Source organism: Neolamprologus brichardi, chromosome 19 (genome assembly GCF_056152115.1).
Source record: "Neolamprologus brichardi isolate AB-2024 chromosome 19, ASM5615211v1, whole genome shotgun sequence".
Classification (NCBI taxonomy): Eukaryota; Metazoa; Chordata; class Actinopteri; order Cichliformes; family Cichlidae; genus Neolamprologus; species Neolamprologus brichardi.
Genome location: NC_142122.1, coordinates 6981320 through 7536216, shown reverse-complemented (window position 1 = coordinate 7536216; position 554897 = coordinate 6981320). Strand labels below are relative to the sequence as shown.

General features: G+C 39.4%; 12 protein-coding genes across 21 annotated transcripts; 3 read left to right on the top strand and 9 right to left on the bottom strand.

The window, feature by feature from the left end:
• Positions 1-24655: 24655 nt before the first annotated feature.
• LOC102798270 (G protein-coupled receptor family C group 6 member A-like) lies at positions 24656-29198 on the bottom strand. Its single transcript, XM_035911424.2, has 6 exons — positions 29011-29198; positions 28634-28928; positions 27697-28461; positions 26807-27019; positions 26613-26727; positions 24656-25593 (listed from the first exon to the last, which is right to left on the bottom strand). The coding sequence occupies exons 1-6, from the start codon at positions 29196-29198 to the stop codon at positions 24656-24658; spliced, it is 2514 nt and encodes an 837-aa protein (XP_035767317.2).
• An 8487-nt stretch (positions 29199-37685) lies between these two features.
• kcns3a (potassium voltage-gated channel, delayed-rectifier, subfamily S, member 3a) lies at positions 37686-44935 on the bottom strand. The gene is made up of 3 exons (XM_035911404.2): positions 44789-44935; positions 42089-42159; positions 37686-39133 (listed from the first exon to the last, which is right to left on the bottom strand). The coding sequence occupies exon 3, from the start codon at positions 39080-39082 to the stop codon at positions 37769-37771; it is 1314 nt and encodes a 437-aa protein (XP_035767297.2). The 5' UTR covers positions 39083-39133; positions 42089-42159; positions 44789-44935; the 3' UTR covers positions 37686-37768.
• Positions 44936-44982: 47 nt separating this feature from the next.
• On the bottom strand, positions 44983-63382 carry wdr35 (WD repeat domain 35). 2 transcript variants are annotated; one of them, XM_006799397.3, is made up of 28 exons: positions 63038-63382; positions 62829-62946; positions 61566-61637; positions 61354-61446; positions 59624-59752; positions 59394-59527; positions 58855-59020; positions 58611-58753; positions 57348-57473; positions 56973-57158; positions 55076-55111; positions 54906-54966; positions 54241-54385; positions 53797-53866; positions 53467-53520; positions 53285-53394; positions 52944-53163; positions 52763-52843; positions 52118-52254; positions 51691-51894; positions 51390-51536; positions 50263-50395; positions 50028-50138; positions 48816-48980; positions 47838-47978; positions 47485-47641; positions 45927-46167; positions 44983-45362 (listed from the first exon to the last, which is right to left on the bottom strand). In XM_006799397.3, the coding sequence occupies exons 1-28, from the start codon at positions 63059-63061 to the stop codon at positions 45212-45214; spliced, it is 3555 nt and encodes a 1184-aa protein (XP_006799460.2). In that variant the 5' UTR covers positions 63062-63382; the 3' UTR covers positions 44983-45211. The 2 variants fall into 2 exon arrangements, with proteins under 2 accessions (XP_006799460.2, XP_006799461.2); XM_006799398.3 differs by lacking the exon at positions 55076-55111.
• A 286-nt stretch (positions 63383-63668) lies between these two features.
• LOC102787479 (uncharacterized) lies at positions 63669-77082 on the bottom strand. 4 transcript variants are annotated; one of them, XM_087833020.1, is made up of 12 exons: positions 76764-77082; positions 75719-75853; positions 74842-75546; positions 73631-73750; positions 72034-72153; positions 69548-69667; positions 69319-69438; positions 69076-69195; positions 67925-68050; positions 66811-66930; positions 65166-65266; positions 63669-64615 (listed from the first exon to the last, which is right to left on the bottom strand). In XM_087833020.1, exons 1-12 carry the CDS (start codon positions 77032-77034, stop codon positions 64565-64567), a joined length of 2109 nt encoding a protein of 702 aa, XP_087689146.1. In that variant the 5' UTR covers positions 77035-77082; the 3' UTR covers positions 63669-64564. The 4 variants fall into 4 exon arrangements, with proteins under 4 accessions (XP_087689146.1, XP_087689148.1, XP_087689147.1 ...); XM_087833022.1 differs by having other exon boundaries at positions 74971-75546; XM_087833021.1 differs by lacking the exon at positions 69076-69195.
• A 7855-nt stretch (positions 77083-84937) lies between these two features.
• On the bottom strand, positions 84938-92773 carry fosl2 (FOS like 2, AP-1 transcription factor subunit). 2 transcript variants are annotated; one of them, XM_035911412.2, is made up of 5 exons: positions 92579-92773; positions 91881-92000; positions 89259-89513; positions 88981-89088; positions 84938-87573 (listed from the first exon to the last, which is right to left on the bottom strand). In XM_035911412.2, exons 3-5 carry the CDS (start codon positions 89496-89498, stop codon positions 87025-87027), a joined length of 897 nt encoding a protein of 298 aa, XP_035767305.2. In that variant the 5' UTR covers positions 89499-89513; positions 91881-92000; positions 92579-92773; the 3' UTR covers positions 84938-87024. The 2 variants fall into 2 exon arrangements, with proteins under 2 accessions (XP_035767305.2, XP_006799454.2); XM_006799391.2 differs by having other exon boundaries at positions 91881-92769.
• A 17946-nt stretch (positions 92774-110719) lies between these two features.
• On the bottom strand, positions 110720-221850 carry babam2 (BRISC and BRCA1 A complex member 2). Its single transcript, XM_006799390.3, has 12 exons — positions 221760-221850; positions 220089-220244; positions 217448-217524; positions 205817-205911; positions 185644-185838; positions 182622-182696; positions 144753-144862; positions 124172-124271; positions 114738-114808; positions 114567-114649; positions 114267-114420; positions 110720-111311 (listed from the first exon to the last, which is right to left on the bottom strand). The coding sequence occupies exons 2-12, from the start codon at positions 220223-220225 to the stop codon at positions 111248-111250; spliced, it is 1161 nt and encodes a 386-aa protein (XP_006799453.1). The 5' UTR covers positions 220226-220244; positions 221760-221850; the 3' UTR covers positions 110720-111247.
• A 234-nt stretch (positions 221851-222084) lies between these two features.
• Positions 222085-283542, top strand: rbks (ribokinase). Its single transcript, XM_006799388.3, has 9 exons — positions 222085-222145; positions 228013-228074; positions 241255-241387; positions 242393-242456; positions 242770-242832; positions 246349-246513; positions 252681-252772; positions 271914-272102; positions 282972-283542. The coding sequence occupies exons 2-9, from the start codon at positions 228016-228018 to the stop codon at positions 283149-283151; spliced, it is 945 nt and encodes a 314-aa protein (XP_006799451.1). The 5' UTR covers positions 222085-222145; positions 228013-228015; the 3' UTR covers positions 283152-283542.
• On the bottom strand, positions 261714-269391 carry LOC102785986 (uncharacterized). 3 transcript variants are annotated; one of them, XM_087832918.1, is made up of 7 exons: positions 269138-269391; positions 268014-268070; positions 265001-265174; positions 263919-264879; positions 263629-263796; positions 263299-263394; positions 261714-262850 (listed from the first exon to the last, which is right to left on the bottom strand). In XM_087832918.1, the coding sequence occupies exons 4-7, from the start codon at positions 264873-264875 to the stop codon at positions 262536-262538; spliced, it is 1536 nt and encodes a 511-aa protein (XP_087689044.1). In that variant the 5' UTR covers positions 264876-264879; positions 265001-265174; positions 268014-268070; positions 269138-269391; the 3' UTR covers positions 261714-262535. The 3 variants fall into 3 exon arrangements, with proteins under 3 accessions (XP_087689044.1, XP_087689045.1, XP_087689043.1); XM_087832919.1 differs by having other exon boundaries at positions 265001-265102; XM_087832917.1 differs by lacking the exons at positions 261714-262850; positions 263299-263394; positions 263629-263796; positions 268014-268070; positions 269138-269391 and having other exon boundaries at positions 264764-264879; positions 265001-268001.
• Positions 283260-286718, bottom strand: mrpl33 (mitochondrial ribosomal protein L33). Its single transcript, XM_006799389.2, has 4 exons — positions 286578-286718; positions 286046-286064; positions 284351-284457; positions 283260-283637 (listed from the first exon to the last, which is right to left on the bottom strand). Exons 1-4 carry the CDS (start codon positions 286597-286599, stop codon positions 283588-283590), a joined length of 198 nt encoding a protein of 65 aa, XP_006799452.1. The 5' UTR covers positions 286600-286718; the 3' UTR covers positions 283260-283587.
• Positions 286719-320453: 33735 nt separating this feature from the next.
• On the top strand, positions 320454-352186 carry si:dkey-16j16.4 (uncharacterized). Of its 2 annotated transcripts, XM_087833094.1 has the most exons (5): positions 320454-320913; positions 332880-332961; positions 334103-334617; positions 343036-343089; positions 351027-352186. In XM_087833094.1, the coding sequence occupies exons 1-5, from the start codon at positions 320845-320847 to the stop codon at positions 351150-351152; spliced, it is 846 nt and encodes a 281-aa protein (XP_087689220.1). In that variant the 5' UTR covers positions 320454-320844; the 3' UTR covers positions 351153-352186. The 2 variants fall into 2 exon arrangements, with proteins under 2 accessions (XP_087689220.1, XP_087689219.1); XM_087833093.1 differs by lacking the exon at positions 351027-352186 and having other exon boundaries at positions 343036-344071.
• Positions 352187-354230: 2044 nt separating this feature from the next.
• Positions 354231-367013, bottom strand: slc4a1ap (solute carrier family 4 member 1 adaptor protein). 2 transcript variants are annotated; one of them, XM_006799386.3, is made up of 14 exons: positions 366261-367013; positions 361446-361644; positions 361187-361315; positions 360765-360825; positions 360523-360662; positions 360281-360441; positions 358875-358944; positions 358612-358801; positions 358431-358521; positions 357031-357298; positions 356609-356707; positions 355890-355969; positions 355730-355799; positions 354231-355204 (listed from the first exon to the last, which is right to left on the bottom strand). In XM_006799386.3, exons 1-14 carry the CDS (start codon positions 367011-367013, stop codon positions 355155-355157), a joined length of 2361 nt encoding a protein of 786 aa, XP_006799449.3. In that variant the 3' UTR covers positions 354231-355154. The 2 variants fall into 2 exon arrangements, with proteins under 2 accessions (XP_006799449.3, XP_006799450.3); XM_006799387.3 differs by having other exon boundaries at positions 358431-358518.
• Positions 367014-367248: 235 nt separating this feature from the next.
• supt7l (SPT7 like, STAGA complex subunit gamma) lies at positions 367249-371042 on the top strand. The gene is made up of 5 exons (XM_087832923.1): positions 367249-367314; positions 368458-368928; positions 369133-369457; positions 369674-369911; positions 370565-371042. Exons 2-5 carry the CDS (start codon positions 368492-368494, stop codon positions 370867-370869), a joined length of 1305 nt encoding a protein of 434 aa, XP_087689049.1. The 5' UTR covers positions 367249-367314; positions 368458-368491; the 3' UTR covers positions 370870-371042.
• The last annotated feature ends 183855 nt before the right edge of the window (positions 371043-554897 follow it).

The window sequence follows — 554897 nt, the reverse complement described above, 5'->3', positions numbered from 1 at the left end:
GCCATGGTTCTCAGCCGGAAAAGGGTGGAGTGCCCACTCCGGGTCGGGGATGAGTTCCTGCCCCAAGTGGAGGAGTTAAAGTATCTCGGGGTCTTGTTCGTGAGTGATGGGAGAAGGGAGCCGGAGATCGACAGACGGATTGGGGCTGCAGCTGCAGTAATGCAGACGCTGCACCGGTCCGTCGTGGTGAAGAGGGAGCTGAGTGTAAAAGTGAAGCTCTCAATTTACCGGTCGATCTACGTCCCTACCCTCACCTATGGCCACGAGCTGTGGGTAGTGACCGAAAGAACGAGATCGCGGATACAAGCGGCGGAAATGAGCTTCCTCCGAAGGGTGGCTGGCCTCTCCCTTAGAGATAGGGTGAGAAGTTCGGCCATCCGGGAGGGGCTCAGAGTAGAGCCGCTGCTGCTCCACATCGAAAGGAGCCAGCTGAGGTGGTTTGGGCATCTGACAAGGATGCCCCCTGGGCGCCTCCTGGGTGAGGTGTTCCAGGCATGTCCCACCGGGAGGAGGCCCCGGGGCAGACCCAGGACACGCTGGAGAGATTATATCTCTTGGCTGGCCTGGGAACGCCTTGGTGTTCCCCCGGATAAGCTGGAGGAGGTGGCTGGGGAGAGGGAGGTCTGGGCCTCTTTTGGATAAAGCGGATGAAGATGGATGGATGAATCTGACACGTGACCAGAGCATGTACAGAAAATGCAGCGTTGTATTATGTGGTGATAAAACGTGACACCATTTCAGAGAGTGTTGTGGAAGTTTTCCATTTAAATAAAGCCTGCAGACGAGCGGTGAGCGGTAGCTAACATTCTTTAATCCAAACACACAAAGACAACAGACAACCAAGCTTGATGGAGCCCCTGCATGTCTGCGGGACAGACGGTCAGCAGAGTTCTCACTAAGCCTAGCATGGCTCAAATTCAAATTCAATTTTTTTTTGTCACATACACAGTCATACACAGTACGATATGCAGTGAAATGCTTACACAACTGCACGTGACCTAAAGAAAAGGCTATGAATAAGATAGGAAATAAATATGAAAATTAAAAAGGGTAAATTTAACTAGGAAGGAATAAAATAAAATAAAATATAAAAATTAAAGTTAAAAATGAAATAACTGTACAACACAAATTAGAATGAAGGGTAAATTTAACTGGGAAAGAATAAGATAAAATATATAAATTAAAGTTGAAAATAAAATAACTGTACCACAAAATACACAGTATAGAAATATATAAGAATGTATGAAGAAATATATATATATATATATATATATATATATATATATATATATATATATATATATATATATATATACACACACACAATAACAGCAGCTGTACAAGTATTAAATGGAAATGAAGAATATAGTGTCCAGTGTTGTGCAATCCACATTTGTAAGTGTCTTGTGCAGTGCAAATATGCTTAAAGTGATTTAAGTGATGAAGTGAAAACAATGTCTAGAATGTCCAGTGTGTGTGTAAGAACCATATGTGTGGGTCAGTACTGTGTGGTGGTGTGATTGAGAGACCGTATCGCCTGCGGGAAGAAGCTCCTCCTCAGTCTCCTCTCAGTTAAATACCTTCTTCAGGAACAAAAGGCAGTACATAGCTGTTTCACACCTTAAGGTTCACACGCCCTTGCTACTTCCCAGAGTCCTCGAAGAGACAAAAGACTCTGGTCTGCTTCCCCCAACTTCCTTACTACACCCCCACCATTTGTCTTCAGTATGGGTGTCAGACATGTTAAAATCCAGTGGCACCAAGGCATTATACAATAAAATAATGTGATTAATACATAAATAAAAGAAATTACTGTACAATCGCATATTCACCTATTAACATTCCAACGTAGCACTTAATCATTGATGCCAGTAATTGTAATGTGTTAAAAGATGACACGCCTAAAAAGCAAAACCCCAGTTAAACCTGTTTTTTCAGGTGCAATTACTGTCATTACTAAATTATTAAAAGTGTTACTGTTCTTCACCCCTGTGACACCCACGCAGCAGGATTCCCATTCAAACACATTTTCACATATTGTCTAAAAAGAAGTAGGGAAAAGGGGTAGTATAATCTTTGGAACCCAGAATTGTAAATGTCATATTGTGACGTTGTTGTTGATGAATGGTCATGACAATTTGCATATTAATGATCAACAATCTGACCTCACTGCCCATGTTTCATTCATTGGTGCTAGTTTCAGTCATTTTGCAAATGTACTGTTTATAAGATTGGGGAAACCTCCAGTCAGCTGAGCATCAAGAAGTCACTTGGAGGAGTGAAGAAACGTTTCTCCCACTGAAAACATTACGTCTAGATGAACAGAATTAATGTTTTTGGAATTTCCTCACCTGGATGATTGAGCATGCATCAAGACGTTGAAAATTTGGTACATTCTAGAAAAACAAATTTTCACTTTCTTATGTGCATTGCCATCACTTATTAATATCGTATAGTTATCAGATGTTCAGTGATAACGTTTGTTGCCCAGGAGATGCAAAGAGTTGTGAAAATTTTGAGAGGGTTTTGATGTTTATGTTATATCTATTGTGCAGAACCTTCAGGAATAGCGTTACAAAAGACTACATTTTTCAAATGCTCATTGAAATGCACACTGAAAGACTGCACAAAGCTAAGGAGAAGCTATCACAATCTTCAAACAAAAGGCCGGTCATTGGTAAGGTAAGATAAGATAATATCTATGGTCAATGTTGGGAAATTACTGTTTTGTGTGTTGTGTATATATTATGTGTTGTGAAAAATATGAAAAACAAAATTGCTCAGTAAAAGAAATACAATATAGTATGGAACATTACAAAATACACCTAAGAAAAAGTGAAGAGCTCAGTAAACCAAAGTCAAAATATGATACAATAAGGAGCTTAAATCTAAAGTTACTGCTGGTGCTATGAGAAGTTAAAGATTTCCTGTATTTTTCCATCTTTCTGGCAGTGGCACTCAACTGTGTTCAAGTGCTCAGCTACATGAGCATGCATCAGAGTAGGTCAAGGATTTAGATGAATTTTCAATTCAATTAAATTAAATTAAATTTTATTTATATAGCGCCAAATCACAACAAAAGTTGCCTCAAGGTGCTTTATATTGTACAGTAGATACAGAGAAAAACCCAACAATCATATGACCCCCTATGAGCAAGCACTTTGGCGACAGTGGGAAGGAAAAACTCCCTTTTAACAGGAAGAAGCCTCTGGCAGAACCAGGCTCAGGGAGGGGCGGCCAGAGATTAATAACAGATATGATTCAATGCAGAGAGGTCTATTAACACATAGTGAGTGAGAAAGGTGACTGGAAAGGAAATTAAAAAAAAACAAAAATCTATTTAAAACAATCTATTTAAAATAAGAGCAAGCCTTTCACTATAGATACCTAAATAATATCCTGCGTGAACTCTACCTAGATTTCAATAATAACTTCTATAAGTTCTAGAAAAAGGTACGTCTTTACCAATAGTTGTAATCTGCAGTGGACTGTTTTAGTCAGTAAACTCTCGATGGATAATAACTGACACCTATTCATACTTACAGCATGAAGGTGCAAGCATCTTCCATCTTTTGCTTTCTTGAAAGCATGTCATATAAACTCCAAATGGGATTATGTGCATGCTCATATGACTGACTGATGTGAGTATTTACTACATATGTGAGATATTTTTTTCATCACTGATTCATTAGTTTGGGAAAACAAAGCAGGTCCATGAAACTAATCATTGGCTTTAATGCTGGGTGAGGGAATGAGGTTTGAGGCTAAAACGTAAGAAAGTCATGAACTGATTAAAGCAGCTTGATTAAGGCTAGAGATCTCATTGGCCACTGCACACTGTTCTGTATTCAATGTTAAGCAACAATTATGCATTGGGGGTAATGTGACAAAACCAGTTGTGTCATGCAGAAAAGTGAAACGGCTGCAAGGAGTTTTTGTAATACTTCCTACTGGAGCAGTGTTATACTCTAGCTACAGTCATATGAATAAATTGAATGGATATGATTGACTTTCCCAACATACTTGTACAAGTAAAAACTTGGTTTTCTTTGAAATACTTTATATATATAACCCAACAAGAATAATTTCATCAAAGTGATGTAATAGTGGACTAAGCTATCCTGCAACTGTCTACCATCTACAAATAGACAGTTGCAGGATAGCTTAGTCCACTCTTACATCATATCAATCACACAATTCTAGAGAATAGTCAACAACTTCCTGTTAAAGTTTTTGGTTTTCAGAGAAACAGCCCATGCATCTTTGTGAACAGTTTCCCACCTGTGAATGCCAGCAACCTCCTGCAACCATTTGCCAACCAGTCAGGAAATTCATACTTTATATTCTATAGACTAATAGAGGATAGAGGGTCGCTGATTGGTCTCTAGGCCTGTGTAACTGAGGCCTGCCATGACTGGACCAAAGAGTGTGAATATTTTCTATCAGCTGATGGGTTTGGTCTTTATTTAGGATTAGTAGAATCTATAAGTTTTTACTGATTGAATAATTACTTAGAAACCTGCAGACATATTACTATAAAAGAATGTGCGGGGGCAGCTGAAGGCACAATAACTGGCGCCTGGTATCGGTCACGGCCACCTCCTATAGCTCAGTGCCTGCAAAGCAAGTAGCTTCTCCTCATCGGTTTTAACTGATCAGATAGATGCAAATTCTCATATAAAAATCTGTGAATTGAGGTTATTCTCTTCTGGGAAGATTGACTCCAGCTAACTCTTTTACAGCCTATCAAATTTCTAAACAGAAGAGATCCATGTACATGATCATTTTTTATTGTTCAGTGCTTTAATAAATAATAATCATAATAAAGTGTTTCAACTGGTGATTCCTCAAGGTGGATAAACAAACACGTTAGCACAACAACCTGGGAGTCATTGACCAGTCTTGAGACTTAGTTACTATTTTAGCAATCGATTTCACAGTGACTGTCAAACAACCAGCTGCAACCAGCTGTGGAATAAACATTTTTCCCATGCAACCACTGGTTGCTACAAGTGACTAGAGTATCTTCTTTTTGACATCCTAAACAAATATTTGTACGTTTTCCCCTTATCTAGCTCATTTAGGTTTGTTAAGCTTTTTTGTGCATTGGGCCAGTGTTGAATATATTAGCATGTCATTTCATGCCACATTTCTATTGGTTAGTGGTTAGATTTGTATTGTGGAAGCATCATACATGGTCATTCTATGTAAGATCCATTACCTAAAATGCCACATTTTTCATAGAGGATACATATTTCTACACTTATCAGTGTTACACTGTATCATTTACTTAACAAAAAATGTCTCAAAATGAAGGAGCAAAAGAAGGTACTTCCCATCACTCAACAGTGTGTATTATGGCCTTCAGGAGCAAAATAACTTTGTTAGTTCCTCATGTTATTCTAGAAGACTTTTGGGTCACTCTTCTTTAAAATGCTGTTCATTAAAGTTTGAAGGCATTTGTTTATCCACATCTCTCCTAAGACCCTCCTACAGCATGTGAATCCGGTTGAGGTCTGGACATTTTCTGGATAATTATGACACCTTGGGATCATTTTGCTATTGCATGATAGAATTTCAGCCAAGCTTTAGATGGCCTCAAATTTGACTCTAGATCATTTTGGTACAGTATACATAGGAGTTCTTGGTCTACTTTATGACTGTACAGTATCCAGGTCCTGTGACTGCAAAACAGACTTTCCACCACTATGTTTTACAGACAGTATGGAATGTTTGTTTTTCTCCAAACATATCAGCTATCCAGACAAAAATTTTACAGAGGTCTTGTGGTTTATCAACTTTAGAAACTTAAATCCTCCTTTCTCCTGGCGAGCCTTCCGATACTTGCTCAGGCTTTCTTCTGATTGTACTGTCACGAACTCAAACATTTATCATGCTAACTGAGGAAATTACAGTCTTGAACTTACGTATTATCTGCGCTCTGCATGGTCTGACCTTGGGAAGAATTTGCTGAGACAAAAACTTCTAGGAGGATTGAATGTTCTTGAATGTTTTTTTGGTTGCGCTGTACTTTCTTTTTAACATGACAGCAACGACAGAAAAAAATCACTCATTTTACTTCAGAATTTACTTTTTTAGAAAATACCAGAGGAATGTAGATATTCTTACAGCAACATAGCTATTTAAACAAAGGCACTATATTTCACACTTGGTGTCAGAAAATAAGACTTATATAAATCAGTAAGAAAGATGTACCACGGAGGTTTCCTACTGCACATTTGACCATTGCAGAATAATTCCACCAGTGTTTATTTTTAGACCATTGTTTTAGTTCCCACACACACCCAGCAAATGAAGTTGAATGACATTGTGTTGTTTCTTTACTTACTGAGGTAAATCCTTGGAACCAGATGCTGTTAGGAATTCTAAAATGAAACCCTGCCTTGATGGGGCTTAACAAGATGACTCATATAGCAGCCTCAGGAAAGTTTTAAATACCTACATTAGGAGTAAACCAGATCTTATAACACAAACAATAATCCCTTAGACATAAAAAAAAAAAAAAAGGTCACATAAGACAGGAGGAGTCCACAAAAGTTCTCCACCTCTTTAGAAATGAAAAGGATTGTTTCACAAGGTCTCTCATTTTTTATTGCATATTCCCCAAAAGAGTAATCTCTGAAACTCTGCTGTATAACACAATCAATAGATTTGATTGGTGGTCTTGAAGTATTTCTCTGGCATCTGTCTATACTATGTGTCTGCAGCCATGAAAGTCAGAAAGCAGAGCAGTAGGCAAAAGTGTCCAAAATACCTTATCTGAGAGAAGGGATTTTGCCTGATGAACTGTTGTGAAAAAGTCTATCAGTGTTACCACTAGTAATGTCAAAGTATTAATATCTATATCCTTTATTTATTTAGGTAGGTCTCACTGAGATTAATAATTTGTGAAGACAGTTATGGTCTAGTGGGCTTTGAGGTCTACAACTTAATATACTGAAAAGCTTTGTGTAAAGCTTTTCAAAATATAGTTACAAAGTTGTATACAGAATAATAAAATAGAGCTCCAAGAAGGATACAATGGTTATAACAGCAACAAATATTAAAATTATATAACAGTTCACTGACCATGAGATCCCTCAGATATCAGGTGTGAGGTGTAGACGAAGCTAAGAATATTTCATAGAGGCTGCAAGGTAACTGTGAATTTAGACAGCTCCTGTATTGTTATCAGTTAGACTTGCCTGTAACTTCATTACCTGAAAAGGGCAAATTATGTGTCAATTATTTTATTCCCACTTTCGTGACCACTTATTCATTAAGTTGTGGGAGAGTTTGAAAGGTATCACATGTAACACAATATGATAGGTGGAGTACACACTGGGCAGGTTGCCAGTTAGTCACAAGGCCATAATAGAGAGACAGAGACGCACACTCGAATCTGCACATATGGGCAATTTAGAAAGGGCAGTTAACCTAACGTCTTGATGCAAGCTCATTGTGTTATCAGGACATTGCCACACAGAACTAACACCATCCCAACAGACACAGCAGCCATGGAAGAGAAAATGCAGTGTTGGTGTTAAGTGCCAAGAAAATTGCTGTGAATTATACATTGGTGAAACTAGCTAAGCGAATGGCACAACAAAAAAGTGTTACCTTGTGCTACTTTTATATGCAGAGGGATTTTGGTCAACTCAATGACTGTGAGGTGATCCCCAGGTCCAAATCATTACTTCTCCACCACTGTGCTGACAGTTGGCATGGTGTTTGGCTCTCTCCAAATGTGGTGGTGTGTATTATGACCAAACATCTTCAATTTGGTCTCATCTGTAAAAAAATCTGAAGTCATAGTTAATGATTTATGATCATGTGAAGGATAAACTGAAGCTAAATTCTTAAATGTTTATCAATCTCCCGTCAGCAGGCTTTTTGATACATAAAAGAAAAAAAATATATATATATAGTAAATGTTTATATTATACAGGACGTCTTTGTCTTTTGCTTAGACTGTGAGTGTTTTTCTGGTGCGACATATTTAGCTGAACTTACTACATTTTAACCAGATCAGTCAAAATTCCAATATTGGTTAATTTCAATAAATGTAGAAGACAGATTTTTTTATTTCTTTTCTGTGCGTGTTGGATGAGGTCACGATGAAGAGAGTTACAGAAAGAATAATAAAACTTTTCACAGCTTTGTTTCTTGCACTTCTAGGTAGCATGCAAAGGGTTTTCTGTGTTGAGTGGCATCACACAACAGGGCAGACCGGTGCAACCAACACATTTTTGGCACTCAGTACGTGAAACAGGTGGCTTGTATGAGTCATTTCGACAGATTTCAGAAAAGGATCGTATATTATTCCCATTACTGAAAAAGGCTGTTTTGCATCCACTGTGTTAGCAGTGTTGCTCAGAATTTTGCTGTGAGGCTTCTTTTAAATACGCACATGTCACACTCCAGCTGCACTGGCTCTCCTTTAAATTCAGACTCCACTTTTGGAATTGGATTTTGGCCTTTAGAGTGCTGCATGGTCATCAGGGCCCTACTGGCTATGCATCACACCGAAGGAGACAAACCTCTTGCAACACTGGCACTCTCTCCCTCTGAGCGAAAAACTCATCTTTATGAACTTGCTTTAGTTTTTACATTCTAGCAGTTTGTTTTGAAGCACTTTGCAATGTTTCTTGAAAGGTGCTTGGGAGAGTGTGTTCAGGGTGTGGTGTCAGGAGAGGGAGGCTGACTCACACACCTGACCGCCATCATCTGAATTCAATTCAATTCAATTCAATTTTATTTATATAGCACCAAATCACAACAAAAGTCGCCTCAAGGCGCTTCATAGATACAGAGAAAAACCCAACAATCATATGACCCCCTATGAGCAAGCACTTTGGCGACAGTGGGAAGGAAAAACTCCCTTTTAACAGGAAGAAACCTCCGGCAGAACCAGGCTCAGGGAGGGGCGGCCATCTGCTGCGACCGGTTGGGGTGAGAGAAGGAAGACAGGATAAAAGACATGCTGTGGAAGAGAGACAGAGGTTAATAACAGATATGATTCAATGCAGAGAGGTCTATTAATACTTAGTGAGTGAAAAAGGTGACTGGAAAGGAAAAACTCAATGCATCATGGGAATCCCCCGGCAGCCTACGACTATTGCAGCATAACTAAGGGAGGATTCAGGGTCACCTGATCCAGTCCTAACTATATGCTTTAGCAAAAAGGAAAGTTTTAAGCCTAATCTTAAAAGTAGAGATAGTGTCTGTCTCCCGAATCCAAACTGGAAGCTGGTTCCACAGAAGAGGGGCCTGAAAACTGAAGGCTCTCCCTCCCATTCTACTTTTAAATACTCTAGGAACAACAAGTAAGCCGGCAGAGCGAGAGCGAATTGCTCTAATAGGGTGATATGGTACTAAAAGGTCATTAAGATAAGATGGGGCCTGATTATTTAAGACCTTGTATGTGAGGAGCAGGATTTTGAATTCAATTCTGGATTTAACAGGAAGCCAATGAAGGGAAGCCAATACAGGAGAAATCTGCTCTCTCTTTCTAGTCCCTGTCAGGACTCTTGCTGCAGCATTTTGGATTAGCTGAAGGCTTTTCAGCGAGTTTTTTGGACATCCTGATAATAATGAATTGCAGTAGTCCAGCCTGGAAGTAATAAATGCATGAACTAGTTTTTCAGCGTCACTCTGAGACATAATATTTCTAATTTCAGAGATGTTGCGCAAATGGAAGAAAGCAGTCTTACATATTTGTTTAATATGTGCATTGAAGGACATGTCCTGGTCAAAAATGACTCCAAGGTACCTCACAGTGTTACTGGAGGCCAAGGTAATGCCATCCAGAGTAAGAATCTGGTTAGATACCATATTTCTAAGATTTTCAGGGCCGAGTACAATAACCTCAGTTTTATCTGAATTAAGAAGCAGAAAGTTAGCGGCCATCCAGGTCTTTATGTCTTTAAGACATTCCTGCAGTTTAACTAATTGGTGTGTGTTATCTGGCTTCATGGACAGATAGAGCTGGGTGTCATCTGCATAGCAGTGAAAATGTATGCTATGTCTTCTAATGATACTGCCTAAAGGAAGCATGTATAATGTAAATAGAATTGGTCCTAGCACTGAACCCTGTGGAACATCATAATTAACCTTAGTGGGTGAAGAGGACTCTCCATTTACATGTACAAATTGGAGTCTATTAGATAGATATGAACAAACCACTGCAGCACAGTACCTGTAATACCTACAGCGTGCTCTAATTGCTCTAATAGGATATTATGGTCAACAGTATCGAGCGCTGCACTAAGGTGTAGCAGGACAAGCACAGAGATGAGTCCACTGTCAGAGGCCATAAGAAGATCATTTGTAACCTTCACTAAAGCTGTTTCCATGCTGTGATGAGCTCTGAAACCTGACTGAAACTCTTCAAATAAACCATTCCTCTGCAGATGATCTGTTAGCTGTTTGACAACTACTCTTTCAAGGATTTTTGATATGAAAGGAAGGTTGGAGATTGGCCTATAATTAGCTAAGACTGCTGGGTCTAGAGATGGCTTTTTGAGTAAAGGTTTAACTACAGGCAGCTTGAAGGCCTGTGGTACATAGCCGATTATTAGAGATAGGTTGATCATATATAAGATCGAAGAATTAATCAATGGCAGGACTTCTTTGAGCAGTTTTGTAGGAATGGGGTCTAAAAGACACGTTGATGGTTTGGAGGAAGTAATTATTGAAGTTAACTCAGAAAGATCAATTGGAGAAAAAGAGTCTAACTTAACATCAATGGTACTAAAAGTAGCTGTAGATAATATTACATCTGTGGGATGATTATTGGTAATTTTTTCTCTAATGATAAAAATTTTATTTGTGAAGAAGTTCATGAAATCATTACTAGTTAACGTAATGGGGTAAAGGAATGGTTTGCTCAAAAGATCTCTGACTTTTTGTCAGCCTGACTACAGTGCTGAAGAGAAACCTGGGGTTGTTCTTATTTTCTTCAATCAGTGACGAATAGTAAGATGTTCTGGCTTTGTGGAGGGCTTTCTTATAAAGCAACAAACAGGCTAAATGATGATCCTCTAAATTTGTGACACGCAATTTCCTCTCCAGCTTATGAGTCATCTGCTTTAGGCCATGTGTTTGAGAATTATACCACGGAGTCAGGTACTTCTGATTAGAGACCTTAGTTTTCACTGGAGCTACAGTATCCAGAGTCGTACGTAGTGAGGAGGTGAAATTATTAACAAGATAATCGACCTCTGTTGGGGTAGCGTTCAGATAGCTGCTCTGCTCTATGTTGGTACAGGGCATTGAAGATGATAACAGTGGCTGGATTATATTCTTAAACTTAGTTACAGCGCTTTCAGAAAGTCATCTACTTTGATAAAGTCTACTCTCCACTGCTGTGTAATCAATTATTGTAAATGTAAATGTTATCAGGAAATGATCAGACAGGAGAGGGTTTTCAGGAAACACTGTTAAATGTTCAGTTTCTATGCCATATGTTAAAACAAGATCTAGAGTGTGATTAAAGTGGTGGGTGGGTTCTTTTACATTTTGAGAGAAGCCAATTGAGTCTAATAACAGATTAAATGCTCTGTTGAGGCTGTCATTTTCAGCATCTACATGGATGTTAAAATCACCAACAATAATTATTTTATCTGAGCTCAGAACAAAATTAGATATAAAGTCTGACAAATCAGACAGAAACTCTGTGTAAGGCCCAGGTGGACGATAGATGATAACAAGCAAGACTGGTTTCTGAGCTTTAAAGCTGGGGTGAACAAGGCTAAGCATCAGGCTTTCAAATGAATTAAAAGTCTGTCTTGGTCTTTCATTAATTAATAGGCTGGTGTGGAAAATTTCTGCCACACCGCCCCCTCGGCCTGTGCTTCAAGATTTCTGGTAGTTAGAATGACTCGGGGGTGTTGATTCATTTAAACTAACATAATCATCCTGCTGCAACCAGGTTTCTGTAAGGCAGAGTAAATCGATTTGTTGATCAATTATTAAGTCATGTACTAACAGAGACTTGGAGGAGAGAGACCTAATATTTAATAATCCCCATTTCACTGTTTTACTCTTTGGTTCAGATGTGGATACTGTATTGTTCTTTCTTTGTAATTGTTTATGTTTAAGTTGTTTGTTGCTGGTTTTTAGTTTGTTTTTTGTCTTTTTTGGGAGCTCACACAGTCTCTATGGAGATGGGTTTTTGGGGGGGTAGCAGGAGGAGAGAAGCTGCAGAGAGGCGTGTAAGACTGCAACTTTGCTTCCTGGTCCCAACTCTGGATAGTCATATTTTGAGGGGTTTAATAAATTTGGCCATTCTAGAAATGAGAGCTGCTCCATCCAAAGTGGATGGACCAGGTTTCCTCCAGAAGGTTTGCCAATTATCTATGAAGCCCACATCGTTTCTGGGACACCACTCAGACAGCCAGCAATTTAAGGAGAACATGCGGCTAAACATGTCACTCCTGGCCTGATTGGGGAGGGAACCAGAGAAAACTACAGAGTCCGACATTGTTTTGGCAAAGTTGCACACCGATTCAATATTGATTTTAGTGACCTCCGATTGGCGTAACTGGGTGTCATTACTGCCGACGTGATTTATGATTTTACTGAATTTACGTTTACCCTTAGCCAGCAGTTTTAACTTTCCTTCAATGTCGCCTGCTCTGGCCCCTGGAAGACAACTGACTATGGTTGCCGGTGTCTCTAGCTTCACATGTCTGAGAACAGAATCACCCCCGGCGGGTGTGTCACCGAGTGGGGAAAAACGGTTAGACACATGAACGGGTTGGTGGTGTACCTGGGGCTTCTGTTTAGGACTATGCTTCCTCCTTACCATCACCCAGCCGCCCTCTTTCCCCAGCTGCTTGGGGTCTGCCGGGAACAGCTAGCGGGGCCTACGCTATCTTCGGCTGCACAAGCTACAGGGGCCTGGCTAGCTAAGGGTGAGTGAAGGGTGCGAAGCCGAGTCTCTAATTCAGTAATCCTGGCCTCCAGAGCTGCAAATATGCTACATTTGTTACAGATATCATTACTGCTAAAGGAGGCCGAGGAGTAACTAAACATCTGACACAATGAGCAAGAAAGTGCAGGAGGGACAGGTGAAGTAGTCATGGTGCTAACGAGTCGGCTACAAGCTAAGCTAAGCTAGCGAAACAGTACAGACACAGTGAGTGAATACTTTGGCTATAAATTAGGTAGTGAGTACACAGAAAGTGTGCTTCGGATGAAGCACGTGAAGAGTATACTATGAAAAAAGAATGTATTTAAAAGTTTTTAATTAAATTGCTAAGCAGATAAGCTACTCAGAAACACCACTGTGTTTGAGCAGGAACAGGAAGTGATACTCTACCACAGAGCAAGCGAACACCAAGTGACAGTGACAAAGGGATTCTTCCCTTTCAAGTATGCCGCCGTGACCTGAATAAAGATCTGTGTGTTGTATGAGGGCAACTGAAAAGCTGCTGCAGAAACAGACTGCAAATTAAAAAAACACACCGGAGGTGTAACACTGTGTGCGTGGACGTTTATTATCACAGTGCTATACAAGAACTTGATTATAAACTCATGTAGCATTTCCTGTTCTGTTGCATCGCTAACATCTTAGGGGTGATTCCCTGTAAAGGAAAACAAAAACATGGTGTCATTTTTATTGTCTCACAGAATAATACTGAAACCAAATCACTGCAGTCAATCAAAACGCAAACACCCCTGCTAGCATAACTTTAAGACAGACAAGTGTTGTTTTACTGTGCACACCCAACTTACCAGAGTAACCTGAAACTCTTGACAGTTATGAAAAATCCATCCATCCATCCATTCGCTTCCGCTTATCCTTTTCAGGGTCGCGGGGGGCGCTGGAGCCTATCCCAGCTGTCATAGGGCGAGAGGCGGGGTACACCCTGGACAGGTCGCCAGTCTGTCGCAGGGCCAACACACAGGGACAGACAACCATTCGCACTCACATTCATTCGCACATTCACACCTAGTGACAATTTGGATTATCCAATTAACCTATCCCCACAAGCTGCATGTCTTTGGACGGTGGGAGGAAGCCGGAGTACCCGGAGGGAACCCACGCAAACACAGGGAGAACATGCAAACTCCACACAGAAAGACCCCAGCCTGATGGTGGAATTGAACTCAGGACCTTCTTGCTGTGCAGCAACAGTGCTAACCACCGTGCCACCGTGTTGCCTGTGACAGGAAATATTTCTTTCATTAGATCGACAGACTCTCAAGTACCGACAAACACAATATGAAATTTTGTCCAGGAACTCGTACATTAAGACGCTCACTATTACTGCTTTGGAGAAGTTCTGTGCTTTATTATTTTGCATCTTGTGTTTTAAATCTCGTCATGTTAATCAATTTAATCATATCAAATCAAATTCACATTGCCTTGATTAGAGTAAAGCTAGCTTAAGATTAAATTGAGATGATGTTTATTGTACTTGACCTAAGCCCACTCGTAGCCACTTTAGTTAAAGCATTTGTTTAACATGCAAGGCAATACAGCGCAGTGACAAAGTATCCTTCTGTTCTGATTTCTTACTTTCTATTTGTTTGGAAGCTTTTAATATTAGATAAAAGTAACTCAAATAAAAATAAACGTACCTGGCCATATGTGAAAAAGTAATTGCCCCCTAAACTTATTACCTGATTCTGCTCATGGATGCCATTTTTGACAAGTCTCTTTTTTATTTTGTTGTATCAGGAACACTGAACTTGACGTGAGCCTGCAGTTCTTTAGATGTTTTTCTGGGTTCTTTTGGGACCTTATGGATAAGTTATCAATGCACTCTTGGAGTAATAAGTCTTGTAACCCTTTCCAGACTGATAGATGTCAGTGATTTTATTTCTCACCTGTTTTTAAGTTTCTTCAAATCGTGGAATGATATATTGCATTTTGTTCTATTTAAAAGATTTCTTGGTTTACCAGGTCTGGCAGTTGTCAGGTGTAGGTGTGGCAAGTGAAACTTAATGCAGCTTTCTAAAAGATATTGTTAATCACAGTAGATTCGTGATTTAACTAGCTGGTCATGTACTTTTTCACACAGTGCCTGGTAGGTTTGGACAGCCTTTTTTCTTTTAATCAATGAAGTCAACATTTAAATCATTTTGTATTTACTCGCGTTAGCATTGTCTGATATAAAAATTTATTTGATGATCTGAAATATTTAAATGCGACATATACAAAAGAAAACTAATGAATGAGAAACAGGAAAAGTACTTTTATTTAGCGTTAGGGGAGAAACTGTACGCCTAAAACATAGTCTTATAAAAATTAGCAGATAGCAACTGGTTAACTTAACACAAGTACAGGGTTCACAGTGTGACATTGAAACAGCTTATCTATTAATGATTGACATAGCCATTGGGATGTTCTCCATTACTTTGTGGAGTCCTGTTTTAAAAGTTCAAGTTTAGCACTATAGTCATTATAGCCACCAGTTTAGTTTGGTTTTGTTTGTAATCTGAAGTCACCTTTTTTGAATTAGAGAACAGAAATGTAGCCCAACATATTGTGAAATAATTTGTTTTCACAAATTATTTCACAATATGTGAAATAGCACATTAATGAGCTGCTGACCTTGGATTCACTAAATATAAAAATGAGAAGTATAAGTTTAAATCACAAAAACCCTGTTTGCGTTTTGGGTTCTGTCACTTATCCTACAGTTTTCCTGTAACTCAGATTTTCCTAATAAGTCTAACTTTATGTAAATGAGAATGTTACATGCATAATAATAAGTGTGTATATTTTTAAATGGTCTATATTGATATTGTTGAATTCACCCAGTTCTTTGAATCTTTGGGCTGAAGGAAGGACACTTACTCGGTGTATAAATGCTCAATCAACAATCCTTTATTTCCATACACTTTTCACACACTGAGCATAACAACCATCATGATGGGGAGAGATGCAGAGAGGGTCACAGCAAGTCTCAAAATGGCGATGTGTTACACAGCTTCTTATACTTTCCGCTAGCCCCCACCTGGTCGTAAACCTAAACATTCACACTCTCTTATCTGTCGTGGCGCCTAAGTTATGACCTCGGGCTCCCTGTCTTTCTACCCCCTACAAGGGTGGGGGCACAGAATGTTGTCTGCTTTTGCTATTACCGGACCAAGGTCTTTCGCACGCAACCTTCTCAGAGAATGATTTAAGCAGTCTGACATGACAAGAAAACAGTGTAAAACATTCACAGCAGATAAATGGTGGTGCCCACCTGTCTAACAGAACCCAAAGGATGGTCACATTCTTTTAATCCCCAGAGATATACTTGAACTTTTGTCTACCCTACTACCAAAATATACTGAGACATTTGGTCTAACATACTATAAAAATATACTGCAAAGGGGGTCATATTCTTTAACCTAAAAATATAAGGAAACTAAGTTACCTATTTTGCACACATCCTAGACTAAGGAATATATTTATGTTCTACAGCTGTTTTAACATAATTCATCTACCTTGACTATGGGTATAAGATAACCTAGCTTAAAATACTGATTTCACAATCCCCCTTTGATCTCTCCTTCCGGAGAGATCACTTACAACATGCATTCTAAGGTTACAATGTCCACATCGACCTGGTCCTCAGGGCCCTTAGGCTAGGAATGAAACAGCATCCACATGTTGTAAGAACTGCAGTAAAAACAGACAGTGAAACCATAATTGACATGACAAAACCTTTCCATTGCCCAAAAACAGAAGTCATCCACTCCTTCAACGGGTTTTCAATACCTTCGTGTTCATGCATATTATGGGCCAGAGTTCGCAGCCCCTCCAGAGTTGGTTATCGAGCCGTCTGGAACAGTATTATTAGGAATTAAGGTGCAACACATTTGTCCGAACATAGCACACACGTCCCCCTTTCCCGCCAGGACCATGTCAAGCGCCATCCTGTTTTGTACTGCCATCAGATAGGTGGGACCTAATTGCTCTGCTAACCCTTCAACTGCATCACGTGTCAAATTGGCCAGCCGGAGAACGTGATAATGCACATAATTAATTCTATCGACGTTTTTGGTGGGGGTGACAGGCTTAAGTTGGGTCACCTCACGGTCCGCTGAAGGAAGAGAAGTTGAATGAGTTCTGAAACTGGGCAATTCACACAATAAGAAAATAATCGTTACCAGGATCACAGTGAGCACAGTTAACATCCCCATCACTCTCCCGTTTTCCCAAAGCTTTATTTTCACATGGTAGTTTCTCACAGCCATTTTAATGTTACCTTATGGAATTTCAATGTTAATCAGAATCAAACCTCTGTCTAAAGAATTTTTAATTTTTATTTTATTGCTGCAGCCACCGATGTTCTCCTGTTGTTGATTCTTCTTACTTCAACCACCAGGGTTAGACTACCCTTCGGTCGTTGCACAGGTCAGGGGATTATTCTGCCCCTTTTTCGCTCAAACCTGTGTTTTTAGGGTCACGGCCGTGTCCCCCTTTTTCCCTAAGAGCCTCTCCGACCTCCTAGGCTCTTCCGCCACCGCACACCGGCTCCAGTGATACCAAGCGTCGCCTTTGCCCCTCAGCTGGACCGTGTGAGAGGTTCGAGTGGTCACCTCGAATGGTCCCGTCCACCTCGGCTCGTCCCACTTCCGCTTATGCACCTTCAGCCACACCCACTTCACCTCCGGCGTGGTCACCTCCTTTCCGGTCGGATCTCCCACCTGCGTAGTGAAACTAGAGACAAGAGCCTTCGGTGCTTTAAACTGTTTCACATGTTCAGACACATTTGTTTCCTCTCTTAACTCTCTTACACCTGCTGCAGGGCCTGGAAATTGTCTCCCTGTCAACAGTTCATATCGGGTAAACCCGGTGCTCTGATTAACTGAGCACCTCCCACTCATGAGTGCTATAGGGAGAGCATCAACCCAATTCATGTTTGTCTGTGCACAGATAAATTCATCCACCCTTTTGTCCTGTCTAGGTGGAGGTTAACTTTGAGTCGTGGTCAAGTCTTGTCAGCTTTTACCAGTCAGTCAGTTTGTTTTTATTTCCATTCATCCATTCATTCATTCATTCATTCATTCTTTGCTGATAGTGGAAACCATTGCCACATTTGATTTCCACCCTCAGCAAAATGACGTCATTTCAAAAGGAAAAAGAAGAACTTTAGGTCGGATTACCTCGCTGAATCCTTTTTAGGCAGGGACTCTCATTTTCTAATTGTCCCAAATAAGTGGCTTTCTCCTGAGCCCATTTTAATGTGGAGAAAAATACTTTGCGACTGTTTTCAGTAAGATTGTTTTATAGCGCTTTAAAGTTCAATCTCTCAGGCCTGGATTAAAAACCTGATTTGTTAAATCAGGAACTCACAAAATACCAAAATATCACCACCGGTGGATCACTCCTCTCAGATGTTCTTATTTCAGTGCACTGTAACAAAAGCAAAAACAAACGTAACCAATAAAATACTCATATAATAACAAATACTGGGGCCCGTTAGAACCATGTCCAAGCATAAAACCACCTTTCTCTCTCTTAGAGAAAGAAAACAATCCAAACCTCACTGATAAAATCAACCTAGTGTTAAGCAAAACCCAAAATCAACCAAAACTTCACCAGAAAGTGATAAGTTACGAGGCAGGGTGCACCCCGAACCGGTCACCAGTCTATCACCTAGAAACAAACAATCATTTACACTTACATTCACAGATAATTTAGAATCATCAATTAACCTAGCTCTAACAGCTGCATGACTTTTCACTGTGACAGGAAACCAGAATACCCAGAGAGAAACCACTGCAAACTAGCCAGACTGTGTAGGAAATACAGGGAAGCTATGATTTCCTGTTGAATTTTGTACAGATCTTTAAAGCCTTAGGCAATCGTGTTAAATACACGTGGGATACTTGCGTAAATCCAAGGGCTGGCCCCCTTTTCTCTTTTTTTTAAATTTATTTTTTCAGTGTGTTCCTCCTTCAATTAAATCTCAATCACAAAAATGTGGTGCTCCGAAATAAGGCTCACACCGTTAATTCATCATTTTCACTCTGTGCCACTGCTCCTTATCAGGCTGTGTGAAGCACAGTAAACAATTCAGTCGAGGCCTTGAGCCATAAACAGACATCACTCACAGACATTGTTTTCATAGCCAAACTGCTTTAGACCCTGTCCCCTAAATCTACACAAATGCCCTCTGGGTGACATGAAATGCATTTAACCAATTAACAATCAATGGCTTCTTGTTGTTGTAACAAATTCTGTATTTGGACGTTTGTGTGCAGCATTTTGCGTATCAGCATAGCATTTGTTAGTAAAGCATTCTTCATTGCATCAGCGTGTGTGTATCACTCTTCATTGCACAAACATGTGTATGTGTGTGTGTGTGTGTGGATCACTTCTCAGTGAATTGAATCAGCATTTCGATTTGTGTGCGTGTGTGTGTATCATTTCTCAGTCAATCAACGAGTGCATATGTGTTCGTATGTGTGTTTCTCTTAATTCTGAGTCAGTGTATGTAGATGTGTGTGTGTGTGTGTGTGTGTTTGTGTTCATCACTTTCCTGTTCTGATGTTCTCGGTAAACCAGGGCCTGAAGCGTGCTCTGGGGTCCTGCCTCCCCCTTTCCAGTCCGTTTGCATCCCTTGGTGCTGCTGCCCAAAGTTCTGTCCATACTGGTTCTGGCCCCAATTAAGGCAGTCCTTTTCTCCAGTGTCCTGCATCTTCTCCTTGTCCAGCTCCTCCTGAGCCATGCTCAGTTTCTGCTCTGATGCCTTGAGCTCTCACTGAGGGCAGAAACCTCAGAGTCTTTTCCGTACACGTCAGATTGAAGTTTATTGATGTTTTCCTTGCTTTGCTCCACGGCCTTCTGCAGCTCTGCTGTGCGGCTTTTCTCAGAGGTCAGCTCCTGGCCGAGCCCCGACACCTGTGTCTTCAGCTTATGTTCTTCTGCTGCTTTTGTCCAATCTGAGATGCCTCCTGACCTCAGTCACTCCTCGTGTCTCTGGCACGCCCTTTTTGCTGCCCGATCATCCGTGTTGGTCCATCACTGTCCTGCACAGTTTTAATGCAGAGTTGTTAAGGTCAGCATTCTTTTGCTCGGCCTCACTTTTCATCTGCGCTTAATAGGCGTCTCGTCACAGCTCTGTCAGCTGAAACCGTCTGGAAATCTCCCCCGTGTAGTGAAACGGGCCTTGGATTTAATGTTCTCCGTCTCCGCTGCATGAGATCGTTTTCCTGCAGCACTGTTGACATTCTCAGGCTGTTGTTGGGGGTCCAGCTGCTGTAGCATTTATTCAGGGTCACATCAAAGATGGTAGAAGGGAGAGCAAAGGTAGTAGAGGGGAGAGCAGGAGTCCAGGTCAGCCTCGGCTTTCCGGGTCTAACCTAATTCAAAATACTGATTTCACAGTTGAGAGGCGGCAGCTTACTCTGCTTTCAATGTTCTGAGAGCGCATGTGCTTTGTTATCCACAGAGGCCACAAGATGGCAGTATTCGAAAAGATGGATGCAAACAGGCAAGAAGCTTACAACAGGCTAGAGAGATACTTTTCACTTTGGTAGGTTTTAGTTGATTTTTTTGTTTACTTGACAAGCACTGCTGCATTACTTGCTCTGATGGGATAACATTAATTTACTGCTAGCCTAGCAGCCTAGCACAGGCCAATTTTTCCCTTCTCAAGGATGTGGCCTCATTGAGAGACAGGTGGGGGCTAGCTCAGGTTGCTCTATCTGCTGGCCTTCACTTCATTAGACCTCCAGGCCATGTTTTTGTGTTTGTGCCCTGTGAAGCATTTAACCCAATTATCTGACAAATAATATGAGTGGCTGTGCATTGATTGTACAAATACATGGCTGAAAAAGTCTGTGCCCCACTTTGCTGAGAGAATTTCTATGTTTTAAAGGACTCAAGAGGAAGATGATGCTCAGGTAAAGATGTATTGACTTTCCAATAAAGGTAAGATGCAGCTGTTGTTTATCTCAGCAAATATTGAACTTTTTATTTGAAAGCTTTCCCAGGCTGGATTTAACTGACATTAAAGGTATCTTTTTCTGGGGGAATTGCACAAAATACACATTATTTTATTTTATTTTTTAGTTTGAAAGGTGAAGCAATTGTGAAAGTGCCACCTTTATTTTTCTGTTGAGTGAAAATAGTCCATGTTTCCTTTAATTCAAAATCTAAATAAACATTGTTCTTATGAGTCTAAATTGTGAGCTTTATGAATACTCTCTGTGCATCTACATCATCCTGAGGAAAGTATTTGGCTCCAGTGATGAAGAAATAAAGTGGCTCCATCCAGGAAATGGTTATTTGTATGTTACTTTATTTATGCACAGGTCACAGCCTGCCTAGATCTTCCTTAACTGGAGCCAGGTTACAAGAGGCTATTGGACTGCAACTAAACTACAACCAAAACATTTTCCAAAGCACTCTGCAAACCCCAGTTTGTGCCTCATTATAGAAAAGTGAAATTATTCAAAGTATCAAATGGTCCATGTTTAACCGCTGATGAATGTTTGGTTTTTACCCTGATTGATCTTCGTTCTTAGTTTCAGCTTTGGTTATTGGTGCTGGATTTAAATTATAAAAAACATTCATACACGCATAAACTGCGTGTTTGAACCAATATTCAACCCATTTCTGGAGTTATTTCAGAGCAGAGCAGCACGTGTTGAATAAAATGACAGCATGGTGAATTACATTTCAGAAAGACTGATGATCACCTTTCACTGAAACAGATGACAGGTACAAATTTTGGGGGGCAAAGTGTGAGGTTTGCTCTTATATTAATCATTCTGATATGGTTGTTTTTGATGAGTTATTTAATGCTAAAGAAAGGGTGTGTGTTACCAAGACTCACAGAAACATAAAGTCATCTGGAGACCTTATTGCATACACACACTTATGGATGAAAATTCCATCATCCTATTCATGTAGCAGCTCGCTATTTTTGTCTCTGGTTCCGCAACACCTGACGTGGACCTTGTTGTAGTTCTCTCTCTGTGTTAGGCTTGGTTAGCAAGGACCTTTACTGGATACAAACACCGCAGGTGAGAATCAAACCTGCAACTCCTATTTCAAAGGCATGGAGTCTTACCGCTACACTGTCCAGCTGCTTTTATTCCTGCTTTTATTTCTGTTTAGTCATATATACATATATATATATATATATTTCATATATTCATTCATATATGAATATATATATATATATATATATATATATATATATATATATATATATATATATATATATATATATATCATATATGAAGGAATATATATATATATATATCCCTCTTACTCAGCTGTTTGGAGGCAGGCTAGGCCTACCTTTATCACACATCTTTTCTATTTTTAATGTAACATATGCCATTTTATTTAGGCAGATCTTATTTCATACACTCTCCCTGTTACAATATATATATATATATATATATATATATATATATATATATATATATATATATATATATATATATATATATATATATATATATATATATATATATATATATATATATATATATATATATATATATATATATATAAATAAACAGAAATAAACGCAGAAATAAAAGCAGCTGGATAGTGTAGCGGTAAAACTCCATGCCTTTGAAATAGGAGTTGCAGGTTTGATTCTCACCTGCGGTGTTTGTATCCAGTAAAGGTCCTCGCTAACCAAGCTTAACGCAGAGAGAGAGAGAGAGAGAGCTCTAAGAAGGTCTACTTCAGGTGTTGAGGAACCAGAGACTCAGTGGGCAAGAAACGAAAATCGCGAGCTGCTACATGAATAGGATGATGGAATTTTCATTCATATTAACGGCAAAACAGTGATTGTAGCTGCAGTGTTCCAACATTCGGAAGAAGGTAATGAGCTAGAGACTAGATTGACTAGCTATAACATACATGCTACGGCAAGGGGGAGCCAGGACGACAAGTAAACTCCGAGATTGGGCACCAAGCCATGTACAAGAGCTTTGATATATACGCTGATTTGATATAAACCAAGATTCCTTCATTTCAGTTAGGACATAGATCTGCAACCTTTAACACCCAAAGAGCCACTTGGACCCGGTTTCCACTCAAAGGAAAACACTGGGAGCCGCAAATACTTTTTGAAATCTAAAATGAAGATAACACTGTATATATTGTTGTTGTTTTTTACCTTTACTTACTTTAGTTGTTCACACAAAGCATAAAGTTTATTTATCAAGCGCTTTTCACAGACAGGCAGTTACAAAGCGCTGTACACAAATATTAAAATAAACAATACAATCAATAGACATTATACACAATGTAAAAGATCAAATGTAAATAATGTAAAGAATATAAAATACGTAGATCAACAAAAGGCTTGTTTGAACAGAAAGGTTTTTAAATGCTTTTTAAAAGAATCCACAGAGCAATTGAGGTGTGTTGCTTATGAAATCCATGAAGTGCTACAGAGAAAATTACATTTTATTTATGTAATTAACACATTTTAAACTCTTAAAGAAATATAACAAAAGGAAAAACACCCAGCTGAACTAAAATGATTCATGTAGCAAACAAAAACTGTTGTGAGCCGCCACCCTTATATCGCCTTTGGCCTTTTGGAGCCTTGACCTGACTTTTAAAAAATAATTTGAAAAAAAGCACTATGCTGCTAAAAAAAAAAAAAAAAAATTAGATATTTGCAAAATTCTGCCTAAATATGTATTTTACCTGGTTAATGTGTGTGGCGGGGCGTGGTCTGCAGTGCCGCTGCAGGGGAGTCGGACGCACCTGAGCGGCACCCGCAATCACGCCTCGCCGCCTTCAAGTCTGTGCTCTCTCTGCTGTTGTGTTGTCGGGCTGTGAGCTGAAAAGCTACAGCCGGCTGTATGCGTACAACAACCGTGTGTGAAAAGCGGTCGATAAAGAGATGCTGAAAAGCATGTTTATGCAAACATCGTTGGGTCTGCCGTGATATGTTTACAATGGGACTTCTGGTCCCGAACCTCTGCGCACAGTGTCTGCAAATCGGGGCTGTACGAAGTCACTTTCATCTTCCCGCAGGACTTTAAGCTGTCATCTGTGAGGCGTGCGGTGTTTGTTTTTAACATAGTTCACGGTGGAGAATAGCTGCCAACATAATATGGTTTCGAAGATCCATAATTGGCCTACCTGGGGTCGAAAGTCTTGATAAATGCACGGCGTTTCGGCGGGTATACCGGCTTCCGCGAGTGTGATGCTTATTTTGAGCGATGAAAAAAATAATAAGATATAATTTTATTTTTATATTTCAAAATCACAATAATCTTCCAATTTAGAACTACAAGTTAAAAAAAAAGAACTAAACACAAATAAAATACACTTCAGCTAAATACTTCTAATTTAATTTCCCAAACCACCCGGAGCTGCAAAATAAAGACTAAAGAGCCGCAGGTTGCCGACCCCTAAGTTAGGGGGTTAGGGTTAAATTAGACTTGCTGACCACAATAATAGCTCATTTTGTAAATTACATTTAAAAAAGGGATTAATCAGAAGGGTGCCAATGAGCCAAAGAGACACTGCCTTCCCAACGTGGTCCCTAACTCAGCTGGAGGCTTCACAACAGGAATTCACTAACCAATAGGTAATGTCACAGTGGCTGCATTCATCCTTTATATACAGCCTATGGCAAAATCACATATTAAATTGCTAGAAAGACATATTGATTAAAACGTCGTCACAGGAAGATTCATTCCCTTGCAGAACAATTTAAGTGTGACCCTGCGATTGGACCACAGAAATACCCTTTTGCTCATAAAACTTCCTAATGTATTCAGCAATGGCGCGCTCGTGATTAAGCTCTTTCCTGAACAACATAATATAACATTTTGGGGCCAAATGACAACCAAGGATGCTGAAGCAGGAAGTGAGGATTCCTGCACTTTGTACTGCTGGTTGGTATTTCCCTGTCAAGTTCAAATAAATGGGGAGGAAGATGATCCAGATGACTATAAACAGCAGCATACTGATGGTGATCAAAGAAGCATTTTTGTACAAATCTGGCAGCTGTCTACCTTTGAATGCAAACACGAAACAAATAAGGCCCAAGAAAGCGTTGTAGACTAACATGGCTATAAAGTATCTATGGGGCTCAATCTTGCAGTTGTATAGGATAGTGTTATCTAAAGATTTATTGCCAGGATGTGGTGGTTCTTTGGTGAGCCATGAGACAGATAGACCTAACTGAATCCCAGAGATGATGGTCACCACCACCAATGGCTTATTCAGCTTCTTTATCCAAGACTGTGCCTTAAGTTCAAACTTGAAGCCCAAGAAGATCTGAAGCAAGTTTGCCAGAATGCAAGAGATGCAGAGAGTAAAGGCTATGCCGAAGAGAGGAACACCTACACAGTGAATCTTCTCAGTAGGCTTGCCTATGAAGGTGAATGTAAGACAGAAGCAAGCCAGCAATGCAAAAAGCTCCAGAAAACACAAATAACCTCCAACTGCTTTCACAATGGGAGTTTTAAGATATACTGCAAACAGAACAGCAAACACAACGGTAGCAATGATCCCAACGACTGCAAGGGAGCTGAGAATGACTGAGAAGGGATCTACCCATTCGAGATATTCATCACTTTTTTTCAAACATGTATTCTCTTCGGGACGAGAATATGCCCCGTCTTCACAATGCTTGCATGTTGAATCTGCAGAAGGAAACAAAAACATAAGTAGCACAAGTAAAGAGGACAATATTTTCCTATCCTATAATCATTTGGAAAGAAAAAAAAGCTGCAATCATAAATGAATATTAAACAGTATAATGAATGCATAATGCACTTTGCACATTTAGGAACACAAGATAGGCAATAAAATTACATCTGGACTCAGGACTCGAAATGCAGGACTCGCAACACGGGAATGAACTCAAAAGGGCAGTTTATTGTAGACGCAGGAAAATGATACAAGTAATGATGAACTAAACTAGACTGGGAAAATATAATCTAACGTTCCACAGAGTGGCACACAAAGGATCACATAGCATGAGGGACGACGCAACACAGAACAGAGGGGGACTCTGACATAAATACACAGAGGGTAATGAGGGAAGTGGAAGCACACAAGGAACACAGCTGAGGACAATTACACTTGACAGGACGGTGAGGACACGAAACTGAAAACGCTGACACCAAGACATGGACCTTAAATGTAACACAGGAAGTACAGAGAGAGAGAGAATGAAGAAATATACGAAGGGAAGACGAAAACACAGAACACAAGGGGTGGGAGCAAAGCACAATAATGCACATCATGATATAGACAGTCACACAGAGGGAGATACAGAAGGCAACAAACAGACAGAGAAGACTTAAACACAGAACACTAAAGTAATCGTTACATTCACCAAATGCTGGAGGGCACAGAGAAACAAGAGGGGATCAAAACCCAGGAAGCATAAAATAAATCACAAATGAACCAGACATAACACAAAAATCACAAAGAACTGAAAACACTAGGTCAGGAGACCCAGGACCCTGAGTGTGACTCCAAATCCAGACCTCCATGGGTTGCTACATTTGATTTCTATTGATAGTTTTTGTGTGATTTTGTTGTAAGCACATTCAACTATGTAAAGAACAAAGTTTTTGAATATTTCATTCATTCAGATCTGCATTACTTTTATTTTTTTGAGCAGTGTAATTTAGATTTGGAATAAAAGACTTACGATTCCCATCAGAAATCTCTCCACTTGCACACGGAGCACAAACTCCACAACACTTTCCTTTTAATGTAAATCCTTGTCCTGCTTTACATTTTTTTGAGCAATTGTAAACAGAGACCTGCAAAAGAAACAGTAGCATGAGTACATGATTCATAAACCTTAATGGGACATAAATGAATGTTAAAAACTCATCTCACCGTGTCATTTATGAGGTGTCTGAAAAGGTCTGTTGGGACTGTAATTTTTCCATCTGGACTGTATTCTCCAATAGTTTGTATTATGATACCCTTGTTGCAATCAGATCTGTTCCAGTATACGATATCATATCCCAAACTGGGATCTCCATCACTATTGAAGTATATTTGTGTGTTGTTCTCAATAAAGTTTACTTTCTGGATTTCCGATAGAAGCTGTGAAAAAACCAAAACATCATAAAGGAAGAAAGACATTTTTATGAAATAAAATCATCACAAACTGTCATCATCTCTGCCCAGAAAAAGGGCAACATTGTGTAAAAGAAAAAATTGGAAAATTTGCAAATCATTTAAAATTTAAGAAGTTAATATTAATCGTTGTTGTTGTTTTTAAACTGTTAGCTGTTTGGAGGTTATTGAAATGGTTTGTTTGGACTTTCAGCTGAGATTTTGACATTTTTGTAGGGACCACACATGGACCACACATGTCTATATTTAAGTAACAGAATAATAATGATAATGAAGTTATCTCGCAGGCCGGATATAATTGTATCTGGCTTGCGGGCCATATGTTTGACACCCCTGGTTTAAATGATTGAACATTTGGACTGCAGGCAAGACAGCTTAGCACCTGGGTGTTTTTAGTAAAGTGCCATGCTGCTGAAATATGTGCAGTTTCGCTGAAAGAGGAAGTGAAAATGAAAACGTATGTTGTTTGTACCATTCAACATAAATGATTTCCTGGCAATATTATGGTTGATTTTTCTCCAAGAATATCAATTTCTCGCTTAAGTTTCATATTTTAAAGACAGACAAAATTTCGCAAACTTGAAATACTGAAAATATTTGTTAAAGACAAATAATTAATAATTGGCAAGCTATCTTTATTGTACCTCTAAGGCTGTGAAACTGGATCTTCGTTCACACCAATGGTCGTTACACTTCAGCAAGCGTCTGAGCCCTTCAGCAATGACTCGAACTGCTATATAGATACCATAAGATTCATCCTGGTCGATGTAAGAAGCCAGATATTGCTTTCTTTCTTCTTCAGACTTATTTAAAGAAAGTAGATGCTGCGTCTGGTAATCTCTAAGAATTGTGTTATTAGTTCCATTAAACATTGACATGACATGGTCTTTAAAGCCAGGCACCTCTTTCTGCTTATATATGAACCCAAAAACTTCTCCTGCCAGCTTGATGCCTGAAATTGCAGCGATCTTTGAAGAGCTGGACCATGCATCACTTGCAATCCACGTTCTGTTGACTCTGTGTTTAATAGCTGCTTTCAGGATGATTTCTGCATTACTCTCCTTTGTGAAGATGATGATGGCCTCAGCAGAAGAGTTTTGAATTTTTTTCAGTAGTTCATTCAGCTCAGTTCGGTCCATGTTATGATTGTTTGTCGTAAAATCAGCGGACAAGATGTGAACAAATTCAATGCAGATCCTCTTGTTGTTGTTGAAGTTGTCTTGAAGGCTATCACTGCCATGTTTCCCATACTCATCATCACTTCCCACAATAATCACTGTTTTCCAATGAAATATCTTCACCAGCTCAATAATACCTCTTGTCTGATATTTGTCACTAGGCACGGTTCGCAGAAAAGTGGGAAACTTGAACTTGCTGCTCAGCAGCTCACTTGTGGATGCATAACTAATCTGTTAAACAGACATAGAGCATATATAAAAACAGTTCATTAAAGATTTTTCAACACATAAGCATGGAAATCTAAAGACAGATTATGTATTTGCTGATATTATTGATTTTCATCAAATTTAGATTCTTATATTTCTAACTGAGCTTTGTAGGACAGAAACAGAGAAAACAAACCTGGGCAACTGAAGACAGAGCAACAAGTCGTGCAACAGCTATCGATACTTCTGAGTACCTTTCCCCAATCACCACCTTGGTTTTGGGTTCAGGTAACTTGGACTGAGCATCTGCTGGCACTAAACAGCTTTCTGGGTCTGACTGATTCTTCAGCAGCTGGAGAGTCGCTCTCAAGGCGAGGCCGACATCTCCACAAGTGTCATAGATGTCGTATCCTATGGTGATGTTAGGTAGGTTGATTTTGCTGATGGCGTATATCATCACTTGACTGTGCAGGAATGTTTTTGAACCATAGCTGCAAGATTGACAGAAGACAGATTAAATTCACAAATCATCTATTTGACACTAATGAGCTGATGAACTCAGCCTGTACTTACTCACTACAGGAGAGAGTTGCAGAAGTGTTAGTCCTATTAGTTTTTAAATGAATGGGGAAAAGTCCACCAATGATGATATTCCCAGGAGAGTATGCACGGAGAAAACTACTCTGTCCTAAAGAGGAGTGAAACACACTCATGACAAATAACCACATTAAAAACATCATGGATACGCACAGGCAGAACATTTACATGTGTCTATCTTCTCTTTTCAGTATGACCAGGTTCCTGTACAGCAGCTATATAAAAAACTTCTACTCGTTTATCATTTGCATCATCAGATTGTCTCTGTAACGCAATCCAAATGAGTTCCTCTTTAATCTTCCAAACACGAAAAGACCAAGATGATTTGAATTTGTCACAGACAATGATGTCTAGGTTTTAGTTTCAACATGTTAAAATAAATTAAAAACATTTTTTCCAAGTTTTTCTAAATGATAATACATAACATATTCAAACAGGAGTAGAAATAGGCATAAATACGGTGGTCCTGAGAGGCCAAACGGACTGCAACTTCAGAAAACACTTGCAAAAAGAAAAATGCTGCAAAAAGAAAAATGCTGTATAAAATCAAAAACGTGTTTGAAAAAAGATATACGTACTTACGGATATACATGCTTATACAAACATATACAGACATATGCTTACATATGTGTGTGCTTACAGAAAACCAGTTTTGCAATGAAAGCACCAGTTAGAATAAGGAGGTTAAATTTAAAAGTTGTTCTGAAAAGCTAACATTAGTAAGTACTTTATTCATGGACCACCTCACCCACCCACTAACCCATACAGAATCCTCAAACTGTTTCACTGAGGTAAGTGACAAACTGTTCTCCATAAACAATAACTGCACTTCATTTAAACTCTCAACGATGAAATAACTATCGCCACCAGGGACAATAATTATCAAAAAAAACAACCATACTCAGTCAAAAATCACACTCAGTGAGAGATAATCTAGCCTTTTCTTATATCCCTTAATTCTTAATAAATTTAAAAAAAAAAAACATTAAATGACTTTCTGAAGAAAAAATTAAGATCTCATCAGACACCGTCACGTCCTGTAATAGTGTCTGGGACAAGAAAATGTTAAAGGCAATGTCTAATACCCAGTAGAAAAAGCCCAATAAACAAGGATTGTTTTCAGTTGACAACATTGTTATACCTCTCTGACCTGTCTTCCCCATGTGATGTTTTTGTGTAATGTATGTATGGTCGGAGGGTAAGATGGCGCCGCCATTGCGTGCAATAGGTCGGCAGCCTTAACATGGAATTTCCCCTTGTGGGACTAATAAAGGTATATCAAATCAAATCAAATAATCATTCAATAATAATCATTAATCAGTCAAATATTATGAACGCAAAGAACTGGTTTAAAAAACTAAAGGAAGGAACAGCAATTAGTTCTGATCTAATCTGCTTAAAAAATCCAGAAACAATGGGGAAAAAGAGAAGAAATACTCCACAATAAAGTTAGTTTTAAATGGTTGCTGTTAGCATTTGCACGCATTTAATAAAATAAATCATGTGCATTTAAATGAATGGTATATTTATGGTTTTGGAAAGTAAACTTGAACATGACAATAACAGCAACAAAAAAAGAGTTTAAGTCACCTCCGCAGTCACCACATATAAATACAATAGGACATCTTTGGGATTTTGTTGAACAGGAAATTCACATCATGTTCATGATCATCTGCAAAAGTTACATGATGCTGCCAAGTTCTCTGGGGAATATTTCCTTGGTGAATTTGTGCAATTAAGTATTGAGGCAGTAAGGAAGGATTCAGGCTCACCTGGTCCAGCCCTAACTATATGCTTTAAGAAATAACCATGTTCATCTCTCCAGTGGTGACATAGATAGAGGCCAAGTGTCAGAGATCACCTGCCTGATTCAGTTCCCTTTTTATAAAGAGATATTTTTACCAACTGTATTTGAATAATATGCAAAATGCATTTTATTTGCATTGTAAATATTTTTTGCTGTATTGAGGCAGTTCTGAAAGCAAAAGAGGTCCAACCAGTATTAGCAAGCTGTACTCAGAGAGCATATTGTACATTTATTTTATAACATTTATAATGTGCTTAAATGGTTGTAAATGAGAACACCTGGTTTTAGTTGTTTTTTTCCCTGATTTTAAAAAAGCATCTATGTCATTAAGCTGATAAAAGAAAAAAAATGGTATTTTGTCCGAGGCCTTTTTCTTCTTTAGCATTTTGTCCCTTACAGAAAGAGTTCATGCAAAACATTGAAAAGTATTTCTGGGTATTTGTTTCACTTTAATCATGCATTTCCATCTAGGGAGTGGTCCAGGGTGACAATGTCTCGATTCACAGGGCACGGTGTTTACAATGTCCATGAATGGTTCATTCACTGAGTTCGGGGACTAGTGCCAAGTTAAGTAACAAGGACACCTGCTATACCTTCTCCCTTTCATGCAAGCTCAGCATGCTGTGACTGAATGACACACGCACATTGCCTTTTTTATTTTACAGATTGCACATCCTTGATTCCTCTTTTTGACCCCTCTCCTTGCATTTCAGAGCCTCCTGCAGAGATGCTCTGCAGAGGGGCCAACAGAGGGGCAACTGCGTCACTATCCCAGAAAGAGCTGACGAGAGTCCCAGATGAGGGGTCACTCAGCAGCCGCGGAGCAGGAGCCAGGGGGGGTTGCAGTGACGTGCCCATGAGCTCTGTCGGCAGCCAGCTGTGCCAGAGTGACCGAGCCCCAGGCCGAGGGCACCCCACCCCCGAAGTGGCCCGAGCGAGCCCCAGGCTCCAGGCCCCGATAAGCAGCCACCAAGGAGTGAGCCGGTGTGTACCTGGACGCCCATCCCCGGACACAAAGAACCACCAACGCACCAATGTCTGAGGGCGTCTGCCACTGGCAGGGGAAGTGGTGGGGGGAGATAGGCCTCCATACCTTGGAGGACCTGAGATGTCCCCAGAGAGGTGGCATCTGATACCCAACCTGACATATGGACACAGAAATACAGGCACACACAGATACAGACATCCATTCCCACCATCATGCTCTCATATGCAATTACTCAGCACTCACCCAACGTGGAGACAGACATAAAGAGACACTGTACACACAATCACACTCCCCAAGCATACTCTAAGCCCCGGGTCTAGGTACCCTTGCCCCTGGAGGGGGAAACTGCACCCAGACCCAGGTGGTGTTACCCTTTTCCCTGGGGTGGGGAGAAGCAGACCGCCCCAACTCCGCAGCAGCAGGGAGGCCCCACATTCCAGACTCCAGTCGGACGGCCAACTTCTCCTCCCAGCCCCCCCCGCGCCAACAGGCAACAGAGAACGGGGGTGTGTGAAGACTCCAAACCTCCCTCTGCCCGCTCATATGTAGTGTTGATGCATGTGTGTTCTAAGGTGCCTTTAAAACCCAGGAGGGCATGGAGCTACCTGCCAGAGAGCAGCAGGTAAGCGCATAGCCCCTCCTGATAGCCCTCAATGTCTACGTTTTGGGGAGGGAAGGAAGGGAGGGGCAAGTGACCCCTCCCTGGGGCCAGCTCCCTCGCTGATCCCAGTAGGCACCCCCATACTCTGCAACCCGCCAGGGAAAGGGGGCCCAGGCCCATCCGGACCGGAGCCCAGTACAGCAGCACCGCCCGGCTCCACAGAGCCCAGGACAGCCCACTTGACCCCACCTCAGAGAAAACTGCACCGACCCCGTCATCCACTCATCTTCCAGACTACACAAGACAATAGAAACCCAGGCTGAGATCTTCCTCCACCTCTCCTGTATCTCCCCCTCCTGCAGAGTGAGTTCCTGAAGAGAGGAGAGCTCCTGCAAGATGTAACAACCTCCCCCACCAGTTGAAGAGCCCCCCAGGTGGCTCGATGCACCGGCGGCACCCTGCGCCAGGACTGGGCCCCCATACACCCACCCACCCACAACCCCGGCAACACACCAACCAGGACCCAAGCCCCCGAGCAAGCACTTTGGCAACAGTGGGAAGGAAAAACTCCCTTTTAACAGGAAGAAACCTCCGGCAGAACCAGGCCCAGGGAGGGGCGGCCATCTGCTGCGACCGGTTGAGGTGAGAGAAGGAAGACAGGATAAAAGACATGCTGTGGAAGAGAGACAGAGATTAATAACAAATATGATTCAGTGCAGAGAGGTCTATTAACACATAGTGAGTGAAAAAGGTGACTGACAAGGAAAAACACAATGCATCATGGGAGGCCTTGAGGCGACATTTGTTGTGATTTGGCGCTATATAAATAAAATTGAATTGAATTGAATTGAATTGAGTCCCCCAGGAGCCTATGCCTATTGCAGCATAACTAAGGGAGGATTCAGGCTCACCTGGTCCAGCCCTAACTATATGCTTTAAGAAATAACCATGTTCATCTCTCCAGTGGTGACATAGATAGAGGCCAAGTGTCAGAGATCACCTGCCTGATTCAGTTCCCTTTTTATAAAGGGATATTTTTACCAACTGTATTTGAATAATATGCAAAATGCATTTTATTTGCATTGTAAATATTTGAGGAAAAAATATATTAATTGGATTGGAATATTTAAATAAATAAATAATCCAGAAATAGATGTGACCGTCCCCTCTTTCACCAGCCTCTGCTCTCCTAAATACAAGCCAATGTTGTGGGTCACTTTTTTTTTTTAGCTCCTTTTCTCATTACTTTATATGTTGTCTATATTTCAATGTCATTCTGCTTCTTTTTCATCTTTCCAGGCAGAGCTAAAAAAAAACTAAAAATCAATTTTCATGTGGTAAAGAAAATCTGATCCTAGTTTCTGAGACAATGGAATTTTTTGCAGTCCTTCACATCCGGCAGCATCAGATTGTTGCTTAATCTTCGCAGTGCTCATACGTCAGAGTGCACATGATTGTATTTGTGGACCCTTCAAATATCAATAGCTGAAATCCAAGCACGGGCACTTTTGTTGAAATCAAACACTGAGTTTGGGCTGAGTCAGGGAGTTGGCAGAGACACTGTGTAATATAATCATTGCAAATTAATTTGCTTTGTCTGCAAAGAAAGCTACGACTTAATTTGTGACAGACTCAATTGTGCAAGTCAGATGTGTCTGAAAAAGACTCGTTCTGATGCATATTTTTTGAACATGTGGCAGCCCATTTTATCTGGTTTCTGTCTTTCCTGCTGCTATCATATGTATTTGGATTAAATCAAGTTCCACGCCAAGATTGGATTACAGCTCATAGCAAATTCAAAACAGTATCTTCAGTCAGAGAGAGTGTGTCCTTTTATCCTCTGCTCTTCCATTTCAAGAGTACAGCACATCCTTCTTTGGCTTGAATGTGCTGAGTTAGCAGTGATTAAGAGGGAGATTTAATGGGATGGATTTAAATCTTGTGAAGGTAAATTAGAAAGTAGCAAAGATCTAAAAACCTAACAACAGAGATAATAAACATAGATACGGAGATACTGAAATGTTGTGACTCCCTACTTTTAGACATCTAAACACTGTCAGTTCAGAAATTTATAGACAGAAATGTTTTCATGCTTTTTAGATTTCTGTGGAAAGGCGATCTATTTTAAGGGAACTTTGGAGTCACCTTTCCCCTTTAATTTTTAAATAAAACATGTCTATATGACTGCCTCTTTTCACCTCTAAAATATTTTCAAACTAGAAATAATCTGTTTAAGTGATGCTGAAAAAAGAAATTAAGACCTTTAGTACTTTGTTTGTTCCTCTATCTACAGGAATTATATTTTGCCAAAGTAGTGAAAAGCCTTCATCTTCTTTTAGATCTACTGAAACCTATATGTCCAATTGGTCCACGATTTAAGTTGTTTTACATCTTGTATAGTTGCTGCTAAACCCTGGGTTGAAGAATAAAAGTGGTCAAATACTGTCTTCTCAAGCTCATTAGAACCATTTAAACTCTGTTTTTGCCTTATAAGCTGTATTTCCATATATGTTTGTACATTTTCCAACAGATCACTCCACCCATTTTAAATTTTTCCAGCAAAGTTTTAACAAAATGAGGGGTGACTTTTTGCACAGAACTACAGAATAGGTAGAAGAAGGCATAAAGCTTTCCTATTAATAAAGCTTATAGTTATCAGTGCTCCAGGCTTGGGCTGCATGCCATAAACTTTGACTTCTCTTGCTAGCAGCTTTGTCCTTTCTGTCCTTTCTCTGCCCCTTTCTGCAGCTATTTCAAAGCTGTGCTTACTGAACACTTTGTGTAAATTCACTGTAATTACTCAATATGCATGAATACAAATACAGTTTGCATTTGTTTAACTGTTTTAACTGTTGGCATTGTCTGTCTTTGCATCTTTGCATCATTGTGTTATCAGTCTCCCAGCATGTATTGACTTTCAGAGTTTGAATACCATGACAGGACAAAAAGCACCCCTCTGTTCCTGTTTTCAGCTGACCTTTATGACTGAGGTAACCACAGATATTGCTGACGGTGGTTTCCAGTTAAAACAACCTACGCAGTGAAGTGAATTAGATTGCAATACTGCGTGACTTTTAGCGGAAAGGAAAGGTGCAGGAGAAAGAAATCAAGCAGAAAAGGTGACCGTGCTCCTGAGTGCTGATGCAAACATTTACTTAAGTGCTGAAGTCACAGGCTGCTGAGCAATTCTCTGACAGCTGACGGCTGCAGTATGACTGTTTTCAGCAGTCTGTGAGACTAATCTGACTACAGAGCACCACTTCACCACAGGCACTCAGTGATTTGTATTTAAATCAGTCATCTGTATAGTATTGGCAGCATTTGGAGGGCAGCTAGGACGTTTGGCCTGTTTTCATTGATCTTATCTGTGGAAGATTAGGACACACACATGCATACTGATGATGAAGGTGACTGCGGCGAGAGGAGGAGCATTAAATTGCAACAAGATTCAATGTTTGCTCTCACACACAGTCAACTTTCAGCTGTGTGGACGTAATATAAATCCTGCTAATGATAATAAACCTCGACACAGTCATTATACTGTCTCCGTTTACAGGCTATCAATACTCATCATAGCATGTTCTGTTAATTCAGCACCTTCCAAGTTCTTTTTATTGACTCTTAGCCCAGGGACATTGATTAAGAGCTCATTACACTGATAACCCAGCAAACAACAAGAGGCATCTCACTGGATTAAGCAATTACCGGAATTTGAAAGCAAGATACAAGCAAGACAAGGGGAAATAAGGCACAGATCAATAGCAGGTCTGCAGCAGCATGATAGCAATGGGTAAAGACAAAGGACATTCTGTGCTATATTTCACACTTGTTGGCAAAAATCACAGACTGGGTCTGAATAATGAACATAGCCTCTGAAATGTCATTCACTTGTTTGTAGACTCTATTTTGAAACCTCAACTTTGGCTTGGTGGCCGTCGCCATCTTGTTGTTGTTGTTTTTTTGTTTTGTTTTTTTTAGAGACAGTAGCGATGATAACAAGTAATTTTGAACGATAAAAGCAAGAGTGAAAAGATGGGTATACAAGGTTGTAGAGAGACCTGTTGTAATGTATGCTTTGGAGACAGTTGAACTGACAAAAAGATGGGAGGCTGAGCTGGAGGTTGCAGAGCAAAAGATGTTATGTTTGGACGCAAAGTTAGAGAGGCAAGGCTAAAACGGTTTGGACATGTTCAGAGGAGGGATAGGGCTGATGATCTGCTGTAGTGACCCCTTAAAAAATGAAGAAGAAGAGGCAGAAGAGGTGACCATATCTGGTCAAAAGAGAAGTGTACTAAACTAGATTTGGTTTCCAAGTTGCATCTGTAGACTGTAGTAGTTCATTGCCCACACTGAGATACAGTATTTGCTACTAAATGCTAAGTAACAGACTAAATAAATACTACAGCTGCATTCATCAAAGCTAGAACATAGACCTTTTAGACAATCAACTGCTCAGCGGGTCATGTTATTATTCCAAAATGTACCAATAGCACAAACACAGTCAAGAGTTCCAGTCTATAGACTAAAAAAAGCTGAGATCACTGCTAGCAGCTACAGCTAACCCTGCAAACTTTAAACCTTAATGCAATTTAAAAGGATTAGTTGTTCTGAAGAAGGAGATTTACTCAACATTACTCAATATTTGCATTAACTCAGTTTTTTTTGTTTTTGTTTTGATGGCTTTGTTTCCGTCTCCATGTTTGTTCCCACTTATGCAGACATTAACCCATTTCCTGTTTTAATTCATTTCTAATAGGACACTACATTAATTTTTCCAATACAGTCTCAAAACACTTGGCGAGGATCTGATGACAATCTACATTTATTTTAGCTTTTCATTCATACACTACTGGCACATGGAACTGGAAACCTTGAAGCTGGTATTTGTTATCTTCTATCTGGCTAACTGCTGGTAATCCTGAAGCTGTGACAAAGTGGCAGCTGTGTTCAAAGACTGGGGTTGGTCATTTCAGTATGCAACACTATGTCAGTTCTCTGTAAAAAGCCCACTAACTGCCATTTGTAAAAACTACAGTGTCTTCTTTGTCCTCAGTAATGCTGAACTGCGTATCTTTGAAATTTACACTAATGTCCTCCTGTGTTTTGTGTTTAATGTTTAGCTATCCCATGACCTTTTACAGAGCACAGAAACATTTAAATAATTCAAAACTACAAAAAACAAGACCATGACTCAGAACTTTCATGCAGTCTATTTATTCAACCCTTTTATCTTGCTCATGGAAGACGATGAAGAAATCTTAAACCTGCCGATTTAATCTCTTGTAAAGTTAAATCATGAATGAGACTGTAAGGGTAAGACTTCTTTAGATGCTGTTCTTTAGTTGTGCATGCTGGTGCAGTTATTGCTTGGCTTGAGCTCTAAGTGTCTTTGCTTCTGATAGAACTTGGAGAACTTGTTAAAGATGTTAGTAATGGGCAGAGCCACGATCAGCAGCCCGCAGATGATGCACAGAGTTCCTATGAGCTTCCCAGCCAAAGTAACAGGTAAAGTGTCTCCATAGCCGACTGTCGTCATGCTAATGGTGGCCCACCACCAGCCAATAGGGATAGTCTGCAACTCAGACTCTTGAGAGTCTTTCTCCACACAGTAAATGAGGGAGGAAAACACGGAAATGCCCACAGACAGGAAAAGCACCAGCAGCCCCACTTCACGGGAGCTGTGCCGTAAGGTGGCACCAAGAGAGCGAAGGCCAGCTGAGTGACGAGCCAGTTTTAAAACACGAAACACTCGCATCAGCCTCAAGATCTGCACAACTTTGCCAACGTTCTCCAGGTCTGTGCTCTCACCCTCGTTCATTAGGTCACACAGGATAGTGACATAGAAGGGCATGACTGACAATAGATCGATAATGTTGAGAGGGCTGCACATGAACTTCCTGGCTGACGGTGAAACAACCAAGCGAAGAATAAACTCTGCAGAGAAAAACACGACGCACAGGCTCTCAAAAAATGTCAGCACTGGATTTTCTATTTTTTTTTCAGCAGGATCCACCTGATGGAAGTCCGGCATGCTGTGAACACACATGGCCACGATGGAGGTGATGACTACAGCGAGGGATGCTACAGCCATAACTTTGGCTGATGTGGAGAAACCTGGATTCTCAAGTCGAATCCAAACACTCCGGCGGACATTTGCACACCAGGAGCCTTCAAACAATTTTTCGTCATCCTCCAAAACAGACAGATCAGTAATAGAAGAGCCAGAGCTGTTGAGCTGCACCTCGTCGCTCCTCTGATCCCAGATTCCATCCTCAGCAAGATCCATCAGGTCGTGGAACTTGGTGCTGCAGCAGAAGTCCAGATGACGTTCCTTGATTCCCCAATATTCAATTTCTTGGAAGAATGAGACCACACATAGCCCGTCGACCAGGTGGATTTTCCCTGTAAGATAAAAGTTGAGAACGTAACAGAAAAAACTTGGGTTGCGGTCAAAGTAGTATTCCATTTCAGAGGGACTGAAATCATCACAGAGCTCCAGGATAGCTTCTTTGGATCTGCAGCACAGAAGACGAGCCAGCCGTGTCTGCGGGAATCGTTTCAGGACGGTGAGGTCCATTCGTTGCTTGAAACCTCCAACGTTGACATTAATGAAGCAACCCTCAGGCTGGTGAAGGATCTTGCCATATGTCATGATGAAGCTCCTCACAGTCCCTGGAGTCAGTGCCTGCAAAGGAGTCAGTGCCTGCAAACAAACACAGAAATGAGGACACCTCGTACTAACGCTTGCTTTAGTCTTTTTTAGTTCTTTTTGCCTTTATTGAATTACAATGTCCTGCTCTTTATGAACGCCCTGACTGCCATTGTACTTTATATTTCATTACTGGCTTTTAAATCTATTTTAAATCCATCCATCAATCTCAGGATCTCAATGCCAAAAGCACCCCCTTCACAGTTGTGCAGGTGTCATAGGTACCCAGGAGGCATCCTGTTCACACAGTCGAACCACGTCAACTGTACACATATATGTGTGAAACCCTTAATCAATATCAATAGTTTTAAATATTTTTGTAATGTTAGCTTTCATAGTCAGGATAGAGTTAGATTTAAAAAGTTAAAATACACTTATTTTTTATGCAATAATGTGCAGAAGGACCTGAAATCATCAGAGCTGCCTGCTGCAGAGGAGTTTAATTAAATTTTAAGCCTTAAGTAACTAATTCCCTTGCAATGTTTTGAGAATAAGTCAGTGTCATATGTGAGAACATTATTCCAAATAAAACTCCAACAGAACCAAAGCTATTTTGACTGGATTCCAGAAGAATGCACAAGAAGTTAAAATGAACAGAGAATAAGAAAAAGAAATATATTAAAGGGTTGAGGACCTTTTAAAAAGTTTTATGGAGACACTGATTGGTGTAATTGGTGGAAACTAGGTCTAAGTATCCCCCCTTGTAGGCAGGGTTGGCTTGTTTCCCTGTGGGTGATGTTTACAACGACAGATTGGGTTTTGATGCCCCCTGCTAAAGAGGTAGGTCATAGGAAAATAATGCTTTGATTGAGTCCATGGAGCGCTTTGTGTTAAAGATTGTGCTTAACCGTTAGGAAAAGGCTCTATGTTTTAATTCCGGTCAGAAGCTCTTAAATGACCCAGTCACGTCTTCCTGTGATACCTGTGGGAGTGGAAACCTAATGTTAAAACACATAATCTAAAATTGAGTTTGGTAAAGAAGGTGGGGTCCCCTGTCCCCTCCGAGGTGTTATGTTTGCTCATCGAGCTTTTTTTCTTACTACAATCTAAAGATTTTCAGGCCAGTGTGGATACCAGGCTGCAAGACCTAGGTTATTACACACCTGCTGTGGCTTTAACCCACTTCAAATGGGTTTTATTAATCTGTCAACCCAGATATGAAGACTTTAGTAGTGATATAGAAGCATCGAAGATTGAGACCATAGAGATCAACTAGATGTTTTTTTCTTCTTGTTAAAGGTGGTGTAAACTTGTTTCCATTTGGTTCCAGACAGTGAAAATGCTGCGTTTGGATATAATATGGTGGACCTGACAATGGTGGACTTTGTAGAATTTTCACTACAACACTGCAGGACTTTTAAAAATTTTGAAAGTCCTGCAGTGTTGTAGTGAAATTGGCATGTGCACACATTATATATTATTTTTTTGTTTTTTGTTTTTAATCTATTCTAAACACGAAGTCATCTGTTTAAATCATTATGTCACTCACAGTTTTTACCACTTGTTTTTATCCAGATATTTAAATTATTTAATAAAGAACTTATTTTTGTATTTGTGGGTTTTTAGTAGCCACAACTGAGGAGTAAATCTGAAAAAGTGAGAGGTATGGCATGTTCATTATCTATTGACATGTGAGTGATTAACCAATGGTTTATTCTCCTGCCTGATTTGAACAATGACCTTAATTTACATAATACTAAATCACACATGAAGTTCATTATCTGAAACGGGAAGTAATGTCATCTAGAAAATGTTGGAATGAGGGAACTCAGGTTCTCATTGACTTCTTTAAAGCCACAAGTATTTGATTGTTTCCCCCTGCTGGCCAGTATTTGCATTGCACTTTAATACTAATAAGTGGCGTATCGTCACGAAACGTTCTTGTTTAATATCTAGATTAAGAACATTTCTTTATAATTGTGAGTTTTCAGAAACCTTATGTTTTACTGTAGTTGATGTATAATTTTAATTCCATATGTAATAACTGCCCAACAGGAAAAGTGTACGCTAGTAAAATAAATGTGTTCACTCTGCTCTAAAAGAGATGCGTTGTGAAAGGAAAACAGCACATAAATTAAAAAAGTTTTTTTTTAGCAGCATATGAAAAAATAAATAAATAGCAAGAACTTGAGCTGATTGTGACTATCATTTGTCAGAATTATACATTTACGCATATTCATGATTATTCAGTGTTTTTCGTTTTCATTTTCAGAACTTCACTCGAGAAATTGTCACGTCACATACTACTCTTTCAAAGTGCACGTCCTTTTAAATTTATTATAATTACACGAAAAAAGGAATTTAATTTTAATGATGAATTTTTAATTCAAATTTAAAAAAAAAAAAAAAAAATCACCCAAACCCATCCTTATGCAAATACATCCTCCTTATTTTTGTGTGACCTTTTGGTGTAATTTCCGTCGGTATGATACGCCAGAAGTGAGAACGGGCTGGTACTTTCATAGCATTTATACGTTTATACATTAGACATTTAAACGTTTCGTGTAACGACCATACGCGCGCACTATAAGCATGTATAGGATACGCCGCATAAAATAATGAAATGTAACACTTTTTCTCAAATTGTAGTACTTGTGTGTTTCCATCCACTTATGTACTTTTACACACCCATGTCACTGGGCAGCGTTTTTCATCCAAGTGGTAATCAATACCGGCTTTCATGGAGGAGTGCAGCTCTTGTGCGTAACACAAGTCCGCGCACACGGACTTGTGTTACGCACGCGGTGAATCAAACTATTTTAGACTCTGAAAAGATGACAGCGAAACAACAAAGTACTATTTTTATAAGTAAATATTCTGCGCTAACACCGCTTGAACTCAACTCCAAAACCCTAAAAAAAAGATAATTAAACACCCAGTAAGATCATATTTCCTGTTCAGACATCTAGTCGACGCCCAAATCTGCGAGAAATAAGCCCAGCAGCTTACCTGCTCATGTGCCGACGTGTCCTGCGGCTGTTCTGACTTTGTTCAGAGGGGAGTGTGCCGTTCAAGGCGCTCTGCGGTGAGAAAGGTGGAGACGCAACTTCACACAGGATGGCTGGCACGTCTGCCCCGCTAACAGGCTCTGAGTGGGTATTTAAACTTTGATGTGTAAACTGCGTCCAGGTCGCACCAGGTCCTTTAACATGTGTTAAATCGATCCGCGTAAATATTTTATCACTCTGTAAAGACTGAGCTTTGTAATCAGTCTTCGCCGTACTGTGTACAATTTTTCTGCTATTACATCAGTGCTGAAAAAGATGATGGGATACTAGTGGCATATTGTGTTATAACTGAGCAAGCAGGGCAGACCGTGGACAAAACTTGTGCTCCCTGGTCTATTTGGAAACCCAAATACTCAATTGAACTGATCTCTGTATGGATGGACAGTTGGTACATTTCAGAAGTGGGTGCGGTTTCAGATAAGACATCACTACTAAAACAAAAGCCAAGAAACAATTTGTTGGAATGACTAAAAACCATAATTATATTAGCTTTTAGAATATTTGTCACATACAAAGTTATCAGTATAGGTAAGATACAAACACAAATGCAGTCATTAAAGAATGATTCCTGCATAAAATATTAAGTTTGTAGCATCTAATGATAGGGCAGCTTGAAAATAAATAGTGAACAGAAGCCTTGATGACATGTGGAAAATGAACAAAGATATCTTTAATGATCCTTGGAGAGAAACTCCTTCTCAGCATTTAACCCAGCGTATAAATCATAAGCAGTGCCCAGCTCCCTGTGCTTTGATCCAAGTGCACCACGAGAACCCCAACAATTGGATAATCCGCTGTGAGTAGCAATTGGTGATGGTGAGGAGGAAAAACTCATTTTTAATGAGAAATGACTTGACACCTGGTGATCAGCATCATCTGATCCAGCAGTAACCAAAAAGGAAAGTTTGAAACCAGATCTTCAAAGTTGAGAGCGTCTGTCTCCTGCATGCAAAAGACGGGCCTGAAAGCTGAAGGATCTGCCTCTGATTCTACTTTTAGAAACTCTGTGATCCACGAATAAGCCTGTATCCCAGTGAGGTGCTCTGTTGGGATAATATGATTCTATGAGGTCTTTACTATAAAGCCTGGCCATTCAGGATTTTATATCTGAGAAGAAGGATTTTAAATTCAGTTCTAGGTTAAAAGGGCGAAGACAAACTAATAAGGGAGAAATAATATCTCACTATTAGTACTGTGGCTGCAACATTTTAGGTAATAATTTTAACCTAACTAAAGAAGCAAGCAAGAAGATGAAAGTGAGGATGGTTGTTTTTCTTTGTGTTGGTCCGGTGCCCACACATGGGTAAAATACAGCTTGGCTTAGGCATGTGCTACAAAGAAAACATTCCCAAAACAGACAAAAGGCAGCTTTACTTACTGGAGTCTTCCCAGCTGCAACAGAGCGAGAGGCATGGTACAGCCTGGTCAGGCCGCCAGTCTGTCACGGCTATTTTATTTATTTTGAAATGAAAATCATTATTTTATATCATCACTATTTTTTGCACTAGTTAGCACCTTTATATTTCGCAGTGTAATAAAATGTCTTAACTTCTGCAAGTGAACCCATCAGTATTGGGTATCCCAAAATACCCAGAAGAGCTGAAGGTGTTTTAGCTGCAAAGGGTGGGTGAGCCGGCCGACATCATATTCAATAATATGGATTAAGAATGACATGTCACTCAAGTTCATATGCATGTGAAGCCAGATGAACAAATACTTGTGGCAATGTAGTGTAATTACCTACACAGCTCACTGATGCAGTTTCCTACCAGCAGGGGGCAGAATAAGATATGAAACAAAAGAACTAGTCTGCGTATGGTCAACAGTGATGGAGGCATTTCACATCATTAATGTGGATTTTTTTTTTTAAGTTCAAAAGCTTCTCAATTTTCTAATGCTGCATTACAAACATTATTAATAAAATACAGAAATAAATAACGATATAATGACATCTTGAGAAGGAGTAATATTCATAACAGGCTGTAAAATTATGACAAAAACCCCTCAAAGCTTATGAGTTTAAAGTCAAAATGAGTAAAAACGATAATCAAAGAAAAACATAAAATTTTCTACTATTATGAAGTCATACATATTCAAGAAATCAGAAAGAAATGTAATCAAATTAAAGAAGGCTACATGAAGGAAATTATAACCTCCATATACTCAATATACATCCACAGACATGTGCAGGCTGAGGAGATTGAACCAGCCTTGTGCAATGAAACCCCAAAATTTCATTGTTTATTCTTGTATATTTCTATTTTTACATCTGAGCCTAAAGTCACACATTTTGAGTTTTATTTCTTAAAAATTGATCCCTCTCCTCTTGCTCTGTAGTTTTTCTTTTTATGTGAAATTACAGACCTCAAAAATGTCTTCCTTCTTCCATGTACTAAAAATAAAATGGATAACAGAAGCTGTGCACTGGCGACCACACAAAGAGAGATTTCATGTGGCTGGATGCACTTAGTCCTGAGCACTACTGAGACACTTCATTTCTTAAATTCTGGTGACTTTTTTTTTTTTGCACCACTTTGTACGTTTTCTGCTCCAATTTATGTTAGAAATGTCTAGAAAATAAAACTGTGAGACTTTTGGCCTTTATGTTAGTACTTCTTCTTTAAAAGGTCTTGGTGCTAACCTTATCTCTCTCTTTTCCAGCTCTTCCAGGTCATGAAGTCAGCAGTTTAACACAAGAGATGCCCACACTTCCCATTCCCCGGCCACCTTCTCCTGCTCTTCTGTGAGGACACCGGCCCAGCCAAGAGATAATCTCTTCAACATGGTTCAGCATTGGCGTCTCCTCCCGGTTGAACAAAGAAACATTTTAAGCTGTTTTATTAAGAGAATTATTTATTTACGTGAAAATAGATACAAAGAACCTAAGTATTTTACACTGCTTATAGTAAAAGTCAAAGATTAGGGTGAATCTTGTTTTGGTAGCTCCTCTGTAGCTGCCTGTTCAGGAACTTTAACTTTAAACATTAAGCCTGAAAGTAGTTAAAATGATTTAACATTTCTCTGTTTTCTATGAAAATAACTTTTCTCATCTTTTGTTCTCCTTTTACAGTATAGGAGTGTGGCACAGCGGGCAGCAGTTATATTTGCTGATTTCTTGATCATGAGCACAGTGTTTGCACACACTGCAAATCCAACAACTGTACTCCTGGACAGGCAGACCAGTTACGATGCAAGTGCGAAATCTTTCCTCCATCCTGACAAAATAAGGAGAAAAAGACAGAAAGCTGCTTCAGGTCATACTGTCATCAAAACAAGGCAACAGTAAAAAGGGCTACAAAGGAAAGACCAGAAGTTTTGCAGAGGCCACTGATTCCTGCATTCGGTGCTCCATTTTAAATGTGTTTAACTTCAGTTCTGGTTTTGAGTCGTGGCTGTTTTCTCGTTTTGTAGTTCTAGATTTAGTTTATTTCATAAACCTAACAAGATGAATCACAACACAACATTTGGGGCTAATAGCTGCAGTTCCTCCAATGACCACTAGTCCTCACAGACTTCCCTTGTTGGTTACTTTGCAGTAATTACAAGGTAACTCTATCTGCTCATTGCACTGCACTGCTTAGAGATGAAGCTTGCTAATCAACTAACCAGCTACAAACTTTACACTCCACCATGTCTTTCAACTATCATCGCCAAAATCAACATAACAGTAAAATAAAATAAAAAACGTTTACATCTAGACATCATTTTTACAACTTTGGGAGATGACGCTGCTCTCAGTTTGATGATAGAGTTTGAAGTTAATTAGCGATAAATCTCACCCTTCTGATGATGCGTTCCACTCGATCATGCGACTGTCCTTTGGGCTGTGCTTCGTAAAGATCTCCAAGGCCAGATCCTCATAGGCCTGCCGCTGTTCAGGATCAAGACTCTCCAGGGATTCCAGCTTAATAAAGGCCTGTGAGCAGGTGCCAAAGGCGCGGTTGGCTGCAGAGCAGACAGCAAGCAGAGAATAGATGTCCACAGGAGGGATCACATCCTCATACTCACGCAGGTGAAGAGCTTAAAAAAAAAAAAAAAACAACAAAATCAATTAATAATAAATAGTGAAAAGTCAGGCTTATGCTGAGTATAGGACAAGTGAAATTACAAAACCGCCAAAGACCAAAAGATATGTAAATGAAAATAAAATTGATCATTTTCCAAGGCACTGATCTGCGATCGTTTCTTCATAAATCGAGGCTAAGTGGCTTCACTGCAGCTGATAATTAAGGTTACATTTAGAAGAAGGATTACGGTTAACCAAAAGAACTTTTTGCATATCTGGTAAAAATTATGCTTATCTATGCAAAGAATGTTTACACTGTAGACATACGAACATTCAGCTCCATGTCAAGATCTATGAAAGGCCAGCAGACGTGACCAGGAAAATGATTTGCAAAAGACAGCTGCATCTCTTTCCTTACTCTCTCCTGGTTGCTTACACCTTTCCTTTGACAGTCCATTGCATTGTGTGTAGAGAAGCATGTACTGTAGACACTTCACGTCTTGCTTAGAGAGAGAAGGGCAAGCCTTTGTGCACCTTTAGGGACACTGTGGCGAGAGCATAAAGGTCTATAGGTAAGGGTGACAGAGAAGGTGAGTTCTGTAAAAACTCATTCCTGTTTTTTATAATATTGCTGCTTTTGATGGCTGTTCCTCATGCCAACTGGGAATCTCCTGGCAACGCCCCATTGGCTATAATGAGATTTAGATTAACAGGGCAACATTTTAGCCTAATAAGCAGTCCTGAAATATGTTACACTAAATGAGAGAGTTTCTCAATTATGACCATTATTAAATAAGCAAATAATAACTACAGTTATTTTGGGTCACAATGGTGGTCCAAAAAAATCCAACAGAGGTAAAGGAAATGAGCTGTAAAGAAAAAAGCTGAAAAGGAAAATGGGAAAAATTTAACACGATGATTTTTTCATCACACCGCTGGAGTATATGGAAATGATAAAATAGACATTTGATTAATTGCTCAGCCCTAACACACTGTTTAAAAGACACAAAGAACAGTACAAAAGATGCAAAAATGCTCGTGTAGTCAAGAGAAAAATATTTTCACTGTCTCTCAATTTTGTACAGTTTAAGAATTCAGCAGATTAAAGCAGCAGAAACAGAAAAGCAGAAAGGTTTCTTGTTGGTTTTTTGTATTCGACTTACAGTACAAAATCAAGTTCATTTGCATCAGTTTTTTAAACAGAGAAGCAGAAAATTCTCACATTTTAGAGAGAAAAACAAAAAAGGTAAATCAATGTGTATATACTAGAATATAAAGTATGATTATATAATATAAGTAATATAATAAGTACTACAGGAGTGATTTGGCACCTGTGCGCATGGCATTCTCCAAGTAGCCATCGTACAGCTGCCTCTGAGCGAGCAGGAAGAAGTGATATGCCTCTGCTCCTCGCCAGGCATTGTCCACAATGCGATTGTCTGCAGATGTTGCATCTTCCTCCAGCAGGCTAGCAAGTGCATGCGTCGCCTAATTACAGACAAAGATGCACACAATGATATGAACACAAACCTCTGTACATAAACAGATGACGTCTTTCCACATAAGCACAAGAATGACTCTTTTTTTCTGAAACACATCACAAATAATTTATTCAAACAGTTACTGCAGAAAAATGTCTAATGCACTAGAAAGATTTGGAATAGTACGTGTGCACATGGTTTACCTCTGTCTTCTTTCCTTTGCCCTTGCTCTGCTGTGACGTCTTCACCTGCTTGTGGTAATTTTCCACTAGATGTGCTGCCAGCACGTAGAGCTTCTTCACCCTCAGAGGTCGTGTCCTTTTCTTTGCCTCCTCATCTGCTATCTGCAAACATAAGCTACACTTTCACAAATGTATTTTTCTTTCTCAGCAACCTACACTCAGTTGCGTAAAGTGACAAAGTGAAAACATGTTTTCAGAACTTTTGCAAATGTATTACATCAACAAGTATTATTTATTTGCTTTATTTCAAGTTTATACCAGGCCTATCTTCCCGATGTGATTTGTTCTGTGTCAACATAATTTGCAAAGCACTGACTAATCTTTCATGGAACGAACCAGAATCTTTATTTGTTAACTCTTTTCCCAAAAAGATTTGATGACCTCAATAAAAACGTGATCTGACAACTTTTAGTTTCTCTTTTTTTCCCCAAACGTAGCTGCACAAACAGAGACCACCCTCACTGACATCTCATGCAAACCCAGTCATTTTGTTTTATAAAAAAGCCTGAAATATGACAGGAACCATTCAGGAAATATCGTTAAGGGATGCTCCTAGTAGGCTTTCAAGGCGTAAAGAGTTAATACACTTTGGCAAACTTGAGGCAAGTTTGCCAGACTTGAGGCAAAGTGTGAGTAAAGGCATGGTACATTTAACTTTTTAAGGACTTTCTAATTTAAGTCTATATTAAATGTAGGACCTAACTTGTTAATGAAAACATACAGCAAAATAAAAATTATATATGTGTTTAAAACTAATCTATTGTGGTGGACCACTAGAGGGCTCCACTCACACCCAGTGTTAAGGAAGTGTGTTCCTGTGTTTTGTGGCGCGATATGTGCAGTTGATGTTGGAGAGGAATAAAGAAGGAGTGAGAAATTATATATGTGTTTAAAATTAATCTATAAAGCTGGTTTACATGAATAAGAATGTTGGCTTACCTTAAACATGAGTTTGGCTGCATCAAGAAAATGGTGAGCTTTTCGATACAGCTCCACTGCCTCCAGAGTTTTATTTTTCTCCAAAAGATGTGACGCATATTTTGAAAGGAGAGATTTAATCTCCTTCATATTGTGTGTCCTGGCAAGTTCCACTGCTTTGTTCCACTGCAGGAAAAACATTTAATACAAATTTAAAAAAAAATGTAAATATGTCTTTTTATCATCTTTTTCATGTGGGTGCGAGCTTCCTCCAGGTACTTCCTACTACTGTCAAACGTTGTTCATGTTCATCAAGATAAGTAAATTAGTGTTTCCAAATTGCCTGTAAGTGTGAAAACGACCATTGGTTGTTTGTCTCTCTGTGTTGTCCCTCTGTGTACAATGCCTCCCAGCAGGGAGATTACAATAAGCTATTATTCCTGGGAAGTGCTGAGATTTTCAGTATGTATACCTATAGACTCTGTCACAAAAACAATGATCAGAACTGAATCTCTCACAGGCAAACATTTTTTGTTTTTGTAAATTTATGATTAAACCATAAAATAAAAAACTTTTGAGAGAAAATGGTCATTTAAAAATAATGTATTTCTATAATTATTATGAGAAATCACAGTTTTTAACATGAATCCATGTTAGAACTGCAACTAATATCCCGAACCCAATGGGCATTACTCGGATGTAACACTGCTGTTCTTAATTATCTCGTCACAAAAGCAACAGCAGTGTGTCGTGACGGGTTTGGAGAGCAGATCTGGACAATTTAGGCACAAACACTGTGTTTTTCAGAGATCTGGGGTCTAAGACAACAAGATGGTTACAGGCAAAGTAGCTGACAGCTGGCCTGTTTTGTTGTCAAATGTGCAGCATTAACACAGCAGGAGAAACCGCCCTTAAGGAAGGAAGCTGGGGCTCCTAATGACATATTCTTTTAGAAGAAGAGACCGCCAATAAATCACAGATTTAACATCCTTTAAACTAAATCTACCTGTAAGACAGCTCCATCCTTGGTTTTTCAGGTGTCGTTCCTATTTTCCTGGGCCAACATTTACACTGGAAGAGTCCAGTGACTTTGAGATAAGCATTCACACCCCTGAGCTAAATATCACTCAGGCATAGGTTGGGAGTGGGAGGACAGCAGGAGGCTCACTGACTGTAAATCACTCAGCGTTGCTCAGAAATTGTGGCGCCAAAGTTTTTCTTTCCATCTCTCACCTGGTTCAGATGGACACACGTATCAACGGCAGCTTTGGGCTGGTTGCACTTCAGGTAGGCGTTCACAGCCTGTTCACACATGCCAACTGTAGCAAACATCTGACCGATCTCCTATAGCATAAATATAGAAAAGATGTGGAAGAGTGATTGTGATTTAAGGTAACATATTTAAAGAAACTGGCACCGTACATCTATATACATGTATATATATTTGATCCAAGAGTGTCTGATTCACCGGTAACAGCTTATGATTCTCTGGCAGAGCGGCGGTCAAACGTTCAAGGCCATCGTAGTCCTCTAGCATGTAGTAGCATTCGGCGAGTCTCTCCTGGTTACGACCCTTAATATAGTACTGCACAGCACTGACCCTTGAAAATAAATCATATTTAAAGTTTAAAAAAAAAAAAAGGGGGAAAAAGCTGCGGCTGTTCTCTGCACTTCTCTCCCAATCCAGCTGATCCATTTTGCCAACCAAGAGTTCGAGTGCTTCAGATTAAATCAAATGTTTTCCCAACAATTTTCTCCAACAAGGAGTGTACTTGGATAACGAGATAAAAATGCTTAACGAAACATAAAAGATGTGAAAATATTAGACAGTCTCCTGCACAGAAGTAAACAATCAGCTGACAATCAATCTGAAAGTGAAACAATAGTCACTACATGCCAGTTCAGTCAGCTCTTAAATCCAGTGTTCTCCGAGTGAGACTGAGCCAGCTGTTCAGACTGACAGACAAATCTGACGACTGTATGACAGGAGCACATAATCTCTAAAATAAATAATCACAAACAACAAAGGTCAGAGCCACAATTTGAGGTCTAACAACTGATGACCAGATATACACCTCTCCTCATGGCTGGCATACAGGAGCAGTCGACGCAGACCCTCTCATCTCGTTGCCTCCATGATTGTCTCCATTTTTATTTCGAGTAATGTCTTCCTCAATTACATTCTGTTCAGGATCAGATTGAAAAGGCCTAACATAACATCTTAGCAGCCACTTCATTATTAACATGAAGTGGCTGCATATGTGTTAAAAGTTGTCTGCAGGTATCCAGAGGCACTCGGTTACACAGGACACCTCTAGTTTGCATAAAGTAGCCTGAAGTTCAACTTTCTTCAACTGAGAACTGGCCACCTCATCCTATCCATACAAATGAATGCACTGTAGATCTGATTTGATAGACTATAAAGGATGAAGGATGAAAATGGCAGATTCTGTGGGCATGTATCATAAAGTTAAAAAATGAAAAAATGAAACCAGTAACACTTGAAGATTAGATTGTAAAAAGTAACATTTTACACTGAGTAAAACTAAGAGAATCAACAACCTCAGAAAGAAGGGGTGAATAAAACTTCAATACCACTTCTGTCTGTCAGCAAAGTAGTCTCCGATGGCATTGTTGGCTTGTTCAAGCAGAGCATCATCACTGTCCCCAGAACCACTTTTGAGCAGGGCCAACACTTTGAACCAGTCTCCAAGCTTGATTCTGAGACTGATAGCGAGATCCCTGCAGTGACAGATATGGTCATTTTGCACCATATTTCCCAGGATGGGGGAAGAAATATGTACTGGAGCAACATTAATAATTCACTTCACTACAGGAAATTTAAATGGGAGGTAGTAGGGAGATTTTTTTTGGATACCAGAAAAAGCCACTGTACCTGCGATCCATTTCCAGGTACATGCGTTCAGCTTCCTCAAACCTGCTAAAGTAAGCCGCCACTTCAGCCTGCTTCATTGGCTCGCTCTGCAAGTTTCCCAGGCGCTTGACAAACTCAATGCCCTGATAGTCTTTGCAACGGACAAAAGCCTGCTCAGCCGTCTTAAGGTCCAGTTTCTGGAGGGCTGCCTCAGCAAGCAGACGCCTGGCAGATTTAGAAAGGAGAGTGTTCTTTGGCTTACAGAAATAATGTAGCACCAAAACATGCAAAGAAAATTTAATCACTGCAAAAGGAAATTGTAGGAAATTGTAGCAGAACACTGAAAGAATGAAAAGGATAAAATAAAGACTTGATTACTACATATATATATATTTAAAAAAAAAAACAATATTGAATTAAGAACAGAGGTGGAAAGTTTTTTAATTACCAAAGTCTTGGATGAGGATTGTCTTCAATGAACTGCGAAGCTTCTTCAATGCCCACTTTTTCAATCAGTGCCCGGCTGTCTCTCAGGGAGCGGATTTCAAAGTTGATGAGGTTGTCTTTGTTTGGTCTCTCTGGATCCTGTAATGGAATATTCCTTATTTAAATGATAATTAAGAATAGCAGTGTCAAATATTTTATTTTGAAATTTCAGTCGTTGGGGCCATGGCATAGTCAATAATTCAGGTGATTGCCAAGGTCACAGTGTCAGACTGCTGTTGGTCAGTCTGACCAGAACCTGCAGCAGTTAAGAGTAATGGTCTGTGCAGTTTGCAGAGCAAGTGAGAACTACTGTCACAGCTCCTACGCAGGACGATTGAACTGTAGACTGAGTGCAGGATGAGGAACTCGCTGGAAAAGCAGCTGAATGATGTGGAGACATGTTAAAAACTGACCTGTCCGAGTGGGCTGAGCTGAGTCAAGATTAGCTAGCTAGCACTGAACTTTCCAAATAAAATACCTACATATTCACCCTTAACATATTATAGTCTTTCAAAAACAGACATACTTGTGTAAAGATAGTCAAAAATAAATATGACTGCATTACATATTATATTTGGGCTTCATGCAACTTGTTTCAGACATTTACCTTCATGATTTCATCAAGTAGGACAGATTTGATTTCCAGATCTTCAAAGTTGCAGATGTATCCAGATGTTTGGATGGGTTCCTGTTTTTTAAATAAACAAATTACCCTCACTAAGAATAACATTAATGTTAGTGCAGTCTAAGTTGGAGCTGTACATCAGGCATACTACTTAACGACTCACCTCTGGGTCTAAGTTTCTAAAAACATACATCCTGGTCTTCTCCATCATAGCAAACAGATCAGGGTTATCATTCGCCCACTTCATGTCCCAAACATCTTTGCGCTCAAACTTAGATGGATCTCCTGTGGATGGCTGGTTTCCTGTCCCATTATCTGTGGAAGTGTGAACTTCCAGATCCAACAGAGTCATAATGCCCGCGATGTCGATTATGGCCAGACGACTGAAGAAAAATAAGCATTATACACGACGACATTAGACTCAAAAATACAACCTAAAATTACTCAGTAAAGCACACCTGTTACTGGTGTTAATCTGTAACACCATAAAGCACCAACACTTACCTTGAGTTGCAGTTTAGGGAGAGATAATGGGCTCTGTTGTTCAAAGTGTACTTCTGGACGAGAACAACATTTGGGAGACTGTATCTGTGGAGGGTGCCAGACTCACGACCCTGTGAAGACGTACACACAGTTATTTTACTCTTGATTCCATTATATGGTCCATTGCACAGGTTTGTACATACCACAATCAGGGTCTTATCTGTAGCTGTAATGCAACAGATGGGATCTCGAGTTGCCTGAAATAAAACAAAAGTGCACATACACAACGTGAGAATCACAAGAATCCATCTTACTTTAAATTATAAAAAATATCTTTTTCTCACCAGTCAGAAGTTAAATAAGTACGTTTAAAGCCATTTATCTGTATATTTTAATTGCATTAACAGAAACACTTGAGAGTTCAGAGGTAAGAGTGTTTAATTTGAATGTAATCAGATAATAAGTGTTAAGTTTAGAACAGAAGAAGTGTCACTTTATTGAAATGTAAGACAGGAGATACACAACGTTCTTACTGTGAAGGCCTTTGTGAAATCTGGGCTGGTGTCACTAGCTCCAGATGGAGTGCTGTCGATGTGATAGACCCTGGAGGTGCAGGAAGTCAGAACACATGAGAAGGAGCCACAGAGACAGACAGCCAGACAGGCAAACAGCTTCTAGTTCACCTGACGTGGCTTGTAATCCAGGTGTTAGGATAGATCTGGCAGAACATTAGTTCACACCAAGCCGCCGGTCTGGAAACTCACATGAATGAAGCCTTTTTATTGCACTGTCATTATCAAGTCTCACACAGCAACAGTGAGACAGTAAACCTGTGGTTTCATCCACTGGCTCACAGATTCTAACACTGTGGTGACCTGGCCTTCCCGTATCTTTCCATGATTTACTATCTGGCTAATACCTGGCTTTGTTCTATACCTGTCCAGTCCTTGTGACCAGTTTGCAACATGTGAGCTCACCTTTCCCTTCCCTCCTTCTTTGTTCTTGTCACTTGGTTGATCTCCAGGGCGGTCAGTTTTTTTGCCACTCTATACTGCCACATGTAGAAAGCTTCTTTGGATGCAGCGATAACGTGGGTTTTAGTCATGGTAACAAACATTGGATCTGAAGAAATAAAAAAGTGAGCATCACATGAGGGAGAAGATTAAAATATATAACAGCATGGGACTGTGTGAATCTAACAGTGCCAGCTCTGAAAAGATCAAAGCTTCTGTATGGTTAAAACATCAGGATCTCAATATGTAAAAGCATGCTGTGCCCTTGAGAGGACCCTCATTTCATACAGATGCTCAAGGTTATTGTGGGTGACAGCAGTAATCTCACAGCACACCTTGAACATTTTCTGCAAATTAAATTTTGTGGAGAAATTCTCAAACAGTCTCCCGACCTACTGTTTGACACACCCTTCATTTAATGCTGTTTATCAAGTTGGGATATGCAAAGCCCACTGAGCAACATAAAGGCAGCCAGTGTTCAGTGCTAAAGGAAGCTGGGTGGCTGGAGGTAGGATGTAAGCTATGTCTCTATGAATGTGGTGTGATCTCTCACACTGACATAAAGACAAACAGTGGCCTTAATCATACCAATGCTGCACCACAAGTATTTCTCATCATATGAAACTCACCGATGTCTATGTATTTTGAGTCAAGTGGTGTCCCGATGGAGTTGAACAAAATCAGGACATACTGAAAAACACAAAATGGAGTGACATTATCCTGCAGGTCAATTTAAAACTTTATGTCATAACAAATTGTCCTCTTTTTTGGGGGTGTGAGCTTTTAAATTGTACATTACCCTCCCATGACTCGCAGATTCTACCTCAGCATCCTCCTGTGTGGCGACGGATTAGAAAAAACAGGAGGCAAAACAGCAGAGAAACATTTGTGATCCTCACACTAGTCCAAATCCACTATTTTTATTACCTCTGTTGCTGGATTTCTGGAACTCTACAACTATGGCTGGGCGATATATTGATTTTTAAAAGATATAGCAACATAATTTCATAGCAATGTAAAGAATCACCAGTGCTTGTATCTAACTCTCAAAACCTGAAGTTCTGGTCCAACAACAAATAATAACTTAAAACGAGGTTTTGCAGTTGGAGCACACTGAGAAGGAAATTACTCTTCAAAGCCAAGGAATTAAAAACAATCATTTTTAACGCTCAGAAAATGGCATGTGCCTTATTCATGTTTAAACCCTGGCCACATTTGCAAACTGTAAAGTTGGTAACTTTGTGCACCAATACTCTACACAACACATTTTAATTATCTTTATCTTAGTTACACTGCATAAAAACTTAAAAACAACAATTAATAAATAAAAACAGAAATAACAAAGTAACAAAAGAAAATTTTTGTTTTCATACATTCTCATTACATCTGACATTTATTGAATCTACATGAGTTCTATTAGAGAAGTTAACTTAATGTTAACCTGTCTATGTTCAGAACTTAATTTACTTTAACTCATTCAGTATTCCTTATAGGGAATGCAATGTGGAATGTGTAGTGTAAAAATGATTTATGCTGTTTAGTTATATTTAAGTTTTTGTTAAAATATTTTTTTATGTCATTTTTAATTTTGTTAAAATAACTTAACTCTGGGTATAAATTAACTCTTTGTTTTGCGGCTCTTATAGTTAGATAATTTGTTAGCATTTGTTTCCCCCGTGTCTCTAAGTTCATCTAATGAGCCAGAATAAAATCTCCCTCTTTAGGTGAGTTTTGTCAAGTCTTGAGTGGTGAATGAATTAGTTTGGCTTCTTATGGGCTCTGAACTTGCTTTGTTTTTATGATTTCTTGGGTAAAAGGAAAATCATTTGTTTCAAAATTACCCTATGTTCCTCATTCCAAATAGCTTGTTCTCTCAAAAAATCATTAGTTTGGTACTGAAGTAAATCACACAAACTGACAAAAATTGACAAACTAATTAATCAAACAAGGCTACAGCACACTTACAGCTCCCAAATGTTTTCCTTTGACAGAGACTGTCAGCGGAGTGCCATCAGTCCTGTCTGATGGCATGTAAAGCCATGAAAATGTTCTAGATATAGCATTCGCATAAACCCTCTCTCTCTCTCGCTATCCAACCATCCATCTAATTTTGGTCCATATCGCCCAGCCCTTCAGTATGAACCTCAAAGATACTTTTTGTAAATTCTTGTGTTTAAGAATTATTTTTAAACTTTCAAAAATAACAAAAATTATCAGCACAATTTAAAGAAATAATATCATATAGTAAAGTCATAGATCTATGACTTTACTTCCAAAATGTGCGTGGTGTGTTGAAGAGATAAACTAGTTAAACTAGGGCTGTATTTTTCCAAATAGCACCAGAAGACAGAATTAGCACTGTAAGTCTGTGGAACCTTTATTTAACATATTCTTATTTGCAGTGGTGGCCAAGGAAGAGGCAAAGCTTGGTGAGAAGCTAAAAAGTAATATCAAAAGTTACACTGTAGCACAAATCAGAGAGCAGAACACACCCACTTGTAAAACGCGTCCCCCTGGTGGCACATTTTTCAGTAAAATTCTGCAGAGGGTAATTACAAAAAGTACCTTTAAAGTCATACAGAGTAGTAATTTGTGTATTAAAGTAGTCTGTAGTGTTTGAAAACAGCAGAGATCTGTCAGTATTTTGGTTGCTTCTACTATCACTTTAAGGTCATGTAATCTATAGGTGCTCATACCTGAGGCTGGGTGTCATCTGCCTTGCTAGCCAGGATGCAGAAGTCCCCAGAGGTGGTGATGGACATCAAGCTTTTGACATACTTGACAAACTTCTCATTGTTTTTAGTGTCCCAGAATACCACGCAGTATTCTTGGCGTTCCGGCTTTGTGTAGGCGTACACCACCGTGCTGCAGCAGTAGCCCCACTGTTACAAGACAGAAAAAGGGTGGATAGATACAGCTAAACCCAGACATATGATCATAGATTGCTTAGCTCTACTGTTTTAGCTATCAAAGCAGATTAAACCTTCCAAACAATGATAAACCTAGAGATTTACCACCATGTTCACCAGGGCAAAAGACATTTTTCATGAATCACATGTGTTGGCATGCACCTTATAATCTGGTCTAATGTTGGCAAAGTAGATAAAGGACTCCACAGCCAGGGCAATGCGCAGCCCTCCTCCCTCCCAAGCAACTCCTGACATCTGCTTCCCAGGCACTTTGAGAGTTCTAAGATGCTGCACAGACAAAGAAGGTCATTAACGAAAAAAATGTCACACAACTTTTTAATATCACTTCAACTAACCAAACCTGTGAAGTACAAACATCCAAAGAGTTCTTCTCAGTAATCACAATGGTTTCAGTCCAAAATGTGCACAAAGTTAAAAGACAGTGTTTGGCTGTCTTTAAGAACACTGTCTATCCATTTTCTGACACTTATTTCAAAGATATCCAGACTTTATTCTTTAGTAACTACCAACAGTGGTCAAAGGTGACAGCAGAAGTACATTTTAACTCTCCTCACCAAAACAGACTGATACAGCATCCACATCCACAATGCTGATGCTGCACCGATCCATCTCTCAAGCTCTTGCTGGCTTGTACTTGTGGGTGGAGTCCAACACCCACTGGGACTGACTAATAGACTGCACTACTGCTTCCCTGGAATCGTCCCTGTACATCTATATCCAGAGCTTGGTTTGCATTGCTGACAAGCAAGTGAAAACAAACAAAACAAAAAACAACAACAACAATAAAAAGAAAATTGCTGTTCTAATTCTACTGTCTAGAGACTTGCAGGAAGACTGTTATCTTTATAAACTGACCCCCTCATCAGACCTGTGGAATATGAAATGCCCATTTTTGTATATGAATAAGAGTGGTTTTTCATCTTTTTCAGGTTTTTTAAGTTTCAGTGTTTCAACTGTAAACTTATTTTCTTGAAATGACCCATCCGTCCCCTACACAAAGCTAGCTTAAAAGAAAAAAGTGTGCATTTGTAGGAGAGATGGTTGAAGACAAAATAATTTGGTGTAGTGGGTTTGTTTGCTTGTTGCTGCAGAGTAAAATCTTCTTTATCGATTAAATCCGTTCTATGGTACAGACTCTCCTCAGTGCTGAGATCATGCTGATATTGTTGCCCTTTCGCAGATTACTGAGGATTACTGATTATTGTACTAAGCAGTACAAAATGTGTTGAAAGTCTAGATAAAATTATGTAAGTCAAAAATCAGGCTCCTCTGATCAGTGAACTTTGCTCCAAGATTTTCAACAATATCAGGTCCCCATGCATGCTTAACCTGGATCCAAATGACAGTACTAGATGGTATATAGAACAGCAAAATCCCATCTTATATCAAAGCCATAATGCTCACCTCTCCAAACGGAGTGTAGAACTGCACCACATTGAACTCTTTCTCCATTGCACCTCGAAGGGAACCGGCCACTGCCAGCACACTGCCACAGTGGTTCCACTGGATACTGACCACATTCATCAGAGTATCAATGCACACTGGGTCTGAAGAAAAGGGGTATGAGGACCAAAAAAAAGAACTGTAAAAAGGTTTAATTTAACACGAGTGACGAAATTTGAAATTAAACTTTGTTTTTGTGGCTTACTTTCGTCGCTTTCATAACGCATGATCTGACACCTTCCATTGTCAAAACAGATGGCGAGACATGGACAGTCTGGCTCGACGTAACCCCCGCTTCCTGCATACCAGTGGATACCTGCTATACTGACAGCTCCAGTCACATTGGCAAGACAGCTGATGGTCATTTTCATCTGAAAGCCAACACGAGTCAATAAGAGTTCCTGTGCTTGAGTCACAGTGAAGGAAAATAAAAATAAAAAATATTATAGTTGCATTATTTAATACTTTTATATGCACTTGTTTTATATCGAGTCTCAGCTGGCTTTCATGTTTATTTATGGTCATGCTAGTTTCTGTCATACTTTATCACAGAGGAATAGAGGCGGAGATGGGGATGGAAACAATTAAGGTAGCTAGAAAACTAGAGTTTATGACAATTCATTAACCTGCTCAACTATAAGGAACTATAACTATAAGAAAAAACAGCATTATGTTCAACTCTGAATCATGCAAAGCTATTCTAGTAGCATACAGAATAAACTGTTTTTAAGCTTACAAACTTACTATGAAGTTTCCTTGATTGTCATAGATGTGTACTTCACCATTTGCCATGCCGAAGAGGAGTATCTTGCTGTCCGGCGACCATGCCACATGAGCAAGCTGGCTTCCCTTTAGCTCCTTACCCCAAATCCGATTTCCTTAAGAGATAAGGATATATAATAAAGGATATATTCATATTTACATACTCAGAAAATTCCACAAATATTATTTTTGTTAAGTAAGCAGCAGTTTACCATCTACAGATCCAACGATGACAGCCCCATCTTCATACACAATACAGATCTTTTGACCATCTGCATTCCAGCTCATGCTCCTCACTACTGACTTGTTCCTGTTGTTGATCATCTCTTCGTACCATGCACCTTAATAGACCAAAAAAAAAAAGTTAAAGACATGTTTTTTTTTTGGTTTTTTTTACCTGTTTCTGTATTTTGCCTGCATGCAGTAATGATCAAATAATGCTAATAAAGAAAAGAACTAAGGACATACTTACTCTGTCCTGCATGTGGTTACCATTGGGTTATGCTGTACCCAGACACAGAGTGAATGTACGTAATTGAGCATGACCGCCTGACAACTTGGGCTTGGCCCAGCGCAAAAGACGGACGACCTCATTCTCCTGTGGATCCACCACCCATAGGATGGGGCATAGGTATCTGATGCCATGTCGACTGGGTCACACCCAAGGTCAATGTCAGGGTCAGAGGCTCTAATGGCTCGCTCCCCAATTACTAAAACTGCTTATAAGGACATGAAATCTCACCTATCTGATGAGGAAGGAACCTGAGCTACTGTATGAGTTCGAAACCAAGTGTGAACCAGATTGTGGAAGGAGCCCTATGAAGCTTGTGGGATTCTGAAGGAAGTAACCTGGAAGACACTGGCAGGATGTGGGCTGAAATGGGCTGTGAGATCAACTTCTAACGCATACAGATCAGTATTTAAAGTTTTACTCTCATCATCCACTGGAGCACAAACTGGGTGTCATCAGGACACTACAACACAGATACAGCGGCCAGAGAAGCAGAAGAACATCATATCAAGAGGGCCCTGAGTAAATGTGCTTATCCCAGCTGGATATTTGTCAAAGCTGGGAAGGAACCTAAAGAAAGCTCCGAGCAATCCAGGAGAGAAGAAAGACAACTGCTGCCCAATCGAAAATCGTTAGTGATCTCTTATGTGTCTGGAGTATCAGAACAGCTGAGACACATTTTCTCTAAACACCGTGTCTCTGTGGCTTTCAAACCCCAAAACATGCTGTGCCAAAAACTGGTCCACCCCAAAGATCGGGTTCCCCGGCACAAACAGAGTAATTCAGTGTGCGCTGTGAAGTCCCAGGAGGATTGTCATGATTTAAACATCGGGGAAACCAGACAATCTCTGGCTCAGTGGATGGCACAACACAGACGAGCTAACTCCTCAGGCCAGGACAATGATGAGGATGTACACATCCTGGACAGGGAGGAACGCTGGTTTGAGCGGGTAGTCAAGGAGGCCATTTACATAAAAAGGGAAAGACCATTTCTGAATCGATGGGAGGCCCTGAGGGTGCGTCTTTCACCATCTTACAATGCTTTAATCGAAGGTACTACCCAACTCTCTGTGAATGGTACTCATGGCCACTGATCTCGACAATTTGCATATTAATGATCAAGAAACTGACCTCACAGTCCTTTGTATGTCAGTGGTGCTAGTTTCAGTCATTATGCAAATGTACTGTTTACAAGCCTGGGGAAACCTGCAGCCAGCTGCGACTGAAGAAGTCACTTAGATGAGTGATAAAACGTTTCTCCTACTGAAGACGCTAGATCAACATGAACAGAATCAACACTTGGCTAGCTTGGGAACGCCTGAGTCTTCTCCTGGAAGAGCTTTAGCATGTGGTCAGGGAAAGGGAGGTCTGGGTGTCTCTGCTTATACTGCTGCACCAGGAGCAGCAGTGCAAGATGGATGGAATAATCACCTCTATAAAGCATCCACACAATGATGAGTCCATTCTGATCACTGGTCGTCAGCTTTTCATGCTGTTCATTCCATGTGACCACTTGCACTGCACCTGCATGGGAGGCAGTAATTGAATATTAGATCATTTTCTGACGTCTCATTTTAGAATTGTGAATACTAATATCCTATAACTAAAACTGGCCATAAAATACTTAATACAAAATAACTCACCACTGTGTCCCTCTAAAGTCTGGTTCATTGAAAGGTTACTGGGTGCAGCAAGACCTTTAAGTTTAGCATCATCTGTTTACAAAGGGCGGTAAAAGAGATCAGATCATCACCAAGTAACTGTAGTTCCAGAGGTGTTTATAATGGTTAGCAAATATACAATCATGTTTCCCAAAAAAGGTTTGGACAAGTAAATATGAAAGTAATGATTTAAAAATCATGCAAAAAGATCTATGAAGAAAATAAGACATAAGACGCTGAAAGAAACTGATAAAATTTTGTTTGTTTTTTCTTTTGTTTTTTCTCTCTTTTTTTTAACTTGCAACCTGTTTAGGATATACCTAGTCTCTTGCCCTGTGAAAGTTGGTGTAGGTACACCAACTGACCCTGAATTGGATAATAAAATCACAATATTATTCAATAAATGTCCAAAGGTATAAATTAATAAAGAAAAATAAAACATAATTTAAAAAAAGGGCTTATAAAATGCAGCAGACAAAAAAACACTAATTTCATCAATCATTTCACACATTTTCTCAAACATTAAGAAACAGTGGCCCTAACTAACAACAGCAGGTTGACTGAACATAGCGGCACAAGAACTGAGCCAACAGTATTATGAAAGTGTAAAACGATTTCCAAGACGCTTTAAGAGCATTTCAAAATACCTTAAATCCGAATCACATTTGCATTACATAACAACTTGGACTGTAACAAATGCACACAGCTGAATGTATGGGATGTTATTCGTTATTGCGACATCAATATACTGTAATGCTACCAGTAACAAGCAGGTTGTTTATGCAAAATAGCTCTTAGGTACACCCATTAGGTAAACCTATTCAACTATCCTTTTACATAAACATATCATCAACCAATTAGACGGCAGCATCAATTAGTCAATTTAGTCATGTAGACAGGGTGAAGATAAATTGATGAAGGATGAATGGAACACCAAAATGGAAAAGAAAGATGATTAAAACTCCTTTGAGTGTGCCATGGTTTACTGAGACCCTGTAAAGCCAATCAAAAGGTGGGATGCTGTTTAAATTTTTAGTTTTGGAGGATAATCTTACATTAATTACCTTGCAGTCGCACATTAAAAAGAGGACACCTGGTCATCCTAATTGCACGTGTTTATAGTTGTTAACGTTAACGCAAATCATTGTTTACTCTTTCTCTAACCATCAACGGGTCTCTCTGAGGTGCAGGAAATCTTTCTGTGTGCATGCCTCTGTTAGTCGTGCACCTTTTTAACTATCTTACCTGTCTGAGTCTCCAGCTTCAGTACTCTCAGAAGACCATCGTCTCCTCCGCAAGCGATGAAGCCTTGATCTTTGTTCCAAGACACACATTTTAGATGGATATTATTGGGAATAGCGATCTGCAAGACACGGGAGATAACTGTTACCGAACACTACGTCCTCCTGGCGTACTTGTGGCCAGTGAGCTGTGTCAGATAACTGCGAACTTACCTTTTTGCTGAGGTATATAAACATGGTTGTGGCGATAATGTTACATTACACAAATAACAGGCACATTTAAATTTCCAGGCTCCAGCATTTGGTGAATGTGACGATTACTTTAGCATAGATTGCTGACTTAGCTAGTTAGCGGCTAGTGTTAAGTGGCCAATGGTAAACTGTTACCGTCAGCTAGAGACGTTCATAAAATCATGACTCACAAATTTAAAGATTCCCTGCAGAAAAAGTACGTTAAATCAGCAAATATATTGGAAAACAGTTCAAAATCGATGTTTCGTAGCTAATGGTGGCTGCCTAGGGTGCTCAGAGCCTGTAGCTTCCCTCGGTCTCCCGTGGTAACGGTAAATCGGAAACTGGGAGACTAGGTGCTCCCTGGTAGTTGTAGTTTTTTTATTAGCTGAGGCGAAAGGCATTGAACAGAGCTTCCAATCATGTTTGGTAATGTATTTTCTCATGTGCCCAAAAGATTATTCAAATACATTTAAATATTTAAGTTATTACATATTAAAAGACAAAAATATAACTGATCATAGACTGTCTGATAATAATCTTTATCAGACAGTTAAAGTGTTAAAGTGAATGATAAATTTGTAAATAATACAATATAAGAAATTTTAAATCCTTTGTTTCAGAAAATTTATTTTTCATTTACCACTAAATACCCTTTACAAAATCAATATACAGACAGTTAAGTACGAATATACATTATGTCATGCATATGGTCGTCTATTTAAACAGCACATGTATGTAGAGTAAGTCAGGTTTTTAAAACTTTTCACAAAAACAGACTTTCATGGCCAAGTGTGCAAAGTACTGGAAGAGTTGGTAATACTTAAACTCTTTGAACTACTTTCCATCTCCTTCAAACAAAATAGTAATTCCTAATCACATTTGTGCAAGCAAAACAATAATTATAATCATAATAAAAAGGTTATCAAACAATCCAGGTATCAAAGGGAGGGGTATAATAAATCGTTGTGATGTAACATGCCATAAGCCTGTTGAATCAGCCTTCATTTTTGGTCTTTTTTAGAATGCTGCAATCTGACGGACAACTATAAAACTCTTGTTACATAAGAGATTAACTTATATTTTTCTGCTATGGAGGCTTAGTGTTCTGCCAAGAGCTACACTGCACGGACATAGAAAAGCTCTCAAAGTAGCGTATGCACAATAGGAAAGCAATAGGCTGTCTACTCAATACACAACAATTATAGAAGCAGAGATGTTTAGTTGACTACATGTTGATAAATAAGTTGTCATCCATATTTGAATAGGAACCCAGGTATATGTAAACATGTACACCAGTTTCACCTGACTTTACACCAAGAATTAAAAACAGATTAGGCAGCAAATAAAAAAAATCATATTTAATATGACAAAAATCAAAACCATGCCCACTTTCACTAAAATGTTAACATTCCAGTTTACAGATGTTTACAGGTTGACTCCCATGGGTCGTGAAGCTGGATGTAATGCATGCCCTGCACTTGTCCTCTGATGGTATTGATGCTCTTACTATTGCTGGTGGCTTTCAATCTGATTCACTTTGTCTGAGAGTTCATCGAGTGAGACACAGAGTCAAAGAAAAAGCAAGTTTTGACTTAACCTTGAAGTGACTGAGTGGGCTCTTTTGCATGGAAACATAATCCGTTTACATAAGAAGACAAAGTTGGTCCTGTTTTTATGAATTAACAACAAATCTTGTTCGAGATTTGAATACTCAGTTTCATAGGAGCAACATTAGCCTCCAACACTGGGAGATCCTTGTGTCTTTGAGTAGAACTTTTGAGTAGAACTGATGGTACTGTTTTTTATCATTTCTAGAAGAACATCAAGATATGGTACAATCACCAGTTAGTGGAACAAGGATATGGGACAGGTGTGTGAAATATATGAATATATATAAATGCTTTTTTAAAATTTATGCATTTGTGTTACTGAAACAATGAAATTTTGATTTAAAATTAAGTATTTGTATAAAAAAAAATATATCAGGATATTTAATGCCCCTGCTCAGTTTTTTCAATTGCTAAGATAGTTTGGCTCGGGCTGAGACACAAAGTAAAAACAGATATTTCTTTCATGCAGTTATCACATTTTTAAGAAAAAGGATATGCTTTCTGCTCAGCTCCTGAATGGTTGACTGTACTTTTTTCTGGAACACAATCTGAGCTTCACACATGCAGGCATCCTCCGTTATTTCACTCCTCATTTCCTCTGAAAGAGTAAAATAAAATTATTGAGACAGTCAAATGATATCACAGGTGTTTTTTCATGTCTTCTCAGCTCTCCACTTGTTTAAGGATCAACAGCAGCAACCAACATGTTTTAAACCTTTCAAAGAATCAGTGCTCAATAAGTAAACGGTTTTAAAGATTAATAAATCTTATGAATCTTAGATGTTATTTTTAATAAAAAGAGTTGGTGGTTATTAATAAGATGATATGCATCAGAAGAACCAACATGATTTGTCCTTTGTGAGGGAGATCAGATAATAAACATGGATTTCATGACATATAATCAATGCTTAAAGAAATACTATTCACATGTACAACATATATGTACTACAAATAGCAATGAAAAAAACAAACAAACAAGAAACAGTAATAACAGGTAATAACTCCAGTCAAAGATTTTTCTTTAGTTGGGCCAGAGTTCTCCATCACAAAATTTCCACTCCAGTTCCAGCATCTCATGTCATAATCTTTGCTGGACCAGCACATGTAATGCTTGCCACTGATCTTCGTTAGCTGTAGACTTTTCCACAAAATGAAGGATGCAAAATGAAAAACACAAAACATTAATACATAGATATCATTGGAAAAAATGTAAACTTAAATGGGAAGATTCAGTATTATAGGCTTAACCATGTTCCCATGCAGATACAATGGACTTTATTATAGACTGTATATAAAGGATGGCATGACATGTGCTGTTACTCATGGGTTTGACTGCTGATGTTTGATTGTTTGTTTGCTTAGGGGTTTGAGTTTTTTGTTTTTTGACAAATAAAGATGGAGGGCTGAGTTATTGGCTAATGCCATTAAGCTTGGTTAGTAGTCTACATCCATAAACTGTACAGGTCTGTACATTTCAGATTTTTCTTTATTCGTTTGGTCTGCATCACAAAGCAAGTTATATCCTTTGTAGGTTAATTCAATTAAAATGCTCCAAAAGGCACCAACAGAACAAATACAGTCAACATGTTCAGTTCTATGACTCCAATTTGCGAGAGGTGAGCCTATCAAACACCACTATGCTACCGCTATGACCAACAAACATGAACAGCATCAATGACCAGAATTAACTGTTGGTCAGATGGAGGCAAGGATGTCTATGTTGCCACTGCATTATGTAAATTATCCTTAAGGCATATAACAAATATCACTCATGGCAATGCTTATGTTAAATAGCAATGTCCTCCCTACCCTCAGGTAAAGTGGGTGCTCAGATAGATGTGGTAGAACCTGTGGGATTTCCAATCACTCAGACACCAGGGATCACATAATAGGTATAAATGTTTGAGCTCATCCAGATTTTTACATACAAATTCCATTTAGGAAAATAGTGAAGCCTATAGACACTGTCAGAGAATATGACTGTAAATACAAATATAATACTGGCATCTCACCTTTGAGGGCTTACCGAAACCATGTGCCACATCTCTTAGTAAAACAACATTGCATATCCACCATATCAGTTGCACATTACAGAAAACCTAGGCTTGAAGATTTATGTTGACAAAAAGGTAAAATTCTTACGGGAACATGTTTTCTGGTCTGTATTCAACACATATCCTTCTCGACACTTGCATGTGTAAGAAACACCGTTGTTGATACAAATATGCTGGCAGTCATGTCCCTGAGCGCAAGCATCTGAACCTGCAACAATATTAATTGACTTGGTTATTCTGTCAAACGCAGCTTTGTTCTCATTCTCATAATACGAGGCATGGCTTAAAAAGTTACCCACTCCCACTCAGTTGGAGAGAAATCCATTTAAATTTGGCTGACCTCCTCTGAAGATTATCTTCTTATGCACCTCTTGTCAAATGCCACTGTTAAGTTTCGGTCACTCCCGTTCTGACGACATGCCAGATTGAATTTGCACTTTCAAAACGAACCTCAATGCACAGAGAGCAAACATCCAATTCTTTGTTAAACTGACCAGACTTTCATTTTGGGAATCATTACTGTTGATAAGAGCTGGCGCCTCTAAAACCCATCTCTTATTAACAACAGCGGAGGGTCTGCAGTATCAAAACCTACAGGCTTCAGGTTAATAGTACAACCATGAGGACTTTTGTTATTTTTCTGGCATTCACAGGGACATTCACAATGCCTGCCATTGTGCCAGCATGTACCCATGCACATTGGATTAAGAAGAAGGAGCCAATTCTTGCTCACCAAACAATTCTGCCAAATTAGTTCTCTGCAAATTTGTCCACTTCCTTACAATGTTATTCGAGTTAAAGCATCTCATGCTGCTTCTAGGTGTGTTTTACAGGCACCATCCAACCAAGAGGTGATACTAGTGAAGGCCCTTACAGCCTCTTGGTTGGTTTGAAACCTAACATATGTCACAGATGGGCTGGAGGCAGACCTGAGGTGCACAAGAAGATTACCTTAAAGCAGAAACTGTACAAATGTACATTCTTATGAGCTTTTTATGAGAGGTGTCACAGAAGTTTTTGATGACACATTAACATTAGGTCCCCCTGAATCATTTTTCTAGCATTATATATCATGTATAATGCTTTTGTTTTGTACCTTTCTTTCCAAGCTCCTTGGACTATAATACATTTGCTTCACAATTTCTTGAATCTTTATGGCATAACAAAATATTCTAAGAAATTTAAAAACAAATCTTTCTTACGTGAGCATGTTTTCTGATCCACGTTCAGCACATATCCCACTCGACATTTGCAGATGTATGAATTCCCACTATTAACACATATGTGCTGGCAGTCATGTCCCTGGGCACACGCATCTGAACTGGAACCTGAAAAGAAACACTCACCCCCTCAGCACCTCATGATAAAACAAATAATCAGTTGTCTGTATAAAGAATACTTGGTTAGGCCTCAATCACAAAGGCCTAGATACCAGTCAGTAGCCCACTGCCAACCACCAGTTACTATGGAAAAATGTGTGTTATCCGGCCAATTGGCGAATATTTCCTGACTGTTGCCAGATGAAATAAGAAAAAAAGAGTGTGCTGCACCAAAAACCTTTGTGATTTGCTAGCCAACTGCCATGGTTGCCCACAGTCTGCATGAAAGATTTTGACCTGTCTGCAAACACTCCCTGTTTACTCTCCAAATTGCAGTGAAATTAGAAAATGTTAAAATTTTACTTTGAAGGAAAACAGCCTTTATTTCAAGTTTGCATCAAATCACACATCTCTATCACTTGGTGAGCAGTTTATTATTTGCAGACAAGATCATTTGCAGACAAGTCAATTCAATTTTATTTATACAGCATCAAGTCACAACAGGAGTCACCTCAAGTCTACAGGTGGTCATGGCAACTTGTAAGCAACTAGAGCAATCACTAAGAGGTTTTTGGTACAGCACCATATAATAATAATAATAATAATAATAATAATAATAATAATAACTCTTTGCAGCCTATTTAATACTAGAGACTACCAGCAACCTTCAGAAACCCCTCACCAACTCCTCACACGATACAGTTATCTCTAGCGAGTGGCATGTAGCAATCAGTTTCACAGTGACTGACAATCACTTGCAACTGATCAGGAATACACATTTTTTTCACTTCTAACTGATGGTGTTCAGTCAGGGAAGCGCAGAGAGCTGTGTAGCTCAAATCTCTTAAATCTTTCACTGAAAGAATAGAAGTAATTTCAGATCAGAACAATAGACCGTGTTTACAAGAGATGATGAGTTTTGCTACACTAAAGATGAAAAACTACACTCTGGTGAAGTACAGGAGTTTTGTGGGCATGCTTTGAAATGCTGGATCACACCACAGATGCCAAACAGACATACTGAAAAGTCTTACGTGAGCATGTTTTCTGGTCTGCATTCAAAACATATCCCACGTGACATTCACAGAGATACGAATCGTCACTGTGGACACAAATGTGCTGGCAATCATGTCCTTTTGCACATAAATCCAACCCTGTAAAGAAACAGCTCCACATCTGACTGACTTATACTGATGACACGATCCAATCCACTTCTATTGTTAAAAACTCTCCTTTAGTTTATGAAAAACAAACATATTGAGATTTAAGTTTCTTACGTGAGCATGTTTTCTGGTCTGGATTCAATATGTATCCCATTTTACATTTGCATATGTATGAATCACCAGTGCTGAAACAAATGTGCTGGCAGTCATGTCCCTGGGGACATGTGTCTGAACCTGGAAGAAAAAAACTTTAACATCTACCTGGTTCAGTCACAGAGTTCAACAAAGCAGACTCTGAAGCAAAACCAAGACACATCTGAATTGTAAGGATCCAGGTTCTCACGTGAGCATGTTTTCTTATCTCGATTCAATACATATCCCACTCGACATTTGCAGATGTATGAGTCATCACTGTTAACACAAGTGTGCTGGCAATCATGACCGTGGGCACATGGATCAGAACCTGAAAAGAGACCACACGTGATGTGATGTTTTATATAATCAGAGCTAAGCTTTGGCCTTTTGGTGACTGCCAATTTTGCCTTTTAGAGTTAATGTTAAAAGACCAAAACAGAATAGTTTTTTAAATTATTATAGCTCAGTAAACAATACATGAGAATATTAGCTTTATGCAGTCCTTGCCAAAGTGAGTTAAAAATATTTTACCCTTTGGTCTGTCAGTTCCTGTCTACCAAACTTGCTGCCATTAAAAATAATAACAACAAACAACCTCATCCTTATTCTGGGAGCATGAAAAACTAAAATTTCTTACATTTTATGTCCTTTTAAAGACATACACAAGATGTTTTGTTTTATAGCATACAGCATATATATCAAAAGGTGCATGTTAACCCAGGCAATGATAGTCTTGTAACCTAGCAAAGCAGCACAAAACAAGGGGAAAAAATGAATACAAAGTGAAAAAAAATCTACAAAGTTGCCAAATGAATATTACTATTAAACATGGACATGATCAGCAGTTAAACGTCGCTTGTGTATGTATTATAATAATAACCTGCCTTTGTTTGGTGTCTGTGGGTTTCTATAAAGCTTTAGAAAAGCACGCTGATCACAAAGGCCCATTATATAAAATTTATTCTTATGTAAACATGCTTTGTTGATCTGAATTTAACATATATTCCTCATGACATGTGCAGAGGTATGGATCATTATCACTGGCACAAATATGTTTGCACTCATGATTCTGGTCACATATCACAAATCTGAAAAGAGTCACTTGTACAGTTGCTTGTATCTTTAGCCCCTGAACGTTATTATGGGTTAGTATTTTATAAATAAATGTTAAATTAAGCTGGCACTCCCAGCTTAATTTCCTCATCTGGCTTTCCTTACATAAACTGAGCGACGTGCATATGGAGAATTGCGATTTTTTTTTTTTTTTTGGGGGGGGGGGGGCAAGATCTCTGTCTAAATAAATGAATAAATCTGGGTAAATTCCCAGATGATTAAACATGCAACTATTTTGCTGCTAATACCTGAAATTACTAAAGAAAATCAAACAGCATATTTATGCAAGATAATTCATAATTTTATTGGGGGGGGGGGGTTATATTGGTTGGGTCTGATTATTGGGGGGGGGGGGTCATAACCCACCTAACCCCCCTGGAAATTTCACCCCTGGCATACATCTGCATGTTTTCTGGTCTGCATTCAACATTAACCCATCTTGATACATACCAAGGTAAGAATCTCTATTTGTGAAACGAATGTCTCTAGACAGCAGCAGTTCCTGAACTTGTTGTGGCGCTTATTACAGGCACTGTCATGTGCTCGATGCCTTAGCTTGAAGTCTCCCTTAAACTGTTTGACCACAGATCTCAATCAAATGAGAGGAAACATCAGTTCTTATGTGTGCTTCTTCTTAGTACTGGTTTCTAATATTCACCTGTCAGGCCAAAGTCTGAAGGTCGGGATAGATTTTACTTACTTCCAGACCAATGTGTCGAAAGGTTGTGAGCAATTAGAAATATATTTTACTGCTATTGTTAATCATCATCATCATTACCATTGCATTAATAACATAATCTACAGTATTGATATTGTATTCAGATGTTTAAACATATTGGTACCCGATTAGCCTTTATTACAGGTGCAGTTATAACCACGTTAAACTGTTGAGTTAAATCAATAATCTTAAATGCTTTTGAATGCTTGTTATAATCTTAAATGTGTATGTGCTGGCCTTCTGTCTGGTGGAAAAGGTTACAAGTTGAAACTGAGTGCATTTCATGCTGACAAACACACAGTAGACTTTATCTCATTTATAGGTGAGAGGTTAATCATGTTTGCCTGTAACTCTAAAATTGTCTTTGTAAAAGAGGAATAGTTTCTTGCTGTCTCTGCAAACAGAGGAACAGTTTGGTTTCCAGACAAGAAGTGAAAGTCAGATGACAGGAAGCATCTGCTGTGGAGACGGAGACAATGTTATTTTAAACTGTCTTAAGTCATTGTGGTTTTGAAACCTATGTATGAACTGTATCTGAGTGACGTTTAAAGGCGTCAGTAAATTTAAGCCCTGAAAGGTATAAAACACCTGCTTATGCTCTGTAAGTTGGGGATCGGCGCTGTCTGCGTACAGCGGGCGGTCTTCCCACGCGTGTCATTAAAATCATCGTTTGACTCCACCCGGCCGGATCAGTGTTGTTATTATGGAAAGTAGACCCCTCCTCAATATTTGAACCTTAACAAGGTTAAGGTGAGTTCTTTTAATGTCCAAACCCAAAAATCTAACTCAGCACAATTAATAACATTATTAACAAATATGAATTCTCAAAAGCAAATCAAATGATAAAAAAATCATATACTTACGTGAGCATGTTTTCTGGTCCGCATTCAGTACATATCCAACTCGACACTTGCAGGTGTACGAGTCATCACTGTTGATACAAATGTGTTGGCAGTCATTTCCCCGGGCACATGGATCTGAACCTGGAAAGAAACACGCATTCACGTTTGAGTGAAAGAGTTTTCAGTTTACAAATAACAGTTAAGAAGGCTTTTCTGCACCCATTAGAGTTTGTGCCGCTCATTAATGCAGGCTTTCACCATGCCCTGCTTATTTAATTTGTGCTGAATAGTGTTTGTCCTAATCTATTTAGAGCAACCCAAAACATTAGTAACAACAGTTGGTATGCAGTGTGTGTGTCTTCAGAACAAAGTGTCCAAACCAGCTAATGTTCAAAAGGAGTTTCATAACATGTGACATTTTGAAATAAGTTTTCCTTTCTTATCCAGATTACAGTTTAAAAATATAAGTTTTAGTTGTGTCTACTACTGTGGTAGATGGGACACATACAGCCAAAATCCAAATTTTACATGGTTAAAAAAAGTTATTTCATACATCTATCCATTTTGCTTGCTACTTATCCACCTTAGTGTAGATGGGTGGTCTTTAACCTGGAAAGTATACCTGGGACGGATCAGCTTTAATGAACCATCCATTTACAAAACAGATGAACAGCTCAAGATGTTTTCGAAATGTATTTGCAATTTTCCACAATCATGCAAAATTAATGCAATAAATCATATAAATCCATCTACTTTGTCAGTAACAGGGCTCTAAAACCAACCTCTTGACTTGGATAAAATTAACAGTTCCTTAAAAGGATCCATTCTTAATGACTGTTAGCACAACACAAATGCTTCCTGCACTTCCTTTTCTGCAATTTTCAGTTTTAATATCATTCAATATAAAATAAATCAAATCTGAAGTAAAGTTTCAACCTACCCCCCTTAGAATCATCTTATTTTATAGGAACTTTTTTCCAAATTCCTTGTAATGTGAGCACCCAGATGGGCCTGGATCAAAGAGAGTCTCGGGATCAGTGGATGATCCAAGTATGAGCCAGCAGATGAGTACACTGTACTAAGCACAATAGTCATGGATGTTCCCCTCTCAAGTTTAGTAAATATGAGTTTATATATACTCCCAATGCCTCTGTTCATGCACAGGAAGAATATGAAAGTGAGGCAGATAAAATGCTTAAAGTATATAAGGTATAATTCACATTGTCACTGCAGATGGCTTTTGTTCGGTATGTTCTTCAAATATCATCATATTTGAGGCAGTTGGATTTATTGTGACTATATTTAAAGGTTATACAAAGAAACTACAGCTAGACAATGAGCCTGGTAAATATAGAAAAATAGGAAAGAATATAGGTAAAAAATTAGATCTTTCCTATACTATAACATGGTTTGACCAGTTAGTTACCCATACCACATGGTTATAATGCCCTTGAAAGTTTACAAAAAATGCCTTTTTTTAAATCTTTCCCCAGTGGATTATAAGAAAACAGATCAAACATCCAGGACACCAATGCATGTTTCTGCTGGGGGGATGGTAAAAAAAGAAAAAAGGTTAAACAATGGATATAAATGTGAAGAAAAACATAAAGACTCTTACGTGAGCATGTTTTCTTGTCCAGGTTAAGGATGTAGCCCGGGCGACACTTACAGTTGTAAGAGTCGCCACTGTTGACACAAATATGCTGGCAGTTGTGTCCCTGAGCACATGGCTCCAAACCTGAAAAGAAACACTCCAGTGTCTGATTGGCTTAGGTCTAGTGATTCATTGAAATCAATTATTTTGTGTTGTGCATCTACGTTAGTACGCTGCAAGTATGCTTCTAGCAATCTGCATCATGCAAATTAGATTCATCTCTGTGCTTCAGCTACAGTGATGTTATAGTAAAGAGTTATTTGTGAAGAAAGAAGTGTTTTTAAATTTAAGTTTCCAGAACTTAAAAAAAAAGACAATTCTATGCAGTACAAGTCAAACAGATAAAATCCAAACACAAATCCTATTGGAGGTTACGTCACTGCCATGAACGGATAAGTTGCAGCGAAACACAGAGATCTGTTGAATTCAATCTTCATGTTCAAGTTATTCTTTAGGACCAAACGTTGTACTTTGCATATTAAAAGCATGTTAAAAGTCTTGCAAAGTTTGACATAATGTATAATGGTGCATGGCTAGCATAAGAAACAGACTTTGTTAGTTTGTGTGGAATCCCAATTTGGAAGGAGAAACTAAGCCTGGCATTTTTATATCAACTGTTTTTTTAACTGAAAAATCTTGAAATTTCCACTTAAAATGATTTTACTCAAATAAAATAATTATTTGACTTTTTATGATACGTGGCTATTAATTTCATGTGAGAGGCTGCGAAGGCCATAATTGGAGAGCACCTGAGCAGGCCTGCAGGTAACTAAGCAAGGCACATGTCATGAGGCGCAAACTGCAATGCGGCACGTGAAGCGGAGCACGCTCTCTGTGAAAATAAAGACAGCATCATATCAGGTTTCAACCATTTTAAGGTATGAAAGTACTTTGAGTTTCCTCCAAGTCAGCAGATCAACCAGTGACAGGAGGTTGGTCTTCTCTTTTAAGTTGGTTAGTATAACTTGTGCATGTTTAATTCCGGCAACATCAACACCATTCTTACTTTCTCTCCATCCCAATGGCTATAGTTAATGATCCCCTTTTTGGAGGTAAATCACTAGTTACCTTGTCCTTGTTCTAAAGAAGAGGACTGTAACTTTAGAATGGAGATTCCCTCTATGGTGCTGCCCATACAATCACAGCTGAATAAAAGAAGGATGGCTCTGACGTACCGTTGTTTCCTTTATCATCATGCTCATTTATTCTGTTACCCTCCTTCCTGCTATCTAGGCTGTAATCATCACTTCCAGGATCTACACGTTTATCCTCACTCCCATCATCATCATCATCTTCATCCTTACCACACAAAGTTTCCCTAAATTTTGAAGTGAGCTTCTCTATGACACCATAAGTCTCCACATAGAAGACATGGTCATCATAAGGTTGGCTGGCCATGAGTCGGAGAGACGCCACATCAGCTCTGTCTACTCCCACAGCGTAGATCTCGATTCCTGCTGCTCGTGCTGATGCTGACACTTCCTCCACCTTGTCCTGGGGCCTCCCATCTGTCACTATGATGGCCACCTTGGCGATGCTTGCGGAGCCAGCTCGGGCTCCTGCCTCTATGGTGAAAGCTTTGTCCATGGCCGTCTTAATGGCCATCCCTGTCATGGTGCCTGAAGCAAGGGGCTCAACACGGGCCAGTGCCTGCTTCACATGGGACTTGTCAGAATATGTGTTCAGCAGAAACTCGATTTGCACGGTGCTGGCATAATTGACGAGGCCTACTCGAGTGGCATCAGAGCCAATGGCCAAACTGTCCACCATGTCCACCAGGAACTCCTTGGCTTTTTCAAACTCAGCAGGACGTACACTGCGGGAGCTGTCAATGATGAAAACCAGATCTATTGGTCGATTTCTGCAGTTGGTTCTTGTTGCTTTAAGAAAAAAAGATGTGGTTTTTGTGGTTTTTAATGAAAATCAGTTTATCTTAAGACAAGCACTGCAACAGTTACTGCAAAAAGAGAAGTTTTATTTTCAGTCACAAATCAAAACTTATATTCCAGAAATTAAAGGGAAAACAGATTTATTAATGTTTCAGTTTAGTACCTGCATTAGTTCTGATGGATCCTCTGGAGTCTCCAGCAGGCTTCCAGGATCCAAGCGGTGCAGCTTTGTCTTGCAGCGGTGAAAGCAGCTTTGGACTTTTTTGTAGTGGCTGAGATGTGGAATACGTGCCAGCATCTTTGCCAAGCAACAAAGAAAAGTTAAGAGGGAAAAGAATTAAAGCTCTGGCTGCTTTAATTTAGTGCAAAAAGAGAAGAAAAAGCAACGAAACACCAGTCATGCTAAAAATAATTTTCGATGACCTTTTTCTAAAAATGATTCTAGAAACGTACAATTTAAGTAGGTAATGAATCTGAGCAAGTCTGAGCAGTTAACCAGTAACTGAAGGGATAAGCAGAATAATAAATTAGTAGAATAGATAAGTGATGATTAATTCGTTAAAACAACTCAGTAAATATATGCCAAAGAGATTAAACCGTTAGCTAATAGTATGTATTAAAAATATGCGAGTGACTAAACATGCTGGACAAACAGTGCAGCTAACTGAAACTACGACTGAAGTTAAATTGTGAGTAGGAAAAAAAGGTATGGCGGTACAGGTAGACAGTTACAAACTAGTTACAAACGAGTTAAACAGTAGATTACCATTTAATAGAAGAAAGGCGCGTTAACCGATAAACTGTTAAACTATACAGAAAAAAAGTTGTTAAACATAAAAGATAAACAAAACAAAGTCGTTTCTTGAACGTAAAATTATTTATTATTATCAAAATATAATGGATAAGCAAAGAAACTGTTAGTTTGTAACAAAAAGATTGCTTGCTTTAAAAAAGTTTTTTGGACATATATTTTAAGCACTATTTAAATTCACTTTAGTTTCAAAAGTCACCTACATAAAAAGTAGAATAAATAAACTATTAAGTTTCAAAAAGTAATCAGTTACAACAAAGTTAATAAATTATCTACTGTTATTGTGAATTTATATTATAAAGAAATATATAAAAAGTGAGAGCAAAGGACCATTGCACACTGAGTCCACAGCAGGTGGATGGATATCACGTCCTTCCTGTCAGGTAGTTGTTGGTACCTGCTCGCGCCTTCCGCTGCTCCTGGACTCCTCGGACGGTAAACTCATCCGCCTGGAGCTGGTGAAATTTTTCGTCATTTAGTGCTTCGTCGGAGGTTTGGTCAGTAGATCTGTTATCGTCGAGGCGCCCATAGAACTTCGTGGGGACCTGCGGGGACACTCGTGGAATTGGGGGCGTAATGTGCGACCGGGGCTGTGAGAAAGTGCCTAAAGATCCCGGTGCCAGGACAACGCCGATAACGCAGACCAGTCCCCACGTTAATGAAGCCATGTCTGTTTCCTGCGGTCCTCCTCAGGGTGCCCTCTGGGTGTCCGCTGCTACAGCTGGATGTAACCTCTTTATATGATCTGCTCCACGGCCCATAGGGCGTGGGGAACCGGAGGCCCAATCCATATAGGAGGGCGGTTTCAAAGCAAAAGCTGCTCTTAGTTTCCTGTAACAGTGCAGTGGGACATAACGTGAGAAAATAAAATAATCCTACTAATTAATTAATTACATATAAATGTGGGAAATATATGAAAATGCATAGAATATTATAAATATTATTTTGAGAAATACCAAAGAAGAAAATAAAAAAATACAGATTAGGCGTTTGTATAATGGGGGTATAATATCATTCTTACTTCTTTTGACTTAAGGAATTTGATTTGAGTTTGATAGCTTAATCCTCACATCTTTCACCGAGTTGATCAGGTGCCATGATCCTCACTTTCAATACTGAATGTCACAGAAACAGTTTTTGCAACATCATTGAAACAGCACTCTAGATATAGTGAATGATAGCATTTCTAGTGATTGATTTCATTAAAGGAAAAAGGATTGTACTATTAGGCATATAATTCTCAATGAAGGTTGTTATATGAAACATGCTGCCCTCTCATGGGTTGCTGTGAAAACTGCACCACATGTTTGGATCAGTAATGTAGTCTTTCAATTAAAAAAACTTAAAAAAAAAAAAATGAAACCTAGTCTTAATACCTTTGGATTACTTAGAATTTGAACTCTGCATATGTTTTTTCCTCTTCTCAAAATATCTTGGATGCAAATCAAATGCATTTTGCATCTCCAACAAACACAAAAGCTAATTAGTTCCACAGAAAAATAACTGTTTGCACCAGGTGACATTTTAAAAGAAAAAAAAGTGTCCTGCCAATCCTCCAGAATAGCTTTAATGAGCCTTGGCACAGATTTTCTGAATCTCTGAGAATCTAATGGAGGAATGAAAACCATTCTTCTGAGCAATAGTCCCCTGTTTAGTGCTTTTGTGATGGTGATGGTGGAAAGAAATGTCTAACACATCAATCTGCATTGTCATCCTGAAGAAACCAATCCCATAACAGTGATCACTCAGATATACTGTGTCATCCTTTGCATAAACCTTTTTGATTGGAGAACATGGATGCAAACCATGCAAACAAAAGATCTCTCACAGGGAAACAACAACAACCCCTCACTGTGCAAAGTAACAGGTTCGGGTTTTCCTTTAAATCGTCATGCATCAGCTTAGTCATACATATAGATCCCACATAGATATTTAAAGTAAATAAAAAAAATATTACAATGTAAGTGTTACAATCATAATATTGCACGGTTTCATGGACAGGATGTGCTTCAGAAGTCATAAACCAGGTTAGACATTGGTTACGACAAGTACTGCATTAACCAGATGCTGTCAAATATCTCGATACTTGCATACATAGATGCATACAGATGCTGACTCATTATGACTAGGACTGGGTATCGTCACTGATTTCTGTAATCGATTTAATTCCAATTCAGAAGGCCCCAATTTAATCCGATCCCTGATTCAATTCGATTGTAATTTTGCCTCAGTCAGAAATATTATTATTATGATTATTTCTCAGTACTGAGACTTGTTAGACTTCATCAGAGATATAAACATCACAGCAGATTGTTTCAAAGTAACTGAAGATAAAACACAGAAAAACATAAAGGAGGTTTTCTTGGCCTGGCTTTTTGTAGCAGATAACCCCCCTTAAAATATTCTGCAGGAGAACCAAATATAAGAAAACCATGAATCAACATATGAACATTACCTAATGCTGCTGCAGTGAAGCAGAGCAAAGTTACAGAGGTTTTATTATAGACACAGCTAAGGGTTTTGCAGATTGGCAGAATTTTAAAAAGTTTAAATTTCTCCGGTATTGTACAGCAGAAATGAGGCTTTCTTTTCGGATTCCATTTTTGAAAAAAGAAAACTAAACAAATGAGCGGATGACAGCACTGTAAACAACGGTAGACTGATGCATAATAAGCAAGCGAATAATCCAGAAAACAGAGAGTGACCAGTGACCTAGTCTGTGAGTGATTCAAATCACCTTGTTGCTTTGTGTTTGAAAAATTTTGCATCCAGTTTGAAAACCTCTGACCATGCAAATGATTTACGAGAGAAAACTCATAACAGCTACTGATCAGAAAACAAGAAAGAGCTGATAGATAAATGGACATCTTGTGCCTGCATGGACCCACAATGTTTTTGATGGGGTTATATTTTATATTTTACATTTTCATGAGTGTATTTCACTCCACTTTTGGAGAAAATAGTCTCCTGCATGCCTACTATCATAGAGATATCATCATTGGAGGACTTTTCCCCATTCACTTAAAAACCAATAGGACTAACACTTCTGGATCTCTCTCCTGTAGTGAGTAAGCACTGCTTCAGTTCATCAGCTCATTAGTGTGAATTAAATGATTCGTGAATTTAATCTCTCTTCTGTCCATTTTTGCAGCTATGACATACAAATGTTCCTCCGCAGTCAAGTGATGATATACGCCATCAGAAAAATCAAGCTACCTAACATCACCATAGGATACGACATCTATGACACGGTGCTAACGCTAACGTGTTAACAAGCTAACCGCACTAATGCATTGACGCCATGCAGCACCATGCATGGGGTGATCCGCGTTAACTCGCTAACGGAGATTTGCTGTGTTAATGCAGTTATGGCGTTAACGTCATTTTATCGAGATTAACGCTGACAGCACTAATTTTGTTTGTTTTTTCAGAAATAGTTTACTGCGATATTTCACTAAATGCTTGTTAACTGTAAATTAAGAAAACTAAGAATTCTGGGTGGAAGGCTGTGAAAGCTACCTCAGATGATCTCAGTGCTTTATCACCATTTCTATCTGGTGTGATCTATTTTACGGTTTGTGTTTTAGTGGTTGGTGTTTATTAAACTGTATTTTATTCAAATATACCTCTTTTTTTAGACTGGTCCTTTCACATAATCCAATTATCAAGTCACTGTTTGTAATCCTGAATTCTTTGTTTAAAGACACTCATTGCACGATGCCCATGACTAGTAATATCTTAAAATATTCCAATTTAACTAAAGCTTTTAAGAGAGTATGAAGAAAGAAATACTTTGACTTCATTTCGAAAACACATCAACATTCGCTATTGCAAAAGCAGTTTTCTTTGTTTACAGGCTGTGACCAGCTAACCTGCTGCTGCTGATCTGAGGTTTACTGCACAACTGAATTCAACAATATAATACATTGACTGTGTACTGATGATACTGTCTTTATACTTAACAGTTAGTATACCAGTAGAATTTAGTGATTGAATCTAAGCATCATCCGCTAAAATTCATATTGTCTGTTACTCTTAATGTAACTCTAATGTACTCTGGTGTGGTCCCACGGGCTAAGGACTGACCACTAGGCATTTGAAGTAAGCCCCTCCCCAGGCCTTGGTCCAAGGTGGGGCCACAGTATCCCTGCTCTGATTGAGGTTGCTTACTTCGGTGTGTCTGGCGCCTCACTCAGGACTGAGTTGAGTTCATTTGCGTCACGGCTGTGTGAAGGCAGGCGGGACTGGTGGACCCAAGAGCAGGACTCACAGAGGCAAACGTAACTCAAAAACACTCTGCTTTATTCCTCGATTGCAGAAAAAACAGAAAACTAGCTAAACTGAGAATACAAATAAACTAAACAGGCAGGTAAGCTGGCAGACGTAACACACAGTGTAGAATGAGGGACGACGGAATGATGAGCAGGGGAAGATGCAGACGATGCAAGAGGTGAAATGGACCAAGAAGAAACAGCTGGGAGACATGGCTGACACTGATCACACAGACGAGATGGGGAGCACGCAAAATTGAATACACTGAAACAAGACAAAGACCTTCAAAGTAAAACAGGAAATGCAACACACATGCAGAGACACAGACTCAGAGACACGGGCTTTACACAGAGAGCCAACTGAACTGGAACAGAGTGAGTACAGAACCTAAACCTCACAAAACACTGAGTCATCAGACTCGGAACCATGACAATTTGCTAAAAAAAACCCAGATGAAACAGGAAAAATGTCAAAAATACATTTAATTAAATTTCTTTTAAAATTTTCTATAGATATCACAATAACATCCTTACTAATAAAAAGAAGGAAAAAAGAAAAACTATTAAATGAGTACATTTATGAATGTGAAATGCTGGAATTAATTAGATTATGTTCACACGAAAGGTATAAATGTAATGCTAGATTTTAAAACTTTTGTTAGAGTTTACAATTAAATAAATATGTACATGTATCAACAAATTCTTTTAATCAGCTACCAGGCTACGTTTTAGGAATATATAAAGATGATAGTGTACATTCTACCTCTGTTGTGTGAAGTAAAACTGACTTCTAGGAACAGACAATGGTGATCCCAACTGATACCTGTGTAATCCATCCCATATCACTGTCATGCAAATATGAAAAAGTCATGCCAACTGAGGTTTTTCACGTGGCATCACATATGCACAATGCCTGCACGTGTCCCTTATGCAATCTCATCTCAGTTACATATTCATGCTGCTACTGCATCAATCTGTTACTATAGATGAGGAGCAATCCTAAACATAACATTTGGTAGATTCCATGTGTATACTAGATTTTCACTGGCTTGGGTTAGAAACAAGCTACAAAATCTGGAGAATAACCTCAAATGAGCACAGGTCACCTGACCATATCCTGTCACCAAGAAAACAAGAACCCAGAATCGCAGCCACAGCAGAACTTGGAGTTGGAGTATCCCAGCTACCACAGGGTGAAGTGGTAGCTGGGATAGGCCAGGGTACCATTTCACCACTTGTCTGTCTCTATGTGCTAGCACTGCACTCACATTCACACCTATGGACAATTTAGAATTACCAATTAACCTAATCCCACTAACTGCATGTCTCTGGACTGTGGGAGGAAGCCAGAGTACCCACTCAAGCACTGGGAGAACACGCAAACTCCACCAGTGTTGGGCAAGTTACTTTGAAAAAGTAATTAGTTATAGTTACTAGATACTTCTTCAAAAAAGTAACTGAGTTAGCAACTGAGTTACAATATTCTAAAAGTAATTAATTACTTGAAAAGTAACTATTGTGTTACAAAAACGTTTAACCCTCTGGGGTCCAGGGTATAATTGGCCATTTTTAACTACTTTTGATTTTTCCTCCACATTTCACCTTTAAAAACTGTTTGTTTGCCTTGTTTGGTATCATCCTTTTCAGCACAACCTCACGTGTCTGTATTTACAGTTATGTTTTCATTTTGACATACTGTATTAACACAATTGATCTAAAATCAGACAAAAAACATAAAATCAGAGTAGAAAAAGTGATATTTTTACTGTAACAACCAAAAACATGTTTAATGAATCCTATTTCATAACTTTAAATGCAAATATAAATTGTCAATTTTAAAATCCTCTGCACAAGTTTTGCAAACAACAAAGTTATTTGCATCCATTTACCTTTTACCTTGATTTTTTAAATAACCATTTCAAACTATTTACAGAACAATCAGCTGTTCTGCATTCAGTAAGATGCCGCACAAATTATTTGTGCCACTCCAAAAAAAAAAAAATTTCTGTCCACTATAAAGGAGAACATCACAGCCTGATACCTGCACGTCTGACAGCAGCAAGTGTATCACTGCTGTTTTCTACCTGGAGACAGCAGTCGCATCATTGTTCTGACACACAACACAAAACTATCCACAACACTACACACTAACTACACAAAACAACACATGAACTACACACTCCAAAAAAGCTAAACGTCACAAATCTCTCACATCTCAAAACTCGCTCTCTCTCTTTCTGCTGTGTCTCTCTCTGTCTCTCTCTCTCTCGCCGTCACTCCTAAAACTTCACCTGGTTTTTTTTGTTTGTTTGTTTGTTTGTGTTTTTGCTCATAAACAGAGAGATCTTGCTAGCGCTGGCCTTAGACAGTAAATGTGATGAAACTATTGAGGAAAACGGCGCATATATATTGTTTATCATGACTCTGGTTTTACGTGGCCTATCAACACAATTTAAAAACTGGTATATATCACCTTGTTGCTTTGTGCTAAAGTGGTCATGTGATTGGCTTACCACGACTACTTTATTCTTCCTCAGTCAAACAGCAGCACTCATGCGATTGTTTTGCCCCCTTAGCTCCAGGTGTTGTGCTAGACAGTGATCGTGATTACCGTCCGCGGGAGCGCGCAGCTGCTGTAGCGTCCAGATTACTTATGTGGTCAGCTACTTCGTGCAACTGATATAAGATGCGGTAAGCTGAACACAGCTTCAACCGTCTGTTTGTTGAAAAATAGTAACGGACTGTATTTTCTTGTTAGTAACTGTAACGATAGGAATAATAATTAACTAGATTACTCGTTACTGAAAAAAGTAACGCCGTTAGTAACGCCGTTATTCCCATCACTGAACTCCACACAGAAAGGCCCCGTCCAGGTAGTGGAATCAAACTCAGGACCTTCTTGCTTTGGGGCAATCGCCACACCACCCATTGCGCATGCTGCCCACAAGTTTGTCCTTCTGAAGAAAACCATTAATATGACTGAATGATGATGATGATGATGATGATGTCAATTTCATCTGTAATATTTTATGGTCTACAGATTTTAAACCCAACTTCCACTTCCACGTCAACGTTTTGTTGTAATTCCCATATTTGACCACTTGGGGGCTGCAAATACTCATGTTTGGATTTAAAACACAGTTTTTCATAAAAGGCCAAATATTTTAAGAGATGTTCAAAGTGTAGTGTGCCTGATATTCAGGTCAAACCATTATCATGCTATAATTATCCCTGATAGCAAAGTCATTTTATATTATACCCATTTAGTGACTGTTGGCTTTAAAATATACATAAAAGATAAGATAACTCTTTATTGTCATTGCACAGTCATACATAGTACAACAGTACAATGAAATTGGCACTACGCACAAAACAACACAACACAACAAAAGTAATAATAAATAATATTGCATGTGTGCTTTAGGGTAAAGCCTGCAGAATGTCAGTTTATCCTGTGCGTTGACAGATCTTAAAATGATTATGCACACTTTCACATGTTTTAAATTATTAGGTGAACACAGAATCAGCTGATGATTCTCATATTAACTCATAGGCAAAATACCTGTCAGTGCATTTTGGAACATTTCTAATGCCATGTGTACTAACGCACCCTCTAAGTAGGCTGGGCTGTCATTTTGGTGAGTGAAGTTCTGGTATTTTATTGGGCTCTTAGCACTAATTAGAAGATGTCTGTTTCTGTGCCTTGCACCCGTACAGTTTATGTATCCCAAACTAAGATGATGGCAAACTTGACCCTAGTCCAAAGCTGTCAGGGTTTTCTTTTGTACTGACTGGGAGGTTAGTTTAAGCTGAATGTGCAATAATTTCATTTGATGGATGCATTTTTCATTTGGATCTCTCAACCTTATGTTCACTCCCTAACGTACCACTCAGTCACCAGACTTTGAGATCTTTTGCACTAGTAGATAATATGTTCTTTTAGCACAATGGGCCACTTTCTCGTGCCATACTCTGGTGAAGAGATGACGCGAGAAGTTGTCTTCTTTATATATGACTCAAATATATTCTTAAAATATATTCTGTGAACGATTTTGAACATAACACCTTCACCGAAAATTTAATACCCATTTATATTTACGATGCTCTTGAATTCCTTTTGTTGTGTTGCTTTTCACTTGACAGTTCATCCAAGTATAAATGTAAAAAAAATATTTTGGTTTAGTTCAAACAGAATAATTAATGCAGTAATATTAATTGTCTGAAATGCATTTTTTAAAAACCCAAAACAATAAAGGACAAAAACTCAAGTTGAAAATTATTATTTTTTTATTATCATTCTTTTAAATTAACAAACACTGCTATACATATTGCTGTTTTTTATTAATTTTGAATCATTTTAAACAGTTAAAGCATTTGGAAAAAGAAGTAATAGTAAAACAGAGGACAGAGACAGTAGATGACATGTACAGTAGAAGATCTACAGTCAATGGCTTTCCTATGTGTGTCGAGGGGCTCCAGAATATTTCAACATACAGACATGGTGATGTTTTTGGTTATCATTCCACCTTCTCATGCAGGATAACAACCAGCCACAGTAAATCAACCATTACCGAGCCTTTCCAAACAAGTAGCAGCAGCTTGTATTGAATTGAAAAGTCTGTTTTCTGCAACCAGCGCAACAAAACTCTCCCAACCATATCCCTTATTCTTCTCATAGCAAAAAGGTTTGCAATGGCACCTTCCTTTTACCCCTGACGTTATAGTCATTAGGAATGTCTGAAGTAAACGAAAAAAATAAAAGAAAAAAGTCTCAGATATCGCTGTTGTGTCCTTCTCAGTGCATTAAACCCTCAACCCTTTAAGTTACACACATAAAAATAAAGACAAAGAAGTGTCATAGGTGTCCACTCTTTCATGTCAGGCCAGCTGTTGAGAGAGTCTTCGTATCCCTTCCTTATTCTCGTAAAGTGAACCACATCTGGCCCTCGTTTTAAGCCACTACGTTTCTAACCGAGTACCTCGATGTTGTATTCATGCACCCATAAATCACCACATCTGAGTTGAATTTAAACATCATTTCTTTACTAAAAGTGACAGATTTACAAACACAGTATAAACAGGGTTGACATCATTGGCAGCTGGCGACAGTCTAGACCACAGTGGCTTTTTCAAATTTAAGCAAAATCCCTCCTTTTCAGACAAAGACGGACGAATTACAGGATTACACGTGTCATAAAAATCTTTTTTTTCCCCCCCGGCTTTTCTGAAACCTGACCAGAGTTGGAAAAAGGTAAGCGCTTTGTTTAGAAGATGAACGGCACAAAGAAGCCGAGGAGGGTTTCGTTCAAACTCTTCGACCGAAAAGACGAACCTCTCTTGAAGCGACGGAGTTTAGTAAAGTACCACCTCTGCAACACTTTTGCTAGACCAATCAGCAGCCAGCAGTCCTGCAACGCTCTTCACAACTGGGTTCTACTACACATGAGAGATATCCCTGACATCAATGTAAATCACATACACTTTGTCAAAAACAGGTTGTAAAGTTCAGGTACAGAATCACTGAGGAAAAGCACACCAATACTACTGTAAAGTCAAGCCACTATGGCAAAATAGAAAGTAGAGAGTAGGAACTAGTCGTTGATTGAAAGTTGGCTCGTATCCTTTGCAACACTGAGGAGTGCTCGGGTCACCCTGCGGATGACCGCTTTGCTTTTCTACAGGCAGATTAAAGGAGAGGACAATGTCTTAACAAAACACTGTAAAATTTAATCAGCACAGGCCATAAATACAATTAAAGAGATGGAAAGAACATCAGGAATGTGCACACACTCTTTTCCTGAATCGAGTTCTGAAAGGACAAATCGAAGTGGAAAAAGAGATGAGAGGAAGTCTTTGCTCATTGTCTCTTTCTCCCCTTCCAGTAGAAAGCTGACCTCGTTTAGTGATTTATTTATTGATTCGTCTTGGCAGAGTGCAAGTGTCGGACACATGGCTTTTTGAACATTTTCAAAAATATATATATATTAAGAACACGCTCTCTTGCTGTAATCACATCAACCAACGGCTGCCAAATGCAGGCATGTCTTTCTTCAGAATTGTCTGCCCAGTAAACGTTGACACTCTGGAGTTGAAATGGTGAAGGGATGATGCTTTTCAGAGTCGGTGCACACACTTTGACGGATAAAAAAAAATTATTTTTTTTTTACACTGAAGCAGAACGAGAAGAAACACGCAGCGTAGCCCTTGTGGGTCTCCCTCTAAAGGGGGGAAACGGCTCACATGGTCAGCTTGGTCTGGACTTTTCAGTGTGCTCTTGCGTCTTTAAAGACACCGGAGGGAGGGTGGGGACGAGGGCGCGCAGTCGATCCTTGTGTTTGCTTTCAGCCACAGTGTTTGTTTCTCAGCCGCGCCGAGACGAGCCCTCGCTCAGAGGGCCAGGAGGGTCGGTGAGTTGAGGGAGTCTGAGGACTGGTCGCCGCTGCTGCTGCTGCGCCGGTGGGCCTTGGAGCAGGACTCAGAAGAGGGCGAGGGGCTTTCGGGCTCCACCATGTTGGGGTAGGTGAATATGAGGTTTGGAGCATTTGGTGTGGCAGCCGGAGTAGATGCTGCCACCACTGGAGTGTTCAGGCTGTCTCCATCTGGGCTGTACATCCCGCCACCGATGCTGCTGCTTCCCAGACAAATGGGCTTGATGATTGAGCGCTGAAGCTTGCCCATATTTTCGTCCCCGTCCTCGGGCTCCTGCTTCACCACCACTTGGTTCATCTGAGCCCGTGTGCCCATGTTGGTGCGCATGGTGAGTGGGAGCGGATTACACTGCTGCTGCTGCCCGGATGGCTGGTGGCGCTCGTCGATGGGCAGCTTGCACACAGGATTGTGGGCAACAAGCATGAACTCCAGCTTGTCTTTCTCCTTCTGCAGGGTCTCGATCTCTTTCTGCAGGTCTGCCTTCTCCTCCTCCAGCTTCTCAGTTTCCTGTTGAATGAAAATATGAAGTAAAGTTTAGAACTACCACTTGCATTTTTCCTTAATTGGACAGTGGAAATACAGAGACAATAAATACATAGGAACTTCATCCCTGTTATCACCAGGCCACCAAAGAGTGGTAGACGATTTGTTTAAACTTAATAAAAACATGATGCAACATCTTACTAATGAACATGAGGTGATAAAATCATCTTCAGCACTTGTGAAGTTTCCAGACTGTACGTGTGGTTCTCTGAGAAGCCAAAAGAGGGCACTGTCTGTTCGCTTCAGTTTTCCCAAGCGCCACAATTTTATTAAACCCAGAAATTTGTCATGAACCATTTGGACTAACAACATGTAATCTCGAAGCCTTCTGCTTGAATTTGAGCGCCACATAATGACTGTGCCTTGTTTGTGTCTCAGAGAAATGAGATCCGCATCAAACAGTGTGTCATTAACGTGAGACACAAAAGACACAAATCCACACCATAAAGGCTTTCATCGGCCGTGAGACATGAGACATAAAGATAAGCTGACATGCTGTCTGAGAACTTTGACTCATGGGCAAAGGTATGAGGAAGTGGCACGGGAAGAGCCAAGAGAGGAGGCGCACAGCGAGACTCTTAAAGTGATAGTGTCAGTTATTCAGAGAGTTCGAACACTCCAACTTAATGTCACTGAAAAGCAACACTCCTTGGTTTCTATTTTTTTAAAGCAGGTGTATGAATAATGCAGTTTAATTTTTTGTTTTTCCTTGAAGCATTGGCTGTGACTGTATGACTGTGTGTGTGTGCGCGCATGCTGTATACCCCTATGTGGGATTGTGAGACAAGCAATTTGCCCCTTTTACAAAATGTCCTGCATTCATGGAGACAGCTGCCTGCAGCAAATTCCATTCCTGGGTTCTTTTTTTTAAGGCCTGACAAGCTCAACCTCACTGTAATTTGGGTAATTAGTCCATTTAGATGCCGTTACTGTCTGCCAGGCAGCACTGTGAGACAGCCCTACCTCTGTCTACAGCTGGCCGAGACAAAAAGCTTTTCATTGCCTGTCATCTCTTCACTCAGACCTTGCACTCAGAGACGCAGCGAGAGTCAAACCAGTAATGTGAGGTTGTAAATTTAGGTGTGGACTTCAATCACTCATCAAGAATCTGGACTCCTGCCAGGCCTCTAAACAAGTGCACCGTGTTCTCTGTGTATGCAAATATGTTTCTGTTTCCTTTTTGTTTTGCTACAAAATATTAAAAATGAAAAAGTTTGCAGAAAAAACAAAACAAAACAGGAACCACGGGGCTTTACTGGCTACTGGTTCTCACCACAAGATGCTGCAGCACTTAGATTTGTGGTATTTTTCTATGAAGACAAAAACAATAACATTTTGATGGTGATCTCCTGGCGCAGGTCTTCTACTCACCCCTTGCAGCATCTCGGTGAGCTCCCGCCGACGGTTACGGCACTTTGCCGCGGCTAACTTATTCCTCTCACGCCTCACCCTCCTCTTCTCCTCTTCCTCTGGGGTCAGCTAAGGGCGAGAAAAGAAAGAGCATGAAAGGTAGAATGAGGTATTTGACAGACACGCACACAATCAATACGAAGCGAAGAGCATAAATAGGAGCTCGGTGTGAGCAGAGAAGCAATCAAAGAGATTTTTTTTTTTTTTTTTTTTTGCAGTGGTTAGCTTTGGCTCGTTACCTGTTCATCCCTCTTGCGTCCTCTCCTGGTGTCCCCGATAGAGCGGATGACCCCAGGCCGAGCCAGTGGGTTGTGCGCAAGCAGACTGGGACCATTGGTCAGGTGATGGCCATATGGGTGGGAGCGGGAGTAAGGGTTGGACATAGAGGTGATGACAGTGGGCTGCACCATCCACTGCAGGTCTTGGCTTGTCGTGATTGCATTGATTGTGGGAATAAAGGCACTGTTGGAGCCGGGCATGTCAACCCTGTACTTCTGGAAAGAGAAGGGAAAAGATGGTGAAAAGGGATGCATGATGAAGGTAAAAGTCTCCAGAAGAGGATAGATTTATTTCCTAATGTGCTGCTTCTGATCTATTCCAGAAGCATCTCTGCTGTGCTTAGAGTACCATCACAGAGATGCACACACCACCACCCACCGTCATCAGATTCACACATTTTTCCACATTTCAAGCTTATAGTAGTGATTCAGTCCACATAGGCGAAACACTGTATGTAACCCCTGGAGTGAAACAGTGACACATGCAGTGATTCATGTGGGAAAGCCCAAGGTGTCCACTGCATCTCATTTTTACTACAATGAGACATAACAGTGCACTAGAGAGCCATTTCACATCTTCTTAAGTTCACTTTTGATTTGACGGGGCAGGTGGGAAATGTAAAATTATATTTTTAATGGAATAAACTTTATTAAATTTATTTCACAGAAGATTTTTTTTAAAAAAGAAACATGCAATCGAGGGGAGAATAGTGAAAAAAAACAAAAAACAAAAACATGCAGTCACTGCTTTGTGAGAACATCTGAAGATATAATGTGTTCCAGAATGGTAGATTTTTGTTCAGGCTGTCATACAGACAAACATTTTACATATCGTGCCTATATACATTTGTGCAACAAGGTCTTGTACAAACATTATCAACATGAGAAGTGATGTTAGATCATTGTTTCTGGTATCAAAAAGGAGGACTGCCAGCCCGTGTGCGTAAATTACGCACGTCCCCACATCCCCGTTATTCCCGACTTTCCGTCGGATATCCCGGCAGTCTCTTGCAACTTTGTTTATCTGGTGAGTCATTGTGTATTGCATTTGTCGAGCACATGTGAAACGCGGTCAGTTCCAGTAAGGGGGGAAGCAGACAGCTGTAACAAGCCAGGCATATTATCCAGAATTATGCGAGTGGAATTTTTGGGCCAGTTTGGCTTCAGAATAAGAGCACTGGAATTTACAATACATATAAACCAGGAAATGAATAACTGCCTACAAAGGACATTCAGTGGAATCATGACATTAGAGCCAAACAAGTCCGATTAAAATGATACTGGTCTTACAAAAACACGCGGGAGGAGGGGGGTCGTTTTCATATGTCTCCATAAACTAGCGAAGAGTTCATGTTCCAACCCTGTAATGGGAAACAGGCAGCCAGCGTGTGATTACAGGGAACCAGAGCAATGATACACGCTGTCCAAAAGTCTTTTACCGTAATATTGCGTGAGCCTGAGGAGGCTTCTCCACAGAATTGCACGGCAGAGGGTGTGGGGGTAAACAACATGCCTGTTCCCGGATTTATATCCTCATATTTTTGAGATACCGCGTCTTCACGGCATTACACTGACGCACCTCTACTGTATCTAAAGACTCACTCAGACTATGTAAAAGCGTAACCTTATGAGATTTTGGTGTTTTAGATGCATCTCTACAATTACTACCGTGAACACAGCGAGGAAGAACGAGCTTTTGATTGCCCTGCGCTCCCAGTCAGAGCGCGTTTCCAGCTGGAGAAAACGTGCCATGTGCAGCCCGAGACCCGCCTGATCGAATTAGACTCTGATTCCATGTGGAATAATAACATGTGGACACTTAAACGGAACTTAGATCAATTCTGCAGCAACACATACGGAATATTGAAATCAGACACCTCACAGCCCAACACGAAATGCCTGTTGCATCCACTATGAGCTTCATCTCTAGCTAGTTTATTATTACCACAGCATGAAAAGTGTAAAAAGCTCAGGTGTGCATTTGTTTTACACGCATTCGTCTCTGTGAGACAATTCGCAAAGAACCCAGAAATGTTCCAGTTTTACAAACGCACAGGGAATTTGGCAGAAAGAACGGCGAAATTAACATCTGTAAATCACAGACTCGGATTCATTCCAGTGTGCCAAATTTTCCTGCAACAGCGCACAAACCACCGTATATGTCTTTTTTTTTTTTTAATTGTTGGCATAAGACAATTGTACCATAAATTTACGCAAACTCGCGCATTGTCGCCAGCTGCGGTGCGCACTAATGGAGAAATGTAACATTAGACAAAAATAATCAGTGTCTAAATATTATAAAAGCAAAATCATTGTAATATTATTAGGCTGCACCTATGCACAGATTGACTACTGCCCCTGTTGAGTCACTGATTCGAACCGTGTCACTGGGTTCATTTGGATTTGTGTCTCCAGGCGACCCGGAAAATTCCTGTTTAAATTCAGTTAACGGCTGGAAGTAGCAACACGATGGAATAATTTTCTAAAAATCGGACTTCGCACAAGAACGAACTGACACTTTCATGTTATCCAGAATGCATTCATTAATTGATTAATCTGCAGCCAGTCCTTTCCTTCTGTTACCTGGTAGCTTGAGGTAGAGATCGGACTTCCGATCGTGCTGCTGCCGCTTGTGAAGGACTCTGGCTGGGCCGGAGAGGTGCTGCTGCCGCGGGACGAGGTGTCGTAGTTCCCGGAGTAGTCCTGGTACATGATCCAGGAAAGAGGAAGATTTCAGTGCACTGTTTGAGCTCTGAGAGCCTTTTTTTTTTTTTTAAATCCCCGATGCAAAAAAAGGCACCAACAGGAAAAAAAAAATCCTCTGATTCGAGAAATCGTTAATTTCCAAAGCAGGAGAAAAAAACAAAAGTGCAATTTTGCTCCTGTAAACTGACCTAAAACATTTTACTGATAATACAAATCGGGTTTTTTTCTTGTGTATTATCCCTGCTTGTAGAGTCTATTTCTTGTTGTTGTTTTTTTCCTGGAGCGGAGCAGGTAGACCTACACTACGCTGCAAAAGATCCTCTCAGGTGCGCAAACTTCAGCTTAAAGTCAGCAGCACACCTTCAGCAGTCAGATCCAGCAGCGACAATCAAACATGTAGTTAGAGTGACTCACACAGGTTAACATTCGCTTTAAAGCCTATTGCCTCTCTACTCTTCTCAGTATTTTCCGTCGCCTTGCCAGCTACACTCCTCTGAGCTCTCTCTGCTGCTCACGGAACACTTCGAACTTTTTTTTTCTTTTCCTTTTTACCACACTTCCTAGAGATGACTCACTTCAATGGCACTATGAAGAACTGCAACGGCTTTTCAACACCAACGAAAGAGCCTACGTCACGCATGGGGCGTTGCGACTTCAGCAGGGAGGGGTTGTCTCTGCAAAAGGCAGTGAAAAAGAAAATATCCGTTATCGCCATCCTGCGCTCTGCGGACAGCAGGGAGAAAACCGAAAAGCTGGGATTCGCTAAAAGTGGTCCAGAACATGTGTGGAGGGGTTTATTTTTTGTTACGGACGTCAGTGCTGCCGCGGAGTTCACTATTTGTCTGACATGCTTGGGTCCATTGACGCATGTTTCCTAAAATGGGCAGTTGCGTCAGCGAGCGCGTGTGGGTTTCCTTGGTAAAGGAAGCGTCAGACACTGGAGGGATTCCCTCCCCTCGCGCGCTGTGGTCCGGACTTGGAGCTCACAGCTCGCCGGTCCAGGTTCGGCCACCCGGCAGTGATGAAAAACCGACACATTAAAGCTTAGAAACTTAGAACTAAAGCGACTCTGCACGGATACGCGTGCACCCGCACACACCGGGAGCGAGTGCTGCGCAGTAAAAGCATTTATTAAAAGTTTCTCAGCTTCAAAATGAAATCCATATCTGTAGCTGTGCACAGCCTGAAAATTCGATAAATCAAATAAAGACAGAGAGGAGGGGGGTATCATGGTGGGTGTAACTATTTCATGTCCACCAGCTTTTATTTGCTGCTCATATACACACTCGGCGATTGGACACGCGGCGTTTCTGCACAATTAAACCTTTGTGTGCTTTGGCGCCGCCGCATTGTGCCTAATTTGGAGAAAGGTGGCACACAACACGGACGGTCAGATTAATGTGGCCCGCCGGTTAGTGCAGCACGGCGGCTTCAAAGGAATCTCGGTGAAATGTGGGCTAATTGTAATTCGGACGCACCTCATAAACAAGGGCGCAGCGCCCAGAATGTGACACGTTACACGATATAAAATGGCGCATTAAGTCTAATCCCATCTGCCACGGTTCCTATTTTAATCTGCAACACCATAACTGCTGGTGCCGCGCGCGTCTTTGCCAGAAAGCCTCGCTCCCATCAGAAAGTTTGAACCGGGGGAAGTTGCGCTGAGGGAAAAAATAATCTGCGGGGGGTTTCTGGGGTGACCAGTCAGCCGCTCGTTGCCTCACTTTGTTCGCTTGCTCATAACGTGAAGACGTCAGTTACACTTACAGGTACTGCAGCTCTCCTATATGTCACCCTTTCCAGAGTTACTGGGTGCCCGTCATTTTCGCCCCGTTACCTTTTGACCTGCGCACTGATCTGTGACGCCCTGCCTGTCGTTCGTTTTAGTTTCCCGAAGATGTTGAGTAATTCTGTATCTAAATGATACTAATTAATGGTTAATCTTTTGAACGCAGCGGTGTTGCTAAGCGACGCGTTTTCTGCTAAATAGCTAAAGGGTGGGTAATCTAATCTGCCATCCCATAATTAATGCCGTAATATCATTTGAGACGCACCCATGGGCGTCAATTTGGGAGAAGCACGATGTGACACTGTGACAACCTTTATATGGGTCCAAGTTTGATCTTTGAGGATCATGGGACACGCAACAGTCAGTCAGCCATACGCTGCTGCTCCAGTTTGCCTTCAGTTTCTTGGAGTTAAATCGCAAACTCTCCGACTTCCGAAAAACTGCAGCTTCAAGGAGCCCAAGGTCAGGGGTCAGGTGACACAAGAGGGTGTTTGGTCAATGTGCGCACTGAGATCATCTTATCTATCCATCACACATCAGAAGAAATCTGTTATACAGAACATCTCATTCAGCCTGACGTCCGCTGAAGGTCCACTGAACGTCCGTGCGCAAGAGGCTTACCTGGCCGCGGCAGACGCGCTTCAGGTGCTCGTGACGCAGGAGAGTTGATGCCTAATGCTGCCTTCAGGTACCGCCGCATAAATCCGAATGAGGAGATTGTAAACAAAGGGCAGTCAATCCAGGTTCGGGGGGATACATACAGAATATATTAATAAGAGCTAACGTAGATAGTTATTATAATTTAACAACAAAACCCATTTCATGAAAACACCTAACATGGCCTATAGTAGGAAATGATCATCTAATCATGCATCATAGACATCAGTCACACGGCGTTTTCCGTTTGCAGGATCACAGCCCTTTGATGTTGGGTTGTTTTTTTGATTTTCACTTTTTCTGTTGTGTAGCACATTATGAGTACTTTAAAGCTATCTTTGACTCCTTTTTCCCGACCACATTATTTTGCGCAACAAGATATAGGGCATGTTATGGATTATATTGCAGTCATCATAACATCAGAATCCCCAAGATTACTGGAAGTGTTTCGCAAGCATGATCGTAGGAATAATAACAAATCCATGACAAGACGTCCATTTAATTTTGGTCATTGCTGTCAATGATCCAGCAGAGTACTTTTTTTTCTTTAAGTGTGCTGTAAAATAATCGTTGTTAAATTACAATGCTGTACTTTCAGCTCTAAAATAAAGTGGTGTTTTTTACGTTGTAAAACATTTTGCAGTTCTGTTCTGTATAGAAATCTTTGCAACACGTTTGCTGTGTGATTTTCATTGTACTGCTGTTTGCGTGTTCCTGCTGTCAGTGCCAGAAACAATTTATTACCCTAAATAAGATACACCCTGGAGTCAGTTTCTAGTTGTTCTTCAACCATGACAAGTACTGAATGCTTTGATTCTCCAATTTCCCACACCCAGGGACATTTCTAAGATATCCAAGAAGATGAAACATTTTTTGGGAGTCACATAGAACCAGAAGTTAGAACATCTGATTATAAATGAATACAGAGAATGTGTGTAAAAAACATTTCATTTGGTATAATTTTCTGGCTCATTTGCAGTCCCCCTCATAGAGATGTATTGCATGATAAGTGGCTGTACCACAGTTTAAATATTGTTTTTTATTTATTTTATTTATTGTTGAGTTTTTTTAAAAAATAGGAATAGTATGCATACAGTATCATAATGTGCATATCATTATTGTGTATATTTTTATAGTGCAGCTAGAGATTATTTTAATACTTGAATACTGCTGAAAGCTTGGTCTATAGGCTTTATCTATAGTAATACATTATACATGAATATATTTTAGTCACAGAAATATATATATCCCAAGAACAAGGGTCTCATGCAGGGGCTTGTCCTTCCATGATGGTTTCTTCTCTTGCTCCCTTTCTTGGGTTTCTGCTGCCCAAGGTATTCACTGAGCACGCCGCCATCTTTCTGATGTACTCGTGGATGTCTGTTGTCTCATCCTGGATTGTGGTACCCCCACTCACTAGGAACAGCACAGTCCTAGGAACAGCAAAGATACTGCGCAGGACCCGCAAGCTCCCAGGCCTCTCTCTGCTGGAGGACCTGAGCTTGAAAGACAAACTCCATTAGTGTGTGTGTGTGTGTGTATAACATTTATGAAGTGGAGAAATATTTCTTACCATAAATTTGTCATTTTACAAAGAGCAGGACATGTGTGTGTATGTGTATATGTATATGTATATATATCTATATATACACACACACACACGGGCGGGCGGAGGGACGGACGGACAGACGGACAGACAGACAGGCGGGCGGATAGATAGACAGATAGATAGATAGATATGTATAGAAATAGATATATAGATATACATATACACACACGTCCTGCTGTTTGTAAAATGACAAATTTATGGTAAGAAACATTTACCCACTTCATAAATTCATAACAGGACATGTAAAAATATACAACTGGATGACTTGAAGGTTAAATGACATACAAACCTCCTGAAAAGTGCATTTACAGTCACACTGAGTCACTTCATTGCTACATAATTCTCTGGAAAACAGCTCAGTTTGCCAGAGAGGAGAAGACTGTTCAGAATTCACTACATATTTCCTTCACTTTTTTTTTTGCCCTTGTATCACTTTGTTTTCTTTTTCCTTTGCCGTCAGTCGCCTGTCATGTTGTCATGTTGTAATACCTTAACCTGGATAATAGCTCAACATGATCAGTGTGGCTAATCTCACAGCTCAGGTGCAGCCAGTAGGACACACGTAGGTAACAAAGTGCTGACTCTGAGCACACAGAGTGGGTTAAAGAACAATCAGAGTGACCGACAGTGGGACTGTGCTAGTGGCATGTTAACACACTTCACGTGCTGTTTGATTACGCAACAACAGCAACACCGAGTTCACTGCATTTTTGAGTTAGCCGAGCAAAATCTAGCAGGGAGCCGATACCCTCCTTGCGCATGCACTGACAATGCTGTGGCAAACATGTGCTCCCTTTGTCACAGTGTTTTGTGCAAGTTGGAGGTTTTGAATGGAAATCTAATCAGCGGTTTCATCAGGAAGCCCAGTGTGCAGGAACACGGCTTTAAAAAGAGAAGGCTGGATGCCAGACGGGCAGACAGCTCCTGTGAATTGAAGCAAGCATCCTTCAGTGATTTCATTTACTGGTTGCTGTGGTGACTCATGTAAAGCAGTCAAACACAGCAGCGCAGAGGGATAATTTGAACGTTCTTGACCTCCGGAGTGTGGGATTGCAGAGAGAAGAAGATGAATTCATTGGCCGCATACTCTCCAATAAGGCCGGTCACATCATTCAGGTATGCAAAAAGCTCAGCAGCTGCTCAACAACATCTTCACCCTGACCACGTCCATATGGACTGAATTCTAATCCACTCAGACAACTGGCCTGCTTTGGTGTAGTTTCAGCCTTAATGCCAGATCCCATTTAGCAAAACAATTAATTAAACACTTATGACAATCATTCAGGAACACCTGAGACTGACTTTGAAGGACTGCATTGGACAGACATGGCTCAAAACACTGCACAGAGAATCTCAAAAAGAGCTACTTATTTTTACACAAGATTGGAGCTTTACTCGGAATCTGAGGATGTGGTTTTATCAGTTCTGATATCAAAATAAAGCAGCAAACCCTTCATTATAAACTAGGAGAAAAATGACATCCAGTGTTTTAGGAAGTTGATATATTGAGTTAAATATGAGAGATTGTGTTCACAATAAATTTGAACCCTTTTAAATATTATTATTAAATTTAGCTTCCCAAATCAACTCTAAAGCCATTAACAGAAACTGTTTTCTGTAGCAAAATCTAAATTTAGTTTAAAAATCCTTTCACTATCACTTGGTATTTAAACACATTGATTTTTATCTCGAATGAAAGCTTTCACATTTTGGGAAAGAACCTCATTTGCTTTCTTGCTAAGTGCTAAGTGTTAAATGAGAAGATTGATATCACTTTTGGCTTACATGCAAATATAATCGACAGTAGTTCATTTACACATGGAACTAAACGTTTGGTACACGATATGCTAATTTTCAACCTCTGCATTAAAAATGTAACACAAAACACCTGCAATACAAAAAGGAGGAAAAGTAATAAAGAAATTATCTTTAAAAGAAGACTAGGACCTTAGGTTGATATAAGGGTTAAAATTAGAGTATGCGAAGTATGGTTTAAATTATAATTAGGATTATAGGAGGTAAAGTTGTGGTGCAATGGGAACTAAAAAGACTGTCATTTACTTAAATTACTGAGTAACTTTAATTATTATAGTAGTAGATTGCCCCGTGTGAGGGCTGCATGGCGTCAACGCATTAGCGCCGTGATCACCAATCACATAGGGCGAGCCGCCTTAACTTGCTAACGGAGATTTGCTGCATTAACGCAGTTATGGCGTTAACATCATTTTAACCAGATTAACCCTGACAGCACTACATCATAGCTAAGAAAAATAACGAGAAACAGCAAAAGAAGCCATGTTTTTTCCTGACAAATCAAGAAAGATATCATTGTTAATTAGTTAGCTTTACATTTGTTTGCTTTTGTATTTTTTTTCTCCCGTGGACAGAATTGGGCTAGCTAGCTATGTTTCCCTGTTCCCAGGGAATATAGCTAGCTAGATTACTAGCTATAAGGTAACAGTAACTAGAATAACCATTTGTTACAACCAAGGTATGCAGAAGAGCATCTTTGAACGTACAACACTTTGAACCTTGCAGCAGATGGGCTACTGCAGCAGAAGACCACACCTCTCAGCTACAATTTACACAGGCTTACCAAAACTGGACAACAACAAATTGGAAAAATGTTTCCTGTTGTCTATTTCTACTGCAACATTCAGACGGTAGCGCCAGAAATTGGAACATGAAAACATTTCCTCGGCAAAGTTTGGAGCCCGTAGTCCCAACTGAGCTTGGTTTAAGTTTCAAAGTCTGAGTAATAATGGTTTAAAATGTAAAAGTCACGAGATCTAAATCCAGTAAAGCATGTTTGGTATGACGTGGAACAGGATATTCACATCTTGGAAGTGATGTGATGTTGATGCATTGACTGTGTGATGCTATAATGTCAATTTGAGTCACAATCTCAGAGGAATGTTTCCATCACCTTGTTAAATCAACCCTCTACTACCAAGGTGTACCTAATAAAGTGATGAGTATCTATTATTACAGTGACCAACCATCTGTCCATTCTTTTTCGCTGATCTTTGACAGGGTCGACGGGGGGGCGGGGTTAGTGCCTATCCCAACTACCACAGGGCGAGACGTGGTGTGCACCCTGGATATTACAATATTACAATAGTAAGCAAAGAGATGCAAAAATAAATCCCATGTTAATTCTACTTCCATGCTAATTCTACTAATTTGGCGATATTAACTACTGCCCCTACTCAGCTTTTATAAACTGGCCAATCAGCTGAAACTGTGTTTATATTTGTTCATCTACCCGTTTTTTGCTCTCATCATATATGTATATATATATGTATATACACACACACACACACACACACACACACACACACACATATATATATATATATATATATATATATATATATATATATGAGTCATGTAAATCAAATGTAGTGAAGCCCAAGAATAAAATATGCACCTGAAAATGAGAAGTAATTGGTCCCCTCTAAGTGATGGCTTGTACAGATGAAGACAGAGGGAATGTCTGAATTCTTTTTTCATGGTAATTGTTAAGCTTGATGTGAAATGTGCAGTCTCGAGGAGTATTGATTATGTTAAGAGGCTCTTCTTCTATAAATATCAGTAGTTAAAAGAAAAGGTGCCAGGTGGGAGAAGCGCTTCCTGCAGGGCTGAAGTGTGGTTACAGTGCTGCAACCTGAAACCTGCCTACACATCACCGCTGCTGGATGTGGAGCTGACTCTCTCTCTTTACAGTAAACAAATGCATGTGAACCATTTGAATTTCTGTCATAACTTCCAGAAGGCAAACAAATCCTTTTCCATGACTGTTTGTCATCTCAAACGAAGAGAGCAGCCCCACTTACTGGATTGAAATGCGACATATCAAAATATAGCAAGGAATCTGTTTAAGGGGAAACAGCACTTGTTTTAAACAAGATTGTGAAAAGTTCTGAGAAAATACTCATTATGATATCTTAAAGGGTTATTCTAAAAATTAAAGCACAAATCCTTGGGCCACTACCTCATGGGAGCTGAAGTTTTGAGATATTTAATGTGTGAGGATTTATGTGTCTGAAACAGATAAATTATAGTTTATCTGATCTTCTGCCGAGATTTAGATGAGAGGATGGACATGAGAAGTGTATGCATTATCTTACATTATCACTTCTGCTGGAAGCTGACTGTCTCTCTTTACAGTAAACAAATGCATTTCAACATTTGCCATTTCTGTCATAACTTCCAGAGAACAAACCAAACAGCAAACCTTTTCCATAACAGTCATGTGCTTCAACTCTGACTGAAAAAAGAGCGAGAGCCTTCATGCTTGTTTGCTGCTGTGGTAGAGAAACAAACCAAATGACATCATCTAACCCGACTTCAGCCACCACTTGTTTTCATGTCACTGTGGGAAATCTAACATACATTTTTTTGCAGGAAATTGCAGACCAGCAAGAGGCTTCATTCTGTAATTTACCCAACAGCCCCATTTAATGGAGTGACCGCAGGCAAAGAGCCACGACAAGACACCCGTAATCACCCGTGCCTTCACAGATACATGCCCGAATGCACACTTGCTTCACGAGCATTAAGGTATCAGTTCCTGATACAATGGAAGGAAGTGCGTCACAGGCACGCTGCACTTCGACACAAAGAAGAATGGAACGCTGCCCAGGCACAAACAGAGTGAGAGACAGAGAGAGAAGGGGAAATGTTGGAGCATGTGGTGGAAGAAGTGAACAAATAACGGCGTCCGAGAGGAGAAAAGAACACGAGTGGTCGGGGGACTTCAGAGCAGGTCAACACAGCCACCTGCGATTTTGCAAATAAACACGACCCCGCCATTCCTTCCACTTTTACTGGACTGCGAATAACTCAGTGGAAGAAAACAACAGTCCGCCCCTCACCTCCCCACCTCATCTCGCCCAATTCTAGAAAGAGAGGAAAGGAAAAATGCTGGGCGCCTGAGAAAAACAAGTTTTACGTGTTGTTTTGTTCCTCCTGCAAGTTGTTTTCCTCGTCTTGAGTCCAAAACAGTCCAATGAAATGGCATTTGTGGGCGACGCTTCTCACAATGGGCGAGTTTATCTCCCTCCGTCAACAAGGTTATCAGTGTAATTTATGAGGATGCTAGTCTGAGGTCCGCGCAGCCTGGAATGTTAATGGGTTTTGGTTGAATTGTACTCTTGCTGCTGCTGCTTGACCTCAGTTGACTGAGCATCACACTACCTTCTGCTCCAGTTGAACATAAATGTCTCAGTCTTTAAGTTTAAAATGCTGCATTATTGTCTCCACTAGACTTCCCAGAAATCTCCTGTTAAACAACAAGTGTAGGCGGGACGGTGACATCATTTTACCTTTGGATTTTCACTTGCTGATGTTTGAGTTTCAGGGCTTTTGATCTGTTTTAGCTAACTCTCTGTTTCTTCTGGAAGTCTGGAAACACTAACACATCACTTCCTGTCCACTAGAACAATTTTCCCAGGAGGCGGTAAAAATGAGGTTGAATCAGTTACTGTAAAAGCAGCAGATTCACCTCTCTGGAACAAAAAACGGGGGATTTCAGTCGAGCAGAACTGCATGTCTTGTCACAGCTTAAGGGAAGATCATTGCTGGCATGTCTTTAGAAGCAATTTTGCGTTTCTCTGTGTAAACATAAAGACTGCTTTGTTTTCATCGCTGTGTGTACCAGTAACTCGCTCGCTATTACTCCACTCTGAGGCTTATCTTCACTGCAGAATAATCCTCATTGTTGTGGCTCTGTGAATCCAGGTCCTCAGAGGAAAATCTTTTGTGGAATAAGATGAAGAGATATACAGCATCAGTGATCCGCTTTTAGATCTCTCCCGCTGCTGCTTCTTTGATATCTTACTACGTGTCATAGAGTAAATTTGATGTTTTAATTACAGTTTTGAGCTGAACACACTGATGGCAAAGCAGCAACCTTGAACACAGTTTTAACCATTTTGTTTTCATACAGAACAAAAGGAATTTTCTTTATACTTAGCTTCCAAGGAACTAGAGTTTCTGCATTTGTTTGAAAGGGGTCTTAAGCAGAAGTGCTCTAGGCTTTCTGAAAGTCTTTCAAATTATTTTTTGGACGCCAGCTGCTTTTACCTGACCATTTTTAAAGGAATGATTTTTGCTTCTGTTTTAAGTCACTTAACACTGAACAACACATCATTCGGGTATAAAACAGGCGCATAACCCAATCAGGGTTGTGATTACACATAACAAACAACAATGAGCCAATTAAAATTTAATTTTTAGGCACTTTATTCCTAGCAGACTGTCATAAAAAGACAATTTGTTAATGTTTCTTTATTTTAAAATGTAAAATGTCAATGATAACATACTTTGACAGACACAAAATAGTATTTTTTCACCAACAAGGTGATTTCCAAATATCTATTAGCTGGAAACTTGGTTTATATCAGCATAGTGTGCAGCGTGCTATTAAAAATTTTGAGGAAACTGGACAAGTGGAGGACAAAAGAAGAAGTAGCAGGACTAAAAACCTAACTGAACACTCTCTGAAAATCATGTGTTTAAGAAATAGGAAAAAATCCAGCCAAGCCCTGAAAAATGCACAATTCAACTCCAACAGTCATGGATTGGCCTCCCCAGTCCCCAAACCGCAACATTATTGAAGCAATATGGGATCTTTCTTACAGGGAGCCAACATCCAAAGAAGATCTCAAAAACTGTTTCTGATTAAATCACATCTGCCTTTTCAAACCTCTCTGTGCTACTTCATTTGAACAAAATTTCTGGAAAGACCCTTTAAATTTCCTGCCATATTATCAGGTATCAAGAAATGGCATAAGTATAAAACATCCTGCGTTTCATCAAACTTGCCATTTCAGACCTCCATGAACAACATCCTAATCCTGACTTGACCCTTTCCCTAACTGAAGCTACTTTGCGTGTCATTTAAAGTTGTAAATTGACACAGAAAAACAGTTTAAAAGGACAAGCAAAATATGCCTGAGGTGGAGGTCTATTTATACCACGATATAACGTTGATTTGGTTCCCAAATCAAGGACGGATGGTAAGGATGGATGAATCGTGGACTGATCGTGATATATGGAGACACATGTCAGTCAAGAAAAACCCACTGGGGAAAGAAAAAGGAGCTCTTTAGGTTTTAATGTGTTCTTAATCAAACGAATAATATCCTCAGTTGGAACTTACACACCTTGTTTGTGATTGGTCAAACGGAAACATGGAACTGCAAGAGGGAGGGGAGGCGGTGGTGGCGGGTGATCTTCCTGGGGTCGACTCCTCCGGTGCGTCCATTCCTTCCGGCTCGATGGAAGCTTAATGTGAGTGTGGAAAAGTGGAAAATTTAATTAGGCTGCCAAGGGGGGTTTGTCTCACTTGGCATTCCCCCTCCCACTGCCCCCTTCCTCCCACGACCACTACTGCCACCCCCGCATCTTCCCTCCCTCATTTTTTGCTCTGATCACATTTGCTGTAACAGCACAATGTCTTATTCTTTTACCCATAATACTTCAGAATGTGATTTTCTTGGCACCTTGTTCTTCACTTATGATTCCCCCACCACCTCCTTTTTTTCTGCCATGGCCAGATTCATCCGTTATGCGCTCCTTGAGCAAAGATTTTCTGTTAGGCCCCTCCAACCCCACCCCGAAAATCCCTGTCCTGCAAATATACAACCTGGCCCCAGTGCATTAGTTAGGTTTTGGTAATTTCACTAAACTTTACTCAACAGTTATGTTAGAAAATGTAAAGTGCTCAAACTGGTGCTAACAAGTCTAAAACCAAGTGACTCACAGTTGAAAGCTGCCTTTCTCAGCACTGGATTGCAATTACTAGTTATAAAAGAGTTACAAAAAGATCATGGTTTAGGTTAAAATAAAGAGCGTATTTGGCAAAAGATTTGTCAAATACAGTAGCTTAATGCAGATTTCACATGTACACAACCTTTACATGTGATCTACATCTATCACAATGATCGTAACAGGCTACTAAGCCTTAAAGAAGGTGGAGGAATGGGCCTTCTGGCTTTGTGCATGTGACTGATAACAGTCGATAATGGCCATGATAATATTTGGATCTGGTGTTGGTTGTAGCACAACTTCAAACTATTCCACCAAATACAGCTTAAAAAACACTAACAAAAAACATTCAGTGGATATTTTGGGCTTATGACGTTGGGTGAAGCTGAGGTATTGAACAGTCACGCCTACTGCCCAGCCAAAACTCAAAATGAGTCCTCTGTGGACTTGCTTGTTTGATGTTTTTCAAAGAAGTCTCTTGCCTGGAACTTGTTTTCTTAATATGGTTGACATTTGTGATATTACAGCTCTTAGTGAAAGCACGAATTGTTCCTATGGGTCTTTGTACCATCTTACAAGGAATAGCTTGTAAGAGCTCAAAAAGACACCAACATTTAAAAAAAGCAGAAAAGTCGTACATTTAACAAGCTGGAAGCATGAAATGTTGGTATTTACAAGCATCCGAACCCTATCTTCAACAAAGTATTACAGCTTTGGTTGGCCACTCTTGAGGAACATATTCCAGAAATCCTGTTAACATACAGCACAGTGTACAGGGTATTTAACCCTGGAGAACCCATGGGGTCAAATTTGACCCCATGGTTTCCCTAGAAAACCAATGGGGTCGGCTCTGACCTCATGGGTTCTCCAGGGTTAAGCATTTTCAGCTAGCAACTGTGCACCAGATGGCCGAGCAAGTGTGTCGAAACAGCTAACAAAGTTATCCCAACTGATCACCCTGTCTGATCCATCTATTAATTTCCCAATGTTTCTCCACAAAAGAAGGTGGAGCTGATGATCACTACTTCTACTCAATGGGGTGACTGAAATATTTAGCTGGAAATCTGTGGTAATACCCAGGAGTTAGTGGGAGTGACCTTTATGTGATAACAAATTCTTCAGTAAGAACTAATTTATGTGATGAAACCAAATGAAAAACAAAAAAGCCAAAGGAGATCTACCAAAAAAAACAAACAAACTGCAGTTCCTCTAATACCCACTTAAGGCTGGCTCTAAAATTTTGAATTTTGAAGCACCTCATTTTAATAACCACCAGAAGGCAATAACCATGGTTGCAGAAGGCAGGATTACCCAAGAGCAACCACTCACCAACCAATGGATCAATACAGGCTTTTCCCTAGCAACTGGTGGCTAGCAGGAGCTTCTTACCAGTCTCTAGGCTTTTTTAAGGGGGCTATAGCAAACTGTCAGCAACCTTCATCAACCCTTGAGGAGCCGCCTAAGGTTGCCAAATGGATGCTGACAGGTCTCCAAATCTATGGGAAGGTCAGGCTAGCTGATAACCCAGGCTTCAAAATGTCCATAACCATAGCTATGTCAGTCTTTTGAGCTATATAGGTGAAACCTGCAGTAGTTTTGAGAGCTGTAAATCTCCACTTTTTTAAAAGTTAAAGCTCTGGTTGAATACTGTCGATGTGTCAACAATATGACTTTGTAACTGGAGCTAAAAATGATGTCAAACACAGGCTGCAAACAAATGGCTCTCACGTGAAGTTTAAACCAAACAGCGAATGTGGCATTTCTGAGGTCTCAGTGCTATAGAAGTGCATTATGTTCAGGGGTATCATTTATCTTTATTAATAGATGTTAAGAAGATGAAGAAAAATCTTTTACATTTTATGCAAATCATAAGCAGAAACTGCAGCTGACATGACACCAAACTTCATCACGTGGCTGCATCACATCAGCTCAGGCTCAAAAGAAAACTTTCCCCCAACTCGTCAAGAAACATGCTCATCCCGTGTGCACTCTTCCAACTTATGGATATTTATTTTTCGGAGGGAGGGGAAGTGAAGGGAAGTGGGAGCGGGTGGCGGCTGCAGTTGTGGCGGTGGAGGAGGGATGAAGGAGCGTTGTCACATTACATGTACCTGTCTGTACGCGTCTTCACTCGTGGCTGTCATCTCACCTGACAGGTCTATCAGTGTCCACGGCTGATCAGGACGCGTCCCTCAGCCTGACAGGATGAACAGACAGCGCGGCAATCCAGACTGACAGCTCCTCAGGTAGCTGCTGGAGGAAGGGAGGTTTAAGATAGGAGGGAGATGGAGGAATCTGGGGGGTGAGGGGCAAGAGAAAAGCTGCAGAGCAAGAGGACTAAATAAAGAGTGTAAATAACCCGCCAGATGATGTCCACAAGAACATCAGCAGTGAAGCCTAACCCTAGATGGCATCAAAGAGGTTCAATCTTCTTTCTTTACCTTTTTTTTTCCGGAATCTGATAATGAAGTGATTGAAGCTTTTAAATAAGAGGCTGCTGCCAAACGCTACCTTTAAAAACTCCATTAAGCCACAAAAATCCTCTCTCTGGGTGCCAGTTTGAGTATTTTTAAGCAAATTGAGTCTCATCTTTTACGACAATCATGCACGTTGAACCGAAGCCAAACAGCTCGCTGGGTATCGAGAGCTGCCTTCCAGAGAAAAAACACCTGCGGGATGTGCTTTGGTTAACCCATGAAAGCTTTAAATCAAATGCTTGTGATCACACCCAAGGGGAAATAAGGCCCCCCTCCTCTCTCCAGCACACCTCCCACTCTGTGCTTCCCACCCTTCTTGGGAAGAAAAAAAAAAATCAGTCTTTATCTTGTCAAAAGCCATCGAAAACAAGCCCTTCCAAACGCCCCAACAACACGGGGACGAGACAAAACGGGAAAACCTACAAGCTCCAGAGCGAAGACTCATTTGATCAGCTTAGCCACGCTCTCCTGGCTCCTCATGCACGAGGAGTAATTAGCAATTAACAATCAGGATTTAACTAGATCCAGTTATTATCTGTAACCAAAAAAAAAGGTGGTGGGAAGGGGGGTATCTGCTGCTTTGACACGGGAGTGCATAAGAATTCCCCTGCTCCTCGAGTTTGATTAAAAAAAAAGAAAAAAAAGGAGAAGGAGAAGAAGAAGAAGAAGAAGAGTGAGGGACCCGAACCGTAATTCTCTCATTTTCACGACATCTCTGGGCCATTTTTTTCCCCAAATTCCCAGATCAAACAGGCTGTAACAAAAGGCCCCAAATCCCCCCTCCGCTCTCCTCCTCCTCCTGCTCTCTCTTTCCAAAATTAGTTAAGCCTCTCAGCTCCATCATCCTCAACATGGCTCGCATCAACAACCCTACGCTGCTTTGCAAATGCTGCATAGCCTCTGAAATCCACCCCGCCTCCCCTCTCCCCATTTCCTTCCAAATATGCTGAAGAGGTTTTTTTTTTTTTTTTGGGGGGGGAGAAAACTCCCCATATGTCACTCTGAATTTGGACTTACACACAAAACACACAGTCACAACTGTTTTTTCACTGGGCTAACTATGTGTCTTTTCTGGGGGTGAAATGTTAAGCCTAAAGTCTGCTGTTCAGAAAATAAAGGTGAACAACAAAGGCTGAGGCGAGGCTGACAGATTCGGACAGAAGAGGGGGGTAAACAGTCTCTCCTCTCCTGGTCTCTGACACACTCGGGCCTTTTGGACACTCCTCGCTTCCTTCTGATTACCTCAGCCCCGGCTGTTTACCATCGAGGGGATGATTCAGGGTTTTCAATCACTCTCGCACACTTTCCCTCCTCTTGTCTTATCACACTTTTGTCTGCCTCCGACGTACTTTTTCTGCTTTTCAAAAGTTTCTGGCGGCTCGCCCGACTTCTGAGATGAAGCTGGGTGAGATACGCCGAGAGCAAAGGCTGGGTTGTTGCCCAAGAAGGTGCTCGTTGCTGAGCTTTAAGTGATCCTGTTTCACACACTTGTCAGTTCTCCAGGCTGGCAGGTCCTTAACTGCCTCCGAGCTAGCTGCTTATAGGGCTGCCACCAGTCCTGTTAATGTTAATCTAATGCTAATGTTTGCAGCTCCTTCGAGCCGAGGACACCTGTTTCTGAACAGACAGGCCGCGCCCCCCTGCTTGATGCTCATTAACTTCCTTGCCACCATCAAGGCTGCAGTGCAGTCGGCGATTTATCTCAGAAAATAGCATAAAAAATGACCGACCCGTCTTCAGTCGTCGCCTTAAATCAAAGTTTAGCCCGACAAAGCGTGATCACAGCCAGACCACAAAAAATAAATATATAAAATGAAAACCAGCCTCTTCAATTTAATCATCCCCCGTCCAAAGATTTCGAGCTAATTATTCCAGCCTTTAATTATTCCATCCGACTGCCATTGAGATCTCTTAAAGACGGCTGGATTAGTGGATTTGGAGCATTAGCTCGGAGGGTTGGCAGACCTCTGCACTGTGAATCAGGGGGCTGAGAAACACATCTTCAAAAGGTACGCCGAGCAGCACCTTTACAGGATCATTAACAGCGGATAAATCCACGTTAAGTTGCTTAAAAGCGTGTAAAGGTGAGCCATGTTTGGGCGCAGACACTTTTGAGGGAGGAGGCTAACTAAATGTGACTTAAGCACTGCGACAGTGACACAGTTTAAGCCACTTTGGAAGGAATTGTTTACTAGTTACTTAAAGGGCTTATGTCAGGTTGGGTCAACGTCAGCGGCTGAGGGGAAACTTCAAGAGTTGGGCGAGTTTACCTTTAGCACGGGCACGGTTGGGAATTGAGGGGAATGATGTAAGCTGCTAACGATTCAGTCACTATTTGTGTTTGAGCTAATGTAAGGCAGCAGGTTATTTGGCAGGGATGGGGTTCAAGCTCAGAGCCAAACCTGCACTGAAATTCAACACTATTGGAAAATCAATCGCTGCCTTTCGAGCTGTCACAGTCAAGTTAAACTAGTCTCCGCTCGTGCTCGTTAAAGATGCTCCCTGTCATGCTACTACCCCCCCTCTGAACTCCCTCCATCTCAAACCCCCACCCATCAGCTCTCAGCTCTGCAAAACGAGAGCAGCTCCTCCTGCGGCTGAGATGTTCTAAAAGCTGGTCGGGAAAGGTTAGAGCAAGAAACATGGAGCGGGGCAGTGAAAAAGACAAAAAGAATCTTGCTTTTTAATTATTTTATTAAGAGCCTTGATGCTATTAAATGCCCCAGATACATTCACCCTATAGTTCTCAATTAGACTTGACAGTTGCTGCTTTACCAACAATAAATATAGCAAAGGGCTGCGCCTCAGGCCAGGAAGGACCCCTAACTATGACCCTCGTATTTAATGATGAAAACAAGCGAGCGCACACTCTGCCTCACTCAGGCACACACACACTCTCTCATCCTCTCTGTGCTGCGGCTCCATATTACACAAGCACACTGAGGGCCTGTAAAAAACAACAGCATCTGTGGGGGTTTGAAATGCACTGCAGATACCGAGGTGTACCACTGAACACATTTGGACGGCAGAGAGTCATTTTGAACTAAAATAATGAACAACGCGTTATTCAAGGTAGATTTTCTGTGCGCGTATTTGGGCGCGAGGGGAAGAATGATGTCTCCGTGCCAGACCTGGAAATATCGATGATACTGTTGCTATGGGAAAGGCAAACTGCATTTGATTAATTGGCTTTGATATGGACAGACACACTAAATCCCCTCCAGATTAGCACTGTGCTGTATATAAATTGTATTTGTGTGAGGCGAAAATAATGGTGAACTATTATTAAAGATAATATTGCTTTAGTTGATAATATTAATGTGCATACTCATTTGATTTGTACAGTGTTTCTTTTTATGGCATAGTTAAAATATGTAACAAATTTGCTCAGATGAAGAACTTTTTCATCAAAAAAAAAAAAAAGCCTGATCGATGTTATTAAATCCAAATGTAGCTACTTTTATATTAACAGTAGACTACTCCATATAAACTCAATCAAATCTAAATGAATTTCCCACGTGACCCCCTCAGAATCAACTTTAGTATATTTAATGAAGCTACGTAAAATTACGCTGGGAATATCTAGTGACCCTCAAAGGGTGGGTTGAAATTCTGTCACTTTTTAATACACACTTTTTATTCGAGCATTTTTGAGCCCACATAACTTCTTAAATAGACATGAAAATGCACAAATCCATTTTAGACCCACTGACAAAAGACACATTTAATGTCTGTGATATAGAGTAATAGAAACAAATGTCAGTTAACCTCTGAAAGTTCACTCGAAATGCACTTTAGTCAGGTGGATTATCCGAAATCAGAACATGCAGGCTACCGATTTCTGTTACTGTGTGTCACAGATATTAAACTGGAGCAGTTTTAGTGTTAAAACTATCTATCCCATGTTAACAATGCTCAAAGTTGGTTATAGAAAAAAATTCAAACCAAACAAAAATCAGATTTTGCTGTAAAATGGATATGGTTGCAGTTTTTGTGTGTTTTACAGCTCATGTGAACATCTCTTGGACTTAAGACATAATGATATAGTATCTATGTGTGTGTGTATATATATATATATATATATATATATATATATATGCTTTAACCCATGCTTTTGTACACTGAGGGTCTTTAGCTCATAACAATAGTATAGTCTTCTATAACAGTATTCATAGTATGAAGGTAAAAGATATGAAACAGACAAAAGTTACTGCATAAAAAGGAGCTGGGGTCAGATGAGATGAACATGGAATGACCCTGACACACAATACTGCTGTAATCACACCGTCTTAATGTCTACAATGCTCCTTAGTCTATTTTTCAGTTCTTACGCTTTTGAATAAATAAAGTAAAAGGACAATTTCAAAGATGGGTGCTAATACTTTTCAAATGATAAAGCAATTACACACTGTCAGGAGGAACTTGTTTTATACTGCCAACATGTCAGACAAAGACTTTGTCACAGAAATCAAAAAGCATTTAAACAGTTAAAAGGCAAGTCACAGATCATTTAAACATGAATATTGGGGCCAAATTAGACAAACACGTGGCAAACGATCAGAAGACAAAGATACTCGTGTATACACATGTTGACATCTGATGTCAGTGGCACAATGCAACAAAGAATGTTTATTTAAATGGGTGGAACCGTTTGTACAAGTACGGTACATCTTGTCAGATTATTTCCAGTCAGTTTGGCATTTGTTTTCAAAATAAAAGCCTTTAATTGGACTGAATCATCAGCACAGCCAGTTTTTGGCCAACTAAACAGGAGATCGGCTACAATAAAAAGCGAAGGTACTGACTGAGAAGAATATTGTCATTATCACTCTGCTGCTGCAGCAAGTCTGTGCATACTACAGGTACACACTCACACACGCACGCACGCACACACACTCCCACGGGCGACTCTCCAGGCATGTCATCAAGCCAGTCAGTGCTAGAGCTTCCCATTGGCAAAGGCTCCCTCCTGGAACTGAGGGATGAAGCTCTTGAAGTACGCCCTGGGAGACAGAGACATAAGAAATTGTGACAATAATTATGTTTCAACTGCTTCAAAGCATCTGACAAATTCACTGGGTCAGTCCCAGCGTGCAGCAAAGTGCACATAAAAAGGAGAATGTTTTTATTTCCTGCAAACACAAATTCAACATGAGATACGACACTGTGCACCTCAAACTCTAAAGGGAAACACGCAGTTAAAGGAACAGATCTTCGCCTGAATGACTTTCTAAAAGGAAGTCTCTCGACTATCAGCTTGTTCATGTCACTGGGGATTTAAGTTTTAGCTTAATAAGACCAATTCCTTATTTAACGTAAAGGGCACAGAGACATAACTTTTATTTCATTGGTCTCTGGCCAATCAATTTGGAAACCCATCGTCAACCCGACTCTGAGGACAAAGGTCAATTTTTCAGAGCTTCCATAGTAGCCAGTGGATGTGTAAGCTTCTCGTTGAACTACAGCCTTATCTGTTTCCATTAATATTTCTTTTACAGTTTATTTTACAAGAGGAATTGTACCTGCACACAACCATATCCTGCCCAAACATGACCAGAAGGCTTCTATTGCCAAAAATATTGTTCCTTGCCAACAGATTCCACATATTCATATGCAGAGATCAGTTTACAGGGGCATAAAAATTGTGGAATCAGCAGCCAACTCTGATTAAAATCGCTTCACATGTTTGTACACCATCCTCTGACCTCCTCCGCTGCAACACAATTATTATCACTCACCTTGATTTTTGATTTCAGAAAGTGGGCAAAGTCTTGAGGCGGCAAACTGGTTAAATGTAAGTACGTGGTGAGTTCTGCGATTTCATAGCACACCGCTGTGCAGCACAGTTGAGATCGCGTCATCTGAATGTCACATCCTAGCAGATGCAATCATGGTGCACAACCTTGTAAATGTTGAAACAAGAGCGAACGTGCTCCTACTCCGGCTCCTGATCCAACGAGCTGCCTTCAGGCTCGAAAACTGTGAACCCTTCACCTGAAAACTGCTCAGTTGTAGCCTTGAGACGGCACTTTCAAAAGAACTTCACATTAACGTTTAACGTCTGTGGTGAAATCGCATCTCTGAGGGGCACTTTCAGAGAGCAGTGTAAAAATAGCAGCCACGTCAGAAGCTGTCTGGACATGCCCAAGAAGATAATCTTGAACAGGAGATCGGCCTAACTTAAATCAGTCAAGGTTTTTGATTCCCATGTGCCTGTTCCAGGAAACTTTTTTTGTACGTTTACCAGTTAACCTGCCGAATTGCTTTTGTCGATGGGGGCGGGACAACAGTCAAGTCTCACACAGATTTTTATTCAGGATTCTTTGAATGCCACGTCTCTCCATGCAGCAGTATTGCTAAAAGGAGATGTAACAGTTCAGCTGTTCAAACAATTTCTGTTTGAAAATGATAACTGGGTTTACGCAGGAGAGTCTGTCTGCTGTATCACTGCAGAGGAGGAGTACACAGAGGCCTTTCCATTAACATGGATCTGAATAACACCCATAACCACTGAAACTATGCACAAAGTGGCATTTAAAATGCTTAGAGGATGAACTGCAACTGTAATGTCACCAACAAAAAACTACACTAAGACTAAATCAATAGTTTAGCTTCCTAAATCAAAACAAACACCTGCATTTTTGATATACCTGAAGATGTGTGTCTGGAATGTTTACTTAACTCTGTCGGTGACTCTTGAGGAAGGTCAAGCAGTCTGTCACAATGACACCGTCATTCAACCGAGTATCCAAAGACAAAAAGCCCACAAACATGAGACTCAGTGTCACGTCGAGTAGTTTTCCTTTAAAGAACCTTTGCTCAGCCAAGAGATTATGCATTGCCTTCTGTTTTCAATATTTACAGTAGTTATTAACCTTTACCATACAAAGAGCAAACACTGCATTTACTCAAACAAGGTCAGGCTAGTTTATGTGTACTGAGGGTTGGGTCAAATCTGTATATCAATAGATGGTCTATATGCTGCACAGTTCATATGACAATGCGTCATAGTACATAGTACTTACAGGGACTTTGAAGATAATGAAATGTAGAAAATGACAGGAATGAAAAAAGGCTGGATTTCATTACAAGGTAGAATAATAGGAATAAAGGGTCACAGCAAGAAAAAAAACATCTGGGAAGGGGTTAAAATCCAGATTCAGGGTCAGATATTCTCTGAGTTTGAAGTTGTTAGTTTATATGACATGATAAGTCATACATTTCTGGGAAAATTTTGAAACACTTTGAAATGAGAAAAAAATACTTTATTTACTCACTTAATACATAAATTAATAATTAATTTTTAAGTCAGGGGACAATGTACCATGTTTAATTTTACAGTGTCAGAATATCCAATTGTGTCTTTTCTTCCTTTTAAATCAGGGGTGTCAAACTCAAATACACAGTGGGCCAAAATTCAAAACTGGAACAAAGACGCGGGCTAATATTAATATTTATTGAAAAAAAAAAATCTTCCTCTACATATAAGAATGAATCTTTTCTTATGGACTCAAACAAGTTTTGCTGAAAAACTGAATATGGAACAAGCAAAGCTTAATACTAAACAATATATATATTAGCTGTATAATACCAGTAGGCCAGCTCTAATAGTAATTTGGTATGGCTTTGCGGGCCAAATGTAATTAGGCTGCGGGCCGAATTTGACACATTTGGCTCATAGAGTTTGACATCTATGTTTTAAATGAACTGACTTAATTTCCCAGAATATTGCATTTTTTAGCTATTTGATATCTGAGAATTTGTGGTTTTTTTTCTTTTTAAGAGTATTACACTCCCTTCCAAAAGTAATTTTTATATGACTTTTTCTGTCTGTAAAGGGTCTAATATATTATTGTACATCCACTGAGTTTCACCCCAACAGTGTATGAAATGTTCAACATATTTGCATAACATATAATTACAATAATGTGTATTTTTACGAGGCAGGTGCTACATACTTTGCCCTCTTTGCCATCTCGTTGCCATCCCAGCGTGGGCTGTAAGGATATGACTTCTGCACCTGAGAGTAGAGCTGACCGCTGTTAGTGAAGTGGTACACAGACTGGAAGGTGAGGGTGGGCTGGTCTCTGGGGAAGTACAGCGGGAGGTCCACTACAAAGTGCAGACACAGAAAAGAATGAATACCTGACGCTCCTCTTCTCTCTTTATTATTATGATGCCTTTACCTTGCAGTATACATCGCCCCGAGACAGCTGTTATTGTGAACTGGTGCTATATATAAATAAAAATTTAATTACCGTGCACTAAGAAGCAGAAATCTTTCCACATGAGTAGAAGGGTGAGTTTCGTGAATCCCTCAGCATCATATTCCACCACCCCCCTGTAACACATACACACAGATTACATTCATGTCTCCAGTAACAAATTGATGAGCGCCACACACGTGCTGTGATCGCTTCATGACTCACGTTCCAAAGTGGCTGAGAAAAGCAGCGATGTACTCTCGCCTCTTGTGATAGCCTTGGATGACATACTGCACCTAGACAGGGCAAAGTGAAGGTTTTAGTACAGGAAAATACAGAAACAGCAAATCGTGTTTGAACATGAGCAGCAACTTATGAAGAGAAATGTTCAGAAGGGATTCAGTGGGCTCAATCAAAGCAGATAACCCTTATCTGACTCATCCTCTGCACAAAGAAAGAAAAAGAACCTTTTCAAGATATTTTTTTCCAGCTTCACTTATGACCAGGGATGGCCGGGAAAGACAATCACATAAAGGGAAAGTCATATATACGTTACTGAAATGCTTTAATTTAATTAAAGATGCATAATCCCACAATTACGTCCATATAAGGCGTCAACCAGTCAACAACAAGTCAAAAAAAAACCTTCTACGCCAGCATCATTGGGGCAAAAAAAATGATGCATTTTCACTTTAGACTCCATCTCAATGATGTTTTTTAGCAGAGATTAAATGTGTCTTTCCACTCTGAAGATTTTGTGCAGCTATTTCCTCTACTTAAGTTGTTAGAGGGCCCTGGAAAAAATAAGGTGACCAAAAAAGTGCAGAATTCCAGATGCCTTTATGTATTTTGGGCCTGTGTGCTTACAAGCAGGAAAATTATTATTTAAGTTTAATGAACTGTCAATTTACCAAATGATTTTACATTATAGGTTTTCTTTAGGCAGTTTTGGGGTCATTCTTCCTTAGTTAACAGCAGTTCATGACGACAGCAATCAAAATCTGTAATCATTTAAATTAGGTTGCAAAACTCCAATCTGGGACCTCCCCACCTTTTTACACGTATACGTGGAAAGCTGGAGGTGGAGAGAGGAACAAGACCCCAGTATAGAACAAAATAGTCAAGAGGAAAAAAAGATGTGACGCTAATTAAGTGAAAAGGAGGAGCTGGGGTGGATGTGGGCTACAAAGCGGTTTGTAGTAGTCAGCACTTGTAAGATGTCTAAGAAGGAACCTAAATTGTGTGTCCTTTGTGATATTTCTTAATAGCGTAGTAGAATGGTACCGTCTTAAAAATGAAACCCTGATAATTCTCTGTTAACTCTGTTACACAGACAGTTGGAGACATAATGGCCAAGTAGTCATTCCAGTTATACTTCTTTAAAGTCTACTTGAATTCTGCAGCAGGTAGTTACACAGCTAGTGCACTGTTATGTAAAGTGTTGGCGGATGGATCTGAAAATTCACAAAAAATTGGCAGGCACACGGACGTCTGCACAGACTCCTTGTGTTCGCAGGTTGAAATCTAGGGAATTTAGATCACTCGGACCCAAGCTGACCCACTGACAATGGAAAATATAATCAAGGCCTGTGTTGATATGGGCTGTAACTGAGATCAGCCGATCTATCGGGATTGTTGTTGAGCTCGACTTCATGGTCTGCCTGAATGACCTCTGGGTATGACTGCGCCGCATCCTGTCTGCAGTGGACCCACTCAAGACAATGAGTACAATTAACCAAACGTGTCGTTCCACATTTCAGAAGTATCCCAGAAGAATCTTTGTGCTTTGTGTCACTTGACATGGCATCTGGTTTATTTTTGACAGGGGCTAAAGTTGCACAAGGCAGGTGAAGACAACAGGAAGCCAGACACTTGAGCAGCGTGACCAGAATCTGGTCATTTTTTGGAAATAAAAGATCCTGTGCAGGATAAATTCTGCTCCGGAAACACTCGTATTGTAATTTGAAGCTCTAATCGCTACGCCCAGCCGTAGCAGGATGTTCAAACCTTTCAGGCCGAAGCCTGAAAAAGCTTCAGAGCCGTAAGCGTTAAAGGTTAGGAAAGAGAAAGAGAAAGTTGCTGCCATCAGTAGAAGATCAAAGTGAGATTTCTTTACTTCCTTCTAATCAGAGTTCTTAATCAGAGTGAATAACAGCCTAAACAACCAGTCAGCAGACTAGAAAATGAAGCCCCACAAATCTACATCCGTTTTAGTCACAGTAGCACTAGATGGCCTCTCAATTTTAGCCATCTGGGTAGCTCTGGAGAGCTTAGTGTGCCATGATGGGTGACCTTCTCAAAATAGCAGCGGCAGGTCGAGTTTTATTAACAGATACAGTCTGGTCCTGGCACCAAAACTGCGGGGTGGAAATGGCTCAAAAAATTCTCACATGCCCATATTTACACTGTAAGAGATTTTGTTGTAGTAATCACTCATCCTTTCCATACTGGGTGTGAAGAAATCCCTTCCCAAAGTGGGACAGAATCTACAGACCACAATCTGTTAAAAATGCAACTGCTTAAGGCAGTTTAGACAACTTTAAAATAACTTTTAAATCAATCTCCTAATCTGCTCAGTTTGCTTTCTGTTTGGTATGGACAGGAAGAATGATTAAAAGGATCATGGGTGTGTGACTACTGTTTTGAGATGATGCAAAAATGCATTTTAGGTGCTCTTTGGGATCCTAAAAGCAAAAATCATCCAGATTCTTTGATCTCTATGTGGCTGCTCTGCCAGGTGTTTTTAGATGTCAGGTAGGTTAAAACATGGGATATAAAGAAGATAATAATAATAATAATAATAATAATAATAATAATAATAATAATAATAATAATAATAAACTTTATTTATAAAGCCCACTAAAAAACCAAGGGCATACCAAGGTGCTTGACAAAAAATAAGATAAGATACACCAACAAAAAATAAGATACACCACCCTCTAACTGGAGTTTTTCTTAAAAAATAAACCAAAAAGGTACAGTAATGCTTCAAGTCTGGATCTAAACAAAGTCAAAAAACTACTGTCAGCAACGTCTGGAGGGTTGGTGAAGCTGGACTTCAACAACTATGACCTAAGGCCTATGGTCAGGCCAATATAAAAAAAAAAGTTCCTAATAAAGAAATAAGAGGATAGCCATTAACATTTGGGTATATGGTTTGGATTCCCTGCTTCGAAAAAAGTCCTGATCTTGAGCTTAATGACCTCACTGATATCTTAGTTGGCCTAATAGTGTTTTGTGAAGCATTATTTGCTGAGTCTGTAGCTGGAGGTGCATAGAACGACCAATAGATTTTGGGGCTCATGTTTATTAAGATGCACAGAAACCAACATAAGGCTGTTTCATCATCACTTGACTGGTAGATAAACATTCAACCTCAGCCATAACCTGTTTTCAACACTTATTAGCAACATTGTTTTTATTGCTCCTAGTCTTATCACTTGCATTAACTGCATTTGGCATTGGACTTTTCAGAGCAGTCAGAACATAAACAATGCCGTGGCAGAGAGAGACCAACATTAAGAAAAGCGAACGTGTTATTTGCTCTGAGCAAAAAAGTAATATTACACGCAGTCTTTGTACAAGAGTACTGAAATGTCACAGAAGTCTTCAGCTTACCACTTGAGAACTAAATAAGCCGTTGTTAACAGCTCTCTGCCATAGAGAGTTTGACATAGTCTGTCAAACGTAACAAGAAAAAACCCTCAACAATTTCCTCATTCTAGTCTAATGCCTCTACGTGACGTTTTTTTCCTGACTAAACAGCCTTTTCTGTTCTTCATATAAAATGCTGCAGTGCTCACTTTAAGGCTAATTGTGTGACATATTTCAGACTGTGCTGTGAAACAGTGCTTCTAGATAGTGAATGCTGTTATTTCTTCTGTGTTAATACTGCATTACTGCAAAACGCTTTCAATATTTGTTTTAAATCCATTTCTTAGAACGTCACCTTAATCTCTCAGAAAAGCCCAAACATATTCTGTGAATCGTTTTCAGTTTTGGTTGACTGCTTTTAGTCAATAGAGGGATTGGCAATTTGTTTACTGAACATAAATGGACTCACTTATACACCACAGGAGTGGTTTAGTTTACCGCATTCTCAAGCCAGTGATCTCAGAACACACAAACATTGTATGCACAAAATGCTGCAACTGACTGACGTTCACTGAGGCAGTGGTACTGGCATGCTGGATTCTGGCATGTGTGCCCGAGCTGTTGCTGCAGCCTTGCCCACGACAGCACCATCTCTTATCCGCTTCCACTTGGTGGAAACCTGATTGCACAGAGGTACTGAGACGAGATGCTCCAACCTGTACTTGCGGCATCACTCCGCCTAGCAGCTGTTTCAGCTTGACAATGCCCACCCCCGCACTGCCAAAGTAGTGCTGGCCTTTCTGGAATCAGGACCAAATCCAGACACTTCCTTGGCTAGCATTTAGTCTCAAAATGTCTCCTACTGAACATGCCTGGGACATGTTAGGTCGATGTATTCATCAGAGGCAGCCACAATTAATAACCGTGGCACAGCTGCAGGCTGCACTCATCCAGGAATGAAGAGCAATTACTGTGGAGTCCATGCCTAAACAGGTGACAGGTGCTTCCAACATGGCCAGAGGAGGTCATACCTCATATTAAACATCTTGTCTGCACATTTATTGTAGTGTAGGTCGATAAATTTTGTTTAAACTTAAGTTTCTGTTTTTTTTAGCTAGTATAGGGTGAACCAAAACAATTATTATTACGCGAGGTTGTATCGGTGTCAGTAAAATCTGACGACTAAAAAAAGTCAACCAATTACCTGCCTCAACCCTAAGCAGTCAAAAGCCTGTAGTAAAAGTGCATGGTTCCTTTGACGACAGGATGTATCATGATTAAGCTGGAGAGTGTTACCCACTGCTACTGAATATTTGTGATTACTCATCAACCTTGTATGAATGACAACGTTTTGTGAAAGTAGTAATCTTTCAAACACACAGTGGTATGTGTGTGATCTCTGCAAGAACTCATAAAGACAGGCACACATTGTGACTCAGCCTCCTGTTCAATTATGTTTACATGAAACGGTGGAGGCGGCAATTTAGCTTTCTCAAAAGCTGCAAGGCCACATACTCAATAAGCTGTTTATGTAGTTACACTGTGTGTGTGTGTGTGTGTGTTTTTTAAGGGAAGTGTGGATCACTGCACTTTCACACCCATACTGAGAAAGGATTTCCTGCCCCCACTCAATGTACGACTCGCAGCCAAGTCGTTCCATTGGCTGCCTGGAGGTTTGAGTGATGCAAGAAAGGTGATCTTGTTTTGCAGGTATTCAAACCTGCCCGCACCCATGACACCCGCACATCCATTTATTGTGTTTGTGCAGGTGTCTGTGGGGAGAGTGATGCAATAACGCCGGAAGTGCTTATTGCAGCGTTATTAAGAAATCACTTCTCTGCCTGTCACACATTCACACCACCCCCAGCTTTCTTAAAGTGTGACTGATCTGATATTTGACTGCAAATTGATTTTGAACATCAATGACTTTTGATTTCCCAAGTTCCACAAGAAGATCTAAATATACACACACAAATGCTTATTTACAAACCGCTGTTATTACAGCTAACATAAAACTAGATGTGAAAGCCTGTAAACTACACAAGAAATGCCAGTTGGGTGGGCCAAATTTGCCAACATAGCCAGCCTGATAAGGCTTATTTTTAATCTTTGTTTTTACACTGTGATTCGGGTTTTTGTGGTTGTATTGCATTACATTAGGCTACTGCTCTGAACTTCTTAGGTCTTACTATCTGACAAATATCACCCACGGCCCAATAATAGAAATGAAAACTGAAACAGTTAAAACTAGACTAAATAGTTTATACATTTAAATCATTTAAATTTATTTTTTTAATTTTTAACTAAATTAAAATGGGCTAAACCACAATAGGAAACTACATGAAACAGGAGAAAAACCCCACTACCAACCAACCTACAGCAAAGTAGCTTAAAGAGGAATAAATTCACAGTTTGATAAAACAATATTCTTATCTATTTAATGAGCGCAAAAATGAAACACAAAGTATCCAAAACAGGTTTGGCAAACTGGAAATTGGGAAACCTTTTGACCTGGAATTCACATGGATGTTACTTTGACTAGATCACCCTCCTACATATTGTTGTAGACCAAGCAATGCTACCCCCCACGGCAGTGGTCTCTCTCAGCAAGACTCTCCTCATTGTAAAAACTGCTAGAGAAGTCCATGAGAAACATGACAAGTGTTCATCCAGCCTTAAACTATCCACTGAGCATCCACAATTACCACTCCCAAACCATGGCGGCCTACCGCATAACCCCACAGGCCAACTACAACAATAAAAGGTGCACATAAAAAAAGATCACTTGAAGGCAATACACTCATATACATTAATTTCCACTTAGGAATAATTAAGATCTGATTATGATGTGTCAGTGACAGAAATAAGTGCACAGTTTATAAAAACGTGTCCACATATTAGAAATATCGTGACTCACTCTTGAATTTGCCGTCTACTCAAGCTGCTGGGAAATGTACTCGCACAGCTCATTTCTTTCTTCTTCGTATAAAGTGAAGAAGTCACTGTGTAGATTAATCAGCCTGATGATTCATGCGATGGGCACTCTCTGGGCTAGTGCTACCGCTACTGTTTCAGTGTTAATACAGTTTTATTGGGACTGAAGCACTGATGTTTACGTTCTCATTTATCCTGTGCCTGAAAGTTACGCTTTGCCAATGTCTAAAATGTAGTAAGTTTGTATATGAAACCTTTTCAAGTATTACTTACACATTTTAGGACTATCAATTAATAAATGTGATAAAAAATGGAATTTATTTATTTATTTATTTTTTGTTACTTTTTTTTTTTTTTTTGATACAGTCATAGTTGACTGAAAGAAATATTGACAGTTGCCAATATTTCCAGAGGGGGACATTTCAGACAATTCACCCGTTTCATTGTGGAATGCTCAGGAATCAGTAAAAACCCCCAAGAGCTACATATATTACTCATAGAATACATAAGCAAATGCCCACAAACCTAAACCAACTAAAGTGAAATTGTAAAGAACACCAAAATTGAACCTCAACACTATGAGAAACTGATAAAGTCATTAAGGAAACCGTTACCTCAAGTTTTTACTTCTAAAGTTAGTCATACAACCTACTGAACCATGGGGTGTACTTAGTTTTCCCACGCAATGCTTCTTTAGCTTATGTTACATAAACAATGATATAGTGTAACATATCAATATGCTGCTGTTCATCTGAGGTTGTATTTAAATTATTTTAAGACTCGGTAAGTTCGAGATTATTTCTATTATGTCCTGATATGTAAAACCTTAGAAATGGCAGAAGGTGGATTTTTCTTTCATTTTTAATTCAAGAACATTGAAGATGACGAAGCACAGGGTGTAGTATGGTGTGGAGGCTGACAATTATATAAGCTGTGGTTAGCCAGTATATAGCAGCCATTAATGTGTGTTGTAATCATGACCCTGTTAACATATATGTTGAAACAGAATGCAATTGATGTGAACAGGCCCTTTTGCAGAAACACTAGTGCTCTCACAAGAGACGAACAATGATCTTTAACACGTAAAGAGACACCTGAAAAATGGGGAGTGGAGCTGAAGCAGACACTCGAAACATTTTATTACACTCCTCCCATAATTAGATACTCTGTGTCAGTCTCTCAATCTAATTATCACCATCGTGTCAAAAAATACGAACAGCAACTAAAGATTATCTTATTGAAATTGATTGAGTTAATCACATGTATACATTTCACAGAGCCTATTAGGCTCAGAAGTGGATTTTCACGAGCAATATTTTGAGCGGTGCAGACACCAGGTGCTGGCATCAACCAGCGGAATCAGCTGTCACACTCACAGCTGAGGTATGTGACAGTATAGCTCTGTCGATACAATCCTCACATCTGGAATAAGTGGGAGTAAATAAGTGATGTGTTAAAAACATAAAATGACTGCACAGCTTGCCCTTGAAAAGACTGTGAGAAGCTGAGATGTTAGAACAATGTATTTTTTTCCCCCTTTACCATGATTGTTGGCTTCAGTTAAAAAAGAAAACATTTACAGACAATATATATAAATTGTATTTTGTGTCTCTGCTATCAACTTCAGCCCATTTTGAATAAGACACAGCTCTGTTTTCTAGTCACAAAGTGGTTGTTGGAAAAACAATGCTCGTATTGACTCATGGGTTTTGGAATTGGGTTATTTTTTCACCTATAACATTTTCCTATCTCTTATGCCTCTTTCCTCCACTGCTCCCGTGTTTTATGGCATTCCCCAGGGATCTATTCTGGGTCCCCCCTTTATTTTTAATCCTTTTATTTATCTAAAATTATTCCCCTGATCCCTTCAGAATCAAGTGATTTTTAATGAAGCCATATAACATTTTATGTTAGTTTTATTCGATGTTTGAAGAAAATAACACTTACACACTGCATTTGAACAGATTTAAATGTGTTCAAATAATGAATAAAAAGTGATATCTGTGGAAGAGCTAACAGGATTCTTCTTTGCCGTAAAATAACAAACTAATAATAAAATATTGGACGCGAACTTATTAAAATAAGCCTTCTTGGACCGTCTGTACAGTTAGCTGCATGGAAAGCCATATTATATGTCAGATTATTCCATTAAAATGTTCCAAAATGCGGTGCTAGAACGAACAGGGTCAAGGTGTCAGTTCAGTTACTCCAATTAACTGAAGCAGAGAGCTACCATCTACAGCTACCTGTGTCTGCAGCCTATATGTTGTATAATTATAGGATTTTAATATGTGAATAATTTAAATATTCAGTTGTTATGATGGGAAAATGAACTATACACTATACTAAAAGCGCTTTAGTACCAGGCTGTAAACTTGTTTACTGTTGTTCTTTAGTGTATTTTAGAGGAATTGCAGTTTCACACTGGCTTTATTTTTTGGCTTCAGAAGGTCGCTGCTTGGGTAAAGTAAAGCAGCAAATGTCTTGCCCTAAGTCCTTTTAAACTTACTTTCTAAAAAAGTGATAATTACATTATGAATAAGACTCCATTTCCAAGCAAAGGCTGTGACCTATTTCTGGGAAGTGGGATGGGCGGCTGTGACTTAAACAACTGAAGACATGGGGGTCATCAAAGGATGTAAACGTTCCAGATAGTATGCTGGTGAGATTCCAGGTGAACAGGAAGAGATAGAGGGTATGCCTGTGTGCATTATTTGTGCGCTTGTCTGAGAGGCTGTGGGGGGATGGGCATTTGCCTTGAGGGAAGTGGCATTACATCGCGTCCACGCTGCATATCTACTTGTCAACCTGCGGAGGCCAAGGAGCCCTCAGACAGCCTATGGAGGTTGGCCAGTACGCCCACGCTGGCAGATGCCAGACACACGTCCATGAACACACACACATGCACACACATGTACACACAGCTTGACATCAGTGGATGAATGCTTTGCTGCACTAAGCCTTACAAATATGCAATAAATGAGTCATACACCTGTCACACACCCACGCACAGAGTATGGAATTTTGATCTTAAAATACAAAGACATTAAGGGTTACAAATAATGTAAAACAATACATAAGCACAAAGAACATCTAGCAGCACTAATGGGGTGTGTGGTGAACACTTTTACCTTGTTGGTGAGTAACTGACACACTTGAGGGACGTAATCAATTAAGCATCCTCCACTGGGAAATGCTGGTATATGTAATGCTGAGGAGCCTCCCAGAGCACTGATGGGAAAAGCAAAAAATAACAGTCAGTCTGGAAATTCACATTAAAGCTGCACATTATTTATCGTGTTACATATTTTTCTTATTATTTTAAACCCCAAAACACATTTCAATTGAAGTTCAAATAAAGTGAAGACTTTGAAACAAGCTACATGTGACCACTTCATGTTACAGAAGGTTAACCAGTATGAAGCACAAAATTATTTGCTCCTGTGCACCTGAAATTGTCTCACACACACAAAAAAGAGCAAATCGAGCCTGTGGCATCCTCTTCATTCTCCTTCACTTGTTCAATCATTATTTTTGACGTCCTCCTGATTTAATCCTCCACCACAGCTCCATTAGTGATTAGCTCATGCTTGCTTAATCAGGAAATCTGCTGCTGCAGCTCTCCAGTGACTAACCAACTGGAGTAGTCACTCCCTCAGTTTTTTTTTCCTGATCTGGGGGAAAACAGAGGGAATACCCTGAGGATGGGTTAAAGGTCTTAAGAATCTGCTTATTGACTTTTAATGCTTTTTTAAAGATACATAGAGGGGGGATTTGTTGTCTATTTTTAGTTCATCCCTCATTATAGCAGAGCAGTCACAGGACATTTAGAAAGGTCGTTATGTCCTTCTAAAAGTGATGCAGAAGTGGTAGTTTATCAGGTTAAGCGTGACTGAGGCAGACATCAACAAGCTGTTATTTCCAGGGCGTAACATAATGCCACTTTGTCTCGGTTGTACACAAGGTGTCCTTTGGTGGTGGTACACAAGTTTACAGCACTGATAAGACAGGGCTGCTACTCGGAGCTAGCCAGCTCAAATGTAAAGTGTAGCTGGTGTTAAGAGACATTTTTGGGCGTTTTCATCCTTTACTGGACAGTCAGTTGGGGATAGACAAGAAAGCGGGGATAACTAAGAAGTAGCTTTCCTTTCTTACTGACATTACTGTAATCTGCTCAGAAATTAAACGGCATTTGCTATACCTCATGTTAAAAATAAGATTGTAATGCCAAAAGAAAAAAAAAAACAACCTGATGTTCTGCAGTGTGAATGTAGCCTATGGTAAATACCAGTCACATATGCTCACATAGTCAAAAATGATGACCGCACCAATTCCATTACATCATTTACATCTTCCCAGATGAGAAATATTTTCCACATTCTCTCATTGTTACAAGCTGAAAAGGAGTGACAAATACACAAGAATTGCAAAATTGTAGAATTTCCAGATACAACGAAAGGCTGTGGGAGTAGTAAGGAGGAAAGGTGGAGCACCTCATGATGCAGCTAGCCTTACTGTCATGACCAAGACCTATAAATTTTTACGAGAAAAATGGTCTTAACAGAGGTTAGGAAAAGGCTAAAAATGACTGCACCTCCTGACTCCATACAGTGTTAGAGATGCATTTAGATAAACACATTCTCATGACAGCTCATCATATCACATACAGGAGTTACAAGTTTCCAAAAGTGGCTAAAGATAAGAATCACACCCAGCCAGAAAGATTCAAATCTGCTTTATGAAACAGATGCTCGGCTGAATATTAATGAGGTCCTATTCACTGAGAAGCAATGCATGTCATGAAGCCATTTTCATTGTCAAAATCCTTTTCTCAAGAACTCCAAAGCCACCATTTACAGTAGGCTTTGTGCACATAATTAGCATTAGCCTGTGCGTTTCGCAGTGCACCAACAAATGGTCGACTGAAAATGGCTTACAGCAACGAGGAGAGAAGAAGGCTTTGAAAGTGAAAACCTAAATGGTGCCCATCTATCCTCCCACAGATCTAAGAATAGCTCCATATCATTCAGATGGAAATGCGGACAGAGGCACAAAATAGATGTGGTGTGTTCGTCATTCATCGGAACAAATGAGATGCATTTTGGATTTCAGCGGTTTTACCCCGGGAACAATCATTTGAATGGAAGCTGATTAGAGGTTGGTTCTTCCATTAACATTAACAACAAGGTCTTCCAATGCAAAACTTCAGTATACATGAGAAGCTCGAGGAGATTTACAAATTATGGACATGTCCGATTTTTACCGAATTAACCTCCTCCACAATTACTACAAACGACTAGTGGTCCCCAGACAATGTTGGCCCTGTGCTATAGGGCTATTGACAGAGAAAAAACAGAAATTTCAATGTCTGCCCAGCTACTCAATGTTAAACTGGATTGCCATACTAAAACCACTAGTCACTCTGAAATGGAGTAAGAACCTTCAAAATATAATTTAGACTCTGGAAATTTCCTTTCATTCAGTAGCTTGAAACTTAAAATATACACAGTGAGACATTTAGTGGACAAAAGAGAGATTAAAGAAAAATGCTGAAAGGCAGTACAGCAGTGGCTCAGATGGCCATACTCTTCATCCCTTTAGAAGAGTCAGACACAAGTCCTCTTAGAAGCAAATCTCGCCACTTATCAGCTATTTTGCAATGCATATGCACAGTTATTTGTGCGGTCACCTTAAAGCTCTTATCTACATGAATAGGTAGAGCCACAAGTTTAATTTTAGTGCTCACAAGATCAAAAAACCTGCTTATATAAGATCAGGTTTACTTTATTTATCCTAAAAGTAGATAACTTCCTGCGTTAAACCAACCAAAGCAATATAAACTGAAAACCTAAATAGCAACACATAAAGTGGTGTTGCTCAGTGTTGCCTCAGTCACGTGGGCCTAGAAACTATTTGGCAACTCCCTGGCTATCTCCTTGACTGCGTGGGGAGTGGTTTCTGGCTGTCACAAGGTGAACCCCATCGCAAAGAAGGTGCCACATAAAAAGACATTATTGCAATCACTTTGGTCACTGATGTAACTTCCCCTAGCTTGCATAGAAAATGTCTTGTCTGTAAACAGTAACAACTGCTCAAGAGCAGCAGTGAAAAGTGGAAAAAGTATGATGAAAATCAGAAACAGAGACTGTAAAAGGTGCAACAACTGATGTTTGTCAAAAGGTGCAACTTTTACTTTGAAGGCAAGGGTCCCTGTTTCTAGCTTGTGTAGTTTGCTATCAGCTAGCAACAAAAGCAAAAGCAAGGAGGTTTTTAGTGCAGTGCCATAAGCCTCTTTGTGGCCGACTTCACCTAACGTCAGCCTCCATCAACCATTTGCCAACCACTTGGGGAAATACACATTTCTGCCTAGCAGCACGTGTTTACCAGGAGATTGCCAACCAATCACAAGGTTTGTCTTGAGTAACTGGGGCCTAAAATAGAATATCACAAATCAAAATAGCTTAAGGCACCATTAAACAAAAGCTAAAAAGCTAAATCACCTGACAAATCAAGAACACACATGCACAAAATTAAAAATCTAAAAGATTTGCCCAGAACTTCCAAAAATCAAGACCCTGCAGATATGCAACTCATTTTACATTGTGGGCCACATACATCCCACTTTCATCTTAAGTGGGCTAAACCAGCAAAACTGTCCGTTCTTTCAGTGTAAAGATGTTTAAATACACATTTTAAACCCAATTAATATAAGAAAAAGCAATGCAATTTTAACAATATGTCACAGTTCTTCTATATTATTATGCTAAATTCTATTCTATATGAAATACTGCTGTAGTAAATGAAAGAAATCTACCAACAAATAAATAAATGTGCAAAATTACAGAAAGGATTAATTTCTCTCAATGCCTAGATGATCCTGCGATTACAAAAGTTTTTATTAATTCAAAGAAAATTTGCATTTATTTATTTATTGTTATTGTGGCCCCATTGTAAAACAAACAAACAGGAACTTCTCTGTCATTTAATTGTTTATCTATTTCTTTATTACTTTGGTCTAATATGAATGGAAGCGGTCTTTAACAGTAGGAAAAATTTTAAAATTGTTATAAGTGGTAACTGGAAATACAGTCACAAGTTTAAAAGCTACACCCTCCTTCATATATTCCAAAGCCATCAAGTCTTTCCTCTGCCAATTCTGGTCGCAGGGCTTTACATTAACTGCATCAAGTATCTAGAGCATATCTAGACTATAATAGCAACTTTTATTTTGACTTTTCCCACCTGGAAACCTTTGAGCTGCCTTAGTTTATACCAAAAACTTCCTGTTAAAAACTCTGTAATAACCTTTATGGATCATTTTCACAGACAAGCCTTGTGTGAAATAAAGTGTTCACAGGCTGAGAACTCCCCCTGATTAGTGGGCTGACCTTTATGTGTTATGTCAGCGGAGATCCCCTGGTGGGGTGAGAAAACACTGACCAAAGTGATATGATATGAAACTTTTTCAATCTGGGTCTCATCTCGAGTAAAAAATAGGTTAGAAAAATGTTCCCGATATGGTTCTGTCACTTTAATAACATGTCTGTGCTATCAGGCTTCCAGCTTTAAAGTGCTTTAACATGAGCATGCTGTGGGTGGGCTCAGAATCGAGACATAATGGTGTTTTACTTTCCAAGTGGCACCCTGAAGAGTCCCCGCTTCTGTCTTCACTGGTGACTCCACTCTCAACACTACCCACACATACTGGAGTCATCACGGAGACATGCTGCCTAACACAAACCCTCTGAGCAATGGAACCCACTGTATGACATATTTACAGTGGATTGTGTACATGCAGTCATGTAAACATGCAGTACAGCGACGGGGCTGCCTGTGACTTCATCAACCAGAGAGATTATCTTCTGTGACTCAGGTGGATGGTGACGAAGCTTGGTTTGTTTGTGTGTGTGTGTGTGTGAGGGAGATAGGGTGTGTATGGCAGTGCAGTGACAGTATTGGATAAAAGCTCAACTGGAAAGAGGGCAGCTATGATTCATTATCAAAGTGAAAGATGAGGCCAAGAAGGACTCTTTTGAGATTCAAATGTAGTTTCAAAGCAGTAACATTTCCATTTTGATTGCCTTCTTCATTTCCTAAAGCCTGGAAAGTCATCTGAGGCCCAGAGGAGTCTGCCGCTTGAACTATCCAAGGTCCTACTTTTCCACTGTGACCTGACAAGGCACCTTTGGCCCACAGCAGCCACAGAGGGCAACCATCGTGGATAAATATTGTCAGCTTTAGCATCCATCTGGGTAAAGTCAGATTAAAAAAAAGCAGAGACTGAAAATCATCCATAAAGTAGTTCAAATGATGAGTACAGCAATGATGTAAACCTTTGTTAGATAGATGGTTTTTATATGCAAGTGCTATGCTTTTTTTTTGTTCGTGAAGTCTCTTTTGGGCTTTTGAGAGCACAATGTTTGCAGATTTTTATTTTTTCCATGAATAGTTTACTCTGAATTTCTGAGATTGTCTTTATAAATGGAAAAAAAAAGGACAAATTTCATTCATCAAGCGAATGTGTGACACTTCCATAAATTATCAACAAGTCTTTCATTTTTATCAATTTCTATTTTTAGCTGACATTAACAAATTTTATGGTGGTGTTTGCGGTCCTGCTGCCCTTTACTGAGAAGATGTTTATATTTTCAACTGACAGTCTGGCCGCCATGATTTGTGCGTGCATCCGGTCTGAGGCAGTTCTAAATCTGTATGCACAGTACAAACAAATGATCCTGAGATTTGTACTTTCATAAACATGATTTAAGCACATGCACTGTTTGTGAATGAGGCCCTGTGCAGTGCTCCAGTGAACTCAACTTAGCACACCTGCAGGTTGTAAAGGTGAACTCACTGCACTTTGACCTTAAACGGACAGCTCTCTTTATAACTGTGCTCTCATTCACTAACGAAAGTTACACAAATGTCACTTTACCACTTCTACTGTAAGAAAAGATTACGAAATTTTTATTTAATCAAGCAGTCTAATTGCAACTAAACTCTCTTACTGTTGTGTCTCCTTAAATGAGGACAATGACACAATAAACAAAGACATTAAAACACTTGAAAGAATGCTATAAAACATAGTGAATATCTAAGATCTCCAAGGGGAGTGTAGGACATTCCTGAGTTTATTTGAACAACGAATGAAACAACATGTACCCAAGGCGCGTCTGTAAGATTTCTAAGTATTTCCTGGATCACGAATTGCTGTTACATGATTTAAATGAGAGGAGAGATGAATGATAATGCTTCAATAGCAACATTCTTTGAGTGAAAAGGTGGAATGCCTTTAAAATCTCTATAAACCTTCAAATACAGTGAAAATGATGAATATAAAATGTGTCAATGATAAAGTGTAGTGCACTTTGATACAGGATACAGGATTAACTGCTGCAGTGTTGCTCGGGCAGTGTGATAATACACACATAGTATCTCCATAGTCAAGGACAAACAGGAAAGTTTGCTGCACAATAATCTCACGGTTGAAAGAAGGCAGAAGAAGACTTTTTTTAAATTTAAAAATATATATATATAATAACAATAATTTTTAAATTAACTATTTGTTTTCTTAAATGTTTAACATAAATTTGAGGAATTAACTATTTTGAAATTTTGGATTTCAGAGTCTGTTTTTTGTTTCATTTGATGCCTGGTCAACTCAAAAGTATTAAAAAAGTATAAAATCGAATGGGTTCATAAATGACCTCACTTTGCCATTTCAATCACTAAACGATATTTTGGCTTCACGTCTGCATGCTGGTCTGATGACAGCTGTGGGAGAGTCTTGTTTTTGCCAGGCTAGTGCTAATCAAATGTGACCAAACACCCACACATCCTCAACTTAGCTGATATTTCTGAATTATTTCTACATTTCTTTTTATACCTGAAGGGGGAAAAGAAAAAGAAAGCTTTAAACCTACATTTTAAACAGTTTTAGGGGATCTGATTGAAGAAACACAAAATTGCAGAGAGACAGAATAATGACAAAAGCACTGCTATCAGTATCTGCTATCTGATAATTCACCGGAGAAAACTCATAGTGTATTTGACCGGTCAAAATAATTTATATATATATCATCTGAAAGTTCTCCCTTTTTCACTACATTTTGATATTTTCTAGCTTCAATTCATTTGTGTTAAAATATTTTTTTACAATAATGATGTTTTAACATTCACCAAATGTTGGGAAATAAGCATGTTAATATTTTTATGTATGTGATCTTGCTAATTTTTTCTTTCATGCATCTACAAGATTCTGTTCATCATTTGTTTTGGACGGGGTTTCTTCGTGCAGGCAAACGACAACGTTTCCGGTTTGGTGACCTCAGGATAACCTCTGCTGTTTACAGACGATCCAGTTGTTCTAGCTTCATCAGTTGGTGACCTCCAGATCACACTGAGGTGGTTTGCATCTGATTATGAAGAGGCTGGGTTGAGAATAAATGATTTCAGTCTGAGGCTGTTTATCTCATTGGGAAAAAGGGCGGAGATCTCAAGTATCTCAAGGTCTTTTTTAATAAGTGAGGGGAGAGTGGAGACTGACAGAAGGATTGGTGCAGCATTGGCAGTGATGCAGATGCTGTACTGGTCTGTTGTGGTGAAGAGGGAACTGAATGTGAAGCTGTCGATTTTCCCGTCAATCCACATCCCTGCCCTCGCCTATGCCTCGAGGTTAGGTAAGGACTGAGAGAATGAGATCCTGGATACAAGCCGTGGAAATGAACTTAATCCGTAGGGCATCTGGGTTTAGAGATAAGGTGAAGAGTTCGACCATTTGGGAAGAGCTTCAGAGATGCTACTCCTGCACATCAAAAGGAGATAGGTGAGGTGGTTCAAACACCTGGAGTATTTGATAAAGATGCCTAAAGGAAGGATGACAGACCCAGGATAAGATGGAAAGCGTACATCTCTTAGCTGGCTTGGGACACCTGTGACCTGGACCCAGATATGTGGTAGAAGATGGATGAATTGATGGACGGATGGATGGCATCGACAGCATTTCCTTTACCTATTTATTCAAAGTGATTCATTCCTCTAAACTGCTTCATCAAAGTTGTATTAATACATGTAGAACTAACAAACAATCGTTAGTACTTGCTTGTTATTTAAATGCATGTGAAGTAGCATCACAAACCTCGCTATGCACAGACTTAGATGGAAAAACACAACATCTTCAAGGAGACAAGGAGGGGGAAGAAGTGGCAGTGCTTGGAGCTGCTGAGAGTGAGAGAAGTGTCTGCACTGACATCTTATACTGTCAAGTAGGTTTGCTGGGTTAGTGCTGAATTTATTTTATCAGACTGACAATTTCTGACTGTGACAAGATGTTCACAAAACCTTGAAAAATATCTGATGGAAATGCAAGATTTTCAAAGACTATAAAACACCTCGACATACCCAGGAGAAGGGACACACAGACACACACACACACACAAACTGTACACCCACACACATAAACTTACACACATCAGCAGGCAGGAAAGTATGTGCATGCACGCACACGTACACAGTAACACACTCACACACAGGCACCTAAAGGCAAATGCAGATACACAAACATTAGTGCACTGCAGCCTAAAACTGTCTCTCTGTGTTGATTTTTCTGGGCTCCTAAATCTGGTTTGGGGGCAGAGACGGTGCCCACTCGATTCTTTTATGCAATGCAGCAGGTTTTCTGGGGGAAGGAGAGATGTATCCAACTCATCTCATGGGCACAGTACAATCAGGTAAACGAGAAGTAAAAGTGAAAATGAAAAGGGCGATGAATCTGGTTATGGAACAGTTGGAGAAGGAGACATAAAATGAGAATGAACTGAGAGCCTTCGCAGATGCGTGTCTCTCGATGATGACTTCAGAGCGATATTGAATACTAGAATTCTCTAATGCTGGTGCAAACTGCTCAACACAATCTCCTTACAGTACTACAGTACACCTGAATGAAAATTACAGTTTAATGCACCAAGAAAAATTGCAAAAACTTCTCTGGAATGGGTGGAAAAACATGACGAAGGTGTGAAGTAGACCTCCACACAGACCTCCACTCATATCGTACCCACACCAAGGCCCCAACACTGCAACCAAGAGCTTGTTGAAAAAACTCCAGTTACCAGACACCACAGGTCACCAAAAGAGCATCTGAGCTCATGCTCCAGAAAGTCTGAGGTGTTCTGACAGCCCAAGAAGGATCCATAAAATACTAAACAGGTGGTTTTAATGTTGTGACTGATTGGTATGTAGTCTTACATTGTGGTCTTAGTCTCTTTCTGAGCTTTTTCCCCCATTCAGTTTATGTTCAGAATTAAATATATTTGAGTTAGTCTGCAGATAAACAACAGATATATTCCCAGAAACAGAGTCTTATTCAACACAGCAAAATGATTGGATCACACAGCTATTTTCCATGTAGTTTTCACTGTCTACATTTTTCAATTAAGAATTTATTGAAAGATGCAAACAGCACATTTTTTGCATAACCATCCGGGAAGTCCTTCAAAGGAAACTGCTTGGAAAAGGGCCAGAAATAATTGGCTGATAATTGGCTGATCACCTAAAGCATGCCATAGCCGTGCTCTTATTGGCCAGTAGTTCCTCGTAGGATTCCGACTGTGCTAAACAGACTTTAGTTTGCTTCTAAGTGCACACTTAAACCCTTCTGATAGTCTAGTCAAGTCCTGCTGCTTTGCAAGGTGAGGGAGCTTTGGACATAGACAACTTTTTTCTAAATTTGGTTCTGTATGTTAAAACAGTGAATTTAAATGAAAAATGAAGTGCAGACTTTCAGCTTTGATTCAGTGGGTTGAACAAAAAATGTGAGGATCTAAAGCATTTTTTAAAACAATCCTTTTATTTCAGGGATTCAAAAGTAATTGGACAAATGAATGTTGTGTGTTCACATCTAAATCCTCCAAATGCAAGCTCCACACCTCAAATCAATTCCAGGTGTTATATCTACGTAATTGACAAATTAAATAACAGAAAACAAAATGTTTATTTCTAATACTTGGTTCAAAACCCTTTGCTGGAAATGACAGCTCGAAGTCTTGAACTCATGAACTCATGCTGTGCCAGGCCTTTGCTGCAGTGAGTTTCAGTTGCTATTTGTTTGTGAGCCTTTCTGCCCAAAGTTTAGTCTTCAACAAGAGAAATGCATGCTCAAATGGGTTCAGATCAGATGACTGACTTGGCCATTCAAGAATATTCCACTTCTTTGCTTTAATAAACTCCTGGATTGCTTGGCTCTATGTTTTAGGTCATTGTCCATTTGTATTATGAAATGCTGCCCAATCATTTAGCTGGATTTGAGCAGACAGTATGTCTCTGAACACATCAGATTTATTCTGCTGCTTCTGTCGTGTGTCACATCATCAATAGACAGTTGTGTGCCAGTGCCACTGACAGCCATGCACGGCCAAGCCATCACACTGCCCCCGCTGTGTTTTACAGATGATGCGGTATGCTTTGGATGCATGAGCTGTTGCGCGCCTTAGTTTTTTCTTGCCATTATTCTGGTAGTTGTTGATTTTGGTTTCATCTGTCCAAAGACGGTTTCCAGATCTGTGCCAGCTATGTTGTTTTTTTTTTTAGCAAAGTCCAACCTATCCTTTCTATTCTTAAAGCTAAGGAGTGGCTTACACCTTGCAGTGAACCCTCTGTATTTATTTTCATGCAGTTTTCTTTTTATGCAAGACTGGGATATTGATGCGCCTATATCCTGGAGAGAGTGTTGTTCAATTGGTTGGCTGTTGTCACAATGGAAATGATTCTGCGATCATCCACCACAGGTGTTTTTGTGCTTTCCTTCTTCCTCAGGATGTAGATTCTGTCACTCCTATTATTGTAATATATCATATATATTGACCTAGCTGCATACCTGTTGGCCAATAAAGATTGTTTTATGTGACAAGTTTTCCATGACCCTGACAAGAAATGTTAAAAACCGATATAAAACTGATATTCAGGGCATGTGGATAACAAAGCCTTCAGTTAAAAGATGAAAAAAATGGCAGTTCTCTCTGCGGAAATCTTTCTATATCTAATGTGAGACTTATTTTAAGGAACCTTCAAGGAGAACACATGTAACCCATTCTGCCTCTGTTTCTTCCTTCATATGTACATTGTTGCAGTGGTGGATACTATATGTAGGGCCCTCCTGCTTGTCAGGACAACAAGACTAAAATTTTATTCCAGAATAAATTAAATCCGCCTCCCTATAAATTCATGTAGCATCTTCACATATAACAACCACTTGTAACACATTTCTGGGCATGCATGGGTGCGTGAATACAGGTTTGAGCCTGGACTTTTACCCCACTGTGAAAGTAAAGTGTGCGGAGCAATACTGAGCCATCATAATAAGATGACAGAAATAAGTATGACTGCTGGACTGAATTTCTAAACCTAGAGTTGTCTCCTCAACTTTTTTGTCTCCGTCTGTGAAAAACTCCACTGCGTGTGGGAAAGGCAGGTGAAGAGCAGAGAAGAGACACCTGAGATATTTTACATGCACGCACGCGCACACACATACAAAAGGACTGTATAGTAGAAATGTAGGTCTAAGATAACCAAAGACAACCATAAAACTAGTAAATGTTTTTTGCATATGGGTTAAGGTTAGGCTTTCTGGAAGGTTGATAACCACCTCTGCTGCCCTGTCAGTGATGCTGCAAGGAGACAACAGGACAACTGACATATGTACAAGCAATCCCTGACAGCTACAAACATTAACTCTAACAGAGTTTTTTTTTCTACTCCTGATCTGCATGATGACATAGCCCTCGCTAATTTACTCCCTTGGTTGTTTAGGATGTTTAACCTTTATGTTTAGGATCAAAGAGGGGTTGTCCTTAAAGCGGGAGGAGCTAAAACACCTTATTTTAGATGGAGCACGAACTCAGAAACAATTAAAAGTTAAATTTTATAAGTGTGAGTCATGAAAATCTACTCTCACAGAGTCCAAGAACAACAATATGCTGCTGGAAATGAGCATAATAAGTATAATTTAATTTGACTGTTTATAAAACCAGCATACACCCACCTGACGCACTTAATCCCAGTGACCATACTACTGCGTTTACTCGTTAATATTCTGTTTCGCTGGGATGCTTGAATCTCGCGTTTCTAGGCCTGATCATACCATGACCTCCATTACAACACAAGTCATTAAAGACATGATTTGGCTTGACAACAAATTCTGTGTAAAGACGCCTCCAAAGCTTACTTTTTTTTCCCTTTGCGCTCTCTAAATGTCTACATCTATTTAACACTTAACAGCTACTTTAAACGAGTAGGGAGGAAAAAGCATAAGAGCCACAAAGCGTGACACCATGCCTTTCACAGTATATTTTCTTCTAGGCTTCCCTTAAAACATTATATAACAAATGAAGACTGAATCTTAACCAGGTGCATCTCTGAACCTACAGAATAACTGTGTTTTTACTTCTCATAATCAATAATTTCTACAGAAAAAGAAGCAAAACGGTCCTCATCAGAGACAGGAGCCGATGCAACAGTCTCACACTGTACATTATCGGTAAAAATGTGGGTGTCGGTCGGGGTATTTCAACCTTTTTTTTCTCCCATTGCTGCTCTGTAAGGCAGAGAACATTACACTGATGGACACGGGAAGAAAAGGTAACAGGGAGAGCAAGAAAGAGAGAGGAAGAGGGAATAGACGAAGAGGTATAACACTGTAGCTCAGGGGGCTTACGAGTTTGCGTTCACGGAGCTCAGATCTGAGCCCCTGCTGAAGGAGAGTAAAAGTGAGATATCAAACAACTCAGGAGTGATGTGAGAGAAGAGTAGAGAGACGGAGGAAAGAGAAAATGAGAGAGAGGGAAAAAGCTCTCCGTTTTCCTGTGTTGTGTGTGTGTGTTGTTTTTTTTTTTTCCTCTTTTCCTCGCTGTGTTTCAGTCGAGCGAGGGACGACCTTGCTGGGTAGAGCACAGCGCTTCTCTCTCTTTTAAGTCCCACTCACTCTCTCGGTTCCCTTTGAGGATCAGCCAGAGGGATCAGCAGAGGAGAGAGAGTGATAGAAAAGCGGAGAAAGATGGAGAGAAAAGAGACAAGCGGCAGACATGTGAAAACCGGGAGGAGGGGTGGGTACAGAGACATACGACGGAGGAGACAAGAGTTAAGAAGTTGAGAAAGTAAATTAAGAAATACATGGACAGGACAGCTATGAAGAGAGTAATAAAATGTTGTAATGCAAGCAGGCAGGTACAGAAAGCTTCAAACGTCTGGACACTGAATGGATGTAATTGCCTGAAATCCAGTGGTACCAGAACCAAAGCTGAAATGAGCTGAAGTTGTCCACAGCTGCTTCGCTTCCCACTTTTTAAGTAACTTTAACATTGATTTAAATTCTATTTGAGGTATTCCACGTTTGTAGGCGCCCTTAAATCAATTGTTAATTCAGGATTTTAAAGAGTCTGCAATATTTTTATTGCGACATTCTTCGTGACAAATAACTCCAAGATTTCTGCTATACAGCCTCGGTGAGCTACAGTTCTAGTTAGAGAGGCCCTGCAGCTTGCAGCTGATACCCAGCGGAAATAGTTTTTCCATTTAACAAAAGTCATGTTTTTGATACTATTCATAGCCAGCATATTCAGCAGATGTCTTAAAGTGTATAAAATTACTTAATTATCCCTCATTTTGTCTTTATTGGTAGTGGCAGGGTCCTGCCTTGCCATGCTGGTTGCAGACTCTGAACAACAATGCAGTGTGTAATCCTGTGCATCTCATCTTGTTTGCTTTCTTTGCACCATATCAAAGCTATATGAAGTTGCCACTAATTCAACGGAACATCCTATTGCCACCGCTTTACATTTAAAGCATTCAGCTGGAAAAATAGCAGCTTCAGTCTGCTGCCTGTGTCACCAAAAGGATGTGCTCAGGCACCGCGTTGCATTTTGGCAGCACTCAAAACCGGATTCAAAATCAATGTAGTAATGCATGAAAAACTGAAGAAAATGGGATTGCAGCACAAGACTATGGGCTGGGCTGCAGGTGCGTGCCTTTACTGTGTGTAAAATGTGAGCTGTTACACAGCCGGTGTGGACTGATTAAAACACAAAGATATCTGCTGAGCCGCGTAAGAGATGCATGACTGAGAAATAAAACTGAAATGCCTTCTGCGTAGGAGAGTAGTGGAACAAGAAGAAGCAGCAGCCACACTGGGCTGTCAGATAAGAAGTTACAAACGACAGCGCGACTACCCGCTTCACCGTGTCCTGCTTTAGTCAAAAACTGCAGGTGCTGTGTGCAAAATGAAGTGAGATCACAGGCTGGGAAGTTTCCTGGCTTACTGTATTCACAATGTGAATTAGCACGGTGAACGGCCAACATTTCAAAACTGCCAAGAGGATCACTTTGCTGCCATCCTGCAACAGTCGCATTCACGGTAAAGAAGTCATTTCTTGAAGATGTTGATAATTCCATTAATTCTAATTAAGGAAAGATTTGACGAAAATAAGCATTTAGAATTTTATTTAAGATAATTTATTTAGTTTTACAAATGATATAGATTATTTCAATACAGTCTCGAAAGGTAAATATATTGAAGAATCTACTTTTTAAAAAAGGGTACAACAAATAAGACAGTAGTTAATACATCTAAATAATTACATTATTGTACTGTAACAACATTTCGGAAATGTTTTTTTTTAAAGCATTAATTATAACAAAGACGGTTTAAAACCAGAACCTCACAATGAAACAGACTGATCAGTGAACATCTATCATGTCTATCATATCTGTCTATTACTTTTACTCTATTTCCTTGGATTATTTCTCCAAACACTGAACTGTCTGCTCAGTTCAGCTATGGTTCCCCCGCTGCTCTGCACAGCCTGGTTCTCTCCCTCTCTCAACGTGCTCAACATCTGCGACCCCTTCAGCCCTGCAGTAATTATTCCTCTTTTCTAAGTACAGTCCTCTCTAAATGTATCTATCAATCACATCTAGCTAGCTCTGGCTCATGTTAAAGCAGCCTTATGTCGAAATGGGTGTGAACAATACAGGTTGCAACATTAACATTAATTCTTTTGGGGTCAAAATGACTCCCTCAGTTGTTCTAGGCAACAGTGGCTGTATTTGTTTTTCTTTTGAGAACTAGAATTTACTATAAGATAAAATTATGAAATATGATTCTGACAGAATAACATGATTTTTAAAATATCAATAGGTTACATTTAAAATGACAAAAAAGATTCAAACGAGGTCGCATTTACCTCTGAACTGAGAAATATAATCAGTTCATCCTGGGGTACTGAAATTCCTGCAAAATATTCCTGATACCATTTTATGAGACTGGGATGGAAATCGAGTCCAAGTGAGATTTGACCACCAGGTTCTGGAGGATAAGTGAAAGTTTAGTTTTAAGACAACCCCTCAAGGTCTCTTCAAGACCTCTGACTTCCTAATTTTCTATAAATCCAACTGAGTGCGGCAGATTTGAAGAAATTCCCACAAGATGTTCAAAAGCATTTATGAAAAGGTGATGAATGTGAGGTCTAAGAGACCTTTGAACAACAAATGGATATTTGGGACTGCCGTCTCTTCACGACTTAGGGACCAATATGAGATCACAATACCTCTGACTACCAGATTTTAATCAGTTCATCATTGAGTGAATGCCTTCAAATTTAAAGAAATTTTCCTCCAGCTGTTCAAGAGATATACTGGGTTCAAAAGGATGAGAAAGACTGACAAAGGCACGACCTGATAACAGAATGCCTCCGGCCACAGCTGTCGCCAGCACAGAGACATAAAATTCATGAGATGATTAAAAGATAGAATGACAGAAAGACTGCAGACATAAAGAAGCCTGGAACATTTTGACACTGAATTGATGTAGTTGATATGACACCCTGTACCAACACTGAAGCTGAGCCAGTCTGTGTACTTGTCAGCTGCTACATTCACCATTTGATAAAATTAGGACTGATTTAAACAATTTCCAAATCGGCTTTGATGTGAATTTTATCTTGGCATTATAAGATATCGCGAACATTTGTGGCAGCTTGGATTAATGCAGAACCTCTTGAACGTTGCTGTCCATCAAATGCTTCCTAGAAAACCACAGAAATGTGCGGGCACAATGATTTTTCCTCTTCACTGGAGCAGATGCAGAGATAATGGGCAGCTACACATGACCAAAGACTAACAAGGGTCAGCGAGGACATGGAGAGAAACAAACAAGGGTAACAGATCTGCATAATAACCCGTACAGCAAAAAGGCTGGCTCTCACACATCTGCATGCTAAATTAAGTAGCATCCACGATGAGTGCAACACAAATGCACTGATACACAAACTCGTACACACGTACAGTTGGTTGTCTTCAAACAACGGTGAAGAAGACATTTTCGCCCTGGGTCATGAATTAACACACTCCCACACAGCTGACAAAAAAGGTGCACAAAACCATGTAGCAGAGCATATTCATGGATGGCCTTGATATGCATATGTGCAAATATCTCAAGACAAAGAGGCAGCATTAAGTTGTGGAAGAGGGATGATAAATGAGAGTTTGGCTTTATGCGGTACTGTTAAGCCTCGACATTTTATCTCGCAAGCAGGGTTTGTTTTATAGCATCTTTATCTACCACCCTACTGTTGTGCCGACAACAGCCCTTCTCCATCCCCCCTGTGCCAGAACTCCCCACTTTATGCTTCCCATCCTTCTGCCTTTAGCCACCTCCTGTCTGCTCTCCTCATGCAACTGGCAGAGGAGGAGAGCCTCCAACAGCACTGCAACAGCTTCAGTCTGGTCTGGAGGGAGCGGAAAGGTCAGTTTTTCTCTCACACGCAGAGCTTGATCATAAACAGGCAGACATATGCAACAGAAACGATTTCAACAACACAACAGCACTCCTGATGAAAGCCTCTTCAACCAAGTGGATTTTCTGTGCAGAGGAGTGTCAATCAAAACAAAAATCCTTTTAAAAACAAGGTGATTGAATCTGGTCAGGAACACAGAGGAATTAAAAAGACTTGCGTTTCTGTTCAGTGCTTCATCGACTGTATAAAATCATTAATCAACCACTATGAAAGAGTGCTTCATCAAGGTTAGGGTAGTTCTTTCTTTGCAAAGATGTTGCTCTCTCTATTATTGCTTGCATACAGACTAGTGGTACATTAAATAAATAAAAAAAAACAGAATTCAGAGTAATCACCTTTATCCAGTAAAACATTTCTATCCTGATGCCAGTGGTCTTTTCCACAGTGACAATATCTTTTTATGACAAGGAAAATGTTACGTGAATCACATGCTGTGGCCTTCAAAGTCACCAAATCTCAACTTAACTGAACAACTGTGGGAGTTTTAGGGTTAAAGACAGTGTTTTTCATCACCAACATCAAAACAATAAAATGAGGAAACATCTTTGGAACAATGGTGTTCACCCCTCCTGTGGAGTAAAAGATTAGATAATCAATGCCAAAGTGCACTGAAGCCCTTTGCACAACATACGGTGGCCCAACAGTTTATTCAAGTATACATGCAACTTTTCTGCTTTAAAATAAATACACTACGGGTGTTTTTTGCTACGCCTGCATCTAAATTGGTACAGTTATAATTGAGAATTTTAAAGAAAACATATTTAATTTCTAACAGTTTGAATTTGCCCATTGTGAATGTAGTATAGCTCATAACATTGACAGCTATCTATAATGATCGCTATACATATGGTTTTAGTCATTTGTAAACTTTCATCTACCAATCTACAAATCATAAGCCTAAATAGCATTTTTTAAGTCACACAATTTAACCCTTAACATTAACATCAATAACCAATAAGGGGCTTTTAATTTAATGAGGATGGACATGACTGAAAAGGCAAGGCAATACTTTTCCTCAAGGTTATTAATGGCCACAGCAGTTATGTCAACATGCCTGTTGTGGTTGTTAAAATGTACGTGTAAAGTCTGTACTTTATGATTGAGCGATTGTTACAGCGTAAACACATTTATAAAAATGGCAAAGGTTCAAGAATCCCCATCGATCACGTAGTTTCTGTATACAAATGCACACGTTTTATTTGAAGTAAATATTTCAACTAGTCACCATATAGAAATGAATTTTGGTAATCTAGTTAATTTGTAGGACAGTTTCCTCCAGCCTGAACTAGGGAGGGGTTCAGAAAAAACATACATACACTACAATCATTATTATTATTAATAATTATTATTATAAAATATTGACGTCTTTGAGGGCTATAGAGTTACATTTCACGTGCTGAGTTCATTGTATTTGTACCAGAGTCATTGTATGTAATATGATCAAGTACCTGAGTCATTGTATGTAATATGATCAAGTACCTGAGTCATTGTATGTAATGTGATCAGTATGTTATGACTATGCAGCCGATATGACAAAAGGAGCACAGCAAAGGACACCTTTGGTTGTGCGCTGCTCTTTTCAGCATACTGGAAAATGGAGTGTCAACATGTATTGTCTTTAGTGACTGAGTTACAAAGTGAAAGAAAAGCAGTCTTCTAGCATGAGAAGGAGAATGTGTAAAAGTGAAATGGAAAGCACTAAAAGTATGTCTGTGTAGGTTCTCAGTCATCCAGTCATGTCATGTGGGGAACACACCCCATCACATCAAAAACTCCATTGACATCACCAACAAGGTCCAGAAGCTTACACTGGATCTAAATGAAACAATCGTGTCCTTTCATGTGGTTTCATTCTTCGCTTGCAGACCTACAACTGAGGCAGTGGAGACTGTCAGAAAACAACAACAGCAAGACAGCTCCTTATAAAACAGAACCAGTCTTACCCTCGATCAGATCTGCACACTGTTCGCCCTCTGCCTTACCACCACATAATTTAAATAAAAAAAGGGTTTCTACAGACAAAAACATGGATGTGCCACGGGCTCCCCAGTGTCACCCACTGTAGCCAATCTTTACTTGGAGGAAGTTCAAAGTAAGGCTCTTGGGTCTTTTGAAGGAACAGCACCTAGCCACTGGTACAGATATGTGGATGACACCTGGGTCAAAATCAAAACCCAAGAAGTAGAAGCCTCCACTTTGAAGTTTACCCCAAGCCAACACGCACACATTTATCTCTTTGACTCTCACCACTCTCTGAAACCCAAACTTAGAATAATCGGGAAAGAGGAGTGAAAGAAGCCATCTATGTCCACTGTGAACATGGAATCCTTGAACAGAGGGAGCAGTTTATGACACTGACTGTCTGCCATCTCCAATCCAGTTTTGAGATCCCTTCACAGGTGCCTTAACGCCCACTCACATCTCGTCTCAGTTGATGTCAATGGCTCACATGATAGGGTGCGGCAAGGTCTGACAATGGTTTCACCTGAAACCTCTGCTGTTAATGACCCACACCTTGGCTCGTGTGATGAGGCACATGAACAATAATGGGTCAGCAGCCCTATTAAGAGACAACTCCCACTAGGGCTTAAATACCTGGGACTCTCCACCATTTGGTCTTAGAAGCTTCTCAGGTGGTGAGAGGTCTTCAAGAAACTGACACAAGTCCAGTTGCTTTTCTTTCCAAGATCTTTAAAGCACCAAAAGGGAAGGTAATTTAATAATAGCAGATAAAGAAACTAAAGGGCAGACCAAGACAGAGAAGCCAGAGATGAGAGTGGAAAAAAGAAACATGTTGAGACAAGAGAACGAGAGACAGAGAGAGAGAGAGAGAGAGAGGAAAAGAAAGAAAGGGCAAGAGCGAGAACGGGTGGTGGTGGCGGCGGTGGTGATGGGGGAGGGAGCAGAGGCCTCTTAACCTGGTGCGACGGGGCGTGTGCTTGTAAATAAACATCAGCTCGAGATTATTCTGAGCACGGAAGCCCAGACTGTGGGGCCCTGAGGTCAGAATGGGCCCATACCTGGCTCGCTCTCTCTCTCTCATTCACACACACACGCACACGCACACACACACACGCACACACACAGATCTACATCCACACTTACACAGCGATTGTGTTCTGAGCAAGCCCAGGCACTCAAATACATGAAAACAGACATATATTTGAGATATGAAGACCCACATACATGCATGCATCCAAACACACACACAAACACACACACCCAAATAGAAAGTGACAAATGCACACAAACACATACACTGAATCTAGCAAGACAAAAAAAAGTTAAACAAAGAAGCCCACTGCAGCGATACCCACACAGTGCCCACAGACTCAGAAAACATTCGAGCGCACGCACGCGCGCGCGCACACACACACACACACGCACACACTCGCACAGTTAACACTCCAGATGTCTGCAGACATCCAGTCATCCCTCAGCTCAGACTCCGTGTGTCATCAATCTCATTTTTTTTTAGTTCTTCTCTTATTGTTTTTGAAAAAGCGTCTGATGAGTCCAGACACTGGGATGTATGACTATTCACAGTGACATAATAAGTCGCTAGATTCACAGCACACTGACTCGAATCCAGAGATTATCTCCTGCATCTGCAGAGCTGGGCCACATCACCTTTAGCTGTGTGCTGCTTTTAAAAGTTAGTTACTGAAAAACTTTTTACTTTAAAGTCTCCACTGGAAGCACTAGAAGCACATAGGTCAGTGGCAAGAGTTGTTTTTGGTTGATTGTTTGTTGAGAAAGTTGACCTTTAGAATAAAATTAAGGTGAATGTTTTTTAATTTCCCCTCCTGATCTTGCCATCACTATGAACACACATTATATATGGCCATACATGGTAAATGTCACTTACTGTTCGATGCTGGGGGACAGGTACAGTTTAGGAAAGACTTGGGTTGCCTCAGCATCCTCAAAGCTCACTGAGAGAAGGGCCACATCTTCTCCAGGGTCCAGTGCTGTGTCCTTAGATAGAAGACGCCAGATTGGTTTAGTAAATAAATAAACAATAAATAAAATAAAAAATAAAATAAAATATGGACTATGAAGGCATTCAAAGTTATTAAGACACATGAACTAATCAGATCATTAAAGTCAGTCAGAGATTGAATGAAACTTGTGCCATAGTCTCGAATTCAGATGGTAAACTGGTCGAGGTTCTCATCAATCAAAGATGACTAACCAAATCATTATTCTCCAGTTGCTATGTACTTTCAAAATAAAAAAGTACAACATCAACAATGTTAAAGAAGAAATTAATTATTTCTTGCAGCAGGAGGAGCAAACGGAAATAAAGAAAACCCAAATGAACAAAAACCACCTGGTGTTAGCACAACTTTGGACTTATCCAAATATTCCTCTCTGGAGAAAAAACCTTGAGACGTTTGCTTCCCTTAACATGTTACCTAAATTCATGGTAATGATATCACCAACCCAGTCATTGTTTCTGGTCAAGCATGGCCACCTCTGATAAATGCATGCCCTGATAGCTCGTCTCCCCGAACAACGAGCTTCACTGTACCACAAACACTGCTCAAAACTTGAAGAACAAAAATGCTAATGTCAGCATTCAGTTCCAAATAAATTGAAGCAAAAGGTGTCAAAGAAGTTGCCAATGTGACTGATATTTGTTTAAACACGTGTTTGGGGGGTACACCTAAAGATAATTATATTTCTTTTAATATTTGATTTGGCAAGAGTTTATAAAACTCTTCTTGTCTTAATATATATCATATATATTTCTCTTGTTTTTACTGGCACCTGATAGTATCAGACAGGCCACAATCACAATATAACTACCTGGTACCTGCCAACTACCAGGAGTTGGACCGGTAAAACGTATGTGGAACAATGAGATGAGATGTCGCTTTAACAATGAGGAGAACCTTGCCACAGCTGTCAAAAAGTCTTGAGTGGAACTTGCCACAAATAAATAAAAATAAAAAATAAAAATAAAAATAAAGTCCAATGGAAACTTTATCTGGCAAGTTTACCACAACTATGAGGCAGTATATGAGAGCTACCAACGTATATCATTGAAAAATGGCAATAATTTCCCAAATTTTGCACATCTATAGCACATCCAACAATGGATGAAATGATTTCTTAGGATATGATGGAAATGTTAGCATACTCACTCTTGAAAGTAAGATAGTAAACAAACCTACTGGATGTATTTGCTTGTGCTGTTGTGCGTGAGTATAGCCTTGAACACCTGCTAGCATATCTGCAGACTCCTACGCCTTTTCTTTACAGGAAGCTCTCGTCAGTCTAATAGCAGACACACTTCCATTTTAATCAATACATCTGCCAACGTTCATACGATAACCTTGTCGCTTTTGTTGCATCGCATGTACACATACAAGTAGCTAAACAGAAAATAACACTACATCTACCTCAAACCACTTGAGTTATTAATAACATGTGCAGTGTCAAATTTCCAAAAGGAAGCAAGTGACGGATTTGATAAGAGGTTCGAAAGAGTTCAGATTGAGAAGCAAACAGTTCCCTGTTTTGGATGATACATTTCACGACAAGTGCACAAGCCTCAAAAATATCAAAGTAGATGGAAAGGCGAGGAGGGAAGACACCAGAAGAAACATCTGTTTTGTTTCATGCCACATTAACTTCAACAGCTGCACCATGAGGCTGAGCTGATGACTGGGAGCACCAATCAAATCATGTGTGAGATGGATGCAGAGGCCACCCGGAGCTGCTCGCTGCAAACCTCATCCGTCTCTCTGAGGTTCTAATTTCTCATTCTGTGATGTTTTTCCTAGAGCATGGCTACTTCCCGAGCACTGTCATTAGTGCAATTCCACATCAAACACCATTCTCGACTCCCTCTCTCTCTCCATGAAGGCTCAGCAGCGTTAATCAAATGTCTTACAGATGGTTTGAACTCATCCATTTGTTATAATCGCTGCCCGCCGTGGTGAGAGGAAATCTAACCACCATACATGATGGACAGAGACGCAGTGCAACCAGTTTGCAGCAAAGCAGCCTCTAATGTAATCAGGCTTATTAAATAATCACGCACGCTTTGGTGTGCTAATAACAAAACCAAAAATGACCTCTGGTTTGAGAAAAATAAACTCCTTCACTGAACATTAACTCCTTAAGTGGAGTGGAATTAATTTCTCACCATGTAATCGAATGATTTTCAATCATTTGCTTAATTAAAGAAAAAAAAACCCCGAATTAATCAAAAACAATAAAATCAATAATAAATAATTACAGCCTCGAGAGTATGAAAAATGTCAGAGGACCAAAAGGCAAAGAAAAGGCAAATAAAATAAAAAGGGCTATTAATGCAGCTCTTTACTCTGCAGTACATTTATATAGTAACACATGTATTTATTGGTCACTACAATGGCTTAAGCTACACTGACTGTCACGCAGTGTGTGTTGTCGCAGCAGATACATTAGGGGGTAAAGACATAAGACGTCGAAAGGAGGCAGAGAAAGACGACAGGGTGTGTGGCATCCAAACGTGTTGCCTGATGGAATCAGCTCACATCAATATAGTGTGCATCAGTAAACAAGAGCTGCTCTCTGTCTCTCAGCAGCGCTCGCGGCTTCTGCCGCTGACAATATGGGACAGATAGGAACAGGCGTGGAGACGTGGGGCTGGGGTGGGCGTGGGGTTTGGGAAAAGATTGTTTTGCTCCAGTTTGTAGCTGTCAAGTCCCGTTCTCATCTTTAAAGGTGATTTAATGGATGCTTCCTTCGGACTGGGAGAGAGTAAACAGACGGATGAGAACCAACAGGAAGGTGAGAGGGCTAGGAGGGGAGCATGGGACAGCTCTGCATGGGCTGCAGTGGACCATCCCTCGATTCGGTCAGACCAAGGGCGCCGTTGAAGGGAGAGCCTTTTTGCGGAATGAATCAGACTGATCTCGTCCCAGAAGACAGCGAGGAGCTGTCACAAGTCATATTGCATCAGTGAAACAAACAAACTAAAGGCAGACCCTTTAACTTTTAGCTATTGCCATTCTAAATTAATGTGCTGTGCAAAAGAACTGGACTACACAGATAAAAATAGTTGTTTTGTCTTGTTTAGTTAAGTATAACTGCACATCAAACTTTTGCGCGATTATTTTGCGACCTCACTTTTGTTTGTAAAATTGAAAAGTAAGTAGTGTCATCCAAGTCTGATCCAAGTTTAAACTTTTCCTCCAAGACTAAGAGTTTCAATGCTTCCTAGTAGCTATGTGACGCCGTTTTTAAGTCCAGCTGTTGCTTGACAAAGGCCCGAATATCAGAATCACAAATGCCTCTATCATGTATAGAGATTTACTTATTTCCCATTATCATGTAGTGGACAACTGCTTCCTAACCTGGGGTTTCCCTCGTAGCTGAGAGTTGAACAACTTGCTCTCAACTTCGTGTCATTGTTGCACCAGTAAACAATGACATGAAGTTGAGAGATTGGTGAATCTCATCACCACAGGTTGATGAACTTTATAGACAAGCCATGTTTTTTTTTGTTGCCACATTACATCTTACATAGGTCCTGTCCTGGCCAAATACTGGGCTTTGGAGGCTGACAACCAATAGTAAGAATGATTAGGATATATATGGCAAAGTCCAAGAGTCTTCTAAGTAAAAGTGTATGTTTTACTTTCATTTCAAAAAAGTTGGATACATACAAATAAATAAGGAAAAAGCCTTTTTGTAAAAACACTGGAATGGGGAAGTGGTTGGATAAAACCTGTCTTTTGGGAGATTTGGAGACAAAAACATATATATGCAGTAAACACACTGCTATGAGTGTGCCCCATTATAGGTAAAGTGGATAAGATTGATCATCATTGCAACAGGATACTTTACCCCACCAAAGCATAAAACACAGCTCACAAGGATGCTGGCTAACATCATAAAGAGCACCAAAGCATTGACCTAGCAAAACTCCCCAAATCCCAAAATTTTAAGCAATGGAACAAGCTCAAAAACCCCTAGCTGCAGAGGCCTCCTCTGCAACAGACAAGACCAAATGAATCCAAGCCAAGTGAAATCAATTAAGCCAAAGCAAATGTCTTCATGTCATAATCTAGACAATCTTAATTTAGTATGAATGTTATCATCATAAGTCATCAAATATGTTTTTAGTGAAGGAATCCACAAATTCGATAGACTTCTACTCTACTCACTGCCTGGCAATCAGTGAGAGTTAAGAACCAATTGATTAATCGTGCAACTTAAACTAAATTGCGGCTGACTGAGAGGTTAAACATTTGGATAACTTAGAGAAAAAAGATGTCAGATCTTGCTGTCTTTGCGAGTGAATGCTGCTTGTGGGGAAGATGCTATTTTTGACTCTTAGAACTGTCCAAGTATTGCAAACCGACAAGACAGTGTAACTTCATTTTTTCTTTTTTTAATCTCCACTTTCATGATCCCTGAAGGCCCATGAGCTGTAGATTCAAGTACCCAGACTCCTGAGTATTAAAAGATATAAAAATTTTTAAGAGTACTGAGAGAGAGACAAAGATGTTTATCTAAAGCTTGAACTTGAACTCAAATTTCATGATGCAATTTTCTGGGGGAAAAAAAGTTTGTTCTTAAGTGGGGTGTTTAAAGTAAATTAAAGCGTAGAGAGGCAATACAAATGATTTACTTGACAGCTGGTTTTGGTTATGGAATACACAGAAGGGATGTGCTTGCAGTGCAGTGGTAATTTAAAAACTCCTTTCTTCTCTCAAAACTATCCCAATGAGAACAAAAGTTGACCTTTTAACCTGCTTGCCTTGAAACCATTACTTAAATTAAAACAGAAGAGCATTTCCCTCTGTAATGAAATAAAAGGCCCCAAATGGCCATTAATGTTTCTCCCTTTTAACCAAATACACTTGAGGGCAGCTGCTGCTTGCTTATGTAAAGAGTTAGTTGAGAAGAAACAAAAAAAGCCTTTCCTCCACAGGCCACAGGCAGAACCTTAATGAAGAGGCTTCTTCATCAGTAAGTAATGAGCACTGAAATGGCCTCACTCTGAGGACTGCAAGACAGGGAGGGCATCCTGCAGCAGTTGCAGTTCTACGTTGTGCCCAGTATTTACTACGTGCCCTCAGAGAATATGACTCAAGAGCTCAAGGACTAGTTTTAAGAAAGAGGGTGAAGAGCACGTACATTTGTGTGGACATCAAGGTTAGAGGGTGCCTCCAAGTCAAGCTCTTTCACGTGGCCACAACTACACATCTTCCATGCTCGTTACTCTTTCAGACATATAAATGCACACACAAACGCGCTTTTCCTTGTGTCCGTCCTTGTGCTTCCCGATGCCCTGGCCTCTGGCATCTCCTCTGTGTCGCATGTGACAGGTTGGAAATGTGACAGCTGTCCTTATGCCAGACCAAGTCTGACCAAAGTCACACACACAAACACGCTCATCCGCAAATGCTGCACAGGGGCTCAACTGCAGGGCTCAAACGGATGAGGTAAGGGCACTTTGTCCATCTTCTTCGCCCAACTTTAAATGTCATGCCCAACGTAATGGGCTGGCTTGACTGACAGCAGGGTTGTTGTTTGAGGACGTGTCCAGCTTCTAGGCTTTGAGTGCCCCTGTAGAGATGCTGGACACAGTGCTTCATCCCTGTACACAGTGTTGAGCAAAAGTATTGAACCGCCCCTTATTTATTTATTTATAATTTGCTAGGAGAATGGGACATAGGTGCAGTGACTTATTGAACTATCTGCAAAGATACATGAAAATACAATATTAAGCAAAAACAGAGTTGGAGCAATTTAAGGAGCTCAAAGAGATTAATATTTGGTATAGCTACCAAACTCTCTTAGGCAAACTTTATTGTAATTTCTTTAGTTTTTTTTCAGGCATTTCTCTGCAGGATTCTTGAAGGAGATTCAAAGTTCTTCTTGGGATTGTTGGCTGCCTTTTATTTCACTTTCTGTAAAGATGATGCCAAACTGCTTCAATAATGTTGAATTCTGAGGTTTGGGGAGGCCAATCCATGAACTAGTGTTCTATTGTGTGTGTGTTTTTTTTCTGTTATCCAGGTATGCTTTTACTGCACTGACAGTTTATTAGGGATGATTGTCATGCAAAAAAATGAAGCCATTGCCAATCAGACACTTTCCAGATGGAATTACACGGTGGATCTAAGTCTGACTGTATTATTCTGCATTCGTAATTCATTAATAATTCCATCAATTTAACTTTCTTTTACAGATGGCAGTAGGCACTCACTATTGTACCTCTCTTCTGACCTTCTGTTGACAATGGTTTCAACCAAAATTTTGTAATTTTGATTCATCATTTCATAATACCCGTTGCCACTGACTTTCAGCATAATTCTTGTGTTATTTGTCATAATGCAGCCTATGTTTCCTTTGCTTATAAATCTGTTCTTGGGAGCCACACTTCCACTGAGCCCATTTCTGATGAGGCTTCGTTGAACAGTAGATACATTTTTCTTTGCCTTTTTTAAAGGCTTCCAGATACTGTTTATTAACTTAATTTGTCCTCCACTTGTCCAATTTTGTCAAATGGTTCATTGAAATATGGCAAATTTTTAGCCAAGAATTTTTAGGAGTTACCTTGTTGGCAGACAGACAGTCTTTGGCATTTTTCATAGATTCAACAAAAGAAATTGGATCAAATTTTATATCTGCTGTAGGTAAACGGTTCTGCATACTGATTGCTTTTGATATGGTGTTTTTATGCTTTGTTTTTTTAATGCTAGGGCAGGACAGAGGTGTGGTAAGTCCCAAGTTCGACTCCACCGTCTGCGTGGAGTTTACAGTCCAAAGACATGCAATTAGTGGGGTAAGGTTAACTGGTTATTCTAAATTGCCCATAGGTGTGAGTGTGGATGGTTTCTCTCTGTGTTTGTCCAGGGTGTACCCTGGACCTCTCGACCTATGGTAGCGAAGATAAGCTCTAGCTACCCTAACTCTGACAAGGATAAGCAGGATTTTAGAGAAAAGTGTCATCCAAGTACTAAAGTTTAATAGGTCTGTTAAGAGGCATGTATTTTACCAAAAAAAAGTCCAGAAAGAAAAAAAAATCCATTCTCAATAACACGACATGAAATATTGCTGTTTTGTCCCAAATATGTCTTAGTAATTTCACAGTAACCAGTGTTAATGTTGTGAACATGCATGTTTTAACCCAAATCTCAGTCAGTTCCTGAAATAATTTTGGTTGCCCAAAACCTAAATTAAGCTAAATTAAACAGAAAATGAACACATAGTTCAACTAAATGCAAAGCTCAAAGGAGCAGCAAGTGGTTGAGTCTTGAGATTCATGTGTCAATTTTTCAGATACAATAGTTTACTTTCAGCATTCAATATTGCTGTGGTCAGAGCATAAAGACACAGATGCTAAAGGTCACATCATGCTCATCTTTTAGACACCAGTATCTTTGTACTAAGCAGTAGTACTTCATGCCCCCGGGACGAGAATAGTTTCAAATAAAGAGTTCACTCTAATGTGGGAGTCACTCCACACTGACTTTCATACATTGTCATACTGGTTTCTATCAAGGTAGTGTGACTAAATCCAATCTTTGAAGCTGAATATTAAACCTTGGGCATTACTGAATTACCAGAGTGGTTGGTGAGATGTCGAATAATATCATTCTAGATGGAGTGTAAAGTTGTCTTACATTGCTGCCAATTATATCTTCATATTGGTCATGCTATGCTCCTGAATGCTGCGCTGTAAGTTTGGGTGTGTGAGAAAAATGCTAGCACTAAATAATGAATCCAAATGAAAAGAAAAACAAGAAAAACAGAGTGTTGGAAAACATGTCCTTATTCGGGAGTTATTATTTCCTTATCTTTGGTGGAAATTGCTTTCATTCTCCAGTAAATACATTTCATTGTGCTCTTTTAAGAAGTGTTGAGAGCCATCAATGTCAAGCACGTTCAGCAAAACAGAAACAAAATGCACTGACCAGCACAACATGTTAAATAATAGTTGGAGTCCTTCAGCAGAATGTAATGAATGAATGCCTGACATTCTGTGTTATGTGTTTGTGTCAGGCTTTTCATACGTTTGACAGCAACTTACATCATCACTCCTCGAGGGAGCGAATCACAGGGTCAAGGTGGTAGCTGCCAAAATGTCTCATTGCATGACATGAAATGTTCTGATTGAGAAAGAGAGTTGAGGATATTGTTCCTAATGATGTGGTGCTGCTGTCTGTACTGCAGGCACCATGATGATCCGTAGGGGCCTCAGCAACAGAGCATGTAAGAGAAAGCACTAAAGTGGCATGTCCAAGAAGGCCTAATGTTCTCTTGGAAAATCTCATCTGTTTTAGCCCATTTTCAAACCCTCCATTTCAAAAAGCACTTGTGTCATGCAGTAACTCAGGCAGGTAGATAATTAACCAGGGAACTTTGTGTCACTGCATAGCTGTACCTCGTGCCAGGGCTCAATTTTGATGTGAGGACAATAGTTGGAAGATTACAGAACACACATGCTCCACCTGGAACCAACTTGGTAAAACAGCACCCAAACACACCTAAATATTTCTCTGTTGCCACAGTCACAAAGGCTCTGTGCACGGGGTGTGTTTGCAACCTGAAGAATATGAGCGTGCCTCTTAGTGTGTAGAGACTGTTAGTATGAAGGGTGCGGTCACAAATTGTAATCTGCCCAGTAGTACTTGCCAGTACATTTTATAACAAATCAGCGAGTACCAGCAGAATAAAACTAATTTATTACCATCAGCTGGCTAAAATAAGTTCAACAATTCCATACCAACAGAGCCAAAGTGGAAAAAACATGTTGCCTTCCTGAGTAGAAAGATGTTCACAGGCAGTCAGCCTCAGTAAATTATTAGCAGGTTATTAGTTGAAGCATCCATCTATCATTTGTACACACATAAAATACAGTGAACTGTGCTACATATAAATATATTGAATTTTTAAACAAGGGACAAGCCTTTTAGTACTAGAAACTGCCTGTTTTCCTAAAGTGGCTCGCTTATAGTCCAAGTGATGCAGTTTGCGCAGACTTAATGTCTAATATTTTTATTTTTGCCTTTTTAAATTTACTGAGATTCATAAACAATGGCAAAATAGACGTGGACATTTTGGCCTGGATATTTAGTGGCTACTCCAGAAGTGCTAAAAAGTGTCCCAAAAGCAAAGTCAGTAGTTGATGAGGTCCTAGATTTAACATAGACAAATTCAGTCAGTCAGTCTTATAAACATCATCAAAGCATATGATGAACAAAATCTGCATCTACATTTCTGGGGCATCATACAGGGTGAGTGTTAAGGGGAAATGCCAGCCAGACAGTCACTGTATTTCGTTGCCTTGCTGTATTTCCCTGTACTTGTTGTCTGTCTCCACTGCTCATATAAAAGGCCAAATGTGGTTTAGTGTCAGCTATATGGCTGAGATTTTCAGTTACTGTGGTATTCATTCTGGCTTTTCTTTAAGTCACTTTAATCCCATGACAATAACAAACAAAAGCAGCAGGCAGTCACTTTTGACAACTACTTGACACGTTACTGGATGAAACATCTATCATCACACCTAAACACCCTCAAATCTATGAACAAAATGACTTGTTGTTCACCAAAGGACGGCAATTAGTTGAAACCAGATTATTAAGTGTCTAGAGAGAGAGAGAGAGACATGTGATCCAAATGTTGTCAGAAGTAAGTCCCTCGTAAGAAATCTGCCTGGATGACCACTTAGTCACCACTATTTAAAATAAGTCTTAAAAATGCAAAAAGACCAAACAGTGTTGTGGTTTGGCTTTTTATTAAGTCTGTTTAATCCCATAATTATCATAAACGCAGCTGAAAAAACATCACAAGCACATCATGTTACAAAAGAATTAACCAATGATGTCTCCACCCCAAAAGAAAGAAAACACAGCATCACCTATTACCGACTCATAATTATATGATCAACCTAAAAATGTGCGCGACTACTCGACCAGACCTTACTATTTCAGCCAGGTGTGTCCTACTGCGAGGAGGGCCAGGGTAGACCCAGGACACGGTGGAGAGATTACATCTACCAACTGACCTGGGAACGCCTTGGTGTTTCTCTTTCAGATGGAGAGGGGTGTGATTTTTGTCAGTTTGAAGGATAACGTGCAATTTTCAAAATGCACAATGTGAGAAGCTGAATAGTTAAGCGGCATGATTCTTATAGAAGAATATGACTAATTGTATTGAATGCCTTTGTTTAGAGAGTCTTTGACATTAAACGGTTGTCGAATTTAACTTGAAATCTGAGTTAGTTAGTTTTAGACTAGTGGGTTCATCTCATTTCTTTTCCTTGTATAGTTGACTAATAAATTAGATCCCTAGATCAATACTTCCACCAGAGTACCATGGATGAAATACGACTTAATATTACAACCAGTATGGTCAACAGTGCAGTCAAGACTCCAAAACATTATATGTATGCATCTACGTGGCACCAAGTGCTCTCTTTCTATCTTCTTCTATCTTCTGTACTCATTAAAAATCTTTGCCTTTTCTAGAGGTGATAACTGGCACATGGGCAATAGTTTTGCCACTGAGACACTTGAGCTCTGACACACAAGTCATATGTGTGGCTGTGGCCAAGTGTTACCGATAGCGTGTCACTGATAACATGTCACTGCAATGATCTGGCCTACATTGAAGCGGGGGCTAAAAGCCACAAGGGTGACTCAAGTCACATGTGGACAAACGCACGGCTGTGTTTCTAGGAATCCGTGAATGCATGCAGTATGTTCACAATGACAACACAATACAGAGTGATCTATAGGCCAGCTGCCACCGTACTACATGGTGATGGTATTATGTGGTATACCAAATTTTTAACAAAAAAACATCATCTACTTGGACTAGAGTTGTGTCACAATAATGCAGTTGGTTATTGTGACATTTTCTAGGGCTGACAATTCTAATTGCATTAATAGTGCTTCACTGACAGTGTTGCTTCACTGCACCATTAATTAATGAGTTTATTCAGATTTTTGTGATCATTTGAACCACTGCAGCTCCCCATGCTCATTTAAAGGGAATTTTGGCCTAAATAACCATCAAGTTATAAAATTGTTAGTTCCTGACAAAATGTTATTTCTTTGTGACAGAAAACACAGCCTTTAATAAACTGCAGTTCATGGCAATTACACTGGTGACACAGCAAAAAAAATGCAGAAAGACACAAAAGAAATTCATTTTTCTTTTTGCTTGTAATGCATTATTGATATTTATCAATTTAAAGTTAGAATTCTTCAGGGTTTTTTTTTTTTTATACTTTGACCCAGTGAACCAACCTTACTGTATGTGTTCAATCTCATTACATCCACATTCAAGCTGGATTAATTAGCAAAAGAAAAAGAAAAAGAAAAAAGGAACATTTCCTACTGCTGCTACTTCATATGAAAAGCACTGAGCTGGTGGAAAGAGTGGTGTAAACAACATGCGGGTGACTTCCAGTCATGTGAGTGGAAATGAAATGTCAGACCTTTTCAGAAAGGTGATGGTGTTGTCATGATGGTGTCTGAAAGTGGAGGACAAGCCTGTTGTAGAAATGAAACACTTGCCTTTTAACATGTTAATATTGTGAAGTGCTTCATGCCAACTAAATCCATGATCTTTTTTATGGTGCATAAACGGAACCACGGAGTGAATGCAAACTAATTCCACCTCTAAATATGGCTTTTGTTGGTCTTTAAAGGTGATGGTGACTCTGAACGCACTCATATGTTGTTTCAACACTCCTTGGCAATCAAATCACCCCAATGCCATTTCTCTTCTTAGGGTGTCAAATGTTGTCATTCTGTCTGATACTGTGGCATTGCATAGATATGCAAAGTAAAGGGGTTTATTTCAACCCAAACCACAATCTTTTCTGCTGGCTACTCTCAACTCTGGAAATTATGTCACCACCTCTCCTCTACCAGCCTCCGTTTGAGGCCTTCATACATCTGCAAACGGGGCTGTTACATGTGAAAGGCCAGTGCAACTGCAGCCAAAGCATCTGAGCACTGACGCTAAAGGACACCTTGTGAGTAATGGGGAGACGTAGGAGGCATCTGAAAAAGCACGTCGGGATGAAAACGTGTTGGCCTCTTTACATCATTAACCTTCGTGTTGGAAAATGACACTTTACCAGTTTGTTTAAAAGTAACTCCAAGAGGTCGTTTACACGCGGCCATATGTAAGAAATTGGCAGCGAGCCCATCTCACCAACCGCTTTGAGCTACCAACAGTATCTCATGGCATGGGAGTGAGAACAGGTTGCCTCTGTTGCCTCTGTCTGCGAAGTGCTTGATTTATCATGGCAGTTTCGTCTGTCTCCATTCATTATTAACAGAAGTCTCAATTTTATAAAATGTGGTCGCATTCGATGCCTCTTGTTGTTTTTAAACAAGGCTTGCTAACATGAGCTAAATTATACGCAACCTCACACGGACTACAGAAAATACTTTTTGATCAAAGCTGCATGAAAACAACTGTTGACAATCCTATTCATCTTTACTGCCTGGGTCAATACACAGCTGTAATGTTTGCAAAGTTTGAGCTAAAAGAGACAAAAACATCTGGGATATTCTCACTGTGCCTCACCTTAGGAACGTTAACATGTGACATTAAAGAGCTTATTAGCACATTTATAACAGCCTTGGAAATTGGATTATTGGAAAATAATACACTCAATCTTGGATATTTGATTTGCAGTCTGTGAATACAGTTATTTTTTTCTGCTTCTCTGAGATTATGATGATGGATTTGTGCTTTGGTGCATTGCTTTAGTGAAATAAAGGGAGAGGAAGGAAGGCAAAGCCAGGCAGAGACAGTGTTTATTTATTGTGGGTCTTTTTGAAGTCATTGGTAAGTCAAGGGTAAGCCAAAGCAGAGTTTCACAAATGAGCACAGACATGTAATGTAGAGGGACAAAATTTTACATTGAAGTTACGAGAAGTGCTGAGAAGGCCAAGGATTTGAGAGTTAAATAAAAGCTGCCCAACACCAGGATTCATATGAGAGAAACACAAAGGATTAGGAAGAAGAACATCTGGAGGTGTTGCAGAAAAATAACATATAGATGGTGCACAACTTGACGGGGAGCGAGGGTGGAAAGTAGGCCAAATGGAAGTAATTCCATGGAGGCGTGGAGCAGTGGAGCGGGGACGGAGGAGAAAGAGGGGGAGGGTGCTGGGGGTGGTGGAGGTATTCTCCTGAGACTGTAATGTTGGAAACCTCTGATGCTCAGCTGGGGGTACAAGCAGGTGGGTGGGAATGCTCGTTTGGAGACGCAGTGTGGGTGTTTATGGGGGAGGGGGAGTCAGGGATTCGCAGAGGGAGACGGGAGGCGGACATGACCTTTGGTATCAAGGAGTGATACTGGGGTCACTGCAGCAGTGGGGAGTGGATGTGAGCTGTGTGCCCTCTCACCACCCCTCCTAAGGCTGTGATGGATGCTGAGGTGCTCGCCTTCATCTCCTTAAATACAATTCTGACATTTGTTTCCACACTTGAGAAAGAGGTGATGAACCAGTGTTACAAGCCTTCTAGAAGGCACGTGAAATCTCATCATTTCCTGATATAGAAGATGAACACTTATCTATTTATATATACACTCGTACGGATGTAAAGAACATCAGTAAAGCGGGGGTTGGGTTTATGTTTTCTTCCTTTCTTTAATGCCACGATACTGCATATACTGAATGTTTTCAGCAGAAAAAACCCTTACGCTAATTACCAGTGACAATCAAACAAATGGTCTCAAGTGTCATCACCACCAAGATGACACGCACACAGAAAATATGTTCCCTGACTGCATGTCTGCTATGACATCATGATGCCACAGATGACTCAGATGCAGTGAGAAATATGTTTGTTTATCGTGCGCAGACAATTATCAATTCATCAGCGTCAGAGGCATTCTGTGGCATTAGTCACTGCATATGGTCCCACACCTAGTTATGATATGATACGGGAAGACTTAATAGGCCAAATGTGTGTCATCATCAGTGAGATGAGACAGTGTGCCAAGGTGTTTCCGATGAATTCTCACTTCTGATGAAGAACATGCAGCTTACTTTGGCGCTGAGCCATAAAAGAAAATTAATCTGGGAAATGAAAACGCATGAAGGAAAAAGATGGGAGGCGTTTTAAAACAAAGAAAAAGAAAGAAAAGGTCAAGGAGCTCACATTTTCTGTTGTTGCTAAGCACCTCATCGTGCGGCAAAGCTCTTGTGCCGCTAGTAATATGTCACAACGAGGACTGATGGAGAACGCCCGACTTCTTCACCTTGGGGCACGACCTTTCTGACAGCGCCGTGTGTAAACGCAGCACCAGGGTTGATGCTCAGAGTGATGGGTCAGTGCAGCACTACATAAAGGAACTGCCACCTGTATTTGGATGAATAACAAAAGCTTCTGACCTTGTCACATTTACACTGTTGGCTTCGTTACACTTCCTGAATAAATAGACACACACAAAGAAACTGACATGTGAAAAAATATATATTTTGGAGGCTCTGCTAGGCAGCTGGCTATTTTAAGTCTACAGTTAAACCTGAACCAGAAAGTTGATACACAAAACTAAATACATACACAATAAATAAAAACAAAAGGTGGGATAAAATGTAAAAGTTACAAATGCCTAAATATCATTACAAGTCCTGCCTCTGCTCCTCATCAAAGCCAACAAAGTCTAAAGCAGCCGGTGAGAAAAAGTAACTATATGTCTCTGTGGCTGCAAAACGAACCTGTTCCAGAGGCAAATCCCCAAAACAGCAACACAAATTCCAAATTCCAAAGTCCAATGTGCCGACTAAAATTTGGGCATATTAAAAGTTAAAAGTTCAGCTTGTTATTTGATAAATAAATACCAATATCATTTTTAGTATACGATGCAGACATGATGTATGTCGACAGATGCAGAGTTCTAAAATATTACTGTTTTCTTGTTTTTATGACAGTTGGTCTGATAAATTTCACTATAACTAAATAATTTAGTGCTTAACAGCTACTTAAAACTAAACTCAAAAAAGAATTAAATGGAAGATAAAACAAAAAATAAACAAAGGCAATAAATTTGGTCCCAAAAAGGAAAACTACCATGAATTATGTTTCCAACAAACCGTCTGCTAGGGTTTGATATAACTAATGGCTCAACACCCTGGCGCCGTGTAGGGCACGTAGACAGGTCAGCTATTTCCACCAATCATAACACACTGACTGAGTGACCCCTCGCTATTATTTTTGTTTGTTTGTTTTTGGCAGGTTTTTATTGCACAATATGAGTGAGGCAAAATACAGAAGGTGATGCTTTTCGTCCAGGACAGCATAAATAGAAATTATTAAACAATTCAGCCCAAGACGGCGCGCTCTCTGTAAGAAAATGGTTGGAAAAAACAGCAGTGAAGAATATGTTGAGATCAGCAGTGTTATTACTGACAGGGCTGCAGCCTCTCCTCTGACACACACTTACAAAAATTGAAGGGAACTTTTTAGAGTTGACATCAAAAAGGTGATCAAACCACCTGTTCAAACAGCTTAAACATGAAGAAAATCAACCTTTTTAGTTGCTCCCTTCCACATGGCCAAAGTGCAACATCATAACAGCGAAAGCTGTCTTGAACTTGCAATCCAGGTGTCTTTGAATTTGTTGCTTTGAAGACCAGAACAAGGTGAAAACTCGCAGCCTGTTGCTGCCTTCAAAGTGACTTTGGTGCATCAAGATGGAGATAAAATGCCAACAACATTGAATGTGACTGTTATCAGTTTGCAACTGAATGGAGTTAAGTTCGCAATTACAAGCCAACTATTTGTGATAATATGGATATTAACTGTGATAAACTGGCAAGGTGGCAAACCTGTTGCTAGCTACATCTGTCCATCAGCAAGATTAGAAACAGAAAGACCTCCACAAATAGTGACATAGTTGCTGCAGAATGATAATTTAGCTGCCAAAAACAAGTTTCAGTTGCTATTTCAGAGAGACATATTGCAGATTAGTTGCTGTAATTGGCACAGACTGACTCAGATTGACTGCACTTGCCTGAAATTGCCGAAATTTATAAATTAGCTGGTAATTATTTGCAAGCCTTTACCATCTTTATCTTTATCTGAGAGTGATTGTAGAGTCTGAGTCAAGACAGGTCGCTTCCCACCAGGAAACCTGTGTTATCCCCAGTGCTATTTTTAATTTAGTGTGTCTGAGCCATCAGATTGCTGTAATTTTTTTTAATTTATATATTTCTTGTTTAGAAATAAGTTTAACAGCAGCCTTCTCCAACTCTTTCTACAAGTAATACCTACAACACAAGCAGTGAATGCTAAAGGGTTCACGAATTACTGTAGTGCATTTACTTTAAAACTTTATTATTAAAATAAAATTTAATTCTACCAATAAATCAAATTTGCTGATCTAATAATAATTGTAAATTTATAATCATACTGTCACTATATAAGTATGTATTATAAAGGCACAGTAAAAATACACAAGGAACTACCTGAGGTGGTCACTGAAGCAAAATGTGATGGCCCCCCTCCTTAATGCATGCTGAATACTATCATATGTTCTTTTGGTTTAGTGGGAGTTCTGGCTTGCTTATGGCTCCACTGAGGGACAAAGGCTGACCTCTTCAATGTCCCACCAAATATTCTTCATCATTTTAGACATTCTGATTCCAGGGAGCGGGAAAAGCAGAGGTGTAAAAAAAAATACAATTCCTCATAGATGTGCCACATCTGGTTCTGCCATCAGCCTATTCCAGTAAAAGCTGAAACACGTTTGTTTATAAATGATTTTAATCAGTTATTTCAGTGCAGCGTTGCATTTTTGGGTGGGATACACATTCGAGCGCTTCCTGGTTTGTGCGTGTGAGGAATTTTGGGCACCCTTCCAAAGAGGTTTAAGACAGTACTAAAGGTTAAAAAACCAGCAGCCAAATCACATGAATTTGAAAATATGAGAATGGTAATGTATATCCTCTCCAAGTGATTTTGATAATTTATCAAACAGAAGGTGGAATTATAGGAAGTTTTTGCCATCCACAGCCAGACTATAAGTAAACCAATTGCTATTCCTTTGAATGGAGTCATTCTTCAAAGTTCTAAACTGAGTCATGAAAAATAAAACCCCGAACAACAAAGATTAAAGGGAGCAATTCACACAAACCCTGCTTAGCTGCGTCACTAGAGGTCAAAAGCTCCATTGTATGGGGATAACAATAAAGTTGCACATTTTATAAAAAGGTACATCACTGACTTATGGGAGGCTATTATTAGCTTGTTAGCCAACCTACCTTAGCAGCTTGTGCATGCCGACTGATTAACGACTTATTTTGCTGCGAAAGCTGCCCTGCCCTGACAAGTGCAACAAAACAGGAGAGTGAGGAAGATGTGCATCAAGCGCAGCCTCCACATGCCCACACAGTTTTCACACTTCTTGTATACATGGTATACGTGTTATGCTGTTGTGTTTCTTTTCCTGCTTGTTTCTTGGAGTTCTGGCGTAAAATAACTTTAAGCTACCTGAGGGCTAAATGCATTAAAAGGCTCTAAAACTTTAAAGCCAAAATGTTGGTTGGATAGACTTGGGATTTTTGCATAGCCACCTTCCCAGAAACCGAAAACAAGTTGAGCCAGCAGCAGAGTGCTACTAGTGTTTAACAGTAATGATTATGTCATAAGTTCAAATATTTACATAGGCTCTCTGGGTGTTTCAGGGTGTGGGCATCACTAACCACAAATTGATATTTACAAGAACATGGACCAAATACTTTCTGGTTTCCATGGGCTTTCTATTTTTAGGATTAAGATGAAGCTTACAAGGTTTTCAGCTGTCGACATGTGCGGTCATATCTATTCCAAGCAATATGCTGAAGTCATAATGTGCAATATTTGAAATGACCTCACACCCTGACTTTTGTACATGCCTGTTAGGTCCTTATCATGAATTCATTCACTGAGGTTTGCTGCTGCAACATAGGGTGTGAGTGAAATACCTCTTTATCAAGAAATCTCTCTGAAATTTACTGAAAAAAGTTACAACACAGCTTTTGGTAACTAAAAGAAACCACAAATGAATATTTATAAATCCGGTCTTTTTGATGATGGACTAATCCCAGCTAGTTCTAAACATAAGGTCGTGCAGGATAGCTCAAACTCTACCTCGCTGTGGCTTTTATTAATCTTTTTTACATTTGTCACTTTTTAAAATCTTCACTTGGCTGCTTTTTCAAATCATTTAAATCTTTAAGAAAGACGCTTGTTGCTCACAACTTAAAGTATGAGTGTTACCAAGACCAAAAACGGGGATCTTAACTCGGAGAGGAGGGGTGGGCAGTCACTCTTCCATCTGCCCATGTCTGAGTCATATTCAGATTGATGTAACAGGCTCATCTGTGCAATGTCGTATGTATGCCGTGCTATAATCCAACACAAATGTTTATGTGCTGCACTATGAACCTTGTGATTCTTTTACATATGCCCTAGTATTGTTTAAAACTTGGAAGGCTTTGGTCAGCCCTTTTCAGAGCTATTTTATTTTTTTGTGTGCCAGAACAAGGAGAAGGTGCACCTGTGCTTGGGCTCAATGAAATCATGTTCTCCTTTTAATTGAAAAAAAAAAATCATCTTGCATGCATGTCCTTTTATGTTTTTTCTGAGTGGATATTCAGCTTTGTCCCTTCATAGACTAAACCAGTGCTCTTAATTTACAAGGCTATGCTTAGTCTTCCCCCATCTCCTCCATCCGTCTTCTGTCAAAGACTTATTCCTTCCATTTGTCCGTGAATTTTGCACTAAAATGGGAAAAAGGTTTGCAGCTTTGTTTGCATCAATATCAAGTGAACATGAATGAGCTGGATCAAGTAAATATATGTGACCTGGAGACATTTACTTGAGGCTATAGATGTCTGAGATTATTAAGGCTTTATTATGTATTACAGCAGCCCTTCAGTTTGACCAGAACGCATGAGTCCGCTTTTGTGATTACATATCCATATCCTGCCGTATCCTACTTTCTTGGACCACTTTTGGTGGGTACTAACCACTGCATACCAGGAAGACCCCACAAAACCAGTTACACCTTACCAGTTGCTCACATACTCATCCTCTCTATTTTTCCTACTTCTGACTTCAAGAAGTGACTGCTCACTTGTTGCTTAATATATTACAGAGATAATTAATGGGTTTCAATTTACCATTCAGTGATTTTAAAGCAGCTGTTGAGCTTATTAGGTGTAAGCAAGAATAGCACTTGTCATATGAGGACAAAATTAATGACACCAGAAAAATAATCATAATATTCATTACCTCTGTCTTCGTAGAATAAAGAATGATATCTTTACCTGGGGATGTGGTCGCAAATAATCAACTAAAAAAAACTATCAATTTATCTTTGAAATTTCTATGACATTATGCGTAACAGCCAAAGAATTACTGCTTAAAAGGAACAATTTTAGAAGCTCCAAAGTTCAACTCTAGGAATTCGGCAACTTTAAAGGTCACACATCTTTCTTCTATATCACACACTTACAGCTATGATTTGCTTCTTTTCAGGATGCCGTACAACTGCATCTCTGCAAGTATCAAATCCCATAACAGGTGCTTTTTCAGTGATGCATCAGACATCACTCACATGTACCCATGATTAAAACCATTATTTTTATCGGTGGAAGCTAGGTCTGAACATCGTTTGCTTACACGCTAGTATGCAGGTGTCCTTTGATTTCTGTACTTTGGCCACAGTATGTCTGTGCTATACTTTCTTCGTGGCAGCCTAAAACACGAGTTAGATGAAAGCATGTTATTAAGAAGAGAAGCTTCATCCAGACTCCCTTTAAACTTTCGCATCGTGTGACATTTTCTGGAGTGCCAGATGTTAAAGCACCTGGCAGTAATAACAGCAGGGTTCTCAGACGTTTGGAACATGAGAAATCACAGACAAAACAATGTCTGTCAATCAGTTACAGATTGTAATAAACAAACTACAGATACTCTGAGTGTCCGAGTTTCTGATCAAGGGTGGTATAATTATTTTTTTTTAAACAATAAATCTTTTCAAAAATGTTCCCATCTTTAATGTGACTCATAACCTGCACAATTCAGTTTAAAAAAGAAATCTGTTGGGGAAATACATCTATTTTTTTTAAAAGTAAAATGAGCTGGTTGCATAAGTGTACACAGTATGAAACTAATGCTTTGTTAAAGCACCTTATGATTTAATCACAACATGGGTAGGAGAGCATCATTATGGAACAACTTTACTTTTGCCCACTCTTCCTTGCACAAGAAATCCAAATCTGTCAGACTTCGACTGCATCTCTTGTGTTCAACCCTCTTTAAGTCAATTATTTCCCAATGGATTTTGTTACTCTTTTGGACTGGTCATAATGCCCTGCACCTTACTAAAACCAAAGGTAAAGCTGAACTAAAGGAACCCCAAAGCATAATACTTCCACCACCATGCCTCATTATGGTTTTAGGGTTTTTGGGTGATGCACAGTGTTGTTTTTGAGCCCAAAATGTACCTTTTTAGAAATAGGGGCAAAACCTTTGTCTAATCAGGCCATAACACATTTTCTCACACCCACATACTTTTGAATAGACTCAGTGTACTCTTTTACAAATTATAGCTGAGATTTGAAGGTTTTTCATTTTTAAAAACGGTTTCCATCTTGCAATTATACCCATAGTCTAGACAAATGGAGAATATGGGAGTCACAACATGTAGTACACAACGAGTAGCTGCCAGAAATTCCTGCAGGTCCTCCAGTGTTGCTATAGGTCTCTTGGCAGCCGTCCGGACCAGTTCCCGTCTAGTCTTTTTGTCAATTTGGGGGTGGGGGTTTTCACCGTGTTACATGATATCTCGAATGCTGTGGAATTTTTTTTTTTTTTTTAAAACACCTTTCTCCTGACTGATACCTTTTAACAATGAGAGTCTTTTGATGCTTCGTAAGCGCTCTGCAAACAATAGCTTTTGCTGTAACAGGCAACTGAGTAAATGTCAGGAAAATCCTACTTGGACAACTGAACTTTATTTGGGGTTAATCAGAGTCTCTTTAATTGATGTAGGTGTGTACCCAAGAAGAATGCTGTGATTAAATTTAAAAGGTGCTTGATAAAGTATTAGTTTAAGGGTGTGCACACTTATGCAACCAGCTTATTGTATGCTTTTTATATTTTTTCCACAGATTTGTTTATTTTTCAATTAAATTGTGCAGGTTATAGGTGAGATGAAAGCTGGGAGTAGCATTCAAATGATTTATTGTGATCTCATTGCTTAACATCAGAAAAACCTGCATTTTAACATGGGTGTGTACACCTTTTATATCCAACGAACATCTGAAATCACTGCTCAATTGAGTCCATTTACCAAACTTACTCGAGAAATGAAAATGCACTCTCACATTCATGCCACTTTAATTAACAAATGACACTATATACAAAAGATAAAAGTAGTGATCATGATAGCATCTTGGTCAGCTCGAGGTACTTCTCGAACCTTTTCTGAATGTCCTTCTTAGACTTTCTAGAAAGAAATAAAAGTATACTGCATGAGTGACTTCAAATCATGACTTCTTCTAATTCAAACACTCACATTGCAACATTCATAATTCTGACATCAGGGGCAGACATATGGTGCTTGGAGACATCCTAAGGTCCCCATGCAACAAACAAGCTACAATTTAATTTCTTCACTACAATCAATTCCATATATATTTGTTATTTTGTAGGAGATATTCTGGCTAGACTTCTATTTATGTAAAAACAACATCTATCCAGCTAAGGCTCATGTGGTTCAGTATTGACCAGGTTAGACTATATGACATACCAAGTAATTACTCCTAAGTAACAGAGTAAGAAAATACCACAATCGCGCATCAAAACTGAAGCACATTTCTTGGTAGGTATGTACCGCACAGCAAACCAGAATATTGGAAAAAAAAAGAAGTTCCAAAGCACCAACAGCATAGAGAGAGAGAGGCAGAGAGCTCAAGTTAAGTGTCAGTTAATGGACACTGCAGAGTGGAGGTGAAGCCTAGCAGACAGCTAGGAGCTACAGCTCGCCATGTTGGGACATCTGTCAATCAAAGCGGCCATGCCCCCCACTTCAATGTCCAGATGGATGAGTTAGAGTTGTTATTAAAAGAGAAACTATGCACAAAGCCCCAAATTGACTTTTTCTCTTTGTGGCCGGATATAAACACGTTTATTTCTGGTAGAGTTTTAGGCATTTTCAAAATGGGAGTCTATAGATCTTGTCTTTTAGTTGTATTTCTGGTGTTCAAATATGCTTCGTAACATTTAAATACAAAAAGCAATAACAGTATTGCCCTAAATGATATCCCACTGGTGCCAGTTTAAAAGTACTTCGATAAACCTTGCAGGTTGCGTTATAATCATTTTTCCTTTAGTTCAAAAATATTTGTTATTAAACCTGCAATTTTCTATTCATTAGTTTCCACCAAGCCAAGCAGCCCAGTAGACCCAAAGTTTTAATAATATGCAGCTCTATTCGTGTTGTTCCGGCATGAGATCACTACACAGGAGTGGGAAGGTATGGAAAGCTAAATGTATTTAAATAAAAAAGTAAAAGCCTGTAACTGTTTAGCTACATAATAATGGAAACTAATGTTTTTGTCAACGGGTGATTCTGAATATTGCATATTTGTATGAATATACATATGACAGCCAACATTACCAATCTTTTTATTAGTGTCAGGGAGGCCACGGTCTGCTGATGTAACACTTACACTCAAAAATAATCCACAACCTCCCAGCCCACTGTAACCTCCTCTTTTGCAACGGCATCCAGCTTCTTGCAACAGTGGAGTTTCAGTTTGCTGTGTCAGCACAGTCAGGAGAGCAGTGTGCATTTCCTGGCTTAACTTTGGACTCAGACCCATCAAGGAGCAGGTTTTATCCTCACTTGCTATTATTTCGTAATATAAACTGTCACTGCTCTTTTTTTCCCCATTAGATGTATATTTCCACTAGGTTGTTTCAAATCAGTTATAAGATGAATATTAACTAATACACTGAGAATAAAAAAAAATCTGTATCTAAACACTCTTTGCACTTCTATTTTACACCTTTTATGCCTGACATTTAAATTCATCTTGGAGCGCATACCAAGCTATAATACATCCTGTCGTTTAAAAGCCACATAATTGTTCATCTGCATGGAAGCATTGGCTGGCCTTTTCAGATTTCAGTCGTACACTACATTAGTGAAGCCCAAACTGGCAATTACTTGACAATGTCTTTTGGGCAACTTGCTTTCCCAGTAAATGCCATGTCTCAGTGCTATACGAATACGCCATCACTCAGCAACAGCGCTTTCAAAAAACATGCTGAAAATAAAATGAATGCATCTGGATATGCTTTGGTTTACCCTCATTTTACTCAAGGCACAGCTGAAAAGTGGCTATGTAATTCCAGCACTGGAAGTGATAAATGTGCAATGAAAAAAAAATCATTAATGAATAAATACACATGCTTAGGTCAAAGATGATGACAGCACAAACTGCAGCAAACTGTCTCTGGAAAAAGGCATCTTGGCTTCAAGCCTCACCACAAGCAATTACAAGTAAGAGGAGTCCAAACCCGATTTAAATCTTCTTGAATGATACAAGTATTCATGTAGCTATTAAAAAAAGTTTGGGTTTTTTTTGCACATGTGTGTGCAACATTTATTCTTTAAGCATTCCAAACAAAAATAATAATTTAATATTATTATATCCATCTTCCATCTATTTCACATTATATCTATTTTAGGACAAATAATTTTCTTTGCCCCACTGGGTTATCAATGTAATGAGCACCCAATAATACAGGTTCAGCAGGAAAGCACTACTTTTTTGTACCACTGGCAGAGGTTGAACAAAAAAAGAGATGAGACTGAAGAAGCAGAGTTGAGACACAAGAGCAGCACTCTCTGAACATTATGGGAGTAACCTGCAATTATTTTATAGCTCTTAAGATTCCTGAGCTCTTAGTCAGTGTTTACTGTGCAAGGGCACGGCAAGGCCACAAATTACAACCACTTGCTTTGGTACCAAATGCTCAACAGTCACGCACAGGCCTTTCTAGATCAGCTGAGACTGGGCAGACAAACAGGTAATGGAGGGGAAGGCGACTATTAGGTAATATTTTGATGTTACTGTTTTTGCCTTTTGTCATGTGATGACAAAAAATGGTGTCACTGCAGTTTTTTTAAGCTGGATAATGGAGAAAAAAGAAAGAAATCTATTCAGTGAGTTAAGTGAAAACAACTATTCTGGCCTGGTGTGAAACTGTGGTAAAAACCACACGGCAGCAGATAAAGGAGATAGAGAGCAAGAGGTAGTGATTTCCGCGCTCGGGTCATGACACAGCAGATGAAACAGTGGCCAGGTGCAGTAAGTACGCTGGTCGTAACTTAATGAATAATATGAATTGTTATCCAATATACCACACATAAACAGTAAAGTTTACTAGTTGTCTAGTCTTCCTCCAAATACAAACAACCTTTAGAATAAAGTCAAGAAAAAAAGTATGAATTTATGTAATTATTATATTATTACCACTTCTGAACATACAAAAAGGCCAAAAGTTGGCTTTTCATGAGTTTCAAGTTAGATTAGAGTGAGCTTAATTGAATATAATATTCACTGCCAGGAGTGCATATTAAGGGTAAAGCTGTATTATCTATTTTTTAACTATATAATTAGAGCTGTGGGTTAAAAAGTGCAAATATAAGACATCTACAGGCAGATTATGCGCATAAGTCTGTATATACTATAGCTAAGTCTTCAACAGAAATCTCTGTATTTTCCCAGTATTTTTGTCTGTTCGATTTTTTAAAAATTGTAAATTTAATAAAAGGTAATTAATACGACCTCTGTGATTTCGCTTGCGGGGAGGCCAAAACATCAGCAAAAAGCGTGTAAGGCAGTTTATAACCATATACTTTCAGCTGCAACCCCAGTGGTGTTGCACGTGTGAGAGTAAGCAACGAGTAAGGCAGGCTGACCCACAAGGTCAAGGCTTAGAAGAATATCTATAATAAGGCTTAACAAACATAAAATTGCTTGAAGCTAACAGGAATAAAGATTCTCCTAAGAATCTGTGTTTCCTCATGATGCTTATCAGGGAAAGAAAGACTTTAGATGCTCTTTCTTACTATCAACACACAAAGATTCAAGGGATCTTCTAGAAATGTTAAAGCCTTTTTTTCCCAGAAAACTGATATGTCATATTTGATATATGTTGATATCTTCAATGTAACTTGCCTAGAGAAGTTAGGTGTGCAGTATAAGTTACAGTGGCGATTTATCCCATTAAGAAGAGAATCACGGTCATCACACTGAAAAGGTTTAGAGCTGACATTACACTGATAAGCCCCTAACCCTGCTTTACATTACTCAGAGCTAAAACTTGTTTTCCTGTGATGAAAGAATAATTTTAAATACAAACTTTATAAGAAAATATCCAAATGTAGACAGAGATAAGCTGTTCACTATCCTTAACAACTATGTCATCAAAAAGTGGCATTATACTGACCCAAAAATCAGTCTCTGAAATTAAAATGTTTTGTATTCTTTATTCCCCTGATACAAGAGGGAAGTATTACCATACTCTGGTACTCAGTAAAAGCACTAGAGTTTTAAAGAAAAACTATTTTTAGCCGTCCAGCACCACACACACCTCAGCCGGAGGTAAAATAACAGGTGCTTTGTTCACATGTTCACAAGTGTACATGTTGCTGAAAGTGTTGTGTGCATGGGTGTACGCAAGTTGTTTTCCAGGTTTCTGCAAAGAATTGTGAAAGACTCATCATGTGACGCACCGGGCCATCTTCAGCCACGACTTCTCCAAAAGCTCAACTGCCGCGCGTAGGGGGACGTGACCCGAACACAAAACCGCAACAACGAAAACCTCATGAGGGGTTGGGAAAGGAGTGGCAATTATGTGGCAACTGGGGAGGTAAGGTAACCGCTGCAGCCGCTGCAGGCTGATCTCCACTTTGTCCACCAGGAGAGGAAAAAAAAAAAGGTGAGAAACTGGACGAATACAAAAACCAATCATGAATGGTGTTCTGGCATCCTCAAAAGGTGCTCCATCGCCAGTGGTGTTTCAGCAGTGTAGGCGGTCACAGTAAGGGGCTTTGTGTCAGTCTCCAGCTCTGTTAATCTGGGCTTTCTGAGGAAGTGATGTGGGGTTAAACTGGTTTATTTTTTGTTCCTTTCTCCCCCCTCTGTAATAGTAGTGCAGGAAAAATGTAAAGTTTTTCTTTTTTGAGCTTCAGACAATTTACTTCTATAACTTACAGAATCATACATTTAGTTATGGCACCTTTACATTCATGTAAAAATCTGACTGGAAAGCATGTTCAGTTTAAATCCTCAACTGTCCTTTGATGTCTATCTGGGAAGACAACACGTCAGAGATCAGGGGAATTGCCCATCACGGAGAGGAGATGACCTTTGACTAACAGCTGTGACACCTAAAACAATACATAATGGAAAACAACGTGAATATGGTCAAAGAAAAGAAGAATTTTGAACAAATGTATTTTTTTTATACTTCTTTTTACAAAGATACTGCTCTAAATGACTTCACTCTGTATCTCATTCTCTGCTGGCCTTCTCTGTTCTGTGTTCTCTGATTTAGAGTACACCCTTAACATCAGCACTCCTTATAATTTTACATGCAGGTCTTTCCTGAAAAAGAAATCCTGATCAGTGATGCAAGCTGTTTAAACCAGGTGGGGAGAGAGTAGCAGGAAAAGGAGCATAAGGAGAAAGAGATGAAAGATGAGGAAGAGAATAAGAAGAAAGAATGCTTTAAGGGACACAGGCTACAGCAGAGGACAACCTGAGAGGTTGCACCAAAGTCCAGTAAAAAGATAAATAAGGATAACTTTGAACTGTGAAAAAGGAAAGCTGCTTTAGTTAAAATAGGGAGATGGAAGAGAAAAGAAAAGGTCCCTTTTAATGACTATTTGAAAAAACAATGCTGTGTGCTAACAATACCTGCACACATGCACACCGAGAGGGCGAGAATTACTTTTATTTCTTCTCCACATGACTGATAGTGCTGCACATTTTCAACACCGTAAAATAAAACAATCAATTTCAGTGCACAAACTCAAGTTCAACTCAAGAGTGTTTGTGAATCTTGCAGGTAAAAATAAAAATGTTTTTCCATTTGATTTCCACTCATAATTGGCTTTCTGTAAACCGAATAAAAATCAAATGACAAACATCAATCAACGCTATTGTTCAGCTCTGCCGATAAATGCTCTGATAATGGCTCCATCGTATGATGTAAATGAGTTCATTTCCTGGAAATGACTGACTGCTATTAACATTCTTGATCTATTTTAAAACCTCACTTTGTCGATAAAGAAATACAGAGAGAACAAGACGAGTGGGTTGGTAAAAATCAATTGTTTTGAATAAATAACACCCACTTAATCAGCCCCATGAATTAATCAAAAGCTGACCTCGTGCTTTCAGTAATGCTTCCGGTTTGATCCCTTCACAACCCATTTAACACCACAGCAGAAGGAAAACTCTTCAGCATGCTATAAGCTATAGGTCATACAGATATTGTTCTGCTTTTGGTTGTGGAGTCAAAACCCAAATTATGCAGAAAAAAAGAGGCAACAGCTTTGAGTGGGGGTTAATGATTCAAATGACATTTAACTAGCACTGCTCTATACCTTAGAGCATTTCAGCATTGTAAATAACAAGGGCATTTAAAAAAAGCTATATTTAATATTTAAAAGAAACACTACAGTGTCTCCAGGGTATCTGTTCAGCTCAGATATATTTCAAAATAAAATAATTGAAGTCACAAGACAGCTGCATTTACATAGAACTTTCATCACATATAACCTTGGATGTTTGATTGTGCTGAAAGGAAACTCCTGCATCCCTCTGTACCAGATTTTCCTTAATTAAATGAAGTAGCTGATCATGCCCAAGTTGGCTGCTGGGAAAAATTTGGATGCATAAATGTCGAACACTAGCATATATTTAATTTAAGGGTGTTCATGGCAGAATTTGCCACGACAATTAATCCGATCTTAATTTCAATCTGTTTATGGGTGTCAACAATTAGGAAAACAAGATAATCCGGTTTAAAAACAATGAATTATTTGCAACAATTTTCACTACAAATCCCTCACTTGTCTTGCATTATAATTGAAGTGTAGCCCCATTTAAACTGCATCTGAAATTTTAGCTCAAAGTCACTCAATGTTTAGCTCAACAGAAGGAGATTTTATCTACAGGGAGTACACACTAAAAAGTGTAAAGCCCTTGGAAAGAAAGCGACTGGACTTCTTTAAGTTTCGGCTTCTTCAGTTCTAAAGTTTCCTTAGGTGACTATGTGGACGAATCATTAACAGTGTCCTGCAGCTGTCTCTGTCTCCATTAGCTGAGGGTCTCTTAAATGATCCACTAAGGGGTTGTTGGTTGGTGGCTTTGGCTCTCTGATGCTACTCCTTTGGCTCCCCGGAGGCAAGCAGGGGCCGGAGATAGTCCCTGTTAAGATGGGTTTAATGATCAGTAACCTCATCTAGTCTGTGCTCAACTCCCAAAGAGATGACCCTGTGCCCCTCCACATGCTTTTATTCAATTTACTGTTTTTATGTTAGAAAAGAGAGAGCGAGAAAAAGGATGTAAACACACAAAACTGTGCACAATTTGATTGAGAAAAATATGATATTTAGGAGCCATTCTGCAGCATTGGTAACATTCCTCAATAATCAAATATTATTTAAATGTCACTTTTCTAACAATCTTTCCCTCCTTTTTTTAGTTTGCCCTCATTAGCATTACTTGTGTCGTGTTCCCCTGTGTCTCCTTCTTTCTGCTAGTTGGATCTTGCATTAGCGTGTTTTGGATTTTCTTTTCTCTCTCGCAAAGAGTCCTTTACACAACAGACACATTGTCACATGCTTGCCCCTCACTCCGCTTCGAACCCAAGCAATAGCCTCAATCTGTCCTCGGCTCCATCGCCATACTCTCACCCTCCTGCTGCTGAGGTGAAAGTCAGCACCATTGTTAGACAGCCCTCGGGAGCACATTTTAGGAGGACCATTAAACGTGATTTATAGTCTGCGTTGAATCCCTTTAGGTAGTGTTTGACATCGTTGTTTGCTGTTATACTGCACGTCTGCACTGCGCCATCACGAGTCAGACTGAGCTGATCATGCGGGTCTTGGAGCAGATAAATAGTGAACAACGATCACTTCTTCTGAAACACAGGAAAGAGAAGCCTGAGACCGGCTATAAAAAAGACATGAAAATGTCTACAATGCAAGAACACTTGGATTAGCACTGAAAACAAGCTTTGCTTTTCTTTCATGGAGGCATTATCCTTGTGCTGATCAACACTAGCGTTACATTAGTTTATGTTTGCACTACACAGACCTTTCACAGTAGTTGCAGCATGCATTTAGTTACTATCAGGTTTTACATTTCTCAAATATTCTGAATCGCAAAATATATATAAACATTTCTTTTAACAGATTAGACTTGACCTATTTGATCTATACATTTGATCTTTTCCATGCTTTATTGTAAATACAATATGTCCAAAAGTTGATTCTGTTCATCTAGACGTAGCATTTTGTGGGAGAAACGTTTCGTCACTCATCCAAGTGACTTCTTCAGTCTCAGCTGACTGCAGGTTTCCCCAATCTTATAAACAGTACATTTGAATAATAACTGAAACCAGCCCACTGAAGGAACAAAGGGCTGGGAGGTCAGTTCCTTAATCTTAATTATGCAAATTCTCATGACCATTGATCAACAACCACTGACCAAAACCCACTGATCAATGGCCATGAGTACCATTCACAGAGAGTTGGGGAATGGCTGCAATCACAGCATTGTAAGATGGTGAAAGATGTACCCTTAGGCCCCCTCCTCGATTCAGAGATGGTCTTTCCCTTTTCACGTAAATGGCCTCCTTGACTCCGCGCTCAAACCAGCGTTCCTCCCTGTCCAGGATGTGTACATCCTCATCCTTGAAAGAGTGTCCACTGGCCTGTAGGTGTAAATAGAGTGCAGAGTCCTGGCCTGACCAGGTAGCTCTTCTGTGTTGTGCCATCCGCTTCGCCAGGGGTTGTTTGGTTTCCCCGATGTATAAATCCTGGCAATCCTCCTGGCACTTAACAGCGTACACTATGTTACTCTGTTTGTGTCGGGGGACCCGATCCTTGGGGTGGACCAGTTTTTGGCGCAGCGTGTTTTGGGGTTTAAAAGCCACAGAGACCCGGTGTTTAGAAAAAATGCGTCTCAACTGCTCCGATACTCCTGACACATATGGGATCACTACAGGTTTTCGCTTGGGCAGCGGTTGTCCTTCTCTCCTGGGTCGGCTGGAGCACTTGGAGGAGTAACAAAACGTTTCTCCCACAAAACGCTACGTCCAGATGAACAGAATCAACTTTTGGAGATTTACTTTCCTGGATGATTGAGAATGCATCAAGACGTATATACAATATGGTTTTATGAGATTTGCATTCTGTTTCTATTCACATGTTATGTAGCATCCCAACTTTTTTGGACTACACCATGTACAAAATTCTCTGCTGCTTATGCCTGGTGAGGGTTAAATAATGGCAGAGTCCACAAACCAGAGAGAATAGTTTCCACTCTCATTTAGCAATACTGTGGATTTTGGTCAGTAGACGGTAAACGTGTGAAACCTTAACTGCACTGACTACAGAAATATTTAATCAGTCTTATGAATTGGCTTCTGATTAAACTTCACACAGAGCAGCTCTCTGTCAGCTTGATTGTTTCCTGTTTCATGCTGAGAAAAAGTTCATTACTTCACCTTTGTCACAGCATCAAATGTTAATTTTATATAATATCAATATTTACATTTTTTTGTATTGTGAAGAAAAACAGATTTTGTCTGCTTGTGAAAATAATGACATATTTGAATGATTTGATTTTATGTGGGTTATTAAAATGTGATGTTAGATCAATTTTGACAGTGCTACCCACCGAGCCAATTCCCCTCTGTGATTTTTTTTTACTTGCTTTGCTTTTTAAATGCTGACTAATTACAATCAAGATGTAGCTGCAAACCATGACTTGTATTTTAAGTTTGTATTCTTTCACAAATCCTGCCTTTGTTGAGCTGATCTTTAATACTTAAAATAACATGTTGGGAAATGAAAAGGAATTACAAAAATAATCAAGTCAATGATGCTGGAACAACAAATTAGAAGACAGAACGAGGGCCCACGGCTCTGCTTCACCCTGACCCCCCCCTGTCAGTTGCTGCCTGTGGAGCTTCGAAGGTTAAAGTGTGTGTGTGTGTGTGTGTGTGTGTGTGGGAGAGCAGGAGTGTGAGGATGTAGGACCAAAAATAATTAGAGTACAAATAATTAGATGCAAGCGCTCTTGTTGAAGAGTGCACAGCTTGCACAGACAAAAACGGGGATAGAGGGATGCTCGAGGCTCAATGCAACCCACCCTCTGGTCATTTTGGCTAGAAGCAAAGTGGTGGTGGTGGGGGCCCACGGTTTACATTGGAGAGGCTGGGAATGGAGGGAAAAAAATAAGTTAAGCCGTATAAATAAAAATCTGATAAATCTGGCCTTAAATAAGGAAGGTAACATTCTGCAAAACATGATTTATTGATTAATTTCTAATCACTAATTAGCATGTTTTGTAAAAACAATGCAGAGATTTACACATTGTAGCACACTGCTGTAAAACCACAGAGAATTTTGCAATAACAGAAATCTTTTGTACATTTTACTGCAAAATATTGTTTTTGGGTTTTTTCTCTTTCCCCAAACACTGAAAAGTCTCATTTTAGAATTATTATAATAATTATTTTCATTTTGCTGGGTTTAGACTGATTGTTGTGGATGTTTATACAGGCAGTATAAGTAAGATGGATGCAGCTGCTTGCTTTTAAAAGTGAAGCTAACGGAAAAGCGCTTTAAAATCTGCCATTTTTTAAAGGCCAGCAGGGGGAGACTCCTCTGGTTGCAGAAAGATTTCTTTTTAAATAAAAGTCTAGGAAAAATGTATTATTACATGAGAAAGAATAGAGCTGATAGAGCAACTAGGGAAGTAAGTAATTTGAGACAGAGTGAAATTCCATAGCAAATAGTCATGTCTAACCAGGGATCACCTTTAGAGTGCTTGTTAAAACGCTACAAGCTGAATGCCTGTAACTATAAAATGCAGGGAATGCAGGGCAACTGCAACGACGCTGAAATCCTGCTCATTACAGTTTAAGGTATACATGAAACTGAATTCGGGGTACATGCAGGACGACACACAGACCCAGATTTTACAGTAACAAAGTGTCTATGGCGATAACAGCTGAAACTATTACATTTTACATAGCACTGAGCACTTATATATTTAAAACAGGTAGAGTTTAAACTAACATGAAAAACAAACAGGTAAATCTAGCTGGTGTTACTTTGTTTTATCCAACAGGAACATTTCATACATAAAACTGTCTAAAATAATTTATATTTGGGATTTTTTTTTTTTTTTTTTAATACAGGGTGTGTCTTTAGTTTTTTGTGTGTTTATTTTAACACAATCCTGGTTTAAAGAATACATAAAATATTTAATAAGTGTGCATTAAAGCTTTTAGTAACAGTTCATAATTAGGGCAAACAATTCTAGGAAACTGTCTAATTTAGTTTTTTCTGACAACTACTTCAGTTTAAAAAAATTAAATGTTAACACAAGCAAATGAAATACTAAATAAATAAATAAAGCTATTGCTGAATATAATAAAACTAAAGTAAACTAGACGTACCAAAACTTGAGTAAGTCATCTGTCCTTGACACTGATTGAAATGGCAGAGATTGTGGCTGAGGAGGAGAAATTGCTCAGTGAAGCTTTCATTTTTCAGTGCACACAAAGCTACACAACAGAGCAGATACCAGTTAGCTCACTAGGCTTGGGTAACCTGAGACAACCTATTAGATCAATGCTAACCACACATCCAAAACGCAGACCACAGTCAGTTTGGAGCTGGTGAGATGGGTCAGTGCTTGTGTGGGAAACAAAAGTCAAGTGAGGCGATAATGGCAGGTTCAGTCACGAATGCGGCATCACTCCACACTGATCAGCGTGGATATTTAGAAGCAAGCTGCCCCTGCATATAAACAGCGTGGACAGAGGACGGTCGGGGGCAAAAGGTAGCTCATTTAAAGAAAAACTCGAAGCCTTTAAAGGAAAATATTCATGGTTGAAAAATAAACGTTGACACCACCCATGTTGTGCAACCTAACCAACATGCATAAACGTGCTGTGCAGTTCGAGGTCAGAGGCTAGCGCTAAATGAGAGGGGATGAGTAAAAGCAGCTTCAAATGGGTGACAAGCAAGAGGTCAAGGTACGATCAAAGGATGAGACACTAAAACGGTGCCCAAGAGGACTCCGTGGCCTTTAAAGGGGGAGAAAACTGCCAACATCCATCTGTGTGCATTTCACTCCCCTTCATCTCAGCGCTCAGCGTCCTTCCCACTCCTTTCGTTTTGACTATGACGGGCTGCCCCCTTTAAAAGAATGAAATAAATAAAGTAGCATTCCTCCCCCCTCCCTGAGGGTGGGCAGCCCATGCAGGAAGGTAAACATGTCCACTGTGGTGAGCTCAGACCACGCGGATGCATTGCTGCAGGTAATAGTCGTCCTCCACAGCTCTGTGCCCACCAGCAACATCTCAGCATCCACTAGCAGTGCACACTAGCCTATGTCTGAACAGATTTCCACTTCACTGCCAAACCGTCTCTCCTCAAGCAAGGACATCCACGGATTTGACGGGGAGGTTGATTCAAATCAGGGTCAACAGTCTTACCTCTACCTACAGCACCTGGCTGATGGCGTGTATTCTGTCTGGAAAGCGTCACCTTTTTGACTTCTGAAGTGCCGACTTTTTTTGTAAAGGCTTTCTATTAGACAGGTTGGAATTCATCTTGAAGGCTTAGTGGGTGTTCAGATGAAAACGGCCCTGCGATAAAATAATGCAAGGGGCAGAGCTGATGAGAAAAGGTTGCTTCAGCTAACGCTGAGACACTGGAGCACAATATCTAGTGAGAAACTGCAGTTTTAGTGACACATCCTGATTGGCTCTGAACAATAATGAGAGAGCAAAACGCTCCAACGTGGACATTATTACTACAGTATGAGATTTCTGCGGCAATCACCACACCTGAGAACCATCGTGCCAGAAGCTCAAATCAAACAGAGATCTCTAAGTCAATTACAGGTGATCCTGTATAACACATTAAGTTAATTTTGTCGAGTTTGCTATACAAAAAGGAGGATTATCCAGGATTATTGGCTAACGACTTGTGATTAATATGCTGATAACCAATCAGGCTTGTCATATCCAGATCAGCTCGAAGCTTCACTGGACTTGACCAGCTACTGGGTGACAACATGGAAGCTACATAAATCCTTTATACTGTCTGTGTCCTCTTCGTGTTTTTAAAGCAAAATCTTAAGGAATTCAGAAGAGCAACACAATCACGGCAACTACTCATTCGATTTTGACATGAAAATCCAAAAGATGCGACATTTAGGCCAGCTCCTGAAAGTCTAAACATTGCTCTTCAGTCTGCGTTTATAAACAAGATGCCAATTTTTTTTAAACCCTCAGACTGTGATTGCAGGCTGGTTGCCTGCACACCAGGTGAACTGTGTGATTCAAAAGGATCCAGACTAGATTTATCAACTGGTCACCAAAATTACTTGCAATCTCCCTATGGATATTATAAAACCAAAATGCAATCACCAAGCAACCAAATTTTTCCTAGTTATTTTTACATTAGGGTGAATGAACCATTAGCAAATAAGCTAATGTTAGTTAGTACTAGCAATAAGAAAGCCTGCTTTACCTAAAGAAGCCATCTTGCCCAGCAGGTAGAAAATACGGTCTTTGATACATGGAAGTATTGAGTGTCTAAGCCAGGGGTGGGCAATCTCAGTCCACCAGGGCCGGTGTCCCTGCAGGTTTTAGATCTCACCTTGGATCAACACACCTGAATCACATGATTAGTTCGTTACCAGGCCTCTGGAGAACTTCAGGACATGTTGAGGAGCTAATTTAGCCATTTAAATCAGCTGTGTTAGTTCGAGGACACATCTAAAACCTGCAGGGACACCGGCACTCATGGACTGAGATTGCCCACCCCTGGTCTAAGGCTCAGCTAATTCACCCCAACTCCAAGAACTGATATGGTGACCTAGGCATTTCTGAATCAGCTAACGAGATACATACAGTGTAGATAAGCTACAGCTAGCAGACTAACAACTGAAAAACATATACAGAAGTACAACGTATGAAATTATTACAGAAGTCAGTGAAATCCATAACACTAAATTATATCTTGGTTCAAACATTACTGATTTTAACAATCAGTGAATCATGTAATGGCACAAAGCAATAGGTGTAAAATATTAGTAACAGCTAACTTAGGGGAGGTCAGCCAGCTCACTGTAATGAAACATGTATCGAGTACTGGTAGCTTTGCCATGTCCAAGTCTGCTTTGGTGTCACGATAACGACACTCAGACACACAATATACCCTGGACTCTCAGATGCTGTAGACGAGCTGGAAGTCTGGAAGCTTCACACAAACATGAAAGAAACGCTGACTTCCGCAGAGTTAATTATCACGTTTTTTTCTCTTGAAGTTATTTAGAGCATCTGCACATGTAAACAAATGAATCCATTAAATCACACCCAATATAAACCGTGTACTCCAAAATATTCAATCATGGACAAAAATGCATGCATGCAATCACAGTCAGCGACCCACAAGCCGAAGATAGCTGGAAATGTTGTGTTGGTGTACTATATTTACACACAGAATGATGTAAACAAAGAGTTATCCAGTGAAAAAAGAGCATGGGTGAAGTTCAGTTTAACTAATTTGTGGTTTCAATGCTTCTTCTTGTGAGGAATACATAGGCCATGTCTGTCTCCTCTGTAAAAGCACAAAATTACATCAAGTGCATGAACGTGCATTGCACAAAAAGCAATCAACTTGAACTAATCGCACAACAACTGCCAAACTGAAAATTCAGGTCATCTATTTGGCGTACAGTACACTGATGTTCTTAGAGTCCAGCCTATACGCTGCATAATCCCGTTCCTCTTTTTTAATGCGTAGGTGGACAAGGTGTGGGCTGATGTTCATTACTTTCCTCTCTGCGAGTCGATACTCTTCCTTAGTCTTCAAGTGCTCCCTCGGTGATGCTATGTATACCCTAGCTGCCAAATACAGCATTATACCAAGTGTGTGTGTGTCTGTCTGTGTGTGTGTGTGTGCTCTCACATGTAGAGAAGAGAAAATGATAAGATGAGGGTGACAGGAATACTCATCTACATCCAAGATTTGGTCTATAATAATATATGTAAATATGAAAGAGAGTTCTTCTTTGACAATATTGTTTCTCTGCTACAGAGCTACCACCACCCACTGGTGAAAGGTGTCAGTGTGTGCCCAGCTTCTGTAAATGACAGAAAGCATGTTGTTAAAAAAAATGTCACCAACAGTGCTCTCTCAAGGGCTGAATCTAGAAGCTTTCCTGCCTCAAGACATGCGGGGACCAAAAAAAAAAAAAAATCCACCATCACTGGTAATGTGAAATATGACTTTGGATGAGACCAGTCTCAGGGCTTCAGGTCTGACAGACATATGGGGGGGGGGGGGGGGGGGGGGATGACAAAGGATGATGATGGTTGCTGTTTCCCTTATGTTTACAGTCATTTCGCCACGCAAACAGAGGCCGGGTTGAAAAAGGCCAGAGAGCCTCAGCCTCCTCAGCCGGCAGGCGGTTCAAAATCAGGGGACAGAGTGAAAAGAGAACTAAGATGAGGGAGAGTGAGAGAGGGGTAAAGGCAATCAGAGAGAGAGAGAGTGAGAGAGAGCGAGAGAGAGCTAAGCTGCCTGCAGACACCACGCGGCTCAGAGCAGATCGACAGTGACGGCTGGCTGATTAGTCAACTCGCAGCCCCCAAGACTGAAGTCTGCGTGCACGCACACACATGCAGAGCTGCACTGGAGTTCATTTAAATAAATCCAGCTTTTATCAGTACTCAAAACACATGCGCACACACCTAAACAAATGGATACTCATGACACCTGAAGGAGGCTCATGCAGTAACCTTGAGTCTGTGTATGCAGGGCTTGAATTTCAGTGCAAGATTGTGGGTATTTCATATTTTACGACTGATTCCTGCACACATAAAATTCTCTAGCCTAACATATAAACATAATTATGATGACTGCCCAGAAGTGCTGCAGAGGTAGACTGATATCCGTCCTGGAAAACACCTTGTGCACTGCCTACAAAGCCTGTAAGGTCCATCTGCTGTTTCTAGGCATCTTGCTACCATCCGCAAAAATCTCAAATTTAAGAAGCTGAGACATACTCTGGATGCCATCAACTTTGAGCTGTGGAGTAATTTCTGACACAAATATGTTGTTTAATTCACCTGCTAAACAATTCTTAAGACCACCTTCTTTAATCGGTGTGTTATCATCAAAATTAGAAATGACAATCCTTATGAAATTGATGTTATTAACCTTCACCCTCAGCGTTATCAGGTAAAAGGTGAGGCAACAGTCTAAAAACACATTTCAGTCACTCACAGCAATAAAAGGAGCTCAATTGTAAAATATAAGGTGCATGAATAGCAAGACCATGAAAAGAACAGAGGAGACAATGGAGACAACAGTGAAGAAAGTCATTAAACAATATCCTTCAGAATTAATTACCTTAAGGAGATAGATGGGGATGTTGCTGAAGTCCACGGGGAGTTTAAGAAGGAAACGAGCAGAAAACTCTCCTGTCTGGGGGGTGAAAAAAAGGTCAATTGTATTTCATGGAGTAGATATTTTATAATGCTCGCTTTTTTATATCAGTACTGAATGGACTAATACTGACTTTTAGTACTCTTGCTATGGTTTAACAGATGTGACATGTGACTTAAATACAACAAAAAATAAAGTTTTCAGATGAATACAGTCCTGAAAAACTAAGTACACACTTACTGCTTCTATAGGAATTAGAGGGTAAGAAGCAGCCAGGTACTGATATGAACTAGATGAACTGATTAAATGAAAGTAAGCATCTGTACAAAAGCAGAGGTTTTAGGAGCTTGCTGGTCTTGAGCATTCAGATGTGTGTTAAAGAAATGCCACAGTTTTCCTAAGAGCAGACCTCCCAGCAAATTCACCTCAAGGTCTGACTGTAAAATACTCAGGAAAATTGCAAAAGATCCAAGAACTCCAACTCTAGAGACCTCAGTCAGTGAGTTAAATGCTAAAAACAAAAAACAATGAACAAGAATGGCCATTTGCCACATTTGGTGAATATCTGACACAGCATGTCAGCAAAAACATCTCATATGAACTCTCAAGCACAGTGCAGAGAGGTGAGAGAGCAGAGGTGTTGATTTGGGATTATTTTGCAGCCCCTGGACCTGTTAATGAATCGACCACATACTCCTTTGTATACTTAAGTATTCTAGAGTCAAATGTAAGCGGCTCTTAGTCGTTTTGTGAAAGCTAAAGCTTTTAAAGCAACCCAGTCAAAGACGAGACCGCAACTTGACTAAAGGGCTGTGATGGGAAAGTTTCTCTGTAACAATGCGAAAGACTAGACAAGTCATACAGGAAAAAATCACTTCAGGATATTGCTGCCAATAGCAGTTTAACAAGTTGCTAAATTATGGGGGCTATGTAGTTTTTCCTGGGACTGTAGACCTCTAAGTTGGGAGGTTTTTTTTCTTCCTCATTTGCTCTAATTTGTACATTTTTCCCCCATTACACGGCCTCACAGATGATAAAATTCAGTCCATATTTTCTCTTTTTCCATTTCTTGGAATAAGACATGTTCCCCACACAAAATTAAACTAATGATGTTTGCATCTGTAACCATGTTTTAAAAAATAAACTTTTGAAAACACGGGACACTGACGCACTCTTGTTCTTTAAAGTTCCAAACGAATTAAAATATCTTACCTGAATTATCTGATGTGTCGCTGTGACATAGTGACCGCAACAATACAACACTTGTTTGGCTTATTTCTTTCACTGGCTTCATCACACTACATTTTATTTAAAATAATACCAACACTGTATTTGAAGTGTTATATGTTATATGCAAATTTATGCAGTATGATGTTCCAAGGCCAAACACTGAATCTAAATGTACAACCTGTGGTTTAAGCAGATAACTGGTTTGGTTATTTCCACTGTACTTTCAGATAATTACCTGAAAATCTGTAATAGCACAAAAAGCACACAGTTCTGACCTTTTTTTTTTTTTTACGTGTTTTCAGGTTGTGTTTGCCTGTAATTGTGACCAAGATGATGGTAACAAAAATTGCAAACATTTCTGTCTTCCGGTCTTGTGTTTACTCATTGACCAACATATTTTAGTTACTTTTTCCACACGTGTTGCCTACAGTCTGAGGCACACGTGAGAATATGATCTTTAATTTCTTGTAATATCCTCATTTGTATTTGCTCTTTGCTGAACGGCCATCAGTTCCACTAATGGCGTGTGCACTTAAGCGGCTTTTGATTATTCAGTATTGTTAAATAAAATCTTGTGTAAGTGTACCGCTGGGAGCGGTCTGTTGGCTGCTGAGGTCATGTGACGTCAAATGAACAAAAGATAGGCCCTGGAATGCAGAACTCTTAAATACAGGAAATGTCGAAATATCTTGTTTGTTTCACTTGACATTTGCATTAGCTATTTGGTTATTTCGTGTTTGATTGTGTAAGTTAAAACAACTATTAAACTAACTGTAATTTGTTAGCATTTGCTTCCCTTGTGTGTCAAACTCAGTCTAGTCAGGCACTGTAAAAGTTCCCCTCTGTTTCTTGTCTGTTGGGTCTGTTTTGATCAGCCTGGTCTGAGTTTATATTGCTAGTGTTATGTTACGCTGGCATTTTAACTTGAGTGTAGTTCTGTTTATTTGACCTTCTTCAGATTCCAGAGCAATTATCTGACTTTTTCTACATTTCTTTATAACGAGCTTTTGAGTTAAATAAAATATATTTGCTTTAAGACCTAATTGTACTTGTCGTGCCTAGCCAGCTCAGTCCCTCAGAGTGACGGGCAGAATAACGACTACCCTCTCCACTTGCACTCCAAGGTGGAGTCTGAGCCTGTCCACCTAACAAGAGATTTGCTGGACAGGCAGCTTCATATATTGTTTACTTATTTACTTGCAATTAAAATACTTGCTGAGGAGTGCCTAAAAAAAAGGTATAATTTTATAATCCTTTTAAGCATGGGTGTTCCTGCTTTCACACGCACTAACATGTGTACACAAATGCACACTGCCAAAAATATAGTTTAATTCTGTGGGAGGAATGAGTTCACAGAGATATAAGAAAAAGGAGTTAGAATATTGCACCATTTAAGATTCACAACGGTTTAGTTTCTCAGTGCAAGAGTATAATGGCCAAGATGGGCAGCAGTTTAATCAAATACACATAATTTTGTGCATAAGACACAAAATAAGTTTAAATCAATACACAAGATCAAAACATCCAGATTTTAAACTTCAAAATTAAGAATGTGCTAATAAAGTCAGAAAGGGTTAACTGTCACAGCTCTCTTAGGCCAAACAGAGAATTAATACAGACCAACAACTGTGTTGTAAATAAGAATATACCAGTGGAAACCTTTCCTCTGTGTTTCTTTTTAACTGCTACCACGCAACTGTTGTTTTCTTAAGATGCAAAAACTTCACAATCACAAAATCCGTAAACAGGAGCTTACCCAGCTGTTCTTGCGTCCAGCATAAATCTCCATGTTGCGGCCGTAGTTGGGGTCTTCCAGCAGGCTGTCATACTCAAAGAGCAGTCTGGAGCTCTCGCGCAGACGCAGGCACTGGTAGTGATGGTACTGCTGGATGAGCTCCTTCACCAGCTGGAGCAGACATTCAGGATTCCCAGCATCCCAGTGGACCAAGTGCTGAAGCAGACACCAGAGATGGTATGTCAGTAAAGATAATAGACGGCCCATCCATCAACAAGTCCATGTTAACATGTGAAGTCTGTAGTCTAAATACAGTGTTCCCTCGCTATAACGCGGTTCACCTTTCGCGGCCTCGCAGTTTCACTGATTTTTTTTTTGTGTGCAATTTTCCATGTTTTTTCTTTCTTTCTTTCTTTTTTTTAAACAACGCATTGTGTTCTGCATCCTGATTGATTGACAGTGGTCTACAGCCAATCTCGTGCCGTGTCTGCTGTACAGTACAGAATGCAAAGTCAGATTTACATAAATCTTTGATCGCTAGCAGTGGGACTCTGAAATGCTGCACTTTATGTTTTCTCCCTAACAAACACAACACTGTCGACAAAACGTCGTCACCTGCAGGTGCCTTTGGTTTCATTCTAAGATACTGGACTTATTTTTCCACAAAGGTTTGAATTTTGAAAGTGTTTAGACAAGAGAGAAAAGTGAGAAAGCGTTTATACACTGTTCTCAGACAGGCATGAAGTGTGTGGTGAGGGGTTTTACAGCCTTAAAACATCTATAATAATTATAAAAAATAAAGTTGGCTACTTTGCGGATTTCACCTATCGCGGGTTCTTTTTGGAACGTAACTCCTGCAATAAACGAGGGACCACTGTATATGCTATTTTGTTCATACAAACATTTAAAATGTGTTTATTTTGTGATACAAATGATTGAAAATGATTGTTAACAACATTCATATTTTAGAAAATCTTTTGTAGATAAAGGAATCAGTACAAGCATCATGATCACAAATAGGACCATTTAAAAAACAATTCTTGAATAAAATATAATGGGGTGATAAATGAGCTAAAACAACTTGGTTGCTTGAGACCGTCAAAGCAACTGACCAAATAGCCATGCATCATCCTGTGGTGGTATACAAAGTCCAAATAATATAATAATAATAACTTAGATTTGTATAGCGCCTTTCAAGAAACCCAAATAAAAGTGAGAGTGTAGAGGACGAAAGGATCAAACAAGGGACTGTCATCCATGTTCAACGTAAAACCAAAAGTAAATGTGGAGTTATTATTTTTAGACTAAAGCATCTTTCATTTTCAGTTACTTAAAGAAAATATCTGTTGTCAAAGACAGTTTGGTTAAGGTGTTTTTGTGCTGCAAAACTCTCTGATCACAAAAACTTTGAAACTGTAGAATGTGGTCTTTTCATTTGAAAAACTAACTATTTCCCATTACCTTGGGATAACACATAAGAAAACATATAAACTTCTTAGGTAACACAGATGTTTTGCCTCTATACTATGTATACTAAGTAATGCTGTAAGTAATGCCAATTTTGAGCAAAAACTCTGACAAGGCATAATAATGTCTTTATCCCCATATCCATCATATTTCATCTGCACACTCCTCAAATATATCAGCACAACCTGTTGGAAAATTATAGACTAGAGTATAGGTTATTTTGCAAGGAGCAATCATGGAGCGCATCAGGTAGTGCACTATATCTTCTCTCTCTAAAGGCTAACAGGAAGTATTTTGGAGCTCATGGTATTACAAGCATATATAGAAGTGGACATCTAGTTTAATCCCTATTTGGGGTGAAGCATTGCTGTCAGCTAATTTCCAATTTTAGCAACATATTCCAAATTGGTTACAACAGCGTAAAATGTTGTTACCCAACTGAAAATAGTTGCATAGAGAAAGAAAATAATACTATTTGTATCAGTAAAGACAGACCTTAAGAACATGGTAGTGGGGGAAAAACTGGTTCATCTTGGAAAAAGGTTAGTTGCCTAATTCTGAAGACCCTACTTCCCATTACAGATTGAGGAGGAAAGGGTTGTGCTAAAGGATGTCCTGTGGCCACATTTAAACTGATATGGAAAAGTACTGAGTCTGAACTGATGTACGTGCCACATTTCTGACCTCTGTTGCCACAATGATTGAAGATTTTGGATAACAAGGCAGTTGGTATTGTCAGGATGCATGCAAGAGCCCAACCGCTTAATTTACTTATATGATTTTACTACAGCGATTAAATATCTGGTGTTTGAATAGATTAGATTTAGTACATGTCTAAATGCTCTGTTGTGAATCTCTCTTTCACCAAACTCAGTTTTAGTCATCACAAGCAGAACTTGACCCTTTGGGACCAATATGCAAATTTACAGGATGGAGCTACAACCATCTGCCACATGTGAGTGAGCAGAACCAACCAAACATGACCAACTGGTCTAATTCTACCAAATAAAATAAAATAAATTGCCCTTTTCCCCCCTCACTCTGAAAAAGAACCCAATCACTGATGCGCAAGGAATAAAACAATTAGAATTAATGTGAACAACACTGTGCAAGAAATAAACAGCAGAAAACATGCCAGGTCTAATCAAGACAAATGGATGGCTGCGCTCTTGACAATGAATGTTGTGAGAGCTTTATAACAGAGATGCAAATCAAGACCAAAGCAAAGAAAAATAAATTACTGATTTAATGAGTCTACCTCATTGTCTGGACTGGAAAAGGCTGTGCGTGTTTAAAGAGATTCAAATGATAATTTAAAATTGCTCTTTGACGAGTGGCTATTTGCTACTTCTAGTTTTTACACAACTGCTGCCTTGTTCACAATCATCCAAGGTGATTAGATACAAGTCATTTTGGAAAAGGTAAGATTAAATCTGCCAGCGGGGAAACTTTTTCTCCCCAAAATATTTAACATGCAGACGATGAGGAGGGGAGGGAAAGGGGTCGAATGAACCTTTTGGTTTAAGGATGATGGCCGTCTCGTGCAGCCCCCTGGTCCTGAAAAGTGAAAGTGAGTGTCCATTCTGAAACTCATTCTCATTCTGAAAGTGAAATACTGCTGGCAGATTCAAATTGTGGATAAGTCAGAACCAAGTAATGCAACTTGATGACATAACCACACTGGCCCAAGTAAATGTGAAACTTCCCCAACCTAACCTAAATGATGAGAAAGCTGGAAAAGGATGACTTTTCAGTGAGCACTGAGTAGGTGGAAGGATTAATAGGTGCTGGGAATGCCCTAACCATTAACATGCATTATATTAAGGTATCAAAATCAGGATCTATTTGACTTGCATTAGCTTGTCTCCTCAACTGTCTGTCTCCCTCCTGGCAGTCCAGTGGAGAAGGCTTTCATTGTTTCACAGCAAACCACAGCCTCTTTTTGTCAAGGGAGGAGGAATGGCAAGGGCAGGCTAAACAGAGACGGTGACCTCATCGTCCTGACCCACCAGTGGTTACCAGCAATGCCGGGATTCCCGAAATAAGGGGGAGATGAAAACAAGGATGGGCATTGTCCAAAAGAGGCAGTCAGTGCCTAGGGGTAGGAGGGAGCTGAAACCGAGGAGAGACTGAGGAAGTGCTGTGTCAGGATTGTGACACAGAATATCAGCGAAGCTCCACTGAGGAGGGCGAGAGGGAGGGAGGAGGGATAGGAGGTGAGTGGGTAGGGAAAGAGGGAAAAAAAGAAGGCTAAAGAGCTCAGGCAAGCAGTCCAAGGCCAAAGAAACTGGGCTGAGCCTAGGAATTTATACTCCCTGTGATAGGTAATAATAAACATGTGAAGTAAACTCAGTGAGAGAAAAGTATTTTTTAATCAGTCTTAAAATTAGACAGCTGTGATGAACATACCACAGAACTGCTGTTGAGAAAAAGCAAAGCAATAAGACAGGCTACTTCACAGAAACACTCCCTCAGTAATTACAGTTAAGGTGCCCTCAAGCTTAGTACTTAACCTCTCCTTCAGTGGAGCTATTCATTGGCCAATGACACAAGGGCTGAGCTTCTGTTGGGTGGTTCCCAGGTAAAAGAGACTGCTGCTGAACTTTGCCCTGCATAAAACTGCTCTGTGCTCAGGCATTCATTTAGCTGGCTTTGTAAGGAACACTCCAAAGTGAAAGTGATCATGGATACTACAAAGCTGCTACAGTTAATATTATGAATATATGTCTCCGTTTCTTCCTGCCTCACCCCAAACGGTCACGGCACATTGCTGTGTCTCCCTGAACCCAGTTCTGCTGGAGGTTTCTTCTTCTTAAAAGGAAGTTTTTCTTTCCCACTGTTGCCAAAGTGCTTGCTCATAATATGATCATATGATTGTTGGGTTTTTCTGTTTTCTTTGTATTATTGTAGGGTCTTTACCTTACAATATGCAGAGCCTACTGGAGCCTGTTGTTGTAATTTCTGTGCAAAATTTGTTGCCCATAAAGCCTAAAAGTGTTCCAACACACGCACTTTCACATTCTGAGCGAATCACTTTGGGTTTTTGTTTATAGTTGCCCTTTTGCACAAAATCATTTAATGCCCAGTCAGACTGGCTCAGATGTTTGTGTTCACACCAGCAGCTCCGCCTGGTATGCATGTTTGAAAATCATAGAAATATATAAAAGATGAAAATGCTTCAGATTGAGCATTATTGTAGTCGGCATCTCTGTTTTTTGAGCCCAGGTATCACAAGCGAGGCATCGATGTGACTGAGAAACTGAGGGACTCTGCATTCTCAATTCTAAAGCATACACTGCTCCTTTTTTGACTCCAGTGGGGACCATAATTTGCAAAATGAGCACTTGAAACTGGTGATTGAAGCCAATAACCTCATCAGAGAAGTGTTTACCAAAGTCACAAATCAAGGTAGCAGAGGACTGTTTTCCCATAGATTTCTAAACAACCAGATTTAGTTTTTCCATCCAGAGGATTCATCCTCTGAAGGCCATTGGAAATGACATTTTCAATGACATCTTCTAACCTTACAAAACACATTGAAAGATGCTAAGATATTTCACTGGTGACCACGCTGCTTTGTTATACATTTCATTGAAGTCGAATGTCAAAAGATCACCAATTTCAGTGGCAAACCTTTCAGTTGATGCTTCATAAAAGCTTTAAGCTGCTGGTGGTGCAAATGAATACTCAGGGAATCTAAACATTCTATTCTTATGTTCTGGGGAAAAGCTGTAGCATATTTTTCAAAATTTTTCACATTCATGGCATTCAAAATCTCAACAAAATATTATTTATGCAATGAGCAGAAATATATTTAACCGAGGTACTATAGTTGAGATAATTTAGACTGAATCAAAGTGTTAAACTAACTTATGGTCTGACCAACAAAGCATCCAGCACTGCTTCTGAACCCGGCTGTTAGGGCGGATAAAAAATGTATAGTTAAAAACAGTGAGTGCACTTGTCTTTGTCTCATATTGTTCGAATGTTCTGACTTTGAGTTAACAAGGTAGAGCTTGAATGCTGCAGAAAAACATTGGTCAAACATAGACGCAAGCAGAATGAAAAGCACTGAGCCAAAAAGCAATGTTCATGTGTTGCAATGTGTGTGTCTGTGTGTGTAGACATGAGAGTCTGTACAGACTCTTCACTGAATTGATTTTACACGCTCTGCTGAAGGCTGTGTGTGCCAAAAGAAATCTATGTGTATTTTTTTTTTCATGAATAGGATAAGCCCTGCGGAAAATGTACAGATTTGATACATGAAAAAAAACAGCAAAAAACAAAAGATGCAATAGTCACAATCTAGGCTATTTGAAAGCTAAGATTGAACATCTGATGAGATGAAGTGGGGGGAAAAATCCCTCTATATGCCCTCTAGATCAGTCTGTATGGAAGTCACACATCTTTCTTAGGGCTTTAACCACAGGGGGTAGCTATCATGGTCTCAACAATAGTCCCCAGTTCAATCTGGACCTTATAATCCAATTATTTTGTCACAACACAGTGGCTAAACCTGTGTCAAAAGATTAAGCCTAACCTTGGCTGATGATAAAACCAGTCACCCTCAATAAATAAAAATTGATCCCTTCCATTTTTGAAAAGAGCTCATATCTGTAAAGAAAGCAATTTATAATCGTATTACCTTAAGATATTAGGATTTGATTCAATATCAATGTTAAAAACTGCAGATTAAAAATATATTGGATTAGCATTAGGATTTAGCATTTTGGAGGTATTCATGTGTCAGCGTGTCCAAGTCAATGCTGAAAATACAGTCAAAATAGCTTAGACATAAATATTATAGAACACTACGCCTTTTAAAAGAAAATGCTACTTCTTTCTGCCTATTGATTAATTTACTCAAATTACAGCATTTTAAATTAAATGGGCAGTGTGTGGGTTTACGCATGAAAAAAAATGAAAAGAACAGCTTGTCCTTAAATTAAATCAAAGAGTCCATAAAGAGAACTTGCAATCCACGGGGCCTACTTTTAAAATAGTTGCTCTGCAAACGGAGCTTCTGTTCTCTGAAATCTAACGTCTCAGCAGGAGGACCAGTAACTTTGATCTCTCTGGCAAAGAACGGTAATTTGAGAAAGTTTCAAATATAGTATCAAATTATCAGACTTCCAGAGTTAACAAGCGGCATTTACACAAAAAATAAGATAAAAGTTGACCAATGTCCTTTCCTGGAATGTCAACAAGTACTCTAATGTTTCGGTATTGTGGCCTTCAGAGGAAGGTTGTAACATCAGCGTGGTTGGACAGTCGTGGCTATGATAAATTCTCACTATAAATCTATTTGTCAGCTTTTTGACAGGCTGCCTTGTTAGCTGTAAAACTTGATGATTTGATTTAGTATCTAAGGAACTGAGGGCTCAGTGAATCGTCTTTTACTTCCAATAACAATCTATCCACAACATTATGGAAACCAACAGGTTTTAAGAGCTGAATGACTGGCCGGGGACCAGGATTACATGATTTCCGGTTTTTGGCTCGAATCAGTGACTGGCCATTCAGTCTCATGTATATCCAATTATTAGCCAGTCTTCTCATGGATCTGCAACATGCGCAGAGCAGCACAGGAAATAGTCACATGCAGACAGTGCTTGCTAAATGTTTGTAACAACGAACATAATTATACACTTAAGACACCTTCACCTTGCTGAACATAGATATTTTAGGTAAAGGGGGTTGTACTGTAGGGATGGGAATTAATAAGAATTTAGCAATTCCATTATCAATATCACTTATCCATTCGATTCCTTATCTATTCCCTTATCGATTCGCTTTGGCTCATTGTCACCATCATCTCTAAGCAGCACATCAAAGACATTACATTCATGCAAATAATTACAAGCTGTGTGGTCACATGTTTGTGAATGTTAGAGGTATTTCCTGTCTTTGTAGTGGTCAGTGTTGAGGTCATTACTCAAACAAAGTAAAGTAAAAAAGTTATTACACATTTTACACAGAACACTTTTCTTAAAAGTAACACAGTACGTTTCTTAATTACACCCAGGAGAAAGACATTCGTTATACTACTCGTTATGTTACTTTCATGTTACTCTCTAAAATGATCTGAAACACATGGTCTCAGATGAAAACTAGCACATACTCAGCATTTACTCAGCTTTAACATCATTCTGGGTTCTAGGCTAGCTTAGGGTTCGCATGTTGTCTATGCAAGTGCTTGCAAAGAACTGAAGGTGTGTTAGCATTATAATGGAGTTGTTTTCATCCTGCAGCAGTCTCCACGTTACTCTTTTTGTGCAATAAAAAGAGAAGTAATGTTCATATCCAACCTGTAGTCTGCACCACTATTTTCATCCTCTGACACACGAACTGAAATTAGCTGATCATAGCGAGAGTGCAAGAACCGATAAGCGGGATCGACAGGCAGGCAGACTAAAGATTCCAAGGAACTGGACTTCTGGGAACATTCTCAGTTCTCATCCCTAGTGTATTGTAAGTCATTTTCAGTTAATTACCTTTTTCTTGTACCTCCCTCAGCAGGAGAGCTTTTTTTTTTTAAGGGAGAACATTTTGTAACTTAAAGCAGTTTGGGGGAAACTGAAGTCCACTAACTTCTTTTATTATAAAAATAAAATGGATAAAAAGTTGACTTTTGTTTATGTATCACAAACAAGAAATCTGGAATGTGGAATAATGAGTTTAAGCAAGTCAAATTTAGAAAAGAATAAAAAATAAATAATCTGAATTGGCTAATAAAATTATGACTGGCACTGCTGACGCTAACATAAATTTTCTGCTTTCTGTACAGCCCATAAACTATACTTTAAAACTTCCAAGCTTACAAAAAAAAATAAAAGAGCATTTTCTCATGTTTTCCTGCTTCTATTGACTGTAGACAGATGACTCTACGGTTACAAAACAGTAAATCAAATGCTTCCCATTCAATCAAGATTAATTTAAGCACACTTTTACTTTAAAGCTCTCATGTTTACTGCTAATTTCCCCAATTTTAAAACAAAAACAAGAATCTGATAAAATCCTGATCCACACACAGTGCCTGAACTAAAATGAATTCTTTCAGAAATGGGGGCAAAGGAAGCACTGTAGGAATATACCATATTAAAAACTAGTGTGTCTTTTAATATTTAAAGCATGTAAATTTGTTCTGATAGCCCCCCCCCCCCAATAATCTGACCCTTTAAAGGGACAGTTCACCAAATGTTAAAAGGTTCTCCCTGGTGAGAAAAATGGAAATAATTTGGCTGACAAGAAGGAATCTAAAACTATAACTCACATGTGATACTTAGAATCACAATTTTTTTGTAAATGAAGTGGCCCGATTAAATTCAGCGTAGGAAGGCTCATTCTGAGCTAGGAAACCCAGTGTTTTCATTTTAATTTATCCAGCAATTTAAATAAAACTCCTTTATAAAAACTCTAGTGTCAGGCTCCATCTTATGCAGCACCTTACAAGCTGGGTTGTAACATATTACTCAAGAGAAACAACATAGTTCATATAATAACAGCAATCGGAGTATATTTGCCTGTGTAGCACAGTACATATGTTGAGCATAAGGAAAGAACTCAACAAAAAATAAGTGTTTTCCTTTAAGAACAAAATGTGCACCTAAATTGGGCATCTTCACACTGAATAGACCCAAGTTGACAGAATTATGTCTTCCTGTGCCATCCGTCTGTACCATCTTCGATCCAATATTTATCTTAGGCCAATAAGAGAGGGACTGGCATCTGAAAATGCAAGATAATTATATAGGCCAAGAGAAGATATTTGTTTTTACGTCTTAAATGTGATTTTTATAGATGCTGGCAACCTGATCCAATAAATCGCTGTAGACTTGAAAGTGTGAGGCATTAAAAAACTCCCAAGTATTAAATTAATCTCTGTTAGTCGCTAATTCAAGTGTGGGCTCACACCCTGTTTCGCCCCCGGAGAGTGCCAAGTGTAAGATCATGCTAAATTGCTCTTGTCATGTGTTGAAGACACTTGGCATTCTCAGCCCAGTGTATTTTCCTTCACTGTGATCTGTGCGGTTTGTGTCCAACACAGAGCAACTTGTTGACAGAAATAGCACTTTTCTGACTACTTTTAATGTGGTTCACCAAGACTCTTGAGGGCTGAGAGCGCTGTCCCATCTAAGTCTTGGCATTTGTTTCATACATCAGCTAGTGTTTAGGAATCGCCAGCACCCCTTTCCTTCATCAGTCTCTGGTTGCAAACAATACCCTGCACATGAAAAGCATTCCCAGACCTGTCAGTGAGCACTGCCGATAATAAACTCCAATAAAAGCTGGAACCCATTATTCCCAAAAGCAGGAAGGAAGCGGGAGCAACAGTTGGTACACTATGCACAAGTTGACATAATGTAGCTTTATGGGCCATCTGAGTTTCTTTGTTAAAACAGTAACAGGGGACGAGTTGGAGCAGCAGATAGGAAGCGCTCATCAATGCTTGGCATGCAGTATTACCAGAGGGTAACGTGATGCTGGGAATGTTTCCTTTTCCTAGATGGGAGAACACTTAGATTGGCTTCACACTCCATTTTGTATGGGAGTTGTCCTGATACAATGCCTCATTGTGTAAGTCCTCATCTTCTCTCTGGAGTCTTAATTTGTTGGGAAGGTGGCCGGGGGGGCACACACGTTTACACACGTTTGTGTACATGTTTCTTATTACTACTAAATAAAGTAAAAAGATTAAAACCAAGGCTAACCTATTCTGCACTTTTCCCTGAGCACAAAAATACAATGTAATCATAAAATGTCCTATTTTTAGGGATGCAATTTTCTGATACAGAGTACTGACCCGATCCCAGCTGGAAAAACACTGGTTACTTTATTTTAATTAAACAAATAATGCATCCATTCAAGCCTTTTGAAGAGTTTTGGTGATATTAACTATAAAATAGAAAGGTATGTAATACAGACTGTCTAAAAAAAAAGGTTTGCGCTCTAGTTATGGTGACTGAAATTTGAGCATTTGATTAGTCCTGTTAATTAGCAATAATTATCTGGTATCTATAAGTGTAGCACACTAGCCAGGTTTGCAAGCTTTAATTGATATAAAGGTGACACTACACCCTATAATCCAAATACGGTCCCTTTAGCCTTTAGAAATCAACATGACAGTGACCAAAATGCTAACAATGAGGCTTCAAAACAAGGAGTACAAAAATCAATGTGTAATGTGGCTACATCCATTTTTATTTAGATCTTTGGGTGAGTTCCTTGTCCACTTTGGTGTTTTCACGATATTTATTGAGAAATCAAAAAATATAGAATATTTTAAACACTTGTGCCTTCAGCCTTTCAGGTCCACAACCCCAGATTCTACTCAGGCATCTCTCTTGAATCTGTACAATGCCCGCAGCGTAAACAGTTAAATGCTTGCTCCAAATTAAAAGGGTGGAAAACAACAGTAATACACTGGTGAGTTACCTGTTTTACCAAAAGAGACCAACAGAAATTAGTTTAAGTATGGGTTTGTCAGACAATACGTCTGTCTTTCTTGCCCTGCATGAATACAAGATGAGGTTTATCAAAAATTAAATATCTTACTCAACTGGGGTAATTGAGGGCAGCTAGACTTCCACCAGCACTATCATTAGCTGAACTATCATTACAACTGGAGCTAAGGGGACAGATGAATACACTAAATAGCTATATTTATTTCCTGACCAGAATAGCCTATTTGTTTTTTTTTTAAATATATTTTCGCAGTTACAGGTGACACAGTCCAGTCCAATTAGAGGAAACAGAGCCAAACGAGATATCCTTACACTTCAACAGTTCCAAAATATGTGGGATTTCCAGAGAAACAAGAAAGAGCCAACCTTTGAACCGCACAGCAGAGTACTGCAAAAAGGTTAAGTGGAAACATGTTGAAGCCGTGTGCAGAGAGGCTATCACGGCTAACCCACGCTCTCAGGCATATGCAGAATGGGAAAGATTCAGAATGCAGGGGAACTCCCAAAAGTTTCGTACCTGCACGCATCACTGGACAAGTTTAGACCAGAGAAATTATTACACACAAAGAAAGGGGGAAACAGGGGCCAACAAATGGTAGCATTAGTTGAGTAAAAAAGAGAGGAACCATTAGAGATGACTGTTCTTACATGGTGCAAGCTCACTCCCCGTATCACAATAGGTTAAAGAAGATCAAGAGTTTTGTGATTTCATTGGCCAAAGACACCTTCAAATTTGTTTTTGCTGTCGTAAATGTACAGAGTAGGGAAGCCGATTACTCATGTAGCTGAATGGGTTAACAGATGCAGAGTCTAACAATACTGTCTGCAGCCATCAGTGGTGAAACACACCAAAACATTTTTGCCCCACAGTGGGTTGTCTTGTTCCATCTGATGTCAGTATGAGTGAACGGGAACATTTTGTGCTGTTTATTCAAATCACTGTCAGTGATCTGAGAAGACCATGATTTATATTTTCTGGGGCCAAAACACAGAAAACCTTTTAAGGCTTCTCATGTTGCAATATTATTATTATAATACCTATAACTCACTCTAGATGTGGGTGTGCATGCTGACTATGTACAACAAATTATGTGAAGGGAATGGGTGGTAAAGAATTCAAGATTACAGAACAGTGCACCACAATCACAGATCAGCCACAAGCAAAATGCACCATCACGACAATCATACCCAGACATGCTACAGCATGCGCACTGAATACACAACTTCAAACTCTTACCCAATCAGCTTCAATGCTTTTAAAGGTTTTTTCTTTATCTTTTGTTTTTTCAGAAAGGGGAGGTGGGGGGGGGGGGGGGGTATTCCATACAAACATTTGTACAAACACTGAAGTCCAGTGTGTTGCCATCACTTGGTGAATTAGGGAAGAAAAAATGTATGATGCAACATAACCTACGTAAGGAATTAAAATGGTATTGCTCTCCACCTTCCCTCCCTTCCGCCCTCTGTCTTTGTCATTTCCTCCTTTCTGGTCATTTTTCCCAGCAACCCGTGGGCAGACCTATTCCGCTGTATTCCTGTCACCATGTTAGGTTAACACGTCTTTCCAAACTCCACTTCTCTGAGCTCTCCACCCCTGCTCTAAACACGATCCGCTATCACAGATAAGCCAGAAACTGATCTTCTCTTGAAATCTTGATAAGAAATTTATTTTAAGTGCTTTTATGTTTAATCTTAAGGTGAACATGATCATATCATATCATAACAGCAGCGTTTAGATCTTTTTTTTGGAACTACTCTCCGTTCTGATCTCGCCAGTCTTAGAGAACTGATTATTAGGCACCATTGCTAAGAAGATGAGGTCATTTCAGTCAGAAGAAAATCAGACAAAATCTTTGGGCTGCTTCTGACAATCATTGGTGAACTTTCCATTGTTGTCACTTGTAAAGTTGCTGATGTTAACGGTTCCAACTCTAGGCCAGTAAATTAGAGCCCCCAAATTCAGAATGGGCATCTCAAGACAAACACTAGGAACTATTCAAGTATTCTCTGAAGACTGCCCCCAGGACTAACCCATTCTCAAATGACTGCACTTAGTTATGGCACACTTATGACTTGCTGGCTTTTCTACGAGAATTTAGTCTTTGAAGGAATTATAATTATCTTTGGTTTTGCAAGTTTATTTTCTTTATTCAATATCATGTTCTTTCATGATAATTCGTATTAATGACATGTTGATTTTAATGGAACTTTCTGTTAAGAAAAAATAATTTAAAATAGTTGGGGCACTTGCACTGCATTTTGTGGAAAGGCAGTAAATGTGCTTCTAAATATAAATAACAGAGCATTCCTTTCCTGTTTTGGTGCAATCTCTTACAAGGGTCAAGCAGTTAAGTTTGTCCATCTTTGGTCAGTAAAGGGACTCAATTATTGTGACTGTAGATGGACTTTTGCGCTAAGTAAACTGAATCAGGATACACAATGCCAAATTGGTCTCACAATGTTGAGATTGCTCAGAGCAATCTCAATCATCTGAGGTCCTTAGGAACAACAAAAACAACAATAATAATAGTAATAATAATTATTATTGGGAGAGGGCAAATTATTGGCCAGTCACCTTAAACCATTACAAACGATTACAGGTTAATGCAATGAATCTAATATCTAATATCCAATGAAAAGCCAGAAACCAACAGGGCATTATTTTGTCAGACCATATGTCAAAATGAACATACAAAGTACAAAATATGCAAATCTAGTAACAAATACACATAATTCCAATAAAAAACCCCTTCACCTCTTGATGGAGGTCAGACAACGCTTCAGTCCAGATTGCTGGCTGCATTAAATGTTAGTTGTATTCAAGTGTCTTACTTTCGTTTATATCTATATTGCAGTGTATTGAGGCCACCCAAATAAGCCACTTCAGTTAAGGCTATTTTAGGGTGTTTTAGTCATCTCCATAGTAAAGTCAAAGTGGTGTGTTATACAGTCTCGACATGCTCGCCATAGTTTCAGTAATCTCCGATAAGCCTCCTTCCCAATTAAATCTTTAGGTTAAACAGTCATGAATGTGTCAGTGTGGTTAAGTGTTGCGGTGGCAATCATAGGCCGACTTAAGATTTATCTCCATGTTGAAAGGAACAATGGCTCCCTCTGAGTCCAAAATAAAACCCATTAGACTGGCAGATGACTTTCCATTGCTTTGACATACAGTAATTAGAGTCATGAAACTAGTATAGCTAACATGACTGACCAGTTAAAAAACAACCCACTAAGAGTTTCAAAGCACGCTGAGGCAGGGAGCAGCCCTGGTGGCCAATTAGCAATGGTCTGGATGCTATTTAGCCTACATCTGTAGTTTCCAGTCAACCCTTGCACCCTAACAACAATATAACAGCGAACCTCAATAAATTTGTGACAGACTTTTCTCATATTCCATGGCTCATGGAACTGTTCGGCTATAAATGGTTTATTTGTGGGACATGTGGCCTCTCATCATCCAGCAGGGATATTTAAAGTCTCTTTCATTCATCATCCATTGTGGTTAAAACTCTTGGAAGGGCCTTTCTTAACAATTGCAGAGGTTTTAGGATTACTTTGTTATTGCTGCCTTTGTAGTCCATGTTTGACTTGCTATACCTTCTAAAGGTGGCAAGGCTCCTAGAGTTTCCTCAAGTAAGTACAACAGTCACTAACCTCTGCCAGAGGTCTCTTTTTGTTCAAACGGAACTCAAAGTGCTGCTTGCAATGGATTGCTTGGCCACTGGGGATCTAAGTCTAAAATTTAAAAGTTTTAGGTTACCTTAAAGCTATAGATATCAGATCAGCTTCCAAATTGACGAGGTTAATAATTTGAGACTCCTCTTTGAATGTTGAGATGAAAACTAGGACAAAAGTTAACGATAATGTGCTGTCCATAGCAATAAGTCAGCACTGCCATGTGGATAAAACTGACACGTTTTGGCTAGAAAATAATTTGAGACGTTTCGCCATCAGTTTTTGTGAGTACTTCATGTGACTTTTTGCTGTTTTTAACAGAGTGAAAAGTTAATCCACCCATCTAATTTTGAATGCATGAAGGATCAAAAGCACTGGTGAAAACAGCACAAATTAAAAAGCCCCAAACCTCATGCTTCAAGGGTCTGTAGCTTAAGAGGATAAATGTATATTGGTCCAAGAGATGTGTTATTGTACAAAAGAAAAAAAAAGCATTTCTAAGGAGGTCAGGTGGAAACTTCTCTCAGACTTGACCCTCAGTCGTAAGAGAAGTACAACCTGTCAAGAAAAATGATTGCAAAATTATGTTTTTGGATAAAGTCACCAAACTTTTCAAATGTTTTTACGAGATTTCACTGGTGAGTCTATGTACATGCAGCTTTTGAAATGGTTGATTCATTTAATCTATTTAGATACAACTTTACCCCTTAGGTTTTTAGATGAAAGGTTAAAAGCAAGACGACGAAATGGGACAAGCCTTTAATAAGAGTTAAATTTCTTTTCCATAAAAACATCTTTGGGTGAGTGGACATTTTGAGACTTGCTAGCACTTCACATTAACCAGAGAGCAGGCAATGATTTAAGCATGTATTATCATCACCTCCAAAAGGAAGTTTTAATACATGAAATTGTGGTGATAGGTTATCTTAGGCATGCTTTCACAATGATGTGATCAGGCTAAAACCGTAGTTAAGTAGGAGCCTAATTGTCTAAAAGGAAACATTTTCACTCAAGATTTTAGAATATGTTATGCAGTTTCTAACGTGCATATAATATTACCAAACCTTACTGATCATCTACTGTGTAGCACATGCATTATGTTTTAGTCCTCCCTTTTCTTTTGCAACAACAATACATTTCTCTGTCTAAACAGAAACATGGATAATAAACCTACTCAAGGCCTGGTGACAGCAGGGAAAAACACAAGCCTAAACAGAGAAGCTAATGATACCCTTGACTGGCTGTAAACAAGAGCAATGTGTTGCTGAGACATCAGGAATTCAACCAGCCACTGACAGAGAACCTAAAATTAGCCTAATGTTTACCCCCTGGATAGCAATGGCTAGAAACATAGTCCACTTGAAGTAGAACTCACAAGCACCAAGAAATATTAAGAGACAGTGTCACACAAAAATGTTTAGCTCCTTAGTATAAGTGAAAAGTTATTTATTTTCATAAAAACATGTTACTCTAATGATAAGTCACAGTTTTATATATCAAAATAATATTTTTCAGATAACAATCAGTTATAACAATCTAAATTCCCACGGCCAGACGGTAAATATTCACAAGAGATATGAGGGGGAAATTAATGAACTCCACAGAATCGAGAGTTTTTTAACACCGAGAGGGGGATGTACTTACTGAAAATATAGAGGAAAAAGGAGGGAGTGGGAATCTCAGGCAGAGAAACAGACGAAGGAGGATTATGAAAGCATGAAGTGCAAAACGCAGCAAGACTATAAGTGAGAAAATAAACAAGCAGTGGGCTGCCAAGCACTGGCTCTGCGGAGGTACTTCCCCTTATGTGCACAGCTGGATTTATGAGACAGTGAGCAATACTCCCCTCACTTCTCCCAGACTCTGACACAAGCAGGGGAATTTAGCAGCTCCATGCTAGTCTGCTTCAAAAATAGCAATGGATAACTACCCAGTAGTAGCTACAGAAATGTTTGCACATTTCCAGCTAGCCCTATTGGCATGTCTGTGTTGTGTTTACCATCATCTAATAACCCAACGCAAACATGCCAATAGACATTACTTTTACTGGAATCATTGTACAAGGTCAATGGTTTGATTAGTAGCAATTACCAAAGGCTGTGGAGATGACAGAATTATAGTCATATTCATTTATTTCAGAACACATAAAAAAAACAAAAAAAAAAAAACGGATGCTGCACAGTAGCTGAGCATGGGCCTTATGTAGGTACTGGATCCCTGTTTGGCTTCTTCCTTTTAGGTCAGGGGTGGGCAACTCCAGGCCTCAAGGGCCGGTGTCCCTGCAGGTTTTAGATGTGTCCTTGAACCAACACAGCTGTTTAAATGGCTAAATTAGCTCCTCAACATGTCCTGAAGTTCTCCAGAGGCCTGGTAACGAACTAATCATGTGATTCAGATGTGATGACCCAAGGTGAGATCTAAAACCTGCAGGACACCGGCCCTCGAGGCCTGGAATTGCCCACCCCAGTTTTAGGTCCTTCTCCTTGGCCTCCTCCATTACCTTTTGTTAATGTATTAGGTGTGATTGCGTTGATTGCATCCTATGTTTGGATCACACATTGGTTTTGATCACAAAATCAATTCATCCGGTGTGTTTTGGCAAATTGTTGCTGGGTTCTGTAATCATTTTTAAATTAAAAACAATAAAGCAGCACAAAAGGCATATGGGTGCCTTGAAATTGAGACATGATTACTCAGTTGGTTAAATATTTTTAAACAGAAAATATATTTTTGAATGTCACATACATAAACTGGGACAGTAATATCTGAGTACAAATTAGATCTTGAATTGTTGAATGCCCCAGAAAGAACAACGCTACACTACAGTGAAAAGCTTAATGATAAAGATTTTCTACTAGTGTATTGTAGCCTGCTTTAGCCATGCAAAAACATGATGACATGCACTATACAATGTGATTTACTGTCCACTAGAGACCCTAAGGTCAGAATGATGTAAATTTAATCATCAGAGAGTGTATCTGTAGCTGCGTAGATGTAACCGCGCTGCCAAATTTGCTGTGGCCGTTCAGGCACATTGTCACAATGAGGCACCCTTTTGCCATCTTGCCACAGTGCGAGTCGTTTGGCCTAATATTTTCCTCTAGTTGCCTCAGGAAGTAACAGTAAAACTAGGCTCCAATAGTTTGACCCTGGGGGATGAAATGCACAACCCTGTAAACAAGGAGCATGCCCCCGACTGCGCTCCTGACCCAACAAACCCTCTTCATCTCAGAGCCATGGGCTCTGATAACAGTGGCACAGTGGAAAATTAGTACACTGACCATAATACTTCACGGCATGCCCTGGCACCTGTGAAGCTCAGCCCACATATCAAGGCATTTGCTTGTCTCAAACTGCTCTGTAGCTATAACAGCTGTTTGGTAGTAGACATTCCATGCTCTACCTGGCTAGGTAATAATAATATTACTACTAATAATAAACTTTATTTGTACAGAACTTGTGTAACACACAATTACAAACATAGTAGGTAAACCTCCTGCATCCCACCCACCCTACTCCTGTTCAAGTATTCTATTTGTAAGGGGCAACCAGTCGGTTCAAATCTTGATTGTGTAAGTGTGTGATTTTGCACACTAAAAAACTGAATGTAACTTTGTGATTATATATATATATATATATATATATATATATATATATATATATATATATATATATATATATATATATATATATATATATATATATATATATATATATATATATTAGAAAATAACATAAAAAGACAAAATATTAGACTATCAAACACAGGAAATTAGATTGGTGTAATTATTCCACAATGTAATTCAGGAATGACATGCTAAACCAGTGACCAATCGAGCTGAGATAGAACTAACTGCTTAACTATGTAAATATGAAAATTTCTCTTTTTGCCATGTTTAACATACATTTTCATTTGTTTACAACTAAGTTGGCTGTTATAAGTTTGTGTCAGAAAAAAAAACCTACAGAAAAAAATACTACAGACATTCACTCAAAAGTATGCTAATTATACAGAGTAGACTGTACAGTGTGCTCTATGGGAAATTAGCTGCAACACTTCTGTTTGGAAGGAACAGCCAATGAGAAGAAAGCTGGTTTTAAGTGACAATGCCATTAAAAAAGCAAGGAAATGGGTTTCAGACAGAGCACAAATTGAGAAACTGCACCAAGGGCAGTATGGTATGATGAAATATTATTTTGAACTGTAACTCAAGCTCCTCAAGTTAAAAAAGTTTAAACTTTATTCTTTAAACTTTAAAACTTTTAAACTTTATTCCATAATTTTATTCTGTTCATCTGCACATAGCGATTTCAGTGGGAGAAACATTTTATCACTCATCCAAGTGACCTAAGAAGTGATGAAACTTTTCTCCCACTGAATCAACTTTTTGGGATTTCCTTACTTGGCTGATTGAGCACAGATCAAGACAACTGTAAACACTGCAGCTGCCATTGCCATAACTGAGAAAATAGAGCCTTTATAAGCATTATCAGGATTTTTGCAGATTAGTGCAGTACAGTGATTCTTTACCATCATTGCCCATTCTTTGCTCCAAGCCAGCGATCTTTGGGAAGACATAAGCAGCTTTTGTCGCTTGTATTTTAGTTTCTGAGAAATCTTTTAATGTTTGGGCGACAGAAATTTTAAACTTTCTGGTTTAATTGTGAAACCTTTTAGAATACATGTGCTGTAAAGCACTCTTTCTGTAAAGTTACCCCATGACAGTAAGTCTGACCAAGTATTCATTTGTATCTTTCAAAATCCTTTGGGATTCACTGGAACTTACAGTGATGATGCAATTTTGTGGTGCAACAGCTTTTATTAATATGCAAAACAAACAACCACACCTCATCTGAAACTCCACAATGCTGATGCAATCTGTCCTTGAAAACCAGTTTTCCTGCTAGGCTCAAAACCGTTTGCAGCTGTCCACATACTTCTGTGTTGACATTTTATGGTTAAAAAACAAAAAATGACTTCTTGGAACCATTTTCAAAGAGGAAAATTACTGACAATTAAACAAAACATGACTGAACAAATACCAAGAATTTCCAGGTAAATTTCCAGGAAGAAGAGCATTCACATGAATCTAATAAAACTTTAAATCTGTCCATCTAAAAAGAAGTACCCTCTTTATGAAAAAGGGCACATTATAAACATGGACAGTACATTTTCATTTGTTCAGACTAGCCTTCCAGTGAATCACAGATTCACAGAGATGATCAGATGTACAGATAAACAGCAAGTCAAAACAATTATAAGACGTGTAATCACTACAACAGCTAAGGCTCAAGATCCACAGAAAATACATAGTGTTTGTTTGCTTTTCTAAAATTTAGATGTACTATGAACTAAACCTCTCCTGGCCACTTCAGTCAATAAGGTTGTGACCATCCACCATTTGAAGAAAATGGGTCCTATATTTGACATGCAGAATTAATAAAAATGAATCAGAGGTGGATTTAGCAAATGCATGTTGTGGTGTGGAGCAGATGTGGTGATAAAGACTGTACTCACTGGAAAATTATAAAAACAACCTTTCCGTCTATTAATTAAACACTTCACATTCTTCCATTCTACTCACTGGTAGTTCAGAGGGTTCAGGGAGAAACTCAACATCTTCTCCAAAAATAAAATCTGGAGGCAATTCTGGATAGCGTGCATTGAATATGATATCCCCTGGAAGAAAAGAGAAGAACGCATTATTACTCGTTTTATTACAACAAATCTGAAATGTTTGCTTGTATTGCAGTAAGTGTTGTAAACAGCCACAATTTACCAAGGAAGTGACTGAGCTTTGATCACATATAAGATCATTTCCATTCAGTTTTAATCAAAGTTGACTTGCTCTAAACAAATAATTAAAAAAGAAAAAAAAACAATGCATCAATCTTCTATATTCTGTCTGGTATTATGAAATGAAAGTATTTTTGAAGCATTACTGAAACCAGGAAATTGTGGTGGTTGTGTGGTTTTACTAGTTGCACTAAGCACACAGTGTGCATTTAAGCTCTAGTGTCTTGCAGTTTAAGTGCCTTAAATACATGTGCATGTGAAGTGCCTTAAAAACACTTCACATGCACCCTTGCAACCATTAAAAACCTTGGCACACCAGCACATTAACAAAAGTTTTAAGATTATGCATTTTAATTGCATATTTAATTTAAATTCCATATCATGTACCCCATATGATAAACCACACACTAAAAAAAACTTCAGGCAATACATCATCTTAAGTTTTTTTTTCTTTTGGTAAATGACAACCAGCTGAATGACAGTGCAAGCTGAATGACACATCCCATATTAAAAATAGCAATTACTTGTAATAATAACTCTATATTAGACATGTTTTGGTGAGTGATTAGCAACCTGCAACCCTGATGCTAAAATATGCAGTTCCCTTAATTCCTATGGGGACTGACTTGATGAGCCAATCCCTAGAAACTCTCATGTTAAAATGATCAATTTTACAGGACAAATAAGAATAAACATCTTCACAGCCTGCTGCAAAACACTATTTTGAACTTTACGGTTAGTTTACCCATTTATATGGGATTTTCCTTAAATTTAAAATTGGGCATAGCAGCTTTGATTGACAGGTGTGTTGGTATGGCCAGCTGTAGCGGATAGCTTTTGTGTTTGAGCCTTCAAATAATTTTAATGCAACTATCTGAAAGCAGTTTACTCTTCTGGCACTTGTAGTAACACATCATTAATGTAGTTGGTATTTCAGTTCTGGTGAGTGGCATTCTTCTTCTATGCATGTTCTTTGGTGATTACCACTCTTAATGAGCAAAGGCAAGGCAACTTTCAAATGTACAGTAAGCAAAGAATCACTCTGCACACTCCTGTCCTATTACAATGATTAACTCAGATACCCACTGCACTCATTGTGTCACAGCTTTGCTATTCTACCATGAAGCTACATAAAACACCTACAAGTATGCAATTAACCTTTAGACACATGAACTTAAAAAAAACTTTAAATATTACTCATATAACCAGTAGAATAAATGTAGGTGCACACAACAGCAATAAATTCTAGATTTAAAAAAAAAGATTATTTTTGCTTAAAGTAAAAAGGGAGAAAAACAAAATATTTCAGTAGAAAACATTATGTTTAATTTTTCTGAACTTATAGTGTTATATTCATCTTCTTTTGCCTGCTCCATTTCTAACTTTGCATGCAAACTTGCTCCACCCAAGCTGACGTCCATCTGACATACAAATCTTGCTGTTTCTCCTGGTAACTCCAAATGAAACTCTAAGCATCTTCATCTCTTCCAGCTCCAGCTTCCTGTCTTTTTGGCTACGTTCACACTGCAGGTCTTAATGCTCAATTCCGATTTTTTGATCAAATCCAATTTTTTTGTCTGCGTGTTCACACTACAAATAAAATGCGACAGCAAACGCGCTCTAGTGTGAACGCTCAAAGCGGCCCGCATGCGCAAAAGAAGACGTCAAACACAACGCGCTCTGTTCAGACCCAGACTAAACAGTATTGTTTGACAGATGGCCGTTAATATAAAGACTTCGGACTTTACTCTTTCCCAATTTTTGCTTTAAGTTATTTTGTTATTTACATAATAATGTAAATAACCTAATAACGATCCTTATTGCTGTTTTAGAGAGGAGCTTCAAAGGATAGTTGCAGATTTCTGTCAGAATCTGCAGATTATACAGTACAAATAAAATGTTCACGTTGTCTTCCCAACAGTTTCACTGACATCTACGCTGGATGGCCAGGAAGCGTTCGCGATGTCTTCTCCGGCGCTGATAATTGGCGTCTGTCTCGTGTCAGTGACGTAAAAGACAGATTTAATGCGACATGACCGTTCAAACAGCAGTCGCTTTCTAAAACATCAGATATGTATCAGATTCAGTACCACGTGCGAAAGTGACCCAGGTCGGATTTGAAAATATCGGATTTGTGCCGTTCACACTGTCATACCATGATCGGATATGGGTCGCATAGGGACAAAAAAAAATCGGATTTGATGCGCTTTCGCCTGCAGTGTGAACGTAGCCTTTGTCACTGCCACCAACTCCAAACCATACATCACTGCAAGTTTTGCTTCTGTCTTGTAAAGCTTCCCTTTCAGTCTTGCAGCAATCCTTCTGTCACACTGTCCACTCCACCCTGCCTGTACTCTTCTTCACCTCTCATGGCCTGACCACTGCTTTGGATGGTTGACCCCACATATTTACTGTAAACGACATTAGCATATTCAGACTCTTTGGGTTCATTACGTCTTATACATGTACTCGCCCATTTTCTGTTTAATAACTTTATTTAAAATTATTACTAACATATTGAGATAAAAATATAAAAATATAAGCGCACACTGGAAATGGCCCTCACTGAGGGCTCACATAACAAAGCTTGGTTCACAATGTTCTTAAATTACGTTACACAACTCTATTTGTGTGCTGCAAGACGTCCTGTTCTGCTTTTTTTTTTTTTTTGTTCCACGCAGCAACAGCAAGAAGAGGCAAACACACACATGTGGAAGTATTTTTCCAGTGGAGAAGAGTCAAACGAGGAAACGAGAGGTTGTGTCGTAAACCAGCTCCAAACCACTGGAAGCTTGACAGAAAAACTGCTGGCGTGGTTCCAGAGGGAAATGAGGGTCTTGGAAGAGCAGACTTCACAGGTTATAGAGGCTTTTGTATGATGTTTTCTTCATACATCCTTAGACAGCAAGAAGAAGCTTCACTCAAACGTGACTGCATAATGCACCTTCTCTCCAAATCTTATTCAGACAGATGTTTTATTGAAGTCAGAAGGGTACAATGTGTACAACTACAAAGCAGTACCAGCCATGTCGGTCACGTGGAAGAGGCTGGGTTTATATTGATAGTGATTAGCTGTGTACAGAGTGTGCCATGCCAAGCAGATCCATCGACCAATCTGCAGCTCTGCATCCTTGATTAGACAAACCTCTTTCCTGAGGCCAAAACACAGGAAAGTATAACAGCTGCGTGCCACGCCAGAATACCCGTGCCAGTTTTCTTTTTCTTTGTTCAGATTGCTGCTTTCTGTCTCCATTAATTTCTGTTTAACTTTAAATACAATTCAAACGAAAATGAAATATAAATGAACAAAGTGGTGAAGGTGTTAGGGGACACGGGGTCATCCATGAGAGAATAAGGTCGACTTAAAAAAAATTAAGTTGGAGGATCTCCGGGTCTTGTTCGTGAGCGGAGGAGGAGAGTGAAGCGGGGACTGGATTGGTGTAGTGTCTGCAGTAATGCGAAAGCTGTACTGTCTGCTGAACTATGGCAAATACTGGTCAGTCTACATTCCTGTCATCACCTATGGCCACCAACTATGGCTAGTGAAAAAAAGAACATGATGACTGAAGATATAATCAAAGGAAAAAGGAGCTTTCTATTGAAGAGCTCAGTCATGTAGGAAGACCTCAAAACAGACGAGCTGCTGCTCCTCCATACTGAAAGAAGTCAACTGGTGGGTCTGATATCTGACTCGGATGCCCTCTGGATGCCTCCTTAGTGACATGCATCAGGCATGTGCATTTCATGGGAGACTGAGCCAGACCAGAGACACAGTGGTGACATAACGTCTCTCAGCTGATTTGTGAATGCTTTGCTGTCCGCTCAAAAAAGATGTCGTTTTTTCACAACATAGACATTTTTTCCTTCATTTTCATACTATAAGTTTCATTTTTACACACATTTTTACTTTAGGAGGTTCAAGAAGGAGTTTGGGTTTAAATAAAACCTTTCATACATTTCACGTCATGCACATAATCACCAGAGGGTTACTTCATCAGTCAATCAGTGATTACTCTGTTATGGCGAATTGGGTCCATGGCACAGCATTTTGGGGGAATTCTGGTGAAAAAATGTTTTGTGGACTAACGAAGCTGACATTAAATAACCTGGGAAGGAAGCCAACAACATGTATGATCTAAACATATCACTACATACCGCTATGAAAACATCATTATGACAGCAAAGTATGGTTCCAGGCTGCTTAGCTGGCTCTGGATATCGTTAACTCCCCACCATCAGCTAGAAAACAAATCCCCAGATATCTGACATTTATGCCAGAAATCATCATAGAAAGGGGACCTCTTCTGCTTATTTATAGCCCCACAGTTTTATTCCTTACTCCACTAGAGTAGCTTTGCATGAGTCCTAGTTCAAAATAATCATTATTTCATACTGGGCCTTCGCACAGCCACTTAGTTTGTCTGAAAGGAATACCCCATCTTTATGACATCATACAGAACCGAATGCGGAGAAAACAGTCTAAACAGTCTGTCTAGAACAGTTTAAACACAGTGTTTAATGCACAGGTTACTTGTATATACTTTGACCTGATTATCTTTAACTTTGGACATGTTTAATTTGAGCAACCAACACTGGAACCGAATAAATATCAGAGAAAATAAGGAAAAGAAAGGGCTCATTTAGTTTTTTTTCCACCTGCACTGGGACTGTTTAAACTTTCAAGCAACAGAGTAGGGTTATTTAAGAGCTGAGCTGTATATTTATATATGTTTCTACAAGGAACTTGTCAATCTGCTGCTCCTACAGCTTTTAAATTTTTTTTTTACCTCTGAAATATATGTATGTTTTTAACTTGTGATTCTCGTTACAACATGTTTTGCAGTGAACCACAGCTAACAGAGCTAGAATAGCAAGATATATAGCTGCACAAGCCTCGAGGCTAACCCTGACTTTTCTGAATAAAAATGATTAAAAATCATAATTAATGACATTTCAGCATTTCAGAATATTAGACTATACAAACAAAACAGTCTAGGTATAACAAACACAAACATAGACATTAAAATAAAGCATACCTGTATAAAATACAAATGACCTCAAGTTATTTCAGTTAGTAAGTAAGTAGCGTAATCTATCCATCTGAGGGTTAAAGGGTGTGTTCAATAAAAACACAAATGCATAATTATGGGTGTGTTTGTGTATACTTGGGGCTTAAATGAAGATAACATTTTAAATCACATTTTAAAAAGGAGTAATGCAGAAAACCTTGTCATGCCAAAGGATTCATGTTCAAGGTTCCTCCTATGACTTTATTTAACTTTGAAGAAGTCTATATCTTGTACCACTATGTGCCTTTATTGCTGGCTTGTTGGGGGTGCGGATATGTCATGTTTTTTTTTAAACTTCTGTTTCTCGAGAGACAATCCTTTAACGTCACTAAAATATAAGTTAAAGCAACACAATCCATGAGTCTAGCCACAACATCTTTATATAGCTCATAACCATTTCTGCCAGAACAGTTCTTTTTTTGCAGATTATGCAAAATAAGAAAAACCTACTTCCTCTGTCTGGAGAAAATGTGGCCTTGCCAGGAGAACAAAATAGTAACTATGATCAAACTTAAGATGCGCACTGCGGAACTTTTTGTACATGAAATCTTGACAAATTGATAAATACAATATCAGTCTTTCCACAAATGTGGAACCCTTTTATTTATTACTAGGAGTTTTACAATAAGGGGACTCCTAATAATGCTTTGAAAACAACTCTAAAATGTGTAGGCATCTGTTCAAAGAAAATGTTGATAAGTCATCAGCCACAGCTTCACCAATCAAGCTGACATATCTGGCTTGTGTTATGTCTGTATCTTTGAAGTGGGTGAGAATATCAGCTGTAAAACCTGTTGAGAGATTTAGATCAATGTGAATGCAAAAAATATTCAAGTTATCCTGATAACTATGTTTTTTACAAGTTCTGTTACTTCAACACATTTAATTTGTTAGGCTCCAGTCACAGTCAATGCAAGCAAGCACCAATACGTTTTGAATTTACTATTACTATCACACTGACTGATTTTCTCCCTCGGGCTCTGGAGAGAAAGCTTGTGATGTGGCAATTTGATTGAGGAGTGAGCGGCTCTTCCAGTAAAAGCTCAGTGGCACAAATAGCAGCATGTTTTATTGGTGTTATTTCATTACCATCATGAGAAAAATTGCCATCTTGTTTTTGTAGTTAAGAAATTCCTGTGGTTGCCTTTGGTCTTAGTGCCTGCTCAGTAGCCGCAATTACAAAACCCACCTATGGCACTGTGTATTAAAGTGACACACAATGTTTACGAGGCATTTTTACTTGCAAGCCCAACCAAACTGACTAAAAGTCTTCCACATCATTTTAATTTCAATTTGATTTTTGGTTTTATATAATGTCAGTTCACAACAGGGGCTAAATATCACTAAAAGAGAGAACCCCAGTGACTTGATAGTGAGGAGGACAAACTCCCTTCTAACAGTTAGAGACCTATGGCAGAACCGGACTCAGGGAGAATCAGCCATCAGACTCCTTTTCCTCTCATCGGAGGAATGGGAAGGAAAAGAAGGGAAAATTAAGGAGCATAAAGAGACAAACAGCAAACTTTGAGAGAGAAGAGAAACTAATGAGTAGGATTTGGAATCTCCCAATGTAACTTCAGGTAACTCTGGGTTTACTGGATTATGAAGGGGGTTCACTTCCTTTTGGGCCAGGATAACTTAGGTACAGACCAGTTCTCTTCTGGAGCAGCTTATACTCAAGATAAGAGACCAAGATGTACAAAATCACTACATCAAAATACGCACTTAGCTTTCATGTTGCATCTGTTCAACTGCTCGCCAACTAAAATGTCTAATGAGCCAATCAAGGCAACAACTTGTAGGCATAGTTGAGATTGCATTCTGAATTGCAAATAAGCATCAGAATGGCAACGAAAAATCTTTTAGGTGACTTTCAATGCGACAGAGGCTCATCTGAATATTTCACAAAATGTTACTGAGCTTTTTCCACATAACCATCACTAGGTTTTATATTGGATTCAGAAAAGAGAAAAAATATCCAGTGAGCAGAAAGATTCTGTGCAAAAATACCTTCTTGATGACACAGTTCAAAGAAGAATGGGCAGACTGCTTTGAGCTGACAGTAAGTAACTCAAATAACCACTCATTACAACCAAGGTATGCAGAAGAGCACCTCTCAATGCATCGAACCTTGAATCAGATGGTCTACAACAGCAGACAACCACACTCCTGTCAGCTAAAAACAGGAAACTGAGGCAACAATTCATATTGGCTCAACAAAATTGGACAGTAGAAGAAACTCTTGCCTGGTCTAATGAATCTTTATTTCTGCTGCAACATTGGAACAGCAGGGTCCAAATAATTTGTGTAAACATTACAGTATGGCTCCATCCTGCCTTAAATCAACAGTTCAGGATGGTGCTGGTTGTCTAATGGTGTGAGGGATAGATTTTGGCACACGTTTGGGCCTCTTAGTACCAGGTGAACGTTACTTAAATATCACAATCTGAGTATTATTGCTCATCTCCTTGTGGCCAAAGTGTACCCATCTTTGTGATGGCTCCTTGCCATTACTGTACTTAAACGGCCTCCACAGTCACCAGAACTCAATCCCATTTTTGGAATGTGGTGGCACAGGAGATTCACACCATGAATTTGCAGCCATTGTCACTGTCAAAGAATGTGTCCAGCTCCTTATTGAATCTGTCCCAGTACAAGCGAGGTGTACCTAAAGTAAACAGTAAGTGCAGATGCTTAGGAATAATTTTACTGGTAAAAGCTTTATTCATATGGAAGCACTTCACCACAACAGTCAATTAAATGGGGGTTTACTTTACAGGGAAATTTGCTGTGCCAGAGTTGCAGCTGAACCCATCTTGCACGGCATTAGAATATATAAGCAACACATTAATTTAATGTAATTAGACATTACATTAATTAGTATTCAATTCTCAATGCAAAAAAAATGCAATTATAGTCAGATCTTCCAGTGTTTAGTACTTTAGCACTTAAACTGCACACACATTCCTATGGGATGTTTTATATCAGAATATAGCTTACAAACTGTGCAGCCTTTCCTAACACACAGTCTCACACTGCTGCTTTGAATAGCTGGTGTTATGTGTTTAACCTCTCCAGATTTTTCTAACATTTTTTTCCTTTTGTAAAATTCACTGCTTCTCTCTTTCTTTGTAAAACTTGCTGCTCTGCTGCCAAGAGACTTCTCCATGTTTTTGATTGGTCATACGCTGCCAATTCTGCCTTTTTCATGCAAACACTGCTCATAACTCACAGTTACACTGGGAAACCCTGGGCTGACTTGTTGAAGTGATAACCACCCTTGTGTGACTGCTTGCCCTGATTGCTGATCTTCCAACAAGTGAATCCAGATAAGGAAGAGATGTCCTGGGTTTTTTGACCTTGCTTTGTACTTACAGTCTAAATTTGAAAAAAAAATGCTGAGTGAATCATGGGAAGTCTCCCTGCTAAGCATATAGCAGTTTTACAGTACCTTTATTTAGCTTATGTGCATAGATATGGTTACTTTGAAAATGATATTGATATGATATCACATATGGCCTTAAATGATGTTTCACTGCCTGTTAGACAAAAGTGCAGCTTTCAACTCTAATAACGGTTGAATTACATCTTTTTCTTTTAAATAAAACTGTTCCAGTGAAGATGTTCTCTTTCCAAAGTGCAGGCCAATTGCTCTAGACACTGAATATATTAACCTTCGCACAGATGGTGGCCTGCAAATTGAAATCATGCCAGTGGTTTAGAGTATAAAGAACACTTAAATGTTTTAAGAAATGAAGTAAAAATGGGCTAAATCATGCAATCAAAGAGATTAGACTTTAATCTGCTGAATTTAAGACATTGTGAATGCAACTTTCAATCCATTTCACATCCAGTTTGTTAATTCTAACTCCATTTTGTACACAAAACAACTCTCACTTTTTATTTAATTTTTTTTTTCCTTTTGTTTTTAACGTTGATTGCAAGGAACAGACCTGATAATTATAATTATTCCCCAAATGACACCCTCTTGCAACCACTCGACTGATGAAATGTTTTTTTCGAGTAGTAATTATACAGTCAGTATTGTGCAAAAAGTCTAAATGACTGGTGTATGTAAGATTCAGTGACTAGATTAGTTTTGTAAGGGCCAAAATAGCTCAACACAAATGCAGGAAAATCAACTTTGTTAATTTGTTTTTGTGCTGGGTTCATTGCTGTAATGGTTTTGAGTGTCACTGTTAAAGTACAGGTCTAGTATTGTCTCAATATAACTGTCATAATGACCGATAGATGTCTTCTTTAGGGATCACGTATTATAGCGTGTTCAGGGCCAATACCCACAATAAAAAATTAAATTTGCTGTCATTCCTATCCTGCTTCATTCCTATTGATTTCTATATCTTAGTGGTAAATAACCTGGATCATTGATCACGTTATTATTGTATTTGTCTTGGAATGTGTGCTTTTGTACACTGCATTTTTATGTGTTCACAAACCGCACTGTTCCTATTCAATTATTTTTCAATGCTATAAGCTTTCATGTGACTTTTTAAGCCATTATCTACAGATGCTGAATCTGTCACTTTCACATGACAGATCACTATGCATAATAAATAAGGAGCCCTGGCCCTTAATTAAAATCAACAAACAGCAGCAATTAACGTGACAGCATCAGAGCATCTCGTGACCCTCCTACGTTTATTGAGAGGCAGAACTGCTAGTTTACGCCTGCTAATTTTCTTTGTTTCTTGCCCTGTTACCATTAGCTTGGTCTATTTTCCAGTGTGCTGATAGTTTGTGTTTCTTCTTCTTACTTTATGGAGGACAGCGGCATCTGTTACAGAGCCTCTGTAAAGCAGACGGCTAGTTTTTCCTGTTAGTTTAGACGTTACTACTACTCCAGATAGCTTGACTGCAAGGCACCGAGGTGTAGCCTTAGCTTACCTTTAACTTTACGTTACAGCAACAAAGTGACAAATTATTATTTAACAGTTAAGTGTAATGGGGAAACTTTGCATGCTAGTCGCTGATGAAATAGAGCACTATTACGGTGCTGTAACTTAGCAGTAGCAGATGATTGTGAGGATTATTGGAACTTTAACTGTGAATCACAACCTATACTTTAACATTTTTATTTTTTCAATTTGTGTTTAAATTTCATTGTCTTTTTTTAAACTCACTGTACAAACATCCATTTGTGAAGGCAACTGACTCATAGTTCCCAGTCTCAAACATCTGCACTAATGCCTCCTCAGGCTGGTTGTGTTGACAAATCTAATCATTATGATCAAAGACTAAAATAAAAAGTAAACACACCAGCCACTTCATTAGGTACACCTGTTTGTTAGCATAAATATCAGCAGCTCAATGCATTTAAGCATGCAGAAATGGTGTAGAAGACCTGGTAAAGTTACAAACTTAGGATGAGTTTGAAGATGGCATGGTTCCTGCTACTCAAACTCAAATTGAAGTACAAGAGCACCTTGTCAACCTTCAACCAGATGGGCTACAGCAGCAGAAGACCACACCGGGTGCCACTTTTGCTAAGAACAGCAAACTGAGGCTAGAATTCACACAGGCGCACCAAAATAGTACAACAGAAGGTTGGAAATATGTTGCCTGGTCCGATGAGTCTTATTTTCTGCTACAACATTCAGATGATAAAGTCAGAATTTTACATAAACACGTTTTAACGTCCATTCTGCATTCAGTTTGGGCATGTAGTGGTGATATAATGGTATAGGTGTAGTTTTTTGGCACATCTTAGAACCAATTGAGCAACAATCCAGCTCCAAAGCACACTTGAATATTGTTGATGACTATGTTAACCTTTTATGAGCACAACAATTTCAGCTATTTCAAGTTCTGTTTAATTTACTTGACCAAAATAACCTTGCATGCAAACACAAAAGCGTCATTGTCAAGACAGATCTCGTTGAACTTACTCTGACCCATATTGGATGAAAGTAAATGTTTCCCCTCCAATCTCTAATTAATTTTATAACATAAAATCTAAACAAAGCAGTACTGACATAAATGCAGTTTTTTGGAATGTAATGAAACCTTCATAATCTTTACTTTTTTTTAAAGTAAATTTTTTTTTACTTAAAAAAAAAACAAACTTTGTTTGCTATTAGTTCATCACTTTCACACAGGCCAAAAATTAAGCAAGATTTTAAGCTGCTGAAGAACCTTAGCTGACTCCAAGTTCTTTATCTCACTGCTACTGCTTTATGACTTAATATGGCAAAGCAATGTTTGCTTTCCTAAAATGAATTTATCAAAACCCAACAATAAGAACAACCTATCAGCTTACTGTCAGAAGCAGAGACTGAATTCTTGTGACTAATCTGAAAATGACCAAATATGACTGTGAATCATTTACTTACATTTAAGGGTTTCTCCAGCATAGGGAATATGGAGTTTAAAGCGATCACAACAGGGACCAGGCGTCAGAGATGTACATCTGAACATGAGGGAAGATGAAAACACAGACATTCAAATCAAGTAATCAGTTAACATCAGGGATTTTTTTTAGGATCAGTATAGAGATAAAACAAATATATTGCTGTTTAGGAAGAGTTGGATATTTTTTTGACACTTTATCTTTATAAAAACAACATTTTGACAGTCTTATGAATCTAATTATGGAATACATTATTCACATTTTTACACAGTCTTGATCAAAAGTTTAAGACCACTTGAAAAATGGCAAAAATCATATTTTTCATGGTTGGATCTTATCAAAGTTCCAAGTAGAGCTTCAATATGCAACAAGAAGAAAAGGAAGGAAGACAAAACATTTTTTGAGCATGCAATTTATTGAAAACAACGCTTAAAATGAAACAGGCCGTTTTACAGGCAATCAAAAGTTTAGGACCACATGCTTTAAAAGGAAAAATCTCTCATTTCTTCTTGTTGCGTGTTGAAACTCTACTTGGGACCTTGTTAAGATCCAACCATGGAAAATATGATTTTTGCCATTTTTCAAGTGGTCTTAAACTTTTGATCGGGACTGTATAAATGAATCTTAGAGTGGACACTTCATGGTAAACTATCCTATTTTTTTGTATGAGAACAGTTGTTGTTATTGTGTAAGGTTGTTTTTCAGGAGTGTCTTGGTCCAGGTAAGTGTGTGGTTTTTCCACTCTGCTGGGCTCCACCTTCAGGCGGAGACTCCAATCAGCCTTCTCACCTGATTGCAATCAAGTCACCAGCATATAAGACCAGCGCTCACAACAGACCTCTGTCAGATCTACAGCTAACCCACGTCAGTGCTAGGCTGCCAAGCTTTGGTGCGATCTCTGAACATTTCCATTTCTACTTAGATCGAGCATCGAATCATAGCGCACTGTTTGAGCTTCATGTTCCATAGTTTGGCCACATAGCCTTCACAGTACATAGCCTAGATTATTTCCTATTATGTAATTGAACTAAGCACTGTAAATAAAGCACTGTATTCACGCCAGCTTTGCCTCCCTCTGTTTCTGCATTTGAGCCCATACTCCCAGCCTGGGCCTCTCGGCCGTAACAAGGAGTTCAGCTTGGCCCCTTAGTTCAAATAAAAGAAACTCTTATACTTCCGCATACCAAGACATTTTCATGCTCACAGCTTTGTGGGAACCAGTTTGGAAATGGCCTCTTCCTGTTCCAACATGACTACACACCTCCATGTCCATAATGACATGGATGAGCGAGTTTGTTGGGGAAGAACTTGATCAACCTGCCAGTCCTGACCAAAACCTGATAGAACACCTTTGGCATCAATTAGAGCAGAGACTGTGAGCCAGGCATTCTCATTCAACATCAGTGTCTAACCTCACAAATATACTTCTGGAAAAATGGTCAAAAACTCCCATAAACACACTCCTAAACCATGTGGAAAGCCTTCCCAGAAGAGTTGAAGCTCTAAAGGGTGGGCCGAAATCATATTAAAAACTATGGATTAGGAAAGGGATGCCACGCAAGTTCATATGCGTATGAAGGCAGGCAAGCAAATACTTTTGCCAATATAGTGCATATGTGCACATGCAGATCTCAAATTAAAATGAATACAGAACAATTCTGAAATTACATATTATGCTAAGTCTAGTATTAAAAACTCATTAGTATAAGTTAAGCAGACAATTATTCTGCAGTGAAAACTCCACAAAACAGTATTTAATACTTTTCTTTTAGTAAAGCAAATCTCCTTGGATTTGGGGCTGTTTGTGACACAAAACATAGAATCTTAGGCACTCTTTTTGGCTCACCGGACCTAAAATAGACCCTGTGCATTCCCATGAAATAATCAATGTTCACTTAGTTCTCCAAGCTTTCTGAAGATCTTCCAAAGTTGAACAGTATCTGGTCTCAGTGGAAGGGTGGTTGTAAAGAATATGTTCAAAAGCAAGGCAAACAGTGAGAAAATGCTGAGGTATGCCAAATTACACAAAAGCTGAACTGAATATCAGTGATAACAGGTCCTATGGTGTAATGTATCTAAATTTGATCCTGGCAATGATATTTAACACACTGCCAAGGCAGGATAAGCACACCTGGAAAATGGAAAGCTCAGTCATGGATTTGCAACCCAAGAGCTCAGACTTCAACATTGTTGAAGCAGTGCTGGATCATCTTGACAGAAAACAAAAAGGTAGCCAACATCCAGAGAAGAGCTTTGAATGTCTTTCAAGAAGCCCAGAGAACTATTCTTGGGAACTGCTTATAGAAATTACGAGAAAGCTTGCCCAAGAGATTTCAGAATAGAGCTGGTCATACCAAATATTGACTTTCAAACTCATTCAAACATCACAGACAGTTTTCCCCCTTATAGACTGTATTTCCATGAGATGCTTTAATAAATCACTGCAACCATTTCCCATTTTATGAGCAGCATATTAAAAAAAGTATAGTGGCGAAAAAAATTTAGCAAAAACCTTGTGGGTTGGTCCAAAACCTTTGCACAGTACTGTAACAATATTTGTCATTTAGCTCCAGTTAACTTTTTGCTTACAGACATCATTTGTGTAACATGTGATTAGTCCTCACCCAGTTTTGAGATCTGTGACACGGAGGCAGTTTGTGGAATCAAGTCCCACACGGCCATTCCTCACCACACTGCACAGCAGGGGACGCAGCTCAGGTGAGATCCGGTGCAGTGCGACTTCAGGGGACATATTGTTCATTTTACCCACTGTGAGCAGTCTGTAGAGACACGATAACAGTATAGAAATGCTTTGAATTATTTTATTAAAAAGCTAATTAACACAGTAGAAAGATGAAATATTAGTGTTTGGTATCGATCTGCTGCCAGTTGTTTTACCCTGTTAGAATTCTAACAAAACATAGGTCAGAATTTGTTTTTCAATGATTAACCTTAGGTCAGCCAAACCTCATCCAGTCTCTTCAACCTGCTCCCTACTTTTCTTTAGATCCACCAAAACACAGTGAATCTCCTTCTGATCTTCTACATCTGCGCTTTCTCCCCATAAAGCCATAGTGCTACTCACTGATTACCACCTTTCTTCTTAACCTAGGTTTAACAACATTTTCCCATAGCTTCATGGTATGAAGCTACAGAGGTATGAAGCTCTCATGGTATGAAGCTACAGAGACATTGGCTTTATGCCTCTGTAGTTGCTACAGATCTGCACAATACTCTTGTTCTGTACCAGTATACTCAGATGTCTCTCACCATCCAAGACTGTGTTCAGCCGTCTAGTTAACAAGTCTACTGCCCTCTCTCATAGATATAGCCATACCTCCACAGGTATGTCATCCAGACTAGCCACTTTCAACACTTCATTCTTTTCATAGCTAACCTCACTTCCTCCTTATTATTTCTCTGCACTTCCCGATTACCAACTGTCCTTCATTTGTCTTTCTCTTTCTCTCATTTTCTTCAAAGGAAATCATTTTTGAAAAACATTAAAGAACAGTTACAGTGGCAACAGGCCCTGATTTATCTGGGACATTTTGTAACAAATCGGAAACATCTATAAAGTAAAATTGAGCCTTATAACCAACGAAGTAGTATAAATAAAGTTGTTTCATTATTATCAGTTTTAAACTACAAACTTTAACTATGATTGAATACGCATTTTTTCATAATAATTAAAAAAAACCCTCTATTTTCCCCTTTCCATATAAGTCAAAGGCAATAAATGCATATATCGAAAGTATTTTTTCACTCCCCATAGCTTTCCAAAAATGCAATATCGCTGGCTTTACTTTTCAGCTATCATTTCCTGGTATTATTGAAATGTTTTCCCCTTCCTGTTTTAAAATTGCTACCTTTCTATCCAACTTTTTCTGAAAAATACAGATTTTAAGAGAAGAATAAGGCACATTAACACAATAGCCACAAAACATTTCTTAAAACTTTAGTGTTAATATAAAAACATTAGAAGGAAGCTGGTTTAGTTGCAACACTGGAAGCTTCCTTTCGCACTATAAGCACGCATGGAAAACACATATTACATATAATGTTGGAACATTTTAACGTTCTAATTTGGTGATACATTGAATGCGTTAAGGGTAAATTAGTGTTTATGCCACAGTTTGTAATTCAGACGCTCATAGGTTTGGCATCGTTAGCCACTGTTAGCTTAGCTCATACTTATGCGTCAAATTAACACGATTTAAACGTATAACGTCCTCAAAACCTCCCCTGCCCATTTCCGTCCATTTCAATACAGCCTGTGGCGGGTGTGTGAGTACCTGAGAGAGATGGAAGTCTTTAAATTTCAGGGTAAAGTCCAATGTTTACTTCATACTCTGATCAATTTCCCGGTTCATATTGTTGTTGGGTCCTTGTGATAGCCCCACAGTTAGGTGCCTCTCATAATGCCTGTGGGTAAATTTACTTTCATTCTCTTGCAGGAGCCGTATTTCCTCGTGATATATTACCTATGGCGCGTTTTTGTTTGGTATTTTTATACCTTAACACTGTCAAATAAATCTAAACGTTTATTCATTAATAAAATGACAGTGGTTGATCTGGCAATAGCGATAACGCCAGGGACCTGTCACTGTGCACTTTGACCTTGGACTTCAAGTAGTGGGTATTCAGTTTTACAATCCGCAGGAGATTATTTGAATTCCAGGTAATTTAACACACTTCATTTTACTTTGGAGGTTGTCTAATTCATCCGGGTCATGATCTTTTAGATTTTTGATCGGTTTATTCCTCAAATACTTGAGGTGTCAGAGTATTTGGCTGCATATGTAATGACATGTACTAAGAGTTTACAGTACACCAATAATACAAGATATTTGGGCTTGTACACGACATTACCATATGCTAAAATGGATAAAGAGAACAATTAACAAGTAAGTACAGTAAAGTACGTGCATTTCTAATATGTGAATACATTACCATAAAAGAAAAGATTTTCTGATACTGAGCTTTTAAAAGATTAAGGTTGACTTAATGGTTCTTTTAGTTATTTTCCTAAGCTTGAGTTATACTGGATCATTGAATTTGATACCAGTTTTAAACCATTATTCATGATATACTTTGATCAGCTACAACTATTAAAAATCACCTACCTAAAAATTATCCTCCCTCTCCACCACCATTACAACTGCCATCATCACCGAGGCCTAGATATAGGATCTCTGGACGGCTCCTACAATTTTTGAGATTGAGACTTGGGAACAAATTGTAGGGTTTTTAGTTTGGGGGCTCTGGATCGTGGGAGCTGCAGATTTTGTCAAGCCCTTCAGAACCTTTTGTGTTCCTCCAGCAGTTCTTGAGCAGGTTTTGCTAAACTCCTAGGGATGGATTCAACTTGTTCCAGTTCCAGTCCGATGCAGATACTTTGACTTAAGGCAGTGATACCATTGTTAAAATAAAAATGATTTCTGCTTTTTTTAATATAGGAAATTTTATTACACATAAACTCAATATATTTACCATAAAAGCTAAAAACTATGTAAATCTACAATGTCTTGAGGGGATAAAAACAACAAAATAAAATACTTGTTAACACAAACGTGCGCATATACACACACAGACACAGCTGTCAAGTGTAAACCTATAAGAATAAAAAAGTTTTAAGTATGTTTTTCAGTGTAGACACAGATATAATTGATCTCAGTTTAGCAGGAAGCTAGTTACAAAGAGCAGGATTACAGTAACAATAATCATAATATTAATAATTCAGGGAACCATTAAAAGATGTCCTGAGATGTCTAACAAGGTTTTAGACACTGATCAAGTCAGAGATGTTCCACTGAGTAATCATCACTTTGACTGACGCTGGAAATTATCCTTTTTTATATGCAAGTACACACTGATTTCCTAACTTTATAAAATAAAATGTAAGAAATGTACCAAAGATAATACATTACAGCAGGATAAAAAAAATAAAATATTCATATCTAGTCTCCTATCAGTTCATTGTGAGAACTATTTCTTCAGGCTGCTGTCATTTATATTCAATGTACTCTAGTTTATCCTTTCCTGGTCTCACAGTTTCACTGAGTCCACCTCCTTCAACTGCTCCTTACACACACATTGGGCTGAGAAGAAACATGCGATGTGAAAATATATTAATGGAGTGAAACAAAATGTCACCGGTGTTACTGTAAGTGCAGTAAAAGCTTCCAAACAACAACAGAAGATAACAACAGTGACAGCGAGTAAGCTAAGAAAACATTCTTGGAAGTTTTCAGTAATTTCTGCTCTCTTGACCAAAGTGTGTGGTTAAACTAAAAGCTTTTGCAAATATCAAGATAAAAAATGTTGATGTAGGTAGAGTCCAATGCTTCAAAGCTGCTGAGGCTTTGTTGTCATCTTCCTCCACGCTATGTTAGTCTTCCCACCAGTTACCAGTGCACTGCTTCCATCAGATGGTGAATTAAACACAGAACAATATAGAACTCAATTAAATGGATCAGTCATAGTCCATCTTATTGTCACTGATATGCAATTTAAATATTGGATCAGGGCAAAGTATAATCAAACACAGTCAATCTTTTTTAATACATTTCCAGCAGTGTATTTCACAATCCACTTACAGCACCATTGTGCGTGTTCTCCGCAACAAACAAGCAGACCTACTCTGAATTACAGTCTTTAAAGAAAATGTTTGTTTTGTTGCTTCTTAAACAAAGCCGACTGCAATACTTCTATATATGTAACAGGCTACCATTGGCTGATAATATTAGTCATTTGATATATTGGTTGATTATTGTCTTTGAAGTTGACCTTTATCGCAAGCTTGAATGATATGGTAAAAATTACACTACATACACCCCCACTAATATTTGGTTAAATATGCTTTAGCAAGTTGCACCTCAACCAAATGCTTTTGGTAGCCATCAACAAGCTTCTGGCATAATTTGAAGATAATCCTCAAGGCTTCATTTTTGGTTGGCAACCTCTAAATTTTGTACAATTTTCTACAATTTTGTAATCTGCATTTTTTTTTTCTAGAAATGGCTCCAAGAGACCTTTCCAACTCGTGTAAATTTACAATTCCTCTTCTTAGATCTTCACGGACTTCATAAAGTTACCATGATATCCATGCTCATGAACCATGAACTTCTGACCACAACTGTATAACCTGGTGTAATTTGCTGGGGATGGATTGGAGGAATTTCTAGCCTATCACAATAGGAGCTTGCTGCTCCTGCATTTTTTTTACCCTACACTTACTGATTTTTAGCAGGGCAACTTTAAATGGTCTGTTTTGCAAACAGCAGTAAAATAAAAATAGAAATTCACTGCCAGCACTCCTGCCGCAGTAGAAATGACACCACATATGGTGGGTCATCCTGGCCCCTTTCCAAATCTGCATTGATCAATGCATGACTATTAATTTACCATCAAGCTCCAACAGTGACTCCAACCAAGTTCCAACTACTGCTAGCTAAAAAAAAAAGAAAAGAAAAGCATTCTGATCAGCAGGTCATTATATTATATGGAAGCCTCAACAAAAAAAAAATTACAAATATTAATACTAAGGTTCAAGGTTGGCTAATAAGTACCTCTCTTCAAGGGTACAGGCCTTTATTTTAGCTTTAGTGACAAGCTGTTGTAACACTAAAAGTGTAGTAAAGGTTTTTGGTTTCTGAGAGTGTATTTAGCATGGAGTGAACATGGGAAAGACCTGAAATATGTCATTTCTTGTGCAAACAGAACAACCCTAACTTGCAAAATAAAAATGAAAGGTGAGCACAAAGGCATAGAAATTATATCAGTGCACCGGGCGAGACCGTATGAGGGCAGTTTTGTCTGATTCACCACTGGGAATTTCCACCTTCCTGGGAGTGATTCACAGTCAGTCTCAAAGCATCCAGGAAAAACAGCCCCCCCAAGAAATATGTTGAGCCAAAGTACTCTGGTGAAATTGTTTACTAGTTCAACTCTCAGCTTGAAGTTGGTCTAACTTAAGTGGTTAGGAGATTATGACACCGGGAATTGAAGTAAAACAAAGGAAGCTAGCATTTGTGTGTGGGTAGAGGTGGAGTGTGTATAATCTGAACGTATCTGAACATTTGTTATACAGATATGGTCGTATCATTGCCATAAAAATATTTTCCAGTTAAGCCAGACACTGGGAAGAATGCAGGCTCACAAGGGTTTTTACAATTGATCCAAAAGTTTTTTCTTTGGGATTTTGTTTGCAGTTCAATCTAAAACCAGAGTTAACAAAGTGCAGACTTTGTATCATTTTATGCAACCTGACACACAGTTACAAGACAAGAGTGCAATATTATACCTTTAATCATCTATAGGTTCATGTAGTGTGTTAATAATATAGCAAAACAGACAGAACTTTCAGTTTTATCTCTTATATTAGCTTGGATTTCTAAACTATTAACTAGCAAAAAAATGGAATATTACCCGCAAAACACAAACCATAGTCCTCCATAGCTGAAAACTGAAGCCAACACAGAAACACCAAAAGCTGAAGTTTCTTCTAATGGTTACTGGAAGCTGAATTTAAAGCTTAGTTAATCTCCATAGACTCACATATGCGATTTTAAAGGAGAAATAACAAATTTATAGCCTACTACAAAAAGCAGTTGTTATCTCTATAGCTAATTTCCTTCTTCATGGCAGCTGTACTTAGAGTGATTTTTTTTTTATAACTCACCCGTTCAGATTTTGGTAATGCTTAAAATTGAGGGTGTGGTCTGTCACTGAGAGGTGGCTGTATCTGCTAAGGCCCCAGTCACACAGGCCAAGACCAGTCAGCAACCACCAGTTTCTAGAGAAAATATGTATTATTCAACTGTTTGCCTAGTGGTCCCTGGAGGTTGTTGGCATATGCCAAATAAAATCGGTTTCAAAAGAGGAGCACTTGTTGTGATTGCTTTGGTTGCTAACAGATCACCCATAGTTTGCATGCAAGATGCAGATCTTTCTGCAAATATTGCCATTTACTCTCTGAAGTGTACAAAATGTGCAGCTTTTATTTTGAAGGTGAATACTGACCATTCTGTGTTATACTTTCCACAGTTTCACTACCACTTAAGGGTGGCGGCTCACAACAGTTTTTGTTTGCTACATCATTTTAGTTCAGCTGGGTCTCTTTCCTTTTGTTATATTTCTTTAAGAGTTCAAAATGTGTTAATTACATAAATAATTTTCTCTATAACATTTCATGGATTTCATAAGCAACACACTTTAGTTGTTCACACAAAGCATAAAGGTAAAAAACAATATATACAGTGTTATCTTCATTTTAGATGTCAAAAAGTATTTGCGGCTCCCAGTGTTTTCTTTTGCGTGGAAACCAGGTCCAAATGGCTCTTTGGGTGTTAAAGGTTGCTGACCCCTGGTCTATTCTCTTGTTTTGGTAAATGAAGTTCTAGGATTTTATTTGGATGTTACTTATTAGCATTTGACAAATTAGCATTTGTCTGTATCTGTAGATGCAGTTTGTAAACCAAGCTAGCAAGCATCAGCATATTGCTTTGTATCCCACCTTCTTGTCCACATATTGTCATTCCAAGATGCAATAAACCAACATGGTGGCTGCAAAAATGCTAACACTGCTTCCAGAAAAATAACAATCTACATCCTTCTTTCAAACACAGTCTGCGCTTAAAACAGCATGCATCATATTATTTAAAAAAAAAAGTTTAATATGTGTGAACCTCAATCACATGCTGGCTACACGCTAAAGTATCACTCATAAAAAAAAATTTAAACTGCAGGTCTTAAATTGTATCACATTGTACATGCAACTTTAATTACACTGTTTGTAGTGTTTAACATGCCCTTTCCTTAATGTGCATTTTTTAACACATTTTGCAACACCTTTTTATAGCAAACGCTTATTATAAATGAAGTTTCTCACATTGGTCTGCTGAGCATCATAGCTCAGCTCAAGTTAGTTAGCAAGTGAGAATTTTGAAGGGGGATCCCTGCTAATTCAAGTGGTCAAACAATGCAGTTCTTCACTGTAGTGAAGTTCTTGATGCCTGCAGAGAGAAGACACTATTCTGCAAGATGTGGGAGAGAGAATTGAGCCATCCTACAGCCAGCGGCCAAGCTTTCCAAGTCTTCCACTGCCTAGGAAGAGATTTGAAGAGATTAACACACTAGCATTAGCTCCGATACAAGCAGAGGATTGAATTAATTAAAGACTTTGCTGTGCTGCGGTGCATTCACATGGTGTAGCATTGAAACTGTCGCCACCCCACCCCCAGTAAGATTGGAATTTGTCCAACTCAGCCAGCCATGAATGCTCTATTTTTACCTTCTTCCTTGTTTCACTCAAGCTGATGCTAATGTGAGAGATAAATAAAATCAAGTGATTTTTGTTTGGAGGCTGTTGAGAAACTAGTTTACATATTTTGCCTGAAATGCCCCCATCAAGCTGCAGCTAAAGTCCTTCTGTCTGTTTTTTGAATGTTGTGAAATTCATTGAACAGTTAATTTAAATGGAGAAAGGGCAATTGTTCCTGTTGTAATAATACAACCGTTTGTGTTTGTGTGGCTTTTAATCATCAGATCATGACCGAGAAGGTCTTTGATGTTGTGGTGGTTGGCTCCTGTATGACTGACTTGGTGAGGTAAGTAGATTTAGTCCATTGTTTAACTTTAAATCTGGTAAATCAATGATAGCATGTGAAACAAGTTGTTCCACTGACAATGATTATAAATCATCTTAAAATTTTGTGAGAAGGCTAAATCTGGGAGCAGGAAACGCCTCTGCTTCCTCAGGTGGACCCAACAGGAAACAGCACATTACCATGTTAGGAAACTAATTTCAAAAATGTAGAGAAGACTTTATCAAATTTGTATCAAGTCCCTATGTGGCATTGCTTAATAGTTAGAATTGTGGTCAGAGGTTTATGTAAGTGTATCTCATGGATGAACATCATTGAATTTTGGTCTTTTGATGATTTCTTTGAACTTTTCCAGGGTGGAATTAATAAAGAGCATACTCTTTAATGTCTGAAAAGAAAAACAAGTATAAAAATATATATACAGGCTCACATGGTTAGAATATAATTTATTTTTTTATAGCTATCAACAAGCTTCTGGTATAATTCTGGCTGGATATCTGACCACTCTTCTTGGCAGAACTGATCATGTAAATTGCTTGGTTTCCTGGCATGGACCCAGCATTTAGGCACAGTACACAATCAATAAATATATATGGCTTTAGGAAGACCATTCCAGAAGCTTAATGCTAGCCTGCTTAATCAACTTGTTTCACTGTGGACAGTAATGCTGGTGTTTCAGCAGTTTCCAGTTCATGGCAGGCTTAAGCTGTGGTGGTTTCTGGGTTGTTCCTGAACATCCTAACCAATTTCCTCTCACCTAAATGTGACAATTTGGGTCTTGTTCTAGACTTTGGCAAAGTGGTGACACATCTGTAACTTGTACTTATGAAACTTGGTTGAACTGATGACCTTGAAATCTGCGGTTGAATAGAAACAGCTACAAGAGACATTCCCAACTTGTGTAAATCTACAACTTGACTTTATGACTGGACTTTCCCATTGTTCTGAGTCAGTCAAATGGGTGCTGTCAACCTAATTTATATGTTCATATTAAACAAGGGCAACAGGTCAAATAATTAGGTAAACAGATGTAAAGGTAATATCATTGTGAAGAGTGAAGCACTTCAGACTTCAGAATGATATGCTAAGGTGAGTTTTGGCTTTCTTGCCCATAAGTCTGCTTTGGATGACATAAATTTCGTCATCAGATAATGAGTGTGGACTTTGTGCAGATGTCGGTGTATCAGCTTCACATTTGTCTTCTGGGCAGACTTCAAGCTGATTTCATGACAGCATAATGTAAATAACTTCTGAGGGCAACAGCCAGTATTGGTAGGTCACAGCAATGGTCTCATATAAAAAGCCAAGACAAAACAAAGACTTTGAAAGCAGGACTTCCTGTTCTGCATGCAAGTCTTTTAGTGCAGTCTGATTATGATTCCAAACGAAGTCTGAAAAACTGAGTTGTATCAGATTATAGCCAAAGATTTCAAGATTGTGTTTCATCCATTGCATTCCTGTTTTCCACGGTTAATCTGCCTGCAGCCTGTTCAAACGTCAGTGCTACTCCATCAACAAATGGAAACCAAGACCCAGGTTTCCTACAGATTGTGCATATTTAAATGCAGATAACTGTTTATATAAATTCGTTTTGAAGCTGTAAATCTGCCACCATTATCAGTGTAAACCGTAAAAGCTCAGGCTTAGCAACAGTAACTCAGAGGATGCACCTCAGCAAACAGTCAATTGTCTTTGCTTGTTTCCCTTTATTATTATTAACCACTGCAGCCAGCCTTTTCCTCCAGGGATTTTATTTTGACATGCACGCCTGATGGAAAATATGGCATAAGGGCTGAGGGGTGTTTTCCATCAGCCTGAAATGGTCTGCAAAGTCTGCCTACACTGGAATAGAGGAAGTGTTCTAAAGTTAGACAATGCTGCTGCATTTTCAGTATTTGTCCTAAAAGCCCCCTGAGTTACAGGAAACATCAGCAGTGTGCGTGTGTTTGGCTCAACGGCTTTCAGACCATTAGGCAGTAATAAAGGGCAGGCTCCAGGTTCTAATCCGTCTACTAGATTACAAAACACGTTCATATTGGACTGAAGAATGCTGCCATCAGCTTTCATGGCATTTTTAAAAACACATGATATTTTTTTAAGTGAATCAAATTTAAAAAAAAAAATAGACAGCAAAGAACTGAATTAAATGGAAATAATTAAAATTATTGAGCAAAAAGTTGTAGGCTGACGCTTTAGTTTTTTACGCCCACCCTTTCCCAGCATTTTTGTAACTACAATTTTCGAAAAGACCAGTAAAAGTAATAAATTAAAAATAAGGAAATAAACAAGATAAAAACAAATGTTCAGTAAACAATGGTTATCATACCTCAGTTTGTTTAGCTCTTGATTCTTACCTTGTCAGTTGGTACATAAAAAGCGAATCTATTAGTCTAAGATATATAAATTATTAAAGCGCACGTTTTATGTTACTGTTATTTGTAAGTAGATTTTTTTTAAAATCTTGGACTTTACAAGTCCAGCTTTGAATGATTCACAGTTCAAAATAATCCTTATTTATTGTATGGTGCTTCCTTAGAGAATCCAAAGGCCTTTACATTCCAAATCTAAGTCATGTAGTATAACCAACAAGAGACCGGCTATGTATAAAGTCTTATGGAGGCACTAGATTGTGTAAACGCAATATTCTTGTAGCATCTCTTGCATTTTCTTCAGCACAGAGGACAGCCTGTTTTCATGAAAAATCGGTTGGAACTTGTCTAATTTAAATGAGACAATGTGTGGCAAGAAGTGTCATTTGTGCTTTTACAGTGATTTGTAATTGATGAATATCTTTCCAGCTTTATCAAAATTAAAAACTCCCTGGCACATCCAAAGAGTCTCACACAAATGCTTTATCTCATCATTATATATTCTGATGAGTTTTAAAGTCATTCTCTTTAATTGTTTGCAGTAAAAAAAATGCTGTAGGGGTGAAGCAACAAGATCAGCTAGAAAAGAGAGCATCTAACTGGGCCCTGTGCTGTGAAGCACGTTCAGCATACCCAGAATATCTTTTGCTTATCTGGCTTCACTTACTCGAACCAATCAGGTTAAGCGATCATAAAAAGCTAAATTTTACCACCTCAATAAGTGAACATAGGGTCCACCTCAGGCCTGCCTCTGGTTTTACAACAGAAAGGAAACTAAAATGCTGAAAAATATGACAAGATTAAACATATTGTACTGAAAGCAACAAAGCTGCTGCAGACAAAGCAGCAGAGTGTGCTGTGCGAGAGAGCGTGAGAAAGGAGAAAAGTATGGAAATAAAAATGCTCTATGAACGTGTGAGCACTTGACGACAAAAGAAAAGTTGGAAAAAAATGTCGACTTTGTAAGTTAATGCTTAAGTGAATCTATATTTCCTACTGATGCTCTTTTTGAAGGACAAAAACTTGATTTAATCTTTTAATATCCACACACTGAAGTCCGGGTGATCTTCCAGGAGTAGTGACTCTATTTTGCAGTGATCTGAATTATTCATTAGGCAGTGATTACATGCTTGTCGATCTTTTACCTCGAGCACAATCTCCCCTTGAGCAGGTTAGGTCTGCAGTGTAAGTTACCATGGCGATGTGAACCACCTGCATAACAGAGAAAACTCTGGGTTAAAGCCTGAAGTTCCATGGAGAGGACCAAATCATGCTGTGTCGTATAGACCTGCAAACACAAATGACAGATTGGTTGAAATGTGTGTAGTAAATTAGATTAATAATGTTTATGATGACTTAGTTTCATACAACTTGGATCATAAAGAAGCAGACAGAAATTATGGATGCATGTATTAGCCTGAATTATGCATTACAAACTTGATGGTCAACCAAATTATGAGTTTCCATGAATCAAAATCGCTATTTATCCCTTCCTCTAATTGGCATCATTTTACAAACAAATGAAGGCTTTTAGAGCACTCTGAATCCTAGGTTCACATGTACATACAGTATGCTCATGTTTATTAGGAGCATTCATTACTGTAATAATACATATGTGACCAAAAATAAAGAAAATCAGAGTATGTCCACTTAATTCCTGGTCTAAAAGGTGGGACCATCTGATGGTAAATTCAAGTCAAACTGTGCAGATGATCTGGTATAATTCCTGCTTGCTAAAATGTCAGCGTTGCATCATCCTCGTACGTGGTGAAATTTGTTGAGCCAAGTAGGATCCATTCCCACAATCATTAGTCATCAACTGCAGCACAATGGGTTAGTTTGAAACAATTTGTCATCCTCTTTTACCAGAACCTTTGCAAGCAAATGACACAATCTCAAAAGGCATATAAATCAGCTGTGATGGCAAAAGTCTCAGTGGGCTCCAGCCAACTAAACGTCTTCCTCTCAGCGTGAAGAAGTGTGGAGGTCGCGCAACAGTTTGTGTCATGCTGCGTCTTTTATATTTTTATGTGAAAAACATGACTGACAGGTGAGGGGAGCAATAACTGTCATGACTGTCACCTGCATGCCAGCGACTGAAGCTCTGAATAAACAACAAACAAAATATGAGCTGCAGAAAAAGTTTCATAGCAGCTTTGCACAAAGTTGTCGCTTGACTGTCCACACTTATCAGAAACATGCCTTCTCCTACTGCGAGTTTTTTTGGGAAAGGAAAGGCACTTTTTGGTGGCTCATTAGCAATTCAAGCAGTGACTTTCTGCTTTGAAGGGCAGGAGATGTCAATTAAGGCTCTAATAAGCTAATGGGAAATGGCCTGTTTTTGGTGGCAGGGCGTGTGTGTGTGTGTGTGTGTGCGTGTGTGTGTGTGTGTGTGTGCGTGTGTGTGTGTGAGTGTGTGTGTGGTGGGGCTTTTTTGGATGGAGATCAGAATGTGGATAGGGGAATACATTTGCAGCCTTTCAAAGTGATATGCATGACTTTGAAGTTAGAAATCCAGTTGTCTTGAACAGTCAGTGTTTGGGTGGCAGTACAATTAACTGACAGACAGCAGAGGCGCACACGCACACACACATGCTCCTTTTCTTTTTGCTTCTGCCATATAAACACCCAAATGTAAGGCAGATTTCTGCAGTGTTTCGTTTCAAATGCATCCATCAGGCTGTGCATGTTGTTAGGCAGTAAAAGGTTGTGTTTGATTGTCTGCAATCTGCAGCGCACAGAGAAGAGGTGCAGAGCAGTTCAGGTTTTGAACCCATTGTCAAAGCCATACAGTGCCCCCTGCAGCTCACTGAGGTATTGTTATTATTTTTTATTTTAGCTTTCATTTTTAGGCTATTGAGATCAAATTCCTTTCATAAGGGTGAAGTGGCCAAGGTAGAAACCATACAAATTCAAAACATATTAGAAGCAAATATAATGTAAGATGCAAGATATACAACATGATGGTCTAAAGCCTGCCAAAAGAGATACTAGTGGCCTCTTAAGAAAAATACACAATATGCCCTCTTCAGTACATTTATTATGATTCTTTTAAATTTAACAACACAAGTAACCATAATCCAAGGTTCAAATCCAAGCTTAGATTTTTATGAAAAATATTGCACGTGCAAGGTGAGTAATAAGAAAATGCTGTTTTCCCTTAAATATCATAACCTGGAATAAAAAGCATGTTAGACTGCTAACTTACCCAGCATTGCTTTATGGATAAAAATGTAACAGTGCTTTTTCCTGTGAGCAGTCACTAATGCCTGACTAAGTAAGAAACAGTTGTAAAGGAAAAAAGAGATTCACAGTAGACTGAATCAACACTCTGTAAAAATGATATCACCAAAAACAATTATCGGCAGGAAAGGAGCTTTTTTTTTAGGAGTTATTCTAAGGAGACAGGAGCCTGAGTATCCTAACATTTTCATGGATTAAATCCAAAATACACCACATGTCTCGTCCTGTCAAAACAAATTACATGGTTTCTTTATTGTTTTTACAAGGGCTCATGTGTTGTATTGTAAATTTTATGCTGAACTTCTTACATTTTTGCCCGGATAAGTAGCGTCTATTTATATTATTTAAAAAAAAAAGAAAATAAAACCAAAACAGCACCAAAAACTGAATTAAAATCCAATTTCAGAATACAACTGTAATAAGTTGGGTTATCTTTTTTGTTTTTTAAATGACTCATTCAGTCAGTTAACTGCCAAATTGGTCTGACAAAAGGTTTTGGTGATCATTGTCTAAGATATGACAGGATACACTTTATCTCAAAAGTTGGAAAATCCCTGTTCACTGCAGCCAAAACAGTAAAACAACAACAAAAAAAACCTTAATAAAAATAGGGTAGCACTATAAAATACAATATGAGCAAAAAGTAAAGCAAAAAGGGGGAAATACTCAAGTTAAAGCTGAAAGAACTGAATACAATAAAATAACTAAAAAAAACATAGAATGACTCGAAGTAAATGAATAAAAACTGTTTAATAAATGTAGTAGAAACTTAGATGTGTAATGCAATAACTCTGTTGCTTTCTTGATAGTAGGAATTTAAAGAAGATGTCCTAAAAAACTGTATATAGTACAATAACATATCTTTTTATGTATGACTTTATTATTGTTCTCACATCATTTTGGGGGACGTTTGGCCAACACCTCTCAATGCTACTTTAGTTAAAAAGATGTCTGGGTATTTTTCCATTCACAGCTCCTATAAAGTCCCATCACAGCACTTTAGTTGGGTTGAGGTTTGCACTTTTAATTGGGCCATGGCAACAACTTGATTCTCTTTTTCCAGCTGTTCTGTTATAGATTTGCTGCTGTCGATTCAATTTCTGCCCAGGTCCCGTGGCTGCAAAACAACACCAAATTATCACCCCACCACCACTGTGCTTGACAGATAGTATGAGGTGTTTGTGCTGATAAGCTGTGCTATTTGTTTTTGCAAATGTGCCATTGGACTTTATGGCCAAACATCTCCATTTTGGTCTCATATGTCCAAAGGACATTATTCCAGAGGTTTTGTGGTTTGTTTAGATGCAACTTTTTAAACTTAAGCTGCCTTGCCGTGTTCTTTTACAGAGAGGAGGTTTTCTACTGGCAACCCTTTCAAACAAGCCATAATTGTTCAGTCTTTCTATAAATGTACTGTCATAGTCTCATAAACTTTAACATTTAACATGCTAACAGAGGCCTGTAAACTCTAAGATATAGCTCTTTAGATTTTTTGTTACTCTGAGCATCCACTCTGGGGAAGATCAGCAGCTGTCCTGAATGTTTTCTTCCTGTAAATAATCTTTTTCACATAGACCGATGGATGTTACATTGTTTGGCATAGCCTGGTGGTGGTCAGAGGGCCCGGTGGCGCCAGTGTCCGGCAGCCTCGCCTCTGTCAGTGCGCCTCAGGGCAGCTGTGGCTACAATGTAGCTTGCCATTGCCAGTGTGTGAATGTGTGTGTGAATGGGTGAATGACTGAATGTAGTGTAAAGCGCTTTGGGGTCCTTAGGGACTGAGTAAAAGCGCTATACAAATGCAGGCCATTTTACCATTTTGTAACCTTTGCCTTATTTCTTGATGGGCAGCAGCAACTGAAGACCATTGGTGATATCTTCCTCCTTGAAAACACCAGACCTGCAACACTTAATACATTTCTGTGAAAACAGTAAGAATGTACTTCATTTCTTAGCAGTCTTGGAGTTACTGAGAAATAATATATATTACATTACTGTTTTTTGTAAGTAATACTTAATGACTCCCTGAAGAAAGTCATTTGTCACACTTCTCACTGATACCCTACTCAGATGCATTGTTAACAGTTAATAAAATCACAAATCTCTACCTTAATGAAGACATGCATACAATCTTTCTTGGAGTGTTTAAGCATTAACACAAAGCTGTAACACACAGCAAAGTTGAAAGCCCAAAGACGCTTCAAATTGATCGCTCTAGCTTTTAATGGTAGAAACGGATGCTTCTTTACAACAAACCTGAGTGCTTATTGCTGCTTTTGTTACTTGCTGAAGAACAGGCTCCACTGGGCTGGAGGTTAGCAAGCACTCAGCTTTTAACATCACTCATCACTCTGTGCAAAAGGCTCGAGCCAACCTTCATGTCTTTAATTTTGCTTAAATAATAGGAGAAATTAAAGAGCCGTACTACCTCAGCCAGCTTTGCCTGTTTCCCCTCCTTAAGGATGGGTTCTTGATAGACATTCTCCACTGAAACCATTTCTTATGAGGCTTCAGTGCCATAGGAATCTCTCAGGTCTGTGTCAGGCCTTGAGCACATTTTTTCAATACTGTTCATCTGCTGTAGATATTTTTTAGTACTGCTACTTATTATGCCCTCCACTTCTCCACTTCCCTGAACTTTTTAAGAACACATTGCACACCAGGCAGAGGAATGCCAAATGTTCAGCTATAGTTCTTAGTAGCTGTAGATACAACTAAAGGAATGGGAACAACATATATGTTTTTTGTGATATTCTGCTAGTAACAAATTGCTTAAAGATGCCATTTAAAATGTCAAAATTCAAAGGATAACAATTGAAAGACCTTCAGAAACCCTGGAGAGTTCTTGCTTTAAAATAGTGTCGCTTCTTGGAAGCCAAATATAACGAAATGAGAGCTGGGTAAGGCCTACACAGGAATAAAAGGATGTACATTTAAGGTTTAAGCTAAGTATATGAGATGAGGAAAAACATATGTATTGCTAAACTTTATGATGATTTGCTAGAATGTCTAAAGGTTATTACTAACATGATAATTTTATTATTTGTATTTCCCGTGTTCTGAAATTGTTGGTTTGCCAAGCCTGATAAGTGGCTCGTTATAGCCCCTGATATAGACCACCACGTAAAAAATGGCATCACACATGTGACTCCAACAAATGGTGCGACCACACAAATATAAACACCCACGTATACTCACACACTGCACCTCTTGTTAGTGGAACATTTCGCCATGTCCATGTAAGGTATGCTGTCCTTACTCAGCCTGTTCTTTGTTAAATCTGCTCACCTTGTTCTGATTTACTGGAACGTCAGCTAAAAGGGCCTTTGTGGACAAGGAGAATTATATAAGATGAGCACATAATAGTATCCTCTGAGCCATGCGTGAACTTGGAAAAACAACCACTTGTCTGAGTCATAATAAGAGCTGAAGGTCATTACACTTCAGTTAAAATCTTTATTAAGTTTAGTACAACCACCCAATATCCACTGTTCTGTAGTTTAATAAAGTTTCAATTAATAAAAATGAAAGCATGACCTCCCTCATCCTATTTTGCAAGTTCACTTTGGAAGTTGTGCTTGGAACTGGAAAGACATTTCTAACTTTTCCCAGAAAAACCCCCAGAAAAATCTAAACAAAAACAGCATATCAGCTTGTTTTTGTCCATGTCTGCTTCCCCCCTGTTGCTCACCAGCAGCTGAGAAATGACTTTAATGGAGATGGAGGGAGAGGGAAATGAGGGCCAGCCTGAAAGCAAACACTTCACGTCACTGCACACCTGCTTTTGGCCTCTTGGTTCCGTGGGAGAAAATGCACTAAGGTTGCACTTTAGCACATAACCGCCCTGTTTGTTTGGTACACTCACCGCAGACAACAATAGCTAAGTGTCTCTCTGGGCTTGAACAGGCGTGGGTGGGTTTATTTAGGAATTTGGAAATCTGTTTATCTTACCTGTCACTCATCCGGCTTCAGGTGGCTGTCGGCCAAATGTGGAGTAAGACCGTCATCCACAATAGTTAGGCTCATTACTTATTTATTCATTTTTTAAACAGTTTTTGGAAAGCCAAACTGGCACTTTGTCACTAACATCAGTTTCCTGAATGTTTTGATTAAAAAGGAAATTTGAGCATTGATAAGGGACCTTTGTAGGAAGGATGCGGATTAATGCTCTTCCACACATCCTTTAAACCGTTCAACACAACAAGAAATGTTAGCCATTTCACTAGCTACACCACAGTATGACTCAGTATTATTGCAAAAATAACTGTATGTTATAGATGCCTGTTGCCACTGTTAAGTCATCCATCTGTTTAAGCTTTGACTTTAGCTTTGTAACCATCACCATCTCAACACAACAACACAGGGTCAACAGAGAGACATGGATACCTGTTAATTAGTGCTATATAACGGATTAATAAAAACCAAAGATTTCGCCCAGCAAAACTGGAAATCTTAGACATCTGTTAGTACAGTTAGAAAGTAATATTATTTGTCAGGCAACTGCATCCAAAATGCACCAACACTACAGTCATGGTATAGCGGACCAGTTCAGTGACTCTAGTTAACAGAGGTGAAGCCTTACAGAGTCCGAAGCGATAAGTAAAAGTCCTAATCCTAAAAATGCAAACCTTAATAAAATGTAAATGCACGAGTTATTGAAAGAAACCATCAATCATGGACTTTTTATGAAGGAAGAAATGAACTGTAGAGACCAAAACTACTTTTGTAGCAGGCTTTAAACATGTTAAGTTTTAGTCAACAAAATTCAGAAAAAGTCTGGTATGTTTGTTTATTTACTACAATCTGACATTTTTATTTGCCTCTACCATCTTGTGCCATCCCTTTAAATATTATTGTTGTAACTCTATTGTAAGACTTGCACAAAATGCGCTTTCAATGCAGCTATTTCACTATGGAGTTATTACATTTATTTTAAAGTGTTGTGTTTTGTGTTGTAGTTTTGCCATGCATACCATACATATCTGTTTTTTGGTAATTTAGAATAATTATAGGTGGTTATTTATCAGGGGCAAAGTTTAAGAAATTCCAACTGGTAATACAGCAAAAACAAAACACTGTAAAGGAGGCTGACTCACAGTCATTTAGACGTCTCGGTCTCTGTAAATATTTGCATCAAATCTCCATGAAACTGGCTAAATAAAACTATGGGGATTTCTGTATTTTTTATGTTACTCTGGTCTTCCACAAATGCCTCTTTGGACACTTTTTATTGATGCTTTCCCCTCACTCCAACTGGCTCCAGAGCCTAGTTCTTTTATAGGTTACATCTGTTAGGTTAAGTTTTCTCTCTCACCACTGTCACCAGGTGCTGCTCCTACAGTATCACTGAGTTTCAATTATGTTTTAAAGCACCCTATGATGACTCTTGCATTGCTTTGGCACTAGAATTTAGAGTGGACTTTTATTTTTGCTCACTTCCAGCTCCTTATTTTTATTCCTGTGTTCTAATTAGAGTAGCTTTGAGTGATTCACACTTTGAAATAATCCTTATTGTTCTATTAATGCATCTTGCTACAGCACCTCAGTTCATCCAGTCTGAAAAAAGCCCTTTTAGATCCTCTCCCTTTGAAGGTCACTCTCCCTTTAAGCCAGATGTCTTCTGATTGGCTGCCCCTGGTATGTGCAACATTTGAACAGGAGGTGGGTGGGGCATCTGTGTGCCTTAGATGACCTTATAAGGGCAATGTTCCCAGTGACAGTGTACAGAGCCAGGAGGGGAAAAAAACTGTGTGAAATTAATGGTGCATTCCTGAATTAGTCTGAAATTCCATGTTCCCAGTTGAAATTATTTTGTGGAACGCCCCCTGAACTCAGGTTTCCCACTCGGACAGTCAGAGCAGACTGACAATGCATCAAGTTAGGAATGATGGCACCCCTGAATGTAAACAGTAGTAGAACTGTACACTTCTGCTTATCCTTATCATCTGTGATACATTATATAAATATGGATATAGGTATATAGATATTGCAAGGTTTTGCAAGCAACAAGTTAGCTTGGCTGTCTGACATCAGGAGACAGCTTGCCTGGGCTTAAGGTGTGTTTTGGTTTGGTAATCTGTGCAAAGAAAACAAAGTCTCTGAATGGCACATTGCGGTTCAGAGGTGGTTTTCTGTCAAACTGTTTCTGGGATTGTCTTTTGCCACTGTGAGCTGTGAAACCTCGCGGTGAGCCTCTGTGCTACCAAAACAAACTGTCTTGATGGCAGATGACATGACTGCCTCCCTTTTCTTTCTAGCTTCTGTATTATAATGCTGACTTTGTGATTTTCTTCTTTCTGCCTTTTTTGCCTTTAGGCACAAAAAAATCACTTTTCAGATTTCTTCTTCTGGGTTTTTGACACGTGATTAAAATATGTGAGTGTCAGTGCTGTTCTTATTCAAGAGTCGCATGGTGGTGACACAGGTGGGAAACTTTTTAAAAAAAGATTTATGTGTGTGTGTGTGTGTAAATGTGTGTGTTTTATGTGTTAAACCTTTGTTCTGTTTCCTTCTTACCACGTTTTAGCCTGACTGACCTTACATCCTGTTATAGCCTGGGGTATGTCAGTTGTTTTCACATGGTTGTGCAAAAACAGCAGCATTTAGAACAACCTCTAGTGTTTACCACCGGCTTCTCGGTTACTGGAAATCCTGGGATTGAGTGAACTTACTGTAACAGCACACCTGCCACAAACACGCTGACATACACACACAAATGCGCACAAAGGCACAAAAAAGAGCAACAACAGGGAGGAAAACAAGTTTATGACAACATTTTGCCACCCGCAAACCCTTTGGCCTCAGTCCAGCACTGCCCAGAGCCAAACCGCAGAGTCCTGACATACAACATAAAGCTGCCTGCTGTCTATGCACTGTTACTCATTACCCATTCTGGCTCTGTGATTGGAAGAATTAGGGCACAGACAGCTCCTCCTGAGGGCACCCACCTGTGGCATATCAACCTCGAGGGCAGGGGCTGGACTTGACCAAATCTCATGACTCAGGCGTTACGTGCACAGCCAGTGTCAAGTTGAGACATCTGTGGGATTCGATGGTTGCATCATTTGCAAATTTGGAGACACTTGTATTGGCACATCTGGCTGAATGTCTAGGTACAAAAGTACATTTTAAATCTATAAAGCAAGTTTCTTTTTGAAAACAAGACAGGGAAAAAACACTGAAGGAAACAAGTTTCCATTCATTCCAGCAATGTTTGCATTAAGTTGACCTCTCAGTGAAAGACCTTCAAAAGATATAATCCTCAGCAGACTCTACAAAAAAAACTTTTGTTTGTGTGGTTTTGCACACTTTGCAGTGATAAATAAATAGCTTAACTAGGGAAGGATTTGAGCCCTGAAGGGTTTTATTCACATTTTGACACTCGCAGTGCCAAACAAAACAGTTTTTCTAACTTTGATGGAAGGTTTTCCAACTGTTATGTGCAGTATGAAGAGATGAAAAAAACCAACCAAAGCATTCCTTCAAGTAGAGGAATCCTTCATTTTTTATTTTCCCAATCCCATGAGGGGTTTCTCTTTGTAAATACTGTAGTTACACACTGTGTTTTCTCTCAGCAAGGCGCCAAGGCTACCCAAAGCAGGGGAAACCATCCATGGTCACAAGTTCTTCATCGGTTTTGGAGGAAAGGGGGCCAACCAGTGCATACAGGCTGCCAGACTTGGAGTCAAAACTGCTATGGTCTGCAAGGTATGGCACCCCAGTCAAAGTTTGGAGTTTTTGTTGGATTTTAGCATTAATATGTGTTCTCTCTTTTTAAAAAGAAACACTTTTTCTTGTCCACCCTTTGGCTGGTCCACGTCTTACTCAGTGCAGATAATCAGCCATCAGCTACCAAAGCCCACCAACTATTTAACAACTCTTCAAAACCTTTTAGCTTCGTTCACACTTCAGTCATTTCACTCCATCGACTCTCCATCCTTCATTTTCTCTTGATCAATACCGTACCACATGCATACGCCCACCTACGCTTGCGCGCCTTCAAACAAGCTTATTCCCATATCGTGCAACCCTGAGTCTCCAATCAGTAAGCTCAGCATGGCCTTTCAACCTGAGCACTAAAGCACCAAAGCCCCACCTCTGTCAGAACAAAGAGGCCCGATCGATAACAACCCAGTGCGGGAGGAGCTCTCCGGGCATGGGGAGAACCCAAAAATAGACACCCGGGCTTGTCAAAAACAGCCAAGATGGAAGGCCGCTCTTCAAAGAGAATGGGGCCAAGCAGCCAATACCATCCCAACCCATCATCACAGGCAGTTAGAAGTGCCCGCATTTTGGCACGTTTTTTGGAAAGCGTGGGTTCGAAGTAAGCGCCTCGGGGCAAGGTGGGGACCCCTTCCACAACCCAAAGTAGCTACAGATGTGGACATCCCAGAGCGGATCAGGGGAAGAGGGGCAGGAGGGAAAGAAAACGAAAGCGAGGTGGGCATGAAGAGGCGTGAAGGCGGGGTTATCGTGTCTTCAAGGCTTGGCGCAGCTGGTCGTGTGTTTGCGCGTGTGTGCATTTGTTGACTTTTGTGTGTTCGTTTTTGCACATTTTCGGCGGCGGCACCATGCCAGTATGCTGGCAGGGCACACGAAAATCCAGCCCAACAGAGATTTGAGTATACCACTTTTCAAAAGTTGCCGCTAACCAAGTCTGACCCAGCTTGACACTCTCTTTGTTGTAATCGTTTTGCCTTCAATCTTTTCTAGGTTGGAAAAGACTTCTTTGGAGACAATTACATCCAGAATTTCAAGGACAACGGCGTCCACACAGGTAAGAAAGAGGGTTTTTCACGTTGCCTGCCAAATTGGTTTCCATTTTCATGGTGCATTGCAAGAAGTTCACATTCAGAGCAAACCTTTTTCAGTCTGCATTTTGCCAATTCTTTTCAAGGTTTTTTGGTTACACTGGCAAGTTCTCCCTATTGTTAAATCATTTGGCTTTGTTAATACTGAAGCTACTGAAGTTCTGCTCTGAGTTCTGACAGTTAGTAGGGTTTCTATTTTAACATTTTACTTGCCAGAGGTATGTATGGTGAATATTCCATTTTGCAGGAACAAACAAATACTTTCATTCTCTGTTGCAGAATTTGTGAAGCAGAGCTCTGATGCAGTCACAGGAGCTGCCTCCATCACTGTCGACGATGCAGGTAAATTCTACCGCTAACCTACAGCCTCGCTCGCATGGCCTCCTGTATGTACAGCCTAGAGTGCATGCGGGCCTGTGAGTGCACTGTTTTTTTTGTAATACACACACAGGACAGCTCAGCCCACTGAGTCACTACTGCTATAACACCTGTTTATAGTCATAAAAACACTTGGACGAACAACAGCATCAAGCCCTCCCGAGTATCCACCAGGAACGCAAAGATCTATCAGCTGATATCAAATGATAAAGGATGCCTTTTACCAATGTTCATGGCCAGTATGTATATTTTGTGAGTTCAAATATTTTGCAATGAAGAGATGAAAAACTTTATATAGGGAAGATTTCTTTGTTTCCCTGGCACAAAAAGGGGATTAACTTGAACTAAAAAAAAGTTATTTTAAACTGTGGTGTCAGTTTTAGACTTGAATTTCACTACATATGCATCTGTGATGTCCACACAATAAGATTTGTGGACAGTTATGTGTTTAACTTTGAGCCTTTCCACACGGGGAGCAATTTCTGTTGAAAACGGTGAGGATATTAAAAACATCTATGAGAGGCGAAGTGGTAGGTGAGGCTGAAAGTGGCACTTTCGTGTTTAAAATGTCTATAAAATCAATATCATGCGTTTAGCTATTCAAGGAAGTGATGAGTAATAAAAATATATTTTTTAAAAAACAACCAAATATCAGAGATTCAGATCATGTTTGTAACAGGTAACAAAACAAAACAAAAAAAAACCCTCAAATTATAGTGTAATTAGAAATGATGCGAAATTAAATAACAATATCAAGGAAATGGCTTTAGTTTTAATGTAAATGGAGTGTTATCTACATAAAATAAAAATGAAATATTTTATATAAAAATATAAAATAAAATAGTATTTTAATAATAGATCATTTTGAATAATAATAATAATAATAATAATAATAATAATAATAATAATAATAATAATAGAGATTATGTTTTTCGGCTGATGCCGACGTGTCTGCCTTAGGCATCTCTGCTTAGACCGCTGTCCCCATTACACAGACAAGTGGTAGAAAATAGGTGGATGGATGAATATCATCATGATATCTTTGATCACTTAATTCAATCATTTAAAAAAAATAAGCTTCAACATAATTTTTAGAGATTATAGCATACTTTAATATTATCACATGAAATTCTTTAGTTTGTGTTTCATCCTGTGAGATTTAAGTCATCATTGGTGATCTCCCAAACCCTAACTTCACGCTGTCCGAATGTGTATTTTTTTTTTTAAATATTTAGAAATTTGATTTTTTTTTATATTAAAAATATTAAAAAATATTGTTAATCAAAAGAAAAATAAAAACATACATATAATACAAAACTATAATACAATTAATTATTTATTAAAGATTATAATTTAAAACTATTTTACCTCTTGACCATCACATCAAATGTGCTTTTGCACCAAAGTTTTTGCTTGTTACATGTTTTTTACTCGTAGATTTTTTTTTTCAAGGAAATAACAGGTTCAGAATCCCTAAGGAAATTATGTTAACTTCATACTGTTGTTTGTTTCCATTTACACACAGCCTAAAAGACTCACGCTTTTAGGGACTTAATAAGTCCACTGCGAAAAGTGAGAAAATAAGATTATTTTTCCAATTCCTTTGTTGTAGTTAACGCTAGTCCTCTCATTTATTCATGTTCAGTCTTTCTCTACCACCCCGGCTTTTTTACAGTCTTGCTGTTTTAAAATTGAATATGGATTAACCAAATGACTCGCATGGACTGTCTAAAATGCCTCAGTGGGGTTCCTAAAGTTCATGGACTTTTACAAATGTCCATTTCCTGCGCAAAGACAAACAATTTCCCTTTAACTTATTTTAGTTCCTACCATAGAAGTCCCATACATTGCACATCTCTATTGCTGCCGTCTTGTTCAGGGAACTGAGTATGGGTTTTGCGTCATTCTTATATTAAATGACAAACTCTGTTCTGCTTTTGGATATTCCAATGAAGGGAACACTACAAGAAAGAAACGGGGAATAAAATTTCACAAGTAAGAAGTTGTTTTACAGTATTTTACAGTTACATGTTACACTAGGTAATACTTTCTTTGAATATCCTTACACTTTCACTGACAAGACATTGAGCTATATTACATAGACAGAATTATAATATTAATTTGTGAACATTTTAATATAGAACTGATACTACTGAGATTCATGTTACTTTGTGTGTTTCGGTAGATAGATTTGGTTTGCAGAGTTGAGTCATCTGTCCTTACATGCACAATTTTCAAAACACAGACAGAAATAAAATACAACACTCTGCCAAAAAATGAAATCATACAAGATGTACAAGCTAAGATTTGTTCCTCTGAATGATGTCTGCTGAAACAAAGTTATTTTTACACTGTGTTGTTCTACACTAAGCCTGTCCAGAAGGAAGAAACTGAAAGTCGCTCTAAAAAGGGTGTGAGCTGTTAAGTAAAATCAAACCAGCTAACTGCTGTAACTGTCTGGTATGTGGTGTCCAGCTGTCGCTCACCAATCAGCATAATTTGACTGAGTGAATTGCAGATTCAATTAAAAAAAAAGTGTGATAAAATCATGGACATAACCGCTGCGAATTCTTCCACTGGTTTTAAACCTCAACATTAGTCTTTTAGCCTTTGCCACGTTGGTTTTTGAGCCAGGAATGACTATCTGTGGATGAGACAGTGGCCTCCTAAATTATTGGTTAGCATTTTTCATCCATAAACTGTGCAGGTGTAACAAACACATACATACCAACTATTTTGTACATAATAAAATTATTTAATTTCACTTACCAAAACCAAAGCATGATTTTTAATGTTGTAAAGTTTGGCATTTATCATGGTAAAGTTTGGGGCTTGACACACTTTTATAGACAGCCTCAAGTGGCCATTAAAGCAACTGAAGTTTTTGGTAACTTAGTGTTAACTATCAGCTTTGGAAACTGCTGCTTGAAAGAAAAAATAGGGTCTTCATATGGAAGTCTACTCAAATATATCAGAAACCTATTTCTCCTGTTTGCTAATGGTCTCACACTTTGCTTCAAAGTTCAGTTTGAACTGTTAAAATAAGTATTTAGATAAAACTTGCATTTTAAATGTAACTGGATCTTATTTCAGGTGGTGGAAAAGTAGTGAAAAAAATCTGTAAATTATTATCATTTTTAACTATGTAGAGAACAGTGCCTCCAAAGGAATACATGCATTAGGAAGCCCAGATACACCTGAGCAATGCGGTAGATGCTTACTTCCAATTGATAGCAGCAACCAGTGCAGTATCTATATTTATATATTTGTCTTGAAATACACTCCAAAGCATCCTAGTCTCAGGGAGAAGTTCCTGCGGTGGAAAATCATTGCTGCTTAGAAAACAGAAATATTTCCTGTCTTTGTAGGCCAAAGTTTAAAAACTGAAATTTACATTTCATTCTTCTCATGTCATGGCATATTGATGATTTTGAAAATTCCAGTGGAGTCTCACATGTCTCTATGTTTGTTCACGGACAGGTGAGAATGCCATTGTAATTGTGGCCGGTGCCAACATGCTGCTGGGTGCAGAGGAGCTACAGGAAGCTCTCCCAGCCATCAGCCACACAAAAGTCCTGGTATGCCAGCTGGAGATCAGTCCTCAGACGTCCCTGCAGGCGATGTGCATGGCTCGCGACAACAAAGGTGAGTCAGTATATCCTCCTCACATGTTTCTGAAGTCAGAAAATAAATCATTTACGAGCACCTTTTGCATGCTGAGATTTCAAAGATTTGGAAATCCGCAGTACATGTTTACTCAGTATGATGTATCCAAACTATTATACAGAACAAAGAGTAAACCTAGTTTAGTAACACAATAGTCATAAAACCTCTCCCCAAAACAAAAAACAGAGGGTGTGGTTATTGTGGACTCATGTTGTTAGAATAGATCCTGGTAGTCCAAAGAAATACCAAAATGTCTGTGGAATCTTCTCAAACTACTTGTGCAATACAATCCACTTCACGGAGGCCATCTGTGTGCTCGCTATGTTCCAAACCTTCATAATTTTGCCAAAAATATGACTATATAACCGCTTCTGTCCTAATCCTCATTCATGACCATGTTGAGCCTCTGGTCATACTTGGCTAAGCTGAGGTTTCACACAAGCCTCCTTTCATGCATTCACTGAAAAAAAAAGATTGGAGAGAAAAAAAAGGGGAGAAAATTTAGTCAGGTAGTAATAATTAGTTACTCTCATTGTTTATTATTAGAATCTGTTCCAGCTGCTGTGATTTTAAACAGACCGCAACCCAGAGGAAAATTTTCCTGGTTACAAAAGGAAGCTAAGATATTACAGAAATGGGCCCCACACGCATTTGAGTCTCAGAAGTAGCAAGCAGAGGCAGCGATAACATATATCTTCACTTTCTGTTGTTGTGTATAAAAATTAGTTGTAACTGAGAGCTTTCTAGTTACAGCCCTGCAGAGCTTTCAACAGTGTTAACCACTGAGCCACCGTGTCTTTCAGCAGGAAAATGCCAAAACATTATCCAGCAGCAGGGCTCCGTAGCAAGAGTCCAGTTGCATCCAGACTTTTCAACAACTGAAAGGATTTAGAGCATTATGACCACAAAGACATGACAATTATTGAGCTTGACTTTAAAATTACATCGACTGATTCCCAAAGAGTGCCCCAAAAATGTAATAGCTGTTAAAGACTAAAAACTGCTGAATATGAAAATTGTCTGAATTTTCCACTTTTATGACCGCTGGGATAGATTCTTAACCCCCCACCCGTGACGCAGAGAAGGTGGAGATATATGAATGCAGGAATGGATGGATGGAAATATAAGATTTAACTTGCTTGTTCCACAGCGATAGATGTCACTGACTCTACTTAGCATTTATTCTGATTTTATGACTGGGTGATAACGCTATATTGTATGACAAAAACATGGAAAAACAAAAATGGACCTCACATCGTGACTCACCGGAAGACGTGTCTGTTATTTCTTCCCATTCCTCTCCCTTTCTGTCTGTGCTTTGGCTTGTTGTGAATAGTTAGATACTATCTGAAATCCCCTTCTCCTACACAGTTATGATATCAGAACTGGGGAGGAAAGTATTGCAAGCAAAACCATTTGAATCTTTTCCACTAGTATTCAGCTCTGTCTATGATGACTTTTTGTCTTATTCTCAAGGGCTTTCTTTCAAAACAGAAACTTTTTTGCCTTCACATGTGGTTGAGCAGTAATAGTTTCAAAGGTTTCCCTTTCTTTAAGGGAACTCAAGTAATTACCTCACAGCACAGTTGCATAATCTCGTTTTAAATGTGGTTTAATCAATCCTTTATGTACCTTTAGATCATCGCTTTGGCTTGATAATCTGTTGCACAATGTCGTCTTTGTAGGCTAGAAAAACACAGTAGAGACAGCTCAAATCCTTCCAAATCTGTCATGTGACTTTGCTGTTTGTATCCCACAATCTCTCCTTAGAAAGAGGCTTCCCACTGACTTTTATCACTTTAGCAAGTTGAGCATGAGAACTTGACAAAAGCAGTCTTTTCACCAAAGTCGCTGCTGCTTCCCCCAATCTACATTCACCATCGCATGCGCACACACATTTGTAGAGCAGGTTTCGTGCTGTCCGGCATCGACAAAAGCCCTATTTTAGGCCACCGCCCTCCCTCTCTCCCTTCCTCCCTCCACCTTTCTTTCATAACCAGGTTACCGAGCTAATCATCTTTAACAGCATCCTATTATTAGCAGCGGTCCGCGTCATTCGAGACGTCTGGGGAGCCTCTCGCTCCTGTCATCAGGGCCTGTCGTCCATAATCGCTCGCTGCAGGCTGCCAGAACGAACGAGTCGCAGCCATCGCCGTGTTGCAGATGGGATACCCAGATGGCCTCGCCGAGCGCCACCCTCTCTCCCTGAGCCCCCCTTCCTCGGTGCATGGACCGTACCACGGGATTAGGCTCAGCATGTGGCGCCAGAAGAGAGGCAAGGCGAGTGAAGATGCTTGGCATAGATGCCACCTCGACGTCGCCGTGCCGGAGCATTGCGTAAATGGAGTTCTCTGGAGAGACTGGGTGTTAATGGGTTTGGCAGCGGGGGTGAAGCGCCGCTCAAATTACGCAAATGTCACCATCAAGTGGAGCCACACATACAGTAGATGCCAGCTCTTAGAAACACTTGTTAAGATAACCTCAAAAGAAGATTTTCCTTTTATTTAAGGGGAAAATGTGTGTATTTGTAATTTATTGCCACCTAACATTTAATATTGAGAAGTTAATGGCAATAAATTTATTTCTAAGAAGGGAGGAAATGGTGGGAGTAGTGTAGTTCCACTCGTGCTTTCTTCTTCCGTTTTCACCCGTCTTCCTCCCCCTCTTCCTTATCTGAGCAAGAAGCTGCTATTTTATTTCTCACCAGATGCAATTAGAGCCTCTTAAAGCCCTTTCACACACTTGCTGGTGACTCATTTCTTTTTGTGTGTGTGTTTCTGTGTGTGTGCGTGTGCGTGCATGCATGTCAGGGTGTGTGAGTGATCTCTGTCTAACTATTTTCTCTCTGCTTTTGTTTTCCCGTCCACCTTTCCCACTGTATTCTCAAACTGTCTGAAGCGGCTCCAGCTGCTCTTTCAGCCGCCACATGTGCGACCAGACTTTGAACCTGCCAGCATAAAAACCCCGCAGTCATGACACACACGCACACACGCACACAGTTTTCTGCCAGACGTGACTCAGTGTGCACACATCCCAGTGTTACCACATCTGTCCCAGCAGCTGTGAGCGTTTGTGCGTGTGTGTTTGTGTGGTTTCACTAACACCTGGAGAGCAAAACAAAGCAACCTGAGACACAGACACTGGTTCCTGTGACGTTTAGAGCTCAGTGCATCAGTGAGGCCAATTCCTTTATGCATCAGTATATTAGAAATGTCACTCAAGCTGCATATGGGGAAGCTCCCGTGCTTCAAATTGTGTATTGCATGTATACTAAATGAGGCCAAGGAGAAGACTTTGCGCTTTCTAGCTGTTCTGGCTACAAATAATAATATGATTACTGACAATAGCCTGAATAAGACAACAGCATGAGTAATCCTGCATGATTCAGTGATACTTTCTCCATTTATCCTGTTTACACGGCATACAGTGCAAGGTTAGCGCTTCACTTCATGTTGTGACTAAAAGCAGGCTGTTAATGCCGCTCAAGTTCTCCGCATATGTTGTGACACTCACTCCAATTAACAGGATAATCAAGTTTTACATACCATAATTAGCAAAAGGTTTTGTGTTGCTGTGCCTAATTGCAGTCATGCGCTCAGTGTGCATGTGAGCTTCTGGGGAGCACTGAGACAAAATGTGACAGGAGAAGGAGTGAGTTGTTAAAAAGAGTAGGAGGGATAAGAATTTAACGTGTTAGAATGTAAAGAAGTAAGTTTAAATATGGAGGCTTTCAAGATGGTTTGTACAGTTTTGCAAAGAAAATGACATTTTTGAGGAACACCTTTTGGGTAAGAGAAGAGGCACATTAAAAGGGTTATTTCATTGGGTTAAAAATGAACACAATTTAAATTAAAACCATATACTGTATACAAAAGATGTTGGATATTGCCGCCCGTTGTTGTCACCCATTGAGCATTTTCGTCACTGCCGTCGTGGATTTTTGCCACCACATGTGTCTTGGATCTGACTGAGAAACCAAGGAATAATGCATGCTTGTAAATCACAAAGTAGCCATGTTCATCCCTGTTTTATCTTTTTTTCGTCTACACTGGATCAAGATTTACAAAATTAACAACATGTTGTATTCTATAAGACATGAAATTATTAATTAAGACCACAAAATCATCTCTATAATGTTTACTCAGATAATAATTCAGGTGGGAATTAGGACCATTCTTTCAAAGACTTTCAAACAATTGGGATTTTTTTGTAACCACAGGAATCGCCCCCTACTGGCCATTAGAATAAATGCAGGTTTAAGGCACATCCGCGCTGCTTTTCAGACCTAGAAGCTTATTTTTTTTTCCAAACGCACTGGTCTTCCGTAAATGCTGTGAATTCACACTGACCACTGTGAAAGGAACATTCAGCCCAAATGAGCTGTGGCTGGACTTTTCAGAGCCACAAGTTATTTCCATCGTGTAAGTAGAATCTATGGTTAAAACACAAGTTCAAAGTAAATTTCATGAATACATTTTTTTATACTGAACCATAAAATTTTGAACAGTGCAAATTTTTACCTTTTTACTGCTTTGAAGCATGTGAGGTATGAACAAAAAGCTAGCTGATTTAAAGTGACTGACCCCCCCATTCAAGATCACCTTCTCTGGCTTGTCCAGGCAGCTTCCACACCATGGATCCTTTTTTACCATGGGCACAGAACTCATGAACTCCTGTTTCAAATTTACCCAAATTTCACTCGTGTGGAAAGCTAGTGGTGGGCTTAAAGAGTCCACAGATCCCAAGCCTAAAGGCACGGCATGAGAAGAGAAGAAACAGAACATTTTTCCTGGGCTTGTGCCCTGTGAATTCATCACCAGGGTTGGGACTGTCAACATGTGGTTCTACTGTAACATGAGGTGTCTGAAAAGAGATTTTCAGTTTGTTGTTAGGCATCACTTTTACATAATCCTTATATCAGTAATAACCAAAAGAAATCTATTTAAAATGTTTCTGCTGACAGATGACAAGCTGCTTTCTATAACGCAAAATGGAGGCGCAAATCTCGCACTTATCTTGGATCCCAAATTCATGGAAGCTGAGGTGCAATTGAGTTGAGAGAGAGAGCGAGAAAAGAGAGGAGTCGCAAAGAGCCCGGTGTCTCTTATCTGTGACATGGCCTTGGCTCACATGGGCATATTTGCAGTACAGTATGAGTGAGTTGAAAAAGAGACGGAGACATTATTTCCACTTTTACTCGCGAGCAGCCCAGCATCCACCTCAAAGCGCCAGGTGGCCAAAGCCCTGCGCAAACCCACGCAGCTGCTCTCTTATGTGCCCACGCAAACACACACAGAAGCAGCAACTAGGCACACACTTTAGCACAACAGACTTTGATGTCACCAACGCTGAACATATATTTCCCTCAGACGCACACGCTTGCATGAGGCTTTATTTTGTACACAGAGATATCGGAATTAATCGCTTCGTCAAGCTGGGCTTATCCTCGCACATACACAGAAATCACGGTATTAGATGCATTAATGCTCCTCGCTCATGAATATGCATCAGACAGTGATGTGCAACACGTACAGAGGATTACTCCTGACAAAAACACTCTCGCTCTCTCCCTCGCTTGTGCTCCTTAACACACTCAAAGGGTCACAACTCATCTCACCCACACACTGACACACATATGTGGGGTTCAATGTATATCTCGTGCTGAATCTATTTCATACATACATTGCTGGAACTGCAGTTAAGGGTGTAACATGAAATGCTACAGGATATAAGGTCTTTTCACTAGGGTTTCTTTTTTCTTTTCTTTTTTTCGGGGAATGCTAATTTAATTGTTTAAAAGGTGTCTTTTTATAGAAGCTGATCCACTTGAGCTTTGCTTGTGAGAGCAATCCCCAGCGGTAGCCTGCTAGCCTTTGTTCCCATTGAAAGTTTAATTAAGGCATTGCCAGATCTTGGCAGTGAGGCTCAGAAATGGAAAAGAAACACCACACAATTGCAAAATGTGTCACAGAAGGACTTTATGAAAAACCGTATCGTTCTGAAAGCAGGCTGACAGCTATAACAGGGTCTATTATGGAGAACAATTATATTTTTCTGCCTTGTTAATGATTGCATGTTATCCTGGAGATGTTGACGTTTGACACTGAGGTCAATAACATGGATCGCTGCATGGTTTCTTGTTGCAGTGAAGACAATATTCAACCCAGCGCCGGCCATTCCTGACTTGGATCCAGATTTCTACAGAGTCTCCGACGTGTTTTGCTGTAATGAGTCTGAGGTGATGAATCACACACACGCACACAAACACACACACACACACACACACACAGCTCACAGTATTTATCACAGCATTTATGCTTCCTCACACAATAATTCTGCCTTCCTCACTCATCCACACACTCACGTCTGCAAGGCCAAGAGGAAGCTGAAACTAGTCATAAACAACAAAACAGAGCATACTGAATTGACCAGCTTTCTTTTCCTCTACTGCACATTTGCATTTGATAGGTTTTTTTTTCTTGGATTAAAATTAACTTTGGTGGCTGAGTATACATGCGCGTAGCCAAGATTGTACAGTTAGGACAATTATTTTACTCATCTATAAATGTTTTGGCATTTTTGAATTCTTGATAAACACAAATTTCTATCATATTTGGCTAAATTATACACCAATCAACAAAAGCTGCTTTTTTTTTTTTTAAGTTGACAGTTGGTAAAAATTGGGGCAGCATGGTTCTTAGCATTGTTGCCTCACAGCAAGAAGGTCCTGGGTTTGAATCCACCAGCTGACACGAGTCTTTCTGTGTTGACTTTGAATGTTCTCCCCGTGTCTGCGTGGGTCCACAGTCCACAGACATGCAGTTGGTTATGTTAATTGGTTGATCTAAATTGCCCAAAAGTGCGAACCACTGTCTGTGTTAGCCCTCTGACAGACTCACCACCTGTCCAGGGTGTACCCGCCTCATGCCCTATGGCAGCATTTTGCCCACTGTAACATTGATAATAGAGTAGATTGTTTATAACTCTAGACTGTTTATAATAAGGATCTAGTCAGTGGGTTCTACATTTTAAAGCTTCGGTGTTAGCATTTTATCCAAAGCCATGTTGATTATTTGGAACGAAAAGTGACTATGTTTGGTCAAAATGGTGGAGCATAAAGTGATAAATAACACTAATCCTAATTGGCTTGGTTAACAAATAAACCACTAGGACTTTCCTCAAAACCCCCCCAAAACAACCAAACAAACAACCAAAAAGTAGATCAAGTTCTTGAACAGTCTGTTTTTCCTTTATTTATTTAAAAGGGACAGTGCAGTTAAACATAGTTCAGGTGCAAGACATGAGACTGATGTACCGCACATAGGTTTATAGCTACTGCTAATTTTCAACAATTGTCCCTTGTTGGGCTTACAATCTAAATAAATACATATTACAATAAAACATACATTTTCATAAAACCAAATTACATCATAAATACAATTACAATTGATAGACAATAAATTAAAATAAAATTAAAATCATCAGATAAAATGACTACAACTTTGGTTTCCCTTTACCAAACTTTAACCTTCAATGTAAAGGATCTAATGTCTGTGATCAGTTTGATATCGGTTGGAAGTGTGTTCCACAGATGGCAAGCCTTTATAGAAAAAGCTGACTGACTGAATGTAGATCTGCGATATAATATCTTGCAGTTGCCGTTCACCTTACTCCTAGTAACACGATTACTGTCTTGTCTCTGAATGTATCTATTGAGACACTCTGGGGCCATCCTATTTATACATTTAAAAACTAATTTAAGATAACACCAATGATTAAAACTCTTAAAACTAAGTAAGTTATATTTCTGTAAAATGTGACAATGATGCCACCGAACTGATTTTTTATCCATTATTTTTAAGGTTTGATTATATAAGGATACCACAGCCTGAATTGTAGATGGTGCTGCTTGGGTCCAAACTGCTTGGGTCCAAACTGTCATACAATATGAAACAGCTTTTTTAAAATTCAATATAAGATGATTTTGTTCCAGCCATTTTTGGACACCATTTAGATGTACCATTAAGGTGTCTGCTGCTTCACCAGCTGGTACGTGTATAACTGCATCATCTGCATAAAGTTGGCAGTTGGCTTTTGGGCAGCTGTTAGGCAAATCATTTATAAACAAACTAAATAGCAATGGGCCAAGAACAGATCCTTGGGAAATACCGATTCTGTTTTCCAACATGGATGACTTTTCTTTATCAACCCTCGCACACTGTTCTCTTTTGTGGAGATAGGACTCAAACCAATCAACTGCTTGCTTTGAAAAGTCAAATTTGATCAACTTAGAAAGAAGTATGTCATGGTTGACAGTGTCAAAAGCCTTTTTTAGGTCAAGGAACACTGCACCCACAACACTACCATTATCGAGATTACACTTAATATTTTCAACAAAATAGCAATTTGCCATGTCTAGTTAGTAGGCTACAATTAGCCATACAGCTAAAAAATGCTTGAAAAAGGCACCAACAGCACAAATGTAGTTGAGAGGTTGTTGGTAGTTTAAGGTTTGGGGGATATTTTCTTGACAAACTTACTATCAGCATTGTTTAAATGCCACAGTCTACCTGAGCGTTTGACAAGGACTGTACTACAGAAACAGCAGATCTCAATCCAACAGAGCACCTTTGAGATGTGATGGAACAGGAGATTCACATCATGGACATATATGTGAAGCTGTCATATAGTGTCAGTATGGACTAAAATCTGCAAAAGGTTTTCAGCACCTTGTTGAATCTATGGCAGTTCTGAAGGAAAACTGGGTTTGAGTTTGGTACTTGCGTACCTAGCAAAAGTAACTGGTGTATCTTGTTCCCTGAAATTTCTGTACATTTAACCTAAATCAAATTCATCTTAACTGAGACTGTAATTTATAAAATAAACATAATGCTTTATAAGATTTGAAACTAGTAAATGAGACTGTAAACCCATCAGAAAAGAGTTTACTGATGTGGGGTTATTTTCTCATAGACTTATACAAACTACACAGACGTCTACTGGAGGAGTTGGACTCTGCTGACTATTAGAAGGAATGTTTTTATACCTGAAGGCTCTGTCCTTAAACTACGGTATGTAGTTTCAACAAAGCATCACTTTTACAAGCAGTCAGTCAGCTTATGATTGTCAACAGATGTCCAATCCAGAAAGGAAAGAATGACAACTTGGAGATGACGCCTTTCCACAGTGATTTACCTCCAAGGTCATGTCCCCTGCTGGCACATCAGTAACCTCACTCCAGCCATATGCTGTACATGAATGCTCTCTGGTATGAAGAAACAGTTGATCTCCACCCTTTTACGGTAAAAACTCTGTCATGGCGGCTTGCGTCTTGAATGCCAGGTGATGACAGATGAGCGACAGGGGGCAGGGATAGATGGGAATGGTAATAAAAACAAGAGGGCAGATGTGCTCTATGGCTGAGTCAGTCGCCCCCTCAGGGCTGAAGTCTATGTGAGTTTGGCTGGGAGCTGGTATTTGATGTGGTGATGCAAGGCGATGAACACTGTACCCAGGTGTGGGAACATGAAAGGGAGAGTTGAGGAAAGAGCTACATGTCTTCTCTCTTTTTACAGGTCATGGAGGTATGGTCATATTATATATTATGCAGTATGCAAAGGTGGAAAGAGGACTAAAATGTCCCACTAAGGGATAGAATCAAAGTTCAAAATCATTCATAAAAATAAACAGCGCTGCTATAACTTGGCCCAAACCGAAGATTACCATTAAGTATTATGTTTTGGGCGGGGTTTAGTGAATATGGGCTAGTTTACATATGTCAGTTAATACCTGTTGGCTAGCTACATATAGATATAGGGGTCGAGGTTAATTCAATGATGAGAGTGAAGGAGCAAGACACTGAAAAAAGGCCAAACTTTAGCTAAGAGAACATCTGAGATGATCCTGTCTCCAACACAATATTAGTCACTACTATGTTGCTGTGTTTGTTGGATTACTTGCACTAGAAAAGTCCTGAAAGTGAGTCTTTTCTGAAGCATTCAAACTTTGGTGTCCAGGACGTCTTGAGCCCATAGGCTGTCGTATACACCACAATTTCTTATAGCTTAAAGGCCTGCAAAACATGAATAGTGCTAATAAGAAGCTGGAAAGCCAAGAATGACAACTGAATAGGATTTTGTGTGTGTGTGTGTTGGGGGGGGGGCTTCTGTCTATTCAGCAAAACTAGAGAGAACGTACCGCAGCACGCTAACAGAATCTCATCTAACACAAGAGCTGCCAGGACCCAGAAATAGATTTAATGCCAAGTATTTAACAAGAAGATAAAGTTGTGCAACAAAAACAATAACGAAAAACAAAGCAGCCGCTCCTGATATGCTAGTAGATATCAGATTCACAAGAAAAGAGACAAGCAACAGTGTTTTGAAATCTAGTTATCGACTCATCAGTCTTTGTAGTTTACGCAACTTAAAATGTATCATTTATCATTGTTTTCATAGTGCTTTAAAAGTTAAAAACCACAAGTTTTTGTAACTCGGAGTTAATGAAAGTTGTAATAAGCTCTAGGAAGTAAATGTTGGGAGAGTTGTATTGATATTAGAACAATGACCCTGTCTGTGTTTAGACTGGTTGCCTTTGAGCCTCATTTTGTTGTTTTACTTTCAATAAAGTAGGCGCAAACCTCAGATGAGGCTTCATTCAACAAGGAGATCTCGGTAACTTGAGAAGATTCAAAAGTAACATTTAGTTTGCATTTTTTTCCACAGGATCAGTGCCTACTCATTAGCCCAGTGTAACCAAATGTTTTCAAACAGAAATCCAGTGATATTTACATTTGCTGTAGCCATGACCTGGGGTTGGCATTTAAGTCTTCTAAACTTTTCACTCTTCATGCCACGATTGGGAACTGTCTAAAATGCTACCTTTGTACTGACACTGGTATCAAATGGCTTCAAAAGTTGTAGACATAAGAGATTCATGCTTAATTAAGTTCAGTTAAATTGACAGCATGTAAAATGAAACAAAGATGACAACAAAAAATAGTTAGTTCAGCTTAATACCATAACTAGTTTTTCTTAAGGTTTGTTAACCCAACTAAGCAAACCAAACTGATTAAAAACTCATTTGACCTTTTTATTTTGTACTTTTTGCACATTGCATGTTATCCTAAGAGCAGCTTTAGCTGTATACATGTTTTTGTTACAAGATAATACAGCTCATTCTTTGATCGGAGTTGCTTTATAACTCCATGTCCTTAATTCACATTAAAATGCATCAGACATTTATTTGTGTTGTTTTCTAAAATTCTTCACTAGGGTTCAATTACTTTTTCCCACTGTAGATTTATTTAGGCTTATTTAGACTTCCTGTATCACAATAAAGCAATCAGTTACACTGCAATATTAAAATATAACTTAAAATAACATTCTTTCTTTTAGAGTTAGTGATTATTTTTTATAATACATCACGGCAGTAACAGCAATTCTTCAACAACGCTAACAAAACGAATCATCTGGGAGGTTTAATGATAATATAATTACTTATAATAATAATTATTACTTATAATGAACTTATAATGGTAATTTACAATTCTCAGTTCATTTTGGAGAGTCAAAGGATTTCACAAAGAAGAGTTTAGATTTATCTTTATTCTATATAGCCATAAAAATAAAACAAAACTTCATAAACCAGGCTCTGAATTATATATGACCCATTTATGTATTTAAAAAACAGAAAAAGCCAAAAAGGTAGTGTATGTAACAGACTGCTGAAGTGAAGATTTATTATTAGTTTGTTTAAAATTTATTATTTTTGTGTGTTTAAAGTAAAGAAATGACTATAATAGTTCCTGAGCTATTAGTTACTACTTGTTTTGTTTTTCTAAAATGTTTAACTATGTGAACGAGGCATTATGTTATTAAACATGCACTGATTATCAGATCAGTGCAAAAAGAACCCCAATATATATTTGGAATGTTTTTATTCCACTACTTTCAAAATTAAACCTGCTATAGAAGTAAAATAGCCAAAAATCCTTTGACTTTAGTGTTTCTCGTTCTTCTGATTTTATAGCATTCTTTCCTACTGTGGTTATAAAATGCCGCCAATTTCAAGATTTTTTTCTTTTTAGAAAAAACTTGAAATTGAACTACACACACTTATTTTAACTAGTGATAAATATTGCCAGTTTGGAGAAATAGTTTATGCGGTAAAACTGATGCTGTACAGCAAAAAGAAAAATCTAAATATATGAAATTACTCTCGCACATTTATTTCACCTTTATGCCTGAACATATACTTTCTTGCAAATACACCCACCTTGTCAACAAATTTATCCTGCATATGCTTTAAAGAATAGGTGCTCACCAGGTGCATGCGTATGTGCGTGTGTGTGCATACTTACCATATACACCAACACACACACACACACAGACGTAATTCAACTCTCTCATATCCTTGTGCGCAGAGGGAGGTAGATTGATTCCCTGCCCTGGTGTGAAGCTGATGACTAACAAAACGGCTCTTTTTCTCTTTTGGCATCCGACAGCACCGGGGTGGCTGCGGGCTCTAAAAGCACCCATACACTCTGCGGTTTATTTTTGAACTGTCCAAGGTCATTGTTAACTCTGACAGATCACAAAAGCAGTGGGGGCGGGTGGGGAGGTTTGGATCCTCAATCCCCTATTCAAAACCGCTATCAGGGACATCTTGACCCTGCCGTGCAAGGTTAGAGCTGACACACATTCTGTACGGGTGCATGTGCGTGTGTGGTCTCGCTGTAGCACGCTCAGGGGTAGGAGGGGCGAGTGAAAGGAGGCTTATGGATGACAAAGTGCAGGTACTCTTTGATCCCCAGCCCACATAGTGTGCTGAAGTGCTTTATAGTGAGGGGAATTATCTTTGATGTCCACCTGAGGACCTCCTGAGCCAAAGTTTACCTTTCAGATCTGACAGGGATCTCACACACGGTTTAATTGGAGCAGTGAACTGGTTTGTTTAGTGCTCAAGCATCACCTCTGTTTGGGAAACATATTGTCCTAAAGCCAACCAGTGCATTTGACCGCAACAAAAGTTGGAAATCCCAAACTTTAGAGCAAAACTTTTCCATTTAAAACTTTCATTTCTTCTCAGTTTAGCTTGTTTGTTCTCAGGGGTTTAGGGCAGATTCGTTATGCCAGTGTTGCTATAATTCATCTTTGCCAACCGAGTGCTCCGGCAGTGGAAAAATTAACATGGAAGTTACAAAAACTGCAGTTCCTCTAAATGCCTTGCTCCAAGAGAGAGTCACATGCAAACATCCCCGACTTTACAGAACAGCCTGATATAAAAACAGATTTGGTCTTCATGAAGGGTTTCCTCTTTTATGACAACTGTAGTGTAGGTGAATTTACTTTATAAGTCATCCATTTAGGCACTGATGAGACCTAATTAGCAGCTATAGGCTATTGGTTGTAGTCTTTGTGGAGTATTATTACTGTAGCTGTTTCACAAATGTTATTGGTTACTGTGTTGTGCAAACCACCCAAGTCTGTGCTCCCGGTTTCCTGCAATGTACCCGTGCAGTCTATGGATGAAGCTCACTGGTAGCTAGTCATATCTAGCTTCAGCTTTGAGTGTCTGAATGCAGGAGAAAATTAAAGGGACATTTCAGCAGTTATAATAGCTTTGTGTTGTTCATTAGTTATTATTTCATTTCCATTTTTAGGTTCAATTTGATTACATTTGGTATCCAGAGTGAGTATAGTTTTGTTTAGTTTTTATTTTTTAAAAATGTTTAATTTTATTGGTTTCAGCTTCAGTATTAATTGTTGTAATTGTATGAATTCATTATGGGAAAGTCATTTTAATTTTAAAAATACGATTATAAAAGTTCTGAATAGGTATTACAGTACAAACACCTGGTTTTTATAGACACTTGCCTCACATCTCACACAAATAATAGTATTTAATTTTAAATTATTTTAAATTATTATATATAATATTGTTTCAGTTACATTTTTAAGTAGTTTTATTTTATTTCAGTAAACTGCGGGTTTTTTTGTATGGTATTATTTGTTTTTTGTGCCTGTCACACAGCAACAACAGCAATAAAGAAGTAAAGTCATAACTCCAGTAGTAAGACTGGAGTTATGGAGTTATTGTTATAAGTGTCTTATATTAACTCCATAACTCCAGTCTTACTACTGGAGTTATGGAGTTATTGTTATAAGTGTCTTATAACAATAAAGAAAAAAATAACATCAGTTTTTTAAAAAAAAAGCTGAAATATTAAGAGCATCCAAATAAATTACCGCACGTTGCACAGACACCAAAAATGGTTAAAAAAAAACAAAACAAGAGATAATAATTATAATAACATCTTTATTTACTTACTTAATCTTTCTTTAAATAAAATATTGAGTACAAAAGACCTCTGATGGTATTTTGTCATATCTCTATGGTCTGTGTTTATAACTGAAGCTGCTCTCAGAGTTGAACACTGAGTATTTTCCTCAGCATCCTCCTCTGCAGAATTTCCACAGAAGACTTCAGCTCTGCTCCCAGGACCAGCTTTCTTGATGAGCTTGTTGAGTTTGTTGGCATTGGCTGCCTTCACGCTGCTCCCCCACTAAAATACGATTAGCGTCTAACTAGTGCAGTGCATTCTGTAGCAGACCAAACAAGACAAATGAGCAACAGAAGGGAAATATTTATAAATCAGTGTACAGCGCAAAAAAAAGTAGAAGAGAAAAGTCATGTCAGTTTGATTAAATATACACAAATATTATGAATTACAAATTCCTTTGGGTGCTTTGCTTGGTGTACAGTAAGGAAGGAGGAAGTAGCTTTGGAGTAAGTAATGTTGGGGCAGTGTTAGCTTTTCATTGTCACTGTGTGTGTTTATGTGTGTATGCAGCACACAGGAGATAAGACTATACTTAGATTCACATGTGTTTTTAACACTAACGTGACAACTCTGGAGACTAAAATGAGCAAGAGGGTTAATTTATGGCCCCATTATAGTTTACACAGGAGCATTTTTAATGGCTCTGTGTTTATTCATCATTTTCTCTATCTTCTACACTGTAAACCCGAATAAGTTACCAGAACTCAAAAAAATTGAGGCAATCGATTGCCTCAATTTTTTTAAGTTGATCAACTCAAAAGTCAAATTTTTCCAGAACATAAAAGTTTGGATTACATGGTACTTGTATCTTTTCAGAACGGTCAACTCAAATATTTGCAGTTAATATGACTTAAAGTTTCAAGTTTACAAATTCAAAGGAATAAGTTCACAGAACTTATAAAAAATAAGTACACAACCACAACATTTTTATGTTAACAACACTCAAATGTTTATTAGTTTGTGTTGTCATTATTTTAAGTACACGTTAATCAAATATGTTGACTACTTGATACTTAAAAACATGTGACCCAAAACTTAAAAATTTTGAGGCAATATATTGCCTCAATTACACTGAGTATCGGTAACTTAATATGCAAAAGTCATAAACATCTGCCATTGAACAGTATCTTGCCTGCTCCCTTTTAGCACATTATGTTGAAATTAAATACATTTTTTTTTTAAAAATTAAAAATAATTAACAAAAACATTTATAAATTAAAATAAGTAGACCAAAAATTGTTTAGTCAGGAAAACTGTCAGAGTAATAAAGAACAATGCCAAATAATAATAAATAATATCAAAATGTGCTTTTGGCTCTCTGGCTAATATCTGAATAAGGCAACAGGGCAGCAATTTGAGTGAATTACAATGCTATTTGTTTACATTAACAAGTATCAAACAGTGAAATTTAGGTCATCTTGCGCAGCCCACAATGTTTTAGAAATAGTATTACAAAAAACATTAAAACATACAAAACATTAGCGTTGCTTTGCATTATGTTAATGAGAACAAAGGCTCGTTGTATAGTTTGGACCTATTGGCTGAACACCTGTAGAGTAATACAAAAACGTTTTGAGGCATTATTTAGATAAAAGCAGAGAACTTTGAACTAGCCTTTTATAATGCTTCACCCTGCATCCTTCTTTCAGATGAGTTTCTACATAACCAAGTCATTCTTGAGGGTCTGTAACCTGGGTGACAGTTTACTACTTTCTAGACCAAGTAAAATCTTTTGAGTAAATTCTAAAGTGTTGGTCAGGGCTTTGGGGTAGCTGAGGTGAAGTGCATAGATCAGTCCAAACATTACCAGGAAGGCTTCACCAAATCTGGGGAGACTGACCACGGCATCACTTTCAATGACGACAGAGATTTTCACAGGTTGGTAGTGAACTGGACTTGTCGTGTCATGGTCACTGACGACAGTGAAGAGGGCCACTTCAACATCATCAAGCTCCAACTCATCAGATTCGTCCTGAATGAATGAAAAAGAGATACTAATCACAATCTAACCCAAGAAATACAACAGACGACATATAATTTCTCATTTTACCAACTCTCGTTGAGATCCAATACCTCTTTTACAAGGGAGACCTGGGTCTCACTGTAAGAGGTGAAAAACAGAAGATCCATGTTCTGCACACATAAATCAGCTAATTCACCAGAGAATCAAGTGGTGTGAGATAGACTGAAACTAAGCTAAAGGAAATACACAGGAAAATGTTTTACTAAACATCTTATCACTTTCAACAAAACACCAATTCGGTTCATTCGTAGTGAGGAGACAGAAAAGACCATACATGGAAACCGTATGGGTAGACTAAACAAAAGTAAGTCCAAACAGTGCATCAAAATACATGTTTGTACTTTGATGCACTGTTTATATACACAGTAGTATCTGTTAGATACTTAAGGACACTCACAGTGCAGGTTCTGAAAAATCCAGAGACATCCTCACACAGATAGACAGGAAGGGCGTGGAGAACGGTAGTGCGCTTGGTGTGGATATCATGGATTTCCTATTGCCAGATAAAAACAGAATTGTATATACTGGTGAGTTTACTGAACAACAACAGCAACAGTCAAATCAGAACATATGTCCACAAATAACCTGTTCACATCTTTAATACAGTCAGACAAATAGCAAACACAAAGTGGACTAATAGCAAAATTCAAAAAGCTCATTTAAATCATTAAACCTGTCCAATGTTCCACTGGTTCAACCTATGAAATGTGTAACAACCTATTATTACCTGTTCATCGTGAATTCTTAGAATTTCAGCCAGGGCATCTGCTGTCTTCCCAGTTTTTGATGCCTTCTGTCTGAATAAGGTCATCAGTCGAGGAAGATGGCGGTCAAGTTCAGCGTAGAATGTATTGGGCAGGTTCTGATTTGTAATCCGCTGAAACTCTGCATACAACTACAGCAGAAGGACAATACAGTTCAATTTGAAGAATCTCGCACAGCTTTATAAAGCAGCAAAAAGCTGCCACATGAGTAAGAATTACAATTTTCATTTTAAAGAGAGCTGATCCATATTACCTCAGACTCCATTTTTAGAGCAGGCCAGAGGTCCAAGAGCTCCTTCACTGGTGGGCAGGACATCACTATGGTTTGTCTGCGCAGGGGAAATGTGGTCTCCATCAACTTTCTAATGAGGGGCAGGTTCTTCTCAGCCTTCTTGACTTCTTCAACAATTGCTTGCCTCAACTGGTCAAGGCTTGAAGGATCCTTTCCTTGGGGAAAGTTTGGTAGGAAGTTGACTTCTGCTCTCTTGGGTCTTTTAATGTTGGAATGTGAAGGTTCATTATCAGGATTACTTCTACTTCTTTTTCCAGCATTAACAGTGACCTCCTGACATCCAGCCCGTCTCATCTTGGTCCTATAATTGCCCATCTTAAACTTGATGCTATTTTTCCATCCATTCCAGCCAGTCTCAGATCCTGCTTCCTTCAAGCAGGGATGTTTGGCTACAAGAGCCTCAGCAGCTTTTGCAATCTCTTTATCACTTGGGTAAGCCTTAAAACTATACATAGTAGATGCAAGCTTTTCTAAAATGTTGTGCTTGAGGTCTCTAGTCAGCTTAAGGTGTCTGTTGCTCCTCTCATATTCGGCATTTCCATGTTGAAGTTTCAGTTCAACATCAAATGCAAATGTGGGAACTGGAAAAGGACCTTGAGGCCACCTACTGAGACGTTCTGGAGATGACACATCTGAAAGTAGATCAGTAGATGCAGTAGAGCTGGAGTCTTCTGAAAGTGAGATGTGCACAACAGCTTTTTCTGGCAATTCCTCAATGTCTGCAAGGGAAGTAAGTTTCCCGTCAAAGTCTGGATCTTCATAAAGCAAACTGAAGTCAAGGTCGATTTCCAGCTGTTCTTTTATAATCATGATCAGTGCATCAACAGAGGCTGGTCGTGAGCTGAGTTTTAATTTTCTAGCCCGGTCTGTCTCAACAACACGAATAAGCATTGGTTGTTGGGGAGGTGCAGCTGCCATTGTACTAATGAAAAGACAAAATCAGGATGTTAAAAGGTACGATATAGAATATATTAATTGCTCAATTATACAGAAAGTGAATACAAACACAATAACTGATAAATAAAAGAACCATTCATTATTACCTGAACTCAGTTCTGTCTCACTTGAATGAACCGCTTGGGGGTCAGCAGCAGCGAGTCGTCTATCTTGTATGCCGAGAGAGGGACTGTATCGTTGAGATCAGACTGCAGGTGGATTGACAGGCTTGTGTCAGCAGTTGACAGCTCATAGGACCGCAGATGTTCAACATACCAGGACTCATAGTCACAACACAGAAAAGATACATTGTGATTCACAAGGTAGATCTGTTTTATTTTGCTAAATTTAGACAGTCCACCACTGACTCCTACAGACAGAAACATTCCACAGACATAGTCTGTGCCATCAATGGTCACCTTTGATGTCTTGTAGATTGTGTCACTAGTTGTTTGTTCTCTAATGTGTGCTTGAGCAACCTCTGGTAGAGCTGAAACCAGAACAGAGTCAACCCTGGATGCCTGAGTTTTTGGCTTGAAAAATGATGGCGCAGCAAGATGATATGCCATCATGTGTTGGTGTCTGACTGCCATTGTCTTCAAAATATTTTTGAAGTTTTGAGTGTCACGCACCACTCTTTTGAAAAAGCGGTGCTTGGCCTCAAACCGCATGGTCCAAACGTGCAGCAGGGGCCCAAAGCACTTAACTAGAGCAGGATAATGCTCCACGTAGTGATGTTTAGGACGGAGCCTAACCTCAGGGAAAACTTCTAGCAGTGCCTGTCTATGATCACTGATTTTGCACACAAAATAGTCTAAGGTTTCATCAGTAAATGATGGGCACAATGCTAACTCTACCACCTCTTTCAGCTCCATCAAAACTGCCCATACCTTATCACCCTCTGGTACTACACTGCCAACAAGCAATGGAAGAAGTCGGAGCAGAGTGGCATTTTCATGTCCATTACCTCCAATCGTTCCTCGAGAAAGAAACATTTTGTGAAGGGGCTGAGGTCTATCCACTTTATCGGTGTGCTGATATGGGAATGATGTAATCTTGTGATTCAAATACTCCAAAGTGAAGTACTTCAGCCGGATCATCTCTTTAACACAAAGAGAAAGCTCCACGGGAACAATACCTTCCAGAAGATCATGGAGTATATCTGGAGGAAACCCCGTGATTGTGTGGAAGTAATTCAGGGACTCATGCAAAACACAGCCACCTTTAACACCAAAGTGGCTGCTCAAAGTGTCACTTTCTTGAACAGTTTGTACATGTAGGTCATGGCTGGCTTCGGTTCTCTGAGGAAACCTTCTCTCTCTGACTTCAATTACTTGAAACTGTTCAATTGAGCCCATACAGAATCTGCAAACATGTCCTGCTCTAAATGACTCTACAAAGCCACCTAATCCATGAGCAGCCAAATTGTCAGCAGAAACACAAAAGATGGTGCCTCTGACATTCTGGCCAACTCTTTCAATGAAGACACCGTCTTGTTCCAGAGTACGAACATCACGCAGCAATGGAGCAAGTACAGCTGCATATCCATACTTGTGGAGGTCTGTCACTTTTACCAGTATTGCTAGCTGTATAGCATGTAATGCTGATCGGTATTTTGGTGGTACATTAGCGAGGACCCAATATACAGCACAAAGTTTGTGAATTTTGCGTGATGTGCCAAGTGGATTGGCAATTTCAAGCTCATCAATATATAGCTGGAGTGGTAGGATGAGATCCCCTGTTGACAGTAAGTCATTTTCAAGGAAATTAGAGCCATCAGAGCATGATGCATATTGACCAGATGCAGTATTTGGTTCAGTAATCTTCTTAAGAATGTCTGTGTTTTTAAACAACTCTTGAATCATTGAAAGGATAGGAACATACATGCTGGTATGTCCAGGTTGATCCAGCTGATACTCCACTGGCATTACACAAGGGTAGTTGCACTCAATAAAGGTTTTTCTGCGCTTGGTTGAACTCAACTCAGCACCTTTAGAGGTTGATGTAGACAGAACATTGCAATCCATGACAGTGGCAACAACTTCACTCAGTGTAGGTTCTGCAATACTGTGACCATTTCTCTGCAATATGTCACTAACTGCCTCTTTGATCAACGGCTCAGATAAGGAGAAGATCTGATTCAAGTGTTCTACTATTTCTTGAGTAGCCGTGTTTGAGACATGGAGGATAGCCTGCATCTTTAGGAATAAGGAAGACACATTTTTTTTAAGTTGATTTCTTAGACTGTCAGTGTCACACTGATCATCATTCCCCACTTCTGTGCTCTGGCCTGGGCATTCTTCATGCAAGTCACTAGCTACTTCAGAAATACTGGCTTGGAGATTATGGGGATCCTCACTGACAATATCACTTTGAAAGTCTGTTGCAAGACTTGCTTGGTGTGCTCTACTTTTATGGGAATTGAATGAAGAGTACACATTTGTGCTATACCTACAATCCTTATATGGGCATGTCACTGTTTCATGATTTTTCAAATGCTTTCTGAGATGACTGAAAAGGCCTGTTTCAGAAAAGGGCTGCTGAAATGTGCATAAAGGGCATTTAAATAACACAGGCCTCTGACTCTGCTCTGCACAACTGCTAAGTTGTGCTGTATGATATCTTGACAAATGAGTACTCAATGCATTAAGTGTCTGAAATGTACAAATGCAATCAGTGTAGAGGCATGGAAGAGGGCTGATACGGGAATAGTGGCTGTGCTGCAGCCTGTAGTGTCTAAATAACTGTATTCTGGAGGTGAAGGAAGCTGCGCACAACTTACACTGCCAGATCATGTTGGAAACAAAACAGAACTCCTTATACTTACAACTTAATATAACAGTTAAGTTATATTAATAAGTGATAAATAATAACAATAAGTGAATTACTATTAGCTCACAAAGACATGGTCATGTACTACAGCTAACACTGCTTTAAAATGGCAACCTGTTTTCCTCAAAACAATTTGTTTTATATAAGAATCTATAGGTGGAAAATAGCACAAGTAAAGTTGGTTTAGTAGTTAGTTTAACATATTTTTAAGACAACTCGAGAGAGAAAGAGAGAGAGAGCGAGAGCGAGAGGTGATTGGTAGAAGAATTCACAAACAAAACGAATTACCTGGTATCTTTATCACATCCCCAGTTCTCTTCCTTGACTCTGTCTTAATTCTTGAAGCTGGAACAGAGAGATCCAAAGGCATAAACTGATGAACAATTAAAAAGCATCCAAACGGTGACAAATTATAAATACTTCCATTTATAATTTTTCCCTGTTAATGATCTTTTCATTTAATCCCCAAAGTGTGAATGCATCTCTAGTCAAGATACTAAAGCCATCGAGCAAATATTACAATACTGAAGACAAGCAGCAGCACTTGAACTTTAACGGCATGGTTAAATCAACAACAACGCCATTTCTACAAACTAAAGCCTTACTGATGAGAGGTCCCCCCAAACATATGTTATTTGAAATTATTTAATGTGCATACACAGTTAATGTCAAAAATGTCAGGCTCCTCATCACTGCTTCTCTCTCCTAACGATTCTGGTTGTTTTGATCGACAGGTTTGTTTATAAGGACCTTAGTGATCCAAGAGTGCCAATTGGTTGGCAGAAGTTGATTGACAAGTGATTCCACTAATTAGGCAAAGTGAGAGGAGACGATGTGTGCGCCGTGCTCTTTCATTGGCCCTCTAACTCTGGCTTGTGAACAACGTGGCTCGTCAGAGCAGGTGTATTAGAAGGATGAGTTTCCCGATCATTCTACGGCGTAAAGTGACTGATATATATAAAAAACACCTATCGAGACCGTCGCTCAAACGCCTAATACACCTGCACCACTTATTTGCACATATAGTTTAAAATATAGCGGCTTGAAAGCACTCTCACTGCAGACAGGTATCTCCGCTGTGTAACTGCAGGGACAACGGGCTTGTTTGGACCCAACTATTCTGAGTCATGAGAGGGGGTTTCAAAATTTAGAGAGATTAAAACACTTTGTTTCATACTAGGCGACCGGGCGCCACCTCTAGAACAAGTAGTATCTAACTTTTTAAACAGCCTGCGACCCTCATTACAACAACTTAATGCTAGCTCTGCAAGCGCAAAGTTTCCTTCGGGGAGAGCAGCAAAGCACATAAAAAACACGGACCGACATTTCTGCTATTCTTTTCGACACGCCCCCAAAATGCAACTAAATATTCGTATTTTAACAATAAACTAATATCAACATTGAAAACTTACTGTAAGTCCAGTGATGCTAGTTGCTGCCGTTAGGTCCAACTTTCTCCAGTCGTCTGTGTTGCCTCTTTGGTGCTGTTTCCCGCCCATATACCTTTACTTCTTCTGTGTTTTGTATTTTTTTCCAAATAGCGGTAAACGATCAGTGTATACTGCTCATTAGCGCCGCCTTCCGCTTCGGAGGGTGAATCAGAGATTAACTCGGAATAAAAATTGATTCCTGCAGCTGCTCAACACTTAAGGAAAAAATTAAAATATATATATATAGGATACATTGATAAGACAATGAATATTAAAATAAATACATTTTGTCTTCCACTAATGCATTTAAGACAATTTGATTTTACTTATTTGGTGAAACACTTTGAGATTTTATTGTATTTTAGCATGTGCTACATAAATTAAGTTTATTATTAAATCCTACCTACTTGAAACAACAAAAATAACAGAACTTTACCATTCTTATATGTCATAACTTAACTGTGTTACGTTGTGCTTAAGTTATGATTTTAAGTGATGCTTACTTAATATAGAAATAGTTCAATTCAATCAAAAATTATTAGTTTCATTTACTCAAAAAGAAGAACACGTTACACGAACTTGACATATTTAAGTTAACAGAACTTTTTAAAGACTTTGAGTATACACTACTTAATCTATTTAATTACTTTGAACATTCGGGTTTACAGTGTAGTGTAGTTATGGTTTTTCAGTTATTTTTGTTAAAAGAAAGAATTAAAATTTACAAATAAAATTGCATTTATTTACACAATCTGTAAGGCTAGCAGTTCTTTGTGTCAGTTTCCATATATGTGTATATTACCAAGCCCTCCAATCAATTAATAAATATTTGTCTATGTAAAGATGTGTAAACTCAGACTTTCAGCTTTAAATCTGAGGCTTTTAATTTAAAAATGTCTTTACTGTTATAAATGGTAAATGGCCTGCATTTGTATAGCGCTTTACTCAGTCCCTAAGGACCCCAAAGCGCTTTACACTACATTCACCCATTCACACACCCATTCACACACTGGCAATGGCAAGCTACATTGTAGCCACAGCTGCCCTGGGGCGCACTGACAGAGGCGAGGCTGCTGGACACTGGCGCCACCGGGCCCCAGTAGGCAAACATGGGGTTAGTATCTTGCCCAAGGATATTTGGCATGCAGCCAGGAGGCAGCCTGGAATCGAACCACTGACCTGATTAGTGGCTAACCTGCTCTGCCACCTGAGCTACAGCCATATATATATATATATATATATATATATATATATATATATATATTTTCCCCCCTAATTTCCTTCGGGATTAATAACGTATTCTGATTCTGATTCTGATATGTATATGTATATATGTATGTGTGTGTGTGTGTGTGTGTGTGTGTGTGTCCCATTTTCAGCTATTAGAACAATGACAATGCTTTGCGTCCAGTGACTGCCTGAAGGATTGAAGCCATCCTGCTGCTTCTATCAGGAGTCAATAAACAGTAATAATCCCACTGGCATCCATACAACCTCATATAACACTACCTTCACCATATTTGACAGATAATGTGAGCTGATCCTCTCCTTCTCCATGCCTTTCTTTTCCCACAAGTCCATATTGGTTTCATCTGTCCAAAGCTGTAGGCTCTTTTAGATGTATTCTACTCTGACTTTACTGTTCTTGAGTGTAACCAGTGGTTTGCACCTTGTTGTAAACCTTGTATACATGCACTGATGAAGGTGGCTCTTGATTGTAGATGGTGACAATGATCTCTTCAAGCGTGTTTTTCATAATTCTGTCATTTAGTTGTCATCTGTGGTCTTTCAGGTTGGCCAGTTTACTTTCTTTTTAAGAATGTATCTGATTGTTGATTTGGTTAGCTCTAATTAGCAAGTTGTGCTTGCTGGCTGATATTATGGCTTTTGTAACACTGTGTGTTATCTAGTATGCACTGTATGTCATGTAAATTGTCCATCAACCACATATAAATGTACTGTATATGCAGTATGTATGTAAAGCTGACTTGGATTGTAGTAAGGGCTTGCTAGTTGTACATTGTTGTTTAACTATGTCATTACTTTAGAGCATGAATGTCATGTTCTTGTATTTTTGTGGAAAAATTGGTTTCTTTCACTGCACAGTGTATATTTTAACCTCCAGAGATAAATGCTGTAACTAATCTTGAAAGAACTGCTGTGGTTATCTGAGTTTCCTTGTTGTTTCTCAAACATCAGCTGTCGAGTCCTGCTCTGTCACTGTTTAGTCATTTTGGAGCCAGATGAAGCAGCATAGTCAGAGCATCTACTCTTTGAAAATGTTTGGCCTGCAGACTGCTGACGGATCCATCAAATCCTTAACAGACTGAATGTGTTTTATGAGTCTGTCTGACCACAGTGTGTAATTAACTGCTGACTCAACTCCAGAGCTGTTAACACAGAGCAGTTAGCTTCAGCAAGTAAGAATAGACTACTAATTAGAGATCCTTGGACATAAATTGTTGTGATAATTGTGTTCATTAAAGAGACAAAACAAACATTTTCTTTAGAAAAAAGGCAGAAAATGAAGCTTTGATAACCACGCAGTCTGTGGTACTGGGCTTGTGCCACAGGGAATTTCCATAATGCAGTTCCCAGTATCCCACCCCAGTCCTGGTTTTACTCTATCTTTAATTTTAATTCCTAACCTCTGATTAGCTTGGCTCCCTGACAAAGGAAAGAAAAAGGCTGATTTAGAAGAAAATTGTTAAATAAACAGTGTCACCTCATGCTGTTATGCTTTGTTTTCCCCTTTTAGGCAGAGCTGCTCACCGGTTCCTCTGTAGCCAGTGTGGAAGAGGCACATCGGGCTGGTCAAGAGCTGCTGAAACGAGGCTGCGGGTCAGTCATTGTCACCTTGGGACCCCAAGGGTGCGTGGTGCTCAAGGGAGGGGAGTCTACATTAAAACATGTTCCAGCCCCTGAGGTCACAGCAGTGGACACAACAGTAAGAATACCATATCCTTTCCAGTTGCCTATTTTCTATAAACTATCAAAGCTTAAGAACCTGGCACCCTGACTCGAGTTCGGGGATAGATTCTTTGTCAGTCCAGAAACCCAATATATTTGGCCCACTCACCCACGTCACTTGAGTTGGGTGATATTTAAGGTTTTCATCAGTTCAATGCTGGTGATTGCCAGTATAGTCACCCCTGTACCCTGCCACACTCGCTTGTTGTGAAAACCAATACAAAATTACCCATTCAGGTTTATCTTTGCTTTTAAATACAGCTAAACCAGCAAAAACCAGCAAAGCAGTGAAATGTTTCAATCACATCAGTTAGTTCTTACAGCTTATTGAACAATCAGTTGGTTAAGTATGGAAAAAAATGATTAGGGTTCAAAAATATCAAGAAGTCTATTAAAACTGAAAAACAACTGCCTTAGAGAATGTGTTCAATAGTTGATTTTTTTTTTTTCAGTTTCCCAGGTTTACTCCAACCTTCCTCTGATTTTTGTATTGTGTGTGTGTGTGTGTGTGTGTGTGTGTGTGTGTCTTGCTGCAATCTACTGAAATCAGTGCTGTAGCTCACTGTAGCTTTTAGTCCAAAATGAGAGGAACAAACAGAGAAGAAAGCAGATATATGGTGCAACTAATACTAACACAAACTACATCAAAAAGCATTCTAGATGATCAATATGAGGTCTTGCTGTTAGTGTACATCATTGACAGATGAAGAATATATGATAGGTGTGTTACCTTCATCAACTCTGTTTTTTAATGGGATCCGGTGAAACTAAGAAGCAAACTGACAGTTTTTCTTTGTGCATGTCTAAATGAAGTTTCTGAACAGCTCATGTTCCACTGTATAACAGTATAAAATAATAAAATATAATACAAAATATAAATATAAAATAGTTTTATAGTTTCCAAAGACACCAAAGAGATGCTGAGACTGGCCAATTTTCAGTTTGTGCAAAGTTTAGTGTTTTAGATCTCCAAAATTAAAAAATAACAAAAATGAAAATTAATTCAAAGTATAAATAAACAAATACAAAATTCTTAACTAAACACACAGTCAAACAGTAAAAAATAGCAAGCTACAATATGAGTAAAAGTTGGAAAACTGTTGGCTAAAACCGTGGCTAGCTGTCAAAATTATTAGCATAACAGTTTGGATAAATAGTCACAATTATAAGTTTAATATAATGCTAACCAAGTTAAAATAGTAAATAAACAATTATAACCAAAAAAGAACAATTGATTGAAAGTTGGAACAGTGAAAATTAGAAATTAGAATACATTTTGATTGTTATTTTATTATAATGGAACAATTTCAGCGTACATAGAAGTCATTTGAAATTTGAAGATGCTCTGTGAGTAAGTCAAAATTTTCATGATAACTTGAAATTTTAACTTGGATCAACGTGGCAATTTTTTTGTGTGTGGCAGAAACAAGCTTCCAAATGGTTAAAATAGCTTGTAAAAATTATAAATAAAATTATTAGGGGAAATAACACCATACAAAAGTATGGAAACAAACAAAAATACATAATATTTGCTTTTATATACATGGTATCCTTTAAAATATGCTATTTACTTTTATGTTGTACTGATCACTACCTCAGATCACTACCACTACCTACCTCACTAACCTCAGCTGTGTTTTTCCGGATATATTCTTTATTTCAGAAGTAGTGTTTGTTCTCAAGAGGCTCTTTCCATATTAACAAAAGAAAATATGTCAAATGGAAAATTATGCAATCAAGCCCACTTCTAACAGTAAGGAATATCGTGTAATGTACATCAATAAGAGAGGGGAAAAAAACACCCCAGAAGTTCCTCACACTTTCTTCTGCACATGCATCATCAGTGAGTGAAGTCCTGCTCCTCTAACCTCCATCAAACTTACAGATGCTCTGTTACTCAACCAGAGCAGTTTAAGATAACCGGAGGATGTGGTGACCACTGGCTGTTTCCTCTAACTGATTTCAATCTTTAAAGGATGCCGAGTGCTGCTTGAGTCATTTCACACCGGCCTCTGCGGCTTGTTTTCGTCACACGAGCCTGGGGCCGATGTTTGCATTTCCTGCCGCTGGGGGTTTTGTGGTGAATGTGTTCTACCGACCAAATACGTCATCACTCAGTGGTGTTAATCACCTCTTTGCTTTAATCGAACCTGGAGAGGTTTAATTGTTTATGAGTAATGGGTTCTCTTACACAACACTTCCCGCCTGGGGACTTTTACTGTGCCACAGTTTCCAACCAGTACAGTAAAAAAAAGCTATAACAAGCTTGTAATTTGAGCTTTACATGAATGCCAAATCAGATATTGTGAAAGTGAGGATTAAAGGCTGCGAAGAGGCTTCACTTGTCATCCTAGGGTCACTTTTTGGTATTTCACAAACACAGCTCTCGCTTTCATGTGTGCACGGGCTGTGACCTCCCGCTTGTCCCCACATTTTTGGAGTACACAGCTCCCGTTATTCACAACCTTCGCTCTCCCCAATAGCCCTCAGGAGCACTTACACACCAGCCCTCCTCTTCATCCATGACTCACCTCCTGAGCTTGCATCAGTCAGCAGAAAGCTGTGGTTGGGCCTGCTGCACGCCTCCCCCCCATTCTCTCTCACACACACACACGCACCCCTCCTGCTCTTTGATGGGCCCATAAATTGTGTTGTGTTTAACTTTTTTGGACATCATAATCCCTCTTCCAGTAAGACTCTTTCTTGTTTTTACTGGCGAGAGGGAAAAAACAACAGGTTGTTTTTGAGACCATTATTCTTCTGAGCCTCTTCTGGTAACACAGGCCTCTTAGTTATGATTACATCGGCTGTTATTACTGCTTTGATTTTTTTTTCTCTCTCTTTCTCCCTTTCTAGCAGTAGTGACAGAGATGTTGTAGAAAGATTGCCTTCCAAGTGGGAAGTTTTGTAGCAGATTGCGAGTTTTCAGCTACGCTACCAACAAACTGAGTCACTTGCGGTTTCTCGCTATTTTAGCTACTGTTTAGCTAGGCGCCGCAGGTGCCGTGAACCGGTACCAAACCGCTATCTTTGTCTTTATTCCAACTTGTCCCAGCTGGATTATGTCAGATTGATTGATTGAGTTTGGTTAACGAAGTGCTAATGCAGCTGCTAAATCGCGTAGCTTGTAAATATTTCATCAGCATCTCCTCGTGCAGCTGTCTGAAGAGCACTACGGGATGAGTCAGGGCCGTGAATCTGGATGAATAACAAAGCAAACACACTCATCTACTGTGGGTCTCCCCCATCCTGCTTCTTCATACTTCATCCATCCGTGCCCCCTTTTGTCTGAAATTGAGTACAGGCTTCCCCTTGCTGAGATCAGAGCCTTGGCTGTTTTGTGTGGACAGTAAGATGAGATTTAATGCAGACATATAAACACACACACACACAGGCACATCGAGCTCCAGCAGGACTTGGGTGGCCTCAGTTTCCACCGTTCCGGGAGGTCCACTGTGTAGGGTGAGAGGTAGACAGTCCTGTCTAAACCAGACATTACAGAAGTACAGTGGGTCTGGACACTCAAATTATTCCCAGTCTTCTCCGGGAGCAATTGCACGATTCCTTCCTGGAAGGCTGAGGTAAGAGAATACCTCCTCCTCTTCTCTTCGCTGCATTCCTCGACCCTGCAAACTCCCGGCCAGTGTGACACAACGCAGAAAAACTGCCACATCACCATGTTTTAATGGAGTGCACGTGCTTCACCAGCTGCTGTTTGGCTACCCAGATGTTAGCCCAGACCTCCGCAAACGCTCAATCATGTCGATAAGTGTTAAACACACAAAAGGTCGATTGAAGACTAAGACAAAACGCTGCGGATGGATCAAAGATGCAAGGGGGCCCTAACTGGTCCAATTAAGCATGCTTTTGATCTGCGAGTCTTACTGGAAGCTTCCGGGCGTGGAAGCCTCTGTGAGTCATCACTGCCCCTCAGCCAGTCTTAGCTCTCCCCAGGGTGCCTTTCATTGACAAAAGCTGTAGGTTTCAGGAGTTAACTGCAAATAACTCCATCTGTCATAGCAGAGGGCCTCTGGGTGAGAAATACTGTTGCTCGGTGCAGATTCTCGAACAGTCAGTGGGTGCAGTGGACTATAAGACGACAGGCTCTGTAAAATCTACATTTTCTATAGGCTCTCTTTTTTGTTTTGTGTTTTGGTTTTTTGCATTCACTGCCGCTCTTCACTAGACAAAGATCACTTGTCAATCAGAGCGTGTGGGCGCTGCTGTTGTCTTTGGATTTTTCGTTGATGGACACTGTTGTGTTTCTGTATGCTCTCTTTTGTTTGTCTGTGCAGCCGTGGCAGTTAGCAGCTATTCAGCTGTTCTTCTCTGTGTTTTCCTCGAGTACACACACACACACACACACACACACGCACACACACACACGCACCATTTGTACTTCATGCTGCTTCAAAACAAGGTAATTTCTCAGTTTTATCACTGACAGCCAATCAGATAAAAGTACTTTTGCAGGAAACAGAAAGCTTTCAGTGGATTCACCACTGGATTGTCACTGTTGGGGGGTAATAGAGCTACTAAAGTTATAAAATAAACTACAGCCACAACAAAAAGGGTCAATACTGTTTTTCTTTCTATATAATAGCTTCAGTATATTTAATAAAGCCTAGTTACGGGTCTTCTTTTTAGATACACATGAGCTTTTCAGTGCTTTTTAAACATATTTGAGCTCAGTCCAAGTGTCCCAATGTCATGCTTTTGAGCATAACTATTATGAAATATATATATATATATGTCATAATAATAGTCTTGGATGTTTTATCTGTCTCCACCGGAGAAAACTTTATTGTGGGATAGGTGTCTGGTCATCACAAGTTACAGCATTTGAAGGGTCTCCTTTTTACCTGCAGTTTGACACTAGGCTTATCTTGCAGTAATAACTCCTTCTGGGTCAAAATAATTGTTGTATTTCTCAGGGCTGAAAATGTAGTGTGATTATCTCCTGTATGAAGTCATGAAGGCTCAAAATTGCTGGAAAAATAACATGAATTGAAAAGTGGCGACCGTTGTTTACTGTGAGGTGTCACCGTTTCCATTTATCTGTCAGTTTATTCTTTTATTTTGAAGATTTGATCCTCACGCAACTTCATTTACTTCCTTTTCCATTTCCCATTTCCCATTGACCCATTGTAAAGTTATATATATGTACATCACGCTGGCTCCCCACAAAAACAACAGTAGAGAAGTTCCACTTGTTTAATTTGGTGAGCTTCTTACAGACGTGTCTGCCACCCTGATTTCTAACTTCAGTGTGAGTATCAGCGGAGAACAGGCAGAGGAATGGCGTGGAGGTCAAGGCACAGCGGGCAGGGGGCCGAGCAGCGAGAACATCACAGCTCATCCACGACGAGCGCTTGTGTCACTTGATTGACGGCCCTCCAGATCTAACCTTCACCAAAGTGTGTCGAGGGCAGCGGCAGCGAAGCTGAAGGGGGGAGCGCTTGTCAAACTTGTTGAGCTTCATTCGCCTGATCCAGTAGCGTCACATGCCAGTCTCAGGGACAGAGATGTTAGTAAGACACAGAAAGGTTGGGCAATGGCTTGTACAAGCAAGTGAGCTGAAGTTTGGACCGGAAAAGTGAAGTTTTATTGCCTCATCATTTAACTATTCTATTAACTGATTTAATCACTGAATTAAAGCCTACAAATTCAATTTTTTTGTTCAGTCTCTCTACATGCTCAGTTTCCCTCAAAATGCATAATTTTATAAATATATTAAGATATCCTGCAATGCAGAATGCAATACGCACTATTAGTGCATTAAGATAAACACATGGAGGTTTTTCACTTCAGCTAAACATATAAACTGTTGAGTTTATACGTTTCTTTTCTTGCAACCAAATTGAAAATGTGCAGTGGAATCGTAGATTTTATTTAAAGCATGCACAGCTACTTTTTAAAGCCTCAGGCTTAGTATTTTGACCCCTGCCATGTTGGTTTTAAACAATTTTAAACAAGAGGCTGGATTGCTCATTGAATTAATGCTACAAATGCGTCATGTGCCCTTTTCATTTGTTGCCTTTTTTCAAATAAAATGTAAGCTCTGGATCATTCAGAATGGTGGACCATGATCACTGTCACCAGAGAAAGTTTTGTTTTTCTTTCTAAATTGGAGGGGTACCAGTAATTCTGGCCATGTCGTTATGAATTCCTCCTGCTGTTAAACAGCCAGCTTCTCAGTCACAGGTCAGAATGGCTGACTTTACTGTGAAAAAGAGTGTTGAGTGTTCTGTGGCAAGGAGCTTGTTAGGTTCAAAGTGCAGGATATTGAAAACCAGGCAAGCAACACCTCAGTGTATTTCAATGTGTAGACTAATAAAATACTACAGTATCGTACAATTTTACTCACCCAAAATGAAGCAAAAACTTCTTAAGGCTGTTTATACTACACAGGAAGCGATATTAGTCAGATAATTCAAATAAAGATGCTCCAAAAAGGCATTAAATCAGTTCAACACTCTGTGTCAGTGCCTTCAAATAGTGCCTCCAACCAGCAGACAGGTGCCTGTATCGACACTTCTGACTTTAAGCCCTAACAAAATCTAAATGGATGCATTATAAGTAAATTCAGCCCCATACAGCCACATAAAAAGAGCTTTATCTACTTAAGTAATTTTGTGCACCAGGCTGCATTCATGTTTACTGTTGCTGTAAAGATGAGCGTTTTAACAGGAGTCCATGGGTTGGACTCGCTTTTAGAGTCAGCCTCAGGTGGCCATTGGCGGAACTGCAGATTTTGGTTGCCGAGGTTATTCTTTTGTTGGAAACTGCAGTAACAGATAAAAAGCCTGTTTTCTACCTTTAAAATGGTAGGATATATATATGGGATATATATGTAACTTGAACTGTAGATAAAAGTTGGACTTTATATGTGGCGTATATATACGTGACACATTTAATGGGTTTGTCAAACCCTACTCTAAAGCCTGTCAAACAAGCTGCCACACCCCCTGGCTTTAAGCTGCCCTCAAATCTTTTCTTTTTCCCACTTTTTGTACATGTGTTATAATAGGAGACTAAATCAGATTTCATCCCAGGCTGTAAGTATTATTTCTCATTTTAACATGGGAGTCTGTGGGTCTATTGTCCTTTTGTAACACTTGGAACAATCAGGAAAAAAGAAATAGGTCCACTTTACGTCACTTTTGTCTGTCAAGGAATGCATTTAAAGGCTTTTTTTTCATTCATAAAGAATTTGGCTCATCTAAAACCTGTTCCAGCCGCACCTCTTTGTAGTGTGACAAGACAGAGGTGGCTGTGTTTGCAGGGATTACTGGGACGTCATCATGTGAAGAATCCTGTGGTTAAAAAATAATCATCTATTGTTGTGACTATGAAGACTGAAATCTTCCAGTTTCTATCACATAATCTTTTGGCTGCTACCATCAATCCTCACTCAAAAGTCATCTCAACCCCAACATGTTAACTGGGAGACGGGCCAGAGTCAAACCAGTGGGGCCGCTCCACCAAAGCTTCAGTTCCAAACGCAGGCTTCACTGTAACCCAGCCCAGCTACCAGACAGGAGACATAAACACGCCAAGGGTTTAAACATGGAAATCCAGCAGGCCTGTGAAATGTTTCATCTCTGATCTCACTCTTTCCAGCATCTCTGCCGTCCAGGAGTCACACCAGAGGCAAGAGCCTGGAGGGAGAGGTGCAGTAACGGTCAAATCAGAAGTCATTTCGGGGGTTGCTGGGGGTTTTTGTTTTTGCGCCATGCCACTGAATCATCACTTTGACAAAAGCGTTACTTTGCAGTTGGAGGATGAGCAGGGGAGGCTCACAGAGATGCTCAGTAGAGAGTGCAATGAAGTCTTTTGAGCGCCGATGTGATGAGTAATGGAGCGGGCTTGTGTGAACCAGCGTCGGGGGGCCATTTGTGGTTAAACATGAGCATGTCGCCACATACCAGTGTGCTTTTTCCCATCAGTGAGCCCCCCCACACATACACACAAACCCCTTCTAGACATCCCGTCCCAGCAAACCACCCCTCCAGGGCGTACACAGCACATTCCTTCTTTATCAATAGATGAGGGTTTGATTTATGTGCTCCTGGTAATAACCAAACACCAGAGCTGGCAGTTAGGTTAGGAGGCAGCCGCGTGTTACTCAGCTGACTTTTTAAAACAATTAGTGAAAGCTGGCTTTTCTTTCTGTAGTCATTTGATCAGATGATAAAACACTTAACATCCTTAAAGGATGCTGGGAAACAGTCACATCACATTTTAGGCATTTCACGAGTGCCAGATTTATGACTTTGCTGGTTTTACGTGAAACCGATTAAAGCCCTTAATGCTGATGTTTTGTTAGAGTCGACAGACACACTTTCACACAGGGCAAACCAGTAAGTCATTTCAAACTAGTTGCAGGCAGCAGTACAAGTCAAACAGCTGGAAAATGCCACAGCACCCCCTACTGTTGGCAGCTTAGTGAATTTAAACATGAAGCTTCCCCTCGTCTTTTAAGTGTGTTTCATGTTCTCTCTAAAAATAATAATAATAATTTAAAAAAAAACAGAAAGAAGCATTTTAGGAAAAATATTTGAAAAAAATCCAAGTATTTTAAATTTACTTTTTCCCCCCTCCAGCTTGTTTTCAGGAATTGTTGACTGGGACAATAGTCCAGGGTTACAGCTACTCCAAAAGGTTACTTCAGTAGTAGTTGGGGGACCTTGGAAAGATTAACACAACTAATATATATTAAAATAATAATAATAATAATGTGTGCTAAAAAACAGAAGAATAAGCAGTAGAAGTGAAAAACTAAAATGTGTTTCAAAATATTAAAATACTTAGTAGAGAATAAAAAGCTGTAATCCCCTTTTAAAGTCAGGCTACAATTGTAAAGGTTCAGTTAGGGGTAAGTATGGATAAATAAATAAAATATTTCTGTAAAGAATCAGCCGCTGTTTAATGGACTAAAAGATAAAAGTAGTGAAATATTAAGCTGTCACAAATAAGGGATTAAGACAGTTAATAACTGATAAACTGTCAGCTGGACGTAAGAATATGGTACTGTGCAAAAGTCTTGAGCTAGGCTCATATCTTAATATTTTGCCTGGAAAATTAGAAATCTGACACTGAGAATGATGCATGTGCAAAAATACACAGAAATACAATTCATAAGACCTGATCCCTCTGATTTTCAGTCCACTGTTTTCTTCCCATTTCACTTCCTTAAGAATATTTCCATTGACAGATCATCTGAAGGTCTTTGCTAGCTTTCTTTTCAAGGATATAGCTTAACTGTTCATCTGTTGTAGATATAATTTTTTTTCATGCATGCTACTGCTTTTGTCCTCCACTTGTCTAGTCCAGACACACCATGCAAATATATGCCATGTTTTTAACTAAGAGCCCAATATTTTTATTTTTATTGTTTGGCCTTTTTTGTAGATTCAACTAAAGACATGAGAACAAATTATGTGTTTTTGTTACAAGTTGTTAGTAACTAAGTGACTAAAGATACAATTTAAAATAAGTTTTTTTTGTTAAATTGTCAGTTGTGCGTAGACACAACAGTGATTCATCCCTTGAGTTAGGAGCCTTTTTCCTGAATGAATGATTCATAGATCTATTAAGTGGCTTTTTAAATATATATTTATTCTTCGGAAAATGACGAGGAATTCACAGAAAATGAGTAAAAGCAGCCAATGTCCAAACAAAAACTTCGAAAGTTTCTCATAAAGTCTGGCTCTTTGGTAACAAACACTCAGATAATTTGGGACAACTTAACACAAAGTGACAGGTAACATGTTTCTTTGATTAAATAATATAATATTTTTCTCTATCTTACACAAGCCAGTGTCAGCATAATTTCATGCCAGAATATTTACTGAATATTGCCAGTTAACATGAATACTGTGGGTGATTATTCCCTTTTTAAGAATTTTTTTTTTTAGACAAAGCTGTAGTTGTTCAGTAACCTAATGCAAATCTTAAAACTGTAAACCAATACTGTGATGTAATTTGAACCTTTAAAAGTCAATCTATTACCTTTTAAGGCCCTTTTTATGGGCCTGTAAATAGCCTGAAATGCCAATAGTAGTACTGCTAAAAGTAATTTATAAGGAGGTTAAATTGTTAACAGCGATGGATAAATAGCAGAAAAAGCAAGTAAGTAGTGATGATAGATGGTAAAAATCCACAGCTTATACTAATAAAAAAAAAAAAAGTAGCTCAGACCAAAAGGGAACCAAAAATGAGTATATACACTTTTAAATGAAAAGAGTTCAGGTTAATACATTTAGATATGAGGGGTGGTGTTAACGAAGGAGCCCCAGAGTGTACGCGACAAATCTGTGGTAATGAAATCTGATGAAAAACCCAATTTTTTCCCCAAAAAGAAATCTGGAGAAATCTGCCCGAGATGCCAGTATTTTATTATTTAGCCAGGTTGCATAACAAATGAAATAAAAGGGATTGAAATTGCATAATATATTTGGTATATTGTGCCATATAGATTGTAGAGGGATTTTATTAATTTTTAGATTCCTGTTTTTTAATATTGGACTCAATTGCAGTAGCTTTGCATGATTCAGAGTTCAAAACATTCAAATGTAATACTGAGCTACAGTGCAGCTCAGTTCATCCTCCGCGTGAAATGACCCGTTTTAGCTCTCTTCCATGCTGCCTTGAGCAATCTTTCTTCTGATTGGCTGCCCCTCATAAATGTCACTATGTAAAATATAGAGCCAAGAGAAAAAACTGTATAAAGCTGGCTCCACATACTCTGACCTCATTACTTGAAATTTTATCGGTATTTAACTGCCACCTGTTTGAAAATAAGGTCCCTTTAACCATGCATTGTTGTTTTATTTCTTCTCAGGGTGCTGGTGATAGCTTCATTGGAGCACTGGCATTTTACATGGCCAACCACCCACACATGCCTCTGGAGGAGATGGCCCGCAGAGCCAATCTGGTGGCAGGGGTGAGCGTGCGGGAAATTGGCACGCAGACGTCTTTTCCGTACAGACGGGACCTCCCAAATGAATACTTCCAGGAGTAGCAGTAGACCCTAATGTTAAGGGACCACATCTGAATGGGGTCAGAGAGACTCAACACTAAATGTTCTCATGAAAATTTGCTGCTGAAGATATCTTAAAACTGATTACCATTAAAGATAAGTCAATCATTGAGATTATTTTATTTGAATTAACCACAACAAATGTTTCACAAAGTACATTCACCCGATTAAATAATTATTTTGAACCAATGAACAGCTTCAGATCATGGCAGCGGTGGTCCCCTTACATAACATCACTTTTCTGGTTTCAAGTCTCTTTTGTTCAAGCCTGGAGTTCCACTTTTATCCATCCAGGAAGAAATCCTCTGATAAACACGTCAACCAGATTAACTCGCTGTACCATCCCCGGCAATAAAAACGATGCCTTTAAACCTCTGCAAGTTCATTTTGTCCATCTGTGTGTGTCGGTGTGCTGCGGTTAAATCGATCTGATCTTCCTCTTCTCAAAAAACAGGACGTGCTTGTTCACTGAAAAGACAAAAAGCAGAAAGTAGGTGGAAGTCAAGGGTCACTCCAAATATGGGTTTTGTTTATTTTTCACTGGGGTGAACAGAAGGTGTGAAGGTGTGACCAACACACCATAAATTTGAATCCTTAGCTGATTTTAAATTGGACTAATCTATTCCAGGTGTTACGCTTGGACTCTTTGGATCACTCAGCAGAAGTCACATTATATTTGTCCCCCTGTTCTTTTGTTTGTATCCCCTCCAGTGTGTCAAAATTGTGAGCACCAGCTCTCATACCAGTTGCAACCACAGTGAGGTCATGATGAAACTTGCAGTGAAAATGGTCAGAACAGGACAGCCAAGGACATCTCTAAAAATAGCAGCAACGATTGAAGCTTTCTGGACATGCCCGAGAAGATAATCTTGAACTGGAGGTTTGCCAAATTTAGAATCAGGTACAGCTTTTCACTTTGGGAAGAACGTTTAAATACAAATAGTTTCCAAGTTAAAAGAAAAACAATCATATACTGTCGTGTGCTCAAAGGTAGATTGGGAAACCCTGGGTTCACTTTTCAAGTAGTGATTTATTAAAGTGCCAACACCTTCATGTGACTGCTTAGCCTGCTTGCTGCTGCTTGAATAAGTGAAGCCAGATAAGGAAAAGATATCCTGGGTTACATGGACTTTGCTTTAATGAGTATTTGTGTGTCATAGTTGTCCTCACACGGCTCTTACCAAATGGATCGTGTTTGCGCAGCACCAGTTTGTCTCTGAGTCGGTTTCTCTTTGTGTTGAAGAAGTATCCGGTCCCTGCAGCACTCATCATCTGCACCAGGATGGTCCTGACAGGTGAGCAACACACAGAGAGGTGACTGCCATTTCAACACGAAACACTAACAACAGGCCTCATTCATGGGTGCACGTGTAGGAATGTTCTTAACCTCTGCACAAAATTAGCGTTGGATTTGTGCACTGGATTATTCTAACCCATCAGCTTTGTGTGCACTACCTGCAATCGGCACAACTGAAGTAGAAAGGGTTAGAGTCACAGGAGGAAACCACCTTAATAGTCACACAATAATAGACTCTCTGCTTCAGAAATATCACATGCTTTCTTTGAAATGACAAAACAAGAGAAAAATATTCTTCAGTGAGGGTGGCTTTAGCCAGTTTGCTGTGACAGGTGGAAACAAAGTCAGCACCTGGAGAGGCAACTTGCCTGACGTACGGTTATACCGGCCCTGTGCTCACGTCAAACCCTGAGTTCCTTACAGTTCGTTATTCAATTCTGAGAAACTTTTTGCTTATCTTATTCTGGAAACCTGTAACTAATGACCAAAATGAAATGAGTAATAATAATAACAATTCATATTAGTAGTGGTCTTCTTCTTTTGGTTGCTCCCTTTAGGGTTTGTCACACTGTATTATCTGCCTCTATCTCTAACATCCTCGTCTGTCACACAAACCTTCTGCATGTCCTCCATCATTACATCTATGAATCTTCTCCGTAGCCGTCCTCCTTTTCTTCCTCCCTGGCAACTCCATACTTTACATCCTTTATCCAGTGTATTTGCCATCTTTCCTCTGCCCACTCAAACCATCTCAGGCTTGCTTCTTTAACCTTGTCTTCAAACCACTTAACTTGAGCCGTCCCTCTGATGTACTCATGTCTAATCTTGTCCATCATGGCCACTCCCATCTTAAATAATACCACCTCCTGCTCAGCCTTCTATTTTGTTCATTAGTGCCACTGTCTCCAAACCATACATCAAACCTATCATCTTGTAAACTTTCCGGTCCCTGTGGCTAAAAAATGATTTATAAGAAATTATCCCTGACACTGCACCCTGCCTGCACTCTCTTCTATAGCTCTGTTGTGCACTGTCCATTGCTTAGGATGGCTGAGCCCAGGTATTTAAACTCATCCACCTTCACTACCTCTGCTCCTTGTAGTTTCACGGTTACACCTGTCTTGCTCTCACTTACACATGTTGTCTTCTACTGACTTTCATTCCTCTTTTCTCCAGAGCATACCTCCACCTGTCCAGACGCTCTTCCATCTGCTTTCTACTCCCAGTAAAGATTACAATGCCGTCTACAAACATCACATCCCACGAGACTCCTGCCTGACCTCGACTTGGACAAACGGTTAGAGTTGCATTAGGAATGGGATCCAACATGTGGATAAGTAATAGTATTAAGTGTAAAGATGTTTGTTTAAATGCTCTAAGACAGCTCGGCTTTCATCACGTGTTCGTTTCCATGACCTGAAGGAACCTACTCCGAAGTGCAAATTCAGTTAAGATTATTTTAATGAAACAGAAATTTACGCGTAAATCCTCAATATGCACGGTTTACGCACAACCTTATGCTTCATGTGTGAATGAGGCCTATTGACTAGACTTTCAAAGAATCAGCCAGTGCACTTACTTGGATTTTGCCTTCGCCACTGTAAAAAGAAAAGAGAAGAAAGAATCGTTTGCGTGTGAATCCAACAGAAATCGTTCAGCAGCACTCAGCAAGTTTCCACTAAAATCCCGTTGCTCTAACAGCTCGCCAACACCAGCCCCAGAAAGTCCTTAAAGCTGTTAAGGTTGTGTGCAAGTATCTGCTGAAAACTCAAAGACTCTCCTACACATCTAAATGAAAAGAAAAACTACCTCTCGAGTAGCACAGGTGCTTTCTGAGATTTCCACACTTACAAAGCCCAGTGAATAGACACTGAACACATACTGCTGTACTATCCAGAAGCTAAACCTATCTCTCTAAAACACAAAGCCACTGAAACGTGTGAAATCAATTTATTATAAAATATTTCACAATGACTGCCCACAAGAACAGACGTATATTTTAAGAGCATCTCACGTTTTAGCATCAGCTAACCCCAAAACAGCGTATTGGGAGAGCTCTAGGTACGCATGCGTCGTGCTGTTTGAAGACATTAAGAGAATAAAATACTTACAGTTTACTGTGGTGAGAAACATTTTCTAAGTATTTATCTAATCTCGTCCATTAAAACATAACTGTGTTCGAGTAAAGGCAGGTCACATTGACAAGCTCTATATCCGGTGTAAATAGAAACACTTCCGGGTCACCTTAAAGGCGTCCACTAAAGAACGAACTGTAGGCTGGTGCTTTTTTCATACGTGTGTGTTTTTTAATTATTATATATACCAGAGAGAAAAGCATCCAAAATAAAAATGTACATTTGAAACAACATTTTTTAATACTATCAGAGGTCATGCAATGTGTGTTTTCTTAAGAAACTTCAATCCAAGAAACTCAGGATTTCTCTAGATAATGTTTATTTATTTAAAATATAATTCTCCTAATTTGCTATCATAAATCTCCCTTAAAAACGTTTGTACAGTTAATAAACTAATAATAATTCAAAGGATAAAGTTAATACAGATGATCAGAAATGGACAAAAATATGACATATCATGTTTATTCTGGTATAATGAGTAGTTTAAAATTCATCTTAACTAATTTAGATCCGATATAAAATGATCTACTTGTGGGTAAATTAAATAAATAAAACAATGTAAAGTGGCATTAATTGTGCATTTATACCTGATCTTTTGCCCTTTGATTTGATTTACAGTGAATATATTAACTTTAATCCCAATATTTCTGAGGGTTTTTTTCCCCTGAATATTTCAACCACGCAGATCTCAAATGTTTCTATTTAATTTAATTTAATTGGGGTTTTTTTGGTTTTATTTCTATTCATTGTTTAAAATATAACAAACCTATTATGGCAATAATGTGTTTTCCCATAACTAGAATTTTCCTTTTTACTGTTTTAAAGTCAGAGGTGGGAAGAAACGAAGTGCAAATACTCTGTTGCTGTACTTAACTACAATTTTCATGTATCAGTACTTGAGAATTGTTTTCTGACTACTTTTTACCTTTACTCCCTACATTTCTAAACAAATATCTGTACTTTGGACTTACATTTTCAAAACAGCCTCATTACTTTTGCTTTAACACATTTGGGTCGAGTTATTATTTTATCATTGCGAGCCTTCAAACATCAAACCGATTTGAGCCTAAACAGAAAGTTTATGCGTTATCGCGCATAAAAAGAGATATTGTGTGCAAAAGTCAGGGGTTAAAAGTGGAACGATGTTTTGTTTTTTATTCTGGAGGAGCGAGCTTAAAGGGAGTAACATTTTTTTAAGTGGCAGGTCATATGAAATGCAGCTGATGTTTGTTGATCAGCTCAACAAACATCAGCAAACACACAAACTGTTCCTTTGTAATTTGTCACAGCTAAAGGTCCAGCTGCTGTATTTCACAGGGAGAGAAATGAAAGAGAGCTAGCTTCACTCAGAGATGGAGAAAGATAAGAAAGACAGGACAGTAGAGGAAGAAGAGAGGTTAGATTGAAAGGTAAGGACTGCTCAGTGGGATCTGATAAACTGGAAATGTACATTTCTCCCAATATCTCATTTTTAAATGAGATATTGGGTCTGTACGTGTGACTTTGTTATTTTTTTTTTTTCATATTGTGAAACATGCTGCTAAACAAACTGAGGTAGTCTCTGCATGTTAATGGAAGATAAACAGGTTAGTTTGCTGTAGTGTGATGGGTTTAAATTAAAGAACAGTGTGTGAATGGTGCACATTGGCTGCGGTTTCATGGTCAGAGTAAGGTTACATGAAGTGTAGCAGAGATTCATTAGAATTTTAGCTGATGATGCTAACTGACCTGATTCCACCTTCATACCAACTTTATATAGTCTACTATAGACAGTGTGCTGTCAGTGTAGAGAACTGAAATCAGCCAGAACTACTGACATGTTGTTGAATTCATTTGTGTACATCCACAAAGAGCAACAGGTCAGCTGATCACAGCCTGTACACTAAGAAAACCTAATGGAACTCTCAATAGAAATTTTTGTGAATTATGAGTCTTTTTCCCACACTGAGCAATTTTAGGGTTCCCCCACCACATAAATTCCTGACTGTACACATTTATTTGTTTAGAGGCAAAGTCACCCTCTACAGTTTTGGAAATAGAAAATATATCAATTTATTTTGCTTCTTTTTCTTCAGATTCAAGCTGAGTTCAATTAGAATTACAAAACTGTTCTACTAAAGTTTCTGTTCCCATCTACTGATATTATTTTATTATTATGTTAATATAGCACAAGATTCAGTTAGCTTTGCACAACAATAGAAACGTCCTCCAAAGAGCTGCTTTTTACTTTCTTACTTTGAGTATATCTCAGAGCCTGTACTTTTTACTTTTACTTTTACTTGAGTAAAGAAGTTGGATCAGTGCTTCAACCTTTACTCGAGTATTTTTAACAGCAGTATTTGTACTTCTACTTAAGTACAGAGTGTCTGAACTTTTGCCAACTCTGCTTAAAAAGTATAAAGTACATCTCATGTTCAAAACAGTATTTATTTCAATGCTAGAGAATGAGATTAAAAAAACAACAACCCCAAAACACTTCCTTTGGGTTTTATTGTGGGTTTGTTTTTTTTCCTTTTCTGCTTCTTTCAGGTGTTGGGTGTTGCTTGCTTGGTTTCCAGTTTCCTCCACTCTGCAAATAATGAGCTCTTTTCACAGACTACATGCAACACTTATTTGCACAATACATTCAGCTAGTCTGACTGAGAACCTGGCTATTTTCAATATTAAGTTACCAGAATTAATGGTACCCTTTCCCTTAAAAATGAAAAACAAAATGCTATTTTCTCAAACAAGAGTAATTGGCCTCCACTATTCTGGATCTAACATTATTATTGTGACCAGGTGAATTTCATATTTGTGCACTCACTGGCAGCAATACTGGGATGGTGCTGCTCCAATTCTCTTATGGTTATTTAAGATGTGCCTTCTTCTTGCAATTAAAAACACATTGTCCCACGCAGAATAAACAAGAGCTTCTTTTGAAATGTTTTATTCTTTGTCAAACTATAGAAATGCAAGTACGCATGAGAAAAAAAACATAATGGTATTTAATCCCAATGCATAATAATGATTTATACTTAGTTCTTCAACTCCCATAGGGCAGCTTTGCGTGACTGAGCATTCAAAATAATCCCTATTTTTATACTGCACTTGGTGTGGCACCTCAGTTCATCCTCTGTTAAAAAACAAACAAACAGAAAAACATTAGCTACTTTAAGTTAATCTTATTCTAATTGGCTAACCCCAGAAAACAATTAGATGGGGTTTCTGTGGGGCTTGCAGTTTTGAGTTTTATCTCTGGACAAATATAAAAATACCCTACATTATATCAATGATTCAGGCGGGTAGTGGTATAATGGTCTGGGGAATATTTTCCTGGCACAATTTATATGCTAGCTATAGGCCGGTCCCAGCAGGATAATATGCCATTTCATAAAATTCTAATCATTATAGGTTCAGGGCTTATTGAACATGACAGAGTTCACTGCTCTGAAATTAACTCGACAGGCAGCAGATCTCAATTTAATAGAGCACCTTTGAGATGTGGTGGAACAAGAAAAAAAACATGAATGTGCAGCAGACAAATCTCATCAACTGGACCCAAATCTAAGAAATGTTTTCAACATCACTGATGCCACAAAGATTTAAGGCAGCTCTGAAGGCAAAAAGGGGTCCAGCACAATACTAGCAAAGTGTGCATAGCAAAGTATCCAGTGAGTTTATGCTTAGTCCTGACTTTTTTTTTCTCCCAGAGTCTGTTTTTGCCTTCTGATTTCCCTCACCCCCTTCCTTGCTAATGTCTTAAGCTCCTTCAGAATTTAGTTTTGAGATTGGCTCTTTGCCTTAACAATTGTTGTTTGAACTTTGCATGTAGCCAACAAGCAGGGGACAAACATGCTATGCAGTCAGTGGAACACCTAGTCTAGCTCCAGAGGACATGTTAATTTTATTTAGCAGACCTGTAACTTGAGCTTCGTTGCTCCGACCCAAGTCATTCAGTTAGCTTTGCTTCATTCCATTTCACCTAAATGGAATTCATGAAAATGTGATTCAAAGAAATCACATAAAAATGAAGGCCATCATGGAACACGTTGACAAAGATACTAGTTGTTGGTGGTCATAATGTCTCTGACCAAGGAAATAGACCAAGGGCTTTTCTGGGATGTCCCAAAATCTTAGACAGAGCTTATCTCTCAAAGGCAGATGAATAGTTCTGATATGTCATGGAAATCCCTCCAAGATCTCAGAAAGTAGTTGCTTCACAGCCTTTTTAATGTGGCCATGAGAGAACAGCGTGTGGTGAGAATCTAACCTGCTTCTCACTGCGTGACTAACAGAGCTCGCTGGTTTTACTCTCATGACTCTCATTTCATCTCACTGTAATGTACGTCATGCACTTTGATGCAAAAAAAGTAGTAAACAGGAAGTGTTGTCACCTGGTGTTATTAAAGGTTGTATGATGGGAGTCTGATCAAAAACAACAGTTGACATTTTTAATTTAAATATTGTTAAGATATAGAATACTTAGTCAGTATTTTGTTGATTTTGTCAGCACTCTTTTTGTTTGAACCCAAAGATCAGTTATTTAGATAGATTTGCCTGGATCTTTTTCTCTTTTTTTTTCAGTACAAGAGTCACCCAGCCTCACATACAAAATAAAAAAAATCGATACCACGTCATGTCAGAAGTAAATAAAAAATGATTTTTCACACAGTGTTAATCTGCACTTTATCCAGAACAAATTAGCTGAAACTGCTAACTACTATACTAGTAATTTAGTACTGTATAGGGACGCTGGAATAACATTCAGATCACTGTGGATGGGGCACCAATCTGCCTGCTAATCTTCCAGTACTTATGAAGAAGATCTCAATATCTGAAATCCCCCAACCTACATGGAGGCACAGAGCAGTCCATCTTTTTCTAAGAGAGAAACATTTCACTGTCTCTGCCTTAACAGGCATCACCTCTTGTGTGTGAGGGTGTTTTCTAACTGATTGAAAATGTTTGACTAAAGATAGGAATCCTCCCACCCTTTAAAAAAAACCCATATCTTCATCATAGATTCATAGTCTGCGTTTTCCTGTTTTTGTCACCTGCTCTGACACATCATATGTACACAATGATGTAGCTCCATACTGTAATGGGCATATTTAGAAACTGAGTGAACAGCAACAACAATGTACAACACGAGTTAAGAATGGCCTGAAAACAAGCTCATAGGAACATCTTTTATGTCATAAAGAAGGCAGAAGAAGAAGAATGTTCCAGTACAGAAAACACTCAGGAAAAGTCTCTGAGGTTAAAGTGTCTAGTGATGTGGTTCCCTGGGGAAAAAAACAACAACATTCTTCTGGGTATCAACATGTAAAAACATCAGTGATGATCTCTTTATATGTTAGACTCCTACACACTGTCCAAGTTTGAAGACTCCTGTGGGTAGACAGTCACTGGTGGAATATTCCACTCTCACCCGAGGTGGAAGTTTATGACTGAAATTCAGAGTTTTTTCCCTTTTCTCTAATCTCTTAGCTCTGTAATGTACACAACGAAAAAGCTCTATTATATATTCTGCTCTCTAATAGACTGGCAACCTGTCCAGTGTGTATCCTGACACTTGTCCTATGCTGTGATGAGTGTTGGGGTCATTACCCAAAAACTAATCATTACACAGGGTGAGAATTTGGTGATTTTGGAGGGCTCAGAGTAAGGCTGTTACTCCTAGATGAGGTGTTTTGGGCATGTCCTATATCAGGAAGAGGTTTTGGAGCAGACCCAGATCACACTGGAGAACTTTGAGCCCTTTGTTCTATTAGTATCTACTCAGATCGGCTTGACGCGACTCAAGGCGGTACGACTCGTTTTCCGTTAAGATCTAGAACCACCTAATATGTGTGGGTCGTAATTAGTATGCAACACCACAACAAAGGTAGACGCCGAGGCAACGATATACCTGCTGCTTGGTCTGTGGCATTTTGACAGACTTGGGGATCACGGCATTGTTTTTTGTAGTTTCCCTCCTTGGCAGGTTTAAAAATGGCGAGCTTGATTTTTGAAAAGGAGACACTCATCCAGTGATCCCACTGACTAGCTAATTGGTGGCGAGGAGCGTGTTGATGTCACAGTTTTGGATCACCTTGGATAACTTGCTGGGAGAGTAGGCACTAAAAAGGTACATGGTATTATGACCTTTTGGAAACCCCTGCGAATCGCCACCCGGAGTAGGTACTAATGAAAAATAGTCTTTAAATTTCTAGGCTGACAGAGGGCCTCAGTGTCCCCTCTGACAGAGATGGAGGTGGTGTTTAAGGCAATGGATTTTTTTTTTTTAGCTAAATTTTTTACATCCATTTAGAATATTTATCATTTAAACCATATCTGTTTAATATAAAATCAGCCAATACTCTATCATTATAGATTAAAAACTCAAACAGTCAAGCAAGTGAAATCTGTTTCCACAGTTTTCCCCTTTTCTTCCAGACTGTGACAAATGTGCTTTCAGTGGTTGTCGCTGGTCTTTGTAGCCATTTAATTAAGGCAGGGGTGGGCAACTCCAGGCCTTGAGGGCCAGTGTCCCTGCAGGTTTTAGATGTGTCCTTGAACCAACACAGCTGATTGAAATGGCTAAATTAGCTCCTCAACATGTCTTGAAGTTCTCCAGAGGCCTGGTAACAAACTAATCATGTGATTCAGGTGTGTTGACCCAAGGTGAGATCTAAAACCTGCAGGACACCGCCCTCGGGGCCTGGAATTGCCCACCCCTGAATTAAGGGATTCCTCAAATAGGAGTTATGCCATATTGCTACAGTACTTTATTGGTGAAAGAGCCACTATAAAAACAGAGGGTAGCATGTGTCTGCAGTCACAAAAGGGCCTTCAGCTACCTCTTGAGCATCCAATGTATTATGGTTTGGCTGCGTGGTATAAGTGGCATAAAACTATTAGCCCCTTTTTCTCCACAGCTTACTCGCATTTAAAAACAGAAGATCCAGTTTCTGCACTACAGTATCACAGTTCCACTAGTACAATACATTACATGAAGTTGTAATGAGGCCAAGTGGAGCTGTATTGGTAAAACCGGCAGGGAAAGCCATGCATTAAAGCGGAAATGAACATGAATGTTATTGGACAGGCTGAGGAAAGCTGTAACCAGGCAGGGAGCAGCTGTCAGGATGTGTGTGGAGGAGCTTGCGTCACTGAGGGATAATTCTGAGAAGGAGGCTGAGACCACAAGCTCCAGCTTCAGCTTTCCTCCTCCTCCACCACCCCGCCCACTCAGCACTCTCCACAGCCACTCCGGACGTTTGCTTTCCTTCTCCTACTTCATTGCACTGATAGTCCTCATCTTCCTTTTCATTCACACACTTATTATTTCACTGCTTCTTCACTTTTACATTTTAAACAAATGAGCTGTGGTTGGTATCTAGAGAAGCTTTTACTTGGTAAACAAGAATGTCGTCAGTGCCGTGCAGGTTTGAACATTTAATAGTGCGTTTTCAAGACGTGAAGGAGCACAAATCCCATTTTAACTAAAATGAAAAATCTGGAGCTTTTTAACCGAAGAGCACATTTTGAGGAGCTTAATTGAAAATACTATCCACTGTTAAATTAAGCCATGGTTCTTTCCCAAATGCTGAAATGCTGTATTTATTTGCTAATTTGTCCAATTGTTTGAGCTAAAAGATAATAATATGTCCGCTTCATGGTCAAACTATGTTGACTAAAACTTAAGGATTCAGTCCTTTTATATAAGGCATTAGGAGAGGCAGATATTGTAATGTATTTCTTTATGTCATTAAAAGATTGAGGCCAAGTATAAAAAACTGTTTAATATTAATAAAAGATGGGTATGTGTGGACACATTATGAAACTTTTGTAAGTATATATTCAAGATGACATGAGAGGAAGTTCAAATTCCATTTTAACTTAAATTTATTTGCAAAAACTGAGAAGCATCTGCAGAGCCAGTTGCTCACAGGTTTGAGATCCAGAGCTATGGGCCTAATGGTAAAGTATTATTCACTTTCAAAATAAGCCATACATACTACACACTAGAACTTAACAAGGGAAACACGATGTAAATGGAAACGCCGCAAAAGGGAACGACGTAACAATGATCAGAGGGATAATCAGGACTTAAGTGCATACACAGGATAACGAGAGGATGGGCAACAGGTGGGAACACAGGAGGAACAAATCAGCCATAAAGAGAGAGGGAAAATGCACATGAGATGACAGACTGTCAAAGTAAGGCAGGAAACACACCGAGACACACAACTTTACATGTGAGGAGAGCAAGAGCAAGGGACACAGATAAGTAAGTAAACACAGAGAGAAGACACTGAAGACAAAACCCTAATGGAAATGAAATGACCTATAGTATTCAGTAGAAGAGATACTGTCACGGTCTAAGCTGGCAGACAGTGTGGAGATGAAAACGAGGACCAAATTGCAGACCGGAAATGAAGATTAATGTTGAACAGAACAATAAACAAATGCAAAGAACGACTACACGGAGCTAATAAAACCTAAACTGGGAAGTCTAAACACTATATGAAACCTATAAACTTGGAACAAGGAACAAGAAACCTGAAAACCTGGAGACATGGGGGAAATACACCATGGAGGATACAAAGATGATCCAACAGGGAACAAAGGAAAACACACTATATATCCAGACAGTAACGAAGGAGTAACCAAAAGGAGACATCTGAACATAATCTGAGAAGACTGGGGGACGTAAAACTGAATACATCTCACAAGACACAAGATCGTCAAAGTAAAACAGGAAATACAAGACAGACATGGAGCTGCAGAGTCAACACTGAGAATGACTTACTAGATGAAAAATGGGAAAGGCAAGGTGATGGAAAGGTGAACTGACCATGCTGCCCTCCCGTGGCTGATGTCTTTCAGGGAGCCAGAGGGGGCAGGCAGCTCCAGGCCATTAATTTCACTGTGGAGCACAGAGCATAGGCACACCATTCCAACACCAATGCTCATTTTTGCCGCCCATGTGCTGCAGCAGGCTGCCTTTATTGTGAGAAGTAAGAAGAGAAGGTTCAGGAATTTAGGCGGTGCAACACAGCTCTCTTGCAGGGTGCTCCGTTGTGGTGGATGCTGTAGAGTGGAGGGCACAGCAGGAGCAAGACACCGACCTGCTACCAGTCCTGCAGTGACTCCACTGGGGTGAGGTCACTGGGATTTTTAACTCCACCAAGGGACTGTTGGCCAAGTTTAGTTCTTAGGCTGAAGGAGGAGCGTGATCCTGACACAGGGAAGGAGAGGTGGCTGACTGTGGTGCCGCCATGACTACTACTGGAGTCAGCAGCAGAGGGATGTGGAGGACTTCTGCCACAGCTGTGATGCATATTCCTCTCACCAGTCCCATGCTCAGTTATAGCAACAATCAGCAGGAGCACCAATGGAGTAGCTGCAGATGTCAAGGGGACATTTCCCTGTATAGATAGCTGAAACTGTTATGTCCTTGCAGCCCATGGACTATTTTACCAAATGGTATGAGGCATATGCCATCCCAGACCAGGAGGCGGAGACTGTCGCTGACACACTAATGGCTGCCATGTGCAAATGCCTTGGGATTAAGAAGGCTCACACCACCCCACTCCAGAGAGGTTGAACAGGACACTGGCTCAGCAGTTAGCTATCCTTACCTCAGAACACAAGCAGAAGTGGAACTACCATCTTCCCCTCATCCTCAGGGCCTACAGGTCAGCAGTTCAAGACTCCCTCCACCCAGTGCATGTCTGCCCGGCTTGTACTGTCTTTCCACTTCACACTGTCCAGAAGAAGAACTGGCACCAAGATTCAATAATTTTCTTTCATTAAGAATCTTGTTGTAAAGACTCACCTTTCAGCACGCTCACTCACTTCACCAGATTCACTTTGTTTCCTTTTCTCACCTTTGATTGGGTGTGGTGCTTGCCTTTAATTGCACTCACCTGTCACCCGTTATATAAGGACTGCACTCACCTGCAGCTCACTTTTTCTTCACTCCTGCATGGAGCGGCAGCTGAGACTTAGCAGTCCATGTGTGTCCTTTTATACTGATTATTCAAATAAAACGAGAAACCTGCAAGTGATTGATGACTGTTCATTCTCATTCTGACCAAATGAGCCCATGATGGTAACAAGCTCCAACTTCCTCTGAACCCCCTCCTCCTTAACAATCTGAAGACCATTACTCTTTGTCCACACGTTGAGTATTGTAGAAAGAGTGAAACTGAAATAAAAAAATAACGTAATTTCAATTGCAAAGTATAATCTTTAAATGTTCCATATACACTGTATGTATAGTCTACGTACGATAACCTAAATCACATTATTTAGACTGCAACAGTGATTCCACTATAGAGGTGTACTGGGGAAATGGAGGCTGCAAGTATGACTACATGACTGCCATTGTTATCTGCTAAAGTTCTGGCTCTGGCTGCTGAGCTGGGGTCTGCATGCACTCAGCTTTATCATCTGGATTCTTGCTTGCGAATGACAATAGTTAATTTTGCAGTATAATGCAGTTGTTTCTGTCCTAGAATCATTTTGCATTCTACCATTTCACTCTATCCTTTGGTGCAATATAAATAAAAGTAATATCGATATCCCCACAGCAGACTGCTCCATCATTTTCCTCCTCACACCATATGAAATTAGCTGATATTAGCGCAAGTGTGCAGGAAGAAAAACGTTTGTTTGTTTGATCTTAATGCAAGTGTAGTCATATCTTCAACTGAGAGCAAAAGTGAAGGAAGGTGAAAAAAGAGAGAATTTAAAAAATGGGGGGGCGGCGTTGGTGGCTAAGCTTGTGTCTGTGTCAAAGCCAATTATCAGACTAAAAAAAAAATCTAAGTAGTCTGTTTTATTCCTGATTAAGAACAAGTCACACGGTTAAACAAACTGCCTGCAGAGCCCTAGAGAGCTTGTGATTATGTCCAGGCAAAGAAACATCTACACATGCAACATTAAAGGTTCCCAAGAGCACAGTGGCCCCCAGGTCTCTTCCCAGAAATTGCTTCCTGGCCAAGCCAACTAAGAACCTGATGATCTCTTGGTCAAGATCTTTCCTGCAGATACTGTAGGGAAACCTGCCAGAAGGACAATCACAAAAAAGTCTGCTTGGAGATTGTAAACAAATGACCTCAAAAACACTCTCAAATTATAAAACCTGTATTGAACCATTTGGGCTCAAATCTAAGCATTATTTTCACTGCACACCTATCCTTTGCCTTTCCTACAGTGAAGCACGTTGGCATTAACTTTATACTGTTGGGGTGTTTTTCAGCAGCAGAGACTACAGGGCTGTGAAAAAGGTGAATGGAGATAACTATGGTGGTACCATTAATGAAAACCTGCTCGGGGTGGTCAGATCCTCACTAGGTGGATGATTCATCTCCCAGCCTGACAGTGACAGAAAACATAAAGACTTGGAGTGCCTTAAGAACAACTCTGTATGTCCTTGGGTGGCCCAGCCAAAGCCTGGACTTCAAGTAAATTAAATTGCTTTATGATACGTATCAGCGATATTCAAATTCCAGCCTGTGTAAACACATGTTCCATTTCACCACCAAATATTGTTATACTGTTTTTGCATAATGCTACTGGAAGACAAGAAAACAGCAGGAAATACTTAACCTTGTTGGTAGTAGTGTGAACTTGTACTGTAATCTATAAGATGTCTGCATATGTGGAAATAATGTTCAGTCAGCCTGAAAACAACAAGCCAGAAGAGGACAAATGTACAGACATGTTATTATATAATAAATTGATCTATTTTTAATATTTGGTTAACACAGGTTTAGATTAAGAAACACTCTAGGACTAAGTCCTTTTATTTTGAAAAGTGGCAGGATTAGTGTTAGGGTACATCATAATTGGCTTGATAACTGAATAAAACGGCTTATTAATTTAATAAGCACAAAGCACAGGCTGTAAAAGATATTGACTCCCTCCACTACTGTCTGATGATTATTAATAACTTGAAGCAGCATGTACCCAGCTCCCCAAACACACATGCACACACACAAACGCACTGACCACCTCCACCAAACAAGCCTCAGCTCGCTTATTATTAGCTGTCACAACAACGGTTTGCTGTTGTTTTGACCTACCAACCTGATCACAGTAGGTGACACGATGACTCACACACATGAAGAGTCAGAGGCACCAAACACCACACACTGGTTCACAACTCCCCAGCCTGCGTCAGCACTGTGTCCTATTAAGTATTATATAAAAGGAAGGAATGAATAACAAAAGGGTTGTTTTTTTTTTCACCCCACCATGTGTGGTACAGTCTGTCTTTTCAGAGTTGTGTTTAGGGGGTCAGCCATTAAAACAAATGAGGGGGAAAAAACTGCCTACAGTTTCACGTCAGAGGAACTTTGATCAGTCATAGAAGGGACAGTCGTCTTTGTGTGTCCACTGCCTCCATCTATTTGGTGATTGTGAGGCATAAAATGAAGCGTGTAACATATTTGAACAAACAGAGAGGTCGTTTAAAGATTAATAAGGTGAAATCTCACAATGTTGATAGTTTATTCCTTGATTACTCATGGAAGTCAGTCGTAGGCTATATTTATAAATATAGATGATAGACAGAAGATGAAGGTAGTCGCTGTCATATGCATATGATTTTGCACATTTAGGTAGCTCCATGCATAAACTACAAATGTATCAACACATGTATTTACTAATCAGTGCTAAGTAGTATAAAATCTATCCCCTGTGCAGAAAGGGGAAAGTAGCGATTGACACCAAAATTACTTTTTCTTCCAGGCTGTAAACACAGGGTAACACGGTGGTCGCCTCACAGTACGAAGGTCCTGGGTTCAAATTCTGTCCAGGCCCTTTGTTGTGTCAAGTTTGCATTATCTTGAGGTGTCTGCGTGGGTTCTCTTTGGGTGCTCCTCTGCAGTCCATAAACATGCACATTCGGTTAATCGGTGACTTTCATTTCGCTGTGGGGTGTGAATGTGAGAGTGAATGGTTGTCTGTCTATATATTAGCTCTGTGACAGACTGGCTTCACTTCTCACCCAGTGACAACTGGGAAAACATGAGTCTGTTGGGAAAGACTTACTTCTTGAGCCTGCCTCAATGGCCATTTGAGGAACTGCAGTTTTTGGCACTTGTATGTGTAACGTGTTCTTTTTTTGTTTTGTCTGTTTTATAAATGTTCTTGTGTGGAAAGCATTTTTAGATGGTAATGAATGAGGGAAAAATCTAGATGACTTATTTTGTCATCTTCATAACCATTTGGTTATTTATTTTTATTTTAAACTCAAATTCTGTCAAATGTTCAATTTATGTCACTAAATTTGAAAAACTGCAAAATCATTTTGGATTAATTGTTTTGCCTCTCAAAAAGTCTAGAGTCAGAAAATAATGGAACTTCAAGGAGCTAAATATTCTTCATTGGCTAAGTCCTCCAGAATTATTCAGAGGATTTATAAATATTTTTTAAACCAGCACAGCAAGTACAAGTATCAATTAATTGACAAGATTTGTGTCTGTCTAACCGTTTATTAGGAGAAAAATAACCACTTTGAAAGAAATAATAATGATAAACTTTGGTGAACTTTTTTGTTTTGTGGTATCTGTAAATGGATGTGGAAAAAGATGTATTTTTAAAAACTGAAATGTGAAAGCTGTCTAATCTTGAACTGAGGACTTTAATGGAAACTCATAATGATGTAGCAAATGAGCAATTGCATTTTGCTTTGAAAGCTGAAAGCCCACTTGACATTATTATCCCTAAAAATACCTCAAATTATAACATTTCTTAGAAGAACTATGAAGGAAACAAGGCAATAACCTACATTAGGATCTGTGAATACCATCTTCTATAATTCATTTTGTCTGTCAACAGATATTTGATGATTATTGGACTGGAGAGTCCCAGCATCCCTGGTGGTCCAAAGATCAGCACCATGGACAACAATTATGACACAAAATGTTGTAATTGATTAAACTGTTGAGCTCAGTGTAGCTCTGTTGTGACTCACAAGCCTCCAGACACATTAAGTTGATCCCCTGCTGGAGAACAGAATTGCTGGGTTAAAAAAATGCTGATCTTTTTGCAAGAAACAACTACACTTAAAAAAAAAAAAAAAGAAAAGAAAATGAAAATGAACCTTTGGTTTTTAAAAAAATCCTCTTTTGTTGGAGTTACTGAACAAATTATGGATTCTTTGTTTTTTTAATTTACTTGAGTCATTTGTGTTTTTTCAATGAAAGACTGTATTTTGGCAGGTTAACTCACTGGTTTTTGCTTGAGGCAGTTCAGGATTTTAGAGTAAAATACAAACAATTTCTTAGGAGTTATTTAACACAGCTGAGTGGAACCACTTGACACTTGATTTTTTAAGTAAATCCAAAACCCATGGTAACATTTGTGACAGTGACCTCAGTTGCTGTAGTATTTAAAATGGGAGCAAAGGTGGGGATTTATTCATGTTTTCCCCCCTTAGCTTCCCGTTTATTCGGATAATTGATTTTAAAATACTCCAAACTGCAACAACTGTCATGTACCTCTGTGCCGAGGGAAGGAAGTGCAGGACGCAGGAGACCGGATGTGAAAGCGCTTTAACTTTTATTACTGGTAACTTACAAAGAAGACAAAAAAACAAACACAGAGTCAGGTGAGAGCTGAACTAGGAAACATAAAACTAAGGGTTACACAGCAGGCATATGAGGAGAAAGACAAGAGAAAAGAGAAGCACAGAGAGACCATTAACAACAGACAGGACAAACAACTACAGATGAGAAAAGACAAAAGTTAAAGCAGTCGTTGCATAAAAGTTTAATTTTACGAGCAGTTGAGAAGAAGTGCTTGTTGGATCATGGGAAGTTCCTCAGCATCTTCAGCTTATGGTAGTATAACAAAGGGCTGGATAGACATATCCAGACAGACATATGTGCTATAAAATACAAAATATGGTACTATCTAAAAAGATGGTTTAATAATAAGTTTCTGTTCTATAGAATTTACAGATTAATGAACAGATACAGTCAAGGAAAAAAGTATGTCTTCTTTGACTTCTAAGGTTTTATGTCTCATGACATGATAAAAATTAATATGTTTGTTAACAGGTCTTAAATGAGCTAAATGAAGCCTTAGATGAGCAAAGCATGATAACATAGTGTTATTATTTATTTAACAAACACTAAGCCAAAACTAAGTCACCCTTCTTCCTTCCATAGGAAATACCAAGGTAAGTAGCAGCCAGGTGGTGATAATCAAAGGTTTAACTGATCATCAGCAAATGTGAGCGCGCTATAAAAGCAGAGATTTTGGCAGTTTGCTCATGTGGAGCATTCAGGTATGTGTTAACACAGTGCCAAGGAGGAAAGACATCAGCAACGATGATAGAGAAGCAACAGCTGCTGCCTATCAATCTGGGAAAGGCTATTAGGTCGTTTCCAAACAACATGAAGTCCAACATTCTGCAAGGACAAAGATTATTTGCAAGTGGAAAACATTAAAGACAGTTGCCAATCTTCCCAGGAGTGGATGTCCCAGCAATTCTAACCCAGGGTCAGAGTGTGCAATAATGAAAGAAACTGCCAAAAACCCAGAGCTCCACATCAGACTCTACAGGCCTCAGTTAAATGTTAAAGTTCATTACAATATAATTAGAAACAGACTGAACAAGTATGAACAGTTTTCAAGGGCTGCCAGGAAAACTCCTGTTCTCTCTAAAAGGAAAATGGTAGCACAGCTTAGGTTGCTTTTGGAACAATATCCTCTGGATAGACAAGACCAGAGCATAGATGTTTGGCCACAATGCACAGCACCATGTTTGGCAGAAACCAAACACAGCATATCAGCACAAGACTGAAATACTGTGGGAGGACCTTAAAAGAGCTGTGCATAAACTAATGCCCACAAACTTCAAAGAGCTGAAGCATTTTTGGAAAGAAGACTGGGCCAAATTTCCTTGACGATGATGTGAGAGACTGAGAAAGTCATACAGAAAACGATTGATTCAAGCCACTACTGAAGGTGGCTTAACAAACTACTGATTCCTAGTTTTTGTTTGATAAATGATGACATAGTGCGATATGTCATGTGTTGTTGTTTATCTTTGGTCACATTTCCCTCATTTTAAGACCTGCTAAGGATTATATTATTTTTATTATGTCCTTGAATTAAAAGAATGTGTACTCTCTTATCATAACTGTATCTCTTTATAGGGATAACCATTCGTTATGTGATACTGGTTTGGTTGACTTATTCCTCTTGGGTGAGAGTAGTGACTCCTTGGAGCCAATGAGTGCAGTGAAAATTACAGTTCTCATATCTTCCTTCCTATATCAAACACCTTCTGTGCAAGCTGGTATTAGGATGGATTTATTTTTTAAAAACCTGTTACAGAAAGTTATTTAGACACAGCTCAGTACAATTATACATTTCATGCTGAAGCTCATAATTAAATGAGCAGCTCACATAATACTGAAATCAAGCTAAACAGCAGATCTACACCTCTGACAATTTGTAGGTGGCTGATTTTGTGGACTTTTAGAATATTTCATTATGCTTTTACACCCACATCTTTTTTTTTTTTTTTTTTTTACTTGCACTGCAGCTCTAAACCAAAAGACATTCTCACATTCTCGCTTACCCACAAAACCACCCTGGGTACTGTCAGCGTGTCCTCACATTCAGCCTCTAATTCATTACCAGTGAGGCTGTTCCAGAAAATGCTGCATGATCACATCACACACTGGTCTCGGCTCTTTCTGGAGCTTTTGAAGCAACTTGTCTGTGTCTATATATCTAAATCCAGCTGTCCAAAATCATTGGGAAAAAATGTGGGAAATGTATCCCAGGGTGGATTTTTGCTTTCAGTGTGACCCAGATTTGACTGTTTGTGTTTAGCTTTGCAGTGAGAAGATCTAATCTCTTGTTTACCCAAATCTCATTTTTGTTTTGTTCTTGTGTAAATCCAGCTAACAACATTTGCATTTTCTGTATTATTAGTATTCTCTGTGTCATTTATAATTGTAAAATCTCTCTCTCTCTTTTTTTTAATTGTCATTTTGCAGACGGCATCTTATGCAATGCTGGTTTAAAGTCAGAAGCAGGAACAGGAACAGGAACAGGCAAAAACAAAAACAGCAGAAGGATCTGAATTGTCTTTCCACTTGCGTAAATGGGAACGATTGTGTCAGTTATGATGTCATGCACTGATGTGCATCAGGTCGCTATGGTTACACCAATCTCTTGATAATGGAGCCATCAGATTGGATTTCCACACAGGCAACAGGTCTTTACAGGGTGAGTTAATGGCCTGAAAAAGCAAAAAGAAAATCCTGATGCTTGTTTAGATTTACTCAAATAAGATTCTGTATTAATTGAATTGAAAAAGTGTTGTACAACATTTCCTTTTCACACCAAACATGTCATTTCCTGCCCCTCTATATTCGGCGTTCTGCTATATATAGGCGTGCTTGATGAGTCTACAATAGCCTGGTACTTTACATAGTCGTACTGATGACCACAGTGTTGTCAGGAGTAATGTTATAAAACAGGCAGCCAGTGTGTCCTCCTCCCATCTGTTCTCTCTCCTCTGTCTCTATTTCTCTGTGTTCCATGACGCAAAGCCTGAGTGGGAGTGGACAAACCTTCTGCTCCCTGAGAGGACTGAGTGGGCCGCCGCCATCCGCTGTGCACGCACCAGAGATGGAGGCAGAGATGGAGGTATATGGTAGAGGAGAGGGGAGGGGAGAGAAGGGAAAGCTTTTGAACAAAAGTGAGTGAAGGCCTGAGAGAAAGTGACGGTGATCGATAGAGAAAAAGTAAATAACAGGGAGGAACAGGAAGGCAGAGAGGGAACGAGTGGTTTTTGGAGGAAGGAATGACACATGGATTAGTGAGAAAATGCAGAGATGAGATGTGAGCCTAATAGCAGGGCGATAAGGAGAGATGAGCGGAAACAAGCGGAAGACAATGACAATGAGAGAGGACTGGTCGGAAAGAAGAAATCAGAATTTAGGAGGACAGGCCTTATACTGACACGTTGCTGAGAAATCGTTGTGAGAACAAGTTATTTTTAAATAAAGTGATGTTTAAATCATAAAATTTTTACCTGTGGTGTCTGTTCAGTTCACACTGTAATGCAATGTAATTGCCAAAACACCTGTGGAGCTGTGGAGACTTTATATAAAAGACAGAATGATGCCACCCAGGAGTTTTGGACACTGCATTTTGAAGCTTCCAATTTAGCATTTTGGATACTTCCATGTTGTTTTTTAAGAGCCAAAGTTACAATATTAAGACAAGGTGGTGGATTCCCAAATTGTGTGATAAAGATGGCAAGCTCAGTTAGCAAGGTGGATTCATAAACTGTTAAAGATACAATACAAAAAAACAAAGATACCTGATGATTTGTGATAAGTACATTAGTAAAATATTAGGAGGCAGTCATGTGTGTTTATTCTTCTATCACTGTGTCAAGCTCGCATGAGTTAGCCATGGTCAGTATCAAGCCAGAGTGTCTCCATGTCTCTCTCTCTCGTCCCTCGCTCCCTAGCTCTCATCCTTGGTATTTAGTCAGTGTACTGAGTTTCTGTGTGTTTCTCTGTTTCCTGTTTTAATGTGATAGTCTCTTTTCCTGTGTGTGTTATGTTTGGTTCTGCTTCCCTCTTCTCGTCAGTCAGACTATGGTCAGCCATGTTCCCCAGGTGTTTCCTCTGTGCTCCGGCTCCCACTTGTGTATTTATTGTCCGTATTTCCTTCTGTCCGTTGTGGTGATCTCCCTCATCCTCCAGCTGTGGAATTCTTGGATTTTTTTTTAGCACAATTAAGTGCGTAGCAAGTTATACTAATTCCATTAAAAATACCCCAGAAGGCATCGACGGCACAAAGAATGACAGAGAGTACCCTTTCTGTCATAGCAATTATGTGAGCCCTGGAAGACATTGTGGGTACACCTTGCAATCTGCCTCCCTAAATCCAGCATCCAGATGGATGAATGATTTAAAAAAAAAAACCAAACAGTTCCATACTGTAAACATTTTTATTTCTGCTGTAAGGTTGGGTCTGTTTACATGAGAGTCTGTTGGTTTAACCCACTTTTGTAGTCAGCCTCTAGTGGTCATTAGAAGAACTGCAGTTTTTGACACTTTAGAGCCACTCCTCTCTAACTGACTCTAACTGTGAATCCAAGTAAGTAGCTAGCATACCACGGAGCATACCATGAGTAATCTCGAAAATCCTTTTCAAAAACGTAGAAAAAAAACTTAAATGCAACTTAACAACTGAGCGCATAAACTCATCAGGAAAGTGTTTACAGAGGTCAAGCCTGGTGGTTTTCCCCTGGTGGCTATTATAATCCAAGTTTAAGGGCCTTAAACTTAAACTTAATGTCCACTCCGTTTTTTATGCTGCTATAAGGCGCATCCAGGAGATGCATCTCTGCTGCCACCATCTTGCTCAGCGGTTCTGACTGTGGGCTTTGACTCAATCCTGAATAAAATACCAACCTTGTGTTGTTTTCAGATGCTGTAATGAAAGAAATGCCAAAACATAGCAACAGCAAATAACACTCCCCTGGTGGGAGGTTGTATTTCCAATATTTTACTCTTACAAACATGTTAAATTTGATAGGTCTCAATATTAAGTCAGTTTAAAAGGATTACTGTGACTATTCTGGCACTTAATTTGACTAATGCAGGTGTATTCAGAGAAAAGAAAGAAAAACACAAAACATTACATTTATAATACTGAGGGTTAAATAACTGCTATTTTTTTGTATATACCCAAGTTGTAGATACAGAGACATGCAGAGCTACACAGTTTTACGAAGATTTACGTTGTTGTGTGTAGATTGCCTGAAGATAAAGTTAAGACTTGTGATTTACGGAGCCAGAGAGACTTATTGACTTGTCTGCAGCTCTCATTTCAAGTCAGACCTTCACAGGACTAGACAGCTCTTTAAAATAACTGAGTAGTCCCTTCAGTTTTTATATTTCACGGCTTGTGGTGCTGTGCAAGGAAGGCAGACGCACCTGCACAGCATCCGCAATCATGCCCCGCCAACTTAAATATGGTACTGGGTCCTGCAGTATTGTTGTTCTTGTTGATGTGAGTGCGGTTGGCAGTGGGAGAGCGGCGGCCGTTGTGTGTATACAAGCAACCGTATTAATAAAGCATGCTGAAGAGCATTGGAATGTCTCCGGGTCTGCTGTGGGTTTGTTACACAGAACACTGCAAAAAAGCATCTACAGAACTGTAATATTTTAAAATCTGTATTTTTAGCACGACATTATAGAAAGTAACTAAGTAGCCCATATTATGAAACCAGTTTTAGCAATTGTAACAAACTGAAACTGGCTGAAAATCCATTGGAAATTCATGGACGCCTCCATAGACAAACATGCATTAGAAGGCTTATCTGCCCAGTGATCAATCCACGTGTATATATTTGGACTGACACTGTAACAAAAAACTTAAAAAATGCTAATTGACAAGTACTTTTACTTAATCTCATTTCACTCAAATTAAATTATTAATTAACATAATATTATGTAGCATTACATTACGTAACACTGTGTAATGTTAGTTGATAAGTGTAATACCCGTGTGGCTACTGTATGTGATTGTATGTGTCAATCTTAAAACAGTCATGCAAAAATATATTTAGACGAATTTAGTTCATGTTGTTTGACATTTCTGCATGCATTAGCTTGGAATAGGTAAAGCAGTCATCAGCTAGCGAAATGCAACTAAAATGCCTGTCAGTGGGGCCCTTTCCCATAGGAAGTAGCACTGCGCTGACCACTACATTGAGCAAATGAATGGGTGAATGAGGCATGTTGTATAAAGGCTTTGAGCCCTCAGGCAGAATAGACAAGCGCTGTATAAAACCAGTCCATTTACCAAAGAGGCCCTGACAAGTGGAAAAATCTGAGTCTAAAAAATAAAGCCAGTGTGGAAGTCCTGAAAGCTACAGTTGCTCTAACAGCCTGTGCCAGACCCAGGGATGGGAACTGATAAGAATTTACTTATGTCACTTATGGATTCAATTCCTTATCGGTTCTCACTGGGTTCTCACTGGCTCCGCTTTGAGAGTCAATATCATTGCTAAGCACCACATCAAAGACATTATATTCATGCAAATTAATTGAATGCTGTGGGTGAAATGTTTGCATGTTGGAGGTATTTCCACTCTTTGTCCTAGTGTTGGAATTGTTACTAAAAAAATGATTCCACATATTACACAAAACACTTTACTTAAAATTAATGTAGTACATTAATTCATTATACTTCTCATTACATTACTTTCATGTTTCTCTGTAAAGTGACCTAAAACCTTACTGTCTCATAATAACCATTTAACATTATAAACATGAGGCTACAGCCCCACACACCAACACAAATGCCTATCCTAGTAAGGGCACGCATATGATCTTTCTCTTAGTATTTAGGTATGAACACAAAGCCTTCAACAGACTTAAAATTGATCGTCATAGTGATTCTACTTTAGAAACATGAGGAGGTAAAAACAGACAGTGGAGTCTGAGTGTTCATCAATTTGTTACCTGTTGAAGTTCAGGGTCTGGCTGTGGCTGGAGTTAGCATTCATTCAGCTTTAACATCAATCTGGGTTTTTGGCTAGCTTACCGTTAGCACTTTGTCTGTGCAGCTGCCAAAGGTGCTGTAGACTGTGCCACTATTTTCCTCCTCAAGCAAGTTGAACTGATAAGCGAGATTGAAATGCAAGGAAACTAACACTTGAACTACTGGGAACTATGCCTCTGTTTTTGATGTTAGTAAATTATCTGAATGTGGGTTTATGGGCAGTTAAATGCATTAACAACTTGCTAGAATTTAGAGCTTCAGTTCTGTTGAATGAAATTTGAGATTTAATTTTTTACTCTGCAATAACTGGAAGGTGTCTAAACCGTTAACATGCTAATCAAGTAGCTAATAGTTGGCTATCTTTATTAGCACTTCTCCCCTTCTAAATATAGTCATGTGTTCCATAAAACTAGTCAAGGTTTAAAAATGGAGTGCCTTTTAGGACTGTTAAATTTAACAATTATAAATTTAAGTAGTTTCACCATTGTCTCAGTGTTTAAGATATTGGCAATGTCATTTTATGTCATTTTCAAAAAACATACACTCGCATATTAGTCTCATTTTGTACATATGGATTTGTCCACTGCCTTCTTTTCAATTAAATGCTGCTTTAAATGTCTCCAGTGCAGCAGTGATGCATCAGTGGACCTCGCAGTGACCTCTGTCTATTTTCTGATCCTGCTGCCTTCTCCTGCTTATCTTTAGTAACTCCATCCCCCTCATGATCTATGGATGGCTATTTTACAATTTGGCTAAATCCAGCTCTGAGGTAACAAGTGACACCTTCTGTTTCCATGCTTCCGGTCGCTAGGCAACCTCAGCAATTTATGCCACTGCCAAGAGAGCGATGGAGGAAGTAGCACCCCGAGGCCCCCCCACCTTTGTTCGTCTTGGCCACGGCCGGCCCGGCGTCATCCGTCATCTAAGAGCAGTGCTTCCATACCAGGCCAGTGACGAGGTCCGCTGCAGCACGCTGCGCTTCCTACTGCTCTCATTAAATCAGCTCTGCTTCCTGCACCACAAGGACGCATAAAAGAGGAGCTCAGTGACTGCACCAAAACACTCTGCTGCCCTCTCTTGTTGCTGAACTGAAATATTTTCAGTGTTCTTCACGAATAAAACTACATTCAGCAAAAATAAATGTTAAGAAACATCCAAGCAGAATAAGTAAACACTCCCAGATTAAAAACAATGGCTTTTTCAGTTTGTTTAAAATTTTGTCCAGTATGTTGTTGCTATTACTGCAAAATTTGATCACACAAGCTTGTCATTTTAAGTTCAGCAATATGCAGCAGTCTTGTAAATAAACTGGTGAAAGAGTAAAAGGGTGAAAGAGACCATTTTAACCCACATCCACGGCATTTTCCTGGGATATTTTAAGATGATTTGCACCTCAAAGATGGCTGAACTTGGGAGAAAATACCAAATGTGCAAATGAGGTTCACAAGCTTTTTTTTTTCTTTGTTTTTTTTTCTTTTTTAGCTTTTTCTAAAAAAAAAAAAAAAAGATATACATACTGTAAATGTATGTATTGATTTTCTTTGCCTACTGTAATCATGAAGTGATTTAGCATGGCATTTGTTCTGTGCTCTCATAGTATGAGCGACAGACGGTGAACATGTCAACGCTCCAGATTGAGATTGTAAATTAAGCTGTAATGTAGTAAAAATGTACATATGCATAATAGAAGTTTCCTGGTGCCCAGCTATGATGAGGCAACTCGTAGAGTCTCCTCTTTAGTCAAGATTGTTTGTGCAACTGTCACCCCCACTACCACCTGACATGGACTTTGTCACTGTTTTCAAAAAGGAAATGGAAATGCTTATGTTTGCTCATATGGGTCACTTAATATAGAAAAAAGAAAGCAAGCAAACTTCTCAAGGCCTGTTCTTCTTCGGACTGACCTGAGCCAAGGTTAGGTGGCAACAATAGCAGACGAGCACTGTTGTTACAATAATAAAAAAAGAAAAAGAAAGTAAAACTGATAAATATACTACTGTGGTAAAGTCTCGAGCCACACCTCATTTCCTTATAGTTTGTTTCCAAGGAGCCAGACTTTCTTGTAATTTTTAAAGTGGTTTTTAACAATAGTTCTCCAGGCTTTTTTCTTGCTGTCCTCTCAATTATTTTACATCCTTGTAGCTGACCAGTTAAAGAATGCTTTTGTTTTGGTCATTAAATCACTTGAATTCTTAAAGAATATAAAAAATCCAATTAACTCAAGAGATGAACCTTATATCTTCTTTCTTTCTTTAAAAATTCTCTCTTTGGAAACTGTTATTAGCAACATCTCTTTCACACACTCACACACACATATGCAGTTTGTTGCAATTTCTTTTGCTGAATCTATGAAAAAAACCTGTCTGACAGGGATAAAACTGTATTTTTTTGCACCAACAAGATGATTCCCACTAGCTACAAACTTCTTGGTTTTGGCATGGTGTGCACTGTGTCCTGAACAAAAGTGAGGAAATTGAAGAAAAGTATGAGGCCTGAAATTATCCAGAAACATCAGTGAAATGTTTCTGGAACACTGAAATATCAGTCACTCCTCTACCAGAAATGGTCTCAGTGGAAGGGTGGCTGTCCTTCTTAAGGAAGGAGAACAGGGGGAAATGCTGAGATGCGCCAAATCACACAAGAACTGAGCTCAAAATAGGTGGCAATGTGTAAGCAGGAAACAAGGGGAGCGGTACAATAGTCGGTGTGTACAGGCATCTATAAAACAAGGTGGAGGCTCTGTCATGGTTTGGGCTAGATTTTAGCCAGTGGTGTTGGAGATCTTGTCAAAATTAAAGGAATTAGAAAATAATGTCAGATTTTTATCTGGAAAAGCTTCCTTTTCAGTACAATGATCCCAAAAAGATTACCAATGCAGTAAAAGCGTACCTGGATAGAAGAACATTTAGTTGGCCTCCATAGAGTGCAGACCTCATCATTGCTGAGGCATTGTGGAATCATCTTAGCAGACAAGAGAATAAAAGGCAGCCAACATCCAGAGAAGAGCTTTGAATGCCATTGAAGAAGCCTGGAGAACTATTCCTGAAAACTAATTATATAAATTACAAGAAATCTGCCAAAGAGAGTTCAGGCTGTGTTAACTAATACAGGTGGTCACACCAAATGTTGACTTTCATGTTTGTTAGAACAGTACAAACTCTATTTTTTGCCTTATGTGTTGTTGTTCTGTGTACATTTGCAGACATCTCAATATATTTCAGTCTCTAGTTCCTATATTTCTACCAAAATATATAAAAATAAGAAACTTTTGCACAGAGCTGCAGTTATATTGGAAATCTGCCAGTCACAAAGCAAACAGCCTCTTGCAGCTAATGAGATAATAAAAAGGCTGATTTCATTGACATTCTGTGGAAAATTGCAGCATTTCACAGAACACTCGGCAAATAAATGACTGAATGGGTTTGTTGTTGAATTTGTCACCACAGGTAAAATAATTTGTTCCAATAAATAGAATATCCAGCAACAGAGGCTCCAACAAGCAAAAATTAAATGTGCCCTTTCAGGCCACCATGACCTGTTGAGTGGAACACACACACAAGTGCACATTCATTTGACTGCTGGAACATAAATAAAGGCTGTGTTCCCAGAAAGCTATTCTGTATTTTCCAGCTTCCCTAGAAAAAGAAATGACAATAATAACTAGAATAAAACTTAAATAGAAGCACGCTGCACAGGGGAATGGTTTTTAAAGGTCAGCATGGTGACCTTTTCTTAGCCAACACAGTGTGGAAAAGGTTGAACATGTGTGTATAAATCCCCAACCCTCCAGAGATCTTCCTAAGGAGATCTCACTGTGCCAACATTCAGTTTTAATGCTCAAATTAAACTGGAACTGAACAATTTAGGGAACTATCATTTTAACATTAACATTAGAGAAAGAGAAGAGAAATGAAGGGTATGTGGACACTGCATGTGTCCACATACCCTTAAATAGAGAATATGATAATAACATACTGTTGAAATATCTTGTTCAAACTGGGACTAAAGTCAAAATGTAGGTGATTTTATTGATAAAAAAAGCAGGATAAACAGATAAAATTAGCAATGATAAGATGGAAATGATTAGAGATGTTGTCAGCTAACAGTATAGAAACAGCAGAAACTGTGTGTTAAAAGAATGCATAAGCAATTTAAACTCGGCTAATATGTATAAGAGAATTCAATAATGAGCTTTGAATCTAACTGAAAAACGTGCATTTAGATTTACATAAATTATATTTTTCTAAAATGTGTGGCTTATAGTTGTATTTGTTAGCTGGAAATTAAACAAATGAAACTGTAGCTATAAAAACATCCCAACACATTTACCCCAATGTCAGACTGTGTAATGCTTAGAGAAGTTTCAAAAACCAGAGAGCTTCATCTCAGACTCTAAAGGTCTTTGTTAGCACTTGCTAAAATTCAAAACACACAATTAGAAAAAGACTGAACAACTTTTGACTCTTGAATACTTTATACATGCTCTGAATTAACTTGGTCTCACAGCTTCGGTTTTCCTGGTTGAATCTGAATAAACTACAAGACTTATGGTTTGATGACATTTGGACAGATGACAGCAAAGTGGAGCTAAATACAATATATCAGCACAACCATCTCACACCAACTGTCGACACGGTGGTGGAGGGGTGAGGGTTTGACCTTATTTTGCAGCCATGGGACCAGTCAAGTGCGACCTAGATGTAGACCTCAACCTGACTGAAATGCTGTGGTATGACCTTAAGTGCATAAACAAGTGCCCTCAGACTTTAATGAAACGAAGCAACACTGCAAAGACGAATCGGCCAAAATTCCCCCACAATGAAGTGAGAGACTGATAAAGTCATACAGAAAATGATTACATCAAGTTACTGCTGCTAAAAGCGGTTCTACAATACAAACTATTGAGTCATGGGGCGTACTTAGTTTTCCAGTCACCTTCTCACCTTAGTTTTTGTTAAATAAATATTAAAACTATGTAATATATCATGCATTATTGTTCATCTAAGGCTATGTTTAATTTTTTTTAAATCTGCTAAGGATCAGTTATGTCTGGATATTAAAAAAAAAAAACTTAAAATATACTATACTTACATAAACCTTTAAATAAAACTGGAAATTGTTACTTAAAATATGGATAATGGTTCAAATGCAAACTTAAATGTTAAACTGTTAGCTAAATGTTCAGTTGCTTTCACCCTACAATAATAGAAAGAAGCCCCAACAATCAAAATGTTGAAACTGTTAAATAAACATAATAAATAGAGTCTTGATATAGCCAGCAGCCATTAGCAACCATTAAAAAGATCCAAACTAATGACTCAAACTAAGGATAAAAAGTTAACAATGGAGGCCTAATTGGTCACTAAACAGCAAACTTAAAGCAGCATGACAGTTTAGTCTAATATGACATGATGCTGATGAATAGGGTGATCAACAGAGCTTTGGGGTGTTTGATGAAAAAGGTATGGACTAAGAGCAGTTATCTTTAGCTGCAGTGTCAGCATCAGTGGTTTGACCTATAACTGAGATCATGCCCTCTTTTTTCCCCAATAGTCGTCAGAAATCCCAGTAAGTGAGATTACTTCACATTGTCATATGATTACCGTCAGGTGCTTTTGTAATTCCCTTTGTCATATTGTGTTGCAGCGTGAAGTAACACATGACACTTGGTGGTGTTTTTAATGTACCTCTGACACCATATCATTATTCCAGACATGTAGGGGATTAGAGCTCAGCTCAGCATATCTCAAGACTGATTGCAAATACAAGCAATTTATTCAGTTGCATAAAAGAATTAATCATGTTTAAATTTTACAGTTTACTCTTCCTGTAAGAGTGTGCTGCCATGGTCCATGTGCACTGTTGTGTAAACAGGACTTGTGAAGCAATAGGAGAGAGAACCAGTGAGGGAGACAAGTATTGCGTAAGTAAGCCCGTGCTTTGTGTTTATATTTAAGAAAAAAAAAAATCAGTGAAGAGAAAAATAGCAGCCTGGGAGGCTAAAAGTAGCCTCTCCACCACAGATGGCACCCACGCTTTCCGCCAGTGGGTCAGTGGGTGAGGGAAGAGTGGAGGGGAGTGGGGGCGAAAGAAGAGGCTGTGGCCGTATGCCGCTATCCAGGGGAGAGTGTGGGCGACACGGGCAGCAGGAAAGAGAAAGACAAGGGCTTCTGAGGCCAAGTGGGCCGAGGTTTTTACAGTGTGCGCTGCTAAAAACAGACACAATGACGCTCACAGGTCAGCTGGTTGATGTGTCATCAGCTATTTCAGCAATGTTAAACAAGTGATAATAAAGAGGGAAAAACGTTGACATCACCGTGAATGCTCACATCACTTCTTTCCCCCCACGTCCCTCTGATTGTGTAATCATGAAGGCAGAAAAAACAGTTTCCTGGATTTAATATCATGCCTTATTTGGTAACCACGAGGCCAAAGTGGCTGACAAAAGGAGTCACACCATCACCTTTGGGTGCCCTCTGTCACTGCCAGTTAGGAAATGCACAAAATCTTTTGCAATCACTGATAAATCCTGTGGTGAACTTTATCTTAACATCCTGCAGTGGAATTACTGACACACACACATAATACGGTAAAAGGAGAAAGAGATAAACTTTGAACTCTTCACTTTAACAGTAAATGATTCCTGTGCTGTGTTTGGATGTCACAGAAGAATGAATAAATATCTTCCACACTCCAAATAAGAACCTGGCCAGCCTAAACTCATGCATGAAGTATGACTGAGCTGCCAGCAGAGAGCGCTGCTGAAACTGTGGCTGTTTGCAGCAGCAGGCACTGGAGACCACACAGTGAAAATCAACAGAAAATTATAGAGGACCAGGCCCTATAATGCACATCTGGAGTTAAATTTGGAGTAATTAAGTAAATATTCCCATATGATTACCCAGCATGATATAGACTGAACTGAAAGAGCCATAATTCTCAGAGTCAAAATAGTATTTTCAGTAGATCTTTGTGTGATGCTTTGTGTGCACTACAACATGATACTCTGTGAGGATTACTGCCATTATCTCAAACTATCAAAAACAAACAAAAAAAGTTTAAAAACAAATTACAATTTCTATTAAATTGAATGGACCTCAAAAAACTGCAGAAAAATGAAAATAGACAGCCCCCAAAAAGTATAAATTAAGTCATCTAAAAAGGTAAAAAATAATAATAATAAAAACTAAATTAAAAAATTGCTTTTTGAAATTATCTAAATAATTTACATTGGATAAACAGTTTTTAATAAATAAAAATATGAAAATAAATTGCTTAAAAAAATCATTATGGAAGTTTTCACTACTTTTTGTGCCACCTGTAAGCTAAAAAAATTAGGTTACTATTTAAAATTTTAAGTCATAATTCATAATCTATATGTCTTATAATTTTGAGATACTTAGAGAGCTGAAAATTTGAGAAATGGCAAACAAACTTCCTTAAATGCTAGTAGACTAAATAAATGATAGGGAACCATAGGCTACTAGCAAAGTTTTTTTTTTCTTTTTTTTTTTTTTTTAAAAATTAGAATTATTTCAAGTACTGGCAAAGTTAAAATAATTTGCAAAAAATTCTGAATAAAAATATAAAAATTAAAATTAAATACACGCTAATAGCTAGAAAATTTAGTATTAATTCATAAATTAAATTATTAGCAAAACTGCAACTGCCTACTATCACAAATAAATAAAGAAGTATTAGCTAAAATATAGCAATTAAAAAAATATATTAACACAATTATTTGCTAAAAATAGAAATACAGGCCACTGGCTAATTAGCTCAGAAAAAAACTAGCTTAAATGATCAATGTAAAAATAGGTAAAAATACAGTTTTATAAACCCAAAGTATAATCAATTATTTAATTAAAACCAATATAGATAGAAAATAGACTGCATAAAATTGTAAACACACTCGTCCTTTCACACTCATCACCTTGCATGAAGTTGGCCATCAGCCACTTTACTCTTAATAAACTGACCTTTTTATTTAGGCTGCAGAACTTAGCAGACCATGGCCTGCAGACAGAAACAAGAGGATAACACATAAGTATTCAGTTGAATCTTAATTAAAATACCCAATGAAAACCCCCAAGAATGTCAACCACCTAAATCTGAACTACATGGCATACGTGCAGACAGAAACTGAGAGACAGTGTTTGGAGTGTGTGTTATAAATAGGGATGTGGAGTGTGGAGGCACACTCAAACACACCTGCCTTCAATTAACTCCCAAGCACAAGCGCTGGCTCTGAGCAAATGCGAAACTCAATCCACAAAAACAAAACCAATCCCAAATTAGTACCAATCAATGTGAAGGTGAGTTGATTGAAATAAATGACAACAAATTTGTGGGATACAGAACCCAGTTAATTAAATAAAAGTAAAAGTGAAGTGAAAAGTCCTGTCGAAGGGAGTGTGTATAGTAGTATTCTCTGAACCAATTCTCAGAAGGGGAAACAGGTGTAAATACTTAGATGACTTCAGACAAACTAGCATTTCATAGTTGATTAAAAAGAATGATAAAAAGTCCAATATACTTTGAATCACAGTTTATAATTCACGGGTAAAGAGATTAGTGTCAGTAAGAACACGAGAATGATAAGACAAGACTGACGTGGATCAAACTCAGAGTGAAACATGGTTTCTTAAAGGCTTGCTGGGGGTTTCAGAGACCTGTTTGACCTTCTGAACTGCATCTGTGTGGAGAACAGTTCACCCTGCAGCACAATAATGAAGGCCAAACACGCCTGAAAGGTTTCAAAGAGGTGACGTAAAGATCTCTTGTTACATTGTAAATTTTTTATTGTGTCTTTTCAATTTGGTACAATAAATCAGTTAAAACCAGCAATCAAATTATCATCCTATAAAATGTAACAGACCATTTTAAGCACTTCAAACTTAAACCACTCCCAGCACTCACACACATGATTTTTCTTTTACATTCTGGATATTTTCTTTGACATGATTCTCTTAGTCTTGTCTTGCATACAAATACTGCCCTCATGTGGGGGAAAATGTCAAGCAAGAACACCAAAAGTAGCATTAGACTTTCTGTTAAGGCATTGCAATAACAGTGATGTTCTTTTTCTTTGGTAAAAATTATCTCATTTTTTATACTTGACTAAAAACACAGTAAGTGTGTCACAGACGTTACTCAGGTCTTGAGTACTGTGTTGTTAACAGCTTACCTATATTCAGCCGCAAATAGGATTTTCATTGAGCTTGACCGAGAGCCAAGCCACACAGGTTGTTTAGAAAGTTGAACAGGTCATTGACCGGATGTGTTACTCCATAAAAAGAAAGCCTCTATCTCTCTCTTTCTCCCTCTCACACACACACATGCACACAAATAACCAAAGCCTGAAGTCTTTAAAGGTGCAGCAGATACAGCGTGTGTGGAAAAGTGTTGAACAATCAGAAGAAAGGTTATGGTGCACTAATCTATTGTCCATTTAGGAATAACCTCATAAGGAGGTGGACTGATGTGGCATGAAAAGTAACTGGTGTCATGGCTGAATGGACAAAAAAAAGAGAGCTAGACCTGCAGAAACTCTCCAAAAATTCTAATCAATAATCTTCTGAAGTGCAATGCATTAGAAGATTTAGCAATGCTTGCAGTATGCTGCAGAGCAGGACATGTGTGGACTATCTGTGCATGTGCAACACACTTGCAAAGAATGACATCATTGAAACTGGATGCCTCACTTACACCAATTATACCTGCCATGCTCTCCCACTCTGCTGAATTCTCTCTCTGTCTTTATGGGAAAGTTTCATGAAATGGTCTGATACACTGTATTTGTTTGCTTTATATCTGCAGCAACTGCAACTGTTTCACCTTCATCCTCAAACCTGAATTATCGCTGAAAAGAAGGATTGTATGACTGTATCATGCTGCCCAGGCTTTAAAACAGTCCTCTGTGTTTTGTTGGACCTTAACAAAAAGTAGCCCCAAATAGAAAACATGCACTACTGGCTATTACTATTATCTATTGTGGGGTACACTTTGATTTATGTTTTTAAATGTTTTCATTCACTTTCGACTGCGTACTGTCAGTGTTTTTTTGTGATTATTTTAAGTTTCTGGTTTCTCCAGTGCCTCCCTTTCTCTGTTTTCGGTTGTTTCTCGTTTTACTTTGATAGCTGGAATTCTTTTATGTCTTGCTCTGAGCTGTGCTTCCTGTTTTCTGATTGCATTCATCTATGTCTTCTTCACTACCTATTTTCTAAACCCGACAGTTCAGTCTTCACCTTAGCCAAAATATCTCTTATGTTATGTTCTTTGGGTATACTTCCTGTCTTCTTGTGCTCCTTTTCATTTTTGCCCTTCACCTTTAGCATTACTGTTTGTACCATTTTCTCTTTGTTTTGGATTTTTAGCCAGCCACAACAGAGCTCTGCTTTTTGTATAGCATCCATCCTCTGGTCCTACATTTGGGCCATTTATGGTGTATATTTTGTGTGAGACATGCCACAGAGCTCATGTTCATCTTACAATTTTAATCACAACGTCACAGTGATTTAATTAAAGTCACATGGTAGAATGACATATGGTAATTGGAATGGTTCTTATATAGCATTCAAAGCGCTTTACACAACTTGTACATTCACACAGCACCTATTTCTAAGTGCTTCCTAACAAACATCCACACATACTCCGATGGATGCATCAGAGAGCAACATGGGGTTAATATCTTGCCCAAGGATACTGGGATCAAACCACCAACCTTCCGGTGAGTAGGTAACCTGCTCTACCACCTGAGCTACAGCCACCCTAAGAATTCAGACCATATTTTGATCACACAGGCACAAACGGTGAAGGGCAGTTGCACATCTTAAGTAACAGAAACAGCTAATGAGCTGTGTTTCTGTGTCTAAAGAATACTCTTCTTGTCATAGTTTCTACAATTACATATATAGTTTCTTACAATTCTAAGAACATACTGCCACTTCCTTTTCTTTGTAGTAGTTTCATTCAATGTCAACAAAATTCAAAGCTTGTTACTCTTTAGTGCCATCTAACTTTCTCAGATGACTATGGCATCCTTACTCTAATTTAAAAAACAACAACAAAAAACCCCGCTGTATACATTGAGTAAAAGCCAGACTAGAAAAGTGCATTTCCTGTAGAACCTGTCAGAATGTGGGGCATCATCTCAAGATGTGGGACAGACAGACATGGAACGAAAATACTGTCTGGTCACCATAATGTCTTATGCTTGTTTTATACACTGAAGGTAAAAGGATGGACTACATCTCTACTGTAGTTCCTTTTACCAGCCTCCTCTTACCTAAGTTTTCCAAATGCATTTCCGTGAGACATCCTTTAACACTGAGAATACGACACTAATGTTGGTTTCCAGGTCACAGGCAGGAGGACACGGAAAAGTACCGAACTGAGAAAAGCCTTATGAATAACTTATGTGCAAAACCTTATTCTTCCAAATATTTTCTACACTTGTTTTCTTCATCGTATTTATTTTGCTTAGATAAAAATAAGTACTTATTAAGCTATCATGGAAATAGTGTAATCAATAAATATGTAAGTATAATTTCCTTTCTTTGGTTCATTTAAAAGGAAAAAAATGACCAACTGAAAGGTGCAGGCTGAAGCTCAAGGTTATGTAACACCTATCCCTGATTCAACAATCAGAAATGAAGGAGAATTAAATCAGCCTCATATGTGCTTGTTTCCTCTCATTTAACAGCTTTGGGATATGAAGTCAGAATTGGAGAATTACATTTTTTTTATATTGACTACGCTGAAATTGAAAGATAAAAATAAATATAATATGACAAGGACCTTATTATGATTGAATGAATGATCTTTATTGTCATTATAAATAGTACAATATAATTCAGTTTGCCTTTCTCTTAGGATAGAACTTAAAATAACAATAAATATATACAATTAACAAATAAACACAATGTATAAAATGGTAAGTACTTACAGATAAAAAAAACAACTAAAATTAGCAGTAAAATATAAAAATAGACTTACTCTAACTGAACTGTTTTTGTGCCATGTATATGGTCAGTTGTATAGGATAAAAACCATTGTAAAAACCATTATATAATAATCTTGTTTCCTGTCCTGGCTTTTCTATGCTGGCTCACAGCAGATGGGCCCCAAGCTGCATAATGAAAATCCTGGATACGCCCCTGTTGAGGAAATAAACATAGGAGAACGTACGGCTTTAACTCTTAGCCCGCCTCCTCCTAGAGAGAGTAACACGACGTCACCGGGCTCGGCAGCCAATCCGAGAGCGATACGCTCTAGCTAGAGGAGATCTCCCATGTATTGGTGAAGCTGGTGTGCATTCGGCTGTGTGTATGTGTGTGAGTGTGCGTGTGTGAATGCGAACAAGTTGATATTCATTTAAATTTTTATTACCCCCCTCCTCCCTCATCATAAACATATTTGAGTTAAACTCCGGGAGAGATAAAAGTAGTTAAACATACAGCAAAGGCAGAGTGACTCCGATGAACTCGAAAATAAGTTTGCTGCGCACTGCCTTTGAAAAGAAGCCGCATCTACGCAGTTTGAGGAATCTCGGTGTGTCGGTGTTTTTATCGACACCGGAGAGAGTCAGTGCAGCTGCTTTGTTGTGTGCCTTCTTTCAAAGTCGCTGGTGAAGTTGTTGTAACCGTCACGCTATAGGAGGCAGTAAAGCGGGGATAAGCCATAGACGAGAAAATAAGACAAAATGCTGAAGACGCTGACGAAGAAGCTGAGAAGACATTCACTCAATGAGATCCATCCTTTCCAAGTGAAGGTAAGTTCATTACACACCGTGAAATGGTTGTCACGAAACTCGCAGCACAAACAGCTGAGAAAGAAAGTGACTCGTGTCTGTGTGTATGCGTGTGTGAGCGCAGCGTGGCTTTACTTTTGTCTCGTGACTCGCTTATGAACCTTTATTAACACTATTTCTCTTTCACACGCACAGAGCAGCAGTCATTCCCAGCCTTATACACCCCGAGTGGCCACAAAGCCCTATCAGATGGACTCCTCCATCTGCACCACCTCTGGTGGTCAAACTAGTTCATTTGGACTTATTTAAACTGAATCTGGACCACTTTCAGCTTACTGTTTACTCTTAGTGATTACATCTGCTGACCATTTATCAGTTTTGGTTAGTAAATTGTCTCAGCTGTTTACCCATGACTCTTGGACGCTATTTTAACCATTAGTCCATTACTTTTAGTTACAAATTGAATTATAAGTTATTCATTACATCAAGCTGCCTGTTTGAACAATGTATCCTTTATCTTAACGATTAGTTGTTATCTACTATTCATAATTTTGAGGTAAAGTCTTTCTAGGAGCTACTTTGACTTCTTGTTTATTACTGTTTGACCAATTCCTAAATAGCGTTTTCTTTCTGTGGGACAGGCTAGAGCTTCATCACTGCTGTGCGTGTTTTTGGAGGTACTCTCAGCCTCATTCATTATCAAGGAATTTACTCTTCATGGCTACTACAGGACTTTCCCTGGTGTTTACAAGTTAAGGTCTTAAAAATCCACCTTGAGCTAAACATGTTTGCCTCGCTGTCATATAAGAAAGGAGAAACACTGAGAAACATTGGCCTCCTGTGTGTAAGAGAAAGGCAGGTGGAAGTAGTTCAGAGTGTGCATGTGTGTGTTCGGGGTGGGTGTGGGGGTACAAATTGAAGCTCATTTAGGATGTACACAAACAAACATTTCAGTAAAAACCTTATTGCTGCAAGCTGCCCCCACATCTACATCTTTACCCTCCAATTGTCCACCACAGAATCCATGTAAGTGCTCCTCAGTTGTTGCTGGCTGTTCAGCTTGCATAATGCCTCTTTTTGGGGAGTTGAACGGTGAATTGTATCTTGCACGGGTCACTGACTTGCTCCATCTACAACACTATTGTGCGTCAACCAACTGTATAGTCGCATGGCAGCCATTTTGTGCCAAAGTGCGCCCATTCAAAGGCCTGGAGGTGGATATGGGGGAAAGTGTGCCATCCCTATTGTCTGCTATTGTTTGTGTTTGTTGATCTGCTCACTGGTGGAAACGTTCTGCCTGTCGTAGTGATGGGAAAAGTGAGTTGTGGGTTGTGACAAGGCTGGTTGCCTTCATGCTGGACTGGCACAGGATGGCCTGTGAAAGCCTCTGCACAGCACTCTTAAACCAGTACAATGGTGATTTATAAGGAATTTCTGCTGGTATGACCCCTGCTCCAGGACCTGCACTAATGCAGTGTAATGATTCAAGAAGAGGCAGCCAATGGAGCACCTTTGACTGAAGGAATTTTAAAGGATAATCAAGGCTTAGTACGATCTTAGAATCTTAGTTAGTGATAGAAAGTGTACTCATGTCGATTATTGAGACACAAAGCCACAAACAGAAAAAAAAATGTTTTTTTTGATTGTTTTTTTTCCATCATGGCTGATTTTTTTTTTTTTTTTTTTTTTTTTTTTTGTTCTGGTCCTGCTTTTTGTTGTCACTAAGATAGTATTTAGTATTTTATCACTCAGTTGGAAGGATGAAGCTCGCTGAGGCCTGGAGACTGGTTGGCAACCATCTGGCAACCTTGAGTCATGAGGGAAAAATGTTTATTCTTTGATCTTATTGTGAGTGGTTACTGGCAGTTGCTGTGGAAAACAATTATTAATGTCCTACTGATGCAGCCCTAGAGACCAGACATTGAGCTCCTGTAATCACTAGCTTCTTGGGAATACTCCCACCACTTTGCAAGTGGTTGGTGGAGGTTGCAAAGAAGTATGCAGTGGCAATACTTCCTTGCAATTGTTTTGGTCGCTTGCATGTTGTCACTGTCGCTAATAGTTTGCATGAAAGACATTAACTGTCTGCACAAATTTGCAAACTAATTACCAAGTGATCATTAAATTGAAAAGTACAACGCAAACTGAAAATGAAGAACTCCCACCTTCAAAGTAAAAGTGCCTTTTACAACTTTTACTTTGAAGTAAAAGTTCAAAGCGACTGATTTTTGGGGTTTTCTGTTTTCTTTGTATTATTGTTGCATGTTTTCAATATAAAGTGCCTCGAGGCAACAGTTGCTAATGTGCTGGTTGGAGTGTTAAAGCCCCACATTTTTTCTGTAGATGAATGTTTCTGGTTCGTGTCACACTTTTTCAAGTAGCACTGCAGCTCGAAGGGTAAATGGTGAGTGTCCACATCCAAGTCTGTGTCTTCCATGTAAGTTTCTATCTGAAATCTGCTAGCGACTGAAATAATCACAAGGATGATTTTGGTGCAGCATCATCTTTGCACTGATTTCATTTGTTGAAGCACCGTCTGGCAACCACCTCCTAACCATCTGGGGAAAACACGTTTCCCTAGTGACCGGTGATTCCCGGGTTTTGTGACAAGTCCTTAGCCCTGTGTGATTGAGACCTAACCAAGCTAGCTACCATTAGCTGATAACTTTGCTATCTAGCCTCTTGTCTAAATAGAGCTTAACAATAACTGCCCACTTTGTAAGGGCTCCAGTTCCAGAATTGAAATTCCTATTCATTCTGTCCATTGACGTTCCAGAAAATCCTTGTACAAAGAGTTTTAATCCTCAAACCAAGCCAACCAGCTTTGAAATTAATCATGACCATAAAAAGATTTAATTTGAATGTATAAGGGGTCAGTAGGCTCTAATTATATGTTTTAGCAGATTTTTATGTCAGATGCCCTTCCTGATGCACCCTTAGTGGGATTTGTGCCTTTTCCCGAGCACTAAAGGGAATATTTTATTTGTTAAGGGAGTGTGTAAACCACTACACTGTGGAGCCACAGGAACTACTTATCACACAGTGCATGCACAGAATATGCAAAATCCACAGCAACCTTCAAACCTTTTGAGTTTAATCCATGTAATGTTTTATAGTAGTATTTGTGAATATTAAACATTCATATTTCCATGGTAACAATGACCACCAGCAATCACAGACGTCACGGTATAAATTGCGGATTGTGGATAGAGTAGATCTTTTCCACAACATTGGAAACAAAACACAGTTTTTGTTAAAGCTGATATCTTAAAGATTTCTAGTTTCTACAAGAGCACATACTATTGTTTCACAGTGTTGTAGCTCATCTACTTTGGATAGTAACATCACTATGACGCATAATCCATAAACCCATACGAAGGACATGAACCTCACTATTGAACTCTGTGTGGCGCTGCTGATATTTTATTCCTAGTAAAAGTTGGGAAATTATGGTCCAGATTTAAATCTTTGCAGCAGTTTTTTCTTGTACACTTTGACTCCTCCCCTTGCTGCTTTGGCCCTTACAGACCCAAAGAAGCTGATGTATTGGCTTCAGGATAGTTTAAAAGAGACTAAACGGTCTCTCAAGGTCCTGGAGCTTCGACAGATTAAAACCACTTAGAGCTACACTACTGTGAGGAAGATCCACCAGCTGAGTGTGAGCTGAAGACAAGCAAGCATGTCTGTCCCTATGCTGTGTGTCTTTATGAGAGGGGGAATGGAGTGTGACAGTGTCCATGACAGTGTGGAAGGGCAGAGCAAAGCTGATATGTGTGTGAACTGGGCGGTGTGTATTTGTGTGTGCGCACGCTGTGACATTGCCATTGATCCAGCTTAGCAAGCTGCTCAGTGATGCAAGGCACTGACAAGGATTTCATTCAACTGTTCTTGACACACAAACACACAAGTCTTTGTATGTGTTTGCATGTGTACACAATAGCAGTTTCTATGCTTTATTCCTGCAGGCTCATTTTCATTTTTGCTTATTTGTCCAAATGAACTTCAGGCACTCTCTTCTTTCTTTCTTTTTTCTTTCTGTCTTTTTATTCAGGACTATTGTAACACTGTACTGCGAATAAAACAAAAGTATCACTCAAACTTTCCTCGAAATATCAGCAAATCACCAGGTGAGGAAATGTATGGGTCAACCAAATCTGAACACAATTCTTACCCGACCGCTCCAGAATCAGCTGATTTGTTTGGTATAATAAGTATACCACATTTAATGAAGCCCTGCAAAATTTAACCTTCAAAATATGAGAATTTTTTCCCCCAGTATCCATGTTTCAGGAACATCAGTATGGTGAAATGTGTATCATAATTTAAATAGCAACACACTAGCAGTTTATTATCTGTGATACAGAGTAGCAGAAGCAGGCATTGGTACCCCAAATGTTTAATTTCATTTTCCACAATTCACTGAAAGAAAAAGTGAAAAGTGCAATTTGGGTAAACTTTCAAGGGCCTTAATAGTATGTGGGATAAGTGGCTAGTCAAAGCAGCATATGCCTACATTGATTCCAGGGTCATCCTGTAGCCGTGATTCATTGTGTGTCATAATAACTTTGTATAACGTAACTTGTAGTCACTTCCAACAGTTAAATGAGTTAAATGAAATCATGTTGATTTTGTGGATAGTTATTCTTATGTTGCTTCCAGGGAAATGGATAACTTTTAGCTCTCCATTGTAGGCTTTCTAAACTCAAACAACATATTGGTCACTGACATCTGTAAATGCTATCTTATTTGCCGTTATGCCAACATGAGTCAACAGGGCGTATATCAGCTGATATATTGGTCCATAAAGGTCACCTTTTCTATTTTAAAGTTCTTCTGTCATACTTCAACTCTCTAAATGTTTTTTAAGTACTATATAACTTTACTATTACTGAGCTTTGTAGTTAGTTTGGTGGAGTTATTCTCAGGTGTAGTGCAGACCCACAGCTCACAGCAGTCCAAACCCTCACCTCAAACTTAATTTGAATATTTGTCATGCAAAGTAGCAGCACAGACCTGGGTAGTAGTTGGACCGGAAGATGAAAATCACCACCAGTGATTAACATCAAAATGATATTTGAATGCTGTCACTGCAGAGCTACCTCCCAACAATGTGAGAATGACAGTGGAGGGTTATTAAGCTTTTTCAAATATTTTTTCACACCTGTTTTCAGATTCAACGCGATTGGGACCTTAAATATTAGTGCAATGCTAATGAGCATGGAAGGTTGTGCTGATTGAACTCCTGATTAGGTTGTGTTTGTGTTTTGTTTTTGTTTTTTTTTTCTTTGCATATAGTTCTCTATATCAGTAAAAGAACACATATAGTTCTTGGCCAGCTTTTCTTGGTGGACTGAAGGCTGGGTGAGAGGTTAAACTTTCCTGCCAAGCAGATGTTTCTCGCACAGCTTTCACCTACTTCCAAAGTGATTGGAGGAGATCATAAACTCATCATAAGACATATGATAACATTTATTAAGAAGCCCAATAATAAGTTGTCTTTTTTTCTAAATATTGACATATCCAACCATAACCTTCATTGGATTAGGTTCTTGTCTTTTTTTGTCTAATTGTGTTTCATTCTTGGCTCTCAATGTGTACTTCAGTCACAACATAATATATAATCTTTAGATATAGAGTAGCTAGGTAAGCTTCTGCTCACTTCTAATGTCGATGAACCTTGTAAATCCTTTTTCTCGCAATGTTAAACTTAATCTTAAAACATTAATTTATGAGAGCTGAAAGAATTTTTCAAGAATGTGCTTACAGGTGGGGCACTACTGCTTTATATGCCATTTTTAGCAAATGTATTAAGATAAACAAAGTCTGTAAATAGTTGGGATTGTTTTGAAACTGATTGTTTGAAACTGGATAAAAACTGGCAGCCTGAAAGAACTAGAAAGTGTCTAAGTTTGCTACATTTAAATGGACAAAAATGTAGCGATATTGTATTGTGTATATATTATTGCTAGTGCACATGCAAATACTTTTGCAGAAATACTGTTTGCAAGGAACCACCCACTTTTCTGTAATCCATACCTACTCTGGTGTGGTGCTGTGACAAGTCAAACGTGGTTATTACATATTCTCTAAAGAGTTGCAATTCCTTTAATAGCCACTTGAGGCTGGATAAAAAATGAGGCAGTTCCCATAAACTACCATGTTAAAATGTCCAACTTTACAGCAGAAATGAACATGTTTACTGCCTGCTACAGAAAAACTGCTTTAGTCTATATTGCTCATTTCCATATTTATATATTAACTGTATATGGTTTCATTTTTTAAGTAAAGCAAACGTTTGTATTTTAATCATGTTATTAGAACCTGTTTGAGTCACAGGTCAGACTTGGGCAACTGTAGCTGCTACCTGTCTGCTAGGCTTGCTGTCAGCTGATTGGTTTTACTGAACCAGAGCTCTGGAGTGAGAGCATTTTAATGCAGTTATCTATATCATACTTTCTGGGGTTTTTTTTGTTTGTTTGTTTGTTTGTTTTTTCGTAGCATCCAAGAGAGTCTGGGCTTCATTTTTTTAGTGAGTGATATTGTAGTATTTATTAGTTTGTTGCTCAAAAGTTTAAATTGGAAGTCCATACCAGATACTTTGTTAGGCACATTTTGCTAATACTGGGTTGGATATAAGGTAAACCATAAGCTCTACGCTTTTTCTTATCAGATGGATAAAAATGCTAAGAAAATAAAAAATCGTAATATCTGTATTTGTTCGTGATCATAGTCTATGATGCAGCCTTTTTAAGTTGGAGTTATGCAGTCCAGGCTTGACCAGAGCATTATGCATGAACTGAACTCATTATGTTATGCAGACTACTAAGTGAAATACTGCTCACTTTACAGTAGCAAGGGAGCAACCATTAGCACCATACCCTGGAGCTGAACAGCTGGTGCTACAGCACAGTGTGATGGTGAATGTCAGTTAAGCAATAGCTAGAGTTTGTTGTAGCTAGCTGTGCCAAAGGAGTACCCGTATCAGATGTGGTTCACTGAGAACACATGCAAAGTTTTTCTCTCTTTCATAGTAATACCTGATATCAGATAACTGTCACACGCCAAGTTTTTGCTGTCTAGAAAAACAAAGTGAAACTTATTCAAATACTCATGCATGCACCACGGCTTTGCTTCACACTCCCAGAGGAGATTTTGCATAGCTTATTTTTTATCATCTGTTGATATGTACTTGTTTTGCATTAAGAGAAATTTATCAGATGCTGTAGTAGCTTTTGAGTTCATGGGAAGGGGTCTCGTTCTGTTCATGCTTGAGCTGTTGTTGGTCTTTTAACCCCTTCTGGTGAGAAACTAGAAGCAAAGAACTTCTAAAGTCTCATAGCTAGATAGTCTAGCCCTATGGAGCCATATCCTCTCCCTCAAACTTTAATGTGGTAAAAGTTATTCTTCTGTTAATTTTTATCACGTTTTTAATTGAAGAGGTTTCCAGTTAAAGTCATTTTTGCTTAGGAAGATTTCCATGAATCTGAATGAATGAACGATACCACTATATCAGTGCTCAATGCTTCATTTATTGCATCCTTTAGCAAAGGGTACTTTGGAGCATCCTTTATGAAAGAAAAGTCCCACAATTCATAGCAACCATCAGTTTGTGAAAACAAATAAACATAAATAACAAGTAATAGAAATCATATAAATATTAACAGTGCATTTTCCATTTTGTGACCTAACCTGCTAATATGTATGATTCTTTAACACAGTGTTGTTAAACCCAAAAATTAACTCTGAGAATAGATTTTCTATGATTAAACAATTAAGATTATGAGCTTTATCAAAGTGATCAAAGTCATTTTAAGGTTCACTATCATTTAGTTTGCATTAGTTATGTCCATTATTGTTTTGCAGTCTTTAGGACTGTCTTGACTTCAGTCCCAGAAAGTCAGAATAAGATCGTCTCTCCAGTAGGATGAGAAAATATGAGTGGACTTGATAAGCAACTAATCACAATCACTGTGACCTCCATGAGATGAAGTATTTAAGATATGGATGTCATTGTCATCTCCGGCTAGTTCCATGTCAACAACATTCACATTGTTAAGTAGTCTTATGTAAGTATAGTCGAATTCCCCGAGCACAGTGGTTCACTTTTCCTAAGTCCTTAGAAATTCCCCTTTACAAATTTCCTTGACATGTTTTCCATCGAGATCAAGGTAAAGTGATTAGGAAAAGGAAGTCATTTTTTTGGTCTGTTTGACCGCAGCCGGGGTCAAGAGAATAGCTGTTGCTCTATTTTCAGATTTTGATTGCATTAAAATATCTTTCTGTAAGTCACAGTCAAAGGACCATGAGCCACTCCACCATCTGCCATTTTGATTTGTCTTTTTCCAGACACGAGTCACCTTCAGCCACCACAACCACATGCTTCTTACACACATGGGGTTTCTGTTGTGGTTTAACCACTTTACTAATGTCTGTTATCATTTGGAAAAAGTTGTCATCGAGGGAGGACTTCCTACCATATATCCTTAGCCAACTGATTAGCATGCATTAGCAGACTCCTTTTTTTGATGGGCAAAATTGTAAGTGTTGGATTTTTTTTTTTTTTTAAGCTCACATTTTTTGGAGGGGGCGTGGGGGGTCAAGATGCAGACAGAGCATGTTCATGGACATTGGCATGAAAATGTAAAATGTAAACATGCCAGAATTTATCAGAATCATTCATTTTTCCGACTGACAGAGATTTGTCTGTGGAGAAGCTTTCAGAATTCCAAAGAAGCAGAGAAGCAAAAGCTGCTAACTTGATCTCAGTGGTGATCTCACTGTGAGTGAAAACTTATTTAAGCGACTCAGACTAAATTCCTGTCTCTTCTGAGTACAATTAAAATTTTGTATATTTGTCTTTTTGGCTGCTGTTACAACCAAATTTCCCCTTGTGGGACAATTAAAGGATTATTCTATTCTATTCTATTCTATTCTAAAATGTTTATAACCCGCAACTAGTACCAGTTCACTCTTGGTATCCTACAACAGTAATGTTAACAGGATTTCGACTGCTTTATGGATGCTGCCCAACAATAACTCTCTGTAGTATACAGTGGAGTTGAAGCCCAAGCCAACCACTTGCCAAAACACATTTCCTCCTCACAGTTATTCCTCAACATCTTTTTCATATGGAGTTCATGAAGTGAAGCTGTTTAACTCGAGACTCCCTCAGCCAAGGGGTTTTGTCTTGTGAACTGGCTCTGGGTCTGTTCATTGAGTATTCTTCCCACAGCTCATGCACCAGTGAAAAGCATGACGGCTACACTCTTTTATTGCATGGAATATAATACACTTTTAGATGACTTTACTGTAATGGAATTTTATATTTTGTTCCCAAAATGTTCTTCATTAAGATAGGATAGCATCCTCTATATATGTTCTAGAAAATGGTTGGTGATAACTTTTTAAAAATCTTTAGCGGTAACATTGTTAGAACATCTTGCCTTGAGATTCCTGAAGGTGGCATGTTTTTTTTTTTAAAATGAATGAATTACTTTGAGCAAGTGGAGCTTCCGATTTAGCATCTTCAGCTGTAGCTCGTTTTCAGTTCGTTTCAGTATTTGTAGGATATTTATTGCTTCAGTTAATGTTCCTGTAGGGTTAAAAAGTTCTGTTAATTGTTGCCTTTCATTTTTAAGCATTGCCATGTTGTTCCCTAAACTCCTTAAACTCTTGTTGTTAGATTGTCAATAAATGTAGTAATTGCATTCATGGGAAATGGACTGTTTTGTACACTTTTCCATGCTTTTTCCTACATGAGTGCTTGGTGTCTAACATTCATACTACAATGGATGCATCAGAGAAAAACTTGGGGAAACATTAGCTGGGCTTCTCTATTGACTTATCCGCTGGGTGCAAATTTTAAATGCACTACTGATGTAGTCAGCTGATATCTGGGACCAACCTTGGGGTTCGGTATCTTGCTCAAGGATAGATTGGCATCCAGACTGGAGCAGCAAGGGATTAAACAATCAACTTCCTGATTAACAGAGGACCTGTAGCTCCTGAGCTATAGCGACCCCGAATGGCCTTTAGTTGATGAGCCATGTCATTGCTGGTAGTATGCTATATACTTGGGGAATAAGTCATATTAATTTAGCACATAGCACTTGGTCAAATTGGAAACTTTGGCATGTAGTGCTTACTACCTACTGCTAGCACTGTCACCTCACACCAAGAAGGTTCCTTCTTCAAATCTACTTTGCCTTTCTGTGTGGAGTTGTGCATATTCTGTTAAAACCTGCTTGCATTTCCTCTAGATACTCCGGATACACACATGTTTATTTAACCGGTGATTCTAAATTGGCAAATGACATGTATGATTATCTGTTTCTCTGTGTTAGACCATATAAAATCTGGAATAGATTAGGGACTTGTCTGTGGAGCACCTCAGCTCTTGGTGGAAGTAAACTGGGACAGGCTACGTTCATTTCACAAACCTACCACCAGATCCGTTCTGCAAATCTTTGTTTAAGGATTCAAATTGATTAAAAAATAATAGAAAGCTAAGCCTTTGATAATAGCCATTTGGGAAAAAATGTCCATCTTTCGCACCCAGCTTGGATTGTTTACCTGCATACCTGCTAAAACCTCCTCAGATGTGACTTTTTGATGTTATCAGACTTGCTCTTGGAGAGTATAAGCAACTGAAGATTTTAAAGGAAGCATTAAATGAAGGGGGACACTCCAGTTAAACATTTGTAAATGGCCAATCACAAGGAGGTAAAAAACCTCTTATTAGATGGTCCCAGAGTTTTTTGGTCTAGTCTAAAATATCATCTATAAATTAACATTGTTTTCAAGGGTCATTTAGACACTGTCCTACTTTGTGAAAGACAAAAATCATTGAGCTAGCAACATAAAGTGTGGAAAGACTGTTTGCAGTGTTACATCATCAGACTTGCTTTGGCCTATTCTTTGGTCTGCACTGATATGACACATTGGACTGTAAGTATGACATGTTTTCAGTCAGTTTAGCCTACATGGGTCCGTAGCAATTTAAGGAAACTACATTTATGATTAATAGGAGTTTTGGCTGACAGAAAGTCGGCCAAAACTCCTGTTACTTATTACTGCTGATATAAGATGTGAATAATGTGATTTCAACGGCCTTGATGTTGTTGCATAACAGCATACTCTGGAACTTTCAGTTAATATGAATTGAATACTGTCCTCCCTGTATTTGTCTTTGAAACCCTGGCTCATTTTCCCCTTTTTCACTGTATTTTTTTGAAGGCCTTCAGAAAGAGGAGGAGGAGGTGGCGTGTGTGTGCGTGTGTGTGTGTGTGTGTGTGTGTGTGTGTGTGTGTGTTACACACTAGAAGGGAGGACACTGTATGTTTGTGTGGATGTATGTGTGTCATCGTACACACAAGCTCAAGCACAGATGGCAGCTGCTCAGCGAAGCCTCGGAGTGGTAATTACTGAGTGTGAGGCGCATTACTTAACTGTTAGCTTTGCAGTCTGCAGGGTATCTGTATTGTTGTTGCTGCTGTAGAGGAGGAAACGATTTTTAAAGAGACAGTCTGGTTTAGGTTGAATGTTTTTCTGTACAGCAACTTGTGTATGTTTACTGAAGCCAGGCAAAATTTTACTCTCAAGGTATGAATATTTTCTAACGTAAAGGCTCTGGAATTATATAAAAGTGAGTTAAAGTTTGGTGATTTTTAGTTTGCATTATTGCTGTCAAAACCTGTGAACTAAAAGAGATATACACATGAAATATTCAGGGCTAAAAAAAACACTTTTAAGCCCTGTTAAAACTGCCAACAAATCAGTTTTACACCCACACCAAGTGTCACGATCTAAGACCAAAATCTTCCTTTTCTTTGGCTTGAAAGAGAAGGACCCTCATATATCCTTGTATGATAAACTTTGTATTTTTTGTGTATGTGTGTGTAATATTAAGATTCATATCAGCAGGGGATATGAGGGGTTAATTTAGCATTGCATGTTTGACCTACAGTACAAGCTGATGCTTTTTCCAGATTTCCTACCATGGCAGCGGAGAGGGAGGGGAGAGCGATGACTCAGAAGGGGAGAACCAGGAGCTTGCACAGATTGACAGAGGTATGTTCCCACTGCCAGGCAAGTCACCTTTAATTGAAAATAGATGATGACTTTCTGTTTTGGGTCAAAAATAAAGATTAGAGGGGAACACTGATTACTGGAGGAGAATTTTGACTCTGGAAATGTCCTTCAAATTATTACAGTGTTTTCTGGGAAACGAAAAAAGTTTTAATCACCTAAGAAATCCAGTAAAGGTGAAAAGAGGATGCTGAAAGAGCCATTCATACTTATACTTGTAGTTGGCCGTAACAGATTGCTTACAGGAAACTTGAAAAGCGTTTCACTTCAATCAACTTCAGCTACTTCAGAAAGCTGCTGGCAGAAGTTTCATTAGAAAAAGGAAATATGGCCAAATAGCAGCTGCACTGAGGTCATTTATAAAGCTTCTAGTTTTAGGATTTTAAAAAATTTCATTGGCTCTTTTTAAAGCACCTACGTTGTCTGGGATCTCATTATCTCTCAGACACCTTAAAAAGTAGATGTATTCATTGCACTTTTCTTGACTGATTCAGATTTTGTCTTTCTTTTAAATTCTGAATGTGACCCGCCGATACCGAACTATAACTGACAGCGTGTACAAACAATTTCAACTTTTCGTCAATGTAAAATTAGATTTTCATAGTAAAATAAATTGGTAAACTTCACAATTTTGACTTTATAGTTTATAGCACTTAAACAAGATGAAAATAAAGTGCTCTGCTACTGGAAGGAGGTGCAAATAATTCAAAAAAATAAGTTGCCGAACGCCCACTTTTACTGGACATGTTTTACCTTACAAAAAAAAGCAAATGCAACAGATTTATGTAACAAATCCAAGTAGTTTTTGATGCGTGTCAGCTACATTGATTGTCTTTGTCCCCTGATTTCCAAGGACTGGGAGAATAATGGAAAATAAATATATATGTTGATAGTGTAGAGTTGGGGTAATCTGGAATGATTACTTAGCCTTTATTAGGATTCCTGGTGACTTTTTTCCTAGTCCTTTAGAGGAAGGAGAGAGAGATAAATCTGACTAGTGGTTAGTTTAAAAGTAGGAAAAAGATGAGAGCAGAGGGGTACCTTGTTTCAGTGTAACTGGTCTGTTCGATATTAAATTATAATCGTATTAAATTTTTTAAATTTGAGTTTTTAATTCTCCTAGAGAGGCGGAGAAATTGTGCCCTCACCCCTCTGGCCACCAGCCAGCAGCACAACCAGGGTCCCCTCTCTCCTGCACGGCTGCGACGCCTGCGCCTCCTTTTAGATGCCAATCTGGATCGCCACTCTTCAGAGGAAGAACTCGAGCGAATCAGCTGCGGCGATAACAGGAAGTGGGTGTCTTCACTATCCCAGCGCCACGGCGATCACCACAGCAGTGCCTCCAGTGATGAGGAGGTGCGGGACCTCTGTGGCTGCAGGTCGCCTGCCGCCTCCGCCAGGTCGCTGGGGGAGAGCGGTGCTTGCCTGGCTGCCTCCCCCAGCCCTGTACTTTTCAGCTCCAGCCCACCACGTAGCCTCAAGCCACCCCCCATGCGATTTCAGCTGCAGGTGGTGCCGCCGGTTGCACGACCCATCATCTTGACCCACTTTGACCAATCAGCACCTTACAGAAAGTATCGGCACAGCTACGGGGGGGAGCCAGGGAGACCCAGTCTGGACTTGGAGAAAATGCAACAGGTCCGTGAGTTAAATACGAGGAGCATGTATATGTTAGCGCTAAATTATTAAAGCAGGGTTTTTCTTGCAGCTAGTATAATGCACCCTTTTTATTCTCCCCTGAAAGAAGGCAGTATGTAATTAGTTCATTTTGTTTGTCTGTCTGTTTCTTAGCAGTCTAAGATTTACAGTTTTCAAGATGTCATTTTCACATTTTTTGTGATGGTAGATGCAAAAAAACAGCGCAAACAGATTAAATTTGGGTAAAATCTGGGTCATGGTCACACTAAATGTGAAAAAAACTTTTGTATTACCCACAATTTGGTTTTTTTTTATCGCCTTCAAACTTCTCAACAATATACTAGGCCTCAGGAGACACGACTATCTAGGTTGGCCAAGCATTTGACTTTGACCTTCATTGAGCCCATGGTCAAAATTGACCTTTGGAAAAATCTCAAGAAACCGTACTGAGTAATACATCCTCTGAAAGGTGGTGGAAAGAACTCTTCAACACACTTTTAATTTTTCCCATCTGATGTCCTACGATGTCTGTGTTTCCAATAACAAGTTGAAGTCATCATATTGTAATAAAAACAAAGTTTTACTGTAGTATAGCTCTTGCCTTCGGGAGGACTTTTGCCCTCTGAGCAATCTTGTTTGTTATGTTGCCTTAAATGACAAGAAAATGCCTACAATTTTGCCATTTAAGGTAAAACTTGTTGTCTTCATGTAGATTTATTATGTTATGTTCAGTCAGCCCCCAACAGCCAATTCTGAGTCCGTTAAAAACCCTGTTAACGATCGTAGTATCAATGGGCCCTGAAGGAAATAGTTTTGTTGTCCATATTGGAGAAAATGGCATGCATTTTTATACTTCCTTGACCATAACAGGGAACTCTGTTTTTGAGGCAACTTGTGAGGGCCCGGGGCACTTGCCTTTCACATATATCCTGCAGCACCGTGTACCACATTGGCTACACTTCAGTGGAGGCTCATTACATTAAGTGTATCAAGTCGTCAGTGTATAAGGACATAAATCCAAGCAGTCTATGGAAACATTTAGTAAAAGTGCATCACAGAAAACTTAGAGTTCACATCTGTCTAGCTCATAGTTTGGCTGTTGGCACTTACAGGTATGTGATATGTGCTGGCAGCCTAGCACCCACACACAGAGTTGGCTACAAGGACAGGTAAAGACTTAAAAAATCAGTGACCAGATTCTAACAAAGGTATTGTAATTTAGCATGTAAAGGTCAAATGCAGTGTTTCAAACTCTCTTGCTAACTTATGACACAGATACTACATCACATCAGGCCATGTTTTCTCCTGTGCAAAACTGAAACTCCAGCAATTACGGCAGTGTATGCAGCACTCACTTCCTCTTCATTTTTTGATGGTAGTTTCCATCATATTCACCAAAATTCTGCAAAGCTTGTGATTTCTATTTTTGATTTTTTTTTTTTTTTTGGTGACTTGTAACTTTCCATAATGAGTTTAGTATTAGATAGGCTAACATTTATAGCCTTCACTGCACATGCACACACTGTAGAAAAGGGTATGTCCTGCAGAGCCAGTTAATATTTGGGACAATATCTCAAGATGTTAGACAAGGGAACACGGGATAAAAAATGCTTCACAATCCCACAGAAAGAAGGATATCCTGTCACCTTGCTTAAAAGTAACACATACATGAAATTGCATAACAGTATAAATCCCTATTTTTACTAGTGGATTAACATGTAAGCAATATTTTGTTGTTGTAAATGGTTCGGGTGGAACTGATTTGATACTTTTGGTTAGTTTAAAGAATTACAGTGCATTATATATTTTATAACACTAAAATTTCCTAAAATGTGAATGCATGTCATTTTAAATCTTACTTCTAGCTTTTAGCACAGTAAAAATACTAAGTACTTCCAAATTATGCTTCAGTACAGCACTCTAATCTACATTTACTTAATAGCTCTGCCGTTTAGTCCCCAGGGGACTGTATAACTGATTGATAATAATCAATTTTTAATTGCTATCAGTCGTTATTGCTGTAATTGAAACAGATCACTGACAGACCATTTCTCTCTCAGTAGGATGTTTAACTTGGAGCTTGGAATGCCATAATTTTGGATAATCAGTGAGTTTATGTGGGGATGTTGTATTAGGAGCCAGATTTTCTTCCCTCAAATATTTGGATGCATTCACAGAATGCAGTCTTTTCATGTCCAACAACCCGTTTCACTGTATGCTGAAATAGATTCTCTGTACTTTACCTATTTATGTAATATCATATTTAATTCTGACACTATAGCAGTATGTGTGCCAAATGAGATGATGCCAGATGAGCCTTAACCCCCCCGTCTCCACCCCCCTGAGCAAATCAAACAGCGATCTTGGGTCGCACATTTGGTCCAAAAATACAATTGTTAATACTCTTCAAATACACATGCACACACGCAAACAAAGTCCTCCCTTTCCATAGCCGGACGCTCGCCTCCACGGTGGTCTGGCTGGAGAGGGATGAAGGAGAGGGAGCCACGGACGGCAGATGTCCGCCCTCGTTTCTCACAAAGGCTGGCGAGCGAGGGGAAACGATGGAGGGGTGGAGGCAGAAGGAGAGGATTAAATAAACAACAGAAAAACGACAGCCACTAATGAGTCACGGCGAAGCTGGTCCGCTAATCATTAAAATCCAATAGACTTGTTGGCCCACACTGTGGATGGGGAAGGGTGTGTGTGTGTGTGTGTGTGTGTGTGTGTGTGTGTGTGTGTGTGTGTGTCTTTGCAAAGAGACAAACTGCAGGTTTCAGGGGTCCATATGTCCGTGGGGTTTTTAGAGTGAACGAACAGATGATAAGAGACAGCGGGCAACTTCGAGAGGGGTGAAGTGTAAAAAGAGAAGTAGTGTGTCGATGTGTATATGTGTGTGCATCCATCATCCTGCCTGTCTGTCTGTGTCTGCATGTGTACATCCTCCTGTCTGTGTCACTGTGTGTGTGTGTGTGCGCACGCTCAGTGAAGTGGAATGGGAGGTGCTGCAGGGAATACAAAAGGGGGCCTACAGAGGTAGCCAGCAGACACATTAACCCTTTAGCTGGACATCTCCCAGTCATGAAATCAGCCTCGACTTCTGCACCTCATCCAGGGTCCGATGTACAACAAATAGCACATGTTCACTGGTGTTTGTACAGGAAAAAGTTAGCTTATAAACCTTGAATTTCTTATTACCCCCAAAAGCGATCTTAAATGTGCGTTAGAAAGATATATATGGCAAAGCTTCACATTATGTTTGGTCTGAGCACACCATAAGAATGCTGCGGTCAGACATTTAGTGGAGGACCTCGCCCACGCATTTGTAGTACAACCACTTCTCTCTTTTTCTATGAACATAAAGGTGACAGCCTTTTTTATCCTCTGGTTTTTATTCTGTTCGGAGTTCCAGAAGCAATTTGGTGCAAACAGTGTTTTATATGCAAATGATTAATTAAGGAGCACAAGCCAAGAAGACTGAGCTCTATAAAAGACGACCGTGCCAATGCACGGCTTTATGAATCTAATGAAAAGGATGCATTTCTGCCTGTGCTCGTACACGCAGCTTCAGTCATGAGTTTTATGAATCTGGCCCCCAGGGGAGCAAGAAAGGGAAAGAGATGCGGTTCTTGTTAAAAATGTAATTTAAAGGTGTCAAATATGGGGATTCTGTGCCAAAGGTGCAGGGAACACCTGAAACATATTCTTAATATTTTTGGGACTACATCCTGAAACCATACAAATGGACACGCAAGCAAAGGAAAAGTATTTTCAAGGCCAGAAACGAGAAGAGTAAGAAATAAGTATATTTGGCCCAAAATATAGCCTCCCAGGCTTATTTTCAGTTAGATTGACTCATAGTCTATTTTTTTTTTTTTCATTTTGAAGAGACAGCTATAAAAAAAACAAGAGCCATAACTCTGTACATGCAGAGTGAGTGGGCTTACACAGCTTCATCTTACAGGAAGATATTTGTACAGCAAATCTGAACACAATAAAAGAAGAAGAAGAACAACAAGACTGTTCCTTTAGTTCAAAATGAGGCTTGCAGATATTGCAAACTAAATCCCGGGTTATGTTCAGTAGCATACTCCAATATAAATTCAATTTAGTTAGTGTGGCAGATGCTGGTCATTTGAGCAAAACAAAAAACTGGATGACAATTTAAAGGAAACACCTGAACTGTACAGTGACTTGGTCAAAGTTGTTCCAAGTGATCGACTGTATCCTGATGTGAGTGAAAATAGCAAAAGATTGAATTAAATTCACTTCAAAGCACTTTATATCATAAGGTAAAAAGCAGAGAATAGCGAGAAAACCAACCAACAATTAAAAAAAACCTGCTATGAGCAAGCACTTGGTGACAGCGGGAAGGAAGAACTCTCTTTTAACAGGGCAGAACCAGGCTTAGGGAGGGACAGCCTCCCTAATGATAATAATAATGATTAAATGCTGAGTGGTGTATAAACACATAGAGTGAAAAGACATGAGTGAAGATAACCCACTGCACCCACAGCAGCCCAAGACTATTGCAGCATAGCTCAGGGAGCATTCTGAGTTACCTGTTCCAGCCCTACTTCCTTTAGGAGGAAGCTAATTTCGGTCGCTTGCATCTACAATCTTATAGTTTTGAGTACTGCTCATAACTGGTGGGCGTAGGTGAGGAAGGAATGTAGATTGAGCAGTAAGTCATCTGGCTTGCCTTCACGCTCTGATCGCTATTCGGCACAACGGGCTGGTACCAAACTGATCTGTTGGTCTCTGTCTTCACTCAGCTCATGAACAAACCCCAAAATGTTTGAGCAACTCCCCAAACACTGAGTGGGCACTCCACTTTCTTCTAGGTGAAAACAATGGCCTCAGACTACCATAAGAGTGAAAAAATATTAATTCTTCAGATTGAAATGGTCCTCAAATGCTGAAGGATATTGACAGTGCACTTAGGTTTGGCTCAGGTGCTCCCTCTCTAAGACCAGGGGCTAACGTGCAGGTCTATGATTCCCCAGTGTCACCGTAAATAATTAGAGTCATGCCTTTATTTATTTATGGGTTCTTTCATTTAGTCTCTGATAACTCCTTATGCTTGCTTGTCCATGTCCATTCCCACAAACTGCACAGATGTTGTTCTAAGTGATCGACTATATGCCGATGTAAGTGAAAATGGTGTTGATTGCTACATATACTATAACATTCACACCCACCAGGTCTCAACCCAGCCAGTTATCTATGAGAGATTCTGGTCTGACCTGTTAGCTCTCTGCACCGTCATCCAAACACTAAGTGTTAAACTGAATTGAATAACACCACTGTGAAAGCTAAGTGGAACTAAAAAGCAAAAGATTCAATTAAATTCACTTCAATTCAATATTATTTATATAGCACTAAATCACAACAATAGTTGCCTTAATGCACTTCTATTGTAAGGTAAAGAGCATAGAATAGAGAGAAAAACCAACCAACAATTAAAATAAACCTGCTATGAGCAAGCACTTGGTGACAGCGGGAAGGAAGAACTCTCTTTTAACAGGGCAGAACCAGGCTTAGGGAGGGACAGCCTCCCTAATGATAATAATAATGAGTTATCTATGAGAGATTCGGGTCTGACCTGTTAGCTCTCTGCACCGTCATCCAAACACTACGTGTTAAACTGAAATGAATAACACCACTGTGAAAGCTAAGTGGAACTAAAAAGCAAAAGATTCAATTAAATTCACTTCAATTCAATATTATTTATATAGCACTAAATCACAACAATAGTTGCCTTAATGCACTTCTATTGTAAGGTAAAGAGCATAGAATAGAGAGAAAACCCAAGCAATAAAGCAGCTCGGATTGAGCAAGAACTTGGTGACAGTGGGAAGGAATAACTTCCTTCTAACAGGACAGACCCAGGCTTAGGGAGGAGCAGCCTTCTGCTGGGACCAGTTGGGGATGGTGGGAGGAAGACGCACTGTGAAAGAGAGTGAGAGATTAAAAATAACTAATGATTAAATGCAGAGGGATGTATAGGCATATATCATGAAAAGAGGTCAATGAAGATAACCCACTGCATCCTGGGAAGCCCCCAGTACCAAGCCAATTGCCGTTCAGAGGGAGCGCTCAGAGTTACCTGTTCCATCCGTAACTCCCCTTAGGAGGAAGCTAGTTTCAGCTGCTTCTGTCCAGCTGGTGGGCGTAGGTGAGGAAGGAATGTAGATTGAGCAGTAAATCAACAGGCTTGCTTTCTGGTCTGATATCTATTCAGCACAACAGGCTGGTACCAAACCAGCCTGTTGTTCCTTTAGTTCAAAATGAGGCTTGCAGATACTGCAAACTAAATCCCGGGTTATGTTCAGTAGCATACTCCAATATAAATTCAATTTAGTTAGTGTGGCAGATGCTGGTCATTTGAGCAAAACAAAAAACTGGATGACAATTTAAAGGAAACACCTGAACTGTACAGTGACTTGGTCAAAGTTGTTCCAAGTGATCGACTGTATCCTGATGTGAGTGAAAATAGCAAAAGATTGAATTAAATTCACTTCAAAGCACTTTATATCATAAGGTAAAAAGCCGAGAATAGCGAGAAAACCAACCAACAATTAAAAAAAACCTGCTATGAGCAAGCACTTGGTGACAGCGGGAAGGAAGAACTCTCTTTTAACAGGGCAGAACCAGGCTTAAGGAGGGACAGCCTCCCTAATGATAATAATAATGATTAAATGCTGAGTGGTGTATAAACACATAGAGTGAAAAAACATGAGTGAAGATAACCCACTGCACCCACAGCAGCCCAAGACCATTGTAGTATAGCTCAGGGAGCATTCTGAGTTACCTGTTCCAGCCCTACTTCCTTTAGGAGGAAGCTAATTTCGGTCGTTTGCATCTACAATCTTATAGTTTTGAGCACTTCTCATAACTGGTGGGCGTAGGTGAGGAAGGAATGTAGATTGAGCAGTAAGTCATCTGGCTTGCCTTCACGCTCTGATCGCTATTCGGCACAACGGGCTGGTACCAAACTGATCTGTTGGTCTCTGTCTTCACTCAGCTCATGAACAAACCCCAAAATGTTTGAGCAACTCCCCAAACACTGAGTGGGCACTCCACTTTCTTCTAGGTGAAAACAATGGCCTCGGACTACCATAAGAGTGAAAAAATATTAGTTCTTCAGATTGAAATGGTCCTTAAATGCTGAAGGATATTGACAGTGCACTTAGTTTTGGCTCAGGTGCTCCCTCTCTAAGAGCAGGTGGGCGTAGGTGAGGAAAGAATGTAGATTGAGCAGTAAATCAACAGGCTTGCTTTCTGGTCTGATATCTATTCAGCACAACAGGCTGGTACCAAACCCATCTGTTCGTCTTCGACTTCACTCATCCTCAGGTCATGAACAAGACCCCCAAATTTTTTAGCCCGGAGAGGTGCAAACGATGGCCTCACACTACCATCCATTATAAGAGTGCAGTGTTAAGGTACTTATGCCCTGGATTCACTTTTCAGAACCTCGAGTCTACATCCATCTTAACTAGGCGGCCCATGGATGTAAACAGTGGTTATAGCTTTCACCAAGGATTAGCCTAGATAAGTCAAGGCTATTTTTGTAGCATGTTGCATAGAAGACAAGTTCTGTACCCACGTTTCTACAGCTCGTTGGCAAGCTGTGACCTGTTTAAGGTGAGGGTGGTGTGCAGGGGTGGATAAAATTATCACTTTGATTTTTCTCTAAGATGGGTTCTTTGAAAGTTTGCACGAGGCCAGCTCAAACATGTAGCATCTAAAATAAACATTGGTTTTGGTTTGTTTTTAAATTCTTCTTCAAGCAGTTTGCACCCAAATAGACTGTAGAGTCACCGATGGGAATAGGAAAAAAAAGAAAGATGAGGGCTGGCAGGAGGTGAGCATGAGGGCAAGTGCACGCTGACTGTCTCCCACATCACAGCAGCAGGAGTGCTTCCATTCTCTCCTGCGCTCCCTTCCCCTTTGGAAGCTACCTCCGCGACTCCAGACAATTCGATGATTGTGTGGTCCCTCCACCCCCACTGTGTTTTCTTTCTTTTTTCTTTTTTTCTGAAAACAGTGGAGCTGCGTGGTCATGGAGGGGAGTGGGAGACAGGATGTTGCATAAGCTTCATTGACCAACTGTTTATACTTGAGTGAGACAGCTGGATTTGCTGACTTCCTCGATCATCCCGAATTAAACATTAAGCGACAGCCGGTGCCTACTTTGTTTTCATGTGTTGGTGTTTTGCTGTTTTTGATATGGCTGATTATAGAAAAATACTCACATGCACCAACACTAGCTTTAACCAGTCATTTTCTCTCATAAAAAGTTCAGTCTACAAGAAAAGGTGTGGAGCTTTTACTCTTCCTGTCACAGAGGAGCTGCTGCTGAAGTTTTAAGATCGATAGAAAAGTCACTGTGCTTTCTTCTTGTCTTCACAGAAGATGCTGCTGAAAAAGAACTGCGGAGGGAAAACACGGACCATAAAGATTCGGGTGAGTTCATTTTCATTGCCACACGAATACCCTGCTGGCAGGAAACGCTCCCACAACATTGGCGAACATTGGAATAGTATTCCTGTAAGCTTCAAAGCTCAGCTAAGACATAACATTTTGACTGCAACACTCGAGATGTTTTGAGAATATTGTCATGGTGAAGGTTATGAAGTTTACTGCTATCAGCTGTACGAAACATTCCTACAGCTGATAGCAGTAAAAAAAGAAATAAAACAACTTGTCAGCACAACAGCTGGTGACGTTTTCAGGCTGTTATGAGCTCTGAAGGGACAAAGCGCTCATAATGTTCCTCTAATGACATTTGTTAGCAAAGTTAGTAGTTTTGACTGCAACATATAGAGGTTTTTGGTATAACAGATGATAATAATATTTTTTAAGCTTTCCCACATCAGTCAGTCCATCTGTAAACCCTTGAAGTGGACAGTATTGTGCAAAAGTCTTGAGCCAAGCCTCATTTCCATATATTTTGCTTCCAAGGAGCCAAGACACACAACCCAGTGAGTGTTGTGTCTACACAAAAGAGAAGAAAGCAAAAATCTGTCCCCATGTTTTAATAGGATCTATGAAAAACTCCAAAGATAACACAATTTGATGGGCATATAAAAGTATTTTGACACCAACAAGGTGATTCCCTAAGAACTAATAGCTGAAAACTTGGCAGGTTGTGCAGAGTGTCCTTAATAAATGTGAGGAAACTGGACAAGTGGAGGACACAGGAAGAAGTGGCGGGCTTAAATAAGTATTTGCAGAAGATGAAAAGTATTTGAAGGTAATGTCCTTCATCAGAAATGGTCTCAGAGGAAGGTGGCTGTCAAGAAGCTCTTCTTTAGAAAGGGAACCAGGTTGAAAGGACTAAGGTACGCCAAATTACTCAAGAACTGGCCTGAAGATCAGTGACAACAAGTTTTATGGAGTAATGAATCCACATTTTTTGGTTGACAGTGTTGTTAATCTGTATGTAGAGCGGTCCAACAGTGAGTGCCTGCAGCCATGTTTAAATGAGGGCAAAATAAAAGCTTCGTTTTGAATTTTTTTTCTGCTCAGGCTGAAGCGTTCCATTTATGGGTTGTAATATCTTTAACAGGGGCATCATCATGATATACAGATGCTGCTAACTTGAAGATAAAAGTGATATAAAAAAAAAACCCCAGTGCTATCAGTTAAAGCCACAGATTCACTTTGCAGTTTATCACAGCTCTCTCACTGCAGACAGCATCTACACACTAAATGCCTAATTAGAGCAATGTGACAACTGCTAACAGAGTTCACTTTCCTCTTGCACACCGAGAGACTCACTAGGCTGAGTTCACTCTTAGTTTAATTGCCTTTTTGTCTTCTCCTTTCTTCTCTCATTTGAGCTAACACTAGCTACACACTGACTCAGAGGTGTCTGCTCAATTTGTTGCTGGCCTTGAGTCACTGCAGTGAGTTGCACTATTTTTACTTTACGAGACTTGAACAAACCAAGTTCCCCGTGTATCACTTTGAACCAGCGCTCATACTGGTTTAGCCTTATTGAGATAAGAGTGACTTAAGAGAGTCATGTTAACAAAATAAATACATCTAAGGATGATTTTCAATGATAATTTTCAATGGTTACAAGACGTCATTTACAATAGTTATATATATTTAGCTTCTTTAGCTGAAGCACCAGTGATCTTATCCAATGATGAGACGTCCGTTGTTTGTCTGTTCCTTCACAGTTCACACCATTCTTCCTATTCTTTCCTTGAGTATTGGTCAGATTATAATGAAACTTGCACTCAACAATGGGTCTTCACTCAAAACGGTGCTGAAGGCCGTCCAACTCACGGTAGATTAGAACGTTAACCAACTATGAACGGGTTAAAGTTCTAGTTAACTTGAAAATTTAGTTTGAAATTGAGATCCATCCATGCATCCATCCTCCCATCATCTGCTGCTTATCCGTGCTGGGTCACGGAGGCAGCAGTCTAAGCAGAGTCCAGACCTCCATCTACCCAGCCACCTCCTCTACGTCATCCAGGGGGACCCTGAGGCGTTACAAGGCCTCGCGAGAGATCCAATCTCTCCAGCATGTCCTTGGTCTACCTCCAGTTCTTCATCTGGTAGGATATGCCTGCAATGCCTCACAGAGGAGGTGCCCAGGAGGCATCATGGTCAGACAGATGTTCAAACTACCTCAACTGGCTCCTTTTGAAGGGGAGAAGTAGTGGCTCTACTCCTAGTTCCTCCTCTATGACTGAACTTCTCACCCCAACTCAAAAGGAGAGATCAGTCACCCTTCGAGGAAAGCTCATTTCCGCCACTGAGGAAATGTGTTGGGCTGTGGTCAAGGGCGGAGGCCCTGGTGGTCCTATACCCAACTGCTGAGGGTGGATATTGGGACATGAGAATAAATTCTTATAATAAACTAGACATTATGGTTTATTTTTGGACCTATTTTTGATCATGAACTTGTATCTCATCAGTAGCAGCTGGCTATCAGGTGGCAGACTTAAAGCTGTTAATGAATCAACTCCATCTTGCAAATTATATGGAAAAAAAGAAGCAACGAAAACACCAAGAAGGAAATACTACTTAGGCTCATGTCATTATCACAGCTGTAATTATAGTTTTGGGCGAGCCGCAGACAATTTTCAGATTTCCAAATGGGTCTCGGCAGTCTTTAGAAATGCCTGCTTTATGAAAATCTAAAATCATGACAGGTCTAATTCCTCATATAGTCAGCTCTTACAGAGGATGCACCAACAGGCTGCAGTATAAGATAAATAAGAATTATTTTGAACTGTGAATCACACAAAGCTACTGTAACAGAGTCTAAAAATAAAGTGACGAAAACAGTCATCTCCAGTCAAAGCAGATTATCATTATCAAGTGTGTCTTACATGTAAATTAATTTAAATCAATTTAAACACAACTTTGCATGCAGAGCCTTTCCTTTAATGCTGGCTGATGGGCAGTCCAGATCAGGGTATCCATTACGGTCGTGATAAGGTTGCGAGGTTGCTCAGCCCCTGTGAACAGACCGGCCTGCCTTATTGCCAGCACCTTGATCTCCATCCAACTGCATACTGGGACAGCATCTGGCTGCAGCGTTTGTTCCCATGCCCCACTAGCTACTGAGCTATAGAGACTGTGGAAAATCTGATAGCGCCATTGGATTCCTTTTGCAAACTCAGTTTACTGCAGTGATACATTAGCCTAAGAATGAAAAAATGCCCTCCTTTTCAGGTTTGTTTGATCTCTTGATTTCCCTCAACAGCCTTTAATAGCTGTGCTTTCCGCTTGTCCCATTAGTGCACATTTACCAGCCTGAATACTTCTGTAAATACAACAGGAATTTCCCAAAGAAGTCCAAACGCAACAGCCAACAATTAATCATCAGCGATGCGACTGTGTACATGGTGATTTTTGCTTAGAAGGACGGAGAGCTGGAGGCTGGAACAAGCTTTGTCGTCTTGGCACGGAGGAGGGCGCTCCAGAAGGAGGCACAGTGTGGTGAGAAAAGTGACGTTATTATCACGTCGTGTGGGATAGTGTCAGTGGAACCTTATCACACACTTGTTTATGAGCGCACACATGTGCGCGCACACGTACACACACACCGACTGTAACAGCATCGAGTATACCTCAGTCCTGCATGATGATGAGTGAAAATGTAAAAAAAACCGAGGTGGCGATGAGAGATGGAGCTGAGGAGGAGGAGGTAGAGTGTGTGCGGTTCCCTTGTGGTGTATTTCCAGGGATGGAGTCATTTTCCATTTATAGCCTGGCCGGCTGCTATCTGTTTAGTTCCACTGATACGTGGAGATATTGCTCATTATCCCGTGTTCTCACTGGTGAAGCTGGTAGTGTTGCTGATGTCCCCGTCAGTGACGTCTGTGGGCACTGTGTTTGTTCCAGTTCAGAGATTTTTGTCTCAAAGTGAGTGCACAGTGGATTGATGAGCCATTTGGAAGCTTGTGTCCACTCTTTGTGCACTTTTTCCCCCTTCCATCTCCTTCTGTCGACCCACGGTTTCCTGGCCAAGATCCAGCACAAAGGCACTCGATCTCGCTGGGTGGGTGCAGGAGGGCGTTGAAACTGGACTCAAGTTTTCAAGCATGGGAGTTGTTACAGGGGTTGAGGAGGTTGATGGTGGCGGCGGTGGGGGTTTTGTGTAAGCAGAATGAAAACACAGCTTTGGACACTGTAGCTGCTGCTGAGGCCTCCCCCTCAGGGCCTGGAGGTGAATAGGAGAGTTTATTGATGAGAGCTTCCCCGGCTGTAGCAGGCGAGAGTGATGGCGTCTGATTTCAACCACTGTAAAGAATGGAGGAGGGAAAAAATTGATTGAGCTGAGGGAAGTGGTGCAGATATAGGCGGAATTGAGGGAGGGTGAGGGAGCTAAATGTAGGGAAAAAGTGGTGCATGACCCTTTGGTTTCTGGTTGAGGTAAATCCGACTTTTGTATTACAGCAACACTGAAATGGACTCGAGGTGAGGGCTCAGTGAAGAGCTACAATCCATGCTCACAGCTTTGAGCCATCCACCAGCACCAGTTATGCTCTTGTCCTGATAACATCTCCCCCTGGCATTGCAAATAAATTAACACTCTGAGAAGCTATCGCATTCCGCTAGGCGCGATTGTGTTAAATAGGGCGCAGTTGCTTACTGCAGACCTCAGTATCGTTTGTATCATTTATTTAAATATAGCAAATGTTGCAACTCTGAAAGGGAGACTCCTAAAATAAATATGCAAAAAATCCCGTCAGTGGCTTTTTTTATGCCAGTAGCGGCTGTTAAATCTTTAGAGTTTAAGATTCTTTTAGATGTTTTAACTCAGCGGTCCCCAACCTTTTTTGCGCCGGTTTATGCCCGACAATATTTTCACGGACCGGCCTTTAAGGTGTCGCGGATAAATACAACAAAATAAAACTAGTACCGGTACTGAAAAAAGAAGATTTATTCATAACACACGTGAAAAGACCCAGGAAGACCGAGTTAACGATAAAAACGATAACAAAATAACGCTGAAAACCGATAAAAACCCTGAAAACCATACATTTCACACCTGAGCCTCAACTCTCGCGGCCCGGTACTAAACGACTCACCCGGGGGTTGGGGATCGCTGGTTTAACTGATCTTTCATGCCATCGTTCCTACTGCAGAGATCTGTACTCGGTCTGACCCTGAATGCCGCAGATGTAAACTCTGTGAGGAGGATTGTTAATGTGGACAGGGAGTTGTCCTGATGTATGACTTTTCTCTGCTGTTGGAGTAGCTCACAGCTACCATATGGAGAACATCTCAGCAGAGTTCACATCCATCAAGTTTACTGTGGCTCAGTCTCAGAGTGAGATTTTCCATGTCTCTCTCTCTCTCTCTTTTTTCGGCTCTTTATTCAAACATGAGCACACAGAGCGGCTCTAAGTGGTGATGGGAATTGTTGCTGAGTTACTGTTGTAGAGCTGAACCCCTGAAGATGTCGGTTGAAGTCATAGCAACACCTGTAGCTTCACATGCACTGATGTTATTGGGTGATTTTTCTAGCAGCGGCGGGTGCTCTCCCTGCATCTCAGGGGATCCACTTAGTTACTCTAATGCATCGGTCTCCCAATTTACAGCTCTCTGTATAAGCCCACGCTCCAGTTTTTCCATGGTATCAGCTCGCTGCAACAAGTCCGTCTCTGAAGAAATGTGCTCCCTCCTTGGATTTGGCTCTGAGGGAGAAAGTGCCACCTCACTGCCAAATCCAACAAAGTCATTTCCTGTTGTTTCCTGTAGGGAGGAGAATGACGAGGGCTAAATTTAGACGGAGGCCTTCTAGAGCCATGAGAAGCTCAGAGAGGGGTCTCTGCAAGTGGAAAATCATTTATGTCACTGAACCTGCAGTGTGCATAAATAAATAAATAAATCATTAGCGTGAAAATGTTCTAATTAGGTGCAGTAACTTTCCAACAGTGCCAGTTGAGTTTTCACTTTGCTCTGATGTGTCCTGAGGATCCAGCATTTCCACACTTCTCCACAGACTGTCAATTTAACCTGATGTGTGCTGCACTCTGTCGCACGTATTGAGCGCCCAGGTATCGTCGTCAAGACTACTTTATGCAAACCAGAAACATCCAGCCTCTAAACCAGGGCTGTCAAACATAAAGCTTGGGGTCCAGAATCAGCCCAGCCCAAGACTCCAATCTGGCCCACAAGATGGCACAGATACAGACTTCCCCCATGACCATTCATACTACACCAAAGTAAATAAGTAATAGATTTGTAATTTTGCACATTCACTGCTTACAATTGAAGCCTCGGGCCCACTATGGTCAGTGATTTTTGTCATCAAACAGGGAGAGTGATGAGTGATGAGAGTGTGGATGTCTTTGTGCCTGCCAGTTTTTTGTGAGTCTGTGTAGTCATTATAAGGCGACCAGTGTGCACTGAATTCAAAGAGCTGTTTTGTGAAGACATTTTTCACTACCCACATCTTTGCAATTCTTCATTAAAACAACACAAGAGACACAGCAGCTCCTCTTCTTCCTTGTTGTCATTTTGAGTAGGTTCGTAGCGCCTGTGCTTTTTATAAATGCTGAGTGACTGCACATGTGAAAACAAATCCTTTGTGCAGAATTTACATGGACTTGTAATGACTATAATAGGATCACCCGATGTCTCTCTGAGTGACCTCATCTGCAACTACATATATACTACTACTAATTTACACTACATAACTGTTGAGCTGTCAGGCTGAGTCATTCTTTGTATTTGAACTACTGGTAGAGTCACCGTTTTCTCCTCCATCATGCTAGAAAAGGGAATTCAACCTTCAAGGGAGGGTTATGTTGTGCTTTTTTGCACTTGGGCAACACAAAATGCATCATTGAGGGTGGAAAGCGTTACCTCAGTGCCTTAACTCAGTCCAGATAGGATTGGGTTATGGATTATTGTTTGGGTTATTGTTTGAAATCTAGGAGCAGACACAAGAAGTTCATTGCTGGCTGAAAGTGAGGAGATGCATTGTGACCGTTGCCAAAAAGGCCACTGTTGACACTCAAGTCGTGTGATTAACTGATGCAAGTCCTAGTTTTGCTCACAGATTTTGTTTTCAACAAACATGAAATCAAGAAAATTCTGATTTTATTTATTATTTGAATTTGTTTGTGTTGTGAGCTTCTCATTAGCTCATCCCATTGTGATACATTCATAATTCACAGGGATCACTACTCCTCCTTCAGCATTGGTCAATGAATTTTTGGTGCTTTTTTGCCCTTGCCAGATAGTACAGTGAAGATGAACAGAAAAGAGAAGATGCACAGCGGCGGGGGGGGGCTCGGGTCAAAATCAAACTCGGCATGTGGTTGCCTCCTAAACCCATGAGCTAAACTAGCAGCCTATTGGGTCTTCACCCAAACTGTGTTCAACCTCAGCGTCACATTTGTCATTTTATGTGCAATGACCTGTGAACTGTGATGGATCGTGAGCCAGTGGAGCATTCGCTCTTTAGTTAATCTCAAACCAATATGACTCTAAGAGGGCTTAAAGCCAACAAGATTAAAAGTAGTGAAATGTTTCTGTAGGTGAACCTGTGTAAGGTTCATTAACGGTTGCCTTTGTCTACGGATCTCCAAGGGTCTCTTACCCAACCTCCTTTTGCGTAACATGAGAATGACTGCTGTCTTGAGGTATTCACATCCCCTGCTGCTTGGGCCTCTTCTTGCTCGTATTTGGAGCAACACATACCCCACAGTGGAGGCAGTGAAGTGGCAGGGGCTGGCGTTTGCCCTTGGATGGCTTTTTTTGGTCAGAAACACCAGCTCAGTTTGGGTCTAACTCTACCTGATGGCCTTGTATATTTAAAGTTTAACAAAACTACATGTTAAAAATTCTTAAGGTCAGCAGGTAATCGTTACCAAAGGCTGCAGTCACCCAAACACATGCTCTCTCTGTCTGTCTTTCAGAACCTGACGGGCAGTCGTCCCCCGCCCAGGTACACCTACGACCCCTCCATCTTCGCCTTCCGCTCCCTGAGCACAGTCCCCCCCTGCAGCCCTCTGAGTCCGTCCGAGGATCCTCCCTGCTCATAAGGAAACATCCTCCCACCAGATAATCCTCCCCACTCCTCTCTTCATTCCCAGACGGCTGCTTTTTTTTGTGGTGTCTGCCCTTCTTAGACCAACGAGCGGCTGGTATGAAAGCGTTTGTTTGAAGGTCGAATTCTTGCACACTCAGGTAATCCCACCCTGTCACTTTGAGCGTCGCTCTCTGCCTGAAATCAACAGCGGGCCCAGCACAACCCATCTGAGGATGCTTCAGGTTTTAGAAATCCTGTGATTGGAGGAAGAACGCTCCGGAAACGGACACGGCCCACCTGAACTTAAGTTTTCAGCACAATATTCAAGGGAAATAATGCATGTAAGACAATCAAATGCTTCCAGGGTTTCTTCCTTTGATGTGATAGCTTCATAAAAACACAGCGAGGTGAGTCCTCTGACATCAGTGGTCACATTTGTCTGTTTGAAATTAAGTTTAAAAAAAAAAAAAAAGCTTCTCTGGATGTATTATTGAATATGCAGGTCATGTAAGGCTGAGCTATAACAAACATGTATGGCTGTAGTTGAATAGTCGACCTTTGACCTTTTGATGATGTACATTTCTTAATGAATTTGTCACTTGTAGTCCAGGTCAAAGTTCAGTACTTGTATCCTCTTTCCTTGCATGAATTTCACTGCTTTGCAGAAAGAGGTATGTGGATGAGAATAGTTTGCTGCACATTCGGCGAGTGTACACGGTGCTGTGTTCTGCATAGCCTACTTGTAGTGTGCCATTTCTTTTCTCCAATATTGTACCTCATTACTGTCTAGGTAGAAGAGGACCGCTGGTGTAATTAAGATGTCCCAGTGTTTCTGCAGATCTCTTAATGCCTTGAAATGACATTCCTGTTGTGTTGAATGAAACTTGGGGTCGATCTCGGCCCCGAGAACTGAGCTGATGAACTTATTAAACGCGAAATGTCACCACTGTAACTAGGATTTTGCTGAAGTGAATGTAACATTGTGACATGTTTTCGTCCCTTGTTGCACAAAAATTAGTCAATAAATGCCCTGTGGCCTCTTGTTTAGGAGGTGATTTTTTTTTTAATTTTTTAAAATTTTTTTATGTGATATTATGAGTATTTAAGGGTGGATCGAAAATTCAAGCTCACCTTCATGGGATTCTCTGGACTGTTTATCCTTGTGTGAAGGATCCTTGCTGGTGATGAGGTCTGGGTCTCTGGCAGCTACAGGGCACTTTTCATTTGAAGGTCCACTGTCTCCATGCCTGAAGTCAGCACATCAGGTGAGAAGTATGACCAGGAGCGTGCTCAGTTAATACTCTGAAGCAGCAGCCCCCTTCATAGTTTAACAATGTCATGTTATCATTTGTATTTGGGGACCATCGAGAGAGTTTATGGTGTCGTAAATCCTTAAGTGGACAACTGATGCTGATTGTGGTGCTTTATAGCCTAAAATTTGTGTTTTATATATTGAGATTAAATTTTAGATTCAAAATGGCCTTGGTTTATGACTAAAATATCTTGTTTTCTTTATTTTCTGCAATAATTGATCATGAAACTTTTGCTGAACAAAACATGGATCCAAACTTTTAGTTGTAACCAATAGCGTCTTTTGGCTGTTCCCTTGTTCCTGAGGCAATGCCACAGCAGATGGATCTGGATTTCTGATTTGTGACGCAAGGTTTTAGCCCCCAAAAAAGAAAAATCCCTGCAGCACTCTGCAAAGGTAGATCTGTAGAGAGCAGCGACTCCTCCCATTAATCATGTTGTACAGAAATTGGCTGCAGTTCAGCTTGAGGCACAACAGGGGGCGCTTGCAAAGCAGTTTTTTTTTTAATGGATAGGCATGCACACAGCTAAACGGCTTAAATAAATATTTACATTTACACCTGCAATATATAGTATCAAATGTTTGTTTTCACAAATACGTAAATGATACCATATGTCAATTTAACTAAACCCACATACAGCCTTTAATTTTTCTTTCAGTGAAGCCAATAAACAATTAGTTAGCTAATGTTGATGCCATTTGTCAGCTGTAGTTTAACAAAACAAAGTCTTCCTTTAGTGGTAGTAAATTCAACCACCACAGCAGCTGCTTCTTATACACAGACGGAAGTTTGTTTGGAAGGTCATCGCTACAAGGCTGCTGCTACAAATTCTCAGCTGCTCCAGGTCAAATGCATGAAATTAAAGCGCACTTAAAGTGGCTTGTGATGCTGTGGTGTGCCTAATACTTAAATGAAGCCAACAGGCGGACACTCACTGCTCACTCAACAACAAAGCTCACAAGTGAATTGCATACCAGCTCTCCTCTGTGCAACACCTGGAAAGTGGGAGGGAAAAAAACACCAGTAAAATATTTTCTGCTGATGGAAGACTCTTGGTTTAGGTGAAATGTCTAAAATTACACCCAGGACAAGTTGCTCAGCCACATTTTTTTTTTCAGTTTGATTTCTGCAAAAGTTAAAAATTTATTTAAATATTTATCTTCTACCACTTTATGTTCACTGCCTCCTGGCCAGCTGTCAACCCCAAACTACAGTTTAGCTCTAAGGAAGGAAGTGCTAACTGGTTCTGAAGGCTGATCTGACAGGTGCTCTCTGGCAGCAAAAACAAAATCCAGGAAGTTGTTGCTTATATAAAACCACCACCGAACAAAACATAAGGCACTGCATTCAGCAGAAATCCTTGTTGATGATTCTAGGGCTTTTCTCAAAAATGATGGTTTCAGATCTCTAGAGTTTGACAGGACAAAAGAAAATCCAAGAATTTATTAATCTAATCTGCTACTTTTTCCTGTTCTTTTGCCTGTGTTCAAGCTTATGTTTCATCATGCTGTCTGTGCCTGAGAAGGGTCTCCCTGTGTTTCAGGAATCTATCGGCTTATTAGTAGGTCACTGCAAAGACCTACAGCCAAGACCAGAAGCCTCTTTGTACTCAATCGCGGCCAGAGAAACGCTCTTTGTGTGTGTGAGAGGGAGCTTGAAAGGGAGAAAAAGAAAGTCTGACGTCAAAACCGGCTTCGCTGAGAAGTGGAGCCCCAGAGAGGGAAAGTTTCAGATCATCCTAAAGCAACAAAACAGAGTAGCTCTGAGGTTATGTACAGACAATTTTATTATACATTTATGTAACAAAATACAGTTTATTAACTTGTGTTTTGAGCAAAGACAACAGGAAAGAGGGTGGAAAGTCTGGCAGGAAACCAAGAGAACAGCAATGAGTGGGATTTTGCAAAGCGAGGAATCCTGCTCCGGGCAAACGCACACCAACCGCTAACTCGCTCATAAAGGCAATCTTGTTAAAAAAAAAAAAAATAGAACTTTGAGAAGGTTGGGCTGTGTGTGTGTGTCTGAATGGATACAGACACACACACTCCACTTAGCTTGAGTCATTATCAGCTTGCGTTTCATCCAGTAAGCTATCCAAGTGTCCAGATGGTCAGAAAAGCTGCTCCAATGCTCTCCCTCTTTCTCCCTCCCTGCTACACACACTCCTTTGGAGGAGGAAAAAAAAGGTTATGCCAGCAAGCGACTGAAGCCAAACAGGGGAGGGATACAGATTGGATGTCAGGTGGATTTAACTGCAAGAGGAGCAGCCAAAGACTAGAAAGCTGAATTTGGATCAGTTGCTGCTCTTGCTCTGTCTCCTCATATTTTCTGCTCAAAATTCAATTGAAATTTCCCACCTTTCCTTTTAATTTTTTTCTTTAAAAAGTAAAAAATTCAAGTGCTATCCAACTCCATTATTATGAGTGGGGAAGAGTGCCAGCACACTGGCTGCCCAGAGTCCGCTCTGCTTGTTTAATGTGAACCCAAACGGTGTGCCGTTTCGAATAATCTCCTAGAGAGAGAAGTAAAAACGTGCAGCATTACTGTCTCAGCCCGTCCCGCTCTGTTACAGGCTTCTGTGTTGTTAAGCAGTGGTTGGGCTGGGTTGGAGGGGGTTAATGGTCGGGGCTAAGGAGACTGGAGGCTTTGTACTGCAGGTATTATCTCGCGTAGAAACAGAAGAGCTCTGTTATGTTTCCCCCTCAGTAGCCATACTTGTCATTTAGGTGTGTGCGTCCATCTCCAGTCTGACCTACAAGTGAAGAAAAGACACGAGTAAACACAAAAGGTGCATCCTCCTCCTCACGCATAGAAACGAAAAAGCAAATTCTTGTCAAACTGGGCAACAGGAGTATCACATGCGTTTGCATACCTCATCATTAACCTAAATGCAGCAGTGCAGTTAAATCTGACCTAGAATAAAAGCTCAATCTGGCAGCTGTTTATGCAATTCAAGCTTATCGTATCCCTTAATTGTGACTTGATCTGCATTCCTCAGCAAACAAGGAAAATGTTGCAGCTATTTCAGCTGTGCAAATGTACCATGAAAGCCTGTTTGATTCCTTTGGTCAGGAAAATATTTGGGCCTTTCTTCATTCCAGCAGAGGAAACATGCAACCCGGCCGGTGTCAGCGAGTCAAAAGAACTGCTGTAATTCTATCTCTTAAAACAACAGCAGGGTTAACCTAACCGCTACTGTTCCTGCTGCTTAACAAGATTGAGTGTGATGCAGGGAAGTGATCAGCTGATCGTCAGTCACACAGCTCGGGAGGTTTACCTGCAGGAGGCACCCACACAGAATAATCGGGGTCGTCTTGTGGATACTGTGCTGACAGCTGCACAGGAGGCTGTGGAGACACATGAGGAAATTCCCTTTATGCATTCATGTGGCAATAAACTGTACAGGTATACATTTACTGCTGTGAGTATGGGCCTACCCTGCCGGGGCCCATCGCTCTCTTCTTTTTCTTGGGGCTGGGGTCTGTCGCTGGCTCGCCGGCACCTTTGGATTTGGACTCTGGGGACATGCAGGTAATGTAAATTAGTGGTGGAGCACCAAATAGTTGATACATGCTCATCATCCAGGTAAGTAAATCCCAAAAGGTTGATTCTGTTCATCTGGACGTAGCGTTTTCAGTGGGAGAATCGTTTCGTCACTCATCCAAGTGACTTCTTCGGTCTCAGCTGACTGCAGGTTTCCCCAATCTTATAAACAGTATATTAGCTCAATGACTGATAGTGGGCTAGTTTAAGTCATTCTGCAAATGTACTGTTCATAAGAATGGAATTAAATAGCATCAATAATACCAACTGGATACAATCATTTTAAGGACAAGCTCAAGACTTCTTCTGTGTTTCATGCACCAGGTCTCCACCATGTTTCATGACAATCATCCAGATTGTTTTTCTGCGATCTTGCTCCCAAACAGAAAAAAAACCGCCCTCGCTGCATTCCTCCACCTCGACTCTTGCAAAGGTCACTCAGATGTCAAAGTCTTAGCAATAAAGTTCAAATTCAGAAAAAGGACATTTATGTGTTATAAAGGTTGTGCTAATCTTTTTTTGTTTTTTACTGAATGCCAGTGGGGAAAGAAGATTTAACACTACATCTAAGAGAGAGTACAGAGAAATATTTTAAAGCAATAAAACACGACACCTGGACTCGAAAGGGCCGCCGGCTTGTTGCCGCTATGCTCGGGAACCTGCTCCGCTGCTTCAGACTCCCCACTCCTCCTCTGCTGTTTGTGGCTTTGATCTGACATGAAGGCATGAAAACAGAAATAAAGTGTGTAATAATGAGGACACGCACGATTCAGCACATCCTGTTAAGACTTTAAATACGAGCCACAGGGACAGATATTACTTGACTTTGTACCTAAAGTGCAAAAAATAGAACATGAAAGAAGGAGATCTAAGCATTTCACTGCGACATATTTAATCTGTTTATATGTACGAGGAGGCGTTACAGTATGACAGCAGCATGCATTGCAGATTTACTGCCATCCAGTGGCTTAAAGAAAAATTTCAATTAAATGCATGAACATAAAAAAGGCATTCTGCATGTTTTTGTGCTTTTACCTTTCAGGTGTTCTGAGACTTTAAGTTGATCTCTTTTATTCTCAGAAGGAGACGATTCTTTAGATGTCGATGCGCCGGACTCAGCAATACTTTTACCAGGTAGTTCATCATTATCCTCACTTTTGTCTGCCACTGCCTCCCCTTCTTCTTGTGCTTTTTCTTCTTCTTCCTCCTCCTCCTCCTCCTCTTCTTCTTCTTCCCCATCAGGTGGAAGTTCTTTCATGTTGAAGAGCTCAGCAGGCAGGTTAGGCCGCTTAGGAGGCAACTTCTGCAAGAGAGAAGACAATGCAGTTAGTGCTGGGTGCTTTGATCTAAAATTAGCATCACAGTATTTTATTAAGTACAAAAATTTTTAAATAAAACAAACCACACAAACAAACAACTGAGCTCTGTTAGTAGGGAGATAAAGGCCACAACTTAAGGGAGGGTGACATACAATACAAGGAAAAGCAATTATCATAATAAAGCAGGAAATGGAAACAAGGAAAGCAGGCAGAGGTGCTTCCTTCTCTCCTTCATCCTCCATCCTACTGCCTGTGGCCTGGATGTCGCTCTCACAATGCCATGCTGAAGGATGTATCAGTTCCAAATGATGCACTGGAGTTTATCATTTTCAATTGTGTAACAGTGTTTTTATCTTCAGATATAAAAGAGGTGTAACTAACAGCTGTACTGTAAAAGCCAGGGTGAGAGGAGGACTCTTAAAGCCACTGGTCCTTTTTATTCATGTTGTATCAATTATTTAAGATAGTAAAGGACAGAAAGTCTGACAGTCTCTTCCTCACCTCGTGTGCTTGGCTCTCATTCTCGTGGAGAGAATGTACAATTTGGGAAATAAGGAGAAGGGCAGTGACCAAAAAAAACCAATAACAAGAACCAAATAAGTGAAATCCCTTACAAGAACCCTGCACCATTACAGTTACCTTTGCCTCCCATGGTTTGCTGTTGCTGCATGGGCAGAGTAACTTGAGCCTGGCCCACAGTAAAAGTCCAGTACAGGCACAACAATGAGCTCCTTGCTTAGTGCTCTTTTCTTTATCCTTCATCTATTTTTACTACAGCGCAAGGCCTTTCCCAAGTCTGCTACGCCATCTGGCTAGCTATCAAGCTTTTTAGTAATTGTGCAGTTATTATGTCAGACATTTTTATTAACCCAGACTTCATATGTAGTCACCCTAAAAGGCTCAATTTATGCAGGAAACCCTTGTCTTATATTAACTTATTTCTATCTGATCAGAACCTTGAGTACAAAGGATGCACAGTTCATGCAGGTCTTACATATAGTACATTTAAAAGTCACAGCTGGTAGGGGAGTATTTGAAGAATTCATATCATGCATAAAGTTACAACTTAAAAGCACCAACTTCAGTGGAAATGCAAGCACGTCAAAAAGCACATACCCCAATAGTACCAGTTTTCAGTTTGAATTTGCTCCCTCCCTTCATGGCTCCAAACATCGGCAGGGTCTTTTTCGACTTCTGCTCTGAGCTGCTATCAAATCGAGACAGATCAAAATATCAACTTCAATCTGACACGTTTCTAAAGATAACTTTTAGGATAAAAACTGCTGCTTCGTCTGACCCGGGCAGCAAGGAGGGCATCTGCGCTGGCCTCGTGAGTTCAACCAGTTTGCGGAGCCTCTGAGCATCTTTCCGCAAGTCGGCCATGTGCACGTGAAGCTTCCTGCGCTCCACCGCGTCCATCGCTACCTCGCTTTTCACTGCGGTCATGAAGGCCTCCAGCGAGTCCTCAGTCGATGACGTCAAAGACTCTGATAGGAGTGAAAAGTTACAGACTGGACCTTTTAAAGTCTGTAGAAGTGTGAACAGCTGATCACAGCTCACCTCCTTTTCCAGCACTGAGCTTTTTCTGAGTCTCTGCCAACTCCTTCTCCACCTCTTCCAGTTTGGCCACCTACAGAAAAATAATCAACAGTTACGGACACGTACAGAAAATCGCTTCTTTCTTTAGATGCGTTTTAATGGCTGATGATGCTTTAAATGCTCTTGATTTGTCTGTCAGGTATAAAATCTCCTTCTCAGTTTGCGGACAGACAAGTCCTGGACACACATGAGTAAACTTCATTAAAAGGGACATTTATATAAAGCTCTTCTAGTCTCACTGACAACATAAGCCACATTTCACCTGTTCACCTATAGTCATGTAGCATATTTTCAACACATGTGATCTATTTACCTAATAATCACTTAAGCTGACTTACATGTGTTGGACTGTGGGAGGATGCTAGCGTAGGCAGACCAGGAGATCTGAGCCCAGAATTCCTCTTGTTGTGATTGAACAATAACCTAACAATTGCGCTATACAGATGGTGGAAATGTAGACCAGTATAAATCGTCCACCGTAACACAGGAAGAACACCTGAGTTAACCAAAGCTAGTGAGAACCTGGATTTTTTTTTAAATGAGCCAGTAACCATGGGCAACCTTTTTCCTTTCACAAAATACTGTTAATATTTTTTCTCATGTCTCATCAAAGAAAAGGGGAATTGTGATGGTGCCGGACACTGCATGAGCCACATCATGATGATAGAGGACATGACCACGTGTCTACAATGTCCGTCTATCTGATGGCGAAGTATCATTTTTGAGTATATTGTGCACAAAGCAGACTCTGGAAGCTCTTAGGACTTCAATGAATAATTGAAGCTTAGAAATTTGTGATAATGTACAAAATGACAGTGACAGGTAATTTACAAGTTATTTAGCACCAGCTTCTCTAAAAAAGTGGAGATTGTAGTGGGGCCTGGTAATGGATGTCCTTTACCAGGTGATCTAGCTATCCCAGACCAACCGAAGACAAAAGTGTAAAGATTTTTAACAATGTCAAGTGCTGGATGTTGATATTAAACATGACTAAATACAGAGTTTTCTCTGCTCATTTTCCTACTCTTGGCTAACAGAATATCCCATTTAGGTATTCTTAGGCATGCACCTCTGGCTCCACCCACCTGCTGATTTTCTGTCTGTGAAAGGAAGCCAGTCATAAGAAAGATGGTTAAAGCAACCCAAGGAGCTAAGAAAGTTTGTTTTAGACAGGATGAACTGAGGGACGGCACCATGGCCCAGCATATAAATATGGATCTGGAAATTTACAGAATAGGTCCCCTTGCAGACAGTGGAGCCCTTAAAACTTTCAGAAAACAGCCTGAAAGACAGTACCCAGTTGATGCTCTCACTGTTGTCTGTTGTTTTTACACTCCTGTCATTTATAAAACTATGCAGATGTTTACCAGTGAGTCATAGGTCTCGGGCCGCTCCTCGAGCTTTCCCGCTTTCTTCATTCGTTCCTGCCTTTTCCTCTCCACTGTGCCGGTTCTATCCAGGAAGGTGTCATCATCGCTGTCATAGTAGTCATCGTCTTCCCAGTTCTTCTTCTTGCGCTTACGGGACACTGAAAATCAGATGCAGAAACTCTCATTGAATTTTCCAACACAACTTCCAGTCCTCTCAACACGGGACTGAGCACACAAACCTGCTTCCTGGCGCAGCAGCCCTCTGGCTTCCAGCATTCGACACGCCTCCAGACAGCACTGGATGGCAGCTTCTTTCTTCTTTCCTGTGTGGGTCACCTCTGCAACCAGCTGACGACCCATAGCGTCGTCCACCGGTAGCCTGTTTTAAAAAAATTAATTAATTAACAGTCAGTGCATACAGCTCAATAAACACTTCACAGCCTGCCTGAAAAAAACAAACAAAAGAATTTATTCCCCTTACTTTATTCTACAAAGCCAGGTGCCGTGGTTCTTGTCCTCATACTCAAACTCCAGCTCCTCCCCTACAGAAGACAAGCAAAGAAGTTCAGTGAAAAAAAAAGCAGAATCTGTTGTCTGTGAGTTCTAGTTAACTGCTAGTTAGTATATTCTTTAACCCCTACAATAGAGAGTATTTAACCATTTTTTAATCTCATAAGACAGTAAAGTTTTTTTTTGATTTTCAGCTGTTGGTCATAAAAAACAAACACAGAATTTGGACCCTTCATTTTGAAGTATGTTTTTTAACTATCTTAGGCCAACTTGCCCAAAATAACCCTCGACCTTTTGGAGTAACTGATTTTTTTTTTCCAGCAAATATGTACAGACCTTAATTTCCTTGATTTTGATTTCAGTCTCTTAATGCCCTGCAAAACTTCTTCTCACCTTCTCTGTCATAAAAGCCCTGCAAAGCCTTCTTGGGGTCCTTCAGGTAGGCTGCTTCCTGGTCTTCGTGGAATTCTGTTGAAAAGGGGTTTTCCTCGTTCTCGTCTTCCTCTGGAGCTGCTTCTTCGGCTGCAGGGAGGATTTGTGCAGAGGTAATGTGAAAGGTAAGAGAAAGACCCAAAACACTGAAATCATGTACCAAACCAAATGACATGTAACACACTCCAGCTTCATCCAGCAACAGCAGTGACACACTCACCCATTCCCCACGAACAGCCAGAGTCTTCATTTGACACTCTGCCATCGCCCTTGTTTTCATCCTCCTCCTTTTCTTCCTTTTCCTCATCAGAACCATCTCCCATCATCCTCCTCTCCAGCTCTTCCTTCTGTTTGCGAGCTTTTTCCCTCAACTCTGTCACTGTCAGTTCAGACTCGTCTTCCTCATCAAACTCTGGACCCTGCAAAAAGAAAACGAAGCTGAACACTCAACAATGTTTACTCTTTTGTTAAATATATCCTTTCACACCGTTTTAGACACGGAAAATCTTACATGCATAAAACATTTTTCTGGTACATGAAGCTGACATCAGTTACAGTACTGGATGTTTGTAATTTTGGTTGATAGATGATTCTTTTTCTTTGCATAACACACTAGCTTCTCTCTCCCCAGCTCTTCTAGAAACACAGCATGGCATTTCAAACCAGTTAAAAGAAATGTTCTCTGTAGCCTGTCCTGAATCTCCTCCCTAATGGACATGCCCAGAAACACCTCAGCAAGCACACATACAGGAGCAGCTTTACACGTCTTTTGGCTCTTTTTGATGTTGAGCAGCACCAGTCTATTCTCTCATCCCACCTCTCCCCAGGGTAGGAAGACCCCAAGATAACTGAACTCATCATACGGAGCACAAGCTGGATTTCACTGCTCGGTAAAGCCAGCAGGCATCATTCACAAAAGGAAAGTTGTGATTCTAAGGCCACCAGCCACCCTTCACCTTCTGGCTGTATTTAAAAATTCTGTCCATAAGAGTTATGGAAAGAATCATTGATAAAGTGCAGCCCTGGCTGCACTAAGTTAGACTCTCATGAGTCTAACTTAGTGCAGTCAATGCTAACCAGGTTTACATACAGTTGCACAGGGACTGAATAACTCATAATAAAGGGTCATACTCCAAAAACATTGACCAAAGGACTGCCCTGAGGTATGAAGTTGAATGCCTTCTCCAAATTCATGCATCCAAAACATCCCTGATGTAAAAGGCTGGCTAAAAACGGCACTCAAAATCTCAAAATCAATAATATATTTTTAATGATTAATGGATTAACAGCTTAATATAAAAATTAAAAAAAAAAACCAACTTGATTCTTTCTTGTATCATGTCAGATACACGCTGATGTAACCTTTCAAAAGTAAACAATGATGCGGCAAAAGATGCTTGTGGTAACTGATGTGTGTGGTACCTGTAGTGTAACATATGGTGGTATGACAAGTGGTGTTTTCACACCACTAACTAAGTATTATTATATATTGTGGCAAGTAGCAGTCACATCATTCTGCCTTTTTAAAGTAACTATCATACTGCTGGTACATATGAAGAATATTGCCTCTATATTAAAACAGACCTGTTGTCTTTTTTGTATTTTCCGTCATATATATCCTGTTTCAGTGTGTAGATAATTTGTGTAAGCTGAAAGCTCTAAACATGGCATTTCTTACAGTTTTCCCCAACACTTTAATCTGTATGATGCCATAGCTATAGTTAGGCACACAGAAGCCGCACCCATCTGCTGCTCAAATGCCATAACCAATGGTAAAAATGGTAAATGGCCTGTATTTGTATAGCGCTTTTACTAGTCCCGCCTAGGGACCCCAAAGCGCTTTACACACCCAGTCATCCACCCATTCACACACTGGTGGAGGCAGCTACAGTTGTAGCCACAGCTGCCCGGGGGCAGACTGACAGAAGCGAGGCTGCCATATCGCGCCATCGGCCCTTCTGGCCAACACCAGTAGGCGGTAGGTGAAGTGTCTTGCCCAAGGACACGACCGAGAGTGTCGGAGCCGGTGTTCCAGATCAACTGGCGTTTAGATCAACTGGCGTTGGTCGAACAGATGTGTGGCAGTCTTGCGTTTCAGGAGCTGCTACCGACAAATCAGCAAAAACACGCCAAATGTGTCATCTGTGACACTTGTGAGGTTATCTCGAACACACTCCGTCAGTCTTGATGCTGTTGAACAACACAATGTTTAAAAATGTCGCGAGTTTACCTGGTGATATCCTCATGCGCGACGCGATCGCGAAAACAGCAAATAATTAACACCACGCCGATGTTGTTCACAGGTCGTCGTTATCGTTCCCCTCGCACGTTTTATTTCTCCAATTTCAGCGTTTTTGCTTCACAACTAAAGCGAGCAGTTTACTTTGTGCACTAACATGGACTCGAGTCAACCAACGCCACCTCTGGCCAAGTGCCACAGCCTACAGCCAGATCAACCTGTGACACACATCTGCAGCACGTTTGAATTCGTTTCATGCACAACACATTTGTACCTTTCAATGGTCTCTGTTTGTGCGTCATGCAAATAAACCTTTGACAAGAATGAAATGACACTAATATTTCACTAGTGTTGTAACATCACATGTCGTTAGCATAGTCTGTCTGTGTCTTTTCTCTGCGAACAAACATTTTAGAGTTGGTTGTTATATACAGTCTGTATAAGTGTGGTTAATCTAATAAACATTTGTAAGGAGATTGCAGTTACTGTGAATGTACAGCAGGTGATTAGTAATAAACAGTCAGACAATGACCCCGACAATCTCATTCAATCTTTCAGATTGCACCTTCTGCGGAAAGTGGTACCACACAGTGTGTGTGGACTTCCCTTGTGCAGAAGGCGACTACTAATGTTGTGGGTGCTAAATAAACAGAGAAAATTGATCCCTGTTGTCTTTGCTTACTGATTGTTTTTAGTGTTGACAATCCACATTGCTGGGATTGCATCTTTCAACATGTTTGTGGGTAGATTTGGATGTACCAGGGGTAAGTGCAGCCACTCAGCCGCTACTCAATGTGATCATAGCAGCAGGTGCAGATGTGTCACAAGTTAATCTAGTAGTAGGTTGTGGTATTTGGCCACAGGTGGCAGCAGTGGACTGACCTCCATTGGAGACTGCTCCAGCTGCTATGTGATAGTGGATCTGCTTCAAATTGAAGATCATATGCAACAAGTTTTGGAAATTAACCCTTGTATTATGTTGAAAAACAAAAAAAATGACATTGATTTTGTTGCGGGTCATTTTGACCCGTACTGTGTAAATCCACTCAGGATAGTCAAAAAACTGCACTGAAACAATAGCAACTTTATTTCCCATGAGATAAACATGTAGAACACAGACATACAACAGTTTGACTTTCCATAACTATTGTAGGAACAATTTGGTTTTTTGTTCTTACAAACACATTTCTTTTGAACCCAACGTTCTCAGTTTTTCAATGTTCAACATTTTCAGTTTTGTCCACATGATGGACAGAATATAACTGTGTGCTTTCTGCAGATGTACTTCTTGCATTTCTCACAAAAAGTGCTTGTTTTACAACAGGAATCTTCCTAACTTCGATTTAAAACAAAAGATTTCTACGTCTCCTCCAGTCTGACAAACAGATGACAAACCAAGCGACACACCTGAGTCACTGACTTTCTTAAATCCACTCACTCTCACTGGCTGTTTATTACTAATCACTGTGTAACTGCTGTAAATTCACAGTAACTGCCATCTCCTTGCAAATGTTCATTAGATTAACCACACTTATACAGACTGTATATAACTACCAACTCTCCAGCCATGTTGATGGATTGCCTATATTGGCTGGAAATATTCATTTCCAGAGAAAAGACACAGGCAGACTCTGCTTACAGGATGTGATGTGACAACACTAATGAAATAATGTGTCATATTTGTCCAAGGCGTATTTCATTGTTATGGAAAAAGAGAATATTAAAATCATGATGAACAGGGGTGGTGATTTCTATGACTTTGTGTATATAATTTGGAATTTTGTACAAATGTAGGCCAATAAGGAATATATGATATCATTTCGTTCTTGTCAAAGGTTTATTTGCATGACGCACAAACAGAGACAATTGAAAGCTACAGATGTGTTGTGCATGAAACGAATTCAAACGTGCTGCAGATGTGTGTCACAGGTTGATCTGGCTGTAGGCTGTGGCACTTGGCCAGAGGTGGCGTTGGTTGACTCGAGTCCATGTTAGTGCACAAAGTAAACTGCTCGCTTTAGTTGTGAAGCAAAAACGCTGAAACCGGAGAAATAAAACGTGCGAGGGGAACGATAACGACGACAAGAGTCTCCCGATCGTTTACTCTTGCTGACCTGTGAACAACATCGGTGTAGTGTTAATTGTTTGCTGTTTTCGCGATCGCGTCGCGCATGAGGATATCACCAGGTAAACTCGCGACATTTTTAAACATTGTGTTGTTCAACAGCATCAAGACCGACGGAGTGTGTTTGAGATAAATGGTAATGGCCTGTATTTGTATAGCGCTTTACTAGTCCCTAAGGACCCCAAAGCACTTTACACATCCAGTCATCCACCCATTCACGCACACATTCACACACTGGTGATGTCAGCTACATTGCAGCCACAGCCACCCTGGGGCGCACTGACAGAGGCGACAGAGGTGTTTGAGATAACCTCACAAGTGTCACAGATGACACATTTGGCGTGTTTTTGCTGATTTGTCGGTAGCAGCTCCTGAAACGCAAGACTGCCACACATCTGTTTGACCAACGCCAGTTGATCTAAACGCCAGTAGATCTGGAACTCGAACCGGCAACCTTCCGATTACAAGGCGAACTCTTGAGCCACGGTCGCCCAATCATAATACTATTTCCTTTGTTTATTCTACAGAGAAACAATTTTGTGTAGCTGCAAGGAATCCATAAGAGAACTTGATCAGCCCAACCAGGCAAGATTAGCACTGTGTCAAACAGCTAAAATCAAGACAATTTAGAGACCCTCCCTGTCATCGTTGATCACCACAACAGACATTACCTGCAGGATAAAAAGCCTCGTGCTTCCTCCAAACTTCAACACGTGCCCCACGCGGACTCTGATGTAAGTTTTCGGTGGGATCTTGTTCTTGTTCACCACAGTGCCGTGCGTGCTGCTCAAGTCGTAGATGTAGAAGCCCTTCTCTTCTCCCATGCAGCCCGCGTCCTCTCCGGCCTCTCCACGGTATTGAATCACTGCGTGGTATCTGGAGATTGAGGGGTGCTCCAGGGAGAGATCGCACACAGGTAAACGTCCAACCACAAAGTAGCTCTTGTCCACTAATGGTACCTGATCCACTATGGTGCCATTTTTTAGGATTTCAAGAGCGTACGGGGTATCTGAAGCAGTGCCACCCCAGGGAGGCTCTGTGTAAGGGAGAGGGGGTAATTTGCCAACTTGGGGGGCTTTAGGAGTGAACGCTCGAGGTTTAGCTTCTGGTTTGGTTTTGTCCTTTTCGGACTTTATGTCCTTTTCTTGGCCTTTTTCAGAAGTTTTGCCTTCACCGTCAGCTTTATTTTCTGTGATGGGTTTGGACGGAGCAGTGACGTTGGTGCGTTTTGCGGTGAAGCTAGGCGCAGCAAAAAGAGCCGGTTTCTTGAAAGGCTCCTCCGCTTCTGGTTGTTTAGTTTTACCCGAGTCTTTCTCTCCGGCTTCCTCTCCATTTTCTGGTGCCAAACGCTCATTAGAGTCCATTACAGAGTTCATTTCGTCGCCTGTGTCCATCACGTCTGCTGCTGGCGGGGAGGCGGCCATGTTTATTTGGTGCAGCTCTGAAACCTGACCGGGTACTTTAACCTTTAAAAATTTACAACTACATCTGATCAATTATGTAAATCGAAGGAAAGCCGTCGGATATTATAAATTCTTAAACAGTCTCACGTTACATGAATATATTTTTTAATTTGTACAATTCAAAACGAACGTTTTGTTGTGGAACTAAACATTCAACATAGCTGTTTACCCGAGTTCTTTTCCTCCAAGGACGAAAACCCTTAGTTTCCTGTTCAGCTTTCTTCAACATTCAATCAACAGCAGACGTTTCCTCCATCCCAGGGTAACAGCAATGTGTTTTTTAAACCTCATTTACATTAATAAACATGCTCGTGATGCATTAAAATATGTAGTTCGGCGTTGAGTTAAAATAAACGAGGGCATCAGTAACTCAAACCGCAAACGTCCTGGAACCCAGCTTTATACTCCAGCCAGACAACAGACATTTTGTGCGTTTTTCTGTCATTCGAAATACATCAGTTTTTGTTAATCATAGACTTCAGACTTTAAAGGAACCAATGCAGTTTGATCTTCTTTTCGGCATATAAAAGCATAGCGAATAGACATGTATCCTGCCGCTCTTTCATCAGTTATTAAGTTCGGAGAGGCTGCTAGCCACGCTGTCTTGGTTTATCATAAATGTTGCCCTTAAAGTATGTCAAATGTACGAAAAGTGATCATGAGATAACAATGTAGTTGTAACAGATCTTTTAAATGTTGTGTTAGCGTTTTCAGCTTTTCACAAAACCAGTATTTCACAACTTCAACTTTGTTTAAAATTGTTCGCCTGTGATCAACATTTGGCGTAATTTGCTCTAAAATTAACCGGAGTCGTATACATTTAACGAATTGGTTTTATTTAGAGACCTTTTGTCAAGAGACATTTAAGTACAACCCGAAAGCTGGACATTATTGAGGGTGATTGGCCTCGCAGAATATTTAAAGTAATTGCAATACTGGTGGTGCAGAGTGGATCAGGATAATAACGTAAATTGAATTGTTCAAGTGTTTTTCTTGTAAATAACTAACTTTATTTTTATTTATTTACATTTTACAGTGGGGTTTGAATTACACCTATGCTTGTAACATTGCAAGAAATAGCAGGAAGCTTCATAGACTTCTGTTAGGGTGAGAAATAAAACAGTTTTGGTCCCTCTCTAAAGAGGCTTTGAAATCCCAGCAAACTAAATCACAAGAGTTTTAACAGAAATACGTGACAATCTTTTGTTTTGTACAGTAGGTTTTAATTTATGCGAGCCTAAAATACTTATAGGTTTACTGTTAATTATGTTAAGAGAGGCTCATTGCCTTAACTAAATACCTGACAAAAGGGTAGCTTTGATTCAGCAAAGCTCAGTGTGTTCCTTTGGCAGCTGCACACTTTTTTGAACTTATTCACATTTTCTATACCCCCTTTCTGTTTTAGTCTCAACTGCAGTCTATATTCTCCTTGTGTCGTCATGATGCGTTACTGGGGTGAGATCCCGGGGCCTGCAGGGGCTCCTCCCAGTCGCAGTTCCTTTGACTTGCTCCAGCGTGAGTTTCGCTCCGTGGAGATGCAGGACCCTCCCTTGCACCAGCCCTCTGCACAGCGCCCACGGCCCACCACAATGCTTGATATCCCCTCTGAGCCGTGCAGCCTCACCATCCACACAGTGCAGCTGTGCCAGCACGTTCGCCGTCTCCGAGGTCTTCTGGCAGCAGCCCAAGCCCAATCTCAGGGTCAGAGCTCAACATCCTCCGAGGGTGGCAGCAAGCTGGACGAGGCTGATACCAACCTGCTGTTACGCCCTCCCACCCCACCTGTTATGCCAGATGACCTGCTACCTGTGGATAGCAAAGCCCCCCGACAGCCCTTTCAGCTCCGCCACAGCGACCCTGAAAGTGACTTTTATAAGTAAGTTTCAGATTGCAGTCCTCTTTTCTAAATCAATACCTCTATATCTATAAAAATGAATTTCATGGGAAATCAATGACCACCTCCCATCATGATCAGCTGATGGGAGAAGGAAGTAGACACTAGACAGATAGACAAGTAGACAGATTTAGACACTGAAGGACTCTAAATCCCAAATTTCCTCCTTCCTTCTTCTGTTTTTAGAGGTAAAGGCGAACAGGTCACAGAACTGAGTTGGCCCTCCTGTAGGCAGCTACTGTATCAGTCTGTAGCGACCGTCCTGGCCCATGCTGGCTTCGAATCTGCTCAGGAAAGCGTCCTGGAGACGCTCACAGACCTGGTCCACGAGCATTACCTGCGTCTAACCCGCCTGCTGCGGGTGGCAGTGGACAGGGAGGCTCGACTGGGAGCCAGTCCCTTCCCAGATGTGGTGGAGCAGGTGTTCCATGAGGTGGGAATTGGCAGCGTCCTGGCCTTGCAGCGATTCTGGCAAGTGAGGATCAAGGACTATCACAGCTACATGCTGCAGGTAAGGCTAGAAAGAAAATAGAAATTAAAAATAAACACATGAGACAACATCAATTTGTCATCCTCCAAAGTCTTATACTAATCTGTTTCATATCTCTGGCTGTTTAACTGTATGTTTTTTCTACATTGAATTAGAGCTGAATGACTTCATAGAAAACCCTTAACAGTTACATCATCCAGACTCTTACTTTACCGCAGAAATATCTTATTCCTACAGCTCAGTAAGGATCTATCAGAGGAATACGAGCGACTGGTAAATCCAGAGAAAGCTCTTGAGGACTCCAAGTCCCCGAAGATCAAGGTGGAGGCCATGAGTGACATTCCCTTCCCTGTTAGTGAGGAGCCTGAGGCTGACTTGGCCTCCGGGGACCAGGCTTTGCCAATGGGGGTCCTCGGTGCCAATGCTGAGAGGCTGGCTTCAGGGCTGGATGGAGACCATTCTCCTCATACCTCAGGTGAGATCATCCTAATCAAATGTTTTCTACAATATGGACTGATAAGTAGTCATTTCCAAGTTCGGTAGTTTAGTGTTTGAAATGCTTTGTGTCCACAACAGGTCATTACTGATCCCAGTGGTTGCATTACCCTCTTTCAATTACAACTGCAGAGTTGTCTGTAAGCTTTAACTCAGTTCTAAGATTTGACAATATTTGAGGGAGAACCCTAATGAGTCCCTATAACAAGCACTTGGAGATAGTGGGGAGGAAGAACTCCCTTTTAACATTAGCAACTTTATAGTAGTTTGTAGCAATGTTATTTGTTTGGTAATGGGAATTCTTAAATTAATCTTAATTGTCACTTCAAGCACAAAGAGAAGTTAATATATATTATAGAACTGCGACAGCATGGAATTAACCACATTCATATACTTTAATGATTCTGTTTAGTTGTAATTTTCATTTACTAAGGTTTTCAAAGCATCGACTGTAATTTTAAAAGTTATACATAACTGGTTTCTCTCATGCTCCTTCAGCTTTCTCTTGAAGACAAGGTTTCTCACTACAGCAGGTTTATTTAAATAAATGTGACTAAATCCATTTGCCCATTTAGTGGTTAAAAAAAATTCCAATTCGCTCCTTAATTCATCTTTGTTTCATGCATTTCCAAGGTGGAGGTGTGGCAAACAACTCCCCTCTGTGGCCTCAGGTAAAAGTGGAGCCGCAGGACGGCGAGGAAGGCCAAGCTTCGGCTCACCATCATCATCACCACCACCATCACCACCACCACGGGGTCCTGGGCGGAGATGTGTTTGAGGACGGTGGGCCCATGTCCACCATGAGTGAGTCAGGAGGAGTAATGGGGCCCTCACCCGGAGGGGTGGGATCTGATGGAAGCTATGCTTCCCATTCGCCCGACTCCATGATGGTTGACGATTTTGACCAGAGACCCAAGAAACGGACAAAGAAGATGTGAGGCTGTTTTGGCAGAGAAATTGACTCTGAGCCAAAGTGCTGAAACACACCAGCGTTAATCTGACAAGAGTGCTGAACTCATGGTGGAAGGCGGGGCTTTTGTAGTTCTTTGTTTTTACTAAATATATTAATGGAGTTAATCACCAAAAGAATAAACATCTTCTGGGGAACCAGCTGCACTAATTCTGGTCATGGAGTGTTTTTCATAAACAAATCTATAAGGAGTTAGCCAACAGTTAGCTTAATGAACAGAGGAAAAGGAAAAACTATGAAGCTCTAATACAAATTGTTTAGTTGAACAACTTCATAATTCAGCTGCAGGGTTTGTTTTCCGGAGCCATTAAGACTCTTGCTCCCTACACACCAATTATTACCATTTAAAATTCATTATCATTAAAAGATGCTCTAAAAAGAGAAAATCCTTGTTCTCGTGAGCATGTCTCTGCATGCGATTATGATGTGTTCTCAACTTTCCCTGCTTCGGTTTACTTTACGCGTGGCCCAACAGAGTGGAATGATCTGCACACACCTCACACACCTGTCAACCTGAAGCCGCTCCGCAGAATTAGCATCTGTTTCAGTAATGAGGCCAACCTGTGAATGCAACACCAGAGGCAATTATGGGTTGGTTGTGTGCATCGCGAAGGGCGACATCAATCCAGTCTTAATGGCAAATTAATTAGGCCAGGCATAATTTTGCATGTTCAATGAGCAGGCCTGTTTGAATACATGTGGTTTGCTTTTGTGTGGTCCTCTTTGGTTTTTACAATTAGCCAGGTAATTGTCTGTGCCTCAGGTAGGTCCTGATGGGGGTCATAACTATTGATATTCAATTAGCTGCATCTATTGATTGATTTGTTTTCTGCAGTTGAATGTGTCTGACTGCACAAAACAGTCTTCCAACTTATGAGGGAGCTATTAGAATTGTTGTCATTAGGACATGTCACCATGTTTCACTAACGTTATATGGATTAGCTTCTGCTCTGATGTTGTGCTGGTAAGCTTCACAGATCACATCAGGTTACCAGCGAATAAAATACAATGAATCCATTCAGATAATACAATTTCCCGAGATACGAGGGCAATCCCAAACGTAAGGTCTCCTATTGTTTTCGAAATACAACGTTTATTTTTCAGAATATTTTCATCATTTTAAAGCTTGAAGACTTTTTCTCTACATAATCGTCATTTCGGTCGATACATTTTTGTAGACGCTGTGACAGTTTTACAATACCCATGTCATATGGACGTTTTTAGAGAATGCTAGCGCCCTTGCTCAGCATTCTTCTTCTCCGGTTCTGAAATGCGCTTCTGAGTTGAGAGTGAGAAAGTCAACAATACCCCCTTTCGTTTCCCAAACACAGTGGCGCACTGTGCGTGCAAGCATTCTCCACAACACCGCGCGTCCACGCGTCGTCCGTCAAACTGTCGCTCTCCTGCAAAACTTTGGAACTTCATCACCCACCCTACTATTCGGACTTCGCACCCAGTGATTACCCCCTGTTCCCAAAGGTGAAAGAACATTTGTTCGGAAGGCGATTCTGCGGCGGCGGCGAGCAGGTATGACATGGGTATTGTAAAACTGCCTACAAAAATTTCTACAAAAATGCATCCACCGAAATGGCGATTATGTAGACAAATGAGTCTTCAAACTTTAAAATGATGTTTAAAAAAAAAAAAAAAATTGAAGACCTTACTTTTGGGATTGACCTCGTACTTAGACACATACATCAAACTGCTCCAGCACCGTGCCTTGAAACAGCCCCTCACTTTATTTCGAGAATAGCTGTTTTAGCTCTTTCTGTTATCCGGGACCTTCAAGGATAAAACTCCAAGTTTGTTTGATCAATGTGATATGTCCAAACTGTTACATAACACTCCAATGCTATTTCTCCATGTCATAGCCGCAAGCTACAGTCACGGTCAAAACCAAGTACACCCTCTATAAATTCTAAGGTTTTACATATGAGGACATAATAAATTATCTAGTTGTTACTAGGTTTTAAAATTCCCGCCAAAGTCATGATACATGCTCGATGATTGGATAAGGAAATTAAGCTACATTTAAATTAACTTAATTAGCGTTCTGGGATCCTGCCACAGTATTTTAGTCAGGCTGAGGTCTGGACTTTGACTAAGCCATTGCAGCACTTTAATTCCTTTCTCCTCCAGCCATTCTGTTGTAGATTTGCTGCTGTGTTTAGGTCATTGTCATGCTGCATGTCAATTTTGGCCAAGCTTTAGTTTTTGGACAGATGGCCTCCCATTTGACTCTATACTTTGCCTGTAATGCACAGTACCACATTTGGCTGAAGCCAAAAATCAAAAGCAAACATCTCCATGTTGGTCTTCTCTGTCAGGAGGACATTGTTCCAGATGCTTTGTGCTTTGTTTTATTGTGGTTTGCATCTTTACTAAGCTAAGCTGTGGTACCATATTCATTTTAGACAGAAGAATCTTTTCTCCCGGAAATGTTTCCCAAGAATCCACATTTGTTCAGTCTTTGTCTAACTATACTGTCGTCAACATTTTACATGCTAAATGAGGCTTGAAATGGAGATCTGGGGTTTTTTGGGGGCAATTTCTCTGAGCTTTTATTCTGACCCTCTGTGTGTCCACTCCTGGAAAGATTGGTGGCTGTTTTGAATGTTTCTATTTGTGAATAATTTTCTCACTGGAGAATGATGGATTTATAATCCTTACCAAATTGATGAATAGCAATATTTTATTCTCCAGAATCATGATGTCTTTTCTCCTTGGCATTGTGCTAACACACATCTGAATGCTGCAGACCAGCATAGTTCTGCTTTTAGAGAGGTGCTCATACTTGCTGATGACCATTTAGTCAACTGCATTTTATTATTAACACCTGGCTGCTAGCATACCCCCTCACTGCTCCAATGGAAGCAGTGAGGGGGTATGCTAGGGTTTTCACACAGTCCTGCATTTTGGCTTAATTTTTGTTAAATAAATAATGACACAGTGTCATAGTGTACTTTTTCTTTTTTTGCCATGGCTTTACATTCATCAGTGGCATTGACATGAAGGTAATATTTAGATTATACCAAGACAAAACTATTTCAGTGACAAATGAGCAACTTAAGGCAGACCCATTATGCTAATTTCTAGCTCCAGAACTTTTTTTCCCCTTAGACGTCCCTCAGGTGGAAAAAGAAATCAGTATTCTAGACTTTTGTGGGAAAACAATAATAGTTCTAAGCCACGTCTGGATTATTTTCTGCTTTGACATGCAGCTGGTAAGCTTAACAGATGGAACATGAAGGAAATTCTGTGCCAGTTGTTGCAGCAAGAGGTACCAGCACCGTCTCTTAGGTAACTAAAATGCAAATAACCAACATAAATCTGCAATTTGCCCAGATATCTGGACACACACAATTCATTGAGTAGTTTTAGGAACCCCACCTGCCACATTTGTATCTTTTTCAACCCACCCCTTTACGGCAACCCTTGTTTTAAGCTGACTTTTTTCTTATTGGCTGCCACTCGCAAACCTGAGATTTGAACAGCAGGTGGGCGGGGCCTCTGATTATAGCCAGGGTCGTTTGCTTAAGATCATCATCTGCTCTCATTGTGAGCTTACAGGCCTCACTGCCTTTGTTATTTGAACCTTGGGTCATTTTAAAATGAGCACCCACTATTCAAACATTGTAGAAAATTAGGGAAGAAAATGTGTGCTGAGGATTGAGGCGATGCGTGCCCCCTTAGACTATACTAAATATCTACTTGAACAATACAGAAACATTATGTTCTAAACTTTTGCTTTTATGATTCACTTTAAAGTGTATTGCTGAAATAACTTCTGTCATGTGTTGTTGACAAGTTGATAAATTTTTTTTTTTTTTTACAAACTTAATAAAACTATGGTGTAATGGTCATTGCTGTGACTGGTGGGATTAACTGCATTAAAGCTCAGTCTTTTTATAAGTGTGCTCTTTCTGTTTGACCCCCCCCCCCCTTTCCAGTCTGTCAACAGCTGCCGAGCTGCTTTACACTGGGGAAAAAAGGTGTAATTACAAAAATGTCATGATGGTTTTGGAGAAGGGGTCTCTGAGTGGGGCCAGAACGCACTGGGAGCCAAAGAAAGCCCCCAAACAAGTGATTAATTACCTTCCTGTGTGCACCCTTATTCTTTTAGCATGAAATTTAATCTCTCCAGCTGAGTTGGGAGTTTGTGAGCAGAATGAAGAATATGTTTAATTTTTACACAGTGAGCTCAGAGAATCCTCCAGGGTACATGTTTGTCTATCAAAGACTCACAAGAAAAGTGGAAATAAGACGCTCCTTATAAAGTAGTGCCATCATCCGATTTCTCAGACGTCTACGTATTGTAATCACATAAGAGATACTTTACATGTGCAGTGGGAACAAATAATATTTTACGAGTCAAGATGATCGTATCAACAGAAAGATGAATTGGCAGACATATGGGATGTGACAGGTACAAAGTGTCCCATGTGGCTCGTGCCACTGTTGTAGTCCCAGAGATGAGAAAATTGATTGCGTAGCGTCAAGAGTCGCAGCCTGACTCGATCAATGAAAATTTTCTCTTGGGTGATGTGACTAAGAACGTAAAATGAAGCAAGAATTGATCGAATGGCCAGAAACACAATAATGAAAACTGTGCATCAAAAAGTTCAGAGTTGAGTTTAACCAAAGTTACAGCCATGTGAATGAAGTGTATGATGGATACAGCCAACATGACGTCACTCATTAAGTACCTGCTAATTAGTGCTAAGCAACAGAAGCAAACCATATTTTTGTACCAATCATGGTAGAGAGGTCCCATTCGGTGACTACGCTTTGTAGAGATTATTTGGTTAATTCTGTCCCGAATGCAGTTTCCACTTTACCATGAGCTCTTGTCCTTTTGTGCAATAAAAATAAAAATAGTATCCTGAAAAGTTCTAGACCGCTTCAGCATGCTAACTAGAAAAAAGCATGTTTGTTTGATGTTTTGTTTTCCTCTTTATCAACCCAGCGTGCAGATAGCTGAACAACTTTTGCAATAAAAGTAACAACATGATTGTAACTGTAATGTAATTACTGAATTTAGTACAGTAACGTGTTACATTACTACATTCCTGAAAAATGTAATGTGATTTCAGTACACTCACCAGACACTGGTCACCAGTTGGCATTACCTGCAGATGCATCCTATAAATTCTACTGAGGATATGCTGATTGGCAAAAAACATGGGCATCACTATTTGGCTCATTATTAGCACTCAGTTCAAAAGACTGCACCTGTGGTGGTATTGGGGTGCATTAATATCTATGGAATTGGCAGCTTGCATATGTGGAAAGGCACCATTGGCGCCAAAGGTATATACAGGTTTTAGAAGAACATATTCTCCCATCCAGATGAGATCTTTTTCATGGAAGGCCTGGCATATTTTATTAAGTTTAGTATTAAGTAGTATTTCAGTAAGCCAGTGCTAAAACTGCATACTGTGTGTCATACAACAGCAAGGCTGTGTAGTAGGAGTCTGGCTGCGGAATTGGCCTGACTACTGTCCAGACCTTTCAACTACCGAGTGCATCATGAAACACTAAAATTCAAGATTTGAGAAGCTAGAATCCTCTACCAGACAAGAGTTTCTCTTCCAAAAGTTCAGCAGCTTGCCTCACTTCCAAAACATTTATGGACTGTGATACACAGCGGTAAACATGGGCCTGTTACAATTCTTACGAGACTGCCATCACATTCAAAATGAAATACTCCAATATCTAAGTTTAAACAGTTGATGTGTTTTCTGTGTTTTGTTATGAATAAAAAATGGGTACATGAGTTTTTCGTTTTTTGGAAATGGGGTAGTGGTTTATGATTTAACTGAAAACTAAGAAACATCATAAAATACAGTAATGCAGTAGCAACTCAAAAAAGGGCAGTTACCCAAAGAACAGTGTACTCCATCCTCCTTTTTGACTCCAATGGGACTATAATTTATAAAATCACCATCATACCATTATCAGTAAGACTTGAAAGTAGTGGTTGAAACTATAAATGTAATAGGAAAGTGTTTAGTGAGGTCACATCAAGTGAGGTGTGGGATAATTGCCTTTGTTTTTTTTTTTTTACATACCAAGATCTTTTTGAAGTGGAGTGAACATTTGAAATTGGTTACACTTTGGAGGTTGGCAAAAATTGAGCAAGTTTAATTATCTCTACCTCCACTAGCTAGTGAGTGAAATTGGCATACCGGTTCAGTATAAAAACCCCCAAATGTGGCATGATCGACATGATTTCCATCAATTATATTTTTGGAAATAAATGCAACACATTTGCAATATTTATAATAAGAATGCATCAGTTTTGCTTGTACTGGAGTGTTTTTACATATTGCATCGGTATCACATCCAAAATGCTTCACACAGCCTGCGGTCTTAGGTTAACAAGATAGTTTGAGGATTTGCAATGCAAAGAGCACATATTTCTGTGACACTCAGTTAAATTCATTATAAGCAAGTCAAGGATATATCCCTTACTCCCAGACATTTGGATTTACAAATCCAAAAATGTAAGAACATCTGCTCTTATTTGCTTAGTTGCTCTCTGAGGTACATCTCACCAAAAGCCCCACCATATAATTTTATTCAAACAGCACATCCTAACCGAAAAAATCAAGGCCTTTTGACTACTCTATCTGCCCTCCGTCATGTCTTGCAGGCAGGCCTTCAACCGACCACTGTCACACTGACTGGCAGATTCTAACACATATGCACAACCAGATGTCAAAGGCTTTGATTGGTACTAGCTCAAAGGCAATATCCTGTGTGGTCCATTTCCATGTCGCTCTGGGTAATGTGCTTTTATTCTGTGGCTTTCATCTTTATGGAATAAAGTCGACTCTGAAAACGAGCCACTCTGTAGCAAATCCATTTTACTGGAAACAGTGCTGGCCTTTTGAAATGACACATTTCTGTGGAAAAGCTGGTTCTTTTTGCTCTCTTCCACTGGAGGGCAGTCTTGTGCCACAGACATCCTGCAGCCAAACGGTGGAGTCCTGCAAGTACAGGACTTTGCATTGTTACAGCTAACCACAGAGACCTTGGCACTCCCAATCCTTCTGAGTGAGCCAGGGTTTTGTGGCATCACGTCACTCCTGAGACGTTACCAAGTGAATCCTTTTCCTCCACACATGGCAATAATTAGATTGCTGCTGCTAATGCATGCGTGTCTCGGGGTGTTTTGGTTGGATGCATCTAAGAAGCACAAACCAAAACATGAGCGCAATGCACAGTCGGATTTGCTCCTCATCAAGATATAAAATAATTCTTCAGGCCCGTCACTGTTGAGATAATACCCTCTGTGAAGCCTGTTGCGATTTCTATTTTGCATTTCGTTTCACTGGAACACGCAAAGTAAAAATCAATTTTTCAGTCACTAATTTAATTCACGGAGCCAGTTGTTGAGTTATGTGTTTTTCCTCACATCTGCCTTTGCTGCACAAGGGCCAAGGTGAGCAATTAGGGGACTGTGCCTGCATGCAGCTGACAGCGCACAGAAATAGCACCACCATTTTCTCATTTCATTCTACCACAGCTGATATAACTGTGGGTAATGTATTCACATCAGGGACTGAAGCACTTTAGATGGGGGTATTGATATGGTAAAGAAGCCTTCAGTCCCTCCCCGTAACATCCACTGTACAGTGTGAGCTCTCAGTGTTCAACCTAAATTTAAACATGCCTGAAATTACCTGTAAATGAGTCGCAGGGCTGAATTGTGGCTGGGAGCTGTGTATGCTGAGTTTTGTATTCATCATTATGCAGTATGTTTTTGGTCTTTATGTTTTTTTGTTTTTTTTTCATAAATAAGGAGTCTGACACTTTTGGAGCCCAGGCAATTATTTTTTTTTTATCTCACTTCAGCTTAGGGGATAATAATGATCTAAGTTATGAAACCTGTAGTTTGGTCTGTATAACAAAAAGGCATACCAAAACTGACAGGTGACTCACTGATTGGACTGTTTTTGGTGATGTCATCTTGCAACAACAGGATTCGCAAGGGACAAAACAAATTCCGCTAAATTATTATGCGCATAATTAGTGGGTTATCACCGCAAATCAGGTTGAGTCAGAGTGAGAATGAGGTGTCTTGTAGAGAAACATTCCTTTCCTGGAGAGCATGAGCAGCAGAAGAATTTAATATGGTTTAGCTTTTGAATTCACAGAGCTGCTTTCACAAAAATATCATCCCAAGTCTGTTTCTTAAATGGTACAGTTCTTTGGCCAGGGCGTCAAATTCTGCTAATTCTGTTGCCAAAAGCTGCTGCAGTGTCCTATTTACACATAAGGTGGTGCATAAACACACTGGATTATGGTATTAGTGTTATAGGCCTGTTGTTTCCAACTCATCCTACATGGATGCTCTTGAACAATATTCATTAGTCACATTAAAATCGCACGAAATAAATTAATCACATTTAGAGTTATCCCCTTTCTTGTGCAGGGAGTGAAAAAAATAGAAGAATGACCTACAACTTTTGAGGAGTGGTGATATAAACATTATTTTTATTTTTAATGCTCAAAAGGACAAGAATGTGATGGGAAAGTGTAATCTGTGTAACATGCAATTGACTCTTTCCAGGTTTTCAGTTTCTTTTCCAAGTTTCTTAAAGCACAGCATCCATATATATAAAACTAGCAGCTAAGAAGCTGCAGAGCAATGTTAAAGCCGAGTGTGTGCCAATGCTAGCCAGGCAGCCAAAGCATAATTTTCAGTAGGTAAGAAGAGGAATGATGACCCGTCGCGTTTGTGCCATTGTAGCGTCCATTTCTACTTTGTCTCTATTTGTACACCGGAGTCACTGCGCTTCCAAAATTGTTTTGTGAAATGTTCTTTGGGATGATTTTCTGCATTGCTTTCAGGTTTGTGTTTGTACTTAAACATTCAAAGAAGGACCTTGTGTGTGTCCTCATTAGGCTAAGAGTTTGTGCCAGAGCGTGGGACAGCAGCCTTAGGTTTCTATTGTTAACTGATAATTAAGTAACAGTGCAATAAAGGCAATGTTACAGAGTAATGTAGTAATATAACAAGTAGCACAATGAATGGCTTTCTGCAGTGGTAAATAAGTAATGTAATGTGTTACTCTTTCAAAAAGTGACAATGTGTATTATATAACTTTTTTTTGGAGTAACAACACTTATAACACTGCTTGTAAATGTACACTTTGCATGACATGTAAGTCCAAATGTAACCGGGAAAGCGTCATTATTTGGTTTGCAGGGTTACTGTTCCTTCCTTCCATCTGTCTGTCTGTCTGTCCGTGTCACAGGGGCAGGAGCCTGAGCAGAGAAGTCCAGACTTCCCTCACCCAGGCAACCTATTCCTGCTCATCGAGGGGTGCACACAGAGGGGGTGCACACAGAGTCATTTCCAGGCCAGCCGAGATAAATAATCTGTAGCAACTCCTTGGTCTTCTCCGGGGCTTCCTACTGGTGGGATGAGGGAAGAGACAAAGAGTGATTCAGAAAACCCCTGTGTTGATTGATGTTATATCATCCTTGATATGTGTGTCAAGCATGTTACTGAGTTATTGATTGGTTATTTGACACAAAATTATGCATTTATGTGTGCCTCCATGAGCTGTGTGGCCACATTGATAAGCAGGCCGAATCACAACACCAGCATGCATCTATCACTTCCCTCTCACTGCCTCTACCTCGCTTTTCTCCTTCCTCTGTGGCGCAGTTTGCAAACCTCTGCTGCAGGCATGACATTAGCTGTTAGCACAACACAAAACTGGATTCATCAGTGCTTATAAAATGTTAGGTTGTCAGTCTGACAGGCTGGGATGCAGCGGGAGGGGGATTATTACGGGCCATGCACTGTATCTTCAAACTGCAATTGTCCAACAACTGTTCTGGAAAGAACAGGTCACTGGGTCGGTCCACTTTCCTCCTCGCGGCCTGTTCTTGGAAAGTGGCTGTGTTAAAATCTGACACGCTGACATGAGCCTGTGTCATTTTGTCACACGGCGGTTGTGAAGCTGTGACGCTTTGATGAGTCCTGAGTGTCAGCTTGTTGATACCGAATATATGACGCCATCCCTTCCCCGTCTGCTATCCGTCGGCACATTCTCCGGAACTGTCAAAACACTTTGGAGGCTGTGCTAAACTCGAGTGCAAGCAAGCGGTGGCGCCTGACAGGAAGATGCTGCGGCTCGGAATGAAGGCGCTCATCGTTTGATAAGTGTGACACCATTCAATCATGATGCTTATTGCTTGTTGGTGTTCCCTCCCAAAACTGCTGGAATTAGATGTGCAGAGGGCCGCCTGGCAGAGAGGAGGTTTATTTACTCGCTTAAGGTGATGCTGAAATGGGGATAAGACGGTAACCTAACCTTTCTGTAAAATCCCATCAGAGCACAATTCGAGGTAAACAGTCTGGTTCAATCGCAATCAAAAAGGCCAAGAAGCCAGATAATGCAGAGAAGAGAGTTTCTACAATCCTTGCAGTGTGTCTAATAGTGTGCCAGCTTAACAGCGCAAAGTAACACTCTTCCTCCTCATATTCCTGCTACTTATTATTCAGCTCCCACTCAAACTTAGTCATCAAACTACTTTTCACATTCAAAGCTATAAATTCCAACTTCACAGGTTTTTGGAACATGTTTTATTTTCATCTTCACTACTTTTCATGCTTTCTGAAATGTTTTCTTTCATTGGCAATTACTGTCACAGAAAAGATATGGAGGAATCAGGCGAGCTCATGCTGAGAAGCCCGGTGCTGTTTCACTCCACTTTGTCAGGTGCAATAAAGTACACGGTAGCACTTTTAAGGCCTCTTTTTAGAAATTTTTTTTGAAGTTGTATTAAAGTTGAATTCTGTCAGAAGTTGAGCCTTTTGTTAGATCTTGTTGATTTTTGTTAGACTGCACAGCAATAAACTGCAACAAAGTGTCCTTAGTTTAAATGCTTAACCTTGCTGATTTGTGTCTCCTTGCATTGCTGACTCACACTTCAGAATTTTCAATTTATTCACTGCTGCCATTGAGATAACCTTGCACATTGTTGACAATGAGCGCTTTCAGGAAGCGCACTGCAGCAGCTCCATGGCATTCAGAAAAATTCAGGTGACAGAGCATATTTCCTACTGGCAAGGATTGTCCCTGAAATGAAAACTCACTGGAAAAATACTGTCTGCTTTGGCTGCTCGCTGCACTGTTGTCAAGCAATGAAACAGCAGGGCAGAGCCTGGCTCGGCTGAAAGGATATACAGCAGCTAAAGAAATGGTTTGACATTTTCAGGGATGCAGTTATTCGCTTTGCCAACAGACACAAGAAAAGAATGACACCACCCTAGTGCCTTTCTGTTATAAACAGCGATAGACAAAACAGTAATCGGTACTGTTCCTTCTTCAAATTAATAACAGTGCTTGCATGCGGTTTGTGAGGTGTGGGAGCTTTTCGTTGTTGGGTGTCAGGCCTTCAGGGAGTCACTGATAGGCTTGTTCCCATAAGAAGTGCCTCAAAGCAGGTGTAAATGTTGGAAGGTCAGTTTGAGAAAGTTATAGAGAACAGCACAGTTATATCCTATTTAAGGGGACCTATCCAGTCATCTGACATTTGGTTTAGACAGACCATAAATCCTCTTTATGTCTTCAGTAGAACATGCACTGTCTTGCCAGTGTTATAGCTTCCACGTCCATTGAATCTGCTTGGGACTAAGGGACAAATGAATGGAAACCTACATACACGCATCATCCCAACAAAGAATTTGCAAAAGGTGGACTCACCGTTATATCATCTTGTGTTTTTTTAAGTCTCTGTTTTAGCTTTTATAGCCACCAACATGTTTTTTGTAATCAAACGTAATGAGGGCAGCATGCAAACTCCATTCATAGGCTGTTTGGGTACAGCAGATTCCTGCTAATTAATGATAAGTTTCATACAAATAAAATAGTAGAATTTCACTCATATATTTTTGATATTTCCATTAAAAATCTTGTGAGCAGAACCAGAAACATGGTTGAGAGGTCCAGTTTAGTGACTCAAATTGATGGTAACAAAGCCCATGTGATAATCTCCAAAAGTTGATTCTGTTCATCTGGACGTAGCGTTTTGTGGGAGAAACTTTTCGTCACTCATCCAAGTGACTTCTTCAGTCTCAGCTGACTGCAGGTTTCCCCAACCTTATAAACAGTACATTTGCATAATGACTGAAACCAGCCCACTGAGGAACAATGGGCTGGGAGGTCAGTTTCTCCCACAAAACGCTATGTCCAGATGAACAGAATCAACTTTTGGAGATTTACTTTCCTGGATGATTGAGAATGCATCAAGACCCATGTGATAACTTTTAGTAATGGCTGCCTGTGTTTGGTACACCAGTCCAGGCAGCCACATCCTGAACTTTAATACTTCACAAACTGCTGAACTTTAAACTGAGCATCAGAATGAGGAAGTAAATATGATTTAAGTGAATATGAACGTCGTATGGTTGCTGGTTCCAGACAGGCTGGTCTGAATGTTTCAGAAACTGTTGATCTAAAAAAAATCAAATAACCAATTGTATGCATAGGAACACCAATGGCTGCACAGTATGTCTGACCTTGAAGCACACAAACTAGAACGCTGGTTCACTAGTAGTCTTTAGTTATTCTGTTGTGAGTTCCTTATATTCCCAGTTTAGTTCCTTGATTATTTAGTATTTTCTCCTTGTGCCTTTGCCCTCGGTGTCTCTCGCTCTGTGTCTGTGTTTATATAGGAGTTCTTGTGTCTAGTTTCCTCCTCGTGTTTCATTCTGTTTTCCCCTGCCTGCCATGTTTCTCCATGTTTCTCCAGCCAGTCATGTCTCTGTGGCTGTATCCCAATTCAGGTTCTGCAGCCTTAAAGTACGCAGCCTTAACAGTCCTCAAGGGCCGCGTACTTAAAGACCGCTGAGGCTGGAAGTGCGAGGCTTGTAGGCTTGTGAAATGGGACGGTCTAGCCTCCGTCTCGCTGCCCAGGTTGCCTAGCAACCATGATACTAACAGCTGGAAACGTTTCATACAGCATTGTTTGACAGAAATGAAGGAGAACATATTTTGTACATTTGTTTCTACATGAGCTCTGTGTGATTTGATAAGTATCTGAGTACTTTCTCCCACACTGAAAACACTGGAATGATCAAATTATTTGAACATTACCTAATAAGACTGATTCAGGACAGACAGTTAGTTACTTTAAACTTTTCTAGCAGTACTTCACAAACAGGGAACAGTCTGTCTATTCTCTCCATCTGTCAGCTGCTGCTGGCTCTTCCTCCTCCTCTTCCTCACACACTGCTGAGTTTGTCCTGGTGGACCATCAGGGGTGCAAAGCCTCACAGATGATGTGCAGCAGTGGGTCCCTCAGTCTGTCCTCACTCTGGACACTTGCAGTTGTCACACATGGAAATCAAATGTGTGATAAGCTGCAGGATTCAAACACAAGTGTAACACATGTTCATACTTTTATTCCACAATCAGAGAGAAAGAAAAAGAGAGAGTGCAAACCGAGCAGCATCACTGACTTTCAGCTTGTTGTGTTTGTGGATATATGACTGACTTTAATGATCCACAAATTCATCAGATTCTCTGTAAGATTAAGGTTGACTATCGAACGGCGTATATTTTAAAGTAAAGGCTTTAAAACAAAGTAAAAGCTGAAAGTACAAACACCGCTAATGTCACATAACTTTGCCGACATGTGGCCAACAGGAATGTTTTAATGTTCTTCATTATTAAACATTTGTACATAAATAAGTGACATAATATTCAGTACTTACTTTTGAAAGTTTACTCTTCGGCCGCTCCGCTTCCACCGTTTTTTTTCGGCAAAATTATCCACACCCACCGCCGCGCTATGAAGTCTGGGATATGTTGGGCCATGAAGTCTACACCGCCACATCCTTAAAATTCAGGGAAATGAAGGACGCATTTGAGGGCCGCATTTTGAACAGCCTTCGTCGTGTCACTGTGATGTAATCGGCCTTAAAATGAAGCCTTTAAGGCTGCAGACCCTGAATTGGGATACAGCCTGTGGCTGTCTGTGGCTCTGTGGCTGTGTTCCAGTTACTTCCTGTTTTACTTTGGTAGTCTCCTGTCTGTGTGCGCCATGTTTTGTTTTGCTTCTCTTACTTTGAAGGTACCTCATCTCACGTGTTATGTTTAGCTTTGCGTCCTCTGTCTTGTTGTGTGTAATTTGCCCCAGCTGTGTTGCCCATGTGTTTCCTGTTCCCTCGTCATTCCCTGTGTATTTAAGCCCTTTGTTGTTGTTGATCTCCCTCATCCACGGCTGTGTGTTTCCCCTATGTCCCTCATTGTGTGCTAGCTATAATTTCCCAGTCTAGTTTTGTACAGTTTTGCCATTTAGCAAATGATGCTGTGTTTCTTTGGGTTTCAGTCTGTGTTTGGGTCCTTTCCTGTCTGCCCACAGCTGAAACCATGACATGTTCAGGCTGATGGTGGAGGTCTAATTGTGTGGAGGACATTTTCTTTGCACACTTTGGGCTCCTTAGTACCAACTGGGTATTGTTTCACCAAGCCTTACTTAAGAATTGTTACTGATCCTGTTATGGCCACGTGTATGCCCATGTTCACTGTACTCAAACGGCCTCCACAGTCATCAGATCCAAGTCTGATAGAGAACCGGTACAGTGGGAGATTCTTGGAAGTGAAGCCACTGTGTGATGCTATCATGTTGATATGGACCAAAAATCTGGAATGTTTCCAGCATCTTGTTGAATTGATGTCATGAAGAATTAAGTTCTGAAGTGAAAAGGGGGTGGGTGTATAACAGAACAGATCAACATTAAATCTTTTTACAGTGTGGTAAAAGATTTGCAGTAAAGGTACTTCTACAGATATTTCAGCAAATATTATTGAATTTAAACTGAAAACTCCCTGTTGTAAAAGTAACCGATTTTTCATAGGAAACAACATTATTTCACTGACAATAAATGTGTCACAGCAGCTCTGGTAGTGCTGGACTCCCCCTGAGCACAGCTACTTGACTCCCAATGATTTCACAGCTGAAACTGTTGCTGTGTCTCAAACCATGTAATATTTTTAGTGCATAAGTGCCTTCACACTACAAAGTGCAGCCACATGAAGTACTCTACACGAACTGGGATACTGTAGTCATTCTGCACTCACAGTCAAGAGTACAATGCTACATATAAATGTTTTCAGTTAATTTTAGGCAATCCAAATACAGCTGATTTGATTTACCTAATAAAAGTGGTTGAAAAAAACCCCGCAAATTAGCAGATTGCTAACTGGAGATCAGTTGTTGCTAAGCAGTTGTCACGAAGAAACAAACACATTTACGACAGGCCTAATATTCATTAGATTTTTGCCAACTTATTTCAATCCAATGATACAAATACCAGCAAAAATATACTGACTACAAACTTTCTGTGTGCAGTCTTTTCTGCTCTGTGCTGTCTCACAGATTTCCATGATTGTATTCGTATCTTTTCCACATCTTTTTTTATTCTGTGGGGAAACCAGGAGATATATGTTAGGAGGATTAGTTGAGGCAACAAAGTGAAAACGAAGTATTCGATACGACTGTGAATTCACACATTTTCACCTTGTTTACCGTTGTTTGCTTTAAGTTGGCAGAAAATAAAAGGTCAAGGAAAAAAATTGTTTTTTCCCAGACTAAAAATCATCATCAAAGTGACTAATGCAGTCTTTAGGCAGTCGTATTGTGTGTAAGTCACATTCATTTACAATGCTGCAGTAATCCAAAGCACTTGAAAAGAATTATGCAAATCGCTTTAACTCATCTAATACATTACAGATTATTGAGGCCGTATATTCTGTAATATTTTCATAAAAGTATCACTTGAATTTGTCGCACATTGAAGCTTTAATCTTTTGTTTAAACTTGGTCAACTTAAGTGTGATTTCCAAAGAGACACACCATGATCGATATAGCATGACGCTTGGAATGACAGACTGAAAAAGACAGGGGAATGTGGTTGACATTTATCATCTTCACTTCAGTTCTCTGGAGCACTGGAACCAGAATGACCATGTTTCAAATTTACTGCAGTACTGTTTGGGTACACTTTGGTCCTGACTGCAAATGAATCTATAACGACTCTGTTTTATTCTGTGAGATGATCTAAGGCTGTGAGCACCATGATATTCTTTGTGCCAGTGCGGCATCCTGGTCTGGACTACCAGAGTTTAACAGGCAGGATGATACAATTCTGACCCGGAGCTGCCCGTAAAGTGATGGCTCAAATTCCACTTTTCTCCCGTGTTGCAAGTAAACCTGCATTTCCTTTGTAGAAAAAGTAAAGAAAAAACAATTACAGCGACTTGCCTCCTGTCAAACCTATAAAAAGGAGCTTTCTGAAACACCTTTTCTGAGAAGTTCCTGGTGTATGCTCTTTGGTTTTAAAAGTATGGCCTTCAAATGTCTTTGCAACACAAATGATTCAATTACTCCTCCTTTTAAATGTGCAAGCAAAGATAGCGTTATGCTGCCAGAGAGGGAGGAGAGAATGAAATTAACCTCTGCTAACTCCCTCTGCCCTCGACACTTGTATTATGATTTTCTATTAAAACCTCTATCTTTCCTATAATGAATTCAGTTCTTCTACAAGAGAAGCGTCTCTGCATTTGCCCAAACTAATTTTTGTTTGTGTTCAGGTGATCTCTCAAATGAAAGACTTCCTGATGGTGTGACCACAAATGTAATGCAAATCCTATTAAAATATTGGGAGAGTAAAATAGGTTTTTACACCAATGAGATGGCAATTATCATTAATTCGAAAACTTTCTTTAAATGATAAAAATAACCAACAGATTGTTTACAATATCGTTACTAGTCTATGCTTTTGGCACATCTAAAGTCATTCGCTACATGCATAGGAATGGGTATCGAAAACCGGTTCTTGTTGAGAACCGGTTCCCACTGTTTCAATTCCTTGGAATTGTTTGCCATTTTTGCAAACGATTCCCTTATCGATTCCAGTCGCCAAGAATGACGTCAACACGTTGCGGAGCGTCATTTACCTGGCAGGAAACATAGCGGCTCAAACGCTCAAAAGTTTGGTTATACTTGCAACAGGGCAACTTGCAAAGTAGATATTTCATTTAAGGGAGGAAACACTACGAATATGCAAAAGCATTTGCTCACAAAACACACAATAACCTTAAATCAATGTCATGTTTTTAATTCCACTCCGGACTCGTGAATCTCAACCCAGCAGCAGCAGTAACGTTAATGCGGCAGGTAAATAATCAACTAACCCGTTTGCCACAGCAGATGCCCCCGATTTTCGGTAAGTGAATGTGTTTAATCGTAGGCAGGGACATTACTGGATATTCTTGTGTAATTGCTACAGAATAATTTATGTTATACTTTGTTATTGCTACAGAAGAATATTTATTTTATTATTTTACATTTACAATTTTTTTCCTGGGGACCCTGTGACACCCCATCGAAGAGCCGTAGGCTGTGGATCTCTGCTGGGTTTGTAAGGCCATGTTACTCCTAAATTTCTATCTTGTTCAAAGAGAAGATATAAAACAAACTTCTAAGCTAATCGACCTTAGTGTTCTCCTTTTTTTAAAAGAATCGATAAGAGAATCGATAAAGAATCGTTAAAAGTTGTCCCTTCGCCTAAAATGCATTCCACCCATGATTTGCACCATGCAGATGCCGAAATAGAGCCACGTTTTAAACCGTTTATCACCAAAGGCTTTGTTTCTGTGACGGGAGAAGAGAGGGAGGGTGCCTGTTACTATTCTTCGGGACACAGATGCGCATCAGTCATTTATGTTGAACAGTGTACTGCCATTGTCAGATAAAACTGTTTGTGATTCAGATGTGTTAGTCTGGGGAATTAAGATGAGCGTTCTTCGGGTGCATTTGCATTCGCCCGTAATAATGGGGCATGTTAAAGTTGCCGTGAGTTCCCAGTTGCCTATTAAAGGGGTTTCATTTATTCTGGGAAATGACTTGGCTGGTGGGACAGTTTTTCCACCGCCTGAAGTTGTGGAAACGCCTGTTGCCTCTGTCACTGATGCTGCCACCCCTATATCAAGTGTGTTTCCTGTTTGTGCTATTTCTCGTGCCCAATCGCGCAAATTTGACGATGTTATGGATGTCGCTGACACATTTATGGCGACGCTAGATGAAAGAAAGTCTCCCTGCTGTGAGAGTGGCAGACTAGAAAGCGGCCATGATGTGACAAAACTGATGCCAGAGCTGAATGAAAAGTTAAGTAGGGATGCATTGATAACCGCTCAGCAGAATGACTCATCACTGGTTCCCTGTTTTATATCCGCAGCTGCGAGTGCAGAAAGTAAATCCCCCACTTCCTTTTTTGTGCAAGATGGAGTTCTTATGAGGAGGTGGTCCCCTGACCGGAGTGGTTTGCGTGGTGCTACGCAGGTGGTGGTGCCGAAGCCACATCGAGGGCAGGTGCTTAGCTTAGCGCATGATGCCAGCATCACAAAGGTGACTTTGTTTTGGTAAGGTCAGGGGTGCGGGATTTGTGTAGATTTGTTTTTGTTTATTGTTTTGGCCTTGGCTCACCCTGAAGTGTTGACACTCCCGTTTTGTTGTTCTTTTTTTTCCCCACATTGTAAATAAATCACATTGTAACGAACAGATTTGTTTCCTGTGGCTGCTTGGGTCTTGGGGGGGAAGCGAGTGCCTCACTCATGTTATTGCCTGGCCCTAGACGGGTCGTAACAGAATCGAAAATGGAATCGGAATCGTGAAAATCTTGTCAATACCCATCCCTATACATGCACCACATGGTAGTGCAGTGGGTATGAATGCACCGGCCAGCTGAGGCCTTTCTGTGTCATGATTTTGCAAAACATGGACTCAAAGAGCAGACAGACTACTGATAAAAGGTACAAAAGATTTATTGACAGAACATTTTGAATTAGCAACTGGAAGGAGATCAACAGGGCAGGAACTAATCAGAACTGGTGATTAGGGACAGTCTGCAGATGTTGACCTGGTGAAGTCTTACAAGTGTTCTGGTGCATTTGAACAACAAACGGTTTGTCTGTGGGTCAAAAGGTTTACCTCTTGCAGGTCTCATACTTAAGCAATAAACTAGTTAATTGAGACACACAGCAGGCCATCATTACTTTGGCATATGAGTAAAAAAAAATTTCAGTAAGGATCATAAGTTTCAGAGAACCCCCCCCCTCAATCAAACGCTATGATGAAACTCACTCTGATGAAACTAGGTCTGATGAGGACATTCCCAGAAAAAAGAAGATCAAGAGTTCCCCCTGCTGCTGAGGATGACTTCATTAGAGTTACTAGCCTCCAAAATCACCAATTACCACACTTCAGATTAAAGCCAACATCAGTGCTTCCCAGAGTTCAAGCAGCCATCTTAATATCAACAGTTGGGAGGAGAATGTGAATCAAAATGCTGCAATGAAAACTCTTCTGAAGGAGATTCGGACCTCTAATCTGTGGTTAGCTTTACCCAACATGCACATTTGTTAAAATCTGTCTTTGCAGCAAAAATTCTATTTTTATCTAGATGAAAAAGGTTGGCTCTCTGTAGCTACTTTTCTCTATCATTAGATCTGAAGACATTGGAGATTGGAGATGTTTTTTGTTTTTTTTTTGTAAATATCCAGCCTTCTATTCTCTGCAGCCTTCAATTAAATCTTTTTACAGTGTAAAGTTACTGAACCAGATCAGTTGACAGTTTGTGCTGTTGGTGTTATTTCAATCATTTTAAATACGTTTCTCTCAAAAATATTATGGCTTTCAGAAAAGTTAATTTTACTAAGCAGTAATCCGAGTGAATTAAATGTTACTTAACACAATCCAAAGTTAGCCGCCCAAAAAGCAAACATTGTTTGATCATTCTTTTTAACTCTGACTACAGTAATTTATGAAATGAGCATCATGTTAGCATCATATAGATTTCTATGTAAATCCTTCTGGTGCAAGAGGAATCACCCCCTGCTGACCATTAAAAAGAATGTAGGTTTAAAGCCGGCGGTGATTATCTTTGCTTCTTATTTTAAATCTGGAAACTGTTTAAAAGTTTCTAGATACTGCCAATCATACTTGCTGTTATTTGTTAAGAAATAATTGACCTTCTTGTGAAAAAAAGCCCTTCTGGCTTCAAAAACCCAAGATTGTTATAACCATGAATCTATAGTGGAGGCAAACAGCAGGCAATGTTATTGCCCTGTTCATCTTTTATTTACAGTCTTTTGCTCACAAAGTAAACACATGTTGGAGATGCATGGTGATTAGCTCACCACTTATGCAGTTAGCAAAATGGGTGCTCCAGATGGCAAATTTTAGTGTTTACTTTTAGCAAGACTTAAACACAATTCCTCAAAATGATTCCTCATTTGCTCAAATCTCTAAAATGTAAATGGATGCTAGAGTCTACATAGCCAGCTTAACAGGAAATGGACCTTACTTATCCTTTAGTGCCCATGGCTTTGGAATTATATTTTTAGTAATCCTTTGAAGGTGTGATGCTCTGTCTTCATATTTTTTGCCAATCCAATATTATATATTATATAAAGGAACCCATAATGACATGCTGTTGTAACTGTCCTTATTATTATATTATTAGAATAGATCTTATAGTGGTGCACAGAAGGCTGAGTAGTCTGGAGTAAAGAGAGAGGAGTTGGCTAGTGCCTGGTGGCTTAATGGTGCATTGCAAAAATAATTACTCTGTCTGCAACAGAAACTTATAGAGTCTGTATAGCACCTACTATACTTACTTTAGGCCACACAGAATAATTAACACTATAGCTGGAGCTTCTCTGGGACTTTCTCTTTTGTGATCAATTTCTATTCAGATCTGTTCCTTTGGCCGCGAGGCATGCGGAGTTGTTTCCATGCAGCTGCTCCGACAAGGAGAAGAACTCGATAAACAAGATCAAATTGCACAGACAGACAGGGGATGAGCTGTTGCTATGGCAACCCCCTACACCATTTCTCCCCAGAATCAAGATCCCTCATTGTAGATGCCGACGATGCGGGGGAGTCTGATCTGGCAAGATTTAGGAAGTGACAGACAGGCAGGACACTAGTCACTGTGGATAATCTGAGGTGGGTGTCATGACCTGATGGCATCAGTACTGCATATAGTTCCTTTGAGTACTGAGACAGCCATCACAGAAAGCTTTTAATAGTGAGGGAAAAAACTGGAGCAAAACCTCAGCAGTGGTTTCTGCATAAATATATAAGCAAATTATGAGCAGAGGAGAACAGACATCAGCACACCTGCACATGTCTCAATGCACAGCGATGCGTGGACATAATCACTGATATACATGCTGAAGTACTGTGGGTTATAAACTGCTGCTATGCTCATTTGATTTGCTATGACCTGAGCTGTCAAATGCATCCACTTTGGTGCAAACCACTTTGAAAATAATGCTGAAGTAGTGGAGTTTTTTTCCACTAGTCACCAGATGAAGCCAAAGAGCTTTACTTGCTGTTATCTTATAACTTTTCTGAAAATTTTAAAGCCTCACGTTTGGTGTTTAGGCCTCTGCCACAGGGTTTTAATAGTTTTGCAATTTTCATTAGTTTTTATTTTTATTTAGTTTTGACTTCAGATTTTCAATTTTATATCAGTTTTAATTCGTTTTTACCAATTGTTTGCTAGTTTAGTTTAGTTTTTATTTTTTTGAAAATCCTTAGTTTTGATTAGTTTCAGTTATAGTTTTAGTTGTGTTTGCAATAATTAAGTGTAACAAAATCCCAGTTTCATCATATCAGTCATTCTCTTCTGCTTATCCTTGGGTATGTTGCTATTCCAGCTACCATACTGCACCCTGGACAGGTCGCCTGTCTGTCGCAGGGCTAACACGCAGAGACAGACAACTCACATTCCCACCTATGGGTTCTTTAAATAAATAAATAAATAAAGGCAGATGAACAACCATTGATACCAGGCAACTATAAAATGTATATCTTGGCCCCAATGAGACTATTAACTCTCGCAGCACCGGGTGTTCGTAATTTTGGTTCAAGTGAATTGATAAACTTTTTGAAGGTAATTGACTCACACAGTTGTGTAGATATCCCCGTCCTGTTGTCTCGGGATGCATCACGCTGCCTTGCCTAGGGTTAGCTTGTGTTTTCTGGGGATGAGGGTTGAGTGTGCTCCCTTACCTTCTCAAGGTAAGCTAGGTTAGCCTTCTTGTGTGAGCTTTTCAAGTGCACTTTAAGGTTTGTGGGATTTTTTTCCCTTTAGAAATGTCCCTCATAATTTGTCTGTTTCCACTACAAGACACTTGCTTTATCCAAAACACAGTCATATTCAAAGTAATCCCAAATTGGACTCTGGCTCCCGACTTTTCCTGACATGATTCTGCGCGTGGACGGAGCAGCAACACAGACGACTCGACTAACGTACTGCCACCTGCTGGCATAATGAGACACAGCAAGAAAAAAATCTGTAAACTAAACTTCATTTTCACCCTTGACTATTGTATGACACGCACACATCAATGAAAACTAAACACATTTTTGCTATAAATTCAGTTAGTTTTGTGAACACTCATTATAGTTTTAGTTAGTTTTCCTTTTTTTGTTTTTATTTTTATTTCCGTTAACGAAAATGTTTTTTCACTTCTAGTTTTCGTTATTTCGTTAGTTTTCGTTAACGATAATAACCTTGCTCTGCCATATTGGAAAGTACCGCTAATTAAGAGATTAACAAAGAGCTCCAATTTCATACATTTGGATGGTGTATTGTATACAGAAATCAGTGTTACCTATTCAGTCATTGCATTTGACATGCACAAACAGGTAGCAACACCCCTGTTACAGTTGAGAAATTCAGTTCATTAAGTGAAACTGGTGAATGGGATATTGTGAGGACGGTGAGCAGCTACAGCAGTGTTAGCACACCTGGTCATTTGAAGCCCTAAAATGTAAATTCACTTGCTGGTCTTTGCTTTTCCATCAGAGGTCCTGTGGCTTTTGTTAATTCTATACTGGCTTAATTTCATCCACCCTTAAGGCTACTGCATGTAGCATAGTAACATGCGCTCATCTATTCTCTTCTACTTATCTAATTCAGGGGCACAGCAGGGCTGGAGCCTATCCCAATTACCATTGTGCAAGAGGTGGGGTACACCCTGGACATGTCACCAGCCTGTCACAAGGCTAACAAAGAGAGACAGTTGCACAGGTTGCCTGATAAAAGACAACTTTTCTGCAAAGAGTTGCAGTCTAACTTGACCTGACTTAAGTCACTCTCAGAGAGATTGTTGAAGGTTTGCAAGTATTTGCTGTCTAATTAATAAATGCACATGTCTTTCTGGTTACATGTACATTTGAAACTGACCATTCCCATCATTAAACCTAAAAGCAAAGTCTTTACTGTGCTTCCGCTTAGACTTCAAGATCTATTTTTGCAACTAGAGGTTCGCCTCTGCTGGCAATTAGAAAGAATGCAGGTTTATGGCATTTCTGCGTTTGCTTAATTTTCCAGACATGAATAAATAGCTTCTTTGTCTGTATTAAATTGTCATATAGCCAATTTTTACATGTTTGAAATCTCCACATCCTGAGATTGACTTAACATTTTAAAGTTCTGCTGCACGCTGAAAAAAAAAGACACTTGACGGCCATGCACATGAACAAACAGATGACATTTTCCATCGGCCTGCGACCGGCCGGCATCATTACACCTCCATCCTCCCTCACGGTGCCTCTGTTTTCACGGCCCTGTCTCTTTCAAACCTGATTTTCAGCAGACAAATACTGAGAATATCAGGGAGGATTCGACATCAATAAATGAGGCGTGCACAGTGGTGACGTCAATGGCCGAGACTGCCAGTATAATCGAATGTCTGTCCTCTTGCTGCACTGGGATACAAACAGCGACAGCCTTCATATAAAATTGTCGTCTGTGTAGTTCTATTGTTATTTCCGTATTTTCCTCCAAGGAAATTAGTCAGCCAAGCCTTGATTTATTGATAGCCATGAGATCCAAGTGTTGCTGCTTGAAAGTTAAAAAAAATAATTAAAAAGTAGTTATAACTTTTAAAACAAAAACTATTTAAAGAGACCATTTCAAAAAAAGTTCTAGGTGGATACCAGCTGCATGAGAAATACTAAATAAACAGAGTGATATTTACATCAGAGAGGAGAACAGGGAATATGATATAGGTTACATATCATCCAGAGAAAGCAGTGGGAAACACGCCCCGTGCTCTCTGTTGACATCTCTCACTTGGATTCGTCAAAACCAGGCATGTGCAACTGCACAGCAGTAAGAGCTGAAGTGAGCTCCCGCCTGCTCTCTGTAGTTTAGACTGAATGGATGTGATGCTGGGGCCATTTTTACACTGACAACCAACTGTGTAGCGGGGCTGGATCATCAGTCAACCCTCCCCCTTCCTACAGGGCACCATCGCTCTCCTTTACTTTCTCCTCTGCCTGCTCGCTTTACGAGGAAGGGATGTGCTCGGGATGCACAAGTGGGGAGGAAGAGAGCTGGGAGATAAAATAAATGTTGATCCTGGCTCTCAAGTCATCTGCTGGATAGTGAATAGAGGAGACAGGCAAACGCACACAAAAGTTGGAAGAGAAGAACGGACTGTATTGCATTAAAATACACAGGGGATAGTTACCTGAGCAAACTGCTGCTTACATAATATCTGCTTTAAACAAGAGACAGACGCACTGAAAATGTGTGAAAGCTGCTGGGAAAACAAGTGATGCAAGCTCGAGGTGATAAGAGCCATTTTTAGTAAAGTCCCTGAAAAACTATTATAACTCTCAACTGTGAAGCCATCAAACCTTCAGTTCTTATACACGTGCAGGGTATAAATGCTAACAGGGGGCATTTTACTGGAAATTCCTCCAAAATGTTACATATCACACTTTGATTTTACATAAAGGCTGGCTTGTAATACCTTTTGAGCAACAGTTTGTTATTAATATACTTGGTAGTGCCATTTTTTGTATGTTCATTTTCCTTATCCTTATTTTATGTATGTGTTATTTGTTAGTGTTCCCACTTGGTGGAGGTGTCATGGATTTGATTAATAATGAATTAATCAGGTTAATACAACTGAAGGACTTTGCCTTGTGTTATATTGTGGTTTAATTGCTGTATCAGTACTAGTATGAAAGCAGATGAAATTATTTCATCAAAAGTAGTTTGTTAATTTGACTACCTTCGAGAATTGGCACTTCACTAATGTCTCCAGCTAATTTTTTTACAAAAACCTAAATTGAGAACATTGCAAAGAGACCCTAATGGCTCCAACAGGTTGCCAATAGCGGCATCAATCTTTTATGCTTTACATGTTCACAACGTGCATGATGTCATCAAAGAGGAATTAGCTGGTGATATCCAGAGTAAGAGCATAAATGGAAAATGCAGCTGGAACAGCGCGTACCAGATGAAGATGACGGCACCATCAGGGAAGACTCAAAAAATGTCTTTCAGGAAGTCTTAAGAAAGTCCCTATAACACATTAGCTTCAGGTTTAGTGTTAAGGTGGGCTGAAGTGTAGACATTGAGTATAGCTTTTTAATAAATCTAATAAATAAATCTTTATTATTAAATCCAAAAGCAGATAAAGTAACAATGGGAAATGTAGGCAAAGGGAACACAAGAAACTCAACAGAATCAGGAGACAGGCAGTCTGGGCTGGATCCCCATTTGCCTTCAGAACTGCCTTAATTCTTTGTGGCATAGACTCAACAAAGTGCTGGAAACATCCTTTAGAGATTTTGATCCATATTCACATGATAATATCACACAGGTGCAGCAGATTTGTCGGCAGTACAGCCATGATGGTCCACCACATCCCAAACGTGCTCTATATTATTCATGCCAGCTATCTGTCACTAGCACGCTATGCTACAAAATGACCTCTGTTTCCCATTTTTTCCCATGGAATGCAATCATGTCTCATAAATATATAACCTATACTGTGGATGTTACTGGCTACTAATTTTCAAGTTAAAGAAATGTCAAAAAAACAACCCCACACCTCGTGCAAAATTAAAAAACAAAAACAAGTCACAACTTGTTGTGTGTGTTCATATGAGACTTATTTGAAACCCCTATTCCCATATTTCGGTAACCAAGTAGCATTTTTTAAGCTGCTGAAATGTGTGCCACTTTGTGTCATTCATAAAATCACACACAAAAATTCAGATTGAAGAAAAGAGTGAAAATTACTCCAAAAAATATGAACACACAGTTTATATCTTTGGTGGTTAGACTCCAATGAGAAGCAGCTTCATAGAGCAATATCCCAAATGAAGGCAGGAAATAGTGACTGGACCCCCTGGAGTCTAAATGCTGCTGGTGGTGTTGCTGTTGGTGTAAGAAGGTAGACGATAGCGACTTTAACATCCGTGCGGAACATATTATATGCAAGTTTGCTCTGACATACGGTAAACACGCAAAGTGAACTGACATTTAGCAGTAAAACTGCTGAGGTGCTCCCTTTTCCTACACGAGTTTCTTATCTTTCTTTTTCTTTTTTTTTAAACACAGCAAATATAAATCTCCACACTTCCCCTTCAGCCTGTTTCAGGTTATTATTTTCTATCAGGTCGATACTGAAGTGTAGCAGGAAGTCAGAATTCTCACTTCAAACAGAAGAATTATAGTTTGCCTTATTTACATTCGGGCCACGCTGGGTATTAAAACACTGAAAGAATGCAGTGATTGTGTAGAAAAAAGACACAACACTGGGGAAAATCAAGTTTTTATGATAATGCAGTGAAGGGTGAAAAGAACAAAGTAACATGCCAGTTATTTCAGAAGTTCTTAATTATCTTTTTTTTTTTTTTTTTTTTAATCTAATCAGGCTGTGGAAGATGTCACATGCAGAATGTTAATGCAGAAAATTACAACTAATTAAAGATTGGCAGATTTCCTCTGCTACATCTCAATAGTCCTAAAATAAATGCTGCATTAATGGCCTGAATTAAAATCCAGTCATTCTCTGTTCCAAAGCAGTCTATACCATACACATACTATGATTAAAACATCACTGCTAAGCATACACATTCATATTTATGCTGCCATGAAATATTTATCACCTTTAAGGTGAGAAAACTATTTTGAAAGCCTAATGTATCAAACTGCACAAAATTGCAGCCTACTTTTCCCCCTGACATTTGCAATAAAAATAATCACATCTTGGCATTTGGAAATGTGAATCTTAACTCCCCTCTTGGATCTACCGTGGGAGAATCACTAAGCAAATGCTTTGCTATCCTTTTTTTTGGCTCAGTCAGCCTGACATTGAAAATCTAAGCAACTAAACAGGGGTAAGCCAAAATAACATCAATGCCACAATTCACTGCTGAGGCTTCTGGAGGTGACGCTCAGAGCGACCGCAGGAATAAACTACATTTTAAGCAGTCTTTGAAAGAGTAGCAGAGTATTTTTGTCTTATTAGTAATGTTCATAAAGAAATTACAATAAAGTACGATTCAAATGATTTGAACTTGCTGCCCCAGCAGATTTCATTTCATTTCCTAGTTGAGCATGAATGCCAACCAAAACTTTATACGTAAAGATGACGATTAGCTGGCACAGTCACATCACTTCAAATCATGTTTTCTTTGTTGCTTTTTACTTCAGGCACAAAAATTAGCTGGTTCTGGTTTTGGAAAAAATTCAGAGACGTTTGTTCTTACCTGAAACAAGCTTCACTACATTTCCCTTGGTTACTGCAGTCTATGTGTCCTGCATGAATGATGGTATCAGCCTTTGGTATCATGGTAAAGACGTTTGAGTTACTTAAATTCCCTGCAGGCTGATAAATGACCCTTTAACAGTGCAATAAGATGTGATGCCTTAGGAGCCTACATCAAGCATCATGTGACAAGCTGAAGGTAAGAGGCTTGAATGGATGGGGAGATGTTTATGTTAAGCTGTGCTATTTAGTGACTGATTTTATGGTAGTGAAATAAGACACAATACTGACATATTTCAAATTCTGATAAACATAGCAAACAATTGTCAGTTTAGCATCCTGTTTGCATTATATTTATCAGGTTGACAGACAGATAACGACTCTCCTTTCTGTTCTCAAGGCTCTCGAGATGATTGGTGAATCTTTATATTCACCAGCTAGCCTCCAAGTTTACATGTCAGCTGTTTGGTGTTATTCAGGGAGTATAAAAGCTGGATATACTGTATAAACCGTAGCTAAATTGAACTCAGATGTGTGTTTACATGAAAGGGGTGCCATGGGCCACATAACTAACTATAAAGTATAATAAAAAAAAATATGAGGAACTTACACATATAAAAAGAAAGAAAGAATCGCAGCTGCTCCAGATAAATCAGGGTTGTGAGAGGACGATCACTGTACAGTAGTTTAGCATCAACAGTGCTCAGTGAATGTATGTGTACTTCAAGCACTTTGGTTAATAAGACTATACAATTTGAAGCCTGGAAAGAAAGCCATCAAACTGTGGAAGTTAACAGACTTAATATCACATATCTATCATTAAGACACGCTAGAATCCGATGGATCATTGAGTGCTTGAGTATTTTATCAAATTAATGTTTAAAGACGGTTTTAGTTTTTATTGTCTCAGCTGCAGCCTCAGTGGAGTTTAATGGTTTGAGAGTAAGTAGAGAATAAATATAAAAACGCAATGCAGAAATAGTCTACAGGCAAGGTCAGGAAGTACAAATAGTTGTTCTGTTTTAGGCTCATTAATGCTTATAGAACAATAAAAGATATTATAAAGTTGTTCATATTTTACAATATTAACTTATTTCTATTTATTTTTATTTATTTGTTTTTGTTTTATAACAGTAACAGTTTAGAGTTGCTTCTAAAAATTAATATCTCTTAGTGATCACCAGGGATATGCAAAGACAGGTGCTCCTGGAAATATTTAGATCCTTCAAGCGTTGGCACACAGGGGGGTTGGATGAAGGAATAAAGTAGTTGGTATGCATCTATAGTTCAATACTGATGCTCACAGGGGAAACACAAAGACTTGAGATGTTATTTAAAAAAACAAACAATCAAAAAAAAAACAACCTATAAAGCCTTCTTTTCTGTATTGTGCATTCTCTGTTCTTATTCACAGAAGTCCAAGGTCTTTCTGCCTCTGTAACAAGAGGGGATTTACAGTGTATTCACACCATACAGCTCATGGTCAAATATGACCAAGTAATGTGCATTTGGTGAACAAGCGATTGGACATTTTTTTGGGTTTTTTGTGTGATTTTTTTGTTTTATTTACTTTGATAATTTAGCGCCTTGCGTCCTTGCCAAATAGCTCATTTCTATTTACAATTAATATTAAGTTGGCAGAGGCTTGGTGCACTGCACACTCACAGACACACAGGCACACACCTCTGCAATTATATGGGCAATCACAGATGATTAACACATCACCGAACCCACGGTGTGACCACATTTGCATCTTAGAAAGTAAACCGAACCTTTGAAAATATAAACATACTGATTGCTGCAGTTTAATATCACTAATAACATTTAGTTGATATGCTAACGATGTAGCCGCAACTAGGAAATAAAAACTGGTAATAGCCCCACTGCACTCAGTGCATGGACTGAATAGATAAATGCGTGAAATACATTCTCCAGTGTCACAGATATTCATATTTATGCCCGAATGAAAGCAGCCTTCATTTTACTTTTGTTTTCACAGTTGACCTCAGCTCCGTTTTGTCACTTTAAAAGCCCCATGAAAATACACGGCATACAGCACAGAGCTTTAACATTTCTTTGTCATTAAATTGCATTATCAATGTTCAAATCGCATCAAGCAGATTCCTGACAGTCTTGCTGCAATGAAGGAGTACTTCAGAGCGAGGAGGTCCATCCCCAAGCCATCATTAAGGGCTGCATTCTGTTTTACAAATGAAGGAAAGATGCTGAATATTAGCTGCACAATTAAAATGCATTAAGCAGAGTTGTTTCTCCTCCCCAAAGCTGTGTTGGTGCATCATTTAGTGACTCGTAAGCTTGCTTTTCTAAAAGACATTCATGCTCTGCAGCTAAATGCACTGACCTGCCCTCCCCCTTCAACTTCACATCAGGCGTGTGACATGCATTTTAAAGCGTCAGTCCAAGTGCTACAGCATTTTCACTTAGTCCACGCTGTTCTCAAGAGTCTCTCCCAGGATTTCCTGTTTCAATCCTGTTCCTTTCTGCTGTGACTTCAGTGACGGAGCAGTGATTCGAGGCGATGCAGGAGCAGCCAAACTTGGCATGAAAGTCAGTCAGGGATGTGTCTTACAGCGAAGAAGAGCTGAAGATTCAGTTCCTTTCTCTGGCATCTACAAGTAACAAAGGAACAACACGCGCCAGCTCTGAATCCATCTTTGGTATTTCAAGCAATCATTTGAACAAAAAACAGCATCCCACAGCCTCTACCTCCCTGTGTTCATCTGCAGAAATTCAGTGAAATTGGGTTCTAGGGTAAAGTTTTGTGCTTTTGTTTCTGTCTTGGAGGCAGAGTTAACTTTTCATGACTTTTATTTTACCCTGTTGACACAGAAAATACTTGCTAAAGGCATCTGAATCTAAAAAGGCCTTTAGAGAAAGAATAGTGGAAGGATTGAGTCTACTGTATTGTTTTCTGACTACATTAGACCTCATCCCCGCACGTGCACATGAAGTTAATCATGTGATCAGAATGATCTAAAATAAGAAAATTAATCTTTCACTAATCCTACAGCTATAGGGTATACACCTGCACATAACTATGTGAATATATGCATATAAGGATCTTCTCTCAGATCAGCATAGTAAGTAACTGGAGGAGATTAGCTCCTTTGGATGCAAATAAACCTTCCACTAATCCAGAGGTGAGGTTTTTCCAGCTGATAGCTTGTAGTTATGAATCACCGATTTAAAGCTGCAGGCCAGAATTAAATATTACCCCTTCCCCCCCCCCCCCCCCCCCCCCCCCCGGAAATAAAAAAGCGGAGAGGTTTGGCAAACAGCTACTGTTGAAGCCTGGCCATTATTTTTTTTTCCCTTTCAAATTAACTTCTAAATGTTAAGGCCTGAGATTAATATGGACACCAAACATGAGTGATATCGACAGGTGACAAATCAGACTGTCATCGTGAACTCGAAAACAAAGGCTCAAAATTAAATAAAAATAGAAAGTGAATACAAAACGTGACCGAGTTGTGCTGTTTATTTGCATCTTTCTGGAGTGTGCATAGATATCCTGCTTTGAGAGTGACAGTTGGTCCTGATGCATGGTTTCTGAAATGGCTGTGAGCTCATTTCTGCGTGCTCTCCTGTCGCAGTCCAAAATGGCCCTCAAGCCATCAGGAAATGTCTCGGTGCTCCCAAAAGGCTCCCCACATGTGATTGAGATTACTATTTTTTGTCTTGTAGAAACCTTTTCTCTCCCTGATGGCACAGCACAGCCATCAAACGCCCTCACTGTGAGGGTCAAGTTCAGGCCTGTGCCATCCTCCTGGGGAACACATGCACACATACACTCATCTCTTGATGAAAATGTGGTGAGGAATCTTTTTCTTCGGTATACCATCTTACTTGAACAGCATCTTCCAGAGTTTCAATACCACCCGTGTCTCTGTAATGGATCGTGGATATTTTTGTCTCTGCATCCTCATGTTTAGCTTAGATCAGCATTTTTAAACACAAGACTGCACTGGTGCAAAGGTCCTGTAAAAAGAAAAGCCTAATGGTGTTCTGAGAATACAAGTAACCCTCTTTACTTTTTCTACCAAAGGCTACTGTATCCCAAAGCAGGACAATGTGTCCCAACAAACCTCTTAGGGACGGATCAAGGAACACAAAAAAGCCAATTTTACATGATGTGGCAGGAAAAAGCCGGCCACAGAGGCTGAGGTTTTACCCTGGAACTCAAAGAATCAGAACAATCTACTGTGTGATCACAGGATGCAACAGGACCCCACTGTATACCTCTAGAGGACAAGTGTCCATAACCTAGTGGGTCAGAGCTGCACTAGATTGCCAAAAGTAATTGCTTGTCTGCCTTCGCGCACATATGAACTTGAGTGACACCCCATTCTTAATCCGTAAGGTTTAATATGATGTTGGCCAACTTTACAGCTATAACAGGTTTGACTCCTCTGGGAAGGGGAAGGATGTGTTTATAGGAATTTTTGACCGTTCTTCCAGAAGTGCATTTTTGTCAGAGACACTGTAATTCCCAGAAGTATTCAAACAGGTTAAGGTCAGGACTCTGGAAGGTCTTCCACACCAAACTGGCTTGAAGGCAGCTGCTTGGGCCTGGAAACCCATTGAACCTCTCTATTGACTGCACTTGAGCTAATCTGAAGGCCACATGAAGTCTGGAGGTCTGTAGAAACTGACTCTGCAGAAAGTTGCCAATCTCTGTGCACCATGAATCTCAGCACCCGCTGACCCCGCTCTGTGATTTTACGTGGTCTACCACTTAGTGGCTTAGTTAGTGTTTATCCCATTTGATTCCACTTTGTGGAATAAAAATAATAGACACATTTTTGTCAGCTTCCTGGTGAATTAATGTAAAATGTAACTCTTAACTCTAAGTCTAACTATTTCCCTCTGGGCCAAATATAAATGATCAACTAACGATAGCAAGCTGCTTTTATAAACTGTATAAATATATGCAAATGCACAAACACCCGCTTTTTAAGGCTAAATTGCAGACTAATAAAATACTAGAAGTCTTGGGATATCTCTTAGTATAATTAACCAAAAAGGAAGTCATATCATTTATCACATTAGGAACACAGTAAAAGGCACAAACAGCACAAACACAGTTCAGAGGTCCCACTCAGTCAGCTTTGTTTAGTTGAAGTGAAGCCTGTCAGACTGCTAGCAGCTACAGCTGCCTGTGTTTACACACACCTGCCATTCAAAGTGGACATGCCTCCAAGTTAATATCGTTTATTTCTGTTGTAAAGTCTAACAGTTTAAAATTGGAGTCTATGGGGATTGACTCACTTTTTGGATCCAGCCTCCAGGAAGTGGCCAGTAGAGGAACTGCAACTTCCGAAGCTGTTGCACAGTCTGGAGAATGCCACTTATCTCGTTTATATAAAAACATCTGTATTTCTCATTTATGCACTCATTCATTTCACTTTTTCAATTTAAAGCTGCACTTACCAATCATTAAAGTTTTATGCCAAATATTTTGCTTGTAATGACAAATTGCAAAGAATTATTACTCAGCTCTCCTCTAAGAAGCATTTTCAACATCATTATTTTGTTTTTCTGCAGCTCAACTGTTTTGGTTCACTCCCTCCGCTCTCATGGTTTATTTTCTGATACAGCTGACAGTTTCTGTTACCATTGCATTCACTGTACCTTAGCTGCTGAGGTCTAAATAGAGACACACAAACTTAGCAATATGCTGGCGAGCACACTCGTAACTTTAAGCATCTGTAATGGCAGATAGTTTCCTGAGAAACTGGTGAAAATCAAAACAAGGCAAAACCAAGCAGCAGATGCAAACAGTAGTGCCTAATTTAGAGTCTATCCAGAGAAAAAAATTAACAAGTTTGCATGATAGTTGTATGCATGATAAACAGTAAGCATTTGAAAAAAGCTTGAGAATTTTAAGATGTCTTTTTGAACAAATATTCTGAAAGGCTTGTTAAAACCAGACAAACACATGTTGGCAGTAAGCTTTCTCATGCACTTTGTTGTAATCCATCTCAACACAAACTTACAACAGATCATTTTCAGTCCAGCTGCAGAACATTTGCATTCTGATATGTTCTCTTGTAAATTACAGCCCTGTAGTTCAGCTCTATAGTGCATGTAAAATTGCTTTAGAAGTTCTAATACTTCTAATGCAGTTGTTTACAGAACTAGAGAAAATATAGTAGTCAGTGAGTGTGCTTAAAAATACAGCACAGCAGACCTGTCCGTAAGGTGTGTACTGTATCTTTAAGTGCAGTCTTTTCACTTCATAAAGAAACATACTAATTGACCATGCTATGGTCAGATCCCCGAAAGAGCTCTCTTCTGGGACCACGGTCACAGCTGGTGCGCCTCTACCGGCATTTACACACCGATGATTATCCATCCGGGGGTCGTAGAGCCTCACATCTCTCCCCTGGCCCGGCGGTCCGTCACGGTTGCAGCTGGTCGCACATGAGTGATTCGGAGCTCTGCGGTGTTGATAAGCCTGCTGCAGTGGAGGTGCAGACGAGGTGAAGGGTACCTCACTTTGGCTTTAAATAGAAGATGAGCATACTGTGTGTGAGCCTGTCACACATGCTGCAAGTGCACATTTGAATGTGTTTTGACAACTGTTCAGGGACATTTGAGGGCGAATGTGATGTTTTCTCTACTTTATTGCACCTAATAATATGTTTGAGGATTGTCTAAAAGCTGTTGCCCATAGATTACAGAGCTGACATTTCTGGCTTCCATTTCCAATTCTTGCAGGATGATGACGAGACTGCATAATATTAAGTCACGCAGCCAGTCACAGTCATTATATGACAGGCTGATAAGCATACAAACCTCCCTCATACTTACACACGGAGACCATTCCTCCTTTTCTGGCTCATTAACTTCAAGGAAGAGGATTTCAAGTTTTCAGTTGGGTGTGGTGGTGGCCACCTGCTCCTTCTATCTTAATCGCTAAATTGATTTCATTACCGCTATAATTGGATGGCCTCAATGACTCTCTCGGGGAGTTTAAATCACCTGAAGGCCTGATGTTGATGCTTGACTTTCCTATTTTTTCTGCAGGCTGTTGAAAGGAATATTGTTTCCTCATAATGTTGTTTCATTTAGGAGAGAAACCACCGGCACTGTAATTAGGAAGAGTTCAAAGGGCTTACACAAGGTGTGTGTGTGTGTGTGTGTATATATATATATACACACACACACACACACACACACACACACACACACACACACACACACACACGTACGTACGTACATACATACATATCTATGTATGTAATATATACAGCAGTTAAATATTACTAAATATTAATAATTCAACAGCAAAAAGCATGTAAGCATGTACTTTACATGTGGCTGAATTTCCTATCTTAAGGAACCATATGCTAACCACATCAGAATATCAACTATTTAGATTTCAGTGCCCAAATTTACCTCAGTTTTTTCAGCCGTTTCACTTCAATGAGCTCCTCATTGAGAATTATGTGGATTGACTTCATATTTTGTGACTTTAAATGCCTCACAATGCTAAATTGTTAAGGTTTTGAGTGTTCATTCAAGGATCCATTGGTGATGTTTTCGCCTGTGCTTAAGACAGAGCCCTCCTTGGACAAATGTCACATTTGAACATTACATGTTTTACACTTAAAACATAAAATACGGCAGCTTCGAACTTTCACATGTGGAAAGAAAGTGAAACTTGTGGTCTCTACAGGGGGTTCTGTGGGGTTCAGCTCTTTGCTTTGGCTGGTCCACTAAATTAGAGACTTTTCCCAGACTAATCGAGCTTTGTCCTGTTGAAAAAAACAAACTGTTTGCTTCAACTCAGGTCACGTGGCCTCACTTGTATTTGGCTGGATTTATCTTTATCTCAGTTCCAGAGAGTCTTACTGTCATTGTAAATGCCAAAAAAGAACTCAGTGGCATGATGCTGCCACCACTATGTTTCACTGTAATGCTATGACAGGGACATGCGCTTCCTGCTGCTACTACTACTACTTCACATGGTACATGATGTTCAACTCAAAGAGTTAAATTTTCCTCATCAGAACATCCCATATGCTCTCGAAGTCTTAAATTCTGCCTGGCACATTCCCATCCAGCTGGCATGTGTTTTTACTCAGTGGCTTACATCCGTCTGTACTGTAAAACTGATGAAGCACTGCTGAGATGTTTCTCCTTCCAGTAAGTTTTCTAAACTCTGCAAAGGACCTCTGAAGTTCTAATAGAACTTCCATTGTCCATATGGTGTACAGATCAATCAAAGAGGGGCCTCCGATAGGTAAAGTACAATTTATTAATTAGTTTATAAACACATTCAAACAAATGTAAAACAACGCAATTAAAGAGAAAACAAATAATGAACTATTTCTCCTATTTACCCTTCAAAAAGCAAATGTGTTTTCAAAGAAATAAATGATTTATGCCAGTTCAAAACACGGTATGTTTGCCACATAAAGTTATTCTGATAAACTTTCTGTTGCATCCTTTACGAAGCTAAATAATAGAGCCCCCAAAGCCTTTCAAACATATACTGCCTTTCTTTATAACATTACGTTCTTTCTATTGAAAGGTTGACAAGCTTTGTTGTATATAGTGCATAATGAGACATACCATTTGTTGAAAAATGAAACATAATAGACCTCAGCTGTGCAGCCTGATAATACAGCAATACATTTGGACATTTTAACCACCCACTATCAAAAGGCAGGTATAATAGAGAAAGGACGCCAATCCCACTAATAGGATTTGATTTTAAAGAACAAATCTGTTGGAGGTGGCAGAGGAATGTTTCGAAAAAGACAAAGTTACTGTGGTAACACATTGATCTTAAAAACATTCATTCTACCAATTGGCGGAACAGAGAGATATTTATCAGTGATTTCTTTCATCACATGTTAATAATTGATATTGACAACATTTCCCACTTTTGTTTTAGTTATCACTGGGAAGATTTAACTGTATGTCATGGTCCAGGGTCTGACCCACTGTTTTGTGTTTATTAAGCAATTTTTTTTCCTGGGTTATTTTCTGCTTGTGTTTATTCTCAGTTCTTAGACTTTAGATTCTTGTTTCTTTGCCGTCTCCTTGTTCCCTTTGTCTTTCCGGTCAGTCAGGTCTCTATGTCTCAGTGTCAAGTCCGCATCTCTGCGTTATACTTCCTGTTTTACTTTGACGTTCCATTGTCTCATGTCAGTGTTTCTAGTTTTGCTTCCCCTTGGTCTTGTCATGTTTGATTTTTCCCAGCTGTGCTCTCCTCCTGTGTCTCATTCCCTCGTTTTCCATCAGTGTATTTAAGCCCTGTGTTTTCCTTGCTTTGCATTGTGTCGTACCCCTGTGTGTTTTTTCCCCTTCCGTATGCTTATGCTTCCTTACCTTCCCAGAATGTTAGTGTTTATATTTTAGTTCCTGGCTTTCTGTTTTGTTTTCTCTATGAAGAGTTATCTACATCAGAAATAAAGCCGCCTCCTCTTGTTCACTCCTTTGTTTTGAGGCCTGTGTTTGGGTCCTTATTCCTGCCTGCCACACAGCACATCATGACACTGTAGTTTTTTAACTATTGGTTATAGTTCTGTAATTTTCTCTGGGATACAATATTGCTTGCTTGTTTCTTTTTACCGCATATCTTATATTCCCAAAATATGTTATTTTGTTTTTATTTTAAATGCAGAATAAGATCAAAGGCTGGATCTAATTTGTGTTAAAACATGCATTTATCAACTGATTCACTGAGTCCACTGATTGTTGGTGTTGAAAACATGTTTTTGGCCGACTGGAGTGGCATCTGATATGGTCTTCTGTTCTGTGTTATATGTTCAGAGATACTCTTCTGCATAACTTGGTTGTAATGAGCGGTTATTTTAGTTACTGCTGCCGTTCTTCTGCAAACCCGCCTTCTCTGTAAACCCTAGAATTGTTTGAATGGGAGATAATTGGACCAGCTCATTTACCCCCAACATCATCCCATGTTCAAATTCACTTAAATCTTCTTTCTTCCCCATTCTGATGCTCGGTTTGAACTTCGGCAGGATGTCACAGTGATGTTTACATGTCTAAATGCATCGAGTTGCTGCAACATGATTGGTTGATTAGATATTTACATTAGCAAGCAGTTGCACAGGTGTGGGGTAAAAAATGGCTGGTGAGTGTGCTCTGTTCTGTGGATTGTGGGCATTTCAGGCAGCAGCTCTGCATTTTTTCAGAAGTCTCAGGAAGAGACTCGAATCTTTCTGTATTCAGTCATGCCTCAGGTGGTCACACATCCAGGATAATTAAAGCAAACACGCAACTCATAGCTATAATTTGCAGTTCCACAACAAACACTTCTCTAAATTCGAGTTTTAATTTTTCATTTAATTTTGATTTTTTTTTTTTAAACTAAAAACATTTTTTGACTTTGTGATCATTCACAATCACAGAGCAAACAAAATGATCTATTGAAAATTAAAGATTCAAGACACCTGTGTGTCTTTTAGTGTGCAAGAAAAATAGTTTTCCCTTTGATCTCATGTGCACCTGTGTATGTGTGTGCTGCTGAATCAGATGTTGTTGGCACTAATCCACTGTATTGATGATGTCTTCCAGCTGGGGTATCTGACAGTCCAAACAGAAGTCGTTATTTATTAGTTTTTGACCATTTCTCTAACTCAAAGCATAACATCTGCAGAAGCAGTTTGTAAGAATCTCTGTTTTGCACAGAGCCTCTACAGATGATATTTTTCTCATATCAAAATAAAAATAACTTCCTGCTTTAGTTCAGCATGTTTGCACATATTTGTGTCTGTGATGTGCCGCTTCTTCTTTAGTTAAGACACTGATGAGTGTATTTTCTGACTCTAAAAAACATGGCGCAGGCTGTAACTGATCCACCTAAACAAGCGTGAACGATGCTGGAGAAAGCTGAGTAATTCTGGAAAGTGACTAGAGGGGAATATTCACAGCTTAGTACCATAATTTAAAGGGAAAAATAACTGACCTGTCAACATTTTAGATGGAGGTGACTAACCTGAGACCACAAAGCTGCTCCAAAAGGCAGCATAATCAGTCAACTTAAGCCTAATTCAGTTTTTTAAAATGTGCAATTATAGAAGACCGTTTTTAATAACCTTTAATCCTGCGTCACTTTAATACGCACATAAATAAAAAGCAAGACAGACGATTTTAGCATTATAACTGGGACGATTTATTATTATTTTTTTTTTTGAAGAGGTGCATTTATTTGAACAAGTGGTTGGAGTAATAATTTTTTAGAAAATGCCAGCTGCCATGATACGCTTATAAACTCTGTCACACAGACCTGCCAATTAGGGCTACACAAGCAGAATTCCACTCACTAAAACTGGACACAGATTTATTAGATGGTCAGTGACAAGTAACCACACAGAAGGTCATATTATTTGCTTCATAACTGCCTTAAAAATGCAACAGCTGCCATGAAGAGGCAAATATGCTATTATAGAGCAAAACCTTGGTTGTAGAAATGACCTGAAACTATTTTGTGTTTTTACAAAGCAAAACAAAATCATAAAAAAAGTCTTCAGGTTCTTTGTTTGGTTATCTAAGACCGAATTCTTTTCGGATATCTGTTATAATATCTGTGATGACATTTAATTGAGTCTGATTAAGTGTGGCTGATATGATAAAATAACTACTCAGAAAAAAAATTACAATAGTGAGTGCATGTGAAATGGCTTAACTTTGATCAGTTCATCCTGAAATTTACACGTTTGGTTCTGTTCATATTGTTTAAATTGAATCTAGGAGCCACAACAAAACCTTTGAATAATGTCAAAAAAGTCCAAAAAGCATAGCCACAATGGCATAAAATAAATAAAAATTTAAAATCCTTCATTAAAACCTAAGAATACAAAGATTAAGTGGAGGGACAAGACTATTTATTCACATGATCAGAGAGGCAGAAACAGCTGAGGAAAGACACAGGTGCAGATAATCAACGCAATCAATGGGCAGCAAGTAAAACTCAGCAAAACCCAGGAGACAACTACCAAAGCAAAAAAGGAAGCAATGAGAGAGGTGAGACAAGAAAACCATAAAAAAAGGAATACCAGAGAGGCTAGAATAATAAAGCTGAACTCTTCACAAGAACAGGAACCAAATAAACACAGAAACCAAGGATTGAAAAATATAACAAATGGTCAAACTTGTAATACACTCACTAGCTTTTCTTTGTTAGGTACATCTGTTCAGCTTCTTGTTAACATAAATATATATAAGGAGCCAGTCACAAGTTATTTACTTATTTATGATGTTACAGGAAAACTCTTTTAAAAAAAAAATTAATTTATTTTATTTCAATAGATTTTGAGATATAAGACAAACACAATACAAAATACTCAGAAAACGTTGCAATGCTCATGTTCTAGTTTCTTTATGCAGAGCAATTCAGATGAACGCCAGATTTTGCGTCAGATGTACATTTATCTATAGGCGATAAACGACTGAATTCATTTTGCTGGAATAAATGTGTCTGGAAGAAGTTTCTTTGTAAGGGAATGCTGTCAAAGTGCAGCAGGAGTTTTATATAAGAATAAACTTACAGGAGACAATTCAACATTGCGTGGAAGCTGTAAGCCTGAAGAGGCTCATTATCAGACTGAAAGACATTCATCCAACAGCTTTTCCATTATGCAGATGCTTTACAGCTTGTGACTTGTACATATCAAATGCTATATTTCATAAGCAGTTCTGATTGAGAGCTTTCTTATCTCTTATAACAGAAAGAAAATGGAAATGATCTGGCTAAACAAATTAGCTTTCTCAGCAAACCTCTGTCAGCAATGCTTAATCTTGTATTGCATGACAGTTTATAATTTTTTATATTGGATTACATATTAATATCATTAGGAGGACGTGCCCCTTTAAAGCTGGTGCATTAACGTTGCATTAGCCACATCACTGTAGAGAAAACATTTCAACAAAGTAGAGCCGCAGTGGATTCAACTCAGGATGTTACAATTAGATTTTGAGCATTTTTGCTGACTGAGTTAGCTTGAGTTGATTTTCAATTTATGTCTTTGCCTTTCCCTTCTTTGGGCAAGGGTGGTAAAAAAAATCCACAACACAACACCCCCCTTCTATTCACTTCTCGTAAGTACATGGGGATCTGCCCGGCCCGGGAGCTGCTGCCAGTCCCCTTTGAGGCCTTCCCCAAACCGCAGCACCACTAAACGGTCCCTCATCTATCATCGCTCATCGTAACTGAGGATGTGGTCCCAGCTAGTGAATTACTTACACTCAAAGTCCAGCCAGAACCTTATAAATTTAGATTAGAAACAGATATTCAGGTATTCCTCCAAATATGGTGAAGTACTTAGTACGGGATGGGATACACAAGAATATAACCAGAATACAACCAGTTGGCAACCTGCTGAATCGATTCCCCCTCTGCAAATGGATGTGCCGTAGATAAATTGTGCTCATCAGACTGACTCAGATTGATTGCTCAATTTGTCTGTTTATAAATGAGACGCAAGTTATTTGCAAACCTTTCCCAGTTTGTGACGGAGTGCAGTCAGTTTGTGTCAGGCCAGTACATGACCAGCGAAATTGCCAAGTGATTGAAAACAGTGACCCAGAGGTTACGGATGTTGCAAGCTAACCTCTGTGTGGGTGACCAAAAGAACGTAAATGGTTTTTTTCCTATACGCAAGGGGTTTGCCGTTTTGTTTTTACGCAGGTTTGACTGATTAGTGAAATTGTTCTCTCATTCCTAGCTCAACACTTATGGTTCTTGGTGTCACATTTAAAAGCATGAAGCAAGTGTAAAAAAAAATCCCACCTCTATGAACTTCAGGGATCTGTAGTTTTCATTGTATTTGCAACCTTCTTTCTATATACTGCGATTATTGCAAAATAAAAAAATCTTTTGTCGTCGATGAGCAACAATGACTGATTTTTGTCATGGACAACTATGCATTGTTAGTCCTCTCTTAGTGTATATAAAGTCCATGTGTTCATTGCACAGTCTGTCCATCTCTGTTTTTTCTGCAATTAGGTCCAATATATTATGTTGACTGCAGACCTGACAGGACTAAAAGAGAGCCATTATTGCTTATTGATATTTCCACAGCTGGAATGAGACACTGGACATTACTCCTAAGCCTTATAGATATTAATGACACTTGTCTGCTAAGACTTGACCGCTGTCATTAATATTAATATTAAGTAGACTTAAACTATATATTTTGAAATGAGCAACAAAACAAGTTTATTGTGTATTTGTTTTACTAATGAGTGCAGTTCCAGCCCAGAAGCCACACACATTAGTTTAATAATGGCTCGGTTCCAGGTGTTGAGTTTGGTTATTAATGCTCATTATTATAGCTGTGCTTTTCCTAGCCATATGGCTCTTCTAGACTTTGAAAGTGATTTGGTACCACACAGACTCTGAAAGTAAAGAGTCATTTCATGGGTTTTTAATAAGTTACAGTTCACATTTTACTGTGCATCAGTGTTTCCCCTGCTGGTCTTGCCTGTAGGTTCCTGCTGGGCCCCACAGGTTTCACATTTGGATGACGATGTGAGAATAAAGGCCTTTTTTCGAGCTCTGGGGGTTTAGCAAATGTGAAGTCTTTGTGGTTTCATTAAAAAGTCAAAAGAGTAAAACGAAGCCTTGCGACAGTTGGAGGTTGTCTGTAAACAGTCTCTTTTATCACTGCAATCCATGGGGAAAAGGGTTGTAGCCCAGAAAAGATGGCTGCAAGTCTGAGTGTCAGCGTCCTGTCCGGCTCCATATTGTTAAAAATGATTCTCTAGTTGCTTGCTCTAATGCAGTGTCTCTTCTCTTCAGAAGCAAAACGTTTTTGCATTCATGCACAATAAAACATGAGAAAAGTAGAATCAGCAAACTGTTTGTGCTTTGCTTTGCTTGCTGAAATCAATCTTTAAAGTTGATGATTTCTTCCCTCATCATTCACACCACACTTCTAGTGGCCCTTGGACCCGCCAGGAGGACCTGCCCCACAGTTTGAGAATCACCGATCTGTCTGAATGTATTAGACCCGATCCAGGTCCTGTTCCAGAGCATCCAAGGAAACAAACCGAAGTCAAATATTCAATTGGGTTTTGACTTTTATGTCACATTGTAGTCATGACTTTAAAATAGACACATAAAATATCAACTTAAAACAATAAACAATTGCAGCAACATTAGAATGAACGTGTCCATTTCAATTATTGGATTGAAATATGGTGGCATTACACAGATTAGTGGATTAACTACAGGGCGCCTGCAGTGAAGCAATTTTATTTAATTTAAGTAGAATAAGACCCACCAGTGTGACTTGATAATGTGTTAATTTGATGTCCCTTAAACATCCCTTACTTATGCTGCTGTAGGCCGAGGCTGCTGGGGGACCTCCCATGACGCACCAAGCACTTCTCCTCTACTTTCCTCTCTTCTACTCTGCATGCATTTAAATATCATATCATTAATTTTTTATGCCCTCCCTTGTAGTTTGTGATATGTCCTCTCTGTCCTTGTCTCTCTGCCCCTTTATTTCAGGTATCTCTGACTCTGAAACCACCTTCATGTTCCTGTCGGTGGCTGCTGGCCCCACCAACATGCCAAGAGTTTATGATTTCATTCTTTATTTGTGGCATCTCTATACTCTCTCCTCTCTTTACTTGCCTGTCACTCTATACTCTTTATACTTCATTGTTTTTGTCTTCACTGTCACCAAGGGCTCATGGGGGAATCGTTAGATTGTTGTGCTTCTATCTATAATCTTGTAGACTCTTTACCTTACAATGTGCTAAAGTCACTGCTGTTGTGAGGAGGTGCAATGTAATGAAAGTGAACTGTAATCCATTTGGGATTTTAGATCTTTCCATGCTGTATGCTCCTGTGTGGCAAAACTCACTCACAAATGGACTTACCTTTCATGTTTGCTCACTGTTATTTATAATTTCACATACAACACAGACCTTCAGCACAGCCTGGTGTGGCCGTGCACGCCCAGTCAATCACCCAGGCTTACTGTGTCTGGATCTACACCAGCTGCCATCTTTAGCTGTGCTTCCATGGAGTGTGCAGGTCCCAGGGTGCTGCTGCATAAAAAGGAGACACTGATTAGAAAATAATCACAGCTGCTCTGTCACTCCTAGACACTGACTCAGCTGAAGGGGGAGAGGTGGAGCAGAGGGTTCAAACTTTCTGCCACACCCTCAGTTAAAACCGGGCCGTAACTGGTACTGGAAGGTTGCTGAGCGAGGTACACTGGTGTCTAAGCAAAGTCCTGCTACAATAAAGCATTTCACCTCAGCAGCCATATGAATACATCCTTTTTTCCTTTCTGTAAATTGTGTTCAGGCAATTTCAAATGCATCTTTTCATACAAATCAACAAACATCAGCAAACTCAGACACGGATTCTGCACGGTTAGTCATAAATGTGTCTGCTAGCCAAATGTACAGCTGCTGTGTTTGCCAAGGAGAGGAAAAAAGGTTAATGAGTGACACCGAGAGATGGAGAAACATTTAGGAAAGAGAGGAAGGAGATTAAGAGAGCTTTTTCAAATACAAGGACTGCAATGAAGTGAAATTTAAATCTTAAATGGTAAACAGACTGATTCTCATATAGGACTGTTCTATTCTCCCAGAGCACTCAAAGGATTTCATACATCATGCCACATCCACTGACGCACAAGCACTTTTTTGTATGCTTAAGTGTGCTCTGGCTGACATTCATACTGCAGCAGTGGACAGCAACTTCGGGTTAGTATCTTGCTCAAGGAGATTTGGCATGAAGATGAGAGCAGAGATCGAACCGTCTAAGTAGTAGATGGCCTGCTTTACCTCCTGAGCTACAACCAGCACAAAATGTAATGTCCTAATTAATTTTAAATATTTTTTTCTTAGAGACCAGATCTAAACATCATTTGTGCTGAATGGTGTTTTTGTGAAATGCCATGCAAACCTGGTGCAGACCAGGATGTGGTATTCACTGATTAGACACCTGATTCTACCTTTCGTCTAGGTGCTGGAAATCAGCCCTATATATCATGTAACATCTGCTTCTCTTGAATTCAGTTTGCTTAATCCACAAGGTCAGATGTTCAAAGCTTGTACGCAAAGAAAATCTGCTGAAGTTCGTAATAGAAATTTCTATTGTTTCTTTTACTAACCCTGTAACTTAAACCACTGGTTCTACTCTGCTTGCTTACACTTTTATATGATTACAGCTTCTGAAACTTTACTGTGTGCAATAACATAATTGGCTAGGGTGTTTTCCACTATGATTGCTGATTGACACTTTTGGGCCAGGATAATCGCCGTCTTTAGTATTCGAGAATTCTCCCATCGATTTCTCCTCCTTCTGCTTTTGAGTGCAAAAGAACAATGCCTCTGTATTCCCTAAATTGGATGTGGCATTTGCTGTGCTTTACTTCTCTTCTGTCAAATTTGCTGGCTGAGAATTTTCAGAAAAGAGATAATAACACCTGTGTCTCTCTTTCTCTCTCATTGTTGTAAGTCTGTCATCTGTTCTCAGTTTTGATTAGGCAAAATGTAATTTTCTTGGGAGGATTTTTTTTCACATGTCACCCTGGTCTAGTGATTGGGGCACAGTGACTTATTATACTTGAAAATTCTTCCAAGCATTTTGTATCTTCAGAGCCCGAGGTTATTCTGTTTGGCCTCACAGTGTTGCAGCTGTTACTGACTGAAACAGTTTCTGCTGCATTGAGGTGGTCCAAGATATTTCAAAAAAGCTATAACCAGACACACGACCAACAGTTGAATGCATGACTGAATGAATCAATTTTGTACTGATGTCAGCCTCTGATGTTCACTTCACGAAGTCCTTCATAGAGCAACTGTCAAATAATTGTGCCCTTCTCTCCAGAAGCATGAATATTAAACTGGATCTGATTCATCACACGACATCTTCTATTCTTCTAAAGAGTAGCACCTTTGAGACATGCAAGGAGAATTTTCACAAAACCCACATAGCCCACAAGTTACGTCTTCAAAAAAAATCAAATCGCACAGTGTGAAGCATCTCCTGCCTTTAACTAAACTGGCACAGACACTGATGAGCAGAGAGCACATTAATCAGTAAAATGTCAAGATGTCTTTTGTGTTTGTTTAGCGAACTAAAACGTAATGAAGCCCAGCTGAGTAAATGTGTCAGATCTCATTATAGCTGCTAAAATGAGCAGTCACCAGCTTAAACTTTGAAATGCGGTAGTTTCTAAAGACCTTGTTGTTTAATTTAGGTTCTAATCAGACCCTCCAGGTCTGGAAAATAAAGTTACTGCAGAAATGAGAAAAAAGTGCAGTTTCTCTAATAGCCACATGGAGCCAATTCTTAAAGGGAGTTACTTCCTATAGACTGCATTGTTAGCATACCCATCTTTACAGGAGAAATAAACATGTTCACAGCCTGGTACACAAAACAGTTTCGATGTGTGCAACTAAAGCTTCCTACTTAAGTCAACATTATTAAATATTTCATTTAGTCAAATATTTAATTATATTAAGGCCTAAATCTATTAAATTCATCAGGTCATTGTTTAGGTAATGATGGCAGGCTGTTACCTAACAGTACAGGGATGCTGGCAAAGGCTGTTGTAGCTTCTAGGTGTCATCTGTGATTGACCTCTGCTAACCTAAGTCACTGAATCGAACCACTTTAAGTGTGTTTGTGCACTGGTGCAATAGTTAGCATGACCCAAAAGCAGCTGGAGACATTATAGTAGCTATAACCATCTTGTATACAGTTTATAATCAATATTTGACAACAGAAACAAGGTTACAATGTGGTGTAAAAAAACAACAACAAACAAACAAACAGTTTTGATCTCTAAAGCTAATTTTCTCATCTGGATGAAACATTCCTCCCACAGAAAATCTAGAACAGAATCAAATTTCTGGGATTTCCTTACTAGGCTGATCGAGCATGCATCACCACTTTCACCTAGGGTGTTTTCCACTATGATTGCTGATTGACACTTTTGGGCCACTCACCTACCACTTTGTTTGGTACAATGCCTTAATTCATAATGTCATAGAATTATCAAGTTGCTGGAAATATCAAAGACTTTGGTTTATATTTCGATGGCAGCATCACACAGAGATTTGGTGAATATAGAAGGTATTTCAGCGCAGTGACGTAATTGGCTGAGTTTCGTGACATGGAACGTCACCATGGTGAAAGCAGCCATCAGAAGATGGATACACTGTTGGACATGGTCAAGAGTATTGGAGCAAGCACTGTGTCACTGTGACATTTAAATGATGCTCAGTCCAGTGTGTGGCATGATGTCCCCCACACCATTACACCACCATCAACAGCCTGAACTGCTGACACAAGGAAGGATGTTGCTTTCATATTATTCACGCCAAATTCTGACACTAATATAAATGTTGCCGCGGAAATCAAGAATCATTGGACCAGTCAATGGCATTCTTACAATCTTCTTTTGTTTAATGGTGGCCAGCCTGTGTGAAGCATATCTTCAATTTTCTGTTCTAAACTGATGGGAGTGGTCTTCTGCTGTTGTTTAGAGATGGTGTTCTACATAACTTGGTTGAAATTGAGTTACTCTTGCCTTTTGTTATTCTTTTTCTACCTGGATCACCTGTTGAGAAAAAAAAGAGAGCAATATGATGAACTACATCGCGATAATCTATGTGTATATAACAGTAAATACTAAATATTGAATATTATTGTGCAGCACGTACGATAGACAGCGCAAAGTGTGCTTTGAGGTAGAAGCCAAAAAAGGTGTAGTTTGTTTGTGAGCACCTGTGTGTACACCTGTGAGCATGAGCGCGCTTGTTTTCAAAAGGTTCCTTCATGTAACAATCTGCTAGAGCCTAATCCCCCAGGGAATAAGGCAGGTATGGAGAAGATCCAGGCTCTAGACATCCAGAGACACCCAGAGTGCAAGACTCCAGGGAAGACCAACGGAGGGGCAACCGTGCCAATCTCCCGGAAAGAGATGAGGAGAGTCCCAGATGAGGGGTCACCCAGCAGCCGTGGAACAGAAGCCAGGGGGAGGTTGCAATGAAATGCCCGTGAGCTCTGCTGGCAGCCAGCTGTGCCAGAGTGGATCGAGCCCCAGGCCCAGGCTGAGGGGACCCCACCTCCCGAAAGGGCCCGACCCTTTAAGGTGCATTTAAAACCCAGGAGGGCATGGAGCTACCTGCCAGAGAGCAGTAGGTTAGCGCATAGCCCCTCCCGAGAACCCTCAATGTATACATGTATTTAAAATTGAGAGGTGAGCAGTAGGCAGGGGTACTCTTGCCTACTGTATCATGTCTAGCCATTCGCCTCTGACCTCTGACATCAACAAAGCTTCACCACAGCCATGTTTTCCTGTGTGTTTCACAGTATGTAATACCAGTTTCTGTAAGAATAAGATGCACACACATACACCTACTTTGTTAAAAAACACTTTGTGATTTAGATTCAGTCCAAACTATAGAATTTTCCTCATTATAAACCACAGCTGACTCCACACTTCTCTTTTCCCTCGGTTAATCCCATTGATTGGCTCCTCATTTTATTCAGATGAAAGGCAAATGAGGTATCATTAACAAGGAAACAATTTGTAACACAAAGCCCATGCAATGCTTGCTGCAACTCAGACACCTCCTCTCTGAGGGAAGATACCTCAGCAACAATAAACCACAGCACGGATTATGGATATCAGTTTCCTCCTGTGAATTTCACTCGATCACTAATGCAGAGATTTTCTTTGGGAAACACGCCTTTGTATGCGTGCTGCTGTTGATCAGTGCTGTACAACAGCTGGAAAAAAAGGGCTGTCAGAGTTAATATGGTGCTGCTTGTCAGCATGTTGGGGCTATCCCGGACGAGCTGTTAGAAAAGCTCGTGTTTTACTGTGGCTATTTATTGTAATGGGTTGAATCCTCAGTGGGGAGATTTATAGGGCGTCCCCGCAGCACATACAGCTATGGGGAGGATGTGAGCCTTGACACCAATGTGGCAAAGAATTTAGTGTTTGACAGGCAGTTAGCACCAGGTCAGATGGCTTGCTGCCACTGATGCCCCTTGTGCTAATGAGAGAAACTGTCTGAAATGAGTTGTTGAGTCTGTTTCCCTCCTTGCTGTCAACTGTTTCTGCAGGAGACTGTCCTCCTTCAAAGAACAAAACCATAGGTCATTTGTACAAGCATCTCATCATGACCAGCGTTTACGTTCTAAATTTAAACACCCTCCAGAACATAGTGAGAGCACGAAAATGTGTTCTGAGCCATCACCTTGAGATCTGGAAGCCTGTTAACTTAGGTTTAAAAGAAAGCTCTTGCTTTCTATCTTTTTCTAACTCTAACAGAGAATCGCTGCCACATGCTGTTTCAGGAACGCTTACATGGCTCATTTCAGATGATAGGAACAAACAGCCATTATGATACTTCAGCTGAAGGACTTGTTGCCTTGTGCTGTAATGGGGCAGAGTTTTTGTAAAATTGCCTCTGTATCCAATCAGAGTGGATTTTAAATCAAACAATCAAGGTGTGATTGAAGGGTGAGCTTACAGCTTTAATTCAAGGGTGTTGACAAAAGTATTGCAATACCTGTTTAGGGACTGGAGCCATTTTTAGTCATATTATCCCCTTATTTTCACAGGCTTAAACATTAATTGAACAAAATATCAAATTTTCTTATAAAATACTTGGATAAATATCCTTTTCAATGAATTCCTGAAGTGTGGAACTCATGCTGCATACTACAGTAATCATAACTTTAGTCAAAATGGGATCAGGCTTCATTATAATGGGCCTGACGTTATGTCAGAAATGGCATGAATGCTTGAAATAGAGGAGCTGGGTGGATGTAGGCCTGCAATGTGGCTTGCAGAGGCAACTGTATGCAGGCTATAGCAGCTAAAATAGTGTGTCCCATATGAGATTTGCCACTTGGATCACTTATGCACTACTATTTATACTTTCTGTCTTCAATGATTTAACCTCATATCACGACTTAGCTCAAGTGCTGATGTAACTCTAAATTCTGCAGCAAGCAACCTTGTACTTTGTACACGGCCCTAGACAGAGCGAGACAGTGACTGAACTGTCTGAAATTTCTGACCTTCATGTCAAAAAACTGCTCACAGCACAGGGATTGTTCAGTGAAGCAGGCCTGTGATTCTTTGTGGGTCTCTGAGAACACAAATTATTATTGGCACAAATACAAAATACATCAAAAAACAAATCTCACTATCTGCAATAAGATAATACTGATTTAATGAGCTGTTGATTTATATTAAGTTAAAATGATGAATTAAGGCTTGCTAATACCTTACTAATATTTTATAATAATGTCACACTATGAAGCATTAGTAAAGTGCTACCCATTCTTTTATAAGCTGTTCTGTACAATTCAATTCAATTCAATTTTATTTATATAGCGCCAAATCACAACAAAAGTCGCCTCAAGGCGCTTTATAGATACAGAGAAAAACCCAACAATCATGTGACCCCCTATGAGCAAGCACTTTGGCGACAGTGGGAAGGAAAAACTCCCTTTTAACAGGAAGAAACCTCCGGCAGAACCAGGCTCAGGGAGGGGCGGCCATCTGCTGCGACCGGTTGGGGTGAGAGAAGGAAGACAGGATAAAGACATGCTGTGGAAGAGAGACAGAGATTAATAACAGATACGATTCAATACAGAGAGGTCTGTTAATACATAGTGAGTGAGAAAGGTGACTGGAAAGGAAAAACTCAATGCATCATGGGAATCCCCCAGCAGCCTACATCTATTGCAGCATAACTAAGGGAGGATTCAGGGTCACCTGGTCCAGCCCTAACTATATGCTTTAGCAAAAAGGAAAGTTTTAAGCCTAATCTTAAAAGTAGAGATAGTGTCTGTCTCCCAAATCCAAACTGGAAGCTGGTTCCACAGAAGAGGGGCCTGAAAACTGAAGGCTCTCCCTCCCATTTTACTTTTAAATACTCTAGGAACAACAAGTAGGCCTGCAGAGCGAGAGCGAAGTGCTCTAATAGGGTGATATGGTACTACAAGGTCATTAAGATAAGATGGGGCCTGATTATTTAAGACCTTGTATGTGAGGAGCAGGATTTTGAATTCAATTCTGGATTTAACAGGAAGCCAATGAAGGGAAGCCAAAACAGGAGAAATCTGCTCTCTCTTTCTAGTCCCTGTCAGTACTCTTGCTGCAGCATTTTGGATTAACTGAAGGCTTTTCAGTGAGTTTTTTGGACATCCTGATAATAATGAATTGCAGTAGTCCAGCCTGGAAGTAAGAAATGCATGAACTAGTTTTTCAGCGTCACTCTGAGACAGGATATTTCTAATTTTAGAGATGTTGCGCAAATGGAAGAAAGCAGTAAAGTACAGTAAATCCTTCTCTTCACTTTGGCAACTCATACCTGTTGTTGTTGTTGAAGTGGACAGTCTGACCCATCAAATAATCAGCACTAGAATCGCTTTAAAATGCTGCCTAATCTGCTTTGTTAAGGTGGCTGAAATGATACCATAAACAAATACTAACAAACAACAAATTTAGTAGTGTAAATAGACTCATTAGAGCAATAGGCAATGCTAACTGTAAAATACTGTCACTGGCATGTAATCAGAGCAGTTGTGTTGTGACAAAAGTAAAAAGGGAAATTGTTCACGCTACATGAAATTAGGTGCTAATACACATCTAAAGCAAAGAGGTGTCAAGGGGAAGACGGAAACTTGAGAACTGGTGTAACAGACGATAATGTTGCACATAAAGATGACACCTTCAGAAAGACACAGTCAGCTCTCAGAGTCACAGTTTTACTTTTCGTGCAACTAAACTGCTGCAATGTAGAACTGAGCCACTAAAAATAATAAAACCACAAAAAAATGCAAAGAATTAATCTAATATATAATGTGCCATCAGTGATGGCAATGATGGTATAATAAAATAGTTGTTACCCATGCTACAGTATTGTTTTTTCTATGATTTAGTCCATTGTCAGGTAGTTGCTAGACAACAGGGGATCATAATATATCATACATAATAACATTTTTGTTGTAAAATAGAAATGATACAATGCTTTCATAAGGGGCTGTACATGGATAAACTTATCTGGATAAAGATGGTTGCTATGGTGGTAACATGATGACATCATAATATCTAAAATTAGAGGCTTCAGGGACCTAAGATGTACCTGTGTAGCAATTTTCATCACTAAACTCTTAATCATCTAGCAGGAGTTTGCAAAAAGCACGTGCACAAATATTGTGTAATATAGGAAGGATTTTGCATAAGGTTGAATATATTGTGCACTTATTTTACTTAATAAGTGTAAACTGTTCCCGATTACACAAAGTAGATGTCGCTTCAAAGACAGTTCCCATTCACTCTGAGAGTGACAGGGAGATGACTATCACATCCACAGTGGTTTGTGTTAGAGTGAATTGTTAAATGTTTGTCATTTTTATGTTTACCATTTGTACATTGTTTTAACTCTGTGAAAGGAATTCTTTCTGTCCTCCCCTCCCTAGATTCTCGAGGTTCTGGATGGGGGCCAGTAGTGTTTTTATCACAGGCACATCCTTGTGAAGGTCTGTTTGATGTTGGTAAACCTCCTCCCCTTTGTATGGTTTCACTGTGTTATCTAGGGTGAACCATAAATTGGGTGTGGGGGAGACTACCCTCTTTATGACCAAGGATGTTCCTCCTGCTTTTATGTTATATGACCCTTTGGTCAGCAGGAGGTCTGACACACACACACACACACACACATTCTTACAGAAGTTCACACATATACATACAATGCCTTGTCTGAGAACCATGTGGGCGTGGCTTTGTTCTGACGTGTTTTGTGTGAACTGTCTCTCAATAAAAAGGCAGCAAGGGAGGTCGTCGTCGAGGTCATTTTCGTGGTGGACACAGGCCTCCCTTGCGCAAGTGATTGATCGATCGACTGTCTTGTTTTCTTCATGATGAATAAGTCTCTAGAATTAGTGGGGCTTGTGGAAACACAGACCCAACAGTTAGGTTATCACTTTGTAAATGACAGCCAATCACTACTTTGCTTCTGTTGATATCACTTCCATCGTTCACCTCAAAGTTGAGATGAATTTAACCCTAAGGTGGTACTTATGGTTATGATAACACTGAATATCATTGAAATTCATTTGTCTTTTGAACTCTGATAAACCTTGTCAGATAAATGCATGAGGCACAATCAATCCACTGAATTGAATACAGTTCTTAAAATTAATAATAAGAAGATTAGTAGTTACTGGTTAAAAAGCAAAGACAATTTTACCCCCCCCCCCCCCCCCCCCCCCCCAAAAAAAAATAACATCTATGAAAAAAACCCCGCAAAACAAACTAAATTGATATTTTTTGCCCAGTCGCTTATTTTTCTCCTATAAAATGTGATTGCTGAGCCATTTTCAAAGGGCAGAACTCCTGCTGAGAGGATCCCACCCCCACAAATGAAATATGATTGGAAAGGCCAAGATGTCCTCAGAACAGGTTTCAGTATTGTTGGTTTCACGGTTACTGAAATGCATTAATGGATGTCAGGAATGTGGAGGATTCAAAAAGGTCAAGTGACACAAACTGTCTGCTAATGGACAGAAGTTCTTGTTTTTTTTGCTTTTATTTTCAAGCAAAGATTGGCAGGAAAGGGAGAAAAAGAGTGAATAAGACGATAAGCAATAAAGTAAGTAGAGACAACGTGATTACCTGGTACACAGGTCTCGGGCCTCCAGGGCACCAGGCATCATATTTGTCTTTATGTTCATGTTTTAATCTCACCTTGTGTTGCGGTAGATATTTGACTTTTTCTATTCATGTCAGAGGGATGCTCCTGTCTGCTTCAGCCTTATATAATATAATAGTGCTGCTTAACACCACATTAAACAGCTGGATTTGCCTGTTTTAGCCCATTAACTGCAATTTTGGATGCTGTTATAAAGCGTTTTCTGACTCATTAAGTTATTTTCTAGATTGATTCCTGTGTTGCAGGCAGCCATCAGCTCCATTCTATGGCAGCTTTAGAGATGTTACTTTTGAGTATTGAATGATTAAAGGTTTAACTGTCTGTATGTGTATATATATATATATATTTTATTCAAGGAGGTCTTGACTGATTAGTGATTTATGAGTTGCTTTAAAAACAATACTCTGGTGGAAAATGTTAATTTAAGGAAGTTAAAACTGCTAGTCTAAAATTTAATATGATGCCTGACATCTAATAGACTAAACATATGCAAAAACGTGTAACAGCAGTCACGTGTTTTTTTTGTTTGTTTTGTTTTTATAAATCAGTTATATTAGGGATTAAAAAGGTCATATTAAGCCACTTTATCACAAAAATGTACATTTTATGGTCAAAATGCTTTCTTGTGGCTGACTTTATACCGTTTAAAAGCAAAATAAAAATATTTTAAAATACTTTGATTAGTTTTCATAATATCACCTCTTTCTAGGATTTACTTGTAGTGCTTCAACATGCAAATTTGCTTTCATTCCATGAATCAAACTGTCATTTGTAAATCTAAAATCTGTTGAAGGACAGATTTCAGAGCAGAATTTCTCTGGTAGACTCCTGATAAGTGTGTGACGACGTGCTAAGAAAAACATTTTCAGTGTGTCAGCACACTTCCAACCTGTGTGCTGACACACACACACACACACACACACACACACACACACAGGCCTTCAAACCGTAAGTGGGCACAAATTAAACAAGCATTCGCCACCCAATTTACACCAATATCTAAAACAAAAACGTCTTTTAAATGTGTGGGTGGAGTGAATAGTGAAGCAGATCATTACCTGCTTTTTTTTTTTTATAGTCGTTTGTCCCCAAGCAGGAGACTTTGATATGATGAAGATGATGTCCTTGCGTAATTACACTCTTACCACTGCACCAAGGATATGAATGTTTTGCCAAAATCAATATGATTATGATGATGAAAACGCTGTGCGCCTGCAGCAAAAAGAATGGATCTGCGAAGGATATATTTCTCTTATTTCCCATACAGCAATGAAACAACCACCATCACAGAAGGTCAATAGAAAATTCATAATGCTTTAAATTGTGTTACAGCAGCAAGAGTAACACAAAAGTCCATGCATCACATATAGCTAGAAAACATGCCCGGAGGCTGGAAAACATATTAACCCATAATTGATCACAAATAAAGAATGATAACCCACTTAATGGTCCACACTTTTCTGGGTGTGAGCGGTAGTTGCAGTCTGAGGGAACATGGTAAATACAGGCTTCATCTCTATGATGACAGCTATATTGTTTACAGCCTGGCAATACCAATTATTAAAAAGTTAATGTCATGTTCATGTCTAAGTGGTCCGGCTTAATAATGTGGAACCATGTTTGGTGGAGAGGAAGGTGCACAAGGTTAACCTTTATTCTTACTTTAGTTCTCATCTTTCCTTCACACTTGTATTAAATGGCACTTTAATTTCTGGGATGACCTCGCTGTGCAGCTGACCTTTATCTCAAAGTACAAATCCTCTCGCACCATTTCTGCCAAGGACAGGAGTGGATTCAGTGATTATACTTCTTGTACCTAAAATCTATTTAACTGATAATATCTACCCAATATGCTGTAGCATAGTTGAAACAACACATTTTCTATGTTTTTTTTTTATAGGGGGAGAAAAAGAAAAATATCCACTATGTCAAGTCTGTGCTAGTATTTGAATGTAAACTTCCCAACAGTGGGGCTATCTTATGTGAGGCTGGGTAATACTTATAGACTCCCATGTTAAAATGCCAGCTTCACAGCAGAAATAAACCTAGTTCAAAACAATATTTTGGTCCCCTTTGTAACAACTGCATAGCAGGTGACTCTTCTCAAATAACTGTCTCCTATAGATTTTGTTAAAGGTTATGTATACCTGCTTGTACTGATTGGTATACCAGCACTGGCAGCTACAGCTCACTGCTATCTGCTGGGTCTCACTTTTAGTGGTTTTTAATGGAATTATCTAGCTGATAACTTGGGCCACTGATAGAAGAAGTTAGTCTTTCAGGTTTGGTGCTAATTGGTAAGATGCTAAAGTGAAATTCTAGCATGTTACTGAATAGCAGGTATCTAACCATTGCTAACCAGGCTCACTATAGTTAGTTGGTGATAACTTAGTAGTTCTGTAAATAAGACAATTTTAGCCTTTGAAAAAACATTCAAAAATTATCAAAATACTTTTACCATAGCTCAACAAAGTATGAAAAAGTCATGGTTGCCTTCAGGCTGTCTTTATGGTTGTGACGTTGGACCCGTTACACATGAACAGAACACTGACGTAATGATAGCAGATTTGGTTTCACTGTGGTTTTGTTTTACTGGGACACAGACACTCCCGCTCCGCTGTCACATCTGCTCTCCTCCCCTCCGACTGTCACTGTGAACATATAAAGAATCACAATCACCTTCACATCCCAGCACACCTGTTCACCCTGCCCCTGCGCTGCCCCAGGAGCTCACTGCGTCACTCCTCCTCTGCAGCCGGCCAGAGGCCACGCCCACACCACAATGGTTTTCTTTAAAAAAAAGGCTTAAATAATATTCCATTCCACATGCTGAAGCTTCCTTGTGTAAGGTGCTCAAGCCCAAGTTGCTACTGATGCATCTATTGAAGTGTGTGCAAGTGTGTGCAAATGTTAGAAAGTGCTTAGACACAAATAAAAATAAAAATGCTGTGTGAATGTTTGTGTGAATAAGACTTGGTATGCTCAACTGAGTAGAAAGTACCAGTCCATTTGGAAAAAGCAAATACAATATTCTAACATAACCATACCCCCATCACATATTTATACTTGTGGTCTGGGGTAATTCTAAACAAATTTGGTAGACCTAAGTATGAATAAAAAGCAGTTACTGAATGATGGATTTCTGCATGAGATGTTTGTGTGCAAGGTTTATCCACAGATTGGTGTCCATGTGGTGTTTGTGAATGTGCTCTGATGTCTCGGGCACTTTATGGTGTATTTTCCCTCTGGTGAGGTCACTGCCATCAAAGAGTGTATTGGTGCGTGGCGTATGTTCAATTCTTTTTTTTTTTTGTATGTTCTATACAACAGTTGCCTGAAAGCATTTGTTTGGTATGGCTGTGTTTGGAGTATGTTTGATCTGACGCATTGTTTAGGTAGTTGTTCAGGTAAGTAACCACCACATGAATGCTAAGACCCTAGGTGTCCTAAATGAATGCGTGGCTAACAAGCTATTATATCATGTGTATGTAGTTTTATTGTTGATGTTACCGGCACCAGACCTAGGGGAATCTGGACCAGCAGCAAGCGGCACACAGGCTAGAGAGCACTGCGTAGCCAAATATGAGCAAACTGTGGATTAATAGAGAGGACAACGAAGTTAGCATCTTGCTCAGGCCGGAGCTCATTTATTTCTCCACATATACACAATACAAATCACACTAGACCATGCATTCTTCCCATAAAATAACAGAGTTCATAAACAAAAATAAAGTTACAAAAAGCATTCTCTCAAAAGCAAAATAAATACAAACTAATTCAAAATGACTTTACATACTCACAACTTAAACAAAACACTCGCGACTAAAGCATAACAACATACCAAAATAACCCATCTCACATTCACACAACCTTTCCCCACATTCGCGCCATATACGCTATTACTTTTGAACATGGCGTCCCCTGAACGCAACACAACATGGCGGCAGACGACGGCAAACGTTATTTCACCAACAAAAAGCTTTCCCCTTAATACATGTACTCAGTACTGCTTGGCTAACACTAAAACAAACACTACAACACATTTTCTGAAGTCACAGGTTGCCACTGTCATAGCATATACTTATAGTGCTACGTAGCATTATAGCATTATGCAGATGATACACTAATACTCATTACAACAAAATACCACAAAACAACATCATCACAATCATCTCAAAATATAGCCGAACAGTTGTTACTCAACTTACATGACATTTAGAACCAGTTCGGTAACATAAAAGTTTGTTTGTCAGTACCTGTGGATTAATAGAGAGGACAACGAAGTTAGCGTCTTGCTCAGGCCGGAGCTCATTTATTTCTGAGCTGCGCATGCGCAGAGCCTATAGGCGAGAGTCTCTCTGGTAGTTCCACAGCAGTGCAAGAGCACCATCTACTGGCATAATGAAATATAACCATGGTCTGGCAACACATAACAATGTCAAAATAAGTCACAATAATAAACAAAAAATAAGGGGGTAATTGGTTTTCTTACAAAAATAAACATGTAGCTTTTTCAACCTGCTACATTGACACTAATGGTTTTGGCTAGCACTAGAATTACTGGACGAGCCATGCTTAAATTATTTACATATTAAGAAAAACTTTGTGAACTACATTGCTATTCTTAAAACCCGTAAATATAATTGTAATGTAATGCAAGCACAAGTCATTTGGTGCTTTACTTCTCGGCTTCACATTTCTAAACATGCACGGTGATGTGAAAATGGCTGCAGGCATGGACATTTTTTGGGGGGCATGATTCTGAATAAATGGCCCATTTTAAGAAGTAAAACTGACACTGTGTGTTTTGAACACAGGTCTGAGAGGTCCACAGACTGTCCTCAAAGTGCCTGCCAAATGACAGGGATGGATCGCTGTGATTGTGTTCACCTCCAACTTTGAAGTCCAACAAATGCTTAAATCTTACATACTTTGTGCTGCCACACAGCAGTGCCCATTGCTTCAACTTTGGCTTTAAAAAACACTTTTTCAAGTGCCTATTGGCTAGTTCATCACGAGTCTGCTGTGGCAGCTTGGGGAAAATCGAAAGTGCCCCCATATGTTCCTGCAGATTTATTGAGAAAGTGTAACATGCTGCCATGCTGTCCACAACTGGGGTGAAAAATAGGAAGGCGGAAACATCCTGGAAAAGATGAAGCGGTTATTGGAAATTGCTGATGTTGGCAGTGGTAGAGTAGATTCAGGAAAAGAAAAATGTGTCACAGGCACACAGGGGATGATTAGTTACCCCAAGAATGTGAATTATATGCCTTGTGGGGGCAGTGCCTGTGGATACTGTATCACTTTAAGAGCCTTCGTCAGTTCTAGGCCAATAATGCATCTTGTCTAAAACAGTTTAGCATCAATTACTTTGCAGAACTAAATATCCTCCTTCCTATGAATGCTGTAATACTCCTTATATGCAAAAAAGCAAACAAAAAAATTAATATAAAAATGTGGTAAGTTTTAAATCAGGGACATTTTGGACAAAGATTTTTTGCCCTATAGTGATATAGGACAACACTCAATTTTACTGAGCGTTGAAAAACTAGATACAAAAGAAGAATTCCTTTATGAAAGAAAGAAACAAAAACCCAGAAAACAGTGTCAAACTCTGCTACAACATATTGTTACACTAGCAACTTTTCTTTATTATTTCTTTTTATGATGCCACTGTTAATTTCACAGCTTCTTATTTTGAATATTAGCTGTTTTTTGTCAGGTCTTTGAACTCATGCAATTATTATGGTTAATAATTACACGAGTTCTGCATCTTTTTATCTCTTCTGTATTACCTGTAGCGATACAAGCCCACCTATGCAAACGTGTTCAGTGCTTTTTGCGGTGAGACCATCTGCTAATATATTTTATGTTGTACTTTATATGCACTCAATTTCTCACTCTGACTTTAGGAGCATGCTGAGCTACAGTGCATAAATTATTCCTAATATCATTATTCTCTTAGCTGCACAACTGATGTACAGAAGATGTTCTGTAGTTCAGGAGTGGGAAGTCTCTTGTACTTTACCGTTTTTTATGGTATCCAGAAGATACTTTTCCTTCTTTTGGAATTAGAACATACTTATTTGCTTTGGGTCACCCCCCAGACCTGATCGGAAGGGGCCAACCCTAAGCGGGATCAGGCGTCTTCTATTGTCATTGCAAACTTTGCAGATTGCCACTGCTGTACTTTAAAGTTTGCCAGATCTCAGAGGCCCCCCTACAGGCCCAGGACTCGAAACAATTGCCTGTCATGCCTGGTGGCGTGCAGCATCTCTCATCGAAGATAATGAGATATTCAAAGTCATCACAATTTTACATAGAGGAACACTTGTATCACATTTTGTAGACAGTGTTTTCCAGGACCTCTGCCCATATGTACTTCTGAGGAACTGCCTGACTAAGACACTCTCTTTACACCTATTAATGTTACTGATCTATTGATAGTTAATTACTTGCTAAATGTTTCACACATTTATCTCATTACCATTTTCAACCTTCATTTTTCCACCCTTTTGTTACTTCACCACACAATGTTTAGACATATTGCTGGCATGAAATTCAAAATGAGCCAAACAAAATAGTGAAAAAAGCAAAACTTCAAATTTATTAGTTTAAAATTTTGATATGTTTTATGTGTTCTGCTGTGAACACAGTAAATATGGGTTTATGAGGTTTGCTTTGTGTTTCTCTTTAGATTTTATACAACTTTCACTTTCTTTAACTGCTCAGCCACACTCATTCGTAACATGAGGTTCTTTTCTGCATTAAAGGACTCAAAAGTTTGAATGGTTCATTCCGGGCAATACACATTGATGCCCCTTTAAAAGGAGGTCAAGTCGGTCAAGTTGCACATTATCTTCCAGCAACATTCAGCAAACATGACTCACCCTCAGGGGCACAACACTTTATTCAGATCCTTGATACAAAAGAGCCTGCAAGGTTCCTCAAAAAGCCTCTGTCACTTCTAATCACTGACGTATTGTGCAGGCAGGGAGGAAATTTGTGAGATTTTATGCATAGTCAGTTCCGATGATCATCCTCCCCATTGTCGCTGTCTGTGGTGCTGAAATGACAGCATCATTATTGTCTCTTTGAGCATGGCAGCGACATGGCCTCATTCCCCCTGGCCTGATGAAATAGAAGCTATAAGAAGGGACCGGTAGGCTCCAGTGATTGCACTCTCACTCTGTGCTTTTAGTTACCCCTGATGGTTTCCCTTTATGCACACATGTGCTCTCATCTAAGAAAACGCCACCCGCAGAAGATCAAACTGCGCTGACAGAAAATCAAAGAAAACCATATTACAGTGCAATGTTTCATTAATGAGCGCCCAGAACACATAGATCATAGAAATGGTCCTTTCACCAAATTCACCATGGTAAGAATCTATTTTTGCTTGGTGTTACTTGAAATTATCATGCTGCTGCTGCTGCTGCTTGCTTGCTGTAGCTGGTGGCAACTGTCCCCTGACATATTACTCATCTAAAATGTCATTTAGATGAAAAGCAGACGTGATTACCTAATTATATTAGTTAGAAAAGCCTCTTCATCTTTTGCATGTTAAGCACTCTTTTTATTTAAAGTGCCAACATCAAGGTTGGGTTGAGAAATGTCTCCAAACAACCAAAAATTAGTTGAAGTATCTATTAAGCTATTTTGATAATCAGTGAATTTTTTTAGAGTAGCTATTTGAAATGCTTTCAGTTCAGAGCTTTAGTTTTATGTCATACCTTACGTTAGATCAATCACATTGACTGTGGTTTCCCATCAGGTAATTGGGTACAATGCTATTGAAATTTTATTTATGTAAAGCAGACTTTTTGTTAGCTACAGTTTCACTGCTACAGTTCCATTTGGTAGAACAGTGTCTGGAAACAACCAAATTTATTCAGACTTGTGATCTTTTTGAGTTAGGGATGATTGCTTCAAAAACTTTGTGCAAGGCAGTATATACAGAGCAACGAGAAGAAGTCCATCTGCTATCAGTTTGCAAATGAAAGGGGTCAAGCTGGTTATTATATGCACGTTGTTTGTGATACTATAGCGATTAACTGTGATAAATCATCAAAAAAATTGCACATCTTTTGCCATCTAAATCCACAGTCCACCCAAAACCTCAGAAATTTGAAATAGGGACATAGTTAGTTGCTGCAGGATGGGAATTTAACTGCAAAATGAAGGGATCTCAGCAACCTTGCTTTTATATTGGAATATAACTTGAATATAATCAGCTGGCAACCATTTGACTCAAGTCCCCTGCTGCAAAGAAACGTGCCACAAATGAGTGTTGTTCATCTGTGCAGACTGACTCAAATTGCAACGTGTTGGCAATCTGCCTGTGTGTTTATAACGTGGATGGCAGTTATTTGCAAACTTTTACCGATCTGATAGTGAGTATAGTCTGTTCAAGTTGGATGGAAATATATATATATATATATATTTTTTTTTGTAGTCAGGTTGTCTTTGAATCAGTTGCCAAACATTAAAAAAATTCTATGAGTTTTCAGTGCTCTTCCTAGTCACAAGGAGGTTGAAATCCAATTTTTTTAAATCAATTAAATAATAATAATGATTTTTATTTTTATTTGCCTTAACATAACATTTATGCAAATACATAAAGTAAACAAGCTGACCTTGATTGCCCATACAGGTCATTTGTACGAGTATGGGTCATCTTCAGTTTTGTCAATCCTACCAACTGACCCAACTTCCTCATGTAGTTGCTCATATTACATTTGGCCACTTGACAGCACTGTCATATAAAAATATCTCTGCAAAAATTTTCAGTGTGACGGTCTGTTGGCCATAAACTCTAGAAATAAGGATTTCATCTTTGTAAATGATAGGGATAACTTTAAAAGTGACACAAAAAAAATGTAGTATACACAGTAATTGGCAACGATGTAATTATATTTCATGTCTGGGCTACAAACTGTCTTGATTGGGCGTGTAACTCCTCGATCCAAAAGTATCAACATCTTTCCTCTTACATGTCTGGATTTTTGCCGTCCTGCTTTCATAACTGAGGCTCTCTAATGAGATCTATGGGCTATGCTCTAGTGACTGCATCACTAATTGCCACCACACCAGTGCAGAACCTGTTGCTTTGCTTTTAGTCGGTTGGCAGGCATCAGCGGCACCGCCCACGTACACCTGAAGGAATTCGAGATCTTCATTAAAAAGAGGAGAGGGCTCCTGTTTCTTACATCACTGCAACCCACCACTGCTTCATCGCAGGCAACAGGTTTGTGTGAATACATCCATTAAATTGGATTTCTGGCCTGCAGGGAGTGACAAGCGGAAAGAGGTGTTTGAACCAGGAAAGAAGGATGATGTGCATTTTGGGGGGTGGCGGGAAAAACAGTCCCTGCCGTAATAACACTGCTATTTCGTCTGCTTAAGCCCCAATTTCCACAGTCCAAGCCACTGATGTGTTTCAGACACAGTCAATTTGGGGGATGGCTGATCACAATGAAATGGCTGCGAGACTGGTCCAGTTTGGAGTGGAAAATTGTCCCAAGAGTAATTTGTTTGCAAACTAAGAAAACAATTATTTTTACAAAAATGCATTTAGTATGTGTCACTACCTTCTGCTCATCCCTTGTGTTTTTTTAAACTGGTTTCATTATCACTTCGTAGCTGCACTGTCACCTTCTGTCTCTGTGTCTCTGCTTATGCTTTACTCCACCAACATGCAGCTGATTGGAAATAAGGCCAGATCAAGCATTATGGCAGCATGTAAGTCCATCCAAGACTGACTCATTTCTCTAAGCAGTGCTTTCTATGAAAGTGTCACACACTCCACTCAAGCTGGAGTTTAGTCAGTGGTTCACACAAACCATATTCCTGTTATATTATTCACCTCATGCTTCCTTAGACCTGAACAGATGAGGTCCCTCCAGTCCATTAGCTTCCAATTAAAACGGATCGCAAAATGGTTTGAATGCTCGTTTAACGACTGTTTTGGCAAGAGGCCATGAAATCAGTGGGCTCTGTGGGGGGAAAGAAGACACTGTTGCAGAGCAGATTTTGCCACGTGTTTTCTTAATTGGACTTAAGCCCACAAAAAAGTCCATCTGTTTCATGAAGTTTTGCTCCCCTGGTGCTTGGATGCAAGCCTGTGGTTCAAATGTCAAATATTTATTCAGTTATACAAAGACGTTTCTGTAGAAAATGAGCTTTTTAGGGTCAAACATGTTACATTAGAACAGCAGCTGTGTACACTCTCTCTGTCTCTCTTTTATTTTGTGATGTGTGATGAATCAAGCACTTCCACATTATTTTTGGTCTAACCTGCAATTTTGTTATGATAATAACAAAATTATAGTAGACCTTTCACCACCAGCCTAACTTTAATAAGCTCCAGAAAATACCAAAACACAACAAACTGTGCTTTAGCAGGTAAAGATTTGATATAAAGCCATGACCAAGCTATCAAAGTCTGGTGTGGATTTATTTGTGTACTCAAAAGAATTTTGTTGGGAACACACCAAAATACCACAAAAGCTCCTGATACTTAGCTTGGAATTGCAGCACGGTGGTTAGAAATGTTGCATCACAGGAAGAAGGTCCTGAGTTTGACTCCACATTCTGGCCTTTCTGTGTGGGAGTTCTGTCCAGGTACTCGTCCTGCTGTCCAAAATCATGCAGTTAATGGGATTCTACATTGCTCATAGGTGTGAATGGTTAAGCCCTGCATCACATTGGAGACCTGTCAAGGCTGTACTTGGGCTGCAGTTTTTCAAATGGCTAAAGCCATAAAATGTAGAAAAAAAATCGACTTAAAGTATATAAAAAGTTTAGCCAAATACCCCAAAAACGAGCCTCTGGAAATATGAAGCCAATGCAGAACTGCTAAAAAAGCCAAATTTGTACAATATAATAAATATATTATCAGTTTAGGTTTGCTGTTAGCCACATTTATGTTATTCATGTTGGTTTGCTACTAATAGTTTCAATAGGATTAGCCAGATTGTGCGTAAAAGGTGGCCATAGCTTTGTTTTAACGAGCAGTAGGAGATGAGTTGTTGGGTTCACTAAACACTGGGTGTCATCATGATGGCTATGTCCGTCTTTTACATTGGTTATGTTAAAGTGCCCAGCTTTCCAGCACAGTCCTTCAGGTAACACTTCCAATTCAGAACTCCTGCTTGCAATGAACTATAGTGTTGATGATTTGATAGCATATATAAATGACTGTAATTTTTTAATGACTTCATCAGAAGGACCCTTGGACAATTTGACAAAGCCCTGGGACACTGAGAGAGCCGATGTCTCTTCTAGATTATGGACCGACATTGCAGAGTTAGTACACACTCTCATATTGCTGATTTTACACATCCTGATGCCAATTCCAGCTCTTCCCTACTCCCTGCAAAGCCTTGGGCCTGTATCCTCCCTGTTATGTTTATATCTTATAATACAGCCTGGCCCTTGTGGGATTTAGAGGCAAGGTAAGGCTGAGGATATCAAAAAGAAGTGTAGCTGCACTGTTGCCTTGCACTCATACAAAGGCGTGGTAGCTGTCATTTTTACAGTCGTCCACCTTCACAGTGATTCAGGATGGTGGATAAAACCGTTCATCATAAAAAGCATTTATGTTCTGAATTATACTTCATGAGTTATTCATAATCTGAAGAGCCATCTAGTAAAGATGCAAGAGCAAATACATACCGTAAGACACAGAGTCAGTGGTGCTTAGAGCTAAATGCTAATGTCAGCATGCTAACAAGCTCAAAATAACATTAATGCTGCTTTACATAGATTTTACATTAACAGTGGATCAAATGGCTGTGTTATGTGAGAATGGTTGTTTGCAGTGATAAACCCACAGAGAATTACACGCCTTTCACATGAGAAGTGAAGCTTTTTTAAAAATCATTTTCAATGAAGAGCAAGTAGGTGGCTTTGGTGGTTAAAGATATATAACTACCTCCATAAAAAAAATAATGAATGGGAGGCTGGGATTTATTTTTTTATTTTTTCTTCTTAAATTTACCATTTATTAGAAATGTCTCCCCTCAGATGGCTGCCCCTCTCCGAGTTAAAAGTCTAAGAGTCTTCCTGTTAAAAGGCTGTTCTTCCTTGATACCATCAGCAAATAATTGTACATAGGGGACTATCTGATTGGTTGAGTTTTCTCTTAAATATTGTAGGGTCTTTATATTACTGGTAGTACCAGGTTTGATCTACTTCTGCCTTCAGAACTGCTTTAAATCTTTATGGCATGGATTCAACACGGTCATTGCCATATTCCTCAGAGATTGTGGTCAATGCTGACACAATAACATCACATAGTTGCTACAGATTTGTGAACTGCACCTCCATGAAACAGATGTCTAATCACTGCATCTCAAAGGTGCTCTATTGGATTGAGAGCTGATGAGGTTAGAGGTCATTTGAGTACTGTAAACCCATTGTCATGATGCTCAAAGAAGCCATTAGAAGATGGGCACACTGTGGTCATAAAGGGTCAGCAACAATACTTAGGTAGGCTATGGCATTTAATCCAAGCTCAGCTGGTACTAAGTGGCCCAAAGGGTCTCAAGAAAATCCCCACACTATTACACCACCATCACCAGCCTGAATCGTTTGACACAAGGCGGGAGCGTTCCATGGTTTCACGTTGTTTAGGCCCACTCCTGACCCGACTTGTCAGACCAGGTAACTTTTTTCCAATCTTTCAATTTTGTCCTGCCTAATATTGTCCAGTTTTACTGATCCTGTTTGAATTTTAGTCTCCGTTTCCTGCACTTGGCTGACAACAGTGGCACCCGGTGTGGTCTTCTGTTGCTCTAGCCCATCTGCTTCCAAGTTATTTGATTTACTGTTTACTGTCCAGCTATCACCCACCTACAGTGCAGCGTTCAGTAGGTCACAGTGGTTTCACCTTTACTAAGGGTTTATGCTTCAGAGGCAAATCTACGCTATAACCTGCAGCATAGGTTTTGATCTTCCTTCACCACACATAACACTAGCTAGCAATGACATCAGCTATTATAGTTAAATCAGGTCTTAACCCTTGATCATAGTAATGATATCTAGGGTAATGTGACAACAGACTTCATCAATATTTGGTCATCAACCCTAAGGACCAACGCCTGATAGGATACAATAGCCCAATTGGTAAATTTAAAATTAGGTGACAATATGTTATGTTGACTAAAAAGACAGGAAATCCTAACACATAAATCCTCAGTCATTTTAAACGCTATTTATGTAGGCTTTTCAAATTGCTGTACCATTTTACCCTTGACATTTAAACCAATACAATAGCTCTGGCAAATTAGTTTCTTTTTAAATGGAAACGTGGTGTGGGATTTTAGTCTAATTTACCCCAAAACATCATTACAGGCTCTGCCAGTCACTATGAAAGTGTGTTTCAAAGTGCAATTTAGACCCAAAGGTATATTGCACAAATGTGACAGTTTTTTAGTCAATTGAAGCAAAAGTATACTTTTCAGATGGACATACAGTATAAGCATGGGTCAGATATTTTTAAATAATGTACTCTGGCCAGGCACAGTCATGAAGTTTGGTGTGTAGGCCAAATGCAGTATTTCAGGTGAACCTCTTACTGTGAAGCATGGTGGTCAAAATGTTTTGCCTTGAAGTTGCTTTTTAGCACCAGCAAGTAGTAAGTGGATAGCTTGCAGTAACTGATTCAACTATGAACACGGACTGCTTGAATATAAAGGCCATCTGCTCTAATTTTGAACTGGAAGTGGCCTTTTTATCAGTATAATACCCTTTCACACACCAGAAAATCCACCAAGGAAAAGATCAAAAGGAAGAAGTTCAGTGCTGGTCGAGAAAAAGAAGAAAAAAAGAGTTCAGATTTAAATCTCATTGAAATGCTGGTGGATAATTTGTAAGAAGCAGAACACGCAATGACTACAAACTGGGAGATATGGTATTTTTTTTATGAAAGATTGTTCTAACAGTATACTGTACTCAGACATTGTTTTGTTATGATTTATGGAGAGCAGCTACAGAGGAAGGTTTGCTGGTAATGAGGCAGAACCCATGACAGAGGAATCTACAGTGTCACTTTGTTCTTCCTCTGGCAGCCCCAGTGGAAGACATGACATAAAGTGAAGTGGAAGCCAATTTAAAGGTTCACTGGGCAGGATTTCTAATGTAGAATACAGTCATGTTGGAGAATAAATCATAGAGAGAAACTGCATGAAAAAGGCTCTTTTTTATCACTAGAGAGTTGACCAAATGTAATGCTGGTGGGAGTCATTCTCTTGTTTTTGTGTACCATTTATTGGCATTAAGCTAGAACTGGTCAAGGGTCAGAGTCTTGCTCAGGAACGCCTGAGTAAGGCTAAAAAAACGTTAAAGCTATCATGCAATATTTTACTATTATTTTTAGCCCCCTCTACTGTTTGCAACTCTTTGAAATTGTGCCATACACTGACATCTGTGTTTGTCTATACAACCACGATTACCTCATGCAGATTATAATTAAGAGAGGAAAAAAGTCTATATTGGAAGCAAAAACAGATGCTTATATTACTGTCTTGCTAATGCAAACAGCGTTTCCCTGCAGGCTCATTTAACAGGTGAGTCTGTGTGAGAGCATACATGCAGATGTGTATCACTGAGTTCATTTACCTGCAGGGGATTAAGAGATACTGGATGTGTTAACAGGAAAGTGTGTTAGTGGAGTTAATTAGTCAGGTTTTATCAGGAAAAACACTTTAAAAGCAGCATCAATTATGAAATGAATACCCGTTATGTTATAGTAATTAGCATAATTCCAGGCTCTATTGTAACTGGAGTGTTAATTTACTGGATCTATGTATATTCATAGCCGTGGGAACGTGTTTTACGTAGGGGTGGTGTGAAGATGACATGCGAGTGTGGGGTAGCACCCTCAGCACCATATATAAAGTCTATCTAAACAAATAATGATTTTTGTGCTTTTACGCACCTGTTTTCAACAATTGTGGTGACAGCACCAAGATTAGAGATACAACTGAACAACCTTAAATTAATTATTCCACTTATACTCACATAGTAAAATAAAATAACATTTGAAAAAAACAAAACAAAAACAAGAACAAATGTACTTGAGGACATGCAGGTCCTCTGTCATCTGCCATGATGATACCCAGCAGTACTTCTCATGGCCTTTCATGCAGATATGTTACTGTTTTTTCTAACAGAAAAAAATTAAAGCTACAATCTAGTATAATAATATACAAGTGGTGTATCAGAAATATGTGCTATCTTTTGGTTGCTTGCTTTTCTTTTCTTTTCTTTTATAACAACTCGGGAGCATAACTGACAAGTTCCTGACACAGGCAGATGTTGCTGTTCGGCATCTGCAAGGCTGCAAGGCTTCACCTTTGCTGATTCAGTCACTCTTAACTTACATTTTAAATGTAATTATCTGATTAATAATATCATGTCAATGTCAATATTCAACTGAATTCAATTTTTATTTAAAAGGCACCAAATCACAACAACAGTTGCCTCGAGGAGCTCGAGGACCCCCAACAATCAGATGACCCCCTTTGAGGAAGCACTTGGTGACAGTAGGAAAGAAAAACTCCCTTTCAACAGGAAGAAATCTCAGGTAGAACCAGGCTCAGTCAGGGCATGACAATCAAAAGAGTTAATGACTCAGTTTCGGAGAGTGAGATTGCAATATTTTATTGGTAGCAATTAGCAGGTTCATTCATATAATAACTTCTGGCTCTAAAACAAAAAAAAGACAATTTGGAAAAAACCAAAATATTAACAATGATGCTCCAAATTTTGGAGTCTAAAACAAGTGGTTGAAGTCACATTGGCATCTTTTATGGCTGTAGACCTCCAAAAAAAGCTCCAAAAGACACAAGCAAGCTGCGGTCTACCAGATTTTGAATAAGAAATACATTCTAGGTTGTAGCGCAAAGCTAAAGCTTTAACCTCCTTCTGTAGAGCCACGTGACAAGTGAATCATGGCTTTATCCTTTACTGCAGAATATCAGTGGCCTTCATCAGTTGATGTCCTCGGTGTCTGCTCACAGGCAGATATCTGCCTTTCCTCAGTAGAAAGAAAGTATGCTGTAACTTACCAGCTTTTAAGTCCACCTCATGGAGAGAAAACCAAGCAAGCATGGATAGGAGCGCTAAATCAAGCTTATAAAAACAATTGACAAGTCCATTTTAAAGGAGAGAGTTTTCGCTGTAGAAGAGAGTCTGCTGTCTGGGTGCCTCGTTCTTGCTCCACTAATGGAGAGATGAGTGCAGTGTACTAGCAGGGATGATAACAAAGCAACAAATACAAAGGAGTTTTATGCTGAAAGTAGCGTGACCCATGAGACAGTATCTGCAGCTGTAAAAGGGAAGGTCAGATTGATGTGGCTATTCTCGCTGCCTGAAAGCAGCTGTCTCCAGGGTCAGCTATAAACATGTGTTATTTATTCAGCAGGACTTAATTAAAGATGCCCTACTCAGTGTACAGTGTTAGCAGTGATTTCTCGAAGGAAACGGCAGCGTAATTCACATTAATTTATCATCTAATAGATAATCCTCAGGTGCATGCTGTCGCTCATGGCAAATAAAACCATCTGCTGTTTTCTATCCAGATTTCATTGAAATGACAGCTTTCTAATGAAATGTTATGTATAAAATCTGCCAATAGAGTTCTTTATTTTGTCACCAAAACACGAAGGAGAGCTGGCGTAGTTCGTTGATGGATAAAAGGTTTAATGTAGGTTAAAGCTGAAAGTTTGTGAAACAAAGCCCGTGCATGTAGACGAAATCTCAGGATAACGACATCACTGAGGATTTTTCATTGCACTTCAGATGTTGCCTCTCAGTTCTCTTCAAACTCTGTGGGGGGCTCACCATGACTCCTTTGTCTTTTGCTGCTTTTGTGTGTTTTTTCTTCTCTTTGCGTCTGATGTTGTGTGCAGCACAAGTCACACATAGCGGATGCTGGGGATGTGCATGCTGAGCAACCCTTCTGGAGTAAAACATCCTGCTCTGATGACAATATGGTTTGGATATGCAAAATATGTTTAGAGTTTAAAAATATTTGTGAATAGCCTACAGTCCCGATCAAAAGTTTAAGACCACTTGAAAAATGGCAAAAAAAATCATATTTTCCATGGTTAGATCTTAACAAGGTTCCAAGTAGAGCTTCAACATGCGGCAAGAAGAAATGTGAGTGAGAAAAAACGTTTTATTGAGCATGCAATTTATTGAAAACAATGCTTGAAATTAAACAGGCTATTCTACAGCTGATCAAAAGTTTAGGACCACATGCCTTTAAAAGGCCAAATCTGTGCAAAAATGTGGTTTCATTGTCATTTTCTGTCAGGTAGTCACACTGTCATGATGTTCTGATGGCAAAGGCAGAAAAACCTTCCCTCTTTGAACTTCGGGTTGTTGAACTGCATAAGCAGAGACTCTTACAGGGCGTCATCGCTGCTGATGTGGGACACAGTAAGACAGTCATTTGGAATTTCTTAAATGATCCTCAGGGTTATGGAACAAAAAACTCATGCAGAAGACTCCCAAAAATTTCACTACCACTGAGCCGGAGGATCCATTTGGCTGTCCATTAAGACACTGGACGGTCCAAATCAAGGCTGTTACTGGTGCCTGGACTGCAGCCCCTTAACCATCAGACCGGATCTGAGACTGAAGGGCTTCAAAAACAAAAAACGCCTTCAAAGGCCTCGTCTCCTTGAACACCACAGAACTGACTGTTTGGACTTTGCAAGACAGCACCAAACATGGGACACTGAAAGGTGGAGAAGGTTTTATCATGGTCCTGAAGGTTTCCAAAGTTACTGGCATGGCAAGGAGATGCCACCTGAGAAGTTTTCTACATGCCACAGTGGAGGGGGCGCCATAATAGTCTGGGGTGCTTTCCTTCAGTGGAACAATGGAGCTTAAGGGGGTGCAGGGGCACCAAACGGCCGCTGGCTATGTCCAGATGTTGCAGAGAACATCCCTTATGGCTGAGGGCATTTGTCTGTGTGGTAACGACTGGGTTTTTTAACAGGACAACAGCACACAATGCCCACAGGACAAGGGACTTCTTCCAGGAGAATAAAATCAACTTTTTTGGACCATCCTGCGTCTTTTCCTGATCAAAATCCAATTGAGAACCTTTGGGGATGGATGCCAAAGAAAATTTACAAAAATGGACAACAGCTCCATTTTCGGCCATCTTCACCACTTGGAGAAATGTTCCCACTTACCCTAATGGAAATGCTCACATCAAGCATGTTGCAATGAATTTTTGAAGTGATCAACAATAACAGTAGAGCTACTGTCATGGTCTTGGGTCACTTGACCCAGCGTTTTGAGTTTTCTTGTGTTCTTGTCATTTTGTATTATGATTTATGTTTAACCCTTTAAAGCTGGTCGGAGCGGGCATGCTCCGTTTTGCATAACTATTTTTAAATCCCGGTAGCACTGCAACCACGCAAGCTAGCACAATATTTTTTTTGCATATGAAACCGGAGGAGTTGTACTTACGTCTTATGCCATCAGCTTGTCCTAGGTCACAGTTTCCTTCCACATATAGCTTTGCAAAAGCTGCATAAAAAGTGCTTGCAGCAACAAAAACATAATATTCCAGAAACACGTTTTGCCGATCCGGTCAGCTGTTTTTAACACTTCCTACGTCCATCAGCGCGAACTATCGCATGTCCGCCATGACCTGCCCGAAACCGGAAGTGGCGCCATTTTGCGGAAATGTAGTTTTTTTTTTTACCATCAGGACCTTATGAGCCTATACTGGAGTTTTTAAAAGTTATGTTTGACTTTATGACTTTCTGTGTTGTTTCTGGGATGCTTAGGCTTAGGACTCATTGCACTCCTGGAAATAGTTTATTTTGATGCATATGCTGTTTTTTTTTGCAAATTTGCATTGTAAGATTTATTTTTGTTTTTCCTGAAGTATATAAAATTGGTGTATTTCAAAAATAAAACTATGAAGACACTCAAAAATAAATTTCCTGTGGTGGGAAACTATTTTGGGCAAATTTTTTGTATTTACAGTTTTGAGGGATAAGCCTCTTAAATTTCTCTAACTAGAAATATATGTTAAAAAAACAAAAACGATTTTCAATTTTTTTGTAGTTTATTGCACTTTTTTGCAATTTATGTAATTACTATGCACTTAATGCATATTATTAAAATCTGGGCTATAATGGTTGTATTGATGTATATCAACTTGAAATGCTCCCAAAAATGGCACTACAGCATGTAAAAATATAATATAAGCTCTGGCGGACTTGGTTCTATGGTAGCTCTTAAAGGGTTAAGTCCACTTCGTTAGTCTTGAGTTTATTCTATAGTGCCAAGGTTGTTCTGTTTAGTTTTTGATTATAAGATTGCCTCTTGAGTCTTTTCTCCCTGTGTCTCTTTTTGTGTGTCTATGTTTATATTTGTGTGAGTTCTTGTTTCTTGCTTCCCTCGTCATGTTTCATTCTGTTCCTCCCTGCCTGACATGTTATCCATATTTCCCCAGTCATGTCTCTGTGTCTGTCTGCACCTCTGTGCGTGTGTTCCCGTTACTTTTACTGTGGTAGTCTCCTGTCTATGTGCGCCATGTTTTGGTTTGCTTCTGTTACTCTGAAGGTACCTTGTCTCATGTGTTATGTTTAGCTCCAGCTGTGTTCCCCATATGTTTTATGTTCCCTCGTCATTCCTTGTCATAAAGCTGTATTTTGAGTTAAATTCCCATCTGCCTTTGGGTTCTTTTCTGCCTTCTGCGCACAGCCGAATCGTGAAAGCGACTCACTGCTGGCTTCATGTTTGGAACTTTGATTTCTGTTTTGGGGGGTGGGGAGTTACAGGTTTTTTGGAGGTGTGGTCCTGAACTTTTGATCACCTGTAAAACAGCCTGCTTCAGTTTAAGCATGGTTTTCAACAAACTGCAAGCTCAATAAATTGTTTTGTCTCTCTCCCATTTCTTCATGCTGCATGTTGAAGCTCTATTTGGAACCTTGTGAAGATACAACCACGCAAAATATGATTTTTTTTTTTTGTTGCCATTTTTCAAGTGGTCCTAAACTTTTGATCGGGATTGTAGTAAAAACTACATATGCATAGATACATCGTGATAAAAGTCATTAGCAACAGATGCTTCCTTTTGGTATAAAGTTCTGAACATTTAATAAAAGACATCAACTGGATCTGAATCTGTGATTTGTCGACCAGAGGTGATATACATTAAAGATGATGAGTAGTGTATGTGAGTGATAAAACGTGGCCAGATTCAGAAGATTTTAGGAATACTAGGAGCCAAGATTATGGCTGATTTGTGTGACCAAGTTCAATTTGTACTTGTCCACTTTAGGCACACAGTTTAAAACATTAGGTTCTATCTTCAGTGTCTATAGAAAATCTGCAATATCTCCAGGGAGGTTGTATATTCAATCAGGATACCGAACAGGTACCCCACATTGTTTCCTCAAACCTAACAGATACATTTTATATGACAGCAAAACCACACATTGAACAAATAAAGTAACTTAAAAAAACCCCTCTTTCAATAAGGTTGAAGAAGTCACTACTGATAAAGAGTTATTCCACAGCAGAGCTTCCAGTGCTGGAGGGCGACTAGTAGTGAGACTGGAAAAGGTCAGCCACTGTGATATATATATATACAATGGGATCAGGCCCTGATTGCATGCCTGTACCCTGTGATTGTATCAAACTCATGGACCTGTGCAGCTCTCTGTATCCAGTCAGCTACGTAGAAATGATAAAGTCCTCGTGTGTCCTGGCTCCTGTCGCAACCAATAAATCTTCCCCGGTGAGAGTCATGGGCTGGGATGTACTAATTGCTTTATTGATTTGAAGTTTTGCTCCAAGACAGCACCTGATAAACACATCAGGGAGACAAGGAAGAAAGCATATGGGCCTGTAGAGCTTGAGTGTTCACATTTATCGCTTCTAAAGACTTTTTTTTAAATCTAAACACACATTGCAGGCTATAAACTTTCAAAAACAGAGAACATGCTGTCAGCACATCTGCTGATGTGCTTCCCAAGGTGGTGGGAGAGAACAGGAGACAAAACAATACACGGGGATGTCTGTCCCACACACCTCATTCTGCTCTCTTGTAACAACAGAGCAAAGATCCAGCTTTGCGATTTCATTAAAAACTCAGTAGGGCATAATTTGTCTGCCTTTGTTTACTTATGCATCGCTGACTGTGTTAAAGGGCAGCTAGAACAGCTGAGGCACAGTGGCCTACCACTAACTTTATTCTAATATCCAGTAGTCTTTATTTTTAACATGTGCCACAGGAGATTAGTTCTTAGACATCAATCACATTTGGGGAGCACCAGCAAAGAGTAGGAATGAATATTAATTAATATAGGACACAAAGAACAACTTCATTAGTAAATCTTATTTACACCATGCCAACACAACATCTACTTTGCATGTTTATCATATTTTCTCACATCAATCAGCCAGGTTATTAAATCTGATTGGTTTAGCACCTGACATGCAAAATGCTTCACACACTGCCAAAGTAAGCAACATGTGGTAAAAAGAAAGAAAGCAAAAACCCCCCTAAACGCATTCAATAACATATGTTTTTTCTAGAGCTAGCTGGCTTTTATTGGGAACTATTTGACTATACTTTGACAATCTCCCCTGTCCCAGACTTGGCTTTACCTGACACCATTTGCACTTGAGTGCATTTATTATTTAAAACAGTTCCACAAAAAGACTTTTTGACAGCTGTAATCGTCTTTGAGTTTGCATATTTCTCTGGCTGTTACAGCAGCCAATCTACGATTCTCACATGTTTCATTGGTCTGAGTATCCCTTCTCTTTTTTTTCTGTTGGTGTTTACTGCAAACAATTTTTAGGTGCATTACTGGGCCCGTTCTTGCAGTAGTAGGGCTTTACATACTACAAAGTGCCAGTAAAAATGACAGAAAAAATATATTTTATACATAAAACTGTTGGATGAACTATTTGAACAGTAGAAGCCAATTCCTATTCATACCCATAACTCAAAAAATCTCTGTGTTACAGCAGGCAAACACAGCAAACAGAACCTATAAAACAAAGAGGCTCAGTTTGGATAAAAAAAGAAAACATGAGCTAAAGAAGAACATGAAAATTAACAATAAAACCTAATCACAATAAAAGTAAATATATAAATAAGCAAATGGTACAGCACACATATCAAATTAATCTAAAGTGTCTCTGTATGAAGATGTTGTGGGCACAGCAAGGCTAAAATAAACAGTGTTCAGTCACTTCAAATAAGATTTTGAAATAGCCTATAAGTGCTATAAAAACATGCAAATAAAAATTACAAGCAATTAAAAAACAACTTCAACACCTCCAGCTGCAAATATTACTCTGGTTAAACATGAATAAATAAATAAATTGTCATTCAGAGACTAAACCTATATTTGGATGCATCTGTGGAGGCACTGGTCTTTGCTCTGAGCCTCTGGGTGGGGCTTTCCTGTGGCAGTGGACTGACATTTGAGGGCCAGCGTTGCTAGGAGACTGACTGCAACCCTGCAGCCTATGACACAAGTTATGTTTCCACCCCTTTTTCACCAAGCTCTATTAGTCATTTATAGTTATAGTCTCAGGCCAGCTGCAGAGTACATGATATCATGATAATGGATCTTTTTTGTCTGTATGTATGGTTGCCTGAGATACAGAGGTTAGCTCTGTCGTCTCACAGCAAGAAGGGCCCTGGGTTTAAATCCTCCAGCTGGCTGGGGCCATTTTGCATGTTTGCCTGGATAAGTTTACCCCGTGTACTCCAGCAGTCCAAATATATTCCTGTTAAGCTAACTGATGGAAAAGTGAGAGTGTATGGTTATCTGTCTTCTGTGCTAGCCCTTTGAGAGATTGGTCACCAGACAACCAGTACTTTTCTCATGTGTGTAAATTTTCTTAGTTATATTTTTTCTTCTCTTATTATTCTTTTCTTAACCCAAAACAGCTGCTATCGCTGAGTTGGAGGTAATTTATTAGTTGATGCTTCCCAAGTCCTCAGTGACTACAAAAGCATCTGAATATTGTTCATAGTAGGACTCCTGAAAGCAAGTTGCACCATCTTCAGTCATCTTATCTGAGCAGATGTTAAAGCATAACCTAGCTCATCTTAAATTGACATCTGACATAAAAACAGCACACACAGAATCACCAACTTAAAAACTTAACTAATTTTACTGACTTTGCCATGAGTTATATGTTAAAAAGCTTTTCACCTCCACCTAGAAGTTACACCACAATCTCTGCTGTTGATATCAGGGTATCAGGGTTCTTTGATTTCCATATTTCTGTTGTTGTTCTTTAAGATAGTCTAATTTGTTACTACTAAACTAGTTAGGTCTTTTGTAAAAGCTTGGCTCTGTAGTGTAGTGGTTTACACATTCATCTAATAGGTGGAAGCTTTTTAGTTTAATCATGGGAAGAGAGAAAAATCCCTTAGGCATTGCATCAGGCATAGAAATCTAGGAAGATCAAATATGCAGCATTACCTGCTATGACGATCCTTTGGGAATAACAGAGCAACACAAAGTAGGTTTAATTTCTTCTGTGAAAGCTCAAGCAGAGGTTTTTGAAGCTTCAGATCTGAACTGGTAAGCAACTGATCTGAGAGGAATCCCAGCATAGCCAAACCTTTGTGTAGATATATAGACCAGGGACTGTAGAACAGATGGATAAAGCCACCATCCTCCATTGGTTGGTGAAGCTAGATTTATAAACCTCCATATAAGCAATTTGTGTCTCACTATTGTGTTTTCATTTTCATTCTCACATATTTGGACGAGATGGTGCATTTCTACATTATCAGCTCATACTAACCAGTTTGGTTAAAGAGCTTCATCCATAGTTAGATAGTTAGTTCTAAAGTAGCATTGAACAAAATTGTGGAGTACTAACTAAAACTAAAACACAGGCTAACCTTTCATTTAAAATGGACATATTTAAAATGCTACTGATGGCACTAACATCATAAATTTTGGTGGGTTAAAAAATTTTTTTTTTTAGTTTGAATAACGCGATATCAATTTATTAAATCCTGAACTGATTTTTAAATATAAATGTATTTTGCCAGAATTCCAGAATCCCAAGTTAAAGCTCACAAAACTATTTAAACAAAAACTAAACCGCGAAAACAGCAAATGCGAGCAAGTAAACGGATTCCCCACGAAGATGTAAACACAAAGCACGGATCGTTCACCGACAGCACGTACACGCCGTTGGGCCTGAAAGCTGACATTTCACAGATTCTGAAGCTGCAGGTTTTGTCACTCTCCGACCAAAATTTACTGAACCAGCAGCAAAAGAAGATCAAAACTACGCTTCACATTTGATAAACATCGTCAATAATTCCCTCTTAGTTTTGCTGTTTCGTTTCCACCACGATAAAATCACACTTCCTGCACAGCTCTCTCTCAGTATGCTTCAAGAAAAGTTTCCCATCTCAAATCTCTGTTTTCTGCATTATTCGCTTGCTTATTACTCACCAGGCTACTGTTATGTACAGCGCTGTTCGCCGCTGGTTTTTGTTTTTTCCAAAAACGACCTCCATCAAGAAAGCCTAATTTCTGCTGTTTAATACTGAAGAAATTTAAACTTCTATAAATTGTTGCTTAGCCGTGTCTCTAATAAAACCTCTGTAACTTTGCTCTGCTTCAATTCAGCAGCATCAGTTGCTGATTCCATTTTTGATCTACTGCAGAATATTTTTAAGGGGGTTATCTGCTATAAAAAGCCAGGCCAGGGAAATCTCCTTCATGTTTTCCTGTGTTTCATCCTCAGTTACTTTGAAGCAAAGACATCTGCTGTGATGCTTACACTTTTGATAAAGTCTCAGAAGTGTGAGCTTTGTTTTTATGCATAGATATAAAAATAGGGATATGTACTTTTAAATGTTTAGAATTATAATATTTCTGACTGTCTGAGTCAAAATGGAATCGAATGGAATTAAATTTGGGACCTTGTGAATCTGAATCAAATTGATTATAGAAATCGGTGACGATACCCAGCCCTAATCAGAAAACAAAAGTCCACTTCAAGTTAACTGATGTAAGGTTGTAAAGTTAACTAAGCAAAGCAGACATCAACAGCTACTTATAAGCATATGTAATAACGAAAAAGGCCACATCTCTATCTTTAAACCTTCAATAAAGTTTTAAAATTCAGATTCAGATGTTATTACAGGATCTCCTGTCTCATAGGTGGCTGCTTAAGCATAATGGTAGGATGGGGATAGTGTTTTTTCCCCTTCAGCCTGTGCTTTTGCAAACTGACACAACTCACAGTTATTTACCTTTTACCCAACACTTACCCAAAATAAGTCATCAACGCAACAAGTCATAACAATAAGGCCAACCTGGATTCTGTAGATAAGAGACACTTGAGCACCAAGCCAGACTAGAAAAAACAAACACCTTATAACAGTGAATCAGAGACACCAATGTTATTTGTTCTAAAAAATCACACTGAAACTACCAGACTTCACACAAAGAAATGAAGCACAATAATGCCACACTGATTTTAGTCAAATGGTACTGGGTAGCATTTTTAATTGCAAAGACACGGCTTAGAGTTAGGCAGCAGACTATAATTTTAACAACAGATACAGCCTGGTGAGTACAGTTACACTATATGTGCAACCATAAGTACAATAGTTCAGGAAACGTGGTAAAATTTCTCCACTGACTAAAAGTTTATTGCATGGATATAAAGTGTATGAAAGTGCAATAAAACTTGTGGAACACAAAAGGAAGGAGATGAAATTCTACCAGAGAGTCTTTAGAGGCTGAGACAGAGGATTGACAGCCCAAATACAGTTAGGAGTTTTATTCGAAATTTTTTAAAAGTCAGTATTTAAGATGGAGAGGAAGGGCCCCTAAATAAATCTCCACCTCAGGCTCTGAAACAATAGGGATTGTTCCAGGTGGCTGTAGTCCTGAATTCCCAGTCTTTTAAGGAGTTATTTTCTTTAGCTATCACTGTGACATTTCAAGTTATCTAGTGCACGCGCGCGCGCGCACACACACACACACACACACACACACACGAAGAAAGGAGCAGCTTCTGTTGGAGCCTCCTGAGATTCATAAAGTTAAGCACTGACCATCTGCTGGAGTAGTTTGTGTTTATGTGTGCGTGTGTGTATGTGTGCGTCTTTGTGAAAAGTTTTATGGCAAGAAAACTTTACCGCAAAGTTTCAAAAGAAGGCTGTACTACCTAAAAATTGGGACTCAATATGTAACGAAGCAAAGCAATTCACTACACCATGCTGAAGGGTCTTTCTCAAAAGGTATTTACGAGTAAAGGTACAAAGAGGCCTTATAATTAGTGCAGTAAGTCCTTAGAAAGTTACCTAACTTGTATTGTTTTTGTAATAAACCACCCCATGATTCAATAATAGCCTACCAATAAGTTTCCTTTATATCGCCCTGTCTTCTTGCTACATCATCCCGCCAGACATGCTTGTTATTTGAGAGAAAGTGTCATAAATGTCACAGAAAGATATTATTAGGGGCCTGACAGATGATTTTATTTTACTACAGAGAACGTTTAACCACGCAGTGAGGTTAACAAGATAAGATGATATTCAGACTCAATGTTCCTGGGTATGAAAAAAAAAAGAAACCCACATGAAAAAGATAAAAGGGTTGCATTGTTTGTACCAGTGAGACATGAAATCCACAGAGCCGTGAGTTTTAAGGCTTAAAGATGACAAAATACCTCGCAGTAATACATAAAGCTTACTTCACAACAGTAAGGTAAACAGTGGGAAAATAGCTGAATGCCAGAGCCGCGTTTGCCTTATTCGTTATGTATAATGAATAAGGCAAATATCATAACCAAAGCTTACAAGGTTTAACTTAAGCTGAGTCAACAGATCAAAAATTTATAGATGATCTGGAAACCATGAACAACTATACAAAAGTCAATCCATCGGGTGCACAAAGAGATATTTCAGAGGATTATTGAAAATCTTGACATAAAGGCAGCATGATTCATTCTCTGGAAAGGATTCACAACCACTTACCCAACTAGCAAGAGGGAGCGTACATCCTTAACATGTTGCCAATCTATCACAGGGTTAACACAGAGGCAGACAGACGGTGCAAACTCAAAATCAAACCTACAGTCAATTTAAATGTTCAATTTAAAAATGCCAAAATGGTAATCTCAATATAAATATTCCTGGACAGGTTAAGGGAAAACATACAAACTCTACACAGAACTCTGAGTGGCAGAACCATTTAATGACACTTAAAAAAGTTTAGTTGTTAGGGATATTTCAGTCCTGACAAAGGTTGATCAAAACGTCCTTTTACATCACAGTGAAGAGTTCCATGTGAAATGCGGGGGACCATGAGTCAGCTGGCACAGAGGTAGACTTCTACATTTAAAAATGTCTTCCTTTTTTTTTTTTAAATTTATCTTAGTGCCACAACATGCTTTGTTGGTTATTTGGTCATTTGTTTGCAGAACCCCAAAAAATAACTAGAAGAACACAATAAATCATAAATCAGAAAACTCTTATGAACTAATAACGACACACCGTCTTCATCTTAAAGGGAGTTTTACATGTAGGTCTCATCAAATCTTTACTATATGAAATAAAGGTGTGATGATGGATTGTCTTTATATAGATAAATTAATTAAATAGAATAAACTAATCAGGAATATGTTTACTGAGATAACAGATCAAGTGAGGCTGAAGACTTTATACAATTTGACTTACTTTTTGAAACTGGAGTCACTGTAACCTGCTGACCATTAAAACGAATGGAATTTTAAAACATTTTGCCTGTGACTTCACTTTTCAGCTATAGCCATCTTTTTTATGCATCTGTTTTTATGTGGTGATTCTGGTTTTAGCGAGCGCTGCAGTGCCATTGTCCCCACTAAGCAGGTATGACATGACTCAGCGGGCAAAAAAAAAAGCTCCCTGCGTCCCGCAGACAGCCTCAAAACAGAACAGAGAGCGGAGCTCGCTTGTTGAATTACAGCTTCCCGTCGCCAGTTCTCTAAATTCATCTGCTGCAGGTACACGAGACACATCGCCCTCAGCTTAATAGAAAATGTGTGAATTATTTCAAACTCATTTCACCTGATTCTTTACTCACCTTGAGTTTTAATCAGATTTGAATGCAAACAGAACGCAGTTAGCCTGAGTGAGATATAGATCTTGTCTGACAGTCTTTAAATTATCACCACAAGGCCACTTACATACCACATATAAAATGTGCCAAAACAGCAGCAGATTGCTGCTTTATGCAGTTCCATTTAAACAAGTTCTCACTGACTCATTTTTTAAACATACAGTATATGCATGATGGCTGAGATTTATGACATTCGCTTTGCACAAGCATGCAGCCTTAGCTTTCCAAGTTTTAATGGGTTTCATATTCCCACCTGCCAAAACTATTTTAGTGTCTGTATTTATATGTAGCTGTGATAGAAAATGAATAAAATTGAAACTACTGCTGCCAGTAGTAACTTAATAAATCCCACCACAAGGAGCAAATTGACATTTGTATAAAGAGAGCGTGACACAACATTACTTTATCGGTCTAAAGACTTACAGGTATTATAATTCTAAATTTCTGACCTTTTATCAGAACATGCTGTGCTGAGATTTTTTATGACGCATAAACTCTTCAGTAGCAGACACTGCTGATCTAAGTGTGTTATATTTAGCCTGAAATTCTGTGTAGTGTTATATTAGAGATGTTCACCCAAAAGAAACAGCGCTGACTTTGTGTTTTGTTACAGAGCTGAGTTCGACTTGTCAAGTAAAATAATGTATTGTACTAATAATGATATATGCTTTCCTTACGTTGGCTTATGTCTTATATATTAGATATAGATAGATATATTATATTAAGCTTATATATTAGATCAGCAAAATAAAGAACTAAAATCTCAAGCTGTGGTAGGATAAAAAATCCAGGGTAAATTCTACCAATGATGCATTTATGCTGTAACGAGACAATCCTAGGACAGCATATTACTAAGATCTGGATTTTGTGTGATGGCACTACCTAACAAACTAGACCAGCAAGTTTGCAGTTGCAGGCAGCATTCCCCGTTGACCCCTAATGCCGTCCACTCGGTTTTAAAAAATAATGAACATAATATCATTATATCAGGACTGTCTCCGTGTTGGGGATGATAAAAAAGTGACTGCTGTTGTGTCACATGCGCAAAAGTGTCCAATTCTCTTGTTTTAAGGACAATTATGGATGGAGCATAAACTCAAGAGACTTTTATAACCAGCTGGAAGCAACAATCTTACTTCAGCTCTTGTTCATGTTTGGCCAAAACTCTGATTATTTTCCTTACAGGTGACTCTTCAGTAGCTTGAGAGGAAAATGAGTTCTGTGTGCAGAAAAATCCATTTGACCATATATAACATTTTATTTTTTCTTTTCATGAAGCACCTTTAGGCCTTTCCTATTTTCTGTTTGATTAGTTTGGGGAATGTGAGATTTCCAGACACACAGAGCAGGTGTCGCACCTCTATTTTCTTCACACATTATTCATGTTTAGAGCATTCATACTTGAGAGACAAATACAACACACATGTTGAAGGTGGCACTTCCCCTTCTTCTGTAATTGTAGTAGAGGTGCATTAGGGTTAAGATGTTCATTATTTAGATTTTATTGCTCGTACCTGGGGAAAAATGCACAAGGTGTCATCACAAAGTTGGCCTGTAAAAGTGGAAAAATTTTATTTAACGACTGAAGTAATAAAAAACAAAAATTAACAACACAGCAGACTGCCCAAGTGCCTGTTTTTGGTACTGGGGTACCTCAAAAATTAGAGGGTCAGTCACATGAATTAGAGTGCTCCGATTAACCCAAATGTTTTCAGTCCAATCCCTAGCCTAACCCAGGAACCCAGCATTAATCAAAGTGGAAGGCACACACACAGGGAATTTCAGTATATAAGGTTGTATTTGAGAGCCACAGCAAATCCAAGCTAACCAAAGGTAACTCCTTTCCAAGGAAGTTCAAACACAAATATTCACAAAAATTACACTTACTCTTAGTACTACTACCAAAACAACTACTACTAATAATAATATTAATTCCAAAAACCCAGAGAAACTGAGACAAGTTAGAATTGTCTGTGAAGGTTCTCAGTCATCCAGGTCATCGTAGTCAAAGGAGCTTGCAAAGAAAAGCGTCTGGACTTCTTTAAGTTACTTGAAGACGTTTCACCTCTCATCCGAGAGGCTTCTTCAGTTCTAAGGTCAAATGGTGGAGAGTCCCAGATATAAACCTGGTGGGAGTTTCCCCCCACAGAGGGACAAAAGGACCCCCTGATGATCCTCTAATCGCCTGAGCCAAGGTGTGGAACTGGGTGTGGGTCCCAATCAGCCAGAGTTTCGGGTGAGTTCAATGTGTTAACAATGTGGTGTATGCTGTACAGTGCAGCGAGGAATGCCCAGACCTCTACATTGGAGAGACCAAACAGCCACTTCACAAGCGCATGGCACAACACAGAAGAGCCACCTCCACAGGACAAGATTCAGCTGTCCATCTGCATCTTAAGGATAAAGGACACTCTTTCGAGGATGCCAATGTTCACATTTTGGACAGAGAGGACAGATGGTTTGAAAGAGGAGTGAAAGAAGCCATCTATGTCCACTGTGAGCGACCATCTTTGAACAGAGGCGGTGGTTTACGACACCAGCTCTCTGCCATCTATAATCCAGTTTTGAGATCCCTTCCCAGACGCCTTAAGGCCCACTCACATCCTGGGCCATCTGACCTCAGGAATTCGCATGATAAGGTGGGGCCAGGTTTCACAATGAACTCACCCGAAACTCTGGCTGATTGGGACCCACACCCAGTTCCACACCTTGGCTCAGGCGATTAGAGGATCATCAGGGGGTCCTTTTGTCCCTCTGTGGGGGGACACTCCCACTAGGTTTATATCTGGGACTCTCCACCATTTGACCTTAGAACTGAAGAAGCCTCTCGGATGAGAGGTGAAACGTCTTCAAGTAACTTAAAGAAGTCCAGACGCTTTTCTTTGCAAGCTCCTTTGACAAGTTAGAATTGTTTTGCAATAAACCTCTACACTACACCGGAAAGAAATTAGATACTTTTTATACTGTTAAACATTTTAAATGTTTAAAGCGTCTCAGCACATGTATGTGTAGTGAGTCTACGTAGCTGGTATTTAAGTAGGCAAATCTTTAAGTCTTTTATTTTACAGTGGCAGCCTGTAAGAGGAAGAGCATCTTGAGGAAATGGGATTATGAGTAAAAATAAATAGTACAAGGGTGAAAGAACGTCACCCACTTGGAGCTTTTAATTAAAAATAAATAACAATAAACCTTTAGTTTGGTTTATTATGTGTCTGTGAAATTTCCTGCCTTAAGGTTGCAAGCAATACTTAAACACAGGGGCATACAGTGACTTTTACAGAAAGGCAAACGCAGATGAAAACACCCAATTATCTGTGAAGGCTTTCATGTGATGAAAGAGTTATGAAAAGTTCATGAAAAGTTTCTTCACAATATGCTCCAACTTATTTACATCAAGCACCGACAAAGGTGGTTATTAACAGATTACTTAGCAGTTGATATTACACATCATTGTGATTTGCTTGTTTCACATGCATCTGTGCATATATTTAAGTGGAAGTTATACACATTATCCACCATGCACATTAATCAGAAGAGGCCTCAGGTTTGTCTGTTTCCCATCATGAAAGGCTGGAACTGTAAAACCTAAGAAAATAAAGTAAACTTGTAGTCAAGCTAGACTCCAGAGAAAACAGCTATCTGCAGCCACCAGATGACAGTAATTTACAGGATAAATGCAAACAGGGGACATAAGAATCTGTATGTGACAGAATGCTCTGGAAGTAGAGAGATGCCTTTTTCTTTGGCATGTTTAAATTGATGTATATTTTTGGAATTCACCGGACAAGCATTGCTTGTTTTGCTTGCCCTAATGGAACGCTCATGCCTAAACATCAAACATGTACTTCATTTGTCTCAATGAGAGGACACACATATGGAAAGTGTTTTTGCTCAATTAGCAGGCGTCTCTTCCCTGCTCTAGTTGTAATCATCACAATGAGAAATGATAATGGAACTTGACAGATTGTTGGATGCCGTGTTTGAATCTGATTCAGACTAACTCACCATGCATATACAACGAGCTGTACGCCTGCCATCAAAGACAGAGCAGCCAATCACATGCCAGAATTGTGTTGACTCATCTGTATTGATACTGTGTGAGAATGTCATGCCTGTTTCACTTGAAAAGGACAGGCTCCTATCTGCTTTTAGCACATTGCTATGACTCTTGTGCTATATGTTACAACGGAAGAGATAAGAACGACTCCCACAATAGTTCAGAGCTTCTGTAGCTGACAAGTCCTTGTAACTTGGTCTGGCTATCTAAAATTAAGGGGTAAAATTCCACACTGGCTTGTCATCATCGTTTATCTGCAACAGAAGGGCATCACTCTGAGCAAGGTCCTGGAGCTATGTGTAGCTACAGACATCAGTGACTTAGTAAAAGCACAGCTGTGAGTCAGAGGTGTGATGTCAGCATAAAGTGCCATATGGAGCGAGGGAGAAGAGCATGTCCCGGAGCCGCTGAAGTAAACGAGGAAAAATAAGCTCATTAATGGGGTAAATAAAGTCTCCAATGACAGCAGCTAATGGGTTAATGTAATTTTATTATGCTAATAAATCTCAAAGGGATCCTATGCTGTACATATATACCGCTGATAATGACTCACCGGAATGGATTTGAGAATTAGACCAAAAGAATGAGATGCCGATATTACTTTGCATTCTAAGTGCCTCACTGACTTGGATTCATCTGTATGGATTTCCTGTGTAGTTTTCCTCCAGACAACAAATTACTGTAACGTGGCGAGATTTCATTAGTTTCATTATAAATGGTGATAGTGAACAAAAATCAATGATGTAAGCCTCGGTCAGCTTATTTATGACACAAAGTGGGATCAAGTTACATTTCAGGGAAGTATACTGTGATATGAATAAACAGTAGTCTGTGCTCACATGTGAATACCAAGTTTTATTTCATGAGATTAGCGTAGGCTATGTCCTTTCAAACATCAGTCGGACTATCTTCACTTTACCAAAAAATTGAACAGCATTAAAAAATGTTTCTTAGTCATCAAACATTCATAATATTTTGTACTTATTCGCACATATAAAATGTCGAGAATAAGAAAATGGAGACATATTTAACTGTGCAGTCATCCCGTGTGCATGCATATGTCGCTGAATATACTGCTCCCAGTATGAATGGCAAATGCAGGCACACAACTTTAATTAACATGAATTAACATAATGGAATTGCCTCAGAAACTCCGTAATCCTCTGGACCAAAGTGACGGCTAAACAGAGAAGCACTGAGACAAGACTCAAAGCTGTTGGGAGAAAGAGAGAGAGAGGAAAAAGTGGTATTATTATGGCCTCTCAAAAAAAAAAAAGAAAAAAAAAGGAAAGAGCTGTATGGAAGGAGATCATGAAGCAGTTTAGTGCCAGCACATCCTCCCAGAGAAGCTAGGAAGAAAGGTAAAAGAAAGTGGTTTGATTTAGAAGTGCTCAGTAAATGGTGCATTGCAGCCGAAAGGAAAGAGAAAGGATGTGAGGGTCTGAGGAGAAGACCGTGGGCGTGCTCTCCCAAACTGCTGCCTCATTGGGGACGTGTCAGTTCCTGGCAGTGATCCAGTTGAGGACCGTGGCATTACGTTTAGTGCTGAAGCTATACAGCTGCTGAGCTGACTGCTGCAGAGGGACGGGCCTTTACTAGATTGTGGGTTCACTCCTCTATTCTCATTTTCTTCTTGCTACATCTGAGACTCTTAAGCTTTTATGGCCTAATTGGAGCCAGACATCATCATCAGCCTATTAACTTAAATGTATTGTAGTTAGTTTTGTATCACACTTAAACACATAAGGACCTACATTAGGTGAGGTATAAATATTTAAAACTATCAGGTGGCACTCATGATTGTGTGATTTGGATGAACAGTATGTCTGTGGAGTGACGGAGAGTTGTTTATACAGAGGAATATGGTTTCCCAATATAGAGCCTCTGTTTCTTTGACCTGCTGGTTGGGGGCTGCTCAAAGCACACATGAAGTTTATTCAAGGATTTGCCATGTCAAATACTGCCCTTCTGTCAAATGCAGAGTTATGACTTTCAGTTTGCTGATCTTTAAAACAGAACCATTATTTCCAGGCATGGCCAGTGCATGAAATTAACCAGAGTACGATGTTAGAGGCATGATGGGAACTGGGAATCTGGGAACTTGCACTTGGGACACCTTGCATGGATGTGTAAGGTGTAGATGGCTTTGAAGCAGCTGTGTCTGTGCTCTAGGATGTCTGTGCTCTGGTTTATTTGGTCAAATATTGAATTTTGAGGCAGAAAAAACAAAAGATTTTCTTAACTTGTACTTACTGATGTCCTCTCTAAAATAGGGGTTATATATAGGGGTTGATCAAAGGCAGAAGAAAACAAAGATTATTCCTTAAACCAGATTTTACAGCAAAATTTGGCAAATCATAAGTGAATGTTCTTAATAACTCTAAAGTAGTCCAGACCGAGATCACTGTAGGAAGAAAAAGAATATTGTGGGAAAGAAGCCAATATTCAGAGAATAAAGTTAGAATTTGACTGTTAGACTATTTGCATGGAGACAAACTCAGTCAGTCCTCCAGCCTAAACTGAGATGTTGCTACACAAACAAGCTTGATTAAATGAACAGTGCAATTCTTTGTTATGCAGTCATGGCTGGAACATCAAAGTTTTGCTGTGTAGGTGGACACGCTGATGATCATGTTACAAACAAAAGAACATCAAAACAAACTGTGCAGAAAATATGTTTGAAGTCCACAATGGCAGTCTGAGGTTCGTGGATTGAACAGCTCTCACATTCACCTGGGTCTTGTTTATCCCCGCCTGATGAGAAGTGAAGCGGTGTCACTCTCACTTCCGCGCACAAACTGTCTGAAGTACTTGAGTATAATTGCCAATAAACAGCAGCTTGTGAAATGGACTGAATTCATTTTTCTTGCCTCTTCAACCATTGTCCTCTGGCCTCTCCTTATTTCTCCATCTGAAGAACTCATCCACTCTCGCTTCAGGAGCTTTTCTGCTTTATCTCATGGATTACATGCTGCTGCATAACCTCAAAACCATGTCCTTCATCAGATCTCTGTCTTACAGTTTTAAAGTTTGACAGTGTGCACTTTGGTTCCTGCAAAAATTCCAAAGTAGGGTAAAATTGCCTTCAGTCAAAATGACTCTTTTCAAATGTGTGAGTAAGATCATTATGAATGCACTTTCAACATAAAAATACACTAAATAAATGAATAAAAATGTCCCTGCCAGAAAAAAAAGGAAGAACTCTGTGACATGAGAATAGATTTTGACATTTTTGGGAGCGGCAGCAATTCTGTAAGAATCTCTTAACCACAGTGCCGGATTTGTCTTCTGTGTGTTTGCGTGTGTGGCACTTATTATTTCTGGAAGTTGTTGATAATTACCATCAGCGCTCCAGGGAGGGTGATTATTTCATCACAATTTTATTGTAATAAAAACAGCATTTTTGAAAAAAAAAAAAAGTGTTCACTGTAATTTGCTATTGTTATGCAAAATCTTCTCCCAAATGCGTCTGTGTGCATTTTGCTTACTGCAAATACTTAGCCCTGTGGAAAACACACAGATGGGAGATTTTTTTTTGTGTGTTTGTGTGTAATTTTTCTTACATAAATTAGGCTCTCAAGCAAATAAACCTGCCATGGGAAGAAAAAGATGCTACTTACTTATTAAATACAGAATCTCTCAGTATTTTTCCTATAAAGTGGAACAATGCAATGTGTTCAGTTTTTAAAATGCAAGTACAGTTATCATAGATGTGGCAATGCTAGTGGAAAGCAACATCTGGAAGAAGGAGCATAACACCAGGGGCTGAAGCACCACCTAAAAAAACAAGAAAATACACAAACAAATCTGTAAAAAATGTGTTTAAAAAATTAAAAATAACCAACTTCACTCAACTGAATTCAGATTTGTTTTATACCCAAATCTGACCCAGAACACAAACCTTTTTTTCTGTTTAGGGAATGCAAGTAAAAAACTGAAATTTGGCACATGTATTGGAAAATATTGAACTATAATAGCTATACATTTGGTTTATTATTTTATGGCTTATATGGTGTAAAATGGGGTCTAGGGTTATGGTCATCTTTTTACCCCTTCTTAAACTGTGTGAAAAACTACTGTGGTAACAATGATGTATCATTTCATGCCATCAGGCTGATTGTGAAAGCCAATTAGTACTCTGACATGCTCAGAGTACCACCAATCACTGGGAAAAATGTAGATGATGTTTAGCTAGTTAGCTAGCTTACATAAATTATTGTTTGTTTTCTAGTGTGACTAAAGGTAAACACAGTAATTAGCCACCCTGCCATTTTGCTAACTGCAATAGGGATACTGACTGAGCTAATCACCCTGCATATTCATCTGCACATGCACATTTGTTTGCATGTTTAAGAATGTGCAGGGTTGTTTACCGTGGAGGTGGAAAATGCAAAGTTAGGAGCCATATTAACAGGGAAAAGGGGCTGTAATAAACTAGAATTATCCTTTAAGTCGGGTCTTTCCGTTGAATGATTTTCAACTACCAGCAGCCCTGATGTTGCACAGTGAGACTGATCATGCCGAGTACCAGCGGATTACATGCATGCATCATTTCCTTCTAATCCCCTGTGCATATTGAGAACTGTAGCGACTGCTACAGAGGAATAATTACAGAATCCAAAAACTCTGAACTGCTTTTGCTGAAAAATGTAGATGTAAGTTATATCAGAAACAGTGTCTCCTTTAATGATACTCATTTCCTCCTCCTCCTCCTTTCATGGTTTCTTTTAATGGCAACATTTTACTGGGGGAGAGCTAGTTAAAATCAGTATTATAGTATAAATAGCTTTCTCTATAAAATCTATATTTTTCGTTATGAATATTTCTATTCATGGCAGCTCAAATTGGAGCTAGCAGTGTCTTTCTTGAAAGCAGCAGCAGCAGTATATTTTTATGTTGGTCTTAACTAACTAGGTGCATTCCCTTAGGTCTTAAAGGAAGACTTTGGTGTGATAAGAAAAAGTGCAGAAGAGACACTTGCTCTGCAGAAGTTGGAGCGATAACTTTTTCCCACAGAGAAATAAAGGATTTCATAAATTAGAGCACAATGAAGCTGCTATGTGCGCATGCACCTCCTTAAAAGACTTGCCTGTGGGATAAACGAGAAGGGAGCAAGTTTTTTTTTTTTTGTTTTCTACATCTCTGACAGCTACAACTGCTCTAACAAGCAGAGTTGTTTACCAGCCCCGAGGAAGGCCTTCTCAAAACATAGGAAGGACAATTTTGGTCCCAAAGCTTGGCCTGTGAGCACATGCTTGACTGTGAGGTGTCTGATGTAGCGTATCAAATACAGGCAAGGCCTTGGGGGACTGGAATCGGCATGCTGCCACTTTAGGCACCTGTCCAAATGCCTGGCACACACTCAGATAGTTTAGAGGTGCTCCTCACTTGAAAGGAGATGATAACTGGTGCCAAGAAGCAACCTGCAACAGAGATGAAAACGCCAACACACTCGGTGAGATTCAGCCTATATGTGACATAAAGCTGGGGAGGGGTGGCGAGTTGGTGAGAAACCCCTAGAAATCACAAGCAGAACAAGTCTCATCACTTAGTGTGACTGTTTGCTTTGGATCCATGTAAGCTTACATGCACCGCTTTCATGTTTCTCCACTCTAATAGATGTTCACTGTCTAAGTCTGGACTGAACAGAGTTCTCCCTTTTGATAATCTGCCAGCTGAAGTGTGTCAAAAACAAACAAAAATAGCTTCTCATACATAATCAACAAATTCTGAAAAGTGAAGCCAATGCAGTGTCAAAACCTGCAGTTCCTGAAAATGACCACTTGAGGTGGGCTTCAAAGGCAAGTCAATTCCATCTTTACAGGATTTGAAAAATATGTTTACAGCCATGTATGGAGGTGGATTTTGACTCCCCCCCCCACCCCGCCGCTATTTTACACACTCCTTGCCAGTTTGTTAGTTTGACCTGTACTTTCAAACTCAAGAAAAATGAATACAACTTTTATTTTCATGAAGTTTATGTCTTATGCTTTGTGTCTCAGGATCACAGCCCAGACTTGCTTGCCAGCAACTTCCAGCTAAAACTAACACCAGCCAGATAAGCCACAACAGTCTCCCACCTGCCAGCTCCATGCACATCTTCTCTGCCTGCCCCATATACCAGCCAATAAAACTCCACTGATCTCTCAACTTAGCCCTTGCCTCCAACTTTTTTTTTTTTTTTGCAGCATTTCAGGCCAAGGTCTACTCCAAAATTCAATAATTTGAAATAAAACCTATCTTGCTTGCTACCTCACTGCCTGTGCTTTGCTTGTGGTTCCCTTAGTCAGTGAGATACAAAGAACTGACCTAAAAAGAAAACTGTTTACATTAATACAACACATTTACTCTTATAAATGTGTTGCATTACATAGTTAGATAATAGTACATGATTATCACTTTTAAAACGTTTTCCCTTAGTTCTAATATCGGTAAGAAGCAGCAATGCAATTACAGTGTCTCTTGTAAATAAAGAATGATGTCTCAGGAAACGGGTAAGAGGGAGTTTTCACAACTGGAATAGGATTGGAGATTCTTCCAGATAGTAAAGGAGAAATGCAAAGTGCCCAAGGTGAGATTAAAAAAGGTTTTGTAATATTTGCAAACTGACTCTGAAACCTTACTTGTTGGTATCATGAGCAGAAGATTTACATGGGCTACTGACAAGCAGGTGAGGGTCCCACGGAGAGAGATTCAGCAGAGAGTGGGCAGACTGGTGTTTTTCAGTTTAGCCATTTTCTTTATTACTGTGACTGAGTGACTGAGGTGGCCAGAGATCTCAGGTAAGGGAAAGCATCTGTGAAACTCCTTAAGGTAACAGGAATATGAGAACACACATGCAACTGGCGAAAAGGAAATCAAAGTTACAGGATGAAAAGCAAGAGAACACGTATGAGACATAGGAGACCCAATTCCAACCATAATGACAGCAATGACCTGATGATGAGTAGAAGCACAAGCCATTGAGGTAATGTAGAACAGGTGCAGGGAAGAAAACCAAGGAAAAAAACACTGGACCAGTGAGAAAAACCCAAAATCCACAACTCTTTCTGAGAGGGATAGAGACAAAAACTACAGAAAGAGAAGAGAGCATCCCAAACCTGCCAGGACCCCAACTTACAAAACCCAGTAGTCAAAGCTTTTTAGACTGTCTATAGTACTTTTTTTTGAACAAATAAATTGTAGTTGGTGGAAACTGGCACCTTCTGTGTAAATGAACATGTGCAACATGTCCTGCTGATTGCAAATATTCTCTGGAAATAATCAGAAGTATATTTGAGGAGTGTGTGATCCTGTCTTATTATATTGAGGTCCCATGTAGAGTATATGCTTATTAACTCTGTGTGCAATCTAGCCCAAAAGAGAAAAAAAGAGGCAAAAATCATATATTCTGATAGCATATGGTTACTGTTATTAGTATGATGACAGACCTCATGGAGATAAAGTAAATAAATAATGTTATTCGCTCTACTTACAACTCACATTTGTAGACCACCTGTGCCACTGGCTTGGCCATCTGTTCCGAAGTAAGACTTAGAATATGATTGACAATTTGTCAGGTTTTAATTTTGGGAAATCATAACAAAAAAGATGTTGACTTTGATTTCAGCCGCTAATGCATAAATATGCATGAATCTGTCAAACTTTGTGTAGCAGCATATCTAAAAAGGAGGAATAATGAATGTTAATACTTTAAACATAAAAGTGGGACTCGTAATATTTAGAATTCAGACATCCCGCGGAAGCTTTGAACCCCAAATCAAAACGCCCATAGAAACTTGTGCTTCCTCTTTATGTGCCGGTAGCACCGTGGGTGGTTTGTGAGAACGTCGCCTTGGTTTCCTTTGCATGCTGCCATCAACTCCCTGGTGTCCAAAAACCGCTCAAGTCCTGCATGTGAGACATTTAAATGGGTAGAATCTGAACTTCAAAATAATGAAAAATACAAAACACAAAAAAAATACCATGTTACATTAAAAGTACATAAAAGTGCATTGTCACATTTCTTTTCATGTTCGAGTAAAGAAAAAAGAAATTCCTGTAAAGTGGTTGTGAAGAGGAGATAAATTCAGCCTGGGTATCTATTGTCTTGTGTAGTCTGGAAGATGAGTGAATGACGGGGTGGGTGCAGTTTTCTCTGTGGTGGGGTCGGGTGGGCTGTCCCGGGCTCTGTGGGGCCGGGCGGCGTTGCTGAACTGTGTCCTGGTCCGGATGGGCCTGGGCCCTCTTGCCCTGGTGGGTTGCAGAGTATGGGGGTGCCTACTGGGGTCAGCGGGGGAGCTGGTCCTTAGGGTAAAGGTGTGTCACCAGGGTGCAGGGGAGGCATCTGTCCCCTTCTGGCTGCCTGTGCCTCAATTTTATCCCACAACTTAGACATTCACATTACTCACACTCTCATAACACATACATATTGGACCTTGGGGGTGGGCACGCTACACGGCATCCAGAAGACCATCAGGGTGTACAACCTCACCCCTGGCGTCGTTGCCCACCTCTCAATTTTAAATACACGTAGACATTGAGGGCTATCAGGAGAGGCTATGTGCTTACCTGCTGCTCTCTGGCAGGTAGCTCCATGCCCTCCTGGGTTTTAAAGGCACCTTAGAACACACATGCATCAACACTACCTATGAGCGGGCGGCGGGAGGTTTGGAGTCTTCACACACCCCCGTTCTCTGTTACCTGTTGGCACGGGGGGGCTGGGAGGAGGAGTTGGCCGTCCGATTGGGGTCTGGAATGTGGGGCCTCCCTGCTGCTGCAGAGTCAGGGCGGTCTGCTTCTCTCCACCCCAGGGAAGAGGGTAACACCACCTGGGTCTGGGTGCAGTTTCCCCCTCCAGGGGCAAGGGTACCTAGACCTGGGGTATAGAGTGCATTTGGGGAGTGTGATTGTGTGTACAGTGTCTCTTTATGTCTGTCTCCACGTTGGGTGAGTGCTGAGTAATTGCATATGAGAGCATGAGGGTGGGAATGGATGTTTGTATCTGTGTGTGCCTGTATGTCTGTGTCTATATGTCAGGTCGGGTATCAGACGCCACCTCTCTAGAGACATCTCAGGCCCTCCGAGGTATGGAGGCCTAACTCCCACCACCACTCCCCATGCCAGTGGCAGATGCCCTCAGACATCAGTGCATTGGTGATTCTTTGTGTCCGGGGTGGGCGTCCAGGTACACACCGGCTCACTCCTGGTGGCTGCTTGTCAGGGCCTGGAGCCTGGGGCACGGTTGCCCCTCTGTTGGTCTTCCTTGGTCTTTTGTGCTCTGAGGGCCTCTGGATGTCTGGAGCCTGGATCTCCTCCATACCTGCTTCATACCCTGGAGGACGGGGCTATGGCTCGCCACACCCTCTAACACATCATTACATGAAGGAACCTTTTAAATACAAGCGCACTCGCACACACGGGTGCTCACACACACAAACTACACCCTTTTTGGCTCCTATCTCAAAGCACACAGTGTGCTGTCGATCTTACATGCTGCACAATACTATTCAATATTTAGTATTTACTGTTATATTCACATAGATCATCGCAATGATGTTGTTTATTATATTGCTCTTTTTTCTTTCTCAACAGGTGATCAAGGTGATTGATATATGTATGTTTTATCTGTTTGTTTTGTTGGTTTTTGTTTTTTGCCTTTTATCACCGTTCCTCTTCCCCGCTGTTTTTCTTTCCCTCTTCCTTTCTCCCTTTTCTTTCCCCCAGTCATGTCTGTCCCATGTGTAGCAAGTGAAAATGAAATAAAATACACAATAAAAGCAAAGGTGAATCAAATAGACCAATACGGCAAGGCTGGGAGGGTCCATTTGGTAAAGTAAATCCGTTGGGCATCTTTCTTTGCCTTTAGACAATAATTCTGATGGCAAAAGAACCAAACGGGACAGGTGAAAAAAAAAAAGGAAAAAAAGGAGACAAATTGCATGTTATAAAACTCACCGCCACACCAAAGATAAGCCAGGATTTCCTCCATGAGTTCATGTGCAGAGACACCAGGTGGAAAATGAAATCATTTCAGTTGAATCTACCATGGCGATCTGATGGCCATGCTGTATTCAGTCTCTGAGACAAAGTGACAGGATCACACAGGGGTGACTGTGAGTCAGCCTGAAAAGAACATAATCTTCTCTTTTCAAACATTTTTAAGTTAGGTTTAGCATGATGAGCATATTTTTACTATATTTATGTAGTAAATGAATGCTTTATGTTTGATTAATTGTACTACTTGTTGGACAAATCAATTTAATGAGCATGAACATAACTAACTGTAGGTCAGTAAGAGATTCTTAATATCACTTTGAATCCAGTTGTGTTGAGCCAAATCTAGCAGTTTTTTTCACACGGAGTTTAGGATTTGGTTAACTGCACCAACTGCATGGAATACTGGCCCACGGTTGGGCTCCCAAATGTGAACCAAATTGGGAGAACTTTGGCAAACACTCCACAAGCCAAAGTGCCAAACCTGTGTACTTAACATTTGGCAGTCAGGAGTAGATCACTAAAGGGCCAACTGTACTCGAGTTGCCTATAGTTTATTAGTTAGAGGCAACTTCAATGATTGGATGAAGGCAGAGACAGACATTAAAGCAATTAAAGCATCAATCAATAGAGCTTTAATGAAATAAAGCTTTGAGGGTTCACAGCCTGCCTCTGACAAGTCTTACCATCTTGACAGACTCTAACTTGAACATGTGTGTGTAACAGAATCCCATACTACTACTTTCAAGCCTGTAGCAGACAGAAAAATATGTGAGAAAGATTTACATTTACTGGACTTTGCTTAAAAACATATTTGCTTTACAGCCTCTATTGCACACCAGACCACAGAATCCAGAGTTAGATGTTCATAGTTTTAGTGAAATATCCTATAATGGAGTTATAATTTAATTTTTCTCACAGTTAGCCATTTTATTTTGTTACAACTAAAAAGCTTTTGATAGAAAAATTGCCCTGAGCTTAATCACTCTAACTAGGCCCCTTTAGCAGGCACTGTCTGCATTTTTGACTGATTGACCTTCCCTGTGCACCTGCCTTTAATCAAACACTGATTCTGATTAGCACCCGGCCGCTTGCCAATGAACAGGTGAAAAGAATAGATTAGTCTGAGAAAATATAATAACCAAACATGGAGGAACTCTCGTTTTAAACTCAGAGCTGACATGCTGAAGACAAAATATTGTATAATTCCCTAAAGTCTGTATGTAAAACATGCCCTTAGCCAACCTGATGCCACACTTTGTTTTGAGAACAATGATGTTAAGACTTAAACTCTACTTAAAGTAGTGACCTGAGAATCATGAGGTAGAGCCATCTAAGTCATATCCTATTTAATCTTCCATTTTTATGCTAATGAGGGGTATCACCTATAATCTTCTATATATTTAGTAAACTTCATCTATGATGAAACCGAAGTCCACAATAAGTGACTGTCCCTGCTGGCAATTAGAATAAAATGAGGTTTAAGAACACTTTCTCCCTGGGTTTTCAGACCTGCACAGTATCCATCTTTTTTATACAGTTTGTGTTTGTCTATTGATGCCTGATGCTGAATGTCTGGATATTCAGTTTTTCTAATTAGGTAAAGAATAAATATGGCCCGAGTGAGGGGCTGGAGGAAGGGCTCTATGTTAAAATGTTGTCTGCTTTGAAGCAAATGCTGGATGAATGGTGACTTTTAATGTTACAGTACAGTAGGTAACTATCATTAGCAGGCTGCATTAGTAAGCATGATTGGTCAAAACCAAAGAATGAGTGAAATATTTCAAAGGATGCAAGTAATCAATGTTACAATCTTTTACTATTATGATGTGTTGCAGTTAATGCATCAGAGCAAATAATACTTTTGTGTATAATTTGACTGACTAAGGGAACCACAAGAAGAGATAGTAGTGCAATAGTAAGCAAGATAGCTTTTATTTCACATTATTGAATCTTAGAATGAAGCTTGGCCTGAAATGGTTCAGGGAAGGTTGGAGGCAAGGGCTGAGTTGAGGGAGCCAGGGTGTAGAACTGGCTGATAGATGCAGTGTGGAAAGCAGGGCGAGCGGGGAAGCTGAGCATGGAGTTGGCAGACAAAGCGCTGAAATGACTGAGCTGGGTGGTGTTAAGTTTAGCTAGAAGTTGCTGGCACTCAGGAGTGAGCTGCGATCCTGGGACACAATGTAGAGCAGAGTTTTTGAGCAATAAACTAAATACTAAGAAAAATAATAAAATGGATTCACGATTCGAAAGCTGGCAAAAGAACACAGTGTGCTGTACACATCAAACCAACAGCAGGCAAGAAGTGGAAAAAACAATGCTAGAGTGGATATGCAGCAGGGGCTGATGTGTGGATGGACATTAGGCTTGCAGGCTGACTAGCACAAGGAAAAGTTTACCCAGGCAGATATACACACACAAAAATACAAACAAACAACAACAACAAAAAAACGTTATAGTGAATTTCTCTAGTCTCCAGTCTTTTTATACCTGCTTTATTTTTTCCACTAAACAATGGTTTATACACATTTCTATGAGGATAAGATTCCACCCATTTGTATTAACAGTTGCCATTGGGCCTCTGTAATTTGCATTAATGCAATTATTCTTTCTCAAATTTCCCCCCTATATTTTCAATATCTGAAGACCCGAATAGCATGAAACCTCAACCCAAAAATTCCTAGTACACCACACTCTAGTGCCACAGACAATATCCTCCTAATTTCTTCTAATCTTAGCGACTCAGTTTTAATAATCATCCAGCATGGAAACACGTTTCAGTAAAAGGAATGAGAGAATGTTATTCTTGATGACATGTCTAATGAATCCCTGACTCGAGACAATAGCAGCTCGTGTACAAGATTAGGTCCTTCAGTTTAGGGCTAGGATCTGTTCTAGCATGGATGAGTCATACAGCAAATGCAATAATCTTGCAGCAGCTCCTCGATGTGGGATTTGGTCTTGCCCTCCACTTTCCAGTTACTGCTTCATTGAAAATCCCTGAGCCCACTAGATGACCAATATATTTCATTTTCGTCTTTACAAGGAAACCAAATATTTTGTTGTCTGCGCACATTCTCAGTCATTCAGGTCATGGTAGTCTAAGAAGCTTTGAAAGAAGGCGACTGCATTTATTTAAGTTTCGTGAAGATGCTTTACCTCTCATCCAAGAGATGAAAAAAATCCTTAGTTCAGTTCTGAACTAAGGATTTTTTAATTAACTTTTTTATCTTCAGTTCATAACTGAAAAAAGTCTCTTGGATGAGAGGTGAAACATCTGTATAAATATTTTGTTATCACAATAAACTAGCAAATGTAAAACTTACATTATTTGCAAATGTGAAATCAGTTGCAGTAGTTGTAAATTGTTATTACTACCTGGGTAATTTACTCGGGTAGTAATAACATTCTCACCAGTCAATGCTACAAAGGAAATTGTAACCAGCCCCACACAGAATGGCTCCTAATTACAAAAGATAGCAAGAAAGTACACCACAAAATTAAACAGCTGTGATGGTGGAAAGTATCAAAAGTGTATATAGAAAGACAGATGGATAGATACAGTAGTAAAAATAATAAAAAAAAAAAAACTGTCTATAAAAACAATAAAAGAATAAAATCCCACACTCCTGTCTTTCTAGCTATTGCACATTCCCCTTCTGCTGCTCTGAGAGCAGCAACCTTATAGTGCCGTCACCCCCCTAGGAAAACAAACAAAACTGTACTTAAGTCTGTTTGCCCCTGTTGTAGGAGCTCAGATAGTGAGTGGCCTGGGTGAGTTGGGTCCTTGATGGTGATAACCTTCTGACTTGCCTTATTTTATGCTGTAGTCCATCTTCTGTACCACACACACATACAATAGGTGAGCATGCTCTTGTTACAGCAGCGATAGAAGGCCACTAGTATCTCCTGAGAAATATGATTTTTCCAGATTAATCTCACGAAGTACAGACTCTGCTGTCCCTTCTTCATCACCTCTGTAGCATTGGGACTCTAGGTCAAGTCCTCCACCACCTGTACCACTAGGAACTGCAAGGAAAAATAGTCCTATTCATCCTGAAATCTATTACCAACTCCTTGGTGTTGGAGATGTTTAGAGCTAGGTTATTGTCCTTGCACTACATAGAAAGCTGCTTCACCTCATCCCTATAGACTGACTCATCCTGGCTAGAGATAAGTCCATCCAATGTCATGTAATCTGCAAACTTTATGATGGTGTTGTTAGGATGGGTGGAGGCATAATCATAGGTGTAGAGGGAGTAGAGTAGGGGGCTCGGCACGCAGCCTTGAGGGGAGTCGCTGATGACTGGGGAGGTGTTTAAGATTACTCTAACTCTTTGGGATGGGCCAGTCAAGAAGTCGAGGATGTAGGTGCTGAAAGACCCAGGTCTGTCAGCTTGGACATCAGTCTGTAAAGGAGGAGAGTATTAAAGGCTGAGCTATAATCCACGACGAGTATTCTCACAGAGCACTCCTGCTGCTCTGGATGGGATGCAGCAGCACGGACAGCTATGGTGACAGCATCCTCTGTGGATCTGTTGGCTCTGTTGACAAACTGGTGTTTGTCCTGGGATAGTGGCAGGATGGCTTGGATGTGACTTCAAAATAGTTTTTCAAAGCATTTCATAATGATGGGTATGAGTGCTACCGGACGATAATCCTTCAAACTTGTTGCACTGTGCTTAGATACTATATGTAAGCAGTAAAATAAGACTCAAGTTGGAAATTAATCCCAGTTCAGTTCTTAAATTTTAATCTGAAATGATCCCTGTCTCTATAAGAAATGATCTGGAAACCTCCCAGGAACTGTTTGCTTGTTTTGAAGGATTGTTGGTTTCCCAGTTGGCAAGATGTTTGAAGATTAGCTGTAACCAAACTGCTAGACTTTCAGTGGTGCTATCAGGGATGAAAGGTTGGTGGCAGACCCTCGGATAGATTAGTGTCTTCCTAATGGTGTCCTATTTCCTTTTACATCTCTACAACATGGTTTCTCTTTAGCCTCATTCAGATGCGAGTTTTGTCCACTTTTTTTGACCAATCAGTTTACCTGTGAGTCAGTTAACTTTATTATTTGCCTGAATTGTCTAACTCTAGCATGCCCCTAATTAGGATTGTGAGGAAAAGGAAGAGAGTGGTGTAACTCTGGTCATGTATATAACCGTAAATGTCTGTCACAAGAGGTTAGGATTAAATTTGTGTTTTCCATCTGTCTTACAGAAATATACAGCAACACGTAATATTACTACTATTGTTTTGCATGTTTTGTTTTTTTTGGGGGGGAGGGGGGGTATTTTGCTATAGTAACAGTAATGTTAAAATCTGTGGTAGAAATATAGAGCATGACCTCTTGCAAATCAGAACCTTTTAGCTGATTCCAAGACCAGGTGCATGAGTGGCAGTGATGATAACCTCAACAGCTTTCGTGTCAGGCAGTCTATCCTCTTCAGACTAGCCACTTCAATCACTGGGCTTTCACTCTCAAGGAGCAGTGGGATGGTCTAGATCACGGCTAACAGCCTACTTCTTTGGAAAAAGTGAGCAGGCTTTAGAGCACAGGTTTCTGGATGACTAAGCTGTGACGAAAATCAGCTCCCCACGTTGGGTGCCAACTGGAGGCTGCAGAAAGACCCTCTGCTGGTTGTTAAGTGCTCTCTCTGGAGAAGGAGTGAAGGTGGATCGCAACTCCAGGGTGCTGATGTGCCTGGAGCCCTGCCGGTTTTTAGTCCTGAATATGAGCCACGTGGGACCTGAATGCTGATCGGTATGCAGGTGATGCATGAGCTGAGCATTACAGAGAAAGTGAGTGTGTGTGCGTGTGTATGTGTGTGTGTGTGTGAGAGAGAGAAGAGGTGATGAAGAGGGGAGAGCATTGCTCAATCATACCCCAGCACGTGCATCAAGACAGCAACGGGGAGCCTGAAACAACTGTGAGGGAAATCAAAGAATAAGGAAAATAGCAGATAGTCTGCAAGAAAGAGAAGAGAGAGGCATGGGATGAGAAACATAGTTTTCTATTGTATAGTGCAGAACTTTGAAAAGGTAGGATAAAAAAGAAAAACAAAAATTAAAATAAAATATTTAATACATTTGGACTGTCTGCCATGACATGTTTAACAATCCAATTGTGATTGTTGTGTGTGAGCTTGCTGCCAGCTAATATATACAATAGATAAACTTTATTTATTGATTTATATGCATGCTTCTTTCACCATAACATACATGCATATAGATCAAATTAAATTTAGAACTGGTTTAACCCTTTAAAACCGGTCGGAGCGGGCACGCTCTGTTTTGCGTAACTATTTTTAAATCCCGGTAGCTCTGCAACCACGTAAGCTAGCGCAATAATTTTTTTTGCATATGAAACCGGAGGAGTTGTACTTACATCTTATGCCATCAGCTTGTCCTCGGTCACGGTTTCCTTCCACATATAGTTTTGCAAAGACTGCATAAAAAGCACTTGCAGCAACAAAAACATAATATTCCAGAAACACGCTTTGCCATCCGATCAGCTGTTCATAACACTTCCTACATTGGATTAGAGGTCAGCGTGAACTATCGCATGTCCGCCATGACCTGCCCGAAACCGGAAGTGACGTCATTTCGCGGAAATGTAGTTTTTTATCGTCCGGGCCTCAATGAGCCTATACTGGTGTTTTTAAAAGTTATGTTTGACTTTATGACTTTCTGTGTGGTTTCTGGGATGCTTAGGACTCATATTGCACTGCTGGAAATAGTTTATTTTGATGCATATGCTGCTTTTTTGCAAATTTGCATTATAATATTTATTTTTGTTTTTCCTGCAGTGTATAAAAATTGGTGTATTTCAAAAATGAAACTATGAAGTCACTCAAAATAAATTTCCTGTGGTGGGAAACTATTTTGTGCAACTTTTTTGTATTTACAGTTTTGAGGGATAAGCCTCTTAAATTTCTCTAACTAGAAATATATGTTAAAAAAACAAAAATGATTTTCAATTTTTTTGTAGTTTATTGCACTTTTTTGCAATTTATGTAATTACTATGCACTTAATTCATACATATTATTAAAATCTAGGCTGTAATGGTTGTATTGATGTATAGCAACTTGAAATGCTCCCAAAAATGGCACTACAGCATGTAAAAATATAATATAAGCTCTGGCGGACTTGGTTCTATGGTAGGTCTTAAAGGGTTAACATAACAACTGAAGCTAGGTGGAAACGGCTATCATGTCTTTCGCTTTAACCCCCCCGTGTTCTTATAAACGTAAATATTTTCTACATGGAAATTGTTAGAAACTCCAGTTTAACTTAAGTGAACTTTGGCCCACAAATATGTACCTATCTTGATGAGCCATGGATGCACAGTAAAAGACGCCATCATCCAAGCACCTAAAACTGTAGGTCTTCTAATGGTCACATGAAGCTGCTCCAGAAGTGAGTCAGTCTAACGCCTCCTTTAACTCCTTTTAGCTTAATCCACAGGAATTAAATCAAGGGAGTTACAGTGGGGTGCTAAATGGAAGTTAAATCTTGTAACAAGATAATTGTTTCTTGTGAACATAAAATGTTATCAACTTTGCAACTTATTTGGATTTTGTTTTACATACTAAAATGTGATCTTGATGTAATATATCTTGTTATACAACAAAACTAATTGAAAATGTGAATTTGTAACCAGTGGTTACACTGACGCTTGTCTTACATGAATGCTGGTAGAAAATGTAACTGATAACTGTATATGCAACTATATGAATGAAGTGACCTCTTTGGTAGGTCAGGTTTTTCCTTCTGGTAAGACAGCAGATATTAGGAGAAGTTCAGACAGGCAAAAAACCTTATTTTAAATCTAGCTATTCTGGAGTTCCCAGTTACCTGGACAGTGAGCCAAACTCTGATCTAAAACTGATCTCGAGGATCTATTTTGTCTCCGTTTTACTAAGGAACAGATACCTGCATGACCAGAGATTTACTCTTATTTTAGTGTTTGTTAGGGCAGATAATTACACAATCACATACATCCATCTGCCAAATAGCACTCACTACAAACTGAACACAGAAACATATTTTATTTCATGTGCATGCTTCATTACTGTAGTTTGCTTCTTTTGAGGGAATGTTTTGCATAACAGTTGGTTTCAGCGTAGCATCTGAACTGCAGCTGTTGTGTCTTTAATACACTTTAAAGAAAAAATAAATAAATTATTTCTGCTATAACAGAAGTTCAGTCCCCATGCTGTTGTCGTTCCTAATTCTTCTAGAGGTTATACACAGGGCAAGACACACTGTAGACAAGTTGTCTCTTGCAAGGTTTAATATAAAAGTATTTCATTATAAATTATGCTGCATTACCCAGTTTTTCTTTTTTTTTTTAACAATTGTCCATCATTGATATAACCAGGACGGGCAAAATAATACACCATGCGATGCTATTCAGGATTTATTTCCACTCCAAATGTTTTAAAACCTTTTTTTTTTTTTTAAAAAAACAGGAATAAAATAATGTATTTAACGAGACTGTCCTGCTCCAAGATGTGGCACATTTACCCAGCATGTTTTTAAAAGTAGGAAAATCCACAAAAACATTGTGAGAACATGCACCCTAACTACATACAAGGGTTTTACCTGGATTAAAATCCAGAGCCTTCTCTAAAACCATTTCAAGCTAAAAACTGACCATTAAAATGTTTACAAATGAAGGATCTATAACTCAACTGTTATATTAGGCAGCAGATTGTGGACAGCACGCTCTGATGCTGTAATTGTGGCATAACAGTGAATCATCCAGCACAGTGCAGTAATGGACTGCTAGCATAGTCCGTATGTGCAGTGTTTCCAACTTAGCGACTTTGTCGCTATATTTAGTGAGTTTTCAGACCCCCTAGCGACTTTTTTTTAGAAAAAAAGTTGCTAAAAAAAGACGTGAAAGCGCATATCGCTTTTACTCTCAACAAGCAGCGGGTGCTGTAACGCAGTCAGTTCTTCTTTTACTCTTTTACTCTTATGCTGTTTTGTGGATCACAAGGTTTAAAACTACTTATAAACACACACACACACAAAGTAACTCCACCAGAGTGCCTATTTCGGGTCACTTTTGCCGGTCCAAGCCCGGGTAAAGGAGCAGGGTTGGAATTGTGACATTAAAAAAACAATAATTGCTAAAATAAATTTAATTTGTAGTTCTAAATAAATTCTAAATGCATTTAGGACGTTTTTTACTCACTTTATGTCTCTTCCACGATGTTATTTCTCTCTCCAACAACATAGATTACAATTACATTAGCATGACCAATTATGCAAATTAGGTGATGACGTCATTTAGCGACTTCTAGCAACTTTTAGGACAGCCAATAGCGATTTTCCTTACTGAGGAGTTGGCAACACTGCGTATGTGCTGTGTGCATGGTGGTAGCCATGAGTACCATACACTTTGAATTTTAGCATGTAACTGTACAAGTGTTTGGCTGTTATATGTCTTTATTTGTTCATTTAATTTGTTTATATATGCAATTTCCAATGCATGATGCTAGTTATGTCTTGTCCGAGATTCAAATAGCAGTTAGCATGAGGCAAGCTAGCTGCCTCTTTTTTGTTTGTATATATCATTATGGCTATGACTTAAAATGAGTATCTTCTCTTTCCAAGAAAGTACATTGCCTTTGAGATATTATGGACATTTATCTCGTCCTGTTGTCAGTTATCGCTCGTTGTTTTCCATTATTTATAATTCTTTCACAAATCTATAGCTATATTAGGAGACACGTAAGCGCTAAAATATAATTGCAGCCCTGATTGCTGTGACGTGATGAAATGGCTCCATTAATGAATGTACTGAGGAGAATGTGGAAGACAAACTTGGAAGTAGTTTCAGCATATGACATCAAATTAAACATGCTGCTGCTTTTTAGGCACTTGAGTAACAGCTGGTCGCTCTCATTACTGTGTATGGAAAGATAAAGTGCAATAAGAAAACACTAATGTTTCTCCTTTACTTTAAATACTAAACAGGCTCTATTGCAGCATTGGTTACCTGCTCTAAGTAGGGCACATTAAATTGTGGTGATTGCCCATCAGTTATGGTATCTTTGATTTTGTACACACACACACACACACACACACGCGTGATGCAAAGTAACCACATGTCAACTTCAGCTGTTCCAGTCTGGAATGAAATGAAGGAATGGATCAAACGGAGGGACTGAATGATGCACCTGGCCCATCAGACTATGCAGACACAGATGTGCCCCAAATACCTAATGCAAACCATTCCAGCATCATATTATCTAGAAAAACCCTCCTTAGTTTGGGTTTTCTCTCTTTCCCTCTCCCTTTCACTGCCTTCACCTCTTTCTCACATGCTGACAATCCTAAAAACACAAACTCAACTGACACTCATACAGGCACATAATATGACCAACTGTCACACCCACGCTCCCTCCAGTTCAAAAACCTATTGCAATTATCTGCCATCAGGAGCAATGCAAGACCTTTAGGAAGTGATCTCTGTCTGAGAAGCACAACCGTGCCTGTGTGAGTCTGGAGACAGCTGTGAGTCCACATTATATTAACCCCTTTGCCGGTGTCAAGATGGGCTGCTGGCGAGTGAAGGCTTTCCCTATCTGAAGGGCCGGTTTTTTAATTGTTTATATCTAGCAGCTCCTGTGGAACAGCTGCTGCTTGACCCTGCAAACACACAAAAGCCTACACAGAGAACACCTTGTAGTTAGTGTTCAATATTTGTTGATTTCTCACATTTTTCCACTTCACATGTCTTCACATGTCTTAGTCTATGATATAGTATACAAACACTTTAAAAATGAGATGCATGGACAATATTTATTTAGTAAGGAATGTTGTGCTGACATGACAAGAGGGAGGGAAGGAAAAGGAAAGAAAATCTGTCATTACATAAGGTTAAACTAAGGACTGTAAGGAAAGTTAGCAAATCACAAACTTAGAAGTCTATGAACAACACTTTGCAACCCACTTCCACCCAGCTCCTCTTTATTTTTTTAATCTTTAATTTGGATATGTCATATCCATTATCATCTATCCCTATATAAAGCTGGGATCTTTCTACTTGTTTGCTTTTCATGTCATACTAAGAGTCAAGACAAAACTTTTCTGCCTGGAATTGCAATCTTGTCATGCACATTAAAGACTTCTATCAATAGCTAGAGGCTATTTTAAGAGTCATATTTCATTGCATGAAAGTATTATATCCACTTGAATTGGTTTATAACATAGTCCATCAGTATTAAAATATCAGGAAATGACTGTTGAAGTCTTCCAGCAGGAGAGACGACATCAAACAGCATCTTTCTGAGAAATAAAACATTATTTGTCCTCAACAGCGACAGGTTTTAAATTAGATATTAATTTTAACAAGTGTTTCTAATGGTAGTGTTTCATTTTGTTTTTCTATTCAAGTATACAGTGTCTTTGGGATCAATGTCATGTTGACAAATTAATGCATTGCTAATCAGATGCTTTCCAGATGGTGTCTGACGGTACTTTTCCGTGTGCATAATTCCATCAATTTTGACAAGATTCCCAACATCACTGACTGAAACACAGCCCCAAACCTGAGTCTCTGCTCATAAATGCTTCCTGTTGTTTAGAGTCATCACTCCATAAGACCTGTTGCCACTTATTTTCAGTCCACTTCTTGTGTAATTTGGCAAACTCCAGCTTTTTCTCCCTGTTTCCCCTTCCTTAGGAATGGATTCTTGAGAGCTATTCTTTCATTGAAGCCAGCAGATGCATCTCTCAGGTATTGTGCCAGGTCTTTGCTGTATTTTTTCCTATTTCTTAAGGACATTACTCTTAGATACATTCATCTGCTGTAGATAATTCTTTGAGGTCTGCCAATTCTTCTTTTGTGCCCCACTTGTCCAGTTTTCTCAGTTTTTTAAGGGCACACTACTGTGATATGCCAAGGTTTCCAAACTGTGTCAAACTGCGTAATCTTCTTTGAAGCATTTTCTCCACATTGAACTAAAGAAATGGGATAAATTACATGTTTTTGCCACAGGCTGCGATTAACAAAGTTCCTACAGATACAGTTTAAAATGATTTCCTTTTTAAGTTGTCTGGCATGTGCAGAATCGACACTGGCTCATCCATTGAGTTAGGCCTTTTAAAAGCTTGGGTGAATGTCATTGTTAAGTGTTATAGGAAGCAAAAAAAGCATTTCAGGTAAAAGGACTGAACTGAGAATGAGGAAAAAGTGGGCGGTGTCCCAAGAAAAAAAATTGAAAGACCTCCAGAAATCCACGAGCCACACTATAAAAATCATTCACAGATTTTTCACATTATCTGCAGTTATTTTCCAAACGACAAGAAAAAAAATCTTTAGATTTCTTTAGATTTCACAAACTTTAAACGGTAAATCAAATATGCTGGAAGCACAGTGCACTTTTCAGGTTTACTTTTTACACCTATGCCATGTACACAATCATCAGCAGACCTTAAAGAAATTGAACTTGAGCTTCCATATTTACTTCAAACTTTGCTATTGTAATCAATAAACTTCCTTTGCAAAAAGCACTCTCATGACTGCGCATATAGAAAAGATATATAAAAATCTTATAAAGTTTGTATCTGTCTTTTGTGAAACTTGTATGAAAAGCATACAAGAGTAAAAACAGATATAAGATCCCCATATAAATGAAACTTGTATGTTTTGGATACTTACTAAAACAATATATGACAGTCATGAGAAAGTGGCCACTTTCATGAGTAAATCATATAAGCCTTATATGATTTACTATATGAAGTAGGCCACATCTTATGCAAGTCTTTTATAAGTTTTTACTATTTCTTTTCCATATGGGTGGGTTGCCTACTAAGGGGTGTGCAACCAGCCAACTTCACTTTATAATTTCAGAATCTTAGATTTTATTTAGTATATATTATATATTAGGTATTTGCTAACTTTGAACATAGCTTTGATGCTGCTTTAATGATTTTCAGGCTTGTTTTTTTTTGGTATCTGAGGGCAGCCAAACAAGCTGTAAACACAACATTGACCTAGCATCATGCGGTGGGTGGCTGGAATTTCCGCAAGGCTCCTGAACTTACCTGGGATCCGCCCCTGGGCAGGGCCAACTCCTCCAGCTCGTGCAAGCCTGGAGCCTATTGCAGGCAATCAAGTCAGAGGGATTTAAGCCACTCAGCCTCCCCTGGATTCTCATCCACCCCCTTCTCACCACTCTACTGCAATGTGACTGTTCCCTGCTCAGCTCCACTCTGCATCTCAGGCCCCGTTCCCTTGCCCTAGCCACGTTTCCCAGGCCACGCCACGTCAAACTCCACGTCTTATTGTTTTTTTGTCCTTGCTATGTTTCTTTCACTTAAGCCTAATAAATAATTGTTACATCATCTGCTGTCTCTGCTCTGGGTTCCTGCACCTGAGTCCTGTTCAGTACAGGCCACTCGGCCTCGTGACATCATGTTTGAAGTTCACATAGTAAGCTTAGACACTGACCTTCTTTCCATTAGCTGTGTAATGCCACGTAGTGGGCTTCTCAAGGCATGCTGACAAAGGTTTCCTGCTGTGGATGGAAGCCTCAGAGTTGTGGTCCCAGGATGACAAAACAAAGAGGTGAAAGATGCTAAAAAGCTTTTTAGAGCTAGGAAATGCTGCAGAGTTGGATAATAATTTTGAGTAGGCGTGTTGCCATGAGAGTCCTTGTCACATTAAACATAGTCCTTGACCCATTGGTAATTAAAGAATATGCATTAGTGGAGTTGTAATAAAAAAAACAGTGAGGATCCAATCAATTGTTGGCTGTCATTTTTTTTTTTCATTAATAGTTTTAGCACTGAGCTGAATAGATGATGGGGTGTTTTGTGGTTTTCGTGCTTGTTTGTGCCCCGCTGGGTTATGCATTGTGTTTCCCTGCGGCCCTACAATAAAGCTCTGAAGCCAGCGGTAATTTGGATGCTAACGCTCAGCAACGCTTTTATTTATCATCTGACCAACCTCCTGCCCTCCACCTTGCCAGCCACCTGCAGCGGTACACATGCGGCACTTTCGCCTGCAACCAATCCCAATGATTTGTCAGCCATGTGCAGCCGAGTGAGGTCTAATCTCCTGTATCTGACAGCTGACAACAGTGACTAAGTGCCCAAACACTGGTTATCGACTGTTTCCCCAGGGCAGCCGCCACTGATGAACTGGAAAAGGTAACAATGTTGTCCTCCAGGGTGAGCAGCTCTGGTCCACCCTCCCATCCACAGTTGCCACTGGTGACTCAAAAAAAGTGGGCAACAAGTCATTTGCCATATTGCCCACTTGATCTTTTCATGATACATAATTAGCACACCCATATAATCCCTGAAGGGGAATTCCCCTGATTGCAAAAGAAGAGAGACAGTGCTTCTAAGAGATTCATTTTAATGTTCTTCAGTTACAAATGTGATGGTTTCTACATTTTGAATGAAAAGAACTTTGTTTTATTTTTATTCTGCAACTAAGAGGATATTTCCACATAAAGACTTAAAAAAAAATATTAAACCCTTGCGTTCCTCCTTTTGTCTGCTAGGTGGCAATGTGGCCTGTGTAGGTGTGGGGGTGGGGAGGGGCGCTTTTAAGCAAAGAGGACCATCCTTGGTCAGTTAAAAAAAGATTAGGGGGATAATCCTGATTTAACAGGTGTTATTATCCTCTGTTTAGGAGAATCTGTTTCCTCCGAGTTTGTCTCATGAGACTGATGCATATAGTCCATAAAATCTTTGAATGATAAGTGGCCTTATTTAATTAGAGAACCTATAAAGCTTAAAAGGTGTTGCCATCTGGTTGAAACTAAAGCTGGACCACCTACGAGGACATTTTTACAGTGCTATATTTGTTCAAATAATTTAATTACAATAATCCCATTCTCTTTGGTAATGAAACTCTTTGAGCAGGGAGTGGACGGGATGCTGTGATTGCAGTGTAATTGAGAACAAATTGATTTTCCTCACCTTGCATTAGGCTGTATTGATTGACCACAGTTTTGTTGTAGGTTTCAAGGAAATCAAAGTGGTCAGTAACCGGGGGTAAACTCACACTGCTGAGCCCCACTTTAACAGAGAGTATTCGACTCCAGAATGCTGTTCAGACGTGAGCGCTGTGAGAGGCGCATGACGTGATAACACTCGAGTCATCGGGAGCCAGCTCATACCGGATGACACTTTTTACTTGGCACATGTCCTGGTGCATTTTTGCACGAGGCAGAACAGATGGAAGTGTTCCATCGTGGCCATTACAAATATGTACCTTCATTTCAGAGAATGCATGTTTCGGCTGAAGCGTGACGCTCGATTGCATCATTATTACGAGGCTTTGCAACTTTCTTGCAAATGCAAGAAGAAAAAAAAAAAAAGTTTATTACACGCAAATGTGCACCCCACGTTTCCATGTCATCGCATCCAATTTTCTTGACAAGCGGTTCAAATATGACCACCCACTTCACTACAATGGCGAATAAATCAGGCCCAAGCGCCATCTGTCTTTAAAAAGGGGGCTTCCTCCATCTTGATGCAGGCGTTCACGGTCAGTTATGGCTGTTCACGGTCACTAACCCGCTCCTACAACATGCTGTAGCGTAGCCTGTGGAGGACTTTATCGACAAGTGTACTCATAAGTCAGGCTGCTGGTGTTTCATAGACCGTCATCTGTTATCACTTCATCCATCTCCTCTATGGAGCACTGTGGGTGACCTGCAGATAAATCGCGTGTGGGGCCTTGTGACTGTCTCCAAGGACAAAATTAGATCGGTATGTACCTGTCAGCCTCATGAAATATGGAATTGGCCATTTCTTACTTGCAGTGGGCTAAGCCAGGGGCTTATCTTCAAACCTTAAGGACAACTGCTCAACAGCAGGCCAGATTTGTGGCTTCTAGACAGCATATCAGCTATATTTCTGTAATTAGCTGAGCAGGATTGTACATACAATAACAGCATCTGCATAACAAATGCTTGTGCATGCTTTTCAATTCACTCTCAAGAGGAGACTACCTGGGTTATTTGAATATAGCAGGAGTCAACTGTGGACATAGAGGAGAGCTGCTGGCACACATCCCAGGTTTACATAGCCCCCGGCAGATTCTGCTAGAGGGGAGTGGTGTTTGTTTACTTTAAACCACTCCATACCGAGGCCTCCACACTGATTCACTGCAGTATGATTTGGCGTGCTGGTGTGCATACTGCAATCAGCAAACAGTGCGGTGTGATGCCCTCCCTTTGATGGCTGTCTTTTCATATGTCTCTCTTCCTCTGTCTCTCTCCTGAGCACTGCAGAGCTCAGGGATGAGGAGGCAAGCATTCGTGGTTGAAACCAATACATCTCTGCATCCATCCACATGTCAGGGAAGTCATTACCACTGCAAACCTGTGAAGCTGCCGGGCTCTAGGGAAAGACTTCCCACTTTCCGATCTTCGTGTTTTCTGGGTCTCCACCGAATCCCAGCTGATATGGTCGAGGCCTCTGAACTTGCAACCCTGCGCAGCAGAGGCCGCATATGGCTACACCCTTGAAGGCAGGATTTTAATGAGATGGTTTATTGTGCCCACGCATGACTGCCATTAGCACAGAGCATAGAAAGTGTCTCATAAATAAACGCTCGGGGGCCATTCTCTGAGGAAAGACAGAGAATCGCTGGGCTCACCTGTGAACCTGAAATTAATGGAAGAGAACAGCAGCAGATACAACATATTCTACAGTGATCCTGGGGGCTCTACGCGAGACTGTTGAACCAAGAATGCATCAATACTATGACCTATTTGAATTTAATTAAAAAAAACAAACAGATTTTATTAACTTACAAAAGGACAGTTTTTATTCTAGGTCCAACTGCCAGTTATGTACAAGTGATAAAGCTGTTTCAAAAACAATTATGATATATCAACACTTATTTAGTATTTTAAGTATACAATCAAATCTCTTTTTCTGAGGCCTCTTCAGCTAGACCTTCTGGACATTGTGTGTCTGCGTGGAAGAAAACACACCCTGTCCTGAATTTCATGAGCTGGTTTATTGCGCAACATTTATATTTTAAAAATATGGAATAATTTTACTCTACATTTTGCAACTAGTCTCTGTATAGTTTTAGATTAGATGTAAGCTCTCACTTTACACTTCTATCTAATGGAACAGAGACCTAACAATGACCTAACAGAGTAGCAAGCTTTCTGGTTTGAAATGGTGCCGGCATCTGGTGTTTGTCATCATTTGCAGCCAGGTGTAGCCATATGTTATGTGTATCATCCAAAAGTGAAAGAAGTGATATATTAGAGAAGCAAACGAAAAGCCTGTCTCCTCGGCGGTTTATTGCTTCCTAGCTTCTAAAATATTTGGAAAATTTTAGAAAAAAACAAAAACATTATAATAATTATTATTTTTTAATCAATACTGGCACTGGAGTGGACTCCCAAGGAAGGAATAACAAAAATCTGTTGGCAACCACTGTAGAGGAAAATTAAATGACTCCAAAACGACTTCTAATAAATAAATAAAATAAATAAATAAACAAATAAGAAATGAAAAAGGTTGGAATGTCTATGCCTACTCTGCTCCTTAAAGCCGGCATTGAGCAATGCTAGCTAATTACAGTTTGCTTGTTACCTACTGTTTAGCAATTAAGGTTGAGTAAAACTCATGTTGGTCAAGTCCTATCCGGTTAATTGATTTGCACAAGTATAAGACTGACATGAGGGTACTGATCTTATACCTGGCATGTTTTGCTTTAATGTTGCTCTTTTAAATGATACAATATGACAACGTTTCATGCTTACATTCACACCTACAGTGTAACCCAACACTCATGTTCTTGGATTGCAAGAGGAAGCTGGAGTACCCCGTGAGAAACCACACAGGGACTTGAAAAATATACAAACGGCACATTTAAAGGGCCCAACTAGTCTCTAGATTCAAATCAAGGACCTTCTTGCTGTACTAACTGCCATATCACCCTGCTGCCCTAGGTGAATTTAAAGATGATTTTTTAGAAGAAACATCAAGCTGTTTATACTCTGGAAAGAACTGGAATTCAGAGTATTGATCTAAGTTTTAGTCCCTTACAAAACTTCACAATTTAAATATACATAATTTCTGGTGTAAATGAAACTGACACTAATTTATTACATATTTTGGTAAACTAACCCCCCCCCCCCCCCCCCCCCCCCAAAAAAAAAAAAACAAAACAAAAAAAAAACCAAAAAACACAAAAACAGCCTGATTTCTGCCGCAGAATATAGATGGGAAGGCAGTCTATCCACTTAAAAGTAACTTATGTGGAGGATCAACTCACTGAGGCAGTCATTTTTTTCTTTTTTATTGTAATGAGAGAGAGAGAAAGTATTCAACATTTTACACGCATCAATGCTGTACATTAAAGCAACGATAACCTGCTCTCAACAGTCCTCCCAAAACGCAAAGCTCATTCAACCAAGCAGACAGTCAAAAGGGAATGGCTTTATCCAGACATGGTTTTGCCTAAAAGGTGTCCCTGACCAGGAATGAAGTGGCAAATTGATGTTCTTGAACAACATCAAGCTGTTAATGGAACTACCCACTCCTGAAACAGTGCAATTGGCAGCTGAGGAGTGCAATCAGTTATTATTCTCATCGAGATGATACTAACAGTTTAGAGCCTACACAATGTAACAAAATGTGTGGCCAATAAGCACGGGAAAGCAGCTGAATTACAACTGCTCCATCACAGAGGTGATGTAGAAAAACTTTCCCTCAGAAAATGACCCCTCTCCAAAGAATGATGCTGTGTGAATAACCATGCTGTTCCTGGTATTCCCAGCATTCCCAGGGCTTGAAAGCAGTGGCGAACGGGTGTTTTTTAACATTGGTGCCAAAATATTACTGTGCAGTCAATACTCCCTTCCAGTGTAGGTTTTGGTGATTGAAAGTAACCAACAAGTGAAAGTGAAGCTAAAACTGATTGAAAACTCATTTTGAACAATAAAGGTTCAAAAGGGTTCAAAAAAGACTAATAATAATGCAGAACTTTGAAACACGATCACACACATGATCTTTTATTTACTCTAAGCAGGGGAAGCAGCAAAGGGAAAAAAGCAAATAAAAGGGGGCGCAAATGAGACTCAAACTTTTAGTCTTTTAGTTAAAAGCTTGGCATGTTTCAACACTAAATTATAAATGTTTATTTTTAAATTCCGCGCAACAATTCTTGTGCAATTTGGCATACCTCTGCCTTTTCTCCCGTTCCCCTTCCTTAAGAATGGATTCTTGACAGCGACTCTTCCACTGAGACCTTTTCTCAGGAGGCTTCAGTGAAAAATTGAATCGACTCAGTTCTTTGCTGAATGTTTTCTCTGCTTCTTAAGAACATGACTTTCAGATGTTGATCACACATGACGCTTCTTTTGTCCTCTGCTTGTCCAGTTTGCTCAAAATGCTTAATGGCACAAAGCTAAGATATTCAGAGTTTTAACTAAAAGTGCTTTAAGAATCACTGAGTTGGTGATGAAATATTATTATTTTAAGCTGGTCAAACTGTGTTATCTGCCATTTTTCATGGATTAAGCTAAAAAAAAAAAATCAGAAACAAATGTATTTTTGTGACACACTGCTGTCTGTTATATCTAAACAAACAATGGTTGACCCCTTGAGTTTAATACCTTCAGAAACAAATTTCAAGAAATTACAAATTACAAGGATGCTAAACATAAGGAAGTGAGCGGTGACAAAACATTTATATGGTACTGTAACTTTAAATAAAAATGTTTTCATCTTTTCTCTCAGCGAATGACCAGTATGATAGTTTAATTGGAGTTAAACTCCGGCTTAAGCTAAAAAGATGAAAAACCTCAACGATTTTCAATTTTGGTTTCATCTCCAGTCTCAATCATTTGTTGCTGAATCTCTTCTCTGCTGGCTATTTTAGGTTTTGCAAAGATGTCATGTTCCCCTTTCTTTAAGGTCAAAAACAATGAACTCATCTGCTGATCTCTGGTGACACAATGTCCAATTTCCCAGGACTTTGGATGCAGCCAGTACATCCAGATAGTGACAGCAGATAAGTAATATAATATTATAGCTATGTTCAACATATATATATATTTATAGATAATAGTTCATATGTATACACAGGATTTCATGTGTGATTTATGTAAAAAAAAAAACACATATGGAAGAATCTTTCTGTCCATAGCACACAGTATTATCGCATCAGTGCCAGAGGTGTGATGGTGTCGATGCGGTCAAGGGGAATCTGTGAAAAGCCAGGGGCGAGCTGTTCTGCTGCTTCACTGAACATGCCATTGCCTTATACCGTGTCTAAATGAACGCAAAAGGGAATTGGTCCAGCTGACGCCTAAACTATAGTTTTAGAGCCATTAGGAGAGCAAACTTAACATCACTGGGGAATGCTAAGTGCTCCAGACACAGAGGTCACCAAAGACAACATGAAGGAAATCTGTAAAGCTCCAAACACTTTACCATAAGTCACCCAGGTGACCAGAAATGCAATTTATGCAGCTGGTGATGTTTGACCTTCTCATTTCATTGAAATTTGATCTTATAGTTATGTCTTCATTACCTGGATTATGACTTAATTGGCATGTTTAGTCGGGGTGCACTGTTACAACCCCTAAATAAGTAGCATAGATTCTATGTTAGACTAATCGCCTTTCTGTGTGGAGTTTACACATTCATCTGTCCATCTAGAGAACTACTTTTAAGAAATACACCATCCTAACATCTTACAGGTTATTGTAGCTCAGAAAGTCTTAGCTTTCAAAGGATCTTGGAGTTAGAGACAGAGCTTACTTGACTGTAGATAAATCAGCACATTGACAGGTTGGTGCTATTCCAAGAACTAGCGTGAGCTCCATAGTCATAGAGAAATATGAGAAAGTGGTTGGGCGCAGAGAAAATCAGGTAGGTCATATCTATGATGTGAAATGCATATGTCATGGTTTATTTTGGTTCAAAATTTTTTACCGTCTTAGTGGTGGGCAGTTCTAGTGGTGGACAATTAATTAACTTTTCCGGAAGTCTGTACCACTAAGCTTAAAAAGAGATCCATCCATCCATTTTATCGTGGTCATCCAAGTTTAGGTTGTGGGGGCACCAGTCTGAGCAGAGAAGGCCAGACTTCCCTCACTCCAGCCACTTCTTCCAGCTCATCTGGGGGGGACACACCAAAATATTCCCAAGACAGCTGCCCCAGGGCCTCCTCCAGGTAGAACATGCCAAGGATACCTCACTAGGAGGAATCCATGTGACACTGGCAGCAGCTCTACTACATGTCCTTAAAGGCTGAGTCTCCCACCCCATCTATTTGAAGGAAAATTGCCGCTTTTCCATCAAATAAATGCCACTTGTATATACGATCACGATCTTTTGGTCATTACTCAGAGCTCATGACCATACGTGTGGGTAGGAACGTAGATTGACCGGATGCCGCACCAATCCATCTGTCAGTCTTGTGTTGAGATATTGGGCAGAATTAAGTCCAGTTTATTGGTTTAGGCCTCCACAACAGTTCCACTTTCCCCTTGGGAAAATCAATTAAGTTTCAGATGCATAAGGCTGTTAAAGATACAAAGAACAAACTTAACAGCAGCTCATATTATTCGCATGGTTACACAGACAAATGTTAGAACATTAAAAATGACACATAGCTTAGCAGGGCAGCCACAACACCACATACTTACACACCCTGGTGTGCCCACACGAAGAACAAAAGGAATCACAGACGCTTTTCCATAAAATGTAAAAGTTAGACTATACAATCACTATTCTGATTAAATAACATTTAAGCAAGCTGCAGACTTCTACAGTCTAGTGTAATGTGTTATCAGTGAATGATTAGAGCCAGAAACCACAGTTGAGCCTTTCAGCAACTTTCCACTTTTGCACAATACTAGATCTTTACTTTCCTAAATGCATGTCACAAATCCCGGTGCTCTGGGATTGTTGGAGAACCGGCTAAGGTAGATGTTTAAGGGAAAAGGATAAAATTAACATGTCATTACTGCTTGACAGCGACACATTTTGAGGAGAAACTGATGCAGGAGTAGGTGTTTTGGGAATGATGGAGGCTGAACTCTAGCTGAATTCTTTTCCTTCTGCTACTGACAACATCCTCTAGACAAACTTGAACAGATTGCCATGCCTTTATCTCAGCCTACAATAAAATCAGATGGCGGATCATCAGCTTCTATTTCTCTGTGCAAGACTTGCGTGTGCGTGAAAAGGGAAGTGCTGCTCAGAGTCTGACAGTTACAAAATGTGCTGCCACTCAGAAAATCTGACACATGAGCAAGGTGCTCACCTGCCATTCTGAGCAACCTGGGGTTTAGTATCTTGTCCAAGGATGTATCAGAACATGGAAGAGCTAAAAACAAACTTTACCTTTAATGGAAAACTTACTCTACTACTTGATCCCACTCCTGAGTAAGCGGAAAGTGCCAGGATCACTCTTCACCAGTGCTGAACAACAAAAAGGATAAAGATGATAGGGATGTACATCTTATAATCTTGAGTATCATGTGAGTAGTTGATTGAAAAATAAGGTGCTTTCACAAAGTGACACATACATAAAAAAAACCACATGAGATGTAGTTGCTAATATCCAAATGGTTGAATGCACTGCAGAAATGAAGTGAACAAAGACGTTTTATTTAGCATTAATTGCTGTTTCTAAGCAATTTATGATATAAAAGATGATGTCCTGTTCTAACTGTTGGCCAGCATCTTGCAGCACATGGTCTCTGAATATTAATTTTGGAAGTCAATGCAAGCAGTGAGTATTTGTGCGAGAAGCAATCTTTGAAGTCATTCCAGAAACACAACAGGGAGCTGAAGCACATGGCTCCTCAAACAAAGGCAGGAGCACAGACTATAATATTCTTCTACTTTGTAGGCTCTCCACATCTGTAGTTATTTCTTTATCCTAGTTGGATGAACTTGAAACGAATCTTAAGTCAACACGAATTTAGCCGTTTATTCACCCTCCTGTGGGAAAAAAGGAGCAGGGAAGTGCTGGAGACTGGCATTAACATTGCAAATGTCTTTGTTCCAATTGGCTTATAATCTGTATGCGCGGGTTGTGCTACACGCTCTCTTAAATAAACAAATGTGTAAATCTTTAGCTGCCTGTGAGATATCATGAATATTTGATTCGATCACCTTTTAAAGTGTACCTAGCTGTTACCTTTGACCTCGACTTTGAGTTAGGAGGCAGTTATTTACTTCAGCTTGATATGCTGCAGGCTTGTGATGCGATATGGCTGACTACATGCTGTGGTTCACAAATCTTCAAGGGACCCAAAAGGTACTGAGCGCTTGCATAGCAAGGTCGCGTACAGAAGCTTCTACCACAGCTTTATTAAGACACAGAATGGATGCCATCACTGAGGTTCCTCATGATAGAGATGACTTGAAGAAAAAACAGGCTTGCAAACTTTGCTGAGCATGCTGGATATTTCTCTGGAAATCTCCCACACGACTCTTTCAATATGTATTAAAACAGTGTGGCCCGAGAATCAGGCACATGAACACGCACATGATGATTTCATCAGAATTCTCTTTGAGTTTCACTTTGATCTAAACAACCCTGGGGCTGTCCGGGCTTTTCTGATTTGTGTTGGGAATGGTTGCATATCTTACCCTAAGTAGAGTTCCATTTATTCTGCTTTGAATAAACTCGGGCACATTTGGTTAGTACAAAAAAGGTGTTTTAAAAGTGTTACAGAAAACATCCTCTCTGCTTCTAGTGCTGAAGAAGTCGACACCGTTGGAGCTTAACGACTATTGACCAGTTGCCCACACATCACATGTACTGAAGTTACTGGAGAGATGACTTTTAGCCCAGCTGATCATAGATGAAAATATCTCTCTACCCTTTGCAGTTTGGATATAGACCAAATCTAGAAGTGGATGATGGAACCATCTACATCCTGCAGAGAGCGTAGTAGCTGCACTTCATTGATTTCTCAAGTGCATTTGACACTATCCAGCCACTGCTGCTGAGGGAGAAGTTACAGGAAATGCACAGCCACCATCTTATGGATTACCGAGCACCCAACAGGCAGGCCTCAGTGTGTAAGATCCACAAGAGACTGTGCTGTCTCCATTCCTGTTCGCCTTGTACCTCAGGCTTTCAGTGTCACAACTCAGGTCATGCCACCTCCAAGTACACTCTAAATCCAGAGCACTAGTGGCTGATTATGTGGAATGGTTCTGAATGCAAATGGGTCAAGAGAAACGGTGACAGACTTCACCTGGGTATCTACAACAGACTGAGATTGAAGACCAAGGCAGATGTTTTACTCACAAAGGGAGTGAGCGTTTGTTAAGTAAGTCGCAGTAAGACCTTTAGGTGTGTGCAATGACAGAGATTTTCTATCACTAATTTGTGGCAAGTGCAGCATTCTTTGCTGGGGTCTGCTGTGAAAGCAACATTGGAGCAGGTGACACTCTGTGATTGGATGCAAAAAGGACACTTTTTTGACAAATTTTACTACAGGAGGAGGTCACATGAAATCCATCATGGGTAATCCTGACCACTCTCTGCACCACTTCCTAGACAGGTAGTGTGTTAGAGTAGGCGCTCTGCTAATTCAGCTCCCCTGCCACAAAGACAGACATAAGATATCTTTCATACTTTATGCAATAACTCATTAAAAATCCAATAAATCTGCCAGAGAGTCATCTGCTCTTTTATTTTAATGTTTTAGAGACATTTTTGATTGTGTCGCATGGTGATTTTCTTTTGACATCATATTATTCTGCAAATAAAGAATTTGCTAGATATAGGATAAATAAGATATTTATTTCTTAATCTGGTAATGGTCATCACAGTTTAAATAGTTGGCTGTGGTATAAATGATGAATTAACAATTTCTAACTAAGCTATTACGTAAGGTACAAACTACAGAGCAGATACTGAGCAGATGGAGCTACAGAATACTTTCACTTAAATATTATGGGGCTTCTTCATTTAAAATAAAATATGGTTGAGGTTATCACAGAATAGTGTATACATCAAAGAGCTTCACAAACAAGTTTAAACCCCGCAGACAAAGTGTCCATCATATTAAACTGGTAATGGTAGGAAAGTGTACCTGGGATATTTAAGAGTTCAGAAATTATTTAGTTGTCCCTCAAGTTCAGCTTTTTCTGATTTGTAGTAAGTTAGTTTGCTGTGGTCAGATCGAGCATCCAGACTAGTTACATCATCTGATGCTGTGCTTTCAAACTGGTGAAATTAAAGAAGTGTATGGTCTCTTCCTCCAATGCAATGAAAGCTCAGAGCAGCTCCCATATCAAAGAATCTCATATCAAAGTGCATTTCTATGGAATCTCAAAACCCCAGCCTCTTTAAACAGGGATGTTATTGCATTAAATCATTAAATCCCAGGATTCTCTGGCCTGTTTCTTTCATTTCAGCTGAGTTCACCCATTTGAAAGTGCAGCACTTGACTCTTTCCTTATAATATTTTAGGAGTGTTATGGTCCCAGCCATATTTTGAATCAGTGTGTCTGGATTGTGTTTCATATATGTTCTGTACCTTTAAGTGCTTCTGCAGGTCCTCCTTCTGATCGGGGAGCTGTCTTGGGCTGGAATTGACCTGGCAGCTGCTGATTGGTGCTCACTATCAACTGTCCACATTAAAACCCCCGTCTCCAGAAGTTGTTGGAAATTAACCTGGCTTGACACTGACTTCCAGACACTCCAGTGACATTTTCCTGCATCACCTGTTTATATGATGATCACCTTTTGGTGTTTACACTTATTTTGAACCTCTGAAATGTTAACTACTATTTTCTGATAACCTTTTATATGTTTTATTTTAAATACATTAAAAGGGGTCGCTGTAGCTCAGGAGGTAGACCAGGTAATCGATGAGTTGATCCCTGGCTGCTCCAGTTTCAGTTTGTATGGCTGAGTATTCTTAGGGCAAGATACTGAACCCCAAGTTGTTCTGCTGTGTGTTCAGAGAGCAACTTGGGGTACAATATGTTAGATATGTGTTAAATATAACTGGTTAATACTTGATGTACAGTAAGTTTATTTAAAAAATTGTGAGTCATTTATAATGTATAAAATCCTGTTATCAAGAATAAACAATTTTTGAGTTTATAAATTAAAAACAAACAATAATCATAAATTATTTCCCAGAAACAAACAAAAAAAAAAATGAACCAAGATGTTCAAAACTGAGGCCAAAATGAAGAAAAATACACTCGGATGATATCAGATAAGAAATTATTTGGAAATTGTTTTGGGGGAAGTTAAAAAAACAAACAAACAAACAAAACTCCACTGCTTTTCACCCCAATCAGTGATTCTGATGTTACTGCATCTCTCAACTGAAGTCCAGCCAGATTCAGTTCAATTCAATTTAACAGAAATTAAGAAGGACATAAAGCACAACAAATGCGCAGCAAATGTGGTACTAAACAGCTTGTTTATTTGCAAATGTGCCAAACACAAATCTCTGCTTGTGGAGCCAAACACAGACTTGAGAGAAGGACAGAATGAACAAAAAACACCGCTTCACTGAAGTGGTGCAATAATGTAAAAGTTATTGTCCGTGCAAAATACAAACTAAGCAAGGGCAAACAGAATCCAAAAACCAGCAAGGAGAACATAAAGAACTTTATGCTCTCCTTCCTGCAAGATGTCATGGTAAAAGATAAAAGAAGAGCAGGGATTACAGACACACACAGGGTCGTTAGGGGAAAGTTGACACAGGATAATAATGAGAGGCAGGTGAACACAATCAAGATAATCATGCAAGATAACAAGATATACTTATAAGTAAAAAATAAATGGAAACCACTGGAGAAAAAACAAAGCAAAATAGAATGTGAATAACAATAACTGAAACAGGAAAAGTCAGAGACAAAGATTAAATTAACATGCAGGGAAATACACAGAAGCAAAACACAGGGAAAACAAAATCTGATGCAAACCGTGACTGGAAAACAGAGTTAACAACTCAAAAGACTAAGGAAATGCATGAAAATGAAAATATAAACAGTAAACAAACTAAAATCCAAATGGAGAATATTTAAGTCCATAAACTATAAACTCATTGTTCAAAAACCCAGAAAATCCCCCCAAAAATACTAAAATTATTTGTATTTTTTGGGGACATTACTTGCAGAGCCATAAGCAGCTTGATCGGTGTCTTTTTGTTTAACCATGCTATATAAATAAAGTCAAAGTCATCTTCATTCCCAAAAACCATGTGTACAGGTCATACACAGCCCTCAGTGTACACTAAAACAATATAAAGATAAAAATAAAATAAGCGTCTTATGTACAACACAATACAATACAATCTTAAAACTGACTTGACTACAGCGACCACCAGGGTGGGGTTAGCATTGTGTCAGTGGGGTTCTTTGACTGGAATTTCTAAATATTTGTTCTTTAGAGATAAATATATGTCATTCTTGACTTTTATTCAAGTCCCAGTTTGTTATAACAAAACAATTGCTGCAGTTAGTAAGGCTGAATGAGCAAAAACTCAGCATCGGAGGGTTTTATGTTCCACTTAATTTTAAGGCTGCTTGATTTGGAACAGAGCTTAATGTGAGTGACCCTTCAAATTAGTGCATAAATAGAGTATTGGGAGCCAGAATGGCCCCAAAAAGCAAGTGACAGAATGACAAAGAGGAGTTTATATGCTGGGGAGAGCTATTAACTAACTGGGAACAGGTGCAGTTTTAAAAAATGGATGGAAAAGTAGCAAAGGAAGGAAGGGAAACTGACAAGAAAGAGAGAAACTGAAACCAGGGATTAAAAAAACAAAACAAAACCACAACAGAGTACGCTTCTATTGAAAAATCACAAGACATTATTGATAATAATTATTGTAATAGTTCCGCTTTAAAATCCAGACATAATGTATTTGTTTTTAATAGGCCCATCTTCACAGAAATCTGGATCAGTTCTATTTTTTGGTTATAGTAATCTAGTTTAAGACTAATAACTCATTTCCACTTGTAGTCTTATGACATAAGTCGAGTATATATGCCATGTGTCAAAAACTGTTCACTGTTGCTTGTATTAAAGGTGAATCTTGCCATACTCTACAATTTCTAAAGGTGTAACTTGCAACCTGGGCTAACTGCACAAACTTAATTCACAGCTCTGTCAGGAGGAGATGAAGAAATTCCAAATCTTTGTAACCTGCATTCAAAGTGTCTATGCAGATGGCGATGGGGAAGAAAACAAACACCGTTACCTTTCCATCATCATCTCCCGTGTTTGCTGTTTTTTCCCCCCATTGATTATGCATGAAGCCTGAATATAAGGCATACTTTGGGGTTGTGTCAATTTTTCTGTGGGAGTAGTTAGCACTGTTATGGAACACGAGAGTGGGAGCAATAGAGGATTGAATAATTGATTGCTACTAAAAGACAGGACACGGTTATGCATTATTCAAATTGATGCTTATTTTCTACAGTAAATGCAACAGGAGAGAATCAAGATGCATGTTTTATTTAGCAATTTTAAAAAGGAGGCTGGTGCTGCTGGTGTCCCCTGAAGTGACATGCTCAGTGTCAAGTGCCTGCTTCTGAAAGCAAAATATCTAACTGTACCACAAGCCTGGTATGTGCCACTATGATGTCACTGATTTTCAAGGTTCAAAACTATTGGTCACCACAATGTTTGTTGGAGGCCATAAGTGTTAGGTGGTGGGTAGGTGTATTGTTGTTTTTGGGTTTTGTTTCCCTTCTTGGCACAGGTAGGCGGGGCGGGGCTTGATGGAATTCCGGCACACCTGCGGCGCATCGGACGTCATCAGTGAGCGCTTTTATGGAGCTGAATCTCGGACGTCTGGTGTCGGAGTATTGTGGTTTTCATAAGTGCCTGTCCCGCTGCCTGCTCGCCTGCCTAGTTTCTGTGTGTGGGCTCTGTGGATCCGTGACGGAGAATTACTTCGTACCAGGCTGTGACCACCGCTACAGCTGTATTTCGGTGTTGCAAGTAATTCCGGTGCGTCATCGGTCCGCCCGCATACCTTTCAGCGCTGCTCTCCGTGCACATTTTTATCTGTCACTGTATATAGCCCCTTCCCTTGTAAATATTCCCTCATCAGTGTATATAAAATCTGCATCACTACAATCCTGTGCTCGTGTGTGTTTCTGCCACTACATCCATCCGGGTAAAGTCCCGGGTAAATGCCAAACTGTAATCGTATGCATCAGTAATAATTAAATAAACAAAAAGATTCAGCTGTTATGGAATTTTGATGACTAAGTTCTACCAGGTTATGAACATGATTTCAATACTCTAAAGTTGGGCTTTTAACAAGAAACTCTATGCCCACTTAACTGTGGGCATAGAAAATACAAAATAAAGTAAAACAAGCGCTTATTTAGCATTTGTAGCTTATGTAGCTTATGTGTGTGTGTAGTCAGTATTTAAAGTGCAAGTAGTTATGCAACACTGTCACAGTGGTGATATATTCAGAATATGCAATATTAAAATTGTTTATATTGTATAAAGTTATATTTTATTGTGTATAAATGTTCAAAATTGCAAATTTACAGGTCAAAGATAATCTCAGTTACCAAGAAGTTATCAACAAGAGTTTGCTGCTTGCTGTTGGCCAAAGAAATCCCAGCATCCCCTCTTCCTATTGTTTTTGTTTTTTTTGCAGTGACTGAATGTCAAAACATGTCATTTTAGTTCGTTTCTGTCTTTCATTCATTTCATTGCATTTTTTTCTTTTATTAATGTAATTTTGTTATCACATCTTCTTCACATCTTATGAGCTACATTTTTTTTTTTTGTAATGTAAATGTAAATGGAACTCATAAAATGAAACATCAAAGTACACAAGCAAATTTCAGAATAAACTGAAGTGTTTTTTTTTTTTAAGGGAGGACAGGTCTCAGAGCAGCTCATGGCCTGTTTATGCTTGAATGGGCGCATTTATTACTGCCTGCTTTCCTGTGAACTTTCCAGGGATACATAAAAGAAAACCCCAAAAGCACAACAGCAGTTGAGGAATTAAATGTCTGCATTGTTGTCAAAACCAGACTCACATCTGTTTCAGAGAGAGTACAGCACACGACTGCAAATGCAGAGGTAAAAGACAGAGGTCAGCAGTTTGACATTTGTCTCTGTCTGTTTTCATCCTCGGATGTCATAACAATGTGATGGATGTCATTTGTTCTGCCAGCACCAGCCCCAGAATGCTTTTTTTTATTTCCCTGGAAAAGTCAGATGAACAGCAGGTTTAGCTGGTGCAATTCATATGAAAAGTGAATGATGTGGCATTCAAATCACAGTTGTTCCTCCAGAGCATCTTGCCTTTAGGACTACTTTGAGATGTAACATGTTACTGTTTTTGCTTTCATTTTATAATGTTAGTCCTGTAATAAACTATCAAGGTTACAGTTGCTAATAAGTTGCTATTTGCATTACAGTAGTTCTTCAGTTTTCAGCAAAATGTGTGGAAAAAAATAAAAATGATAACAGGTTGAACCTTTCCTCTGTAAATTCTTGTGGAGGGAGAAGAAAACCAGTAACATGATCTGAAACAACTGTACACAAAACAGTTACGAAACTTGTTATTTGTTATTATCTGGGTGATCACCCCATTTCAAGGTGACAACAAAAGAGAAAATTTTTCAAACACCTTCAAATAATTGCTTGATTAGTTTTAGACATAATTGCAGCTTACAGCTTTTTAAGGATTTTTCTTTTCAGAGGCAGGCTTACACTTACTGTCTTAAAGACAATAAAGTGCCTTATTGTCCATATAGATCACTTTGCTTTCAGAGTGCAGGATTATTTGTAGATCTTAGAGGTTCAAAAAGTAGAGTGGGAGGCAGAGCTATCAAGAGACAAACACCCTCTGTACATTTAAGATTAGGCTTCAAACTGTCCTCTTTGATGAAGCTGTTCACTTTTGCTAGATCAGGTAATCCTGGCCCATTCCTTAGTTATGCTGCTACAGGCCTAATGTGCTAGCACCTCTTGTTCACTCATCTCTTTTTTGTGCTTATATATTACCAATGCACCTAAATGGTAAACAGACTGAATCTTATATAGTGCTTTTCTACTCTCCCGGACTACTCAAAGCACTCTATACAACATGCCACATTTACCCAGTCACACCCAATCTCACAAGCACTTTCTCTCACGCTTGTGAGCGGTCTAACTACATTCACACACATTCATACTCCGACGGATGCATTGGAGAGCAACCTGGGGTTAGTATCTTGCCCAAGGATACTTGACATGCAGACTGGAGGAGCCAGGGACCGAACCACCAACCTTCCGATCAGTAGGTAGGTGACCTGCTCTACCTCCTGAGCTACAGCCACCCCCCAAGCGGCTGTAGCTGTGAATAACTATTATCGTATTTGTCAAAAAAGTTTGAGTAACGTCTTTCATCATGTGGTTCCTATGGAGACCTTAAAATATAAAGTGCCTTGAGTCGACTGTGTGAGGAGTTATTATATAAAGGAAATGGGATTGGTTAGAATCCTTTTTTAGGAAAATGTGTTCACTTGCAAACAGTGAATCATGTGGTAGCAGTGTAATGCATACATTCTTGGAGAAACAGGAAAACGGTGTGTGTTGACAAGGAACATCATAAAAGTGGTAAAAGGTGATTTCAGTGACTTTGACCATGACACATTTGTTTGTGACAGACTGCTGATCTCCAACATGTCAGCATATAGAACTGACAGAAAGGCTACAGTATCTTTGATAACCGCTTCTTGCTGCTGTGCTGAGCAGAGACATCTCAGAATGCAGAACACAACCTTGATGGGGATGGGCTGCAACTCCGACAGGGTTCCACTCCTGACAGCCAAGAACAGAAATGTGAGGCTGCAGTGACACAAGCTCAAAGCTGGACAGTTAGAAAACACACAAACATCACCTGGTCTGGTAAATCTCTTCTCATCTGTCATCATTTAACATGAACAGCTTGACGCAATAGAGGCAACCTGATTTTGTCTTAAGACTCAGGTCGATTGATTACTACGTAATCCTTCTTATCCTATGTCACAAAGCAAAAGCAACCCCCAACCTTATAGTAATTTGAATTGGAAAGCTCAACAAACATTACAATGACAACACATATGACATAGACATGCTTTAGTGAACATGAATAAAACTGCTGTTGAGTCTCAAGTTCCTTAAACGAGAAGCATAAACACCAGAACAAAGAAAGTAACACTAATAAAAGTGTGCCATATTGGCACCGGCAGTGGCAAAGCCAAACACAGGCGCTATCATACCGGGTAACGGTTCTCGCTCCCACTGTTCTTGAGAACACTGATTTTGTGGTTAAAAAGCAGCTGAAAACTCTTTTCTAAACTTGCTTTTGGAAAGCGTTTTCACTTTGGCTGTGAAACATTTTGTGATGTGTATCTAGTTGTTTGGAAAGGTGTTATATGCATTAAATGTTACTCACCTATCATTAACTTTACTATTAACATTAACTTATCATTAATAGTTGGGGACAATTTAATGTTTCAGTTGTACTTCAATGATGATGTACCTCCTTTAAGAATACATCAAGCATGCAGAGATAACGGGTAATAACAGACTGTCAATAAAAATATATTACCTTAATCCTTCCTGTTGTTTGCACCATTTTGTCATGGTCTGGGCTGTGTTTTTCTGACAGCGCTAGGTTTCCTCCCCCTGGGTGGAGCCTCATGTGCCCGCCTATTCTCCACACCTGTTGGTAATTCAGCTGGGAGTATGTAAGACCGGTGCTCTCAACAAGTCGTTGCCAGAATGTCTGCTAACCTTAGTGCCGGGTTTTCAAGTTCACCAACGTTTCGTTGTTCATTTTGTAGTTTACTCGGGCTAATTCTCTTCTCTTGTGTCACAGTACCTCTCGGACCATTACTCATCTGTGCATTGTGTCACCTACCGGTTGTATAGGAATTTCTTTTACTTATGTATTAATCACATTATTTTATTGTATAATGCCTTGGTGCCATTGGATTCTAACATGTCTGACACCCATACTGTAAGACAAATGGTGGGGGTGTAGTAAGGAAGTTGGGGGAAGCAGACCACTCCACAAGGGAGTGTGAACCTTAAGGTGTGAAACAGCTGTGTATTGCCTTTTGTTCCTGAAGAAGGTATTTAACTGAGAGCCATGTTAGGCTCAGAGAGACTCTGCTGACCTGCCCCGCGGTCATGTAGGCTCTCCACAAGCTTGGTTTTCTGTTCTTTGTGTGTTTGGATTAAAGAATGTTAGCTACCGCTCGTCTGCAGGCTTTATTTAAATGGAAAACTTCCACAACACGGTGCACCACCAGTCACTCGCCATTCTGGTTACCAGCTCCACCTGCCTGCCCTCCTGCTTTCTCCTCTGTACTTGGAACTCCCTGGACTCTGGACACTCTGGATCATAGCCACACAGACACTCAGCCTGAAACCGCCAGGTGTTTTCCCCCCACATTTCCTCCAAACTGCTCACAAGTAAGGCAGAGACTCATTACCACCTGTTCACTCATCCTCCCCCCTGACACCTGCCTCCTCTGTTTCAGAACCTCAGAACCCAGCACCTCGTGTCTAGATCACCTGCCTGTGCAGTACAGTAGTTACGTTTCATAGTTGCCTGTCTTTGTGTGATTGTAAATAAATATATTCTTTTGGGAAAGCCACTCAGCCTCTGCCTGTGTCTGCATTTTGTCATGGCTGGATAGCCGGACTCAATGTTAAATAATTGAAAACTACGAAAAACTTGACATAGTATAGCATTCCTACTGACACTAAACACTCTGTCTCTGAAGAGAAGTGACGAATAATAGCCAGTAGTGAACACTGGTTGATGGAAGGATGTTGATAATGTTCCCAGGCAGAACAAAAGTCACATCAGACCATATCTTACAAAGTCAGATATATATCACATTATCACAAAGACGGTTGTTTCTAGCTAGCTATTTACTGTTCTGTACATATAAATTCTATTTCACTTGTGCCATGGTGAACTTAATGCATCAAACACACTTGCAATTATCCCCTCCCATCATACACTCAGGACCACTCCTCTGCAGATGAGAAGTGAATTAGCTTGTTTGGGTAAGTGGAAGACTTCCAAGTAGACGGTAAAAAAGAATTCTTGAACACAAACTTTCTCCTATTAGAATGTCTAACATTAATATGTGACATTGAAGATGTAACTTGAATAGATAGTTTGGTAAGTTTAGAGAGGTTGGTTTAACTTTCACTTTGAAACAATTTTTCAATCTCGACTAGTCGCTAAAAAAAGGCAGACAGCCTGCTTGCCTTTTGATGTCTTTGTTGGTGAAAACTCTGCTGTGTGCGCTGAAGGCATGGAGAAGAGCGCAGAAAATACAGGTGAAACAATCAAAAAGAAAAAAAAAAACAGAACTACAGTGTATCTGTAGGTCTAATTTAAAAAGTTAAAGAAGTGTTATGGTGAGTGGGTAATGTTATGGGTGCACTTTAAGCTCATCTGCAGCCATATGACGATACTATCGGCCATTGGCGATGCTGCAGGGGGACAACAGGATGATTGAACTGCAGTATGGAACAAATCATCCAACTATACTTCTTGATATGACCACATGCTGTATATCTTGCTGCTAAACACATACAGTGCTGCTTGATAATTCTCTTTATTATGAATTATTTAGCGCAGAAGATCCCAGGAAGCTTTCCTGAGGTTAAATTTAAACTAATGTAATAATAATACAGCTATTCACAACATATTTTGAGTTTAATATTATGTTACATATGGCAAAATTTGCTTAAATTAGTTCTCTCACTTAAATTCTTATCCGAAGGTTAACTTGCCTTTCATTAATATATATGTTACCTGAGCCCGTTACAGACAGAATGCATGTTCAGTTTTGTTCTGCACTCTTAGATCACATTTGCAGTCTACACCTCAGCATTATTTTAAAGCTGCTGTTCAGAGTCTTCTGCTCTGAGGTAGCGCACACTCCACTCCAGGTAAGTGAAGAGGCTTCCCCAGCATCAGTAATCCTCCAGTCAATCCACCAGGGGGGTTAGACTGGTAGCGAGAGAAAGCAGAGGCAAAAAAGGAGTCGTTCCATGGGATTAACATTCATTAGTATCTTCAGCTCTTCAGTAGGGCTGCATACTGACTGCATTTTAAACAGATTCCTGCCAAATGCCACAGTTCCCCCAGGTTGTAATAGAGGGATCTATTTTCAATATTTTCCCCCAATTGCTCAGGATTAGTCCCAGAGAACGATACCGCTGCTTCTCTCCAATTATTGTCTCATTACACAGAGCTTCTGTGACCTCTGCTGATGAACCAGATTAATCAGCTCTACTCAGGTCACTGCTACCAGGTGGTGGTGCTTGTATTATTATAATGCTGACCTTCCTTAGCAGACAGTTGCTCTGTGAGCTAAAGCGGCCTCTCTTGGTATATAGTCCCTGCCTGGACAAGGCTGCTCTCTGAATGAATATTATGCCTGTTTAAAGGCTTTAATCATCATTTGAGCCTTAGATCCTAAAAATCTATTACATGCCCTTCAAGATTCAAAGTTAATTGCATCCTAAAACAATCTGCTCTAAAGTCAGGACTTTCTCACATTATTTATTCACAGTTAAATTGCACATGGGGCATGAAAGCAGGAACGCTGAGCTGAAGTGAAAGCAGTTGTGAGATGCTGAGAATTTGTTGTTAACAGATTAATTACTGTTAATGACAAAAGCAAAAAAGACATAAAAAAGCAGTGCAGAAGTTCATGGATATTAGAAATATTTTGTAAATGTCCTGTAGCGCTGAGTTAGATCACTAGGCAGGCATCTTACGAGAGCAAAGACTGTACATAAAATATGGAGGCGGCCACCCTGACATCTCACATTGGCTTCCAGCATGTTGAGTTGTTTTTGTATCTTATTATAAAGTTATAAGATAATTCCTTGCAGTGCACACTTGTGACGTTACAACAATAACAAATAAAAAAAGCAAAAGGCTTTTTCACGCTAAATCATTATAATAAGAGCAGCAGTAAAACTGTTAATAAGACCTTTTTTATGTGAGGAAAGACTTTACTGATGAATCCCAGTTAAAGATGACTGGCGACAGAGCAATAACAGAACAAACAACAAGCAGAAGCAGCAGTCCACCCTCTGATTGGCTGATAAAGGGCTATTGTCTTACTGTAGTTTGAATCCTTTTCCACAAAAGTGCAAACTAAACATTTTTTTTTCAAATTTATTGCACCTCTTTTTTGTCTTTGTCTCTTAAATGTCCCCCACGGAGTCTCCACTGTCTATCAAACAGTGAGACAGACAACTTTATATACGGTGAGTTACTTTATGAGGAGAAAAGGTCAATGACCTTCACGCCTAGTGGGGAAAGCCTAGCCAGTAAAGAAAAGGGGTAAAGGATGATCACCGCTGTGCATGTGTCTGAGTGTATGAGTGGGTAGGGTGGGGGTGGACAGGTCCAGACTAAATTCTCATTGTCAGAAAATCAATGCTGGCCTGTCACTCAAAAGACCCATTTGGATTGTAGCTCTTCCTTTGGTGAGACGTAATGTCAACATTTGCCTTGCATTCTGTGTGAAGGTCATGAATTTTTAAACGCCAGACTTCAAACATCCATCTACACGCTGGATACAAAAATGAATTTGGAATCTCTTCCTTTCATCTATTGTACTGGAAGTGAAAATAGGCGACTGAGTCACTGTTGCCATAGTGTGATTGAACAGAAGGTTGCTGGTTTTATTTAGAAAGCTCACATGCAGTATTATTATTTTTTTCATTAGATTATTCTGGAGGCCTCCCTAATAACCCACTAGTCAACATCTTCTACAAAGTGCAGGGCGACCAAGCGTTCTTCATCTTCCGACATTACAAGAAAACTTTAATTTTAGCAACAAAAGACTTGTCGGAACCAGCTTCCGTGTACCAAATCCAAAACACAAGTCAGTGAACTTTGTAGATAGAGGTTTGATGTATGAAATTTAAGGAATGGCAGACAGCTGCATTTATCAACCGCTCTGTTCAGGGCTGATAACAAAGATCTACGTGCTTCTGAATTTCCATACAACTTCAATCATCAGGCAGATGTTCTGGTACTGAACTATTGAATCCCCTTCTTTTATGATATCTACTGATAATCGTAAAGGGCGTCCAAATATTCTTTCAGATGCCGTTCCAAACTGCCAAGAAAAATGTAGAAAATGCTAGTGTGCACAAACAGAATGGCAATGTTTTGCCCGGAGTGGGAGGACTAAGTCAGTAATGACATAAAACAGTGCCCTGTATGGCCTAAGCGATAAAGCCTCTTCAGAATGCCAGATTGCTCACTGTGCCCACACACATCCCCATCGCAATGACTCCATAACTGCCACAGAGCCAGAATGACGGACCGTGTGTTTCTATAATCATGTAAAAAATGTTGAGTGTGCTTTGAGAATGTGTTTTCTGTATTTTATAGATGTAATTAGTCATTCTTTGAGCCAAGTTTTTTTGTTTCCTTTTGTTTGTTTTTCAAATTGAACCGTATTCTAACTGAATGAAGCATTGGGACATTAATGTAGTTACTGTAATTATAGCATAATTATAATTATGATAATTGTGATAATTTTATAATAATAATTACATGTAAGTTTTTAATTTATAATTATATTCTTATAGTAAGAGATGGGAATCTAGTCGGGAGACACTTTTTGTGTGTTTTAACACTTGAACTAACACACGACTTTCAAAAGTCATTTAATTCTATTAAAATAAAAGCCCATTGTCTCATGTTCCACAACTTTTCCTAAAATGGATTTGTTTATCACATAATTAATTTTGGACTGTGTAGAAAAAAATTAATTCATCATTTATATGAACAATTATATCTAAAACTGCCACCAGAGTCTTTTTGAACCCGATATAAAAGTTTCTGTGTAAATGTGCTCAACATTTGCAGCATGCCTGACTAAATAGCTACAAATATTGTTTACACACATTTCAATATGAAGACTGATTTAACACAAGCCAGAGCTAGTGTGATGTGACTGTGAGATAAATATATAGTTAAAGGATGCAGGATTACTGCAGGATTGTGAGAGATTGAGGAATATTGAGCCAGGACAGAGCTGGTCAGAGTGGAGGAGTTCATGACTGGACATGTGGAGTTGCTGGCTGTGCACAGCAGCAGGGGAACTGAAGTTGAATTGGGAGTCCAAATTGTGGCGTGTTAATCCGAGCAAATAAGAAGTGAAATCCAGAGCAGAGGAGGACTGGGGAGCAGTGCTGAGAAGGGCAGCAGACTGATGCTGAAATTACGATTCAGCAGCAGTACAGCGCTGGCAGTCCTTGGATGGCCCGTCAACCTGTAGAGAGCATCTGCTGTTGATGGAGGCAGTGTACAATATGTGGTACAACTGGTCTGCAGAGTACTTTTGCTTATGCCAGTCTTGGTCCATCAGACATCCACTGATAAGAGTGAAGGTATAATATAAAAGGAGGTGAACAGAAGCAGAGTTTTAAAAACAATTACGTTTTTAAAAGAATATTTTAGTGTTTTTTTCCACACCTCTTTCATTGAACTCAGCTGTTTCTTCCTTCCCTATTCTGGCCTATTTATCAACCAATGGCATTAGAACTCACAACATTATCCGCAGCCACCGACATGCAGTTGAGATTTGGAAGACTGAGAACCACATTTGTCTTTGGTGAAACCCCTTCTTGGTATTCTGTTTGTAGAGAAATACATACACAAACAGACACAATCTTATATGTTTATATTGTCTATTCTGTAAAATAGTCAGATGTCTATTCATATTCCATCCATCCATCTTCATCCGCTTTATCCGAGGCCGGGTCGCAGGGGCAGCAGCCTAAGCAAATTCATATTAATGTACAGAATTCACCTGCTTGCTGCTACTACTGCACATTCACCCAATGTATATACTACATATATATATATGATGTTCTTCCTCTACACCCCCCCCCCCCCCCCCCCATTTTTGCACATGTCGAGTAGCGTGACAGGCTACCTTTCACTGTGTGTTATACTTGTATAACTATGCATGTGACAAATAAAGAACCTTGAACAATCACGCTCTCATCAATTATACAGGAGGCAGCGCAGTGTGGACTATGAGGGAACGGTTGTAGCTCTGGTGAAAAAAAAGATGTGGAAGAGATGATAGACATTCTTGGATTTTTTTCTAGTAATTTATTTATTAAATGTGTTTATTTTCTGAGAACATCTATTTCAGGTCGGTTTTAAGATGTAAGCAATGACTTGGTAAATCTGTTTAACCACAGCGCTCTGTTTTCATATCCAAAATTCTTTTTTTTACTTTTCTGTAATGTTCTTCTTCTACAATAATCAAATTCTTTAGATATGTTGGATATCGTGTTAGTTGTTGTGCCCTTTATCTGTTTGTGGATTCTGCACTACATTTTCATTTTGTAATTTGCAATGAAATAATCAAACTCGGGAGAGAAAGAACATGCACAGTACTAATGCCAATTTCCTCTATTGCAAATAAAAAAAAATATCTCCCCATCCTGTTAATCCTTAGTAATTTGATATTTTAAAAACTTAAAAAAAACCCCAACAACTTTTTACTTTTGTTGTTGTGATGTTATCCCAGTCTCAAGACTAGAACATCACTTACCATTGGTTTGTGGAGTTCTATGTGTGTGTGGAGCATGCACACTTTTCTATCAAGTCTATTTTTTCAAATCAAATAGATTAAATCTATTTTTAGTCTCAAACTGTAAGCTTTTTCTGCAGTTTAAAATGGGAGTTAATAGGGATAAACTTGTTCCTGGATCTGGAATCCAGTGGCCATTCAAGGAACTGCAGTTTTTGGTACAAACACGGTGTCTGGCATCCAGTCCCTATAATCAATCAGTACGCTGAGATGGGATACTGGCTGAAAACATAACCAACAGAAAGTTGCTCATGGGTGACTTAATTTTGATTACAGTAAACTTTCGTCTTGATTTTTTCTGTATATGGTCCTTGTATACTGCATAGTGATCTAAAAAATAAATATTAAAAAGAAAGTTGGCTCCAAAAACTAAGCTAACATTTTTCCTCTGCCCAGTAGTGCTGTTTCTCAATCTAGTTTATTTTTACCATGCTTTACCCATTTTTAGAAAGCTCTGATGATGGGATATCATGCTTTCTCTTGAATATAATATAATGACACTAAATGGCACTCATCCTGTGCTGCTCAAAGCAACAGAAATAATTTGAAAGATCTTGTTGAGCAGTTTAATTTGGGAACTATTTTTTTTTCTGTTTAACAACACTCACCAACTGTGCACAGGAAGTGTGTTTCTACCTGTGACACAAGGCTTATGCTTTGAATGTTTGCGCTGCAGTGTTAGCTAGCTTCCTTTTGCATTTAATGCAGTTATGTTTTATTGAGTCATTTATTTCTGATGTTACACACTGTAACTATGTTACTGTAACTATGTAACAGTGTGTAACATGGTTACAGTTGGAGAGCTGATCTTTCTATATTTTGCACTTGGTTATATATGGTGTTTATATGATATTGCATCCATTAATGCAGGTGATTCTCTTTGTTGCTGGCAAATATAGTTACATTTGGAATGCTTTTTCTTCTGTTTTACAAAATAAACCACAGTTTATTGTTAATTACTAATGGGGTGCAATGCACTTTGCAGAGTCAATGGATGCTCACTGTGCGTGTGGCAATTTAGGATTTTTAAACAGAAAAGGGCAAAAAGGGCTAAATTTGGTTCCCATCTGTTAACAGTCTAAATTACAAGGTTGCCTGAGCTCAGCTGATTGTGACAGCAGCAACACAAGGAAAAGAGGTCATTTAGATACCCACAAGGCTGTGTTAAAGTCATTTGTTATGTGTCATTCTTTGCTGAGCTTAAAGTCATGAAGACACAATGTCACAGCGATGGTCTTGTGCAGCACACTGGGTGGCTGAAAGTGCTGGCAGAGTCAGAGTTTGCTTTCCACTGGTGCCATGTTAAAAATGGATACCCTCTGAGAACAGATGCTCTTTTTGGAGAACCAATACTGTTTTAGTCATCAGGAAAAGCTGCAGACATTGTGATATTTTTAAAAGACAAAGACACATTATGATTCTTTGTTTATGCTTCCTAGCGGTGTTGCAACCCCAGGTCTCAGCTCAGTACACTGAGTGACAGCCCTGCACAGCGAAGCAAGGCTTTGATTATGATGTTGCTTCCTATCCAAAGCACTTCTTCAGCCCTGTTTGTGCATGTCCTTGATACTCAAACCAAAATTAAAATACCATCAGTCATGTCTAAGCGTTGTGATTACTCTGCCATTGTTGCTGTTTAGGCTTTAGTTTCAGAGCTGATGAAAATATTGTGCAATAATTTTACACACCATAGCTGCAGATTAGTTACTGTGCATTAATTTTCATGGTGGTTTATGAATGATAATTACTTGGCATATCAAGCTCAGAAAGGCATGCAAATTAGCAAAGTTCATTAGAGGCATTAGAAACACGTTACCCAATTATGGCATTCTGCTTGGCTATGCCAGTGACACGGACAAAGAAACTGGATGCACTACCTAGAGGCTTCTTTTCAAGCTGGTTAAAATCCGATAAAATAGCTAAGGGTCGCGTTATGAATCTGAAAGAATAGAGTAAGTGATGCTTAAATTTGTAGAGGTTTAGACTGAAGAACACATTTTTAAGTGATAAGTAAAATTATGTAAACCTGCCCCCCCAAAACAAAATTAGACAAAGTTCAAATACAGTATAGCCCTGCCATAAACTAGAAGCCTATCCAGTGTATACCTTTAGCCCAGAGACACCCGGGATAGACTCTCAGGTGTCACTGCTAATAATATTTGGACAAATCCATTTTTTCTATTCTTTTCTTTTCTGTGGTTTCACACATTTAGACTTTCAGCTTCAGCATGAGTGATACACGTGATATAAGTAATAAATGTGCAGAAATTAATTTAATTTCTACTAAATTATTTTACAAAGATGCCTCAAAATACTACAGTGAAACTAAGACAGCAGTCTGACCCTGTGAGACAAATTCACAGTGTACAACCTCTAAAAATAGCAGCCGTATTGTAAGCAGTCCAGAGATGCAAGAGAAGTTGCTTTTGAAGGGGACATCAACCTAATTTAAAAACAGTACAGTTTTTGATCTTTATAGGTCAATTCCCAAAACATTTTGATAATATCTCACAGTGAAGTCTGAATTTTCTCTGGGGTTAAGGCTTGCCTACCATTAGTCCTAAATACCATTACTCCTTCACTGGACCTAACCTCTTCTTTGTTGTGGGGCCTTACTCTCCCTTCTTTAGTCTATTTTTCAGCAGATGGACTTAAGGAACACATTAAAATCTTTCATCTTTATATCTCTAATCTTTCTGCTGTAAGATGCAACGTGTTCCCAGGAGTGTAGATGCATTTCTCTGACTGTGGGCACACAGAATGCTCCCGCAGACCCCTGCATTACTAATAAATGCTGGTTAATGTGTGTCGGCTCCACCGAGAGCCATGCATGTCTCTCAAATCAGAAGAGAAGTATGTCACCATGTGTGGCAATTTTTTCTTACTTAAATTTTTGTTCTTTATTGCATTAGTTTATAGAAATGTGTGCTAAAACTCGACTGGTTTCTTTTTTCTATGTATGTTATTTTACTTCATTCTTACCAGGTGTTTAGATCTTGAAATGGGTTCTAAACACAAGAAAGCATGTTCTGCTAGATCCTGGAGATCACTGTTGACTTGCTGTGCCGTGATGAAAAAGTTACACTTCGTATGCAAATGATTTTCTGTTCATCTGCAAGAATTCTCCACAGTCTATCAACTTGTCATTTTCTAGTTTTCCTTTGAGCACCTGCTTTTTCAGAATGTACCAGCTGTACTAGCAAGCCAACTACATCTGATGTCTCCCTCATGTATGGTTCCTTTTTTCAGTCTCAATCTTTTCTTCATCACATGCACTGTTATTTCTTCACCCTTCATAAAGACAGACAAATCCCACCTCCATGCAAATGCCAAGTCTTAGCCATCAGTTAGCATTTAGATTTTGATAGCACACGTTTGAAGGTTTGCATATGCTTTATGTCTCTGACTTGGCAAAGTGAAACAAATACCTTAATTATGTTGATGTGCCAAAAACACGTCTGTTTTCCTTGTAGCTGATTCAGCTATGGAGTTGTAGTACAGATCATGCTAGCTCAGTGTCACATTCTCACAACTTTTACAGAACAAACATTTTTTAATGTTATTAGTCACACAATAGTATGAATGATTACTATTATTGCATCCTTTACATCTTACCCATAAGGTGGCATAGTTATCTGAGCAAACAAAGTTTACGTAGACATGATATAAAAGGTAAAAGGTTAAAGGCTTGCATGTGTGTTGAAGTCTACCATTAAGTTTTTCCAAGTATAAGGTCGATTACATTTACAGGATACATGAAATGAGATTTCTGCCAACTCCAAGCTGTGTGCTTTAATCACTCCTTGTAGCTGAAATATAAATATATGGGATTACTTGCAAGGTGTCAAGGCTATGTTGATTTAAACCTTTAATGTCTTAATTCAACTCAGCAGATACTCAGTTCGTGTCTAGGCTTCAAAATGATCATGAAACTGAAATGTGATAAAATGAACTGTCTATAAATGGGCTTACTGATATTTGTTGAAGGAAAATAAAGAATTTATCTCTGTGAAATTACCATGAAATTTAAGGTTTATGGTAAAATAACTGTAAAATCAAGTCGTTGAACACTTTTTGTAGATTTTTGAGTGGATTTAAACTGTGAAATCAGGAAGTTAACAGGTACTTGTAAGTGAAGTGAGAAATGCAAACTGATCTCAAGATGGATGTGCTGCTGAATGAGAACAATAATACAGCATGAATGTGAACACGTACTCCATGACCAAGTATAAAGAATCTCTCAGCAAGAACCATGCAAGTTTAATTTAAAATGAGTTTTTACTTTTGCGTCTCCATATCCAGCAAATGATAAGGGGAGGAACCAGAGAGATTTAAATGAACATTAGCTACGGTGAAGCTGGTAGCCTGCGGAGCTGAGGTACAGCTGCAGTGAGGAGGAGGGGAATAATGATGTTATACAGTACATAACCTTAAAACTACGGGAAAGAATCTGCTTTCCCTCATTTTCTTGTGTTTTGGTGTTGGATGGTCATATTAACCATGACATACATTTCAAATGAGGTAAATGTATGAGCAAGTAATCCCCATGAGCCGAAGGCTGAGGCTCCAGTTTTCTCTAATAACATAACTTGAGTTATTTTTGTCTACTCTCGGACCTTAATAATGTGAAAAAGAGGGAATTTCATTTCATCTCAGTCACAGAGATCTGGCTGTGAGCACAGAAGCGTTACCACCTGCTGTTCATGCTTTCTGTTTATGAATGTGTGAAGTGTGTGAAGAAAGTTGATGAAAGAGATGATGGCTAAAACGTTTGACATTGTACTCTACTCGCTGCATAGTTGATCAGTGTCTTAGCATATTACCTGTTTTTTCTTCTTCTGTCAGCTTGAATTTGAAAATTTCGACAGCTGAATCACAATAGCTGACCTAGAAAAAGGGTACCTTTTTTTGTTAATAATAAAACATTCATCAAAATATAATGACATCAATATTTAGGAACCAACATTCATCAGCTTGTGCAGCTAACATATAATAGCTAATAATCAACTGTGTAATAAAATAATCAGGATTAAATTTAAAGCTTTATAGTTTTCTTTATGTTTATGTAGACATAAATAAATAAATATTATTTGATAATTTAATTGACAGTAAAGACAAAAATCACTAAGTAATATTTATTTATAAATATTGATTTACTAATTGATTTACAGAAAAAAGCATTATACTCATTAAACTAAAAATTAAAATGCACCATACACCATATTGTCAAAGCTGGCCGGTCAGTCCTTGTGCTCTTATGCCAGCTCAGGTTGCTCTACCTTCCACTGCAAAATACAGAGGTGACCTGAGCAGCTCCACAACAAACATATTAAATTCCGTCTAATTTAAATGTTTATTGGTTTCATCTGACTAAAGATTGTGCTGCCAATATTCATTAAGTTTAAAGTTGTATACCACCTGGGGTGCAACCTTTTCTTTCTTGGGCAGCAGCCATGAGCTGGATTTTGCAAAGACCTCTACAGAAACCTCTTATTGAAAAATTTTATAAAAAAACAATTAACACAATTTCCCACTGAAAAACAGGCAAACAGCAAATTGTACACGGTGTCAGTTTTTCTGTTATTGGCAGTTTTGTTCTTCCTATATCTCGAGGAACAGACCTGCCAAAATAAAATGTCATGGATAATGTGTTATAAATAGTAGAAGAATAAAAGAAGCTTGCCTTCGGCATGAAATTGTATAGTTTGGGTGAATATATTTAAAGCCCATGAGTGATTTCCACCTGCAGCTCTTTACTAGGTTTCTCAGATCTATGGAAAAAACCTGCCAAAATCTGTCAGGATGTACTCGGCCTTCCACAGGATTGATCTAAATAAAGCAGCAACATGTAGTCTCTTTTATTTATGCTGGGTGGTTGCACAGAGAGCAACACTTCTTTTTCAGGAACACTGCTCAGTTTCACACCTGAAAGCTGCCCAATAAACCTGTTGACCACTGGGTGAGGTCCACGCTCAAAGGCATCTCATCTCACTTCAGTGGTTAAGTGCTGATCTTTCACTATCCACATTTATCACTATCTCTATCCAGCCAATTGTTGGATTGAAGGAGAGACCTTCCAGGTACAAGCCAGTTTCTGCTGTTGAGATGCATAATATAAAAGCTGGATTCTAGTTACACCATACACATAAGGACATTAGTGAGTAAAATCTGAAAAATATATTCAGCCATTTTGATATGAGGCAAAAAAAAGATTTCCTCTATCAGCGTGCTCTGGGCTATACATTCACTATAACAGTCATCTGGAGGACTTTCTTTGTCAGCTGATGGAGGAACCCGAACAGTGTGTTGCAAAATGTATGTGATGGAAAATGTATTCTCAATGAGTTAAAACACCATGGATAGAGGAAAACAATATGGATCATTTTACAGCTAGCAGTTATTAGCAGTTACTAGTAATATTCAGGCCACAGAAACACTCCTTCACAGCTAGTGCAATCTCTCTACATTTCTTCTTACCACTCAGAGTAATTCTCTATCTACCTTCCAGAGTTGATATGGTCACATTGTGATCTCGGAAGTGTGAGCGTGCCAACATGTCCATGAAACCTAAAACTCGTAAAACTCTCAAAGTATGCCTACTGGTTCTTAATCAGCTCACCAAACTTGTCCATCTTATTTTCCAAGGGACCCCACATTCCCCATGATGACCACTGAAACAGAAAATGTATATTTCCTCTCTTATCTTTCCTTAGCTCCAGCTGTGAAATCCTGTCATCTCCTCCATAGCACCTCTATATCTTGCTCAGGGCAGTAGAACTCTCAGCATGATGAGTTGGTGAAGACTCTCTGTTGCAAAGAGTATAATAAGATGGAAGAGCACAAGTAGACCTGCAAATTTTGACATTAAAAGGCAAAAAGTAGCTATTTGAAGACAATACAAAGAGAATTGAAACTTCACTCTATTTGGTGATAAAACCAATAAACCACCTTCCTTTTTAGACTGCAGAAATTGCTTTCAAAGTCAAGTTTCTTTTTTCTCTTATTTTTCCAGGACACTGGAGACTTAGTCATTTATATTCTTCAATCATTGTCCTACTTTCTGTTGTCCATTCTGTTTCTGTGACAATGGTTGCTACAGTCATCAACTCAGGCAAACCTGTCTTGGATAGTCAAAGTAAAATAAATTGCTGCCAGTGCACCAGTGCAGGAATGTTGCCACATACAGCAGATTTCAAATCCAGGCCCACTTAGGTGATATTTACTGAGCTTCCTCATCTTAAAGTCAGCGGCTTCTATCTCCTCCTTTGGCCAGCTTATTATCCCAGCAGGGTACCTGATCACAGGCAGGGCATAAATGTTGATAGCCTGGATCTTGTTCTTGCCTGACCCTCTGCAGGTACTTGGTGGTTGCAGCCTTCCTAGCAGCCTTATCATGGTTTCCATTTGCCTGTGGGATCCCCAGGTACTCGTAGTTGTCAATGTCTTTAATGTTTCCTTCTGGTTGTGTGATCCCCTTAGTTCTGACTACCTTCCCTCTCTTTGTTGCTATCCGACTACTCTGCTCCAGTCCAAACAACATTCCGATGTCATTTCTCTAGATCCTCGTTGTTTGAATCATTAAATCAATGTCTCGTTTGATCGATGCAGGTTGATGTCATCCATGTACAGGAGGTGGCTGATGATTGCCCCATTCCGTAGTCAGTAGGCAGTCTTGATGATTTCACTGGCAGAACAGCAGTGGGGACAGAACATCTCCCTGGTAGATCCTGCACTTGATGGTGCCTTGAGCTATTGGCTGGAAGTTGGCCTCTAGTGTTGTCCGCCACATCCCCATTGAGTTCCTGATGAATGCTCTCAGGGTTGCCTGTTGATCTTGTACATCCAGGTGTGGCACATCGAGTCATAGGCATTCTTGTAATCAATCCAGGCAGTGCACAGGTTGGTCAGCCTACTCTTGCAGTCTCAGCTGACTGCTCTGTCTACCAGTAGCTGGTGTTTTGCACCTCTGGTATTCTTGCCAATTCCTTTCTGTGCCCCGCTCATGTATTGAGCCATGTGCCTGTTCATTTTAGCTGCTATGATGTCTGACAGGAGCTTCCATGTGGTACTGAGGCAGGTTATTGGCTTGTAGCTGGATGGGACAGGTCCCTTCTGGGGTTCCTTGGGGATCAGGACTGTCCAGCTTTTGGTTAGCCAGAGGAACTAGCAACTGGTTCATTTGTGCTGCCAGACGTTCTGGGAGTGCAGTCAGCTTCTTCAGCCAGTATGCATGAGACAGGTCGGGGCCTGGTGCTGTCCAGCTCTTTATACCGGAGACCCTTTCTTGGATGTCTGCAACTGTGATGCTTACTGGACGGGTATTGAATATTCCATCAATCCCCAGTGGGAACTAGTGCAATTTTTTTCAATACTGTATCCTTAATATTAAAACACTTCTATAACCTGAGACTTTAAACCGCTTTTTGGGATGTTGCATTATTATTTTTGAAGAACATAGTGAATACAATACTTTCTACCTCAAAACTGACAAAAAAATCCTCCCACATCATCAGTATCATATATTATAGTTAAATAAAATTACAGTTCAGTCTGATTATGTGCCTGAAAGTACCATAGATTGCATTTTCTCTTAGATTGCACTGAACCGATGCACAAAGCTGTTTTACTACTCTTTGCCTCCTTAAGACTCCAGTCTCCAGCTGGAGAAGATTATAGCTTGATACTGATGAATGACTGACTTTGTGAACTGACTGTGGCTGGTGTGTTTGTCCAGTTGCCCACAAAAATAGCAATTAATTTCTATAGATGCTAAACATAGATGTAACTTCCAGAAGTGAAAAGTGAAGAAAGGAAATGAATGCCAGTTGGTGACAATTTGCTAAAAAACCCTTTTTCAATCAATGAACTCAAAAAACATTTTCCTGAGACATTCTTGGCCTCATTTGCTAGTTTCAGTGATACTGAATAAAAGATTAAGTTCAGTTTGTACATCATGGTCAGTAAAATGATCCAGATTGTGGTAATTGGTATATAAATATAATTTAATATCTCAAGGAGATATTATATTACATTTATATTATAAGATAAACATCAGCAATCTAAAGAGCCCCATACTTGGACAAACTCCCTTTTATCCTCCATCAGAACCAGGCTCAGAGAGCAGAACCATTACAACTGGTTGAGGGATGAGGACAGAGACAAGAGAAAAAAAAGGGATGGAACAGAAAGACCAAGGACAAAGCACAAACTCTGTGAGAGAAAAGTCAAAAGTTAATGACATAGAGTAGTACAATATATAAACATATTGAGTGCAAAAACAGGAGTGGAGAAGAAACAGTGCATCATGGGAAGTCACCCAGCAGCCTGAGCCTACAGTGACAAACTCACCTTAGTGGTTTCTCTGACTGAATGATGAGTATTATGAATCAGCCGGTCTTTTCAGTGTGATTGAAAGCCATTCACACCTGAAACATATCCTACAGCTGGTATAAATTGTTGCACTCTGACTTTTATGAACATCAGGCCTTAAAATGAAATAGTCAGAAAGCTTAGCTTAAGAGTGTCTGTCAAGACATTTGATGGCTCACAATTTGCAAGCGGGTTTCCCACCTGAAAAGCCTGACTCAACTTTTGCATCCTACAAATGAATTCCTCCCTCACGTCACTCTGTGACAGAGCCATCTAATTTAAGCAGAGTTATTGTTCTCATTAGGGAGTACAGTCGCTTCTCCCTGTTTATCTGCCCTACTACTGACCGCAGGTTAATGAATAATAATCAGTAATAGCACACTAATGATTGTGCTTGGAGGACTTAGCATGACAGCTACTCAGTCAAAGAGGAACACTGCACCCAAGGGCAGCAGAGACAGGGGAAAAGGAAAAACAGTATCCTCCTTTATCTTCAGGATCATCAAGGGTCCTCGAGCCAATTACATTATTCTTGAAGCATTATACACAATTGATTTGTGCCCTGCTGTGTGGGTACAGCCTTGCAGTTTTATGTGAGCAGTGGGTCTTGAGGATGACCATGAACGCATTGGAGCAATCTCTCTCTTTCAAGTTTCCTCTGATGAGCTGTGAAATATCTTCAAGGTATCAGGGAAAGTGGATGCAGCTGGAAAACACTTTTCCCCCCCACCTTTCTGTGATTCCTGTGATAAAACATGTCAAAGCTAATGCACAGGAAGAGGGTAAAATATTCATATTGTGTAGAAAAATAAATGTTTTCTTCCAGAAAAACTTCAGGCGTGAAATCTGAATATTAGCTCTGGGTGTTAATGTAGAGTTAATGTGTGGAAGAAATGTGAATTCACACAAGAAGATGCAGACAGACTGAAAACATCTGAGAAAAAAGGAAAACGGATAAGTAAAGCTGATTGACTTATTATTGTCAGCTGTTGCCTAAATCAGTTCAAAACAAAAATAAAAAAACAAAGCAACATTACAAATTGTACTCTCTTACATGGGTGTCCCTGACCAATATTTACTGCCTTAAAAATAAAAATGGCATGAAGTGATAACTAGCTATGGAAGAAGAAAGTCGCTTTTAAGTTTATTTCTCACTCAAACTCAATCCCAAAGACTTTCTTTCTGGCCCTGTGCATACATGTATACTAGATAAGATGTGTGGTTTGCTCCTTTGTTTTCTTGGGCAGCAGTATAACAGTGAAGACCTGCCCAGTCTGCAAGGCAGGCTACACCATGTATTTCAACAACAACCCATGCTGTCAGACCTGCCTCAGTATCCGACCTCATCTCTTTGGTCTTCTCTCCCCTGGCTGCAAGCGCCCAGTGTGCACAAGCAGCCACTGAAGATGGCGATGACAACACCTAGGGAATTTGTGCAACCTTCAATTTTCTCTCATCTGTCCTTGATGGCAACTCTTAACACTTATGGTGTGCACAATATCATTTTGCTTCCAAGTGTCATATTTTTAGTTACCCCCACTCTGGTAGACAATTTAAAATAAATTGCATGCAGTAGTAAAAATCTGATTGCACTTGACATTGAGGACACGGTTCTTCTATTTAGACTTAAAAACTTTCTGAATTATTGATTTTTCTTTTGTGGACAACTGAATCGTTTATGATAAAACAAATGGAATTTGAATTCCGTTTTGTATTTACACATTTTAGTCAACATAAGATAGTTTAAGATTAAACTTTTAACTTTTGTTTCAGTGTTTTCTAGACAGCCCTGTATAAAACCCAAACATTTTCACACAGACAGTCGTTTTGTGTTGTACAAAGACATTTTATATGTATTCTGTATTCTGCGTGGAAAACTGCCTTAAGATCCATTATTGATTAGACAATTGCTTGACCCTCCTCCTTTTCTTTTCAAGAAATAGCTCCCATGTATTTTGGATGTTGTCACAATACCATTGTATTTTTGACAGCAGGACCCCCTCCTGTTTCTCCTGGTATGGCAATTTGTGATGACTAGTGTTTTGTGCTTCTCTTAGAATTGCCTTTGTGTAAATGTTTTGAGAATTAAATTAACAAAAGGAGCAGAAAATTATGAATAGAACCTTTTCTCTTTATTGTTTTCAGCTGTCATTCATTTGTTAAGGTAAGCAGTGAGCATCTGCTAGATTTATAGTCAAAAGTCTTTTCATTTAATCGAATAACACATTGAGGTTTAATGAAAATAGAAGAGCAGAAAAATAAACATCAGAAATATTCATTTGTGGAGCACAACCACACGTTAGTGTGGGAGTGTTCTGCAGTATTTTTCAGTAGGGGGGACCTCAGTACATTACGCAGCTGCCTGTGTGTTCATATGTGCTAGTGACTAACATCTTCAGTAGAGTGCCAAGCTCCTACATGACAGGAAAAGCCACTGTATTTTTAGCTTCTGGTGCAAAATCAGATTCCCTCCCACCACTGCGCTCAGGTTCATGTCAGGCTGTTTGGAAAAAGACAGATGCATGCAGTGTAGCGTTAGAGTCATTTATGCAAAATCCTTCTTAAATTCACAAATGGCTATAACTGGATGTTAACTATACTGAGAATTCCTTTTTGTTTGTTTAAACTTGCTCCAAAACCAGAACCAGTATAAGGAACTGACCGCAGTAGTGACTTTTATGCAACAACGAAAATTTGTTGTGGCATTCTGACAACTTCTTCGGATCCATCTACTTTGGTGTTACTCCCACACTGTGATGGTGTTTGACACAGGTCAGGAAAGGTGAGTCATCAGCTATAGAACTTCCAGTCTCCTTGTATTGTGCCAGTACATAAGAAGATTATATCCATCTCTCCATGTCCACACTTACTTACGCTGTCATTTCAGCGGAGGATTATCCTGATCTGCTTATGGGGAAAATAGGATTTTAGTTACTGTACTCTTCAAGTTGCTGGAACATGCAAAATGTCATTTTTGCTATAGTTTCATAATGAAGTCTTTAGTACAGACTTCATGCAGACAGATTTAAAACCATGGGCTCTGCTAGACATATAGTCTTTCTTGAGCTGTATATAAGAATAATAAAGGATTAATAATAAAGTAAGTCAGCCATTTTACATTAAGTATATAACTTTATAAACTAAAATTAAACAAAGAAGATGTGGTTTTAGGTCATTTAAATTGATCCACAAAAAGTCAGAGGGAGCCAACAGGTATTTTGTGAAAAATATAAAATTCAAATGACATTTTAAGAAGCCTGAGCATGGTGGTGCGTTGGTTAACACTGTTGCTTCACAGGAAGAAGGTCCCGAGTCCTTTTTCAGTGGATACAGAAAGGCCCCGGCCAGATGGTGGAGTCGACACCATCTGGCCGGGGCCTTTCTGTGTGGAGTTTAGATGTTCTCCCCGTGTTCTCCCTGGTACTCCCGGCTCCCTCCCAAAGTCCAAAGACATGCAGTTAGTAGTAGAGTGCCAAGGTTAATTGGTGATGCTAAATTACCCGTAGGTGTAAATGTGAGTGTGCCCCCCGAATACCTTATAAGGATAAGTGGAAGCAAATGGATGGATGGAGGAGGCTAGGTACTAAAGAGTAAAATAGTCCTCAAGCGCAATTTAAAAAAAAAAGGAAACTATTGTGTGAATCCATAATTATGAATAAAGTAAAATTTTACTTTTTAGAATAATGTATTAATCCCTAAGGGAATTATGTGGTTACAGTTGCCAAGACAATAAGAACAGTAACAGACTGAGCTAACTTAAATAATACAATGTATTACACAGTACCAAGATGTAAGAAAAAAAGCTCTAATATTTACAAATAGCTCAATTACAAATATCCAAAATAAAAGAAAGTATAAAAGAATAAAATTGAGAAAAGCTTAGAACATCAAAGAATTTAATTAGTAAAGGACTAAGGGGAGACGGTATGGAGGCAATTTAATGAACACACACGTACATTTTCATATCTTAGTGAAGACATCTCATTGAAATAATGCTTTCCCTAGCTGCTTACCCTAACCATCAGCCTAATTCTAACCATAACCTAATTGTAAACCTGACACTAAAATCAGATTTTAAGCCTCAAACTGGGCATTTTGCCTCCATAACTGACTGTTGGTCCCCACAAGTATAGTAGCGTGCCAATTTTCTGTCCTCACAAAGATGTCGAAACGGGTACACACACTTGTTGCATCTTAGATCTTTACACTGAGTGATATAGTTTTCCCTTGGAAAAACAATATTTTGTTTTTCAGTACAATGAAGCAAAGTGGTGGATTATTTAACCAACACGACAGGTCCTTGTTCAGACCCCTGGGAGATGCCACAGTTTACAGAGAGGAAAAGATGTGGTCACAAAATTTCAGATTAGTTATATAAGAACTAAATCACTGCAGAAACATCCTAGGTATGCCATCCTGGTGATGCAGCCTCTCAATCAGAATTTTATATTTTAGTGGTACCAAAAGTGCACTTAAGTCAAGCAGTAAAAGACTGAACATTCACCAGTGTCAGCAGTTCCTAAAAGATCATTTAAAGTTCATTTGGGGACTCTGTTAAGAATAGTCTCAGTACTGTGGTTAAACTTTTCATAGATGTTGTGACTTATAACTTCAAAAAGTTTTGCTGTGAGAGGTAACTTTGAAATCAGTCTGTAATTGTTGAAGCTGGATTGTCTGATTTTATTGGATACAGCCCTGTGCCCTCATACAAACATATTACATGAAAACTACTCTGCACCAGAGTTTGAACATAATTCTTTTTAAATAACTGGTGATGATAACACATATTTAGACTCGTTACTTTATTTAATCCTGGTTTTAATCTTAGTTCAAAAGCTTTTTTCATCAAAATATAAACTTGTCAAAAAATGAAAGGAACAAATAGAAAAGAAATTATATCTGTAGAGGTTAAATAAATAAATAAATAAATATATAAAATACAATCCTGGATATCTTTACTGGATAATGTGTTAGAGATTAAAGATGCCACATCTTGATAGAAGTGAAAATTATCAACCTACAGAAGACATCCCCAAATCCTTTTTTTCTGTTATGTGAAAACTAGATTATTTTTTCAATGCTGTTCCAATGAAGCAAACCCAAATGTAGTCAGTAGTTTTTATGGACCCCATGTACTTGTTTGCATCCCTGAAAATGTTGTGCCATGATCCCTATGAAACAAACAATGGTGTCCTAAGGTCCCAGATCTGGACCAGGGCATCACTGAGCTCCTGGGAAGTCTGTGGTGCTCTCATCTGTGAAAAGCACAGGGTGCCAGTGGTGGACCTGCCAATCGAGCTGCACAGTGCTAGGCAGTGAGCACAGGGTCCACTAGAGGCTGTCAGGAGCTCAGCTAGTCTCATTAGGTCTGTTTCACGCCAGTGACCTGCTGGAGGCACCAGTTCTGTTGAGGATTATGGATTGTGCTACAGCCTGTCCCTCCCTCCCTGAATAACTACCTGGCTCCTTGAATCTCCTACATGCCTTGAAACCTGCTGGGGAACACTGGAAAACTTTTGGCAATGTACATCCCCGTAGCGTTGTGCTATGGGCTCATGCTAACAGTAGGGATACTGACCACAGTCAAATGCAAAATTATTGAACAAAAGGAAGTCAGAAAAGATCAGGAGGGAATAAATGTCAGTGGCCTCCACCTGTAAAACCATTCCTGTTTGTCTCACTGTTTCCCCTCTAAGTGACTTGCTATACTCTGATTAAAAAGTGTTCCTTTAATTTAGTTAAGCAGGGTAAAGTACCTGAAATGGAAGCATTTATTATGCCTAAAATATATTACTGGATCAAATCATTCACTCCTTAATGTGTCTATCAATGTAATATTGCAGCAAGAGACGACTTTAAATAATGAGTTTTACCCATAAAAACAAAGCATAAAATATTAGTAGATTTGTATTTTTTTTAATTTTCAAAATAGTACTAATGTGAATAATATTTGGCCCCATAATAGAGTGAAGTGGCACTAGAAATTAGCATAAGATAAATATACAGATATAGATTTTGTACATTAAATGTACGTTTTGTTACTGATGCTTTCCCTGCATTCAGTGAATGAGACTAACTCTCGATACCACATAAGCATTTTAGCAGAATCTTCTAGATTGCTGGGAAATCCTAAAGAAACATTCATCACACTTAAACACAGCTAAAAATACCTAAACACTTACTTTAAAGCACAGGTAGTATTATGGCCACATTAGAAAAAAGAAACAGAGATTATTTTGAGAGTAGAGTTGAAACTTTGAGGTTTAGCTTGAAATACTATTTTGAGAAAAACAGTCAAAACAATATTTTGAGAGAAAATATGCAATGTGGAGATTAACACACCCTACAAAACACTTTGTGTAAATTAGTTCATACTTCAGAATCTGTTTGAGTAACAAAGAAATTATTTCTCATTTAGCACATAAACACATAGTGGTGATAAGCACCAGGACGTCACAACACACTGTAAGAGAGCTGATGAAGTTGTTTCACTAATTCATCTACAAGAGGCATTTTGTAACATGTTTAGAAGCCATGACAGGTGTTTGACTTTAACCTCCTAGGACCTGGCAAATGTGGACATCACATTTTGGGTTATTTAGACCAAAATACTAAATTTTGCTCTACAAGGGCCTGATATCCACTTACGAGGACATTATACTGCTACCGTTCTATCAAAATTTTAAACAAATATCCTCATATGTAGCTCTTATTTTTCTTAAAAACAAAAATAAGGTAAAAAAAAAAAAAGAAATCTGGTAATTCTTTGTTTTTACATTCATCGGGCCCCAATCAGCCCAAATATCAAAGAGAAATTAAAAATGCATGCCGTGGAAGAGTTCGGGTCTTAGGAGGTTAAATGACATCTCCATATTTAAACAGTTTTCTCAAAGCAGTATTTCGAGTTTAATATAAAAATCATGGTAGTAACAGTGGATACAGTTGAGTAATATAATATAAGCGGGCAGCACGGTGGTTAGCACTGTTGCCACACAGCAAGAAGTTCAATTCCACCATCAGGCCGGGGTCTTTCTGTGTGGAGTTTGCATGTTCTCTCCGTGTTTGCGTGGGTTCCCTCCGGGTACTCTGGCTTCCTCCCACCGTCCAAAGACATGCAGCTTGTGGGGATAGGTTAATTGATTAATCCAAATTCCCCACAGGTGTGAATCTGTGAGTGAATGTGAGCGCGAATGGTTGTCTGTCTCTGTGTGTTAGCCCTGCGACAGACTGGCGACCTGTCCAGGGTGTACCCCACCTCTCGCCCTATGTCAGCTGGAATAGGCTCCAGCACCCCCCACGACCCTGAAAAAGGATAAGCAGAAGCAAATGGATGGATTGATGGATGGATGGGATAATAAAGCCCCCAAAACTGGGGGCAACAATGTGGAAATATAGCTCGGTAACAAAGTGGTAATAGTAGGGTAACGATGAAGACACAAGAATGTTATAATGTGGTTAAAGTTATTACTATGCAATTACCTGTGGTAATTTCTGTGTAAAAAGCTCAAAATAGAGCTGCAAAATGCAAAACTGTCCATTTATTTTAAATAGAATAATAATTACCTATTGAAGCAAACTTAATGTGTGATTATCACCTGGATTATTACCCGTTTTCCCCTTTTTACCTAGCTGTAACAGAAAGTGCGACCATATTTTCTTATCATGTGTTTATTTTTCAGTGAATCAGCCATTTTTTTCTCTCTTTTAATTACACTGTGCTTTTGAACACACGGGCATTATTTCCAGAACTTACATATTTAAAGATGATAGTAATATTTAGCACTTTAACTAGCAAATTGCTCCTTACCGTCTTGACATCCTCCACCTGCTCTGCTAAGGGGAAAAGTGCTTAAATGCTGACAAGCAGCCTAGGGGCTAAATCTGTATTCATCGTTCTCTAACCTCATGGATCTGCAAACCCCTCAACATCTGCTTTATCCAGATCCCTTTAGCTTGAACGATATCTCCAACTAATTACAACATCTTCAGGAACTAAAGCCAATGATGAGAAAAGCAGGTGTGCAGAGCTGGAAGGTTGTGCTAACAAGGATTTCAGAAAGAAAGAAAAGAAAATTCATTCACCTTGTAATTGGTTGAGCAAGGAGGCACATGGTTAGACTGAGTACAGAATAAGACCCTGTAAATACTGTAATTACATTTATTTATAACACACCTTAGGAATGTACTGCTAACATTTAAAAGAAGGCAGTTGAGCTTTTATCCCTTTTCTTTGGGGACCTTTGTAACTACATGTGAATTTGACCTATAACATGTTTGAGCCTTTTCTGCTTAAAATGTCTAAAAGTATTGGATAAAAGCTGCCTTTCACTGACTGACTTCTTGTCCATCCTCCATTGGTTTTAATTTGTATGAACACCCATCCCCCAACCCGAGGATTACCACAACATAACCTAATAGACCTACACCTTAGTTCACAGATTTACTTTAGGGTTATTTCTGGGATTTCGCACAACCCAGGATTCAAATCATGAATACATAATGGGCTTGGATTTACACTATTATAAATGAAATTTGCTCTATTTGGAAGCAGCTGGGCCTGCTCCCCTTTCGACAGGTTGTGTGTGAGACTTTAAATCATTAAACTGTAAATTTTAAACTCTTATTGATCCCTTTACCCCTAGTCCTGAAGTGTATATTAATTTTCTTACTCTTCTTATAAAAACCGCTACTGTGCATGGCAACACACCTTCTGGAAAAACTTCCCTACCTGCTTGCCCTCTAATGCTCAACTCCTTGTTAGCTCACCTCCTGAAATGAGGTTTCCTGTCCAGAGGCAATTCTAGAGTCTGTTGGGGCCCTTGGCTAAAATTCTTAGGGGGGGCCTCCATGTTATGCTAACAACATGTTATGACTCCTGGTCTCTTGACTAAGGAATGCCACATTCTCTTTTTTCCTTCTTTTTCACCTGGATAACTGGTTTTGTTGTTATCATTAGGATTTTTTAACGAAAAATCCAGAAAAGGGACTTAATTAATTGTTATTGTAGGTCTTATAGAGATGTGTTAAGTATATTTAACACAATTTTGTTTTGATCTTGACAAGAAATGATAATGAGCCCCCCCTAATAGTGTGTAACTTACTAACAACACTATACTACTGCAAATGTCATTAGTTCTGCATGTCATTAGCTGAATTAAAATAACAGAGGACATCTAGTGTCATCAGGAGCCTCCAGGAGCCACAAATGCTAACTAAATTTCACAGGAATTCATATTGTACTTTTAGAAAACAATAGCAGTTATTAGCAAAGCACAAATGTCAAGAGAATGAAGACATCTGACATTCCAAAAAATTCAAGGACTTCCAAACCCATTAGGGTAAGCTCTCCTACAGCAAATCATTTTATACTAGACGATTTCTTCACAATCCAAGTCCAAGATATTAAGATATTACTCTAGAAGAACTGGCAGACCTGGGACAGCTACAATTAATAAGAATTAAAATAATAATAATAATAATAATAATAATCCAAAATAAATTAGATCGAGAGCAAAAGACCTCTGCTCTTGATTAATCTATTAAATAAAAATAAGTCAGTTATTATTATCACAATATTACTTAGTTTTGCTACTAACCAAGTAACTAACAGTTAACATTTAAAATAAATTATCCTTAAGTATATGGACTTTTACTTAGCGTCTCTAACTGACCACTAAGAGAGAAAAAAATGAAACGACAGATGACACTACTGGCAGTAGTTGGACAAGATTTATTTTATTTTAGTGGAGAACAGTCATAATCCTAACATTTCTCCCTGAACTACAGACTCTGCCTCCCTCTGCTTGCTCTTCAAACATTTATATACTGTGCTTTGAGGTAGTCATCATTTCATGACCTTTACTTCTCTCCTTAAATACACAAGAAATATACCAGGGACGTCTCAGAGGTCTCAACTCTACTCCTAACTTAGAGTTTGGTGATGAGATTCTTTCATGTCAGATATTAGATGATAAACTGCTGCACAGAGTGTAAGGTACATACAATGATTGTTAGATTCTATCCCACCCTAAGCTCAGCACCCTCAGGGAATCACTGGCTAGCATTACGGTCTTCCTGGGAAAAGTTAACTGCAAGCAAATAACCATTCTGTCTGCAGCCTTGGGTTAGCCTCAGGCTTGGTAGACTGGAACCAAGAAACCAACTGTGAACATGTTCTTTTAAGTTGGAATTTCGGGTGTATAATTGGTTTAAAACAGCTGTGTCTAGACACATTAAGATTTGGGTTTTGAAGACAGTAAAATAATATGTAAAAGTCCCGTTTGTCAAATAAAATTAGAATAATACTTTTATGCCAAAATACCTCTCTTCACTTTTTCAGTTTTCTGTTAAAAACAAAGTTATTCTGACTGACTTTAACTTTTCAGTGAGTTATGGGTAGCAACAGCGCCTGTTTTACAAGATTAGATTATTAATAATCCAATGCATCTTTCCAAATTAGTAATACATTTTTTTCCAGATTTGGAGTAAGTGCATTTCTATTGCAATAAAGCATTTTAATACTTGGCTTCAAACATCTGGTGAATTAAAAACATGAAAGTGTAAAAAGACATAATTGAAAAGTTGCAAACAGAACTATGAAAAACACTTGAAAACATCAGATCTGTGGGGAGCAACAAGGAAAGCTTGCTAAAAATAAAATGATTAAATTCTCTTAAATCTTCACAAAATGTGAGTAGAGCTTTTTTACAATAGAATAGAATTGAATAGAATAGCCCTTTATATAGCCCTCTACATGTACAACGAAATTATGGGCGCTCCATGCCAACAGTGCAGGAGTAAAATATAAAGTAAGATAAGATAGAAAAGATATAGAGTAAGATATATAGTTAGAGAGCAGGAATAACTAGCAAAATACACCATGTTACTGTATCTGATGGCTCTCAAACTTAAATTCCTCTCTACTTGTAATATTTCACTTACTAATTTTATATATTTTTTTTTAACTTTCTCAAATTTTAGTAATTTTCATTTACATGTGCATTTTATTTGTAGGTTTTAATGAAAAGCTGAGTAACATCCCTTGTTATCAGTAACCTTGAGTCATGATGATGCACATTATCTTTATTCCTGTAGTGATCCCTGGCTGTTTAAAGAACACCACAGGAAACCTTGCATGCTGAGGTCCTTGTGAAAGGGCAAACCGTGCTGTATGCACAGCTGGCTTAACACCATACAGAAAAGTGGTAGTGGCATTGTGTAAGGACATTTCCCTTTTAGGTAGAATATACTAAATGTCATAGCAAAGGAACTAAATAATAAACATTAATAAACTCAAAGCTGCAGAGTATAGCTTTTGGCTATATCACAAGTTCATTATTAGAATTCTAGGTGGCCTTTTTTAGTGTGCAGCACAGATGATGGAGTTCAAGGCCTATTTCTGAGAATGATTTGCATTTGAATGCCATCAATCATATAGTCTCTTTACTACCTTCACAGCAGGCCAGGCACATACTGAAAATAAACTAAAAGAGATACAGGAAAATATAGTAAAGCTGAAATAAACTGCAATTTTTGGGGCTGTCCCCAATCACAGATTTTTCAAGTCACCTAGCAATTACATGTTGCTCTTAATTTATTTATTTTTTCCAGGGAAACCTTAGAAATAAATGACATCACAATAACAGCACACAACACATCATACTGATACAAACAGATGCACAAAGGTGTTTGCTCAGTTTTCTATTGGTTGTTCAGAACACATTTGGTGTGCAAAGTTACATGCTCTACAGTTATGTCTGAAATGATATGCCATATTTCATAAAAACCAATTATGCTTGCAGATTTTGCAGCAGGTTGTAACTTTCCTGGGCATTTCCTTATATCCCGCTTAAACTTGAACTTTTGATTTCATGCCCAGTATATTAACAACTAATTACTAATTCAACCCCATCAGTAAGTCATTTAATTTGCTAAAGATTAGTTCGTACTCATTCCAACTTCACGTTACATTGAAACCTCAAAGCCACTGTATCGATATGCAAATAAGATCTTAATTTTCTCAAATAAGATGAAATACGACTGAGAATAGCAGTATCTACACTGCCATTATTTCTCTGATAAGAGATATACTAGGGCCAAATAGAGTGATGTTCATGGCGAGGGACACTGTGAGCAGGTCAGGTCAGCCATTCAGCAAGGGAGTAATGGTCGTTTTGTGCTTTGCCCTGACAATGGCAGTGATGATTATGGGTAGGCCCTCGAGCTACATGAATTCCCAGAGAAGTCGTGGACAACACTGTCACTTGGTCTGGTGGATAAGAGCTGACAAACACCAAACAAGAAAAATGGCCTGCTCACCTTTTCACTGGAGGTATCAAATAATACACATTCTTGACAAAATAGTTAGCTTTTTGTGGAAAGGAAAGATAGAAAGACATTTCCAAAAAGTTTTATGCTGTTGCATTTTAAAATTGTACTTTTTTTCATATGAACTTTATCAACAACTAACCAAAAAAGGAAGAAAAACAATAGTTTTATCATTTTATCTTCTCATTATAATTGTTTTTTTTTTTTTTTTTTTTTTTTTTAATCATTTCAGCATTACATGAAAAAAATAAGTTTATTATGTATATGAATCTTCATGCTATACTTCTGCTTGGTAGTCATGAATATACAGACATATGACCAAAGGAAAAGGACTCAGCTTGGCCTAGAAAATTATCTATGCACTGGCAGAACTACATTAGCATAAAGAGATAATTATAAGGTACAGTCTCTCAGGAAAAAAAGAAAAGTAAAAATACTAGCTGGTGAATTTAACAGAATGGGATTTTACATAATGAGAATTAAAAACTAACTAACCTACAGTTACTGTGGGTAAAGCATTGGTGCTTAAACCAAGAGGTAAACAGTACACATGAAATAATAAATTGGAGTTGGTTTAACCTAAAGGCAAACAGGAAAATTAACCTAAAATGTAATATTGAATGATATAAATAAGCACGTTAACCTCTTATTTTAGCACTGTGCAACTTTTGGTGCATTTCTAAAAAAAATTAGTTATGTGAAGACTTTCAATCGTCAGGAACTAATACACCGCCCGAACCCGAACTTTACTTAGGAACGGTACCAGTATTATAGTATTCCAGTTGAGATTGGGAGACCACTGGGTACATCATGGGCTATTGTGGGGAACAGCAAGCAATGATTGTAACTGAATCCTGGACTATTCCCCGATGCTTCAGTGGACTTACTGGTCCAGACATTACACCGCCACGATGCCATCACCATCATCATTTCACAGAGTGCTGAGCCATCTGGAGAACAGAAACGGCTACATGAGGATGCTCTTTTTGGACCAGACAAGTGTTTAACACCATAACACCAAACCACACCACCTTCAGATGCCCCCTGCCACCTGCTGATTAGCACTGGATGTATGCACCAAAGTATGCTGATGGAACCACTGCGGTTGGGCTCGTCTCTGATGGAGATGAGACAGCGCACAGAGCAGAGGTAGAGATCTTGTCCCGCTGGTGTTCAGAAAATAACCTGAAGCTAAACGTCCGTAAAACAAAAGAACTCATAATGGACTTCAGGAGGCACAGACAGGTCCACTCCCCTCTCATCATAAATGGAGAACGGGTGGGATCTGTCTCCACCTTCAGGTTTCTGGGCACTCACGTCTCCACTGATCTCACCTGGACCTACAACACAAACGCTCTGGTAAAGAAGGTCCAATAGTGGCTGCACTTTCACCGTGTCCTGAAGAATAATAACCTGGACCAGAAGCTGCCGCTGGCGAGCGTGTTCTGCTTTTGCCTGGATGTTTGGTACACAAAGACCACAACTGAGAACAGGCAGGCTGCGCAGAGGGTAATAAACACTGGCTGCCCTTTGCCACTCCTGGAGGCCATCACCAGATCCTCCTGCCTCAGGAAAACCAGGGCAATCACAGGTGACCTCTTGCACCCCACCCACCACCTGTTTGACCCACTGGCCTGTAGCTAGTATATATTCCTCTTGGCTGTACATATTTCTCAGGTTTGTTATTTATTCCTGTTGTCTTACTATTTATATTTTATTCCTGCACAGTTGGAAGCACCCAAAATTTCATTGTACATGTACACTGACCATAAAAGGCTATTCTATTTTATGAAAGATAGTTGAATCAGTAATCAGCTGCAATTTTATTTCTGATTTTTCCAGAAATTATTCCATATCATAGCCACAGTAACTCCAATTATTCAATTGTTGGCTTCTGTTTTGCCCTCACCACTGATGTTCTTTTGGAGCCACGTTTGGACAAGATGGTAGAGTGTCTACAGTATCTACAGTCAGTAACTGTAGATACTGACTGGAGCACAAACTTCTTGGACTGCAAAGCAAGACGTGTTATTTAGCAAATAAATAATTCAAATATTTCAAAAGGCATCAACACAACACAAACACAGCCAAGATGTCCAGTTCAGTTATTCCAACAGGCTGAAGTGATGCATCACAAAGGGCTATCTGTGTCTCGTAGTACATGCTGTGAACCCTCATCTTCTACTTATATGAAATTCTATACAATTAAATGTTTTTGTATATTGTAAGTAAAATATCAGTAATAGCATTTTTTTTGTATTTTGTCATATCCATTTTAAATTGATGTTAACATTCATTCATTCTCATTACCTGGTCTACTATATATTTCCAGCTACACACCACTTTACTGTGGCTGTTTGCCTCAAACTGCTACCTGCCATGGCTGAAAACCATGCTGTCAGAATAATGATGGTATAGTAAAGCAATGAGTCTCCCAGCTCTGAGTGAAACAATGTTAAAAAGGTGTAAGTAACTGCAGAGTCTCAGTAATTCTAAAGTATATAACTAGTGAATACATTGTTATAACTAGTCTAATATATATATATATATATATATATATATATATATATGCTACATTTGTTGGCATGTTTGTGCTTTTGGTAAGCTGATATACTTAATCATATTTTTTTTAAAAAGTGTTAGGTGCTGTTTACATGCTAACAACTGTTGTTACATGGCTGCTAGGCTGTGCGATATAATATAATTTACATTATTCAACTTTTGTGATTATAAATGGATTAAATGCTACAGGATGCCTTGATAGGTGCTATAGTTGCATATCCGCCAAAGATCAATGATTTTAGCCTGTTGTTTCTAGGTGGTTGCTAGACAAATGATGATGGCCTAATATCTGATGTAGATAAGAACCTCCAAGGTCTTATGATGTACCTGTGTACAGAGTTTTGTTGCAATATTGCTAATGATTATTAAATAGTTAAGTAGTGTTCACTTATAAATAATGACTCAAACACCTTTAGGAATATTAAATGTAATATCATAACTGTGCTAATTATAATCAGTCATATTTATCTGATATTAAAATCACTACTGTAAGTCGAAACTGGTAGAAAATAAACTAATTGTTTTGCATTTTGTACAAATAATTCACATAAAAAGAAAAAAGTTCCTCATTACTTGCTTCGACCCCAGAGCCACCTATTTCATCTCAGGAACATTTGTGGACAGGATGAACAATAGATGAGTGCATTACGTATCTGCGAACACTGGAGTATGTATGAATCATATGTTGTGGTAATAAGTTGTTGTCAGTACGGCACAGCAGTATCTGAGAGCAGACAGGTTCTCTCACTCCATTGTCATCCTCGATGCCATGATGTGAAGCATTGTGTGGAAAATTGCCTGCACTGTGGCTGAGGGGAGGTGTATTGTCATGATGCATGCTTCTATAAAAGATGGAAAATAGGATTCAGTGTTGTTGACAATATGGAATGATTTTACAGCCATGTTTGTGGTAAAAGTAAGAGAAACTTATCTGACAGATATCCGAATTCTGGAATTGAAAATGTCTTGCTTTAAATTCCGTCCTTCCGTCGCTCCAGACAGGGCTTTAGCAGGAACAAATCCCAGCTCTGACATTTGAGGTAAACACACGGATGATTTTATTTTTATTCTTGAAAGCTTTGCCCTTGTATTGTGATACCGCACATACTTTGGATGACTTATATAGCATGGTTGTCTAACTAAATTACAGGTACTCGTGAGGGTGGAAAAAAAAAAAAAACATAAATACAATTGGTATTTGTCAGTCTATGAATTACAGCTCTCTTAAGGCCATTAATTTTGTTGGCTTCCCAAAGCTTATCTATCACATTGATTCTAAAAAAGAAACAGGAGCAATTATGTAAATCTAGAGAATAATCATCATAAAAGTGCTGTTGTTTTTTGCTTGGCAGGTTAGTAAAACCAGGTTTGCTTTATGCATGAAGACAAATTAATCATCTGTTTCACTTTTCATTTCTCACCAGTTCACAGCCTGTTGAAAGTAATGACAGCTAAATATGTGAGAGCTGAAAATGTGAACATTGGAATCTGCCTACAAAGTCACACAACTGTTTGGCAGCATCTTTACTGGGTGAGATGTTTACCTCCTTGCAGTATAAATTAGGAAAAAGAAGAGTGGAAAGCATAAGGTCCTTGGCAAAGAGACCATGCGGGTATTTTTAAACACAGCTGCTGTGCTGTCTCATGTAGGTGCAGCAGTGCAAAACTTCTCCAACAGCTGTCGAGGAAGACGGAACGTAGCCAATGTCCATGTCTGCCCTGAGAGCACATCCATCAACTAGAAAGGAGTGGTGATTCGATTTGATTTCTGGTGTCATCTGGAAGGGTATGATTGTAGCAAGCGCACATTCCTGAAAACAGGAGTTTACTGTGATATACTGAAAAAAGTATGTTACCAAAAAGCATCAATGGTAAGGTGAGGAGAGAAAGTGACGCAAGACTGATTGACCAAGACTCCATTGAACCTGGAAAAAAGAAAAAAAAAATGCTTAGATATCTCTTGGTTTGGTATTGAGACCACTTTTGTGCTTTGGTTAGTGTGTGCCTCCAACTACATCACACTCAAGTCAACACCTATAGATGAGCGATATACACTGGTGGACTTTTGGTGAAGTTTTTCATTATTTAAACAGAAAACACTTGACTTGAAAATACATCTCATTGCTGATATTTACAACAGATTCAATGCCCCCCAAAACTGCCATGCTATTCATGGTCTCCACCTGAAAGTACTTAACAACTAATTCTATCAAGGATATGGGAAAAATAAAGTGCAGGTAATGGCACTCAGTGGAATCTGATGCAACTAACAACTGATTCTTGGCCCAAAAAAAATATCGAAGGACATATTTTACTCCTAACCATCTCAAAAAGAATTCTCTAGTCATTTAGACTCCTAACCAAATGGGAAGACTACAAGTATATTTGCCTGATCATATATTCAGCAATGGTAGGGGGCTGCTACAATCATGGCATGCACATTGTCAGATGGTGATGTGCAGGAGGTTGAATCCAACTGCAAAACACAGAAGCCAGACTTGCAACAGGCCTTTTTTTTATACCAGACCAAACATAAACCCAGAATCCAAGATAAATCCAAAAACCACAGGAGCTCACAGCAGATGACAACACAGCAAAATATAACAGATGGTTTGACAATACAGTTTATACAGGGAAGGCTGATTAGAGAACAGGTAACAGGTGGGGAATGAGGCACAGCTGAATTAACATAGGTGGGAACAATCAGGGAATCAGAAACAGGAAGTTAAACTAACACAGGGCATGAAAGGAAATTTTCATCATAACTACTTTCTCCATTTCACCAGGAGGTAAATGTGTTTCTTTATATAGAGAAATGGGAGCATGATTGTATGCAAATTACACAAGCCTGTTAGTTTAGACTGATTCTGATTCACTAACACACAGTGATAAGAACAGAAGGCCAGTGCTCACATTTCACAAATCTGACAGTATTTTTGGATATCCACTTGCTCTTTGTGCAGAGTAAGAATGTTTTGCTTATCCATTTGCAAGTAATTGAAGTCCGCTTTATCTTAATTCCTACTGTGACCGCATCTTTAACCATGTTATATTGTAATTTCTGAAGCACACTGTAGTGATATTCACAGTCCTTGAATGGTAAGAGATGCATCCTGTTTTTAACAACAGTTTGAGATACATTTTTAAAAATGTAAGACATTTAAAGGAACAGTATATAAAAACTCACCACTAGATGTTAGTAGATTGCAGACAACTGAAGTCCGGTTTTTGCACTCCTCCCAATTTGAGGCGCACAATCCTAGGTATGGTGGTCACCATTCATCGTATGTGAGTGTAGGCTGTCAGTCCACTGTTTACCTCAGCTGTTAACTTGGGGTTTCCTCATCTATTCACTGTAGGAGGCTATAAAACTTTGTGAAAGGAGATTGACAGTTGATGAGTCTCTGAAGCTCACCTTTGTAGAATGATAGCAATAGTGAGGTGACCTGCTGAAGACATCCTGAACTTTTCTGTCAGTAAGTGTTGCTGTTTTACGTGCTGTTAGCTGCTGTTGGCGTCATGAAACTTTATTTGATATGAGTGAAATATAACATTATAGCTTAGTTTTCTGCTATGTTTAAACAAATTAGTATGACATTAGTATGACAAAATAATTGTACAATAATCATGAAAACAGCTATTTTTTGTATTTATAAATAAAAAAGTCAGAGTACATGTTTCAACTTGTAGTCCTATTGACTGTTACCATCTGTATTATATTTGTTTTATTCCACTGTAAACATAAACTGTATGTTATCACACTAATATTGCATTACAGTACTGGTATACTGTATAATGATTACACAAAGTCATAGTGATGACTGTCACACTTTGTTCTACATCAACAGGCACAGGAAGTTCAATAATTTAATTTGGGTAATGAAAACCAAACCTTGTCTTCTAATGCATTTACCTCTTCAAGCCTATCCAGGCGTGTTTTCTGTCTTTTTCTCTCTCAGCACAGGAATCACCAAGGTGATCAGCACCTTTAGTTTGATCTTAAATGTATTATAGTAAGGTCTTTACCTTGCAAACTTACATTTACTCTAGGTTTCTCAATCTCTACCCAGCAACATCCTTCTATATGGCCTAGTCTTTGTAAGAACGGGGGGGCAGTTGAGTGTTCAAGGAGCCCTTGAATAGAATTAATTTATGTATTTGTTGTTGTTGCTGTTGTTCAATCCATAGCTTGGGCTGTTCTTCCTAGATTAATTGTTTTTTTCCTCTTGGTGTCAGTGGGATAACTGTACGTGTATACACTTATCTCTGAGCTAGTGGAGCATCCCTATGCACCAGAGCACACATCCGTGGAGACTGTATACAAGGATAACGGCAAGGAAAGGACACACAAAATCTGGACATGCTATTAATTTCTCCTGCTTTATTAGAGATTTACATAATTAATTTATTGTACTTAATTATTGCACGGTAAAAATCCTAATAAATCAAATGTGTTTGTATTTAAAACAGCAGAAATTTATTAAACATTTTATTTAATATCACTAAAGTGTCTTAAAATGCCCATTTAAAAACATGCGTGGTGACACAATGCACAGTAATGCCTTTTGATACAACTTGAAACCTGTAAATGTATTCACAAGTTAATAGAGTTTAATGCAGGACAGAGCAGCTCCTGTCTGTCAGAAAAAAAAGACAATATTTCTGTTTTGAATTTGAATATTTCAGGTTTCCTGGGAATCCTGAATTCAGGTCAGAGTCAATAATTAATTTTAATTATTAACTTTGTGTTTGTAAGAAAAGGCCCCTCAATAATAGAAAAAAATGAAAAAACTTGAAAGTAACTAATTTTGAACTATATATTCCATTTGATCAAATACTGATACATTTAAAAAGCTGTGGCTGTTATTAGAATACATTGTATGTTAAAAAACTAATGAACAACAGTAGCAGCATGCTCTGACTGTGGTAATACAAGCTTAAAAATGTCAATGAAAGTAAGAATTGCTAATATTGTTAATACTAATCCTTTTACTTATGAATTTAGATACGATGGTGTAGCTACAAACACTTCACTGTGATATAAAAAACTATTTTTGCTTAATAGATTTTTTGAATAGTAATTATCTACATGAACCACGTGATGGCCCTGGATTCTGACCCCCACCCCAATAATGACTCTTACCATCCATCCATTTTCTTCCGCTTATCCAGGGCCGGGTCGCGGGGGCAACAGCCTAAGCAGAGAAGCCCAAACCTCCCTCTCCCCAGCCACCTCCTCCAGCTTATCCAGGGGAACACTAAGGCGTTCCCAGGCCAGCCGAGAGATATAATCTCTCCAGTGTGTCCTGGGTCTGCCCCGGGGCCTCCTCTCGGTGGGACATGCCCGGAACACCTCGCCCAGGAGGTGCCCAGGGGGCATCTTTGTCAGATGCCCGAACCACCTCAACTGGCTCCTTTCGATGTGGAGGAGCAGCGGCTCTACTCTGAGCCCCTCCCAATGGTCGAACCTCTCACCCTATCTCTAAGGGAGAGGCTGGCCATCCTTCAGAGGAAACCCATTTCCGCCGCTTGTATTCGCAATCTCGTTCTTTCGATCACTACCCACAGCTCGTGACCTTAGGTGAGGGTAGGGGCGTAGATTGACCGGTAAATTGAGAGTTTCGCTTTTACACTCAGCTCTCTCTTCACCACAACAGACCGGTACAGCATCCGCATCACTGCAGCTGCTGCACCAATCCGTCTGTCGATCTCCACCTCGCTTCTCCCATCACTCGTTAACAAGACCCCGAGATACTTAAACTCCTCCACTTGGGACAGGGTCTCGTTCCTGACCCGGAGTGGGCACTCCACCCTTTTCTGTCTGAGACTCTTATCATTCAATTGTTTTGCTATGATTTACAGTGTAATTAAACAAAGCATTCTACATTTCTCCATTATGGTTTCTTATCTGCTCCAAGGGTTTAGTTTGCCTGAGGCAACAGATTGACGTGGTGTCAGAAACCGACATCGTTCAGAGTTAAACAGCTGGTTTCTATGGAAATACTAACAAGCTGCCTCGATTGAACGATCCTCCCACTTGTCTGTGCTTCTTTTCCCATCTGAGTGTCCTGCCACAACCTGGCAACCCCAAAGTGTCCTTTTATATGAATTTTGTAAATTATTGAAAAAAATGAAGCTTCTAGAAAGGTGTTGTGTATAAAATAGTGTCTTATTAGAATAGTATACACAGTAGCATCTACAATAGGTCCCTTTTAGTGATGCTGCCTCACTTTGTGATTTTGACCGATATGACATGAGTACATTTATATGAAAGTGTTGCCTAGCGAAGCGTTACAATAGAAAGAGGTCAGTCAGGTTTTGTTTGGATGATGGGAATCTACAGTAGACAAAGAGATAGAATAGAATAGACGTGGGCTTGCAGAAGCATTAAGGAGAAAAAAAACAAAAACAAAACAAAACAAAAAAAAACCCTCCATGCCAGCATCTGCAACTGCTGTTTTACAGTAGCTGCCAACAGTTGTAAAATAATAAAGACAGATTTGTTAACCTTAGCACAAACTCATGAAAATAACTGTACTTGCGGTTTGTTTATTAGTCTATTTATCAACTCATTTCACAATAATGAGCTTAATGGGTTCAGTAAACAAAGCTATAAATTGCTTCTACAAGAATAACTCTGTTTCATGAAGAAAAGTTGCCTTTTGCAACAAGACAAATTCACTAAGATCACTTTTTTTTTTAGTCGTGGCACACCATGCTAACGTTTGACTTTGAACAGTTCCAAACAAAGGCCTCTGTGTTTTTGTCAATACTTTATTCTCTTTACATACAAGATGATATGATATGGTTATTTAACTGCATGTATGTGAGACTATCTCTGCAATAAGATCAATTGCTACCAGTCGTGAAGTTTGATAACTGGAAAAGCGTTCAGGATATACTATATGAGCAACATCAGCAACCAAACAAACTCATTGGTTCAGCAAAGAAAGAGAAATCACACATAGAAGCCTCTAATAAATGCCCTGAAGCCTTTTAAATAATGAGTCAACCTGTGTTTGCAGTTCTTATTGAGACCTGGTAAACAAATGTTCAGTGACATGAAGAAGAGCGTTAGGCCTGATTGAAATTAGCTTTTACTTTGTTTACAAGGACTTTAATAGTGGATTGCTAGGAGCCAAGAAAACATTTTATTAAACCAATGGGGAAAAAACACTACTAATGGAAACAAATGCATAGTGTTGAATCACTATGTGTATATTGATTTGCATGCAACCCTGGGCCTATCTTATTTCTCCTTGGATTTTCATTTAAAGCCAGTGGAACACAGCTGAGGCCTCATTCTTGCTCATTTGGCAGTGGCTTTCCCAGGCCTGAGGCATCACTTTAGCCGTACAGACACAGAGGCATGTGCACCGATGGCAGAGCAAGATCATTCATAAGGAGGAGGGGAGGGTCAGGACGGCATGTGCTCAGGGTATCTAGAAAGGTGTAGTGTTCCCCTTGGGGCTGAATATCTTGGCCCAGCAGGGAGTTGTGATGGCTCATCCAACGTTAGTGACCTCATCTCCACTTCAAAGTGGTGAAACGGGAGGATGTTTCAACTCACAGGGGGTGACTGAGATGAAATAGGAAGGAGGAGGGACTTTTTTGAAGTGTGGTAAACAAATTCCATCTGTGTTTTTCTCCACTACCTGCGAAGGTACACGGTGGCCAAGTGTTCCTGCTGTTCTTCTCTGTGTTCGTCTTTCGGAGCAGAAAACTCTCCGTCTGCAGTGTCTCATGATGAAAGCATCCTAAGGAGAGATGATAGTGTACGTCTATGTGTGGCTCCCTGCGTGTGAAGGAATTGTAGCATTATAATGCTTCCTGTAAGGAGGGCTGAATGTCATCATCGGGTCCTGCTCAGGTCACCGTGTATTTTTTGTATTTGCTGTAGCCTGTGTGTGAGGGACTTTGGAGGTCTACCTTCAGCTCAGTCACTCTACTCGTAATTCAATTTCATTTCAAGCAAGATACTATAGGTTGAGTAATGCTGAGTTGTGATATTACACAACTACTGTATGTGCTGTACACTCAGGATATCAATCTGACAAGAAGTGGGAAGTAACAAGTCACAAATATTTTGCTTCTGTACTGAAGCAGAATTTTAAAGTATTATACTTTACATCCATATTTATTTGTCTAACTTGCTTTTTTTGTACTACTAACTTTTTTATATCACATTTGGTACTGCCTACTCTACAACGACTCTACGACTTGTTTAATGCATTTAAGGGAAGCTTTTATTTCACATCACTGAACACCTTAGAACATCAAATTGATTTGAGCCTAAATGAAGGGAACAGTAACACATGAAAGACAATCTTATTGGTGTATTTTATATAAAAAAAAATGAAAGGCAAAGTCAAAATTTGTGCATCAATTATAGTTTCATGCTCACGGGTTTAGTGGATTGAGATTGGATCTCCACAAGTTGTGGTTGTGGTAACTTGGCTAGTGGTACAGGAGAACAGTTTTGTTTTGTTTTTATTTTAAATGCAACATTTCTATCAACAAATATAATGAAGCACACAAATGGTTTGCGTGCTGTTTGTCTCAGTGTGTCTCCTAGCTAAATCAGAGATGGGGAAAAAAAGAAAGAAAGGACAGGAGATGAAGAAGAGGGGTTATATTTAAAGGAAATGACTGACAGTGGCTTTTGATCCACTAGAAATTTAAAGCGTACATGTAATGTAATGTTGTTTTTATGCTGTTTGATTATTTAAGATGTACAGCACTGGTCAACTGCTGGTATACAAATAAATCTGACTCTGACGTAACTTAATTTTTTAATTGGATATTAGATCTGTATATGATGTAACTGTCATGGTCCTGGGTTGGTGACCCAGTGTTTTGTGTTATTATTAATGTTTGATTTCATCATGGTTTATCATTACTAGTCCCTTGGTTTATGTGTCTGTATTTCTAGCTTAATTGCCCCTTGGGGATAAATAATTGTGATTTCTAGTTCTTGTGTTTAGTTCCTGTGCCCCTCATGTTTAGTGTAGGTTTAGTTCATGTTTATTTTCTTGTTCCCAGTCGGTCGTGTCTCATGTCGCAGTCCGTTACTCCTGTCCCTGTTCTCGGTGTTCTCTCTGTTAAGTGTCAAGTCCGTTCCGCCATGCCTATTGTGTGTTTCCTGTTTTATTTTGATAGTCCCTGTCCTGCATGCAGTGTGTCTGGTTTGGCTTCCCCTTGTCTCATTAGGTCTGATTTGTCCCAGCTGTCTTACCACCTGTTCCCCATCCTCTCATTGTCTTGCTTGTGTATTTAAGTCCTGTGTTTCTCTTCGTTAGTCGCGTCGTACTGCACTACGTTGTGTTACTTCTCTCTGTGGTCCAAGTTAATTCCTAGTTCTCAGTTACTTGTTTATTTTCCAGTGTTTGAGGTTTTTTGTTTGTTTGTTTTGGGTTTTGTTCTTGTATGTTTAGTAAGTTATTTACAGCAAAATAAAGCTGCCTCCTTTTGTTCACTCTTTCGTTTATGAGTCCTGCATTTGGGTCCTACATCCTACCTACCACACAGCAAACCTTGACAGTGATGTTATGATTTTTTTTCAAATTGTGAAGCATCCTGAAAAAAGAACTGTAGTATAGGAACTTTATGTTATTCAAAGATGAAAATACTTGGTCAACACAGGATAAACGGGTTAGCTGTTTGCACTGTGGAGAATTTACAGCAAAGCATTGTGTTGGATTCGTCCATTGTCAGTGTAAGAATTTAACCTAGGGAATGGAAATCAGCCAAGATGGCATTCTATTATTGCATAATATTTTATTGTATTTTGTTTTATAATTGTGTTAATAATAGAAATGTCCGTCAAAGAGCTGCTTTTTTTTTTTTTTTTTTTGCTTTTTACTTTGAGGATTTTCCACAGCCTGTGCCTTTCCGTGTATATAAACACAAGTATCTGCAATTGAATATCTGTAGTTTTCCAACCTCTGATTCTGTCCAAACCTGAGTTGTGTACAGTTTTTTTTTTTTTTTTTTTTTTTTTTTTTTTTGTCAGTCAATACTGAAAATATTTTAAAAAACGATTGGTCAAGTCATGCAATCAATCTCAGTTAACTTAGTTAATCTTAAGGAGTCATTGTTGCATCTTTAAATTGAGCACACTTGGATACATTAGTTTACTTTGTGGCACTTTTGTGACAAATGAAATAACCTAATCTCCTCATATCTCCTATCTGCACTCCAGACTGTATATAAAGAGACTTCCCTATTCTGCAAAAAGTGTAATAGTGTAATTATAACAGAGCGAATTGTGACCCTGTGATGTCACCCACAGTTTGTAGGCTCAGGCATTTTTACTCCTGGTGATTTGAAAGCAGATGTAACAAATAGACTGGGCCCAACAAAGGATGGATCTAAAGAAAAATAAAAACATGACAATAAGGAGTACTGTATTTACACAGTGTTCATTATTTTAAAGTATTATAAAAGAAGACATCCAAATAAACTGATCAAAATCAAACATACAAACATCAGTAAAATGAACACATAATCAGTGTTATAGGAATTAGTGGCAAAAAGACTGGTTAAAGACATCTGGGGTAAGCAAAAAGTAATATTCTTCTGATCAAAACGTTAAGCACCGAATGGCCTTTTTTTTTTTTTTCTTTTTTTTTATCAGCCTGTGGAAAATGAATCATGATGTGAATTTAAACTGCATGCAGCATGAGTCATGTGAACAGCAAGGCATAATGAATGGCATTATTTACCTGGCTAAGAATTCAGAGGTGTGCAGCCTGCAGTTCTTCCAGCTCACTCTGGCTGCTCCATGTTGTTCCATTCTGATGAAATGCAAATATGATGTGACTACATTGATATAAAAGTCATCTTAAATGCTTCTAATGTGAAGCTGACATCCCCCTTGGATACTGAAAAGATATAAATACTCAAATTTTTAAGTTCGGTTATTATGGTGCTACTTCGTTTGGTGAAAGAAAGCAACTTTAAATTTAAATTTAAAATGTAAAATCTTTGATTTCACTTTATGGTCAACAATGAAGCATACCTGAGACAGATTTCTTCTAACTTATCAACAGGGTTACAATTCTGGAGTTTTGCCATTTTGTCCATCTTCACATACCATCTAAGATGCTGTCTTGCTCACAAGTTTATTTTAAATGTAGTGTGTTTGTCTATGTAATACAACAATGGATTTTGATTACTTTAAAAGGCATATCAATATTACCTTATTATTGTTCTTTTTTTTTTTTTTTTTTTTTTTTTTTGCCTGTCCCATTTGGTTCTTTAGCCGTCAGAATTGTTGTCTGAAGACCAACAAGGATACCCAATGGATTTATTTTGCCAAATGGATCATCATGGCATTGCCGTATTGGTCCATTTGATCGACCTTTGTTTTTATTATTTATTTTATTTTATTTTCAGTTGTTACAGACGGGACAGACATGAGTGAGGGATAGGAAAGGGAGAAAGAAAGAGGAAGGAAAAGAAAAACAGAAGGGGAGAGGGACAGTGAGAAAGGGGGGAAAAAAAATATCTCCGGGATCACCTGTTGAGAGAAAAAGAATAGAAAACAAGCAAAAAAAACAAAAAAACAAAACAAAGCAACATACTATACACAACACCATCGCATTAATCTAGCTAAGTGTAAACAGCAGTAAATACTAAATATTGAATGTTGTTGTGCAGCACGCAGGACAGACAGCGCACAATGTGCTTTGAAGTAGCAGCCAAGAAAGGTGTGATTTAAGTCTACAAACAGTGAACACCTGTGTGCACACCTGTGTGGGTCGGCGCGCTTGTATTCAAATGGTTTCCCCATGTAATGGTCTGCAAGAGGATGTAGAGAGCCATAGCCCTGTCCCTCAGGGCATGAAGCAGGCATGGAGGAGATCCAGGCCCCAGACATCCAGAGGTCCCAGAGTGCAAGAGCCCAAGGAGGACCACCGGAGGGGCATCCGTGCCACCTTCATGGGAAGGGAACCTTATTATTGTTCAATTCATTCTTATTTATATATTGCCAATCCTGAGCAGTCTTCTCAGGGTGCTCAATGCTCTAAGGTAAAGACTCCACTATATTCAACCTTGAGCAAGGACTTGGGGACCTGGGGAGAAAGAAGTCCCTTTAACCCTTTAAAACCGGTCGGAGCGGGCACGCTCTGTTTTGCGTAACTATTTTTAAATCCCGGTAGCTCTGCAACCACGTAAGCTAGAGCAATATTTTTTTTTGCATATGAAACCGGAGGAGTTGTACTTACATCTTATGCCATCAGCTTGTCCTAGGTCACGGTTTCCTTCCACATATAGCTTTGCAAAAACTGCATAAAAAGCACTTGCAGCAACAAAAAAATAATATTCCAGAAACGCGCTTTGCCGATCTGATCAGCTGTTTGTAATACTTCCTATGTTGGAATAGACGTCAGCGCGAACTATCGCATGTCCGCCATTACCTGGCCGAAACCGGAAATGATGTCATTTTCACAGAAATGTAGTGTTTTTTTTTTACTATCAGGGCCTCATGAGCCTATACTGGTGTTTTTAAAAGTTAGCTTTGACTTTATGACTTCCTGTGTCGTTTCTGGGATGCTTAGGACTCATATTGCACTGCTGGAAATAGTTTATTTTGATGCACTTTTTTTTTTTTTTTACAAATTTACATTATAATATTTATTTTCGTTTTTCCTGCAGTATATACAATTGGTGTATTTCAAAAATAAAACTATGAAGACACTCAAAAATAAATTTCCTGTGGTGGGAAACTATTTTGGGCAACTGTTTTGTATTTACAGTTTTGAGGGATAAGCCTCTTAATTTCTCTAACTAGAAATATGTCAAAAAAACAAAAACGATTTTCAATTTTTTTGTAGTTTATATCACTTTTTTGCAATTTATGTAATTATTATGCACTTAATGCATACATATTATTAAAATTTGGGCTATAATGGTTGTATTGATGTATAGCAACTTGAAATGCTCCCAAAAATGGCACTACAACATGTAAAAATATAAAGATAAGCTCTGGCGGACTTGGTTCTATGGTAGGTCTTAAAGGGTTAAGAGGAAGGGACCTTTGACAGAACCAAAGCCAGGGGGGCAGCCATCTGCTCTGATTTGTTGAGGGGGATGAGAGGAAAATGGAGAGAAAAGAGGAGCACAGAGGTACGATTAACAACAGGACAAAACTCAAGCTATACAAGCAAGAGAGAAGACAAAAGTTAATAACATATAAACACATGGGACTGAAAGGAAGGGGAGTGAAAAGTTCTCAGTGCATCATGGGAAGTCCCTCAACACCCTGAGCCTATAGCAGCGTCACTAAGGGATGGTTCAGGCTGATCCACCCCTAACTATAAGCTTTATCAAAAGGCAACGCTTGAAACCTAATCTTAAAAGTAGAGGGGGTGTCACAAGAGAGGAGCCTGATAGCTGGAGGCTCTTATTCAACTTTGGAAACTCTAGGAACCACAAGTAAGCCTGTACTCGGAGAGCAAGGCACTCTATTGGGATAATATTGTACTGTGAGGTTTGCAAGATATGGTGGGGCCTGATCATTCAGGACGTTGTATGCGAGGAGAAGGGTTTTAATTCAGTTCTGGATCTAACAGGGAGCCAATGGAAAAAGGAATATGGGTGAAATATGATCTCTCTTACTAATTCTTGTAGGCTCACTGCAGCATTATATTGGGAAGCTTTTAGAACAACAGCTTTGACATAATTCTTCATATGTTATTTATAACAAGTATGAGTTTTGATACTACATTACAGCATGTAAATATACTAAAGAGAGAGCGTATATTCACCATATATGGCTAAGCACCTTTTAACTGAGATTATAGGTGCTTATCATAACACCTATTATAAATAATTATTTGTCATCTTTAGGCTGAAGTTGCGCTCAAATCAGACTCGGATCAGCTTCAGTTTTACAGTTTTTATTGTAATGCAAGAGTCATTTAACAAAGAAAAAATAAGAAGATGAGTTATTAGGAGGGGCTGAGGTGAGTACAAAAAGATCTGCCAATGTTTGACTAGATTCTGAGACCTTACTTGTTTGTTTCCTGGGTAGTTGATCTGTAGGGACTATTGGCAGGAAGTCTGAATTGTAAAGTAGCTGAGACTGCAGTGGTGGAGAGTGGGGAGGCAGGTGGACAGGACTGGGATCCTAGAGTCAAATAGGCTTCCAGGAGGCAACTAGGGGAGTAGGAGAATCAGTGTTACTGGAAAAAAAGCAGAAGAACTAGCAGGTTTCAAAGAAGACCTGATTACCATTGGCAAGAATGATCTGGCAGAGAGTAGAAGCACAATCACTCGGTCTTAAATACCATGAACCTGAACTCTGGAGAAGGAAAGCTTGAGAAGGAGAAACTCTGCCAACATAAAGGGCCAGACTTCAGGGAGATAGAAAGCAACAGAGAGCGGAAGGAGACAAAGACACCAAGTCTGCCAGGACCAGGACAAATACCAATATACTTGTTTTTTTTTCTTTCCTGATTCTTGGATATGCACCATCCCAAACCTGAACCCCAAATGCTTTTATCGCAGACAGTCTGATGCACATTGAACTTGCAACCTTCAGGTCCCCTCAAGGTCTGTGGGCCGTGGGCGGTCTCTCTCTTTGTAAAGATTAACCTGAATATTAAAAGAACAAGCCACTCGTTCATCTCCACTACAATTAAAAGCCTTCATTTGCACATGAATTAGTGATCGTCTGTCTGAACAAGCCCTTTGTGTTTTACACTAATGAGTAACATTTTAGTATTCTGTCAAGCTATTGACTCTTTGTCCACTCTTAACTAGGGGTGGATATTGTAGCAGTTTGTTATGTAAATAATTATTCTTTCATTTGGTTTTATTGTTTAATTAGGATTTTGCTGCAAATCTCATTTGTTGCAAGGCGTTCCTGAACTACTTTAATCAGGCTCATCCACAAGACCTCTTTGGTGCATATTCTATTTGTCACCACATATAGACATAAGTATGTTGTTTAAAATTATGTCATCATACTTCAGTACTTATAAAATAAAGAAAGACGTCCAAGTTAAATTATATAATTTAAACAACAAGATTCACTCTTTAAAGTGTGATTCTGGAACAGGAGTATTCACTGCTGCCTCAATAATGTTTTATTAGTCAGCTTTAAGCATATGAATACCCTTGAATAATTCAGCATTGGCAGAATGCATGAAGCAGGGAGAATAACAAATGCAAGGTCTGCCAGCACCCACCTTCTCCAGCACACAGCATTCAACATGCACTCTTGAGACATCCTCACATACAAATGCAGGAACACATGAAGAACCCTTCGCCTCCACTCATGTGCGGATGTCCGGCAACTGACAGCTCTGCACAAGGTCAGGTCAGTCAAGGCCAGCACTCGATCCCTGTGGGAGAGGCTCTGCTCATAAAAATGTAAATTCTGGTCCCATGTAGTGATTATGATACAATGTGATTTCTACATTGGATCATACTCTACACCAGTCTAGAATACACAGCAAATCATAGGCAGGCTGCCGTTCTAATCACTTTATTCTCATTCTTTTCTTTAATGTATGACCAGAAAGCAATCAAAATGATTGAAGGGTGTCTCAGTTGTCATTATTACACTGTTCAAAAAATTAAAGGAACACTCTGAAAACACATAAGCTTACCATAAAAACTCACGCTGGATGTCTGTACTGATATGGACTAGGTAATCAGTTAGGAACACAATGATACCACATCGTTTGATGAAAATGAAGATTATCAACCAACAGACAGCTGAATTAAAAAATAACTGAAAAAATCAAATTGAAAAGATGGGGGGGGAAGGCCAGCCAATGTTGTGAACCCAGGACTTACTGTGCCAGCATAGGGTCCAAGGATTTCATCCCAATACCTAATGACGGTCATGGTGCCATAAAGTAAAAAAAATAAAAAATAATAACTGACCACCACGAGACCAGTCATGGTGACAATGTTATAAGCACCACACCATTCTCCATGGCTTCTCCAGATGCTATCACGTCTGTCACGAGTGCTCAGGGTGAACTTGTTTTAACCTCTAAAAAGTACAGGGTGCAGTGGTGGACCTACCAATTCTGGTATTCTATAGCAAATCCCAATCAGATCACTAGAGAATAGTGAACCCTCAGTTCACCCTCATGAAGTCTGTTTCTGGTTCTTTGGTCATAAACATTCACACCAGTTGCCTGCTGGAGGTTATTTGGGCTCTGACAGTGCTTACCATGCTCCTTCTTGCACAAAGGAGCAGATACCTGATTAAGGACCTTTTTAGGGCCCTGTTCATCTCTCCTAGATTAACCATGTGTCTCCTGAAATCTCCTCCCTGCTCTTGAGACTGTGCTGGGAGACACAGCAAACCATCTCTCAATGTGCCATATTGATATGCCATTGTAGTAGGGTTTAGATATCATCTCATACTACCAGTAGTGACACTCATCCTACCCAAAAAGTGAAAACTATTGCAGTTATTTCTAACTAGTACAGAGTTAGAAAGATTAGGAGAGTAAAACGTGAGTGGCTCCACCTATAAAACCATTCCTTTTTTGTAGCATTGTTGCCCCCCTAGTGCACCTGTTGTTACTTTCATTAACACCAAAGCTGCTAAAATGGAGAAACAACTCCCTCTGCTACTTAACTGACCGTATTAATATTCTTTAATTGACTTGATGCTATACACTCATTAAAAATGTTTCTTTAATTTTTTTGGAGCAGTGAACAATCAAGCACTGATCTTTAAAAACGAAAATAACTACGAAAGGCATCTCAACTTGTGAGACATCATGTTTGATTTAAAAACCTAAATTGGTCCATGAGATGGTCCATGTGGTGTGACTCATGAGATTTCATGTGATGCACAGTCTGCTCCCAATCTAACAAGAGAAGAAGAAACACTGGTGGAATTGGAGATGAGGATGGACGGGTGTTCTAGTGAAGCTGTCTAGAAACAGTGGCTGAAACTGGTGGAAAGAAACTCTTATCTTCACCAGCCCCCTCTACTAAAAATGTGCTTGTTTGCAAAGAAAAATAAAAGTATGTAAAAACAAGAGTAGATCTCCACTGCTGGATACAGGTGTTGGAGTAAAGGAATAGATTATGATTCTGAAATAGAATAATTTCATCTACACTTGAAAGCTCAAAGCTACATTACATAATTTCTAGTAATTATAGTGGAAATAAGTGGAGACATATCAACTGAACAGGTAAAAAGGAAAAGTAATGACAGTTATTTCCTATATCCTATATATCACAGGACAAGAGGCTGGGAATACCTGAGCAGGTCACTGGTTTACAGTGCCAGCAGAGATAAAAGTAAACACACAGACACACACAGTTATTCACACCTATCAATTTAGAATCACCAGTTAACCCGAGAAATGTCTCTGGACTATGTAAGAACATACACACACATCACTAAATTGTACCAGCTCAACAAGACGTTTGAATCCAGAACCTTCTTCACCGTAACACAACATGGCCAACATTGGTGCCATCACCACTAAAGAGCGAATCCTGCATTTTAAGGTTTATTGGACCACTGCAAAGACATTTTCATGTAAAACACTGTCCCTTAGTGGTGGAGTGTGTGTGTGTGTGTGTGTGTGTGTGTGTGTGTGTGTGTGTGTCCTATGTGAAACTTTCTAGTCTTAGAATGCAAATTTCATCTTCTGTTAAATCTTCACATCATCAAAAAAAATGACAGGCACTTATCCTTTAGTGCAGGGGTGGGCAATTCCAGGCCCCGAGGGCCGGTGTCCTGCAGGTTTTAGGTCTCACCTTGGGTCAACACACCTGAATCACATGATTATTTCGTACCAGGCCTCTGGAGAACTGCAGGAGCTAATTTAGCCATTTAAATCTGCTGTGTTGGTTCAAGGACACGTCTAAAACCTGCGGGGACACCGGCCCTCGAGGCCTAGAGTTGCCCACCCCTGCTTCAGTGCGACTGATTTTAGTACAATGACTAATCAACAATCAGTGTCTTGTGTCGAAAGCTTTACACAAAGTAGTTATAGATTACATAATATTATTTTAAGTACAGTAAATGCTTCAGTTCAAGGAAACTGGTTGACAAAATGACAGCTGCTTTACGCCCCACAGAGTCACCGTGTTAGAAAGATGTAGCTCTAGCAAACGCGTGTCATACTTATGTGTGATACTCATTCAACACAGCTAGACTCCAGATAATAATTTACATGTGACACCATTGTTGAAAACTTGGAGTTGAAAAATGTGATTCATTTTTTTTTTGTTAGAAATGGGTGTGAACTCTCCCAGCAGATACAGCTGTGCAACCTTTTCTCATAGCTCACCATAACAGCAGACTAAAACTGGTGCTGACTCCAAATTTCCTTTTACCAGTCAAATTAAATATTTAACATAATTTATTGATGTATTCAGTTATATATATTTTTTCCTTTCCGATAACCTTTTACTACATTTTGTCAGTGTCAGTGCTCCACAGTCTACAGCAGGGGCGGATAATAAAGGAGAGATTCCCGATAGAGTCATGTTCACAGATTTAAATTCTTAGCATGTGGTTGTTTGACATGCCTGTGGTCTCAGTTTTTCCCTGACTGACATGGTGCCGTGCCGTATTCCTCACACGGCTCATCCGCCACAACACTGCTCATCCCTCCCCTGCTGCTGCCAGCCTTCCCATGCAAAGCAGAAGAGGAAGGTTCTGCCACTGGCAGACAGACACAACTGGAAGCGGAAGTGAAATACTTTTCAAATACTGCTCTGAAAAGTAGAGTAAAACCTGCACTGAATTGCTCTTCTGTCTTTTCCCACTGACCTTGGAAGTGAAATAACAAATTGCTTTGATGCCTTACTGAGAATCAGATGGGGCAGACTTACAGAATGCAGACTTACAGAATGCAGACTTAATATCCCATGTCTGGAACTGATGTCCGATTTTTCCAATCTGCTGCTGTAGAATGTTTTGATAATAATCAAAGAAGGTTTTCCTGTCTCTTCCCCCGCTCCACTTCTGCACTAGTGCCTTTTATTTTTGTTTTCCACAAAGATTATACTGTAAAGCAGATTGTAATTCATATCGAGGACCCTGAGTTATGGGGTGATAAAGTTTAGGATTAATTCCAACTGACAGTGCAGGTGCTCACCTGCAGCTTTCTTCTGCAGGAAACATATTTCATAGTTTTGTGAGTGCCAGAAAAACTAGGATACGAGATACACTGTGTGACCAGATGGCTCTATTTACAGCAGGTAATGACTTGTACAGATTTTTGTTATTCTATTTTACTCAACTAACAAGTCATCTCTTTTTGAGAATGAGTTGGATATTAAAATGGATCAGATCAAGATTTCCTACAATAAACACTGCTCTGATAATAACCATAAGTGTTGGTACTCTATAAAGAAAGATAAAACATTATTATCCTGGGCAGTAACTGAAGCACTGATGTGTTGAATGATCAAGGGTCTCTGTTGTGATCCATGTGAAGGATCCTATCTACAGCTTTGTTATTATTAACAATGACCTATCCTACTGAGATAACTGTTCATTGAAGAGTAAACACGCTGTACAGGCATAGATTGCAAGGCCACAGGGACTATTGCTACAGACAGTGACAGCAAAGGAGCATAGAAATAAACATGCCATGCAACTCAGAGTGACCTATAAACAAAAACTTATTAAAATGGAGTTTCTATTAATTTCCATTTGCAGTAAATGCTCAAAGTCCCAAAATAGTATAATACACTAAATATGACATATAGTGTTCAGCCATACACGCAACTTCACTTATTGTTGCTGACAGCAGCTCAGGGGTCATTTACAAACACAAAACACATGATTTAAGCTGGGGGAAATGTACTGCTTTCATCTCGCTCCCGTCTCTAATCTTTATTAACTACACCGGAGACATAGATTGTAGTGTTTAAACACAGAAATCCTGGAAAACCTGGAGTTCTTTTTTAAGCAGGAAAGTTGACAGGAAGCTAAATTTGGATAAGTTCAGGATAAATTCATGTATTGGTCACACAGCTCATAACACTGCAAAAGTCCAAAATGTGGCTGGATTTAAGTCCAGCTGAGATAATTGCACGTTTGTGTTTGATGTTTGATATTCTTTGGAGGAATGAAAGCACCTGTAACAAATTACGAGCTGCACAAACAAACCCAATACATACAGCAAGTCCAGTAATTTCATTTGAAATTGGGGAGTGTCAGAATTCAGGTTTGCTGGGGATCTATCTGCAGTTGTATGAATGGATGAACTGGTTTTTAAGAAAATTGCTGTCTTTAATGATTTTTGGAAACTGGCCTTTTAAATTGGGTAGAAAGAAAAAATGTGTTATGGTGTAACTGAATTCCTGAATTCCCACAACAATAACACATTATCTCCAGTTTGTGTAGGTCACAGAATGATTCATTTATTTGATATTTTCAAGTTTCTTAAGCGCTGAAAATGTGCAATGTGTTTTTCATAGTTATCAAGCTGCTAATATTATTTTTTTAGTTTCTGTACGTAAATTACATATGCACATATTGACCCAAAGTTAGAGAGGCAAGATGACATGTGCAGAGGAGAGATAGTGGATCAATTAGACAAAGGAAGTTGGATATGGAGCAGAGAAGATTCATGGATGGATGCAGTGAAGGTGGACATAAAGAGGGTTTATGTGACAAAGGGAGGATGCCAGGGATACTGTGACTTGGATGCAGATGCTGTACTTGGGGGACCCCTAAAGGGAGCAGCTGAAAGAAGATGCACATATGATGCTAATGGTCATGATAATATTCTGGATCTTAGGAAAATCAGGATGTATTTACTAACAGTAATTATTAAAAAAGAAAATCCCAACAGCTGTAATTGAGTTCACAGCCCAGCCTAAGGAAGCCTGATGTCTCACACATAATTAAGCTATTAAAAATGTGTCTCTTTGTTGCAGCTCAATTTCCAAATGTTATTTGTCAAAACAGCTTTTTTTTTTTTTTGCCACATTCATAAATATTTGTAAATCTTTAGCTTTAAGTCACAATTATTGTGTTCAGATTTGTGGTCCTGAGAAGCTTATTTATTCCTGTGAGAGGAGATAACAGCCAAATCACTGTCAGCCATAGTGTACAATGCTAAAAATATCTACTCAAGGTAGTGATTGTGGCATTACAGCAGTACAATGCATGTCTGAAATAATGTGTGTCAGATTCCCTGCAATGTGCCCAGTTACTCTGGGTTCACTGGATATGAAGCAGAGCCTCTATTTTAACTGGTAAACAAAGCTCGCTGGCTTTTGTTTACATACAAAGACAGTGGAGTTTTTACCGGGCCACTGAAGTGAAGTGGGTTTTGTGTCAGCACTTGTAAATGTCAAAGAATGCGGCTTACAATCCTGGTTTACTTCCACAACAAGCAGATGGGTGGGAGGGGTGCATGAAAAAACTCCTCTATAATCTGTTGTCAGAGCCCTTCTGTTAATTGACGTATTTGCATTGAAAGCATCAGGGACTCTCAGGTAATAAATGCTAATGTAAACACTCTAATCCAGATTAAACTGGATTAGAGCAATTTATAGCCTCCATATGGCCAAAAGGCAGGTAATCACTTAGTCTCATTCTTTCTTTAGAAACAGGAATTTCAAATGCTAATTATATTCTGGAGTTTTTCAGTGTGTTTGTTTTCCTATGAAGGACATATCTACTGCTAATATTCTTCTAAACATTTTTCTAATTAATAGTTTTGCTTCAGTTTCTAATCGGTGATCTTAAAAAAAAAAATGGGAGTGCACCTTGAGTTTTTCTGGTTGTCACATCTGTGTCTTCTGTATTGTGACATGCCATGGTCAGCCTCAAAATGATGTGTCACACACATCATTACCATGAAGACTAATGCACTCTGATGCTATTGTGACTCTCTTCAAAGGCAAATCCATTAGAAGCCCTTCATCGTGCTGTCATTCAGAATTCTTGTTGGAAATTGCTGCAGATGATGCTTTACGATATGGTGGCCATGGATAAGCACTTTGGTTCTTGGATTGAAGCAGACCACAATAAGGCCAAAAGGCAGCATTTAGATAAGACCCTGCCTGCAGGTGATAAATGAAGCATTCAGAGCGCCTTGCTTTGTTCTTTATTTCCCTTGTTCCAGCTGCCAGAATCAAGCAAAATCTGCTTCAAAACGTCCCCCCGTCATCCGTTTGAAAAGGTAAGTGTTGCTGGACCTATCCTGGCTGTCAAACAGGTGATTTTTTTTCTTTCCATGAAACTTATCAAAACAATGTGGCATTTCAAAAAGCTACCAATATGACTGGTGCTGTCTCGCAAACATATGCACCACCTCACAATAACAAAGCTGCCCCTGTCTGCTTATTTTTATCTGGCTATTTATAGGCAACACAAGTTTTTCACTGCCATCTGACAGCATTGTCTGTATCACAGGAACAACCCAACTGTGTTTACAGAAACAAGAGAAAAAAAAGATAACTAAGAGATTTCTGGGATTTTAAATGTTAAGCAAAAACCAAACTAATCACTAAATCACATTTTTCTTTTTTCTTTTCATTAACAAGCGTATAGATGCAGAAATCAAAACTGTCTTGGAGTTGGAGGCTTAACTCAGAGTGAGGAATGATATAACATTTTAAAGTCATCCTTTCTCAGTGATTAGCATTTTTAGCAATATAGCAAGTGGAAAAGCAAAGTTGCTCATCCAGCCAGCAGCAGTGAGTTCTGCAGTCCACAGGCTGGAACAAAAAATGTTCTCATCCATGTGTAATTGCTACAAATGACTGTTTTGTGATGCTCATACTAATCGTCAGACTTGTAGGTTGCTGTGGCTTTGCAGACTTTCCCCCTTAGCACAGTTTTGGAAGCGGACACTGTCAGTGTGTCAGTGCTGCCCAGAGCGCTGGTTTGATAGTCCAGCAACCCCTTACTGCTTTATGTGCTGCCCAGACTTATAGTTCGAGCTGGACTGCTGTACAATGGAACAAAAATAAAAGAATTGTTGGTCTTGCAAGTGTTACATTATAGAATGACATATCTTTGGATTTTTTACAGCACCTATCGCTCTCTATACAGATGGATGGAAGTATAGGTACTCAGTAAGGATAAGGTATATATTAGACAAAAGATCTTGAAAACTGAGCTGCTGGGCAGGAGGAGAAGGTTCATGGATCTAGTGAAGGAGGACATGCAGAAGGTGGTGTGTCAGAAGAGGATGCTAAGAATAGGATGAGATAAAGGCTGTGATGTGCTGTGATGATCCCTAGTAACTGGAGGAAGAAGAAGATGAAGTACATTATCTGTTAAACATTACTGACAAATTACAGTAAAAAGCTGAACTCTGATCCAACCGAACCCAAGTGGATCCTGGGGCGATGTTGTGGCTCTGTTACTGCAGAGTAATCGCCAATTAACAAAAAGATATAAGATTGTTAGGCATGTTCCCATCAACAGTGTATGATGATTTACTATACTTCTCTTGTATGTTTCGCTTATATGTAATAGCCCTTACAGTCACTAGATCTGAATCCACCTAAACACCTTTACATTTCCAAAGAATGGTGTTCATCCCTCCAGTAGAGTTTCAAAGATTTGACTGGATCCTGCTTAGAAAAATTTAAGCTGTTGTTTTGGCACAAGTTATATTATTGGGATACTAGACCTAAATGTCAAGTTGTATAAATTTGGTCTTTCGAAGCTTATTGGAAAGGACTTTACTGTTAAAGTGAGTTTATAGCTTTAGGTCACCCTCTTACAGAATGCACTGCCATCCACTGTGTCGGATCATATAGTCAGTGCTGGGTCATTACTCAAAAAAAGGCAACTATTACACATTACTCATTACTTTTCTTGAACGTGATGCTGTATGTTATTTAATTACGTACTGTAACAGTCGCAATTGTGTGGTGTTTTGTCTTTAAAACAACCTAAGTTAATGTTAAATGATGTAACAAGTTAGCACCACTGCCTTCTGTAGCGTGTGGAAGAAATGTGCTTGCACATGGACGCATGGATTGAGATGGACCTCGTATCTTTACCTCCCGAACTCAAAGTAACGTTACGGGTTGTATGAACACTGCTCGCTTCATGTATGGTAAGACAGCAGCTGTTCAACCAGGCCTTGTGAGGTTGGTGAAGGACAAGCACTGTGGCATTCCCAGTACCAGTGTGGTCGTGTGTTTTTGACTGTCCTACTGAGCGTTTCTGCCGCCTCCTCTCAACTACTAAATACAACCCACATTACAGTACCAAAGAAATTAATTTGTTACACTACTTGCGACATTACTTTAGCTTTATTCTGAAAATAACCTGAAATGCATTAAGACATAATTACCAGTCAACAATATAAACCTGACCCTACAGTCCCATGTTTTCCTCTTTATATTCTGTGGTGTGCAGATAACTGAGCCATAATTGTAACCATAATTAATAGCTGAATTTAGTACAGTAACACATTACATTACTGTGTTAGTGAAAAATATGATTACAATAGTGCAACCCATCCAATAATGCACAGTTAGAATATTATCATAAATTTATTATAAGCATGATTTCATTTTATTATTTTAAAAATGTAGTTAATGTCAAAACTGATATTCTTAGACATGCTTATATGGATATTAACAGTTTAGCTTCACAACTGTAGAGCTGGCTCTATGTCAGTG

Bases quoted from the DNA above. Each gene is read 5' to 3' on its own strand.
- LOC102798270 (XM_035911424.2), bottom strand. From the start codon at position 29,198: ATGTTCTGCCTGTGCGTATCCATGATGTTTTTAATGTGGTTATTTGTC. The intron at 28,462-28,633 runs GTTTGTTTTCTC...TCTGTTTAACAG, and splicing joins CTCTGTCTTCAGTTGCCCAG to ATTAGTTATGCATCCACAAG. The intron at 27,020-27,696 runs GTACAATAAAGA...GTTTTTTCACAG, and splicing joins CCAGTTTCACAGCCTTAGAG to CTTCTATCGGAAATCCAGAA.
- kcns3a (XM_035911404.2), bottom strand. From the start codon at position 39,082: ATGACATATGGCAAGATCCTTCACCAGCCTGAGGGTTGCTTCATTAAT.
- wdr35 (XM_006799397.3), bottom strand. From the start codon at position 63,061: ATGTTTATATACCTCAGCAAAAAG. The intron at 59,021-59,393 runs GTAAGTTTGTAA...GTTGGCTTTCAG, and splicing joins ACAATCAAGGAAACTTCATA to ATGAAAATGACCATCAGCTG. The intron at 54,967-55,075 runs GTAATGTACAAT...TGTGTTTTTCAG, and splicing joins AATCTGCGAGTCATGGGAGG to TATGTCCTGATTTTGTTCAA.
- LOC102787479 (XM_087833020.1), bottom strand. From the start codon at position 77,034: ATGGCTTCATTAACGTGGGGACTGGTCTGCGTTATCGGCGTTGTCCTG. The intron at 69,196-69,318 runs GTAAGAAACTTA...GTTTCTTTACAG, and splicing joins AGACCAGAAAACATGCTCAC to GGTTGGATTTATGTGCAAAA. The intron at 66,931-67,924 runs GTAAGAAAGATT...ATATTGTTGCAG, and splicing joins GGATCAGAAAACATGCTCAC to GTTCAGATGCTTGCGCTCAG.
- fosl2 (XM_006799391.2), bottom strand. From the start codon at position 92,009: ATGTACCAGGACTACTCCGGGAACTACGACACCTCGTCCCGCGGCAGC. The intron at 89,089-89,258 runs GTAACGAGCCAA...TCTCGCCCTTAG, and splicing joins GACGCAAGAGGGATGAACAG to CTGACCCCAGAGGAAGAGGA. The intron at 87,574-88,980 runs GTGAGTAGAAGA...TTCATTCAACAG, and splicing joins TCACCGAGATGCTGCAAGGG to GAAACTGAGAAGCTGGAGGA.
- babam2 (XM_006799390.3), bottom strand. From the start codon at position 220,225: ATGAACAATATGTCCCCTGAAGTCGCACTGCACCGGATCTCACCTGAG. The intron at 144,863-182,621 runs GTAATTAATTCT...CTTCTATCTAAG, and splicing joins TCCCCATCTATCTCCTTAAG to GACACAGCACTGGACCCTGG. The intron at 114,421-114,566 runs GTAATTAAATTT...TGCACTTTGTAG, and splicing joins TTTCTGCTTCTTAGTGCACG to TGGACCTCCCGCTGTACTTC.
- rbks (XM_006799388.3), top strand. From the start codon at position 228,016: ATGACCGAGAAGGTCTTTGATGTTGTGGTGGTTGGCTCCTGTATGACT. The intron at 228,075-241,254 runs GTAAGTAGATTT...GTTTTCTCTCAG, and splicing joins TGTATGACTGACTTGGTGAG to CAAGGCGCCAAGGCTACCCA. The intron at 241,388-242,392 runs GTATGGCACCCC...AATCTTTTCTAG, and splicing joins AAACTGCTATGGTCTGCAAG to GTTGGAAAAGACTTCTTTGG.
- LOC102785986 (XM_087832917.1), bottom strand. From the start codon at position 267,688: ATGATCTGGCAGTGTAAGTTGTGCGCAGCTTCCTTCACCTCCAGAATA.
- mrpl33 (XM_006799389.2), bottom strand. From the start codon at position 286,599: ATGTTTCTCACCACAGTAAACT. The intron at 283,638-284,350 runs GTAAGAGCCGTG...TTGTCTTTTCAG, and splicing joins GCGCAAACACGATCCATTTG to TGAACAAGCACGTCCTGTTT.
- si:dkey-16j16.4 (XM_087833093.1), top strand. From the start codon at position 320,845: ATGCTGAAGACGCTGACGAAGAAGCTGAGAAGACATTCACTCAATGAG. The intron at 320,914-332,879 runs GTAAGTTCATTA...TGCTTTTTCCAG, and splicing joins TCCATCCTTTCCAAGTGAAG to ATTTCCTACCATGGCAGCGG. The intron at 332,962-334,102 runs GTATGTTCCCAC...TAATTCTCCTAG, and splicing joins GCTTGCACAGATTGACAGAG to AGAGGCGGAGAAATTGTGCC.
- slc4a1ap (XM_006799386.3), bottom strand. From the start codon at position 367,013: ATGGCCGCCTCCCCGCCAGCAGCAGACGTGATGGACACAGGCGACGAA. The intron at 356,708-357,030 runs GTAAAAGCACAA...CCTTCATGTCAG, and splicing joins AGTCTCAGAACACCTGAAAG to ATCAAAGCCACAAACAGCAG. The intron at 355,970-356,608 runs GTGTCGTGTTTT...GCATGTCCCCAG, and splicing joins GGCGGCCCTTTCGAGTCCAG to AGTCCAAATCCAAAGGTGCC.
- supt7l (XM_087832923.1), top strand. From the start codon at position 368,492: ATGATGCGTTACTGGGGTGAGATCCCGGGGCCTGCAGGGGCTCCTCCC. The intron at 369,458-369,673 runs GTAAGGCTAGAA...TTATTCCTACAG, and splicing joins ATCACAGCTACATGCTGCAG to CTCAGTAAGGATCTATCAGA. The intron at 369,912-370,564 runs GTGAGATCATCC...TGCATTTCCAAG, and splicing joins CCATTCTCCTCATACCTCAG to GTGGAGGTGTGGCAAACAAC.